We start from the raw sequence: 442429 nt of genomic DNA, 5'->3' as shown, positions 1-442429 counted from the left end.
CAGTTTCATTCTTTCTATAGCAACAATTTTCACATGGTTCGTTTCTATTCCTCGGCTTGATACCAGGAAACCGAACAACTTTCCTGTCGGCACACCGAATGTGCACTTGGCCGGGTTCAGTTTCATTCGGAACCTCCGCAGATTTGCGAATGTTTTCCGGATATCATCCAGGAGCGTGGCGCTCTGTTTGGTTTTTATGACGACATCGTCGACATATACCTGTACATTTTTGCCGAGTTGATCATGTAAGCACTTCTGCATGCACCTTTGATAGGTAGCTCCTGCGTTTCTCAAACCAAACGGCATAGTGCGATAGCAATAAGCCCCAAACAGGATGATAAATGATGTCTTTATTTGATCATTAGGGTTTAGTGGTATCTGATGAAAACCAGAATACGCATCCACAAAAGACAACAACTCACACTCGGCAGTGGAATCAATCACTTGATCGATCCGAGGTAATGGAAATGGGTCTTTGGGACATGCCTTGTTTAGGCTGGTGTACTTGATACACATGTGCCATACCTTGGCAGCAGTTGGGTCGTATTTCTTCTTCTCGACCATGAGCGGGTTTGCTAGCCTGGCAGCTAGAAGCCGGGATACCTCTTCCGATATGACTTTCCTTCTGTCATCTGCGAAGCGTCGAAGGGCTGCTTCACCGGTTTTGCGTCTGGTCTGACATGTAATGAGTGCTTAGCTAACTCCCTCGGCACACCTGGCAGGTCTTGATTTGACCATGCGAAGATATCCGATTCTCACGGAGGAAGCTGCCGAGCTCGCCTTCCTATTTCTCCCCTAGGCCTGCACCGATGATGACAGTTCGGTCCGGGAACTCGCTATCGACCTGGATCTTCTTTGTCTCTTTGGCTGCCTGAAAAGCCACACTTCCATGAGAATTGGTCATTGCGGGCAGACCGACTTGTGCCGCCTGCGCCATCGCAACAGCTTCTTGTAATTTCTTCTTCTCGCCAGCGATGACCAGCGACTCGACCTAAGCAGATCCGGCCGCCGCGCATTCCATTGAGCGTTTGTAGTTGCCCGTGATAGTTATGGTACCATTTGGTCCCGGCATCTTCATCTTCAGATAACCAATGTGAGCAGTAGCCATGAACTTGGCGAGTGCCGGCCTACCCAACAGTGCATGGTACGGACTGCTAAGGTCCACCACCTCGAACACTAGATTTTCGGTCTGACAGTTTTTCCTGGTGCCGAATAAGACATCCACTCGGATCTTGCCTACCGGGGCACAAGACACTCCCGGCACAATACCATGAAAGGTAGTACGGCTGGGCTCAAGCATGTTATCTGTAATGCCGAGCTTAAGCATCGTGTCCTGATATAGGATATTGATGCTGCTTTCATTGTCAATGAGAATCCGAGTGAACTTGACGTTAATGTCGGGCCCAATGAGCATCGGGTCGACCACCAAGCCATATCCACCAGGGTTGGGCATAACTTTGGGATGGTCTGCCCGGTTCCAGTTGACCTCCTGCTCCGACCAATACATGAACTTTGGAACTGCTGGCATAACAGCATTGACTTCCATTTTTTGCATGCGCTGACTTTGCTTGTCAGTGGGCTCAGTGATGAAAATCATGTAGCTCTGGTGAGGCTTCTTGTACTCGTTTCTCCCGGCATACCCTGGGATTTCTTGTCCCTCCGCCTGGTTGACTGCATTGTTTGCCTGAGAGGGTCCTTGGATCTGTGCGTTTGCGCCTGTGAGTGGTGGAGGTGGAGGTAACTGGCTTGCCTCGCCGTTCTCGGCCCGTTGCATCCAGCTGCATTGCCGCGTTGTGTGGTTCACCGGCTTGTTGGGGTTAGTCGTGTGAAAACGACAAGGCTAATCCAACATCACCTCGAAAGTATACTTCGGCTTATCCTGTCAGGGCTTCTTTTGCTCCCCCTTCTTAACCCATTGTTGATTTCCTGTTTTTTGACGCTGGTTGGAACCGGCATCAGGTTGGTCCTGAACTGCAGCGACATGGGCTGGCCAGTATCGATAATCCTGCATGTCATCTCTTCTTTTGTTGCGGTGATCTTGATGATCATTCCTCCGGAAAGCCTCTGCATGATTGTATATCGGCTGCTCCCTTTGTGGTTTCGCTGGCATTAGAGATTGCTGAGTCGGATCGCCAAGTGCATACATGTCGGCGATCCTGATCATTTCAGATAGAGTGGTCGGCATCTCTCTTTGCAGCCTCTGCCATAGCATGCTGCCGTGCCGACATTCTTGGGCGAACCACGCTTTGGCTTGCGACTCCACTATCCCCTCACAGGAATTGCGGAGATTGTTCCATCTTGTCAGGTAATCCCGGTCAGTTTCGTTGTCTCTTTGCTTACACATGGACAACTGTTGAGGGCGGTTCGGCCTCTTGTAGGTGCTAGTGAAATTGCTGACAAACGCTTCCTCGAAGTCTATCCAGCAATTGATGCTGCTTTCCGGCAAATTGTTCAACCATATCCTTGCCGGCCCCACGAGCATCTGGCATACATAACGTACTGCCCATCTACGATTGCCAGCTGCCACGCTTACTGCCGCGACATAGTCTTCCAGCCAATCTTCCGGCTTAGTACTGCTGTCATACGTTCTTGTACCCCTGGGCAGCTGAAAACCCGGGGCTGCTCTCTCCCTCATGATCCGATGCGCGAAACAACACGGTCCCGGAGGGCCTTGCTCCTTCAGAAGCTCGGATAGATAAATTCTATCAAGCCGGTGTCGAGCATCCAGGGGCGAAACCTGCCTGTTCCCAATTCGGCCTCCGAGTTGATCGAGATTGTCACGCTCTCGCCTGATATAACCCTCGTCAGCCATGGCCAAGTATCCGTCATCATAACGGTCATAACGGCGATCTTCACCTCGATACATGGGGTTGCGCCCGACACCCTGTTGTCCCGCAGCAGTATTGGGTGCTGGATCCTGAGGTCGGTGCCCACGATCATATGAGTAACGCTCCTGCTGATCTCGGCGGTTGCCGCCGGGACGCAGACCACTTTGGCTGTCATCAACCCTTCTGACTATTTGTTTCTCGGCCAGGGCCGGGCCATAGCATTCCAACTGCTTATCTCGGCCAGAGTTAACGCTTTTGTCCCGTTTGCCACCAGATGTGGACGCTTGTTTGTCAACCCGGCCACCACCGTCTGCGGCCGAATGAATGACCTGCGACGCACCGGGTTTACCATGCACTCTCATGTATGCCTCATTTTGCTCATTTGCTGTTTGTAGCAGCTCTTTTACGCGCAGCTGCTGCTGCCGAAGTGCCTCTCTCGTAAGATTCGACAACTCTTCTGCCACAGCCTCGGCAACCCTGAGATTTTTGGTTGGGGTATTGTACTTCGGCTTAAGTGCCGAGGCAAAACTTGCCGACACAGCTGGCACACCCCTGCCATCTCGGCATTCAAGTTCTTGCCACGGTTACGCACCTCCCCGACTCTGCTAGGGTTAGTAAACGCAATAGAACTAAGACCATGAGCTCTGTTATACTCACGAAGCGAGATCTCGAGTTGTTGTCGAGCGCTGGCGACGTCGACTGCCTCCTTTAGCAGCTTCTGTCGCTCCAACTCTGACTCCGCCTGCAGCTGGGCCGGGTTAGCATTTGATGCTACCGGCGCAGTTAACCGCTCGATGGAGGCCCGGAGCTGGGTCGGCTTCGGCGGCAGGGCTGACGTGCCGGCTTGAGCAGCGATGTTCTCCGGCTTCTCCAGGGGGAGCTTCGCCGTTCTGCCGGATTTGGTTGGGACCGCGCCGCTTCCCGCAGCGTCCCTTCCAGCGTGAGCGCCATGATCCGTCACCATGACCTCTACACGGTCAGCGGGGCAGTCAACATGCTGGCCGCGAGCCGTGCGGAGAGCGGGAGGGTCTTCAGCCATCACCAGCTGCTCTCGGTACCTGCAAGGGCTGTCAGTAGCAACATAGACCTTGTGCATGCCGAAGTTGATGAAGCGGCCTGCACAGGGAAGCGGAGTGTTGTTGAAGCAGCCCGCGTTATTGTCGATGAAGCCCAGAGAGCTGAATCTCTGGACCAAACCGGAGACCACGCGTTCTACGGTGACGAGGAAGCTTCCCGTCCGGATGAAAACTCCAGCCAGCGTCGCTGCTGGCCCCACGGTGGGCGCCAACTGTCGTGGTGGCGTCACGGCAGATGCCATAGGATGGCTTAACTTGGGGCCGATGGACGAAAGAGGATCCAGAGGAGGGAGGACGTGAAGAAGAACACGCACGATTCACACAAGAACACACAGATTTACCCAGGTTCGGAGCCCTCTTGCCGAGGTAAGACTCATACTCCTGCTTTATTGTATTAGCCGAGGTAGGCAAGCTCTACAATGGTGCTCCTTGAGCTGTATTCTTGAGGAGGAGGAGGAGGAAGAAGAAGAAGAAGAAGAAGAAGAAGAAGAAGAAGAAGAAGAAGAAGAAGAAGAAGAAGAAGAAGAAGAAGAAGAAGAAGAAGGGGAAACCCTAAAATGTCTAAGTGCTCGATCTCCTCTCCAGGGAGGTGTAGTGTTCTATTTATGGGCCAGGAATGTCACATTGACATGAGGGCCAAGTCCAACGTCACCTTCCTTGAGCCCCGCCGGGCACGCGGCTCGGTTCCCTCCAGGCAGTACCGCAGGGGACAAGACAACTTTACTTTTCCCTGCCAACCTGCAACGGGTACAGCTATCCTCTGCCGGCTTCCGTCATATATTCCCTTTCGGTGCCTCTTTAGCGTGGTCACCTGACACCGGTACGCAGGCGCTGACTGCTTTTCTGAGACGATGATGTCGCTGCTTTACTTTGCACCGCGTGGTCAGGATAAAACCGTTGAAGGATCTCGGCACCGCCGAGGTCGAGGGGGTCGTCCTTATCCTGCAAACTTACAAGATAAGAAAACTATCCCGGCATACGCCCGGGATGCCGGCTTATCGTTAGTTTAACTTTATGTCGCCATGACTCTACCCGAAGTCATCCCCCCGACATTATTTCTCAGTCGACAATCGTAGCCATCCAATGAATATTTTCTTATTTATCGGAACTACATTAATCATACACGAATCTCAATGATTGAATCAAAATGTTGTTATCTCGTCACATATATATACGCCGAGGAGGATGTTTAATTTTTCATATACTCCCTCCGTCTCATATTAAGTGACTCAAATTTGCCAAAATATGGATGTATCTATACGTAAAAAACATCTAGATACATGTAATAGAAAGTCACTTGATATGGGATGGAGGGAGTATATTGCAACTATTAATAATAGGATTCAGATTTGGCACTTAAAGGAACAAACGCCAGCTCCATATCTATCCACCGAGCCGATCGAGATTGACATATCGAATCTATCGATCACGCGCCCAACACACGGCACGGCAAGCACCGCCTCTATTTATAGCCTCTCCCTCACCCTCCTTTCCCACACACCCCAGCCGCAAACCCCCAAATCCGCCCAAAGAACAATATACAAAAACACCAGCCAAACACACAAACCCAAGGCAAAGAAGCGCTAGCCACAAACATAAAGAGAGACTAATTAGCCACAAACATAAAGCTAGAGAGGTTATACAGTTAGCGTGAGACGGATGTCGGGCGTGTGGGTGTTCCGGAACGGGGTGGTGAAGCTGGTGGAGAACCCGTCGTCGGCGTCGGCGGCGCCCGGCGGCGGCGTGGTGCGGCGGAAGGCGCTGCTGCACACGCCGACGGGGGAGGTGGTGTCGTCGTACGCGTCGCTGGAGCGCCGGCTGCTGGGGCTGGGCTGGGAGCGGTACTACGGCGGAGGGTCGTCCGGACATGGAGCTGACGGCGGGGGCATGCTGCGGTTCCACAAGCGGTCGTCGGTGGACCTGATCTCGGTGCCCAAGGATTTCGCCCACTTCAGCTCCGTCCACATGTACGACGTCGTCATCAAGAACCGCGAGAGCTTCCGCGTCATCGACGTCTAGCTAAGCTCTCCGCCTCCCTCCGGATCAGCTGAGCCGGCCGGCCAGTACTGGTTGGTGTATACTGCTAATTGTGTGTATGCATGTTTGTACATACTCTATCTGCACGTATATGTACATCTACGCGTGTATAAACGTACTCGCTAGCTGTACGTGTGTAGGAGTATTACAGTATTAATTACTGCAGTATGTGCGTACGCGATGTACGTGTGTGTTGACATTTGTGGATTAGGTAGATTGTTGATGTGCGCATGGTCGTTGGTACCTGGATCGTGTGCATGCATTGGTGTGTGGATGTATGTATCATCAGGTGCTTAATTAATTTCGGCTGGAATGAATAAATATTGTAATTCACTCTCCTTCCTGAAATTTCGTAAGCTCTGAATTTAGCTTTTCTGCAAATTTTGAAGGAACCTGGCCAGGTAATGAATAATCTCCCTCCACGAAATAGGCAATACATAATCTCAAAATTCTTGCATTACATTTTTCTTCTGTTCACAACAAACACCTCACATGAGCTATTCACATACTCACTTCGTCCCAATATATGAGGCACGCACGCATCTCAAGATTACAAATTTAACTAAATATAAATTATATTTCATAAAAAATATATCATTAGATTCGTAATCAAATGAACTTTCTAATGATATGTTTTTTACGTCATATAATTTATATTTTGATAGTTAAATTGACAATCTTGAGATGCGTGCGTGCCTCTTATATTGGGACGGAGGGAGTAGTATGTATGATCTTGTTTCATGTAGAATTCAACAAGCCATATTGATCAGTTCCAATGTTTTCTCATATTCATACATTACAGTCGCACTATTCCCACCGCTCGTCTCGTCCCAATCGAAACAAATGCACCCCGATGTACTTCCTCCGTCCAAAAAAGGATGTCTCAATTTTGATTAAATTTGAATGCATCTATACGCTAAGTCATGTCTAGATACATCCAAATTTTAACAAACTTGAGACATCTTTTGTTGCACGGAGGAAGTATTATATATTGACCATTGTAGCCACCAACTGATGCATCGCGCGCCACGCGCCATGAATCCATCGCCCTATGTGACGGAAGAATCGTAGCCCTGATGCAACCGCAATCCTGTGAATTTCTTTTGAGCGATACAATGGACGAAAGAAGCGGGTGAAGTGGGACGCACTGGATATGGTGGGCACAAGGCGAAGCGGAAAAGGGAGGATCGATGCTTTTGACTCGATGTCATTATCTGTCTCCTCTGTGTGCCCGGGCCTGATTCTCATTTTTGGAAATTACCCTCCACCCATTTGAGCATATGGAATCTTTGGATCCTGAAGCTAGCGGCTAATTGAGTAGCATTTGATAGGGTATCACTTTGGGCCATGGAGATTCGAATTGTGCCGCTGTCATGTGTCTACTGTCATGCATAGAAACGCGGGCAGGAGTAGGCTGTATTTTCAGAGCCTTACCACTGTAGCAGCATTTCGAAATTTTAAGTGGGAACTAATACAACTCCGTACATCGTTCTTCGCAAAAAAATGAAGAAAAAAAGTATTCGGGTGCATATCTCAGCCCAGCAGCCCAATAGAAGAGGAGATAAACGTTGAGAGCCGTTGCTTCTTGGGCCGCAATGCCTATTGTGCCAACCTTTGGGAAAAGGCTAGGCCCGGCCGGCGCCCTTGAGCCAGTGATAGCAAAAGAACAATGTGTACTCAGTCCAGCAAGTGCAGTTTTTTTTAATTCCACTGATCCTATTCGATCTTATACGAACTTTTACATTTTAATTAGCAACAAAGTTTAGCTTTTATTTTTCCATGTAAGGTGGTCGCACCCACTATCGATCTCATGGTTTTAATAATCCAATGGATTCGCTTAATGTGCGTGTGCCAAAAAAAAACAAAAAAAACGGGCACCACATCGCCTCTATTTATAGCCTCGAGCGGCACCATCCATTTCCCCACAATCCAACTTCCAAATTAACCCCAAACTAAGAACAGAAGAAACCAGACAGTAGTACGCAATGTCGGGCGTGTGGGTGTTCCGGAACGGGGTGGTACGGCTGGTGGAGAACCCGGCATCGGCGGTGACCGGCGGCACCGGCGGCGGGGGTGGAGGCAGGCGCAAGGCGCTGCTGCACACCCCGACGGGGGAGGTGGTGGCGTCCTACGCGTCGCTGGAGCGCAAGCTGCTGGGCCTGGGCTGGGAGCGCTACTACGGCGGCGGAGACGACGGCAAGATGCTGCAGTTCCACAAGCGCTCGTCCGTGGACCTCATCTCGCTCCCCAAGGATTTCGGGAAGTTCAACTCCATGCAGATGTACGACGTCGTCGTCAAGAACCGCGACGCCTTCCGCGTCATCGACGTCTAGAACTAAAGTCATATATGGAGCTCGCGGGCGCTCCGCGCAGCCCCGCCACGTTACCACGTACCATGGCATCGCATCAATGTCGTCGATCGTGTGTGTTTGTTGACTAGCTAGTCTCTGCACACGTACGTGCGTGCGCGTACGTACCTGCATTCTCGTACCGTGTATATATATGTCACTGGTGTATCATATATCCCCCGCACGTATACATATAAATTGTATGCATAAAATAATTCGGCGCCACGGTACGTGCCACCCACGGAATGGTAAAGACGCTTGCATGACGTCCGTGTGTCGCGACAGCTTAATTCGACCATTAATTATTCATGACGGTCAGATGGTGTGCGCAACGTGTGCTTGTATTTCTTTTACTCCGTAGTAATTTTCTCAAGGAAAAAAGAGAAGGCAAGGATAAAACTAAAAGGATGATACTTTTGACTTGAAGCTGTTCATCGTGCACCTCAGTCTTTTTTTCTTGTGTGTGAAGTACCGAAACTACCCTCAAACTATTCGAGTCATGGAAATGGAAATGGCACGACTTTTTTCTGCGTGCATATTTATTCTCTCTCTGCAGTGACTAATTTATTCCATTTCGGAAAAGGAGGGAATACGTAATTGCTGCTAGCCGTGGAGATTCGGATTGTGTGTGGCTCTAGTGTCTTCACTTTACTTTAGAGAGAGAAAGCATAGGGACGGGTTGTATTTTAACAGCCCAGCAGCATTTAGAATACTTATTAAAAAATCATACTGTACTACTATCTGAATTTTTGAAGGAAAATAAAGATCGGGAATTGTACATGGCTAGTCTTTTTGCGAGAGAGAAAAATCAGATAAACGTAGCTTAGTGGGCGCGGTCTGGGCTTTTTAAATTTTCAGCCCAGTAGCCCAAACAGAAGAGGAGATAGAGGGAGAGAAGTTTTTTTTTTTTTTTGCTACTGAGAGAAGGTTATTTCTTGGGCTGCAGTGCAATCCCGACCGTGCCAACAGATTAGAATGAGCCCGACGTACGTCAATTAGTCACGGGCCCAATAACGTAAACAATCATCGTTCAAAAGGGTCGATGTCTGTATGTAAAGTGTGTCTGAGTGTGTACACGGTACACACGGTGGTAGATAGAGTACGTGTCTGCGTCGGGGTTCCTCGTCGTAGAAGAAAAACCCTCTGTGTTCCACGTTTCAAATACGCAGTTCATCCCAAAATTTTCTTTCTCAAAAACAAAATTCCGAAATTCAAAACCTGGATGGAAATTCCGGTTGGTTCAAAGTCCTCCGTGTGTGTTCCCAGCTGATGCGGCGACGAGGAACCTGATCTTGACCGGAATCCGTTTGAGTCTTCCCCTGTTTTTCTCTTCCCCCCTCGACATTCCCGGAGCACACGCTATATGTTTTGCTTTGCCACCTGTGTGCTAGGCACGCACCGGTGCCTGCCTCCTCTGTCTTTCTGTCTCGGTCGCTGTCTCGTATATCTCCGCTTCCTTCTCTCTTTTTTCTGGCTGCCCACCGCAGACGTGCACATCCGGAGCCCTCAACGTCGACGACCAACGGCGACGGCGCCGCCCTAAGAACACCGCACACGCGGCGCCACGAACGAACGCCGAGGCTCGCTCGCCATATTCCTCACTCCTCTGCCCCGAGACACAAAACCCAGGAGCGGACGACACGAACCCCAGGTAAAAAGCAGACAAGATCGAAAGCCACAGCGTAGTAAACCGAGCAGAGCGTCCTCTGATCCTCTCTGTCTTTCTCTCGTTCTGCATCCACATTGCTGCTGCTGCTGCTTTGCTTTATTTCTCTCTCGCTTTCATCGCGGTGACGGCGTGACGCAACGGGACGGGAGCGGCAGAGCAGAGCAGAGCAGCCCGCGCCGTACGCACGTCTCCAAGCTTCTTCCATCTAAACGGAAAGCGGCGGCGGCGACCAAGAGAGCTAGCTGCTGCTCTTTTCAATCGTCTGTGGTCATGGGAGGAGGAAGAAAATTCCTGAAAGGGACTGTCACTCACAACAGATGTGTGTAGGCTCTTCTTGCTCGACTTCTTCAGAAACAAGAAGAAGATCGAGGTGTGTGTGTGTGCCTTTTGTTTGTGTGTAGGCTCTTCTTGCTCGACTTCTTCAGAAACAGAAACAATGATTCATGGCGTGCGGCTTTTGTTTGTGCTGGGCAAATCGAATGCTTCGCGTGCCTGAACGAAAATGACGGCGTTTGCGTTTCCTGGAATCGGCAGAAGAATTCATGGGTCAAAAGCTTTATTTTTTTCCTTTTCCTTTTCCTGGTGTGAGAAACTGCAGGAAGAAACAGAGTGGGTAGCTACGGCTTGGCTGACGGCTGATGCAATCTCTTGCCATCGAAACGTGCACCTTCCCTAGATCCCTCTTGCTGCATGCGCTTTTCGCCGCCGATGTCTGCATCTTTGTATTGTTCTGTTCAACTTGCAGGTATTTAGCTCTGCATCTTCTTCCGTGCAATGGGGACCTCTTTGATTCCCATGGTTAGAAAAACATTGTATGGACAGTAAACTATATATAGAAATTAGATACCACAGCATTGCATGTCGAGCTCTCTAAAGAAATAAATTCAGAGTAGCCGATTGGCAAGTTTCTACAGTTTTCAATCACCAAATCAAATAAGTGGCATAGGAAAATTTTGCAAGGAACACAATACTTCAAAACTGAATCAAAGGAGGCCCAGTTTTGATACCACTATAATTTTACACGGCAGTGCTCTTTTCTTTAAGAAATATATAAACCCAGATGATGAATCCACACTTTAGCTTTCGCAAATATGGACAAACACTAGCATCCCGCGTTTAATCATGGACTAAAGCGAGAGACATAAATAACTCCCATTTGGACACCTCAGCGCTGTCAAAAAGGCAAGAGTGGAACAGATGCTTTCTTCTTCTCCTCCTCCATGCAAAAATAAAAAATAAAAATGAATAAACAAAAGCATATCATATCTTCGCCTCTCAACAACTTTGTGACAGAAATAAAACCCTTCCTTTTTGCACGGGAACGAAAGCAGGCGGTGGCCTTTTTCTCCCTCTGGTGTTTGTTTGGCAGCCACTACGACTAATCAATCAATTTCCCGGCCAGCCGGCCGGTTGCCTGCTGCACCAGAGAAGGGGAAAGAATCTTAGCAAGAACTCCACGGGAGGAAACGCCCTGAGATTTTATGGAGCACGATTTGTTCTTCGATTCCGCGTCGTGATTAATTTTTGTGCCGTCGCCTTCTTGGAATCTCCCTATCTTCACTTTTGCTTGCTTGCTTGAGTAGCTAAACTTTGACGACAGAAAATTGAGAAAGATTATAAAGGGGAGAGAGAGAGAGGGATAGCGCGAGAGAGATACATTTCGTCAGAATTCTTGAAGAGCGCATGCATGCATGGAGAAGCGATAATGTAAATTATAGTTTTGGGTCATAGGATGTCAAACTAACACAATCACGATGCCATGAAAGCTTTGCATGTGTGAACTTGCATAAATACAAGTTCCATTTGAGAATGTGTTTAGTATGTGTCTGAGCCTCTGTTGCACAAGCAACTGTAGTTTTGTTATGTTTCAGTTGATCATTAGAACAACCCATAAGAGTCCTACAGCATATCCCTTCTCCGTAATCCCAAAGCTAACGTGAAGGCTGAGTCTCTGAGATGCTTGACTGAAACTTAAGAAAATTTCTGCCAAATTATGAATTACTAGTAATTCTGTTATGAATATATATCCCAGGAAGAGTCATTCTGCAACACAAGATCCTTTCACAACTTGAATTCCTAAGGATTCAGGAATACCACAGACTTCAAATGAATATTTTTATGAGCCCATCCATCCTATGAGTTGAAAAAAGATTCTAATACCAAAAGGACATATTCAAGTCATCAAGTGCAATTCATCCTCTAAAAGCAGTTTCTCAGCTTCCATCAAAATCCTACCCATACAGCTCATGATGAGCTTCTAAAGAAGAGAGGAAAAGAACCATCACCACCAGCTCCTCCTTTGGCTGAGTTCCAAGCAACTTTACCTCCTCCTCAAAGAGAAGCCCTCAAAGGGTGTGTTTTGTCCACATGTAAAGCCGCCTCCCCTTAGTCACAAAACCCAACTCAAAACATATGCCCAACTAATTAAAGTGCCCACTACTCCATGTAGTCGTTAAACTAGTGCAGGGTATAAAATCTCCCCCACAGTACAAGCTAGGCTTCCCCCCACTTTCCCCTCTCCTCCCCAAGCAACAAATCCTTCCACTGGGCAGAGGCTTCAATGGCCTCAGAACCTGTAGAGTGCCAGGTGCTAACTAACTCTAATATTCCTTTTCATCTTCGTTCCTGCAATTGTCTTCTTGTTGTCCGTAGTAGCTGTTGATCAAGGTCACCAGCATGCATGATTCATGCTGTTTTAGTCAGTAGAAGTTTTTTTTTGGTCGGATCAGTGATTAGTTAGTTATGTCTGTTCATTCATGAAAATACATTTCATGGTGTTTAGTTAGTTAATTCTTGCTCTTGTGCTGAAGTCTGGTCCATGCGTGTGTAAGTGTGCTGATGGTGAATTTTGGTCGTGGTCCTGATGCAGGTTCTGGTGCTGAGGGTGTCCATCCATTGCGAAGGATGCAAGAAGAAGGTGAGGAAAGTGCTCCTACATGTTGATGGTACGCCTCATCCTTCTGTATATTTGTACCTTGGATTAATTGAACCATGTGCCCTGATGATAGCTTCATCTGCATGTGCATCATAGTTACGCACTGACCGGAAATTTCTGTCCAATTTGATCTTGAAGGCGTGTATAGATGCGACATCGACGCCCGGATGAACAAGGTCACGGTCACCGCCTCCAGAAATATCGACGCCGGCATCCTCATCGCGAGGCTGCGCAAGTCCGGCAAGCAGGCGGGGCCATGGCCGGAGGAACCCAAACAGCCGCAGCCTGCAGAGAGCCAAAGCCAAGAGAACAAAGCCGAGGATCAGCCCAAGCCGAACGAACCCGCCGAGAAGCCAGCCGGTGCCGGTACTCCTCCCGAGAGCGCCGCCGCAGAGCCGAGCGACGCCCAGCCTACGCCGGAGCCGGAGAAGAAAAGCGCAGACGAGGCGGCACCAAAGCCGCCGGCTCAAGAAAGCAAAGAGGCCGACGAGACAGGACAACAGCAGCAACAGCAACCCAACGAGGCCGCTAGAGGGAAAGCCAAGCTACAGCAACCGCAGCAGCCGGCTGATCAGATTCAGGACCAGAAGCCGATCGATGCCAAGGTGACACTGGAGTTCGAGGGCCGAAGCAGGGGCGGAGTCAGCCATGGCGGCCACCACATGCCGATGATGCCGCAGCAGCAGCCGGTGCACGTCATGAGCTACAACGTGGCGCGGCCCATGGTGAGTGCGTCCTACTACGCCGCCGCGCCGGTGCCGGCCGCGCCATCGCCGATGCCGATGCCGATGGCGCGGCCCGGGCCGCCGTCGCAGGGCAGCGGTTACATAGACGAGTACGCGCCGGCGCCGAGTTACTACAGCCGGCCGGCGCCATCGGCGGCGTCGTACTCGTACGAGCCGGCGCCTTACTACTACCCTCCACAAGAGCCGTCGCCGTACTACCGGCAATATAATCAGCGTTCTGCGGCGGAGGACTACTACTACGGATCGGAGCCGGCGCCGGCGCCGCAGAGGAGCGCCTTCTCGCCGCCGCGGGACGCCTACGGCGACATGTTCAACGACGAGAATGCCAACTCTTGCAGCGTGATGTGATCGAAGGGGATGCAATGTTAGATAAGATTTTAGTAGTAGTAGCCGATGCATTAGTAGTTTTAGTATTACGTACTCAGGTTCCATGCATGTTACTGGAATAAAATGTGCTGAGCTTGATGCATGTAATGGGAGAACTAGAGAGAGGGGTTCATGGAACAGCTAGCTCTTGTCGATGTTTATGGGAGCAATTTTGTAATATGGTGACAAGGCTAAATATGAGAGATGAACCTCTTTGATGACAACTCTGCACAGTGGGTATCCCACTTCGAACCAAAATTTAAGAGACGCAAATTAGAGCCACATGTATGCCATTTTTCGAATTTTCTGGAAAAGGGGGTATGCTACCATACAAATCTTACCATTTAGTCCGTTTCATAATTCTTGTCTCAAATTTGCCTAAAAATGGATGTATCTATTTCTACAATGCGTCTAGATATATGTAAAATTTCGACAAGAATTATGAAACGGAGGAACTACTTATGATCGTCGAACTGATCACACATTGTCAGGACAAAGACAGGTTCAAATCGAGTATCCGATATTTAAATCTGGCTCAATACGTAAAAAAGAAAGGAGAACTAATTGATTTGTACAAACTCCCGATCCAAAAGCCAGCAGCCTGGCATTGTGTTATGCAATTTACATCTTAAATACAAATAATTCAGAAATGTGATTCCGTCTAAAAGCCAGCACGCAAAGCATTATAACAGTTCAAATGTAAAAGTTCTCCAAAGAACTAAACGAGGATAGAGCCGTAGTACACATTGCCTCTCTATCTCTTTTCACTTTTGTTACAGATCGGCTTTGGTCATACTATTGCATTGACTCTGACCAGACTTGAACGTAGTACAACTGAAGACATGAGCAGCAGCTCATGGTTTCAGAGCTTTTTTTTGACGAGTTCCAGTGGCTCCCTCCCTCCCCCCCCCCCCCCCCCCCTGACATCTTATCTGGATGCAGAAACAAACGGGAAGCTAAACCACTCTCGGATTAGGACGAGGAGACAGCAATTATGGGCTCCCATTAAGTGGGCAATTAGTTAACTGATACCGATGGTTTTGTTCTGTGGATGCGCTTCTTCACGATCCACATGAAAGAGAACTGCGCTCGCTAGCGTAGCTGTCTCTGTCTCTTCTTTAAACCAAAGCAAAGCAAAGGAAAGGAAAGGTGCTGGCGTGGGAGTTGCCGCCATAGCCTCCCGTTTAGGCAGCAGAGACTTGTAATTAACTGTATGAAGCATACCCATGGCTGCTAATTCTAGGAGTAGCACTCACTCTGCAGTCCCTAGGTGTTTCTCGTTTTGCGAGTTGTGCAGCTCCCCTGTCTTGTCTGAGAACTGGAGCACCGAAGTGGCAAAAAAATCTAGCAATGTACTACTGAATATTCTTGCAGAGATGCATGAGTCAACTCAGAGGATTACTTAACAAAATACTGGCAATAGCACCGGCGATTGTCTGGGCACTCTTATCTTTATCCAGTAGTACTCCAGTGCAGAGGTATACATGCCTGCTGTAATAAATCCGGACTATACACATTCTGGAGGCAGAGGCTCGGGATAATAAAAACTTCCATTTTCTTAAGGATGTCTCTGTATCTCCCTGAAGTCCTCTCTGACCTGGATCTGTACCACCAGGAAGCAACAACGATGTAAATTGCATCCTGTCCGTGCATACAGATTACAATAAGCAGCCGAGCTTTGCTGTTGTAATCAGCAACTACTACATGCATGCATACCATGTCGTGGCTCTTAGCTATCTTCTCGGTTACTGCTCACACAGAACAGTAAGCAAATCAGAAGGATTTCTCAAAAGAAAAGAATCAGGAAGAGTAGCATTTCTTTTTTTCTTTTTTTTGACACGGGAGGAGTAGCAGTTAACACTGAGCGCACACGGCAAGAAACGGGAGCAATGGCCCTTATCTGAATCCCGGAAATAGGCCTGTGCCTCTACGGGACTTCTGGGCCCTTTTCGATGACCGAGTCCACGGCGTTGGATTTTTTTTAGGGAAGTCCACGGCGTTGGATGTCCATCTGCATCTGCATACGATGGTCCAAGTGGCGCGGCCCAATACAAACCTGGGCTTTAGAAGCAGAATGGGCAGTACTTTTGGGCCTTGAGTAAACATTGGTCTCCTTTTTTTTTTGAGAAAAACATTGGTCTCCTTTAGTATTGCTACAGAGGGGAAGGGGTCAAGGGGATGTGAGAACAAAGTACTCCTGCTAAGACATCCGATGACCAGTTAGTACGATGATCCACAATTTTACAGCACGTGGAGTTAAACTCTCTGGTATGGTCAATTCAATTTAATTTATTGAGGGCAACAAGGAATGCATATGCCCCCATTTGAATCTACCCATCATGCAATTGTCAGAATTAAGCCTCTTTAGTCTCTTTAGACCAGATTGAAACTAGCTGTATTTCAGCTCGATGGAGCTGCACAAACAGCCAAGACATGTTCTTAACAAATGCTATCCTCCGGGCCCTTCACGTGCCAGCGACGACAAAAAAACCATCCCCATATCCTATTGCCGTGGAGCAGGCGCGCCATGTTGTTAATTACCATCACGGATCAAGATCGTTAGCGGCTCGATCGATTGCTAATTAAACAAACCTTCTCGGCACAGTCGCATGCAGTGCAGTAGAGAGCCACCAGCCTCGCCGGCGGAGGTTCAGTTGTCAGGATTCACGTGCAATATTACAAGAGTCTGGTAAAATTGGGCGCGGTAATAATCTTAATGACTCTGATAGCGTACAAGTTGGTCGCTGTTAATGAATCGTGGGCCCCACTCACAGTCCGAGCAAAGCCAGGAACTGTATATCGATAATGGAGGCACGTGTAAAATCATACATTCACAGTGAAATATACTCACTTCTGTACTATGGTTGTACTCCATGCTATATATATCGGTCTTAAATTGGGCATGTTACAACCGGCCGGCCGGTCTAATTTAACACCGAATGGATCGATCTCCCGAACCATTAATTGGCTGATTACCAAGACCCAGATCGAGGACATTAGTCTCCTTCGTGTCAGGGGAACGGGACATGCATATGCATGCATGTGGTGTGGTGACGATTTTGCTGCTATGTTTTTAAGCAGTTCATCCACAAAGCAGTACAGACACTACGTACAGAGCATCTCATCGGCATTTTTCCAAGTTACAGCTAGTGCTTTACCCCTCTATAAAAAGAAAGAGAGTTACAATTACGTGCAATAAAGGATTCCAAGTTGAAGAGTGCATACGCTGCTTGTTGTTCTCCATCCCCCTCTCCACATTTAGAACTCCGCTCGTTTCTTTAAGCAGCTGTCCTAGCTGAGATGCCGCCGCATTCAGGGCCTTCCGGGTGCGCCTCGCGCGAGATGCCGCCGCCGCCGAGCCGCGCCCTGCTCGCGGCCATCGTCCTCGCCCTTCTCCTCCTCCTCGTCGTCGCCGCGCACGGCCACGGCGATGCCGATCCTGGCATGGCCGCGTGCACGGTGGAGGACGACGAGGCGTGCGCCGGCCAGGGCGAGGAGGAGTTGATGGCGAGGAGTACTCGGAGGGAGCTGGGCGGCGGCGGGTACATTGGCTACGACGCGCTGCGGCGGAACGCGGTGCCGTGCTCGTACCGGGGCGCGTCCTACTACAACTGCCGCCCCGGCGGCCAGGCCAACCCCTACTCCCGCGGCTGCTCCTCCATCACCCGCTGCAGAGGCTAATTATTCAAGCCACACACACCAACCCTCCTCCTCGATCTTCAAGAGCTAGGCTAGCTGCTCGGTCCCTGCAGTGCGCGCAGCCTGCTAGCTGCAATCTTGTAGCAGCAGTAAACTTGTAATCCATTTTTTGTTTTCTTGTTTCATCTTCTTCTTCTTTTTCTTCTTCTTCTTACTACTCTATATGCCGGCGATTGATTCTTGGGATCAGTGGTTCATACCGGAGCAAATTCTTGGACTACTTTTTGTTGTAATTGGCGTTTTATTTAACTGCTGTATCGATCGATTCCCCGGTTCGTTAACTGAGATCAATCGCGCAGTTAATTAATTAAGATCAATTGGTCCTAGCTAGGTAGCCAGATCGTGTTGCTGCTAAGTGGAGTACCGATCGATCAGTACGTGTATAATTTATTCGCGGGATCCATTCGCCACATGAAGATGCTCTGGCTGGAGTGTGGGAACAGGGGAACTGGTGTAGTGGCACCGACAGTGTCTGCACGCACCGGCCAGCCTTTTTTTTTTTTGGTTTTGTTCGAGCCCAGATCGCAAGTGGGCGCAGCGCCGCAGGACGCAGGTGCAGTAGCGTGCACGACAATGCGAGTTCATCGTGGGGGAATTTATTAATCGACCATTTTGACAGTTTATTTTGTTCTCTCCTGGTGTACTACGTTTATTACTCGTAGCAAAAAACCCATGGCTTTTAACCATGTGGAATTTGACCACTGTGGCTACTTCAGTCTTTCAGTCGTGAATGAGAGTGGGATTGAGAGAGCGCAAGGAGAAGAGGTACCCGCTCCTCCGGCCCTTTAACAATTGGGCTCTATCCGAGTAACAGATGAGCCCAACATGCAACAAGGCATGCAAGAGCTGGATGGGCCGTTGCCCGATCATCAACCTGGCTAAGCGGCTTCGCTCAAAAAAAGAACAAAAAAATCTGGCTAAGCGGCGCTGGCCGAAACGTACTCGTGGTCGTGGCAACAACACTCGGGGTCTTCTCTTCTTCACTAGGGTCGGGGCTATTCGTGTTAACTATCTAAAGAAAACTTTGGGACAATTAATATTCTCAAGAAACTTTTTTGGGACCGTCGTGCTCATCGACTTTAACCTTTACGTATAGGTCGTGGCAGCAAATCGTGCGAGCAATCGAATTATAAATTATTCTTAGAGTGTGGCTATATCTCTGTAGACTGAGATTTGCTTAAAAATCAGTCGACGTACATACTTGTTGGATTAATATATGGGTACCATTTCACGTCTCCACTTCTTATCGTTCGTAACGAATCTTAAAGCGCAATACCACATTCAATGGATGAGAAATCGACTTATCTTTAACTAAAAATCAGTCTGCTTAGATATAACAAAACCGTTATTTTTTATATATTATTACTGAATTGTATAGGTTGTTGCATTTTATTTGCATTTATGAGGTCTCCCAGCATTTACCCCTCCTACTCGCCGCCTTGTGCTGGCGGCTCTTGTTCCGGCGGCGGAGGCGGATGGTGATGGTGCGGCGGCGACGGTTCTGGGCCTTCTGACGACGGAGGCGGATGGTGATGGTGGTGCGGAGGCGCCGGTTCTGGGTCTTCTGACAGCGGAGGCGGATGGTGATGATGGGTCTCCAGGTTATCTTCTCTGAACCGCAGAATATGGAACATATGCACGTCGGAAGGAGCGACCAGCGGGACCCGACGCCGACGCCGTCAAGCCGTTGGGAGCCGGAGTCGGAGCATTTCCCGTCGGTGAAGGGCTTCGACTTGTCGCCCTTGTAGTACTCGTGTTCGCACGCGGCCTTGCAATGGCTGTCGCTAAAGCATGGGCCACGAAAACTCCCGCTCGGAGAGTTGCAGAACCCATGCACATACGCCTCTGCACCACCTGCATCACAGCACGAAGCGCACACATATACTTATAAGCTACTCCCTCCGATCCATAATAATATCTTAGATTTACTCACCGGAGGCCACGAGGAGGACCAAGCCCAGAGTGATGGCATGTGCGCTGTTGAACGCCATGGCTGGCCAAGCTAGGCCAAGAGGTCAGGTTAGCCAAGCTTTATTTGGGAACGGTAGGAGTGTGACTGTGTACTAATTTATGGAAGTCCCTACGGCCGGTGCACCGTTTAATGTTCGGCAAGGAGATATATATATATATAGAGAGAGAGAGATATCCAAATGTTGGATATATATGCAGAACTTCTTCTCTATATATCTTGTGTGTTAATCTATTAATTGATGCAAGCGGTTCTTTGTTGTTTTTCTGATCATTTCTTATTAGTATAGAACTATAGCATAGACTTTGTACTCCCACCGTGACGGTACATGACTTCGTGGTGGAGCTTACAGGACCGACGTCCTAAACCCTAGTGGAGCCTCCCGCCGTGGGACTAGTATAGGACTGTCGGCGCCGGCCGTAGTACGATCGAGCTTCTCGGCGTGCGCAGTGCCGGCGGCGTGGCGTGCTCTCGACCGTCTCTGCTTGGTGAATGGGTGTGCAACCAGAGACAAATCGCCGTTGAGGAGCTGAGGAGCCCTGGAGACAAATCGCGGTAGGTAACGAAGCTAAAGCTGGAGAGTGCAGTATGCAGCACCGCAGCAACCAAATTGATAAGGGTCCGAGACTGCAGCGAAGAACAGGATTAGAATATGCGCTTTGGGTCAGACGCCTTTAGCTTGATCGGGCCATTTAGGATTTGCGGGCCGGACTTGCGGGCTTTTAGGCCTAAAGAAAAGAGTCGATTTTGGCTCGTTGGGCCTCACGGATTTTAGGACAACAGGAAAGTGGCATGTGAGATGCAAACAAGAAAGCACCGTATTGTGGATCATGTGTTCCAAAATGCACCGGCCCATTCGAGATGCCTGCCGGCCCTAGAGAAAAAGAGAAAAATAAACATGCCCACAGAAAATGCAACGGTGTACTGTACTAGCATTTTGTGATTGTACTCATGAGATCCGGAGAGCGAAATTGCTTCGACGATTCCCGTCCCATACCTGTACGACGTCAGCTAGGCTTACCATGCCGAGGCCCAGCCCACATCCAAAGCCCAAACGGCCTCTCTGCCCCCACCATAATCGGCATCAGAAAAACAATTGGGCTATCCCTGTCAAAATATAATTGGGTTATCCGAGGACCATATTAGCCCAACAAGCAACAAGAGAAGGATGGGCCGTCGGCCTGGTCTTCCATTGGGCTAACCAGCGTCTACCGAAAGCCCGAAACGTACAAAATCCAGACGTCGTCCATTCCCCAAAAAAGAATTATGCTCATCGCGTCCCTTGCATTTATGTACTACCACGTATGTATAGCACTATCCTCTAAAAAAAACCCCCGTATGTATAGCAGTATAGCAGCAAATCGAGAGCAGACAGTCCTAGCAATGGAACATGCAAATTTACATGTTTTCTATTATTAGGGAGTTCTCGATCAATTTAGAAATAATTATTTTCCAGTCGACAATCATAACCGTCCGATTAAGATTTTTTTTATCCTTGTTTTGCACAAATCTTACACGAATAATATAAATGAGTAGATCAGACAATTGATAAAGCGTCGATTTGAAAGTAGTTACTTCCTCCGTCCCATATTAAGTGCCGAAATATTACATGTATCTAGATGTATTTTAGTATGTAGATACGTTTATTTTTAGACAAATTTGAGTCACTTAATATGTGATGGAGGGTGTATTTCTAGCAAAACCATTATATTATTATAAATCCAGTTCATATTATTTCCACGCAAGTATACAAATCGAACGTTTGATCCGGTCTTTGATTGTTCTTCCACATTTACCCCTCCTACTCGCCGCCTTGTGCTGGCGGCTCTTGTTCCGGCGGCGGAGGCGGATGGTAATTAATGGTGATGGCGCGGAGGCGGCGCGTGATGGTGCGGCGGCGACAGTTCTGGACCTTCTGACGGCGGAGGCAGAGGCGGGTGGTGATGGCGATGGGTTTCCGGGTCGTCATGCTCCGCCATCGGCGGACCGCAGAATATGGAACATATGCACCTTGGAAGGATTGACCCGGAGAGGGAGCATTGCCCGCCGGTGAAGGGCTTCGACTTGTCGCCGTTGTAGTACTCGCTTTTGCACGCAGCCAAGCAGTGGTCGTTGCTCATACATGGGCCATGAAAACTCCCGCTTGGGATGTTGCAGAACCAATGCAGCGCCTCTACACCGCCTGCAACACAGCACAGAGCGCTGAGTGCATATATACATACCCGGACATTATGAAATGGCTTGCATGGGATGATTGCTAGTTAAGTGAACTTTACTCACCGGAGGCCATGAGGAGGAGAAAGCCCAGAGTGAAGAAGACATGTGCGCTGTTGAACGCCATGGCCTGCCAAGGCCAAGAGCTCGCGATCAAAGCTCTGGGATCGATAGGCCTGAGTGTGATCGACCGTGTGAGGAGAAGATCAGACTTGCGTGCTATTTTTATACGGAAGTTCCCAAAGGATATCGTTTAATAATGTGTTAATGGATTATTAATGGTGTATTTTGTGTATTTATGTATTATTAATGTTCGATCGAGAAGGACATGCACGGTATCTTGTGTATTTATGTATTATTAATGTTCGATCGAGAAGGACATGCACGGTATCTTGTGTATTTATGTATTATTAATGTTCGATCGAGAAGGACATGCACGGATCTTGTGTATTTTGATGCAAGTGGTGCTTTGTTGTTTTCCGATTATTTCTTCTTCTTTTTGAAACTTTTTCCGATTATTTCTATCTATTTCTTATCATATGTCACGTAGGACGGGCCGAACTGTTTCGTTGCCATGTCAGTTCCCGAACACCAACCTTCCACCCAAACTGTGGTTCTATGAGACTATTAGTGATAAATGTGACGCGATGAATTATAGCCTAAGAAGTGTGAGTTGTAAAATTTACTCAATTTTCAATGGCCAAACAGTACTATAACTAAAATTTAAATTCTAGAATAAATGCATATATATGTAGTCAAGATACAATTTTGATGCGATTTATGTATTAGTGGATTATTAATGTGATACAATTTTCAATGGCCGAACCAAGGCTAAAATTTAATAATGTATTAATGGATTATTAATGGAGTATCTTGTGTATTTATGTATTATTAATGTTGGATCGAGAAGGATACGGTGTATCGTGTGTATTAATGTATCATTGATGCGAATTCTCTTTCTACCTTGTGTATTTTGATGCAAGCGGTGCTCTATTGTTTTTCAATCTGAACTAAAACAACGACAAAAATTTATGATTGGAGGAAGTAGGCAGAACTAAAGTACCGATAGAAATATCCAGACCGCCCAAGTTACACGATAGTACGGATCATTAGAGAGTGATCGAGTCTCTTAATGTTCCCAACTCATCCAGTTCAGCTGATCATGTGGTTTTGATTTATAATTTTCTCCCCCAACTTAGCAGCAGCAGGACACGTACGCTAGAGAGGGGTCAAATCGACTTCTCTCCACATCGTGGACCGGGCGAACTACTAGAAACTTCTTCAGTTCAGAACATTATTTTGTGCACGCTTTGGGGACGGAAAAAAATAGGCAGCAAGGCAGGACCTTGATGGGCCGGTTGGGTTGGGCCGGTCTTCGCGTCTCTTGCATTTTTGTATGTGAAAAAAGAGAGCAAACGGTGCAAGGAGGAGAATGGAACGAGCAAATTGACACTTTTTTTTTATCAGTACTAGTAGTAGTAGTACTGATTTAGTTCAGATTATTACCACGCAAGTATACAGATCAAATGTTTGATCCGATCTTGTTTGTTTTCCCACCATTTACCATATATAGACCGGCCGGCCATCAGTTGGTCACGGCGATTGCAGGCGCCTCCGGCGCCGGCGGCTCTTCTGCTGGCGGAGGCGGCGGACTCTTATGATGATGGTGCCACCACATCTCCCCGTAGCGGCTCTCCGCCTCTTCCTTTGCTGCCGGCGGCTCTTGTGCTGGCGGCGGAGGCGGCGAGTGATGGTGATGATGCCACCACTTCTCCCCGTAGCGGCTCTCCACCTCGTCCTTTTCTGCCGGCGGCTCTTGTGCTGGCGGCGGAGGCGGCGAGTGATGGTGATGATGACGACCACTCTCCGGGTCGTATTGCTCCGCCGGCGGCGGCGGCGGGGCTTTACCGTCCTTCCCGCCGCAGTCTACGATACATATGCATCTCGGACCGACGTGGTACCCGCCGTCGCCGCCGCTAAGCCATCGGTAGTAGTCGTCGGAGCAGCGCCCGCCGATGACGGGCTTCGACGCGTCACCCTTGAAGTGCTCGCCGTGGCACGCGGCCGCGCAGAGGCCGTCCTGGCATCGGCCACGGAACGTCGTGCTCGGGAACTCGCATGTCCCCAACGCCGCCGCCGCGCTACCTGCGCACCATGCACAAAATTTAACGCATATATATACATATATGCGCACCCGGCCTTCTCTTGCATGGGATGATTACTGCTAGCTAGTCAAGTGAACTTTGCTCCCCGGAGGCCATGAGGAGGAGAAAGCCGAGGGTGAAGAAGGCATGTGCGCCGTTGAACGCCATGGCCGGCCAAGGCCCAGAGGTCACAGCCAAGCTTTGGGATCGATCGGTCTGAGTGTGAGAGAAGATCAGAGACCTGGGTGCTATTTATAGAAGCCCCCAGTGTGGGAGTACAATTAATTTAATGCTCGAGAAGGATATGGATATCCAAATGTTGGATATACATATGCTGCATTTCTTTCTATATATCCTGTGTAGTCATTGACGCAAGCGCTTTTTTGTTGTTTCCCGACTATTTTTTTGTTAATTATCCAGTGTGTGACCAGCACAGGAGAAGTTTCATTTCAAAGTTTCAATACATCGTTTCTCCATATCTCTGCAGGCGACTAATTCTTGGTATGGTTCATAACCGGACTTCTCAACTGATCGAGGAGCAAACCGCCACATCCATCTCCATTACTTTTGTAATTGGCGTTTTATTAATTGTTGTCATTTTTTACGATCTACTTTTTTATTTTCTTTTTTCGAAGAGGATTATCGATCTATTATTAATCATCAACAACAGTACAAAGAGCATAAAAATAATAAAAATTACAAATAGGTCCTTAAACTACCTAGCGACGGCAACAAGCACTGGAATGAGCCGAAAACGGGCCACCATTCTTGCTCCTCCATAACCAGAGCCAGGCAAAGCTTACCAAAAAGACCGCTTGCAGTAGTAGATAGTGGAGGGCAAATCTTACCAAAAGAAAGCTCCACACGCCTGCGCACCACTGGAGTGAGGACATGCCATGAAGGATCTTATTTTAACTGCAAGATGTCCCCGCCGCCTCGCCATCTCGAAGAAGACTCTGAAAAAACCAAACACTAGAAAATGGAGATCCTTCCGCCGGCATGCGGCGGGATCCGCCGCACCTCCGAGGCAAGTAAGGCGATCTGAGGCGGGATGGGCCAGCGGCAGCGCCGGCAGGGTGCTTGGAAGTCCTAGCCGTTGTTGGTTCGTCTGCATATCGCTTTTCTCTCCCTCTTACTGCTTGGTGACAGGAATTACTTGCCCGTAAAAAATAATTTACTTTGTTCTCTCCGGTGTATTTTTATTACCAAAAAACCATGGTTTTTAAATGTGTGGAATTTTAATTACTGCAGTGTGGTCGATGTCGATCTACTTCAGTCTTGAATGAATGGTGGCAGGATTAATTAGTTTGAACTTGACCGCAAGCTAGTATGGAGAGAGCACAGTATGACTCCTTCGACACTTTTTTTTTAGAGTAACTCCTTCGACACTTTTTTTAGGGGTACTCCTTCGACACTTAATTGGCCCATCGCGATCAAAAACTAATTGGGCTATCCGAGGAACATCTTAGCCCAACAAGCAGCAAGGCAGGAGCTTGATGGGTCGGTTGGCCCGGCCTTCCACCTGCCTTATCGGCACCGACCAAAGCTTGAAACGTACTCAGTCCAGACGCCCGGTTCCACCATCCCACCTCGTAGTAGGGCGACCCAGGCTACCAACAACACTCGTGGTCGCATCTTCAATTCCCTCGGGGCTATTAATTATGTAAAAAAATACCTTGGGGCTATATTAATTTCCGTAGAAAAGAATTCTGCTCATCGCCATTTATGTTCTACTACATTCAAGCAAATCAACAGCAAACGGTGCAAGCAATAGAACAAGCAAATTAACACTGCATTGTTATATTCCCTCAAAAAGCAACACTCCATTGTTATTACTATTCCCCTTGAATCCATTTCAGATTATTCCCACACGCAAATATACAAAATCAAATCAGCTCTTGTTCCGGCGGCGGAGGCGGATGGTGATGGTGATGGCGATGTCTTTCCGGATCGTTTTGCTCCGCGTCCGCCGGCGACGGAGGGCCGCAGAATATGGTACAGATGCACCTGGGAAAGAACCGGTCCTCGCCGCTGTCAATGGAGAAGGAGCAGTGCCCGTCGGTGAAGGGCTTCGACTTGTCGCCCTTGTAGTACTCGGCGTGGCACGCAGTCGCACACAGGTCGTTGCTTAGGCATGGGCCACGGTAAGACCCGCTCAGGGACTCGCACATCCCATTCTTCGCCTCTGCACCACCTGCACAATGCACAAAACGCATATGCCCGGAGACATTATAAGTTAGCTTCGTCGTGTCGATCTCTTGCATGGGATGATTGCTTGCTACTCAAGTGAAGGTTACTCACCGGAGGCCATGAGGAGGAGGAAGCCCAGGGTGAAGAAGGCAGGTGCGCCGTTGAACGCCATGGCCGGTCAAGGCCAAGATCAGGTCGGTCAGCCAAGCTTTGGGATCGATCTGGAGTGTGACTGTGTGAGGAGAAGATCACACACTTCTGTGCTATTTATGAAAGAACACGTGGCCCGTGCACCGTCTAATGTACTCTTGATGTATTATTAATGTTCGATATCGAAAAAGATATGGAGTATATACCTGGTGTGTTAATATATTTAATTGATGCAAGCGGTTCTTTGTTGTTTTCCGACCATTTATTTTCTTATAGCATGGACTTTGCACTCCCGCCGTTCAATAATACTGTACGTAGTACGAATTCTTAGAAGATGCCCATGGAAGAGCTGAAGCCAAGGTTCGTTAGGTGAACCATTATATTTGTCCGACAAATGGTTACAAATATTGTGTATTTTTAGTGATTTTTTTCATACATCTAATAAACAACTCTCGTGCACATTTTTTAACGGAGGAAGTGATTTACAACGAAATACTAACTCTTTATTTTCTCCGCCAACTTAGCAGGAGCAAGAGCAGGACACGCTAGTGGAAAGGGCGAACTGGCTGGCAACTTCTTCAGTTCAGAATATTTCGTGCACGCGCGGGGCAAACGGAAAAAAAGGGGTAATCACAGTTCGTTTATTATGTAGTTCAAAGAGCAAACGGTGGTGAAAGGTGAACAAACAAATAGCACTCGCTTATTTCTGTATTCAACTCCAGATTATTTTCTCATACAAATCACTTGCGCATGTGAGTAAATTAAAATCAAACGTTTCTCTCTTCACCGGGCGACATCTTACGTGCCCCGGCGGACGGCGGCGACTTCTTTCCTCCGGAAGGCGGCGGCACCGGCTCGTCCCCTCCAGACGGCGGCGGCTCCGGCACGTCCGACGGCGGTGGCGGCGTTCCTCCTCCTCCTGCGCTGCATTCCTTGGTACACTCGCAGCGCTTCTTCTTCTTCTTATGCCACTCTGGAAGGTCGTCGCCCCCGCCGCCTTCGTCCAGTACTGTCTCGCCGTTGAGACCAATTACCTGGCAGTAACCGCCGGTGAAGAGCGCCCCACTGTTGTAGTGTTCCTTGTGGCACTTAGTCGCGCATGTGTGGGGATCGCACTTGGTCGGCACCGGATGGTAAGTCTTGCTCGGGGACGAGCATATCTTAGCTTGTGCGCCTGCAACAACCACAGATTACACACCCGGCCGGAAAATTGATTAGTCTACATACGTTACTTCATCGATCTTAATTGCTTGCATGGGAAACAGAATTAATTGTAATTAGATGAACTTACAGGAGGCAGCAAGGAGCAAGGCCAGGGCGAAGGCAGCAAGTGCTAGTGGAGCGCGGTTGAACGCCATTGCAAGGCCAAGAGGTCAGCCAAGCTTTGGGATGCATCTGAGTGTGATTGTGTGAGGACAAAATCACAGGCCTGCGTGTTATTTATAGAAGTCCGGCCCCGGTGTTACTGTGTGGGTACAAATTTAATGTTAAGGGAAGGACATGGATATCCAAATGTTGGATATGCAGCATTTCTTTCTATATATCCTGTATTCAATGATGCAAGCGCCCGCTTCTTTGTTGTTTTCTAGCTGTCTATTTCTTATTAATTATAGCATAGAATTTGGAGAGTCCCACCGTTCAATAATACAGCAGTACATGGTTTAGGAAGTGTGCAGTCAATTTTTTTTTTGGCGAAGAGGACCGACTACCTATTAAAAATCATCAGCAGCAGTACAAAGAGACCTAAAAGTAATAAATTACAAATAGATTATTAGACCACCTAGCGACGGCAACAAGCATCAAAACATGCCGGGAGGACGGCGATGCGGGCTGGGACAAAGGTGGCGCCGCAGGGGGCAGACCACACGCATAGCGATGGCACTCTCAGGCACAGCCGATGGCACGCAACGGCACACTCAGTGGCTGAGCCAGAAAAATAGATCATTGGGTTCACCCTGTTATATCTATGGGGTTCAAGTATGATTTAGAGTCCAATTCAATTGAATTTAACTAAATTCATTGGGTTCATCTGAACCCAATGCCGATACTCTGGCTCCGCCCCTAGGTACATTGTACATGACAATGGCAGTGGCGGCCTCACGTAGCTCGCGCCACCAGCACGTCCGATGAGGCGTGCGCGGCAAGCCCACAACGGTGTGGATGGCGCGACCTGTGTACGCAAGGGAGGTTGCGGGAGTGTGCTGGGAGGACAGCGGTGGCGCGCTAGGAAAACTAGGAGAGAAAGATCGAATTCTATTACTTTTTAACTTTTTACTAATTTGAAAATGTGAAATCGAATTCTTTTACTTCGTATGGTTGTCACAATTTTGAACTAGTTCTAGTGCAAAGCCGTGCCAACTTGGGAGAGAGTAACTTTTTACTAATTTGAAAATGTGAAAAGTAAAAAATGTGATACTCCGTTTTACCCATGTGGTGTACAGAGAGGTTTCTATGTTGGATATCTTACCTTGGTTGTCCAAGGTCTCGGATACGACGTGTATTTCTATCTCGTGTATCGATCGGTACATTCTAACACACAGTGCGAATCCCTCCAAGATATATACAGTACAATTTGAATATTTTAAAGTTGCACCTGCTCCATCTTTTTTTTGTTCATGGAAGCGTATGCAGTAGTGCATTAATTAATATACAGTGTAAATATGTGAAATCCAAATGTTTACTGGTATTTAAATCTCATGTTCGAGGGTGGAGGTCTTGCCAAATCAGTAGAGTATAATGTCGGCCAACTTAAGGCACTGGTTCTAGAAACAAGGTTCAGAGGATACATTGGGTTCAGAAAAAAGAAAAGAAAATCATTCTCACGGTCCCCATTAACCATGTCAAAACCAAAACACCTGCTCATCATTCTTATCAAAATATTACATACACTTTTTAGAAATAGATACGTCCATTTCTCTAACAAATTTGAGACAAGAATTATGAAAATTTGAGACAAGAATTATGGGACTACGGGAGTACTAACTTCGTTTGAAAATATAAAATGTAGTTCCTCCAGCCGGAATTAATTGTCGTTGATCTAGTACAAGGAGTATTTCATCTCCTTGGTCAAAGCTTTGACCAAGAATTACTCCATTAATTAACATGCGACTTACTTTATACAAATTATTTTGAACACGAACACAATGACAGCAAATTTATTTCACAAATACTTCCTCCTTTTTACAAAGGTTGACGTATTTTTTCGTTAAGACAAGCATTTGATCAAAAATTACTCTATCAATATGTAAGTTATATGATACGAAACCATGATCATTAGAAAGAACTTTTAAAGACGAATCCATCCATATAAATTTCATGTATGAAAAAACACATTTCAATGGAATTTTCATCGGTCAAAGCCTCGTCCTAACGAAACAAAATACGCCAACCTCTGTGAAATGGAGGAAGCAGATCATTTGACGCAACGACTGTTACATCCATCTATATAGTTCATTTGAACCTACAAATATACTCCATTTGAACTAGCAGCTGCCATTAATTCTATATACTTTAATTCAATTGTCACGCTGGATAAAATTTCACGTGATAGCATCAGAAAAAGGGCAACTACTGCATTACATGATGCTACAAAACTCTTATTACAGCACAGTGGCCTTCCAAAATATATGCCGTGCACGAAACTACATACATTACAGTGACAACACCAACATTGGAGGCATTATTTACGTACTATCCCCTCCCTCTTTTTGCATAGATCCACACTACTATAGTACCATCGTTTTCTCGATGAACCAGAGGCAATTTTTGGCTTAGACAAGCTGCACAACCGCAGCGATCCTCAGAGCTCCACCTTGGAGAAGATCAGCAAGTTCATCAAACAGTATTGCGGTGCGCCAACCCCACCCTTTTGGAGCTTTGGGTAGGAGAGTTCCGGCCTGCTTCAGGCTTCCAAATATCATGACCTCTCTCTTTGATGGACAGATGAGCTAAGAACAGACAGATGGCGAATTATACCATATACATTATCAATGAAACAATGGGAAAAAAACTGACATAGATACCTGATAGCGAGCAGTGACCTTTTCCCGGGGGTCTACATACATGTGGGCCTGAGGAAGAAGTACATCAGCTGACCATAGTATCTTTGTGGTGCATGAATTAATCCGTTAAGTTACTCACCTTCCTCGTGGGTTCTAATAATAACTCAGCTTTGCGTCTGTGGAGAAAAAGCCCTGCATTGTTGATTTGTTAAATGCTCACATGATTTTGCACAAACAACAAAGGCGGCTTGTAAACATGACAGAATCAGATGAGATTTTTCTTTTACCAAGGGTGCGACGCCCATGAGGATCCTCATCATTGAACGCCTGAACACTTACCTGCAAATGTTCATGTTTATTACTCCGTACCTAACTTGATTTAGGGTGTAAGAAGCTTGGATAGAAGATATAAGACCAAAAAGTAAGAAACCTTCCATAGCGAGCCAGCGTAAAATACTTCAGCGGAATGTTTCACCTGACCATCTCCAAGCCTATGCACATCTTCAAATTCAACCCTGTATTTAGTAATAGTAATTAACAGGTCAGAACTTTGAAAAAATGATATTAGTATAGAGGTTGTCAAGTTTGAAGCTAATGAGGTGTGTAGGGAACAAAGAAATATGAGAACATGTCTTGGTAGGCTAGTCTAATAAGAAATTACAAGAAATTGTTTCTTCCCCCCCTGCGTTTGGCGAAGGCATTAACATCCAACTGGAAAGTCTGTACTTTGGTAATCAAGTAAACACCATACTGAACAAGTCAATTTTTTTCTTTCCCCAAACCAATGTCCAAAGAAGTGGTGTGTGTTGTAAACTTGTAAAAAATGCAAAGACAAAATAGATAAGACATCTTACCCGAAGCGGAAAGGAGGGAAATGACTAAGCGGTGTTCTCATGTCCAATGATATAGTTGTGTTGTCTGCACTTTCCCAATTGGAGCCAAGTTCATGCTCTTTTGACTCTTGCATCTGGAGAGAAGAACCACCTGGTGTAGAAACGGAAGCAGCACTGGAATATCCGGTTTGCATGCCTGTCTCAAATATACTTTCTGCCTGATGATGAGAAGCGCTGCTTTCTTGGCTAAGATTGACCAATGCAGTCAGACCATCTCCAGGAATATCTCCATTGTGGTCAACTCTAGGTTCGGATTCATCATTGGCAAATGATTGCTGGCCATTTCTTGAACCAAGCCCATAAGGAACACGAGAGAAGACGTAACGCGTAGGTGCCCAAGCTGCACCAGGCACATTTGAGTTTCCTCTCCCAATGCCAGCAAGTCCATCAACTGCACCTCTTACGTTAACACGCACAGGACCAAACATACCATTCCCATCGCCTTGGGCCTCCGCAAGGTAGATACTACCCGCAGTACCTGAAGCACTGCTCCGATCATGCTCCTGCCTGTAGTGGCTGTGTGTACTCACGTATGCTTGTTTACAAGCACAAGCATTACTTGTAAGGCAACAGTTTCTGCAAGTATCGGCAACTATTGCTTGCACTCTGTGACACAGGAGCATCTGTATTACCAAATCACCAAAGTCTTAGAGATGGTCTTAGAGGGAACGGAGTATTAAAAGGGAGAGAGCAGACTGAAAACCTGTAGCCAAAGACCATCGTTTATAGCTTTGCAAGGAAATTCAAACTCTTCCAGTTGCTTTCGAACACTTAACAGTGCATCAAATGACATATTGCAGTAGAGAAGAGAACCCCTTTCAAATATATTCATGAAAGCATTATAGTCATCAGCAGACAAAGAAGAATTCCCACTAATGCATCTAACCTGCCGTCGACCAACAACCCTACCACCCCAAATAGGTGCAGTGGGTTTTCCCCACTCAGCTGGAACTAATCCATTACTGGAAGAAGTTCTTGAGTAGTAATTCTTTGTTTGCTCAGAAGAAAGCCAGATATTTTCGTTAAATTGATAAGAAGTGCTCTCTGAGGATGGTCCTCCTGTAGAAATATCATTCTCCATCCTCTTGGAAGCTTCAGCATTCTAAATGTCAGAACAAATAGTACAATCTTAACATACTTATCCTGTGTCTGAGAAGTGATTTGTTTAACGATTACAATCAAAGTACATAGCACATTGCAAAGAAGCCCACGTGAAACTCTTACTTGTGGAACGGAGTGTGGGATGCTATCCTGCGGAATTATAATATTTGGGACATCAATAATGTTATGAGCAGTGTTACTCCGCATGTTATCATGCAACTTCAACTTCTGCAGTTCAGACTCCATTAGCTGCTCCTCACCAGTTTCATTCATCGGACTCTTTCCCTTCCCAATGGAACGATCAACAGTTGGTGAGCTTGACATAAGGTCCAAATTTTCGTTTCCACTAACTTCAACATCAGATACAGTGATCTTTGCAAGTAAAGCAAATAATGCTAGTTCAAACCTTCAAGTGACAAGACAAGTTGTTGTCATAGCTGGGCTTGCAAATTCTAGTACCATCAGTAGACAAGCTAACACATGCATACATACCGTTTCTCCTCATTAGGTACCCACAAGACGTCAGATGTAAGGAGAGCGTGCAAAGTTTGTGAAGAAAGTTTTGGAAGCACCTTCCAGCACAACCAAGAATTGAAAATCAATTGTCAATATTATGGATGTAAAAATCAATTATCAGTAGCATGTATGAAATACTCAAGATTGAAATTCACCCTAGTCCAACTATGTGTCATAATTCAGCGTTCCAATCGTACAGTTGCAGTAAAGAACTAAATATATTCAAACATTTCTTGTACACCCAAGTTGCATTTGTACTGCAACTTCTCACTGTTTGGTGAATGAAAACAGCAAAGGAAGTCCTAATAATATATAGGAATCTACAAGTACTTGAAGGGGCAGGGCTTGAACATCCACTCCCCCAACCAAGTGAGCTAGGTACACTTCGTATTGACTATAACATAGTCTTCATATTTTAAAAAAAAACTAAACCATGAATGCACACAAAAAAATGCTGAAAATTTTAGGCAAGATGATAAGTAGATGAGCTTTATGGAGAATATCGAACACAAATCCAATCTATTAACACGGTACCAGAATTAGACGGTAGAAGGGTAACCACCATAAACAACTTCCTCTCTTCAGAAATATAGGCTGTCCTAGGATTCGTGCAGTCAACTTTTAAAACCTTTGACCGCTAATTTGTCCTGAAGTATATAGATTGATTATATGCAAAATATTCATTAGGTTTGTCTTGGAGAAAAATAATATACTCGTGTTATTTTCATATTGATTACTGATAAAGACATACTGAAAGCTAGCAGTTTCCAAGATTCCTCTGGAACAAAACATTTGATAAGTATAGCATCTTAACCAACAAAATCCCCATGAAAGCTTCTTAGTCCTTACCTCTCGCAGTTCCAGTGTGGCACTTTGACAAAGATAACCCCAGCAAGCATTTCTGACGCGCTCTCCATGCCTACCATAGTCTTGGCTTTCGGCAAACAACTAAGACAGACAAGGGAAAATAAGAAAATAGATAAAGAGAAAAAAAACAAGACCATAGACAAAGAAGGTAAAAATAATAACACTGGTAAAGAAGATCATATATATACAAGTCCCAAAGATATGCTAATGGACTAACCTGGTATTGTAAAAAGTTTGAAGTCCAAAGCTCAGAAATAATAAAATCTGTGCATATTGTACACAAGCCCTGCAATAGACCATTGGTAAGTACAACACAATATCAAACAACTGAGGCACAAAAAGAACACTCTCAAATAAAAGAAACCTGAAGATCCAGAAATGATGCAGCTGCTAGTACACGAAACGCATTGTTATCATTAAGCTTGGGGGCTTGCCCATAAAGATATGCCAACGCAATTGAAATTGCCTCCGAATCAACATTAGCATCATCTATATGCAAGACCACTGTAGGTGCTCCAGCTTCTCTCCAGGGACCATGCAACATATTCCTGACAATTATTTTTACACAGAACCTGCTTATCAGTTTCAGATTTTGCTACAGTTGTGGACAAATTTGAATATGTCGCTCCTAGGAAAATTATAATCTAGCGGAATGAAGAGGTTTGGCTGTAGAAGAACGTTCCCTTTGATGTTTAAGGTGTATACAAGAGATATAGGCAGTGAAAAGTACTCCCTCCATTCCTAAATATAAGATGTTCTAGCTTTGTCCTAAGTCAAACTTCTTAAATTTTGACCAAATTTATAGAAAAATCTACCAACATCTACAACTCTAAATTAGAGTTACCTTCATGATATATGTCTTCATAGTATACTTATTTGATATGTAGATGTTAGTACATTTTTCTATAAACTTGGTCAAACTTGAAGGACAAAGCTAGGATTATATTTAGGAACCAAGGTAGTATTTTACATTAATCAGGCTTTGTTGATTACTCCATCCGGTGCAAAATGCAGGGCGCCGACACATCCCAAGATTTATGTTTGACCAACCATTAGACCAATAAAATGTGAGTACTGTGACGCAGAGGAGATACCATTAGAAAAATGATTTTGATTATGAATCCAATGATATGGTGCTTTTGTCACATGACCCACATTTGATTAGTCTAATTGTTGGTCAAACTAAATCTTAGGATGATGTGAGTGTCTTACATTTTGCAACAGATCATTAAGCCATCAAACCTCCATTTAGCTTCACTTGTTGGAAGGAGGGCAAACTTGTTTCATTAGAAAATTCAAAGATGGAATTAACATATCCCTACTCGAGAAAAATGCAGTGTTTCGCTTCACAATGCATACTAGCTTCCTTTTTTTGGGATACCAAAAATGTTGCACTAACGTGCTCCAATCAACAACGGAATTGGTCCCTACACACAAAAGCGGCTCGGATCATTCTATTAAACACTGGAATAGGGGTCATAGCACGAGAAATTGCCGAAATACCTCGGCTGGACAGTCCGACGGAAATGCAATTCATTCTAGTATACGAAACGATCTAGATACTCAGTTGGCAGCAGTAGAAACTCGGATCGGCACTGGACAGAGAGGCCCGAGGGATCCTCTCCGCACTCTCTAGGAAGCTCACATGAAATAGGTGCTGCGGGAGAGGATGAAGCGGTGGAGGCGGTAGGTGGCGCCCATGGCCTCGACGACGATGTCGGAGAAGGAGCCGGCGCCGAAGCCCTCGGCCTGGATGTGGTCGCACAGCGCCGCGAGGTTGCAGTCCACCGGGCGGAGCTCCGCGGCCGCGACCGCCAGCTCGTACGGCCGCGGCGCCGCCGCCGAGGGAGGCTGCGTGGACAGGGGCGCCGCGGGAGCCGACCCCTCCGCCGGAGGGTGCGGCTGCGCCGCCGCCGCCGCGGACATGTGGGTTGAGGGGCTAGGGTTTAGTGGAGCTGTGGAGGCGTGTCGGTGCGACGGGGACGAGGAACGGAATGGGGAGAGACGGATCGATCGGGAGGTAGAAGAAAGCGTCGCTTCAGAGGCCTTGCAATTTTATTTTATTTTGACAGTACGGAGGCCTTGCAGTTACTGTCGCCGTGTCACGATTGATTCCCCAAAAAGAGAAGTTATGTCACGATAGATGAATGTTTTCTTTCTCATTGTTAACGAAAGTATTTTCCTTTTTCTAACCAGAAATAGACTCTTCAGTTTCACATTCGCCCCTACTCACAGCTGAATTTTTCTTTTCGCATATGTAAATGTAATTTGAATATGAAATTTGCTACTGCATTTTTTGTACGGATGCTGAAATGTGTTTCTGATCTTTTTCACAAATTTTCATTGGTAAGTGAAAGGTCTAGTTGCACATGTGGACTCAAAGGGGGGCCCTACTCCCTCTTTCGAGTGCAAAGTTGCAAAACCGACCCTCAAATGACCATCGGTTGATTGTATGTTTTTCTAAATTGATTTGTCTTAACTCGTGTATGGAGCGGGGATTATAACACGTATATTGAACAAACACCTTTGATTTCTTTTAACAAAATAAACTGCTCACGCTTACTCTAGTGAACTTCAAAGCTGAGGGAGAAACCTCGATTGCGATATTTTAGGGTCATGAGGTGGAATCCGTTGCTTGATGAAGTTCAGCGTTGCGGACGGGGGTTTATACTGAAATCTAGAACTGAGCTGGCCCCGATAAAGAAATGGTTGACTCCAAACAGAAGTCAAAGTGAGGAGAAACAGCAACAAGAAGAAAGATTAATTGATACAATGGTTCACAATTTGCACCATTTGTTCATGTTTTCAAACTAGCCCATGATCACTTGTTGTATTTGGAAGATAAATCCGGCCATCATACGATCATTTGATCGTAGTTCTTATAGCGCAACATGTCTCGTGTACGAAGTACTACACCATCACTTTGAGCCTTCCTATCCAAACAACTACACCTTTCACCGTCCAACCTCCTCCCCTTTCCTATCTCCGCTTCTTTCTTACATCTCCCGTCCACCACGCCCCTCCTCCCCCCTCCGTTGCTTCAGCCGGTCATCGCTGATGCTCATTACCAATCCAACCGTTCGGCTTAGAGGATGACAGGCACTATGGGCATCAAGCTCTCCGTCGCCTCATCGGTCGCCAAAGTCGAGTCTGGCGCCCCTCCACCGTGCTCCATCTTCCTCCTCCTCTCCTTCGTTCGTCCTCCTCTTGCTTCTCATCCAGGCCTATTCGTTTCAAGGGGAAACTGGAGGAAGAATGTAGGAATAGGAAGAGGAAAATTTCCTTTGTGGCCTCTTTCAAGGAAAAAACACGGAAATTTTAACGTCCACTCAAAGCTTATTTTTGGATTCATCTGTTTTGCATTCCTTTGTTTTCCAATACTCTATTTTGCATATGGTTTTCTATCATATTCCTATTATTTTTCCTATCCATGTCTTTTGCATTCTTAAGAACCGACTAAGCCCCTGAAGAGTGGTAAATATTTGCCTTTTTTTTTGGCTAAGTTGCAGCTGTGGTTGTGTTGTGCATGTACAATTAAAACTGTTATTATTTGAACACCCCTACTGTCTACTGCTCATCACCGCCACGACGGTGGCTCAGAATTCGGTTCGATATGTACATACTTGATTATACCAATTACTGTAATTGCTAGTATTCCAAGCTGCCTGCTGGATTTATAAACGTCAAACAGCCGAACGGACTTCCTTTTATACAGATTACGCGTCCTAATTAACGTCTGCAGATCTGTACGCATTCAAACACGGCCAAAAACGAGTCCCGGAAGGAGCAAGACACGATCCGGATGCCTGGATCAAAAACCTCTTTCCTAGTAGGATAGCAAACACACACCGTCACAGATACCTAATTTAGAAGCAACAAAGAGATGCTCTAAAACGATATATATACATGGGATCTGGTTAAACGACTCCCTCTTTGAAGCCCCTGAACCCTTGGAGTACTAGCGCTACTATCGCAGAGCTCATCAGCCGGGCCGGCCGCCTCTCGCCATGGAGCGACGTGCCGACTCGAACGGCGACATCATCCTGGAGATCGCGTCCTCTGGGTCCTCCTGGAACCGGCCGCCCGGCGGCGAAACCGAAGAGCCCGGGGATGGCCATATAAGCGGCGCCGGCGGCGAATTCGCCGCGCCTCGCCGGGAACTGAGCTTCAGCCATGCCTACAGGACGGGGCACCGCAAACCTCAGGTACTACGAGTATATCCATGCATCTTATTTCCGATCAGATCCTGCACCGTTGTACCGCTATCGATTCTCGGGTAGATCGATCTTGATGCGTTTCTGCGTATATTGACTCTTGGTCTCCTCGGTACACGCAGGAGTTCACGGCGTGGCAGACGGCGGTGCTGGCGTTCCAGTCGCTGGGCATCGTGTACGGGGACCTGGGGACGTCGCCGCTGTACGTGTTCCAGTCCATCGTGCTGCCGGGCGCCGGGGAGACGGACTTCCTGGGCATCCTCAGCCTCATCCTCTGGACGCTCACGCTCATGAGCCTCGTCAAGTACGTGCTCATCGTGCTCCGCGCCGACGACCACGGCGAGGGCGGCACCTTCGCGCTCTACTCGCTGCTGCGCCAGCACGTCAGCTTCAAGGGCGGGGGCATGGCGGCGCCGTCCCAGCTCGCCGCCAGGCTGCCCTCCGACCTAAACCTCAGGTTCCACAGCAAGAAGAAGGAGAAGAGGCCGTCCTGGATGCACGGCTTCCTGGAACGCAGCGTCACGGCGCAGTCTTGCATCACCATCATCGTGCTCCTCGGCACCTGCATGGTCATGGGCGACGGCGCCCTCACTCCGGCCATCTCTGGTATGTACTCCTTCTGTTCCTAAATACTTGTCGTGGTTTTAGTATTGGAACAGAGGGAGTACATTCTTAATTTTATTTAATTTGTTTCCCCTTCCAACTCCAATAACAATGATGCAAATCTGATTTCTTTGTTTTCTCTGTTGATCGATGTGCAGTTCTTTCGGCCGTTCAGGGGATCCAGTCAAGATCACCGAAGATCGAACAGAGTAAGCAATCCAGTTGCCAGTCTGCAATCCTTTGCAGATGTGATTGCTTTCTCTTCTGAATTTCTGAATACATACATGCAAGGACTGACGGTGTGAATTGCATGATGCAGAGCACGTGGTGATGCTGACGGTGGTGATCCTGCTGCTGCTGTTCCTGTTCCAGCAGCTGGGCACCAGCAAGGTGAGCTTCTCCTTCTCGCCGATCATGATCGCCTGGTTCCTGTCCATCTCCATGATCGGGCTCTACAACATTGTCGTGCACTACCCGCCGGTCCTCAAAGCTGTCTCGCCGCACTACATCTACTACTACTTCGCCCGGAACGGCAGGGTCGGCTGGGAGCAACTCGGGGCCATCATCCTCTGCATTACCGGTCAGTGCTTCTTCTGAAATCTGTGTTCCAGCCTCCCAATTTTAAGGAAGGTACTGAATCTGAATTTTGTGACCATTGTATGTACAATATCAGGTGCTGAAGCTATGTTTGCTGACTTGGGTCACTTCAACAAGGCGTCAATTCAGGTACACACTGCATTGCAATCCCCTGCAAACTGTAGCTTAGTTATATAAGAAGCAACTCAAACCAACTGATGATGCAGCGCCTGACCCTCGACACTATCCGTGTTGCAGTTGGCGTTCTCGACATTGGTGTTCCCGTCATTGATCCTGGCATATTCCGGCCAAGCGGCGTACCTGATCAAGAACCCGGGGGACCTGAGCACGGCGTTCTACAGCAGCATCCCGGGGCCGCTGTTCTGGCCCATGTTCGTGGTGTCGACGCTGGCGGCCATCGTGGCGAGCCAGTCGCTCATCTCGGCCAGCTTCTCCATCATCCGGCAGTCCATCGCGCTCGGCTGCTTTCCGCGGGCCACCATTCGGCACACCTCGGACCGGTACGAGGGCCAGGTGTACTGCCCGGAGGTCAACTACCTGCTCATGGTGCTCTGCATCCTCATCACCGTCGGCTTCCAGGGGGGGCCGGAGATCGGCCACGCCTTCGGGGTCGCCGTCATCTGGGTCATGCTCATCACCACGGCGCTCATGACGGTGGTCATGGTGGTCATCTGGGACGTGCGGCCCGTGTGGGCGGGGGCCTTCTTCCTGAGCTACCTCGCCATCGAAGGCATGTACATGAGCTCGCTGATGACGAAAGTGGCGCAGGGCGGCTGGGTGCCCTTCGCCATCTCGGCCTTCTTCCTGGCGATCACGCTGTCGTGGACCTACGGCAGGAAGAAGAAGAGCGAGTACGAGGCGTCCCACATGATCGCCGGCCCCGAGCTCGCCTCCATCGTGGCCAGGTGCGCGCGCGTCCCCGGGGTGTGCTTCTTCTTCACGGACCTCATGAACGGCGTGCCCCCCATCGTGCGGCATTACGCCGAACACACTGGGTGCCTCCGCGAGCTGCTGCTGTTCGTCACCGTCAGGACGCTGCACGTGAGGTCGGTGCTCCCCGAGGAGCGGTTCCTCCTGGCGCCGCCCGCGGCAGCGGCGGACGACGAGCCGCTGCCCGCGGGGGTGTACAGATCCGTGGTGCAGTACGGGTACATGGACAAGCAGGACTTGGAAGGGGACGAGCTCTTGGAGTCCGTGGTGGCCGCGCTCAGGGAGGCCGCCGGCGTCGGCGGCGACGAGGAAGCCGAGATGATGGAGCTCGCGCGGAGGAGAGGGGTCGGCATCGTCATCGGGAGGACCATCCTGACGGCGGGCGAAGGGCTTGGCTGGTTCAAGAGGTTCGTCCTGGAGCTCTACCGGTTCCTGCAGAAGAACTTCAGGTCCAGCTGCTCAACACTGAAGATCGATTATGCCAAGACACTGCAGGTTGGCATGAAGTATAAGATCGATTAGATGGAATTTGGCTTGTATGTGTGAGTTATTCTTCGGGTTGCCAAACTGTTTTTGACACTGAGTGAATGAGTGCTAGATCATGCATGAACATTGATCAGGAATTTTGGAACAAAGTTATACTACTGTATTACGAAGTATATTTGAGTCAAGGCTAATCCGACCAAGCTATATTTAGAGCATTAAGTTATCTCACCGAAGATTGAAAATGACATCTTCAGTCACCTATGAACGTACAACTTTTTGTTTGGCTTGTATGTGTGAGTTCTATTCTTTTGTTTGCCAAACTGTTTTTGACAGTGAGCGAATGGGTGCTCGATCATGAACATTGATCAGGAATTTTGGATCTTATTATCCAAAAAATCAGGAATTTTGGAACAAAGTTATACTCCGTAGAGGACGGTTAATTAGTTTCCGACCAGGTCTCCTTCTCTGACAGAAGAAATGACATCTTCACCTACGAACGTACAACCTTCAAACTTTTTGTTTGAACTACTAGCTACTACAGTACATTTTACTGCTCCTGTACACGAGCTAAGAAAAAAAAACGAGTTTTCAGAAATTGTTTGACTTTAAGAAAAAAAATGAACTTTCTGATATTTTTGGAGAACTTCCATTTTTTGACAACTTTATGAACTATCTAATTTATTTGCAACTTCTCATAAATTATTAATGAACTTTTTTAAAAGCTGATGAACATTTAGATACTTTTTTTTGGAAAACCTTCAATATTTTGACAAAGTTTCAGAATTCTATGTGGGCCTTCAAATTAATCTGTCAAATTTTCGGAAATTGTTTGTGAACAAAAAAGGAACAGGTCAAGTTTTGGGGAAAAAATCGGAGAACTTTCAATCCTCTTTTGACAAAAGTTTTGAAATTCTCAGTGAACTTCCAAATTTATTTGGATAACTTTCAAATTTGTTGGTGAACTTTCGATTTTAACAAACTTCATTTATTTGGTGAACTTGCGAAAATTCTTTGTGATCATTCAAGTTTTTTTTTGACAAACTTTCATAAAGGTTTACCAATTTTCGGAAATTTTGGGTCGGGGCCCTTGCAAAAAATATCAGAGACACGGTGGCCTCAGCGACCTTCCAGTTGCCGTGATGATGTCCATCTTGCCGCGCGCCGGCGGTCGCCAGATCCAGCGGAGGAGACGCCCGTTGGCCGACGCGCGGATTAGGGACATATATAGCTAATTTAGATTTAGGTGTATCAGAGGTAAGTTCATTAAGGATTGGGTAGGCTCAATCTCCAAGCAATGTTCAAGTTCATTAAGGATTGGGTAGGCTCGATCTCCAATCAATGTTCACTATGGTTTCGAGCAAAATTTGCTAAGTACCTGTATTGCTAACTAATCAATCAGGAATCAGATACTGTGCTGTACTAGCTCGATCCCTCCCTGGCCTTCTTTTTGCCTTTCGGAAAGTGGGTGATGCTAAATGTACATTGTGTACACTCTTTACGAGCCACACGTGTACCTTTGCCGTGTATCTAACAGCCGACTAATACTAGGTATTTAGTCTTGTTAACTCCGATATGTGTGCTGCATGTTTTTGGTGCGAATATCTGTTCAAACGTGACAAGAGGACGGATCGACCGACTGTGCTGTCGAGACCTCGGGGCTGAGGAAGCATCCAATGAACCGTGTGGTTATTCAATTGCTCAACGCGAGTTCAAAAGAAGAAAAGAAAACAATTCAATACTACTCTAGTTTTCTTTTGTGATCTGTTTGATTATATATTTGCACGTACCAGTACTACACTTCTCTTTGAGAACGTAGCTTATATTGCCTAAAAAAAGAATGTAGCTTTTACACTCTAGTAGTACAGCAGAAACTGCAGCACTTTTTATTGTACGGAGTACTTTATGTAGGAGTAATTTATTTCCAGTTAGATTAAAAAATTAGTCTCATGTAACAGCTGAACATACTGAAAAAATTCCACCACAATCTTTTATGACTTGTTGGCTATGTGCATCTGCTTGGCCCAAAGGCCGTCGGTTTGAACTCCTTTGAGACCAATAGAAAAAACTATAAAAAAATATTAACTGAATTCAACAGCTCCGCGACTTCATATGACAGAATTTGAGGATGCATTTAACATGCTTCGTACTACTTACTAAACTATCATCAAAACCGCACGACGATATTCCTCGGCTCCAAACAAGCGTCGTTCATTTATCTCAATCTAATGGACATCATCGTTGGTACTCCATCACAACACGGAATGAGTGCCGCATCTAAAAACTGTGGAGTACCATCGGTTGAGGGTAAAACGGTAATCAAGAGGATAATTACCTACTCTGTGATTTAAAAATAAACATGTTTATTTAATCTAGGCAGTTTATGTTTCCTATGGAGAGACGGTGATTCCGGCGGCCTTCCAGCCATCACACGGCTCGCCCAGTCGCCCTAGTAGCCGAAGTAGCAGGCAAGGCCTTCTGATACGGTAATGAGTTCTATCCGGCTGGATCACAGGGATATACTAATAGCAGTAGTTCATCACTTTGACTGTGATGGAGATTTCAGATGGTGTATGCAATCACCCATATGCTAGTATTTTTCTTTTATAAAGAACCAGAGGAAATTGCATGCCAGATCCTCAAACTTGACAGGCATGTTCAGTTTCATCCATCAACTTGCAAACTTTGAAAACGAGACCTTAAACTTGGCAAATTGGTTCATTTTAGTCCAGATCAACGAATTCATGATTAATTCGGCTACGCTGGCAACTAACATAGACATGGCTGGCATAAGAGGTCCTTTTTGCAAATTTTCAGGCGATGGAGTATTCCGTTTAACCCCATGAAGAGTTAGGTCTCGTACCCGGTCCACAAAGCCAAATCCTTCAAAGTCTTGAATCGATGGTTCAGAAGCACCGCCAGCTGCTTCGTCGTATAGCAATCAACACCACCGCCCCCATCGCCTCCCCCATTCCCTTGGCCGCCACCGATCGCGAGAACGTCGCCGATGTAGGGCCGAAGTGGGTTCACCAGCGAGGGAGGCGACTCTATCATGTCTTGGCCCTAGAGGATGAGAGCATATCGTGGCCACAGGGAGGATTGTCAGAGGATGAGGAAGGGTATTTTGTGAAAATATCGCGGTTGTCACCTCCTCTAAGCGAGGGCTAGACCACAGGTTCGAGACCGAACTCTTCCAAAGGGTTAAAATGGAGGATTTCATCGCCCAAAAATTCGCGAAAAGAACTCGCCCAAACCAACCATGTCCACATTAGCCGCCAGCATGGCCGAATTTAGCCCGAATTCATCGATTTGGATTAAAATGAATCGGTGTGCCAAGTTTAAGGTCTCATTTTTCAAGTTTGCAAGTTAATGGATGAAACTGAATATACCTGCTAGTTAAGGACCCGCCATGCAATTTCCTCGAAGAACCATGAGATCTGCACATCGGATTAAGCCCTAATTTGAAACCTAAACATGCCATATGCCATGGTACCTCTCTAACGGGGAGGAGGCAGTGACGGCATGCAGATGTGGTTGATCTGGACGGAGGGTCACGTCAGCCTTAGCCTAGCATGGAGAAAGTCTAATATACCCTTTTAAATCAAGGGTTAGATTTGATTGGTACTTCAGTCCCTCGTTACGGAGTACCAGGGTACCGTAAAAAATCTCTTAATTTTCATGCCATCCTTGGTCATATACTCACTCCGTTCCATATTTCTTGTCGAAATATTACATGTATCTAAACGCTTTTTAGAATAGATACATTTATTTTTGACAAAATGGAGACAAAAATTATGTAACGGAGGCGGAAATATAATTCATGAATGTGCGCTCCATGCTCCATGGCACGCTACTGATATGCACTGTTCTCATATCCAGAGTCCACACGCTGAGGACCTGAGTATCATCATCTTCGTTTTTTGCACATCTTACATGAAAAGGCGTAACGATTCGGTCAACAAGTGCCTCTTTTGCGGTTTTGCGATGCTGATTTTTATCACTTTAATTGCCCCCTCAAAAAAGATTCCCTCTGCTGTCCCGTATAAACTCGAGATCTCTATAAACTAGTACTACAGTGACATGCATGCTCGTTATACGCGTGGTTCCGTGCGCTCTGTACAGAAACTAATTAATTAATTACTAATAATCGTGATTAAGAAACGAACTTAATCGAAAAGTCTCCTGTAGACTCGATGATAATTTAGTCGTGCTCCATTATTTAGCAGAGTTGCTGATCTGCACAAGGCTCCCGGTTTTCTGGCAGGCCCTCGCTTAATTTGTTTAACACCGCCTCCTGGGACGATCTCATACGTACATCTCGTGCGCCTTAATTTGGCCTTGTATGTTGACATACTCAGCAGTCAGCACCATGCAAAACAGGCATCCATATCCGTTTTAGTTAGGTCATCGCCACAAACAAGCTAAGGCAGACAAGCCGTTCTGCCCAGAAGCATGCGTGCAGGAGAACGGATTAATGCACTAATCTTGATCGTGACAAACAGTGGCCGGAGGTTATTTTTTCTGGTGCTCGATCTGTCTTATTGGCATATTTTGCCACGTGTGGATAACTGTCGTGTCGTAAAAGAATGGATGACGGTGGGTCCTCCCGTCGCCGGCCGGCTCCTGTGTAGAGTGACATCAGTGAAAACGAAAGGGAAAAAATAAAATAAGAAACAGGAATTAGTAGCTAGTTAAGTTAAGATCTATCAGTCCATGGAAAACGAGAGGGGGAGAGAGAGAGACCTAACCTTTTTTAGGTCATAACAGTCCATGAACTGAAGAACAGAAGCCTTTTTGTGGGCGTGAATAGAAACACAGTCATCCGGCCCCGGCCAGTACGTACTAGTACTACCGATGGTGAGATATGAGAGAGGGACGATCCATTGGCACATGTTACGCGTTGCGGCTTATTTGGATCGGACCCAAGTTTCAGCATCTGTACTCGCAGATAACAAGAAGAAGAAAAAGAGTTCTTTCACCATCTGCATTGGCATTGGAATGGAAAGAAAGGGATCAGAGTCCACGTGTTTCGCGTTCACTGTACCAAGATGCTGCTTTGTACGCACCACCACCAGCTAACTACTCCTAGTTCGAATACATAACGTACGTCCATATGATCTGCACAATCGCATGTTTGATACGGAGTAACTTAAATTGAGAAAAACAAATCATCATACACGTACTACATACAAGATGTGAACCGGTGCTTAATTAACCATGCTTGCACATCCCCGCAAAAAAAAAAAACAATGCTTGCACTGCAATTTGGGGAAGGAACATTTACGTATCCTAGAAATTCCTTTAACCACCATATGCCATTTTGCCATATCCCCATGCTAAAATTAGCTCGAACAAGCACCAGCTAAACGTGTTGCTAATTGCATGCTGACGATCGAGTATACCCGTACACTAGCTCGAGCATAAACAAATTTTTTCGAGTGCAGCACTATTCTATCCTATCTCGTGACGCGTACAGTGCCATAAACTAATCGCAGCGCCCCCAATAATGAATTAATTAATATTCTAACCACAAATATACAGCGCCACTATAAATAGGCCAACCAGCCCACCACCCCCCAATCATCTCATCTCATCGGAGGTCAGCAGCAGAGTGATCTCTCCTCCGCCGTCCGATCTCTCATCTCACCAGTCAATGGCCAAGATCCAGCCCCTCCCAGCCTCCGCCGGCGCCGCCTCGCCCTCCGACGAGGCGGCCTGCACGACGACGACGACGTACACGGTGTGGATGAAGTCGCTGGTGTTCAACGGGAACGGTTGCACGGTGTACGGCGCCGACGGGGCCGTGGCCTTCCGCGTGGACAACTACGGCTGCAGGGGCGGCCGGGAGGCCTGCTTCTTCATGGACCGGGCCGGGAAGGCCCTCATAGCCGTCCGCCGCAGGGGCTTCGGCGCCTTCCGGCGGTGGGAGGTCAGCCGCTGCTGCCACGGCGCCGCCGGCGCAGAGGATGAAGACGAGACCGAGACGGCGGCGCCATGGTTCGCGGTGCGGCGGGGCAAAGGCGGCGCCCCCATGGTGGCGATGCACGGCGGCGCGGGCCCCTGCTACAGGGTGGACGCTGAGGGGGGGAAGAAGGAGAAGAAGAATAAGGCGGGGTACAGGGTCGTCGGCGCCGTGGACGGCGCGGTGGCGGCCGAGGTGGCGAGGAAGACGACGGCGGCTGGGGTCCCGCTTGGAGACGACGTGCTCTCGCTGACAGTGGGCCCCGGAACGGATCGCTTGCTTGCCTTGGGATTGGTGGTCGTCTGTGGCCTCATGAACCGATCCATGTGAATATGTGATGTGATTCATTTCTCGTCCCGGAGCATGTTCACGGAAGTCTTCGTGCACCGCAAGATTGCAAATTTCTTTTGTTCATGTAATTCTTTTGCTATAGTTTGGTAGTGTCGGTGAGGAGTTTGTCTTCCAGACGAAAAATTTTATTTATAGGAGGAAAAAAGTCGAACACGCGCATTTGAGGGCATGTAGTCGTAGTACTCTTTTTTGGTGGATGTTTTTCAACCTTCCATGAGGGTTGTTTGAAAGTATACAGCCGTGAGTTTTGTAAAGATTAAATCACAATGAAACCAAAATCGTAGGAAAATCGTAAGGTGCTGTACAGATATTGATTATCCGTCTGGAAATTTTAACAGCTCATAATTTTTGTTAATCGGTATTGTACTCCCTCCGTCTCATATTAAGTGTCTCAAATTTATCAAATATGAATGTATCTATGCCTAGAAAGCGTTTAAATACATGTAATATTTCGACACTTAACGTGGGACGGAAGAAGTACGTAGTGGTAAGTCATAACTCAATTAGTCTACTTCAAAACTCCATATGGGTTATATAATTCCTGCCAGGCCCCTCGCACACTAAAAAGTGCAGACTCGCGTAAGCAACTAGTTTTATACTGAAAAGCACAGCGCTTTACAATCTTGATAAATCTCTCTAATGCTATAAGCAAGTTAGTTCGGTTGGCCCCTGTCACCTCCTTACAAAAAAGCGAACAGAAAGTCCAATACTCCTCCTCCTTCATAGAATAAGCATGCACCGAAACGGATCGAGACAGAGATGGCAAAGACGTTCCTACTACTCCAGCATACAGAGAGCAGTTTAGTCTCCGCGCGGATTACGATGCAGCGCAGGAAGGCAGCCACATGCCGTTTGCTACTCCAGTGAGCAAATTAATCATGGTGTGCAGCATGGAGAACAGAAGCTCGTTTCACATGCCCAGTTGCGCAGCCGGACCCGGTGAAAACGGCCCGCGGCAGAGGAATTGAAAGTCTCTCGGCACGCCAGGAGAAGAGGACGTTGGCATCATCCGACTAGTCGTCTCCCCACACCATCGTCATCGTCAGCGAGTTAAAAGCAAAAGGGCCGCCCGTGAAACGAGCTTTTCTATTACGTACGTACTACCTCAGAAAGGGGGTGGGCTTGAAAATATGCGGGCGGGGCCCAGGAGAGCACCAGCCCGTTGGGTTGGGCCCGTCGATCTCTCTCGCGCGGGCTACTCTATAGGTTCCTCCTGAGAATCCCAGCCAGAGCCTCTCAAAAAAGAGAGAAAAGAAAAAATAAGCCTGGGACGTCTGCATGTGCGGCGTGCGGCGCTGCCTCGTTCACTGTCGTACGATGCGATACGATCGATTCGTTGCTGTGTGCCCCAGCAGCGGCCACATGATCCGCGAAAGATCAACCACGAACGCACGCTCTTTTTTTTTATTTCCTTCTTCCATCGACTACACACCGGCTACAAAGTTTGGAAACTTGTATATTCTGTACTCGGGACGGAGAACAAACAAGTTTTAGGGCTCATGGCACGAATTAAGAAGCCGAGAGGGTGTGTCATGGAACACTATTGATGATTATGTTTAGAGAAACGCCTTTTTGCTGCTGTCCTAAGCTTACCCATGGCCCTTTCTCGTTGACATCATCGCTTCAACAACTACTCCTGCTGCTCCGGATCGATGCCATTGCCATGCCGCCAACAACTCCGGCCCGGCCCCAACCGTCAACGACTTCGGCAGCTCGGGAGCACAAAGAAAAGAAAAAAGGGCTACGCGCCTTCGACACGACCTCTCGTTAAAGGCTCCAACTTGTGTTTTTTGTTTGTCAAACACAAGTACACAAACTCTTTTCGCGTCCCCTGTTCCCTTCTGATCATATCATACTCTGGCTCAGCTCCCCACCGACCCCGCCGTCCCCGCCACGCCACCTCTCCCCCACCCGGCGGCGACCAGTCCGCCATCGCCCCCATGCCGCTCCCGACGATGACCCACTCCTCCTCCTTCCTCCTCCCGTCCCCGCCCGCCGAAGCCGCCGCCGCCGCCGACGCGGTCGCCTACGCCGTCATCGTCCTCAACCAGCGCCTCCCCCGCTTCGCCTCCCTGCTCTGGACCCGCGGTAACGAATCAGTCAATGCGCCCCTTTCTCTTCTCTTCCCCGCTCCAACCGGGGGCCATTATTGCTGGCTTTCGCTCTCCCGAGCGTGAAGATTGACGTACGTCTTGACGTCTGAGCAGCGCAGCTGAGGGTGTGCGCGGACGGGGGCGCGAACCGGCTGTTCGACGGCATGCCGGAGCTGCACCCCGGCGAGGACCCCGACGAGGTCCGCGCGAGGTGATCAAAGTCTCCGCCCTTAGCTTACTACTACGTCTGCCATCTGTGCTGTGTTTGGCTCCGAGGCTCCGTGCTCATCATGTGCTTGTTGGAATGCACTGCAGTTAATTTTACTTTGGTTTGTATCCTTTATGCTGTTGTGTGGAAATGTTTGGGTTTGAGACATGTCAGTAAGATTCGAGTAGCCTGTGGTTGAACCCGAGTTACACTAGTGTTGGTTGGTGGTTCTCAATCTCCATCCTTTTCTGTACCGTGCATCTGCTTGCTTATTTTTGTCATATTTTGTACTTCTAGCTGGTAAAATATGTGTTTAGTGAAAAGCTCCCAGTTGCTCCCATTCTTCTTTACTCACGAATTTGCACTGTTTAGATCTGATGCAATCTTCCTCGTTTTCTAATGGCTGGTGCGCACCTTCGCTTGTTAAATTTTTTGAAATACCTAACAATTTTCATCCAGAAGCTTGTGGGCGACTGAATGCTCTATTAGTCCAGCCATCTAACGCAACACGGTTGGAAATAAGAAAAAAATTCTCTTGTTTCCCAACTGTTTAGGAGTACATCTGATCATTTCATTTACGTATTTGTATATTATAATACACCATTATTTAATTATGAGCTGGAACATTAATTTATTATCATTTTAAATAATTTGTATCCAGCAAAGGAGCATATTTATTTAGTCGTTTGCCATGCCCGGTAGTTGTCAAGAGATTCATTTAAGAGAGTTTTATTTGTTGGTAGTTGGGAAGTAGGTTTAAGACAATTTTCTTTGTTGGGTGTTTATATGTGAAGATATCATTAATTTGTCCGTATCTTCTTGCAGGTACAAGCCCGATGCAATCAAAGGAGATATGGACTCTATAAGACCAGAAGTGAAGGAATTCTATTCCAATTTGGTAACTACTTCAAATTCCTTTTAGCATCCCTTGCTGAAAATGAGATGCTGAGGCTGGATAACTGAACCAACAGTCGAATAGCATGCGTCAACTGTCCTATGCACAAACCTGTCATTTTTTTGTGGTATCTAGGTGCACATGAATACGGAGTATATTTCTGATTGTCTTTTGGACAGTTGTGTGCTAGCGCAATATATAATTGGACAGCAGAACTTCATCTCTTCCTAGTTTGCATGATCTTCTTGTATGAGGAAGAAATCAATTTTCCTGTTTGAAACCAAAATTCTGAAATAATTACAATAATTATGCCTTTACATGTTTAGAATGTCCTAGAAAACCAGGAAGGGAGTGATGCCTTGTTTTTATGTAATTTTTAGTATACTTTTCCTGATAAGCAGTATCTATATACATAAAATTTGATGTGTAAGAAACATAAACTTAAGTATTGTTCTGGGCATATTTTGGAATGGCAAGGGTAACGATGCAAACTACTCCCTCCGTTCCATAATTCTTGTCGAAATATTACATGTATCTAGACACTTTTTAGGAATAGATACATCCATTTTGAGACAATTTTGAAGCGGAGGGAGTATTTCTATGTGCACTTGATTTGGCTCTCTCTTGTTTCTGCTTTACTACCTTTTGAGAGAGTGATCAAATGTCAATGCCACAGCCAGATTAATGAAGAAGTAGTTTATTCTGTACGAAGATGATTCATCTGATATAAGGTTTAGATGGGGAGGCCTTGACATCAGAAGTTCTTGTGCTGACTGGGACAGGAATGATTGCTCACTTACGACCAAATGATATACACTCTTCTTTGATCAATTGCAGGGCGCCAAAATAGTTGACGAATCACATGATCAGGACACCACTGACTTGCACAAATGCATATCGTTCATCACCAGAAATCCACCTGGCCCCGACAAGGCTAATGTACTCCAGATCAGTTAATCAAATCATAAGTTATAGGTTGTGGTTATGCAACACCAGCTTTACAGATGTTACTGTGTTTTGTTTAACTGCAGCTGTGCATTCTTGTCCTTGGTGCACTTGGTGGAAGGTTCGATCACGAGATGGGGAACATCAATGTATTATATCGCTTCTCAAACATCAAGATCATCCTCCTGTCAGACGAGTCCTTGATCTTTCTGCTCCCAAAGACACACAATCATGAGATCCTTGTCGATCAATCGATCGAGGGTCCTCATTGTGGATTGATCCCCATGGGCATGCCCTCAAGCAGCAGCACCACCACTGGGCTACGGTGGAATTTAGGTACAGGCATCTAACTTGCAACCTCTTTTCTTTATGGCAACATAGTCTGATGGTCTCTGCTGAATTTTGTCTACAGATAATACCAGCATGAGTTATGGTGGGCTGGTAAGCACATCAAACATCGTGGATGACAAGAAAGTAATGGTGACTTCAGATTCTGATCTTATCTGGACAATATCACTTCGAAACCACACTTAAATTGTAGTATATTTGTTCCATCATGGACCGTGCTCTAAATTTTGGCTCGTCAAATTTGCGTCGATGGATTTTACATTTTTAACCCCTCTGTGATGATATCATCTTCGACTCCACTTTCCAATTGATACCAGTAAACCCGATCCACGAATCCATTCCACATTGCCAAAATGAGGCATATATGTTGTATGGTTTGAGAAAGTTCATTAGTTCTTTGCACATTTATGTACTACACTTTCAGGGGGTTTATAAGTGTGATGACATGATGCTTACTTGCATTTTGTTGCCTTTGTGCGCCTCGTGGTGGTGTAATTGCAGTTTGTTCGGAAAAAAAAATACTGAATGTGTGATGCAAATTTACAATACTTGTGTAGAGCATTCTAAAGAATAATATTTGTACTAGAATGTGTAGGATTATGACACATGTCACACGTCTCATGGTCATGTACAATTAATGTAATACCTTATAAACTAGTATTAGCCCCTCACCTTTTCATATAAAAGCATGCAAGGCTTGCAACCTTGCATAAAACCAAAATTTGTTGTCACTGCAGTGCTGCTTAAAACCTTCCATCTTATTAGCTCTAACATATAACATAATGAGTTCTTTCTATCGAACTAATTGATAAAATGTGTTGTTTTCCTTGTGTCTGCAGCAATGATGATCAATGTCTCATAAGAAGTTACAAAAATACAAAACAAAACATGTAAATTACAATAATTAACTTTTTCAAAGCGCACATTCACTTCCAATTTCTTAGTAACCGTAGAAAAAACAAATTCATAACATGTAAAGTGACAATTAAGATAGTTGGATCCTCACTAATAGAAAAAAAAAGAATACTGAATGCGTAATGCAAATTTGCAATACTTGTGTAGAGCATTCTACAGAATAATATTTGTACTAAAATGTGTTGGATGATGACACATGTCATACGTCTCATGGTCATGTACAAGTAATGAAATACCTTATAAAAGAGTCTTAGCCCCTCAACCTTTCATAGAAAAACATGCAAGACGCCACCAAGAACTTCATCAAGAGTGGCTTCTCTAATATGATCATCGCTTGCATAAAACCAAGATTTGCTGTCACTGCAGTGCTGCTTAGGACCTTCCATTCTATTAGCTCTAACATATATCACATAATGAGCTCTTCCTGCCGGGTCTCCTATGTGCTCTACAACTCCAACTAATTGATAAAATATGTTGTTCTCCATGTGTCTGCATCAATGATGATCAATGTCTCATAAGAGGTTACAAAAAATAGAAAACAAAGCATGTAAATTACAATAATCCTGCCTCTCTCTTCCCGATTCTTCCGGCACTGCCCAAGGCGACCCAAAAACCGGCGACCGGCATTCTAGGCGGCACGAGGCTTTGGCCCAGCGCGCGCTCCTTCGTCGACTGTGGCCGCCGGTGCCTTCTCTTTGAAACATGGCTGAAGTCCAATATCTCAAAAGGATGGAATGGAGATGCTAGACTTCTAATCCAGATGTTGCACATGTCGCCCGATCGTCGGCTCACATGTGAACAAATATTGGTATGAGAATAGTAATAATAAAACATTCGTTATTGTTGTGCCTTCTATATGTGTTCTTTTATCTTATTTTTGTCTCTATTTTCGCAGCTTCACCTACCTTAGGTCAATGATGTTGGAGCAGCAATTGCTCCTCTTCTTCTGAGCTGCTGCACTCTATGATGGTCGTTGCTGCCGCTGCCCTCTTCTTCCTCATCTGCTGCTCTATCTAATGGTCGTAGCTGTTGCTGCACTCTATGATGGTCGCTGCTGCTGCTCTTTCACTCTTACGCTGCTCCTGCTCTCTCTCGATCTCTCTAACAAAGGCAATACACGAACAGAAGGCAAACAAGATTTTGGGATCGGCCTACCTCTCACAGGACCGGCGTTTTTCTTCTTACTTTCATATCTTCTGTTACCAGAAACGAAACAGGATTACATGCTGATATAACGGCCAATATCGATCAGGCCATTAGCTCCACACTCACGCCATACCTCCAACTAACCCTGAGATGTATTCCTCCTGGAATCTCTCCAAGACTCACAGGACTCGGCCAGCACCCCCTAATTAAGTCCCCTGAATTCTTCGGGAGTTACAAAAGCATGCAATTTACTTAGACTTGGTGATCAACTCTTGCTGGCAGCTCGCCCGATGCCGCTTCGCACGACCTGCTACATCTCACCTCGCAAACCATTCTCTCTGACGGCTTGGCATCTTTAATGCTAACAAACGAGTGACGCTAATAAGCGGCTTTGAAATGTGAATGATACAAGAAGTGGCGGGCCTGTCAAATGCGGATATAGAAATAATGACAACAATCCAATCAAAGATCAGATTGTTTCGTTTGCTAAGCATGGTTGGCGTGCGCCGTGCACGGATCCGTCTAGGATGCACGAAATTGTGAGCATATTCCTTGAGCTCATATGTACTACCTCCGTCCCATATTAACTGTCTCAAATTTGCCCAAATATGGATGTATCTATGCCCAAAAAGCGTCTAGATTCATGTAATATTTTGACACTTAATATGGGACGGAGGAAATACAAAATCATTCATAAGTAAACTGATATAAATTCGAGAGCAAAACAGTATATAATTTGGCAGATGGTGAAAGTTAAAGAGGGAAAACCGCGCAATTTTTTAAACCAAGCAAGTAGAAATTTTTATGAGCATAGGAAAAAAGTAGACCAAAAATCAGTGTCATTCTGAGAAGAAATCATTTCATATGAGCGAGCAATCAGCAATGGTGTTGATTCAAATCAAACCAGCACAATTATGCAAACTACAAGTCACCGACCGATGACCCATCTGAGGAGATCAGCAGATGATGATGGAAAGAGCAAAACAACACTTTAACCCACTCTTCGCCATGGAAATCTTCATCATTTGTGCTTGGCATAAATGGAAATAACGAAACAAACTTCTTCTTTTTGTGAAGCAAGGATTCACTGCTACTACTGCAAGCTCACAAATTTAAGGAAGAAAAGAGATCTCTGATCTTAGCTTAGCTAGAACTCCTAGAATTTCTCCTTTTTCTTGTAAGGTTTTTCAATACTCCTTCCGTCCCATAAAGATTGGCACGGTTTTGAACTAGTTCGACACCGTGCCAATCTTTGTGGGAGTGCCAATCTTTGTGGGACGGAGGGAGTTCATTTTTAATACTCCGGCACTTATTTCAGGATGGAGTAATATATAATAAGACTGCAGAGGTCTCCCGTACAGTATTCCCCCTGAGAAAAATAAAACATCGAGTCGCAACAAAGCAGTGAGAACAATTTCTTATTGGAATGCATTATTATTCTATTAAATTGTGTAGAGTCGAAACACGAGGCTAAGTTCCCAAACAAATACTCTCCCGATTCATAAAAAGTGTCGCCCATTTTGCACTAAGTTAGTACGAATTTTGTATCAAGTGGGCGACACTTTTTATGGATCGGAGGGAGTATTTATTTGATTATTATGTGGCCAATGATACGGACACTAGTCTTGAATCTACCATTATAGGATTTCTATGAGACCAAGTATGCCTCTAGGATTTCTATGAGACCAAGTATGGGCATTTGATCCTCAGTCAGCAATGTAGTATTCCTGCACATACAAAAAATGTGGCAGGGTTAAGTACATCAGTGTTTGTTTGCACATGAAAAGAAAAACTGTTAACTTCAAACTGACCAACAATACTGGCAAATTGGTGACTGGAATTAAGTTCAAACATAGGCACTTAACATGGTACGTGCAGAACCGGGGTTCAGTTCTACAAAAATTTGGAACTACATATCTAATTGTGTTCGAGCAAAGTGATCAAGGTTCAAATACCAATTTAGCATCATCAAACATCTACACATGTCAGTTCAGTAAACATCAACATAAGCTAGCATAACTGTTGTTGTTGCCATCAAATAAAGGGACTTGAACCAGAGGAAAAGCATGGTTATCTTCAAACATATAAGTCGCGAACTTGATGGCCAGAAACAGGAATTTATCCTAGGAACAGGAAAATTAACCCTATCTTAACATCCCAACTACAAGTATCAGTGTATTCCAACTATGTGCAATTGTGAAAACAAATAAATACATCAAAATAATTTACCTCAACAGCTTTCACTAGATCTTTTGCTTCAGCATTGCTTCCAAAGTGATCACGAACAGGCTTTAAACAAAAATAAAATGCTAAGACCAACTGAGAATAGAATATTATTGTAAGGTGAAAAAGAACTATATTCATGGCTGTTAACAGAAAGCAAACAAGGTATAAAAGCAGTACAATCTAACACGAAACAAGGTGTTAGCGATGCATAACACTAACAGCATAGCATCTGATACTCTTCATCTATGATGTTATCACACAGTATAGATGAACATATTCATAATATTTTTTTCATGTTAGAGCAACTCATCTATTAACATATCCCTTTTTTCATATTTGTTTTTCTAGGAGTTTCTACTTCTCAGAAGGGCGAAGCAGAACTACCATGTGGCCAGAAAGGATACTTCTGTTCCAAATACATATTTCAGTAGTCCGGCGTGAGTCGACTTGATTTACTGATTGTTGACAGCTAGTCGGGAGAGGTTACCCTTTGCCTGATTTTCTGTCAACATGAGTACTCCGCTTCACAAACATGTTCTTTTCGTCGACAATGTCCCTGAGATTTATTGGCTACTGGAGATGGATGTAACCCAGCCAACCAGAGTCCGATTCTCACCTTCTACTTATTGTAATGTTAAGGGGACATCTCTCCCCTTGAGTTTTTTTTATTCTTTTCGTCAATCAGCCTAGGTTCAACACAGCTACTCTAAGTTGTTTTACCTACATTAACCCCCCCCCCCTCCCCCCAAAAAAAAGTCAAACACACACAAATGCAATTATTGTCCCCCACTAAACCCTGTTTTTTGCTTAATTGTCCTAGTTAACGAAGGAGAGCGTGTAATTAACTTAAGGGTGTGTCATGGTCATCTTACTCCTTAATTCGTGAGCCCAAGTCTGAAATGGCTTATATTTTGGATCGGAGGGAGTATATGAGACTACCAACTGAAACTTTAAATAACAGACACTGAGTCTTTAATCTTCCCACAAGTTTGTTCCGCCACTGATCAATTGCAAAAAATTTACATGATTGACAAAAAGCAAAATATAAAATGCAAGCTATTGTTGATCTTGTAAGTTCTACCAGTGTTGCCTTGTGAGGTGAGACAAAGAGTCACTATTCCTGTAAGTTCTACTACCGACGTTGTCTTGTAAGTTCTACCACTAGTCATGAAATCAACTAAAATATTACTAGTCCTGTAGTTTTGTTTTGTTTGACTTGCCCCGGGACTTAACTTTGACCACTCTTTTTATAGCTTTATATTAATATGCACTAATAAATTGAATCTTCAATGAAAGCTATATTAATCTAGTAATTTCATATACCAATCTTGATTGTTTTGAACATTTTGATGACCGGCACAGATTCTGCAAAGCCAAATGAAGGACGCAGTGGGTATCAGCAGGTTCTCTAGAAAATGCATGCATTTTCTTGATCGTTTCTTTATGATTTTTTCTTTGCCACAATGTCAGTCCACTAAACTTGGTGTTTGGAGTCAAAGTAAACTTGTTCATCTTACGCCTCTAGTGGGAATGGAATATCTTACCCCATGCGAATCATATTTCTAGTGTTTCTAATTCTGCTCTACTCTGTCAACTGGAATATGTAACATCCCTGTACTGTGAATCTTCTATGTGAGATGATCTATCAATCTCAAAATAGAACTCGTAAGCAAATGTGCAGAGAAGAAAAATGGCAGAATTTAGGCAAAGGAAAGAGACTAGAAATCAGGAGATATATAAACACTGAAAAGAGAAGTATGCCTGCAGTGTCTTGTTTAATGACTTCACAAGGGCCAGCTTCAGGTCAGCAGGATGCAGAGCACCGCTTTCATAATCAGCTGTAAGCTCCTCCATACTAAGGAATGTCCTGTACAATGACAGAAGCTATCACAAGCAATTAAACGCAAGTATACAATATTATCTTATGGCACTAGATTTATAGCATAGTAGATATACTGGCAGATGATTCTCGTGAACAGAATTCATTTAGTTGTGAATACGTGGCTACTTGTTGGGTAATGATGGAACATACATGAGGAAATAATTGGGCATTGTACGGGCCAATTGCATAATTAACAAGTTAACAATTGCCAGGAAACCTGAAAAATTGACTTGGTGCCTATTCTTACTTTGTCCCACCATTCTCTCTCTTCCGAACCACCTCAAACTTTCCAAACCAAGGCAAGATGATACGTTTTATGTACTGGAAACAAGGATTGCCTTCTGCTAACTTTGGAGGGCAGAAAGCTTTTTCTATTTTAAAACATATATCTTCCTGCAATATACAAAAGGTAAGTATTGAACAATCACCATTGTAAAACTATCAAAGAACAACAACAAATGGTTTTCCCAAAACATGGATCAGGTGATGAACTACATAAGGCAACATATTTCCATATCTCTAGGTTACACTGATCGACAAAAACAAAAAATGCACATTAAAACTGCTCAGAATGTAAAACATAATAATTAAATATCGCATATAGCCTCAGGTAACGGAAAGGCCAAAAAAACTGATTAACATCAGTGCATTTCTTGTGAATGTAAAACATAATAATTAAATATCCCATATAGCCTCAGGTAACGGAAAGGCCAAAAAAACTGATTAACATTAGTGCATTGCTTACAGTGCACAGGAATAAAGTCAGCTTCTTAACAAAAGAATGAGTCCATCTTAGAATTCATTAAAAAAAAACATTTATCTCACTGGTCTATTTCTGTGCCCAACTGAGCCAAGCAAATTGTGGCGTTAACATACTCTTAGATAACCAATAGGCAATAGGCATTGAAAGTCATCTCTTGTTACCTATTATATGACCCTATTGTATGGACAAATCTGAAGGTATTTCTAAAATATAGTAAAAACTATGTTCCAACTTGTAAAATTTTCATGTAATTCGCTTTGAAGTATCTTAGAAATAGTATATGAATTTATCAAAAATGATAAAGTAGAATATATTATACCGTACGGTAGTATAAGTGGGTGCAGTTACTCCCATGTCTACCATCTGGTAGAGTATATATTCTACTTTATCATTTTTAATAAATTCATATACTATTTCTAAGATACTTCAAAGCGAACTACATGGCGTTAACATACTCTTAGATAACCAAAGCGAACTACATGCAAGTTGGTACATAGTTTTTACCATGTTTTAGAAATCGCACACGCACATATACATATTAAACGCTGAGTATACAGGTAGTTAAGGACTACAAACCTTGTCATCTTCCATGAAGATAGCCCATGCTGGATGCCGCCTATTCTCCATTGCAGGGTATTGTAATAAGTTAGGAAGTGTGTCTACAATGGTTAAGGATGCACATTTGAGTATGTTTTGGTGCATATATGTCTGCATTCCTCTTGACATTCAAGTGCGACCATCGAAGCACCCAATACCAAAAGTACAAGCACATGGATCCATAATAAAACAAATCAGACAAGCAACTGATATAATTAAGTGAAAAGATACTGTGCAACACAGCAACTGGCTTATTCCTCCTTTTTACATGCTTGCAGTATTGTCTAGCTAATAAGTTGGCCTCATGCTGCTCCATGCCCAACAGCCATATGTCCACCTGCAGGTCAGAATGTCTTCATACATGCACAGGAATATATACTTATAGGGAGTTCGTTACAAAACCCATGGATACCAAGTAAAATATAGAAGCACATTCCAATCATACTGCTATACTATATACGGTGATCACAGAATTGGTTGCACAAAACTGCACAACAATCAATCTAGTGAAACTGAACAGATACATAATCTAAACTTGAATCAAAAGAAAGCTACTTTACGTGATAGACTACATATGTTGAATTGGCCTTTTCTACAAGAATTACTAAGGTGCAAAATTAAGGGGATGCAAACAAGGTTGGACCATACCGTCCATAACTGTGCATACATAGAAGTACACAAATCAGTTGCTCCTTTTTTTCCACTTCAAGTTTAAAGCATGGGGTAAAAGCTGTCTGCGTCTCTGTGTGTGTGGTGGGGATGGGGGGCGGATGGCGCGTATGCATATAGCGGTACACAGATGTTTCAGAGGTTATCTTTTATCTCTGAAGTTTTTGCCTGTGTAGCCTGTGAAGGAGAAAGCATATTAAGAATATTCTCATTTGGTAAACATAAGGTCTGACAAGATTTTTTCTGTGTCAAGTTCAATATCTGTACCGCGGACAATCCAAGCAACATACTGTTGTCTATGCTTCCAAAGGACCATTCCAAGGATTGGGACTCAATCTCACACACCAACAATCCTCTCAGGGCTTCATACAGAGTAACAAATAGTAACATGTGTAGTCTATTATTATTCTGAGAAATTTATCTTACTTTGGTTGTGTTGGAGGCTGAAACATTCAGTTCCCTCTGGTTTGCCAAATAATTATGTTCCATCATTTCATTGTTAATGTCCCTTCATTTTACAAATTCCATTATTCAGGGTGTAGCTATGATGTTAGTTCCAGCAGGTAGCAGTTATTAATAAATTAGTGGCCGAAATATGACAAAGTTGACCGATACATACCACAGCAACACATTTGCAAACAGAGGTAGTACTAAAAACAAACATTCTATAATGGGGTATGTTCTTAAAGAAACAAACCTTCTGAAATAATATGACAGCACACTGCAAGCAAGGGAGAAATATCTCAGCAGCAGTTAGTTCTCCCATCACATACGGATCTCTATTCTGACAACACCTGCTAAGTAAACAGAAATGAAGGATTTGCATGTTCAAATTATCCTACATTTGATCGCATACAGATCTCTACTCCTACAACATCTGCTTGGTAAACCGAAATGGAAGGATTTGCATGTTCAAATTATCCTACATTTGATGCTCAAATGGTCAAACCTAAATGTTCTCAAGTGAAATAAACCTTGAACACTCAAATGATTCAAACAAGAAAATACCTTCTTACTCTACGGACACTGTTTTTCCTTGCAATATCCATCACAAGTGGCCAGTATTTGTCAGCATTTTGACTTATTTCATCTGACAGCCACACTAGCTCTACTTCATCAAGAGCCATGCCAGTTGCTTTCCACATCTCAATATTATACAAGCCAATAGTCCGCATTTTATTTAGATTGCCACCAATCTCACGGTTCACGCGAGCAAACCAATCTGCCATTACGATTTTAACTTTGCAACCAGATTTAACCATTTTATTAACACTTATTGTCTTCATGATCCCCTGCAGGACAAGAAAGGACCCACGCATTACAGACTTGAACAATGCACGTGTCAGCATTAATTCAAATGGCATAGTGGCATCATATCATAACACTATGTGTTAAATGAGTAGACTAAACAATAATAAATGGATGAACCTAGTAGTGCAGTGATGAAAGTTAATTTGTACACTAATACATAATTACCATTTGCCTCAACCCATAAACAAGCAATACCATCAGCACAAGGGACCCTTCCCCCTGAAGGCTATATATGAAAGAACAGCATATTCGCTGCTAACTAATTTTTTTCGAGAAAACACAAAGCGGGCAGCTTTTCGGCTTCTAGGACTGTCTCGTTGCATTGATAGAAAAGAAGAGTTATTCACAAGCCCCAAACGAGTCGGCTACCCTTGGATACTACACAACACACTAGGCCCCCAAGGCCGACGGGAGGATCTCCACGAGACCCCTAGCTCCGGCAGGGCCCAAAGCCGGGCCTCCTCCTTGATGGTGACGAGCAGACCTGCCAAGTCTGGGCGCGCACCGTCCAAGATGATCATGTTACGCTGCTTCCAGATCCACCAAGCAGTGAGGGAGATCAGAGTTGTGTTTCCCTTGCGGGTCGCAACCGGAGTGGAGAGGGAGGCCACCTGCCACCAATCCACAAACTCAGTCCCCACCGACGGAGGCAGCGCTGTAAACCGGATCCAAGAGAGCACCCCGTGCCAAAGACTGCGGGAGAAAGGGCATTCGATCAGAAGATGACACATGGTCTCCACAGCCTGTCCACACAGGGCACAACTGGCATCAACCTGCAAGCCATGGCGCACCCTCCGTTCGGTCGTCCAACACCGATTTGACAGGCAAGCCGTTCGGCCATCCAACACCGATTTGACATGCAAGCCAAAGGAAGAACTTTACCCGCGGAGGGGCTCAGGTCTTCCAAACCAGCTTCCAGGGCGCAAAGCCGACCGCCCCCTGGAATAGCACTTTGTAGCAGGACCTGGAGGTGTAAACCCCCTCCTTGGTCCACTTCCAGCAGAGACGGTCTGGAGCAGCAGAGAAGTGGACACCACGGACCACACCCTAGAGCCGGACGTACTGCCAAAGAGCAAGGGGACCAACCACACCCTGAATGTCTCGGATCCAGTGGCCCTGGTGCAACGCCTCCTTCACCATGGGGCGCTTGCGCCAAAAGCTGGGGATGAGGGCGGAGATGTCAGGGGCCAGTTCATGGTTCGCACGGCCTCCTAACCAACAGTCTTCCCAGAACAGGGCGGTGTTGCCATCGCCCACCTCCATGGAAGTAGAAGCAAAAAACACTCCGAGCTCATCCCGCAAGAATTGCATGTCAAGGTCACGCCAAGGACGGAGGGGGACCGTGCTTGACGAGATCCGATCTCGGCAATGCCCATGTTAATGGACTTGTGTTTTGTGAGCAACGAGTGTGTACCGGATCCCGTCGGCTGACAAGAAGGAGAGGCAAAGGTTTATCTAGGTTCGGGGCCCTCGTGGAGGTAATACCCCTACTCCTGCTCGTCGGTGATGATATTGATGAGAGATTACAAGGTTGCCGATGAGGCTATGGTGCGCAGATGGGATCTGACGCGTGCGTATGAGATTGCTTGCCCTCTCCGGTTCCCCCTCCTAGTCCTTTATACAAAAGGCTAGGTCTCGGGTGTGGAATCCGGATCAGTTACAACAGAAAGAAAACCCTAAATTATCTTCCTTACCTTGAGCCACAATTCCGGGTGCTTGCGCATCACGGATTGTAGTGGGCTTCTAAGTGGGCCTTCCTCCTGGGCCGTAGCAGGTATGCTCACGGTGAGGACCCAGTCAGGTATAACCATGACAGTGCTCATACGCCAAATCCATCGCACCTGCAAGCTGATTGCTGTCCGGCGAGCTCTGGGATTGCCGAGACCAATTCACCTGGCACTGGCCACCCCGGGCTTTACTGCTACCCGACCAAAAGAACCCCCAAGGCTCTGCTTGGTTCATCGTTTTGTGGCCCAATACCAGCGTAAGTTACAACCCCGACTCGATTTCCCGTCCCGACCAAAACTTGCGATTGGTTGGTCGTTTTGAGATCAAAACGACGGTTTTGCCTTTTCCACCCGAAAAAATATAAACGGCTTACCTGCTCCGAAATTATTTCCGACAACCCACGGTTTTTTCTAGTGCCCAGTAGATTACCACCGTAATCTGGTACAGGTGGAAAGTTCCACCGAGCTCCCAAGCAGGGCCCAAAGGATTTTGTCGACCCTCTTTTGGACCTTGCGATAGAGGCTCAGGACCACCATCCGGTGGAGGGGGATGGCCGCGAGGACCGACTTCACCAGCGTCTGTCAACCAGCCTTAGACAACATGGGGGCCTTCCATGCGGGCAGCTTGTCCACGATTCTGTCCACCAGAGGCTGGAAGGCCTGGGGGATCCCAAGGTACTTAACGGGGAAGAGAGCCAGGGGACAGCCCATCACCCTTGCCGCCTTGACGGCCACCTTCTCAGAACAATCAACCGGAGACACCGAACACTTGGTGGAGCTTGTATGCAACCCCAAGGCATGCCCAGGGAGAGAGAGAGAGAGAGAGAGAGAGAGAGAGAGAGAGAGGAGGGAGCGGACCACAGCCAGCTCCTCCCGGTCCGGGTGGTAGAAAATGACCACGTCATCGGCGTACAACAAGACGGATGCCGCCTGGAGCCCAAGGGCAAGCTCACGGAGCAAACCACACTCTGTGGCCTTGGACAGCTGATGGTTCAGCACATCGAGGACCAGCACAGAGCTGCTAACTAAATTTTGACTTCGATTTAACTGATATCTACTGCATAGCCCTGTTTACATGAGATTGATGATATAGTAGTGTATACCAACAGATCAGAGAACATCTGGTGATCAAAAAGAATTTTAATGATCACGAGACTTTTTTTATCATGGAACGAAAAAGGCTTTCCTAGAACCTGAATTTGTTATGTCAGTCAAGTCCTGAATACAGGTATCCTACACCCAAAAAATAGATTCAGTTTTGTTAATGTGAACCAGACATACTTCTCTGCAGGGCTATACCATTCAGAGAAGAGGCTCATGCTAAATTGTTTGCTTACAAAGAAGCTGGTGGATTTTTTGTGACTAACTGAAAGAGACGGAACGAGGAGAAAACTGATGAAATCTTCTGAAAACGATCAAAATATCCATTGGGCAAGCTGATGTTAGTATCAGAACTCAACTCTTAATCCTCACGGTAAAGATAGGTTCATTTTGGTAGAACATGCAAGGATGTTCTCAATAAGTTACAACTTTGCATAGCATTAATTAATTAAATTAATATGTACAATTATGGTCTGTTCTATGGCTTTCCTGTATGCCTAAACACAACTATCATCAAATGATTAGCTATTGGATACGATTATCTTTTCTAAAAATTTAGTAATAGAGAAGACATGCAAAAATCCTTATGATAAAAGCCACCACATATTTTTCCACAGAACACACTAGTTTAACTTTACTCTGAATCAAAGAGATGTACAAAAGTAAACTTGTAGGGTTCTTTTGGGTTCTTCCGCAACCCAAATGATTGTATGTTTTAGCTTTTTTTTAGTTTTTTTTCAAACTTCGAGTCATTAGTGCTGTATTGAACACAATTATACATCAAATAAATAATACATCAACATAAAGCTATCCCTGTTCTTCCTTAGCAGCCCTACAATATGGTAGGTGCGGAACATATATTGATAGATAATTATCAGTTTCAGTAAGTAGCATTTAAAAATGCTACAAATTACTGTGATCCTATACCTGAGATATGTGCATCCAGGGGGAGGGGTCACACCAAACATAGCAAATGGGGGCGGATTTCTTCTTTAGCAGTAACTTGAGCTCGTGCTCATTGACACGCTCCTCCCCAATACTCTTCAGTGTTGCAAACCTCTGGTCAAAAGTCCCCTCGGCAGTATCCCTGAAACGTACACTCCAAATTAACGTGCTAACGTTACAAAGCTTAGCCCAAGATTGAAGTTTTGAAGCAAGCTAGGTTTACCTGATAGAGTCCACAGGTACATCACCTGAAGTCTTCATGGCGGCAAAAGACTGCTGCATGGCACAGTTTTGTTCGGAGATACAGGCCAGACTTGACGGGGCTCCCCTGTAGAAAATTAATCAGGTTGCGGTTCCGAAGATGTCCCCTTTTTTCCAGTTTTCATCATGAGTAGACTTATTAGATTCAACATTCTTTCCCCACACAAGTTCATCTACTCCAACCACACGGAAATTCGACCCTATTTGGGCATCTGTTCAGATCTGGAAGGGTAGAATCGGAGATCATACCCGCTATTATTGTGTGGCTGGTGCTGTTCTTCGGGGAAATTTTCCGGTTGTGCTGGCATACGGTGGAGGTGACAAGACCGCTGTGGCATGCGGGTGCGGCGGCCCGGCAAGGTGGAGGCCTGGACAGACAGCTTCAGCGGGCGCTTGCAAGCCTTGCATCCTTTGTCCACCAGAGCAAACGCCCGCGCTAACATTGCCTCCACAAGGAGCGCCTCAACGCCTGCCTCCGCCGACGTCGATTGGCCGCCGTCTCTGGCGGCAGGCGGCAGGCGGAGGGCGGCGGCGCTCTGTGAGGAGGGAGGAGGGCGGCGCGAAAGAGGCGGCCGAGAAGAAGGCGGCCGGGAAGAAGCCGAAGGTGAAGGTGGAGCCGATCAACCTCTCCGACGATTCCGACTTCGATCTCGCCTTCCTCGCCGAGTTCAGCGACACCGACTAGCGCGGCGGTTAATCATGTTTGCCTTTTTTTGGGGCTTGGATCCACGTTCAAACCCTAATTTGAGTCTAATTCAGTAATTCTGACGGTTGGGCCCGAACTTTTCAAATACGTTCGGTCCAAAATCTGGCTGCACCTTTTGATTCAGTTTTGAGGTAGTAAATGACCTCGGATCGCGATCACTCCAAAAGCAAAGTTGGTCGTCTCGAAAAAACGAAAAACTTTCATGTTTACATCTTTTCCATCCGAGCTGAAATTGATCGTCTCTTGTACCTGTTTTTAACTTCAGTTCGGATCCAGCCTTGGAACGAAATTGGCCGAAGCCTTTGGATCCGCAGGACAAGTTGTTCTGAATTTAGAGGACATGTCCTCTATAATCAGAGCCATGTAGAAACCACACATAACCTCGGATTGAGACGATCCAAAAGGCAAAGTTTCTTATCTTGCGCACAACTTTCATGTTGCACATTTTTTCATTTGAGATCACCTTGATGAGGTCCCCTTGTAAGTCAAAAGTGGTTGCGAACACGGCAAAAGCTCAAATCCGGATGTATATATTTCCCTTCGGCTAGGTTATTCCGTACCGTATCCCACGGTCTCCGTCGCGCACCGAAACCCCCCGACGAAAAATCCTCCGCCCCATGCGCCAATGCCGACGAGAGATTCCTGCTCCCACCGTCGAAGATGTGGCCGGTGAACTGCTCCGCAGGATACGGTGGCCGCGACGGAGGCCGGACAGGTTCCTCGCGCGGATGGGGAAGCCTGGGCAATGCCGGGCGGACAGAGGACGAGGAGGTGCGCTGTGCCCGCCTCATCAAGAATGGGCAGGGCTCGAGGCCTGCCTTCCAAAGCATCATGCCCGTCTGCGCAGCAGAGGCATCATTCCGGCGGCACAAGGAAGCGGAAAGCTCCCGCGTTGTCCCCGCCGCGCTTCTCATCCCGTCCTATCCTCCTCCTCTGATGACGATCGGGTGATGCGGGTGGTGAAGGAGGAGTCCCTCCGCAGCCTGGCTGACAATGAGGCCTGACGCCACTCCATCGACGCCACACACACCAACGTTGCGCTAGAGCGGTCCCGATGCGACGCGAAGGTGGCGAAGGAGAGGCGCCAGGTGGAGCTGGTCGTCCTCCGGGACGACGTTGAGTAGCACAAGAAGTAGGACGGCGTGAGCAACTGATTTTGGTTTTTTAAGAAATGCTCCTCTTCTAACTTTGGCTCGAATTATGTGTGAAATGTGATCAACTTTAGCTCGAATTATGCGTATAGCTTTGTGATGTTCTACCGATGGCATGATATTTAACGTGAAGATGCATTTTTAAATTTTTATTTCCTTTTTGCGAGATCTGTTTTCCCAACACTCATTGGTACTGAACTTTCATTTTTCGGTTAACTGCAAAAAAGAAAGTTCGGTACTGCAAACTATGCTAGTTTGCAGGATCTACCACAGATGTTCTGAGAGCATTTCCAGCAGGTTCCCAAACGGATTACCTATATTTGTTCCTAGACCACACTGACACGCAGGTCCCATGTGTCGTTGTCTAAAAACCTGCTCTTCTTCTTCTCCCTTGCCGACGCATCGCCCCTGCTCCTGCTTGCTGCTCCAGACACGCGCCGCCACTCCTGCCGCTGTGCGCCCACCGGTCCTGCCGCACGCCGTCGCCGCACGTCGCCCCGACGCATGCCTCCACGGGCCAGCGCCGCACGCCGCTTTCCTCGCATACAACCACTGCCCGCCGTCCCTTCCTTCGTGCCCTACCGCTCCCTTTGCAGGCCCGCGCTGCTCCCGCCTCTGTGAGTCGCCGGTCCGTCCGTAGGCCGCCGCCGCCGCAAGGCTTTCGTTCGAGCGCTGCCATGGGCTGGCAAATCGAAGCTCCATGGCCGGCAAATCAAAGGCATGTGGCTAGCAAATAAAAGCTCCCGGTGGCAAATCGAAGGGCTGGTCGGCAGTGGGGCACCAGGAGGTCACGAAGAGGTGGGGTGGTAGCACCAGGAGAGAACTTTGGCGACGGGAGAGATCGACGGCGAAGGCCACTTGGTTTCGGGCCGAGCTCACGAGGGGAGGCCACGGGAACCGAGAAGACGGCCATGGGCTCGCAGGAGAGATTTGGAGGCCACACCGGAGCTCGTAGACGGCCGCGCCGGTCGAATCAACCACCGCTCCAGCCGAATTCGCCGGTGGAGGAGCCGACTAGGGGCCTCGCCAGCCTGATTCAGCGAGGGGGAGGGGGGGGGGGGGGTGGTGCTCGGGGTGGATGACGGAGGCGCGTGGAGGCGATACAAGCATGTGGACATGACCCGGTGGTGGGGATTGACGGCGGCGCGGCGAGGGCGGTGCAGCGGGTCGGTTCGGAAACGAGATGAAGTCGAGCAGTTTCTTTCCCGCGGTCGCTTTTCAGCGTTTAGGGAATGGGCTGTTGGTTCCCTACTTTTGTGGAAGATGATAGAGAATTCTGGAAAGTTTCTTAAAAATTTATGAATTGGGAACCATTTTAGGAACCTGTTGGAGGTGTTTTTTTGCAACTTATAGAGAATGGTGCTAGTTATTTTAGGAAATGGGGTTTGTAGGAAACGAGGGCTCTTAACGAAAGCCCCTATCAAATTTTTAAAGGATGGAGGCAAAAAATGTTTTCAGCAGAGCCCTATTTTGAGCCCCTAGAATAGGGAGGGACCAAAATCCACCCCTCAAGCCCTATTTAGGGAATCCCAAGGGAGTCCTTATCCCTTTTTTTTTCCCCTTTCCACGTCGCATTCTCCTCTTTGCCTGGCGGCCACGACTTTGGAATCGGCCGCCTCGCCGCCTCTGTGTCCCTCCTCCATGTCTCCGAGCCCGTGTCCTGCCTCCGTCCCTTCAGATAATACCAGACTGAATGGTATTACCGAACTTTTTTTTGCAGATTTCACAAATATTCGGTATCTGTTCGGATCTTTTGTTTTGACAGATTCACGCTTATTGGGATATACTAGATCTGCTGGAGACGCTCTTATCCAATGTGATCTCACTGCCACCTGGGCCCATACAGGACGACCCCACCACTGAATCCCGGTATTCTCCTCGTCAGCACTCTCCCACTGACCCTTGGCCCCACGAGGTCGACCCCTCCTTTGATCCTTTCTTCCTCCCCAAGAGCAGGATTAGCTTTGCTTGATTAATCGTAACCTGGAATCGAAAGTACCATTTTCTTCTCTGTCAAAGAAGAAAAGAAAATAATCGACGCCTCTGGAAGGCTGAACTGAGAGAGCTGAACCCAAGGTACGCTTCGACCCCAAACCCCAAGCTAACCCTAACGCCCAATGGCGGCAGGCGGCGGGATCCCGTGGGCGGAGCGGGCCCGGGCGGTGGGTGTCCAGATCCGCAACCGGTTCCGCGTGGCGCCCGTCGACCGCCGGTGGGTGTGGGGGCGCCCCGACGGCCGCGCCGCCTCCGAGGCGGTTCGGCAGTGGTCGGACCGAATCCGGGACCGGCTGCGGAGAGACAGGGCACCGGATCAGAGCTCCACGGAGGCGGCGTCGAGGCCCTCGTCTAGCGCCTTGAGATTCTACAGGAAGAAAGGTAGAAACGTTTCCGTTATTTCAGCGACGGGTTTTGATCTAATTCGGCTAAAATGCTCGTGTCGTGGTGTTGCCTCATGATTTTTATTTTTACTTCAAACCAGTGATGCGTGTTTCAGTTTTGCATTAAAATCGATTGCTAAATACAGTACTTGTTTTAATATGATTAGTATTAGTTTCTTCATGTATAGTATCTGTATCTTCTTGACTCGTGGTCCTTCATGATCAGCATGAGCACTCCTCTGGCATAACTGACTGCATAAGAAGTAATGATTTTAGCATGATGGAGTTATAAATGTGATCCTCGTTATTTATCCTTAATGTGTTCCAAGAAGACCATAACTAGGTTCTCTGTATACTGTTTCCTAACTCGCATCTTTCTGGATGTAGTGGGCAAAGTAGTCGATGGGGCTGAAGACTCTGTTATTATCCGTTCACTTCAAGCATTGGCTGTTCCTCTTATTGGCAATGCTTGCCATGTTTTTATGCATGGCCTCAATTCTGTCCAGGTATTGTAGCTGCAGAATGATCACCTCTATATTTTTCGGTGTACTGGCTTGAGTGGTCTAAATTTTGAAGCTGTGCAGATTTATGGCGCAGAGAAGCTTGAGCAGGCATTGCACGGGAGACCTAAAGGGAAGCCTCTTTTAACGGTATGAAGCAGTATAATTTCTATGGCATGGCATATTGTTGGAATAGCTATCAGTCAAATAAAAAAAAAACTCTTGTATGAATGAAAAACTTCTACTGAAGTCGAGGAACTGTGGTATTTTTCTTGGAGAATTATGGACTGCATAATTTCTCTATGACTCATCGCATCAATTGATTTAAATTATGTGGGACCATTATACATCGAACATTTCTTAGTGCATCTTTCTCTGCTATGCATTCTTCTGATTACCTTGTGCTTCTATCTACATAATTTCAGGTCAGCAATCATGTGGCTGCTATGGATGACCCTTTCGTAATTGCATCTCTTCTGCCACCATCCGTTATGATGGAAGCGCAGAAGTTGAGATGGACACTATGTGCGACTGATCGCTGCTTTACAAATCCAATTTTGTCTACATTCTTCAGGTCTGTTAAGGTGTTGCCTGTTTCTCGTGGCGAAGGTATCTACCAAAAGGTATAAAACTTGAGATATTTAATTCACTGGTAGATGTCTCAAGTTATTTCTCTCAAGTTTAAGAAAAAGAAAGCTATAGTTGGCGGCTTAATGGTTTGATTGAAGCGGTACCATACTGCTACTCACAGGCCTTTGTTAGCACAATTTTTGTTCCTATCAATGATTAGCAGTACAAGGGCCATGAGCTTACAAGGGGAATACTAGTGGCAGTACATCATTATATTCAGAGCAAACTTTTGACCTAGTACCTGTAATATCTAGTTCCTCAGATAGTTGTTAAAGATTCTTATAGTTTTCAGAAGGAAATGCCAAGGTACACCTCGATTGACACTCCGAGGCGCTTAGGGCCTTAGTGCAGCGAGCATGTCAATTTCTCGGTTTTTAGTTTTTACGTGTGGAAAGTTATTTTGAAACATAAGTAGCTTCATCCATTGAATACAGAGGATGCAGTAAGATTCTACACGGTTGAATATGTTGTTTCAGATGCAGTATTGAGTTTTCTCTGCATTCATCAGTCATGTTTTCTCTGTGTTCAGGGGATGGATATGGCACTCTCGAAACTTAACAATGGTGGATGGGTTCATATATTTCCTGAAGGGAGTCGTTCGAGGGATGGTGGGAAAACCGTTGCTCCTGCCAAGAGAGGTGTTGGAAGGTTAGAATATCACTTCCTTGTACTGTACTACTTTCAATAAACACAAGATCACCCTACAATTTCTTCTGTTTGCTAGAACTAACAGAATCTGCAATCTGCATATATTTATACGGAGGACCTCAGGTTTTGAGATTTGTAGCCTTCTTTTAGGTGCACAGCTCTAATTCCTCTTTTTGTCTTGCCAGATTGGTAATGGATGCGGACAGCCTACCAGTTGTGATCCCCTTCGTCCATACTGGTATGCAGGATATAATGCCTGTTGGAAAACGTATCCCGAGAACAGGCAAAAGGGTGTGTGCTTCTATGAACTGATGCAGGTGGTTGTTGTCATGGAACTTTAGCAGAATTCTAAATTTATTTATTTGATTTGGCAGGTGATCGTGGTTGTTGGTGACCCAATCCACTTTGACGACCTGATCGTTGACAACGGTGAGGACACTCAACATATTTCTAGAGGTATCTTGTATGATAAAGCAACAGAAAGGATTGGACAGCAGCTGCAGCAACTGAAGGTCGAAGTCGACAGATTGGCAGCAGAGCAGAAAGCTGAACTCCAAAGCCGTTGCATAGACGATACAGTCAATGATGGGTACCGGCTGTGGCAGCAGGTTGATTGGGAAGCATTTGGCATAGGGAACATGTTATCATCCGACCGAGAGCCACTGAAGCAAGTTCAGCATGAACTGCTTCTGGCAGAACAAAGCACTTCACTACCAAAACAAGCCGAGCCTGAACTGCACCTGGAGGAACAAAGTGTTTCCCCAGTCCCAGGTGCAGCAATCTCTCCTGATGTTGGCGTTCCACACTGGTTCCGACGTCACTCAGATCCTTCTGAGCTGATGGGCTTTGCTGCCCGTGGCCTGCTCAAGAATGGTAGGTTCATGGAAGAAGGCTACCGGCAGTTTCCAGATTCGACTGCACTCGATGATGTCTGGTGGGGAGCTCAGGCCAACAATGCAATGCCCAGATGGAGCACCGCTTGACGGAGGCCATGATCATGCTCCTGTGCGCCGCCTTTCCCTTTGTACAGTTAACCGACGCCGACATGAACTTTTAACACTTTCGTGCATTCTTTGTTGCTGTCAGTTTTGGAGATAGTTCAGAGTGCTAAATTTTGCATGTTATATGTAAGAACTAAGAAAAGCTTTACACGCCAAAGATCTTGCCCTTGCCAAGATATTTTTGTGTTTTCTCAAAATTGAATTCCGAAGTGAACATCCTGTGGAAGCCGGGGTGGCAACTCCTGCAGGGAGTACTAGTTATCTCGCGGTTGGCGTAGTAACAGTGAGAAATGTTCTGTTCAGCTTGGAGACGGAGGGAGTATTTTTTTAGAAATATCTTATGATCATTTATAGTCCCAGTGTTCAATTCTGAACGAGCATTTATGTTTGAATTTACACCAACAAATTTACTTCACTGTCCTTCCGAAGAAACTCCAGTTCCAGCGAAACCTTTTTCTCTACCAACGGCAGAAAAATCACAAGAGCCCAACGTTCACTTGCTAGTTTGAATCCTTTATAGCCGTTGCAAATCGTCCATCCCCTTCGTCTCCCCGCATTTTAAAATTCCAACGCCGCCGCCCTTCTCTGATCTGCTCGTCATCCTCCCCGTCTCCGCCCACCAGCAGCAGCTCGCTCACTTGCCCTCCCTCTCGATCGATCTAGAAAGCAATCAAATCCCACCAATGGCCCTCCGCGCGCTCGACAACACGCTGCCGGCCGCCGTGGCTGACCGGCCCAAGAAGGCTGCCAAGATCTCGAAGCCCACCGTCGCCGCCGCCGCCGCCGCCGCCGCCTCCCCCGAAAGTGGTGGCAAGAAGCGGAACGACGAGAACTTGACGCCCAAGGCCACGGCGGAGCAGGCCGTGGAGTACGTCCGCTCCGAGGACCTGCAGCCGGTGGCCGGCAGCGCCAAGGCCAGGGCCGCCGGCCTGGTCGCGGAGCTCGACTCCAGGGACTGGGTCAAGGTCTGCGAGGCGCTCAACGACGCCCGCCGCCTCGCCATCCACCACCCCGCCCTCCTCAGCCCGATCCTGTATGTTCATTTCTGTTAAGATTGCTTGATTTTGCTGTTTTCATCTGATCTGAATCCTAACTTGACTTCGTGGATTGTGGGTGGTCGAAACGGCCAGGGAGAAGGTGGTGCTGGCGATCGTGAAGACGATGAAGAACCCGCGCAGCGCGGTGCTCAAGACCTCCGTCATGGCCTGCGCCGACATCTTCAGGGCCTTCGGCAACCTCATCTCCTCCGCCTCCGGCGAGGCCTTCGACAAGCTGGTACGTATCAACACTAGTCACTGAAGAAAATGGCAGGTTTTGTTTGTTGGAGAAGAGTTCGTGGATCTAACAATTTGGTACGCGATTGATGCTGGCGTTCGTTCTCAGCTGCTCCAGCTCCTGCTGAAGGCGTCGCAGGACAAGCGGTTCGTGTGCGAGGAGGCCGAGAAGGCGATGCGCGCCATGGCCACGTCCATGCCTCCCCTGCCCCTGCTCAAGAAGCTCAAGTCCTACGTCCACCACGCCAACCCCCGGGTCAGGGCCAAGGCCGCCGTCGCCATGGCACACTGCGCCGCCAGGATGGTATGTACTACGCCAACAAGAACCATTTCTCAGATCTAGCAAGCAACGAGTGTAAAATGCGTTCAGTCAAGCATTTCAGGTGTGAAATTCAGGAGTTCTGTGTGGAATTTGCAGGACGTTGAGACGATGAAGGAGTTCGGGATGCCGGCGCTGCTGCAGGTGTCGGCGGAGCTGCTGAACGACCGGCTGCCGGAGGCGCGCGAGGCCGCTCGGAGCATCGTGACCTCGACGCACGCCGCATTCTTCAAGGATGCCGCCGCGGGGCAAGAGGAAGAAGAGAAGGAGAAGGAGGAAGAAGAGAAGGAGAAGGAGGAGGCCATGGGTGCGGCAGCTGCGGCATGGGAGAGCCTCTGCGCGCTCAGCCTGTCGCCCATCTCGGCGCAGGCCGTCGCCAAGATCGTCTCGCAGCCGCAGTGACTGCCACCCTGGTGACTGCGGGCGGCGCTGTGCTTATTTAATAAACTTTAGAAGCATGCTATCTCGCATGATGATTTGGTCCAATGTAGCTCAGGTTGTGTTTTCCTCCCAGAATCAAGCAGAACTTCAGAAGCAAATCCTGCCAGTTTTGACTTGTTTGTTCCTGCACGGGGATTGTTTGATCCTGATCTAAGAAGATCTATAAAAAGCGATTCCGTTTATTTGGAAATCGAATGAGAATATGTAATTGCAGCCACGCAAAACTAAAACAGACATTCCCTGGGGAAAAAAAAACACGGGAACTTTTCACGGAATCCTAGTACGAAAAAATATGTCATTTCAGCCACGCAAAACGAATTCAGCAACCCATTTTGTGAGTGTTTCTGTTCCGTGAACGTGAGTGTTTCTGTTCCGTCATTGGATATATTCAGAACAATGGTGGCTTTGGTTCAGGGCCGTTAGACTAACAAAGCACATGAAAGATTAGTGTGTTGGTGGGTACAGACGGTTTGTTTTTTCTTTGCTTTAAATTGCTTGTCTACTCTGAACAGAACAGTGTATGGCGTGAAGAGCGAGTGCTCTGCGGTCTGCTGAAAGCCTGGAATCCCAGTAACGTATCAGGAGTAACAACATTTTTTGTACTAAGCGGGCAGCCAGCCATTGTGCGCATCTCTGGCCGCAGAAAAGGGGTCTTGGTCAACACTGTGACAGTGGTAAGATTTGCCGGCGCGTATCTCGAATTTGATTGTGAGCCATGGTTTCTGCCTGCCAAACAGCCAAAGTTTATTATAGTATCAATGATAACAACCGTCCAAGCAAACTAGCTATAGCTCCAAACCCGTCACTGTCCCGTCTGTCCAGTGATCCAATCGCCTTGGCACGTGCGGCGGCTCGCTCACTGTCACTGTGCTGATTGAGCGGCCGATGAGCTAGAGCTTCAAGTGGGTTATTGCTTCAAGGAATCGGAATCCTTCTTCCTCTTCCTCTCCTCCTCCTTCTTATCCCCGTCCCCTGTCCTTGTCCGCATTCACGCACCAAAAGCAGCAGCGGCAGATTCTGTGTTTGTGAATTGCCATGGACGGCGACGGCCAGGGAGGCGTCGCCAAGCGGCGCGGCGCGGCCGCCGATGAGGAGGACCCTGATCGCCGCCCTGGTGCTGAAGCGGCGGCCGCGGACAAAGACGGCGACGACGACGAGAAGGCGGCTCGCCGGAGCAGGCGGGTCGCGTCGCTGGACGTCTTCCGTGGCCTCACCGTCGCTGTAAGTTGCCGCCGTGCGTTGCAAAGCTAGAGATGGAGCTTATCTGATATCTCCCTGTGTGTCTGAATTACTGTACTTTGGTTTGGTTGCTGCAAAAAAAAACAGCTGATGATACTGGTGGACGGCGCCGGCGGCGAGTGGCCGGTCATCGGGCACGCGCCGTGGGACGGCTGCAATCTCGCCGACTTCGTCATGCCCTTCTTCCTCTTCATCGTTGGCATGGCCATCCCCCTCTCCCTCAAGGTCCGCCGCTTAATTTCGCTCTTCTCTCCCATACAGTTTCAGCTCCAGTATTCTGTCCTCTCCCTTCTGTTCTTCTGTCTATGTTGTCACCCCACCAGCCGTCAAATTTGAATCTAACTGCTAGCGGTGAATGAAATTATGACCGTGTGCTCCTGTTACCCCCGTCTTCAACTACTCTGAAGTCTGAACCATACTTCTTTGTTGCTTCAGAGTTCAGACTGCAGTGGCAGAAGATAATTCATTGGACTTAACTTATGATTGAAACGAACGTGCAGAGAATTCCAGACCGCGGTCGGGCTGTCAGGAGAGTAGTCATCAGGACTCTGAAGCTGCTTTTCTGGGGGATCTTGTTGCAAGGTTACATTTAAAGCCCCAGTAGTTAGCTCATCAAATGTCCCTTTTACAAAAATGCCGCTGCTTCTTTGACACATCCCGTGCAGAACATTTTTTCCTGTTTGCAAGGAGGAAATTTAACACAGTTAGCAATGTGTGTTGGCAATGTTCAGGTGGTTACTCCCATGCTCCAGATGAATTGGCCTATGGAGTTGACATGAAGCATATAAGGTGGTGTGGTATTCTCCAGGCAAGAAGCCATAAAAACTTTCATTATATTTGAGACCAGCAATATGCATCTGTGGGAGGGTGATGTTTTCTCTTTGCTTCCCCAGAGGATAGCTTTTGCATACTTGGTAGTTGCAGTTATAGAAATTGCAACAAAAGATGCGAACATTCAGGATCAGTCAAGTTCAGGCTTCTCAATTTTCAGAATGTACTTTTCCCAATGGTATGTACCACATAGGAAAGCTTTGTTGCCATCTAAACTGGGAAAGGTTGCAGATTTTCACATAGTAATTTTGTCATTTGTGTATTTACAAGGATTGTCGCATGTTGCATACTTTTGATCTACTTGTCCCTTGTTTACGGGATTTACGTTCCGGACTGGGAGTTCAGAGTACGAAATGTTGACAGCCCAAACTACGGCAAAGTCTTGACAGTATGAGATCACTGAAACTTTGCCATTTTACAAATTATTCTATAATAATTTACTGATTTTACATTATTATCGTTTTGTGCACAGAATCGAGTTCTATACAAAAATCAGTCACTCAAAAACTCTCTCGAACTTATAGTCTCAATCACGAAACTCTCTCAATCGCTGAAAATTGCAGCTCATTTGAAATGTTCCCTAATGTTTACTGTCTAGGTGACATGTGGTACAAGAGGGAAACTGAGCCCTCCTTGCAATGCTGTAGGTTACATCGACCGCAAAGTTCTCGGTATCAATCACTTGTACCAGAAACCTGCATGGAGAAGGCATAGGGTGTGTGTCTCCTGACAAGAAAACCTTGCACTGTTGTTCTTTTCAATCTGTTCAAACCTCTTTACATGTTCATATGCAGGCCTGTACCGATGATTCTCCACACGAGGGACCTTTTAAAAGCGATGCCCCGGCATGGTGTGCTTCACCATTTGAACCTGAAGGGCTGCTAAGGTAGCATATGTCAGATTACAATGGGGGATTTCCGGTGTATTTATAGTTCACCGTTGACGCTCCTCTTTTGTGATAAATTTTGCAGCTCATTTTCAGCGGTGCTAAGTACGATCATCGGGGTACATTACGGTCATGTCCTTGTGCATATGAAGGTGATTTTTTGTCTCACATTTCAGCTCTTCGTATACTTGTGGAAAGCAGAGACCAGAACTGAAAACTCTTCTTTGACATGTTCCTTTGTGTTGCTGCAATTTCAGAGCCACATGGACAGACTAAAGCAGTGGGTTACCATGGGCATAGCTCTCCTCCTCCTCGGAATCATCCTGCACTTTTCACATGGTAAAGAAGCACAAAAATCAACAGCTCATGTGTTCAATTCTCCTGTGTAATATATATCCTGGCTATTTCAAATTTCAGCGATCCCGCTGAACAAGCAACTGTACACGTTCAGTTACATCTGCGTGACCGCGGGTGCTGCTGGCATCGTCTTCTCCATGCTCTACTTCCTGGTAAAGTAACTCCACAACATATCTATCTCAACAAGTATCGGTGTGCTGCAGAACCTTTGTTAATCAAGTCAACAAATAAGCTCAGTATAATTAATCAGCCCTTCTATTTACTAGCTGGACTACAGCACATAGTATTCGCGAAAAAAAAAATACAGCACATAGTACATGACAGTATTTGACAGTTTAACGATCGAATTGACTACTGAAAGTATGATTCTCGGTACAATGTTTAGTGATTTCAGATGTTAATTTTTCCCAGGTTGACATGGTGAGCCTGGGCTACGTGTTTGCGCCGCTGCGGTGGATCGGCATGAACGCGATGCTGGTGTACATCATGGCGGCCGCCGGCGTCTTCGAGGGCTTCCTCAACGGCTGGTACTACGACGGGACCAACAACACACTGGTAAAAGGATCATTCAGAATCGTCTTCTTCTTCCATGCAAGAACCTGAACCGTCAGCAGCACGCAGCAACTAGTACTACTACTGAAATCATGCCCTTTTCTATGGTGGCTGCAGGTTTACTGGGTGAGGAAGCACGTGTTCGTCCGAGTGTGGCACTCGGCCAGGGTGGGCATCCTCCTCTACGTCCTCGTCGCGCAGATCCTGCTCTGGGCCCTCGTCGCCGGGATCCTCCACCGCGCAGGCGTTTACTGGAAGCTCTAGTACAAACGGAATAGGTTTAATTTGGCTCCCAAGCAATTAATTACAGGAAAAAACATACTCCGTATCAGTCGCCGCCTCAATTCACAGGGTACATAGATCAAATTCAGTTCAGAATCGCATTATACCGTCCACAAAACCGCCAGATTAATCGCTGGATCGCAGATTCGGGAACACGAAACATCGTGATTGGCCTTACATTGTCTAAATTAACTAGTATGCTAATTGTGTTTAGTCTTTTATATAGTACGTATCCACGGCTACCGACGATATTTGTGAGGGAGATATTGGATCATGTCACGGCGGCAGCACGGGCAGTTGGGCGCCGTGTGGAACCACTCGAGGATGCACCTTTTATGGAACGCGTGCGAGCATCCAGGCAAGCTCGTGCCATCGCCCAGCTCCTCCATGCAGATCGGGCACCGCTCCCCCGCGCCGCGGCCGGCATCGTCGGCGCACGACAGCAGCAGGGCCTTGGCCTCGCAGTACACGTTGGTCACGTGCACGCGCATCACCACGTCGCACACCACGCGGCGCCTGCTGCTGCTGCTGCTGCCGCTCCGGAGCGCGTCCACGCCGGCATCGGCACCGGCAGCGAGGATTCCATGGACGAGTCCAGGCGGCACGAACGCGTCCCAGAGCTCGGCGGCGAATTTGCCGTAGCGCTCCTTGAGCCGCGGCACCTGCCTGACCAACCCCCAGCGGACCACGGCGCGGCAGGCGGACTCGCTCCGGAGGTCCTCGGCGGCGAACCCGACAATGACTTCTTCTTCTTCTCCGGCGGCCGCGGGGGCGCGCCGATGCTCGTGCCGCTCGACGCTTCCATCCGTGAAGCGGAACTCGCAGATGACGCGCACGGCGCACCCGATGCGCGCCACGAGGAGGAGCTCGCGCGGCCACGGCGGCGGGTCCATGGGATCCGCCGTGGCCGCGTCCCTGGTCTCGAACTGCGTCATCTTCGGGTCCGCGTGGACCGTGTAAGGCGAGTCCCGCTCCGGCTGCGCCATTGTTGTTGCCTTGTTGGGCGACGATCTAGAGCCCGTGATATGTGGTTTGCGTATATATCAAGAGCCGTGCCTTTGTTGGAACGAAGCACGGTCCCGATCGGGGCCGGACTCGGGGAGGACTGGCTGACGGAATATTCGTTCGTCTCTCTCCCTCCGTCCCAGGCGCTTTCCGAGATTAAAAAAAAGGCGAATTAATCCATCAAATCAGTCGGATTGGCATGTGCTTGTGCATATGAAGGTGATCTCTGTCTCACATTTCAGCTCTTTGTATTTGTATCCTGGTGGAGGACAGAGACCAGAACTGAGAACTCTTCTTTGACATGTTCCTTTTCTTTCTGCAGTTTCAGAGCCACATGGACAAAGTTTCTTCGATGACCGGAGTTGCTGCCCTGACAGGTGCAGCATGCACAACGGCGAGCCCGTGCTGCTCGAATCCGTCACCCCTGGCAAAGCCCAAGCCAGACTTACCGCAACAAGGATTATCCGCTGTCAGATAAGGGTTCCAAAGACAACGCCTTCAAGAAAGGAACGACATCCAAATACGCCACCGCTATCCGGTCCAGATACATTGAACCTAAGTTTTCACTCGGAGACACCTTACCTACTAGGGATGGGATGCATTGGTGCTGCACGACGACACCTTCAAGGAGTAAGCGACGTGCGAGGACGTCGGGCCGCTGTTAGGTTTTCACCGATATCTTCTCAACATTAACCCGTGGGCTTGTTTGGTTTTGAACTAAATAGTTCCAGAACAAAAATAAACTAGCCCAATCTGTTTTCACTGTGGACCAAATCCTAAATGAATTATCTTGACTCTCAACCCATTTTCACTTGAACCAAAAAAAATTCCAAAAGTGCAGCGATTCGAAACGGATGATGAAAAAATAAGGATAAAATGAGATCTACATACTAATCCAATGGTTCTGATACATCAACTTAGATTCAAGCATTTCGCTTAAAAATCAGTCAACTTACACACTCAAACACAAAAGATGGTTACGATGTACAACTAGTCATGCTGCCGAAAAAAGAAAAGGACACTCATTGTGTACAATGAAATGAATCGCAGTTCACGTGCAGATCTACGTGTATCAGTACACCTTCTACGCCTCATCGCACTGACAATATTGGTGAGGAAGATACTGCATCAGTTCACCGCGGCAGCACGGGCAGGTGGGCGCCGTGTGGAGCCACTCGAGGATGCACGCTCTGTGGAACGCGTGCGAGCATCCAGGCAAAGCCGTAACGCCGCCGCCGTCCTCCGTCAGCTCCTCCATGCAGATCGGGCACTGCTCCTCGCCGCCGCCGACGACATCATCATCGGTGCACGACAGCAGCAGGGCCTTGGCCTCGCTGTACACGGTCGCCGCCTCCACGTGCATCCACACGTCGCAGCAGTACCCGACACTGCTCCGTAGATCATCTTCTTCTTCGCCTCCGGCGGCAACAAGAGCAGAAGCGGCGGCAGAGAGGATTTCGCCAACGACGCCCGGGGGCACGAAGGCGTCCCAGAGCGCGACCTCGGCGCCGCGGAACCCCGCGAGCTGCGGCAGCCGCCTGAGCTTCCGGCGGAAGGCGGCGCGGCAGGCGGCGTCGCTCCGGAGGTCCTCGGCATGGAACACGACGATGACGACCTCCTCGTCGCTATCCGGGGCGTACTCGTATTGCTGCCGCTCGAGCTCGGCGCTTCGTCCTGGTCCCGTGGGCGTCAGGTGGTGGGACTCGGAGGAGATGCGCACGGAGCAGCCGATGCGCACCAGGAGGGAATCGCGCGGCCACGGCGCCGGCTTCTTGGTCTGCCTCGTCTTGAACTTCAGCAGCTTCGACTCCGCGTGGACCGTGTAAGGCGACTCCTGCTGACTCGCCATTGTTGTTGTTGTTGGCTGGCTTGGCGACGATCGGGAGATTATGGGAGGAGCCCGTGATGGGATTGCTTGCAGATATATAACGAAGAGCTAGCGGTGCCGCTCGGGTCCCGAATCCCGATCGGACTCGGAGACGAGCGGCTGATTTTCCGAGAGAAAAGGGAATCTTTTTTTTTTTAGAGTAAAAGGAGCCAGGCAGACAGAGAAAAAGGAATCGATCCAACAAATCATTCGGACTGGCCTCTGCTAAAATTTTGCATTGCAAATTCATGAACAGTTTATTCAAGAGGTGGATCGCCCAGGCACAGGCAGAGCTAAGCTCTAATTAAGCGGCAATGGTGCGGCCGCCGTCGACGCAGATGACCTGCCCAGTAATATAAGACGCGGCCGGCAAGCACAAGAACACAACCAGCGACGCGACCTCCTCGGGCTCGCCCATGCGGCCCAAAGCCACACGAGCGTTCTCCTTCTCCATGAACCCCGCCATAGCCTCCGGGTCCATCTTCATCCCGCTGCTGCTCAATATCTCACTCCTAATCCCGCCCGGCGCGACGCAGTTGACGCGGATCTTGGCCGCGGCCCACTCGACGGCGAGGCTGCGTGTCAGCTGGTTCATGCCGCCCTTGGTCGCCGAGTACACCGCCAGCAGCGGGTACGCGATGACGCCGCCGATGGAGGACACGTTGACGACGCTGCCGCCGTCGGGCGATTGGACGAGCAGCGGGTGCGCGAGCTGGCAGAGGTGGAAGGCGGACTCGAGGTTGGTGGCCATGAGCCTGGCGTAGTCCTCGGGGGAGGCGGCCGTGGCGGGGGAGAAGAAGGTCTGCCCGGCGTTGTTGACGAGGATGTCGAGCTTGCCGCCGAGGGACGCGCGCGCCGCGGACATGAGCTGCTCGCGGTCGCCGCGCACGGACACGTCGCAGGGCGTGCCCGTGACGCGCCCGCGGCCGGCATCGGCATCGGCGTCGGCGTCCCAGTCGCGTAGGCGGGCCTCTAGGTCCGCGGCGCCCCGCGCGCACGTGTGCACCCGGACGCCGAACCCCGCCAGCTCCTCCACGATCGCCCGCCTGATGATCAACAATTAGTTAATCTAGAATTACCAAGTTAAGAATGGATGGATGGAACATGGCATCCTGCATATATATACCCGATTCCCTTGGTGCCGCCGGTGACGAGCGCCGTCTTGCCGGCGAGGCTCCACCGCTCCTCCCTGCTCCGGCCGCTTCCTGCTGCTGCCGCCATCGACGAGCTCGATCTGATGGATCGATTCGATTTGATCTTGTTGGTTGGCTTGGCGCCCTGAACTGGACGGCTAACTTATATACTCGTGTATTTACTGTTGGATAATTGGATTCTTCTCCGCGGAAGGAACTGCGATGTGTAGAATTCTAGATGCTTTGCTCCCGCGATGAGAACGAAGCGTGCCCAATCAAATTAACTGGCGCCGGCGGTGGCCGGTTCAATGTGACGTTTGGTATGATGTGTCACCGCTCATGTCACGCTCGTTAGAGAAACAATTTCTGTTGGACTGCACCTTCATAATTCTTCAATTTTTGGGGGGTTATTTTGTCACACTAATATTTTTTTCATATTCAGAGAAGCCAAAAACTCTTCCAAAAGAGAGAAGCCAAAAAAAGGAGATGAGCAAGGAAGAAGACTTTGGATGAATTCTAGATGAGTATTGCGAAGTTGGAGTGGCATTTTCCCAAGAGCAAAATTGCAATGGTATTTCTCTATGTTGCCAAAGTTACAGTTTCATATATCTCATTTTCCCAAACTATATTGATCGTATCTATGTGTATATACACCGTTTTTGTTTTGCCAGGATACGCGTACATACGTTCAAGTGTTGAACCCCCATTGCATCTGATAGGATGACTCATTGTTCAGCATGCGGTCCTGCATTGCCGAGCACGCTCTGAACATGGGTGCCATTGTTCTTCCGGAGGAAGCCGGAGTACCAGCAAGCAGAGAGCCTCGCTTGCCGCGGCAAAGCCTCGTTGTCGAAATCGACACGGTACAGGCCGTAGCGTGACTTGTACCCTGACAGGACCTCGAAGACGTCCAGGAAAGACCAGACAAAGTAGCCTTTCACGTTGGCTCCATCCCTGCATCGTCATGATAGACATATCTGAACCCTGAAGAATTCGATTGCATGAAATTACATATTTACATTGCTGAAGGTTTTGCTGAATCACTCACTTTATTGCATCCAGTGTACTCTCTATGAAGGTCTTCAAATACTCGACCCTGTCGGTGTCATCGATAGTGTCATTACCAGATCCATGACCTGAGAGAAATATGAGAGCAGACTAAAAGATCATCAACCAAACAAATATGGAAAGATCAAGATCAAACAGTGACATGTCTTTTCTGTCAAAAGATCAAACCAAGAATCTGTTAGATAATTGTAATGGAAAGCTATGTGGACTTGCCGGACTCTTGGACATAAATGGGAATGTCCCCATAGGTTTCCTTCAGGTACAGCATCATGAGTTGCAATCCTTCTGGATCATTTGGAATAGCTGTCGGGGCATACTGTAGTACAAAGAAAAAAGTGCATCTGTCAGAACTAACAGGATGAACACATTCCAGTATCGTGCTTAAGTTTATTGACCTTCAACATTCCCTTTTCTGTTTCAATTTGTATCTTGCATCAGATCAGAGTCACCATGACTTATTTCATTGATAAAGAGTCCGTAATTTGATTGCTTCATGTCGAAAGAGCTGAAGCCAGTAGCATATCTAACAAAAAGCAATAAAAGGAAAACGTTACCTTACCAACTGGCGGGTCTGTTTTCGAGCCTGCATCAGAGAAACAGTAAATTGCAGATATGTTTCAGAATCGTCAACAAAATTATTTGATCAGTATATATACGGGTTTTTTTTCTAAAACTTGGTCCGTATACATGTAAAAATGTGAAAAAATGAAGTACTACCAGTAATGTGGAAATTTTCTTATCACTACATAGATGAAGCAAATAGACCACGCATACTGCTAAAAGTTAAGAACAGAGTAGTAATAATGCCTGTACAAACACAAATTTGCTTACCTCGGTAGGCACTTGACATATCTAATGCAAAGTCACGAACACCTTTCTGTAAAGGGCTATCATTCACATAGAGAGTATAGTAGTGATTTATTCCAATGAAATCAACAGAACCCTTGACAGCTTCAGATTGGACTTTTGTGAATGATGGAAGGCGAGAACCAACAATCTTCTTCATCACTTGCGGGTAATCTCCAAACACTAAGGGCTCTAGTATCCTAAAAGGCACCACAAGTTCGTTGATCAACCCCACATAAATTGTGCATTTCAAGGGCATAGATAAGAGGGAGAATAGCATATACCAATTGAACATGAAGTCCCGGCATCTTTTAGTCGCTTCTATATCCGCAGTAGAGTTCGTCAAAGGATAAGTCCAAAATGTGTAAATGTTTATGCCAACAACTCCCTTTTGCAAGGCCTAAATACAGAATTCTTTATGAGCACAAAAAATTGTTGCATATAAAAGGCTATTGTGACAAATTAAGATGGCTTTCTTTGTATATTTGAAAAAAATTAATGTCTTGAGTAACAATGGATCCGAGACTAAACAGATTTCTTTGTTGGGAAACAAATAAAAAAAAGTCAATTCTGGCAAAAACTGAAAAGGCACTGCTCCTATTTTGGCACAAGACTACTCACTTGGTATTTTCCTCTGTAAAGTCTAGTAGCTGAAGCATGTGCCAATATCATGTTATGAGCTGCTACGTATGGTTCCACAGTTGAGTCCCCCGCAGTACATTTTGTTGATCCAAAAGGATCAGAGCAGCGTCCGGGCGCGATTTGTGCAGTATCGTAAGACCCAACCGCAGCGACATTAGGTTCGTCTATCGTAGTCCAGTAGGAAACCCTATCTCCAAACTCCCCGAAGCACACATCTGCGAATGCTGTGAAATCCTCTCTGCATTTTACAGTGCAACTGATGAGGAAATAGCACTAGGAAAGTTGGAATCATCTGATCATTTTCATATTTTTGAGCAATTTCATCTCTACAAGGCATAAGTTAGAGGATCTGACACAATTCTGGTGCTTAACCATCCTCCATACTCATCATCCAAGATCTGGGGGTAATCGAGCTGGTGAAGCATAACATGGATTTGAATCCCTGAAGAAACGCGACAGCCACAGAGGTTCAGATATTGGGGGACATGAAAATATATCATGTTAGATTTCTTTTTAGCATTTATCATACAATAGATTTTGAAATATAACGATGTTTTTTTTTCCAGTACAACACAAAACATACCATGTTTCACTAGCTCATCTATAAGGTTGTTATAGTACTCTAAACCTTTTGGATTGACAGCTCCCCTCCCATCTGCAAATCTCAATTTGAGGACCAACAATAAGATATATTTTTTTGTGTGGTTTTCAAGCCTAATGCGATAAAAATATATGACAAAGAAAATTGTACTTGGAATAAGCCTTGACCAGGAGATGGAGAACCTATACGCCTCCAGGTTCGTCTCCGCCATGAGCTTGACATCATCCTGAACACACCAAATGATGTCTGGTTAAAACTCTGTTCAAGAATTGAACCTAGAAAACCATCATACCTCAATGCAGACAGGAATATGGAATGGGGGTGATGCTTTGCTTTCTAGGTACAGTTTTGGTAGTACATGCTTTGCTTAAACATGACCAGGTGGAGAGAATGAATGAAGCAGATGATGTGAACTTGAGAGCGGCTAGTCAGGTACGTGCGCACCTTGTACTTGTGGTACCCGTCGGCAGCGACATCGCCTACGCTCTTGTCCGGCGTTTTCCCTGCCGTCAGAATTCAGAAACCAGCACGGTCAATTCGGGACTACGTACTACTAATGCGCGTCCAGTTCTTGACTCGATTTGGCCCTGTATCTGCACGGAAGCTGATAGATCGATTGCTTATGTTGTAATACCTGCATGAGTGAAGGTGTCCCAGATGCTTGGGCTCCTGCCGTCTTCAGCAACGGCGCCCTCGTACTGCAAAACATGGGAATGCCTAGCAGATCAGTTAACAAGAGCAAGAATGGTCGACTAGGCGGAGGGAGGGAACCGATCGATCCGGATGGGCACCTGGTACGCGGAGGTGGCGGCTCCGAAGACGAACCCCCGCGGGAAGTCGCTCCTCGTGTAGCCGTCGGGAGCAGGAGCCGCCGCGCCATGGGCGGCGGACAGCAGCAGCAGCAGCAGCAGCAGGGAAGACAAGATGGCCATGGCTGCAATTGTTGCTGCAGGCGTGTGCTCACTGTGTCACTCGTCTGCGGATAAGGCGGGGCCCTAGCTTAGCTCTCGTCCTGTCCTGTCGTGTCCTAATCGCTCGTCTGCATCGAGCATTGCCACTGGCTCTGAATCTCAATCTTCTTTTGGGATTTTCGCCCGAATCACAAACTTATTTTGGGTTTTTCTCCAGTCGGGCGTGTGACGGTGTGAGTGTCACATTCTGGGAGACAGACGGACGGTGCCACGGTGGCCGGCGCTAGGAAATCCCCGTTTGCACGGTGGCGCCACGAGGTGAGCCGGCCTGCATTTCTTTTTTTCTTGCAACAACAAGAGCATCTCTGCAGCAACTCTTATGTTTCTTTTGGTAGGATTTCATGGCATTCAGTCATTTCGTTTCCGTTTGCACGTTTTCGAACTCCCACATTTCCATTGTCTCCGAGTGACAGAGGTGCCGAAGGTAGGACGGCCAGTCCATCTCGTAGAGCACGCGCCCGTTATACGCACACTGATCGCAGCTGTCGTGTCCTCGGCACCCGAGCGAACCGCAGAGCGGCCACCCACCGCCATGCTCTCCCACCGGCTCCATCTCCTTGCTCTCCAGGCCAAGAGCGCACAGCCCGCCGTTATACTCGCCGCCATTCTGGACGAGCAACGCGCCTCCGCTCTCCGCGAACCCGAGGATCGCCGCCGCCGCTCCCCTGGCCTCACGGCCGCCCTCCTCGCGAATCAGCCCGGAGCGAGTCTCCCAGCCTTGTGATTCGTCGACTCGCTTGGTCCAGAGCTCGAGCACGCGGCCGCTGGCTTTTAAGCGGGCAAAGGAGAGGTTCCCTTGTTTGGAGACGCACGGGAACGGCGGCGGCTGCAGCTGCCGCGGACGCCGCCGCCGCGCCCGCGGGTCACGCGGCTCGGCTGGAATCGGGAGCTTGGTTAGCGACGCCGATGGGACGCCGCTGGCTGTTTATATTGCTACGTCGAGGGTGTAGAAGCTTGTCTCGTCCCTGTACAGCCAGTGCACCGTGCCGTGCGCGTCCACGACGCCGGCGCGCGGCCCGGACATGGTGAGGCCGCCGCCGCTGGAAGAGGAAGTAGCAGTGCTAGCGTTCCACATGGTCATGGCTGGGCAGTCGATGGGCGCGCTCCTCCTCCAGGTGGATGTGGCGGAGGAGTAGCAGTAGGCGTAGTGGTGCGCGGGCTTGTCGTCCTCCCGGTCGCCGGCGTGGACGGCGGTGATGAGCACCCGGAACTCGGGCTCCCGTTGGTGGTCGCGGTGGTCGGTTGGAAGGAGCGCGTAGCCGGTGATGTCGGCGCCGAAGAGGTCGAGGTGCGGCGGCGGCGGGACGAGGCGCGTGCTGCGGCGGTGGCCGAGGAGCGGGTGGCACACGGCCAGGTGGAGCTTGCGGCGGTCGAGGGGCGTGGGCATGACGCGCGCCAGGAGCAGCCCGCGCCGCGAGGCCAGGGGCTTGGCGTAGCTGAAGACGCCGTCGTCGTCGTCGGGGAAGAAGCCCTCGGACAGCCTTGGCGAGCGGACGAGCCTCGCGAACTGCGGCGGATAGACGAGGCGGTTCTTCCCCTTCTTGTCCTGCGCCGCCGACGCGGAGACGAGGACCGCGTTCTGGTAGAAAGCCCCGAGGATGAAGTTAGAGGACGACGGCGCGGCGTTGTTCTTCTCCGGCGGCGGCGAGAGGCCGGCGGCGCGTCGGAGGAGGAGGAAGGACGGGTCGTCGGCGGCGGCGAGGCGGAGCCAGCGCCTGCACGCGCCGGCGCAGCGGAGGAGGTCCACGGGGTCCCGCACGCGCGCGAAGATCTCGAGGAGGACATCGTCTGAAACTGCGGCGGCAGCCGCCATCTTCGATCTAGCTAGGTCTCGATGGACGATCGATAACCGACGTGGACCGATATGCAGGGGCTTAGTTACTCCCTCCGTCCAACGATACGGGCCATATTAGGGTTCGGTTTGACCAACCTTTGACCACAAATTAGGGACGAGACAAGCTTCTACTCCCTCGGCATAACCATAACGGCCGGCGACGTCCCAGCAGCCTCCCCTTAACCAAGATCCCGATCCAAGTCGAGCCGCGGCTGCGGCCACCGTTCCCGTGCGTCTCCAAAGGAGGAAACCTCTGCTTCGCTAACGTAAGACCTCCAGCTCTGGACGAAGCGAGACGGATCACAAGGATCAGGCCAGAGGCAGAGGGGAAACGTTAACGACCGATGGCGATTCTCGGGTTCGCGGAGAGCAGAGGTGCGTTGCTCGTCCAGCATGGCCACCTGTTCGTCCTGGACCTGGAGAGCAAGGAGATGGAGCCGGTGGCAGGGCATGGTGGCTTTGGGGTGCCGAGGGTACCACGGCTGCGATCAGTGTGAGTATAACGCCCGTGTGCTCTACGAGATGGATTGGCCGTCCTACCTTCATCACCTCTGTCACCTGCATCCCAGGAATTGAGGCCACCAATCCAGAAGATAGCTGTAGCTGGACGAAGAAGAAGAAGAAGAAGATTGATGTAGTACGAGTATTGTGGTTTCAATTCATGTTTCTTTTCAATTGATTATATGCAGAAAAGATCGTCCCTCTATATTAGTGTACTGATCTGAAAAGAAAATGTAGTATATACGGTACTTCCGTCCTAAAATAAGATAAGGCGATATCAATTTGGCTCTATTTGTTTTATTTACTGATATACTCTCTCCCTCCCTTTCTAAATTCTTATTTGAACTAAAACCACGGCAAATTTAGGAACGGAGGCAGTACAATTAATTTACGTGACTCGGTGAATCTTCTATTCTCAAATATTTTCAGTGTATACGCTGAATTGCGCTATCATGCTTCCTAAATTTCATTTACTTGCAACACTTTCTCTCTTGATCCTGTATTCTCAAGCTCATTCTGAACATGGACGCTGCCACTGTCCTTCTTCTTCTTCAGGAAGTCGGAGTACCAGCGAGCAGAGAGCCTAGCTTGCCGTGGCAGCGCCTTGTCGCCAAACTCGACACGGTACAGGCCGTACCCTGAGTTGTACCCTCCCAGGAACTCGAAGAGGTCCAGGAAGGACCAGACGAAGTAGCCTTTCAAGTTAGCACCATTCCTGCAGAACAAATTAAACTGCACCATGGTAAGGTAGGCATGCCTGTCTGAACCCCTGAAGATTTTGCGGAAAAAAATGAGGCACCCCCATTGCCTGCAACTATATTTGTTGGGAAGTTTTGTTGAATGGCCGACCTTACTGCGGCCAGTGCACTCCCAATGTAGCTCTTCAGGTACTCGAGCCGGTCGGTGTCATCGAGAACGTCGTTGTCAGATGCATCGCCTGAATAAATACAGGGAAGACAGGGCAGAAGATATAGTCAAACAAGGATGAACTACATACTGTGATGTCTGCAAAAACATGAAATTTTTTATATGATCTTGTCTGTTGAACTAAACATTTGGAGATCGTTGTAAATAATCAGAAGTTGTATCGACTTGCCATTCTCGTGGACATAAATGGGAAGGCCACCATAGGCTTCTGTCAGGTACTGGAGCACAAATTGTAGTCCATCCGGATCGTTCGGAAAATCTTCTGGGTTAAACTGCACTCCATGGGAAATTAAAGTTGTATCTATCAGCTTCAAGTGTAATTTACGCCTTCTCAAAAAATAAGCGTACGTATTTTCAGTATCTCCTGTAGGATCAGAATTCCTAGCTGTAAGCAGTAGTATCTCTGACAAGCACCGTCGAAACTTTACCTGACCAGATGGTGGGTCTGTTCTAGATCCTGCATCAGAGAGATGAGTATTCTGTTAGATGTGGCATTCGAACCATAGATTTGACAAGACGGTACATACTATGTTTCAGAAGTGCCATGAAATTATTTGGTTAGTATATATGTAACAATTTTATGTATCTTTTTATTTGTTTGTTTGGTCCTTTGCATTAACATGTTGTACTAGATAAGCGATCTAAATTAAAGACTTGTGCTGCTATAGAATTATGAGCAAAACAGATATAATACCTATACAGACATAACATTTGCTTACCTCTCTGATAAACAGACATGTCTGCTTCATAGTCCCGAGGACCTTCGTCTAAAGGGCGATCGTTCACATAGATAGAAAAGTAGTGATTTATTCCAATGAAATCAATGGCGCCCTTGATAGCTTCAGACTGGAATTTTGTGAAGGATGGGAGTCGAGAACCAACATTCTTCTTCATCACTTGTGGGTAATCTCCAAACACCAAGGGACCTAGTACCCTGCAAAGCACCACGTGTTAATGAGCTCCATGTTTGGCTCACATTATGGATTTTGGAAGCAAAGAGTCAAAATAGTATACCAGCCGAACACAAAGTCCTGATATCTTTCTGTTGCTTGTAAGTCAGCGGTAGAGTTTGTCAAAGGATAAGTCCAAAAGGAGTAAACATTTATGCCAACCAGTCCTTTTTGCGTGGCCTACGTGCAAAACTCTGTTTATATGGACAGTTGGGCACAAATTTTCATATGAAAATACATCGTGTGGAACTAAAAGAATTGTGTTTTTGCAGTTAACAAGATCTTATGTCACCTGATATTTTTTCCTGTAAAGTCTTGTAGCTGATGCATGCGCCAATATCATGTTATGAGCTGCTACATACGGTTCCACAGTTGAGTCCCCCACGATACATTCTATCAGTCCGAAAGGATCGGAGCAATGTCCGGGTGCGAATATTCCGGTATCGTAAGACCCGATTACACCGACATTAGGTTCATCTATCGTAGTCCAGTATGAAACCCTGTCTCCGAACTCCCTGAAGCATACATCTGCAAATGTTGTGAAATCCTCCCTGCATTTTGCAGTGCCACTGGTGAGGCACTATCACTAGGAAAGTAGGGAAAACCTGATTATTTCCAAGATTTTGATTTACTTGGTCACTATAGAGTTGGCAGGGTCTTACACAATTCTAGGGCTTAACCAGCCTCCATACACATCCTCCAGAACTTGTGGGAAATCGAGATGGTGCAGCATAACATGGACTTGAATCCCTGAAGAAACTCAGAGGCCACGGAGGTTCAGATAGTGGATAAAGAACCCCCAAAAAAGTTAACCATGGCATGTTTCCACAGTTACTCATAGCCTCATATATTGCACTGTGGAGAGATTTTTTTTCTGTACACTATAATTTGCCTGGCTCATCTATTAAATATTTTGTAGATGAAATACTGCAAATAGGCGTACCGTGTTTTACTAGCTCATCTATAAGGTTGTTGTAGTACTCCAAACCTTTTGGGTTGACAGTCCCCCTCCCATCTGCAAATCACAATCTCAGAAGCAAATATCAATTTTTTTGGGGGAGAAATTTCCTACATTCACCAGGGGGAAATATAGTGGAAATCTTATACCTGGAATAAGCCTTGACCAGGAGATGGAGAATCTGTAAGCCTCTAGGTTAGTGTCAGCCATGAGTTTTACATCATCCTGAAACACTATGTTGATGTTATAAGTCCAAGACAAACAACAGTTAGAGTTTTCCTTCCAGGTAAATTTTAAGAAATTTCAACTGGAGAGAAGAAGGACAAAAAAAAACAGGCTGTGCAGAGATCAAGGAATAGGGACATAAGTTCAATGCCTTAGCAGGATTTTTTTTTAAGGGTGTGGTATATACAAGATGTCTGATTTTTTAAGCAGAAGGTTTAAATCTAAGTTGACGAATTAAGATCTCATTTTATCTTTTTTTTTTCATCATCCGTTTCGAATCTTAAAGTACGAATCATATCCAACCATTGAAGGATCAACTTATCTTTAACTAAAATTTAGGCAACTTAGATATAGCAAAACCGTTTTTTTTGAACCGCGATTACCTTGTATCTGTGGTACCCGTCGGAAGCGACATCACCGGTGCTTTTGTCCGACAGTCTCCCTGTCGTCGCGAACAAGAATATAAAATCAATAGAAACTCACCAGGACGGTCAAATTCAAAAGTAAACGCGTCCGGTTCTTAACTTCTTATCTTAATTGATGACCCCAAATCTGCAGGAAGCTGTCAGTGTTAATAATCACCTGCGTGAGTGAAGGTGTCCCAGATGCCTGGGCTCCTGCCGTCCTCATCCACAGCACCCTCATACTGCAAAGAGAATTAACCCAAGTCCAAAACGTTTAACCCCAAAAATTGAAGAAGCAGAGCGACAGATACAGGTTGAAAGAACAACAGTAAACTGACCAAATGCGTGAGAGTTTTATCAGCTGAAGCGAAACAAAGAGTTGGATTGCATGCAGTACCTGGTATGAGGAGGTGGCGGCGCCGAAGACGAAGTCCGGCGGGAAGTCGGTCCTCGTGAAACCCAGAGCAGCAGCAGAGAGGAGCAGGAGCAAGGAGAAGACGAAAACGAAGACGATGGCTGCCATTGCTGCTGCCACAAGTATCGTCTGCCGTACTGAAAGTACCCGCTTCGCAGCTGCAGATAAGGCGGCCTCTGAGCTTCACAGCCTTTTTTTCTCTGGGAAACAGACAACGAGAGTACGAGACTGGGACGTGTCGCGCTCTTCTTCGTGACAAGGAATGATCACAAAATCACACTGGTAAACTGTTTTGAGAGTTATACTGTAGTTGGTAAAAATATTTTGGTATTTCACCGTAGCGGTCAAGTTCTCTGCACGTACGCTTCGTCCTCTCGGATCGAAAGCTTCCAAAAGGAAAAAGAAAAAAAGAGAGAGAGAGCCATAGATCGATTCCTTGAGCCCTAGCCGCCCAACATGGCGAAGCCGCCACGATCGGTCAGGAAGAGGATGAGACGTGCAGGCGCCGCCGCCGCCATGCTGCCGGACGACGTCCTCCTCGACATCTTCGCGCGGGTGGCGCCGGACATCCTCGACCTCCTCCGCTGCGGTCCCGATCAAGGCCGACGCCTCAGATCGGCCGCCGTTCCCGTGTGTCGCGGGATCAGGACGGCAAGGAAAGACGCTCTCGTTCGTCAATGCACGAGGCGGCGGCCGTCTGGAGCTTTGGACCAGGCGAGCAGAGCAAGACGGCGGCGGCGGCGGCTGGCTGCGCTCCGAGCTGACGACGTCCAAGGAGGTCGAGATTGTTGCCTTTGCAGAGGGGAGAGGCGCCATGCTCGTCAAGGAGCCTGGCTGCAGCCAAGACTTGTTCACGCTTGACCTGGAGAGCAAGGAGATGGAGCCGGCAGGCAGTGGCAGCGGAGACGACGACGATGATTGCCTGTGGGGGTGGTGGTGCCCGGGGGGGTGTGCAAGGGAAAACAGAGTTGTCGGTGCGATATGTGCGCAACAAACGCAAGTGTTGTGGTCTACGAGATGGACTGGCAGTCGTTTCTTCTTCACCTCTGCTCTGCTGGGAGCCTATAGGTGCTTGCAAGGTGCGTGCTCGATTAAAACGCGGTACAAGTTTTTCATGTTTTCTCTTTAAAGAAAATCATGTGTCTTTTACATAAATAGTCTCGCGGTTAACACAGAAAGAAAGCAACATGATTACAAGTTTTTCATGTTTATTTTGAACGAAAGAAAAATCATTGCCCTCACAAGAGACTATCCACCTAGCACCGTGAAAGTATACATGCCGAACCATGCAATCAAACACAAGCTGCCACGTGGCACTCTTTTTTTTTTCATTCATAGAAGGAGAAGTTCATACAGGCGCTGGAGGGGAGCAAGGGAAAAGGCAAAGAAAGAAAAAGAAGAAAGAAGAAGAAAGAAGAAGACCGGGCCAGCTGGAGCAAGGTACGCCTACTCTCGCGACATCCGGGATCTTCCAAAGGCCAAATTCCAGAACCCCACCGTTTCCTGGATACGGGAGGCGAGCTGGCCGGGTGAAAGCTCGACATCTTGGAAGATCCGGCGGTTTCGCTCAAGCCAAATCTCCCACAAAGTGGTCAAGGCTATCGTCCTGGCCCTTGAGCGATCGGTGATCCGACATCTAGACAGCCCCTTGAACCACTGGAATGGGGTGCGGCGCGACGGCCAGTTTTCATGGCAGAGGCTTGGCAACCTGAAACACACCCCAACCAAGTCCCAGACCGTGCTGGACGTGGCACTCATATATCATATACCAATATATATACCAATGAAAAGGATAATTCACATACTGCCACCGATCCATAAAACGTGTCATACATTTTGTACTAAGTTAGTAGGATCAGAAGGAGTATCATATACCAATGTCATATACCATTAACGCTACAATATACCAACATCATATACCATTGATGTGGTTTGACTCGATGCCACGTGGCAGTCTATGCATGCACCGGTATGTGATGCAGCCAGTAGAAAATATTATATACCATTGATGATATCATATAGGAGTATCAACAAAATATACAAGGATGTGGGCCTGACTCAATGCCACGTAGCAATCTCTGCATTCACCGGTATACTCGTGTTTTTCCGGTAGAAAATCCATTCTCGCTTAGCACACATGCTTGGAGATCCGTGCTATTTTTTTCAGGATGCCTCTTCATGTTTTTCCGCTTTCTCATCGTGTTGTCATAGGATTAATTTTTTCCACACACACCCTCAAACTTTAACGAGTTTCATTCTTCGACATATGTCTCGGATCACCAACCAAACGGTCATAAGTTCTTTTTACGAGAGGTCGGTCAACAAGGTAAACCCAAGTTACCCAGTCATGAGTACTACACTGCATCAAGCCAAGTCGGTCCTTGTGGAAAAAAGGCGGGCTAGTGCTTGCCTAACATCACACTATTGAACCACGTCGACCCTGAATCGACAAAAGAGGTAAAAAGCAAGGCAGAAAAGAAAGGGCTAGCTCAGCTGAGTCACTGCCCTTTTCGTTTGCTTTGCATTACAGAAAGGGGAAGAGCTAGATCGAGCGACATAAACTAGTCGGAAAAAAAATGCAAGTGGATTGTTGCATCACGCATGATTAATGACAAAGTACCAGCAGAACTAATTAAGTCATATTTTTTTGGAAGAGATGCAGAAAAAACACAGTACAACAAGGTAGTATTAATCATGCATGCATGATTGGTAACAAGGCATCATCTGCAGGGGATTGGTAACGATGTCCTTGCTTTTCTTGAGAAGGCGTCTGTATGCCGCTTGATCTGTGCGTGCGCGCGTGCAGTAACAAACTAACGATCCCAACAGGGGTAGTAACAAAGTAAGAAAAAGTGTCGGTAAAACAAAAACAGGATAGCTAAAGACGAGTCCGAACCGAACTAACTGGAAAATAAATCGGGCAACATGCAAAGGGAGGGAACTATTCCAGCGGGCAGCGACGACGGGCACTCGGAGTCGGACCGATGACACGCGGCCCTAAAAAACCACTATATATACAGTGCGGCGCCCTCCCCAAATCAATGCCGATCGCATCGATCTATCTATCAGTGTCGATCGAAAACGAATCGAATCAAATCATGCAGCAGCTAGCTAGCCGCGCGCGCATCGCCGCCGCCATGCGCGGGGGTGGGGCGGCGGCGGAGGGAGAAGGAGATCTGCCGGAGGACGTGGTGCTGGAGATCCTGGCGCGCGTCCCGGGCGTGGCCGACCTCTTCCGCTGCGCCGCCGCGTGCCGGCGGTGGCGCGCGCTGGTGTCCGACCGCTCCTTCCTCCGCCGCCGCTGGCCCCCCGGCGCGCGCCACCGCTCCTCCCTCCTCGGCTTCTTCTTCAACCGGGAGGATCCCGCCCCTGCTACCATGGCGCCCGCGGAGGAGAACTTCGTCCGTGCGCCGCGATCTGTGCTCCGTCCCGGTTCTCCGTTGCTATCCACCTTCGTCCCCGGCGCCGGCAGCGCCGGCATCTTGGGCCGCGCCGCTGTCGTGCCGCTCGCGTCGCACGGCGGGCTTCTCCTCGTGCGTCTCGTCGACGGTACTGCCGTCGTCGACCAAGAAGAAGGAGAAGAACCGGCCGCCGCGGCCCTTGACCGCCTGGCCGTGTGCGACCTGAACTCGGGCGCGTGCCACGTGCTCCCGCCGCTGCACTGCGGCTGGTTCTTCGACTACTTCGCCACCAGCGCCTACGCCGTCCTCCCCGGCTCCTCCGCCGACGACTCTTCCGCGGCCTCGTCCAGCTTCAAGGTGCTCGTGATCGGCATCAACGAGGACAAGCGGCAGTACTACCTCCGCACGTGCTCTTCTTCTTCTTCTTCTTCCTCCGGTTGCTGGAGCGCGCCGAGCAAGCTGTTCGACCCGATAGAGCACGGCATCTTCGGGCCCATCAAGCAGCGCGACGCCGCCGTCATCGTGTCCGTCGACCAGCGCGGCGTCCGCCATTACACGGCGCACTGGCTGCTCTGGGACCTGGCCCACTTCCACGCCCTGGACGTGGACGCCGCGACCGGCGAGGCCTCCCTCCACAGGCTCCCCGTCCCGCCGCGGGACCTCCCGTTCCACCTCTACGACATGCCGCGCCTCGCCGCCGCGCCCGACGGGGCCGCGCTCTCGGCGCTCTGCCTCCTCAGGAACGAGGGCCGGCTCCGCGTAGAGGTCTGGACGCGGCGGCGGCGGCAGGGGGAAGACGGCGGCGGAGAGCTCTCGTGGCACCATGGTAGGGTGGTCGAGCTGCAGAGTCGGTCCAAGGAGATGGACGGGGCTCTGTGCGTGTGCTTCGGGGAGAGGAGCGGCACGCTGCTGGCCAGGGACCGGGAGCGTTGCCTGTACGTCGCGGATCTCGAGAGCCGTGGCGGCGCGATAATGGAGGAGGTGGCGACGGAGCTGCGGGTTTCCGGTGGGTGCAAGACGGCCATCGCCGTGGAGATCGATTGGCCGGCCTTATTCGCGTGCCGGCTCGGTAGGAAGTAACCTACAGTGTTATCAACCCACGGGGACGATCATGTTTGATTCTGGGAACACTGTTCCCCGAGAGGCATCGATCAACTCCAGATCGAGATCACAGCTTCTGTAATAACCGAGCACAGCAAAACATGTATGCTTGTGTTTGTAGTACACTTTGTACCACGAGGGTTCTTCAATGTACGATTTTTTATTAAATTTTTCGCCAATATGATTCGCCTTTTCATGACGTATGTGCTGATAAAACTACACAGAGTTAACGCAAAAATCAGGATGATAGCTGTGGCTATGCTCTCCCGTAGTCGTAGATCCGAAGACGAGTACAAAGGGAAGAAGAAAACAATTTGAAGCGATTTCATAACTACTATTCGCCGACACACGACACTGACGGAGACGCAATTTGGTGCGATGGCTGCATGTCTTCCCTTTGTGTTGGGTCGAGCGATAAAGTTCAGGGTTGGCGAACAAACTATGGAGGAATGGGAATCCGAATTTCTCCTGCCATGCTCCCCGCGGCCATCACGAATATCTCTGATCTGCACCCAGTACCCACTCGCAAAAAGAGCGTCAAAAGGCACGCAGGATAGCATAGCCACACCGCCCGATGGACTAGTTAAAAAATGTTTCCTTGAGACCTTGAGTGTGCGATGCTCTTTTGGCATGGAATTTCCTGGCCCGGCGGTTCGTCCCTCCCTCCCAGCGTACGTCCTTGTTTGATTTTTGCAGTACAGGAGCACCGAACAACAAGGAAGAGAGCGACATGAACTGACGTAATTCGGTCACCAGGAGAGGATTCTGCTCAGGATCGGTCGATCTTCCCTGGGAAGGCGAGGCGCACTACGTCCTCGTTCAGCCGTTCCCGCAGCTGAGCGCGCGCGCGCGTGTGTGTTACAGCTAGAGAGCGACATGTTTCCCCGCACTGAAGAATGTGCGCTAATTTATGTGTTACCATCCCAGGTGGGTCAGCAAGCAAGTGTATGGAGAATGGAAACTGACGTGCCACCCTCGGTCGATCGTGTACGTACCTCCCGTGACGACGGGCACCAGGGGCCAAAATCCTCCTCCTCTCCGTCATCTTAGAGCAACTTCAATGCAAGGTGCTTGTACAAAATAAACCGGCTTTTGTCTGAGCACTGGTGCTTGTGTTCTACAGGACAGGTGCTTAATTAGACACCTCTAATAAACAAATAAGCATTAGTGTTTGAGAATAAACCGGTTTAATTTTGTAGCATTAACTTAGTCACTTGCGTTGAACACTGTGCGAGCTGGCTGCTCGTCAGTTTTTTTTTTTTAGATTGCTCGTCAGTTGTAATCGGTGCGGAGGAAAGATATCCAAGATCTGCCCTTTTCTTTTCCTCGAAGTTGTGGCTGTGCAACGACAAATTAGATGCTGCTAGTGGTGCTCGATTCCGGTCGGGGAGATCGGTTGATGGCAGCCTAGGTTGTCTTCGCGGTCGTTCACCGACCGTGCGCCGGTTTTTGATTTTGTGGTGGTTCACGGTGTCACGGTGACACCTCTACTAATGACTACCGGGACTCGGTTGCTAATGGTTTTGGGCGGTTCGATGCGCGCAACGTGATGTTCTGAGGGTGCACGGTATAGCCTTATCAGACTTCTGTGTGCTGTTTGCCTGATGAGATGGCCTGCCAGTGCGATGGCTCGCTGGCGGCCTTGTCATGGAGGAGCGTTTTCTTGGGTTCAAAAGTGGCGTCGGTGGAGTGCTCATCTGTGTAGTTAGCTGGAACCCGGTATTAATTGGGCTCATGTCATCTAGCTCAGTCCACATGGTGGCCGACCTGGCCCGAGTTGGTACACTGACGTCAGAAGTGTTACATGCTCGCTTAGGATGAGTTCCGGTGGTGGCTCACTGGCTCGTCTTGGGGCTGCCAATCCCAAAGAACACCATGGTGATTGGATTTGACACCATTTGTATTCAGTAGTCGGATCCAACAACGACGTTGTATGTACACTATATGCTTGTTGAAGGGCTTTTGAGACCAATGATCTGCATGGCTTTTGTTGGTTGAACTTGGCCCTTTAGGAATAGAATTCCATGACATGGGCTTTGCTTGAGTCCAGCAACGTTGATGTGCACACATCTCTTTTTTCCCCCTCGAAAAAACAACATCTTTTTTCTTTTTTTCTCTTTGACAGCTTGATGTGCACACATCTTAATCCGTTGCTTTGGAACACGAAGATTTTTGAGGACACCTCGAAGGGGCAGGCAGAAAGTTCCTACGTTTCATTATAGAAAAAATAGAATTGTCCAATTAATTAGGAAAAACCGGACGAAAACCAGATACAAGAGGACAAGGCCCCAAACAGTCAACAAGAGGACCGAAACGACAAACAAACGCTCCACCTACACACCAACACACCAACGGATGCACTGAAAAAACTCCCCGCCACATCGAAGAACACATCACCCCTCCACTGAGCAAGCCAGATTCGGTATGACTCACCAGAGAGGGGCCGAAGGACCTTGACAGGTTCCAAGGAGCACGGAAGCAGCTTCACCAAAGCACCGCACCACCACACAGCACTCACCGCTGCCCTTCGAAGGGGAGAGAAGCCAAAACCGCGGAGAGGAGCAGGTTTGGGCTGCCCCGACACAGGTGGAAGTGAGGCGCGCCTCAAGAATCCAGCAGATTCCATCGCATCGGACAGCCCGAGGACCAACACACACCCCGGAGCCGCCGCCCCGGTGTCCAGAACCCAACTACGCCCTGCGCAGCAACCGCCTTCACCCCCTTCCGAGGCCGCCGCCTCGACCTCCTTCCTCTGCCTGCCCGAGACGAATCCGCACCCCAAAACGCCAGATCGATGGCCCTGACAAGCAAAGACACGTCCCGGGACCGCCATCCCGGCATCCCCTGCTGCAGCCACGCCAGCTAGAAGCCTGCGAGCCAAAACCACACGCGCAGGGACAGGAGACGAGCGGCTGCACCAGATCAGCAGCCGGAATCATCTCCAAGAAACCCCGTCGTCCGCCATCAGGCCGGCCAAGTCGGCCGCAGGCCAGATCCGGCGCCCAACACCCACCAGCGCCGGATCCACAGCCGGACTTGGCCACCAACGCACGCCGCCCCGGCCAACCCAACGCCGCGCCCGGCAACCCCCGCTCTTCGCCCGCTTCGCGCGCGCCCCGCGAGCCTGGAAGGGCGAGATGAAACCGCCCCGCCGCCACCTTCCTAGGGCGTGCGCGGGGGAGGGAGGGAGGAGGCCCCTAGGCCGCGGCGGCTAGAGTTTCCCCGTGTCGCTAGAGGAGGGCGACGCGGGGGTGCAAGGAAATGTTCTTGAGCCGGAACACGAAGATGACTCTCAAGAAAGTTGTGTCCGGCCTTTACTGGCTGGACTAACCATCACTTTGAATAGCTTCATGCATGTGTTTCTTTCCGGTACTGATCATTTGCCTTTTGTATTTCTTGTGCTTTGTTGGTAGGAGTAATAATTTTTGGCTCTACGTATCATCTGCCTCAACACATTAATTTTTTTTAAAAATTGCGTCAGTCGCAAAAAAAAAATTATTTGCGAGAAAAAAAAAAGCAGGACATAATCCGTGACAGTGACCAGACGGCCCATGAATCCCTCCTCCCGCTCGGATAAACAGATTAGATTATTCAACGGCCCACAGGCTACTAGTCCTACTAGGAGCAACCTGAACCGCAAGCTGCCCTGCCACAGTGCCACTGCATGCTAGTAACTTTTCTGCCGTCCACGTCAGGACTAATTGGGAGATCGATATAGTTTGGTCAGGGAATCAAAAGTCACGAGCCGAGCGTGGCTCGAATTGTGGGCTCTTCCGCCTCCACGCCGCTATCCGCTCTCGCTTTCCCCCCCCTACGAAAAGGACGTCGATGAGAAAGATCATGCGTTGAGTGCCGCCGGTGAGATTGTAGCTCGATCGTGTGGCGGCCGCTTTTGGTGCGTGGTACGTACTCCGGTGCTGCCAAACGGCCATCCGGGTTAAGGAAACGCGGCGCGGGCGACACGTACGCGGCCGGGAAATCATGCCGTGGATCAGGAACGTCGTTGATGTGACTGTGAACGGCCGGATGATCTCCAAGGCAGGCACGCTTTGCGTGTGTATTCACCGTACGGACCATAGTAGGACTCGTTGGCGGCAGCAGAGCGTCTATTATTGGGTGGAAAAACAGGGCAGGGATGACCTTATATTATTGCCCGTTACATCATGATCTGTTATTCTCGCAAAATAAAATGATGATTTGTTCTGGTGCAATCATGTAAAAGCGAGGAGATCGGCTCCGAGCATGTCTTACGTACATTGATGGTCGACGCTGATATGTTCTGTCTTGGCACGCATTTTGCATGCCACGCTGTAGTCTGTACACGCCCCGGTGGCCGGTGTGCCGCAGCAGCAGCCGTTCGACAGCTAAACTGCTAAAGGCCAGACCACCCACTTCTGAAATTAAGCAGCACAATGCACATGCACGAGGATTCAGTTCGAGCGTGCGTGCGTCAGACGCCCTTGCGCGAGCCGTGTTAGATCAGGGATCGGACGTTCATCAAGTTCTTCGTTACGCAGCGTGCGTGCGTGCGTGTGGCTTTGGTTCTTTCCTTCCCCTGCTTAATTTGCGCCCCCACCGCCCGGCAACGGCACAGGCAGAGCGAGAGAGAGAGAGAGGGCCGGAGGGGGGTTGGCGGAGCACGCAAACGCGAAAAGAAGAAAGAAAAGCGAGCGAGACGAAGATCGATATGGCCGCGCCACCTAACACAAAGATATATCCAAATGTCCAACTCCCGGTCGGTCCTCGTGCTGCCTTCCTGGCTAAGCGAAGCCTTCCGTGCTAGTAATTCCTTCTCCTCCCTTCCGTCTCGCCGTCGCAGGCAGGCACGGATATACTGTAATATCTGCCGCCTGCGGCCTGCGGGCTTATATATAAGACCACCCCCACCACCACCCAACAAGCCAGCAAGGCATCTCCGATCCATCGACGACCCTACCAAGCATATATAGTGCGCACATCATCATCATCATCCGATACGCACTGCAAATTAACAACAACTCGTCTTTCTACCCTCTGGCTCGATCTCGGGCGGGCTATATCACAGGTTTAGGCCGGCATGGACGTGCAGTCGGCGCCGGGCGCGGCGAAGAGGATGTGGAGCTACCTGCGGGCCGTGTTCCTGATGCTGCGGAAGGGCAAGCGCAGGCTGCTCCTGGGCCTGCACCTCCTCATGAAGCGCCGCAACAACAAGGGCGCCCTCGCCCGCTCCGTCGCCACACTCCTCTCCCACTCCCACCACGGCCATGGCTACGGCCACGCGCACGCGCTGAGCCACCGCCGACGCGGCGAGTACGAGTTCTCCTGCAGCGGCAGCCCCGTCGACCCGCGGCGCCGCTCCAACGCTTACTTCCCCTGCCTCCTCGGCTCCGAGGCCGAGACCGCGCCCACGGCGGCGCTGCAGTACCAGTACAGGATCGAGTACGACAACTACGCCGCCTCCACGGCCGCGGCAGAAGCGGCGCCGGAGGAGGAGCGAGATGGGGTTCTGATGGAGGAGCTAGCGGCGGGGGAGGACGAGTGCGGGAGTACGTCGGCGGAGTCGGTGCCGTCGCCGCTGGTGGCGAGCGCGGGCGGGTTCTCGGTGCGGGTGTCCAACTTCTCGTCCGAGGACGGCGGCGGAGGCGGGGAGGCCGTGGATGAGGAGGCGGAGGAGTTCATCAGCCGATTCTACGAGCAGCTCCGCCAGCAGAACCAGATCGCGCTATCCGCTGCTCCCGTACCCGCCAGATGAACTGATGTGCATGATGGTACGCGCATCGGCATCGGCATGCATGGAGCTGCCATGGCTATAATTAGTACATGCACGGTTTGCACATATGTTTGGCTTGCCTGTGCGTAGCCGCTCTCGCGCGTCCATGCATGTACTATTGTACTTAAGTATGTAAACGTGACAACGTAATACGTGGATCGAGTCCCTGATAGTTTTTGGTTGCTGGGACAGAGCCGTGATGTATTAATAAATCGTGACTTTTTCTCGAAAATAAAAGTTTTTATTGATTTCGACGGCATATCGATCGATACACATAGAGTATCACACCCCGGCCTCTGCACCGAAAACGCACACAGCTAACCAAGTACGAGACAAAAAAAAAATTATTACATTGAAAGAAAAGTAACATCTCTATGCAGATTCAATCCGCAGGCTAAACCACCACCCATTGTGGGTAAAAAAGTCTCTGACCACTTCCTCTGACTTGTTGCACGTCATCAAAACTAGCTGACGATCCTCCGGTTTGGGGAGGATAGACCAAGTACGGAGCCAAAGAGTGCAAGAATACAAGACTACAAAGGAGAAGTTAAGTACTTTCTATTAAACGCAATATCATTTCTGCATAGACAAATTGCCCAACATAAAACGGCAGCTCCAACCATAAGAAGCGTCTTCAACCTTTTATTAACCCCCCGTAACCATGACCCAAACATATGAGGGGCATCGCGAGATGAAAATAGATTAGAACCTATTTGGACTATTAGCCACACAAAACGGGAGACACGACACCGGAAAAAAATTGTGTTATATTCTCATCCTCCCATTCCAATTGCATTTTAACAAGTTGTCTTTAGTTAAAGTGACGCCCCGCCGCAAGAACCAATTTTTTTTTTAATCTTTAGAAGAATCTTTAGATTCCATAACCCTTTGTTGAAATTCGGGATGTAACCTGGTCCAACAAGGCTTCGCCTGAAAGACATGTTGGGAGGGAAAGAAGCGAGAACCTTTGCCAAATGACATAAATCGTGACTGTATCTTCATCTTCGTCTTTTAATCATCATACCAATATACATACTCCCGATCGATACACATGGTATCCGCTTAAAAGGTACACTTACGTATTTGCATTTTTTGAACCGGAACACGTAATTGTACTTCAGTGACAAAGAAGTCATGGAGGCATGCGCGCGATACGTACATGAGCACGCTCTCTAGCCACGTGATAGAAATTGAATCGATGCAAGACGAAATCCACGAGCTAGCTAGCACGACGGCTAAATTTGCCGCAAAAGATTGTACACTTTGTGTGATTACTGGATTGATCCAACCCCGGCGGGGAAAAACCATATGCATACACCGGCCCGGAGCCCCGGAGTTGCGACTCTTCTACGTACTACCAATCGGTGCATACAAAGCAAAGTTCAAAGCCTTGACTTGGGGGCGTATGCGTACGTGTCAGAAACTTACAAAGGCATGTGCATTTTTTTCCCCGAGGAAACACCCTGCGGACGCAAGCACTCACACACACGCACACCCTACCCCTATGAGCATCTCCAAGAGATTGGACCGCCGGCAGATTATCTTGAGATTGACGAAGTCACCACACGCGCCTTGTAGTTGTCGGGTACGTCACATCCACCGAAAACACAACGCCGATTAAATTCTGAAATAAATACAGGAAAATGCGAGCACCCAGAGTACTTGAACCTGGGTGGACTGATTCCACTGACCAACCATTCAGTTAGGCTCAAGGTGTGTGCGATTATTGATGAACCCCAAGCTGGCCAGCGGTATGACTTTGGCAGAGCTAGGTAGCAACCGCGACCTTAATCCGGACAAACAATGGAGTCAGGGCTCCTTCCATCCCCGAAAGGAAACAATGAAACACGACTTGGAATCTCTCTTGCGGCAACAGATGCTGTCGGTTCTCTAACTTTCTCCAAGAATCACCAGCCATGGACAATCATGTCTAAGTGTTTATACTCTAGAAAAATACAATCGCTGTCTCGGTGTTAGGATACAGTCACGTACTATTGTGTGCGGCTCAATTCTTAATTCTCGAGCAAAGTATAAGAAAGCAGTACCATACTCATCCTCAGAAACAAAGAGGCGTACTTTTTTTTTGACAGCACGAAGAGGCGTACGGTCATGTACAATGGTTGATAAAACTGTCTTATCTTAGATGTTACACGTCATTTAGAAAAGACAACAAAACATGTTGTGCAATAAATTATCTCTTAGTGTTATATCTTAGAATTAATGGTTAGATGAATAAAATTAACTAAATAAATGCTAAGAAAAGACAAAATCTAGTACGATGAGAAATTTGTCTTATCATTCTTGTGAAGAGATCATCTCTTAATTAAGAGAAGGTTTCTGTTTTTTTTTCATTTTTTCTTTCACGTCAGATTTTATCCTATGTGACATCGCTAAGAAAAAGCTGATGTCCCTAACACTATTACTGATGATTTTTCTTCTTCTTGAGAACTGACTGTAATGAATAAGAAGACACTATTCTACTCGGTTGTGGGCTGGAGTAGTAGCAATCTGCGAAGCAGGGCTGAGCAAATCGCCGAGTTCGCCGTAGTCGCAAGGCCGTGAGGCGCCAGGCTACTAGTCTAGTACCACTTTCTTGGGCCCGCCCATGCGCAGATCTAACCAGATTAAAGCCCAACTCGGATGCGTAGAGCCGTAGAGGCAGGCGTCAGCTCTTTCAAGTTTCGCCACACGCGCACGGCAGGCGACTAGGCGCCAAGCAGTTGCGTTTGGCAAAGCTGGAGTTCGGGATTTCCTCCCTGGCGGTACGGGACGGCGGCGATGGGCTGCTGGGGTGGCTCCTCGCGGCGGCACGGGCAATGGCGCATCCTTCGATTCGCTCCCGAACAGTGAGACCCCTTCTTCTCATCGCGGTCCTTGATTTCTCGTTCGAGCTTAATTCGAACGCGCGCTGACGCGAGCACCTCTGGGGATTGTTGCGTAGCAGGAATTTGAGTAGCAGGTTGGTGGTGGAAGGTGGAAGCAGAGATCGGTCGCTTGAAACACTGGGATCATTCGGCGCAGGTCGAATTCATAGGTATGACTTATAATTACTACGATACTCGTGTCACATGCCTCTTAGGTGTTTGATGGAATGCCTGCTGCGACCTTGTTTTAACCTCGCCGGCTACTCGTGTGCTCGATTCGTAGCACGGAATTGGCCCTCTACATGAATTTGATGGTTGCTTATGTTCATCTCTCGCCTACTGATTCAATGACCCTAAAGAGTTGGGTTAAATTATTTTTTGACAAGACAATGTCTTGTGATGTTTTTTTTTTGTGCAAATGTCTTGCGATGTTTGATGCACCTTCTTGAATCTGCACTTGCGGCCTTCCCTTTAGAATCACACAAGTGGTAGTGGTATTTTATTCGAAAAGGGGGTGGGAGTGGTATACTGGCACTAGAGCTTGAATGCATCATTAGTTCTTTCACGTTTTACCATGTCTGGCAAGTTTGATTCTGAAGAAAAAAATCGAATGCTAAATAGTAGTATTACATATGTATAAAAAACGGCCATGTATGATCTGTAGCATGTCTTATGAACAGTTTGAGAGGAATGACCAAAGTCATAATTTATTCTTTGTTTGCCTTTTCCTGGTAGGTTACAATCTTTGTGTACACAATACTAAGGTTTTGAGTTTCCCAAAAGAAAGCAAAAGTTTACCAAACTAGAAGTTTAACAGCTATGCATACTTACTGCTAACGAACTATTATGTGGTAAATACCCATTGGGTGTACTCCAGTGTTTCCTTGTACGTGTAAAATGTGTCCATCCTTTGATGTTCTGTCAGGGAGACTGGTTATGTGGTCACCACCTTCATCTGCATATTTTTGCTGCACTTGGTCGGAAAAACTGAATGTAGTGTCAGTTTGCAATCCACTGAGCATCTCTCTAGATTTCATATGTCATACCCACACGCAGCAGTCTGTTATGAGGGACACATGTGATCTTCCCTGGTTGCCTGAAGTTCTTCCTCATGAAATTGTAGACGTAGTCAACTATTATTTTCTTCACAAAACTGGCATTTCGCTCTGCCACCACGTTAATTTCTCCTAGCAGATGAACTACACCATCATCCATCTCTCTCTGAATTAATTCAATCTCATCCATGCACCCGTTTGGTGGACTAGCAGTAATTCCATCTGAAAAACTTCTTGGCAACCTTGCATCTTGAACTTCAACAGAAGACTCTGATTCTTTGATTGAATTATCTTCTTCTCCAATGGAATGACTACTTTCACTGTAGAGTGATACTTGATGGATGAATTGCTTCAAGTGACCAATGAGCAAGTTCTCGAACTCTCTTGGATCTTCTACTTTATTGTTGTATCCATAGCGCACCACACATCGGAATACCCTGTACTCTCTTGGTTCCACATATCGGAAGAGGAACCGTTCGTTTGTTTCTATGTTGCTGATTGGTAAGTACTTTATTGAGATAATCACAAGAACTGAATGGATGGAAGGTACTTTTTCGACCAAATGAGGAAGTATGGGTGGGATTCCTTGAACAAGCTCAGAGTACAAAAAGCCTATTCCGGGTAGCCTAGCGAGATTTCGCCTTGTTGCCAACTCTGCCACATAGTTGTTTGAAACTTTGTTCTTGAGCTCATATTTGTACCGGTGAACATGAACATAGTGCCATGTGCCCATTATTAACATCAAAACCGCTGCAAAACCTAGTGGAAGGTATCCACCCTGAGTAAATTTGTAGAACGCTGAAGATAAGTAGATGAGCTCTGCACCACCAAATATTATTGGAAATAGTGCGATCCACAGAAGACTTGTCTTCCATATCATGGCCATTACCAATGTGACTAGAAGTGTTGTTATGAACATCACAAAGACGACAGCAATACCTGTATAATATAACGATTATGTGAATATCATAGAACTGATACATTATGATTGAAAATACTAAAGTGAATTCATTATGGAGAATACTTGTTACTTCTTTGATTTAATAAAAATAAGCTGACAGGTCGTAATGCCATGGAAGAATGGACTGACACGTCTTAACTAGACACTAGATTCTTGCTTATCTGTACAATGTTCATAGCTCAGGAAGGTTTAACTGGTTCTCCTTTGGGCTTGTGCAGTTTAAGCAGTAACGGCCTACAGATATTAACATACAACTTGTCTATAATCTATTAGGGCAAACATCATGTTGAGAGCAACTTCAGTGCACTGTGTTTTGTATTGTTGTTGTGGGCCTGTGGCAACATCAAATTACTGAAAATAATTATGTGGCAGGAGTCATGAAAAACCAAGAGAAATTGCACCGATCAGCTGATTGCGAAGGAATAATATAAGCATGATATATCTCAATATTATAGCAGAAATTATCTTCAAATAATGAATTACTCATTCCTTTGTTTTTATCTTGGGGTATAAGGGTGGTGTACAGAGTTGAGGTTTTTCTTACCATATGCATTGCCAATCTTGTCTGTAGTTTTGAAAATGGCTGTCACAGCTACACATAAAATCATTAGTGCATAGTTGATCTCAGGGATGTAGACTTGTCCATGAAACTTTTTTGAAGTGTGGATGATACGAACTCGTGGAAAACAACCTAGAATTTGGGACTGAGCAATGATTGCAAAGGCGCCTGATATCATAGCTTGGCTTGCAATTATAGCAGCAGCCACGGCCACCACAAATGTTGGCCAATATAATGGACCTGACAACAACAAAATGAGTTTGTTGTCAAATGCATCTTTAAGTGCCTAACTTATGCTATTTCTTAGCCAGTCCTTTTATGTTCTCACCTGGGATTGACTTGTAGAAAGTATCTGCAACATGTTCAGGATAGATTCGAAGATATGCAGCTTGTCCAAGGTAAGCCAGCAGTACTGATGGGAGCAGAGCTACAGAAAAGCCAATCTGGATAGCAATAAAAATATTAATTACTTGTCTAAGTGAAGTAAAATGAAAAGCATAAAAAACAAGAGAAGTTCAAACAAATCCATTAACTGAGAAAAGTAATTTTGATATAAGAAGGGTTTATATCTTTTCGTAAGTGTAACTGCACAAAGTCTGTTCTTTCTGTGAGTTGTCCGTTTGTGTGCACACGCATTATAAGCTTAGGAAGAAGGTAAGAACTGGGATGGGTTTGCTTACCTGAACTGCTCTAACATTGAAGTGACCAAGGTCGGCAAACATTGCTTCAGTTCCTATTTCACAGGAAGACAAAGTATTCATTTTCAAACTTCTGAATAAACAATGCACATCTTTTCTTGTTCTCTAGACCAATATGCAGCATTCTGTGGGCCTATTCTATTTAGTTCCAAAGATTGTCTGTCAACATCTTAAGTGTATAAAATAGATACTCCCTCCGATCCATAATAAGTGTCGGGGATTTGCACTAACATTAGTACAAATTTGCATGAACTCCCCGACACTTATTATGGATTGGAGGGAGTATTTGATTGCATTCCAAAGTTCTGTTATGAACTCATGGGAGCGAAATACCTGTAATGCATAAAATAACACCTCCAAGCGAAATCCAGCCATCCTTCCCATTTCTTTGGAAATAGTCCACAATATATTTTGGGTTGAATGCTTTCAGAATGCCAATGTCATGTTTGACCAAATTATAAACTCCAATGCCAGCAATTAAGATAAACCAGGTCAAGATTACTGGACCAAATGTGTAACCAACTTTGTCTGTACCAAAGCGTTGAACAAGAAAGAGGACGATCAGAATGCCGATTGCGATGCCAGCAATCTGTCCTGTTGTTGAGGTTAAAAGAGTCAAATAAAAATGGCAACAAAAATAGTACTTTAGCTAGTGAGTAGTGACATTGATGTAACTCTCTCTGCTGAACAATGAGATGCATCTTAACAATTGGTATACCTTCAGTTAACGACTTTGCAGATTGCTTGATTCCCCCAACTGCACTAAGCACTGCAAAATAGTAGAATACCAAAAAAAAACTTACTTTAGATAGCTGAAAGCAATTATGCTCATAAATATATTCTTGTGGCCAATTGGATATTCTATTGTCTAGCAGCACAGTAAAATTTTCTGTTATTCTGCATGGTAAATTTCTCTCTTCAATACTACTCCCTCCGTCCCATATTAAGTGTCGCAACTTTGTCTAGATAACCACGTACATACACACTAAAACGCGTCTAGATACATGCGTATCTAGACAAATTTGCGACAAGAGGGAGTAGTATTTAACTAAAATGATAGTCATTTAACATGAGTGTGTGCTTGATTGTTTCATAATGTAGATATGGCACACTATGTCCAAGAGTTCACATGTATGTTAACTATCTTTTGCATGCACATCATGTTATGTTCAACAGAGATGAGCTCAAAAAAAGAAAGTTCACCTGAAATACATGGAGTTAGCACGCCATCACCGATGACCATCGATGTTGCCAGAATTGTCACTAGAAAAAGTGTGACCTTAAATTTTGGACTACTTTCCATCTTTTCTTTAATCCAATGAGCCCGCTTGACACGATTCGAGGGGGACTCTAACTTGTAATGAGAGACCATTGCATCTTCAGCCTGCTGATTTGGTATCAAGCTAATCCTAGCATACCGAGATATTAAGGAATAAAGTGCAAATGTTCCACCTGCAAAGATTGTGAGTTGATAAGGCATGTCAAGCTCTAACACGAACAAGATTTGTTTTCATTTATATGTCGTCTAAGTACTTAACACATATTTAATTTTTTTTGATGAAGCAAAGTTGCTTTATGCTCATGACTCTAGCACTTTTAAGGCTGATCATCAAGGGGATTCTAACCAGTTACTGTACTAATGTAGTGTGACTGTTTCAGTATCTATGCTTATTTTGATTTCTCTATGTTTTCTCCGATGGCCCTTCTTGATCATTCATTTCTACATTTTTTAAACATTTGTAACAAAAGCATAATCTTATCTAGTTCCTAAAAGCTTTTTCTGTAGTCATATAAGTTTTGTCTAGAGGATGAAAGGAAGGTATTTACTTACCATCACCGTTGTCGTTAGCTCTCAAGACAACGAAACAATATTTCATCAGTGGAAGGAGAGCCACGGTGTAGATAATCAGAGACATTACACCAAGGAGGTCATCTGTGTCCGTGATCCCATCAGTAAAGGTGCTCGAAAACACATAGAGGGGAGAAGTTCCCATGTCCCCATAAACCACACCTAGACTCTGGAATGCCAAGCTTAGTGTCGTCACCCAGCCAACCTGCTTTACAGTTAAAAATAACAAATTCAGCGTCAAATTTCAACATTACAGCCTCCTCAAGTAAAACAGCTTGTATGGCTAGTTGTAATTCTGCGTTGATGGGATGATATCATGATACATAAGTTACTTTTAGCAGCCTTCCGTCAGAAGAATGTTAAGTGCAAACTGTTATGTTTCTGTGAAAATTCATGGTTAAGGTTTATGAAGAAGTACATGTTGTAACAGGAATGGAAAAATGTTGATGCTATTCTTTTGCTTGTAATAAAATGAAGACTACTGTATGGTAGAGGAAGAGTAAGGGAATAACAGACCTTAGCTGCATAGCTTTGGCCACCGGGAATCTTTCCAGCCTCCATATGCAGTGAATCACATCTCTGCAGCCTCCTTGGTGGCAGGGGCACCTTCTCTGATGCAAATGTAGAGTTTGCACCCCCTTCAGCAGCTCCATTGCTGCTTGTTTTCTGAGGCTCAGCCATCCTCAAGGTTTGAGGTACACTACGGCCGACCTTTTGTGTTGTTGAACAATAACTTGCTTGGACAATAATTTGCTTTTATAGGCATACTGGGTGGGGCGAGCCATGACATAGGTTGTTACTTGCAACTGTGGAGTATGAATGTGGAATCCTCGTGCAACAAACGGATTTCTCATTTGAAGTCAAATACTGTTATCACTTGCTTTACTCACCAGAGTCCTCTTTCAATGCTGTACTGCTGAATCTTGTGATCTGAAACTAGGCCATGATAGGAAGGTGGCTACGGGGGGAGGCACAGTGACTTTTCCATGGTAGCATCTCTTGTCACATGTGACTTGTGAGTGCAAGTGACAAATGGCATTTCAGTTCCAATTTACTTCTGGTTAATCCGTGTCATTGAAAAGAACCGGTTCCCTTGTCATTTCATGGGTTGAATTTGGTTAGAAACTTATAATTATAGTCACTTGGTTTGATATAGAGCTGCAAGTTTGTGACCCTCAGGGTACCCTTTGACCCTGCTTAGTTCAACCAAATGAACTAAAGTTTGAAAATGACACAACTTTTTGAAAAACTAGTTCATTTGTTTGAACTAAGGAGGGTCAAAGGGTACCCTGAGGGTCATGATGTTGCACCCTTAGTTTGATATCATGTGGTAGCATTTACCATGCCTTAGCTAGGAAGGAAACTGTGCAACACAGATTTAGCCATCAGTTAGGCATTGAGACAAGATTTCAGTTGCCACTTAACTCTAGCACTAGCTACCTGGGGACCTCTGTTGGCGTGTCTGTATCAACATGCTTGCAGCCTCGCACTGTATATTATTTCTATATATATGTTTAATGTTCTGAGCCTCACTTGGATACTCGTTTTGGAAATCCTGTCTTTATCAGGATTCACACGACGAAGCAGAATGGCCAACTGGCCATTAATTCGATTCGTCAAGAGCTTTGAACAGTGTGTAACTGACGGCCCAAAGTGGGAGCCCGAAGAATTGACCTAGGAAACCACATGGCGAGCTTGAGCAGCTATATCAGGCAAAGATCAAAGATGGCTGGCAGGCGTGCTTTGCAGCTTTGGTGGTTCCAACTCCCTTTCGTGCATGCCGTGCGTCGCTCTTGCAAACGTGGAGTACTTGACCATATATGACTTTCTCGTGCAGGGATCCTCCAGAAGAAAGAAAGGTCTTGGTGATGGTGGCATCTGGAAAGGAGGAGCCGCTGAGCTGCACGCCTGCACGGGCCTGACTGAAGGGAGCCAAGCTCGTCTTGCCATGTGCGTAATCCCCAAGGTATATCTTGGACTCTTTCGCACATCGGTTCTTACTTGGCTTGGCTGCTTCCAGTCGTCTTGCCAAAACTTTCCAGGTTTGTTAGTCTCTTCCTCGCTACGTGGGAGATGAGCGACGGATTTAGGACAGGAACAAGTAAACGCCACAATATTTCTGCTGCGATATCCCTTTGTTGACAGCGTAGTTAGGATAGTACGCCACACAATATGGGGATGCTAAGTGCAAGCCGGTATCTTTCGCCTCATTTTTTCTGCTACACCTTTTGAAGAAAAACAAAGACCCGATGATGACGGTCCATGGATGCCCAATGCTTCTCTTTGACGGGTTTGTTGTTGCTGCGTGCTTCGTCATGTGTAGGATCATGGTCGCGTGTATATGATGCCATCGCCGTTATCGTCTGTTTCCGGTCCTATCCAGCTGCAGCCATCCTCCTTGAATCTTGACCCATTGCCCCCCTCGAGTCACCAGTTCAGCAAGTCCTTGCATAAAGAGAACTCTTGTTATGGTGCATCGTAGGATCGTAGCACACACGGTTGCAAACCCAAACTGGTCCTTTTTTTTTTGCACTGGTCCATGTTTAGGTGCTGCAGTAAGCTTGCGCTGGAGTAGTTCTTGCTCGTTTTTTTTTTGGCATAGTTGGATTAATTCTCCTATTGTTCTTCTGTGGTGCCATTGTAATAACCTCTGCATCATCAACCAAATGATGGAGGCCCGTGCGGCCCCACTAGGCAAGAGGTGTCATTTCGGAGGAGTTTACATTTATCATTGACGTCAAAGCCCACCGATTGACTAGTAGTTTATTGGGCCGTCAGTTGTTGCAGCCCAAATATAACTTTCTCTTTCTTCTCTTAACTCGAGTGCACATTAAGGTAACAGCTTGTATGCTGTTGGGCCCGGGCCCACTGATTGTAGCAATTCTATCAAACTTCTGTTTTTATTTTTGTTTTCTTCAGCTGACTAGTTCTTTTTTAGATGACCACATTTAGTTCTGATTATTAAAGCCCAGGCCGGTCGGTGTTTGCCTTAACCTAATACTCCGTATATGAAATATGAGTAGTGCTCAAGTACTACTGCTGCCAGCTTATGGTTACAACTTCTCATCCTCAACTCTATATCATTGGTCTCCACTACATAACCGAAGTTTGCATGCACTCAATGAGGACTACACGCATGCATATTAGATATTAGATAAACCTATAGTAGACCTTGCTTTTCCATTTACTACAAACAATAATCTTGACTTTCCACAACTGAACTTAGACGCTCTGACCATGTAAACAATGGCCGAACTCACTCAGGGCAAAAGAAATCAGGATATGCTTATTGTTCATGGAAGTCCCTTTCAACGTGTCGCCACACCAGGGAATTGTATATATGTGCCAGTAGCAGTTACATACATATATTTATTGGACCCACAGGAAATATGCTTCAATTGGTAGTGGAAATTCCGGAGGATATGTGTCTTGTCCTTTTATTACGAGTGGCCGGCTTTGTTCTTTCCTCCTTTACGAAGCAATTCCATTTCATTTCGCTTTCGGTATATAAATATTTGTTCGTCCTCTCCTTGCACGTGGCGATTCTGGGCATCTTGCTAGTACTATAGCTCGGAGGGAATCGGAAGAACGCCAGAGGCGATGGCAGACAGATCGTCTTAATCTGTGTTTGACCATATTTGACTATGCCAACATGAAATTCTCCATGTCATGCATAGAGTTTGTAGCTTTGTGGCTATTTATTTCTGTTTAGATCACATGAGCAGTACTTTTACTCCCTCCGTTCCATATTAAGTGACTCAAATTTGTCAAAATAAGGATGCATGTACGTCCAAAAAAAGTTTAGATACATGTAATATTTCGTCACTTAAAATATGAGACGGAGGGAGTATTTTGTATCTTAATGATGTCATGTGTACTAAATTTCCAAAGCCAGCCTAGTGAACAGAAACTATCTTGCCCTATATATAAAGCAGGGGTAGAAGTCAAGACTTGTGCAAGATTACAGGAGGTTCTAACATATAAACTTGATTTTTTTTAGTATTGCTAGCGTACGGCCTCCCTCCAATGAATTGATCGGATGATATGAGCAGTAGTAGTTCAGTGATTAGGCAACGATGACGAGAAAGTAGTTGTGTTATGTGGATGGCCAAAGAGGCCAGCAACCTGTCAAAGTCGAAGCATTGGGGGGTTAACCCTTAATCCTATCCTACGTGTGGTTTGAAATTTTCAGCTTCACATGCCTTCTTCTTACAGTTCCAAACCAAACACGAGACCGACCGCGTAGCTAATCAAGCTTACTACAGCCACAGGGAAGACGACTTGTCCTCTGTGCATCAGTCCTAGTTTAGCTGAGGGACAGCGTCAATCAAGTATAGTAACCATCTGTCAATGCCATACTTAATCGCGTGATGGATAACCTATCCGGCTGGAAAATCCGGCCTCGATCATCTCTGGTGTCTGCGTGACAGAAGAGAGAAAACGAGAAATTGGGAGAGAGGGAAAAAGCGAGGAAGACAATGGCGACAGCAACCCGGGGACTAAGGGAATTAGGGAGTTGATCAACGGGGACGGGTAGTGGGACAGCACCAACAGATGCGTGCACGCGAGCACAGACCGGCTCGATTTTTCTTTTCAATCGCCGGCGACGACAAAAACCAGTCAAGCCCATGGTGGCTTGGTCAAAGCGCAAGGACGATAGCAGCATCAGTATGATCTTTGTCTTAGAAACTAAGTCAAATTTTTTTACTAAATTTATAAGAAATTACCAACATCTGCAACTATGACATATATGAACGGAGTGTTGTATAATTTTTCTATAATCTTGGTCAATTCTCTCAAAAAGAATGTCTAAAGACAAAGCTATATTTCGGTTTGGATGGAGTGGTCAAGGTTCCTTTGTACTAGGATTGATCAAGCGAAGGTTCACCGTTGTTCCTTTTCGTCCACCTTCGTCTTAGCAGAGCTTCAAAAACCACACAGGCAAGTTTATCCCTTTTATTTGTTTCCTTCACCACAAAACCTAAAGCGCTCCAGAATCCACTCGCTCGGGGTGTGGCCGTGTGGGCAACACGAATGCGCGAGCTCACGATCGAAGCGAAGGGGAGAAACGTGCGCTCCGCTCCGAGATCGATAGCGAACTTACATACAGTACTCCGTAACTTAAATAGTACCAACACATAGAAGAAGAAAAAACGCGAGCCTCGGAAGAGCCCCCAACGCGGCAGAACGGAAGGCACCAAGCAGAGCAAACAAAAGAAAGAAGAGAAGAGAAGAAGAGGGGCTGCAGTAACGACACGCCGGAACCACAAGAACGAGGCGGGGGCTGTTTGTTGTCTTGTGTTAAACACACTTGTGCTGCTGCTAGACGGCCCCGGCTAGCAAAATCAGTCGCGGTCACTAGTGAGCGAGGCCGGGCCGTTGCTGTCGTCCCCCGTGCGTGCCAGCCTTTTCCTTTCTTTGCCTTGCCTTGCCGGCTTGGCTGAGGCTCGGCGCAGCGGAGGTTCCTGGGAACTTTCGCGGCCACCCGACCCCAAACCCGCCCTCGATCTGGAATCTCGATCCGCACGACAGGTTTAGATGCCGGGACCCACTCCCTGGCCCTGCTTTGCTCATATTGGGGCCTGGTCGCACTCCACTGCTACGCACGTTTGCGACCCGCGAGCAGCAGCTCGGCCGGGGCTCGATTTTGCATACGAGACGTGACAGCGCGCGGGTGAATTATCACGGGATGAGAGCGAGTGAAAAAGGCGGTGCGTGCTGTGTGCCGACGAGGACGGCACACACACACGCTCGGAACAACAATCTAGGGGCGGCTTACCGGCTACGTGGTTGCGTGCTGGTCGCTCCTCCCAACCCCGGAACGGGTCGCGCTCTTCGAGATGGATGGCTTTTCCTCGCCATGCCTCTTCTTCTCTGCGATCCAGAGCCTGGGCTACCCGGTCAAAGGGTCAACTGGCAGGCACGCTCGGCCTGTTACGCGCGTGCGGCGGTGCTGGGGTTCCCACTTTGCCGTCGCGGCAAGCAACGGCTCCTCCTGGGCCCGGAGAAAAGTCGACCCAAGGGCATGTGCGTGCGTCGTGCAAAAAAAGAAAATCGGGCGCTCCGGGGCTCCAGTTCAGTGCACAGCTCACAATTGCTTCGTTGTACGGGACGCAACGCAACGACTTTGGATGGAACAACGAACCAAAACATGTGACCGGATTGATTGGCCTCTCTTTTGCGCTGGGATCAACCAACCACCATCTAGTCGGACATGATCACTGCCCTATTTGCTCCAAACAACTGTGTTGGGGCAGGGCGGCAACAAGAAACATACAGTAAAAAGGAGTCCAAACTCTGTCTTGAACATAGATAGCAGAGGCAAAAAGAGGAACGGGCCAACAACTTTCTCATGCAACTGGTAGATCACACGCTAGTAGTATCAAAGTTTATGTACAAACTTCTTTGTTCATCCTTTTCTTTGTACAGTACAACCATGGTTACATGGACGACGGCTTAGCACAACAGCAGAGCCCTCTCTTTTTTTCTCCAACTCATCTGGGACCTTTGGAACAATAATAACTAGAACACGATATCTACAAAAAAACGACCCCAACACAACACAAAGGAAAGAAAATAAAAAGCTAGCTCGAGGAAGAAAAAGGATGAAGTAGCGAAGAATTTCTCTCTTTCCCTCTCCCCTTTTTTTCATCCTCTCTTCTGTCTGTGTAAAGACGATCTCAAATCTACTCAAAACACCCTTCTTCCTTTAACTTAATCTTGGACCCTCGCTACCGATCTCATGTTAATATAAAGGAAACCGTATATATCACAGGATGCGATGGGATGGCTGATTAATTTACCACACGTATATATAGCATGATAATATTACACTACACGTACTTACGGACGGGACGATGCTTGGCCGGCGAAAACTGTACAAGATGTGAGGACTGGATGGGGTTCGATTCGGTTCTCTCCTCCGCTGCCGGAGCCGCCGGTCAGGCGCGGGCGGAGAGCACGCGGCCGTTGCTGTTGCTGCTGTTGTGGGAGCCCCGGCAGGAGGCGACGTCGAAGCCCTGGATCCTCACCGCCGGCGCGTACGACGGGGCAAAACTGTGGTCTCTGCTGCTGCTGCTGCTGTTATAGGAAGTAGGGATGTGGTGGTGGCTGCTGCGGATGTGGTGGTCAAAAACGGCGAGATCCGAGGCCGGGGCCCGCTGGTTGAGGAGGAAGTGCGGGTCGTGGACGAGCGGGTTGTCCACCCGCGCCGGCGGCGACCCGCCGAACATCGCCCAGCCCTCGTCCTCGTCCCCACGCGTCTTGTGAAGATTCCCTTCTATCTGCTGCAAACAAACGACGGATTTCGGTAAGAAGACAGAGATCAAAACGTTGAAAAAAGAGAGAGCAACTGATTTATGCGAGAGAAGGAAAAGGAATTTTATGCCAACGAAGAAGGATCTGAGTTTTAGAAGGGGGATTTATTCCTTGAGATTTGAGCGAGAGAGAGAGAGAATCGATGAGCGGTAGTAGTTGAGTAGTAGTACCTTTCTGGTGTTGCCGGAGGAGTTGAGGAGGAAGGGCGGAGGGCCAAGGATGAGGTCGGCGCTGCAGGGCTGGGCCTGGACCCTCCGCGGGCGCGGCGCGCACAGCACCGCCGCCGCCGCCGCCGGCTCCCTCCCCCCGCCGCTTCCGGACGACGACGACGACTCAACGAACAGCCTCTTCATCGTTCCCGTCGGCATCCTCTTCTGTATCAAAAAAGCAGAGGCCTCTTGTTCTTCTTCGTCCTCCCTCCGAGACCGATCCAAACACGAGTGAATCAATCGAACTTTCCTCTCTCTCTCTCTCTGCGCTAAATATACACACACCTAACTCCGCCTCGCTCGGAATAGGACTGAAGCAACGGGGAGGTTGGTTCTTCTTGGTTGGTTTGCCGCTGCCTTGGTTGAGACGAGAAGAGTCTCGAGGCGGACGGAGGCCGCAGGGCAATGCGATGGGATGGGAGCGGGTGCTGCTGACCGCCTCGACCACCGCGAGAAATATAACCAACCTTCTGCGTTGGCGCCAGCCATGCGGTCAGGTGGACCACGTCTCTCCTCCCCCGGTTTTCCTTGCCAGTTGCCTATGTACAATTTGTTTCAAAATTCTTTTCCAATTTCCTTCCTTTTATAAAAGGCATCGCTCGTGCTTCTCCCTTCCTTTATTGCCCACCGCTGGTACTAAGTACACTTGCTCGCCCATGTTGGACTACGGAGCGTGTTTGGTTTTGTGCTTGTTCGTGCAGGCCACAAGCCGGAATAGGGCCTTCAATTCTTTACCGTTCTTCACGTGCAGAGCAGCAGGATCCAACTTGTGCTGTGTCTCTCCCGGCCGGCCTCTGGAACGAATCGAACCTGTTTCTTTTTTTCGCTCGGCTTCTTTATTTCCGCCCTTATTCGAGTATCCAGCAGCACCTCTTCTTTACCGAACATTTTCTTTCCGGGTCGATGGCAACCGCAGGAGAATACGAGACGGTTATTAGCGGTACATGTTTACAAAGGGCCGCGTAGAATTTTTGTTTGTCTGTTCAGTTTCCCGAGGCGGCAGCCTTGGATCTCACGCCTGGGGGCCAGATCTCGGCCGCCCACCCGCCTTCTGACACGCACGACGCGCCGACCATCCGCTGTCCCCCACCATACTTTTTCCTGGAGAGGAACAAATGATGATGGAGTGATATTTTCTGCTGCCAAATTACCAAACTGACCCTCATGTGATATGGGCCGTCTAGCACGTCTTCTGTGAATTGCGAACGCGCTGTAGGAGACGCAATGGGCCATGCTTTTATCAACTAGGCGAATGGGCCTGATTCTGGTCGTATACCTACGTACGAGACAGGTAATGTGTCCACTGGTGAATTGGTAATGGGTGATGGGCCACAGGTATGGGCCCTGAATAAAAGAGGCCGATAAAATACAGGGACCGCTGGATCAGTCCGCGGTTTGGACTTCGGAACGGAGGGGCGATCGAATGGCCGACGTATGCATCAAGTTTCAGTATACCCCCGCCATGATTCATCAGATAGTTTCACACAATTTTCCTGCCAAAGAAGATAAATAGTTTCACGCAATTTTCAATTTCCACTTATGTAGTTGCTCAGCAAATTGCAAACTGCAAAAGTTTGATCTTTGTGAAGAGCTGTGTAAGCGTTACCTTCCACAGATAGAAAAGCTGCGAAAGTTTGATCTTAGTAATGGAACAGGGGTAGAAAAGCCCGTTTTTGTGCTGTCACCTACCCCCGCGTCGCTCCCGAAGGACTCCCTTACTCTTTCGTAGTCGCTCAGCAAATAGCCAAACTGCGAAAATTTGATCTTTGCGAAGAGTTGTGTAAGCGTTAGTATCGTTTCATTCTAGTGTGGAAAAGCCCTTTTTTATATCTAAGAAAGAAAAAACATTTCGAAATGAATTTCAGAGGCAAATCCGACTGGAGTACATGGTAAACTCAAGAGGTCAAGATCATTACAGAGTCCCAGAGAGTGCAGGGTCAGCTAGATAAGTATAGCTTTCGTGGTGGTGAACGGAATGGCAGCGTGATGGCTGAACCGGTGGTAGAAGACGGCGGCGGCCACGGCGGAGTAGAGCTGCACGGTGACGGAAGGGAAGAGGTACCCGGGCAGCATTCCCAGCAGCTCCCACACGGAGTCCCCCGGCCCCCAGACGAGAGCGATAGCGTACACCGGGTACACGACGAGAGGCAGCAGGCTCGCCGCGCCCACCAGCACGGCGGCCTCCTGCTTCCTCGCGGACATCAGCCGCCACGCCCGCCGCAGATCGCTTGCGCCGCCGCCGCCGACTTCCGGCTCTGACGACGATGCGGCGGTGGCGGCGATGGCCACGGGGACGGCCGCGGCGAGGCAGAGGCGGGCGAGGGCCCCGAGGAGGAGGACGAACAGCAGGACGCCGGAGACGAACGACGCCACGGCGCCATTGCCGGAGCACGCCCACCACCAGGCCGCGACGCACGCGGCGAGGAGCGCCGTGGAGGCGAGCTCCGCGGCGGCGAGGAAGGCGGCGGTGGCGAGGAGGCGGGGCCCGCGGACGACGATGACCACGAGGGGCCTCCCGGGAAACCGCGCCGTGGCGGAGGCGGCGAGCGCGACGGCGGCCTGCGTGGCGAGCTTGCTGCCCACGTACGCGAGGTAGAAGAGGAGCAGCGTCTTGCCGTGGTACAGAACCTTGCCGCTGGTCGCCTCCGGGTAGTAGTCTCCTTCGTCGTCCTCGAGGAGCGCGTAGCGGCTCCAGGAGGGCGGCGGCGGCGCGCCCGTCGCGGTCAGGGAGAGGAGGGCGGCGGCGGCGGGGTGCGCGGAGCGGACGGCGAGGGAGAGGAAGACGAAGGTGTGGGCGAAGATGAGCGCCACGGCCCGCAGGAACAGCCCCGGGTTCCGGCCCGGCAGGATCAGGGATTCCTCCACGAAGCCGGCCCATAGAGACAGGCCCGCGGAGCTTGGAGCTGCAGCGGCCATGGCGGAAATGTGGAGTTAATCTAGTCTGGCAAGCGTTAATTGTTCGGGGCTTACGAATGGAGGCGGTAGTGGGGGATGTGAGGTTGGAGCTTAGAGTTTAACAAGGATCAGAGCGGCCATGGCGGGAATATTTTACTTGCAGTACCGTGTTTGGTGTAGCCGTGTATGGGATTCAAACGTTTTCCCCATGCTTAGTTGGTCGGAGACTATTGGAATAGTTTGAGGGGAGAGTATCCTTGGGGCACAAGGGAGCCTACTGCTCATCCACACACACCAAACATCTTGTGATATGTTCATAGTGGAAGAACTGTGATTCTTCGCAGGTTGAAAAACAATATGTTCACGGTAAAAAGAATTAGCGTGGTCACCCGCACAGACTGTAAGGCTAAGCATTTTGTTTGACCTTATTATCCTGCAAACAACATAAACGAAAATATTACTGGTGCTATTTCATTCCTCGGTTTGTATTTCATTAATGAAGTTTTAGTTTGTCGCATGCTCAGTTTCTCCTTTTTCCGCCTTGGCCTCGTTCTGTTAGGGAGTTAACGGTGGGAATTGGCATACATTGTTGAGGTTTTAGTTCAAATTCTTTCTTATCCTCTCTAAGCCCCTACCTCCAGGAGTGGGTGGAACCGTGATGCCTTAAGATAACCGATTGGTAAAATGAAGGTGTAGTAATCGAAAGATATAACATACATGTAACGTTCACATCTTTGTGGAAATCTTGAAAACATGGGTTTAGAACCAGGACCGTATCTAGGATCTTGAGGCCCTGGTGAGAAACGTAAAATGTGGCCTTAAGATTTGAAGACGATGCATAATCAAACTAGACTTTAATTATATTACTAGATACTCCTTAGAACAATATCAAATCTTCATGCTAAAATAGTAAAGGTTGTGACGAAGCAATAAGTTGCACATGCTCTACCGAAAAGCACCATTATTTTAGTATTTTCTTAAATGAAATTGAATAATCACGACAGGACGTGGTCTCATCTGATGAATGCGTACAAGGGAAGCGGTACATTTGTCCTTTGCCCCTCTTCTCATGGGCCTTTTTCTTCTTCTATTTAATGAGCCTTAAAATTTCATGTTAATAACTAATTACTAGTAGAACTAAATAGTCTCCTAATTTTTGGTGGCCTTGAACAAGTGCACACCTTGCACTTGCCACTGTACGGGCCGGTTTAGAACATTTGACGTCTCCTTTCACGATACCAATTTTAGGACAAATATGAATTTTGATGTTTCTCAATTTTGCTTGAGATGCCATCGCATACCATACAATGTGCATTATTTTAGTTATTGTGGTTCACAAAACAAAACAAAACTTCTAGGAACATTTTAATAAATAAAAAACTACTGGATAAGAGAAGTACATATGTTGGAGAATACAATGCAAACTTCTAGAGTGTTCTCAATATTACAAGAAAGAAGACATTACTATGGAATACTCTAGAATATAAAATAAATAAATAGGAAACCTTCTAGTACCTAGATATTTGTGTACAAGTGTGTGAAAGGCTTTAGATATTTTGTATCAATGGCTAAGATCTTGACACATGTCAAAGATCTAATGGCCATGTAGTCCTATAAATAGAGGCTCTTGTCTCACACCTTGAGTAGTAGAGAATAAGGAAGTGAAGAAGGTGGCGAACAAGGTGTGAGCAAGTGTAAGGTGTGTATGCTCTGTCTTGTACTAATATTTCTAAAGCAATATAGTACTACTTTGTTCATATAAGTCTCCCCGTTAGGCCTTATTATTTCTAAGTACTTAGTGCATATAAGTTGTGATTTAACGTGAGCGGATTCGCCCGGAATCACAACGGTCTTGTTTCAACGTGAGTGGCATAGCCGCCCGGATTCAAGACTTGCTTTAACATGAGTGGCTCTGCCGCCCGAAAGCTTGCACTAAGTAAGTAGAAATAAAAAAGAATTAATCAACTACACCAAAGTAGTTGGTATAAGTGAATAGTCCCTCTCGTAATTGTTAGGTCCACCTCGAAATCTCTACGACACAATTTTTGCACAAGAAATGTGTCGGCCGGTGTACGTATGTGTTGGCAGAATGCCATGGTCCACCGTCTCAGCAGAGAGCGCAGGGCCGCTAGCTAGCTATGGCTTTCGTGGCGGTGGTCAAGGGAATGGCAGCAGCAGGCTCGTGAGGGCCGCCGAACCGGTGGTAGAAGACGGCGGCGGCCACGGTGGAGTAGAGCTGCACGGCGACGGAAGGGAAGAGATACCCGGGCAGCATGGCCAGCAGCACAAACACGGAGTCCCGCGGCCCCGGCTCGCAGGCGAGCGCGAACGCGTACACCGGGTATGCCACGACAGGCAGCAGCCCCGCCGCGGCCACCAGCACGGCGGCTTCCTTTCTCCTCTCCCTCGCGGCCATCAGCCGCCACGCCCGCCGCAGAGCGCTCGGCCCGCCGAGGACGTCCGGCGCGGACGAAGCCACGGCGGCCATGGCCATCGGGACGGCCGCGGCGAGGGAGAGGCGGGCGGGGACGGCGACGCAGAGGAGCACGAACAGCAGGGCTCCCGAGACGAAGGAAGCCGCCATGGCGGTGCTGTCGTAGGTCGTGGCCCACCAGGACGCGAGGCACGCGGCCAGGAGCGCCGTGGATGCGAGCTCGAGGGCGGCGAGGAAGGCGGCGGTGGCGGCGAGGCTCCCGATCCTGCCGCGGAGGGCGGAAGGCCTGCCGCCGCGCGCCAGGGCGGAGGCGGCGAGCGCGACGGCGGCCTGCGCGGCGAGCTTGCTGGCGAGGTACGCGAGGTAGACGAGGAGCAGCGTCCTGCCATGCTCCATAACCTCGTCGCCGCCGCCGGTCGCCGACGGGTAGTAGTAGTCGGAGTAGCGGTCGCGGCCGAAGCCGTTGAATCTCCTCCGCGGCCGCGGGTCCGTTTGGAGCGAGAGGAGGGAGAGGATGGCGGGGTGCGCGGAGCGGACGGCGAGGGAGAGGAAGACGAAGGTGTGGGCGAAGAGGAGCGCGACGAGCCGCAGGAACAGCCCCGGGTTCCGCCCCGGCATGATCAGGGATTCCTCCACGAAGCTCGCCCACGGGGACAAACCCCCCGCCGCTGCTGCTGCTGCTGCGGTGGCGGCGGCCATGGCGGAATTGGAGTTGAATTAGTCGCTCTTGAGCTAGCTAGTCAGTGAGTGGATGGATTTGATGGGTCGCTGAGGGTTTATGGATCGGGAGCGAGAGCGAGGGTCATTGGGGACGACTTGGAAAACTTTGCAAGTCGTCCTTGTTGCTGGTCAGTCAGTCAACAGCGACGAGCTGATTCGTCGTGGCTCAGAGGGAATGGCGCAGTGCACGTCGTTGCGGTCTCCGTCGTCGTCTCGTCGCCATCCTGGTGTCCGGTGTCCTGTGTGTGTGAATGCGTAATGTGATCCGGTTCCCCTGTTTGGTTTCTTCGCTGGCGGAGGTTTCGAGTAGTGCTTAAACCTCTCTCTGGGTTTGTTCATTTCTTTCTTGTTCTGTGCGGAGACGGAGATGTACAGATCCAAGGATCGAACTAGCAAAGCGTCACGGTCGGGGCGAAGGAGACGAGCGACTGGCTTCGCGAAAACCTGGGTGTTGTCAGCGGCAGACCGCTGGGCCTTCCGGCTGCTGACGCGGGCCTTGACTAGCGGGCCATATCATCTGGCCTATAAAGGGCCACGGTTGCTGGTTAGTAACGATCGTCGTGGGCCTGCACCTCCTACGAAATGCGTAAGCTCGACAAACTGTTAGTGTTAGGGCATTAACCCCTCAAAAAAAAACTGTTAGGGCATTTTATACTGAAAAAAAAAACTTGTTAGCACATTTTCGCTCCAAAAGAACTTGATGGTGATGACGCTGTTAAATGGAATAAAGTTTGTCTGGTTCTATTTTCTTCCTCGCATGGCCATCAGGATGGGGTAGACTGCATGCTATGGCCCGCCCGGACGAGGTGTCGCATGCACGGAGTTTTGCCACGAAAGCGTAGACTCTAAAACTCTAAAATAGACTCTTGTAATGTAGCGTAGGCGCGTAGCTTATTCTAGTATAAAAAAAAATTACGACGTTGGTGCAATGTCAACGTGGTGTTCACTTTACTTTGTTCAATTTGTACTCCCATTATCACATCAATAAAATCAGATGATTATTCTCAAAAAATGTATCGAGAATTTCCACTTCGCTATATTTTTGTTGTTGATATACATCTCTCCTTTGAGTGATTTTTCTCAAAGTCCTTTATATCTCACCATACTTGAACTTAAAATCATGGCAGTGTTCATTAGGCTACAAGAATGACAATTTTATCCGCACAAGTAAGAACACGGAAGCTATTGTTTTACTTTCTTCTTTTCATAAAGAATGACGCGCACACATTTCGAGGTTTTGCTTTGACCCACAATTAGACTAATCGTGTGAAGATTACGTACTACCAAAATTATATCATTGGATTCGCATTTAGAAAATGTTTCCAACGCTATAAAATTTATAACACATAATGTACATATTGTGGTCTGATTGTTGATCAATCAAACTTCGACGTCAAAAAACGAATGCGCCATTCTTTGTGAAAACGAGAGTGTGGGGGTAGCCCTCCTTGGGGCCACGGAAGGCGACGACGGTGAGCTCGACGCAGGCCACCAGGACGCGTGGGCCACGGTTTTTCTTGGCGATGTCCTTGACGAGGTGAAAGATCGGTATGGTCGGCTAGAGGGGGGATGAATAGGCGACTAATTTTTTTTAATCTTTTTTTTCTAGAAAGATACAAGCACTTAACCTAGGGTTTACTAAATTCTCTAAAGATAATAGAACCCTAGGATGAAGTGCAATAGCCGAAGCAATAGCCGAAGCAACTAGATAACAAGAATGTAAAGGGTAAATGGATACCACACGAGAGACGAAGATTTCACCGGAGTTCCACCGATTGGGGTAGGTGTACGTCTCCGTTTGGAGAAGTGCTCTACCACAAAGGCAGAGATGCCACAAAGACTCACTCTGTTCTCCTCTCACGGGACCACAAAGGTGAGTGAGCTTCACTAATGGCTTCCTTGAAGGCGAAGACCGAACCTTTACAAACTTGACCGGGGTTAGCTCCACAACTCAATTGGAGGCTCCCAATCAAATCCTCAAGCTCCACAATCCCCAAGGAACGAGCTCAAAGCAACCACTTCCGTCTAGGGCTTCCAAATGCCCAAGAGAAATGAAATCCACAAGAGAAACAAGGGGAATCAACTTTGTGACTTGGTGAAACCCTAGATTTAGGTCTTCTCCTCCAATCCTAAAAACAACAACAAGGGGGGAGCTTTATGGAGGGAGATCTAGTAGAATGAAGCTTAGAGAGTTCTTGGGAGAGAGGGGGCTGTTCTTTGCTTCGTGCTCGGGCAGAAAACCCATTGGGGACGAAGGGGTATCTATTTGGACTCCCCAAAATCTAACCGTTATGCACTGCGAGTTCCAGGGGCGGAACTTCCACTGGTCACCGGAAGTTCTGGGCGGTCGGAAGTTCCGGCCCTATTCCGGTTCAACTTCCGGAAATCCACAATGGATTCCAGTAGCATTGCGGACCTGGTCCGGAGGTTGGGCGGAAGTTCCGTGGTGCCAGAACCCCACCGGAACTTCCGGACCTGGGCAGGCAAATGCACACCAGTTAGGCTCTAGAGTTGGTTCTCTCTCACTTCTTGGTAGGCTTTATGTGGGTGCAAGATGTTTGTTTGCGTACGTGAAAAGCGATTCACCCATTACCTTCCCATGTGGACTCCCTCTTAATAGTACGGAGTTCCTACGACTCAATAACCGAAAAAGCCGCTAAAACTCCACTACTCTTCGTTTTCCAACTTGAGGGCATCGAATCGTTTTGCGCCATTTGATATCAAATCTGAAATATTTAACACACGATTAGTCCACAACACGTGTTGTCATCACCACCAAAATTAACTGGGAGAGAAATGCCCTTTCACGAGGCGCAACGAAGCGGAAACGGAGGAGCTGCCATTGAGGTGCAGCATCTTGCGGCAGACGGATGAGCGAAGCCCAATAATAGAAACCAGGCGGAGGTCGGCGCCCGGGGCATGGGCTCTCAAGTTGGCGCTGACGATGAGGTGGGTGATGTCGATACGTTGAATATGTCGAACGAATTTCTAAATATTGGAATATTGATTCCCTTTAATTTGATGATTTGAAGTAATTTCTAAAGATAGAAAATTTATATCCAATCTTTAGAGATTACCTAAATTAATGCTAGAGCAGAAATTTATTGTGAAGACATAAATGACCGAGAAGGAAGATAGCCGAAATCTTCCCTATAAATACATGTGTCATGATAAATCGACAGCCAAGTCAAGAATTTGCCATGGCTCGCAAGATCATTTTCATCGTGGCATCGATCTTGATAATGTCCCTGCTCGTGTCTTCTGGTAAGAATAGGTTGATACCGAATCTCTTTCTCCATATAAGGATTATGTGAGGTTATATCAAATAAAAAAATCTTTCTTTCGTTTCTGTAGATGTGGTTAAAAAAAATGCGATGATCACAACACCGTGATCCCCTGTGGTAAGTCTAGCTGGACTTGTTTTGTGCAGTGCCGCCGCGCTGCGCCGGTTATCAATATGGCTATTGCAAGGATGCTACATGTGTGTGTGTGTGAACTGCAGGGGCCATGTGATGGGTTCTACTTGATTAGTTCCTTTGTATCGGATGATTTAGTTGGTGATCAATAGTTTTGTGCTCTTAAAACAAACATCCCATAATAAATCAAGCATTACTTGGATGATTAGTGAAGTATGATGTTGTATCCGTGCCAACTAGGATTAAATTCTAGATCCTGAAGTAGAAATAAAAATAAATTATAGATTTGACATTGTGGTGTCAGATTGATGCAACCATTCTTTCAGTGGGATGTGGCGGTTCCGTCGTGAGCTCTTTTACGGTATCACAAAATAAATATGAGCCATCAACCGCACATTGTTGTGCAAACTTTTCGTTACATGAGTGAAATTGAGTAGCAACGAAAGAGTATCCAAAATTAAAAGCATATAGTAAAATTGTAAATTCTTCTCTTGTGGAGATAGTTTGACGGAAAATACAATGCATGCATGTGTAAAAAATATGAAATGGATGTGAACAAATAAAATGATATGATGACATGATGTGGCATGGTTGTATGTTTGAGAGAAATCAATCAATGGTGTATAAGATATAGAACGAATACTTAGATATGGAAGATGAGGGAGTATCTATGAATACAGAAGAGAGGGGTTGCGAAGGAAAGAAAAGGTAAAAAAGACATTGTTGACAGTGGGATTTGAACCCACGCCCTTTCGGACCAGAACCTTAATCTGGCGCCTTAGACCAACTCGGCCATATCAACTTGTTGCTCAGACTGAACAAAGAGTTTTTATTCTTAGTTATTGATCAGTTGCGGTGCGGACAGACTGGAGTTTCTAGTACCAGTAGAATTGGACAGGCTAATTAACGAGCGAGAGGATGATGGATGGAATGTGTACGACGCAAACCGGTTTTCTGTTGCTCACACATACAGTGCCTGCCTAGCTGCCTCCTTTGCTTGCCCGATCGAGACAGAACTCATACATCCCTGATCCCTCCCTTGCCTGACGCTACAAATATCCGCACGTATATACAAACCCAACCCAACACAAGCTCCCCTCTCCACAACGGCACAAACACCACAACTATACACTCACACTCCCTAGCAAAGCACATCCATTCGCTCCCACGCACTGCAGTGGCAGGCGTTGTCAACGTTAAAGCTGCCGCGGCGGCGGTGCTCCTGCTGGCGCTGGTAACGATGGCTGCTGCCACCACCACTGTCGACGTCGTAGAAGCGAAGGCTGCAGGGAACCTGATGGCTGCGCCGGAGCTGGCCGGGGGCCGCCGGGCCCGGGGCGGGGCGCGGCGGGCTCGCCCGGCTGGGCTGACGCAGTGCGTGGCCGATTGCGGCAATGCTGCGACGTCGTGCCTCCTCGACTGCTACAAGAGTAGCACCATGCCGTCCGCCGTCCGCATCGACGATGAGCGGAAACTGCTGCCCGTCTGCCTCCTCGACTGCACCAACGCCGGCATGTTCCGCTCCTCCGACTGCTCCAGCCAGAATAATCTCAACTGATGAACCCGACCAATTGATCGATCGATTATTACTATTCGAACGGAACACATGAACTATATATAACAGCGACGGCATGGCATTCATGATATATATGCAAATCACCCAACGTACGAATTAGGGACGGACACACATAATCTAGTTCTCCGCCTACGTAGTATGGTCACTCGCATTTCATTCTAATTCGATGTTTGTACGCATGGTGATCAGTCATGAAATATATACGTACTCCATTTATACATCACGTCTCACGATCGATAATGATACTGCTTGCTGCTTTGCAAGAAACAGAGAGTGAGAGAGGTCTGTTTCGTGTAGAAGGGATTCAGCAGGAGGCTACTGAAATGAAGCCCATGGACTAGTACTTCAACCTTGTAACTGAGTTCCCCTTGCTCTTTTAGTTGGGCCTAACTCATGGCCTTTGGGCCGGGTCCAGGAGCATGTAACAGACAACCAGCGAGACTTCAATTTACACGGCTCGACCAAGTTGGGGGAAGCAGGGAACAGGGATGGGGAAGAAGGGCAAGGCGGCGGCGAGGGAGCGGCGGGAGCAGCGGCGGGCGGAGGTGACCCTCCTCCGCGCCGTGCCCTACGAGCCCCACCAGCGCTGGTGGGACCTCCTGGCTCCGGCGCCGGCGCGCGCCGTGGCGGTGGTGACGGGGGCCAGCCGCGGCATCGGCCGCGAGATCGCCCGCCAGCTCGCGCTCCACGGCCTCCACGTCGTCCTCGCCTCGCGCGACGCCGCGCGCGGACGGGACGCCGCGGTGAAGCTCATGGAGGAGGCGGCCTGCGCGAGCGTGGAGTGGCGGCCGCTCGACGTGGCGGACGCCGCGTCGCTGGAGGCCTTCGGGGCATGGACGGCGCGCACCCACGGCGGCATCCATGTCCTTGTGAGATCATTGCTCTTCCAACTCATCTTTAGTTGCAGCGTTGTCGCTCGTGTAAACTGATCAATCGACTGCTTTGCCTTTTTCTATTCCGCAGTATGAAAAACAAAAGTTACAGTTCAGTTTGCTGCCATGATTCTTCATGTTTTCGCCAAAAAAAAAAAGTTTCATACGGGATGGCAATTTATATTGAGCAGATAGAATTAATGGAGCGGCTGAAAATACTGTTGCCTAAGCCTACGCTGCATACAATTCTATATTTGTAGCGCAAATTCTTTTTTGACATGTACAGTAGTATAAAATTGAGTATTCAATTTCATATACACGTCAAATGTAGAATTATGCATTCGAGGTTGTTCGGCACACAGTTAACAGGGAGGAAACCAATACCTTATATTATACCTGAAGTATGCAGTTGGTGGTTTGGAACTTGTAGCAGCTGATGTTTGTCTGAATATCTCTTGTAACCCAGCTACAGGTTAACAATGCAGGTGTAAACTTCAACAGAGGAGCAGATAACTCCGTTGAATTTGCTGAGCAAGTTATCGAGACAAATTATTTTGGCACGAAGCGGATGATTGAAGCTATGCTACCATTGCTGAAGCCTTCTCCGTATGGTGGCCGGATAGTGAATGTGAGCTCAAGGCTTGGCAGGGTGAACGGCAGGCGCAATGTAAGTTTCCTTGACATTTTCCAATATCAATCCACCACGGCCTTCCAAATATGCATTAAAATCTGCATTGCATCAACGCTCCTTAAGTTTTTTTCCGTTATCTACCTACTACCTACCATTTCAGAGAATCGGTGACGCAAGCCTGAAAGAGCAATTATTAACTGATGATCGTTTATCTGAGGAGTTGATTGATGGGATGGTCATGAAATTCCTCGAACAAGTAAAGCAAGATAGTTGGTCCCCTGACGATTGGCCTCAGATGTACACGGACTATTCTGTCTCAAAGCTTGCTGTTAATGCCTATACAAGACTCATGGCAAGGAGACTTTTGGACAGGCCTGAAGGCCAAAAGATTTACATGAACTGTTTCTGTCCTGGCTGGGTAAAGACTGCCATGACTGGTTGGGAAGGGAATATTTCAGCGGAAGAAGGTGCTGATACTGGAGTGTGGCTCGCCCTATTACCCCAGGAACAAGCTACAATTGGGAAATTCTTTGCAGAGAGACGTGAGATAAGCTTCTGAGGTGACTACTCTTTCCATAGTTTTTCTCCCAGCTACAAGTAGGGAAGTCCTGAGTCGAGACTCATATGTTCAAACTGCTGTTCTGCCCAGTAGCACTTGTTGACATGAGAATTGAGATGTGTTGACATTTATCTATGTCTTGTTAATGGGCTTGTGGTTTGCCTTTTTTTTTTCTACTGTAAAGGACAGTAGTAGTATAGAAGGGATGGTGTGGACCATCTTACCATATCTTCTGTTGTTACATTCACTAGGTGGTTCCTCTTTTAGAATTACTGTTCTGATCTTCAGCATTTGACCATGCCTATGCAATCAATCTAGGTGATACATTATGGCTGTCATTGGAGCTGCCCAGTCGCATGTTAGGAGTAAACCCAGGAGAAGTCCAACTGAATCCAGGTAGTCAAAAGATTATTGAGCATCACATTGATGGAATGCCCATGGCCCATGCTCTCTAATTTCCCTCAATAAATGAGATCATACCAAATGTCCCTTGGTCGTGAATGACTGTTCTGAAAAAAGCGGAATGTTCAGCAGGACCACCAGGATATATGGCATGCAGCTGCAGGGAGGCGCACACACGACAAGCTGGCAGCAGCATCCTGTTCTTTCTTGCTCTGCAGCGATGATCTGGACTGAAGTGCACGTCGCATGGACGGAGGATTAGGCTGGAATGGATCGATCTCAGGCCAATTCACTGTCAACCCCTGCATCGTCTGTCGCTCGTGTTTGGGCCGTTTTGCCAGGTTTGTTGGCCTTAAGCCTGTAATGGAGGAAAGCAGGGCTGCCCCATCCAGACATACCAAGTGCCTTGGAAGATCGCAGGTACGTACGACGACAGCTACGCCGCAAAAGCACACGGATCATATTTGGAGAAGAACAGAACAGGTGCGTTGTAACCTGCAGTCAGTAAGCATGTGAGACGTGGATTTTTGGCTCCCGGGATCCAGTGCTCCCTATAGTTCAAACTTCATGAAAATCAGTTTCAAAAAATCTGAATCTTTTTTGTAGTGTTAGTATAGAGGTATACTACATATCTGTGCATTTTCATGTAAAGATACATTGATTTGTGGTCTGTGCAAAAATAACAAATCCGGGAATGTATAATAGCGCTATTGTACATCTCTAGATTTGTTATTTTTGTACAGACCACAAATCAATGTATCTTTACACGAAAATGTACAGATATGTAGTATACGTCTATAACACTATAAAAAAAATCAGATTTTTTTGAAACTGATTTTCACGAAGTTTGAACTATAAAGAGCACTGGATCTCGGGAGCCAAAGTGGGTTTCCGGTGAGGAACAAGGTACTATCAGGGTCAATGGTAAAGGCCAGACAATCTTTATCCTCAATAGTATAAAATGGCCAGCCATCTTGTTGTGTGCATTGAACCGGTCGGCCGTGAGAAAATTCCGGAGCTGGCAAGGCTAGGCTAGGCCAGGCCATGCCGGCCGGAGAACAAGAAGGGGGCAGGACCCCAGGATGATGAGTGCTGCTGGCTGCTGCTGCTGCCTAGCTGGGCCTTGAATGCGCCATGCCCCTGTGGGGTAAACGGTTTTGCTTTGCTTTGCGGCAGGAAGGGGAGAGAACTCGGGTCGAAGCGTTGCTGTCCGAGACCATCTGTCTATCTTGTTCTGGTCAGGCTGCGCTGCGCGGGTCACATGCGGTGCTTGGGTTTCTGGAGCGCCTACACTTGTCTTCCTGGACATTGCACTTGGACTTGCCTTGTTCGCGTGTGTATATCCACGATCGACCGCGTAGTGTAGCAGCAGCTTCGGTTTGGCTACCCCCTGATTTCGATGATGTATACATACTCTGTGTCTTTGTAGTAGTATAGTCGCGTCTTCCTTGAGTTCATCAGAGGAAGGACACCTTTCAACATCAATCTGCTAACTACGTGGCATATTTGACTGAGGTCGTTGCTGATGTGTGTGCAGATAGGCTAGGGGGTCGGTAGTCAACCTGGGCCAAGAATGCTAGTTGCAGAGCAGTGTATCATCACATGGATGCCAGACTAGGCCCGGTGCCCAGGTGCAAGGGTGGGCTGGCCGGCTCCATCTTATCATACATACCGTGTAGATGAGCTTATGTATTAGGAGTAGTTCTCCAACAAAAAGATTGATCTCCAACAATCTACTTAAAACATTGCTGATGTCAAGACACATCAGCATATGAATTAAAAGAACTAAGATCAAGAAATATTTAAAATCGATGTTGGGTATGCATCGCGTCTCTGTGAGACCAAACCGTGATAAAGTAGAAATCGTTTCAGAGGTGTCACTATCAAGCCAAAAAAACTACCAATCGGAGTTAGTTCGAGACAGAACGTGACACGTGCTGAGAGTGAGCAGGCTGTAGGCATAAGCAAAGTGTCCCCTGTTTCTTTGAGTTAGATCGGCCCGGTCACCCGAGCGAACGCGCTCGTGTTTCTTCTGTCCTCTCGCCTGGGATCTTGACACGCAAGAAGCGCCGTAGCTGCTGAATTCCACTGGTAGGGCTAGATATGTATATTATTCTCGTACTCTATATAAACAAGTTGATATGGCCGAGTTGGTCTAAGGCGCCAGATTAAGGTTCTGGTCCGAAAGGGCGTGGGTTCAAATCCCACTGTCAACAATATAATTTTTTATTTTTTTGTCACTCCTTTTTCTACAGGTTTTTGCATGAAGGACTAGCAGTTTCATGTTGCATATTACTTATTTTTTTTCTCCCAGCTTTGTCCTTGCAGGACTAGCTTTAACTCCATCATTACACGATCTGATTGCCAATCCGACTCTTTTTTTTTCTGCCAGCTGCTGGCAGATCATATATATACTCCATGCTCAACACATGGAGTTTACGCACGTGTTCTCTTTCAACACCAAGTGTACGTACGTAGCAGTAAAAGTGCTGCAATTGATCTTGTCAAAAAAAAAAAGAAGAAGCACCAAGCCCCGAACTGTCTGTGACATAAAAGGATACTCAACGATACCCATAACTATAAACAAATATTATCGATGGATCGATCATCAAGAATTAATCATCATAATACACGTACTGACGTAGTCTTTGCTAATGATTGAGCCAAATCTTTTGAGCTGTCGTTGTTATGATTGAACCATCATCATCTCTACTTGGATGCCAGGTGTGCCTGTCTTCATGAACTGATTACTAAAAAATATTCATATGTGTTTGGAATGTGGACCAGATCGAGTGCTTAGCATCAGTACTATGGGGATCAAGAGCGAGGTTGCCCACCGGTCCAAGAGCGAGAGTAGCAATGTAGAGTACTTTCTCCATTTCATAATTTTTATCTTAAATTTGTCTTAAAATGAATTCATCTATTTCTAAAAAAATATTTAGATACATGTAATATTTCGACAAGAAATATGACGGATGAAATAGCATGTCACTCATGTTTGTGCCGTATTTATTCGAAGTACACAAACTGAGGTGCGTGCGTGTTAAGCGGAAAATGCAGGATATATTCAACATTTCTCTTTCTTTCTTCGTAAAGAATGCCATTGACTATACTTAGTACTACTCCTTGTGGGACCCATGTCAATAAGATGTTTATCTTTTTTGTACTACCAGCGCATGCACGCGCATCCTAGCTAGGTGCTACTCTCTACAACGTCAAAAGATCGATAGCTCTATGGTACTAGTATAGCTAGCCCTGAAAAGCGCGCGTAGGCTTTGCATGCGTCAAGACGTACACATGCATGCATGCATGGCGTCGCGTGTCAGCCAGCCAGGCAGCCCCCTTCTTTCCGGCCGTGCCAAGTGCTCGTACGTGGTCAACCAGTCAAACCCAATTCCAGATGTGAGAATTACTGCTGGCACCAACAGCACGTACCACCATGGTCATGGACGGTACCTGTACTGATGTACAGTATCAGCAGCAGCCCGATCGTGCATGCGCACCAGATAGCTGCAAGCCCTTTCTTGAAACGAAGAAGGAGAGATATACTTGAATGTAAATTAATCTACGTTCTCAGTTCTCACATGCCATGCCATCGTGGAGACAAACTCGATGTCTCGAATTCTAGATCGGCCGGTCACAGCTAGCTGTGCTGCACTCGCCCAACCACCAAATTAACGAGTACGTATATATACACTGCTGTACTGCCCACTTGACACGTACTGTATATATATACTCATACTCACTAATAACAACAAAGCTAGCTAGCTACGGCCTGACCGACACCGGCCGTCTCGATCGAAAGCTGCAGCCAGCTGCAACGCAGGAAGCGCAAGTACATCCATGCATGCATGCGTGGAATAGAGTCCAGAAGAGAGAAAGAAAATAGCGTACACAACAACGTGTATATACGAAGGTACGTACCTATGTCTCCGAGTGACGTACGTGCACGGAAACAAAAATGATACAGACATCTTTCTCCGTTTCTAAAATATTTAAATATTTGTTCACGACAACTATTTAGGAACGGAGAGTAACTAGTATGGGCTAATATTGGGCTTGCGCGTGCGTGCGTGCATGCATGCATGATCGATCGGTGTGGCTGTCGGCGCACAAAATTTCGAACTGCCCAGCTTACTTACACGTTATCATGCTTCCAAAAGCACCAGTAGTAGTACCTTTTTGCTTTGTTATTATACTATCTTTTGTAAACTGATTTCAGGCGCCGACCTAACAGGATTTGGCTGTGTACCTCACGCGTTCATGCAACTACGCAAGGATATATATATATAGGGCAAAAGATTAGCTGCATGCATGCAGGTTAATTTTTTTTGAACCTACGTACATACGGCGTGAGTGAATCACAGAGGAAAGAGGAAGAAAAATGTGGCTTTCGGCGCACAAAGTTTCCAGCTTGCTTATACGTTATACGTTATGCTTCCAAAAAGTGTATTGCCTTTCTGTTAGTGTCTTGTTGTAAGGTGATTAATTAATTCCGGGGCGCCAAACAGAATTCGGCTGTGTGCAATCGATCACGCGATGCAGAAATCGTAAGACGGCGGTCCTTATCTTTTCCATCGCCTTTCGCAAAAAAGTTTTTCGTTTTGCGGGAAATAGAGGTGTTTTATTAGATTGGAATAATGTTCTTACAATCCTGAGCAAAAGTGTCTACGTCTTCTTCATCCAAAAGAAGAAGGATATATGGAAAAGCTAGCTAAAAGCTGTGGCATGGCATGGTCAGTAAGTAGTGCAAGGCTGTCTTCTCACAGTGCCATGCAAATCTGCCTTCACTCCATCTGTCTCAACAAATCTGAGGGCCTTTTTTCCGGCCCCCAGCCTTGGCATCTTCCATCCCCGCTCTAGCTGTCAGTCCGTCAGAACTCAGAACAAGAATGGGCATCAGATCAGACACATCTCAGCCATCCATCCATCCTTCCATAAATACACTTGTCACAGAAACCAGATATCTACTGTAATTAATTAAATCCCTAATAATCAAGCAATTCAGCGGACACTTATCTGATGATGGCACAAGAGGCTTATCTTCTCGTCTTTGCAAAGGGGTTAGTAATTGACACTATACTTGGTAGCGATATATGGCACGCAATTAGGCAGTTTATTACTAACACAGAACAAAACGGCAGCCTGCAATTGCATGCCACCAATTATAATCCGAGGATTTCCATCCGCAAGAATTCGTTCCATTTTATCTTTTTCGCCAATTAATGTGATTCCTTCAAATAGAAAAATCTGCCAATTAATGATTTCAGAGATCACATCTGGAGGACTTGCTTACATGTGAAGTAGCAGTAACTGACACTATCCATAGTATTCATTTTCGGCAGGGAGGAAATGCATTCACACACACTGGGATATCTGCCGCTATCTTTTGCTTGCATCCTCCGGTTTGGATGCTAGTGCATGCATGCGTTCATTCGAAAACCTGTTTTTCTTTTCCTCTTATTTTTTATTTTTTATTACATTCTGGTTTTGGGACTAACTGACAAGTGAGCCTCTCTGTGCTATATTTTTTTTTACTGTCTGGTATACATATTGTGATGAGCAGCTCGAGCCTGACTGTCCTCCAGCAGCAAGCTCTGTCACTGTGACATGAACGCCTCGTACTACTGACGATGTCATCTTCTTCTTCTTCTTCTTCTTCGTTCCCTTTCCCAACAATCATTGGCTCCTTCTTTCCCCATCTCTCACCGCCCATCGGTTCAGTTTCATCCGTCCCTTTCTTGTCGCTGAGCTCACTGGGAACAATAAATTAGACAATCTTACAAAGATTCACTCGAGGATATACAATAAATTTGACGATATATAAGAATTGCTGCAGATTTTGCTACACAATGCAAACAGTTGGAGGATTATACTACGTATTAAAAAAGTGAAAGAATTTGGCTCGGTGTCGCGATCCACACGAATTGTGGGGGCAATCATTGGGAGATACATCCATACATCCAAGTTCATGTACCAGTTCATACTATATATAAAAACCCAAATGCTTTTTGTTAAAAATAATACATACAACTGCCTGTTCAGTAAGAAACGGAACTGACATTTAAGTGGTTTTCGTTTTTGGAAAGCTTGCATTTTTGGGGGTTAAGATTTATTGGGCATTTTTTTTCTTTCTACCTACCTACCTGCAACGGCAATGCCAAAGCTCATATTCTTAAGCACATTTTGCTTGCCCCCTGGCCCTGGCCCTGGCCCTGGCCCTGATGCCTACAGCTCAATCCAACCCAGCCATTATATATACTCCCCCTGCTGGTTCTCTTCGTCTGGTGCTGGCTTTTCTTGTGGGCTCTCTCCTCTCCCCACCGTTCCCCCAAAACCTCTCTCCCCAATATCTTCTCAATCACAAGCAATTGGAGTCAGCACACAGAAAAGATAGAGTAGACCCACCTGAGGAAGAAGAAGAAGCAGAGGTTTCTTGCCTGCTCTGTTCTGCTTGCTGCCTCCCTTTCCATGGATCTTTCTTGCTAGATAGATAGCTCATGTTTTGTCTCCCATGATTTAATCTGAACGTTTCTTGCATTTCTTGGCTGATCTGGTTTTGTTTCCTGTGTGATGATACGAACAGGAGGGGCAAAACTCAGGAATCGGAAGGAACAGTCTGGTCTTGGCTGTACCATGGCTTCTGCATTTGATCCTGATGTTGTTTCTGGAAGGTGATGACGCCAGGAGACCTGGGAAAACTGCAGGTAACTGTATATGGGTTTGGATAATCTTAATGCTGTGGGATTTTCACAATCTTTTCACGCTGCTGGCTTTCTTGGATCGAAATCAGATGGAATTGGCTGGGTGTTTTGTAGATAGAACTGTGAATGCTCTGAAATCTGTTGATCGAAATCAGATGGAACTGGGATAAGGATCATCCAGCATGTTTGTTGTTTCTTATGTACCATGTATGGACGAACTGTTATGTTTCAGTTTTTTTTTTCTTTTCAGAATTGGGAATTCGTGTCCTGTTGCGTGGCTTCAGAGCCCAATCAATTCAGCATGCATATCTAGAATTTGTAAATTGGAAAATGCCCAAGCAAAGGCATTCATGATTTGCAATTAGAGAAAAATACTGTTTACTGATATCCATCTGTACAGTAGAAGAGCATCCCTATTATTAGACAATTGCTGCAGTCAACAATTTCTTATTAGCATGTAGTCATGTAGTGTCAACCAATAAAATACCTAGTACAGGCTATTGTATTTGGGAGGCTCTCCGTAAAGAAGGCGCGAAATTTTGGTAGTTTAGGTATGGTTTCTCTAACTTCAATTATGGCGCGAATTTTTTGAATAGTACAACGGCTATGCGCGTTATCTGGGAAAATAAAAGGAAAACAATAAAAAGGAAAAGGCGCAGACCGTTACGCCACGTAATATTTGGTTTCGAATGCCAACATATTTGCATTGTCCCATCTGGTAATGTCGTTGTCGTTTCTCTGATTTATGCATTAATAATTGTTTGGTCCGTACTGCTGACGTCATTGTCGGAATGCACTTTCCTATTTTACTACTGCTCCAAAAAACAAGAAGAGTTAAACATGTTTGATCAAGAAATAAATTCAGATGAATCAATCCATCCATAAGGGCACATCTGCCATGGGCATTCTGTAATTATTTAGTTCATTTTGTATTGTTTCTATGTTGCTTCAGCAATCTGTATGTTCTTGTTGTTATTAGTTCAAAGCTAAGTCCAGATAACTTAAACGTACTACTTTTCAGGTTATATCTCTATCAGTGAAAGGTCCATCACTGCTGCTGCAAAACTTACTACCATATTCTGAAGGAGATTTCATACTAGATGTCAACCATTTTTGCAATAGCTTTAGGATGTGCTGCAGGAGGTTTGGCATTACTAGGGTCTGTGATAGTTCTTGTAGTACTATGCCTACGGCACCGCAAAAGAACTTCAGATTCCTCAGAGAGTAATTCGTCGGGTCAAGCTTTTTCAGGTATCACTTAAATTACTTTTCAAGTGGCTGTTAATTTCAATACTTTCGAGCTGATGTAAAATTTCCACTTACAAACTGTTCGTCTATGTGTATCAGAGATGCGAGGAGCAAGACGGCTGACACTGGAGGAACTAAGATCAGCAACAAATAACTTCAGCAGTTCGAATCTCATTGGACATGGAATGTTCGGAGATGTATTCAATGGTTTACTCCAGAATGGCACAGTTATAGCTGTTAAAACGCGGCATTCTCCTCCTAGCCAGGAATTTATTCAAGAGGTGCCAAAAATTTCTCCAGTATCCACAAATTCTTTAGAGGAATGGCATGTTGTGAGCATGCAAGAACAGAGAAAGTTGTTTTACCTGCTTCTTTTTACTCTGAACTCATGTCTGGATGCTTTTTTTTCTCCTCAGGTTAACTACCTATCATCTATTGGTCATCGTAACCTCGTAAATTTTTTGGGATATTGCCAGGAGAATGGCATGCAGATGCTTGTTTATGAGTATGTCCCCAATGGCAGTGTTTCTACACATTTGCATGGTGAGTTTTCATTTTGTACCTCCTATTGTTACTCTCGTGCACAAGAAGAGCATCAAAAGTGCTAATTTCTTTTCTTGATGCCATCCTTCTAAAGGCAACAGCCATGGTCCAGGTGTAAGGCTAGAATTCAAGCAGAGACTTTCTATTGCCCATGGCACTGCAAAAGGTAAATTTCCACATTTACCAACTCTGTACTGTCTATTGCTCATGGCATTGCTAGAAATTCAAGCAGAGATTTTCTATTTTTCGTTTATCAGCAGCAATTATTTTCATAAATCCATTCCATCATGAAATATATTATTATCAATTGGCTCATTTCTTAGTAGCGAGACATGCAAGGAATCTTAACAAAATGACCTTTTCCTGTTACTCAGGCCTAAGTCACCTGCATTCACTGACCCCTCCTGCTGTTCATATGAACTTCAAAACGGCTAATGTCCTGGTGGATGAGGATTTCATACCAAAAGTTGCTGATGCTGGCATTCGAGGACTACTTGATCGAATAGGTGTCGCATGCCCATCTTCAAGGATATCCAACGATCCATTCCTTGGTCCTCGGTAACCACTGAGCTTTTTCTGGGCTAAAAGTTCTTACATTATTTGAATTCATCATTAGTAAATAGTACAAACCTATGTGCTTTCAGTGGGTGAATTCACTGCTTGAATTTAATGGAGGTTTTGTTGCATGAACAGTGGGAAGGAGTCCATGGTTTTCTCCATACAGAGCGATATATACAGTTTTGGTGTGTTCCTTGTGGAGTTGATCAGTGGAAGGAAAGCTGTAGTTGACCAAAGCATTATTGAATGGGTAAATTCTACAGATTTCTGATGACTGTTCATTTCCGCATTTTCTTTACAGGCAGTTTTGTTCTCGTTTCATAATATCTATCATCATAATCGGAATTTTCTCAGTTGCCTTTACTTTGTATCTGCTGGTATGCAGGTACAGAACTTTCAAGAATCAAGTGATATCTCTGCAATTGCAGATAGCAGGATGACCAGCGGCTTTACCTCAGAAGGCATGAAGGAATTGCTGCGCTTGGCTTCATGGTGCCTGAACCCGATGAGCGAGACTCGTCCGTCGATGAGCTTGGTGGAGGCGGAGATACACCGCATACGCGAGCAAGAGATCCGATTGACAACTGTCATGTCGGTGGAACGCACCCCAACTGTGACTCTAGGCAGTCAGCTCTTCAGAGCATCAAGATGAAGAAGAGTGGAATGTATAGCATTCAAAGACTAAAGGCTAAGCTAGTTTTCTCTTATGAGGGTTATAGATTAGCTTAGATTACATAGTGAGCCAGCTCACCAGCTATAACTCAACTGTACAAAACAGGAGCAGCTGAGAGCTTCCGTTTTCACCCTGGATTATTTTCTTCCTTATTTACCATAGATTTTAAACTTGTGTAAAGAAGAATGCCAATTCATTCTTTTTAGTTAGATATTATAATATTGGAAGGGTAAGCGCCGAACTGGCAGTTATATATTTCTACTGCATTAGTCCAGCATAATAGTATTTTCTGAAAATAATTGTAGAAGACAAAATAACCATGCAGTTGCAGGCAGGGAGATCAAGGGATAATGTGCTCTTCTCACTGGTCCATGCTCCGTCCAGAGAACATGCAAATATGTAATGGAAGAAGCCTTACATACATATATGAGGCCTTACATACATATATGAGGATGAAGCGTAGTTTTTACAGGCTGAGAACCTCAAACATGACGAAACCATAGAAAATGAGCCTTTCCTATTCCAGCTTTATTTAAAAGATCTTTTTCGTGGTGCTATGTCATCCATGGTTTCCTTAGGAAATGTTTATGTCCTACATATCATCTTCAACTGCATCTAGCCGACGTGACCCCCCCCCCCCCCCCCCCCCCCGCCCCCCCATTTGTGAATGGCACCTATAGTTTCACGATATCCTCTCCGCTAACAGTGAAGTCCCAGAGCTCGCCATATTTCTCGTTGAAGTCCCAGATATCCATGGAGTTATAGTCGGCAATGAGCTTGTCTCTCTTGGATCTCTCCATCATGTAGATCTCCGGCTCAAAGTTGTGTGGTTTGTCCGGCTTGTCCATCTCAATGATGCAGAACACAATAATGAAGAGAGCTGCCCCAATGTAAAGGTACTCCCCCTAGTGGCACAAATAGACCATGAGTCTCCTTCCATCCAGTGAACACAGGACAGATGGTGCAGGCAAGTAGTTAGAGAAGGCTAATAACTATTTAATCCTTACCGGCACACCGAAAGCCATGCCAAGGATGACTGCAGGAGGAAATGACCAGGAGATGAATGCTGCAAGAGATTGCCACTTATGCTAATGAGCAAGCTTGTTTGAAAAATAAAGTGTCTTATGGCATCTCATATCTGAGTGGGACAAAGATTCAAGGACATGTATACTGTTTCCAGACAGCAAAAGGCACCATGAGTGTACCTTGGAAGCCCTGAGGAGGCTCAGCTTCTTGGTACCACTCACCTACTTCCTCCCAGAAGCCCTTCTTTTCTTCAGTTGGATGATTGGTTTCACCGCATCACATCAGAGTCAGCACAACTTTAGCTAGAGAATGTATAGAGCTTACGCTATATACATGATAACACGTTTATTTGATTTATTGAGTATAAAGGAGTTAAGATAAAACCTTGGCCTTCATCATAGGTGTGGTGGCCATCATAAACTCCGTAGACAAAGTCCTCCTGAAGAACAACTTCATCCCAGTGTTTTCAGTTTCTTCAGACAACACAACAACAAGCACAACGAACCAACGAAAATGCTCCTGCAAAAGGGAAATCAAACAAATTCTAAAGCTGACAAGGAGGCGGCGGACAGACCGGGCTGACGCCGTTGGTACGCCACTTGTCGATGGGGTCCTCCTGCAGGTCCGGCTCAATCTCCGTCAGTGGCCCCGGCCCGGCCCTCGCCACCACTGCCCTGCCATTGCCACTGCTTTCCCAGCAGCCAGCATGCTTCTGCTGTGGCTTCACCTTTATGCTCAGCTGCTGCTTCACTGCACCATGACGAGGACGAGCAGTGGTGGCTGCTGCAGAAATGGCGGACACCAAGCTGATGCTCATTATCGCACCCCCAAACTCTGTGCCTCCCCTCATCTCCACACCCTTGCTTGCTTCTGCTGCACATGTACCTTCCTGCAAACAGACAAAAACAAGTGGATAATGGTTTGGACATGTACCGTCCAGAAATTTTGCTACTTTTCTTTCTCTTTTTCCTGATACATGTAAAGAAATGAGCCTAAAGCTTACCAGTAATCAACTCACAGAAATCGTTACACGATTACTGGTAGTAAAGTGATTATTTTGTGTTTACTAAACTACCTGTTAAATTACTGCATCCCGGATTGTAAGGAAGTACAGGGCTTTCTGCTTTACTTTTACACAGAAGGGAAAGACCACAGCAACATTTGGGAAAGAGACCAATCCAGCAAACCCAAGGAATGGATTGTTTTTCTTCATTAACTGTATCAACCAGCAAATAATACAGCAGTTCTTGAACATAACTTCACATTTGTTCTAGGAGATTTACATTCTTGCAGCACACCTTAAACATTACATAATACAGCAGAAACTTAAATCGGAGCCACATCTCTCCTCAACTTTCACAGTAGAACTATTCGGCTTCCGCTAGGATGTACTTTTACCCCCTAAAAATGCAAGAAATTAGTGTCAGCCCGTCAGAACAGCTTGACACTATAACGCCAACAGCCAACCAAGAGTTTACAAAATTATTACCTGGTTCACATTGACATTTACTTTTACTAGCTTTGTCTGGCTTTCATAACGAGCTCCTCAGTAGTAGCACCAATGATTTCATTGGATCGCTTTAGAGGAAGACAACAGATCCTTCCAATAGAATCCTGAATGCATAATTGACTTATTATTATAACAAAAAGAGAACAAGCAAAATACATAATATCACAATTGTACTGCCATTGAGAACTTTTGATTCTGTGCATTGTTTATTGCAAAATCTGTGAATAAAGTTTATGAGAAACCTTTCGTATGATCTGGCGATGCAAGGATGCAACAAAGCAAGAAAAAAAAGGCTGTAAGAACTAAGAACTCACTCTTGTAACAATACCAAGTCTCTCTAACTTTTGAAGAGCATCAATCACTTCAAAGTTGCATTGCAAACCAAACTCTTCCTGGATTAGCTCTTCACATTGCAAATCAAGATCCTAACATTGGACAACAAAGAATATTTTAACCCAACCTTTGTACTTGCATAAAAATAACTTCACATGAAAAACATAGTCTAAATGACAAAATATACCTCGATAGTAGCCTTTCCATTTTCCATTAATATATAATAGGAAATTATGACCTCCTTGACCTGAACATCAGAAATCACATATATGTAAACAAATTGTGAGTTGAAACTTCCTATGAACACAAGACTCACTTTTGCTGATTCTTAAGAAAGTACTACATGTTTATACTTACTTCCTGCTGAATCACATCATCACAGAGGTGCAGAAGTGTGCCTTTCCCACTATCTAGTTGTTTGTCATACATTGATTGGGTGATCAGGTTTTGATAGGTTGCCATGTTCTGTTGAAACCTGCAGCAAAAGGTAAATTATTCAGAAGACCACTCAACACAGCCTCTAAGGCAAATACAGGAACATCCTAGTTAATAAGGGCTGAAAAGAAGCAGAGAAGACAAAGTGCGTTTCGTGAATGTGTTCTGGAGTAATCCTAGCAGGTCAAAAGAACAAAAAAAAAACTCTATTCAATCATCCACATAGTACAAAGTACTGACGGAATGAATACATTGTCAAATAATAAATCGAGTGTGACTCACGAAAAATAGATCTTAGCGCAATATCCAGCCAGAGCAGAAAGGATGGCAATCACAACCCAGAAATCAGCTTTAGGCATTTCAAGTGAACCAATGAGTGTAACCTGAGCAATGTGGCAGAGGTAATCATCAAATGGAGAGCACCAAAATCAATGAATCAAGTCAGACCAGTTCCATTCGACTTACAAGTCCAATAACAACAGAAACAATGAATTGGACCCAGTCCATTGGTGTGAGGCTCGGGTTTTTCTTCTCGGGCTGCAAATATCATAATTCTGTTCAGCAGAAGTCTAGTTGAATATATAAATACAGATGTGATCACACATCTTTCTTTAGAAAATGTAGCTCCAGCACTAACCAGAACCAACTCCATATCTGCCATCGGAATATTTTTGAAGTGCTTTACATGAATTGCTCTATCATCCTGGCCCTTCGGACTTTTCTTCCTGAAGTAAAACACATGCTATCAGAAATCAGTTCTGGCATGGTCGTTTACAGGAATCATACAAGCAACCATTTGAGATCTCGCAACCATTTCACAACCAGGACAGCAGACATTTTTGTCAGCAACCTCAAACCGAAACCATTATGAGTTGTACCTGTACAAGACAATCACCTCTTCAAATGTAGGCTCTTGGATTGTGATCTTGCCAATTAAGTTCCGCAGGCTACATTAAATATTTAAATGAAAGAAAATATCAGAGCACAGGGGAAATATAGCAGCTTATTGTGATTGTGATGGCATAACAAATTAAGAACACCACAAACCTCAACTTCATTGTTTCCATCCGTATACGCTCAACATATAGCTCTTTGTCTTCTTCACCAACTAGATCATCATCCTTCTTGGACTCTATCACTGGTCTGTCCTTTTTCTTTCTCAAGAAAAGCTTTTGCAGTCTGAAATTCGAATATGAAATTTGCTAACCTGTTGGACGAGCAAGACAAATTGCACAGGGAAATACATATGTCGTGGATAGCATACCTCGTTTTCTCTAGGAGCCATCGCCATGTACGAGTGATGATCATATCCACTTTCTCCATGAAGAAAAAATCGCTAGTGCGGTCCAGTCCTATGCCCCTTCGAAATATGACATACTGGGACATAAAAGATTATGCTAGCTACTTAAAAGTTTGCACATAAAACAACAAGTTGTTTATGAATACTACAGCCACGGAAACTACAGGAGGAAAAGGTCTAAGGTGTTGCACTAATAATATGAAAACCTAAACAATAAATTGACTAATTTGAATTCTCTCACTTATAATCCTTCAGTGATCTCCTAAGACTTAAATTTTATGAAACAACAGTGAGCAGATGCAGCCAGAAAAAAAAATAGCCTACTGAATATGTTTACAAATAAGAGTACGACAGTATTGCATATAACAGCCAGAGCATTCTCACCTTGTCCGAGAACTCTGGTAGATTGTCATGATGGTGCTCCTTAAAATACTTTGTCAAAAGTTTGTTATCCAACTGCACCAGCAAACAACAAAACTGTAATGTCGCTGTGAAATCTAGTGATTATAGACAAGGAGACACGGTTTGGAGTGAGAGGACACTGACCTTTGCTTCATCAACTTTTATTGGCAGATTCAATAGATATTGTCCAGAATGAGCAAGTTCGACCTCATCATCAGATACTATGTTGAAATTGCTTTTTTGCATCACCTGCGCCAAATTAGAGTCACTTGAATCTAAAATGCTACATAATGTATATGGAACTGTTTTAATATTAAGAAAGAACCCCACCCCTCACTTAGTCACTTGGGACTGTAGCATATTACTGATGTGTTCTCCCACATAAGTTCTTTACCTGAAAGAAATAGGTCAGGAAGTTCTGCTCTAGTATATCAACTTCATCAGAAGAAAAGTTCTGCTGCTGCAGCTTTTTGGCACCATGCACAGGGTCGAAGAGAGCAAACAGTTCCTGTGAAACAATTAACAGCCCGAATAGATCAAATTCAAATCTCCTTCAATTTCAACCACCGACAGAAATAAATCTTTAATATGGTTGTACACATCGGTTTGAACCAGAAAATGCATGAAAATTGTGTGAAGATATTTTCAGAAAGGCATGCGAGTTCTCACCATCATATCATCAAACTGGAGATGGTACCAAGCTCTAATGGTGTACTCCACCCTCTTGCAGAGCTTCAAGAATTCTTCCCTGTCGGACTCGCGTTCTTCATGAAACAGGTAACAGGGTTTGATATCAGTTCCAAAGTCCCATACACTCAAAACGATACCCTTTGCTTCAACATGTAGAAACTAAGACAGGTTAATACTTAACATGCGATATTCGATGGCGGCACTACGAAAGACACGCGACAAAACCGTACAAGCACGCAATGAACTGCAATGCCTACGATTACTAGGATTTCTCTACCCACGATCTTTCTATAGTTTACATGTAAAATGTCAACCAGTCAAACCAGAAATCCTGCTCTCCTTCAAAAGAGGCAAGTTTTTCACCAAATAGCATCTACACCTAGAACTATGTCACACACTACGGAAATGCCATAAAATCAGATCCATTTGGTGCTCTGAAGGAGTCAAGGAACTCACGGGTCACGGCCCCATGGTGAATGCCAAAAAAACGGACTAATGGAACAAGCAGACGAGGAGGGGGTAGAGATACCAATGAGATAGGCGAGCTTCATGATGAGCTTGGGCTTCATGACGGGGATCACCGACTCGCGCTCCAGCCGCACCACTTCCTTGTCCCTCCCCATCTTCGCCTCCGCCGCCGCCGCCGCCGGCATTGCCTTCTTGTCTAGCTACCCCCACCAACGCCGCCACGTCGTCTCCGGCGTGGATTCTTCCTGCGGCGCAGCGCAGGAGGAACAGGGGATTCGCGGATTGGCGAGGAAGACGACGACACGAATTGGAACGGCTCGGCGCAACGCGTTGGATTAATTATGGCCGGCGTGGAAAGAAACGCATTTGCAGTTTACAGATCCAACAGTCTTCTTTCTCCGGCGGCCGGCGGGACTACTGCGAACGGCAGAACTCTGGAATACGTTTCCCGTCGATGGAATACGTAGTTACAAATTATACGCTTTGTAGCACAGACCGTGTCAACGCCATCTCTGAATTAAGGAGTTTGAAAAAACTACACAAATGCCACGACAAAACATAGAGTGGCATCGTTTATTGACACTGAGAGGAAAAAAAACTTTGGGGTGTGATTGGGACGTATACGGTGAAAAAACTCCGGTACGGTGAAAACCTGAAAATTCCTGTCGTGAGCCGTTAGATCAAAAACGTACGGTTCGGATTGGAGGTGGGAGTTCCTCGGGCCACTTAAACGTACTTTTGCGGAAAAAACCCTGACTATTCCTCTCGTGCACGTAACCATCCCGGCAACGAAAAGTCGTTCCGATCAGAATACCGATCGGTCGATCGACCATGGATCGTCGTCCTCCGTGCGTTGGTGCCGCCCCTCCGCCAGCCGTCTTCCATCCCTCTCTGACGGCCTCGACGGCGCTGCGCCCTCTTCCACATCCTCCATCTGTCATGTCCAGCAGCCTGCGTTCTCCATTCGTAGTTCCTCGCCGTCTGCAGGCCACCGGCGGGAGCCCTCGCCCGCTGCCGGCCATGATACCCCGTCCTCCATAGGCCGTCGTCGAGAGCAGTGGATCTTCGACGGCACCTGTCCCATGCCACATTACTTCGCCGGCCATGTGCATCAGCGCAGCTGGAGCTCCGCCGGCCACGTGCGGGAGCTTACCTTTGATCACAAATTTGCACCTGCCTCCTAGTAGCAGTACACAGGTAATTAGCCTTACCGGAATTGGTTGATGGTTGCTTTTCTTCTTCTATACAAATTGATCACTGCCATGGTTGTTTATATTAGGTTGGTTGTGATTTGGTTTTACAAACCGCTGATTTCAATGAGGAAGGAGGCCATGATGGAGAAATAAATCTCCCCTTGATCATTGGACAGCTTCAGTACGCCAAAAAAGGGAGCTTCCAATGGTCCAGTTTGTGTGAGTACCCTTGTCGCAAATATCTCTAATTATTGCAAACTTGTATGACTAATGGGTGTTGTAATTTTTAGGGTTCATCGTGTATACCAGGATGTGATGACAAATTAAAGCCGGTCGTATGTATGACATTTGACAATTTGGAAGCAGACGAGGAGTTTTACAAGGCGTATGCTCACAATGTTGGATTTTCGGTTCGAATTGGACAGAGAAAAACTGTTGGTGATGTGATAGTCTGGAGGCATTTTCTTTGTGGAAAATCAGGTTTCCGAACAAAGAGGAGGAAGCTAAGATGAGTTTGACCAGAGAGAAGAAAAGAGCACATGTTAGAAAAATCACTAGATGTGGTTGTGAGGCCATGATAACTGTCAAACGTGAGAAGGATGGCAAATACTCCATATCATATTTTCACAAAGAGCATAGTCATGAATTTTTCACACCAAGGAAGCAATATTTAATCAAGTCTAACAGAAAAGTCAGTGAGAAAGCCAAAAGCACACTTTTCACATGTCATGCAGCTAGCATTGGCACATCTGGGGCCTTTCGATTGCTTCGCATTAGTGAGGGTGGATTTGAGTTTGTGGGGTGCACAAAGAGAGACATGCAGAATTACCACCGTGACATGAGAAGTACTTTCAAGGATTCAGATGCTCAAATGTTCATTGACAACCTTATGAAGAGGAAGCAATTGAACCCAGGGTTCTTCTTGGAGTATGTTCTTGATGATACAAACCGGCTCACACATGTGTTTTGGGCTGATCCTCTTTGTAGAAAGAAATATGTTTTGTTTGGAGAGATCGTGTCTTTCGACTCTACTTATAGCACCAACCAGTATAACATGATTTTTTGCCCATTCACGGGAATAAACCACCACATGGGATCTGTTTTTTTTTGTGCCGCCTTGATTATTAATGAGAAGGTAGAGTCATATGAATGGGGGTTTGAAACATTCTTGAAAGCAATGGATGGGGTTGCAACAAGGCTCATTGTAACCGATGAAGACCAAAGCATGAAGATTACAATTGGAGAAGTTATGCCTAACACTGTACATAGGTTATGCATGTGGCACATAATGAGAAAGCTTCCAAAAAAGGTTGGCCCTCCGTTGAGAGATGACGAACATTTCTACAGTATTGTTAACTCATGTGTATGGGGCTTTGAAAATCCAGATGAATTTGAGGCAAGATGGTCTTCCATGATTGCTGAATTTGAGCTCCAAGACAACACATGGTTCGCTAAGAGATATGAGCTTCGTGAATCATGTATACCAACCTACTTCAGAGGTGTTTTCTTGGCTGAGATTCTAAGAACGACTTCAAGGTCAGAGAATGCTAACTCGTTTTTCAACCACTTTGTTGGTTTCAAACATGCTTTGGTGGAGTTTTGGATTAGGATTGGTACAACCCTGGAAGAACAACGTCAGAATGAACTCAAAGCTGACCATGAATGCCTCAATTCTACGCCTCCATTGATTACATCTTGGGAGATCGAGAAGCATGCTAGTTTGTTATTGACCCATGAGGTTTTCAAAAAAATTCAAAAGGAGGTGTGTGCAGCTAGAGATCATTGCTTGATTGAAAACATAACATCGGAAGGTGATATGAAAAGCACGGTTATAGGTGGTGACCGTTCCTCCAAGTCTCGTCTGGTTCAATTCGACACAACATCCATGAGTGGTCGATGCTCTTGCATGTTATTTGAAACACGTGGAATTCCATGCAGACATATCATTGTGGTTTTGAGAGGTGCAAAGGTGAATGAGCTCCCTATCCATTTTATTCTTGATAGGTGGAAGAAAACGGTTAACAGGAAGGTACTATATGATAGCTATGGCAACGTTCTTGAAGAGAATGAAAGTAGCTCTTCGGATTTGACAAAGCGGAAAATGGTTTTCGAGATACACCAATTATTGTATGACACAATCAGGTTGACAGAACAATCACCTGAGGAATTGGAAGCATTAAGAACTGGTTTGTTGGAAATGAAAAGAAATGTGTCTCAAAGGGTTGCTCCTAACCTTCCTAGTAGAACAGATGAATTCGAGGCATATATTGGTTGTAGCATGCCTAATCAAGTTGAAATTCATCCACCAACTGATGTCCATACAAAGGAAAGATGCAAGAGAATTAAGGGGCACTTAGATAAGGGTGGGCATCAAAATAAGGATGGAGAAGGGAAGCAAACTAAGAAAGGAGAGGGGGGGAAAATAGTGCTGGACAAAAAAACAAAGTACCTAGAATGTGCAGGAAATGTAAGCAAGTTGGCTTCCATGATAGACGTAATTGCCCCAACAACAACTAAGAATACTTCAGGTACTTTTCATATGTAAAAATAAATTTTTTTTCTCTGAAAAATGTATTCGCAGGCACAGACTATACTTATGTTCTCATGTGGAACTGCAGCTTTTTGTTGACGCTCCACCCTACTTGTGAGTTCAGAAATCTTATGATGCACTCCTCAAAGACACCCTCGTGCTCAAGCTCATGTTTTGCATGATTTTTAGATGAAATTTGTAGTTCCTATGAGAGCAATGTACTAGTTTATTTTCTAGAACTTTGTAAGAGATATCTAGTAGTTTGCTTTTCAAAGGGTTGTTATGTGTTCTGACTTTGTGGCTTGCATCGTGCTTCTACTTTCTTGTTTTCCTGCCATTTGTTCAGTTCAAAATGCTGTTATGGAATACTTGTTCAAAATACTGCTATGGAATTAACCTAAGAGCAATGTACTATTGGTATTATCCTGTACATTCACATTCAGACAAGATTTCCTTGTACATGTATGTGCAACAATGTCAAAACAGCAGGAGAAATATTTCCTTGCATGTCACATTCATTCAAGATTTCGGTACAATTACATTGATTCGGATACAAGTACAACAAGTATGAGTATTCCTTTACATCAAAGAAGCCTTGGAGATGCAAATGTTGCTGAAGTTGTTGCCCTCTGTGCAGCAGGTGTAAAACAGGTTCAGTGAAAATGCGCAGCAAGCAATAGGCATCAACACATAGCAGCATTCGCTGGAAGTTTGAAACCACATCAACAAGTCAGGCCTGGCCGTAGGATGAAGGGCAGCACCGGGTCCGGGTGGCCGTCGCGGGAGGCTGCCGCTTGTACCACGCCTCCGTAGCGTGGCCACCGTCGCGCCTTCTGTACAACGCCAGGGTGGCCGTCGCCGCCGCCTGTGCCGCGTGGGGCGCTGGCCAAGGAGAGAGATAAGGAGACCGAGGAGAGGGGTCAAGCGCTGGCCACCGTCGCTAGGAGGGAGAGGGAGGCTGAGGAGGGTGGGGCGCCAGCACGAGAACAGTGGTGGCCGTCGGCGACACCTCCAGACCGGGGGTTGAGATTGGGATCGGGAGGTTGGGGACGGGTGGACTTTTTTTTTAATTTTACCGAATCGTTTTTTCTCAATACCAAGGTGGGGAATAGTCAGGGTTTTTCCCGCAAAAGTACGTTTAAGTGGCCTGGGGGACTCCCACCTCTGATCCGAACCGTACGTTTTTGATCTAACGACTCATGACGGGAGTTTTCAGGTTTTCACTAGACCAGAGTTTTCACCGGATACGTCGCCGATTAAGAATTTGCCGAATAGAATTTTTCTGAATCAATGCTTCAACATGTAGAAATTAAGAATTTGTTCTAACTACGAGTGTGGTGTGTCCGGATCCATGTAGATCTTGCACGAACCCTTCCATGCATTATCTTCTTGACCCAATACTTTGTGGCATCCTACTGCCACCAGGCAAGGGGCTCTAAAGTCGAACATTGTTTGTAGAGAACTGATGGGAGGCGTTTTGGTATTTTAGTTGAAGGTATGGGTGCTTTTTAATTGGTTGAAATATGTAGTTCAAATTCCCAAAAGTCCAAAATTCAATGGTGAGAAGCTCAGATTTTAGAAAGTGGTTTTAGAAGTTGTTGAAATATATGATTTTGATTGTTTAAAAGCTAGACTGAAAAGATTTAGACTTGACACATTGGAAGCTTGTTTTGCTTTTCTCGGAAGTTGGTTTCTAAGTCGTCAAAAAGTTCAACCATGATTTTTTGTAAGTTCTCAACGTAATCTCTGAAAGCTATGTGGTTCGAATTATTCAAAGTCCACAACCCCCTTTTTGAAAGCCTCTCTTTAATTCTTGAAATCGAAAATTATAGAAAACCCGTCAGAAAAATAGTTGGAATGTGTTTCCTTTTCGGTTATGGTGACTGAACTTTGACACTCCTCGGTGACACAGAGATCGGCATAATCGGGTAAGGACGAGAACAAGGACATGGTGGTGGCTCAAACACTCATACAGTGCATTCGGTTGGACAAGTTTTTTTTTTATCGGAGGGTAGCACAAGGGGTTACTCGAACTGATCGTGCGAAGAATCCGACCTAGGTAACAACTACCACTAATCATTAGCAACCTTTTCACCGATCTAGAACTTAGGCCAGAATCACCTATTTGACTTTGGTTTTTTGTTTATATTATCATCTAACAATATCAAGTCAAATGCCAAAAGCCAAAGATAAAAGCACCTAAGTAGTTGTTTCTGTGGCTTATAAACCAAAAGTCAGAAATCAGTTTTAAACACAACCAAACAGTGTCTTAAAACCGTACCATCCTATACGACCAAAGTTATAACAATCTATCTCTCTGTGGAGACATCGACAGATCATGATTTCGACCTAGACGAAAACATTTCTCGAACAGCTCAGATTTAGCAAAACTGTTTTAAAAGCACGCGTATCAAAGAAATGTTGACTAGTGAGTTGGGTTCAGATCCTTTTTAAAAAGTTGTTGGTTTCAAATACGGGGTACCAATTGCGCAACGCAAACGAAGTTTTAAAAAGAGGAGTTGCTCGAGCGTGCAGCGATGGAGTGCTTCGCGGTGAGTTGGACGCAGACCGCCCCCAACGCGCGCTGGGCTCCGTCGTCGCCGCCCACGTTCAAACGCGTTGCCGCTGCCCACGTTAATCTCACCGCCCCCTGATCCCGAGAGAGACTCCAATCCAATCCAGCAGCCCAGTCAGTCGCCATCGGGAACTCCTGGCCAATCGCCACCGGCCCCTCGTCGCCGTTGACCCCACGTCGCCGTCGCGGCGACCTGGCCGCGGCCGCGAACACCGCCTCCCGCCGCCACCCGCGTCGCGTCGAAGTGGGGGAGCGAACAAGGGTAGGAGGAGGATGGTGAGGCTGCCTTACCTGACGGCGCTCACCACGCTCGTCAGCTACGGCCTACTCTTCGCCTTCGGCCACTTCCGCGATTTCTTCCGCAGGATCCTCGACGCCGGCAAATCCAGCGACAACCTCAAGGTCCGTCCCGTTGTTTCCAGGTTTCGGATTCGTTTCGCTGTTTTGTTGTTTTTCCTGGGAAGGGGGAACTCACGCTCTGTGAACTCCGGTAGGGTTACGCGCCCATCTGCCTGGGGTACGAGGATTTCTACACGCGCCGCCTCTATCTCCGAATCCAGGTGAGGGATCTCATCTCCTTCCGGTTGCGATGCCACGATTCATGAAATTGTTGAGGGGGAACTCGGATCATGTAACTCGAGTTGATTGTTTGAGTGATGGAAACTATCTCAAGTGAAAATTGTAGAGGTTCAACGATTACTACAATATCTGAAGCACTCCGACCTCATCTAGTACAACTTTGCTTCGAAAGTCTAATTAGTTGTTTAATGAAGTCAAGGAACTGCTTACTTTTGGTGATCTTGAATGTGCTGTTCAATCTTCAACGTTTTTGTAGTGCTACTCCAATTTTCATCCAGTGTGCAGAGCAGCTATCAGAAATAACTGATCTCTAGTCTGACCGGGTGTGCGTGAACTGCTAACCATATGTGGAGCACTTTTACAATGTACAATTGTACATCCAATGATTTTGATGGCCATTGATGCGAGAGATAATGCTTCACCATGCACCCTCTAGAATAATGTATTGGTCTTATTTTTTGTTTGACTTCCCTTACTGGTAACGGCAGGATTGTTTTGGCCGACCGATCGCTAGTGCACCAGATGCTTGGGTCGATGTAGTTGAGCGTGTCTCAAATGACTGTAACAAGACACTCCAGTATGTTTTCCTCACGTTTGGTTCTACATCTAATTAGTACATGTAAATTTTGCAAATGTTATCTCAGGACACATGACAGGCTCTAATTCAGTGCATCTCTAATGCAGACGTACCACAAAAACATCCAAGTGCCTTAACTTGGGTTCCTACAACTACCTTGGTTTCGCTGCCGCAGATGAGTACTGCACTCCTCGTGTTATCGAGTCACTCAAGAAATACTCTGCCAGCACTTGCAGTGCCCGAGTTGACGGAGGTAGGTGTTTATTTCCATGCCATAATTTGCCTCCATTTAGTACTTCCATAATATAGTGAGGTTAAGGTTAATTGAATTGTACTTAATCTTAGGAAATACTAAGCTGCACACAGAACTCGAGGAGCTGGTTGCACGATTTGTTGGCAAGCCTGCAGCTATTCTTTTTGGCATGGGTTATGTGACGAACTCTGCGATCATTCCTGTTTTGATTGGGAAGGTCTGTGGTGAAGTGATAGTTGTTTTTCTTCTTCTGTTCTTCTGATACATGCTGGACTAATGTGTTGTAGTGATTGCAGGGTGGGCTGATAGTCAGTGATTCATTGAACCATATTTCTATAGTGAATGGAGCTAGAGGATCAGGGGCTACTGTCCGGGTTTTTCAACATAACAGTAAGCTCACTAACTGCTGCATCTCATGTAATGAGTTAATTGGGAGGGATGAAGTCTAATGCTTCCTTTTATTTTCTTCCAGACCCTGCACATTTGGAAGACGTATTGAGAGAGCAGATTGCAGGGGGTCAGCCTCGTACACACAGGCCATGGAAGAAGATAATTGTGATTGTTGAGGGAATTTATAGCATGGAAGGGGAGCTATGCAACCTCCCTGAGATTATGGCAGTCTGCAAAAAGTACAAGGTTTGAGAATTGTGCATACTTCCTGTGTTGTTTATTAGGACCACATCACGTGCTGAAGAAAAACAATAGTACTGCTGGCATAAATAGCACAGAAGCGTTTCACCAGCTATTTAAAATTTGAAACTAGTGATGTATTACAGTATTGACTGGAGTTCTTAAACATCTTAATAGGCTTACACTTATCTAGATGAGGCACACAGTATTGGTGCTGTTGGAAAGACGGGCAGAGGTGTATGTGAACTACTAGGAGTGGATCCAGCTGATGTTGATATTATGATGGGAACATTTACTAAATCCTTTGGATCGTGTGGAGGTTACATTGCAGCATCAAAAGTATGTAGATATTCATTTACCAATTCTGCACTGAACATATATAGATTTGATAAATCTGACCCATGGGTCAACCGGTGTTTTTTTAGGAGATCATTCAGCATCTCAAACACCAATGCCCAGCCCATATTTATGCAACATCCATGTCACCTCCGGCAGTCCAGCAGGTCATCTCTGCAATCAAGGTTGTCCTTGGGGAAGATGGATCTAACAGAGGTATATCAGAAAGGATCCAAAGCTTTTATCCCTTCTGCGCGTTTCTTGTCTTGAGGAAATTCCTAACATAATCATTGCTCTAAATAGGGGCCAAGAAACTTGCTCAGATTCGGGAGAACAGCAATTTTTTCCGTTCAGAGCTTCAGAAAATGGGTTTTGAGGTTCTGGGAGATAATGACTCACCGGTTATGCCTATCATGCTTTACAATCCTGCTAAAATTCCTGCATTCTCAAGGGAGTGCCTGAGGCAAAATGTGAGTTCTCATATATGTACCACACCATCCATTATATGCGCAACAGAAGTACCACTGTCCTGTATTAAATTCGCAAGAGAATTTCTCAAGCAATTCCTCAGTTTTCATATGTAATGCACTATCCATTGGATGTTTTAATTTGGGGTGATTTTGAGTTTTGGTTTAGTAATGTGCCATTTTCTGTAATTCTAGGTTGCCGTTGTTACTGTTGCATTTCCTGCTACGCCACTACTACTTGCCAGAGCTAGGATATGCATCTCAGCTTCCCAATCGAGGGAGGATCTTATTAAAGGACTGGAGGTAAAGTCCACATCCTCTTCAATGTGCCTAGGTGCTTTGGTGTTACGCGTTCGCTTTAATTGCAAACACGTGGAGTATAACTGATCTGAATCCATGGAACAATGTGAATGCAAATTGTTCGATGTATATAGAATACTTCATTCCTGATCTTGTACTAAATTCCATGGAAATTGTTCAGGTTATCAGCAAAGTTGGTGATCTTGTGGGAATCAAGTACTTTCCAGTTGAGCAAGAGAAGACATCTGCTGATAAACTTAAGAAGCTTCAGTGAACAGTGTCAACGGGCAGGTGGAAGCAATCTGCTGCTGTTATGCTAGACTTACTGGGTCGTCTTGGTTGTGCGCCATGCTTCGGTTTGGCTCTTTGTTGCACCTCAGGACCCTTAATTTTCCTTCTGTTTCTGAGGCAATTTCGATCTTGTACAGCTTGTATTATCAGCGATCATAGTTCGAAACATGTAGATACTAATTCACTTATATACACACTGTTTTGTTGGATTCGGGGAAAAGAAAACTGTTACAATCCTGAAACCTTGTAAGTGACTGAAATCATAGATACTAATTCCCTTATTATTATTAATGTCCTTTCAAGACACAACATTAGCTGCGCTGACCATGTCTGAAACCAGATTGACAAGAAATATCCCAGTATCAAAATATTGTCAAATCTTGTTTATGTGACTTAGTATTTTGATGGTTAAGTTTCATAAACCGGGTGTTAGAACACGCAAAACAAAAGAATCTTGAATCTCCCAAGTACTCTCTGCATGCGTTAAGATCATTGATCACTGTATGATATAGTTCTGTTGATTGATCATATTGAATTATCTTAATAGCCCCCCACCCCATCAGGTGCAGCTCTATTTAGGTTTTGCAGTTCTACTACAAGGACAGGAAGATGTTGATGAACTTCCATGGCAGCTAAAAAAGGAAGTTAGCCTTTTGTCAATGAGAAGAAACTAGTTGGGCCTTGGGCCCTTGGTTAATCATGGATGTGAGCAATGTGCCTATCAAGAAAGTATAGAGTGGGCCATAATTGTCAGTATTCACTGAAGTGTTACTGTCATCAGAAGGCAGGAAAGAGAAATGATGTGCCATACTGCTGGACATGCACAAACATGAGATTCAATTCAACTGGAACAACACAGTCTTTCTGGTTCAATGTGCCTCTGCTTGTTTTCTTATGTTTTGTCTGTTAGTAAGATCAGAAAGAACAGAAGAAAAAGGAGATATGTTGAGGAGAGCCTGGTCATGCCTGTTATGATGCAAATGCCTTGTGCATGCAATGTACTGCTCCTGGGTCTGATTGCTTTGCATGGCACAAAAGGGCGCCCTACTCTATGTTTATCTCTGTCTGGTCAAACAGCAGCCTGCAGTAGTACGAAACAATATGCAGGTGGATATTTGCACTTTGCCTTGATAGGGATGAGAGAGGAGTATGTGATGTGGTTCTTTTTATAAAGCTCACTGGATTCTCTGTCTCTTTTTTTGAAGGGGAAAAACTTACTGGATTCTCTCTTTGGGTGATTCAGACTATATGATGTACTATTTTTTATGGCTGATTTGGTGTACTATAGGCAATGTGAAACTGAATTGAGGAGCAAGATTGAATGCAGCATGACAAAAGTAAGAGGTATGGCATCAGATAAAAGAAAGCTTCTATCTAGTTAGTGCGGGAAAGCATCAACAGACACTGCTGCAAACCCATCATCCATGTACATGGACTAACTGTCAAATGGTGGAATCCTGAACGGTCGCATTTTGGAAATTTGACAAGATGGGCTAGGTATTTGGGTATTTCTGTTGGAGCCAGCACAGGTGATTCCTGGTCATTCTACTCAAATTCTGTTTTTGCTGCTACTCCTATTCTAGATTTGCTACTCCTATTCTACTTCCTCCGTCCCATATTAAGTGTCTCAAATTTGTCTAAATATAGATGTATCTATAACTAAAAGGCGTTTAGATACATGTAATATTTTGACACTTAATATGGAACGGAGGGAGTAGAACTTTATGCAGTGCATGTTGGTGCTTGGCTCAAACTTTGCCCTTGACTAACTGCTTTTTCTGCTACCAAGTGGAGTAGATAATTGACACTGTCGCCTGTCCTGCAAACCAGGAATTGGAAAAGAAAAAACTAATTAGGAACATGGATTAGGGCTTTACATAGGACTTACATAGTTTTTCAGTGAGGTGCTGGGTACATACGTGTGCGTGCATAACTGCATATGCTTTTTACATGCATGCTAGTTTAATGCATGGCTCTTTTCAGAGACGTGCATGCATACATATGCACTGCCATTTGTACTGGCTAGCTTTTTATGAGTAGGGGTAACATCCTACCCTAGGCTATCAAAGATGGATACAAAAACAGTAAAAAGAGACAGCACATGAACAGGAAAGATACCCACCTATAATCCTGAAGCCTGTCCCTGCAATTATAAGCTGGCAAGTGAAGCAGCCAGCACTAACTACACCTACAAGGCTTTTTTCAGAGACAGCTAGAGACAAAAGAAAGCAGAGAACAAGCTAATGGGGACACTGAAACACAGAGGGCCCTTGTGTGGTTTTGAGCTGGTTCACAAAGATTCAGTGATGTGTCTTTCCATGGCATGATCAGTGCATGGCTGCAGGTTTGGTGCAGCAGTGCAAAGATTGCAGCCAACCTTGTGCTGAAACTGCATGCATGCATACATGTGTGATGTGCATGGTCCACAAGATCTTCCTTGACATATCACATGAACCATGATCATAACTCTGGCCTCCCCCAATCCAAACATCTTGTCATGCACAATCTTTTCTTCCTCCCCTACCACATTGGAGATATGAGAGAGAAAGAGAAAAGATACACAACTTTAAGTCTTTCTCTATGCTTGTGTGTGTGTGCACACTTTATAGGCATGCAGAGTGTAGCAGGCTGCATCACAAGGCAAAGTGAAATTCATACCTATAGTATATCTATGAAACATTTCAGAACTCCAATCTGTAGGCAGCCAAACAGTACTTGCCTATCAAGAAGGACATCAATGGCTCTCAATGCTCAAGTGCTCTTTGCTGCCATCATGAGGTTGGGGAGCTGGTTTACATTTGTTTCAAGAAGGCGAGCCAAATAAAGGACATGTATCATAAAAAAGGGTGCATGTGTCTTCTGGGATTGATGGATTGATTGATCACCACACACTGCACATTGAGCAATGCAGCATGCCAAATCCTGTCATTCTCAGCTTTTCAAACTGGAATCCAGATTTGTTTGTATGTATGTACATACCTGTGTACCACTGCACATGTTTCATTTTAAAATAAAGTTGGACATAAAAGTTTAAGAGGATAAGGATTGCTGATCACCAAACGGCTAATCTTTCAGGAAGAAAGGATCTGGGAAATTTTACACTGCTAAGAAAGCAACTCATTTAACTGCATTGGCTGTGCTCTCAAGTCTCAACATCTGACTGGTGACTTGTTGAGTGCCACCTTGTGGGCATTCTATGACAACTCAGAAATGTGTATCTGTTAATTTTCTGTAAAATCAGGCCGCCCATTCTCTGTTCAGCCTACTCTGTCTTCAGAATTGAGACCGCAAATTCATCTCACAGAGCAAACGTGTCACCTGGATAATTGTGCGTGATGTCACCTGATAAATGCTGATTGCTGAAGAACAAAAGGTGGCACCTGCAATTAATTCTGCATCATGTCATCTATGACGATTGCTGGAAAATATGTCTTGCAGATCAGAAACCCAAAGGAGCAGAAATATACGAAGTTACGAACATACAGACTTGCAGCCACTAATGATACTCAGCTACATGAAGGTACCCTTCTTGTCCACTACACAATTGGGGCATTGTTTATTTATCTATATTCCCTCCGATCCTAAATTCTTGTCGTTGTCGAATCCAACACACAGCTTTCTGTCATAGTTGCCTAGCTATCAGCATGCCTATAAACTATCATCTGTTATAGTCAATGTATACGTAAGACCTTGATTTGATATGGTGGTAGTGGCTGGCACGTACTCTCAGCATATACACATCTGTGTATGAATTAATTAGGTAAATCAACAAATTTTGTGATAAATTGTTTGTACGCTATCCATGTCAATTAAGATGATCAACTAGCAAGCAATATATCTATTGCAAAATTGCAGTTACAAACCGTGTGCAGGCGACGTGAAGGCACTGTTGATCGATTGCTTTTGAATGATTACAGAATGATTAATTTCAGAAGCCTTATTTTGAGCATAATCAATTAGTAAAATGCACTAACATACGCGGCTGTCATTGTGCTTGATTACACGATTTTCTTATTAACATGTGCAAAATAAATTAGTCTCTTTGCCCAGCTGTCTTCATATATTGAAGTAGATTAACTGATTATAAATTACGAAGTCAGAGAGTACTCATGCATGCAGTCCCTTAATCGCTATAACGTACGTGATGTCCTCACCTGCAAATAACTGACAACTAACTACTTAAATATCCAGCTGCTCTGGATAATTATCTCTAGGTTGGAGACATACACATTAATTATACTAAGCTCTTGTTTAAAAACTATACCACGCTCAAGTGGATACATGCATTCCAATATGTGAGGGCAAATATTATATATTCAACGATCAATTATTAATAGCATGCATTAGTCAATTTTCAAGATATACCATGCAACGATCCTTGAACATGTCTGCCGTTGACTTGACGATCGGTGCTCAGGAAACAGAATTCAGCGAGTTATCTTCCAGCTTATTATCAGGATATACTGTATGCTGGTGGTACAAGAATATGATTATTCTCAGTATAATAAAATTACCGATGATATAAATGCTCAGGTTTGGTAATTATTTGTTCGATAAATAGTAATTGCGATAGTAAGAAATCTGCTCCATGTATGTCTTTTTTATAGATCTGCTTGATCTTTAATTAGTGCTTAACACACATGTTGTTGCCCAGCTCCTTATGTGTGTACTATACTTAGATGATATTATGTATACTATACTTAAGTACTTATCAGGATCCCCACCCCTAACTACCCTTTATCATATCTCACCAGACAGAAGTATCACAACTTTTGCACTAACCAAATCTCCATATCCACATATACTCATATTAAGGATCTGATGGAACAAAGAGATACACAAATACATATTTGAAACATATGCCTATTTAGTTTACCAGCTTATGTATGTATGAACAGAAAGTGGCACTCCTTAACTAGAAGCTTTCCCAGCTTGTTTGTTTATGTAACCATTCATCAATTATCCAGATCCATGTGTCAAAATTAACAATTGCTTTGTGCTGATGCTAACAGTAGGAGATCGTCTATCATATCATCTCTGTTTGTGATCTGACTTAGCATCAGAGAAAATTAAGGTTCTGGTGACTAAGGAATCTTCCCGAAATGACCCTGCAACAGGAACAAAGACATGACAGCATCTTAACTTAATTTACTCAAAAAAGCAGCGTGTTACCTTAACAGGACCATAACGAGATATCCTACAAAGAAAGGTACCTAATGCCTCATCTGTTCATCGTGTGACATTTCTCTTGTTTTTAACGGGAAAACATTCTTATATATTGAGCTGATGATTGATAAGCATGCACATCTAATATGCATTTAGCATTAAGCCGCTTTTGCATATAGAATAAGGCAGAAAAGGAGTTAAAAAAGTGCCGTACGTAGCTAACAGAAAAGAGATGGAGTACCAATTAATTGGTAGGTGTAGCATATGTGTGTGTGTGTGTGTGTGTGTGTGTGTGTGTTTTTGCAGTAAGTTTTTTATGAGCTAGTTAAATTATAATCCGATTTGTCTAGGATGTGACACCCTTCTTCACGGCTACTTTTGGGATTGCTAAACTGTTCAAGTAGTACAGTTTACAATCCCAAAATAGCTTAAGCATAGACACCGAGAAAATAAAGGAAAAAGAGGACCAACTTTTGGGGTGGTGAAAAGCTACATCTACATACTTAGGCCAAATATACCAGCCTTGATCGACCACGTACTGATTAGGAACTATTGCTTGCCATATATATTGAGATTATTACTTGTATATAATAAGGTGAGTGAATCGCCATGCTGTCATTTCAACGTAGAACATACTACTTCACTTACCCCCATCTATTCTCTTCTCCCCCACCAGTTTATATTCAGAGAGACATCTCTGTCTACCCTATGGATTCTACACAGCAAGATGGCATCCACACCCTTTGTATATTAATAGCAGTAGTATTCATAAACTTACTTCCATCATAAATCACACGTATAAATTGTAGGTTTCTACTGACAGCTCTTCATATCCATCCATCCAGTTTATATATAGTTTTCTTCAGATTCTCTCTCTCTCTCTCTCTCTCCTCTGGCTGTTGATCCCCTTCTCTCTAAGTAGTATTTCATCTCCAAAGTCTCGGACCCCAAGTCCCCAAGGAGCTAGGAGGAATAAATAGATTTGGAGCCCCTCTCCCTCAGACCCTCACCATCTCCTTCTTCTTCTTCCCCCTTTGCTCTTCCACAGGAGAAAACAAAAAGGATATTCCAGAACCATCTCCTAGCTTCCTACTCCAAGAGGATATCGATCGATCAGTACGTTTGAGATATTTGAGATGAGCTGAGGCGGCCATGGATGGATCAGCTTGCCGCTGCCGTATGGTGATCAACCGCCGGTGAATCGATCGAGACATGAGACGCGCAGCACGGCCGAGGTCACCATCAGAAGCAGCGCCGTATCGCCACCAATACCATGGTCCCAACAACTAGGAGGAACCTGCCGCGCCATGACAGCGGCAACAAGAACAACAGCAAGCTTCAGCAGCACTGCTCCCCATACTACATCGCCGCCCAGCTGGAGGCTGCAGCCGCGCCCAGCGCCGGCTGCGACCTCAAGCCGTCCAGAAGGTTCCCTCGGCTGCAAGTCATGGCTGCCGCCGCCGACGACGCCGAGGCTGCGGCCGGCACGAGCTCCCGCAGCTGCGGAGGAGACGGGGGCGGCAAGGACTGGCTCCAGCTGGGCCTCGCCACGGCAAGCTCCTCGGCCTCCACGTCCTCCTCTGCGGCCTCTGCCGGCGGCGACAACGATGGCCCGGCTCTGGCTCCGGCGCCGGCGGGTGGTCCCATGGAGCTGGACCAGTTCGCCGGCAACCAGGTCGCGAGATTGACGACGACGAGGCCGCCGCTGAACGCGCTGCCCATCAGGAGCTACCACTACCAGTACGGCCATGGCCGGTACCATCCGCCGCCGCCACAGTCGGTGAGCGGGTCCATACCGACAACAGTGCCGTTCTTGCCGTTTGCGAGGCCGCTCAGGAGCTTCTCCGGCGATCTCGTGATGAGGGTCGTCGGCCCTCCGCCGCCGAGAGCGGAGGTCGCCGGCTTGTGGCTAACACTCCAGGCAGATCCCAACCAGTAAGCCTACTTTACATGTACACATATACAACAATTGCACAAACAAAAATATATTTCGATTTCCTTCTCAAAAGTTTTCTTTTTGAATTTGATCGAGCACACTCTCTCTCTCTTATTTGTCGAAATATTACATGTATCTAGACGCTTTTTAGACATAAATACATCCATATTTCGCAAAATATATAGGTCAGCTGTATATGTTACTGCGCACTAGCTAGCTAATGCATCTGATAGCAATTAATGCAAGCCCTATTGCATGCTGACTATACTAAACTACTGTTTTGGATAAAATACATGTTGCAAATGTGCTACTCCTCCATTTCACAAAGAATGGCACGCACGTATTTTAAGATTTTACTTCGACCAATAATTAGACTAATGATTTGAATCTTATGTGTTACAAAAATTATATCATTTGATTCATATTTCAAAAACATTTCCAACGATATAAAATTTGTAACATATACTCTACATATAATTGGTCTAATCGTTGGTCAAAGTTTGATCTTGAGAAGCGTGGGCGTCATTCTTTGTGAAATGGAGGGAGTATGTGTGTAGATGCACAAGCTAGTTACCTTATGCTGTACACAGTACATTGAGTGTTCAACATTCTGTATGGAGCTTTCGTACTTAACTGTACTATTCTTTTTCATGCTTGCAGAATTAGAGAGCCCATTTTGCCTCAGATACCGAAGAGCTACTTAAGAATCAGGTAATCTAATTGTCTTCCCAATGTATTTATTTTTCCGTTTCGATATACTGTATATAGTACGAATTTAGATTAGTGAAGAACAGTGAATAGATGTACGCATTTGCATATGTAGCTCTCCTCGTTTTGTTACTTTCTGCAAGGCCTATATCTAGCTATATAGCTAGTTTTAAAAGTTTCTAGGTAGGTCATGCATCAGCTAGCTAGGTAGCTACAGTTACATGTAGGATCAATTACTACCTGTCAAATAAACCTTTTGATTTTTGTAATGAGTTAATATGATTTTCTAGGAGTATATCTTGATCTTTAAGTGCATTTGTATTCACAGGGATGGCAACATGAAGGTGGAAGTTGTGATGAAGTACATGGCCGACAAGCTAGGACTCACACAATCTCATCAGGTACATTTTGAACTTGACCTTTAGATTTGCATCTCTGCAGTGGTATTATGGCCAAGAACCTACCTATTTTTACCCTTGTTATTTTTGGGAGTTTTGTACATAAATTATTTTTCAGTTAAACATTAGACCCCTTTTGTGAAAAAAACGCCATGTCAATATTATAGCCAACAACCTACAATCTTTCTTAATTGGTTTTTGTTTAATTTGTTTGGATTTATCTTCTTTTTTTAATACTTACTTACACTACATCAAATTTTGCTGAGGAGCACCAATCGAGTGATTAATAGGGAATAGTTGTTCAATTTGTCAGAATCGCAATGGAAATATAGACTTATAAAGCATTGTTTTTTTGTTGTGTGTGGCCGCATATATGGGTTATCAGCACTTGGAATAATAGTCACGAAAGAAACATTTTACCTAATTATTAAGCGTACCACGTAGCTAAGCTAGGGTCGACATCTCATCATTTTGTTTGATACTAGACAAAGCAAGAAGTTGATCTGAGGCCCACGCATCGTGTATATAATTTTATATGCGTCGTGTAACTTCTCAAATTAATCAAAAGTAGTAGATGGTGACATTACTACTTCACTACAATTTCTTACATCTATATATAAAATCCGAATCAGAGTTTTATTAGTAACTCGCAAAACAAGTGCTGCGTTATGTGTACGAATTCATGCATCCCAGCCTTGATGCATGGACCCGTGCACAAGAATACTTGCATCCTAGCTAGTTTCCTCAACTCCGTCGAGCAGTCGGTCATTAATTAATTCACAAACAAAAACTGTACTGTTTTCTATTTATACATACATAATTAGCACGCCATGGCTCATCGACTGTTGAAGTGTCGATGCATGTCATACTATTGCAATGTGGCTGTCACACACCGTACTCGTCGATCGGTTAAGTACACCAGCCAAACTTCATTCATTGGTTAGTTTATATGTTTCATTTTCAGCACTTAACCATCTTTAACTAAATCAAGGTCAACTTGATTGTCTGATCTCGACATGCTCCCTCTTTACTTTATGCACGTTTTTTCTAAGTATTACTTTTTTGAAAAGAAAAACAGTTTATGCTCAACATATGGGTCATGATTAGAATGTATCGAGTACTTAAGTTAACTCGAATGCCTTCTTCATATCATATACACCATCCATGTTAAAAACATGTACGGTGTTGAAGTCAGTCAAACATCTTGTACAGTTCTGCTACCAATGAAACAAAAACATTAACAAACATCAGATTGATACTACAACACTAGATCAGATCCATCCTGTAATTATTATATGTAAAGAGCAGCATTAACTGTTTTTCGGCTGGTTGAACTTTTACTCGTTCCCTTTAATTATCTTGGTAACTTGGGTTATGATTTTGCACAGCGTACATGATCACTGACAAATATATATTGACGTTTTTTTTTCCACCTCCATATATCCATGATCTATCGGTGTGTGAGCATGTGTGATGTATATATGCATCAGCTGATCGTCATGGTCTCGCGTGTACATCAAATATATATACGCACGCGTGCATTATATTGCTCGATCCATAGACCGATCGCTAGTGCGTGTATATATCCATATATGTGTAGTACACATCACATTGGCTAGGTATATAGAGCACCAATAAATTGCGTTACAATCAAGTGCTGAGGCTGGCTGACTACCGGCCGGCCGGCCTGCTAGCTAGGTACTATAATTACGCTGTGGACGGACGGACGTACAAATATAGCAGCCGTCCGTCATATATCTATAGACAGCTATATACACTTTGCTGGGAAAAATAGGTATACGCTAGCGACAGCAGTACTGGGGTACTACTAGACCTCTGGTGCTACTGCTACCGATTGGGCTTGGGCACATGCAAAAATTCATCAAAAAGAATCTGACAATTATCTGTCTTCTGTTACAAAATGACGAAAGATTGTCATTCTTGCACATAATTCTTCTATTTTCTTATGAACCTCCACAGTCTATAACTAGTCTTGTAGCTAGCAATCCTTTGATTTGTTAACTGCATGTTTGCATTTTTCTAAGAAACCTCAGATGCAAATACTCTCCAAAAGTGGGCAAATGTTTGAATGAATATATGGTCTACGACGAAGTTTAGGGCTTTAAATTTTTAACACTTACAAAGTTCAGATCAGAGCTTGATATGGATGGTTTCGTAGTTCAGGATTAAGTCAGATCAAAACACAACAGTTCAGGGTTCAAATGGGAACAGTACAACAGACAATAAAATTTGGTTTGACTCTGTCATCGTGTTAAAATACATCCGCATGCATGGCCACGCCGCGGCACCATATATAAGCTATTCTAAACTCTGTGCCAGGCAACATGCATGCATCTTTAAGTTGACTGTCCATATACTAATAGCATCAAAGTGGTACTATATCACTACCTAGCCATCGACCTTTGGATCGATCCCATGCATGCATGTGTTAATTAATTCTCGCTACTTCCTCCGATCCACGCAAAAAAGTGTCGTCAACTTAGTAAAACTTTGTACTCCCTCCGTTCAACAATGGGTGTCTCAAGTTTGTCAAAATTTGAATGTATCTAGACATGACTTAATGTATAGATGCATTCAAATTTAGTCAAAGTTAAGACATCTTTTGTTGGACGGAGGGAGTACTAACTTAGTACAAAATGGACGACATTTTTTATCGATCGGAGGGAGTACTTACTTTTCTAACTTGGTGGTAGTAAAAATGTAAAAATGTGCGACATTTTTTATCGGATTACTTACTTTTGTGACCTGGTGGCCGGTGGATCGATCCATCAGATTCTCACAATCTCACTCGTGCATGCACGAACGCACTACATCCGCACGCGAATACGACATGTTGACATATATATGTGAAACGTGCAAATGTACATGCATGCATGATCGACACGTTGTAAAAAATAGTGAATGGATGCGTATAGTACGTGGGTGCGCCAGGGCCGATGGATGGATCGGTCGCTTTTGATCGCACGGACGACGTCGACAGAGCTTAGCTCGATGCTAAATCGTCATGATGATGACTTGGCATGGCGGCACGCGTGTGAGTACGACTACTCGATGGAGATGAATAATATACACTTACGACCTGATTATAATGTATATTGTACACACAAAAAACAGCTAGCTAGTATATACAGCGGTGTAAAAAAGAACTGGCTAGTGCGTATGACTGACACGTCATCGACAGAACGTTTGTAGATACACACGTACATATGTAGCATGTGCCTACGTACTCTCTGTTTGTAGCACGCTGTATGTATGTACGTATGTACGTACACATGCGCAGCTAAATTCGGTATGGATTTTCTGATTGAAGTCACCTGTGTCTGTGAGGCTGAAATGTGGGTCCCACGGTTGGCTGGCCCACCTGTCAGGCTCACAAAGAGAGGCGACTTAAGTCAGAGAATCCATGCCGAACTAAATTATATATGCACGTGTTTCCGTATCATACACGAGTACACTGATAGCTAGTGCAGGCACGGTCCCACGCATGCTGGGCAACATGGACTTCTTTCTGGAATCGGTTGGCGAGTCTTCCCCGGCAGAAACGCATACAATTCAATAATTAATTATGACTTGCCCTACAGAAGTCTTGAGACCGGCTAAACAGTACAGTGCTCAACTTAATTTGAATTGCTAGCTAGCCAGCCACATAATATTTTTCGGGGTAATATTTTTCACCAGGAGTATAATTTACAGGATTTTTTTTTGTGCCGCACGCATGATACTAGTTCGGCCTCTGGATCGATAGGTTTCTTGGCATGAAGTAGTTTGCACGGTAAGGCCGGGCCGGTCGATCCGATCGAGTGCGGCGGGCGCACTGTTGACAAGGGAATATATGAGCTTAATTAGGAGGCCGGGATCTAGTACTGTGGCTCAGTGGCTGCACTGCAAAGCCACGTACCGTGTGAAGGTGACGCGCATGGCCGGATGCTTTGCTTGCTTCCATGCGCTATATTATTTGTTGCAACTAATAAGATGTACGGCTTCGACCGCTTTGCACGCGCGTGTACGCTTGTACGTATGCATGCCGTCATGCTTATGTGAGCTAGATCTTGGAACGTGCATTTGGGCTAATCTTGGACACTACATGCATATTAATCGTGTTATGCAATATAGAGGATTAATTAGTTGAAAAGGTTGCTGACCGATGATATTGCTACCCCTGCAGGTGGAGCTGGCATGCAGAGGGCATCTCCTCCCTCCGTTCTTGCTCATGAAATACGTGAGAGATTGCATCTGGTGCGGCGGCGGCTCACCGGCAGCTGTAGAGGAGGAAGATGAGGAGCTGCCACGTCGGCGCTCACAGTCACCGGCTCCCACTGACCATGTCATGACACTCTTTTACAGCACAAAGTGCAGGGACCATTAATTGGTTAATTAGCTGATCATTCAAATCCCTCCCTCTGTGATTACTCAATTAATCAACACAAAGTTCTTTGATTATTCCTGACTTCTCCCTTTCTTTCTGTGTCTCTTCTGACCTGCTGTTACTGATCTGGTTAGCTAACTGATGCTTAATTGGTCCGGATTAAACGGCCATCTATCTCTTTCTGGAAGAAAAATAATGGCCACATTTTTTTAGTTGTAAGCACTTCTCACTTCAGATGTATATGTGTGAGAATTACCGGACTAAAGTTTGGCATCTGACATGAAGCATCAAGTCACGCACACAAGACTTAGCCATGCATTCAAACCATGTTTCAGGGATTTGCCAATTAATGTCAGGTGTCCCATTCCATACAGGCAATTGCAAAGTCAGTTTGAGGTGCTCAACAGCTTAGACGAACTGATATCATAGAGCTGATCTTTCGTGGAGAAGTTTCCACCAATGTCATTGTTGGCAGCACTGTTAATCCTAAAAAGATACAGAAATCTTATCAATATCAGCCCTTAAAGCTAGTGCCATACGTTCAGCGCATCTATAGTTTTCCCCTTCCTCGCGCAGTGACAAAAACTCAATGGCTGCGGCAGAAAAAAAGACCGTCTTGATGTGGCATGGTGTCAATGCAGCTGTTGCCTTTGACTTGTAGATGAATCTGTATTCATTCTAGTGTCAAAGAGGCAAGACTCAACGCCCTCCCTTCTGCATCTTGAATCTGGATACAGGCCTTGAAGGAGCATCGCTAACAGCCTGCCAAATGTCCAGGCAAAGTATTACAAGATTGGATCATCAATATGAATCTGCAACGATGAAAAGATTGAAAAAAACGAACTTACTTTCCCACTATCATTACTTCTTGGTGGTTGAATTGCTGAAAGACTGTCATCATGTTCAACAATAGATCCTGTGAATGCCTGTTGATAGCCATAAACTAGCTCAATTGCAATTTCAAAGGGTATGTCAGTATACATCAGAGTATGAGCAAATGACCTTTTGTCGACTTGATATTATATTTCGATCACGAGATGGAGCTCTGTCTGAAGTAAGCTGCCATGCAAATAACCAGTAGTCAGAGCACTATCAATACATCATAATGAACCACAAGTGAAACGTGAGATAAACTGCATTCCCAAATCCCCAAGTCTCCAGAATGGTAATTGATTTTAGTTGACAGAAGTTTTACCTCCGTTCAAAAATTAGAATGTTTAGGAAAGCGTGCAGTCAAACCTCATTAATTTTGACTACCAATACATACAAGAAAAGATATTTAGATGATGAGGTGTAACAATTTCACTAGATATCCGTATGAGAATAATTCATGCTATAGCATAATTGTTTACTGCTCCCTCTTCCAAATTATACAAGAATTTGGATCGGAGGGAGCAACATGTTGGAGATCATGTCTATACCCAGAACATCATATATTTACGAAGACGGGATAATCATTATACACTTCTACTAGCCTAAGCTAAACATGAACATGTAGACTAAATGCCAAGCCAGGTTGGCACAAGGTTTATGAACAGAATACATGCCCCATTTTTTTTTTCAAAATGGACTAAGAAACCAACCATGAAGTGAAGTCCAGTACTTGCATTCACATTATTTCATTATATAGAAGAACAGTGATGAAAATACGAATATTGAAAGTAAATCCCTTGCAATTGGTACCTGAGATACTGCAGGATAATTTGGATCCTGTGGCAAGGAAGGAGATTTCAACGAACTAACTACATGCCTGTTGTCGTCTTTAAAAGAAACAGCTGCGAGTAGGAAGTTCATGTCACATGCAAGTAAGCAGGGTAGTTTTAGTTAAGAACTTGAAACAACATGTTGGCAAAAAAAGAGAGCTCTAACTCCAGTGACATTATACAATCATGAAGACGGCAAAAATCAGCAAAACGTATAGGCATGTCAAGTTCATTGTGAGTAAGTTGCCTCATGTAACGGTATCAGGACTAACCTTTTCTAAAAGGAACCTGAACTTCAGAGTTTATTTTCTGCACATAGGACAAAACACATTCTAAGTGTTACTATTCATTCTAAGATAAACAATTTGACTACGTGTCATTCATTCAGACACAAAGTAGAAGGTACTGAATAAGGATAAGGATTAAGGAGCTTACAGAGGTGCTGGCTGATGGTGCAAGAGAAGCACCTTTTAGCATATCCTTTCCTCCTAGCTTCTTCAGTGCACTCTTCAGCTATTATTAGTCAAAGCATCAAAATATAGTATTTCGGTTCAACACACTTGTCAAACAAAGATTACATGTCACATCAGCTAGAGAAACACAAAGGTACCTGGGTACTTCCATGACTCTGATTGTTACCAGCACTTCCAGAAACCGAGGCACTAAAACTGACATTGTCATGCTCACTGCCATCACCAGATGTGTCACCATTTTCCTCGCCATCCTCACTTGTTCCAGCACCTTCGTCGTCATCATCATCATCTCCATCTTCTTCAGAAGTATTTCCAGATTCATTTTCTTCAACTTCAAGTTCAGCTAACCTCGCCATGTTTCGAGCATGTTCCATGTCTTTATCTGACATGCCACCATAAGAACTTGAAGCATCTGGAAAAGACAATAGTTATAACAATTGAAAGACTCCTTAGATAGGATCAATTCGGATCAAAATACATAGGATAAGTTCAAAAGATACCCTGCATGCAAACATCCCCCAATGACTAGCAAGACGATATGCATATTAGTACAACATTAATATTACGGCTAACCATACTAAGATTATAGAAAGAGACAAATACATTCTGAAGATACAAAAAAAGCAGAATATCAGTAGCTAAATAAACAAAAGCTCCAAAAGGTTACCTGATTTTGATGAACTTATTTCTGCGTCTTCATCATATTCTTCCCTTATTTCAACAAGACCCTCCTGCAGGCATCAACATAGCTAAGCATCCAATTTAGAGTAAGTTTGCATAGAAGCAAAGCTCACGGTGAAACAATGAAGGTTGAAGACCAACATGTTAACAGTTCTCAACTTTGTTAAGAAAAAGAGTATAAACATGGTGACACACCAAACATATGGCTACTCAAGTTTAGCGCCACCCGTACAAAGTTGTATTGCTGCAGTTCAACGCATTATGTATAGTAAATCCCACCCATATTATAGAGAAGGATCTCAAAACAGTATGCTATTTTCCATGATGCAGTTTACCATGTCAGCAAATGAGCAAAGACTGGCAAAGAAGCACCCAGCTTTCATCCAATAAAAAGGCTAGGATAGCTTAGCCTATACTGTGTATTGGTACTTGCCGAGTTCATATATCAATGAAGGTCTGAATCTGATCTAATACACTCTCCTCTTTTCGTACCATTAAACACAAGCAAATGCATCTACATCTTACGCAACTTAAGATTAGTAGTCTGTAGGACGGTTCATGGTGTCGCCTATCACACCTTTTGATTCGGTCACTTGTTTTGTGTTTTTGGCGAATAATGTAAAGACTTTAGGCTATATGCATCTTGAGTACAGAGCCGGGGGTAATAAAGCTTCCATTGTCTAAACAAGAAAAATAATGCCAATAGACCATGGCTGGAGGTATCACAAGAAATAAGAGCCTTACAGAGGCCTCGGCGGCAGTGGACTCGAAGAACTTGGCCTCAGCCTCAAGGTCGGAGATAGTTGCCTTGATCGCTTCCATTTGAGCTTCCAACTCCATCCCCCTCCTGTGCAGTATCTCGGTCGTCTGCTTCGCTGACCTATCCGCGTAGTACCCGTCCCCTAGAAGCACCTAAGGGGGACAACGCAAAATCGCAAGCACAAATGTTGCAGTTGCAGCAATCCAGGTAGGTAGAACCAAAACCCAAATAAGTAAAATCTGTGGGATGCCATACCAGTAGCTGATTCGTGTGGATTAAACTCCCCGGGAAAAATGCGGCGCCGCCAAAGGGGACCTGCGGACCAGCCAGACCGACGGATCAACAAATTGGCTCGAGCGAAGCAAACATGCTGATGAATAAGGATATGGGAGGGGATAAGGGTGAGCAGGGGTACCATGATTTCGTGGGAGAGCTCGTCGGGGAGCCTCTGGACGAGGGAGACGAGGGCGGCGTTGTCGGCGAAGAAGCCCTGTACGCGGCCGAGCTCGGCGCGGCGGTCGGCGACGGCCTGGGCCACCCGCGCCACGGCCCTCCTCGTCTCCTCCTGCGAGAACACGGCGCCCAGCGGCGTCGCCGTCCCCTTTTTCGCCATGGCCGCTGCTGTCGCGCTTTGCTGCCAGTGCTCGCCCTCGCAAGTCCAAGTCCAAAGTCCAAACCAAAACCCCAAGAATTAACGGGCCGAGGGTCTCGTTCTTTTGGGACCCGTTCTTTTTTATTCAGTGGCCCCCGATATATGGGCCTTATTTGTAAGTTACTTGGGCTTAGTTATGGGCTTTCCAGTGGAAGATAAGGTAATATAAAAATTTCAATTCTAAAGAAGAAAGGTAATGTGAAAAATTTCTGCTAATCTCTCCTATGTTTAGGACGTTGCAAGCTGCTGCTGTATTTCACTTTCAGCAAGATCCACCGTTGCAAACATTGCATCACATTGCATTGATAATTAATTTCGATCCACCCAATAACTGGTTCATTAGCACAAGAGACGGTCGCTGAATTCCTCCCCCAGAAGAAAAAAACAAGTAACTGAGATAGAAGGCCACTAACAAAAGCTGAGGAGAAAACTTAATTAATCTGAAGAAACAAACTATATGCTCTGCAGAGGGATAAATCCCTTAATTAATGCATACAATCCCAACACACGAATACACGACACTCTGTGATTCACAAGTCTCAAATTCCAAAGACATGCATGCATGCAGTATATAGATAGTAGCTGGTCTGCAGGCCCAGAGATGGAACAACTGAAGAGAAAACTGCTGGCTCAACAAGCATGCATGCATGCAGAGTTAAATTTAATTGAAATGGAAGTAATGCAAGACCAGATCAGCCACTACACTGCCCCTTGCAGTTTGTGGCCTCCTTCTTTCTTGCCGCCGACGCCCACGCCGCTGCTGCTCTTCTTGGCCTTGACGAAGCAGAAGCATGAGCAGCAGGGGCACTGGAACAAGAGCTTCATGTCGACGATCTGTTAATTGTTGCCTCTGGATGATATATGATGACGGGCCGCAGGGGTACTGGAACAAGATCCAGTAATACGTGGAGTACACAACTCAACTGGCAGAAGGAGCTGGCGAGCTCCTTACTTCACCGGAGCAAATTCAGTAAACTTGATATGCTAGATCTCTCAGCCTCTTTCAGGTTTATTCTAGCTGCCTTGCATTGCATTTGACACATACTCTCTCTGGTCTCAGCTGGTTCCTTTTAAATGGACGCAAATGGATCATTTCCGAGTGCCACTTTTCCTTGTGCGAGAAGAAGATGGCCCAGCCATAGGCAGACAGCAGTACATCGATTAGGTTTGTGTGTAGCTGCGTAGCCCATGCATGGCTGTTTGTACTACATTCATGTTTTCCTTTACAGCTAGCATTCCTTTTTCCTCTCAAGTTTGCTGTTCTCTAATACTGTAACACGAGCTCTAGATCGGTCAGCTAGCTAGACAGATGCTTAGTTTTGCCAGGAGTGGCAAACATGATTTGCTACCGTGTCTCTTGCAGATGAATCGAATTACGGCAGGCATTATGGGGTTGAGCAGACATTAGTGTTGCTGTGGGTCAGATTAAATTAAGGGCTATTTATAAGCAAACATGGATCGATATATGACTATTGAGTCCGTGACAGACCAGGTGGTGTGTTGTACGCGGCCCCCTGTTCAATTAGGCACCTGTATATATTGACTGCAGCTACGCCCTAGCTTCTGTCGGCCGACCGTTCTGAGCATGCATTCAGACACTCTTCGATCTGCACTTCCGTACGCGCCGCTGCCTGCCTGCCTGCTCCAGTACGTACAGCAAGCCAAGACAGTGACAGTGCAGCGAGATCGAGCTCTAGCTGATGACCTAATTGATCCATCAGTCAATTCGAGTTAATAATCTGACATTTAACTCCATCTAATTAATTTAGCTCACACGAAAGAACTATATCCATCAATTTGAAGAAGAATGGATCGTCAGTCCTGTACGTACGTCTTTCGCCTGCTAGTTTATTAGCTGCAGCTAAACGGAGGGGAGACATTAATGGCGAATTTCGTGTAGGCGCGCGGCAGGGCAGACAATGCAATGCGATGGATGGTCCTGCCGTGCCGTGCATGCTAGCTAGCGGCCGATCGCGTGATTGGACGGCCGGGCTTGATTGATGGGGGCGTCTCAACCGCCGTGAAGATCTACTTGCGCGGTACATTAATTAGTTGAATTAATCGATTAAGCCGAGGGCTCGGAATGCATGCATTATTTTCACGTCAGAGAAGACCGCGAAATTAACGTCCATGTGTGCTAAAAGAACAACAAGTATTTAGAAACGTTAGAAAGTATATTTTTGCAGGCAGCTAGCTAGTTGAGCACAGAATGCATGCGCACATGGGCAGCTATAGCCTAGCTTTTGGCACCACATGCATGCACGCACCGTTCCGTTCCATTCCAACCTCCGGCGGTTGAACGTGTACGTGCAGCTGCGTGCATCGTTCCATGCCGATCTCGCAAGCAAACACGATGCATCGGGACCGGATCTGATCTCACCAGCTGATGATTTTGCAGTACTACTCCTACGTATGGCTGTCACGGTCATAAGTAAAGTTCCGATAAAATTGCACGGCACGAATTACGATCTTGTTACTGAGAGCTAGCAGCAGGGCAACATCCTCTTTCCTGGTACGCAATGGTGGCCGCTTTCTCCAGTCCGTTAAGTTATTCCGTATCCTCGCCACGCAGCCCTGCGATAGAGATGGATGCCGATATTCTGCAACCACCATTCACCTGCGGATCCGCTGCGCCGCCCCCGTGCCACAAATCTCGCGTGGGTGAAGTCATGTCCGTTGGATCGTGCCGGTCAGGAAGGCGGACGGTGGATGAGAAACAACAAGGGCCGTTCTGCGCGCCAACACGCACCGAGAACATCGCTCTCCCGCCCGGGGCCGGGACGTGAAAAAAAGCCACGCAAGCGGAAAGGAAGATGGGCTTCCACAACAGATCTGCTCCGTTTTCTATGATACACCCTGCACTTTCCTGGCATCGTTCGACATTCTCTTCTGCTCCAAGTCTGGTGGTTATTATTCGAAGCATAAAATAATGATACAGTACTGGATTAGGCTACATCTTCGCACTACTCCTTCCATCCCATATTAAGTGACTCAAATTTGCTCAAATATGTACATATCTATACCTAAAAATGTCTGGATACATGTAATAAAAAGTCATTTAATATAAGACGGAAGAAGTACGTCCTATCAACATCTGTGACATGCACGGAAAAAAAATTCAATATGTGACGTAACTCTGTTTTCTTCATGGGGAATGGATATGTTTTTTTAAAAGGAATTTTGTAGGTGGACAAGCACGGCATAATTTATGTCCACGTTTTTCCTTCATTTTCTCGAAAACTCAGAGCTGGATGCAATATGGGGAGTGGTCGCAAAGAATTGCTCGATATCCTCGTATGATGTTGAATCATTTTGTTTTCTTTCACGTAGGTGTTGCATTCTTTGCTGGATATCACACTAATTGTTTTCGAAATCATAACAGGTGTATGTGCTTGAAATTGTAAATATCCATTGTGCACATTTGCATGTTTGAAGTGCACAATTACGCAATCAATTTGGACAATGAACGCCCGTGACCCTAGGCGAACATTTTAAATATGGGTATCGCTCACGCTGCTCTCTCCATCTCACTATGATCGTTCCAAACGTCGAGAGATTTTGTTTATGTTTGACGTGTGTTGTTATTTCTATATTTGAATTGTACACTTGTGTCGTCAGAAACTCGTCGCGTGAAGCTGCAACAAATTACCAGCATAACAATGTACAGTAGAACAAATATGTTTCAGATTTGGTTGGTGACGCAATAAAATAAGGACGTGCAACTGTTGAAATTCAACAAAATAAGAAGGGGCAAATCGCGAGGCCGAGAAAAAAAAAAGTTCTACCGGAATCGCGAGCGTGCTCTCCTCCACTTCGTTCCCACTTGCCCCCACCTCGCCTCGCCTCGCCATCTCCGCTCGCTGTCGTGCCGCGCGCCCGGCGGCCCAGATCCCCGCGGGCGAGCCTCCGCCAGTCAGCCAGCGAAGCCACCATGGACCGTCTCCGGGCGGGGAGCCCCGTCTACGGGCGGCAGCGCAGCGGGAGCAGCACGGGCTCCACGTCCCCCGGCGGCGTCTCCCCGTCCCACCACCGCTCCTCCTCCACCTCCTCCGCCGCCTCCTTGCCCGGCGCCGCGGGAGGTGCCGCTGCGGGGGGCATCTCCAACGTCCGCCGCACGCAGAACGTCGCGGCGCGCGCCGCCGCCGCGAGGCTCGCGCAGGTCATGGCCTCCCAGAGCGCCGCCGCGGCCGCTGGTGACGAGGACGACGAGGACGACTACACCGCGGATCACCCGCCCCCGCCCCCCATCAGGTTCGGCAGCGGCGCCCGCGCCGCGCACGGCAGCAACGGCGTCTCCCTGCTCGGCCGCACCGCGAGATCTCCCTCCCCTGCGGTAATTCTGCTCCCCGGATCTCTCGCTCGATGCTGCCACTCTACTTCGCGATCGGCTGTTTTGAACTAGAGCAGTAGAGCTACGAGCAAATGTAGTCCTAATTGGTCAAATCGGGGTCAAATCTGTTTCAAACCATGCTTCAGTAGATGAATTCGCTAATGAAGCTAGTTCCCGTTTGCTAATGCTTGGTCGGTTCGCAGTCCTTTTGCTTATACGAGAAACTGATGCATGGACACGAATTTGAATTGGCGTTGCTCAATTTGCTTACTCTTTGTACTGTGCCCTTCTGCTAACTTGATCTCCTCATGTTTTCATTAGTTAGGTCGGAACATTGTAGAGCCACCTCCTACAGTACGCTCAACATCAGCCGGGAGGCCATCAGCCATTGCATCACGGCCAACCACGACGGTGGTGCCACCAATCAAAACCAACTCGACATTGCGAACCCCATCCCCTATTCCGCCTGTGTCTGTGGAGCCTCCAGTGGATCGCAGTTGGCAGAAAAGGTACACACAGTGAGATATCCCCGGATCTGTAGACTATGCTTTGTGCTATGTATACTAACAAGTAACAGCATGCCAGCGTGAACTTCTACAGTATGAATGCATGATACTTATGCCCATGCAAATGGAGCAATGATGAGTGATTTTTTACTGCTCGTGCCATTTTTTAGTTGCCAGAATAATTGACTACCCTAGCTTACTGCATTAATCAGCTCTTGCTATGGACTTAGTTTGACTGGACTTGTGATTAGGTCTTTTACAAGTCGCATCTAATGGAATTGTGATAGGGTTAATAGACTAGTATTTACTTATTTTGACTCAACATGTAGGCATCAATGAATAAACCTGTACAAATAAATAAACCACCCTGTTAACATATGATCAAGAGCAAATGAATAAACCTGTACAAAAAAATGAGACATACTGTAGCGCTTCTAGGCTGCCACTTATAAAGAATGACATGGCTGCTTCGGTATCATAATGTGGAAGGAACTAACACCTCACACAGCAGCAGAGAGCTTCTAATCATCTACCTTACAGAATTGAAGCTTGGATCCACTAGGTACAACGATGGTTACCATGTGACCGAAATCTTAACATCTCATCAAAATGGTGAATGAGATCTTAGTATGTCTCATGCCAATTTGGCATTACTGTGCTGAACTGTTATGCATCATCTATTTCATTGTGGAGAATTTTACCAGTTCTAGCAAATATTTTCTTCACATTTTAAAAGGGTGGTTATCGTCTATTTAATAACTTAATCTATTTTAAATTAGCAAATCATGAGTTCCTTAATTTCCCTGCCGTGTTAAACTCATTCTTTATGATTTCATGGGCACTGCATTTCTTGTCGTATTCATGCATTGGAAATTTGGAATAATCACATTATTGATTTTTTTTTGGAGCTTGAGTTACTTTTGCATCCCTTTGACCTTTTTCACTTCAGGTTTGATACAGGGTCCCTTAACTCTAGAGATTCAGCAACACCACAAAGACAGTCATCTACACTTCAAGACGAGGTTTTCCCTGTTCTCTGGAAACTACTCCGACTGTTTATAAATAAACACAATTCTAATCCCTGTGCCGGACAGACCAATGGCCACATCCAAATGTCCATATTTCTCTCATCCACAATATTTTGTAGGTTACCTATTGCTCTTAGGGCATGTGCTACTCTAGTCCATTGTAGTAAATGACATTGGAAATAACCATCTAGATTTTAGATAATGACGATGAAGGGTTATACCAGGGAAAAATGTAAAAAGGTCACCTCAAAATTGTTCAATGGCGCGGTTTTGCAAAGAAAATGGACAGTTGCAATCATATGTATTTGGGAACAGAGGAAGCAATTACTTGCATTGTTGTTCATGCCTTCATGGTTTCTGGTTTAGCTGTTAGAATATTTTATTAGGAAGCTGGGAAGTTGAATGGTGCATATCCACTATTTGAAGACTAATGCAATGTTGTCCTACAGCTTGATATGCTACAAGAGGAGAATGATGGTGTTCTAGAAAAGGTAAAATAGCAATACCAACATTATATAGTGCAATACACTAATCTTTATGGTGGGCCTATGTAAGTTTACTCGGAATCTTGAATCACAGTTACGACGTGCTGAAGAAAGATGTGAGGAAGCAGAAGCTAGAGCCAAGGAGCTTGAGAAACAGGTGAAATTATGATCCACTAGAAATTCTTCTGTTGTGCTTTGCATGTTGATTTGTTTGCTCATTTATAATATATGTGTTCTGTTTCTATCTCATTCTCATATCTCAATTATAACTGAACTTGAGGTTTTAAATATTAGAACAAATTGGTCTTTTATGTTCAGAATGATATTTCTCATAAATGAACTGTATGCACCTTAATGGCATAGTTTGCTAATATGCAGGTAGCTGCTCTCGGAGATGGGGTATCCTTAGAAGCTCGCCTATTGAGCAGGTTTGTTCCATGCCTGAATATGCCTGTATCAAATTCAGAATTGGTCATAGCATAACATTTACGTTGATGCTCGCAGGAAGGAAGCAGCACTTAAACAGAGGGAGGTTAGTTATTCTTGTGATTTATCCATCACTTGCTGGCAATTCAATATACTGTTTATATTTAGCCAAGATTCTGTTGTGTAATGGTGAAACTGTTTCATTCATAATGCTGTTTATTATTCAAACAAGAGGATGAATCGTCTGCAGAACTTCAGTTCCATCCTTTTATTTTTTGTGTTCTCTGAAAGCATTAGAGTAGATTCCACTTTACACAATTGTTTGTTACAATATTTCAGCTTGCACTTGATTTCCCACGAATAACCACATTGCACTGGAGCATGGACCCACCTGTCAGGCTGATGTGGCGCATCTACGAGTCTTACTTGGACACCACATCACCTGACAAGTGGCCCTCTTCTCTTCTCACCTCACCTTGCCCCCTATCAAAGCCGCTGCAAGCTCCATGGAAACCCATCCAACCTCTCCAGTCACGCTTGAGTATGCTGTCCCATCATTATGTCATGTATTGGGTGGGGTGTCAGCCTCGTACAGATGGCCATCCTCACCTGACCACCTTGTATGTCACTTGTGCCTCGCAGCATTAAAGACGATCGAAGAAGAGGAACGAGTTCTTAGTAAGTTAGCGTGAATCTGACGGAAACAATGTCATGGACAGGTTCGCAGAGAAGATGATTACAAGATTAGTTTTTAGGTCAGGAAGGGATTGAGATGAATTTTAAGAATCTGAAATGAATGTTAGGGAAGGGAAGTGAACCAAACGTAGGAGGAAAAAAAATGAGAAAAGGATTCTACTGCTGCTAGCTGATGTCCATGGCACTTGCAAGTTGCACAGTGTGAGGAGTGTGCCCCTCTTGACATGTGCTGATGCTGCTCTTCCCAGGTGGGCGGTGGCAACATGGGTCAGGCATCAGACGCATGTATTGAGTGTCATCCTTGTACTCCTGAGTGGCAAGACCTCCAGGCTCCAGCTGGGCCTCTTCAGCCATGATGATGATTGATGAGGGGTGGATGGAGGAGTTGCTGTGAGGTAGGGGCGATAGGAGGATATGGTGTTGGTGTGGAAGGATGGAGAAGAGCCATGTCGAGCACTTGCCCCGGCTGCCGCCGAATCTATCACCCATTTTGGCACTCTGGATGGCCATCCGTACTAGCCATGTAAACCCAACAAGTGGGACTGCTGCAAGAGCAGCTCCTGGTTTAAAATGGGGTTCAATTTGTCAATTTTTGCGCGAAATGTGGTGCAAGCTGGCATTTTCTAATAAATACCCAGTGCCATGTGGAATTTACTCAAAGCACTATGTTGATGGTGTATCCTTGCTCCAAAGTTTTGTCAATGCTATATCTTTATTCTAAAGTTTCACAGAATGGAAGTACACACCTACAGATTTTGCAAGCGTTATGTACTGAACAGTCGACAGGAAATTTTCCTATTGATTAGCCAGCAATTTAGTAATACTTCTGTAATTCTTTTTCTATTTACCTCTCCATAGGCTGCTCTAAAGGCTGCAAGGGAATCAAGTGATGGTAGAAATGGGGGAACAATAAAGCAAGAACTCGAGGCAATGATATTTTCTGCAAATCAGCATATGGCAGCTGCTGTTCTATTTTATGTAGTGCTATTTTTTACTCTAATTTGTGTTCACTCATGCATTGAATAGTCTGCCAAAGAGGAGGTTGCATCTGCTATGGACCAGCTAAAGGAAGCAGAATCTGAGACAAAGGCTCTCCGATCCATGACTCAAAGAATGATCTTAACCCAAGAAGAAATGGTTGGTCTGATTTATGTGTAATCCTACTCACTTCGTTTACTTTTGACATGGATTTTGATCTATTGAGACTTTATGCTAGGAAGAGGTTGTCCTAAAAAGGTGCTGGCTTGCACGTTATTGGGGTTTAGCAGTTCAATACGGTAAGTTTCCTAAGAAGCTATCTTTAAGTGGACAAATGTTGAACATGATATTATTATCCAGTATGAGCTGTTTCCTTTTGAAAGGGAGTTGGCTAGCTGCCTAGCTTGCTGCCTTGATTTAATTTATTTAGGTAGTTTTAAATAGATATCCCATCTCTCACTTAGGGACACATGGTATTTGTTAATATGTGTATGTTGATACGTTCTCTGCTTAAAGTTATTTTGCTGTGATGTACTTATGTTTAGAACTGTCGTGGAAAAGAAATTGTGAAAAGTCTATTGCTGTGCTTAATAAGTCAGATTAAAGTTTGATAATTCTGTTATGCAATGGTTATGCTCTCATCGCTCATTTCAATAGTTTCTTGTCCTAGTGCTTGGTTATCTCATGGTCTATTAACAAACTTGAAGGAGTTTACCCTGAGATTGCGATATCAAAGCATGAACATTGGTCATCTTTAGCTCCTCTTCCTCTCGAGGTTGTTCTCTCTGCTGGTCAAAAAGCTAAGGAGGAGCCTCGTAAGCAAGGCAAGTCTGCATCTTTATACCATACAAGTTGTATACCACAGTTGGATAATGTTTGGCTGAACCTAGGATCAGCAGCTCCCTATAACTAATTATTATTCGAATTTATTCAAGCAGGTGAGGATGATGCTCAGAGAAGAAATAAACTTGTGCGAGATATGAGTGACATAATGGGAGAAGGCAACATAGAGAGCATGCTTTCAGTTGAAATGGGACTTAGAGAGCTTTCATCTTTGAAGGTATTACATTACCCTCTTTCGCAGCAAGTTATGTTAGCTTTCCATTTTCTAGATTTCTTAGTGGAAGAATTGCGGATATATCAGTTGTTTAAATCTCAAGCATAGTGGCACGCTTGTGCCTACCAAGGCGTGGTCGTGTGGGGCATTAGCTCCTCTAATATTCTACAAAGTTAGACCGGGCCTCTTTGTTGATTCTGCTCAATGGAATGCTAAGTGCAAACATAATCTACTGTGCTGGCAGACCTCTTCCTTCTTCCAAAAGTCGGAATAGCTTGATTGGAGTTCTGATAAAAAATTTATGGGACTGTATTTCAACTATTGTACAAATAACAAACTCAAAGGCCATACTTGCACTTCTGCTCTTCTCTTACTGTACAGTCCCTCTCCCATCTGTAACTGCTAGATGGCTTCACTGTGTCATGTAGGTGGAAGATGCTGTTGTGGTTGCACTTGGTCAACACCGGCGACCTAGCATAGTTCGGCAGTTCACATCAGGTTTGCTCTATTTTCTTTCTATTGTACATGTTTACTTTCTCTTTATATGCAAATTGATTCTTTACTATACATAAAATCATTGGTAGTGCTACAGCTTTATGATTAGGCTTTGCGTTAATAAGCAAATATACTTTTCCTATGATCTTTCAAGTTTACATTGTAATGGTAACTTGGTAAGGTACATGACCAGTGATGCTTAATTTCGTAAGATAACAATTTTCAAGGCTCATAAGTGAAAATTAAGAATGTTGAAGGGAAATCCCCGTAACAACAATCTGACAAGGTGTCTTCAAAGTTGCAGTTGAGTCCTGTAATGTGTTGCATATCTGTTTGAGATGTCACAAATCCCTCATGTATGCATTGGTCTTCTTTCCAATAACTGTTTCACAGACACCCAGAACTGATAGTCGCCATTACCTGAATCAAAGAAGTCTATACTGTATCAGTGGCATCCGCTATATTTCTTTATGCAGGGATGATTTTCCATGATTCGTTTACATGCATTGCTGTGTTCTTGCTTGCATTCTTACTAAGCAACTTGTAAATTCTTTCTATTTATGCAGATTATAAAACACCCGGTGAACCTAAATACTTGGAAGCATTTGGTAAGTTCCTGGTCATTACTGTTTTGAGTATGCATTATGTGAACGTTTTAACCAGGTTTGTTTTATGCCAATTTGAACTGAAAGTATTTAACATATTGCAGACCTTAGCCCAGAAGAGGCCGAGGATGTTAGCTTTAAGCATGTAAGCATTCAGCAATGTTATATGCTGCTTCTTTCCTACTATTACCTCATTTACCTGTTATTTATTATGAACACCATAAAATGCAGGCATGGCTTATCTACTTCTGGAGAAGAGCCAAAAGTCATGGTATTGAGGAAGATATTGCTGATGAACGACTTCAATTTTGGATTGGTCGCAATGCGCATGCTCCAAATTCTCATGACGCTATAGATGGTATGACACTTGTTCATTATTACTTCTTCCTGTCATTATCAGAAAAACTGGCCATTAGCAGATACCCCTGTAAGTTACTAGTTTACCACAGTATTGGCTTAGCATGTTGTTCATGAGATAGAATTTCGTTTCTACAGCTCAGCTCTCATATTTTAACAGCATGCCTCTTACCCTGACTACCATGTTGCTCTTAAAAGCCAAGACAGTGGTCACTTGCAGGGACCAATAGATTGTTGTAAATGTATTTATTTTTAAAGCGGCAGTATTCCATCCTATGCTATATGTTCTCCTATCTGTTATATTTCTAATTTATTCTACCCAGTCATAAGCTATTCTCGACCAAGATGCCACGATTCCCATTTTCTGTTATACTGAACAATGTCATTTTTGCACTTGCAGTGGAGCGAGGTCTGACAGAGCTCAGAAAATTGGGCATAGAGCAACAATTGTGGGAGGGCACGCGTGCAGACATAGATGAAGCTGCTTCAGCGATGGAGAATGGAGAATGAATAAGCATTGCATCATGAATTCATGATTGTGTTTACGCTCTCATCCCAGTTTTGGAGAAAATGGGAACTCTGGTTCCCAGCAGGTCTCAGGCCCTTCGCTACCATCGGACCAATATCTCCGAGCGATGCTTCAGTCCTCCAGTGCTGAGCAATGGACTTTGTTCAAATTCAATTATGAGGAGTTTGTGTAGTGCAAGAGCAATCCATTTACCCCCTTTGTTAAAAGTAGCTTTGTGAAATGTGTAATTGTCTTCTTCTTTCCCAGGCAATACGACAGACAATGACCTCACTCCACCCAGTAATTGTGAATTTTGTGATTATCCCCCCATGCGTACCTACTCTCTGCTGTCTAGTCTTTGACAAGGATACTTCGTTGAGGAAATGAACAAAGAGCTATTTTGGTTCCACTTGTGCACCATCCGTATGATATGATCTTCATTAAGCAAAACATGCAACATTTGTTGTATCGTCGGTGTTTAAGTATAAGTGGATTGTCTAGCTTGTTTCATCCGATCGGTTTTTTGGTTGCGTTGGCTAGCGCATGAAGAACCAGCACCTGTTACAAGGTTGGCTCTGCTTTAGTTTGTGTATCAAAACATTTGGACTCCCCTAAAAGCAATCTTGTCCCATGCATTGTCTCCTGACCTGTGCAGCGTGCAGGGACTGATGCAGGGTCTTTTGAGATGGGAATGCGACTCTTGCAGAGCCTGGTACAAAGACAGGCAGGTGCGTCAAAGGGCTCGGAAGGAAAGCGATCCGGTCCTGTCGCACCGTCGGCTCGCGTCACTTTCGCTATTCACATGTCTCGCAATATCCAGAAGCCCAGAACCCAACTCAAACTTGTCCTACACGAACACCACATGCAAATTCCCCAGCATCCGGTGGATCAACCAGGGTCCATCTTTGCCTGAAACGAAACTTCCCCAGCGGCGTCGGGCGAGTGGGCCGGTTTCCTGGCGAGGAGGGCACCCTCGAGTCGATTGGCATCGCTGGCCGGCGGTGACGTCCTACAGGAATTGATCGCCATCGATCTTCCGGATCGACCGGTGGGTACGTCGTCTCCTTTTTTTCGTTCTTTTTCGTCGGGTGGAGAGTCAAGCGAGAATGGGTTTAGAGGTGTCACGGGAAGCCTGGGATCGGAGGCCGATCGCCGCCGCGGCTTTACCTTTGCTCCTTGTATTTATTCTCCACTCCCTTTCCATGTACACCTCCTCGCCCATGGCTGGGCATTCACTCGTCCGTCCATCCGTGCGTGCGTTCGTGGATCGGATCCATGGCTGATGGCCCTCGGCATTTGCTTGTTCATAATTCCCTCGGCTACACGTTAAAGGAGAGCGATCCATCGATTAGGCCTCGTTTGTGAGTGCCATATGCATCGCCATCGCACACCGTTGGCATTTGCTACTGCATGCGTGCGTAGAGTATATAGCTAGCTAGCTAGCTAGCTAGCCACCTAGCTAAGAAATTTGGTTGCGTGAATATAAACAGGGTACGCTGGCTAAGAAAAGAAGGAGTGAGATTGGTTGATCGTACGTAGTTACACGCTTGTAGTTTTTATAAGTTATAACCCACATTTTTTGGGTGTTTCGGTCAACTTTCTAATATCGTGATTATTGGTACACGATTTCAGTCAGTTTCGGCAGTTACACAAAAATCATTGTTTTGTCTATTTTCGTGAGCTATAATACGGGGTATGAATGAATATGATCGATCCAGATTTCATTCAATACTAATATAGAATGATATGAATTAGCACATTTTCTACGGAAGTACGGTCAAGTTCGGTGGTCGGTCAAGCTAATCCCCTTGTGGGGGTAGTATTTCTTGAACAAATCACTTCGACTCGGACAAAGATACAGTGGCCGGAAGGGAAGGAAGGGATCTTTAAAAAAAAAGGTTAATTTTTTTTTCAATTTTTTTTTTTGGAACGGATCTAATCGATCCGAACTATTTCCTACGGACAATCGGTCCCTAGCCTTCGGGGTTTTTAGCCGATTTTCCGACATCGTGACCCATCATATATGATTTTTGACAATTTTGGACTGGTGCAAACAATCACTATTTTTGCAGTTTGCGTGCCCATGGTTTTGGAGTTTCAGACGATTTTCCAATATCATGACTGCCGATACTGCTTTGCATGCAACTACCACCTGCAAGTGGCCACTCGGATCAATGGTTTCAATCTAATCTAATCTAGAGAGTTGCAACTGGCCTGCCAGCTGAAGCAACGCATGTACATGCATGAGGTAGAACAAAGAGTTTAAACAGCAGTGACGTCCCGACCGGACTTGTTTGTGTTCCTTCAATATCTTGAATGTACACAACTAAATATAACGTATCATTCCTAGTAAATTAAACCTAAGACGTACAACCAATCTAATCAACTTGCTACTCTTGTGTGACAAAATTGCTATCTCCAGAACGCCTGACTCGCGTGTATCTTTTTGCAGTTTTAAGATAATAATGGAAGTAGATTATTTTTGGCCGCCTCTACACCTGAAGAACTGAAGATACACTCAGTCATACTTGTACAGTTGTACTTTTCTTATCTGGTACAGTTACAAGTTTTCCCAGCGCATCAAGAAAAGTTCACGCGTTAAAGCAACTTGTTATTCAGTTATTGTGTCATTGTAAAAAATAATTAAAGTTGTGGGGGCTTGTAGCTAGCTCCAGTCGCATAACAATGTCGCTTTAGCTCATAAATTGACTCGGGCTGCCTATAATTTTCTCTTGTTGTATAGCACAACGAGTTGCTACGGCGCGTCAACTTTGGTGGCTCGTAAGTTTTTCAAGTATTCTGTCTTCACGTACACATAGTCCACGTCAAACTTGTCAAAACTTTCCAAGTGTTTCGCCCCCCTCGCGCCACGTTTTTCATAACCGGCGAAAACACAAGAAAAACTGAATTCTCATCCTCACCCACTTTATACAAAACTCATGTGAGTCGTCCTAGTAGGCAGGGCAAACCTTTTCAAGTTTTCCCCTCCAATAATTCCATTCCCTCCGATGAAGCTCCGGCAGGGTCACAGGATGCATGAGAGAGCTTGTACGTAATTGAAGCTCAATCATGTACCCTTCCCTCATTCTCCAACCGTGAATAGAATGATCTCTCCTAGAGCTTGCTTGTACCATCCTTTTGAACTTTCTTACAACACATTTTTGGGGTACATTCGTATCTCACGTGAATTTAAGGGTATTGTAGTGAATGAAGAAGGCAAACATGGCTTATCCAGCTGTACATGGTTGCATTTAGATGAAGACATGAGTTCGATTATATAGAGGGAGACAACAATGGAAAATGATGATGGTTGGATATATATTGGTCCAAATAATGACACAGTTTTATCGGGGAAAAGATTTGTAAAGTGATATTTAGGATTACAAAATAAATCAAGCAACTTAGAAATAGACAATTGCTTTCTGTTGAGCGCGGATTATCTGTTATCAACGTGTCAAGAACAGTAGACAAATTACGTAAGCAAAGTGGGTGGCAAAGCATTTCATCCTCACCTTTTTTTCCTCTAGCTTAATTGTTCAAAGTAATTAACCAATAATCTCAGCAGAGCACCCTCCAGAGAAAATCAATTACTTGCGGGCAAGCTCTAGCAAAAGAAGAAGCCAACAGATAATCTGGTGCCTTGCACAGCACCCTCCAAATTCCAAAACAGAAAGCGGGAGGGGCTTCTCCATGGAACCGTACACGTGTCAGCCTCCCAAACAAACTTTCCCTCTCGTAAACCGCAATCGTTTCATCTTCCCTTTAATTTTGTTTGTTTGCATGCTAGCTCATTTTGCGTTTCTTCTTCCGAATAGAGCCGTCAGCACACAATAAAATAAGCTATTCTAGGACCACAAAGCATTGCATACAAACAAAACTGGAACAAACAAAATTAGTAATCCTTTTCGCAAAAGAAAGATACACTACAAAGCAAACAAAAGCTCGACTGTTTCCCAATGAGGCGTGCATGCACAGAGATGTAATTCCATGGAAGCAAACAGACAATATGGCACACAGGATTCGCATGCTTTTCGTGTCCGTTCACTGAAATTTTCTCTTGGTCTTTTCCATTGTTCAAGTACGTGTGCCTACTCACTGACTGGCAAATACTAGATCAGTTCTCCAAACGAAATTGTAATCCATGGATCTATCTACTCTTGTGCATCAGTGGATGCAGAGGGCCGTGGGGTTATCTTTCTTTTTCGACGAAAAAAAGCTACTCCAGCCTCCGGCTAATATGGTCGAAAATTCCGTACTCACATTTACCCTCACAAACAAACTTTCTCTCTCGTAAACCGCAATCGTTTCATCTTCCCTTTAATTTGTTTGTTTGCATGCCAGCTCATTTTGAGTTTCTTCTTCTGAATAGGGCCGTGCAACACACAATAAAATAAGCTACTCTAGGACCACAAAGCATTGCATACAAACAAAGCCGGACCAGAAAATTTAATATTTTTTGCAAAAGAAAGATACTAGAAAGCAAACAGAAACTCTACTGTTCCTAATGGAGGCGTGCTTAGATCTACTTCCTCCGATTCTAAATTGTTGTCGAAATATTACATGTATCTAAACGCTTTTTAAGAATAAATGCATCCATATTTGAGCAAATTTGAGTCAAGAATTTAGAGTCAGAGAAAGTATATATGTAAATCCATGGAAGCAAACAGACAACATGGCACATAGGGTTCGCATGCTTTTCGTGTACGTTCACCTGAAATTTTCTCTTGGTCTTTTCCATGTTCACGTAAGTGTGCCTAGTCACTGGCAAATATAGATCAGTTTTATCCACACGAAATTGTAATCCATGGATCTACTCCAGCTAATATAGGGTCGAAACTCGGTGCTCACATTTACACGCAAATTAATGAGTGTATTAACTTGAAAAAAACTCGGTGCTCACGTTTACACGCAAATTAATGAGTGTATTAACTTGAGTTTGATGCAAGTTTAATAATGTCCATGGAATTATCCGTGATATGTCTTTCACTAGGTGGAGTGTGATTCTAAGCGTGTGGTGTTTCTATTTGCTTCCTCCGTTTCATAATTCTTATTAAAATCTTACATGTGTCTAGATGTTTTTTAAAAATAAATACATTCATTTTTTAAGTAAATTTGAGACAAAAATTATGAAACAGACAAAATACTCTGCAATGGCCAAAAGTAAAAGTAAAAAGGAAAATAAATACGAAGATGTTTGTATGTAGCACAGCTAGCAACCCAGCCAGCTAGGGACGGACGGTACCACTGACTGGCCTCTGGCGTCCTATAAGAAGCAAAGGGAAGCCAGCTTAGCCGTCCCGTCTCAAATCCCAACAAGGGTTGTTCGAGCTGCAGAGGAGAGAGGAAGGAGAGGATAAGTGTTAGCGAGCGAGAGCTCGAGGGCATGGAGAATTCGGTGGGGGAGAAGATGGACGAGTTGGTGGGATCAGGGGGCGGCGGGGGCGACTGGGGTTACCTGGCGTCGGAGGCCATGGCGGTGACGGCGGGCTTCCCTTTCCCGTGCGGCAGGGACGTCATGGACCACACCTCCTCGCTCTTCGACTTCCACGCCGGCGCGCCTTTCCCCTCGTCCTCCGCCGCTACCGGCGTCGCGCTCCCGCCCGGCTACTTCGTCCACGACTTCGCCGCCGGCGGCAACAACAACAGCAGCAACAACCCTTTCGACGTCGACGCGCCGCCGTTCCTTCAATTCGGCGGGCCCGCGGCGGTGGGGCAGAAAGGCGTCGGGTTCATGGCGGCCCAGGCGGGGGCGGCGTTTGGAGGAGGAGGGATGGAGTGGGAGGACGACGAGGACGAGATGGACCAGCAGAGCCTTGACGACGCCTCCATGGGCGCCGTCTCGGCCTCGCTGGAGAATGGCGTGACGGCGGCGGCGGGGGGGACGGGGGGCAACGGGAGGGGCAAGAAGAAGGGGATGCCGGCCAAGAACCTCATGGCGGAGCGGCGGCGCAGGAAGAAGCTCAACGACCGCCTCTACATGCTGCGCTCCGTGGTGCCCAAGATCAGCAAGGTGACGGGATATCCTCCTCCTCCTCCCATCATTTCTCTCTTAATTTATCACCTACAACGTACTTGCCTGTTTCCATCTATACTGTACTATTCGATTTTATACCAATTTTCGATTCATGAGGTGATACTATTACTGGTACGCAGGGGTGTGTTATATGTTATTGTTGTTACTGCAGGCGATGGTGAATTTTGTGTGATGAGTGGTTCAATTGGGGTCCATCTAGATCTCAAAATTAGCACACAATTTTAGTTAGATCCATGGCACTTATTGCTGTCATGTTGTTTTCCATATTTAGGTATTATCCAGGGAGCAATAGAACTCTTCCATTATCTGAAAAAAAGCGCGGGAATTTTTGTCGTTTCGTGCCGGAATTGAATTTATCATGTGAAATTCATGTATTCAATACCGTGCTTTTTTGTGTCGTTGCAAATTACTCCTGCGGTTAAAATCAAAACATTTTATCATGGAAATTTTAATACCATAAAGAATTACTTCTTTCGTTTACTGGATGACTGTTTAACTGTATGTTCATGGTAAATTTCAGTTCTGAACCTGCATACAAATGTTGTTTCTTGGTGATTTTCTTTTCGCTGTTTCTTGAGGTTACTTCTGAGGACCTTTAGTTGTGAGACATGCCCAGTCTACACGGTGCAAGTTTAACACAGTACCATGCACAAGATGTTAGCGAAAGCGACTTGTCTTGTCACTAGATCGTTCACAAGCCCTTTTTTCTCTTCTGTTCTTGATAGTTCTTCCTGTTGAAGGTTTTGTCTTTTACTTTTGTTGGTTTCCTTGAAAAGGTCCCATTCTTGGAAGTTTCCGCGTGTAAAGTGCATTTTTCTGCGGTGATTAATTTACATTTCTTCACAATGATCCAGATGGTTTTAAACAGTAAACAAAGACTTGAAGTTGTTAGTAAGACCTTTTCTGTTTGTTAATCAAATCTGGGCATGCTCCCTGTTACAGTTTTGCTATTAAAAAAAACAGAAGCCAATCTAATAACTCAGCGCCACATACTATGTTTTCTAGGGTATAAACACGACACGATTATGTCAAATATTCTCAATTCTAATGATGTTTGCATTCTTGAGTGTGAGTAATCTGTAGTATTGATTAGAAGCTCATCACCGGATTCTTTTTTCCTGTGGCAGATGGACAGAGCTTCTATCCTTGGTGATGCAATTGACTACCTGAAGGAACTCCTGCAGAGGATCAATGAACTTCACAATGAACTTGAGTCTGCTCCTATTACTGCAGTTGCTGGACCAACAGTAACACCAGCCAACTTCCATCCCTCAACGCCCACACTGCAGCCATTCCCGGGCCGTGTCAAGGAGGAACGGTGCCCGGCCTCATTTCCGAGTCCCAGTGGTCAACAGGCCACGGTTAGTCCATCTTTTTCTGTCATGAAATTTGGTGTCTATTGGTTGTTCTACAATCTATATCATCTGCATGCACAAGTACTTGATCCCTGTCGATTTGTGTTATCGGTAATGTTGCGCGTCGAACCCAATTGAATCGAGCTATCTTTGTTTGTTTCGCAGGTTGATGTCAGGATGAGGGAAGGGCACGCATTCAACATCCACATGTTCTGCGCTCGCAGGCCGGGCATTCTGCTCTCCACCTTGAGGGCACTCAACAGCCTCGGCCTCGACATCGAGCAGGCAGTCATCAGCTGCTTCAACGGGTTCGCCATGGATGTTTTCCGCGCCGAGGTTCGCAGTCCCCCCACACGTCTCTATCTTTTCCATACAACCCTTGCTAATGAATGAATGCATAATCCTCTCGGCGATGCGCATTTTCGATATGCATTTGATGATCAGATCCTACCGTTGCTTGCTAACATGTCTTTATTATCTCTTCTGTTCTTCTGGTCAATCCAGCAATGGAAGGATGGTCCTGTGCCTCTGCCTGAAGAAATTAAGGCCGTGCTCCTGCACACTGCCGGTCTTCAGAACCCAATGTAGGCAAGACCCGGAACTGTGGCCCTTAGTCTCTAAGGGGATCTCCTCTCCATTAGTGGTCATAGGCGATTAGGCGCTGGATGGTCCTGTCCTGGCTGATCAGGAAAAAAAATGCTAGATGTATAAAACCTTGTGCTAGCTATCTGTCTACCGGTTCCTGAGACAATTTCATGGGATGAGGCTCGGCTCGGTACATTTAGCTGTTTGTCGAATTTTATCTTTCTCTGGGATGTGAATCTGTGATGTAATAGAACGTTTTTGCTACCATTGAACAATCTCCAATTCTCCATGGTGATGATGAGATGAGAAAATATTTACTCGGTGCCATTGCGTGATGCCGATTGCCGAATCGTGCTGATGTTGCACAGCAGTCGCACGAAGGATTCAGACAGTCAGGGCAAGGATTGCAGCTTGTTGTCTGAGCTGGGACTGTATTGAATCCGGCGGAATTGAATTCAATTCTCTGGATTCTTATTTATGCAAACTGTTTTCTGCAACCTGCTGCCGCTGGCTGGATCATCATAAGTTCATAACCCATGTGCGATTCTGGAGTGAGAGATCTGAGATGCATGTGTGTGAGTGAAGGATTAGGTTGGATTGGATTGGCTGATTCCCTGCAGTGATACAGTAATCCCTGTTCCTGGATTTGGAAGGATGCAGGCAGGTAGGCAGGGGCAGTTCTTGAATTCTGCCGTCTCCCTCCCCAGGCAACAGCAAGATTTGCAGGTGCAGCAGACCAGCAGTCCTGGCTTAACAGTAAATATCATGCCCTAGTCTTCACAGGAGCAATATTATTGCTTGAACTCCTTTTTTCAAAAAAGAAAATACTTTTTCCCGTTTTTAGCTATACGTATCATAGAGCTGTTTGATAAACAAAAAAAACAACGCATAACATGGACTTGTCATCCGCTTGCTCTTCATCTTACCACGTAGGAAAATTATTGACGCGTAAAAAGAACCTGACTCTATAGGATATTGAAACTCTAGATGATATAATGAATTAAATATTAAGCAATCATGCCTAGGAATACACAAGGGCAAGAAATGTGAATTTAGGCGGGAACCCACGCATAGAGAGAGATTTAAAAGGAGGGAGGCAAGAAAGAAAGGAGGCCCAGTTGGCACGTTTTGAGTCGGAAAACCTAGCAACTGATGTCATCATGATGGCCTCATGGAACGAAAGATGACACCAAACTTATGGTTCTCACTTGAGGGATAGGAGGCTTTGATAGTTAACATTGAGGATAGTGACGGTGCAGCACGCTAGACCAACCAATAAGTCAATGTTGCAATCCAAGATGGCAACGGTCTAAAGAAACCAAAGATGAGGTGGATCAGCTAAAAAAAGAAGGATGGATGTTTCTGCTACATGTTTGCATAGCTCGAATGTGTCATCATCATAGAGAATCTTCTTCTTTTGGTTTTCTTCGGAGTGAGTTATGTTCCCTGTGACGAGCCACCAAACTCCAAACAATTTAGAATGAGCCAAAAGCCCCAAACAACAAGATGAGTCACTTATCTTCTCTGATATCTTGGATACGTACAGAACCAATCGTTGTTGGGTGTTAGCAGGGTGATTGTACATGAAGGTGGATTACACTTTTAGTTGTAGGCGGCGTATCGATGTCTAAAAAAATATTGGGTCGTGTGCATCTTCGGAGAAAATATCCGTTAAAAACCCCTGCCTGACCCATGTGACCACAAATTTTCATGAGGATCGAGTAATTTAAAAGGGACCCACACATTTTGATATTCAAATCTGACCATTAATTTGATCAATAAAAGTTGGATTTTGTATCACACAAAACTATACCGTTGAATTTGTATTACAAAAGTTGTAATTTTGCGGCGAATATCTCACGTATGAGTTGTTTTCATATCGAAGTCAATTCTAAGAGATACCAGGGCGTCTTATAAAATGAAAAGGAGCTAATAGGGGTTAGGGCTTTCATGCCATGAATGATGTTCATGTAATTCTCCGCCTTTAGAGCCCTATCGCGTATTTCGTGGAAGCCGCTTTCGCTCCCAGGACAGTGGTCAGTGAAGGGCATCATCCAGTCCTCCCTGCAACTGAAGCCGAAGAGAGGAAGAAAATGGCGATCGCGCTCCGATTCGCCGCCACCCCGCGCCGCCTAGCCGCTTCGATACCGGAATCCTATCCTGGCCACGGAGTAGGAGGAGTGGCGCGCGCCGGTGCCCTGTGGGGTACTCGCCGTGGCTGGAGACTGGCAATGGTGGTGGTCCCCGACTCCACTCGCTGTCGGGCCAAGAGAGGGGGCGACGGCGACGGCGTCCTGGGAGTCGCCGCCGACGGAGGAGATGCCGCAGTGGGAGGCGGAGATCAGCTGAGCGTGGTGATGAAGTTCGGGGGCTCGTCCATGTCGTCGGCGGCGAGGATGGAGGAGGTGGCAGGGCTCATCACCGCCTTCCCCGAGGAGCGCCCCGTCGTCGTTCTCTCCGCCATGGGGAAGACCACCAATCTTCTCCTCCTCGTACGACTGCTTTCTCTTTCTTAGCTCCGTGCGATATAACTTTGCTCTCCTCAAAGTTTGTCCCCATCCCTTCCTCTATTCAATATTTACTGTTTCAGTGCGTCAAGTCTCTTCAATCACGGGGAGTGTTAGCTAATTTTTGAAGTTGAGAATCGTTTAGAATCTATCGGAATCAGCCGATGCTAGGTGCAATTCCACCTTTTGTCTATGATTTGCTGTCGTGGACTTGCCGTGGACCGGGGATGTCTATAAACAATACAAAGGGGGAAGTTAACTGAAGAGTGGAACTTGCCTTAGCCTTTAGCACAAGGGAACTTAAAAGACATTTAAATCGTTTGTTGTTTCTGCTAAAATACATGGTAATTGTGGTCTTATTCTTAGGCTGGAGAGAAGGCAGTGGGATGTGGAGTAATCTACGTTTCTGAAATCGAAGAGTGGAACATGATCAAAGATCTTCATATTAAGTACGTGTACTCTTCAGTCTGTTTACTAGGGAATGATTTTGACAGTTTCACCTGATGGTGACCTGTTTGCTATCAATCCAGAACAGTGGATGAACTGGGACTGCCAAGATCTGTGATACACTGTAAGCCCACTTGATAACCTGTCGTGGATTTGTTTTCCTTGGTATGATAAGCTTACCGTTCCCTCTGAACAAAATTTCTAGCTATGCTGGATGAACTGGAACAGCTCTTGAAAGGTATTGCCATGATGAAAGAGCTCACGCTTCGCACCACGGACTACCTTGTGTCATTTGGAGAATGCATGTCCACACGGATCTTTGCTGCTTACTTAAACAAAATTGGCATCAAAGCACGGCAGGTACTTCTTGACGTGTGCTTCACCGTGTATAAGTTATATCAGCCTAAATGGATTTTCAATAACATAGTTTCTTCTAGGAATTATTATTTTTTGCACTAGTATGTAAGTATCATCCACTATGAATGATTTTCTCAAAGGTTTGATAACTGGTCCCTGAATTTCAGATCACAATTCCCTTCATGTGTCGTTACCAGCATCACACTACTTTGCCGCGTTTTGCAGTACCATATTAATTATTTAATATATGTATTATGTCTGTGCTTCCTTCCTCTAAGGTCTCAATTAGCACAAGGGCCCATAAAGTTATCTAGTATCTATATTCCCAGTGGTTTAACTTTCCAATGCTTTTGCAGTGCGACGCATTTGATATTGGTTTCATAACAACAGACGATTTTGGTAATGCGGAAATCTTGGAAGCAACTTATCCTGCTGTTGCGAAGAGACTACATGGAGACTGGGTTCGAGATCCAGCAATACCTATTGTTACCGGGTTCCTAGGGAAGGTATTCTCACCAATGAATGAGCTTCTTATTTGTGGAGCAACTTTTAATTCATTGCAATTGGCATCACTTGCAGGGTTGGAAATCAGGTGCGGTTACTACTTTAGGCCGAGGTGGCAGTGACTTGACTGCTACAACCATTGGTAAAGCCTTGGGATTGAGAGAAATTCAGGTCCATGTTGAGTCTGAAATAGATAACAAACAAACCGTACTTTTAATTTCTGGAAAGAAATACAGCCCACAATTCACTATCCCATTTTGTTTAACATAATAGTTTGTTTAGTATCTGTTGCTTACTCCCGTTATTATGTGCTTTTCATCTGAAACCTTAACACCGCTTTTGATAGGTATGGAAGGATGTTGATGGTGTACTGACTTGTGATCCAAATATCTACCCAAATGCAAAGACTGTCCCTTACCTAACATTTGAAGAGGCGTCAGAACTTGCTTATTTTGGTGCCCAGGTATGCCACCTTTAGACATAAGAAGTAAGAAGTTAACAACAAACTATTCAAGAAGAAGGTTATAAAACTGAAATCCGATGATAAATTATGTGGTATACGTCCTAATTTATATTTGATTATCTTTATTTACCTCGGAAAACATCGGGTGTGTTAGTCAAATATAAATAATGGATGGCCTCTATTGTTCTTCAGAACTAGATCTGTATAGGAAACATTCACTATTCAGAATTAGAGGTGTACAGGAAATGTTTTCCTTTCACTTTCTGTACTGATGCTATGTATGGAATTTGGTTGTTACTTGCTTTATTAGTCATCATGAACTGTCCATATGGAATTCAGATACTCTTTCTCAAAAGGTTGTTCAGGCTATGTGCCTTTCATGCAACCATGTGCAAAGCTTTTGATGGTTACCCGTATTGTTAAAGAGACTGTTTTTGGCTTTATGGTTAGTTATTGTTGTTCTCTACAACAGGTTTTGCATCCACAATCAATGAGACCTGCTAGAGAAGGTGATATACCTGTTAGGGTTAAGAATTCATACAACCCTAAAGCTCCAGGCACTCTTATCACAAAACGAAGAGAGATGGATAAGGTATGTAGCATATTAGTCAACTATGTCGTCACAGTTTGAACCATTTAGTTCTCAGGCCATTGATTTTATTTTTTCCTATATAGGTTGTGCTAACTAGTTTAGTGCTGAAGTCAAATGTCACTATGTTGGATATAGTGAGCACTCGGATGCTTGGTCAATTTGGTTTTCTGGCGAAGGTATGTTTAGCCGCCGAGGCGTTCAGTTTGGTTGTCATTTGTTGATACTGATTGTTATTTACGATCTTGTTATGCTGTTGAGCAGGTGTTTTCTATATTTGAAGATCTAGGCATATCCGTGGACTGTGTGGCTACTAGTGAAGTCAGCATTTCTGTATCGCTTGATCCATCAAAGATCTGGAGCAGGGAACTTATTCAGCAGGCAAGTGCATTCATTCTAGATGCTAAACGTCAAATAGCCGTACTTCTAACCAAACTGTACTCCTTCATATGGAAAATTAGCACCATGGCTCTGCGAAATGGGCTGATGGTTTGTTTCTCGACACATTGCTTCAGTATGCAGCAATGTAGCATGTTAGCTTTCTCATGGCTTGGTACACGAAACCACTTCCTTAAGAAACATCATCTCCTGTTCGTTGCCATTTTTGACCCTTGTGAACTTGCAATTCTTTAGGAACTCGACCATGTGGTCGAAGAGCTGGAGAAAATCGCAGTGGTCCATCTACTTCAGCAGAGGGCGATAATCTCGCTCATCGGAAACGTACGACGGTCATCTCTCATACTAGAAAAGGTACACACAATTACCCTGCAACATTTTACAGAAACATTTGCTCATGATAGTCGCAAACATGACGCTATAACCATTTTACCACTACATCACAAGGCCTTCCATGTGCTGAGGAAAAGCGGGGTCAACGTCCAGATGATCTCACAAGGTGCATCAAAGGTAAACCAACCGACCAAATCACCTGATACAGTATCCCATCAAACTAGGCCCCATCAAACTAGGCCGAGAGTGAATTCTGGACTGAACACGCCTTTCGTCGTTGCCAGGTCAACATGTCGCTGATCGTCCACGACAGTGAGGCGAAGCAGTGCATGAAAGCCCTCCATCAGGCCTTCTTCGAGGGCGACCATCCCCTGGTGGTGGAAATCGAAGAAGAGGACGTGGAGATTTTGCAACTGAGAGCTGATCATCCAGTTTAGGCTTAGTCTGCCTGTGTCTTCAGTCCGACCATGCTCTGTAAGGTGTACCATATCGTCGGCTTTTGCTTATGTTTGTTTGCAGAATTGGCGCCTGGCTTTCCTGGCATGTCCCTCCTTGTTTCCAAAACTTAATCCATGCGTTCTGATTAAGGTTTAAGTTTCGTCAAAAACTTACCTACGTGACAAAAAAAGAGAGGATATAACTCAATATTGCCTGTGAACACGAGTTCAGCAAGATGTTTTGTGTGTGTGCCATACTACAGTACAAACCTGTGTTTTATTAGTCTATCTGTTTGTTGGTCAAAACTTAAACTTGGTCGACTTGTGGGATGGAGAGGGAGGAGCATCCTATCATCCACCCAGGCCGTCGATCTTGTATCTACTGTACTGCAATAGCTAGACTAAACTGCGTTTGGCGTCACGGTAGATCCGCATAATCCCGTTTATTTCACCTGTTTTTTGTGCCCTTAGCACTTCCTGAACCTTTCTGTTATCGTTTCCTATAGGCCTCGCGTGTGTTCAGCCAGCGACGGCCGCAAGTACGTGTTGAACTTTGTGTTTCTTCCGTTATCTCTCACGGTCCTAGGACCGATCGTTTGGAAAACGAAAACACACCTGTTCTCGTCTATCATATCGTCTGGGTAACAAAGTTTCTGTTGTTCGTGTGATGTAAAAATTCAGCACAGTAGTGCAGTTGAGCAACCGCACGAATTCTCGTTACCAACAAGAGCCCGGACGGGGGCCTGAACAGAGGTCGTGCACGAGATACACGCGAGGTCCAGTTTTTACCTCCCTGGCCCGTGCGGTACTTCCATGTGCTTTTCCGGTCCGTTAATTGCTTGGTCGCCGAGGACAGTGTTCTTGCATTGTGCCTTGGATACGGCAATGGATGGAGGGTCGAGGGCGACGGCGACGTCGGTGGCCACTGAACATCCATCCCACCGACCCCGTCGTGGTAGTCTACCACACAATATAGCACGAGGAACACGCCGCAGTATATAAAGGAAAAAGAACGCTGGACGGCCAGGATTGATGGATGAACCGCGCGAGGCAGCACAAGTTAGAACTAGAGAAGGCCCCGCTCCTAGTCCTAGCCCTAGCTATTCTTGTTGGGTGCGAGCACCGAGCAGCAGCAGCGGCAGAGATGAGGCACGGGCCGGTAAAAGCGAGCCTTGTCGCGGCGCGCTTGGAGACTCACTCGCCTAGCATATAGATTCGTGTTCATTCATTCCCGTCTCCGGCGCGATGCGCTCGCTCGCTCACTCACCCGTCGCTTTCCATATTGCTTAAGGGCCCACGACCACGCGCTCCGCTCTAGGACTACCCTCCCTATACTGGGGGGCACTGGCCTGGCCCTGCTCCTGCTGCAGCTGCGGCCTCGGAATCGGGGTCGCCGTGTGTTGTCACGTGAATCCGCGGTCGACGATGGCCAGGGGCCCACCCGTCGGGGTCCCGGCCGTGCCACACAAGGCAGCTCTGCGCCGCACTCAGTCAGCCGTCTCGTCTGATCCTAACGATCGTGGTCGTCAGCAGTCAGTCAGAGCTGCTCTTGACCGCCGCGGTTGACAGAGAGATCTGCCCCGTGGGTCTCTCGGTCAGTCAGAGGAGGAGCTTTTGCTGCTCACCACAACGACGACTGACTAGGAGGACTCTTGGCCCCTTGTTTCACAGCACTCTACTTATTAGCTGGCTTGCACCGTGCTCCTGTGTCCCGCCTGCCCCCTGCTGCGTGCGGTTAGTACTAGCTTGTGACCACTGACCGCACCATTATTTCCTTTCATCCTCGATCGCCCCTCTCTGCGGACCAATGACTCTTCTACACCTATACACCACGAGAATCCCCACCTGCTTCGCGCACGTGCCACAAAAACCAGTTCGATCAGTTTCAAAATCATTCCATGAGGGTATATCTCCATGGCAGTTCCGTTGGTTTTGCTTTGCTTTGCTTCCAACGGCCTCGCACGCAGCAAAGGGCTCTAGAGATCTTTCCGTCGTTCCAATCGCCGCCCGGAACGGAACCCTCCCTTATCTGATCCCCCCATCCATCACGACCGGCGGCGCACGGAGGAGCCAAAGAGACTTGCACACACAACATAAATAAAACGGAAATGCGCCCTTGCTTTACCACCACGCGCGGTTTTGCTTCTAGCGTTCCACTTCGCCTCGCGGGATCAACACGGACGCCACACAAGTGGTGTGTGGACCGGGCCAGAGACGTTGACGCCCGGGACGAGGAGGACGAGGCGAAAACGAACTGAAGCACCACCGTCTCCCCGGCACTAGCACAAGCACCAAGTGGCCCGGGCTTCTTTTTTTCTCTTCCACGGAGAGCGACTGCCTGCCCAGTTCAACCCCTATTTTATTTTCCACTAGAAGGGAAACAGGGCTGAGACAAGGGGAGCACCGGCACCACCCACGCGCCTTCCTTCTTTTCCCTCCCCTTTCCTCGCACCAACCCAACACCACCACAATACCAAGCACACTTCCTTTTTCATTAACCAAAAAGGAAGACATCAGAGCACGGCAAGCAAAACGTCCACACCGCACAGGCGGCACCGTGGATATCAAGCCCGTCGATAGCCAGATGACAAGGCACCCTCAACACTGAGCCGGAATGCCAGAGCACGCTTGGCTTCCACTCCTGTGCATGATCAATCAAGCTGCAGACAACAGAGTAGTGCCACCAGACATGAGTTATACGGCGCAGGTGTAGTGTACCCCGTCATGCGCCCCGGCCTAGCTACAGAGAGCGACAGCGGTACCACCACAAGGCCTTAAGCTCACTCTATAACCAATTAATACATCGAAAACAGGATTAATTAGACGGTACATATACCATTGTTTGCTCGCCATTTTACCAATTGTGACTCTCACTCTGGCCTCTGCTGCTGGATAACTAATTAATACAGGTACTAACGCTACGACCATGGTTGATGGATAAATATTTACACAGGCAGTTGGGAGGGGGTGCTGTGAAATGAAGCAAGGGAGCATGCAAGCAAAGGGGGATAACAATAATCATCTCGGCCATCTAACTTTTAAGCCAAGAGCAAACCAGGGATAAGGAATTACGCAGAGTCTCTACATTTCCTAAGCAACTAGATCCGAATTAAAAGGGTTTGCATCAGGAGGGGTGCAGGGGGCGATCACCAATAGCAATCGACAACAGGAGTTACTTCTTGGCTGGGACCCGCAGGCAGGACAGGACAGCTCCCCGTGCGATACCTCACCTCATGCCTCAACCGGCTTAAACACAACCTGCAGAAACCCCAACAACTCAAGGTCAGTCGCTTTCGGTGATGCTTCTTATAGCAAACAATAATATCTTGAGACCATGCTTGCAGATCAAGAATAGCATGATTCTGAAAGGCACATACCTAGTTATCTAAATTGCCTGGTGCGGGAAGAGCTGCATTCTCGTTTGCACCATCACAGGGCGCTGCACCGTCCTCCTTTCTTGGGGCAGATAATTTCGAGTTCATCTTCTGGACCTCCTCCTTGGTGTAAATACAGATCTTGCGCACTATGCTGCAGAATTCTCTGCTCACAAAATAATGTAGGGTTAGTACTCACTGGGAAAGGAAATTCTACTGCATGCATATAAAGCAAGCACCAAGATAGAACCTTACCCCCATGGATCATCTCCGACAAGCATCATGTCATCCTCATTATCAGTGTAAACAATCTGCCAGTTCTTGTTTGAAGACATCAATTCACCGTCGAATTCAAACATCTTGTCTAGCTCAGCTTTCAGTTCATCATAGTCACTGAACTTTGAGAGATCAACTGATCTGCCAAGAGCAACACCTTGCTTATGAACCTGCAAAACCATGGACAGCATAATATAAATAACACAGTAATACGATACCCCTAAAAAAATTATATGACAACAATGTTTACAATATTTAAGAAAGTAACATGCATGGTGCCCTCATGCATGGACCAAATAGTCTTGCTCATAAACAATATAAATTGAACAAGGGAATTCATCCACAAAGGCAAAAGATTTAGTGCAACATGCTGAAAAGTTTTTTATCAACATGAGAACTAATTCATAATTTCCACATTGAGGAATAAACTCTCAACTGGTAGCACAGACTGACCCACACAGTAATGCACAAGTAAAAGATATGCCACAAAACATGACGTACGGACCAGCAGATGGTATGAATATAAGAGAACACGAGACAATACCTTTGTGCAACTCCTTGTCGAAGCACCATGGGACTTGCTTTGGACATCTTTTGAACTTTGTGGAGCTTGTTGGATGCTTTTCTCATTCTCATTTGTTCCACCAGTGCTTACAGATACCTCAGGAAAACAATCAGTTTGTGCATGTTGCAACTGATTTAGTGATGCCGATGGCTGAGTTTGTAGCGCAGGCTCGTGAGTTGCAGCCATTGGGGAGCTCAAATGGTTAGTAGGGGCACTCGCTGTATCAACCTTAAACCCAAAGATCTTGAAGCCGCTGCCTTCTCTTGTTTTCTCTAAATCAACTGGAGCTATTGATGCATGAGGCCTGATAACTCGTGGCTGTTCAACCCGGGAGAACTGCTGGCTTGACCAGTTTGAGGGGTGTTCTTCAAATCTGAAACCTTGTGATTGATCTCCAGAATGACCATACACAGTGTTCTGGCCGTTCCAGAAATGCAACTCATTGGTCTCTGGGTGCATCTTTGTGCTTGAATCAACAGTCAAGTTGGGTTGCTGATGCATAAAGAAGTAAGGTTCTGAGAAGTGACGAGCAGGACCTTGATCCTGAAACTGGTTCTTGAATGAAGCAAGATGGTTAGGAGCCTCGTCATAAGTCTGCACGAAGAAGCCTGGGGAATCGCCAAAAGATTGGGCACCAGAAGATGCATCCTTATAATCAGTTTCACGTCTTCCCAATTGCATCCAATTATCCATAGAGGGCCTTTGCTGAAACGTTAATGGACGGCTCTTTCCAATGTTGGGGGATGGTGACCACATCATAGGCTTCTGAACAGTGGCATCAGAATCATTGCTGTCAGTAAGGTTGTTGCTTCTCAAGGTCATAGGTTCTTGACCTTGCAAGACCATGCTAGTTTGATTTCGTTGTGCTTGAGCAGAATCCACATCAACCTTAGTTGCACCTGCAAATGTCAGCAAGAATTTCAAAAGCGTCAATTATGCAACATTGTCAATCATGAAGCCTTTAACATTGTTTATAGAACTAACAATCTTATATACCTTCTTTTGTAAGAGCAGATGATTCAGGAGAAGCTGGAGGAACATTTGGCCTTGGTCTTTTGACCCGAGAAAGAGGAAGCGGGTTAACAGGAGGTGATGAAGCGGGCTCTATTTTCCAAGGAGAGACTCTGTCCGGACGCGGAATAGTCGAAGGCTCATCCCAACGCACCTAAGTTGCAGAAGCGTTCCTCCATCAGAACACGCCAAACATCCAGTCATAAAAAAATAACAATAGTGATCAAACAGTTACCTTCAAGGATCTCCAGCTTGATTCAGGCCAGAGTGGGTCAAGATTTTCACTGCCGATGATAGTACCAGTAAACCTACATGACAACAAATGAGGTCTTAGTACTGTTAGGAGATAATCCACAGAAAACCACATTTGTAGGGAATACAAATACTGCAAAACACTTACCTCTGCTCTGGTGCCTCTTCTCCTTCAAATCTCATTCTGAATCTCACCCCAATAGAATAGTTGTTTTTCACAGACTCCATATACTGATCATATGGTATTATGAATTCTGAAGGACTCGTCCTAAAATTGAAGAAGAGATTAGATACAAGTTTAATTTAAGTACTCAAAAAGAGAAAGGGGGCAAATTCATGACTGCAGAGAAAACAGTATGATTGTGCTAGACATGTCGATATACCTAGGTTTGTAGTAGACAGTGAACATGCTTTTCGTGTTGATTGCATGCCATGCAGTAGCAAGCACTCCAAGGTGCATACTGTGGCTAGATATGACTGAAGATGGCACGTTGGACAGCTGCCTCATAGCCCTCCTAACACCAACACGAAGCTCGCCGCTCTCTCCTCTGCATTGAGCCAAACAGATTAGCAGTGGGTGGTAAATTGTTATGCTAGGGAGAAAGAAAGAACGACAACAAACCTGAGGAAAATGAAGGCATCCCCAGCAACAAGCCTTTTGGAACTGACAAACACGCTCCAACCGCTCTGAAGGAGATGCCTCCTAGGTTGTCCTGTTGATTTGCAATCAGGTTAGCACATTCATCATTGATGCTATCAACATCTAGTACAGGATAAAGCTTTCAAAATTATTGACAGATTTGATGCATTGCATTTTAAGTGATGGCTAAGCTACAACTAATGGTCTTCTAAATTGGTCAGCGTCAAACTATACAGGCATGCATGGTGATCTAAAACAGAAACGGATCACAGGAAGGCAAGGAACACAAAGTTACCTCGGAAGATGTGGCGGAAGCGCCAGTCCATGCCATGCAGATCCTTGGCCACGAGCTCCTGTGTGGGAGGCGACTGGGTCATATCCTGCCAAATGAATCAGGTCAGCAAATGCCACAAAGAGATGGCAAGGCACACACGGTAGTCCGCATGATCCAACAGCGTAGGTTTTGATCTACTAGCGGGAATTCCACACATACCAAAGGAGGGAGGCACTCATCAGCGTGGCGGCGCAGCACAGAGAAGCCGCCATGTGTGCTGGTGTCGGACGCCGTCAGCGTCTTGCAGAAGGACCGTACCGCCGGCTTTGCTAGCGTGGTGGCTGCTTTGGAGCTCGACTTCTCCACCGCCATCTCGTTTTGCTGCAAGTTACAAATCAAGCAGAGATGAACAATTCGGCCCGGGAAAAAAAAATCCCCCAAGTTCTCACCCTGTTTTTTTTTCGAAAGAGCTTACATCGTTCTCCGGGATGAGCATGACTTGCGCGTAGACCTCGTCGGTGTCGGCCTCCGCCTGCGAAAAATCCGCGGAACAAGTGAGACGACCGAGCAGAATTCCGGAGCAGGGAGACGGGAAGATATTTTCCGGACGCAAAGAGAGAGAAGAATTGAACACGAGAAGCGGGTAAAAAAAGGGGAGGGATCGGGGCACCTTGAGCTCGACGTTGATGACGCTGCAGAGCAGCTTGGAAGGCAGATCGTAGAGGCGCATCTGGTTGTCGGCGACCTGGTTCATGGAGGCCTCCACCTGCAAACAAAACCCAAAAAAAAAAACACGCAAGAGCAAAAGCAAATTCAGCGCGCGAAACCGAAGCGTAGCGACCTTCGCGTCCCGAATCGCGAGCGGGGAAGGGGAAAACGAAGAGAAGAAACAGGGCGTGGACGGAAACCTGCTCGATGTGGCCCTGCGGGAAGTAGAAGACGAGGTCGCCGACGCGCGGGACGGTGACGAGCGGGCCGGCGCAGGCGTGCCATAGCTCGTTGAACAGCGGGTCCCCTGCCATGAAAACCCACCAAAAAAACGTCAGGGCGAGAGAAGAAGAAGAGCCGAAGCCCCGTGACCGGTGTTGACCAGATCTGGTTGCGCGGGGCGTACCTGCGGAGGGGCCCTGCGGCGGCGGCGCCATGGCGACGGGCGGCATCACGTACGCTTCTGCCGCTGCTCCTTCTGCGGCGGCGGGAGGAAAACCCTAGCGGGAGGAGAGGATGGGGATGGGGAGGAAGGCGGAAAGGGGAAGCGAGTAGTAGTAGCAGGAGGAGGAGCAAGCAAGCAGGCAGTAGAAATGTTTTGTGGGGAAGGACGAGACGCGGGGGGAGAGAGAGAGAGAGAAAGGAGATGGGGCAGGGGATGGGAGGGATTTGGTGGTGGTCTCTTTGTAGGGGGTAGAGAGAGAAACCCACACGCGCCGAAAGACGGAACGAGAGAGACACGGGCGACGTCGAAAAACCGGTGGCGGGCGGACCGGGTTGGCAGCCGAGAGAGACGGTCTTTTGCTGGACCGGACGGCGGAAGGGCCGGTTCGGGAATTGGGTGGGACCGGGGGGTGTGTTGCGTGTGTGCGGCTGTCTGGTCTGACCGGGCTGCAGCGAGTGGGGTGGTGGGTGGGCGCAGGCAGGCAGGCTAGCTGTGTTGCTGTGTGTGCTGCCGCCACCCTACGACGGGGCAGCTTTTTACGAGCCGAGGCGCCATTCATTTTTTTTTTCCACTGGGACGCCGGTCAGTCCTACCGTCAGTGCCTAGGTACCGTGTTAGCAAAACATACGTACGGAGTAATTTTTTCTTAGTCCGTAGCACTTAGGTATTGTGTTACAGTAAATTTAGAACTTGTCAGGAAATTGCAATGTGGTTTGACGTATATAATGGGTAAAGAGGTTTAGCATGTGTCAAGGATGCTCTCCATGGTGTACTATGATCTTTTTTCCCCATCTTTTTTTTCTTTTGGTTTTCTCTCATGCTATTCATGAAACTCATGCGTCGGGCCGCATTACGCGGTTGGTGGTTCCTAACCAATAATAAATCGCAAACGGCTCGACCGCAAATTGCGGAATATTGGATTCCAGCTAGCTCTTTAACCGGCACTAAATGGCGAGCGATTGATTCGTAACTGGCTTTTGAACCGATATCGAAACGTGAGCGGTTGAAATCCAATTGGCTCTTTAACCGGCGGTAACGCAAACAATCGAATTCTAGCTGGGTTTTTTTGTCGATAGCAAATGTGAAAGATTGGATTCAAGCTAGCTCTTTAACTCGTAGCAAATTGCGAGCGATTGAAGTGTAGCTGGCTTTTGAACCGGTATCGAATCATGAGCGATTGAATTCCAGCTAGCTCTTGAACCGGCCGTAACGCAAACAATCGAATTCCAGGTGGCCTTTTGCTCGATAGCAAATTGCGAAGATTGGTTCCAGCTAGCTCTTTAAACCACAGTAAATTGCGAGCGATTGAATCGTAGCTGGCTTTTGAACCGATATCGGATCGTGAGTGAATGAATTCCAGCTTGATCTTTAACCAGCAGCAACGCAAACCAATCAAATTCCAGCTGGCTGTTTGGTCGATAGCAAATTACGGAAGATTTGATTTCAGCTAGCTTTTAACCGGCAATAAATTGCGAGCAATTGAATTGCAGCTGGCTTTTGAACTGATATCGGATCGTTAGCGATTGAATTCCAGTTGGCTTTTTAACCAACAATAACGCAAACCAGTGAAATTCCAGCTGGCTCTTTGGTCGATAGCAAATTGCGAAAGATTGAATTCCACCTAGCTCTTTAGTCAGCAATAAATTGCGACCGATTGAACTGCAGCTGGTTTTTGAACCTATATCAGATCGTGAGCGATTGAATTCCAGTTGGCTCTTTAAAGATTCAATCTTTCGCAATTTAGTATCAATTTAATAAATCCATCTTTCGCAATTTATTAAATTGTGAACGGTTGAAATCCAGTTGGCTCTTTAACCCAGGTTGATTTATGAAAGATTGAAATCCAGCCGACTCTTTAATCGATACTAAATTGCGAAAGATTGAATTCAGCTCGCTCTCTACCAGCAGTAAGTTGAGATTGAATCCCAATCGCCTCTTTAACGAGCAGTAAGTTGCAAACGATTGAATTCCTTTGGACTCTTTAACCAATATATAGAGCTCGGGAGGGCAAGTTCGGATACAACGCCAAACTCTGTGATCCTAATCCTTTGTTATCATATTACAAGTACAAGAGTACTTGAATCTTGTATTCTCTCCGTTGCACAAAACATCTCATATAATTTCATCTCATTTGTTTCGCAAAACACGTCGTTTTTTTCTTTAGTCCTGGATCGTCAATTACTGCTCACACTCATTTTTCTCTTAATGCAATATGAATGATCAATACAAACGAGAACTCTTTTGATCTATGTGCACAAATATACACGAGGTGTTTCGTGGAACAAAGAGAAGCAAATATGAAGCTTGTACCTTATTTTGTGGTTAGCAAAACTGAACATTCCAGCTGAATATATTCCTTGGTGGCTGGCGTGGACGTGCAAGGTGTTTGTTTCGCTTTGCCGCTTGTTCTCGTCGCCGCGTTTTCGCAAAAGCGTATTGGTGATAACCGTTCCTCCTCTGATGAGGCCGGGAATGTGATAACCACACGATGTCAGGCATGTTTTCTCCTGCTTTAGAAACGGTTCCACTAAATGACGTGCTTCATTAGGAAAGGGGTTGGTCTGTCGTGGTTCACAGACCATTTTGCCGTCCATTCCTAAACCAGGAAGTGTTTTTTTTTTCCTTAATCAATCCAGGTTGACTATATAGACAGGAAGCACTTTCTGGAATTTTGCTCGAGGGGAATATACCTGTTGAAGCAGATGATGCGTGAGGCATCGTCCGCTGTTCTGTCGCGAGTGAAAGGGATGCAAAAAAAAATGGCTTCACCTTTTGAACTCACCACTAGTCGGAATAAGAATATCTGAAATTCTACGATCTCGAAATGGCCATGAACAGTCGTTTTAATTGCTTTTTCTCCATAAAAATCCTTAAACATAATACATGATCCGAAGAGAGACGAGAGAGGCCGGACGAATTCCCGGCGAAGCAACGGAGGACTCTCGATTCGGAAAACGATCCAGCCGAGCGTCTTGTTAGTGCTTTCTTATTATCGCCACACGGCAAGCAAGCAAAAGGGAGCGGGAGACAAAGCAAGCCCTTAAATGGATAAGCACCCGTTCTAAGCTCGACATGCCACGCGCCGCACGGCTATACCTCTTTTTAGAGGGGTCGAAAACGACGTGTGTTAGTACTTACCGGGCACGTACAGAAAGCTAAACACTCCCAGATCTGTACGTACGATCGCACACCTGCAGTTCAACAGAGCTGGGTGGGGCCAGAGGGCCAGTGACCCAGCGGATTAACAAAGCTTGGAGGATCGGCCGCCGGGACAGCAACAAAAGGCGGTAATGACATGATCAGGCACAGTGCTTTGCTTCTGATTATTATTAGCACCCGTGGAAGCTAATCACGAGCGCAGGCGTGCGGAGACAGCGCCCAGAAGCAGCGACAGCTATAGCGAGGGGCCGAGGGGGAGAGGGCTCTAAACCCAAACGGAGAGCCGTCAGGCTAGAAGAGCAATAATTGCAGCCCGGAAAGGCGTCAGTTAACGGAGAGGAGAGGCTTCACGGCGCCGGCTCTGTCGCGGCATCGGACGGCACCGCGCGCCGTGTCCCCTCTCCCATCGCCGCGGGGGACCCCGATTAAACTAATCAAGCTATCAGTCCACTGATTAATTAATTAATCGTTGTTAAACTAATCCCCCACTGTTAGGCAGCCAGGCCACCGTAGTGGTCTCTGCGTCTCCACTGCAACTGGGCCTTTAAAATATCAGCCAGACACAGACAGCGATGGGTCCACCGGTGACGTGCTCCGCGCACCCGGACACGGCTCGCTGCGTGTCTCCTGCCTCGCGGCCTCGGACACATGTGGATACACACACTGCTAAGTATACATCATTATTGCAAGCATTACCGGGTCATCTGAGACCACCGAGGCGATGGCGATATTTTACTCTGTTCTTTTTTTTTTCTAGCTTATCTCCCGACGTGAAGACCTAACCTGCTGCTACCTCTGCATCCAAGGAATCTTTACCCTAGTTTAATTCATCTGCTTATTTACCGGCCGGTCCGACACGCCGAGGCTGAACCGAGCTACGGACGCGGGACGCGGCCTTTAACTTTCCTGGGTAGAGAGACTCTACTCGGAATCGTCGTCCTTCTGCCAGCTAAGCTAGCTGCCATGGAAGGTCACTACGCGCTGTGGTTCGAGCTTCGCCAGCTCATCTGATGGGGATCATGGATGAACGGACTTGTATACTGGGTCAGAGAACGAGAACCTGAGTTCCTGACTGTAACAGCAAACAGAGAAAAGAAAACATACTTGTAGTACTCGCCACAGCTGGAGTTAGTGTATGCAGTACTCCCTCCGTTTCTAAATAATTGTCGCTGTTTTAGTACAAACTTGCATTAAAACGGCGACAAATATTTAGAATGTTATTAAGTACGATGCCAAAGATAGTTTCTTTCTATCTTTCGTCTGATTCGAGGGACTACGTACGCATGTGTCTGCATCTTGTTTGGTTTTATCCATGTGTACAAATAAATGTACTACGTGTCGCCTCTCCATGCCACTGCAAATACCATACCATTTGTATACACAGTAAACAATACTCTTAAGCTTGTTTGTACGTCCAAATTGGAATATGCTACTCTCAACCCGTAATTCTGCACGCGTGATAACCTCCGCCCCAACGCTGTAAATGGACGACGACCCGGCGTCTACGCGCTGCCAGAATTTTCCCATCTTGGGTATCAGTGGCTAACCGACGATAATTCCACGGTTCCATGAAATTTTACATTGGTGAGTGGTGGCATACATTTTTATTGGAATTTTAATCTTGGTAAATGGAGCTATCGATCGATCTCCTAGCTAGGCTTGGAGCGGCACCGTCAATTTGCCAATCGGGGATGGCGATCGTCTCGACGTGCTACTAGGACTAGCCAGCAGTGTACTCTAGAAAAGGAGCCAGTAGTCGCAGCCACTAGGTCCCAGTGAAGCGAGGATTGCGATTGCTCTGGACGGGGTCGCACGAGGCCGTGTTTATACAGGAAAAAGTTACCCGACTTAGCAAGAACGCGAAAATACGCCTCGTCGTTTGCGAGATTTAGCATCAGTCTGGTTGAAAACAGAACGAAGAAGAAGCGTAAGTAGAACCTCAGTAAGCTTATATGGGTACAGAAAAGACCCGGCATTTGACTGATTCGGCATCCATAAGCGTAGTTGCAGACAAACAACGACTCGGGTTGACATGACCCCCGGAGTTTATTTCGACACGTATGCTGAGAACGCAAAGAGGACTCTGTTTAGTAAGTAAGGCAAGAAAAAAAAGAAGAAGAGCTGATGCGCATGTGACCAATTTTTTAACACGTTTCAGGCCCATGAACCTGATAGAAGTGAACTGACCCAATAAAATGATCTCTCGCTCCTTCTGTTCAAGCTAGTAAAAAAACCACACTGTCTTTCTCTCTCTCTTGGTTGATGATCGTTTACGATTCTCTATCTCAGCTGTCAAGGCTCCATCGAATCTTATCGTACGGTCCGGAAAAGGCACCGCGTAGCCTCGAGATGCGGGACGGGAGGAGGGAGAGGAGGAGCACCGTGTGTTGTTGGGTCGGGTTTGGGTCACTGTGGGCCGTACAGGCCGTATCCTAGTGTCCGAAGCGAGAGGGAGAGCAGCGATGCATGCATGCCTGCGCGCGCGCCCGTCGACTCGGCCCGAGTACCCGAGAGGAGTCACGGGTCTACTTTGGAGGTGGCCTGGCCCACCCTGCTTTCCCACCACGCCAAGCCTTGTCCTCTGTCTCTGCGCCGTCCCGCTGCCTGCCTGCCTGCCTGGCCCATTATTTGTTCTGGGTTCAGGTGGGTCCCAGCTGTCAGCTTCTCGATTGCACAGCACAGCAGCACAGGTGATGGCACTGGTAGTAGGCGCATGTTGCAGTTCTAAAAAAAAAGGTAGGCGCATGTTGCAAAAAATAGCTAAACTCTTTTATATTTTAAAATGAAAAAAACCTACTAAAAAACTCTACAGGAGCATATCAGGGTTTTCATTTTTTGCAAGTGCCTATTTTCCTTTGCAAGGGATAGGCAGGCTGCGAGGAACCCGAGGCGGTTAGTAGCGGGGAACCATTTTGCCAATAGCGCAGACCGATGAGAAACACCTCGAGGAGAGCATAGTTTTCGGCTCTAAAGTGAAGGAGCTCGGAACCCTCCATGTGTTCCATGAAGTTGTCTCGCCATTTGGGAGTCTCCAATGACATGGGAGGAGGAAAACATGGAGGAAGTTCGGAGATCCTTGGAAGGGAAGCTGAGACCCAAGAGACGACAAACCTCTGCGGGGATAGGGTAGCGAAAAAAGAGGCGATCCGTCGGACCGGGAGCATTTTTTTTGAAGAAAAGGGTCTCCTTCATACTAATCCTTCACAGTTGTTAAATCGCCTATGCTTGGTGCATGCGACCCGGAGTCCCTTACATACGAGACTGCATCACTAGATATGACTTAGACAATCGTCTAAATACAGAGGAGGAGCACCCATAATCAGAGCCTCAGAAATGTAGCCTCAAGATGAACCCGGTGAGCATATATGTGTCATGTTTTGTGCGTGCGTTCTTCATGGATCGAGATGCAATCTTGCCATGACCATCCTAACACGGAGCAAGAGGTTGAAATTGTTGCAAAATTTCTTGCGTGTCACGTATAAAACCTTCTTCCTATTAATCCAGTTATTGCAAAACTAGTGTAAACTGTTGTGAAGCATCCAAAAGGCTAGGATTCTTGTAGATTCTCGTGTCTTGGTTCATGCCAGTCACGACAGTTCTAATCTCAGCACGTTTTTAGGGTCACTGCATCGATTCTGCGAGTAACTGTTCCAAAGAGACTTCCAGCTTTCAGAACGGCAAGCACGCACAGCTGTAACAAGAGACCAGCCACTCCCCTGTTCAACCGCACGCCTGCGCACTCACTTGCACTCCCTGTCCGATGCGTTCTTCTTCCTCACACGTACGGCCTTGATATTTTCTGCTGCCTAGCTGAGAGCCGAGCAATGGAGATCGGACGGACAGGGAAAGAGAAGAGACCACAGAAAACACCTCCTCTTTTCATTTCTCATCGGTGCCCCACACAGAGTCACACAGATGCCTGCACTGCACAGCTGCAGCAATGTTTGCATGCATGCCTCCTCTGTTCTCGCGAAGCAGCTGCAGCTGCAGGCAAGGCAGTGCAGCAATTGAGGTTAGGTGACAATGAAAGCCCTCTTCACTTCAGACATGGAACCACAGGAGCAAGAGGGAAAAAGAGGACAGAGCAATGCTGTAGATGATGGGGGATGCAGAGTTTTGATCGGGAGCCGGACTTCACATTACATTGTATTCTTTGCTAATGTACTCCCAGCAGCCAAGTACTAGCCATTAGCAAAAAAAATCACATAGAATGAGAGCTGAGTTATACATGCAATTTCTCTGTTAAAAGAAAAGTTACATATGGAAACAGGCAGGAGCACAGATGTAAAATTGCAAAGATGTTTATAATATGTCCATGAACACTACGGGCAGTGAACAGTGCTCCTCCTCCTCCTTGGGCCCTGGCATATACTTGCTCCCTACTACAGTAGTAGTACCAATCAGACAGGCATTTCCTTTCACATTTTACATCATCTTGGACTGGTCAGGGAACATCCCCGCATGCAAAACACCAGCTATGTACTAGCAGCGGTACAAGCTAGCTGCAGGTCAGATGAGGGGCGAACATGTGACCTGAAGAGAAATGATGTCCAATTGTGCCGTGGAGCCCAACACTTGGTGAACGGACAACAGGCCGTGGGCCAGTGATGGAGCCAGTGCAAATGATGGTCAATGCACAAGCACAGCATACAGCCATACAGGGATGGAATGCAAGAGATCCAAGAAGATGCATCATTTTGCATACAGAAATAGATAGACATATGCACATTTCCCAGGCTCTATCCAGAAATCATGGGCAGAAGAACATTCATCACAGGAAGCTCAAAACCACCAGCACGTTTCATGTAGCTGGCCCTACATAGCAGGGTTTTACCATCGAACTACTGAACAGCTCTACCTGTTTGGCTTCCGGATTGTTGGTTCCTCTCCCCCCATACGTTTGAGCATGGCCTGAAGACGCCAAAAGCTACCGCTAGACATTCAGCGCTCGATGATCCAGCACGACTTGGCGCTGTCTCGCGATGATGCTGAAGATAGTGCCGATTATGATGATGACACTTATAAGCTGTGGAGCTGGGCGAGCATCGCGACAAGTTCATCGCTGGATGGCCGATCGGCTGGCAAGTCCGAGAGGCACACGATGGCGACCCTAATAGCCATTAGCATCTCCTCTTCGCATACCTCCTCCCCTAAGATGCTGCTGTCCAGTGCTTCTTTTGCCTCCCCGGAATGTTGCATATGGCGGAGCCATCGAGCCAGGCCACCTCGTCCAGCTTCTCCAGAGAAAAACGGATCTTTAGGGTCTCTCCCAGTGAGAAGAACACCAAGGATCATGCCAAAAGCATACACATCACACTTATCTGTGTATCTGTACCAAAAAAATAATTTAAATTTTAAATGCGCAGGTTATTAATCAAGTAGAGCTTATACAGAAAAAAAGACACCAGATCACTTGGTTCGTAAATCAAGCTCCACCTTGACAAAAACAGAGGATCGATCAGTTCAGTTACTTATTTGATTAAAATAGTCTGGTCAAAAATACTTATCTACAAAATTAATTCCTATATGTTTACTGATGCAACTAGGTTTTTCTGAAAGAGATAGGAATGAGAATACGAATACCAATCCTCGAAGGATCGATTCTCTGATGGAGATACGGGAGGTCACAATGAAAACTATTGATTTAAAGTTTAGCTAAACATGGAGTGGGCTAAGAATCATATGTGCTCATGCGGGAATATATGAAAAGCATGTGTATCAAAGGCAATTCAAAAAGGTCAGATGCAAGTCCTCTAACAAAGTAAAGATTCCCGGGTTACAAAAAGCAAAAGTTAGGTATCTTCACTAAGCCATGTGGTATCTTTATCTATATGCTTTATGTCTGCACCCTTATTCCATCAATTAACAACACAGAACAGAAGCATACTCATCATGAACACAGATAACTTGGAAAACAGAATGCAGCGAAGAAGCAAATAAAATTAAACAGACAGAAGTGCTTGCATGCTGTTTAATGGCGAAAGCAAACTAAAGCAGAAAGGAAAGAATCTAAGGATGCAAACAATAATCAATAGATGGTCAAGTGCTTGTTTGGCTGTACTATAGTGTTGTAATGGTCATTTGTTCTAAAAGATCTGATGTATCACTGGGCATGTTGTTATCAGATGTATAAGTGAAACTTAACAGAATCGCAGCAAGTAATATCGAAAATTTTACACCATTCAGTGCAATTAGCAAATATCACACATCAGAGATTCCTACCAATCTGAAATATCTTGGTTGTTTGCTTCATGTCTAAGATTGTGTATGCAACAGGTGAAGACTCAACATGTACATGCATTGATCTGTTTCTGAAAATACAAATTGTAACAACGGAACACCCAGATTGTTTCCTCTATTTGGGGTTACTTCCAGGCACTGATATCGATATCTAAAGATTTAGTAAAACTTTATGACATGTATGGTTAACTTGTATTCAAGGGCGGCACTTGCTACCTAGGTAAAGTTTGAATCATTTAAGTTTGATTTCCCTCACAAGTTTAAATCCGACTAGCATGCAAAAGGCATTATAAATTTTAGAAATAATAGTTATGTTGTCAACATTAAGCTGACTGAAATCTGAAAGACGTGTATTTTTACCTGCTATTTTGGTAGAACTCCGGAGCAGCATAGACGCTTCCAAACGATTCTGGATCAGCTGGACCTGAATCAATCAGGCTTGCAACCCCACAATCTGCCAGTATCGGTTCGAAACCTTCATCTAGCATCACATTCGATGGCTTAAGGTTGCAATGTAGTATGCTAGGACAACACTCGAAGTGCAAGTACCGCAATCCCTTGGCAACCCCAGCGGCAATCCTGCTCCTGGTGTCCCAGTCGAGGCTCAGCTGCTGCGACCTCACCCTCTTCATCACATCCTCGAGGCTGCCCCCCGGAACGAAATTGTACACCAGGGAGAGCCGATCGACCTCTCGGACATACGCCTTCAAGCTCATCACACTCTGGTGCCTCACCCGGGCAAGCACCTCCAGCTGCCTCTGCACCCTCCGCATGTCAGACTTGGAGCCGTTGGGCGGCGGCGCGGAGGGCGAGGCCTCGGGGCGGTTGGCGGCGACGGACTCGAGCCGCTTGACGGCGACGGTGAGGCCGCCATCGAGGGCCAGCTTGTGGTACGTCCCGTGCGCGAGCGGCTGCGCGGCGGGGAGCGCGCACAGGAGGTTCTTGGGCGAGATTTGCGGGGTGAAGGAGACGGGGCCCTTGGCGATGGCGGGCGCGTCCCTGGCGTGGAGCACGGTGAGGCGGATGGCGTAGAGGAGCGCGAGGGAGAGGAGGAAGCCGGTGAGGGAGCCGAAGAGGACGCCGAGGGCGATGCGGCGGAGGCGGGCGGCGCCGCCGCCCGGCTGCGCGTGGGGAATCTTGGATTGCTGCTGGGGCGGGGGCGGGGACTGCTGGGTGGACATGGGCTCCGAGTGGAGCGGCTGGGAGGCGGCGGGCCGCGGGAAGACGGCGAGCAGCAGGAGGAGGAGGAGAATGGCGGCGAGGGTTTTGGTAGGGTTCTTCTTGCCCACCACCACCCCGCCTCCTCGCGCCATGAATGCTCGACGGATAGGATGAATCAAAGGATCCCGAGAGCTTCCGTTCCCCCACACGGCTCAAGAAGATGCCATTATTCGCTCATCATCGTCGACTAGGAACTGTAACCGCAAGATGAGGATGGACGCTGTACTGAAACAGAAACGAGGAACTCACTCAGTGCATCAATCAACATAGATTTCGTAAGGAAGGAGAAGCGAGCCGATTGATTCACCAACTGGAGAGAGAACAGTTGTTTATAGTACCTGAAGCTGAAGATGCAGCAGGACAGAAGCAGCGGGCGGAACGGAACCCGCAGGCGAAGAACTCCTCCCTTTGTCCTCTGAAGCAGCTCCGCGGCCCAGATTTCACGCGCTCCTCACCTCCCACCAAGACCGACGAAGAACGGAAGAAGACGAGCTCTTCCTCAGCACGCTCCCGCCGCCCGCAACCTCAGCCTCTCTCCTCTCCTCGGCACGGCTTTAAGTTGAAACGGAACGGAGGGCTCACTCACAGGCATTCATCTGGCGTGGGAGGAATCAAAAGGCCGAGACTTTTTCCCTCGGCGGCCGCATCTGGCATCTCTCGTCTCAGCACGCACACACAATCCAGAGTCCGGACCAAACATTCTCTCCCCAACCCCACCGCGGCCTCTCGCCTGGATTGATTCTCTCTCTCTCTCTCCCCGTTTTACCCTCCGGTTACCGCGAACTCCCCAGTCCGGTTGGCACAGCACGGGGAACGGATTGAGGAGAAGAGCCCGAGGAAGCAGAGGACGCTGCGCTTGGATACCCGTGCACGGCGCCCAGAACCTGTCTCCACGCTAAACCTTTTTTTAACCTGTTCCTCCTCAAAGTGAGAATTCCTCTCGCCTTATTTTTTCCCCTCTTCTACCGTGGGGCAACGATTTCTTTTTTCCAATTACCCCATCCGAATTTTTTTCCACCGAATTCCCAATTTTAAAATGAATTTCGTATTATTACCGTACGGTTAAACTATTCAGGTGAGCGAAAGGCGAGACGAACTCTGAATTGTGACTTTTTCGTCGTTCGGCTGCGTCTGCCTTCTTCCGTTTCATTTCTAGCGCCTGCAAGAAGAAGAAAAATCCGTTTTTGGCATGTGTACAGAGAAGACTATACTACTTCCAAATATTATTATGAGTAAACGGGGTAAAAAAGTGAAAAGCGAGTACGGATGCTGCATGGTGGGGGAAGGTAATTATACCGGAGGCCCGTACTTTGAGGAGCCTTTTCCCGCCGCTTGTGCGCTCCTCTTTTCCGGCCTTCCCGTCGTCCCAGACCGCACGGCCCCCACGTGCCACAGGCGTGGGCCCCATATTCTAGGCCGTGGGCCAGAATCCGGTGCATCCTCCCACTGGGCTCCTAATTTCCGTCGGTTGGGCCGCTTTCTTTGCTGGAGGCCTATATCTGGGCCTGGGCCTGGAGATTTGCCTGGACTTCGCAAGACCTGTATGCCTTGTCCGGTTGAAGCCCAGGAAGCGGAGGAGGCGGGCTTTGGAGCGCCGGAGAGACACACCGGAGGCCACAGAGTGAAGAACTCGGACAGGAGCCACTGCAGCGCCGCTGCCTGCTGTAGAACGAGCCAACCACCGTTGAAGTCGCGCTGTTCATTTGCGGAAATCGCTCGCTCTTGTTCTGCCGCCGCCGCTAGGGTTTAGGGATCCTCCACTCCTTCGGAGCATCGACCGATCAATTTCGTAAGTTTCCCCAAATTCCGCTCCCCGTTTCTGTTTAATTTAGTTTCGTGGCAGCGGCAGTCCCGTTGGTCGAATGCGGCGACCGAATTCGGTTCTTCGAATCTGAAATCGGGAATAATGGGATCACTTATGATCCAAGGATGATTGATTTAGCTGCGGTTTTCTGAGGACGGATTTTCTGGGGTTGCAGGATGGAGGAGGACGGCGAGGCGGAGAGGGACGCGATCGTGGCGAGGATGCGGGCCGAGGACTACACAGGCGCGCGGACGCTGCTGCTGGAGACGCTCCAGACCAACCCCAGGCTCGACGGCGCCGTCGAGATGCTCTCCGTGCTCGAGGTCCTCTGCGTTGCCGCCGCAGGGAGGCCGGGCTGCGGGGCAACGGTGGACTGGTACAGGGTCCTGCAGGTCCATCCCGGGGACGACGCTTCCAAGGTCGAGGCCCGGTACAGCAGCATCGTGGTCCAGCTTGAGTCCGTCAGGGACGATGACTTGCCCGGCGCCGATTTGGCGCTCTGCCTCGTCAATGACGCTTACAAGCTGCTCTCTGATCCGGCGGAGAGGGCCAGGTTTGATTCGAGCAACGCGGTGGGCTCTGTCAAGCAGATGGCAATTGGCGCCTCCAGCAATGCAAGTGTTGACTCGCGGTGTGGCGACATTTTGTCAACCAAATGGGTGCATCTTGAAGGTGCTGCTGCTCTTTTTAGTGGCATTGATGGATCAACTCCTCATTACAATGCAAGCTCTGAAATGGATAAAGTAAACAGTGCCGACATGAAGCATATTCAACTCAGTGGCAGACCATGTTTGGATGTAGTAGGAAATTGTTCATATGCAGCTAGTTCTTCCAGAATCACCAGAATCAAGACCGACCCTTACATTCTAGGTGGTGATGTTGAGTTGCAGTTGGCTGAGGAAAACCATGTAGACAAGAAGCAAAAGAGTGTATGCCAAAATGATGTGTATTGCGTGTCGTCGTCCCAGGAAGATTCGGACGTCTGCTTTTCTGATCCCTCAGAGGCTAACGTCTGCTTTGCTGATCCTTCAGATGCTAACCAAGATGACCACTGCTTTAGTAAACAGTATGACTATCATAACTTTGAGGATGATAGATCGATAGAACATTTTACTAATGGCCAGATTTGGGCAGCGTATGACTGGGAGAAGTTTCCTCGCAGATATGCATGGATAAATAAAGTTTTGACAGACAAGATGCAGTTATATGTCTCATGGTTCAAACCATGCCCACAATCTCATGAAGAGGAGAAGTGGTTAAACGCAAGCTTGCCATTTGTTTGTGGAACCTTTATAGCAGAAGAGCGTCAAATGTCGCTAACTTGTCCAAGTATGTTTTCCCATGAAATATCTGGTGATAATCTGAATCAACATCTCGAAGTATATCCCAGGAAAGGAGAAGTATGGGCCATCTACAATGACTGGGACATTGGATGGTATAATAATCCTGAGATGCGGAAGAAGAGCACCTTTTCTGTTGTAGAAATTCTTACCAGTTATTCAGAACACTCAGGTTGCACAGTTGCGCTCTTGGTAAAGGTAGATGGATCTAGAAGTGTTTTCCAGAGGTACCCGAGGAGCGGAAGGGAGCAGTTATTACTAGTCTCTAGTGACAATCTGCTCAAGTTTTCTCACAGGATCCCTTCATTTAGATTTAGTCATGAGGACGGGACAGTCTTGGAGCTTGAACATTCTACTGTGCCAGTAAACCTGCATCATGAAAATACATTGGCAAGTCTGGCTCCTTTGTCCCCACTTTCAAGTTTTCATGGTGTCACAAATAGCTTTCAGGAAGCTGCTGTCGCACAATTCTCCAATCCTTCAACAAGCAATTTGGGTTCAGGTATTCCCCTGCAGGGAATGATGAACTGCAACAACAAGTTGTCACCTGAGGATTTTGTGGAGGGGCAGATATGGGCTGTATACGATGTGCGGGACCGGATGCCTAGGTCTTATGTCAGAATTATCCGTGTGGTTTCACATATAGCGGTTTTTGTGTTGAAGTTGGAACCACATCCTATGCTTGATGAAGAAATACGGTGGGTCGAAGATGGTCTACCAGTTGCTTGTGGGGTATTTCGAGCTGGTACTGAAACTACTTACAAGGACATGTCAGATTTCTCTCATCCTGTACACTGTGACTGGAGTTCAAAGAGGTCTTTCTATCGAATCTTCCCTAAGAAAGGGGAAATATGGGCAATGTACAAAAATTGGAACATAACCTTAAGTAGCACTGATATCGACAAATGTGAACCTCGCATGGTTCAGGTCCTCTCGGACTATACTGATGAAAATGGAGTCAATGCATGCAGCTTAACTCGGGTAAAAGGTTATTTATCATTTTTCCAGAGAGTATTACTGGAAGATTTCCATTTGACAAGGTGGATTTCAAGGTCGGAAATGCTCAGCTTTTCCCATCGTGTTCCTGCTTTTGTTGTCATTGAAATAAAAGAACATGATATACCACAAGGGTCGTGGCACCTGGAACCAAGTGCCCTACCTCTTAGGAACATACACTGAAATTGAGACATAGCAGCAGAAGTTTAGCCAATTGTAACCAAAATCTTTTTCTTTTCATTCATTTTTAGCCAATTGAGATAGCAGCAGAAGTTGTTTGTTCACCTTTTCCTACATTGTACCATCCTTTTGCAATGGATATTTCTCGTGCCCTCTATTCTACCAATGGCGTACCAGGACCGACACAATCAAATATGAAATAAGTGTTTTCTAGCATAAACAGAAAGTGCAACACCAAACATCTTTGATGAACTGTAGCTTTGTCTACCCTGAAAGCGACAATTTGAAGTGGTATCTTATTTTAGCTGTTACTGCCAAATTTCTTGAGCCAGGGTTTAACTTTTGTTATGTTTGTATGCTACATGCTGCCGACAAGTTTTCAGTTGGGGATACCTTCTTTTTGACCCCGTTGTTCTTTGGTTGCCTTTTGTTGATAATTCTTTGGATGGTCATCCCGTCAGTGATACTCCTAATTTTTTTTACTGCGGTGTAACATAAATCGTAAATGGATGGATGGAATATGATGCTGATGTGTGCGAGATCTGCTGATGCTGAGTTGGTGCCTAAGAAAGCAAAGTTACAATCACCAACCAGCAAAGAGGCCTGGTCATGTTCTATAAGCATGATGCAGAATATCTGTGTCATATGACTTATATGATAAGTCTTGCATCAAGAAGTGAGTTTTGCGGAACTATAAGAATTCCTTTGCCAAGTTTGTTTTCTTTTAAGTTCTCTTTGGCAGCAGGTGGAGACATTTATTTGGCCCCCTTCCAAAGCTAATGGTGTTTTGTGCTACTATACCACTACCAGTCTGCTACCGTTTACCTTGTGAGTTGTGAGAGCTTAAGCAGTTTGAAGATCAGCATATAAGATTTGAATTGTTTGATTATCGTAATAGTATTAATCAAGTGCAACTGACCTTTATTTCATTATCATTTCAGTTTTCCTATAGGCTAGTAGGCTAGTGTTTTTTTTTTCATTTGCTTTTCTTCCTTTCTCTATTTTGTTTTGCTGTTGGTTTGTTTGGTTTTGGTGCGAGGCCACCCCTGGTGGTTTATACTGCCATGCGTTCTGTGGTGTTTTCAAGTACTCCCTCCGTTTCACAAAGGTTGGCGTATTTTGGTTGATTAACACAAAGCTTTTACCGATGAAAACTCTATAGATATGTGTTTTTTCATACATGAAATTTATATCAGTGGATTCGTCTTTAAAAGTTCTTGCTAGTGATCATGGTTTCATATCATATAACTTACATATTAATAGAGTAATTCTTGGTCAAAAGCTTGTCTTAACGAAACAAAATGCACCAACCTTTGTGAAAAGGAGGGAGTAATACAGAACGATACACATTTTGATGCGTGTTTGAGAAAAAAAAAGTACAATGTTGCTTTCTTTGGGCTGCTAGTTGCATTACTTGAAAGGCTTGTTTAGTACTAGTACGATAGATGACTGTCTTCACTTTAAGCAATGTATGTACATGCTTGTATTATTACTGCAATAGTTGCTATTCTAGTACAACCATTGGATTCTAATTGAACTGCATTTTATCCAATTACTGGCTGCTGTTTTTTTTCTTCTGCTCAATTTTAGCTTTGTACTTTGATCCATTCAAAGGAATGATAGGCTCGAACATGCACCGTAGTCTGGTCATTTTGTGTGATGTAGGCAGCTTGAATTAGATAACATGCTAATATAATTGTCCTTTTGTCAAAAAGACTTTATGGCGTTCAATGTATAGTTGTGATTTGAAGCACGCAACTAGTTTCCAATACGTCCAAATACATCTTCTAATTTTTAACGTAATAGTTATCCAAATACTCCCTCCGTCCCAAATTAACTGTCGTGGATTTGCATAGAACGACAGTTAATTTGGGACGGAGGGAGTATATTTTTGTCAGCCAAGTCCTCACCAGCTAATTCTGCGAATCTAGTGGTATCGTCATGAGCTATGCATTTTTCCTGTGCTCGAATACAGTTAGTTTTAAGTATTTGTAAATGCAAGTCTTAAGTTTCCTGCCTTCCAACTTGCTCATGAATAAAGTTAAGAATGACAGGTAGATTAAGTCGTGATGTTCTAGTACTTTTCATATGCTTAAATACAATTGTTTTCAAAGTGTTTGTGTCGTACATGCAATTCTGGAAGTTTCCTAGCTTCTAACTGGCTTGAGAAGCACTTAAGAATGATAGAGATATGAATTCATGATGCAGCGAGAGGCTTAAGCGTTCTGTTGTACAAACAAGCAAGTTTAGTGGGTCAATTGCTTCATCTGTCATCCAGGTGTCCATATCACTGCCTAAAAAATATAGTGAAAGTCTGTCACTCCTGAAAGCTACACACTGGGGGTAATGCTCAGAATGGAAATTATTTTCCTAGCTGATGTTGAAACTTGAAAGTGTAATCTTTGCCACTAGCGTGCTCAGGAAGGGAAGTAGGTGAGCAGAGGAATGTTAGAATTGCCCCTTGTTTCCCCAGCTGATATGTTTTGATTTTCTTCATATGATTTTAACTATATGTCTGTCAGCTTTCAAAGCTAAATTAGCTAACGTTTCTAGCAGTCCTTCAATCTTCATGAATGATTCTTTTGTAACTGTTGACTCAGATGCATTAAGCTCTTAACAATAAGCTCTCTTTCTTTGAATTTCAGGCTGCATTGTTAAAATTTGTCTTTGTAGATGTTTCTTTTTTGTCACAACAACAACCTAATTAAGAGCTGTAGATCACAGACATCTTTGTTGATTCAAGCAATACTACACTTTCGGTGTGGGTGGGCATTGAATGCATGCCAGTGGTTCTATTGGTTTTTTGCTCTACATTGGTGTTTGTGAGGGTAGTTCCTCTTTGCCTACTCATTAAAAAATCGGTTGGTTTGCTCTTTCTTGTTCTGTTATTTAGAATATTCTCCTTGTGTAAGTTTAAGGATGTGATAGTATAATCATTTCATACTAGACGACACTAAAGATACCTAGAGGTACTATACCTAAAGAGCACTTTGATTCTCCATTTTATACTATACTACAGCCATTTGTTTCTTTTGACTGGCCCTCTTTGCAATACCCGCCCTGCTGATTTCATTTTTAATTTTCACGCTGTAAGGTGCCAAGAACTGAGTTCTTATGCCATATATGATTGCCGAATACACAAAGCAGCTTGTGTCTGCAAGATTCTTATGGAAATATAAAGAACAATATATAATCTTTGGGCGGTTCTTTATTGCATATTATATTGTTGTACTGTCACATTTCACATTCCATCATGACCATTTTACTGGCCTTGCTCTTAAGCACTTGAATTGGAGAGCACTGCAAGTAATCTATCTGCTATGGTGGTTTGTTTCTGTACAGTTGACAAGAGCGAAAATGGTTCAGGTCAGGAATCCAATACAAAGTGGGCCACTTATGCACAATTGGAAATTGCCACCAGCCTCCATGACAGTGATGTGTTTATATCCCAGTCACCCAATGAACTGCCTTGAAATAGCAAACTGTATTGTCTTCGCGAATGATTTCCCATCTGATAAGTAAGTATTCGATTGTGTCACTTTGTGTGATTGCCGGTGTTCACCTTCCATTCTATACCTAATTTTATCCAGGAGGGATTAAAATATTTGGATTCCATGGGGTGGTCTCCATAAGCTATTTGTTACTCTTCCTCTCTCTTTTTCCCAGGACTAGTATATAAAGAGGAGGGAGCTTTTGTGCTATCTTCAGACAAAAGCCTACAAGGAAAAGGAGAGATCAAGAGAGAGGTGAGGGAGCTCCACCGAAAGGGGAGCAGCCAGCATGCAGGAGCATGGTGGACAAGAAGATGACATAGGGAGTGGATGCAGTAGGAGGAGCACGGTTGGATCAGATGCAACCATGGGCGGCACAGAAATCAAGCTGCAAGCTTTAAGGTTCGCAGAGGACCTCTCCCTCCCTTCGGTATGTATGATCTCTCTTCCTCTCTCCCAAGCTTGATCATGAAATCTCTAATGGCTCTGCTTCTAATCTGCAAACCCAACTCTGATCACATCCACGGTCTGGTTGTATTTCCCTGAAGTTCCACAAACCACTAGTATGTTCCTGAATCGATTGCTTCTTTTCCTGGTTCCGTTGTACTCCCATTTCGCAATGCAAGTCGTGACTTCGTGAACGGCATGCACAACAAGAATCTCTTCCCATTTCTCAATGCACTAGTCCTTCAATGCCCCCACTATTCCATATAGTAATCCCATTTTTCTTGGTAACAATGTTATAGTACACTACGCGGCATTCAGTCTTGCCATGCTATTGTTCCGGATACTCAAGCCCCCCCCCCCCCCCCCCCCCACCACATTTTCAATCACTTTCGCCTCTAAACTTCTAGCGTAAAGGTAGGTAAAAAAGTCGCTGTTGCATCAATCTGCCGCAAAATTCCACTTCTGCACACGAACAAACACTTCTTTAGTATCTGCTCTAGAAGGAAGCAGAAACCAAAGTGCTGAGATCAGAATGATCTCACTCCATTCTCTTAGCACACAAGTAGACAATAATTAGCTTAGCTGTATACATCCTCATGGTCATGGAGCAGCGGTAAGAATCTCACGGTAGTCACAGACACGTAGCTAGCCATGGCAGCAGTAGACAGACGACTTGTAGTACTTCAATTGGGGGTGTCGGTTGCGTGCTTTGCTGGCAGAGAAGCTTGCTCTTGGAGAGTTGGAGGTGAAACCATAAAAAACCGGTGCCCATGTGTGCTTGCCATTAGGTTCCAGAGGGAGAGAGATTAAGACTGGTTTTTTGTTGTGTCTTGGCTCTTGACCGCCTACTGCACCTGACATCACGTGCGTCCATCGAGCCGTTAACTGGGAACATTATTGCACGGGTCAGACTCAGAACACTGTATCCAAATGGATTCCCATCAATACAAAGTACTACCAAGTCAGCAGGACAAACGACTAAATGCCCTGCTCTATAAATCTCAACATCCCCTGGGTCATTATCTTTGTGTATTCCGTAGATCTATTTTCCTACTCTGTATTCCCGTAGTCAAATGTATTCCCGTAGTCAAATACAGCACATGCTCTACTAAATGCCTTCTTTGACCTTCAAACTTACCAGACATCTATTCAGTATTTACTTATGAATTTCTTTTGGTGAATTAACTAATGCAAGTAGTGAACATCCTTTTCATTCGTTCTTTGAATACATTATATACTATATGCATGTGTTGCACTGCTGTGCACGTGGACAAGTTGAACCATGCAAATTAACCATCTGAAAAAAAGATTTGATCCAGTCCACCAAAAACATTTCACCGTCAGCTAGCTAGCCAGGGTGTACAGTTTTGACCCAACATCTCTGCGCATGTGGGTGCACCTGCACAGAAAGAAGAAGAAAACAGTAATTTATATAGCAAATTAATGCCTAACATGGACATCCTTAAGACTACAATTGAAAGAGATTAGTATGTATGTATAATCCCTATCTGTGATAGAATATTGTTAAGACGTCGATCTTAACTAGGGATGGTATATAAATACGCCACGTGAGGATGGGGACTGCCCATATTATTATACCCTGATAGTGATATACGCACGCATACATACATGCAGACATGCATATACATGTCTTGTACGTATCTGTATAGCTTGTTTCTAGTTTAAGATGTTCTCTGGTGAAAATACCAAGAGCCGTTAAGATGTTAGTGTCATCTTAACGATATTGGACAACAGGAATCAACGTTTTAATTACCCACCCGACAGTAAGGTACGAGAGGCACCACTTGGGCACAATATATGCATTATTTGCCCGCCCGGCCTGGCATGCTTGTGTTGTAATCTCTGTCCTCACTAGAGATCACAACGCTAGCTATATGAATGCATCCAGACATCCAGTCACAGGAGTACTACACGTGAAGAGTTTACAATACAAGCAGCAGCAGCAGTAGCTTAAATTAACTTATCACGTCATGCCATGCCGTAGATCAGGCAGCAGCCAGCAAATAAGCAAGCAAACAAATACTCCTATTCCTAGCCAGTAGAAGTACGTGCAGTCATGTGTATCCATAATGAGAGGAGAGGAATTTGCAGGTGCCAATCAGTGGCGAGATAGACTGGTTAGGTGAAACTAGATTAGGGTTGCTAATTGCTACAACCACTCAAGTTGTTAACCCTTCACCATTAACCATGGTCGGTAGCTAATTAATAATTACGTCAAGCCTAACACAGTACTAGCACATTGGTTAGTGGCTAACTTAATTAACTGGGAGTACTGATGGTAATGAGCATACATATAGCTACCTTGCCTAGCTGGTCGCTTGCTCCTTTGCTTAATTGCGTAAAAGCAATGCATATTTATATGGGTGCTGAATCGATGATGATGTTTATGATAGAGCTAGCTAGCTTAATTAGCCAGAGGGGATGCTGGGAATTGAAATTAAATGGAATTTGGGAATGCTCGCAGGTGCAGGTGGTGGTGATGAGCGCCAACATGGGCTGTTCGCACTGCCGACAGCGGGTCACCAAGGTGGTAACCAAGATGAACGGTAAGGATCTAAATTAACCGACGTTTCACGGCTCCCTTTTTAAATTCTTCCAAAATTCCTATGAAAATCCTAGATACACATCGTTGTCACACCGACAAATGATACTTGTCGTGTCGCAAACAAAGAAATCATTTTCAGTTTAACCACGAAATTGTCAACATGTGCTAGCTAGCTGCAACATTTGTGGTGTGTCCATTTGTACTTGGTGCTAATGCATCCCGGTTTGTTTGGTTAATTAATCTAGCAGGGCTGCTGGACTACATGGTGGATTTCGGGAAGAAGGAAGTGACGGTGAGGGGGACGGTGCTGCACACCAAAAAGAAGAGCAAGAAGAGGAAGAAGCACAAGGAGGATGATAATAATGGAGCTGTTGACAGCAGCTGGGAGAATAGATCGTCGTCCTCCTCCTCCTCATCTTCGCTTGCTTCCAACCAAAGCTCCAGGACATTGTCCTGGTTCTTGGGATGCTACGGTTCATAGCTAGCTGGTAGAATAAAGTTTAGTTATTACTGTTGTGATCTAGTTGTATTTCTTTTTACTTCTTATTCTTTCTTTACATATATTTTGTATTTTTTCTGGGAAATAATGTATGCTTGTATAGCAATGTGTATATCATTTCCTCGCATGGACGCTGTCCTATAGCTATAATCCCATGTTTTTGCAAGACAGTGCACATTACTAATTCGGTGCTTATGATTTGCAAGTACCAAACGGAACCATCTAGAATTACAAGTAATGTAGATGTCGCTTCCAACCAAAGCTAACAGTCTCATCCAACGTATCGAGTATAGCCGGGCCCAGTCCTTCTATCACACCCAGAGAATGAGATCCATTGTCCATCCATGTAGGGCACTGTGCCACCCATCCTAATGATGACCTCTCCCTTTTAATTTCATCGTCATCGTTACATACATATATGGCAAATACAACCGTGCAGATCCTGATTGTAGGAGGGGGCCAAGATTGGTGGTGCGGGGCAAAAGTGAGATCCGGAGCTGAAAGAAAGACAATGAGGAAGGATAAAATGCCAGCGAAATTTTAGATGTGAAGGTCTGATCTGGCTGTTATCTGCGCCAACTGATAACTGATCCGAAAAGCAGGAACAGATCGATCAGTCAGTCCAATTGTTATATGTATGACTGTATATTATCACCCTGTAGAGTCACCCTGGACGGTTTCATTCTAGGATGTGCAGTAATCGATCGATCAGCACAGATCCAGTTGTTCAGGTTATCTCTAATAAGACTGTATCTCAATAATCCCATTGATGGATCACCTGGATGGCTTCCAGACTTTAGTCGTCCTGCAGTTCCAGCCCAGGGGAATCTGCAGCCGGACTAGCCAGAAACATCACTTTAAACCAACATTATTCACTATTCGCAACTGTACTAGGAGTACCCCATATAATCAACCAAACCAAGCGACCATTATCCTGTAGAATCGTATATACGGAAAGGTCCTTCTTTTAATGTATCTACCTAGCAATATCATTCTGAATCTCCGAAGGACTTGAGAAGATCATGACCTCACTTTGATCTACGGTACGCTCAAGGCTTTAATGAATCGATCTGCGTCAGAGCTTGTCGGCGATCCTGGAGACGGCGTCGGCGAGGCGGTTGACGGCGGCGAGCAGCGCCGCCCGGTGCTCCCTGTCGGACTCCGCGCTCGCCCGTTGCGCCTCCAGCTGTTCCGCCAGCACCCGGTTGCCCCTCTCCAGCGCCTCCGTCACCTGTCTCCCGATCACGCTCGTCGTCGCTGTCGCGGCCGTTGCGGTGCCTTCTGCCCCGACTCCGGCGCCGAATGTGGCCTCGCTGTCCTGCTGCGACGTCGAGTTCTTGTCCGACCCCGGCTTCTTCGCGCTCTCCGTCGCTGCCCGCCCAAACAAAACAAAACAAATGCTTGATTTGATTTGATTTGATTTGGGAACATCTGAAGGAATTCTTCCAAGTTCATACCTGGATCGGAGCATTCGTGCTGGGAGGAGGCCGGCGGGACGTACATCCTGGCTGCAAGAGGAGAAACGGGGAATTCAAAATCAAATCAATGGAGTTTTCAGGAATCGGCCAAGACCGGAGGGGATTGCTATTAGAATGTGTAGAGTGACCTGAGATGGGCATGACCAAGACCGGCGGCGGCGGCGGCGTCTGGGCCGGCATCGGCATCGGCATCGGAATCTGCTGATGGCCGCCGTCCTCGTCTTCGTCGTCGTCGAGATCCATCTCCTCGCCGGACTCCGCCGGCGGGAGCTTGACGGAGGCGGCGGCGCCGACGAGCGCGTCGTAGACCTCCCGGTCGAAGGACGACGGCAGCTGCCTGGCGCGCCGCTGCTCCCCGCGCATCTCCCAGAACGACGGCCGCGAGGACGAAGACTCGTCCTGCCCTTCCCCCTTCTTCTCTTCTTCTTCCTCTTCTTCCCCTTCCTTCTCCATGGACGTCTTCGTTTTCGTGTTCTTCTTCTCCCAGACGAGGATCTTCTTGAGGTCCCATGAGAGGTTGCCCCAGCGCTTGCGGCACTGCATGGGTCCCCGCTCCACGCCGTGCCGCCGGCAGTACCCCGACACCACCGCCCACTTGAGCCGCACCGGCTGCCCCTGCGCCGCCGCCGCCGCCCTCTGCTCCGTCGCGCGCTTCGCCTGGATCAGCACCAGCGTCTCGTGCCGCGTCCAACGCGGCAGCCGCGACCGGGGCGTCGTCGCCCCCGCCATTGCCGCCGGCGACAAGGAATCGCCGTTGCCGGTGCCGTTGGTAGCAGACATTGATCACGATCGATGGAGGACGATCGATGGACGGCGCACATCAGGATCACAGGAACACCCGGCCGGGATTTATCCTCTGCATTGGCCTCGTTGGACATTGAATCCGGCATCAAAGCTTGGCTTCTTTGCGACGAGCCCGAATTGGGAACAAGTTAAACCCCTGCGCCTGCACAGCTAATGTCGTCTCATTGGCACTTAGCCAAGAGTCATTGGCATACTACTCTACTTTACTGGCAGCAAAGCCAAAATCAGCAAGGATGTAAACTTGTAACAAAGCAGCAAATGCCATCTCACACACACACATACATATTCATCCATCTAAAAGAAGCTATAAATCCGTGCCACGGATAGAATTGATTTATTTTTTCAAGAAAATAATAGTACACTCGTCCCGTCCCATACTCACCCCGTCCCATATTAAGTGTGAAATATTACATGTATCTAGATATATTTAAGTATGGGAGTGTCTATTTCTCGGTCGCCTAAAAAATAGTTATTCTTCGGTCAACAATCGTAGCCTTCCAACGAAGATTTTCTTATCCATCGGATCTACATTAATCTCACACGAATCTCAATGATTGAATCAAAATGTTATTATCATCTACTAAGAAATAGTTAAATAGCAAAACCGTTGTAGTATATAGAGTAGATAGTATGAATTTGGTAAGGCATAATTAGATTACGTATGACAGCAATACAACAGAGATCTTGACACAGGGGCATGTGTTCATGTCTGCAGCCTCTCAAAGCCCAGTCTCATCTCTCTGTTGTTGAAGACCACTCCAGAATTTTGTGCTCTACCTAGCATTGCAATAGGAGTATATCAATCGTGGCAGTAACACGTCACCAGCATAACACAATTATATCATACCCACAACGCTACGAAAGAAAAAAAACTTGATGGTTGGTAGTAGTACAGAGTATGATTTTGACATCGGATCACTGCTCTTACAGCAGGTGTTGTTGTGTGATAACCAGAGTACAGAACAATAAGTGGTCAAGTAAGCAAGCCAATCATATATTAAGGGGGGAAAACCAAGAGATTTTGAAAGCAGAATGCACACACTAAAACTTCCAATGATTGATCAAATGTTCCATTGCTTATATGGACTCATTGTTCACAAAATATCATGTCCGGCATGTCATCCAAAGAAAACAAGAGCACTTGAGCTAATATGATAGCATAACCAGCTTGCCATCTACACTACGCAGAACAAAATGCTCTTCTTTTGCTAACAATCATAACATGTCCAGCTTGTCATATACACAGCTACCATGGCTGCATCCATACTCCTATACTAGAGCACAGCTGCAAACTAGTAAAGACGTTTCCGGCAATCGGGAGCACCACAGCAGCAAGGTAATTGGATAGTGTTGCCATCCTCTCCAACCACACTATCCAATACATACCCATAATCATACGAAAGCTCCTGCAAGTCAAAAGACCATTAGTGGTCCGAGTGCGATATTTCCAATATAAGAGAACCGAAATAAGCTAACCTGAAGAGGGAGTATCGTGTCCGCGGCAAATAGCATCACTTTGGCCAACTTAACCTCATTGTGTGAGCTCAAGACGCACTGGACAAACAGGTTGGGGTTACAACTGTGGTTTATGAACCTTGCAAAATTTCCAATGGAGCCAGCATCTATGCAGTACTCCGGTGCAGGCGGTGCCTCGGAGTCATTCTCAGTGTGAAGAGATGGCAGATGCATCTCGGACCCAGCTCTTTTCTGTAGAAGAGTGCAAACAAAACATTTAAGAACATTAGATTTTAGCTAAATATTTGTGGCGAAGGTAAAAGAAAGCCCTTACAAAAAAGAAAAAAAAACAAAGTCAACAAACACAGCAACGAGACTAATGATGTAGCACAAGGCAAATGAAAACTGAAGAATGGAAACATTAGTACCTCTCGTCCATCCAGACCCTTCATAGTCTGAAGACAATCGATGTCAAATATGTAGTTGTTCTGCAGCAAGCCAGATACTTCTTCAGTCCTCCTCAACACACCAACGTACTCGCAGATAGGGGCTCCGGGAAGGATTGTGTCCCAAGTCCGAACACCCCATCCTTTTGAAGCCGTCTTAAACACCTGCATACAGATTTAGCTTGTTGAGCAACACTGCAACATATCAGAGATAGGAAATGACAACTGAAAGAAGAACACTTGAATTATCAGATATGATTGTTGCAATTGTCACGGTATATAAAAAAAAACTTGGAATAACTGAAAATGCATAGTGACTGCGTGGAGTTCAGATTGTGGAAGAATGGGAATAGGCAGCGCAGGGTGAACAGTGCAGTTTAGACCAGCACTTCAACATAAAAGATATAGAAAATGTAACAGAAAGGAGAACACTTGCATTACCTCAAGGCGATGCTGCAAACCTTGCTGAGATGTCCTGTTTACGCAATTGCGGTTACAGCTGCAGTTAGCCCCGCATTCAAATACAATTGCTTTGGGCTCCACCAACCTAAAGAATGATTGTTAAAAATTTCAGCTCACAAAATTTATGCAAGAAATGATCTTTCTTAAAGACAGCAGTTGCGCATTCCACTTTACCTGCCAACATTTTTGAATGATACATAAGGTAGATCAGAACCATTGCGTTGAGCACATGCACAATTTGAGTTGCTAGCGCAATCTCCTTCACAATTGCAGCCAGCACAACTTGAAGGAATCTTGATGCCCTTCGAAATTTTTAGAGATTTGATGTACACGAAATCTCCAGCGTTGCCAAAGAACACAAAAATTAGCCACTAAAAAGAACTCCATATTTTGAAGACAGAAATCAGGATGTGGACACTAAAGAAAAGAATTGCAAGAAATAAGTTACTAAGTTCAACTGTCCGACAAATCTAATACTCCCTCCGTCCGGAAATAAGTGACTTGGATTTGTATAGATTCTTAGACAATCCAAGTCACATATTTCCGGACGGAGGGAGTATAAAATTAACACTGGTGAATATGTTTTCAGCTGCTATGAAAGAATGCAAGAAATATTCAATGCGTAAATTCTGGTCCTGAATTCAGTAGGCCTTAAAACAGTCACAAACACTGAGTGGAATATGCAGTCTAATGAAAAGATAATAAAGAACCGTATTAACCAAAACATATAAATAGTAACATACCAGGTGGAGCAACAGGTGGATCGTCAACCAAATTAGTAGCAGGAATCGGAATGTTCTCCTGCCCGCCCGAGATGTCATCACAAACCAACCTATCAAATAACAGGCAGCACATTTTTACTGTGATTTGGAAAGTGTGCACACTAATATTCCTATCACGACCAACAAAGATCGCAGATACATGGCATAGAAGTGGAGCAAACACTAAAAAATGTAGTTTGAGGCTACTTGTTTTAGAACATAAAACTCCATAAAATATTAGATCTTAAATGTACAATAGGAACTTGGATAATATACCCAGGTAATTCAGAAATTGTTCTGGGGGCTTCTGCACGAGTAAACCGCACCTGTAGAAACAAATATGGTATGAAGCACAAGAAGCAAGGCAAAGAACAAAAACACCAACAAAATATTTTAAATATCCAGCATCAAGATCCAAAAATCAGAAAACATTACTCATCAGATCACCCGAGGGTGTACCCAAGTTCAACCCACATGGTGCACAGGACACAGGGTAAAAATGAGATTTCCCTTCTATTTTAAATATCAACAAGCACATATACCTCAGAGGTTGTCAATGACGGTTGTCCCTCAATTCTCTTCAATTTATATTTGAAAACGACATGTCCCTGCACTCCATTCTGCACCCAGTCATCTACAACCTAAATATTAAAAACAGTGGAGAATAAAATTAGCCCAGAGGACAAAGCAGAACACTAAGTAGGTATGGCAAAGGAGGTCATCATTTATGATACAGGGTAAGCAGATTCAAGTGAAAGATAAAACCTTACCTTGTACAGGCCATCATAGGTGTAGACTTTGCCTGTGTAGCTATTCTTTGCTGTATGACCTCGAATAACTCGTACGGGATTACCATTATCCTTGCTATTCTGCAAAACGAAAAACAGATAAAATTTTACTATAACTATAGATGCATAAGAGCAAGAATAATAGGATGATGTAGGCTGGCTGTAAGGATTTGAATACTATATTTTTGCTGAGTTGGAGGAAAGAGAAGAGGAGAAAGAAAAGAAGTGGGCTGTTAGCTAACAGCCGGCTGCAGCATGTGCTCCTAGGCTCACTGTGAGAATGATATGTGGGCCAAGCATTAACAAAGTACTATATATTTATAGCTTACTATTATACATGTTGGCTATTGTGCTGGGTAGGTGACATGGCATAAGCTAATGGCCAGCAGCAGGCTGCACTATTAATCTTGCTCTAAGATCAGGGGCGTTGTGAACTGGAAGAGAAAACGTCTTTAATTGGATGGAATACAGAAAGTTGACTATATTTACCCCAAAGCCAAAAGATACAAAACTGCACATAATTCAAGTGAAATAAACAGCTACCATAATTGTATAGCAAACAAAAACCAGCATTTTAGAAGGTTCAAACTAGACAAAATAAAATGAGGAACTAATCTGCCATCTACATCAATTCAAACAAGGACAAAATTTACTCAAAGGACAAGCAATAAATAAGAACAATTGAAACTTACCTTCAATGCCAAATTCCCACGTTGCAATAGTTGAGAACCAATTTGGCGATGGTTACCAAGTAAATCATTTCCTCCTTGGCCGGTATAAATAATTTCATCAGCCTTATCCAGATCATCTTCATATATCCCCGACATGACAATGCAAGTTGCCAATGGGAAAGTTAAGTTCTCATACTCCTTCTGCTTAAATGTCAAAAGTATTAATTAACAAAAATACCAAACAAGCATACATGTTTCTTTTCGAAGCAGTTCTTTGTTTGCATCTGAACTTGGAAATAAATAGCAGGTAACTTGTCCAACATTTAGGAACTGATTACAACTGAAAGCAGCAAATCATTTCAACAGTTGGGAGAGCAAAAGGGATTGCTATGGTTGAATAACCTACAGTCACACAAAGTGACAAGGGCATGTACAAAGCCAAAGTCAGCTGCTGACTATTGTAATCAAAAGTTCAAAACATCATATAGGGTCAACCGAAAGACATCTTATACAGTGGATTGCCTCTTAAGTTCCATGACTTGTGTCTACAGAGAGTCAACGCTAAGAGACAGCGGCTCACAAAGGCTTTGTGGTCGACCCTGCAGTTTTAACTCTTTGGTAAATGTAAGCTCTGTTCTCTCTGATCTTGTTATGAAAAAGATATGTAAAGTTGCATGCACCAACCAGTTCACCCAAAAGTTCATACTGATAGAGAAAGGTGAGAAATTCACATATACTCTAACTCGCCCCCTTGCATCTGGCTCTCTCAGGACTGAACGTGGACAGAAATGGGCTACAGGTTATTTATTTAAATTGTGCGCCAGCCAACTCGATATTAATAAGAATAGTTGTGGCTCTGGCCTACATCAATCCCGTGTCTAAGGTCATGACAGGACGGGATGGGACGAGATAGGAAGGAGGATGTTCAAATATATCGTCCACCTCTCTCCATCAGCTCAAGTTTTTGGATGAACTGGTCAGGTGCATCAATTCAGTAAGATGAAGCTAAGGGGGAGGAGACCCCTCAATGTTCGTCCTAAGATAGAAGGTGTGTAAACTAAAACCCTGGTTGGCTGAGTCTAACCTTGCCTCTCTAGCCATCTCCCCCTAGCAGAGCTGATATGGCTACATCTTTGCCTACCATCAATATTACTGCTATAACAAATGTCACCATTGAGGCATTGCATATGTTGAGCAAGAAGATCTTTCTGTGCAAGCAGAAAGATGTGTACACTCCAAAATATATCAGTTTTGCATACAAAGAAGAGCGAGAAGTATTGGTAAATATAATGTGCATTTGTGCAAGCATGCTACCGGCTTGCATGCAACAAAGGTGAAGCCATGTCAAAGCCAAGCCATCACAGAGTTCACAAGGAGAAAGGGGAAAATGTGCATGAAACTAAACAAGAGATGGAGGCGTCCAGCTGAGGCATATCAAGAGCTGCCCCTACATTTGCATATATGGCAGGACAGAAAGCCAAAGTACATGAAACGAGTATATTGGGACCAACCAAGGTGAAGTTCCACCACTGGATGAATAAAAGAGTAAAAACTCGGCCTATATGTGACTATTAGTTCTACGGAAATGTCCACAACAGTTACCTTTTCTCGGTATTTCATTCCCATGTAGTCAATTCCATTCAGCCAATGGCTATGAATGCCCAACACGACCATCTCCGCACGAGAATAAAATTGATCCCCAACGTCAATCCCTAAGAAGGAGAATAACATGGTAACAATACATCCCTAAGGTTCAATTGAATTTAATATGTTGCGAATATAAAATTGATATAATTGCTCCCAATAAAATTTAAAAAATTCTCGATGTGATAACAGGATAGACTAACCTGGTAGATGTCCTATCCTTTTCTCCGGATAAAGCACGGAATTGCTTTCTTGCATCTAATATTTCAACAGTTACAAAAAGGTCAACAAAAATAAACTGAAGCAGGTTTTCACTTCTCAATAAAGATTTAAAGGAAGAGAACAAGACGATACCTTTGTAATTGCTTTCAAGTCAGGCCGCTTCGAAGGGCGTTTCTCTTTCTTCTCGTCCTCACTGTCTTTCTTGCCACCCTTCTACATTAACAAGGACAAAAGAACTCACACATTTGCCCATTCACCACAGGAAGCAGGATTCATACCACAAGGAGAAGGGCGAAATGACACATAGAAATATAATTTGAATTGCGCAAACATTCACACCTTTTTGGCATTTTCCTTGGCCGCAATCTCCTGTATCACCGCCTGTGCTCTGTTCTGCTCTTCCTGCACCCAGACAATCACAATGTCAGACAAAACACCATACTGAACTAAAAGGAACCTGAACATTCAGACACACAAGGCAACCTGGACAAGGTGGAGATAGTGGCTGTTGAATGCCCGCAAGGTTTCTTTCACCCGCAGCTTGGCACTCTTTCCATTGCCTGTCGCATCGTCCTCCTCAGCAGCTCCGGCGAAATCAGGACAAGAAATCGGTTCCGTGACAGGCACCGGCTTCCTTTCCGTGGCCTCGACCTTGGCACTCTTCCTAGCCGGCTTCACAGGAACCTGCGCCACCGGGTCGTGGTTCTCCTCGTCCCTCTTCTTCTTAGGGCGGGCCCGGCGGGCGGTGGACTCCTTGGGCTCCTCTCGCTCCGCGTAGGTGGCGGGGCGTGGCCTGTTGAGGCACCGAGCGCTGCGCCGCAGCACAAGCTCCGCCGCCTCCGGGGGCGGCGTTGCGGGAGTGGCGCCGGTGAATAGCGGGTCCGGCACCGGCGCCACCTCCATCACAGCAACCGAATCCGTCGCCTCCATCGACGGGAGCTCGACAAGACCTGCCGAAACACAGGGGGAAAAAAATCAGCCACTCTGCTCTCATCCCGCTCTTCGATTCCACGCCACTAAGAAAATTCTCAGTCAAGAGAGAACCAGGGTAGATCAGCCTGAAGGAAATGGAGCAGGAACGCACGCCCGAAAATCCCCCCAACAAAAACCCCAAAAGCTACCACCAGATGACCCAAAAACCCCGTGTCTGAACCAAGCTAGCACCAGATGACCGAAAATCCTCACCATGTCTGAACGAAACATCTAACCTTCAACCCCCAATCCCACCAGCCAGAATAGATGAAGATGGATAATCCGCGGAAAATCGAGCAGATCAGGTGACTAACAAAACCCCGCTCTCCCGTACACAACGAAGCCGACAACACTGCACCCAAATCACACCCTCTACAAGCGCAGCACGACGAACGCGACACGGATTAACCAGATCAGATTGAGAACAACTCACCGTCGCTGGTGCCGAAGAGGAGGAGAAACCGAGCCGTCAGCAGGCAGAAGGAACAGGAAGGCGAAAGGGAGGAGAGCCGCAATAGAAGAAGGGCGTGGGGGAAACAGAGGAGAGAGCTAAATAGCACGAGGCCCCGGCCGCTTTGCCATTCCAAGGGCGAGTTTACACTGCTGCCCCTGGAACTCCGAGATATTTACTTCCTAGTACCACAGAGGCCGGGTTTGAATTTGAGGGTGGGCGCCCGGAGGTAAAGGCCATCGGACGGCCGAGGAATCAGGATTCAGGATTCGAACCGCGGGCCTTCGGCGCAGCCGCACGATGGGGTAGTCAAATCCGCGCGCCAGTGCATCTCAACGGGCCAATACCCAATCCGTGTCGTGAATTGCCTCTTTCCTACTTCGTGCCTGCCGGTGATAGCTTGACAGGCTATAGCTTTGCTCAGTAAAATTTGGGGTTTCCATTTGCATTCACAAGGTTACTTTTCCTTGTTTCCCGTGCGAGCCACCGATTGTATTTGTTGGGTGTTTTGAAATTTTGAATATGTTCCTTTCCCTCGTGATTTATCGTGCTGCTAGTTCTATTTTTTCTTTTCTTTTTATCGAGGCATTGTCATCTTCTATAGATGATGTATTTTCAATTTATCAGAAAAAAAAAGATGAAGGGGTAGAATGGTAAATCAATCAACCATGCCGCATCGCTGGCATTTACTAGCCATAATGGCTGCCAGTAAGACGGTACGAGCGGGGTGTGGGACAGTGCTATGGTTAAGTATACAAACCAGCCACATCAATGCATTTTGAAAAATAAATACATATCCCAGCTGTCGTCACTACAATAATATAGACAGCATACACAACTAGCGATGTGCCAAAACCAACCACGGTAATTGCATGTTAATTGTTGAGCTGGCGCAAAATAAAATTTAGTTGTAACAAGAGCCACGCATATGTATTTTAAATAGTAATTATTTTTCCTTTATTTATCCATGGCAACGTATCATGTGAATCTTACCTTTACCGTGCATCCATGCATTCGGACGAGCTCAGCCCAACGATAAAAATCCATCGGCTCAAATCTAAACAAGGGTTATCTGCCCGCTTCATCACCTAACAATCATCTCGTTTTGTAAAACATCCCCTAATCCCTCTGATTAATCCAATCATGCTTCCTGTCCGGCTACCCCTAATCCTGGAGTTGCTCCTCTGTCAGGCGACGGTGACCCAATCCCTCTAGTTCACCCTAATTCTGGCATTGCTTTCGAACCTAGATGCGATGGTGACCAGTACGCATCCCACTCAAGTCTCAAGGGTCTCTGCCAACCATGAGGTAACTAGGACCTAGAGGGTTGGAAGGCTACCTCGACGATGAATGCAGGGCCATGTTCCACGGCAACGATAGTCGAAGAAGAGCTAAACAACATCCCCTAACGGCCTCCTACGATTGTCACATCTGTCTCATAGAAAGTTGTAGAACAACTAGTGTTATGCTTAATGCTTAGTGAGTAATTGGTAGTTGTATTTGCAACATAATGAATGGTACAGTAGGACATGCTTTCATGAGTAAACTGTCTAAACTGTTTTCCAAGATGGTATGGGTTGTTCAGGTCAGAATCTTGGTTGGCCTTCTACCATGTTAGTTTTATTGGTATTTGGCAAGAAACTTGCCTCTTTGGACTTGCAAGAAGAATCATTGAATTCATGTTGGAAAACACTGGCTAGTTTAGACTTCAGTTGTGTGGTCAACGCATGCATTGTTCAGTAAACCTTTTAAATTAGAGAAGGCATGGTGATGGTTTTGTTCAGTGTTGAGATCACTACCATAATTTTATGTAAGATGTAAATTCATCCACAAAAGCATGCTCAAATTTTACAGTGCTACAACAACTATAATAACATTACATTGACAAACGGCACTTGTTGTTTTGTCAGATGCAAATTTGAGCAAAAACATAGGCCCTCCAATCTTGAATCTGTCACTAGAAAATCTTACCTAGAAATTTTCTACAAATGAAATTCTGATATTTTGGTGACTTAACAAAAATAATTTGGAATTGCAAGCATGGTCATTACTTAAAATTCTCAATTTCAAAAAACATGGAACAACAACCTTCCAATAGCAGTGAAAAGGCCACATGCATGCCTTATGTACCGCTCCAATTTAGTAATACTTTCTATGTTAATATTCTATAACAATTTCGCAAACATCAATATTTTCACAATCGAGTCAGATTTAATTGTACATAATGTTAACGCTCATAACCTACCTGACTTCAGTACATCAAAGTATAAATCATAAGATAAATAAAATCAATGTTTACTTGCCTGGAATTTTTGTTGGTAACAGAAATTACCATTTGGCTCAATGCCTTGCACGATCACTCTCTCATCCCCTTACTTCTTTTGTTTGGACAGTAGACTATCATGAAATACAATCTGATTGCACCAGCATAGCAATCACTACGTTTGTCTGTGACGCGACGCCAGGGTTCTCCACGGTCGTCAAGCCGCCAGGTTCTACTTTCTTTGCCATCGGCAGAGGACTTAGAGCGGGACGCTGGTTACCTTCGCCGGACGGAGGAGCAACGCCAAGATTAGGGTAGCTGGACGGGAGGCACGATTGGATGAATCAGAGGGATTAGGGGTGTTTTGCAAAACGAGATAATTGTTAAGTGAGGAAGCGGGCAGGTAAATGCAAAATTCTTTATTTAGATTTGAGCTGATGAATCTATCATTGGGCTAAGATCGTCCGGATGCACGGTAGAAATGAGATTCACATTATACGTTGCCTTTATCCATGTGTACATACAGTTGTACCTATGAGATGTTTTAGAATTTGAATATGTCGTTTCACCTCAAATTATGCAAGTTAACGTGGTTTCTTTTCATTAGTATTCCCATTCGAGGCCTTATTGTATTCGTTTTGAAATTCTGAATATGTTGTTTTGCTTCGTGTTCTTCTCGTTTTATTCTTTCTCCTCTCTTTTTTGAGACACTATTATTTTCAGCAAGTGAAAGTATTTTAAACTTATGAGAACGAAAAAAATTAGATGAATGGGTAGAATGATAAATCAATAACCATGCCGCATCATGTATTTTTTAGTAGCCATAGTGATTGATAGTAAGACGGTATGAGCTGGGTATGGAACAGGGTTGTGGTTAATTATACAGATTAGCCATCAATGCATTTTGAAAAACATATACATATTACAGTTGTCGTCACTACAATAAATGCAAACATCATACACAATCAGCGATGCGCCAAAAACATTTTGTAGCCACGATAATTGTCTATTAATTGTTGAGTTAGTGTAATATAAAATTTAGTCCCAAACAGGAGACACACAAATGTATTTTAAGTAAATAATAATTAATTTCTTTTATTTATTCATGTGTAGGCACAGTTGTACCTACGAGATGTGTTGGCCGAGGAAAAATTGATGCAATTCTTAGTCTACATGCTTGCGTCAACCTAGGTTTATTTAGATGTTGTGTCACCTTAGCCAGCATAATGATAAATTCTCGAAAGGGAACTTCATGATAGACAATAGAAATTATCTCCTCACTAAACCTTTCCACTAAAGGATAGAATCATGAGATATGTGAATACAAGAACTTCAATAGCTTGTTACTAATGAATATTGTGTCTTCTACTAAATGATAGAACATTGTGAGATATTTGAACACAACAACTTCAATGGATGTCGTGCATGCCGCGTACTAAAGGTGTGTTTGGGACAACTACACGGATGTGGCGTAGCGGGTCATTCATAGCTTTGTTGTGGCCAATTTAGAAATGCAACGAGACAAATCTAGAAAGCATCTCTCAAAATATCCACAGCTCCAACTCCACGGGAAAATGGAACTACGAATGACCAGCTCCACCAAAACTGTGAAGTTGAATATGTCCTAAACACGTCCTAAAACTGCAGTCACAACAACTAGATAATCTAGTTGGAATACATATTCATTTTTCAACGTGTGCAAGTTACAAAGCGTTAGAAATCACCACTTGTCACTTAGAAAAGTGAACGACAAGCCACACATGGTAGTTTAAAAAAAAAAAAGACAAGCCACACATAGCCTCTTCGACGCAATATAACTTTATTGATAAATAATGGCGAAGTGGTAATAGTTACACGACAAAAGTCATGTCACGTCAAGTGACGATAGCGGCGCGACAAACAAAACTAAGGTTAACAATCAAACAAAACGTGGCCCGCAATTTATTTCCGCAGCACCGGTCCAGAATGTACTAGCATCGGAGTGAATTATGAAGTGCAAAATGTATAAAGAGCAGGCTGAAAAATCGCCGTCCGTGGGGATCGAACCCACGACCACGTGGTTAAAAGCCACGCGCTCTACCACTGAGCTAGGACGGCTAGTGTGCCATTGAAAATAAAATATTATTTAGTTCTAATCCCTTCAGGCAAGAGATGACCACAGCAGAAGCAAAGACCGACAAATGTGATAAGCTGACGATGAAGATACACCAGCACCAGGTTGGCACTGCGGGCTTCCTTTTCATGGTTACTCCGAACCAAATGAAATTAGCACGGGGCTACAATTAAGTAGTATTGGCAGTCTTAACAGCGTGATGATCAGCTGCATGCACGCCGTTTGTTTCATGAGTGCTACTCCGTATATGTTCTGTATGTGACAACACCGAGATGGTAGCAATCAGATACGTTCTGCACTGCATCGATGGATCACATTAAGCTAGTGGGCTCGCTCCGTCGAGGGGAACAAGGGGCAGCTTCCCGCCGTACTTCTCGGGGAGCTGGCTCTCGTCCATCTCCCGCCGCAGCGTCTCCTCCAGATTCTTGTCGTCCACGAACACAAACTGAAGAAATGGATTGAGATGAAGGAGCGAAAATTCAGATACTTTTTTAATGTCGGAAAAATGAATCAGAAATAGCATGTCATCAGTGAGGTGCAGCGTTGCAGATTTACAAGTACTGTACCTTGTCCCTGGTGTTGGCGTCGATGAAGGGGTACACCATCTTCCATGCCTTCATGAAGATGTAGGGCACGTGGATCATCAGCGCCTTGCCCAGCCTCTCCGGGTAGTAACTCTGCCAAGTAGTGCCGTGCCAGCCAACAAAATTCGATCAGAACAGCTCAAGTAGCCAACCATCCTTTCATTTCGCATTGATTCAGATAGCTAGGAGCAAATGGAGAGACCTACCTGCATGATCTCTATGGCCGCAATGTAGGCCCGGACGTCGCAGTTGGAGTAGCCCCAGCCCTTGAGGTCCACGATCACCAGGAACTTGTCCTGCCCTCGTGGGATCCTGCCGCAGATGCTGTCCAGCAAGTAGACGATAAACCCTGCACACAACAGAAACAAAGAAGAATAAAAAAGACGGCTCGCTCCGATTCTAAATTCTTGTCGTTGTATATGCATATGGGATATGGCGTGCGTGCGTACGCTTGTGCTCGGCCATGTCGCGGTTGGCGGAGTAGTGGTTGGCGGGGAAGGCGAGCAGGACGGGGCGGCCGGCGCGGTCCACGCCGCCCATCCGCGCCTTGTCCTGCGACAGCTCCACGCGCACCTGCTCCGCCGGCATCGTGCCGCCGCCCGGCAGGGCCAGCTCCCGGCGCCACGACACGAACTTAAGCAGCATCGCCGACGCCTTCCCCACGTCCTGATCCCGCGCGCGCAGGAACCTCCGCAGACTCATGTTGTCCACTTCCTGTATGTATGTGCAACACAAATTAACCCAACTGACTGACTGACTGACTGTGAGAACCCTTTCTCCCTTCTTCTTTTTTTCTTTTACTGCCGGCCTACCCTGTGAATCAATTCTGATTCCTTTATATTGTCTCTCGAATTTACTCATTGATGATTCAGACATCCAGATAGATTGGAAACCGCTGAATTTTGTTCTACTGCCTGCCCTCTCCCGTGTTCGAATTTTACTCGCTCGATTGATTAATCAATCCGGTACTGTACGTGCTGAACTTTAGTCTGAATCTGATTGTGCTAACGTGCTGCCCATCCCGTGTATACCGTGTGCCTCTTTGATCGAGCATATTCCGTTGCTTGCGATACGATTGGGAAAAGCAAAGAAATACAAGGGCCATGCTTCACGTGGCTAGCTACGGGTGTAACTAGATGCGAAGTCTACGGATATAACTAGATGCGAGGTGATCAATAGTACACCCTGTCACTTCCTAATTACTTTGGTCAACGATCGAGCAACCTCTTCTTCTTTCTAATATGAACCCCATATCATCAGTTAGCTAGATTACTTTAATCAACTGCCAAAGATCGATGTTGATTACGTGACAATATATTATTAGTGACAAGCTAGTTACGGTCCATACCTTAAAGTATAATTAACAGAAGTACAGAACACGTTCTCCCATAGGCCGGGAGAAGACCGGAGCACCAGGCAATTCGGGCATGAAGAAACAGATCCACAGGGGGAAAAGAAGCTCACTAGAACGCGGAGATCGGTTAATCTAATCACACGTAATTAACGAGTAAGATGCCTAGCAGAATTCCTCCAAGCGTCCACAGATGAAGAAGTACGGAGTATAAGAATTAAGGGTGGATGACAAGAACGATCGACGACCGTAAAGAAGCAGAGGAATCAGAGTTATCGATGTAAGAGCAAATTGTACGGTACCTTGACATGCGGGTCCTGGGCTTCCGCCATGGCCCGCAGCTCGGCGACCTTGAGCCACTCCCCTTCCCCAGCGTCTCCCCCTCCGCTGCTCCCCATCGATATATGCTGCTGGCCCCTCCTCTTCTGCTCCTTCTTCTCCGGGAAGCAGACAGATAGATGGGCAGCTCGAACACTGATACGGCAAGCGGGAGATCGAGGAGTCTTCTGTCTTCTGTGTGTGTCTGGCTGAGGAGAAGCTAGGGTAGGAAAGGGTGTACTGATACGCAACACACAAAAACAAGCAGCTTTGACTAGCTACAATTAAATTAGCTAAGGAGAGATGGGAATATTGAGCGAGTTTCTGTGGAGGAGGATGCTCCGCTGCTTCTGTCTTGTCGCGTCCGTGCGTAGGAGACTAGTACCATTTTTGTTTTCTCGCGCTCTTTTTTCTCAGTTGAGTCACTGTCGCCACCAGTTGATCCGGGCATGTGTGTTTACTTTCAGTTCCATACTTAGCCCAAGCTGATTCCCTCCTTGGAATTTCTAGAGGCCGGCGGAATTCTCTGGCCAAGGCTTCCTTCCTTCCTTGATTTGCCCATGATAATTTAGTTAATACTCCGTATTTGGCAAGGGAAAAAAATACTGGCTAATATACGAAACAGAGAGGAAGGATAGGCAAGGAGATTGCTGACGACTCTGCACCTAAATGTAAGGAGCGGGGCTTTTAATTTTGTTGGTTTTATGCACGATCACCAGACATATTGGTTATAAGTCTATTTCGATCATAACTTTTGTTGGTCTTATGCATGATCAGGAGACATATTGGTTGTACGTCTATTTCGATCATACTCGTAGTGTATATTGCGTGGCACCGTGCATGCGCCTCCGCCGTCGCCTTCACTTCTCTTCCATTTCCTGCGTCACAGTCGCAAAGTCAAGCGCCACCGCTGCATTTGGGTTACAGAGAGAAAAGAGGACGAATTGTTTCTTTTTAGCGAAAAGAGGAAGAATTGCTGTCTGTGTCCGTGCAGGCCAGGCTTGAGTTCCCGGGGCCTGGCTCCGTCCAACGGTAAACGGGCCCCCAAAGTGGCCGAAACACCTGCAGTAGGCCCTTAGGTTTTTGCTTTCAGTTTGCACTGCACGCAGGCCGGCTGACCCGGCCTGGGCTTCTGTCAAAACGGCCCAGGAAATCCATCGACCCCCATCGAGTCAGTACGCCGGCCCTTTGTGGAAAAAAGCCCACACACAGGCGACCCGGCCTGGGCTTCTGTCCAAACGGCTCAGGAAATCCAAACTGCTCCAAGGCCATCGAGTCTCTGCTTGCTCGGCGCTTTTGCTTTGCTATCTTACGCCGGCCCAGAACCACAAGGCAGGCCGAAACAGCTTTATTTCCTGGAGAGGATTACCGAAGCGGCGCACGCGCACTTCTTTTTTTTGCGTGAGCTAAGCTCGTGTGTTTCTTCCTTCTTCCGCTCGGCGGCTGTTTGTGTCGTCATGGGCCAACTGCACACCCACTGCACAACGATAACAGGCCAGGCCAGGACACTCGTCACGCTGGCCCCTCGGAGAGTGCCTGCCGGCCTGGACGGCCCAGAACAGCCGTGCCACCACGTAAAGGTTAGGTTCCGTCCAAATGTCCAATGCTCCAATTCTTCTCGGTCGTTTCCAGTTTCCACACCAGATAAATGTTTTTTAAGTGCGCGGCTATTTCTCAGTCTCACGTTTTCTGAAGATAAACCTTAAATCGCAGTCGACGTATCAGAACCGTTGGATTAAGATATCACGATAATTTTTAATCTCTCATGTGCCATGTTGGATTAAGATCCGACGACCAAACATGTCGACTGATTTCTAGTTAAAAAATAGATGACTATCCTAGCAAAACCCTTTTTTTAATTGTTACATTATAAAAAAAAGGGTATAAAGATAGAAGAGTGAGAGGCCTGTTAGAGTGATCTCCACCCGTGTGGGCCCACCGGGCCATTAGATCCACGGCGCCCTGATCGGGGACGCCCAACCCATTATGTTTGGCGGGCCCCTGTTACACTGCGCAATATAAAGAGGTGGGGGCTGGCGGCACGCAATACAAGGTTCGTCGCTGTGCCGCACACCCCACCTAACAAACCCCTACCGATCTAGGGTTCCGCGCAAGAGTAACGGGAAGCTCTGCCTCCCGCCACCGTCGATCCCCGTCGCTGTCGCTCCCTCGCCGTCGACCATGTCGTCCGCGCCGGCGTCCTCGTCTAGCCAAGGAGAAGGTACCTCCCTCTTCCTCTCTCTCTCAATCCCGAATCCCAATATGAATCACAGAAAGAGTTTCCTACCGGACTAGATTTGCACATAGATGTTTCTAGGACCCTAACAATGGTATCAGAGCAAGTTGGGCGTGTAGATCCGGTCGGGTAGAAAAAGAAAGAAGAAAAAGAAAGAAATCAAAACGAGGCAAACCCTAACCTAAAAGAGAAAAGAACATCTTACCCGTGTGGTGCCTGCGGCTGCTGCCGGTTGCCGTCACCTCGGCGCCGTCGGTCGCCGTCAAGGAGGGTCCACGCCGGGAAAAGGGCGTTGCCGTTGACCACTTGACCAAGAGGCAAGAGGCCAAGGCCGCCGCCACGAGAAGAGCTTCCTTGGACTCCGGCGGCGAGAGTTGCCGGTGGAAAACAAGAGGCGCCAGCGAGCGGCCTCCGGCCGAAGTCGACGCCGGCGCAAGAAGAAAGAAAAGAGGAAGGGGCAGCGGGAGAGGAGGCACTGCGCGGGCGGTCGCCGGCGGGCAGCCAAAAGTTCCACCCGCCGCCGCCGCCAGAGGACAGGAGGAGCCGGCTAGGGTTTTCAACAGCCTAGGGTTTCCGCCAGCCCCGGTTTTATTCGGGCGAAACGCGCGCGGCCAGCCGTCCGATCGGATCGGACGGCTGTGATTGAGCCTGGCGGGCGGCTGTGCCCTAGTGGGCCGTGGGCCACGCGCGTCGGGTGGGCCGCGGTCGGCCACAGAGCAGCTACAACGCGAGGGCGAGCAGGCCTTGGGCCGCTTTGCGCGTCACTGTGGCTGCGGGCTGAAGCTGGCCTCGGGCCAGAGAAGAGCGCCCAGCAGGCCAGTGGGCTGAAAAGTGTTATTTTTGTGAACAAAAGCATTTATTTACAATTTTTTATTCAGTTTTTGCACATTTTGGTATTAATTTTTATCCTATTCAAACTGAACCAACGATATGTTTGTTTTAGGAAATAGAAAAGTGCAAAATAATGCTTCTGAAAATTATAAAGTTATATTTTTTGTTCATAGTTTCCGCTGCAAATAGTTTAAATGTATTGTTTAAATCAAAAGAACATGATTAAAAGCATTTTATGTTAATTGTGATACTGTTATTTTTTCTTGACCAACGGCATTAATAGCATGATCATGATTAATGGTTAAAGTATGCATTTAATTCTATTTTCTGCCAACGATGATATAGATTAAATTGCACAAACAGTTGTATGAATCAATTTTGACCAACGTTGGATTAATTTATGCAATTGTTGTTATCTTCTCACGTCATTGTGGTTTCAGGAGGATACTACTTGATGAGATGCCTCAAGGATGTACCAAACCTCAGGGGTGACAACTACACTGAGTGGAAAAAGAAAGTCGACATGGCCTTTGTTTTTGCCAAGGTGGACTGGGTGGTTGACACTCTACAGCCACCAAAGCCTACAAAGCCAGTCAGGGATGTGAAAGATGATGATGCTGCTTGGGAGAAAAAGAAGAGGGAGTATACTCCATTGGAAATGTCATACACCCTCGAGAACAAAAAGCGGCTCACCACCAACAAAAAGTGCATGGTTTTTATAAAGAACACAATTGATCACGCTATTGTGGGCTCAATTGCAGAGCGTGTGTAGGGGAGTATCTTGAAAAGATAAAGAGCCAGTTCACTGGTTCTTCAAAGATACATGCTACCCAACTGCTTCAGCAGCTGGTGACAGAAAAGTACACGGGAGGAGGACATAGCATAAGAGAGCATATCCTCAGGATGAGCAACATGGCTTCTAAGTTGAAGCCCATGGATGCTGATTTAGAGATTAAGCCTGCAATGCTTGTTCACCTGGTTATGGCTTCATTGCCAAAAGAGTTTGACACTTTTGTTGTTAACTACAATATGCAACCAGAGCGGTGGGATATTGAAAAAACTATAGCCATGTGTGTGCAAGAAAAGGACATAATTAAATCCTCATATGGTGGTTTCCTGAACTATGTGAGGGATAATAAGAAAAAGAACTTCCCACGAGGCAATCAAAGTTCTCCTTCAAAGCCACATGGTAAAGCTCTCATGCAACATCAGCAACATCAAAAGATTTTTCTAGTGGACAAAGACACATGCCTCCACTGCAAGAAGACCGGGCATTACAAGAAAATTTGCCCGGAATGGCTAAAGTCAATCATGACAAAGAATTGCATAAACTCCATTTCCTTTGTTATACACAGTTTTCGAAATCTACTTGGTGGATTGACTCTGGTGCAACTGTTCATGTTGCAAATTCTTTACAGGGATTCTGTTCGACACGTACTACGCAAAGAAATGAAAGATGCATTGAAGTTGCAAATGGAGTCCAAGCGGACGTAGAAGCTGTTGGCGACATCTCCTTGGAGCTCCCCAATGGATTCGCGATCCTGCTTAGAGATGTGTTTTATGTTCCTTCATTACACAGAAACTTGATTAGTGTATCACGTTTGGACGAAGTTGATTATGAATGTCATTTTGGACATGGCAAGTGTGCCATATGGTTTAATAATAATTGTGTGGGTGTTGCCTTCCTTCACAATGAGATTTATTTATTATCCATACATGAAAAAGTACATTCTATGTGTAAAGTGAATGAACATGTTGCCGCGTCGGAGAAAGTACAAAAGAAAAGAAAGAAGACTAATGAATCATCGAAATTATGTCACTGTCGTGTAAGAACTATTTCGAGGGGGAGAATAGAAAGACTTGTTAAAACATAAATTCTTCCTCCATTAGAGTTCTCAGAAATAGAGCAATGCGTGGATTGCATTCAAGGAAAGTATGTAAACAAATAAAAAAGGGTGCAATACGTAGCACCAGCACACTCGAAATTATTCACACTGACATTTGTGGACCATTTCCTATGAAAAGTGTGGATGATTATGATTCATTCGTAACATTCACAGACGATTACTCCCGTTATGGTTACATTTATCCAATAAAAGAAAGGTCAGAAGCGTTGGATAAATTTAAAATATTCAAGGTTAAAGTTGAAAATCAGCATGATAAAAAGATAAAGATAGTAAGATCCGACCGTGGGGGGGAGTACTACGGTCGGCACACCCCATACGGCCAAGTCCCTGAACCTTTTGCAAGGTTCCTACATGAGACTGGAATAGTTGCCCAGTATTCAATGCCGGGCGAGCCTCAACAAAATGGAGTAGCTGAAAAGCGTAACCATACCCTTATGGATATGGTGCGCAGTATGATGAGTTATTCCACATTACCATTAGGATTGTGGATGGAGGCATTAAAAACCGCCATTCACATTCTCAATAGGGTGCCAAGCAAGTCGGTGCCCAAAACACCGTACGAGCCGTGGACAGGAAGAGTGTCCTCTCTACAACACCTGCGGGTGTGGGGGAGCCCAACTGAGGCCAAAGTGTTTAACCCAAATATTGCAAAGTTGGATACCAAGACAGTAAGTTGCCATTTCATTGGCTACCCTGAAAGATCAAAAGGTTTTCGTTTGTACTATCCAGACAGATATACAAAGTTTGTGGAAACGAGACACGCCGTCTTCTTAGAGGACGAAATGATGAGGGGGAGCACGGCAGCTCGAAAAGTTGATCTTGAGGAGAAGAGGGTGCATGCACCTAATCCGATGACTCAAGAGCCATTCTTTTCACTACCTGTTGTTGCCGCACCGACAATCCCTGAGATTGTGGTGTCGACACCTGTTGCGACTCCACACATGGCAACAATGAGTGAAGGTCCGAAACCTGTCCTTCAGGAGCCGACTCAACCCATTGTTGCACATGAAAGGGAGTTGCAGCAGCCTGAACATGCGCCACATGTAGAGACACAGAACGTGCCAGAAAATGAGGCCCCTAGAAGGTCTCAAAGAGTTAAAAACTCACCATTCCAAAAGATTCTAAAGTTTATAATACAGAAAGAGTTCATATGGAGAATGATCCCACTTCATATGAAGAAGCCATGAGTAGTTCTCACTCATCGAAGTGGCTCGAGGCCATGTAAGATGAGATGAGATCGATGAGTTCCAACGAAGTTTGGGACATAGAAGAAATTCCTAAAGGAGCCAAAACGGTAGGTGTAAATGGGTCTACAAAACCAAATATGACTCTAGAGGGAATATAGAAAAGTACAAAGCACGACTCGTGGCAAAAGGATTTACACAAAGAGAAGGAATAGATTACAATGAGACATTTTCACCAGTCTCATGCAAATATTTCTTCAGAATAATAATGTACATCAGATGGATGTAAAGACGGCATTTCTAAATGGGGATTTAGAAGAAAAGGTCTACATGAAACAACCCAAGGGTTTTATCATGAAAGGCAATGAAAACATGGGATGCCGCCTAAAGAAATCCATTTATGGATTAAAGCAACCCTCTAGACAGTGGTATCTAAAGTTTAATGAGACTATTAAGAAATTTGGGTTTAAAGAGAATGTTGAGAACAATTGCGTTTATGCAAAGTTTAAAAGTGGGAAATATATTTTCCTAATTTTGTATGTGGATGATATCTTGCTTGCTAGCAGCGATGTCAGTCTACTACTAGAAACAAAGAAGTTTTTGTCCTCAAATTTTGATACGAAAGATCTTGGTGAAGCGTCATATGTCTTGGGCATAGAAATTCATCGAGATAGGAAAAATGGGGTTTTAGGACTATCGCAAAAGGCATATTTAGAAAAAATTCTAAAGAAATACAATATGCATGTGAGCAATGCCACACCAACCTGCTCCTATAGTCAAAGGCGACAATTTCGGGAAATTTCAATGTCCCAAAAGTCAATATAAGTTCGATCAAATGAAAACGGTTCCATATGCTTTGGCCGTTGGAAGCCTACAGTGTGCACTCGCCCTGACTTAGCTTTTGTCACCGGGCTCGGTAGATATCAAGAAAATCCAGGCATAGAGCACTGGAAAATGGTAAAGAAAGCATTGCGTTATGCGCAAGGCACAAAAGACCTCATGCTAACATATAGAAGATCTGATTCCCTAGAGATAAGAGGGTATTCGGATGCAGACTTCGCGGGAGATAAAGATGATAAAAAATCCACGTCAAGATATGTATTCACTCTCGCAGGCGGGGCTATTTCGTGGAGAAGCTCCAAACAGTCAATAGTTGCATCATCCACGATGTATGCAGAATTTATAGCATGTTATGAGGCCACGGGGCAGGCGATATGGTTAAAGAAATTTATACCCGACTTGAAAGTAGTGGATTGTATCGACAAACCACTAAAGATGTATTGCGACAATCAGCCCGCAGTGTTCTATGCTCACAACAACAAGTCGAGTAATGCTACCAAACCAATAGAGATAAATTATTATGTTGTGAAAGATAAAATTTAGGATCACATTATAAGTCTCGAGCATATAAGGACAAAAGATATGTTTGCGGATCCGCTTACGAAAGGCCTATCACCCAGTGTGTTCAAGGAATGAGTAAAGTAAAAAATATATAGTTAAAAAAAAGTTGAGATTAAGGAGGACAATGTTAGAGTGATCTCCACCCGTGTGGACTAGATTTGCACCTAGATGTTTCTAGGACCCTGACAAGGCCAGCTGTCGAGGCAGGGACCAGGTGCGGACTCCACGACCTTCACTCGGTTCTGCCTTGTGCGTCCCGCGTTTGACCAAGCGAGGGTCGGTACTCACCCGTCTGTAGCAGCTCAGCAGCAGCACGATAACAATTAACAAAACGAGAAGCGACTTTAATTTCCCGTTTACAAAAGCAAGAACGAAGTATGAAAACGTGTCGTTGTTTTTTCTCTTCCGGTGCTACTAGGACAAAGATGGTTGTTAGGCGTTAGGAAGAAGACGACTTGTTTATCTGCGTCTCAAACAATGCTGCCGCTGCGCCTGCGTGGCGTCGGTGCTCTTCTTTTGTCGGTCTGGGAACTGGGATGGACGCCGCCAGGGCCAGAGGACAAGTGTCCGCGTCCTCTTTCATATCATTCTGAGAAAACAAACAAGCAACATATAGTAGCAGCATTATATTAGTTCGAAAGAAATCCTAATGGAAGTCGCGTGTGCACTTCTGTCGTGTGGTGTGCGCCGCTCAATGTTGATACTTCCAGTTCACCGGTACCCGGCTCTTCTTTTCCGGAACAATCATCCGGCTCTGGCTTTATTGACACGGTACTCTTTTCAGTGGGCATGAATTAAAAAACAAGTAGCACTCCACTATAATTTTATTTTACCTTTTAGAACTGTATGCTACTGAAACAAATGTTTGTACAAGAAAGGGGCGATAGCAAATTCCGATAATAATAATTATGCTGAAGAGAGGGGGCTCACTTTGATCTGCTGAAGATTCGGAGGATAGCAATCTGTCTTCTCAGGGTCCCCCTCTATGCTGATCACTAAGACTGGCCCCTCTCCTCATGACCATGTGGTAGAACAGGAACTAGAACCACTAATGCTTTCTGTTCTTTCCCTTCAACGTTTCTATTATACATAAAGATTAATGAGTGGAAAGCACTAAGCACAAGAGAAGCTTTGGGCTGCAATTATCACCACCCCAAAATGGACCATGACTCACGACAATGAGTGCATTCCATCCCATCTCATATTTCCATTCATCACATGTGCACAGGGAACATTCCAAATCACCACATGATTAAGGATAGATAAACCAGTTTTGTCACACAGAGAGGAAAGCAAAGCAAAGGACATGAGAAAGATACAGGAGACCCATAATAAAGCAATTAATTACACATGGGATTAAAGAACCGGGAGAGACTTGACAGTTGACATGTTTAAGGTAAGACAAGTGAGAGGTCCAGTCCAAGTTTGGTGAAAGGGAAGGAAAAAGTTTAGAGAAGAGAAAGAAACCTGGCATCTGACATTAGTAGTAGTAGGAGGAGGGAAGCCCCTCACCAAACCTCCATGGAAATACACCACATTGGACTATTCTCTAGACTAATCTAGAGTTCCTACTACAGCTCATCATTGGTGTGCAGAAGAAAGTGGAAGGAAAGTAGCAGCAGAGGAAAGAATCAGCAGCAGCAGCAGACAGCCTTGAGCCTTCCCCCTCTCCTACTAACCTCCCTCCTCATCTTTGAGTAGCAAATAGTATTAATTCCCTCCCTTCCCTTGAAGTAAACATGGCCCTTGATTTGTTCTTGAAGCTCTAGCAGGAGTAGAGGAGGAAGAAGAAAGGAAAGCCACACCTCACCTTCTCCCACCACCAAACGCTTCTTGGTAGGGGAAAGAAATAAGGAATTGCCGGAAAAGTCTCTTCTTCCCAGACCCCAGTACCCCACCTTCAATTGGATCCTTCTTTAATTACCTCCTCTCAATCTCCTAGTAGTCCATAAGGCCAGAGCCGGACAGGGAGAGGAGACACAGGTGCTTGGGAGAGGGGCAGGCTTGTGGGGATCGAGAAGAAGATGGCGAGGTGGGGCTTGGCTGCCATTGCTGTTCTCGTTGCTGCTGCGGCGCTCTTCGTTGCGGCGGAGGCCCAGGCGGCGCAGCAGGGCCACCAGACAGAGAGGATCTCAGGTGGGGGGCCTTATCCTTCTGTTATTTTCGTCTAGGTTTTGTTGATCTTGATAGGCACGTTCTTGTCAGTTTGTGCAACTCGAACTGCTTGATTTATCTATCAGGGATGATGATAAAACAAGCATTTTTTTTGCTTGTATCTTGTAGTTTTGATTCGTGGATTGAATTCTGCATCCTGAATTCATATGACTTATCTCAGGTCAGATGCAAACGTATTAACATTGGCATGTGCAATGGAGTAGTTTATGTTGCTGTATGCCCCCAATTCCCTAAATGATGTGTTTAGTTGCTGGTTCCGTTCATACAATTTTGTGTTCAACAGTTCAACACCCTGCTGCTATTGATACTTCTGTTGATGCAGTCAAGGCATGTGCACACTTTAGTTTAGAGCTGCACCTTGCTTGCTTTCAATCAAACTGATATGTGTTCTCAAACTTGGCATATTCTTTCCTCTACTTTTGGGCAAAGCTGATAGGTGTTGTGTGGCTAATAAAATGCAGGAAGTGCTGGTGATGTGCTGGACGATAACCCTGTTGGGAGGCTCAAGGTGTATATCTATGATCTTCCGGGAAAATACAACAAGAAGCTTCTGAAGAAGGACCCTAGATGCCTGAACCACATGTTCGCCGCGGAGATATTCATGCACCGGTTCCTGTTGTCCAGCGCTGTCCGGACTTTTAATCCCGAGGAGGCGGATTGGTTCTACACGCCTGTGTATGCGACATGCGATCTGACTCCTTCAGGTCTTCCTTTGCCTTTCAAATCTCCACGAATGGTACGCAGCGCGATTCAACTGATCGCAGAGAAGTGGCCTTACTGGAATAGATCAGAGGGGGCAGATCATTTCTTTGTCGCACCACATGACTTTGGTGCTTGCTTCCATTACCAGGTACAAAACAAGAGCAAATCCTTGCTGTTGCACACATGACATTCTCTTATTTAATTAACTGAGTACTAGATGCTCAGCAATTGTTTAGTACCGAGTACATGTGTTTCAAACAACTGGGCATATCTAATAGCAGCACAGAACATGGGACAATCATGGTTCGTTTTTTAATGCTTATGAACGGGCAGCTCAGACTTAGTTACTTCAATTTTCACATGCTCTTTGTTTCAGATAATTATTTGCTCTCTGTTCTGAAAAAATAAACCCAGAATAATCCTCAGATTTATAATGAACTGTCTAGTTAAAACTAAAAAACCTGTCATTTCATACCACATTTCCTTCTGAATGACACACAATCTCCTTGGTTATTTGAACATATATTTAACAGATGCCTACATTATTGTTTCAGGAAGAGAAAGCAATTGGAAGGGGAATTCTCCCCTTGCTTCAGCGTGCCACACTGGTTCAGACGTTTGGACAAAAGAACCATGTCTGTTTGAAGGATGGCTCCATCACAATTCCGCCATATGCGCCACCCCAGAAAATGCAAAATCACCTTATTCCCGGTGACACCCCTCGATCCATCTTTGTGTACTTCCGTGGTCTGTTCTATGACACCAGCAATGATCCCGAGGGTGGATACTATGCGAGGTAAAATTGCTATCTGTCGACAAACAAAACAATCTGACCTTTTATACTTCCTGTTATTCTCAACTATTATTGTATCATGGGTCTGATGTTTCCATGTATCCTGCAGAGGTGCCCGTGCATCTGTTTGGGAGAACTTCAAGAACAACCCGTTGTTTGATATCTCAACCGATCACCCACCCACATACTATGAAGATATGCAGAGGTCTGTGTTCTGCCTGTGCCCATTGGGCTGGGCTCCGTGGAGTCCCAGACTGGTCGAGGCTGTGGTTTTCGGCTGCATCCCGGTGATCATCGCAGACGACATTGTCCTGCCCTTCGCAGATGCTATCCCATGGGAGGATATTGGTGTGTTTGTTTCCGAGGATGATGTTCCGAAGCTGGACAGTATCTTGACATCCATACCAACAGATGTTATACTAAGGAAGCAAAGGCTTCTCGCAAACCCTTCGATGAAGCAGGCTATGCTGTTCCCCCAGCCTGCTGAAGCAGGAGATGCATTCCATCAGATACTGAACGGGCTTGCTCGCAAGCTTCCACACGGTGAAAATGTCTTCTTGAAGCCTGGGCAAAAGGTCCTGAACTGGACAGCTGGCCCGGTGGGTGACCTTAAGCCTTGGTAGCATCTCTTGAGACCTCAGAGATGAAAAAACATTTTGAAAAGAAATATTTACAAACTCGATATACTTTGCACCCTTTATATCACCATGGTTGCATAGTGCTGACCATAAGTCAAGTGTACATTTTGTATCTTCTTTCCTGATAGCTATTATACCATATACTTCTCTTTTCTTCTTCTTCTTCATTAGATGATGAAACATCAGCCTTTGTGCGCTTTATGTGGATATTGTAATGAAAATTAGAAGATTTAAACCCTTTGGTTGTCTGATATGATCTGGATACAGGCTTGTGTCACTAACTGTCAAACTTGCACATATACTTTGTCAGTGCATGAATCTGGTTATCGATTTTATTCCCCCCTTTGTGCCTCTGTATCACTGAGAAACAGTTCAGAATACTGTAAGAAGCAATGTCATCTTATTTGGGCCTGTCTGGTTGAGTGATTGGAGACTTGGAGTAATAATTAGGCATGTAGCTGCAGTCTTTGTCTAAATGTTGCTGATCTCTTAAGGAATAATGTTCAGACATGTGACTGAATTAGCCAACAGATGTCTGTTTGGCTCTACTGAAAACAGCAGCCAACGTCAGGTCTAGATGAGCATAGGCTCACCTGATCCTTAAAAAAAAAATCTATTGCTTCCGGAAATCTAAAATGGGATCATACATGTAGATGATTGAATGTTTTGTCTGCTGTTAAGTTTGGTGTAAAATTTTGCACCTTTATTTATGGACTGTGCAAAATTAGAACACAGTCAAGCCATTGTTAATTCTAATATCTAAATGGGAGTACATTTTTTTTGTTCTAGTCTTTGAAGCCGGAACATGCCGTTTGAAAAATTTAAAATTCAGAGAGCATCTGTACGCATATGAGAACCCAGACGAACCTCCGATGTAAAAACCGATTACTGAATCCCCTGACTCTGAGAAGCGTGCAATTTTCACACCGACAGTGGTGTTGCTTTTTCAGAAAACCCAGCTGTGGAGTTGTTGGTGGTTTCATATATACAATGGGAACATCAGCCTCTGATTAAGACTATTTGCTACCTCAAGCCTCAAGGCACCTCATACGATGGGTCAGTTAACTAAAACAATAAAAAGTCATTTCCGTTCCTCTCACATTTTTTATTTGTGAAGCAACAGTGATCAGATCAGATGCCACGCAACCTGCCATCGTGGCAAAACTGCTCTGAAAAGCACCATCACTTGGATGCCATGTAGGCGGTCATCGTGGCGAACCTGCTCTAGAGAGCACCGGTATGTACTCCCTCGTATTCATAATAAGTGTCGGGAATTTAATAACAAAGTTGATACCGAACACTTGTTATGGATGGTTGGGAGGATGATTTTCCACAGAAATTTGAACAACCGACCCTCGATGAGATGGTCAAGTTTATACTTCTCCAAGCCACATTAGGACAAATCGTACTGTCTTCAAGGACAGAAATGTTAGGCCTGAGTTTGACCTATATACTAATTGGAACCGGCCAACCGGGACAGTAGATCTAAACTAATCCTGTAACCCATCTGTTCCAGTAGTATAAAAGAAACCGGCTCGTTTAATTAAGGTGCCGTGAAAGAGAGTGATTTGGACACTTGGAGTAACAATTAGGTATGATGTTAGCTGCAGTCTTTTGTGTAAGCGTTGCTGAATTGTTAAGCAAAAAATTTGCTCGGACATGTGACCGAATTTAGCCAACAGATGTTTGTTGGCTCCTGGTGAAAGTGAGAGTCAACGTCAGGACTTTTGTGCCATGGTCTCCCTTTCGTTATTAGGCCTTCCCTTAGAAAAGGAAAAAAAGAAGTTCAATTACAATACTGGTGAGAACAAAATACTTTCCTTAGCTATAGATGTCAAGAAAACCAGGGCAAATAAAAACATGACGGATTGACAGGAGGTGCTTGGAATTTTTTCTGAACTCGTGTGACTAGCCAGGGAAGATCGTGGCCGTGGCCAGGTGGCCTGCAGGAAGGGAAAAACACAACGGAGGTCCGAGACCAAGCAAATGCAGCTGGTGCATGAAGTGCGTCGCCGGCAAGCATCACATTGCAAAGTTTAACCAAGCCCTCCCTCCCGGAATACAACAATTTGCGGGCAACTAAGTACACACGCAATTACTAGTGGTCAACGCAGGAAGAAGAAGAAGATAGTAGTAGACGACGAACGAACATACGTAGTACGGAGTATCAAACTGTTGAGACTTGAGAGACCTTAGCACACTCCTGCCTAACTAGCTAGGGTGCGTACCGAACCAAGAAGCGGACGGCGACGAGCGAGCGAGTGATCCGAGCGACAGGTCAAAGCAAGGAGGACGGCGTGGCGTTGGACTAATTTCGCGGCAAGCATGCAAGTAATGCGTCTCTTTTCCCCACCGACAGGCGTCGACAGACCCTTTAAAAACGCGGTTTGTTGGGGAAAGCGAGCCATCCGGTCGAATGTATTTCCCTTTTTCTGTAGGTTCAGATGGCACGAATCGCACGATGGTACTACTCTAGTGTACTCCAGCTCCAGTAGACTACAATCTGGCGCGCGCGTCTCCCGGGCTGATTGATCACCCGCCGGAAGGTCGGAAACGCCCAACTTTCGTCTTCAGCCGCACCAAACCATGCGCCCAATTAGGCATCAGGATCCCCCGGGCTGATTGTTAAACATCTTTGTCTCAGGTCGGGGGAAAAAGGACTTTGCGGATTACTATTTCCACCTTTTTTCTGCAGTCTAATACACCAGAATTATAGCGTTGCAAACTTGCAATTGTACATACTGATGTTTCTTTTTCTTTAGTCTAACAAATTCAGTATTTTTCTGTCCAACAAAGGAGACGGAGGGGGAGTATGTTTTTTTAGATGGGACTGTACTGATGTTTCCATTAGCGACTCGGTAAAAAAAATCAAAAATAAATAAATCGTAGTGCATACACACACCCCCTCCCCCAAAACGTCCCCAGTCCTCACAAAGCATTTCGGACACTCAATAACTCTCTTTAAAAAAATTTATAATGTTTGTTTGTAAAATGTCAGAGTTTTTGTTATTCTCAAAATGAAGAACTCAACTAAGCGTAAGAACATATATTTAGTTGACTGGTTTCCCCCATTAGCAAGAAAAGGGACACCCTTACTGCTTATGTACATAATAGACATGTCCGGTTACAGACTAACATATACTCCATGTATTTTATCAATATGTTGTTTTAAGCTAAATATTTAAATCTCAGTCGACATACCAAAACCGTTAGATTAGTATCTGAATGCCATCCCCAATCCCTTCTCTCCATCGTTTCTCCAAATTTTACAGTACAAATGAAATCCGACCGTCAAGCAATCAACTTAAATTATAGCAAAAACCAGACCAATAATCATAGTAGCTATTCCTTCATCCAATTGGGGACCAACGATTCAAGCTCATGTATGATTTACTCATTCTTAAAATTTTACATGTTACTTTCCGGTTGCAAATTAAATTGTACTCATTCTACTCCTAAGTCCGTTTGCTTCACGGACTTCTACGAGAACCACGTTGTTTCTAGAAACCACGCTATAATAATATATTTGCCGGAAAAAAGTTTTCGCTATTTCTAGTATAAAATATTCGACATTATGGAACCAAATAATGTTTTTCCCTTTCTCAAAAATAATAATGTTTTTCCCGAATAATTTCTGCAAGGGGTAATACTTTACTTTACTGACGTGTAGTGCCTAGGTTAACAGCAGCTGCTGCTAGTAGGACTGTAGGAGTAGTGTTTGGGGTGAAACCTCACGCTCTCACACACGCACCAACCCTCTCTCCGCCGACAGCTCATCATCATTGACACGAAGAGACGGCAATCGAGGGAGGCCGGGCCGACCGTACGCGACGCGGCTCCCACCACCATCCCCCACCTCCACCTCTTCTTCTTCCTCCGCTCGCCCACCCCACCCCACCCCACCCCGCGTTATTATCACCCGGCGCCTCTTTCGCCTTCCCCCCCTGCCTGCTCGCCCGAGCAGCAGATTCGGTTTCTCCCCGTTTCCCTTCTTGGCGCCGGCCGACTGCTGAGCTGAGCTAGGAGAAGGAGGCGTCGGTGTCGGTGGTGGTGGTGGTGGGGATGGGGAACCAGCGGGCGGTGCTGGCCCTGCTAGCGGCGGCGGCGCTCCTCTCCTGCTCCGTCAGCGCGCAGGACACCGAGAGGATCGAAGGTATGCTCTTTGTTTTTTCGTGTGTGTGCGCGCCGCAGCTGCAGCCAACAGAAAAAAAGAAACCCCCTTTGATCTGTTTTCTGCTTCTCGTGTTGGGGTCTTTTTCTCCTCCTTGCTCGCTGATGTCTTTGCGCGCTGTAGACTGCTAGCTGGCTGCTGTGCCGCCGGGTTCGGTCGATCTGCCAAGTCCGTGCCGTGGTGTCCTGGATCTGATTCGGCCGCATCATGCCGATTGATTTGAGGCTCTAGAGGGAGATCTGGAGCAAAAGCGTTCCAAGATCTTGAAATGGAACCAGCCCCGATAGATGCGGTTTTTATTATGCGGTCGCATGTTCCAACCGTGGTCACCGACAGGCACCGCGTGTCTGGCTTCGTTAATAAGCAAGCAAAGGCCAAAGGGCGCGCCTCAACTAGCCAAAAGTTAGCAAATAATCTGTAGCAATTAAACCTCCATGTAATTCTGGACTAGGCTCTGCAAATTTGCGTGTTTCTTGTCATGCTTTTGGCAACAGCTTACTCAAGTGTTTTTAGCTGAGCCTGTGATTGACTGATTGTGCTGTGGCAGTGCTCCATCCTCACGTTTTGTTCATGTGGTTTTGATTTGATTTCACTATTTCAGGGAGTGCTGGTGATGTGCTGGAGGATGATCCGGTCGGGAGGCTCAAGGTGTACGTCTACGAGCTGCCCACCAAGTACAACAAGAAGATGGTGGCCAAGGACTCCAGATGCCTCAGCCACATGTTTGCCGCCGAGATATTCATGCACCGGTTCCTGCTGTCGAGCGCGATCCGGACCATGAACCCGGAGGAAGCCGACTGGTTCTACACTCCTGTGTACACAACCTGTGACCTTACTCCATGGGGCCACCCCTTGCCGTTCAAGTCTCCACGGATCATGAGAAGCGCGATTCAGTTCATCTCTTCCCACTGGCCCTATTGGAACCGGACGGCGGGGGCTGATCATTTCTTTGTTGTGCCACATGACTTTGGGGCATGCTTTCATTATCAGGTGAGTTATGGAGCGAAGCTGAAAACCTGAATCTTCTACTATTGATTACCACTGAGAAGTAGAGATAACCTAGTACTATACACACTTATATTACAAGGTGTTTCCAGAATTGTTCATTTCTGTATGTCACACATTATGCTGTTTTAGGCATTTGGAAAGGACCTGCATACTAAACTGGTGAGGGCATACTGATTGTAGTTAATAACCTTGTGACATGTTGCCATAAGGCAAAACTAGAACCTTGAAAACATTCTTTCTTGGCCTATATGAATAGTCAGTGCTGCTGCTGTTTGAGAGGGAACTGCATGGTTGCTTATAAAATCTTGCATCTGATGTGTATTTGGCATTCTCATGGTTCAGGAAGAGAAGGCAATCGAGCGGGGAATCCTTCCGTTACTTCGCCGTGCTACACTGGTCCAAACCTTTGGGCAGAAGGATCATGTCTGCCTGAAGGAAGGCTCCATCAACATTCCACCATATGCGCCTCCCCAGAAAATGAAAACTCACCTTGTCCCTCCAGAGACACCGCGATCAATCTTTGTGTATTTCCGTGGTCTATTCTACGATACGGCGAATGATCCTGAGGGTGGTTACTATGCAAGGTATGAACCTGCAACATGTACCTCATAAAGCATTGTTAATGATTCATTATGGCATAAAGTTTTGATGTACCTGTTATATGCAACAATGCAGAGGTGCCCGTGCGTCGGTTTGGGAGAACTTCAAGAACAACCCTCTGTTCGACATCTCGACGGACCACCCACCAACCTACTACGAGGACATGCAGCGCGCTATATTCTGCCTGTGCCCGCTTGGCTGGGCTCCGTGGAGCCCCCGTCTGGTGGAGGCAGTGGTGTTTGGGTGCATCCCGGTGATCATCGCAGATGACATCGTCCTGCCCTTTGCGGACGCCATTCCGTGGGACGAGATTGGCGTGTTCGTGGCAGAGGACGACGTCCCGAAGCTGGACACTATCCTTACATCCATCCCAATGGAGGTGATCCTGCGTAAGCAGAGACTGCTGGCGAACCCGTCGATGAAGCAGGCCATGCTGTTCCCGCAGCCCGCCCAGCCGGGTGACGCCTTCCACCAGATCCTGAACGGGCTGGCGCGGAAGCTGCCCCACAACAAGGGCGTGTACCTGACGCCAGGGCAGAAGGCGCTGAACTGGACCCAGGGCCCCAAGGGCGACCTGAAGCCATGGTAGGTAGCAGCCGCATTAGCATTACGCCATAAGCTATGCTGATGTTCAGTCGGAATCAGATGAGATGGACTGATGATGAGTAAAGCCCTGCCAAGCTAAGCCAAGCCAAGCCATTACTGTCAAATGTAAAGCTCTCCATTCTACTACCTTGCTTCTTTTTGTGGCGATGTGCCTGCCTGCCCTTCCATTCCATGTGTGACAATTTTTTCCTTCGTTTTTTGTCACCCTAGTGCTAGACTATTCCTGCTACTGTTGTAGGTGATCTTGGATCATACTAGTAATATATGTATATGACCTTTGTACTATATTATATACTTCTAAGGGGGGGAAATAAGCATGGTTAGCAACGACAAGACAAACTCCAGTGCAGGTCGAGAACCAGAGCCCAGAGGCACAAATGGTGTTCTTTCGTATCTGTAGCACCGTGGTGACGTGTGCCCGTCCTGTGTCGCCGCCGGCGAGCTTAGGCTCTTCGTCGTGCAGACCACTCAGAGGAGCTTGTGCGTGACCTTTGAGTCACCTTGCTCTTTCGCAAGTAGCAAGTCAAAAGGCCATGCCTTTTAGCTAAATCCGCCGTCAGTTTGGTCACCGGCGTTGTGCCTCGTCGTGGACAACGGACAACCAAAGGCTCGACCTTTCTCCCCTGTTTAAAACAATACGAGCTCGGATCTGTTCAAATCCGGATGCATAGCGTAGTGGTCGCCTTGTTCGTCTGATCCGAATCCTCACCGACGCGGAATAAAATCCTCATTTTTAGGATTCAACCGGTCATTGACATGTGGACCCCTGGACCCACCTGTCGGCGGATGGGCTCACCGCCTCGCCGATGCACTTCGTCCACGCACCAGATCAGATCTGGATCCGTGTCAGCGCCACGCCATCCGCCCAGGCCCGCTTGCCAGTCTCCATGGCTAAGAGCTTCCCTATGCGTTTTGGTCTTCTTTTTGTTTTGTGTTTTAGAAATTCCAGAAATGTTAGAATCTGTTTAGATCATAGTAATTGAATCCTAGCTCCAAACAGGGAAACTTTTTATGTTCTGGTATCAGAAAAATCCAACCTTTTCAAGGTAATGTAGTTTTGGGTTTTGGAGCTTCGAATTTCAAATCTAATATGATGTAGATTTAAAATTCAAACATACCATGTTGGCCAGCTGGTAGTTAAAACCGTAACTCTTTTCAAATTGTTTCTGACATAAAGCATAGTTATGTCACCGGATAGTATCTTCGTGCAACTAGAACTTGCCGTAAGGATATGAACATGTACCTAATAGCTTAATCTTGTTTGTTCTTCGTTTACTACTTGCTATTTGATGTTGCATGTCATACCATACATCTTGATTGCTCATTACACTCATTGTTACTCCTTGTTATTGTAGCTTGGTTGTTTGGATCTTGAATGGTAGCTACTCCGACTGACGACTCGTTTACCGTTTCCTACGAGGATCCATCTCGGTGACCAGCGACTGAAAATCAACGCAATTAACCCTCCTTGATCATTTTGACATTACCCAAGCTTCTCCCTCTTTGATGCACTAAGAGTCTTCATGCTTGTTATGTTCTTGATGCCCTTTAGTAAAATCTACTATATTGCCATGTTGCCCTACTTACTCCTATATCTATGTCACATGCTTGTTTGCTCCCAGCAACATGTTTCCTGCACGCCCGTTGGCGCGTTACTGTCGTTGTAGCAAATCAGAATCACACGCACTAGAAGTCTCTGCCGAGCTGCGAACCAACACAATGCGTGCACTAAATTTCCAGACCGAAGTCCGCGCATGCTTCGCTTGAATAATAATGTTTATCTTAAATCACAAATAACAACAAAAACTTAAATAAAACAACAAATTCATTTACTCTCTTTTGCGATTGTATCAACTTAATATAATGATGAAAATCAATTAATCTGGTGCGTCAGAATGTGCAATTGTTAATATTGTTCGTGCATGATGCACACATGTTGAATACGAGTTCTTTCTGTCCAACATAAACATTTTGCTGTTTTTAAATTATCCCCGTTTGGTTCATTGGTCTATTGTGTCATTCAAGATGCATGCCTAAGATGGATGACGCAAAAGAGTTGATTTCAGTTTTGCTCTTTGGGTGAATAACTCCAAAAATTAATCGTACTGCTTATTATTTAAGTAAGTAGGTAAGGTTGCAATGATGCGTAGAAAAATGAGACTAGTGGTGTGACTATTTTAAATAGTTAGAAAACAAGATGAAGAGATTGTTAAAGATTTAATTCTTTTTTTTCACATCATACGAATATTCATCACATGGAAACAAATAAATGCTATACCAACTGGCTTCAATAATGATTTTCTCTCTTATATATCTCTATCCTTACTATTCCATGTCCTTCCACTTTGTTTTAACACTAGAAGCTTCTGCGTGTTGCTGGGTTGTTACATGAAGGATCTTTTGTATCTATCCGCCCAGTTATCAGCATCTTTCATTGGATTGTGTTTCTTGTGATATTTCAGTGTTCCCGGTGTAGTTAGATGTATAGAACCGTGAAATTTTTCACAGTATCGTCTTTGTCTCTCCTCTGTGCTCTGAGCTTTCCTGTTATTTTTCTTTTTTGTTTCTAATGTCGCCAGAGACAATCACAAGCTCAATCTCCCTTTGTTCTTGATGGAAGACACTATAGGCCTAGTATTCCAAGATAGCAAACAGGTATATTCCCGGTCTCTACCATCACAATTAGTTTCCTTGTTCTCTACATGAACAGCCTCGTAATCAACTACGAGACGCATGTGGTGACTTCGTCAATTTCATGATGATCCGCCGGTGGCTCAGTCTCTCGGAGATGCTCATAAGGGTAGGGGTGCGTGACTGCGTTCATAGGGGTGAGTGTACACGTGCGTGTGTGTGAGTGCTTGTGTATGTATTGTGTTTCCTAAAAAAAACCAACAGAAGTCCCATTCTTCTCCCATTTGTAGTTCCCGCACAAAAAAAACCTAAAGTAAGGTAAACGGTTACATGTTAAACAAAAGACGCATTGGAGCTCCCAGATGAAGATATGATCTAAGTAATAAATAAAAAGAGTGTGCCTATTTTTCAGTCGTCTGTTTTTAAGGAAGAAGTGCTAAGTCTCAGTTGACGTATCTTGGATCAAGATCGATAGTCATCCTCACTCTCTCATCTCCCACTTGATATTGTTGGATTAAAATCCGACGATCAAACACGTCGACTGATTTCTAACTAAAAAAACAGGCGACGTCAAATACTAAAAATAGAAATACCAAAAGGAGAACAGCAGCTCTAAAACACAGTGGCCCACGGTGCAGAGGACATATGGGCCAAGATCTCAGATCCCCAAATAGGCTTTCTAGGTTAAGTTTCCACCGGCACTGATCCTGTTTGTTACTTTGAGTATATTTATCGTTGCTGTTAATTAAGAGAAAGAGGAAGGAGGTGGGAGTGCGGGACATCCGGCCTGAATCCCAAACTTTTCCTGAAATAAGGTTCTCTGAAAGAAGGTGAATGCCCTTCCCCTTCAAAAAAAAAGGGTGAATGCCCAATCGATCATACCCCAGCTATCCTCTACTTAACTAGTTAAGAGAAGAAAGCTCAGTATAGCAAAAGAGCCCAAACAACTCGATCAAGCTTAATTACTAACAATGGAGCAAACTAATTAATCAAGTGATTTCCCTGACGAACATCCCAACGATCCATCGGACGCATCGCATGTTTACAACGGTCAACAGTCGACCGTGCTACAGACGGTCCCTATTTTTTACTCTAGATAGATGCGCAATTCTCTATAACTACACGGTACCGGCTAGTGCCTTGAACTGTGTCCGTAAGTGCTGGCATTTGTCCGATGCATTCATTTAAATAGTCCCGCATACTACCATAAGCTAATCTGCCAATGTGTGCATGTAAAGCCAATGCATGCAGTGACCTTCTTATGGTGATTAATGTATGCATGTATAGTGTTTTAAGTGCTTATCCGTGCAGTGACCTTTCTGCTGGTGCTTTTCGAGTTCAGGTCCGCTGGGAATCATTGCAGTTACTCCAATGTCAAGTTGGACATTAGGAGGGGCATTAGCGTCGGTCTTTCATGAGTCAAGTCGGAGGTTTAGTTTACGGTTGGAAAACTTTTGACACACATTGGCCACGAAGATATTGGTTTGTGGGTCTTGTAAGAGGGGCATTAGTATGGATCTTTCACGAGTAATGTCTTTGGTTAAAGAGCTTTTCGGATGAGGCATCGGTTTAGTTTACGGTTGGAATTTTTTTGACACACATTGGAAACGAAGGCATCGGTTTGTGGGTCTTTCACGAGGGGCATTAGTGTGGGTCGTCTTTCACGAGTCATGCCTTTGGTTACAGAGCTTTTGAGGCTCATCGGAGCAGGCATCGGTTTAGTTTACTGTTGTAAAACTTTTGACGCTCATTGGCCACGAAGGCATCAATTTGTGGGTCTTTCACGAGTCATACATTTGATGACAGAGCTTTTGAGGCTAATCAGAGCAGGCATGGGTTTAGTTTACTGTTGCGGAACTTTTGACGCTGATTGGCCAGGAAAGCATTTTCTTAGTTTAGAAACCTGCGCCGTAGTTTATTTTAGCGCATCTATAGCAATCCACTAGGCTGTTCTTAAAAACATTACATACAAATATTATGATGATGTGGGAAATAAAAAAATGAGGTAAAAGAATAACGATTGTTACTGGAGGGACCAAGGGAGAAACAGCTTTCACACATGGCAAGACGGTGGTACCAACCATTTAGTTTATTGGAGCTATTCTTGTTACTTACTCTAATCCAAATTAATTATCGCAGCTTTGTCTAAATACTTGTGTATATAAACACGTTTCAGTGTGTAGTTACATGCGTATGTAGACAAAGTTACGACAATTAATTTGGACGAGAGAGTGTACGTGCCTATCTGGAAATACGGGTCATCGATCTAGCTAGTTTGTCTACATGTAAGACACGACTCTTTGGGATTATAAGTATCTCTATGCCTGGGAAGTTGCCCTGCCTGTCAATGGTGTTATATACTCCGTAATTCCTAACAAGTGCTGCCACTTGACCCCTTGGGTGGCAGGCGTCCTACTGGCCACCGCGCATGCATCCTAGGCATGCATAACTCAGGAATCTGGTGCATCTAGCTGCAGAATCCTCGGCGGTGCAGGCTATAAAAAACCGCAGCAAGAAAAACACATATCGAAGGGCACAGTTCTACTTATCCAGATAGTACTAAGCAACTAAGCAAAGGTCACAACAAGCTAGCTAGTAGAAAACTTGCCCGGATCCGAGAGTTAGGAGCTAGAAACCATGGCAGCCCCAGCCGTCGCAACGGAAAACCACTACTACAAGATTCCCTTCATAACCGGTCTCGTCATCCTGGCCGTGCTGGCCTTGTTCCTCCTCCATGTCCTGGGCTCCTTGCGCCGGATGTCGAGCCACAAGCTCCTCCACGGCCTCGTGTCGGGAGCCTACATGCTCTCCTACGCTTTGGCCAGCTACACCCTGGGCCTAATGCAGTTCTCCGAGTACTACGTCGACGAGTTCCCCGTCTGGGCTCTCTGCCTGCTCCTGCTCCTCGGCAGCACCGACAGCCTCACGGCGTGCAGCCTCAGCGACATGGAGAACTGGAAGGGCGCCTACGTGAATCACCTCCTCAAGGGAATCGCGGTGATGTACATCATCGTCTCCGTGGTGTACGTGAACACGGATTCTGGAGCGGGCTACCTTCAGGCCCCGCTCTGGGCCATCTTCTTCGCCATCGTCCTCCAGTCGTACACTCGGCTCACCTCTATGAGGATGGCCAGCAAGGCGCACCTGCTTTGCCAGAATGTCAAGCTCATCGCAGACTACATGAAGCACGAGCACAATCTGCCGGTGCCGGGGCAGAAGCACGACCCAGTGACCATGGAAGGCTACAGATACGTTGTCGGGGGGGAGCGCAGGCAAAAGGAAAAGGAAAATAGCAATGGTGCGCGACCCGGGGCCCGGACGAGGACCGGGTACAGGAAGGAGGACTATGAGAAGATCACTACAGTGGAAGAGATCTGGGAGTGCAAGGGGAGCCTATTGCGCCCCGACGACTCCAAGAGGGGGCAGCGGCTCAAGGACCTCTGCCTCTCCATGGCGCTGTCCAAGATGCTGAACCGGAGGTTCGCTGGCTTCGAGCTCGCCGAGGCTAAGCTTGCATTCAAGAAAACCCATGACTTTGTGTTCGGTGTCGGTGGCCTGCTCGCCGGGGAGAAGGCGCCACACGAGCGAGCATTCAGGATCATCGAGGAAGAGCTCGCTTTCGTCCATGACTTGTACTACACAAGGTACCCTTACCTCTACCGCAAGAGCCGCATCTTCGCGCTTGGCTTACCGGTCACCATGGTTACGCTTTGCTCGTGGCTCACCTACGAGCTCTACGTGCATTTCAAGCTTCTCCAGAAGACGAAAGCCACGCCCAACTCCAACACTTATCTGCACACCACACTGGTGTTAATGATCGGAGTGACATTCTTGGAGGGGTTCCAGCTGTACCTGCACATGGCGTCAAGTTGGTTCAAGGTGGCCCTGATCCGGAGCTACGTCACACGGAGGCAAGAAAATAATCCTCTAGGTCGACCGGGTCCTCATCTTCCGGTGGCTGGACCCTCTGGGACGAATGACACGTCGAAAACCAGATCTGAATCATGGGAAGAAGGCCCTTTCTATCAGAAAATTGTTGGGCTCGTCTTGAGCTTGAAGGGGCTCCGGCCATGGGAGCGCAAGATTGGCCAGTACTCTCTCCTTGACAACTTCGATGGCTCACGTCGCACAAGTACCTGTCTTCACCGTGTGACACTGTGCCTGCTGGACAAGGCCAATAAGGGGTACAAGGGACAAAAGCGTGTTAGCCTGCCCGACGAAGTGAAGCAAGCAGTCATTGCTTCTCTTGTCAAAAGCAAGGGTCACCTGAAGAACGGGGTAAAATCGCTTGAGGAAAATAACATCCTTGAGAAATTTCCATGGGCGTGCAAGCTGGATACCGATGGAACGACGGCGACTCGCACCATATTGGTCTGGCACATCGCTACAACCTTCTGCAAGCACCAACTTTCCCAAGACATAGACAAGCAGCAGTTGTCCAAGCTCTCCAAAGATGAGAGGACGGCAGTCGAGACGGCCTCCTTGGTGGCCAACAGATTGTCAGACTACTGCGCGTACCTCGTTGCTTTCGAGCCGAACCTCTTGCCCGACCACAGCGCTGACTCGGCGTCGATACTCCGGGAAACAATCGCCGAAGCGCGCAGTTCTTCGCTCCAAGGAGCCAAGAAGATGAAGGGCAAGTGTGATGAACTTATGAGCCTCGTCAAAGATGCCGATGCCGTTGCCAATGCCGATGCGTCCCTCGTCTTGCTGGGCGGTCGGCTAGGGAAGAAGCTGACGGAGGAAGAGCCGGCGCTGCGGTGGACGGTGCTGTCTGAATTCTGGGCGGAGATGATGCTGTACGTGGCGCCGTGCGAGGACGCCCAGGCCCGGGCGCACCTGGAGGCCCTGGCGAGAGGAGGGGAGTTCATCACGCACCTGTGGGCGCTGCTCACGCACGCCGGCGTGCTCAAGCGAGAGCAAGACCTAACGGGCGTGCTCAAGCGAGAGCGAGACCCAATGGATGCCGTCTGATGGATCCAATCCGACCAATTTCATCGATCAGCCATGCCTTTTTAGACTATTCTGCATGCTAAGCTTTGTGTTTCTTTGTGTTTCTATAGCTAGCTAGAGCTTATTTGTTGCTTTTGTTTGCACTCTGGTATGTCTGTTGCTCTCTGCCTTGGTCGATCAGTTTGTTGAAATTTCTGATATTATGCTCAGCCAGATACAACAGTGCAACCGAGTCTCAAATTCAATGTAATCATTCCCTTTTGCAACACAGCGCGGTGCCTTGCTCGCGGACACGGTCGCAGGGCGTGCCCGAGCAGCCTGCCGGCATCGGCATCGGCGTCCAAGTCCCGTAGGCGAGCCTCTAGGTCCGAGTACCAGTGAGCAGAGAGCCTGGCTTGCCGCGGCAGCGCCTTGTTATCCAAATCGACACGGTGCAGGCCATGCTGTCTGTGACTGGTACTATGACAGGAACTCGAAGACGTCCAGAAAAGACCACACAAAGTATCCTTTCACATTGGCTCCATCCCCTCATCATCATGATACACATGTCTGAACATTAGAAATTTGAGGCAAGGCCACGCAAGTTATTGCATGAAATTATTTATGTACATTGCTGAAGGTTTTGGTGAATCACTCACTCTATTGCCCCAGCGTGCTCTCTGTATATGTAGGTCTTCAAGTATTAGACCCTGTCGGTGACATCGATGGTGTCATTGCTAGATCCATGACCTGAAGAGAGATAAACGAGGGCAAATTAAAAGATATCATCAACTCATGAGTTGCAATCCTTCTGGGTCATTTGGAATAGCTGTCGGGGCATACTGTAATAAGAAAAAGATGCATCGGCCAGAGATAACAGGATGGACACAATTCCAATATCGAATATGAGGATCATACTATGTTGTTTTGGATGATTTTTGGCAGCAGTTTCGTACTAATTCCCGTGCTCTGGCCTCTGGCGAAGAAAAAGGAGAGAGGGGAAGACTTGGGCCGGGGCGACACTGCCTAATGGGCTTCTGCTAGCTAACAGGCTAAGCCCAAACCCCGAAGGCCATACCCCGCACGGCCACACACCCAGCACTCGGTCACCCCCTCAAAAAAAAAAACAGCACTCGGTCACCGTAGGCCTAGCGCGGCGCGGCTCCAAGCGCTGCGGCAGCCGGCAGCGGCGGGCGCCGTCACTTCTCCGGGCAGCGGCCGCCAGCGCTGGACTGCCAGCAAGCACTGCGCCGGAAAGTCAACAGCATTTCCGCAAGTTTCTCCTGGCCTGGCCCTCCTCCATTCTCCACATGAAAATGGATAGAAAGGGGAAGGGAAACGGCGCCCCGTGATTATGATCATACTATTAGGCTTGGCGCGTGCCTGTCTCAATATTGTGCTTTTATTTTTAATTTGTACTCCTTCGATAAAAAAATGTCATCCATTTTATACTAAGTTAATACAAATTTTGTACTAAATGAAAGATATTTTTTATGGATCGGAGGAAGTATCATCGTTGAATTAGATAGTAGCATAGACCATAGAGGTACTTTAATTTAAATTAAAAGTTTTGTTTGTTGTTTTTACGGGTTTTTCTCAATACATCACATATGCTTGAAACACATGTATTTGCATTTTATTTTGCTATTATGCAGTACCACATGCCGTCAAAAGAGTTTTGTCTTTTTGTTAGAGTAAAATACACAATCATCCATAATTAAACTCGAAGAAAATGAACAATTTAGCCCACGAACTAACAAAAACGCACGTAGAAGTCCATGAACTCGTATTAATGATACATACTGGTACAATTTATATTTCTCGAAAAAAAAAATTTGAAGCCTAACTGAAGATCTGAAGGTCGATCCACGCACACCGCATTTGATTTTTCTTTTGCCCCGCTGATTGATTTGCACACTTCAATCACCCCTCGCACAGTACACCGGCGATTCTCCTTTCCATTTTCCCTCCCTGTTTGACTTGTAGCACAACTTCGATCAGTGATGGGTGAAATTACCAGTGATGAAGACACACATGGACCATACACTTGAAGCTGAATAGCTTTCAATTTTGTATGAGAGGACAAACGGAAGAGTTTATTTTCGCCTGGCTGCGTGTCACGGTGGTGTAGTCGCACTCTGTTGGCCGGTCGCGATCTTCGGGGAGCCGACGAGGCCTCATATTAGAACGTCAGGATCCACTGCTAGATCATCTAAACTAAAAAGTAATAATGGTCGCTCGTCGATCCCGGTTAATTAATACGCGGCCCGGGGGAATATCTTAGCTCGCGCCCGGATTTTCTAGCAAGCTCTAGGCCCATCCGCCCATGACGTGATGTCTCATACGAGCATAATTCCTTAAATCGTGCCCGTATACCAGCTGTAGTTTCACAAATAAATAATGGTTGTAGGTAGCCACGGATGGCCCTGGGATATGCTTGAGAACTGGGCGTGCAGCGTGCAGCATTAATCCACGGAGAGGCCAGGCAAGATGTTGTACCGGCCCGTTGAGATGTTTAATTTGAAGTGAAGAAAGGGGAGGTGGGACATCCGTGCATGTGATCACGTGGCACACGAAGGAGGAGTTAGCTAAGCTGTTAAAATAATGGCGCCCAACAGAGCACGGGAGCAGGGGTACTCACTCCATCACCACCAGCAGGATCACGTACAGGGGGCTGGAGTTGTTTATTCACGACACAACATGGGCTAAAATGCCACTCAGCGCGGGCAACTGTGGCCTGTGGGAGACGAAGAAGAAGAAGAAGATTAAAATTCTTCCTCAAGCTCGGATCAGGCATCAGGATCGCCCGTCACATGGTTCGATTTCCTTTTAAGCTACTGCTAGGAGCAACAACCGCTCCCTCTCTAAACCCAACCAAACGGCACGGCGGACAGATACGCGCCCACTTTTTTATCTTGTCCCTTTTTAATTTTTTTTAAAAAATATAAACACGTTCCTTTTGGCCTAACCTTTTCCAGCTACATGGAGGCCAGCGTCACGCGCGCCTGTCTCCCGGTCAGTGCGTGATTTGAGGGAGAGGCGATTGCATAGAGTAGAGAAGGAAGCGTGGGGTGACCATTGGTTAATCTAAACCGGAATGAGAAGTTGGATGGTGGTAGAAGAATACACCTTCGTCGTCGGTAGCAATTGTATATTGTGGTTTCCACAATGTTTAAGCTCTATACGTCTCGGAGTATCCGGTAGCTGCACTATAACCGTAAATAACTGCACTATGGGAGCTCTTTTGATTGATTCAAAGGAATTTTATTGAAAATTTGAAAGATTTTACCCTTTAGAATTTTTTTCCCTATGTGGTTTGTTTGATTTACATGATTTGAAAAATATGAATTTCATGTGTGGGCTTTGTTGGACTCTGGATGCAATTCGAAAGAAAGATTTCCATAAAATTCAACCTTATCGAAAAATTCGGCCATCTCTATGACAACTATGGGTGGCACTAATTATTTATGCGAGTTTCTGTTTTTCATGCGGTGCAATTAAACAATCTTTTTACACAATCCCGATCCGGTAGGATTCAACATGGCATGACATTTGAGTCCCTAATTTTTTTCTCCTATGATGTGCCAAACACTCTTTAATGTTATTTATGCAGTTTTTCAATCCTGTAGACCGGATTAAAAAAAACATGACACTTCAATCTTGTATATTTCCTTCTGTTCCCGTGTTTTAAACATCGTGCAAATGAAAAGGCCGTAGCTGTAAATAAGTGTTCATGTGTTTCTTCTGCATAACAAACATATAATAAGTGAAGTATACATCAAGATTCGAAACGTCGTACTTGTCTTGCAAGAGGGGGGAAGTGGCCGTCAATCGTGAAAACGAGCGACGTACGTAGACGAGGAGAAAGCAAGTGAGAAACAACGAGAAAAGAAACGATGGAGTATGGGAGTGGCCTCGAGCCCTCGACGACGACGGCACAGTTAACATCGGTTGTCCCCGAGGAAATGAAATCGTATAACTAGCTACGTCCGTCGTCTTGATATCACCACCGTCGAGCAAGAAGGATCAACAAAGAAGCGAGCGACGACGAGACAGGGAAGGTTGAAGAAGAAGGAACGAAGACGGAGATGTGACTTGCATTTCCGGCGGAGAACAAGAAAGACAGACGGAGGAGCAACGGAGCGGTCGCAATCTATGTACCGTCGCGTCCTAGTCCCTTGAAAAATACCACTACTGCTGCTGCTGTACTAGTACTGTGCCGTAATAAAAGTACTACGGGTGGCAAAGCTGAGACGTAAAACAAGGAGGACCCGGTCCGGTCCGGTCGGCTCGTCCTGAACTCCATTCTTCGTCGCTCCTCCTTCTCGGCTTATTACCTTTGCTGATCCCTTTCGTCTCACGCCACCTTCTCCGCAGTCAGTCGTCCACCACCACCGCCCCGCGTAAAGCTTTGCTAGCTAGCTAGTTTAGCTCGTCTTTAACCTTGCGGTGCGATTCAAGTCGCCACACCGACTTGTATATTTCCACTGGCCGCCCTTTGCCTCAGCCTGTCTCCAGTTCACCACCGCCTTGACCCGCCGCCCGCGTCGCCATTCCTTCCCCTCCTCCTCCTCCTCCGCACAGCTTCCGTGCTTCTCTCCAGCTTGCCAGAGGGGCGGGCAGCTGCCGGCCGGGAAGAACAAGAAGCGGCCGGCGAGACAAGGCCGCCTCAATTCGTGCCGGCGAGCGAGGGGGAAGGCAACTATAAGCCGGAGCAGAGCACGGCGCGCAGCGTCCACGAGAGAGACCGATGGGGGTGACAGGTAGGCCGTCCGCGGCGGCAGTCCTGCTCGCCGGAGCGGTCGCCTGCTGCGCGGCCCTCGCCGTGGCCGCTCAGACGCAGCAGCAGCAGCAGCGGAAGCATGTCAGGATCTCAGGTACGCTCCTCCCTTGCTAGCTACTGTAGCTAGTAGCTTCTTCCCCCCATTCTCTCCCCTGACACCTCAATTCCCCACCGCCGGAGCCGAGGCGGACGAGCAGCAAACAAAATTGACCCCGTCGAGATTCAGATTCCGCAGCTACGCGCGCCGCGGGTTCCAATGCCACGGCCGGCTGTTCAACCGGCAACCAAAATTGGAAGCCCCTCCATAGCTGCAATGCATCCGCGCGATCCATCTGAAGTTCTGAACTCCCCTCGCTTCGGTCCAATTATTTTTTTGCTCTGCTGCATCTGCATTCCATTTCCTCCGGTTCGAGCTAGCGCCGCCCAGATGTTCCTCTGTCTCTGGGACCAATCCTGCATGCAGCCCCCAGCACTGCGGCTGCCTGCATTGCTCCGGCGAGCAAGCTGAGCTCCCTGCGCCTCCCAAGTCCCACCACGTGATTCTGGCTGGCTGGCTGCCCTGTTCCTGGCGGCGGGCGCCAACTGTAATTAACAGAGCTGTACCACCAAACCAGGCAGCAGTAACCACTGTGTTCAGTTGGTAGGTGAATCACTGAATTCTCTCTAGCTTCCCCGTGATCCTACCTACATTGCATCGCACCAACCAACGATTCATCATAAACAAAAGGATCATTGCTCGTCGCTAGGCCGCCCAAGGTTCATGGTCGGGGTCTTCTTTCCACCCCCCCCCCCCCCCCCTTCCCCCTTTCCTGCATCGTCTTCTTCGATTCCACGCATCCACAGTGCCGCTGCTTCACAGTTTCGGGGATGAAAGGCCATTATTAGCATTTCTTGCGAGGAGCACTACTGTGGCGCCGTACCTAATCCGCACAATCTGGTCCTCGGGGGTACTGCATTTTAGTGAACCGCAAGATCCGGAAATGGATTATAAAGTAAGCAGCGAAATTGAGCGGAGGTCTCGTCCACTCACTCCGCTGACGGATCACTGATTCCCTTGCCTGTTTTTTTCCCCGGGGTTGAACCTGACGTGCTAACAACCAGGCTGGTTATTAAAAGAAGGGATAAAATTAGTACTACTAACGGGTTATCATTAGTGGGAAAGGATTGATAGGGATTGCATGAGATGAAATCCCATGGGCATGGGTTGGTGAACTGCCCATTGCAACAACTCTGTCATTTGCACCAACCATTCTGTTTCATTAGTGCCCATCTATTATGCATACATATCCATCCTTTTGCCTGCCCTCCGGATTAACTGAACTGTGCCTGGTACTGAAGACTAGTTACTGTAAAAATCCACCGTCTGTGTTGCACGTTTCAATACATGAAAACTGGCCAATTGCGTGTATCGACTGAATTCCGAAAAAACATGGATAATATCTTCAGGAAATGCTGGCGACGTGCTCGAAGACAACCCAGTAGGGAAACTCAAGGTGTTCGTCTACGAGATGCCGAGGAAGTACAACCAGTACCTGCTGGAGAAGGACAACAGGTGCCTGTACCACATGTTTGCGGCCGAGATCTTCATGCACCAGTTCCTGCTGGCGAGCGCGGTGCGGACGATGGACCCCGAGGAGGCCGACTGGTTCTACACGCCGGTGTACACGACGTGCGACCTCACGCAGCAGGGCTTCCCTCTGCCGTTCAGGGCTCCCCGGATGATGAGGAGTGCCGTGCAGTACATCGCGGCGACGTGGCCTTACTGGAACAGGACTGAAGGGGCAGACCACTTCTTCCTTGCTCCCCATGACTTTGGGGCATGCTTCCACTACCAGGTGCACTACTCAACTCCATTTACTGAAAATGTCTGTTCTGAATTTTCACTGAGAATATAGTAGCAATGATGAGTGGATTGTCAAATGATGAAATTGAACATCAGCAGAGTAATAATTCCCCACCCCACCCACTGAACCCTGTTTCTGAAGATACTGAAAAGGAGTCTCTTTTGTTGTGTGTGTGTTTTCAGGAGGAGAGGGCAATTGAGAGGGGGATCCTGCCGGTGCTTCGGCGTGCGACGCTGGTTCAGACATTCGGGCAGAGGAACCATGTGTGCATGCAGGAAGGGTCCATAACCATCCCTCCCTACGCCAACCCGCAGAAGATGCAGGCTCACCTCATCTCCCCTGGCACGCCTCGCTCCATCTTTGCCTACTTCCGCGGCCTCTTCTACGACATGGGCAACGACCCCGAAGGCGGCTACTACGCCAGGTAAGAATCCCCAACGCAATGCCCCGTGATCGATGAACCATGGATCCACAGAAATGCTAACGGGCATGTTGATGAATGAATGCAGGGGCGCGCGGGCGTCGGTGTGGGAGAACTTCAAGGACAACCCTTTGTTCGACATGTCGACGGAGCACCCGTCGACGTACTACGAGGACATGCAGCGCGCCATCTTCTGCCTGTGCCCGCTGGGGTGGGCGCCCTGGAGCCCCCGGCTCGTGGAGGCCGTGGTGTTCGGGTGCATCCCGGTGATCATCGCCGACGACATCGTTCTCCCCTTCGCGGACGCCATCCCCTGGGACCAGATCAGCGTCTTCGTGCCCGAGGCCGACGTGCCGCGGCTCGACTCCATCCTGGCATCCGTGCCGCCCGAGGACGTGCTCCGGAAGCAGCGCCTGCTGGCCAGCCCGGCCATGAAGCAGGCCGTGCTGTTCCACCAGCCGGCGCAGCCACGGGACGCCTTTGATCAGGTGCTCAACGGGCTCGCCCGCAAGCTGCCGCACCGGGAAGGGGTGTTCCTGAGGCCGGGACAGAAGGTGATCGACTGGAACGCCGGCCAGTACGATGATCTCAAGCCTTGGTAGTAGGATTTGTGTGTACATTTTTTGTTTTTTTTTGGGCAGACCTCACGCACGCACGCACTGTTTTTCTTCTTCTTTTCTGTTCATGTCACTTGTGGCCTTGCCTGTATGCAGCAGCGACCGACCGATAGAGAGATGTGTGATTTGTTTGTACAAGCCTCGTCGTGCTGGATGGATCCCCCATTTTTTTTTAATTTCCGTCTGCTGCAGCAACGAACTTCTGACGGTTCTGAAAGAAAGCGAAATGAGTTCTGGCAGGTAACGGAGAACCGATTCTGGTTCGGCAAGGCACTGACAGATCCTGGTGACAGGGGAAGGGGAAGGGGGAATTCTGAACTGTGACCACTGAACAACCGAAGGTCGCACACACATCATTACTTTGCTCTTTCTGCTCGTATTGGTTAGCAGATAGAGTAGAGTAGACAGTAGATTATTATAGGAGGTGCTATCGTCGTCGAGCCGGCCCTATGATAATAGAGAAGCCGCCTTCGTGATTGAATTTGACCAAGTGAAGCAGGGATCAGTGGGGAGAGAGAGCTGCGAGGGTGGACTTTGCATTGCAGAGGGTGTTTTGCTGGCTCCATCGGCCATTCGGCCACCACGACGGCATGTGGTCACGGCCACGCCTAAAGGGGCAACTGGCCCTTGGTACGGGTCAAGTAAAAACGCCAATATATGGAGTAGTACTTCCATTCCATTGCCCTGGAACTCAACGGCTAGTGGGCGGTTCTGTTCTGCACTCCCAGCCCGCCTCGTTTGGATCGACCAGAACGGACCGTCCAGATCAAGTTGTTTTCTTTTCAAAATGTGATCGAGATGGTAGTAGTAGGTGCTCGGGAACCTGTGATGAGAATCCCTTGATATAAGAAACGGAAATTATGAGAGGGTTGGTCGTTTGGAGTTTGGACGGGTTTAGCAGCCGCCTCGCATGCCCGTCTAGGAGCGGCTCACCTGAGCAAAATCTTCCTGGACTTTTCCTGCGTCCAAAGGTCGGGCCCTGTCTTCTTCGTGCCTGGCTGCCTACAGCACACGCTTCACACCTCTACGACCATCTTGTTTGTCAATACGAGGAACACTAGGGCCCTATCAACGCTCCTGTCACGTTTCTCAGTTTGGAGAATTTCTTCTTTTTTTGCGGGTAACTCAGTTTGGAGAATTTCAGAGGCAGGGGCAATAATATACGGGGATAATATCCACAACAACCTCATTCGTCATGGGCATGGCCACCAACCCACCATCACAATTCAGTAATTCACAACCTCTTTTCTTCGAATCTAGGCACAGCTGCGTACCGGATTTATGTTCCTTTTCTTAGATAAAATCCAACTGTTTAATTGCTACCATTTTTTCGTGGTGGGTGAAGTGTTTATGAGCTAGTAGTAGTTGGTGTCGTCGCTGCTCTTCGTTCCTTCGCGTAACAGTCGTTACTTATTTGGCCTCCTCCTTCTCCGTCTCTTCTAAACGCAACGCAGCATGAAAAAGAGTGGCAAGAGGGTATCTACGACCGGATCATTCACATTTCTCCGTGTACACACACACATATCAGAGAATACGCCAAAATGCGGGGGTCTAGTCGTAAAACAAACACACGCATCTAAAATGAAGGAGGCGTCTATTTATTGATGACAGCGAACGGAACAAAGGGGTGATCCGATCCGTGTCAGCTCTGCTCTCTGCCTGCTAAACCTCGCAACAACCCCCCGTGAGGCCGTGACCAACTCCCCACCAAACCTGCTCTCCGAGACGCCAACCAACCCCCCTGGAGATGGCCGGCACGGTGTCCAAGCTCGCCGCGCCACGGCCGGCGGCGCTCCCTGCGCCGTCGTCCTCCCTCCGGTCTACGGCGCTCGCCTTCGCCCCCTCCGCCCGCCGGTTCCGCGTCTCCCTCTCCGGCCGCGCCAGGAGCCCCGTCATGTGAGACTCTACTCCTCCTCTTACTCACCATCATCCCTTGTTTAATTAGAATCACGGGTTCGTTGGAGCGAGCGAGCGTGCGGCGGCCGCTGTAGGAGGTGATCCCTCAGATTTAGAGCGGGCAGGGTGTGATCTGGGACGAGTTTTGTTTTTACTGCTGGAAAAATTGGGGAGGGTAGGATTGGATCGCGTGTGCTGCTGCTGCTGCTCTGCCGCCGCCGCGTAGAGTACGGCACGGCGCCTAGCGTGGCTGGAAGCTCTGGATCCGCGGCTTCGAGGTTCTTCGAGGGGGACCGCGCGTCCGATTGGGGAATGGACCGGCGCGCGGGATCGGCTACTTTCGCGAGCCGTCTCGGTCAACTCTCTCGGGATGGCTAGCCGCCAGGGATCCATCACTAGGTGATGGCGACGTGCTCCTATAGATAGATAGATTGGTTTGGTAGGTAGGCTGCACGCCGTCGCTTCCGGCTTCTTCCTACCTGACCTAGTACATGTTCGATGAGGAGAAAAGTAAAACCTCCCATCTCTTTCAGTTTGTTTCTGGTATTATCATATGAATTCCAATTGCCCTTAATGATGATGGAAAATCAGTTGTTGTTTTGATTCATTCTACGGGTTGCCATCTCCTTGTGCATATGGTTGTTTTTGTTGTTTGTTTGTGTGGATGTGATGCAGCAAGCATTCGGACTGGTTTCTAATTTTGCGCTTCACGAAATGTTATTTTTCAGTGCGATGGCTTCTGGCAAGGAAGGTAACGGCGCCGCGACGAAGAGGACCACGCTTCACGACCTCTACGAGCTCCAGGGCCAGTCCCCTTGGTATGACAACCTCTGCCGGCCCGTCACCGATTTGCTGCCCTATATCGCCAACGGTGTCCGTGGAGTCACCAGCAACCCAACAGTAATAATCCGTTGCCACTTTATTTTCCTTCCGTGTGGTATGATTTGCTATGTTCCCTGCTGAATGTGTTTCCCAACAAAATGCAGATTTTCCAGAAAGCCATCTCCTCATCCAATGCGTATGATGATCAGTTCAAGCAACTTATATCAGCTGGGAAGGATGCGGAGAGTGCTTACTGGGAACTTGTTATAAAAGATATTCAAGACGCGTGCAAACTTTTTGAGCCCATCTACGACCAGACTGATGGAGCTGATGGTTATGTTTCTGTGGAGGTGTCTCCTAGATTGGCAAATGACACTCAAGGAACTGTCGAAGCTGCGAAGTGGTTACACAAGGTGGTCAACCGCCCCAATGTGTACATAAAGATCCCAGCTACTGCAGAATGTGTTCCTTCTATCCGGGAAGTCATCGCTAATGGCATTAGCGTCAATGTTACTGTAAGTGCTGAGTATCGGCTTTGCTGTCATTATCTTGTTATTCCTCAGGGCCAAGTGGCCAACTTTTGTCATTTGTCCTACTTTCCATTTGATTGCATGTGATCTGATAATATTATGTTTAAACTTTCATTATGATATTGATTTTTTTCTCAGGGCAGCTTATAATAATATACCATGTTGAGAAACTTATTGATCACAAGTCCATTACTGTCACTGCAGCTTATCTTCTCGATTGCAAGATATGAGGCTGTGATTGATGCTTACCTTGACGGGCTTGAGGCTTCTGGTTTGAGTGACTTGTCCCGAGTGACTAGCGTAGCATCCTTCTTTGTCAGCCGAGTTGACAGCCTGATTGACAAAATGCTTGAGAAGACTGGAACACCTGAGGCTCTTGCCCTGAGGGGAAAGGTAGAGACAAGAATTACCTGGCTCTCCTAGTACTAGGGCTTTAGAAATCTAAGTTTTAAAATGTGACCACCCTCTATTCTCCCAGGCGGCTGTAGCACAGGCGAAGCTAGCGAATCAGCTTTACCTGAAGAAATTCTCTGGCCCGAGGTGGGAGGCTTTGGTGAAGAAAGGTGCCAAGAAGCAGAGGTTGCTGTGGGCATCCACCAGCGTGAAGAACCCTGCCTACGCTGACACTCTTTATGTGGACCCTCTCATTGGACCTGACACGGTGAGTTTCAACATTAAGTTTCCTTCGTCTCGTTTGCCTGGATCATGCATCACCATTCTTATCATGTGCACAGTTTGAGAAATTTTCAAGTGAATCCTAACTACTGGTTACTCTCTGCATATCCAGGTCTCTACGATGCCTGACCAAGCTTTGGAAGCGTTCATCGACCATGGCACAGTTTCTAGGACAATCGACGCCAATGTGTCAGAAGCCGAAGGCATATACAGTGCCCTGGGTAAGCTGGGCATCAACTGGGATGAGGTCGGGACGCAGCTGGAGCTTGAAGGCGTGGATTCCTTCAAGGGCAGCTTCGACAGCCTGCTCACGAGCTTGCAGGAGAAGGGCAATGCCCTCAAGCCCGCGACCCTGTAGGCGCAAAATTGATATGATGGGATGGTTTGGCACCGGCACCAGCAAGCAAACGATTACTAAATAAATGCCAGCTTGCTGGCTCTACTCTTTAGTTTGGACGTGAAATGATCCCAATTTTCTGGGTCACCTTTGTATTCTAGGCGTGCCTGGCTGTCATTGTGTAACTGAGGCTTGTTCCTTGCAACTGCTATGCGCTTTTCTGATCAATTGTTTTTGAGCAAATGAGTCAAAGCCTAGAATGCATTTCCTTCGATGTTATGGCAGTGTCATTAGTAAGGTGGTGAAACAAAGGGGCAACTGAGCCTAACATTCCAGAATCTAGCAAACTCATCTTCTGTGTTGGACTGGTGCATTGATCGAACCCATTTTGTCAGTATGGACATAACGAACACAGGGCGTTGCTGAGATTGCATAATTGGGATGACCACTGTCAGCATTGCTGCTTCGCCTTCAGGTCTTCACCTCATGACCGACGAACGGAACACTTGAAAAGGTATTATAAAATTCCACCTTCGAACTGGCAGTCTGGCATTCAAAATCTATTCAGATATTGGACAAGAAAAATCCAGCATGATTTCTTTTACTAGATAACGATTTCAGTCCACACATAAGTTGATCTCGAGAAAGAGATCTGTTACGAAGCAGAGAACTACTATTATTTACACTCTCCAGCATCCCATACTGCTTGATGCTTTGTTGCCTTTTCCTGGTGTAACCGGCACACAAGTTTCTGTCAGGGGCTCTCGCAGAACTCCATTTCCTGCAATTTCATCAGATTGAAGGAACTGTCAGGTATGCAGAGACAAGACAGTATCAAGTTAACGATTTTGATTTTTCTTTAGCTTGAATGTATTTTGTGACGTGAAAAATCATACCTTCCCACACATTGGGCAGGTATCGCTTCTCTCCATCCATTCATAAATACAACTTAGATGGAAATGATGGGAGCACTTGGTTATAATCTTTGGATTCTCCGGGGTATAATCTGTATAATTAGATAAATTTAAGCAATCAGTGAGAAGATATGCACCAAGACATGGCCTGCTATTGTGACAAAATTATATACAACCAAACCTTCCAGACAGGTAGGGCAGACATCTTCGTCTTCAGTAGTGGCAACTGCATAGCCACTGTTATATGCTTTTGCAGATAGACTCTTGGTTGACTCGGAGCGGCGTACTTTATGTTCACCCTCCAGTTCAGTGTTGCTCCATTTCTTTTGAGCAGCCAAATGCTCAACGCCAGAGCTGCTGCCATTTCGTCTAAGAACTGGAGACTCTTCCTGGGTGAGATTTATAGACTTTTCACGCCTTGATACTAATCCCTCCCTTTGAACTCGGGCATATCTAGGATCAGTATCATATGGGGGTGGTCTAGAAACAAGGTGATAAGTTTCAGACAATGAACTGTCTGTTATATTGGTAATTGGATTAGTGGATGCCAAGGGAGGAGCTCCTTGAGCTGGGTTGCTTGGCCTAGAGTCAAGCCTCTGAAATGTTGCAGTATGCTACATAGATCAAAGATAAGGAAGCACTAGAGTTAGAATAAAACATTTAATAATGAAAATAAATGTATAATATCCTGAAAATTCATTGAAAATATAGTACAGCACAGAAGTTTCACACTGGATTTATGATTTCTCTCTACTTCGAATATGTCCAGATAAAAATGTCCATCGACCATAAATCTATCTAGCATGTAAATCAGTAACTGTGATTGAATGCAATCAAAGGATCAATATTTATGCAAGATGGAGAACAAGCAAATGGTCTCTTTACCATCTTGTGTTTCTTCATAAAAGTTTTGTTTCCAGCTGGTCACTGTGCAATTCAACACTAGCTACTTGATACTAAATGCATTGTAATACTTGCCATAAGCATGTAATCGATATAGTGGTGGTACATGGGCAATTGTTGAACACTAGAAAATGTTCATTTTTAGAGTTTTCAGCAGCATAGTCATTACTATTAGTTAAGAAAAATAGATAATCAGATTAGGATTAACATGTTACACCAAATAAGCGGTTGCAATTTGGATACTCAAAAATGTCACATAGTAAAATTACCCCGCCAAAAATGTTGTGGAAAAAATGCCTTAGGGATATGCATTGCCTATAGACAGGATTATTTGGATGAACATATTCCTCAAAATCCTCCGTGCGGAGGCAGCAGCAAAATCCACCCATGATTCACTGGAAATGGCAGAGATCAGAAGTGTTAATTGAATATGGAAATTGTAGATATACTTAAGTGATACCGAACCATAATTTGCCATGAGTAGCAAGAGGTCTCAGAAATATAATACCGCTGTTTTTGTCCCTTTATGAAGAAATTGGTCACTACTCAACTATGGAGTGAAAGCCTAATTCTTTCCAGGCAATCAGGCACAGCTATGCATTTATCGACATGGATCATTCTTTGAAACTGCAATAAAACAAAATGGAAAGAATTATATGATGTGACTAGAATATTGTATTATGAAACTACGTAGTATGTTTAACCAAACAATAAAAGCAAATCATAATAGGAACCTAAGAAATGCTCACACGGCTCAGTTTTCTACTTGTCGTCTGTTGTTACCAGGAAAGGTACTCTGGATGCTTTATCTTAACTATTTCATGGGTTCATACATACATTACGCAACCATTATCCGTTTAGAGTGTGAAAGAAAAGAAAAGGGATTGGAGGGTAGACCACCCACCCATAGTAACCACGAACCCAGGTAGTTCAGGGCAAGGAGCGGGGTACGCCACCTCTTTTGGTTGAGGTGCAATCAGGTATTACCGCATCAGGGAGCTAATTTGGGACGAGGCGAGGGTCACGAACCAAACAATTTTGGCAGTTTGGCACCAACAGAGTTGTATGGGTGCTGAACACAAATCTAATCAGGTTTCTCCAGCACGTAAATTTTGCCTACAATATTTTCCTAATAAAGGTAGACGGCATGGGCAAATAACTGACAGAGAAGAAAAATACTAAACATAACACAATAAAAATCTAGCCACGCAAATATGTGGGCCAGCGAGCTAGTTTGTTTGTGAAAATACGTGGAGAGAAACCTCCCATCACCATCCAGCATTATTTTGTATTTCACTGGACAAGGAAAAAGAGAAGTCGAAAAGCAGCAAGTAGATCCCATTCTATTGTAAACACTCTCGCTCCCACTGAAGTATCCCAAATACAAATCTCACCAAACTCCAAAGCTCAATGTCTCGAACAGCACGGTTGCTGCTGATGGATGAACATGGCTCAGATACTCCTACAAATGAAGCTTCATCAAAGCTGGCCGCCGAGGGAAAACCCGAGCCAGTAGCTATCCCAAGTCTGTCCGAGTAGTTCCATAGGCCACTTCTATTTGGTCATCTTGAGGGCTGATGAGCTAATTTGAATTTTGGGTAGTAGGATTGTGTCCCGCCATCGATTTGCATCTGACCCAAGTCAGTTCCCGATCTCCAACTGGGTCGATTGGTCCCGGGTCAGGGGACAGGGACACCGCATCAACCCACTTCCCAGCTTCTATGGAACCACCATTGCAATCCAAAAGCTAGATATGAGTACTGCACAGTAAATGTACATTGTTGGGGAAAGTACAGAACTAAAGATGCCATGACCTGGAAAGATTAGCAAATAAGGCAATAAATGTAAACTGAATGTGTGAGTCCTAGATGCCAGCCAAGAGGTTTGACTCACCACCTACCTACACTACAGTGAAAATCAAAATCACTGGCAAGGCAGGACCTGAAATTGATAAATGCACAATCATCAAACAACACTGCTATATGTTCCAATTGATTGGGTCTGCACTTGGATTTAGTGAGCAACATACTACATTGAGGAGCTGTGTCTGAGAATCTCACATCAAAAGGACCACCAGCTACATCTCATTGCCAATGTGGTTCCATGGGAAACAGGATGGTATACGATGTTTGTCAAACTGAGAATAAGACTGCCGCTCGCAGTCAACCAACGATGTCAGACAAATCGATCCTAGTAGTAGTCTACTGGCTAGTAGCAAAGCAGAGAGAAGAGCGTGTCGCGCAAACGCATTGACGCCGTCATCCACCTTCCCCAGCCTCCCAAGGAACGAGCGGTGAGCTTCTGCCGATCCAATCTCAGCCAAGTAGCGAGATGAGACAAATCCGCGGCGCCAGCAACCACCCGCTGCTGCCTGCAATCACATTCGCCGCGGCAGGAGAAGACAGGGGGGCGAAGGCGAGCAGAGACGCGAGGACGAACGCGTGCCGAGCGATTCCTGGTTCATAGGAAGAGACAGAGAGAGAGTACCGGCGGGGTTTGGGGGGCAGGAGCGGAGACGGGACGGGGGGATGCGTCGATCGAGCTCACCTCTCATTCGCCGAAGACGGGGGCGACAACCAGACGGGGTGTCGAGGCTTCTGCGGGCAGGCGGCGGTTGATCCCTGGCCGGATGGGAGAGCGGCGAGGAGGGAGGAATCTAGAAGAGGCTGGAGTTCCGGAGAGGGGGCGGCGAGGGGCGCGTGGGAGAAGGAAGGAGGAGGGTTGGTGCGCGTGTGGACTTCACTCCTTCGCTTTCCTCCTTCCGTGGGGATGGGCTGTCGTTGCGATGTCAATCACCAGTCACTCGCTAATTTCACTGCTTATTATTCCCCTTGGAAAAAGAAAAACTTCCACGCATGCTCGGGCTCAATCCTGTTGTTAGGATTTTAAATTAAATATTTTGCCACGTTAGCTAACATGCAGATGGCAAACAGAACAGTTCGTTTGTTGTTCCACATGGTTGGCATTTTGAATATCTTTCGTGGCTATGATTGGGTTGAATATTTGTCATGACTATATTATGATCGTTTGAAACTTGTTTACAAAATGATTGTGGAATCCAAGAGTGAAACCATGAGATTTACATGGTTATTTTTTCATGTGTCCGCTTCCATCACTTTTGTAGCAGATGGCAAGGGTTACTGAAAAAAAAAGATATGACAAAATGAGGCATATAATAATTAGTGTGGCTACATCTAGGTTGCCTGACTTTAATTTTTTTTCTTAAATTTAAGTTGACGAATCAAAACCGTTGGATTAATACCCAAATCTCTTTTTACCTTTCTTCTTTTCATCATCCATTTCGAATCTTAAATCACAAATCATATCCAACAGCTTGGAAATCAACTTATTCTAACTAAAAATCAGCCAACTTAGTATAGCAAAATCGTATGTGAATGGCGGTTCTGGTTTTGTTTTACAAAGCTATTGGAGGTGAAATTAGGTGGTCAACTCGGTCATCCTTTATAAAAGTGAGGAGCTCACGCTAATTGTTAATGACAACAAACACAACCGAGGAAAAATTGTCATACGCAAAAGAGAGACCCAAGAAGAGCACTAGTTTGTCAGATGCTACGATGAAACATGGGCAGGGCAGAGCAACCAACACACGCAGGATGATATTAGTGTGGAATGTAAAGAGGAAGCCACACAAATATGCGTGTGGCACATGTTAGCTCAAAAGACATCTGTGATTTTGGTCTGAAGTTAGGAAAAGATGCTCATTGCTGATGACAGCAAACACAACGGAGACAGAGTGTCGTAGGCAAAAGAGACCAAAGATCAATAGTGCAAGGTAGTCGAATGCTACGAAGAGACCAACACCATGCTTGATGATGTTGATGAAGAATAAATATGGGAAACATGCACAAATTATTTTGTTTGGTTCTCTGTTGATAAAAGAAGAAATTCGTCTAAAAATCACATGTCAAACAAGAGAATTAAAGGCTCAGATAAAGCGTCCACGACATAGTTCTCCTTCTATAATGGAAATCGGAGAGTGAGAGCCTCTCTTTTTCAAAAAAAAAATATAAGTAAAGTTTTTGCTATTGAGAAATTGCTTGATTTTTTAGTTAAAGCTCTAATGTGTCAACGCGATTGACCTTGGATTAAGATCCAACGGCAACACATGGGAGAGAAAGAAATGAAGATGACACTCATATTTCAATTTGACAGCTCTACTGTGTCGACCGAGATTTAAGTTTTTTTTTAAATCAGGTGCCTGAGACGTAGCCGCATTCTAAAAATAAATGACATATATCTCCATGCAATACTTGAGGAATTAGCACCCTTTCATGTTCTCAGCCTAGATTTAAGTTTGGCTGTAAAACAAAAAACCAATCCTTCAAAATACTCTTAGCAACTGCAGAATCTGTACCATTAACAGCCATTAATAACAAATAAAAAACCTGACAGACCAGAGGAAAATTACAAGTTCAAAAGGAAAATTCACCCCCAAAAAACAGGGATCAAATTCTGTTAAGACCGACGAGAATGTTAGCAGTTAGCGTGGTAACCTAGGGCATCAACGGGAGGAAAGGAAGGAACAAACCTTTCTCGAACCACACGGCAATCAAGACAATTGTTTTCGAGAACAGATTAGGATGATGATTAGCGCAGTAATAAAAATTATTACTCCGTACTATTAACAGCAGGAATAGAACTAGTGTTGCTACATATCCCTCCGCCGCCCTTCTCCCTCCCCCACTTTGCCTTGCATCGCATCCCACCCACCCCCCCGGATTCGCCCCCAACCCTGCTTCCGGGGACAGCGAGGGTTCGAGGCCGGAGTTCGGCGAAGATGGTGGACGTGTCGCGCGTGCAGAAGGAGCTGACTGAGTGCAACCGGGACTCGGCGATCTCCGGCGTCTCCATCGCGCTCCACGACGGGGGCTCCAGCATCTCCCACCTCACCGGCACCATCGCCGGGCCACAGGATACCCCCTACGAGGGGGGCACCTTCCGCATCGACATCCGCCTCCCCGGTGAGCACCCGTCCGTTTCTCTCCCCCCCACCCTCCTCCTTCGTCTTGGAGATTCCGCTTCGGGATTTGGGGGGCGATCGGCCCAGGGTTTTGGCCGTGGCACCGGGTGGGCAGCGGGGCACCGGCAGATCGGTCGGTGCGTGGCTCGATTCCCATGTCTAAGAGGTTGATTAGGGTACGAGGTGAGGTTTTGAGTTGAGTACGCCCTCGGTCGTCCCAAATTAGGATTTGATTCTTCAGGTGCCAATGGCCGCAGTACCTATTTGCGGATTCGCCTTGGCTTAGGAAGCCTACCGAAGCAGCACTCGTTAGAGCCGATAAAACTTGTACTTCAGGCTCCAATTCTGCCGACTGCACCTGTAATTCAGTGTCTGTTTCGTGTCATCTACTGTGATGTGGAAACATTATGAAGTTGAGCAGCATGACAACATCCCTTGCCATGGGGCCCTGTTGTCATGACTAGAAGAATGATCTGCACCCTTTTCTCGGGTACATAAATCATGCAGCATTGGTACATGTTCTAGAATTGTTCATCTTTACTAGAGCATAGTGCTGTACTTTGCTACGAAATCACCAGAAACAGCAACAACTTAATAGTTAGATTACGGGCCAATGCACAATAAAGCCTGACGACGGGCTTTGCTAGATTGGAATTATGAACCCAAGCTCATGGAGATTGGAGAGCAGAGGCAACATGAAGAGATTGGGGGAAGGGAGGGTTATCGCTTGCTTCTCCAACTTGTGGGGATGCATGGTTCGACTTGTTAGGTCCAACTTGTTATATGTGAGAAGAGAATGGCTGAGGAGTGAATGGATGACCGCCAACTCCAAACTTTATAAGAAAGAAAGAAAAGCTAATAACTGGAAGTCAAAGTAGGAGCCGTGGTAAATGTTTTGTTACCAGTAATTGATTCCTTGTGGTCTTTTATTTTCAGGCGGTTATCCCTTTGAGCCTCCTAAGATGCAGTTCATCACCAAAGTATGGTATGCAAGCGTTCCTAGTCCGTGTGTTTATTGTTTGTATTCCTCTCTTTGCTTTTTGTAAGGAGGATCTCAATGTTACTTGATTGTTGGAATCAACTGCTCTGAGCTAAGAATTGACAGGAATTGATATGGAGTTTTACTTTTTAATACTTGTTGTTGTTTAATCAAATAAGTTAGAATCTCTGTTGTTTCAGTGATGGTATATTTATTAGGGTATTGTTAATAATCTCCAAATGGCCGTGAGCCATCCAAACTTCAAATGTATGCTGTGAGCTAATGCTGTTATGTTCTTGAGGCATTGCAATGAGTCAACTGCTGCTTCCTGACTGATAAGCACCAAGTCTTGCACTATCCACAACTCTGATTTCTGCTCCAACCTGTATTGAAGGCACCCTAATATTAGCAGCCAAAATGGAGCAATTTGCTTGGACATACTGAAAGACCAGTGGAGCCCAGCCCTTACCTTGAAGACGGCGCTGCTATCCCTTCAAGCTCTGCTTTCTACTCCTGCACCTGATGATCCTCAGGATGCTGTTGTTGCACAACAGGTGCGAATCATGTCTTTACTATTTAATTACATGTTTAACACGCCACTTACTTTTGTGGGGCTAACCATTGAATGCAAATATGTTTTTTGTTACCTGTGTTGTACGGTTGTACCATCCAGTACGAGAGTTCTGTGCTAGTACCTGTGAAACAACTGGTAAAGTTATAGTTCTCAGGTTGTTTTCAGGCTACTGAACTGTTTGTGATCGGTACATGTCAACCAATACACAACTCTCTTTTTTCTCCACAATTTGACTGTTTTTAGAATTTATTTGCATTTAAGACCGGGTATGCTGCTACGTTACGTATAGGTGCTAGATGACAAGCTAGGCTGCTAGGGTGTGCTAGACTACTAGTTTTGCTCAGATAAGCAAGATTTTCAGCAGTCAACACTTGATGTGCCTCTGTGTATGTCACCTAACTGATGATATCGAAAAGCTGAGAATACAATGTTTCTGATCAGCTCTTCAAGTAAGGTGCAACATATAACCAGATAGCTTATTGTTTAGCCTAACCGGGCCTGAAGTGGAGGATATCCAATGCTAATCAGAGAATTCCATATTGTATCCTCTTGTGAGTAAAAGTTGGGAGTACTCAAGCATATGAGGAATAAACTCAACTTTGTTTTGTACTGTATGATGGTTACTTGGTTAGTCAGGCTAGGCAGGTTCGCAATCTAGTCAAGCTAAGCAGATCCATCATAGCCCTGAGTGAGTCCCTCCTGTAGCTTTGTACTGTCATTCCAGGATGCAGGGCTCAAGCACAAGGCCTGAAGGATCACTTCGGTAGTCATTAATGAACATGACGTACCCAGAAATGCCTTCAGATTTCAGGACAATGGTCTTGGTTAACACAATCACTGTTGCAGACTGTTTTCCACTAATTTACATATCTTTTCATCTGTTTGCAGTACCTGCGTGACAAATCCACATTTCTTAATACGGCTCGGTATTGGACGGAGGCATTCGCAAAGAGTGATTCAACTGGCATGGAAGAAAAGGTATCGTCATCATGCCATTGTCTATAAGAAAGCCGTGGAGAGACATAGATGAACCCCTAGCAATCCTCCATGTTTGCAAATTGCAGGTGCAGAAGCTGGTTGAAATGGGCTTCCCGGAGGATATGGTGAGAAGTGCCCTGCTGAGTGTCAACGGCGACGAGAACATGGCTCTTGAAAAGCTCTGCTCCAGCTGAAGCTCTATGGTCTATCAGCACTGTAAATCGCGTCCCCATTCATTATAAGACAACGATTCTAGCTAATGCCCATGCTCCTGAGGCCTTTAGGACACTATAGGGGATTGGACCAGGGGACTGAAGTGAATGCCACCTATCGTAACTTGACAGATTTGTTTCATTTGGTTCCCTTTCTCATGGTTTAGATCCCTCCCGTCCGTGAGCCCAGATTAATAGGTTTCGCCCATGCAAAGCCCATTCATGTCCAGTGTCGCAACCTGAATGTGATGGGCCATATCTGGTTAAAGTACTAATCTGGATGGGTCATGGAACCCATTGCTCCAGATGGCGCATGTTTCATTCCGTTATGAGCACGCGCTTGCTTGCATGGTCAGTTCGAAAAGGTACCGGTGTTTCCTTGTTCTGGTTGCTTTGTTGAATGGGAACCTCAGAAATGAGATCGCAAGGTTTTGATGGTTCCTTTGGATTCGAATGCCGGAATATTAGTATCAGACTTGCATGTAGCTGGTGGCATGCTATAGGTTAGAGCTAATTCATCTGAAGGAAAGCCACGAGATATGATCTCAGAGACGCAAGGCATGATGAGATCTTCATTTTGCGGGTCAACAAAATAAGAATACTGTGATTTCTCATTATCTAGGATTACATGACAATGATTGAGGCATCACTTTCACCGTGAAGTAATCTCCACCTTTTTGTTTGCAATAATAAGCTGCATGCTTTTGACTTTAGACTTGCTATGTAGAGAAACAAACAAACAAATTTGCCTCTCCGCAAATCCTGTCCTGGCCAAGAAGACAAGCCTTTCTTTTTTCCCGGTCAAAATGGAAGACACACACAAGGATTGGATCAAAGAGGTCAATCTCGCCTGCTGCGCCTACCGCGAGTTGTACGCTTGGCACCAAGAATCCTTCAACAAACCCAATTCAGTCCACCTCTCTACAGCCCAGTTCTGTCTCAAAATGAGTAAAATAAAACATGAAAGAGTTTCTTCAACATCGATTGACAATTTGACACGCACGCACGCACACGACAAGGAGAAAATATCTGAACCACATCTGAATATCATTATCTCTTCGGTGAGTGGGAGATGCCAAACGGCAACTACACGCGAACGCACTAGCTTAGCTAGGCGCTAGCCACTTCCACACACACAGTCGCACCAAATTAAAAGCCGTGTTGAACGGCTGGGTACGATAGAAGAAGATTAGACCCCTCCAACCCAACTCCACACACGCACACACACGTCACATCGTCCTCTTCTGGATTTTAAAGACCGTTTCTTCCTTGGACACCCTAAAGCAAAGCCAAGGCCATGAATGCAACACGGAGCAAGCAAACAAACAAGCAAAGCAACGACAGCTCTGCCATTTGTTGAATCGCCACTCAAAACTTCCAAGTCAATTCTTCTGACCATCGCAGATTACTCCCTCCGGTAAATAAAAAATCATGTCATTGTTCAGTGATTGTGAGCAAATGTCCATTCTTATCTAGCCCTGTACCCCATAGCCTAGGCTTCTAGCAAGTAGCAACAATATAAGCTGCTCACCGGCTCTCACTTGCAATGACCTGAAACTGAATGCGACATCCACAGCCATCCATCAGAAGTTTCGACCATTCTGTTCTTGGTATCCCAAGCCGAGACTTTTTTGGTGGTGCTGTCACTTGCGTCGCCATTGCCGTGTCTACTCGTGTAGGCGTAGGGGTAGGGCAGCAGCTGGCGACGCGATGCGTGCTTTGTGGGCTGTGGCTAGCAACTCCCCATGGTGGTTGGTTTAGGCAGGCAACAAACACAGTCCTCTACACGCCACTGTAGTCAAAAAAACACCTTACGTTGTGACCAGTTCTTTTCAGGGAGTAGTTGGCCTTGCCATGACCAGCAAGCTTGATCAGCCAATGGCGATAAGATCTGCAATTTATAGCTTGTAAAATAAACTGTAAGGAATTCGGATGTTGTGTCGTCTTAGGCACACATATGTCTCAGACTCTCAGTGTCAATGAGATAGACAGAAAAGTTGTGTCAAATTGATCCTCTCAGTCTCTCAGGTAGTACTAGCTAGCTAGGTTAATTATTGGGCAGGTGCAGGTTGATATATACTGTAGTATGATTTGGTGACAGTAGCCTCTGCTGTCAGTAGTATATCACTGTCTGAATTAACTTCCTCGAGGTGACACGGACCGTACTGCATGGATGCATGATAGAGAAGATTAAGAGATGTGACTAGACCGTACTTTAGGCCGTAATGTCGGGAGTTAGTTAGCCCTGGCAGCAATTAGCTCGGCTTAAACGGTTACTGGTGGTTGTAGTGGCTGGAGTAGCATAGCACACTTGACAAGCTAAGGTAAGCTTGACGGTGGTTCATACGTCACAGATCGGAAAATTAATTACTGCCAAGCTAAAAAAAAATCACCAGTTGATAAGTTCACGCTTGCAAAGCTAAGCTAGCAAGCACCAGTTGATAATTAAGTTCACACGCGGTCAACGTTTGGTTGGTGAAAGGAATATATGGTGCTTCCACGCGAAGCCAGTCAACACAAAATGCCATGTAATGTAACACGTGGTGAGCTAAGCCAGGTGCTCCGCCATGCCAATCTTCAATTTTAGCACTATAATACTATGTTTCTTTTTATAGTTTTGTTCTAATTTAAAATTCTTAAAATTTAACTAAATTTATAATTACTAAAGTTGCAATATGTAATAAGTATACTATAAAGATATATATCATGATGGATTAACTAATTTATAGATGTTGATGTAGATATAGACGTAGTCACGTAAATGTTGATAAATTTTCTGTACATTTGGTAAGGGATAGATCCAGGACATCTTATAAAAAGTACTAATGAAATACTACTTAACATGCCAACAAAACACTAACCATGAAAACAATTAATGAGAAATGACCGTATAAATACAATGGTTTCATCCATACACGATTATTTTCAGCAAAACAGAGAAAACATAAAACCCGATGTCTCTGTTCCTTTTCAAACCAGGCTATCTCATTTGCTATTTCATCGAAACCGGAAAAAACAAATGTCTTGCACCGATGCCTTTGTTGTTTGGCACCGATCAAATAACGCCGAGGTAAATGAAGGCAGCATCGTACATTGCAGCTTGCAATGGACAATGGTCTGGCCGTACGTACCTACTGTGATTACTGCTGTCACGTATATGTATGTTGGGTTTCAAAACAAAGCCAGGCGATACCGATAAAGCCTATCTTGTTCCATTCGTTACCGTCGAGTTGCCTTCGAGGTCTGCTTAAGCATGCAGTGCCGTGCGTACCCCGTCCCGAGATATCAGAATGTATTGTACCCGACGACTAGGACGCATCAAAGGGGGGGACTCCTGAAGCAGATCACAATGATGCAGCCGCTGACAGGGGGGAAAAGACTAAAGAGCATGCAGGAACGGGGCCGGCAGGAAACGGCGCAGGAAAGAACATTTACTTTTTCTAAATTTCATCCCTGGCTAGATGCTAGTACATGCTTGCGGGTGCAGCGACCGAAATGTTTGTTCATTGTTGTGCTAATAATTCTTACCTGTCCAAGAACATTTGGAGGCCAGTTTTCTGTGCTGTAAATAGCACATTTTTTGGAGGCCAGCTGTATGTGCTGTGAGAGACATATTTAATTGCGCTGTGAAAAACAAATGAATAGGTACCTTAAACCTTTACTCTCCTTGTTATTGTCTTGCTGCCATCCCTTAAGATAACACTCCCTTCGATCCTAAATTGTTGTCGAAATATTACATGTATCTAGACATTTTTAAGAATAGATATGTCCATATTTGATCAAATTTAAGACAAGAATTTAGAATCGAGTAGTACAAATCAGCGATATATTAAGGCGATTTGAGTTTTTTTTTACGTGTTTACTGCCGTATTTTTTTTGTCTTCTTTGTTGGTCTGCCCCTCTCATATACAGTATTTTCTTATATCAGGATCCTTTTCCTCATCTGAAAGTGATCGGGTGAAATGATTAGCTAAAACTTTAAAAGAGCTTTCGAGTGATTAATTTTACATACTTTTTTTTTGTTCCTTTTGTGTAGAACTATTTTTTTTCCAATGTCATTTTTTCTTTTGATTTTCCGTGGCTCCTGCTACGTGTAAATGTCTCTCCCTTTTCTCTTTTGGTCGCCGGGGATGTGTGAAACTTCTTGATCCCTGTACTAGAACCTCTCATTTCAAACTGATGCAGGTGCCAATACCTATCAGCCCAAAATTCAAACACCATTTATTAGGCGAGGGGCAACCAGAAGAGTTAACACATGAAAGCGAACCATTTTAAGTCGTGTTAGTTTTAAAGGACCGCTTCCTGGAAGGTGTTAATTTCATAAGTGAGCCGCCTCCTACAAGATGTTAATTTGATCACTTTGCAGAGAAAGAATGCTCTCCAAAAGCTACCAACTGTGCATTCTTATTGCGCACATACCCTATCAATGCCTAATTGGGTTACCATTGGTAATATCCATGGGCGACAAAAATAGGGACTTGTACCTTACTCATTCGCGTCCGTTTCCGATGAATATCCTTACCCATGTGTAGGATTGCATATTTATCTAGAAAGATTGACATATACTTGCCTGGGGTTACGATTTCGTATAAATTGTTTTTGTGATGTTCCCGCAAAATAATAGATATGGAAACTAATGCTCCTATCTGTCCCTCATGGTTTTACCGGGCAAAAACCATGGGTGAAAACGGTGACCCCTGGGCACCCTTACACTTAACTAAATTGCCTTATTTATTTGAAATACTGAGGATTACGACTGTAATTAATTAATTATTTTGTCTTGATAAACAAAAACACGGAATATTATTTAATTTCGAGCGGAAGGAATAAATGTTAGTTCCCTCGAAAGATGTCCCTATTTTCTTTGCTTAAAACAAAAGACGAAATAAGTCTGAACAGGAAAAAAAAAAGGAGCCAAAAGTCCAACGTGCAAACTGCCAGCCGGTCGTCACAAAAGACCCGCTGCCGCAGTCCGGACTCCGGAGTCGCAGACCGGTCGCCCATTCCATTTCCCTCCTTCCTTCCTTCGTCCTCGGCTTATTCCCGCTTCCCTTCCCTTCGTCAAGACCTCGCAAACAACCGCGCCTGCCCGCGTGCCTCCGGGCGCCACATGACGCGCGGCCATGGGATGCCTCCTCGGTAAGCTCGCCGCCGCGCCCCTCTTCTTCCCCTCCGCCGCCGCCGCGACCGCCGCCGGGGCCGGAGGGGACGGCCAGACGCAGCTCGGCGCGCCGCGTCCCGAGCACATCGCGGCGGTGAAGAAGGACGAGAGCGGGTGGCCGCTCTGGCTCTCCTCCGTCGCCGGCGACGCGCTCCGCGGCTGGGCGCCCCGCTCCGCCGAAGCCTTCCAGAAGCTCGAGAAGGTGAGCAAGCAAGGAAGCTCTCTGGTGGCTTCTCTGATTCTCTGCTGTTGCTGCTGCTGTTGCCTGCCTCCCGCCGCCTAACGCGTCCGGCCTTCTTTGGTGGGTGCCGGAGAAAGTTTTGGCTTTCTATTGAAAACCTCGAAGCGGTTGGCGGGGTTGGGGAAAGCTTTCTCTGGTTTCGTTTTCGATTTCTATGCGTGGTTTGGTCCCTGATTTTATTCCTGATTTGCTAAAAAAGGAGGTACTCTGCGGAATCTGATAACTTTGCAATTTGAGTTCTTGCTGATATTTTGTTTTTCAAAGATAAAAAAAATCTCAATCTTAGTGTCTTTGCGAGTTGCCAAGGAGTAACGAACAAGGGTGAGAGGACAAAAAGTAATCATTGATGATGCGTCTTCCCACACTCCAGTTCAACACATAAACAAAGCTCCGAATTCCAAGGGTCGAGCCGCTTTAAAGAAAACATAGATGAACACATCCCAAGCTTTCATGGAGTTTTAAGAAACCAACAACTTCGCTTTCCTCCATCTTTTCTTGTTAGTACTGTCGGCATCACAAGAATAATCCGTAATTGGGAAGGGAAAGAAAACGGCAAAGTCAACTTGCACTATTCGTAGTATTTGCTAGAGTGCTTGTTTAATTGTTATGGTTATCCTCGCCCCTTCAAAGAAAAAAAAAGAGTCGAAGAAGAATTCCATTCTATACTATTTGCTCATCTTCTATTCTTGATTCGGAAATCCGGGTGAAATAGTCAGCAAGGATTCCTACAGTTATTTTTAAAAAGAAGCTGAGAAACTAAGCTAATCTATCCATGATATGATTGAAGCTGAGAATAAGGCTTAATTCTTTATGGCTCTACGGACAAGCATGTCATGGCATAGTCAGTGAGTTTTGAAGGGGGAAAACAGAACTATCAAAATTTCTGGGGAAACAATTTGCAAAGCTGTAATCAATTAAGCAATTTGTGGTGGTGTGGATGGATGCAGATTGGGTCGGGGACGTACAGCAACGTGTACAAGGCGATCGAGGTGGAGAGCGGCGGCGTGGTGGCGCTGAAGAAGGTGCGTGTGGACGGCGTGGGGGAGGCGGAGAGCGCACGGTTCATGGCACGAGAGATCATGCTGCTCCGGCACCTCGGCGAGCACGCCAACGTCGTCCGCCTCCATGGACTCGTCACCTCCCGCCTCGCCACCGCGCCCTCGCTCTACCTCGTCTTCGAGTACATGGACCATGATCTCACCGGCCTCCTCGCCGCTGCCACTGCCTCCGGCGCCCACTTCTCCCTGCCCCAGGTACATTGCACATACTGATATAATACTACTGTTCCTTTACTTCATTTTAGTTAAGTACATGGAGATGTAGTTTTCCTCCCAGTGACGATCTGGAATTGCATTGACACGAAAGCCTGCATTTTGCAAGTTTAGAGGACTAGTATATGTGAAACTTGAATTGGAGACAATCTGGTGTGAAGAATTACACATAGGATTATTAGTACACGTGACAGAACTGAACTCCTCGGTCGCATTCGATAAGATGAGAATTTTCATGGTCGTTCTATTTCTTTAGTTTTAGTTTCTAGAAGGGGTTAGGTTAGGGTATATGAAGAATGCAGCTGGTTTGGTTGCCTGCCTAGTTACCCGCATGCTTGAGTTCTAATTGATGATGTGGTGGCTGACCTATTCTTTTAGTCCCCTGATAGTCAGGTATTAGGAATTTGTCAAAAACTTTGAACATATCTTGAAGCACTACAAATTACGGTGTGTGTACAAATATGCATTTTCTGAAAGACAAGATTATGTCAGAGCATAGAGATTCCAGAGCAATAGCAGTGGCTGCATATATCTAGGCTGAAATTTACAAGAAATAATTTATTAAGTATATTCAGTCAAAGCTGAAAATTAAAACACTTTGTGCGACCAAAGTTGTCTTCTGTTCCAGAAAAAGAATCATTGACTGACCATCTGCAAGGAATTATGCCTTTAACTTTTTGTAAAGAAGATGCAAACAAATCCGTCGCTTAGAAATGTCGTGATGATGTGGACCTGGAAATCTATCAGACCGTGGACGTAGAGTATTTACTAGGTTTGAATTTTGAGCACAGGTTCAGTCCAATTGACAAAGACAGACACATGTCTTGTTCACACGTTGCTCACAAGAAATCCCTTCAACAACCTACAGATATTTCAACTGTCAACATTGGCTGCAATTGAAATCTTTTCATTTAGAATTTTCCTTTCTTCTCCAAGAGGGAAGGAACCAACCAGGACTATCTTTTCCAGCAAAACAGTAACGCACACATGTATGATCATGATTAAATTGTGTTTCCCCCCCTTTATGAAGTCTTACTGTTTGTCTGCAGGTGAAGTGCTACATGAAACAACTACTGTCCGGAATTGAACACTGTCATAACAAGGGTGTTCTTCACCGCGACATCAAGAGTTCAAACTTACTTGTCAGTGACGATGGGATTCTTAAGATAGCTGATTTTGGACTCGCCTCGCATTTTGATCCTGATAAGACGCGACCCATGACTAGCCAAGTGATAACGCTTTGGTATCGTCCACCTGAACTATTGTTAGGTGCTACTCACTACAGTGTTGGTGTTGATCTTTGGAGTGTGGGTTGTGTATTGGCAGAACTCCTTCTCGGCGAGCCTATATTTCCTGGAAGAACAGAGGTACTTGTTTGGTCCCTACGAAATACCGGCTTTGCATAATTATTTGCAGAAAATCGCATATTTTAGAGACTAACTGGTGCTTATCAGGTTGAACAATTGCACAAGATTTTCAAGCTATGTGGTACTCCATCAGAGGATTACTGGGAGAACATGAAATTTCCGCCACCTACGTTCAAGCCATATGAGCGGTGTATAGCTGACAAATTTAAGGATGTGGCACCATCTACCCTATCACTTCTAGAGACTCTTCTATCTATTGACCCAGAGAAGAGAGGCACCGCAACTGATGCTCTCAACAGTGAGGTTAATACTAGCTGTCACCTTCGAGCCTCTACTTTGAACCTGTAGAAGTCAATCTCAATCTGGAAACACTCTTAAAATGTAATCGAAAACTAAAGATAAACACTGAACAGTCAATATGCAAGAGAATACTTTATGATTGGTCATGATAGAATGGATGCAATATGATAGCTAGTTTCAGATAGGAAACTGACAAGAATTCGTCTCTATTCACCTGTACTTACCATTTACCATGAATTCAGTTCTTCACAAGAGAACCATATGCCTGTGAGCCATCAAGCCTTCCACGGTATCCGCCGTGTAAAGAAATAGATGTCAAATTGAAGTATGAGAAGCACAAAAGGTCCTGCTCAGCTCTTTCTAACTTATTTCTGCTATTCTCTTATGTCAACAGAGCTTCAACATCTGTTACTGTTATGATGAATTTCAGGAAATTGAGGGCAAATGGTTCCGTAGAACGCCAGACAACATCCAGAAAGCCCATGCCACAAAATCATGGGCGCAGAAGAGTATTTACTCCAGATGTCAATAATAAGCTACATGGAAACTCAAATGTATGTTTCACTCCATGTTCTTCTGAAAGAATTTTGTGTCAAATATATCATGCAGAAATGACTGTTACACCCGTCTGAGAGATCACAACAATTTTTCTGCACTTCTTGTGTCTGCTATTTGATGATTTTACTATAGACATATAATGACATCATGACTAAAAGGTGAATGTGCTTGTTGCTCTCCAGATACCAAGGTTGGTCACTAGCACAAGCACAACCAAACTCGAGAGATTTCCTCCTCCGCATCTGGATGCATCAATTGGTTACAGTTTAGATTCCTCGGTTGATGGAACAACTGATCAGTTCTTCACATCATCGGTTGTGGAGCTAAGAAAAGTGCCGAGCCTAATATTTGGTCACATGAAATCTTACCTGAACAGCCCGAAGAACGGAACACACAAGGTGAAGCCCAGCCTCAAGATGCCACCTTCCACTGTTCTCATAGGTGCATTCCGTCCGTACTCACTTGGCCATCCAATGGAGGTGAGAAGAAAGAATAGGGAGCAGCTCAGAGCTAAAGGAAAATATGCAGTAGGTGCAGTCAAATGACAGGCTAATCATGTCCCTCTTTTCTAATGTTTATTTTTCTTCTTCTTTCATTACATCCAACTATCCAGTAGCTGTTCATTTTAATACATAATTGATAGGTAATACTTGTATAGTTAGAGGGAGACAATAAAGGAGAGTTGTGAATAATGAATCATGTACAGAAGAGGTTTCAAAAGATTCATCAGCATAGTCAGGTGGTAAAAATTTGTCAGGCAATTTTGTAAGCTCTGCTTTATCCCAAGTTATGCATACCATGGAAAGAAAGCGAGATGGATTCTCAAAAGAATCGGAAATGATATTAATCTTGGGAAATTTTTGCTTCCATTCCAACCCTCTAGAGCATTCAGAGACACATAAAATTCCCGGAAGATTAGGCATTTACATGAACAGCTTCCAAACTATATGCTTATCCTTTTTCTTTAACACTACGCTTCCCTAGCAAAGAAAAGGAGCATTCACTCAGATAGGAATACTCCTTACATCACCAGCGAAACCAGTTGCTCAAATGCAGGGTTGGCTTACAAACAACAACCAAGCTTAAGTGCAGCAAACGGCAGATGCTGAGATGTAGAATGTGAAGCATCCCGCACAGCACCGGTCTGGTCAGGGATAGGATGTCGCGACAGAAGCTGCTGCAGGTGGTGAAGCAGCACAGGTATGATGAGATTTTGCAGCAGCAGCAGCAGCCAGAGGAGGAGCTGAAGCTGTTCTGCAGTTGCAGGTGAACAAGTTGTACACCGCGTCTAAGATCGCCTGGCCCCTGAACTTCAGCCACACGCTCGTTTCCTTCGATTTGGAGGACAACTGCATGTTGGTACGTAGAAGCCATTGGTGCATTTGCAAACTGCAATTGCTCGATTTACTGGGGTTATCATGGGGAGCTGATGCGTGAACCTACCTCGCTGGAGCCGTGCGCCGGATCATTCTTCTTGGTCGCCTGAGGCGTCTCTGCAAGGAAAGGAAATAGGATGATTAGAGTGTCAGGCACATTGGCACAATGTACCTGAAGAGAACTTAATGGTGATGCAGAAGAAGCAACACGAACACGAGAAGGGGAGAACTAATTACCGGTGACCCTGGCAAATCCTTCGCTGTCTCCGCCGTCAGGGTCAGCAGCGTCCACCAACGCGTCGACGGCGGCCTCCTTCTGGCAGTAGATCCGGAAACTCGGCGAGCCCGGAAGCGCCAACGCTGGTTCTTCCGCCTCCCTCGGCTCCGGCGCCACCTTATTAAACCCCCTTCCCCTCCCATCCGCCGCCGCCGCCGCCGGATCCTGCGGCCCGTTAGGTTGCCCCGCGGTGGACGCCTCGCTGTGGAGCCCCAGCGACAGGTCCCGCCTCCGACGCTCGGCCCTCTCCGTCGACGCCGCGCAACCCATCGCAGGCGAAGGGCGAGCGGGAGAGGGACGCGGGGAACTGGAGCATGGGGGGATGCTTCCTTGGGCTGCGCCTTTGCTTAGAATGGTGTCGCGGCGAGGTGGTTGCGCCGTTGCGCGGGCGCGAGCGGCGGCGCGGGATTCCCGCATGGGGACGGAGCCCAAATTTTGCGGGGGCGGCGTGAGGTCGACAGCTGGGTCCCACCTGGCAGAGGGCGGTTGCGAATGGGCCTTGCTGGGCCATTTCCCCTTTTCATTTATGGTCCGTCACAAAAAATTAGAGCCCATCATAGAGATGGTCGGCATTTACTGGCAAGAAAACTTTCTGCATTCTCTCCTAAAAAAACAATAGAAAATTATTCTCCACGCGTTGCGTCCGTTTCATTGGCTTTTTTTTTTATCTCGGTCCCTCCTCCTCATGCACAAGCCCCAATCTTTTCCCACCTATTCTTTCTCCCGTACGCGGCCCATGCTCTCTCCCCACCTAATTCTCGTTCTCCTCAGCCCTAGGGCATCCATCCCACTTTGTTCATCTCGTGCAACGCCCCTCATGTCCTTTGCGCACTCTCCCCTCTCTGTTCACGCGCTGTTGTCGCCTCCCTCTCCCCATGTTGCCGTCCAGGACCATCATCTCCTGTTGCTCAGGTCGTTGTCGACAGATCCGAGCAAGGCGTCAAAGATCCGCCGCTGTTGGGATCTCCTGAGGGAAGACCCAGGCCGAAAGGGAAGTCGTCGGGAGGCCGGATCTGACGGCCCCGCCACCGCCACGGCTCGTCCCGCGGGCCACCAGCGGGAGGGCGGCGCTGATCATGTCGTCGTCAGGACTCAGGAGCCCACCGCCGTAGCGCCACCACCGGTGAGATTTTCCTTTTTTATTTTCTGCAGATTAGAAATTAAATGGTACTTTAAATTTTTTGTCCCTCAGTTTCTTTGTTAATAGGCCTTGCTAGGCCATTTCCCCTCTGCATTTATGGCCCGCCACGAGAAATTGGAGCACATAATTGAGATGGGCCTTTACTGGCAATCAAACTTTCTGCATTCTCCTCTGAAAAAACTATGGAAAATTATCCTTTTTTTTTGTAGAAGAAACCTCGTCCGCGTGTGGTGGACTATTCTACATTTCTACACGTGTTGCGTCCGCTTCACTGTCTTTTTTATCTCGGTCCCTCCTCCTGGACAAGCCTCCCTATTTCCCCACATACTCCTCTCCACATGCGCCTCCCACTCTTTCCCTACCTAATCCACCTCCTCCTAGGCCCCAAGGCATCCATCTCTTTCCCTCCTCCTCCTCCTCCCGCTCTTTCCCTCTTTCTTCATATCGCGCCGCCCCTCACGCCTGCAGCCATCTCCCTCCTCACGCCCGTCGCGCACTCTCCCCTTCCCGTTGATGCGTCGTTGTCGCCACCCTCTCCCCATATTGCTGCTCGGGGCCATCTTATCCGGTTACTATCTGGAGATTTTTCGTCAACGCAGGAATCTGACAGATCTAAGCAACGCGTCAGAGATCCGCCGTTGCCAGGACCTCACCGCTAGGGAAGACGCGGGCTGATAGGGAAGTCGTTGGGAGGCCGGATCTGGCGGCCCCGCCGCCGCCACGGCCCGTACCGGTTGCCGACGGGAGGGCTTCGCAGATAGCGTTACCGTCGGGAGCCCGCTGCCGTCGCACCACCACCGGTGACTTTTTCCCCTTTTTTATTTTTGTGCAAACTAGAAATTAGTTTGTACTTTTAGTTTTTCGTTCCTCAGTTTTTTCGTGAATTGGCCTTGCTGGGCCATTTTCTCTTTGCATTTCGGTCCGCCACAAGAAATTGGAGCCCATAATTGAGATGGGCCTTTACTAGCAAGCAAACTTCTGCATTCTCCTCTGAAAAAACAATACAAAATTCTTCATTTCTTTTTGCAGAAGAAACCTCATCCGTGAGTGGTGGACTATTCTCCACACGTTGCGTCCGCTTTACTTCACTGCCTTTTTAGCTCGGTCCGTCCCCCTCATACACAAGCCGCCCTCTTTCCCCACCTACTCCTTCTCCCACACGCCGCCCTCGCTCTCTCCCAACCTAATCCCTTCCTACTCGTCAGCCCCAGGGCATCCATCCCTCTTTCTTCATATCGCGCGCCGCCCCTCACGCCTGCAGCCATCTCCCTCCTCATGCCCGTCGCACACTCTCCCCTTCCCGTTGATGCGTCGTTGTCGCCACCCTCTCCCCATGTTGCCGCCCGGGGCCATCGTATCCTGTTACTACCTGGAGTTTTTTTGTCGACGCAGGAATCTGGCAGATCCGAGCAACGCGTCCGATATCCGCCGCTGCCAGGATCTCACCGCTACGAAAGACGCAGGTTGAAAGGGAAATCGTCGGGAGGCCGGATCTGGCCGCCCCGCCGCCGCCACGGCTCGTCCCGGTCACCGGCGGGAGGGCTTCGCAAATCACCGTTGCCGTCGGGAGCCCGCCGCCGTCACGCCACCACCCGTGAGTTTTTCCTTTTAATTTTTTCTGCAAACTGGAAATTAAATGGTACTTTTAGTTTTTGGTCCCTCGGTTTTTTGTGAATGGGCGTTGCTGGGCCATTTCCCCTTTGCATTTACGGTCCGCCACAAGGAATTGGAGCCCATAATTGAGATGGGCCTTTACTAGCAAGCAAACGTTTTGCATTCTCCTTTGAAAAAACAATAGAAAATTCTCCATTTCTTTTTGCAGAAGAAACCTCGTCCGCGCGTGGCGGACTATTCCACAGGTTGCGTCCGCTACACTTCACTGTCTTTTTTAGCTCGGTCCTTCCTCCTCATGCACAAGCCATCCTCTTTCCCCGCCTACTCCTTCTCCCACACGCTGACCTCGCTCTCTCCCAACCTAATCTTCCTCCTCCTCCTCCTCCTCCTTAGCCCCAGGGCATCCATCTCTCTTTCTTCTTCTCGCGCGTCGCCCCTCACGCCTGTAGCCATCTCCCTCCTCACGCCCACCGCGCACTCTCCCCTTCCCATTCACACGTCGTTGTCGCAACCCTCTCCCCATGGTGCCGTCCGATGCCATCGTATCCAGTTACTACCTGGAGATCTTTTGTCATCGCAGGAATATGGCAGATCTGAGCAACGCATCCGAGATCCGCCGCTGTCGAGACATCACCGCTAGGGAAGACGCGGGCTGAAAGGAAAGTCGTCGGGAGGCCGGATCTGGCGGCCCCGCCGCCGCCATGGCCCATATCGGTTGCCGACGGGAGGGCTTCGCAGATCATGTTGCCGTCAGGAGCCCGCCGTCGTCGTGCCACCACCGGTGAGTTTTTTTTGTTTTTATTTTTCTGTAAACTAGAAATTAAATGTTACTTTTAGTTTTTCGTCCCTCGGTTTTTTTGTGAATGGCCTTGCTGGGCCATTTTCCCTTTGCATTTACGGTCCGCCACAAGACATTGGAGCCCATAATTGAGATGGGCCTTTACTACCAAGCAAACGTTTTGCATTCTCCTCTGAAAGCAAACATCATCCTAGTCCTCGCCTCTACTCAATCCATCTGACCTCCCAGGCTCGAACCAACCCCGCTAATGTCCATGATCCATGCCAGCCACTCTTTCGACGCCCACAGATTAATTATAGACCGATGGCATTATGTATCTGTGAGTGTGCGGGCACACCACGAGAGGCGCAACGAGAGATTCTCTTTCAGTTGGTCGGCGATGAGATGTGCGCGCGGGAATGGCGCGTGGATGGTGTCAGGAAGGAGGCGGAGCTAGTTGTCGGGTCGCCGCGTCACGTGTCCATGCCCCTCAAGGAAACGCCTGTCTTCTTAGCCACCCCGGCCAACATTGGCAAAGCTGTGGAGGACTAGGTGTATGCAGCGTGTTCAAGAAGGACACACCGTCTCAACGCCTCGGACATGCGCGTGTCGTCGTGTCGCCGGTGTGTGTCCTCGGTGATCGAGGAAGAGCCTTGAGAGGATTTCTAATCCGTGTTTTTTTTCTTAGATCGTTCGCTCGCGGGGTTGTAGTAGTTCTAGCGAGGAATACGACCCTGAGTGCATGGATGGGAACCCGGTAAGAGATCAATCGACCTTTATAGAACAAAACATGAAACAATCAATTTGACAATATCTCCTCTCATACCATTCGTACATATGCTTCCTGAATGTGTGATTTTGCGTTTGCTTCTTCCTTTTCTTACACAAAAAAAAAGAAGGCCAGCCGCCATGGCGTCGAAAAGGTAGTGAGCCAGTGACCCATATTACATGCTGCAGATGTAGTATAAAGTTGTACTACAAAGAGATGTAGTACAAAGTTGTACTACAAAGAGATGGACATGAAAGATTTGGGCATCTCATGATCATCTTTGGGACGTTAAGTAAGACCTTTCTCTTTCTCTCTCTCGGGATCAATCACACATTCACAGAGCAGTGCACACGAATGGTACGAGAAGTTGAGAACACACCGTCAAAATTATTCTTCGTGGTTTTGTTACAAATGTCAACCCATCTATTGCTGGGTTCCCATGCACTGGGGATCTTATTCATGTCTAGAATTAGAACCGCATTGGAAGCTGAGCGAAAGATCTAAGAAAAAAAAATCCTCGGCTAGTTCTAACTAGCGATCTCTTCGTCTCCGGCGTCGTCTCCTATCTCCCTAGTCTCGCAGGACGAGACCGGGGACGGTGGGTTTCCGTCGCCGCGGCGTTGAGCGCCGCGTGGCCTTCTGGAACACGCGCCCGACCTCCCAATCCTCCACAGCCCTGCCATTGTTGGCCGCGGCGAGCAGCACGTCAGGGTGGAGCCGATACTCGTGCATAGTCCACCGGGTGCGCGCAATGCCTCTGCCGTCGACGGAGAAGAAGACGAGCGTCTACTTCAGGGCCGTGGGCACGCGCCGTGGCGAGACGAGCACAAGCTCCTCCGCCCGAGATGCCCCCTGCGGCCGCACCTCGGAACCGGCCGGCTAAAGAAAAACTTGTCCCCGTGCACCTCGTTGCCTGCACACACACACATACATATACAGAATTACATAATGCGATTGATATATAACTAATTTGTGGACGTTGCGAGTTAGACTGAATAAGATGTCTTATCGTACCTGGAAGATCTGCAGGGTGGATGCGGGCGAGGTCGGCGACAGTGATGATGTTGTTGGGCAGTGGGAGGGAGAACGCCTTCTTGTACAGGTATTGTATTGTGAGCTCTTCGTCCGTAGGCACGAACCGGAACCCATTCGGGAGCCCCATCACTCCGCCCCCAGCCATGGGCATAGCCATTTCCACACACAGGAAAGCACAACCTAATACTAGCAGAAGATAGGCACTCCCACACATGCGAATTGCAGCCGGATGTTTGTTCGCTGACTCCCTCTCACTCACGGGTTAGATCGAGAAATCCTGGTGAGAGGCAACGAGCGAGAGAGAGAGAGAGGGAGAGTTGACTCGTGAGAGAAAGACAGGAGTTTGGGATGGAAAACAGGGGGGGTACGGTGCTGCTGGTTTTATACTGATCGTTGGTGTTCGGTGGCGTGTACGAGATTACAATCAAATCAATGATATGATTGCGTGGCATGAGATTTCTTTCTGGTATGAGGGGCTGCAGCATTTATTTTTAGCAAGATTCCGTTACTAGCAGTGTGGTAGCGTCCCTGGGCAGGAGATGCCATCTTGAGATCGAAAATCCAAAACGGACTGAGAAATGTCAGCTTAATTTCTAGACGTTTTACCACCTCCATCTCCTCCTTCACATTAGGCCTGGCTTTACAGTTTACGGGCGACTGTCAATTTTGAACTTGTTTCTGGTTCAACTCACGAACTCGTTGTCCGATCCGAGATCTCTTCTTTCTCTGTGTGTTTGCATATCCACATTGCCTAACATGCATCATCCATCGTACAAAGTCATGATTGGCGCAACGTGAAGCCTTGCATCCATGGTCACGCTCAGGCTTCACCTTTTAGCCCGAAGTCCGGCCCAAAAGCCCCAAAAATCTCAGAACGAATTAAAAAACGATATTTTTAAAAATATATATAAAGTGTCACTTTTTATATATTTTTAAAAGCATCTTTTTTTAATTCATACTAGACTTTTTTGGGCTATCGGGCCGGCCTTCGGGCTAAAACTTGAATCCTGATGCTGAACCGGGACGCAAGACTTCAAACTAGGCCACCCATGACTAGGTATGATGGGCGATGCATGCTAGGTTACGTGGATAGCCAAATACACCCCAAAAGAAGAGGTCTCGAGTGTTATTAACAATGAGTTATTGAACTAGAAACAGGTTCAAAGTTGACAGACATCTATAAACTATAGAGGCAAAGCCTAATGTGAAGGACCGGGAGATTGAGGGCGGTAAAACGTCTGCCCCAAAATTAAGCAGACGGTTATCAGAACGTTTTTTGTTTTCGATCTAAATATGCTATCTCCTACCGAGGGACGCTGCCACTACTACTAGTAATGTCACATTGCTAAAAATAAACGCTGCAGCCGTCCTGACTAGAAGGAATTCCCTACATGCAAGCACGCCATTGGACTCTCCTACACGCCACTGAACACGCTCCCGATTACTATAAAGCCAGCAACCACGAGTCAACTCTCTCTCTCTCTCCTCCTAGATCCCTCCTTGCCTCTCTCCATGGATTTATCGATCTGACATGTGAGTAATAGCGATCAAGTGAGACGAGAACAAATCATTTCCAGCCGGCTGTAATTCGTATGTGTGAGAGGGCCTGTGTTTTGTTAGTCTTAGGTTGGCTTGTGTTGTGAGTGGGAATGGTGTTGCTGATGGTTGCTGGCGGAGTGTTGGGGCTTCCCATTGGGTTTCGGTTCCTGCTGACCGACAAGGAGCTGACGATGAACTGCCTTCGTCGCAAGAAGGCACTGTCCTTCTCGCTCCCCTCCAACATCATCCTCGTCACCGACCTTGCCTGCATCCACCCAATAGACATCCCAACATGTATGATAAGATGATCCAATTCCGTCACACTCGCAATGGTGACGAATTATTAGTCATAGATTGATGGCATCTGTATGCATGCGTGTAGGAGACAAGGCACAAGGAGACAAGTTCTTCTTCAGCCGTCCGGTGCCCGTGCCGAGGTGCGGGCGCGGGGTGATAGCCTGATTTCGCCAAAAGACAACATGTGGCATGACACCCGCTGGTTGGTCGTCTTTCAATTTTTACATAGACATCGTAGCACCACCACTAGAGTAGCATTTATAGACGCGTCATAGATCTTGCCTTGGGAAAACTGCAAATATGTTGCCGCGCTCTTCCTATACGAAGTTGATTGGCGTTTGTGTTATGGTGTGCCCGGATGTGTACTTCAAATCATACGGAGTTTGTTTGCCTCTTTACCTTTCTATTACATCTCTAACATCCTTTTCTTTAAGAAATGCATAGTACATATGACTTCTATCATTAGGAAATTCTAGTGGATTGGAATTCAAGTGATTCAAATGATAAGACGTTTTCTCCGGTACCTAATAGTACTCAGTAGGGTCCAAGTGGAGTATTAGGGAAGGACATGATGGACTTTACACATTAAAAGAAAAAAAGAAAACCCCTTCGTCCGACGTTTTCCTCATTTTTCCTGACCGATCCGCCGCCCTCCGTGCCTACCGCCGTCCTCCGGGCCGGCGCCGCCCTCACCCTCCTCTTCTCGGCCGTCTGAAAGCATCCCGTTGCTCGTCTCTACCTCATGCCTTCATCGATCTCTGTCTTCATGGTGGCACAGAAGCTTCTGCGGTTCTGCCTGAAGCTAGCCGTGAACCAACAGCTGATTGATTGAAGCAGGTTGGATTGTAAAACAAGTGGGAATGGCCTGGACTGCAGTTCAATCAATCAGCAGGTTCGTGTATTTGTCCTTTTTCGAGTGCATGGACTGGACTCTCCGTGAAGCTCTAGCAGTCATGCCGCTGGGCATTGCCGGCCTCAACCTCCATTTCTTTTAGCTTGCTCGTAGTCTCGTAGACATCATTTTCACCCAGATCCGCCGTAGCAGACCGGCCGGCTCTAGTTTTTGAAGCCGGAACTAGCTAGTTTCCGACGTACGGACCGACCAGTGGAGGAGCGGCTCAAACGCCGGTTCTGCGACCTCTGCTCTGCGCCGTGCCCAATCCCGTCGTGTCCAGGATGGACAAGGCGTCTCTTCTCGCCGACGCCGTCTCGTACATCTCCCAGCTTGGAATCTGACTTCTTTGAGGAGGATGGACAAGGCGTCTCTTCTCGCCGACGTCGTCTCGTACATCTCCCAGCTTGGTATTCTCGAAATGTGGTTTTGTCATCTGTTACAATTCTCCACATTGCAGATAAGAGGAGACTATGGTTTCCTTCTTGCAGATCCCTTATGCCCAGACCTCTGGCTTTGCATATTTGAGGCCAAACTTTCACGTAGAGAGGTAGAAAGCCCAAGGTGATACTCCTAAATCTGCCTTTTGGACTTCTATCCTTAAAGTCAAAGTTAAACTTACTGAAAATTGCACTATCCAAATTGCTAATGGTAACAACAGCATTTGGAATAGTCCTTGGGTTCCTTTTTGGGATAACATTCATGGTCATCTTAATATCCGGCATCAAAATTTCATCTAGCCCAATACTATTTTGGAATGATCTTATGCTCCCCTTATTTCTACTCTTTCTGGTCAGCATAATTGTTGATCAAATTATGAATATTCCTATTACTCTAGCTGATCAAGCATATATAGTGATTTGGAAGCACTCTGCAAATGGGGAATGTACCTCAAAAAGCGCCTTCAAGACCTTAACTTCTCACCGTATATCCAAAGCAATCCTGTTGTTAATGTCTGTTTTGCAGGAACTGACAACAGTTTAACTATGGCAACGTGGAAAAGTAAGCTTCTGCCTCCTCAGGTTCAAACATTTACTTGGTGACATCTGCAAAATGCGCTGGCCACTGAATAAAGAGGTTCTAATATATCAAGGCACATCGAGAAATTTTGCAAAAGATGTGGTCAAGTGGAGAATGATCTCCATCTTTTTTTCACCTGTGGTTATGCAAAAGTTGTGTGATTTGGTACTTTTTTAGGTATACATATTGATGGACTCTTGGAGCAAAACATGGCCACGCACGATGCCGGATATAATTCAAGCTATCTTGCTGGAGTTCATTCTTGCAATCCTTTGGATGCTATGGAAATCTAGAAACAACCTTCTATTCAATTATAAAGAACAAAATCCTTTGCAGGTCATTCATGGGGCTAATGCGATTCTTCAAACCAAAGATAAAAACAACCAAGTGGAAACAACTCAAGACTTGGATCAAAGCGCACTACAAATCTATTACTCCGTAGTACTATTTGAGAGTGAACGGATCAAGCAAGGTCCAAAAAAAAACTTGTGCATGCTGGACTAAGAGTCTTCATCGTCTTCAAGTTTGAGCTTGCTAGCATTGTTGCTACGAGACTACAGTTTCCTCACTGCTCTAATTTTTAACAGATAATGTGACAGTTGCTTTGATTTAGTTTAATGTTGTTTGTGTGACCTGTTTGATTTAGTTTGAATAAAGCCTTGAGTTTTAAAAAATCATACGGAATTAGTACTACGGCCATGGCCCACGGGAATGATTGGGTCAGTTCCTCAGAGCGGCCGTCAAAAACCGCTTTCGATGTAAAGGAGGCGGAGGAGATGTGGTCCAACTGGCAACTTTCCGCCTTTACCTCTCAGCATGTTCTTGCATCTCACCTTTTGTTTTCCTAAATTTAGTTAAAAATAATCTCGTTAAGCAGGCACATATTTATTGGTCTATACAGGTCAGGCAAAATCTTTGGTTTTCTATTTTTTGCAAGGCTCACTGCTGACTTGGAATCTGACTTCTTTGTGGAGAATGAAGAGGGTGGAACAATGGTGGCACTGATCACATACTGCCTGAGATGGCATTTCTTTTGCTTCCTTTTTTTCTTTTCCAGCGTCAGTGTTTCGGTTATCTGACAAGGACAGTTCCATGTTTTTGCTACACCTCGACACCAAGGAAAATGTTTCTTTTTGCTAGCTAGACTTTGAGGAGAACCTGGAGATGTATTAATTTTTTGTATTCGGCAAATTGTCTGCACCATAAAACCACTAGAGTAGCATGCTTGCTTGCTTACACTAAGCAGTTGATGATCATTGGCCTCAGAGGCTCAGAGGGGATGTGAATGCAACAAACAGTAGCCACATTGTTCGTTCACCCACTGGCCCCCAAAAACCTCCAGCCAGCTCAAAGGATTTGGTGCACAATCCTTATTTTTTATCACAGGATTTGGTCTACAATCTGGCACAGTACCCTTCACAGTTGCACTAACCCCAATCAAGCAAACTTTTAGGAGCACAAATCACAACAAAGAAAATTAAACAAATGATGGATCTAGAAAGTAGAGAAGCTACTTATACAAATGGAGCGCTCTGCAAAAAAGAAACATACAGATGGACCTCTAATGCCTACGGGGAGCAAAACCTCTACAATCCGAGGGCTTTCATGCAAAATTAAAAAGGCAGAGAGCGGGTTATTACTACACATCCCCAGCTAGAAAGCCCCTCTCCATTTGGTCTCTCTCTCTCGTGTCTCGGCTCGCGACATCGGCGGCGGCGCGGCGGCGGGGGGCAGCATTGGGAGCTGACGGCGCCGACGGCGATCAGGGGAGGAGCAAGGGAGGAAGCTCTCCGGCGGCTATGCCGTGATCTGGGGGCGTGATCTCGCGGGCGAGTACTGGCTCGGAGGGCCTCGGCGATGAACGGAGCAAGCGCCGGCGCCGGAACCGGTGCTGGCGGCGAGGGGCCGTTGGTCTACCAGGCCTGGAAAGGAAACAATGTAAGCCCAGTGCCTCTGCTCTACCCTCTTCTTCTATATCTTCACTTCTCGTCTCGCCCCCCATTTTATTCGGTGGACGCGTGGATCTGTGTGTTCTGGAGGTGGTGACTCGAATTGAGTGTTCCTCTCTAGTATCCTCCACTCGATTGACTCGCGAAGGATTCTCTTGCTGAGCTCCCTGTAGATGCTTGCTCGTTATTCCCCTTGTATTTTACGATTTCGTGCGTTCTGTACTTGGGAATGTAGGTTCCGGGACATGTATGGTGTCCTTGTTCATGAGAAAAATATGAAACGTGGGCGGATAGTGTTGGTTTTAGTACTAGTTAATGTGGTAGGGAGTTTCAGCCGAGACTTAATACTGGACCTTCCACTTAATGCTCTTACAAGGTAAAATTAATTTACTCTGCTTCCCTTAGTTCTTTCTGGAATTGGTTAAAGTCCTTGTGACATCTTCAAACTGTTTTTGTGTAGGTAAGAAGTGGAAAAGTATGATTGGGACTGATGGGTTCTATTTTACTTGCAGGTATTTTTCTTCCAGGGGAGGTTTATATTTGGACCTGATGCGAGATCCTTGTTTGTCACCATGCTCCTCATTATTGCTCCAGTATCAATCTTCTGTGTGTTCGTTGCAAGAGAATTGATGAGTAATTTCTCCTACAGTCTGGGGTTACCTGTGATGGTTGCAGCGGTTGTATTCACAGCATACGTGAGTACCATTCCTACCCCTTTCAGATAACCTCTTCATTGAGTACCATATTTGTGTTGCACTCATTACATTCTATTTTTGGGACAGTAGGTGGAACCTTAATTAGCTGCAGCCTGCAATTTTTCAACTTCAAATTAATCTATTCTGGCCTTCTTCTTTTGTTATTATATTTCCATTCAATAGAATGTTAGAAACATTGAGTGGGAGTAGAGACTGTCATGTTAGCCTTGATTATGAATGGTTCAGTAATTAGCCAATGTGTTCCAGATAATAGAGATATGAACTAATATTTGCTATACTGAACTGTGATACCTTCCTTCATTATGCATGATATGTTTATTGGCCAAATGATCTTGATTCTATAACTGCAATCAAGTTTGATATCAAGGAAGAGGACGATCCAACTTGGTATGTTTATTGACCAAATGACCTTGATTTAACTGCAATCAAGTTTGATATCAAGGAAGAGGACCATCCAACTTGCTGCACGGTTGAACCTGCTAGCTACTAGAACTATTATATTTTGGTGCTTCTATCCCTGATATCTTGTGAACTGGATACATACACAATGTTGTTGTTTGTGATTGTGTGCTGATCAATCGAAAATGTATATATTTCAATCCATAGTATCTCCTCTCTTACTGCTTTAGGCATTTCTGTGATTCTGTCACTTGCAGGATTTGAGTCTTCTGCTTCTCACTTCTGGGAGGGATCCAGGTATCATACCTCGGAATGCACATCCTCCAGAACCTGAAGGTTTTGAAGGCAATGCTGAAGTTGGAGCTAACCAGACTCCACCATTGCGTTTGCCCCGAATTAAGGATGTTGTTGTCAATGGAATCACTGTAAAGACAAAATACTGTGATACCTGCATGCTGTACCGGCCTCCTCGTTGCTCCCATTGCTCTATCTGCAACAACTGTGTCGAACGGTTTGACCATCACTGCCCATGGGTTGGGCAATGTATAGGACTTGTAAGTTCATTAACTGAAGACACACGCAGCAGTAGCATGTCCTACTTTCCTGCATAGCTTGATTTTTATGCATGTCGATGAGACCTTGTGTAACCTTTCGCTATTATGTCTTGCCATATTTCATCTCTCACAGTACTCTATGTTTATGCTTGTTAGTTTGATTCACTTGCTTATGCTTAGAACATCTCTCCTGTTCAAACATGCCCAGTTCTATTTAACTGATAGATTTTGAAATACTTAAAAGTGCTTACAAGGTTGCATATGATTGTGCAGCGGAATTACAGGTTCTTTTATATGTTTGTCTTCTCAACAACTCTTCTCTGCCTCTATGTCTTCGGATTCTGCTGGGTGTACATTGTTAAGATCAGAAATGCTGAGCAGATAACAATATGGAAGGCAATGGCAAAGACCCCTGCGTCTATCGCTCTGGTTGTCTACACGTTCATTGCAGTTTGGTTCGTTGGTGGCCTCTCAGTATTTCACTTGTATCTCATGAGCACTAATCAGGTAAATAGTGTTCCCTGAAAGGATATAGTCCTAGTATCGCATGGGGATTGCATTCTGTCAATTGCTAACTGCTGGTGCATTTATATTTTTGTAGACAACATATGAGAACTTCAGGTATCGCTATGACCAACGAGCCAACCCGTACAATAGGGGAGTCGTGGAGAACATTAAGGAGATCTTCTTCACGCCTATCCCTCAATCCAGGAACAACTTTGGTGGCAGAGTTCCACAGGATCAGGGCCTGAGGCCTCGCCCGACGACTGGTTTCATGAGTCCAAACATGGGGAGAGCTGTCGGTGACATTGAGATGGGCAGAAAACCGGTGGCATGGGACGAGCCAAGGATGGCAGCTGAGATAGGTGATCTGGGAGGTCTGGGCAACTTGTTGGAGGACAAGGATGGCCGGTTCTGCAACGCATCCCCAGATCTAAGCCGTGATGCCCTCGCGGTTGGAGGCTTAGATGAGCAAGGCTCCTCAGCTATGAACCCACCACGGTCGAGTTGGGGAGTCGAAGCAGGTCGATGATGTTGATGGCCAGTCGGCCATGGAACCAACTATAGTGGAGGGAGGACTCAGGGATGTAGTGCCAGCTTGTTCCTAATTTGGTGTTTGGTTCAAATCTGAGGTAGCTAATGTTATTAGGCCTATGGGTTGGTTTTTCTTGTGTTGCTTTGCATTTCCTGTATCAGCGGTTTTAAGCAGTGTGTTGGATTTGTGAGGTCTCCAGTTTAGTACTGCAATTCTAATTGTGTTTGTATATAGTTTGAGCGGTGAACCCCAAAATGGATTGATTTGCTTGGGTTCTGATGCTGATGATTGCGAACGAGCTTAAATTTGAGCCATCATTCCGAAGCTTAAATATGTTGGTGTTCTAGTCGTAAGATGCCCATGCTGCTGCAGTAGTATGTATTTTTGCAATTTGGTATTCGCTTGAACGTCGATGGAGCTAGCTATTTCTTACAGTGTCGATGGAGCTATCTATTTTTTACAGTATACTCCCTCCGGTCAAATTGTTGTCAAAATATTACATGTATCTAGACGCTTTTTAAGAAAAGATGCATCCATATTTGGATAAATTTGAGTCAAGAATTTAGGACGAGAGGGAGCATGTATTAAAAAGTTTGTCATCTCGTGACTGCTCAATCCATAACTTCTGGATTAACCAGACAGTGTGTTGATCTTCTGTAGCATAGCTTCACAATTCAATGACTGGCAGGTAGGCATCACACCATAACTCACCAATAAGTGCATCAGTGATGAGAAATCTCAGAAAATCATCTATGATATACATACAACAAGTAACTATAGCAGAGAATTACTCCCTCCGTCCAACAAAATATGTCTCAAGTTTGTCAAAATTTGAATGTATCTAAACATGACTTAGTGTATAGATACATTCAAACTTAATCAAAGTTGAGACATCCTTTGTTGTTCGGAGGTAGTATTTGAAGTCATAATGGAAATATCTCCCAGTTCAACTCAGTTCCCAGCAAATGTAAGCACTATTGGCAAGAACTCTTGTTTTGCCAATTCATAGATTGTATTATCTACATTCTATCACCTCACTTTATTCTGATATTCTCAAGTGGCTAGGATTTCGGTTGTGAAGCATTGGTATATTTGATCATTACAGCTTGGAGAACACCGGCTTACGCTTCTCCAGGAAAGCTTTAATGGCCTCCATCAGGTCGCTAGATCTCATCATCCCGGCGTTCCAGGTCGCTACATGCTCCAGGCCCTGCTCTATTGTTATATCCCTGCTTCTCAGCAGTACAGCCTTTGTTCCCATCACTGCCCATGCCGACTTCTCAGATATATCTGAAACAATTGGACAAATTTGCCTCTTAGTTTATCATTAATCCGAGCTTGTTGAGTTGTACAATTGCTGTAGAAAAGAAAACAGCAAACAATGGTAGGCATCTTTTACATCAATCTGAACACACTCTATATACATGGAACTATACTTAATAATTGGATGTGGTGCAGTAGTGAATTTGGAACCCTTTAAACCGTCACACTATACTTCATTGAATCGAATCAAGAGCGTCAGACTTTAGACTAACAGAAGATCACTGTATGACCTGAACATTCCAGTATATAATTCCACTATGCTGGAAGTGCAGAGTAATACACATCTCCAGTCGATCAAGGGAGTGATGCACAGTTCAAGCCAATGCACAGTTTAAGCTAGTATAAGTTACTTTCAAACCAATGCACAGTTTAAGCTAGTATAAGTTACTTTCAAACCACCATTTAACATTGCATTCAGCACACGAAAGCACATAAGCAAAGGGGAATGAAAATACAGATGAATCTAGTATTACAAAGTAAGGAGCATTGGCATCCTAGAAAATTTGGCAAGCTTAAACCACACAGTATAACTGAATACTGCAAGTCACCAGCTGTATGGAACACATTTAACCGTGCTACCAATGTTCTGTCGATGATGGTTATATAGAGTTCTTTTTTCAGAACGAAGGATTCTAATAACCAGAAAGCCAACCCGAGGTTGCAGTGAAATGGATCTGCCAGTCCCCAGGTACGCCAGCTGTAGCTACTAGCTACAGTAGTAGCTACAGCACAATGAAGTTTTGGCAACAGAATTTGGTTGTGACTACAAATACTCAAGAGAGATTTCCCTTGTTCAGTATCCACGTGAGCTAGATAACTATCTAGTGGCATCTCAATTCCAAACAAGCTTTGCAATCCATGATAAATATTTCAATGGAGTGGCAAAGCAACATGACCTATGAAACCTAAGAACAGAGAGAGAATTTATGTACCTTTTGCGATCTTTGCAACAGCGGCATCCATCTCTTGTTTGGAATCAAACACCCTGCTGACGAGGCCCATCTCCTTGGCCTCCACGGCGGTGATCCTGCGGCCCGTGAGCGCGAGCTCCGCGGCGTTCCCGTAGCCGACGATCCGCGGCAGCCGCTGCAGCGCGCCGAGGTCGGCGACGATGGCCATGTCCACCTCCTTGAGCACGAACGTGGCGTCCTTGGAGCAGTAGCGCACGTCGCAGGCGGCTACGAGGTCGACGCCGCCGCCGACGCAGGCGCCGTGCACCGCGGCGATGACGGGCTTCCGGCACAGCTCGACGGCGGTCATCGCCGCCTGCATATCCAGGATCGCGCGGCGGAGCCCCTCGGCGGCGGCCACGGGGTCGGCGCCGCGGGAGAAGGAGGCGGTGAGCGGGTTCCCGGGCCCGCCGAGCTCGATGCCCGCGCAGAAGTGGGGGCCCGAGGCGGAGAGCACGACGGCGCGCGCCGCGGGGAGGCGGTCGAGGAGCGCCATGGCGCGCGGGATCTCCGCGAAGGAGTCCGGGCTGAGCGCGTTCCGCTGGGCCGGGCGGTTGAGGCGCACCTCGTAGACCGCCGCCGAGGGGTCCGGCCGCGTCACGGCAAGCGTCTTGAAGCCCTGCCGGAGCTCCGCCTCCGCGTCCGACGGCGATCCCCCGCCTGCCATCTGAATCCCCCTCGTGGCGTGCTGGGATCGCTCACCGGCTCAACGTGAGGTAGTTGCTTTGCTCTGCTGCCTTCTAGTATCAGTGCTAGACTGCTAGGAATATGAATCCACCAGATATATACTTGCCGTCTCCTCCGCATCGGTGGTTCCTCCCATGTTCTTCTTGTGCGGATACAACGAGATATGCGGCTCATTAGCACCAAGAAGACGAGATAAGCAACTCATTAGTACTCCATCTAACCCATGGACTTATCGTAAGCTCGTGGTAATTCTGCCTTGGGTCGGTCGCATCATAGTCCTAATCCATCCAGCTTGAATACTTGCACATTTTACCTCTCAAAAAAAATACACTTGCACATTTCGCAACGATTTTTGTCTCGTAATTATATCCGGAGCGATTTCCCCAAGATTTTTCACATCGATTCGACAGGTAAAAAAATGGAAACAAAATACCCCATCTCACTGCTTCGGCGGGACCCCACTGCTGACAAAACCGTATAGGACGGTACGGGCCTTGTGTCGATAGTAAAAGGAGGCCTACTTCGTTTCTAGGCCCACTTTGAGATCTCGCCTACCCGGCGGCCCATACGAGAGGATTCCGCTTCGGCAGAGGGCCGGCGGGACGCCTTCAAGTTTCAGGCAACTCGTTTTAGTACCACCTCGCCTGGCGAGAGAGGAGGCAGGCGCAGCGAGGCTATAAATACTGCCGGGTGGCCTCCGTTCCAATTCATACCTTTCTCGGCCTTTTGGCTAAGATCAAGTGTAGTATCTGTTCTTATCAGTTTAATATCTGATATGTGGGCCATGTGCCCACAACGATATTAAATTTATTTCTCGTGGGGGAGGGTCCGCCACAGTGGCTTGCCACTGGGGCCCTCACGTGTCGCCCGTGCGTTGCACTACTGCATGGGCAGGGCGCACCCCAACCAAAACAATTCAGCTGTTTTAAACCGACACGTGAAAGATGGATGGCTCTGTTTGCGACTCTGTTAAAAAAATGTACTCGTATACTGCAGGGCGTTTAGGAGGGTGCTTAGAATAGTCTGCAGAGAGTTTAGGTCCGGTAGTAGCCGAGGGCATGGAACATGTCGACGGTTGTAGCCGACGAGATACACGAGGTCATGTAAAATGTACTCATAGCAAAGCATCGGTGGTCAATTAACAACACTGGAAAGAAGAAAAGATTACTGATCCAACAATGGCGGCTACAGACTACAGTGCTGATTGCACAAATAATTTGTCACCGGAAGTAACTACCAGATGGTTTGGATGACAGGGACGTGCTTGATCTTGTGATGATCCTCGCCCCCTTCCTCCTTGATCCTCCCGACCATCTTGGGCATGCTGTAGAGCACCACCTCCTCCAGCTCCTTCATCCCGGCGAGCGCCTCCGGGAGCACCCGCAGCTCGGCGCAGCGGAGCAGCGTGAGCCTAGCCAGCGCCGCCATGGCCCCCGCGCTCACCGCCCACTCCTCCAGCTCCGGCAGGCCCAGCTTGAGCTTCTGCAGGCTCCGGAACCCGCTGAACGCCATCCGCTCGCCGTCGTAGGCGCCCCACATGAGCGTCAGCTCCGCCAGGCTCGGCAGCTCCCCCAGCATGCCCACGAAGCCCTGCCCCACCATGGTTCCCCACATCGACAGCCTCGTCAGGTTCGGCCGGATGTACCGGACCACGTCCACGTCCACATCCTCCTCTTCTTCTTCCTCGTCGCCGGCCGATCCCGATCCCTGCTCGATGGGACCCACCAGCCTGAGGCTCTGCAGCCGGCGGAGGCTGGGGATGCTGAACACGCCCCGCGGCAGCGACTCGCCCTGCAGCACCAGGTGCACCAGCAGGTCCAGGCTCTCGAGCGCCGCCGTAAGCGCCCCGGCGTGCAACGCCGTGAGCCCGCTCAGCTCGAGAGATCGGAGGTTCGTGGCTCTCCCCAGCGGGTTGCACACGCCGCCGCCGCGGCGCGTGTCCCAGCCGTGCGGCTGCACGCCGTGGAGCGTCTGGAGGCTGTAGAGGGCGTCGCCCAGGGAGCCCGGCAGCGCGAACGGCGCCACGACGTGCCGCAGCGTCGGGATCGTCCAGAAGGCCGCGGTCACGCCCAGCACGCCCACGCCGTTCCTGCCCTTGAGGATCAGCGACTGCAGGTTCACCAGCTTGCTGATCGTGCTCGGGAGCTTCTCCAGCTGCCCGCATTGGAGCCCAAGATACCTGATCATCCACCAAGGACATTAGCATTCAGCATTGGCATTTATCTATTCGAAAGAAGTTCTTCGAAAATATTGGATTAAGATTGAGAGAGCACCTAATGTGGATCATGGAGCCGATCTCGTTGGGCAGTTTCCTGAGGTCGAGGCCATGGATGTCGATGACGCGGAGGAACTTGGAGGCGTGGAGGAAGCCCAGGTCGCATGCGCTGGCAGTGGGCTTCGTCGCGGCGCCCCAGTCGCAGACGATGGTCCGGAGCTTGGGCAGCGCGTTGCAGCAGCCGCCAAGGTCATGCAGGCTCTGGACGGCGAGGCGGCGCACGGTGGCCGGGGCGAGAACGTCGGCGGTGCTGTCGTGGGTCTCGACGAAGCAGGCCTCCTGGGCCTCGTCCTGGGCGAAGGCGTGGAGGCGGTCGTGGACGGACACCTGGATCACGGCCCCGAACTCGTCCTTGCGCACCAGCTGCACCATGCACCGGGAGATGAGCTCCTTGAGGTAACCCTGCGCCACTTCCTCCATGGTGCTCCCTCGCCGTGGCCGCACGAACCCTTCCGCCACCCACAGCCGCACCAGCCGCTGCGCGTCCACGGCGCCGCTCTCCGGCATCGCCGCCAGGTAGAGGAAGCACGACTTGAGGTGGTGCGGCAGGTCGTCGAACGCCAGCGACATGATCCGCCGCGCGCCAGCGCCATTGCCGATGCCGTTCTTGGACGCCGGCAGCAGCTGGGCCATCACCTGATCCCACTCTGCCGGCAGCTCTTTGGACCGGAGGACCCCCGCGAGGACGACGACGGAGAGCGGCAGGCCCCGGGTGATGCGGAACACGTCCTGGTAGTACCTCGACTTGTGCCGGCCGGGGCAGTCGCCGCCGCCATGGCCGAACACCCGGCGCCGGAACACCTCGTACGTGTTCTCCGGGCTGAGCCGCGTCAGCTCGATGGGCTCGTACGACGCCGGCCCGTACCCGACCACCTCCAGGCCCGCGGAGTCCGTGACCAGGAGCACCCTGCTGCCGTTGCCCTCGTCCGGGAGCGACGCGCGCAGGCTGTTCCAGTCGGTCACCGAGATGCTCCCGTCCACGACCACCAGGTACCGGCGGCCCGTCAGGTTCCGGAACAGCGCGTTGCTGATGTCCTTCTCCTTCCCCGACGCCGGCCGGTCGCAGCAGCCGTTGCTGTCTTCGGCGGCGGCCTGGGTCTGGCCTTGGGAGGACGCGGAGCGGCGCAGCTGGGAGCTGGCCTGCGTGTGGATGTCGCGGAGGACGTTGGCGGGGCGGCTGTTGGGCGGGAGCACGGTCCAGGTGCGGATCTCGAAGTGGTTGCGGACCTCGGGGCTCTGGTACACCTTGCGCGCCAGCGTGGTCTTGCCGATGCTGCTCTCGCCCACGATGGAGACCAGGGCGCGGCCCGGGACGGCGGCGGCGGCGTCCAGGTCCAGGAGCTGCTCCCTCAGCATGTCGCTGTACTTGCCGAAACCCACCGTGCACTCCTCCAGATCATCCCTGCATCCACAAAATTCACTCAGATCAGATTAATGCCTATCGTGGCACTACACACACACACACTGACACTGCAGCTTCACATATTCACAACTTGATTAAGCAGAGTTCATGTCTTTTTCAGAGTGGGAAACCGTGGTACTACATCAGCATTGAAAATTCAGCAGGATCTTTACTCGCCGGACAAGACGAAAAGGAAAGCCAGCAGAATCAAATAATTTGACAGGGGATGCAAAGCGACATCGTTGAGACACTCATTTGGCAGAGCACAGTAACCGCAGAAAAGGTTCCTACAACATCCAATTTAAGAGGCCGCGTCGGAATTAGCTGATTTAGGGTGACTGATTGACTGATTGCTAAGATCCAAGTGGGGTTCTAAAGAAAAATTTAGTGAGAACTGGAAGAAATCCCCTGAGAACGAAGCAAGGAAGAACCATTTAGAGTGTCAAAAAATGGGACCAAGTCTCAGTTGTCTTTTGGGGTTTTGATCTGAACTGCCAAAAACCTGACCAAACTGATGACGCTAGAATTCCATCCAGTAAACTAACTTTGCAGTGTAATACACAGTTTTTGTGGTAACCCAATTCAAGAGTGCTTAGTAGTAATCGAGAGCGTACGTACCAGGCGGCAAGGGTGGTGGCGGAGGAGGCGGCCCAGGCGGGCGAGGGCGCGTGCTCGATGTGGTAGGCGGCGCGGTTGGCGGAGATCTCGTCGAGCCTCTTCCTGATCTGCCGGATCCTGGCCGAGAGGTCGTGCCGCAGCGCCACCTGCAGCCCCACGCAGCGCGGCAAGCGCCATCGCCAGACGGAGCAGCGCCACCACGCCATGGCGTTGGCGGATCGCGGGGCGAGCGGAGGGGAAGGGCGGCGCGGGCGGCGTCGCTGGCGGCCGGCGCGGTGGAGGAAGTCGTCGAGCGCGTCCTCGGCCTCGAAGGCGACGTCGCGGGTCTGGCGGACCCAGACGGCGACGAACTCGTCGTCGCGGAGGCGGCGCCTGCGGTCGGCGTCGCGGATGAAGGTGTGGAGCCACTCGAGCTTGTCGCGGAGGAGGCGCACGTCGTCGCCCACCTCCAGCAGCACCGCCGCCTCCCACGCCACCAGCTCCGCCACCTTCGCCAGCACCGTCGTGATCGCCGTCTCCGCCATCGTCGTCTCCCTGCGCTGCGCTCGGCTTCGCTCTTGATGGTCTCACGATCGGGGCTTGGGGAACCAAATACTAGCTAGCTAGCGGCGGCTTCCTTGGAGTTGGTGGAAGTCGATGTCAACGACGGCGCCGGCGAGTTGGCGCGCACACCTCGTGTTCTAGCTCTCGCCCTCGCTCTCTTTGCCACACCGCACCAGTGGCTTTTGACCGGGTCAATCTGTAGTACCCGTTGGTTGTTCGTGCAGTGCATGTGCGGCTCAGATGGGTGAGCGAGGAGTGAGGACGGAACGCCAAGAGAGAAGACAAGCCAATGGAGTCAAGACGTACCAGCTGTTTTCGTCCTTTTACGTGCGTGGAAGGAAAGAGACGTCAGACGGCCCAGGTAAAAGTGTGTACCAATTTTGGCTGGCCGGGTTGCGAAGCTTCGGGTCACCTTCGCCATTTCACCGTGCCGTCGCGACGGTCGATGGTGGCCGGAATCAAAATATTTTAGTCCAACAACTCAAAAATCCTTACATTAGTTTTGTAAAAAAAACTTACATTAGCAACCTTAAATTTGGTTCGCGGGAATAGTTTAGGTCCAAACCTGGTTTCAGATCTTAATTACGCCGCGTAAATACTACCAATGTGGCCATTCGGGAAGCTACGACGGGGATTTTAGCTTGCGATCCTAAATTCTTTTTGTTGATTTAGTTCAAATTCGCACTAAAACAATAACTTAAATTTAGGATCGGCGGAAGTAGACTTTAGCTGAAATATTAAACTCAAGCTCCCTCCTACTTCGCGGTCCATGTCATTGCTTTCATAGTTCATACCATAGTTTTAAATAGCATCACTATAGCGTTGGGAGAGGGCTCCCGCTAAAGCTACACAGTTTTAGCGCTAATCTAAGAAAAACGCTATTAGCTTCGCTTATCACGCTATAGCGCTATTTTTTGGGATCGTTAGCGCGCTAAACTGCCCCTTTGATAATTATTTTTTGGTCTTTTGGCACAGGTGCGGCCTAAAATTCCATCGCATCTCAAGCAGTGCCTCAGCTTGTTGTAGTTTTCTAGATTTGAGAAAAAACATAAGGTCAAATGCTGCTATTGTCCCAATATATGCACTGCTGGCATTGCTAGGGTTAGGTACCACCTTACTGGTATTACAAGTGATGTTTCTAAGTGTTCCGGAGTTCCTACTGATGTCAAGGAGAAGATTTTTTTATGACATGATGCCTCATTATTGATACTTTTGTGTGATTTTTAAAAAATGTCTTAATACCGCTATAGCATCGTTATAGCACGTATAGCTTCTGAAGCAGGCTACCGCTAAATGGTTTAGCTCGCTATTAAAAAACCATGCTCCATACCATCTCTATTCTCGGCCCGAGCCCAATGGCGGAGGCAGGGACCAAGCTCCCTAATAAATCATCCCCTGCCTGAGCCTTCCCATTCCCCATTGTCACCCAGATCCCTAACCCTAATTAGCCATCCCGTGAAATCCTTTAGAAAGCTTCTAATCGACATATTGTTCTCCAAGTAGGCGGCCCATGCCGAACGTCCTTTGGGCGAGCTTCACCAAAAAGGTTTCCCGAAAAGTACGTCAGATATTAAGATTGCAATTTTGTCTAGATACACATATACCTATCGCTATACCTATACATCAAAACACGACTAGATACATGCATGCATGCCTGGATAAAGTTGGAAAGAGACAAAGGGAATACACTTGCTAACTCGCGGGACGTCCCAAATACACGTGACGCTTGATTTCGGTAAAATTACTACTGTACTAGCAAGCAATTAACTCCCTCCATGTTTATCACCCCGATTGACACAGCAGCTCTCCCGCTGGCAGCAGGGGCCCCCACCTTCCCTTTCGGCGAAGACCGCCTTGACGAGGAGTCTCGGAGGGAGCCGCAGGCGCCCGCAGGAACACGAGGCCACGAGATCAGCACCCGCGTCCGCGTCATCACCCGCACGCATCCATCCACAGCTCATCGCCCGGCTGCCGCGGCTCGCGAGAGCAGCAACGTCTCCTCCCCCCAAAGCCAAACCAAACCCCCCGGGTTCCTTCCTTCCGTTCCGCCTCGCGCTCCCAAAGCCAAAACCGCGGCTCCCCCTTCCCCTGCCTCCCCTTCCCAGCAATCCCCAGAACCCTAGAATTCCCTCTCCCCCCGCCCCATCGAATGCGCGAATCGCAGGCGTAGCGAGGTCAGAGACTCCTCCCTCCCCCTCCTCCCGTCCGTGATGCTCTTTGGTGGTAAAGAAAGCTTGTGGATTCTGTCGGGTTTCGCTTAGTGTGTCATGCTGGCGGCGCCTGCTTTGCTGCCGGGCGCCCCTGGCTTGCTCGTGGTCTCGTCTCGTGCGGGGAATTTCCCGATTTGGAACCGCGGGATCGGGGCTGGGCTCGTAAAGGAATCCTCTTCTTTTTCTTAGCGCTTCTTGTTCTGTAGGCGTATGTGCTTGTTGGAGCGACTAAGATGGGATTTTTTTTTCCCTTCTTCTTCTGCCCGCCGTTCTGACGCAGCAGAGTTGCGAACGTTCCTGTGCGCTAGTCTAGTCTAGTGCAGTAGTAGTACTCTAGTGTAGTCTAGTATCCGTGGTGGCAAGTGGCAGCCTTTTGCTGCTGCTGCTGCTGATTTTCATGTCAACGATGAGATGCAGCTTTTCACTTACGATTCTACCTACCTAGTTCTGCGTGTGTTACATGTTGGGTGGGTGGCTGGGGGTATGATCTTGCGCAAAGATTGCATTTTTACTGCGCCTCCTTTTGGAGGTCAGAGTAGGACGACCTCTGTGTTAGTATCTCTGTGTGAAGCATTCAATGTTGGTTTGGTTGAGTTAGTAAAGGATTTTTTTAAGTGGATATCTCTGGAATTATGCTATCCTTGTCATTGTACTCTGGAGTAGATGCTTAGAGCCTGTGCAATAACATTGTTGGAGATAGTAACTCACATGTATCTTAGTTTCTGCTCCTATATTTGTTACTCTGTGGTATAGTTTTGGACTTGAACGTTAAAACTACTTCTGTTCCGTCTGCTGTATCATCCAGAAGTGGGTGTTCCCAAAACATTTTCTTGCTGCACATTTTCCATGCTAATTTGTCCCTTTTTTTACGAACTGTGGTAAAGCAAAATTATGTTCTCCTGAGGCAGGGAATGTGTGCTGCTTTTATTGTCAGCGTATGAGTTTAATGCCAAGTTGTTTTCTGTCTCATTATAGCTGCTTCGATAATTGCTTTGTAAGGCATGGATTTGCCTAATATGTTTTGTGCATTCTTCAGATTCCCATTTGCTGTGCCACTTGGGAGTTTCTCAAAGAACAGTCAGGTTACACAAGATGAACACAGGATTCAGCTCAGAGATCTTTGCGCAGAAGCTTGCGAGGCTTAATATCTCACAACAGAGCATAGAGAGTATCCTTTACTTCCATCCATCATTTACTTAGTATCCTTTTTTAATTCTTTAGTATAACTGCGTCATAGCTATTGTTTTTCACGGAAGAGGCTGAGTTGAATTTCTTTTCTAGTTGCCCTATGCACAACACGCAAACAGCACAGATGAATCATCGCCATCCTGCTTTGTCAAGTTGACAGAGTCTCAAAAAGTTCACTGGCTTATATGGCTTGGGAAGCAAAAGGTCAGACAGTCAGCTTATTTGAAAGACTAGTATTGACTGTGTTGTTACACTTAGCATTTCAGAATTCAGATCACTGGCAACAGACATTTTGCATTTATTTAATTATTAGCTCTCAGCAGAACCTGCCAATTTTGCGGATGATGTGTTAGTTTGTTTATTACCTTATGTGCTGCAATACTTTGCTCATTAACTTATTGTGATGCTTAACAAAAGAAAAGCTTTATCACATTGGTGTGTCTTTCACCATCGTCACTGCGAGCAAGTTGTTGAAACATGGGATAAAGATTTTCACTCAGCTCCTCAAGAGAGAAAGATATTTCTGCTGTACCTCGCAAATGATATTATACAGAACAGTAAGAAGGAGGGCATGAGGTATATAAGTGAATTCTGGAAGGTCATCGAGGCTGCTTTAGATGACTTGTTCACCAATGGTGATGATTTTGGAAGGAACGTTGTACAAAGACTGGTACGTGAAACTTATTTATGTATCTATATACAGAAGGACTTAAAAGCTCTCATCCTTCAGATCTACAATTTCACCTATTGTCTCATTTGGTAATTGTCGTGCCTACTTTAGGGGCAAGACTGCTAGATTTTTTTGTAGTTTAGCAATCTAGTCTATTTTTTTATGCATGGAATTTATATGCATGCAATAGGCAACCACTAATTACTTCTTTCTTTGAAATTGTAAATCTGAAGACTAAGCAAAAATGAGTGGCTTTTAGTCTTTAAAATATATAGCCAGAAAGGTCCTTGGGTTCAGCCTGATCAGTTACTATTTTCTGTTTAGTTAGTATTTTCTGTTTAGTTAGTTTCGTAATCTCTAAATTTCTCTATTGCCAGTATACATCCATATTACTTTTAGTTTCACTGTTTTTGTATTATATAGGAGATAGGGGCAAAAGCTTATTCGTGGATGATGGGTCAGATTTTTCACCAGTTAAACTACCTTGAAATATGTACCCATTGTCCATTAGTTCAACCCATAACGACTCGATACTAGATTCCATGGTCCAGATGTTATGGCTGCTCTTGCTGAAAAGATATAGGGTCTGCTTGGTTGCTACCCTGAGACATATAGCTGGAGAATTTTGCAATTTCTGCCTGACCAGGAAAGTTTGAGGACATGTTGTTTGGTTGGCGACCTGTGCCTGGAAAACTTAATTAGGATTAGATCTACATGTTAGTTTTGATACCAACTCTTCTTCTCCCTCTGTTCGTCTCGTTGTCTCACCCCTGGATCTCTTGCATGATTCTTCAAATTCTTGCACATGAGACCGATTCCTCCAGGAACAGAAGCTCAAGAGGATCGATCTTCTTAATTCCACATAATAGAAAAAAAAAGACAAGTGACCTGGATGCGCAAGGACACGAGAAATCGACCCGTTCTTTTCATGGGAAAAAAAAGAAAGAGCTTGTTATGGGAAAATCTTCTCCTCACGCATGAACCTCAATGGAGCTCCCAGCCGCAGCCGGTTGGCTAACATCCTCCTCACAGGAACATGACAAAGCTCACTGGAGTTTCCAGCCTTCCAAGTTCCTCATGTACCGATCTCGGTGGATCTTGCAACCTACCGAGCTCCTTGGCTTCTCGTGTCCTGACCTTGATAGAGTTCCATTTCCTCTAGTGGTGAGCGGCAAATAGGAGCATTATAGAGACGAGGTCGAGAGGTAGCAGATGCATTTGGAAGCATGAAGAAGCGATTATCGTGCATGCCTGAGCCAGGCGTTCAAAATTGGAGGCCCAAGACCGGCTAATTGCTCGCTGCATGTACTCAGGTTAGGCGAGAGGATAGGAGGCTCAGGGTGGCAACCAAACATGGTCTAGGTTAGTTCCTGGCATGTGTTCGACCAGGCAAATTGCTCTCGGGGTAGTAACCAGACATACCCTTCTCAAAGCTAATGACAAGATGAATACATATGTCAAGCCTCACAAGTAGATACCGGTATAGCGTGTTGAATCAAGCAAATGAAGAGCTTCATTGCAACATTGATCCTTGTTCCACCAATACTAATTATCTAATACGTTGACTTCCTTTCATCCGGCGGGCGCAGTGGATGACTTCATTGCAACATTGACCCTTTCACCAACAGTGGTTGCCAAAACATCGACTTTCATCTAGTGGGCCTACTGTCTCACAATTGAATTTGTTGGTTGTGCCATGCTACCACAAGATCTCTTTGTGCACCTTTGATTGTAAAGAAGATCATCGAGATGGTTCGATTGCTATGAGATATTTAGATGCAACACATATTGGAAAGGATAGGCCTGGCTTGCTTTAACATATATACAATTGTTGCTTAGTAGTGGTATGATGCATGTGTTGTGGGGTCTACCAACGCCTAGATGATATATGTTTTGAGACAAGTCCAGGCTTGAGTATATGGCCACCTTCAAATGATGCTATATGTTGGTCTAATGCAATCATTGATAAAATCAGAATCTATGCATTCTAGTATCACATAGAAGATGAGTAATTTTTGCATAAGCGCAACAAAGATCATGATGAAGTAGATGAATGCTTGTTGCTGCAACTTCGTCAATGGAACAACAATTTTGCGTTAGTCATGTTGCACTAATTCAACAAGTGACCTCTTGGGAGCCGATGATCGGAAGCTAGGGAGGCATATTGTACCGGTGCCATGAACTCATGAAGAGATGAGTCGTGGGATTACTGGCGTGAAGGTTGTGATGCTAGTTGTGGTGAAGTGTCGAAGATATGATGGCATTTGTAGTGAAGATCGAAGATCGCCATATGGAAACACCTAAGCATACCAAGGAGCACAAGACTTGGTATAGTATGTATGTAATGACGGTGCTAAGGGCCATTGAAGGCCTCATCTTCAAGCATGTGGTGGGTTGGGATATACTAGCCTAATCACCTCTTTGCCCAACTTTTGGACATTGCCGCATATATTGTTTATTATTAGTTAAAGGTTATTGTCTCTTATTGTTATATTTGTTGCCAATGTTTGGCATTTGTAAATTTAGTAGTTGACCTTGAGTTATGAACTTGCTCAAAATTTAGAAGTGGGAATACATAGTTCAAGACGTCGCCATTTTTGGCCGTGGTGAAAGTTGTCAACCAAATGGCTTTCTTCCTTCTCGATGGAGGGGGTGCTTGTTGCCTCCCCATGGGAGGGGCATTTCCACCCTACACCCAAGCATATTCCTAAGCATTCAAACGACATCTTGTACGAAGCGTCGTACGAGCACTATGTTGCGCTACATTCTCAAGCTCCCCACCAATGCACCTGCCCGGCTTGCTCGTTTATCGGCTCTTGACGTGATGCTTGTGTGCACCCCCATTCGGGCGGGTGTCGTCATCGTTACAACAAGTCATTCTTTTGGGGCACACGCTCAAAGTACTTGCACGGGAACATCTTCGTTGCATCATGTTGGGTATGTGCATACCTATGTGAGTGTCTTGAATGTTATCTCGATGCACCCGCTTGGGGTACCATCCCGAAGATACCTCCGTCGTGGCACATTGGGCATGTGCACGCCTGTGCAAGTGTCTTTGTTGTCCCCTCAGCTCACCTACCCAAAGTTGTTTATGAAATGTCGTGCAGCGAGGCACGCACCTTTGTCAGCATGCACGGTCTTCATCACGGGCCTCGGGAGATGCGGACCTAGTAGGTATACCATGTGTGCATACCTAAGCTAGTGTCTTCACCGTTATCTCGATGCGCTCGCTCGGGGGTACTGTCTCAGAGATACCTTTGCCGTGGCACACTGGTCATGGGCACACCCTTGCTTTTGTTGTTCCCTCAGTTCGCCTACCCAAAGTTGCCTACGAAATGTCATGTGGGGCATGTGATCACTGAGGCACACACCGTGGGCCTCGAGGGATGCGGACATAGTAGTTATACCCTGTTTTCCTATTACAAGATACATCAGAAATGATGGTCAGCGTATGTTGACGAAGGGTGAAGGCTTTGTACCGGTTATTGCGTCAATTTGCGCAGTGCAGCGATGTGTTTACAACATTCAACAAGGTGCTAGGTGCTGATCGAGTGGCGGATCAGCTCCTAATTGCCAACCACATGATCCTAGGTTTTTGATCTAGGTTAGGGAGAGAGAGTAAAGCTGTCTCTTACATGCAATAAAGATTTCCACACAAAACAAGGAGTTATGCACGGCAAAAAAAAAACACCGGAGAAAAAGTTTTCTCTTTAAATAAAGAAAAGATGGACAAAGCGGGGGAGGGGAAGAGGTTCGGTAAATATGGTATGAAATCAAATAAGCTTCGATTTTGGTAAGTACCAAACTATTTCGGTAGATACCAAACTAACCAAAGTTGATGAATTAAAAAAGGAGGCAACCGCATTTTACTAGTTTTTGGTAATACTCCCTCCATTTCACAAAGAATGGTGCCCACGCTTTTCGAGGTCGAACTTTGACCAATGATTAGACCAATTGTATGTAGATTATATGTTACAAATTTTATATCCTTGGAAAGGTTTTTGAAATACGAATCCAATGATATAATTTTTGTAACACATAAGCCTCAAATCATTAGTCTAATTGTCGGTCAAAGCAAAATCTTGAAATGCGTGCGTGCCATTCTTTGTGAAATGGAGGGAGTATATCTTAATATCTCAAATTTCCATGCGCAATCCATTTACTAACAAAATCATGTGTGCATGCATGAGTGTGTGACAAGTTATCACTTGGAATAGAGTACTCCCTCTGTTCCTAAATACTTGTTGCTGTTTTAGTGCAAACTTGTACTAATGTATTTAGGAACGGAGGGAGTACAATATTTGCATGCATAGGTTGTACATATATTATTACATGATAAAACTAAAACCTGGCCAGTGGCCACAGTGTATATCACTAGTATGAATGTATGACGCCATAAATCAGCACCTGACATAGCACAGGCAGACACCTGACCACTTGCCCAGCATCCGGACTAGTGAGCCTAGTATGGTTAGAAAATTTCACACCTCACCAAAACATAAAACCGCGCCAACCGGAAATTTCAGCTGGGTTCATTTTTTTCGGTTTGATATTGATATGCACAAATCTTTGTAAGATGGCTGGTGGGCCTGGTGAGGGAAAAATACCTTTGGGTTGTACATATTGTCAAGACACAGAGTTAAAAGTGTTGCATGCAACTTTGTATGTACTGGGTGTCATGGGATTTATGTTTCCCTATATAGACATGGTTGGTTGGAGAACATGATTTGTTTTTCGCAGGGAGGGTTGAGATGATCTAATGGGCAGAAATAATCTAAAATGAAATTCTATGAATAAATAACCGAAATGAAATGACTAAGTAAAGTAATCAATCTAACTTAGTACCATTATTGGGCCATTAGGTCTTGTGATCAATAAGCAAGTATACCATATGACTTGATAGTGCTGTGTAAATGAAACAAAAACTTAGAGAGCAAGCGATCGAAAAGGAGGAGAAAGAACCATGATAACCGGATGTCGAAACCAGCTTTCCTTGTTGAGATTCACATTTGGAATAAAAGGTCACTAGAGCTCAGGCTGTTGAAATTGGTCCCAGGTAGGGGAAGACGCATCAAGCACCTACCCAAGGGATCAATCTTGCTTGTTGAACCCTTGCTCTTGATTGCCATTTTGCCACCATCTCGTAGGCAACAGATGCACCTAGCAACTATGATGGTAAACCAGAAGTCACTCACAACAGGATGGATTGACCGACACGTGGACACATGTCACACATCTATGGGGAACAAAAGCTTCAGACGTTTGCAAAATGACATAATGTGACCCATGTTATGTATGTGCTTGCTTATTTGGTAGTGGAGGAGGGAGAAAGAGGCATGAATTGGGGTTTGATCTTAACGGCAGCATGGAGGCTCCCCCTCGTGCTTATGGTGGGGCTTGTCCCTTGTCGTGGCACAAGGCTCTGATCTTCCAAATGGCTAGGAGCAATTTTTTTCTTTGCACATTGATGTATAATGGTTTCATATCTAGTTTACCCCAAATTTTTTTCTCCATGTTGGGTTTCATATCTAGCCTACCCCAACTTGCTTGGGACAAAGGGCATAGTTGTTGTTGTTGTATTGATGTATAGTGGTTAGTGGAGGCATCCCTTCATAAGTTTCTTCTGTTTTTTCTTACTCTGTGCCTGAACTGCCTGTTACAACCACCGCAGCATGATTTTCTTTCCTCATCTATGCTTGGGCCAGTTATGTTCAGGCGTACTGAAAAGTTAGGTTTGCTAGATCTGCCCTGATGAACCGTTGCTGTGCAACCAATATATTAGAAATTATTGATGTCTTTGCCAATTAGCTAGTGTTTATGCACCTTATGGCATTCTTGTGTTGTGTCTGCCCTGGTGAAGTCTTGTGGGGTAAAACTCAGAAAGAAATAGCCTGTGCATTTGCATCCACTGTCCCTTGGAAATTCACTCACTTGGACATGATTTCCTTTGCCTTTATGCGTGACACCTCGTCATGGTACTTTACGTTACACTAGCTATTTTGGGCGAATCAAAAGTGCTATAACTTAGGCTAATCTCTACTGGCCTAAGTTATAGCACTTTTGATTTAACTATTTTGGGCGAATCAAGTAAGAAAGCCCAGTCAAAGTGTCACGCAAGAGTGGCCTCCTATGTGTGGGCTGGAATTGTGGGCCCGGGGTGTTACATTATGTCTCACTTTCCTGGCAAAATAATAACCTTTCAATTTCATGTTTTGTAAACTTTGCAGGTTAACATATGGGAGGATCGCAAATTGTTTGGCCCCCAAGGACAACTTCTGAAGGAAGAGTACACAAGAAAATTCAAGGAGCTCAAGTCGGTAAGTAATCTTAATGATTTCTTTCGATATCCATATCATATTACTCTATGCCTGTTGTATGTACTGTGCTGAACTTATTATGGTTCCACATATTTTCAGAACAAATCTGGTGGAGAGCTAGTGGAGAAGGTTATCTCGAGCTACAAGCACATGCTGAGCGCTCCTATAGATGAGGATAAGTTAATGCGGAAATGCAACAGTGCTCTTAGCTTTGTTGACAATCTCAACAAAGAATATGGAAACTCTCATCCAGGTAAGATATTATTCTACACCCATCGTACCTCATAGCCTGCAAATGCCAGTAATTAGCAGGACTTTCAGTATTGTTCTGGCGTTGTCCAAGTGTTAACTAATAGCCTGCATTGCATGCTGGTCGGGTTGTTGAATGAGATGTGTATCCCTTTATTTAGGAGGGCAGAAAAGAAATATTGCCAACCTGCTGAAAATATGCTGGCACGACCCACCGTTCTGACTAGTTCCTCCTTTATAATCCATCTAAAACCAGCCCAACCTGGGCGGATCCGGCTCTGTACAACCTTATAAGGCTTCAGTTAATCAACTTGCTTTGTATTGTACTTTACATAGACTGTTCTTGCTAATCCATCTAAAACCAGCCCAACCTGGGTGGGTTCGGCTCTGTACAACCTTATAAGGCCGCAGTTAATCAAATAGCTTTGTGTTGTCCTTTACATAGATTGCCTCTAATTATCATTATTTGACTATGGTTAGCTCAAATATCTCTTCATTTTTTATTTATTTTTTGCGGAAGAAAATATCTCTTCAATTGCATATTGGCAGGGAGTAGCAATGGATCTGGCTTTGTGGAGGAGCTGCAGCAACAACATAGTATCCTGAGAAGCACCATTGAACAATTCAAAACGGCTGAATCACTCAGAGCCACTCTGGTTTCTGATTTGAAGGACTCACTTCATGAGCAGGTGTGTAAAAAGTAAATGCATATGTAAAAGTTTCTATTTCTTCGACCTGTTTATTTGTCGCATGCTTTTCCAATGCTCCTCGTAATTTTTCATTTGTTTTCAGGAGTTCAAATTGGAACTAGTCAGGCACCAACTTCGGGTAATTTTCTACATCCAACAATACTTTCTTTTTCTTAAGTTATCTTCTATTGGTAAAGTCTTAAATCATCTAATTCTGGAAATTTCCAAGCATAGCACATTTTGTCGAAAAGAGTTCTTCTAGAAATAATATTTGTATTTTTTTAAAGTAGAAACATTTACAAACACATCAATGCATGTCTGCGGCCTCAGTTGTGTTCACTGCATTACTCCTGGTTCCTAAAACAGGGCAGTCCTTTCCTGTAAAAACTGGATATATTGGGCCTGTTTTGTAAGGCTGGAAGGAAGAGGGTAGGATGGCTATTACCTGCTTTCTGTGACTTGTACAACCTGGAATATTCGGTTTCCTTTATACTCCCTCCTTTACTTAAAGGATGGTGTATTTGCCTCTTAAGTCCAGATGTTGGGACATTGCAGCCGGTTTTGCACAGTTTGGTGGAACCAGGTTTTAACAGCTGTACTTTGTACTAATGTTTCCATTATTTACCAGGCAGCTCAGGCCCGATATAAGAAAGCTGATGAGGTCTGCCAGAAGCTTGGAATAGATACAGAAAGGCAGGAGCCAACTAATAAAGCGCTTGACAATGTTGGTTCTCTTGGGAAGGGACAATCGGCTGCAGTGATGTATTCACAGGAAGGAGATGGAGGTGAGCACGAGACCCTCAATGGTATTTTTTCTTCACAAGCCATCAGGAACAACGTTGAGCAGAAAATAGAAGAGCACTCTTCTGGTAATAAGAGGCTGAAACTAGAGAATGGTATATGTGTTCCTCAACCACAAGCACCCCCACCCCCACCCCCGTTCCCGCATCCTGATACATTTGAACAGCCACCGCCGCCGCCTCAGTATCCTCCATCACCAGAGTCTAGCCCACCACCACCACCTTCAATGCCGCCCCCAATCCCACCACCACCGCCGCCGCCTACAACAAATGAATATATGCCAGTCCCTGCTGCTCCAATGGCAGGAATGATGCCATACAACGCTTTCCCACCATTTCCTCCATCTCTGAACTATCCCATGATCAACATGCCTCCACCTTTCCCTGTTGCTCCAAACTCTCATCAAGGTCAAGGTTACTATGGATCAGGGGGTCAGTTCTACGGCCCTCCTTTCCCCTCGGCACCCCCGCAATAAACAGAAAATGAGAGTAGTTTCTTCACCAGCAGATTAGTAGTGCCAGCCAGCATATGAGATCTATATGAAACTTTGGGAAACTTGCGATAGGTTTCATCTTATTGAAGATGGGCATGTGATGATTCATCACCATATGTGTTGTGGAGTCTGGAAGGCTGTTGTACATTTTAGTCAGTTAGTTAGATATTTAACTGTCTGGCTGTTCCTGTAAGTCATGGAGTGGAAAATCCAAAACTGTAGATTCTGAAATGCTTGGATTCTGTTCTGTTAACCCAAGAAACCGGGATTCTGACAGTCGAGGACGGTCGCTTGTCTAGCATGACATATTTGTAGCTCATTGTAGCCTGTGTTCTCTGCAAAGATTAGCTGTCCTTGTGATGGTATCGGAATTATTATTTTGTTCTGTTGAATCTCCTTCCGTCCTCATTTCTAGCTAGCAAGGTTTTGTTTGGTACCTAGCTAAGTATCATCATCGTGTGTACATGTGCTTGTGTTGCCCTGCCTCTGATATTGACCCTGATTTGTTTCAGCTGAGCCAAAATTAAGTGGCAATAATACATGCTTTTCAGCCCTATGTGGAACCCCCACACTTCTTTGGGTGCCTCCATGGTTGACTTGTCGATCTATGGTTTTCGTGCCATGGCTTGATGATGATGATGCATTATATATGTCGGCAAACTGCATCCAGATTTCCACAACTGAGACGTCTGCAGATTACGCGTGCTTGTGCAACTCTCATAGAATAGTTGCTATCAGATCATCAGTAGAGCTAATTGCACTCCATTTTGGTTTTGCCAACACGGAGAGCCATTTCACACTAAATTAACATTCTTCCTGCGCAAGGACACATTCCATTTCACACTGTTGATAGCACTAGCAGCATGGGTCTGACTTACGTATAACCCTGATGTTCATGTGTATCTCCATCAGCACAAAGCCTCTTTGTTTGACACACACATAAAGACCACACACGCATAAGCTAGCTAGCTAGCTTTCACAGTCATGAGCACTTGCAAGTCATAGCAGCAATAATTGGGGGATAGGATGAAAGCAACATCTCTTGAACCCAGTTCCTTTTTCTGGCCACTCCCTTTCACACCTTTCCTCTGGTGGATCCATGATTGCCTTTAGATAAATGATATTGTGTAACCTTAGTCATACGTATTGCCATGGCCTGTTTGGATCCTGAGGAACAACTAAAGTTCAATGAAAATGATTTATGAGAATCCTACGGGACAACGACGCGTCTACATATATACCCAAAGATTGTGTGTTACGCCGTCAGTTTTGTTGTCCAACGTTCATGATTCTCCCTCTTTGCGACCTGCTTCCAACACTCAAAACCATCCAAAATTGAGTTCCGAGAGTTGAAGATTGTGTTTCAAACAGTATTTAGTCTACGGTTGAAACTCCAAACTCCAACCCTGTCAATAGTTGAAAATGGAAAAATTGAAATATTCTTCCATTTTATATGGAACTCCACTTTTTATATATAGTCAATAGAATAGCTTAACACAACACTACAGTAGAACATCCAAAAAATTGCATACAGGGTCCATCAATCAACATTCGACAAGTGTCAAGAGAGAGACCTATATACGAACCAAGTCAAACATATATATACTTAACATAACAAAGTGACCAATCGTATGGCCCATATCCATCCATGGCACATTTGTAGGCTGAGGTTCAACTGCAAGGTCTGGCCTCTCCTTGAAACAGCACACATGGCGTTCCCTGCACTGGACATCACATGCTTTGACAATCTAACTACAAGACCTTGAAGACATTGACATTCTTTCTGAAACCACTCGATTTCTGGATTGGTATTTAGTCAAAAATTATGCACCACTTTTGGTGGACAGTGCATGTACCAAATCTTAGAAATAGCTATGGGGATGCTGCCAACTCCTGCAGCTAGCTTTGGAACATTTGCTATAGGGAGACAAGTCTTGGTGCACCCATGCACAATAATTGAGAGCCAATGCCGTATCTTGTTCACAGTATAGTCACGGCTATATATATGGTAAAAACAAATCCTTCAGTATACCTCTAAAATATTTTTGCGGATCTCAAAGCAAAAACCAGTTATTAATGAAGCGTGCAAATTTGTACTCATTTGACTATTTTAGGGGGATCTAATCAACCTATATGTTTATATGTCTTGTCTCTGGTGTTGGTGTAGGCAGCACCTGGGGATGCATCTAGTGAGACATGCTTAACTAAGGAGAACAGATGAGACACATTAAATTAAGGCAAGCAAGTCAAGGATCATCTCATCTAAATAATTAAATAGAAGGTTGCCATGGTTCCAAAACTCTACTAATGCTTTTTAGATGGATAATTATATAACTTTGTCAATTTTTTATACATCGTATCAAGGTAGACATAATAATTCCTTTGATTCATCAGTTGTGCAATTTTTAGACACAATAATGTGGCTGATTTATTAGTTCTGAAAACAACAACAATTTTGCTTTTGCTCATTCTAGAAAACAAGTCAACACAAGGAATTTTTTTGCCTTTGTTGAAGCAAAAATGTCTCAATGATTCCGGAATCCAATTGACCATATATGATGAACATTGATGAGATCAGAAAAGGAGCTGAGTTGTTCAGGTCAACAAATAGAGTAGTATACTCCAATGTGTGTGTGTTAGTAACATGCACGTTAGCTTTGATCTATGTTTCGCCACTACTTTTTCCTTGATGTTGAGATGAAGGCTACTCCTACTAGCTAGTCGCAAGTACTATAAGAACATGTCAACTTGCTGGTTGCTGGACTTCGCCTTAAAATAATACACAAATTGGTTAATGATTCATTTCAACAGAAATGATATATATTCAATAAACAAAAATGATTACCGGTTTAATTGATCGGTTCAATAGGACTGGCATATATATATATATATTGTATGATCAATTCAACAGAAATGACAGATACTGAATATGTCAATTGATTGCTGGATTGATAACTCATTATTAATTCAACAGAAGTGACACTGATTTGATCATGAGACATCCCCTACACCAGTAAAGCATCTACATATCTCGATCATTCGGAAGAAAAAAAACAGAGCTGGTGAATTGAATCTAGCCAGTTGCTACATATAAAGTCCGGATATGGTCGTCTCTTTGTCTGTAAATTAAGCGGCATCCAAACGCCAGTTTTGGTTCTTTGTGTCGTCTTTTGGATTGTATCCAAAGAAAATGGCTGCCCCAGTTTTGACCTTCTGTTTTCTCTGTTTGTTGTGTCCCGGTTGTACTGGCTCTCCTTCTACCAATGAAATAAGTAGCCCTCTTAAAAGAACAGCTTCCAGGACCTAATAATCAATCTACTAGTATTGATTAGCATCAGTATCATTGTCTGATGTAATACAATATGTCTGAACTGCCAACCTCTTTCTTACTAGGAAGTACAGTACCTTTAATTTACAAGATTATCCTGAAAGGAGTATCCGCTAAACTGCCTCCACGTTGTATATCCGACCGAGCCTAAGATGAACGTGTAAAATCGTGTTATTTAAGGTTATTGTAAAAATTAAAGAGTGTTCTCTTAAAACTCTGCACACGGTAATTTTGGACCCTCAACTGTTAAAACCATCTATATTTAGTCATTTGATCCACTGAAATCAGTCTTGATGATGACGATGTAAAAATGTGCAAAGTATTAGTAGAAAAAATAGAAAAGAGATTCTATTTTTTTTTAAAGAACTAAGATAATTTGAAGAAAAATCATGGGAAACATGTTAAGAAACTAAGGAAAATATGAAAAGTCCGTAAAACCCCCAGGAAATTAAGAAAAAAGAGGAACATGCTGGAAAAGCTACTTCAAAATGTGGGGATTAATTCTAAAAATGAAAGAAGACTAAAATGTAGAATGGGGCTATTTCGATCTGATGTCGAACACAGTCTCTGACTGTCGCAGCGCTATCGTGAAAACAGTTTCCAGCGGGGCAAATTTAAGATTCAAACCAGACTAAAAGCTTTGATAATAATAATCAACGCGCGCATCGAAATTAAGCTGTCGATTTTATTTAATTTTTGCTGGAGGTATACATTTGTAGCTAGCCAGCCATGCATGCCCGCAGACGCATACACTGGGAAGGCGTTGACCAAGGAGAGCACGCACTAAGCAAATTATTGTCCAATTGATCTCCTCCGAAATCCTCAACCACAGCATGTATATGTACCTTTCCCAAGTAGCTAGCTTTTTCCATATATGCAAGTTGTGCAGAAGAATCTTCTCCCTCAATATATATGCACATGGAGGAGCTAGGCAAGGACCGTCTCATTTCTCTTCTTATATATACTCTGCCACACATTTTTGCAGTGTTGTGCTCAGTTACTCACTGAGTATAATTTAGCCCACGGCAACCAAGCAAACTCAAATAATTAAGCTTGTTTAAACCAAGTGCACAGTCCTCATTGTCTTCCTCCTTGCTTGGTCTGTATCATCTATTCATCTCCCCTGTCCTAAGCTGATCGATCAGTAGCTAGCTGCACCACATATGGCCGGCCTGTATCCTACATGCTCCGTCCGGCCAGCAAGAGAGTCAATATATGCCCCCGCATGCATGATCAGGTCTACTAATGTGGCTGGCTTCTTCCTCTAGCTAGCTCCAAGCTGTGTCACACTGCACGCCACGCCAGTACTCCCGCCGTTTTCAGCTACCCATATACATATATATGCACGCATCCATGCACTAGCTAGCGAGCTCCATCCACCGCAATCCGGGCCGGTGCGTGTCGAGATCGATCGAGCTCTTGGCCATGGCGGCGGCTGCGGCGGGCAACAACAACAACAACAAGGGGGCGGCGAGGAAGGAGAAGGAGAACAAGCAGAAGCAGAGCCTGGTGTCGCGGACGCTGGAGCGCTGCAGGACCGGGCTGGGCGGCGGCGGCAGGGCTTCAATGGCGGCGGTGGCCCCGGCGGGGTGCTTCTCGGTGTACGTGGGGCCGGAGCGGGAGCGGTTCGTGGTGCGCGCCGACCGGGCCAGCCACCCGCGGTTCCGCCGCCTCCTCGACGACGCCGAGAGCGAGTACGGATACTCGGCCCACGGCCCGCTCGCGCTGCCTTCCTGCGCCGTCGAGGACTTCCTCGACGTGCTCTGGCACATGGACCACGACGCCGAGATTGACGACGGCGAGATCGACGGCCTTTCGCTCAAGTCGCCGGTGTGCGGCGCCGGGGGGCTGCAGCGGGCGAGATCCGGGTACCGGGCGCTCAGCACAGCGAGATCGTCCCCTGCGTCCTTCTTCTTCTCGCCCAGCTGCAGGCGGGCTAATTCTCCGGCGGCTCGCGGGAGGAGGTCGTCGGGTAGTTGATTAATTTACAGTAATTACGTACGTAGTAGGCAGGAATGAGTTTGGCCAGTGGGATTTGCAGGCACGTGCGTGTGCTTATACAGATCGACAAGTAATTTTGTCAACAACTGCATATGTCCATACTCACTGCCTGCTTTAATTAGTCGACCGAGCGCAGCTGATTTAATTAGATTGATAGCAGTGAAGTGAAAGGTTAAGAAGATTATGTGTGCATACCGGCCGATGTTTCCTTGCAGAAAATTTTCTGCATACAACTGATGTAAGCGTGTGGCATATAGCAAATGAAACAGATCGAGAGAGAGATTAAACTGATTTTTGGGTCTTAACTTTTCGATCCATGCAAGTGTAATATATGCATGTGTGTTTCTTTAATCATAAACGTACTCTCAGACTAGTTCTTGTTGGTTGCTGAAATTTGTCACCTAAAATTACCGTACGTACTGAGAAACACTTTTTTTAGGGATACTGACAACCACTTAATTACGTATGAGGAGGGTGAGAATAGCTGATCGATTAGAAATTGAATATTACAAATAAGGTTATAATCCGTCTGACACATATTACTTGGGTTGATTTGGTACAACTTTGAAGTAAATCCGCGACAAATAATAATATGGATGAAAAGGAGTATCTTTTTCTTTTGCGATCATTTCTAAGGTTATACAGTATCAAACTGAAAGGTGCAAAGTTTATCTCGGCCCAGACATGCACGCGCGCGAAGTCGGCAGAGCAAGCGCGTGCACGAGAATTGCTGTTGTATCTTGTATGCAGTATGCTCTTAATTTGTCTGGAGGCTGGAGCTAGCAGACGACGGATGGATGGATGGATCGATCTCTGCTGCTAGCTCTAGCTCGATCGGCTCTTTAGCGGCAATAAGATGACAGGAAAGCTCAGCTAAGCTAAATATTGCTCGGCGCACGTGCGTCGTCCATCAAATCGTCTCCATGCATGCGACGGATCGATGGGAACAAAAATACAGTGTTCAAAGTCAATCCGTGCATGCGGTGAGTCCGTGTGCAGCGCGCGCGTGCATGCATGCATGCATGTCTTAGCGCCTTCTCCCGCCCGGCCGCTCACCCCACGCGTCGAGATTGATACATGCATGCTTCTACTTAATTTACAACCATATCAGTCGGAAAAACAAAAGAATTTCTTGCCGGGTTTGTGTAAACCGGCGTGAAGATCCCCTCCCTTTACGACGTAGTCCCTCCGTCTCGTAATAAGTGTCGAAATATTACATGTATCTAGACGCTTTTTAGACATATAGATACATCCGTACTTGGACAAATTTGAGACACTTAGAGCAACTCCACCCGTCCCCCGTATGGTGGGGCGCCGACGATTTTTTGAGTATAGGGGGGAGTATGGACCAAGTCACAGCCCCCAAACAAATAAAAATTAACGGTGACATTTTCACAAACACCTAGCGGGCGAGGACGAGGGCGGCAGCCGTCGCAGACGAGTTCGCGCTCGCCGCGGCTGTCCCGAACGAGCTAGAGGAAACAGAATAACGAGTCGACGTTGGTCTCCTGCCCGCCACGATGAAGATGGAAGGAAGCAGAAGGCTGAGGCCGACGAATCCTGAGCACGATTCCGCGGCTCTCCGGGAAGTTATTGACGCAGGTGACGAGCACGCCCGTGTTGGCGAAGGACTACGAGTTGGCCCCGACGAAGATGTAGAGGCAGACGAGCCACACGGGCGTCGGACGGGCGCGAGGTGCGGCCGTCGACGGCGAGGTAGACCATGAGGTAGCCCACGAGGTTCATGGCGGCACCGATGGCCAACACGACCCAGGGCGGCGTGACCTCATTGATGAGGCCAGAGAAGACACCGAGGTCTTTGAAGAAGGAGATGGTGTTGAGCGTCTGCTGGTCATAGCAGTCGAGAGAGGAGACAGGGGAGCGAGGCCTCGGGGCAGGAGCTGAGAAAAGGAGGAGGGAGAGAGACATGCTTTGGACGCGTGGCCCATGTTTGTTAGCTGTTTGTGTTAGCCGGCGCCCCCAATTGCCCCCTTTTGGATTGGGGTTGGCCTGGGTGCTCCGGATGAAAATACTTTTGCGCCGGCGCGAAAGTTGGTTTTAGGAGGTGCGGCTGGAAACGTTTTCTTTCTCCGGCGTCCCCATTTTGGGTTTTTTGGTCTTTTAGGAGGGGACGAGTGGAGATGCTCTTAATATGGGACGGAGGGAGTAGCACTAGTAGAGTAGGAAGCACTGGCCTGAGGCTGTCAAAAAAAAAGGAAGCTCTAGCATGATCGAAAAACCTGCACATAGATCTCCTCCTCGTTTTACGCGGTCCAGGAAACGAGAATTCGGCCCATCTTCGGCCCGTACCGGTTCTTCCGATGCGCCGCAGCAGCTTGTCAGCCCATCTTCGGCCCGTCGATGCAAAAACCCTCCGCTCGATTCTCTGTCTTCTCCGGCGATCGACCTGCCCTAATGCACCGCCTCTCTTCCGTGGCCTCTCCTCCGTGTCACCGGTGGGCACCGGCGCTTGCGCGACGAGTTCTCCGACTCACGCTGCTGCCTCTCAACAGTCCACCCGCCCGTCATGTTTCCCGGTATGTTTTTCTTGCTACGATCTCACTTCTACTTGTAGTTTGGATCCGGATTCCAACACTTTTGGGTTCTTATTGGCTAGTACCAACCATGTTGATTTTTGAAGGCGAACGGCGGGTGAAAATCTTTTTAGTTAGTTAGTTAGTTAATCCCAGAGAAGCAGGGCCGATTAAATAAAGGTTTCTGAGATTAGCCTTTTTTATGTTCTCGGTCATGGAGTAGGTTTCCTCATGGATCTGGGAACATGGCCAGCAGCACCAGTGGAGAAGAAGTCGTGTAGTCTGGTAAACCAGACGGGCGATTGCGCTTCCCTTTTATCGACAAACGCTCTGCCAGTGATCGAAGATACTTTCTATTCGAAAATGGAAAAGCTTTTAAAGCCGAATGTAAAGCTCAAAGGGCAGCCGGCATGAATGACAATTATGGGGATGGAGATGGTTGTTGTGCAACAACCGCTGAGGTCGTACTAGATGGCAAAAATGATGCACGTGGGAAGAACAATGTGGACATCTCTGTTCATCTAAACAATGTGGCCACCTCTGGATGCGAGGAAGACGCAAGGAGTGCAGCCATGGGTCACAGGGGGGAAATCGTGGTCAGCGATGATGAGAAAGAAGATGCGCCCACCGATAAGAACAGGGACGCAGGTCTTAATGCACAGATACATCCTCGTTACCATGGGCGGACCCAGAATATTAATTGAGAGGGGGCAAATCATGTGAGCATTTGAAAGTAGACACAAATATTAGAAGAATGGGGGCAAAAGTTTAGCATTAGTGGGGGCAATTCAGTTTAGCATGAACAAAATACATGAAGATTAAGAATTTGAGTGGGAGCAGCTGCCCCCACAACCTCTAACGTAGGTCCGCCCATGCTCGTTACCCCGTCGACGACGAATTATCTATGTATATAATTCCGGAAAGCAGGCACCGTGATGGTTCGATGTACAAGGCCACTAATAGTGGTTGGAAAGAATTCTATGACATTGTGAACCGTAATGAGAGTAAGTGATGAATATTTCTGTTTGTAAAGCGAAGCAAGAATTAGTAATTACCTGTTTTAGTAATTCTTGGGGTAAAGTGAAGCAAGAATTAGTTAGGGGTTATAAAATATTTTGGGAGAGTAAAGTGGACCTTTTCCTTTCTGAGGTGATTAAAATTACTCTCTTTTTTCTTCTTTTTTAGAAAGAATTTTTTAGGCAGTAAAAACAAACGTTGATAATTTTCCCTTAGATGAAAAGGAAAATTCGAATAGGGTCATGGGATCCCTCCAGCGCCTTTTCTGCTTTTTGTATGGCAATTACCGTATTAACTTCCAATTTACAGCATAACCTGTTTTTTTAGCTCGGCTGGACGCAATGATGTTATCAGATCCTACAGATTGCTACATCAGCGATGGAATTTGCATCACCCATCCATCTTGTGGCATGTTGCAGATTTTCTCAGTAAAGTTAGCCAAACTTTATTTGGATGGTGGCTCAGTAGAGTTGTATGGCTACATAGCAGCACGGGATGCTCTGGATGCATTGCTTAATTATGTTGTAAATGTCAGCAGGGATGATCCCATCGTCGTGGAGCAGGTTCATATTCATACTTATCTGCAATTATTTCAAAGATCGAGTCTATCTAACACCGAAAGTATTTGTCCCTTAAAGTGTTCCATACCATCTAAATAGCCCCCTGGAGCAACTATTAAGTTAGATGGAGGCTGCCGCGTGGGTAAAATCACCTCCTAAACTAAAACGCCCCAGGAATGATTTAGACGGTATGGGATGCTTCCGGTGTCAAATTCCCGATTTTATATATACTTGAGGGGGGTAAGTAGACTAGTTCCTGATTTCAAATTACTTTTTATTTCGTATTGTTAGGCCAAACTTAGAACATGCATAAAACATATGAGATAGAATCATTCATACTCTCGATGGCATAGTGCAACCACTTAGTCTCTTTTCATCATTAAAGATTCTTCATCTGATTAATCTGCCCAGAAGTTGCAGAATATTACTCCGGAGTTTGACTATGTAAGGCACTATTGTGCCAAGTCTTATGTTGTGAAATGATGACTTACTGTTGACTATTGTTGGTGGTGCCCATGTGTAAATTAGAGTTGTTGGAGGGGTCAAACTGTATATACCAGACGGGGAACGAAGGAAAGAGAATACTCCAGAAAAATTACTTAGCCTCTTCTCTTGCTGGGATTACTTTAGCTCCGGTGATCTTCCATTAATCGATGACAACTATGTTAACAGATTATGAAATGAAGTAAGTATCAAGTATTCCAAACAAAATCTAACAGAAGAGTTTTGAAATCTTCGTTGCTAATTAGCACACCACACTAAGTTGGTACTCTTTTGTTTATAGGCATAGGAACATTCATAGCATGATTGCATGAATGGTCCTGTCACTGGAAAGTCATTTTGTTTATCTTCTTATTTTGACAGCCCCGTATGTGATTAAATATTTTGGATTCAAAACAAGATAAATAAATAGCGGGGGGCAGTTTTCCCACTCTCTATGCACTTTGAAACCTTTCAGTTTGATACGTGCCAAAGATCTTGGTCATCAATTGTAAAAAAAAAATCCCCAAGCTAAATTCACAAGAGAAGCATTTAGCTTTAGATGTTTCTTACTAGTTTATTTGAAGAGGTGCTAAACAATTACTTATGTAGGGTTCTTCCATCGAATTTGACATGAGGATCAAGACCGGAGAAGAAGAAAAGGATGATCTGCAACTGATCGATGGTGCATCAGAAATATGCGGCGTGCCTTTACGGGAAGGTTGCACATGGACAGAACGCATCCATGGCGATTACGGCGCAATCGAATTGACCGCAGCATATCTTCAAGCTGCAGTGGAAGCGACCGTACAAGTCCTCGTATCAGAAGTGCACAGCAGTTTCAATCTGTGTCTCAGTTGTTTTATTCGTGGGCTGGATGAGGAACTCCGGCTCTTTGATGGCAGCATTGGCGAGTCATGTGGGTTAAAGAGGTTTGTGGTTGCTGTGACGCAGCTTTCTTGGATGGATTTGAAGTTCAAGGTAGGCGCAGAGTCGTCCGGTTCAACTGAACATTGGTGTTCCTTCAAATCGTACTATCATGGGCATGCTACTCGAGAGATGAAGACTGGTTTTGGGTTGATCTCGGTGAAGGTGACCTGGTCCACTTTGAATATTGAGGCTCCTTGATTGCTTGGCATTAGCTTTACTTCCATGCAGAGGGGGAGTCGTGTTGGTGAGCGCGAGCGCCATCTCGCCGGCGCATTACTGTGGATGGAAAGGAAATCTCGTCAAATGGTACTCAGGGGTATTTGTTAGTTTTTGCAAGAATATGAGAACAGCTAGGTTTCTCGTCAAATCATAGTAAAAATTTAATAAATGTTTCTCAATAAAAAGTTGTTACTAGCTAAATTTTGGTGGAATTTGAAACACAGAAATTCGAGACATTTTCTGAAATTTCCAAAATTTTGGTCATTTTGGTGTGGGTGCCAGAATTTTGTTAGAATGAAATGTGGGGCAGACACGCGCGTGAAATATGTCCGCAGAGCAAGCGCGTTTGCACGGATGGAACTGGAGCTGCTGTTGTACGCATGCTCTTAATTTGTCTGGAGCCGATGGATCATATCATGGATCATGGATCGATCTCTGCTATCTCTCGGCTCTTTAGCGGCATAAGGCCTTCTCCGATGTATCGGTGCATCCTCCACTTTTGAGAGTTTGCACCGGTGCATACCATTTGGAGCATGAAAAAGCAGGTGGTGCAAACTCAGCTTTTGCATGCACCGGTTCATATAGATGAACCAATCCAAATAAATAAAGTTGTTGAAAAGCCCCACATGTCATTGAAAAGAGGGACGGGGAGAAAGTATGTGATTGAATAAATCAATTGATACTTTTGCCAACATATAGGTCCCACTAGGTAACAAAGTGTAGGTGCATTTCATTGTAACCAAATGACAAAACAAAACACCGGTGCAAACTTTCTGAGTTTGTTTCACCTACGCTGTGAAAGGCCTAAGATGACAAGACCGCTGAGCTCGGCCTCGGCGTGCGCGCGCATCTTACATTCGTCTGCACGCATGCGATGGATGGATTCAAAAAAATTCAAAGTGGAGTGATCGATCTCTGCTTAGCTCTTCCAGCGGCTATAACACACCAAGATGACAACACAGCTTAGCTTAGCCATTGCTGGGCAGGACAGGCGGTCGCGTGCGCGTGCGTCGATCATATGAATGTACATCCGCCTGCGATGAATCCGAAAAGAAATTCAGAGGCAGTTCGCGCGGTGTCCGTGTAAATAAGCGCGCGCGTGCATTCGAGACCGACCGGCGACGCGTCAGGAGTCAGGAGGCGCTCGCCTCGTCTTTCGTTTCTTCTTTGAACTATACACGGTGTTAATTGCATGCAACTTGCTGTACATATATATGCCACTATGTTTTTTTTCCAAAAAGCGGACAAACCGCCGACTGTAACGACAGCTTGTACTAGCAAATTGAAAAGAGTAGAATTCTCGAAATAAGCCCCGAGAACATGCAGGGAGTTCGGCGGAACTTATTTTATAATTTGTTGTGAAAAAATACACATGAAAGTAAGAAAAAGTTAGTTAGTCAAACACGAAAGTAGTGAAAAGCAGGTAGAAAAAAAAGATTATGACAATCCACGCAATGCCAAACAAAGCCTTAATCTTGGAAATTATAAGATTAACCCTGAGAAGCAAACGGATGTTTGTTGTACTGAGAAAGGCTATCCAAGAATGTGATAATAAGCATTCTAGATCTACAAATGGCAGCCAAACCTGCCATCATCTTCAATCAGGCAAGTCTGCAAGTGCATAACCCACATCAAACGGTAGACAGAACAGAACACCCTACCATCGACTGGTAAATAAGCAGCAGTAAGTCCAGGACCACCGCAACACCGACACAAACCACGGCAGCAAACATCAGTGAAATGAATCACCTGAAGGGGCATGCTCAGCCGAGGAAATCTGTAGCAAGGTGACGCAAACATGAAATGCAGACAAGCATAGAAGAGAACTCAGAATAATACACTGGTTTACATGGATAAATGGAAGGAACAAACAGCAAAATTATTCTGCATATTACAGTCAGGGCTATATAGCTACCTAAAGCAACATAGTTATAACCAAACAGCTATTGTACATATGACCGGCAACTAGACTACAGGTCAATAAAACAAGTCAAGCACAACGACCAGGTATGTAGGGCTATCAAATGGCTAACGATCTTTGCACTACCAAGGCCAAAGCCACCAGTTGGTTGCTGCCATGCCACCATTGTACAGGCCCAACGCAGCCAGCAGTCCAAAACACTACTAGCAAATACACTAGACTGGTCCAACAGTATCTCACATCCAGTTGGCCCAGCTATTTCTCCTCGCCTCCATCCGTATCCTCCTTTGAATTTTCTGTCTTGCCATTGTTTTCTGCATCATCTTCATCGTTTTCTTCCTCGCCTTCATCATCTGACATGCTATTGATTACTTCCTCTATGATGTGCTTTACCTCTGACTTCCTATCCATGAGGTCCATCTTGAAGTGAGCTCCTGGGGTGAGAACAATTAGAACAGAAATGTCAGTGCATGCATAGACCAGAAACTCTCTACTGCAAAAGAACTTTCAGAAATGAATAACAAAAGGAGACCTAGTTTCCGGAGAATGTCGGCCAAAGTTGCCTACAAGGAGATAATATAACCAAGTCAGCGTGCAAAAAGACCAACAACCATGCAACACAGAGAACGCAATAATTTGCATTTGCATACCGTATTGAAGTCCACTTCTTTCAATATGTCACTGACGACGGCATGCAACTGTTCAGTGGTTGGGGCTGATCCAGCATCTGTCCTGCCCTTGCCTTTTCCTGGAGATTTTCAGCATTGTATCAGTTTTTTCAGTGGCATCTCATAAGATGGGACTTTTAGAGAATATAAAATAGTGCTGTCAAACTAGAGACTTCCAAAAGAACTCGAGGAATCTGAATGTGCTTCCTTACTAATCCTACGAGAACAACATGCAGTCAACAAAGCCCTAGTATTATCTAACATAAGCAATGCATCAAAGCAGCAAACTCAGATAGGTATTTGCATGAGCTGAAAGTTAACTGACTAATGATCTAAATGTAGTATGATAAAATAGTTGTGGAAGCCAGATAATTGTTATGGATCTTGTACCTTTAGTTTCACTGGATGCCTTGGCACCCGGTTTCTTGCGTGCCTTATTGTTCAAAGCACCAGAATTATTGCTTTGACTTTCTTTTGCAACATCCTTTTTTGATTTAGAAACCTTGTTGGCCTTATCTACAGACACACTGCTTTCCTTTGTTGTACTCTTTGAGGCCTTCTTGCCAGCCTTCTTGCTCTCCAACTCTGAATCTTGCTTTGATTTCGTAGGAGTCTTCTTTCTCGATACATCATTTTCTTTTGCCTTGGACCCAACTTCCTTCTTTCCTTGTTTATCGTCTTTTGACGTTTTCTTAGCTGGAGTCTCATCAGGTTCTTCATCACTCTCAGCATCTTCTTTTTCAGAGTCCTCATCATCTTCTCCAATTGGTGCATCCTCCGAATCAGCAGGACCAGCATCATCTTCATCATCATTCTCATTGTCAGCTTCATCTGCTTGTTTCTGGCTCTTCCTCTTCTGTTTTTAGAACCACATCAGTATTCATATGCTAGATTAGACACTAACAAAAAAAGATGTTGCAGAAAGTCCTAGTTCACTAAACATTAATTATAATTAATAACTGCTTTTGCAAGACTATTAGGTCTTATCATAATAAGCTGTTTTCACCTATGAGCTAAAAGCAGAATACCAAGAGGTTAAGAATTGCTTTTGTCCGGGAAAAAAATACTTGAATCATGGACTATGGAAAGAGAGGATAAACTATAAATTATAGATGACTGAGCACCAGACTGGAAAAACAAAGCAGCAACATTTGTGCTCAGTTACAGAAGAAAATAATGCTAATATCAGGATGCACAAAATGTGAAATACCAATGTTGATATTCTAGTAGATGCACAATGTTGCACATACATCAGCATGTTTTTCCAGGTGTTAATGAGCAGTTGCCTTTTTCCACTAGTTGAGTGGAAACCTCCCAGATATCCCCAAGTTCACGTGACAATCAATAAAATATCCACTAATTATTATTTTATCTTATTTGATGTATGCTTCACTCTGTATGTCTCTCCATCACTCACTTTCTCTCAGCAGTACACAACAGGGCACCTAATTTGGAAGGTTTGTCTGTTGGTGCAGCAGCATTGAGAAAACAGAGTCTGGCCCTTCAAGGACCTCACAAACATATCCTTATTTAAACTTAGAACCTCATGGTCATGGGATGTTTCTCCCAACAGATGTGAATTTCCTTCATTCAAAGGAGTCTCCTTCACACAACTTTAGGGACATTTGGGAGCCCTCAACTAGTTTGAATGTGCAATGGCAACTTACGAACCTATCATAAATTTCTCTTTTCAAAATCAATCCACAAGTGGTATTCACAAATAGCAATGTCAAATAAACAATTTAGATAGTCCATGATGGTAAGTAGAAATAAAAGACAACAAAGCAATAATAGGGAGATCTTTCTAAATGTTTTCTGAAAATCACCCTGGTACAGATCATTGAGCACCAGACACCAGGGGGCAGGTGAAGCCAGTATGTGATAGATAGGTTTTCTAGCAGAACATTAGCGATTAAAAAAGAACTTTAACCTTGCCCTCAGCACAGCAAGTTATTACCTTTTCTGCAGAAGCACCTTCAGTTGCCTTTCCACTTCCTTTAGAATTCCTCTGGCGTTTCTTCCCTTTCTGGAATAAAGGATAAGTATTTCAATTTGCAGTGCCCATGCTGCAAGAATAGAAGTCTAGAACAGCAAGCTCGGTAGAACTCATACCTTCACATCACTGAGAACAACATCTCTGGTAATGCAAGGGGACTCCAAAAACTCCAGCAGTTTGGCAGATACTTCCTCCTGAAGTACAGCAAAACACAATCGTTACTACATGATTCAATGCTAAGATCATTATAAGACAGATGTCTGCATGAACTAACCTTCCTTGAAGTTACTTTGACAGGGATATCAAGTATTTCACAAAAATCTAGTAACTTCTCCTTGTTAATCTTGTCAAGCTTTTCCTTTACCCTACTCCTTTGCTTATCCTAATCAAGATAACAAATAGACATCCATTACAAAAATAATAACATGTTTCGCACAACACAGTACCATCACAGAAAAACTCACTTCATTGTCAGTCCAAACAAAACCAGAAAATTGAGCTATGTTCCTCTTCAAGTAATGGACCTGCAGAAAACCAATCAACAGTTAAGAAAGCAGATTTAACAGGTTACTTTAGAGCTACACAATGTGCAAGCCTTACATTTGATTTTCTCCCAAACATTATAGTATGAAGACTCTGAAGATTCTCATCTATCTTTCTCTTGGACAGTTTGAAGGAAACTAATGAAGCAGTGGAGAACAAACAATTAATCCAATCTGTGGACTAGTATGCAGCTAGTACCAAAAGAACATACTGAACAATAAATATCAGTTAGAAAATGAAAACAGAGCATGTTATTTTTTTATTAATTCAACACTAAATAATAAACATGGCATTAACAAAACAAATCATATATAACTAGAACAATGAAACAACATGGAGAATAGAACTCCAAAGAGCACGGAGGCAGATTACAAACATTGAAAACAGCACGATTCATCCAACATGCACGAATATGTACTCAGAAAACAGAACCTAAGCACATATAACTGTGTAGACAGATCCTTGAGCTGCTTAAAAGATCATGGGCGCATCAACCCTAAACTGTCTAAAAGAAACTTCTTTTAGCCCATCTACTTATTTTTCTTTTGTTCTATCGGACATGGCCCCTGGACTAAAAAAAGCATACATACTCTTTTCAATGACAGCATGATCGGTTGATGGGCATAACATTCCAGTTTACTTGTTAGGCAGACCCCGTTATGATTCCATTTTACGGTATCCACACGACAAGTGTAACCACATCCTTACAGCCAGCCATTTGCCTTAGAAGGATATTCAAATGTATTTGATAATCTAGCTCATATATACAGGTTACAAAAGCAAATGATCTGGACAACAGTATCAAAGTTTCATTTCAGATCTTTGGCAAATCTGACTAGCGATCCAGAAAATTTTGAGACAACCACCAAGACATAGATAATCCGTACCCATAGCAACATAACGACAGCAACAGGCAAACACATACATCGTACTAGAACTCAAAACTTATGTGGATCATGACCAGGGCGCACGATGCCACAGATCAACAGGGACGTCTACCAGTAACAGCAAGAGATCGAAGATATTTTAGGGGAGATAAGTTACCGTTGGGGATTTCCTTCAGCTTGGTTCCAGAGCCCTAAACACAGGAAGCACCAAAACCAAATCAGCAAACGCACGAACGAGCATAGATTAAAAAAGAAAAGTGCAGACGAGAAAGTAAACTAGATCGTGCCTCCAGCACCCCAGGAAAAAAAGCTATTTTTAGCAAGATACCGTCACGGCGAAACTGGCGAAGACAATAATTCCAGCACCGCGTCGGGAGAACAACAGATCGGGGCGAGGGGAGGAGAGGAGGGAGGAGGGTTTGACCTGGAGGATGGCGGCGGACTTCTTGGAGGGCGTGCTGCGCGGGGTGAGCTCCGCGTACCTCTCGACCGTCTTCCTCTCCCTGGACGGCCTCTCGAGCGCGGGGGTCGCCGGCGCCGGCTTATCCCCCGGAAGCCTCTTCCGCCTGCCCCCGCGCTTCTTCGGTGGTTCCTCCTCTTCCTGCCCCTCCTCATCGTCCTGCTCCTCCTCGGCCTCGGCTTCCGCCTCCGCCTCCGGCTCTACCTCCGGCTCGGGCTTGTCCTCGGGCTCGGCGGAGTCCATGGGGTCGTCGGCGGGCGGATCCTCGGGGGCCGGGGAGGCGGGCTTGGCGTCGGAGGCCATGGGGGCGCGCGACGGCCGACGGGGCGAGGCGAGCTAGGGTTTTAGGCTGGCGAGGGAGGAAGTGGTGTGGAAAGGGGGGGAATTTTTGGGAGGCGGAGCGGGGCGGACGGGGACGTGCGTAGGCAGGCAGGTAGAGAGGGGAGTGTTTTGCTCGGCGCTCGCTATTAAATTGGGATCGGTAGCAATCGGATGAGATGGAGATGGGATCGAATTGGGAATTTGGGATACCGCGCGCGCGGGCGTTGCTCGCGCAGCCCGGGAATCGGCGGCGTCCCTGTGTGCCGAAAAGTTTTTGGCCTTGGTGCCTTTACCGTTTTGCCCCTTTCTATTTTTCTGATTGATTTGAGGAGCGTTTTGTCCTTTCTATTTTTTTTAGGAGCCGTTTTGCCATTTTCTAGTGTTGCCTCGTCGACCTTTTTTTGCCCTTCTTTTACGGTTGCGAAGGCGGTCATCCATAAACCACTCATATTGTGGGTAAAACTCTATGTAACACAAAAAATGTGTATTTGTATTTTCTCGTAGCCCTTCGACTCTTTCCCGGTCCCTAATTGCGATGGTGGTTTTTCAAATTGTTTTTCATTCAGCAAACACATTACTTTTAGTTTTTTACTCCTAATCCTAAACTATGTAAAGATTTGAACTTTCTGGCGTATAATTTTTATTTATTTTCCTTCAACTGAACCTCAATGGGCCTTCTTAAACTGAATCTCGGCAGGGAAATTAACGGGTTTCCAGAAACACCTCCAAAGTAACATGCACCACCAGTAAATTCAAACCCGTTGGCCGTTTCTCTCTATTATTTGCTTGTAATGAACTCGGTTATTTTTTTGACGTGTTGCCAAAATGGAAACTTAGTTATTATTTTTTATCCTATCGCCATGGAAATCTTTATGGTGATAACTCTTTTGATCTTGGTAATAGTATCCTTGGTGCTTGAAAGCAAACAATTTAATTTACTCAAATACTAACGCGGATGGAAATTTTAATGGGGGTAAATGTCGTATCACCTTGCAAATCTTAATAGAATTTTATCCTGGTAATAATATCCTCGGTGCTCAAAAGCAAACAACTTCACAGACAACAATGCAAATGGAAAATTTAATAGTGGTAAACTTAATTGTTACTTTTGTTGTAGCACCATGAAATTTTTAATACGGAGTAGTTTTGTAACTCAATTGGTCAGGGTACTAACAGTATCTTCCGTGCTCGAAAGCAAACAAATTCAATTTACTCAAACCAACAATGCAAAAAATGTCAAGCAACTCTTTTTTAGAATAAATGCCATGTAACTACTAAGCACGTCGGCCCCGGGAGAAAAAGAAACTACTCCTACGCACGTCAGGGCAGAACGGTAAATCGAGCCGAAAAGAAAAGGCCGCCCGCGGCCGGGCTTGGCTTCAAAAATTTCGGGGCGAAAATTTCGGAGCGGTTCGTTCGCGCTTTGGATCAGATCGGCCAGAAAATTTTCCGGCGCGCGCGCCTTCTCGCTTTCCCCCGCCCACCCCAGCCGAAAAGAGCTTCCCTCACAATTGGGCCGGTAACATGTGGGCTCAAATGGGCTAGACTCTGATGTACTCTTCCGTACTTGGTTACGAACATAATTGGACTCCCTCAAAACAAAAAACGAACATAATTGGAGCCCATTTTCGAAACAAAAAAGACATAATGAAGCCCATAAAAAATTGGGAACAGAAAGGAAATCCCCTCTGTATTATCCTGGCCGGGTCTGAAGCTAGCTAGGGTTTTTGCCTGTGCTCTGCTGTAAACCTCCGCCCGTCCCCTCGTCGGCGCCCGCCGCGGCCTTCCCCGCCGCTGCCCCGGCGCCTTGTGGTTCGTCTGTGCGGCGGCGCCTGCCTCCCCTCCGTCCTCCTCAAATCGGTGATTCCTAACCCCTATCCCTGCCTCGGGAAAGTAGCTGTTGGCGATGACAGCAGCCGCCGCCGCCGAAGCCGGCGGCGAGAGGAAGACCGAAGCCCTCGTGCGGTAAGCTCCCTCCAAAAGAATACAGTGTTAGACTCTGCCACTTCGCACTCTTCGTACCAGAGGAATCAGCAGGGTTGGTTTAGAAAGGATTTCACACGGATTTTGGTTGTGGTTTTCGCAGCGACGACGCGCCGAAGCTGCTCCTCGCCTTGAAGGAGATGAAGGACGGGCTCGACCTCGTCAGGAGCAAAGTCGAGTCCCTCACCCGGAAGGTATATTTAGCCTATCCCGCACTCTTTATACCGTATATAGGAATGATGTTGAGGATCCACTGGACGGAATATGGGACGAGGAGCGAGTGGAGTCTTCTGGCTGGTTCGCGTGGCGTACACTGAGAATTGTGTTCCTTTTTTCTCTGTGTGTTGGTGTGTTTGTTAGGTGAGGAAGAACCAGCTGCCAACAGGCGATGGGATCGGGTATCTGGAGGCCAAGCACCACCTGCTGCTTAGCTACTGCCAGGACCTCGTCTACTACCTGCTCCGCAAGGCGAAGGGGCTCTCGGTGGACGGTCATCCTGTCGTGCGCAGCCTTGTTGAGATTAGGCTATTTCTTGAGAAGGTGTGCTTGTGCTCTGTGGTGTTGATTATTAAGTGGTCAATCTTTAATTGCTTGGTTATTTGTCTCATAATGGATGGTGTTATGTTGAACTCTATCTGGTAGATTCGCCCAATAGACAAGAAGATGGAGTACCAGATCCAGAAGCTCACCAATGCTGCAGATAGTGCAGCTGCCCAGGAAAAGGTGCCAGATGCTGAGGTGAATGGGAAGGGTGAGCAACGGGATGAGGAAGACCTGTTGAAGTATCGGCCAAACCCGGATATGATGGATACCAAGTATGCTCCTAATGGACAGGTGATGTTTTTCTTTCACTTTCCTAACTGATATTTTCGGTTACATCTGCTAATGTCATAATGTGCACACATGCACAAAACTACATTTAAACATTGTGATCATCAATATCTGCATTGATGTAGCAGCTTCTTTAGCCTAAACATGAACCAATATATCATACAGAATTTGCAGAGATGTAATCTGCTTATCCTCACCAGGTTGTTTTGTGTATATATAGTTGTCATTTGGAGTGATAAATTTCTAACCCAAATTGTATAATCAAATTAAGTTGCTGCGTGACTACTTGAGATGATATTTTGGTTCTCTGAACTATCTTTACTGGGTTTATGTCTTGTTGTAAGTCAACAGTAATATATTATTGCTTCTGTGGATACCACTGATCGTTGGTTATATAATGCCTTATATTGCTAATGGTTGGAGTGTACTTTTAAGGCACTATTCCTATTAACACTGTAGATTAGGTTCGTATGTTTTACAGCAGTAATGAACAGTTCAGTTTTCATGACTAGTGTATACTGTTAAGGTTATGCAAACTCATATGTCTGATGTTGTAACTGCTTGACTTCAGGGCAATGATGGTATATACCGTCCTCCGAAACTTGTGCCCGCGGTTGATAAGCGTAGTAAAGACGCTTCAAGGAGAGATATAGCATTAGCACGTAGTGCAAAAGAAAATCCTTATCTCAAAGAGATTATTGATGCTGCTGCTGATAGACCAGAAGAGGTTCGTCTATTTTTCTTCTTCTTTTGAATACTTAGCTACTTGGTTAGATGTAGAGTAAGCTATTTGATGTGCTACTCTCAAGCTAAGTAACCTGTGCGTGCAATTTTGCAGTGGAAGGAAACAGTGGGTGATGAAAGCAAAGAATTTGTGAATTATATGCGGCAGAGAGAGAAGCAAGAAAAGGCAGAAGAGGAGTTGTTCACTCGAGCTCCGGTAACCAAACGTGAGAAGTATATAGAGAAGCAGATGAAGAACAAACTTCATGGGTATGTTTTATAATTTAGATTGTGTGCAGTTAGCCCCTTAAAAAGAAAACCCATTAGCCACATTAACGCATGATGATAGCTTTGGTTGCTTTAAGCTGAGCTTGTCCTTAGGGATCTTGCAACTTTACCCAACCAAAGTGCTTAGTTGAGCTGTTTCTGTATACAGGTTAGAAGGCCTGACTGATGGATTCGACCTCGGAATGAACATGCTGTTCGATGGAGACAAGGACGATGGTGGTGGTTCAAGTGAACCTCGTGGCAAGGGTGCAGGGCGAAGAAAACACCAGAAAGGTGGGAAGAAGAGGAAGCGTCATTAGTTGAAACCTGTCGTTACAACATCGTGTTCCAGTTCAAACCAGACATTTGATACACGCCAAGCGATTAATAGGTGCCAGAAGCAGCAGTTTTGCCCATCTGTGTAGAAACAACTACTCGGGGTCTCCAGATGATTGCCACATGCTTGTGCTGACTTGTTTGTCATCATGAGTACTCCCACCAATACCAATTGATGTCGTGCAAATAGGCTTTCTGCTCAGGAAACTACTGTTTTCTGTGGACCGTGGAGCTCAGGAACTCGAAAACACTAGAATTTTGATGTGTCATGTGCGATGGATTTAGGATACTTTGAAAAGTGCCGTTTGGATGACAGGAATGAAAAACATCAGGTCGTATGTTTGTTTTCTTTGAACTTGCGATGGAATAGCCAGGAAGATAAGGCAATCGTTTGTTCCAAACTTAATTATAGAAACTTTTCCTGGACGAATCATACTCTGCAAAATTCACATGTTATTCCTTCGTTCTATAGGACCTTAGGCGAGCCTTGACCTGCTAAACATATTCTTCAGATAGCCCAGTGGGCCGAATGACTTTCATGCCCTCCAAACTACTGTCGGGCTGGACTGGTGGCTGGTGCTACAGCCCCAAGCACCGGGCCTGGCCGTGGCACCAGGATTGGTTGCATTTTGTGCAACAGAATCTTCATAAACGGTCTTCATATGTCTCGATCATATGGCTCAATCGACTGACAAACACAAATGCTCAGCAACAGAATCTTTGTACGTTGAGCACTGCTTCTTTCCCTGACACATATTGTAAAGTTCTGCTGGCCGCGTCTTAATATTTGTCTTAAGCCATTATTATTGTTGTTGCTAGGCCACTGTTTGGAAAAGGAATCATTTGATGATCCTGTGATAACCAAGTCGAAGCAGCAGCCTGGTCCCCCGTTCATTTTTGGAACATATCGATTGGGGTTGGTTGGTGTGTCTTCCAAGGACAGTTTCCTGTTTCATCCGTGTCTAGAAATGAAAAGAAACGCCTACCATTTCCGTTCTTCCGAAATGGTTGCTGGCTTCTGGATAGCGAGAAAGCCGGCGTCCCGGCAGAAAAATACATGTTTCATCGGATTCCAGATGCAGGTCGTTTCAGAATTCGTGGTGATAGATTTGTACTGCCCCGTATTACGAAGTACTCCTCCCGATCCAAAATTGTTGTTGAAATATTACGTGTATCTAAATTTGGGCAAATTTGAGTAAGAATTTAGGATCAGAGAGAGTATTTCTTTGGTTCAAACATTATCGTGTAAAGAGTAACTAGAGATCAACTGTGAAATTGAGTCAAGAGGAACACCTGAGTGCCAAAGACTGGTGGTGTCTATCAATGTTCTCTAGATACTTAGTTTATAATTAGGACACTAAAACTGGGTGTCCATGAGCTCTCTCGTCTCATCGTGCTTGTGAGCCGTCGATTTCATGATTTTGAACTTCCTGACTGTTTGACGCAATGAGTCAAAACCGTTGTCTTTTAAGTTGATTGGCCACTTTTGGCTATCTGCCCTAACATGTTGTCGTAGGTTTGGAAAATAAGACTTCATCCCAAGAAGAAAAGAATGAAAGCGGCTACCACTAAGAGATGACTTGCACGAAATGAAGCGAGATGTGAAGGGTGAAACCGGTGTGTAACCAACTGCTCCGAAATGATGGTGAGAAAAAAGGCATCATGCATGGGCGACCCAAGCTCGTTCCTCGCCCTTCCGGCGAACAAAACAACATTTGTTCACTAGAGCTATTAATGACGGATGTGCAAGTTGATCTAACAAAAACTGACAGATTTGGGCCACTTGTCAGAGGCTAATGGGGAGCTACTCTCTCGTTTTCTTGAATAAATATTGTTTGATTGTTTGATTTAAAGGTCCCATTTCGGAGAAGCCCTAAAACCATCAGGTCCCAACGTTGGCGTAATGACAGTGATTCATGTCTTTCCTATCTACGTTGTCTGGTACCTAATCTCTTCAAGGGTCTACGACCTGAAGGCACACGGTAACACGTCAAGTCACAACAAAACACTGTACGTGGACATCTCTTTTTTTTAATGCGTTTTACATCTCCATCGATTTAAAAAACCCAGATCTATGTCATTCGAGCTATAGGACGAAAGGATGCACGAGACTTCTGCAACACATCCGCACCTTCAATTAGAGCTGGAAAGTGGAATAGAAATGAACAAAATTGAGTGTTATCGCACTTATTTTCGTATCTTTTAACGGAAGGGGATACTGCCAAAAAATAATCACGAGATGAATATGACAAACACATGCATTAAAAGTGAATGTTTGTCGAAACGCAAACACAGAAGGCGAAGGGGCATAAGACGTTCCAAGGGCAATAGACAAAGCACATCAGATTTGTTGTGTCGGCAAAGAGGCCACATAATCATTGGTTGCAAAGTTTGACAAACAAAAATGAAAGTGAGGAAAGATATTAAGCGAAGTCCGGTTTGTCTGATTTTCATATCGGCAAAAAATAAAAGCTGGAATCGTAATGAATCATTGATTCAATTGGCTAGTTTTTATTAAATAACCATTCAGACACAAACCAAAATTGTATCGTAATCAGAAAAATGTAAAACGAATTTGAAGCCTCGATGGAAAAAAGGACGGTGAATTCGTGAAAAGGAAGAAGTAATGCTCTCATGATACTACCGGTTTCCCCGTTGGAAGTAATAAGAAATTTAAAGAAATAAATAAAGGTGGAAGAGAAAAGGTTCAATAAATACAATTCCATGATTTTATCCCATGTCCCTCGCCCCTGGCTCTCATCATCCTCGCTCCGCCTCTCCAAACCCGTCTCCCCTCCTTCCCCACAAACACACAGTTCCCATCCCCGTTCCCAAGTCCCAACCCAACCCGCTCCCCCCGCGGCCCCTCTCGTCTCCGGCGACCTCCTCTCAAAACCCTAGCCTCCCCTTCCCCGCTCGCCTGGCCGCCTCTGCCTCTGCCGCTGCGCGCCCGCCGGCTCGCTCCCCCGCTCGGATCGTGCGGTGCCCCGCCGCCGCCAAGCCGAAACCCTAGCTCACTCCCTCCCTCCTTCCCCGCCCCCACCCTCGGATCCCGTGAGGCCGCGATGGCCGAGAGGAAGCTGGATCGATTCGCCGCTCTCGGGAAAGGTGAGCACCGCCCTGCCTCGTCCCGCCCGATCTGCACTCCCCAGGGCTGCGGGAGATCCGATCTGCAGCGCGCCCGCTCGTGGATTGGCCTCGGCCTCGGCCTAGATCTGTGTGATTGGCTGGTGCGTTGTTCCGATTTGATTGTGTGGTTGTTTCGCAGATGGTCTGTCGCTTGGGATCGAGGAGGACAGGAACACCGCCGCCGCCATGGGTTTCGTCGAGGAATCCAAAGGTCCGCTCCCGTTTATCCTCAAACCACACCCTATTGTTGCTTCAGTTCGGATTTTAGTTTGTTTGGGCTGTTGGGGAATTGTTATGGCACATAGGTTGTTTTTTACTTTACCATAGACATGATTTGGTTTTGGAAATGGAATGGTTGCTATGCGTGTGTGCACGTGTGGACCTGTGCGGGCGTGCAGGTGGGTGTGCTACTCCTAGGGTGCGTGTCTGTGTGTGTTGGTCCGTGTGAGATAGGTGTAGAATGGTTCCCTGAGTCGTTGACCAAGAAAATCTTTTGCGATGCAGATCAGCAGCATCTGGAGAACAGCATTCCTCTGTCCCCTCAGTGGCTTTATGCCAAACCAAATGATACGAAGGTTTGTCACCCGGTGTTATTTTTGCTTTTGCTGTTTATTGGTTGCTGTTATAAGTGTGTATTAATCGTGCTGGGTGCTGGTTTGCAGATTTCAGCACCTCATGGGTCTTTGCTCGAGCCTGCTGAGAAGGATGCCAGGATGCTGGAAGGGACTAAAGAACGGCGGCGGAATGCATTTGATACTGACAGCAGTCTTCGTTGGCTTGATGAGGAGAGGGAGACCAGCTTACTTGGAAGGCGGGAGCGCAAGAAGGAAGTTGACCGGGATGTGGAGAATCGTAAAAATGATCGCCGATCTGACAATGTTACTGCAAGGGACAACAATGATTCACGGGCACCTCCTACATCTGAAAGGTGGAATGATGGCTCCACCCGCAATTCAGGGAATGAAGGCAGACGTGATGGCAAATGGTCATTAAGATGGGGACCTGATGACAAGGAGAAGGAGTCCAGACCAGAAAAGAAGATTGATGCAGAAAAGGATGAAACTCATGGTGAGAAACAGACATTTCCTGGAAGGTTGCTCCCTGAGTCAGACTCCCGTGATAAATGGAGACCTCGTCACAGGCAGGAGACTCAACCTGTTGGTACAGCAACGTACCGTGCTGCTCCTGGATTCGGACTGGAGAAAGGACGTGTGAAGGACTCCAATGTTGGGTTTTCCCCTGGAAGAGGCAGGGGAAACCCCAACTCAGTTCCATCCTTCAGCCGCCCATCATCTGCTGGACCGATTGGTGCTCCACCTGTGCATGGGAGGCGTGTGACAACTGCCGGTGCTTTTCGCTACCCGAGGGGTAAACTTCTTGACATCTACAGGCAGCAAAAGATTGTCCCATCTTTCGATGGCGGCCACCGAACGCTGGAGGATATTCCCTCCATAACACTCCCTACTTCTGTTCAGCCACTCGCCTTTGTTACACCCGACACTGATGAAGAGGTAACATCATCTTTAATTACTTCCTATTTTGTTTTATAGTGGCTGCTCACCAGTGTGCATTTGCCACTGCATGTCTATTTATTTATTTTTATCTGTTTGTGTGCTATGCAGGCTGTTCTGGAAGATATCAGGAAAGGCAGGGTCATTGGCAGTGAAGTTACAAATACAACTGCGCTCCAAAAAGAGAGAAAACAAGATACTGAAGGTATGCATATGATGTGATCTTATTTCCTGATATTACTGCTGAGTCACGTGATTCTTTTTTCTTTTTAGTATCATCTAATGTAAAAATTATTTCGAAACCAGCTCGTGGTACTGATGACAAGGATAAAGGCACTGAGGCATTTAGCGGGTTGGGGCATGAAGGATCTGCTGCTTTAATAACAGAGAAGGATGCCTTCTACAATGAAGGGATGTTTGCAGGTGGTATCCCTGATCCACTCAAGAAACATATAGAGGATAATTTCCCCAGCAATCATATTGAGCTTTCCAGCACCAAATCAAGCGCTGACATTGATCTTGGTGCCAAGTTACCAGATGATCCAAATTCTCATTTAAATGTAAACATTGACACTACTGGCCAGGCTAGCTATACAGACGGGAAAGCTAGTGGTCTGGCTAGTTATCCAGAGGAGTTGACCTTGTATTACCTGGATCCTCAAGGAGGCGTGCAGGGTCCTTTTATGGGTACAGATATTATCTCCTGGTATGAAGATGGATATTTTGGTTTGGAGCTACCTGTGCGTTTATCTCAGGCTCCAGATGAAGCTCCTTTCCGCCCACTTTCTGAACTCATGCCGTACCTTGGACATAAGCCCCAACCTCTCCCACCTGTATCCCGTGGTGAAAGTGCTGAATCCATGGATTCTGTACATAATAATTTTGAAGATGCACTTCCTACCTCTGGTTCTTTTGGGAAGAATGATCAAACATCTAAAGGAGATTCTGAAAGTTATGGAGTCAATCCTAAAAGAGGTGACAATGAAGCATCATTACAGTCACGTAATAATAGCTGGTTCCTTTTACCTGAACCAGAAAAGGCCGAAGTGAAGCCTGATGTTCGTCAGCAGCACATTCCTGAAACAGTGAGTCAGGATGCTGAAGGTTAGTCTACTATATTTTCTGTTATTACCTTTTTCTTCGCAAACACTTGTCAGTAGGGTTATTTTCTTCAGTTAAATGCTTACATTTCTTTTCCACACTCGCTGCAGAAGTGTTGTACACTGGGAGGCCTAACAGCAGCATGGGTCAATCTCGACAGGATTTCGATAACGATCGTGCAGATATCCATTTGGCATCACTTGATTCCCGTTCTGGGGTTGGAGAAGCTAACCTGCCCCATCATGATGCACCTAGAGAGAATGAACTGAGTCCTCTGGGCTTACTTTGGTCTGAGCTGGAAGGGATGCATCCGAAGCAACCTCTCTCATCAAATGTACTTGGTGTAAATGAGCGTAGAAACCCCAAAGCTACAGCTCCAAAGGATATTCCACCTTTGAATAGCAGGCATGGGCAGCTTAGCAGGATGAATGAAGCCCCTGTTGTGCGTGATGACTGGCCTGCTAGCCTTGGGCGGATGGACAGCATGAACGATGCAAACATTTCAGGTCTAATTCCCCAGGTTGAACCTGAGCTAGGTCATCTGAATTTTGAGGAGCAGATGCTACTTACACAGATTAGAAGGGAGCAACTGCAGCAAGAACACTTGATGGCTCGTAACAGTTTGGAGTTTCCTGGACCATTCGCAGGTCAGGTCTTTGATTCATTGCACCAGCACAGACAGTCCATTAATCCACCAGTTCCTGAGGTGGAGCATCTGTTGAGAATCCAGTTTGAACTTGAACAACAGCAGCAGCGCCGCCAACAGCTTCAGCAAGAACAGCACCGCCAGCAACTTCAGCAGGAGCAACACCAAAGGCAGCTACAGCAAGAGCAGCACCAAAGGCAGCTGCAGCAGCGTCAAGCCCAGCTTCTGCAACAGCAACAGCAGCAACAACAACAGCTGATTATTGAGCAAATGTTGCAGCAACAGTTGCAAGGTTCAAACTTTGGACCAGGCAACATGGTTGATCAAGTGTTACTTCGGGAGCAGTTATTGAATGACTTGCATCACCAACCCCATCATTTTCAAAGGCAGCATGATGCAGCGATTGAACAACTCATTCAAGCAAAATTTGGGCATGGGCATCATAGGGAGCAACAGAATGATATGTTGGATGTTCTCTCACGGTCAAATCAGAGGCAGGGGCTTCCTCTGGAGCAGCAAATTCTGTTAGGCCTGCACCATGATCAGCTCCAATCACAACAGATGGCCAATGCTATACGACAACATGCGGGCAGGGAGGATGAAAGGCATTTAAGTGGGGTCTGGCCAATGGAGGACCCTAACCAATTTATCCGCCCAGGAACAAGTCCAAATCAAAGCCACATAAACAGACTTGGTCAATTTGAACTTCTGCAGTCCCTTCAGCGGTCTTCATCTGTGGAGCATCATGACCATCTGGACCGAAGCCTCTCTTTGCATGAGCGGTTGCATAGGGGAGGCCAAGGCATTCACTCTCTTGAGCGGTCTGGCTCTTTGCCTGGTGGCGCACCTTTACCAAATCCAGATGTTGTAAATGCTTTAGCACGTCACCATGGCCTCGGTCAGTTAGAAAACCAGGGTGATTTATATTCTTTAGGCCAAATGCCTATGCATGCTTCAGGGGTTCATCCACAGCAACACAGGCTTCAGGAGCAGGTGTCAGGTTCTCACATGGGAAGGCTGGAAAGGAACTGGTCAGATGCCAATGGGCAATTGCAAAATAGCCTGATAGAAGCATCACGCATCAGCCAATTGCAAATTGAAGCAGAGAAGCATAGAAGGAATGTGGAAATGAACCTTCCCATTGACAACCCACATGCATGGGCATCACTTATGAACAACGATAGGAACACAGAACCAGATTTAAGTGATATGTTCCATCAAAAACTGGCTCTTCAATCCCATCAATCTCGTGGTTTCACTGATGTTCCATTGACAGCGGCATTCGGACGTAAAGACCCTTCTTTACTCTTTGCACAGCCTCCTGCAGATAACTCTTTGAGATCACCTGTTGATAGGCTGTCTTTTGATGATCCACTTGCAGAAAGGTCACAGTTTGCAAAGATGGGGCATTTGGGACAGCAGGAGGGATCAACCACCCTAGATAGTTTACCTAACAATATTGAGATGAGTCGAAAATTGGGCCTTAGGTCGAGCTCTGGAACTATGCTTGATATTCAAAGGGGAGAATTTCCAGATGTGATGGGTGGCAGTGGATCTGCTAATCAATTGGTTGGGAATGTCAATGATGTAACCAGGAGGAAAAGGCAGGGTTCTAGTGCGAACTTGGCCGTTGATGACACCCATTTCTCTGAAGAAGCAGTCATCAACTGGTACTGCTCTCAACTTTGTAGATACACCCCTACTTTCATATATCCCTTTTAAACCTCATAATGAACTTTCTCAATCGATCATATACTGTCTTCGCAAATAGCTATTCTGATATTTATTTGCTCGGTCATCATGTTTTGAAATTTAATTACCTTCAGCAAAGGCTAATCCTAATCTGTATTACTTTGTTTGGTTCTCTATTACTTATGGGTATACCTTTCCACAAACTGATTGTGTACATACAATGTTAGTTTTATCTCATAGTCGAGAACATACTCACCAAGTCACTAGTACTCTGTCAGTATGTACAGTCAGTATTATTTGTCCAACGTGTATTGTGTGTGTACACGTTCTTCATCTAGTGCACATCTCAATCATATACATGTTTTTGCTTTTTATATGCAGGGCTGATGGCATCTCCAAAGGGAGCTCTCATTCCCTACTAAAGCGCATGGCAGACCCACACACTGCTACATCTCAGGCACTGTCAACAGATCTGTCTTCAGCCATTAGGTTGAAGAATTCGGGCCGACCATCTTCTGCATCATCTGATGGTACGCCTTGGATGTATTTATCTATCTATTATTTTTTTGTTCTTTATTTCCAGGGAATGACCGTTTGGTTTGGTAAGTGAAAATCGTATATCTACAGTCATGTTAATGTTAACTTGAGAGTATCTGGCAATAGTTATTTGGATCCACTGTCTGGTGAAGTGCACTCTAAATAGATGATTTTTCATTCATAGATTGCCTCGAGACTTTCTGCTCTGATTTGAGGATTCTGTTAAAAATAGGTTTTTGCCATTTTTGATATATATTTTGATTTCAGACCGTTGATGTAGTAATCATGTTGTGCAGAGCACAAGATCGAATCAGGAGTCACCTCAGCAGGCCATGCTGTGGAAGCCCCTGCATCAGCCAACAAAGAGACAGGGACGTTCGGCATGCCACCAAACACCAATCTGGATGCCTCTGGCCCTTCATTCAGTGAAATGCTCAAGAGCACAAAGAAGCCTCCATTGCAGTATGATGCCTCTGAATCTGCGGACGGTGGCCCTGGTGGCAAGGGTACGAAGAAGAAAGCAAAGAAGGGAAAGCAGATCGACCCTTCACTTCTTGGCTTCAAGGTCCACAGCAACCGCATCTTGATGGGTGAGATTCACCGCCCTGACGACTAACATGCTCGAGTCATGCCATTTTGTGTACATGCTCACCTCTGTAGACGTTGCTCAAGGTTTTTTTTTTGTAACATTCCTGTGGAGGCCATGGCTCCTCCCTTTTGTTGTTTCCTTTTAGCCTTAGGATACCAAATCAGACAGAAGGTCAAGTTCAAATTAGGGAGGGTTTTCATTTTTTGTGCATCTGGGCCCTCGAGTTTATACAAGATACATTTGTACAGGACACCGAATCATCGGCATTTAATGTCAGTGATCTCCTTGTACAGTACAAGGAAGTATCATATCATTACGCAGTCCCTCTCAGAGCTCTCCCTCTGAGAGGAGTCATACGCGTTGCTAATTTCTTCACAGATTACTGATAGTGTAGTCAGAAATGTGTCCTTGCTCTTATTTTCACTCCTGAAATGTGTAATTGTCCTACGTCACTTCATGGCCAATCATTTCATCTGCTTCTCTTATTTTTCATAACCTCTAGTACTTGTGCACACTCAAAATACTAGTGATTTCCAATCACAGCACGACATAGAGTCGCATGGATAATTTTCTGGAGGATAACTTGGACACAGGAGTCGCTGTTTGCTCGCGCCGGAGGCCATGTGCCCGGATCACGCACGCAGGAGCACATGCCGTACCACCACCAGAAGTAGTATCAGCACACTCTTATCCCACGTGGCTTATTCTAATTCGCCGACCCGGAAGAGCTATCTCATCCATCCTCAGGTGCTGGGATCTGGACGGCGGTGTCGCAGTCTGCAGCCAAAAACAAAACAAAAAAGAGCCAGATTGGATCTGCCATAGGGCCATGCCCATGCCATGTTCTAGCCGGAGATTGAAGGACGAGACCAACCTGAACACCTATTGCTGACGCACACGTTACGACACTTATTTTGTGGCCTCGATGCGAGTTTGTTCTGGGACTGACGGGACGGGACGGGACGGAACGAGAAGCGTGCCGTGCCCATACGGCCATACCTGACTCCATTCGAAGACGCGATGCGGCAGAACGGAAGAATGTCAGAGGCACAGCACAGCAGGACCCAGCAAGCGAGTCAACGGAAAACCACGTACGGTCATGATCTCGTACCCCGTGTGGTTGCAGCCGTCGATCGATCTGCTCGATTAATGTAACCTTAATGTAATGCAACCAAAGTTAGCTAGATTGATTAGTTATTTTTTGGGGATCAGGCTCCATTAGTTGATTAATTGGTTAGTGCAGGGCCCAAGTCAAGTCATCGTCGTCACCGTCAGTCCCTTTCTCTGTCTCCACACAGGGCGAAAAAGGAACAAAGAAAAAAAAAGCGAGAAAATGAAACAGGCGTACCACTTCTGAACGAACCCGTCTTAATCAACGGAGCAGGCGAGCAGCGGCCATGGATAAGATAAGCTAGAGAGATACCTGCCCGGCGGATCCCACCACACGGGACGTGGACGACATGCCTGGGAAGTGAGAAACGAACGAAGAGAAGAAGCTCGCTAACGCTAACGGTGGTGGTTAACTGCGGCCCAACATGGAGCATATTAGGCCAAACTTTGCTTAAATAGTGGCGCCTTAGTTAGGTACTTAGGTTACTGTTTGTTTGTTTGTTTGTTTGTCTGTCAGACAGACTACAACAATTTTGACGTACCACACTCTCTTAATAGCATATGTCTCATGTCATACAGCCAATACTTCTGCGTTACTCACTCCTTTCCGATTTACTTGTCATCTTAGCTTTTTATTTTTATTTTTCCCAGAAAAGAGTGTTAGTAACTAATGCAAGCTCACTCCCCGAGTACCTGTAATCAGCGATTTCTCCGCCGCACTTTTTCCTGGCTTGCCACGGTTTCATAAAAAAAAGTGCGACAAACAAGGCTACGGGTGTGTTTGGTTCGTGACCAAACTCAACCCGACAAATATTTTAGTCATGACCAAATAGTTGGTTCTTGTTTGAATTACTATTGTCAAATTTTTGATAAACCAATTATCAATGACCAACTCTAGTTCATTTTTGTTGCCAAATCTTGGACAAGCAAAAGTACAACCAAAATTGCTGGGATAACAGACCCTACAAACCAAACATGTCCTTAGTCTCTTTTTTTTTGTGATCGAGGATGTCCTTACTCGTATTGTCCCATGTTTACCTTTTTTTTACAAAAAATTTGGAAAGAAGAAAAGGCATGAACTCCAAAATAGGATAAGAGCTTTTTATAAAATGCTGATAGGCCGCCGGCCTAACATCGCAATTCTTTTTGTGTATTGGAGACCATCTTACACGTAATTGTACATGGCATTCCCGAACAAGCTTGCAAACTGAACTGGCTGAACATGTTCTCTTGTTTCTACTTTCTAGGGTCTATAAAACAAAAAAGAACATGCTTGCTGTATGGCCTGTAATAACCAACCATGCACCTTTATTATTTCCTCAGGGTAAGCAAGGATCTAAAAAAAAACTGGCTTAGGAGATAAAAGAAACACATCCATGCTATGTCACTCCAGGCCAGGCAAACTGTTGATGTAGCTGTGCATCGCATCGCATGCCATGATGAGCTGGAAGGGATGATCCTAAAAACAGAAAAAAGGCAAAAGCATTCGAAAATGAGTGCAGATAAAGCCTAAAGAAAGGACTGGAGGAGCACAAAGTGTCCATATCACGCATAATAAATACTCTTGCGCTCCACATAAATTTTCAAAATAATAACCCTGCCACCAGGGAAGAAACAGATGTTGGTATCTCTGAGTCCAAGCATACACCTGTATGGTTCTTATCGCTTTTGATGAGGGCAAAGAAAAAAGATCCCCCACTGGCGAGATGGTGCCCAAGACGAGGTTTTAAATAAAGAAACTTTTTTTTGCATGGCATTATCCACACACACAAATCATAATCTTTTACCTAATGATCTTGCAAGAAGGTGTGAGTGGTGCTGGTATTTTAAGAGCAGCATGACTCGCATGCTAATCATGGCACCTTCCGATTCAATTCAACTACTGGAGATGCTTCTTGCACTAACCAACAAACTTATATGAATTTGGGGTAATGGGGTGGGCACATAAAAGGAAAACACAAGGTGGTCTACTTGTATATCCACATATCTTGCTGGGGGTAGCAAAGAGACATAAAATTCTTTCTTTATCTAAAGAACGCTTGTTTAACCTTGCTCTGTAAAAGATGTTTTCATTTAGTGCTCTTGTTCAGCTACACTGGCACTGGTAAGTACTGTATGTCTGATTCTGTTGGTTAATAGCATATACAGAAGTACTTAGTATTCACAGAAGAAACAAATGTGGTGCACAGGAAAACTGACTACATAAGACTGGTTTCAATGAATTTGTACTAATCTTATGTTTCACAAATCATACTATCATCAACTCAAGCAGAGAATGACAACATGACGCCACATTGCATTGCACAGCTATAGCTCCAAGGTCCTGAAAATCAGGTGCACATACTGGCCGTAAAACACCAAACGTTGATGCAGATCTGAGATTTGTATAATTCTGTTGGACTGTTGGTGTTAGAACTTAAAACCTTAAATTACAGACGAAGGGAACATACTACACACATTAGTTACGTGCACAAGATACAGAATCAGATCAGGCCCTTCACATTTTTCACAACAAGGCCTAAACCGCAATTAACAGGGAGTAGAATGACAAAGACAAACGTCTATTCCTCCTGTCAACACACAAAAAACATGTGACTAGGGCAGATGGGGAGCATGAAGTCACTAGCAACCATCGCCTCTACCAGAAATAACTCCATCAGAGGAGCAACAGAAATCTGTTTTTAAGGGTGTGGAACATTTCAGGGTGGTAGGAGTAGGACAATGCTGATGTACTACCATTGGCAGCCCACCATGTGCCCTGATGATATCAAAGCACCTCATGCAGAATGGTTTTATGGCAACTGGTCAAGATCCAACCGTCACCAAACATGTATGTTCTGTCTCACATTTATGGAAGATTTCATGAATGAATGTAGCAAGACAAAACAAGCAAACATGAATGATTTCCATGCGCGCACAAAAAGAAGATGAATAGCAAAGTAAACATGTATGGATTGTGTGCAAGCACAAAAGCAATCAAAACAGCATGAAAGCTAGCGTCGCAACATCCAGAGCAAACTATAAACCTTTCCATTGTGGAGCAGACAGACAGCTGTCCAAGTGGTGATAGAGAAGCACTGTTCAGAAATAAGTACACATGGCATGGGTGAACTACAGTTGCCCCAGCATGATCATGCTGACCACTCTTCTTCTCTCTTCATGACTACAATGAACATGCTGCTCTCCAACTTGTAAAGTCATTTTGATTTGAATGCTCTCCTTACTCATTAGCATGTTGGCATGTTATTGTTCAAGTAAACGAGTATATTTTTACTTGCCGGCCAGGAAAATTAGCACATGCATTCTTAATGTTAGATGAACTGGCAAAGACACTACCTGAACTTCTAGAAGTGGTATGCAGCTTTCCATAATGCTACACACCAAAATCCATCATACCAATTCTGTTGATAATAGTGGTTAGTTATCTTCACCATGACAAGAAAATAGATGGAGAAGTTACAAGTTAAGTGGTCAAAACAACCTAAATATGGTTTTAGCCATTTCCATGCAGAACACACTCTGCAAGTTTATTTAAACAGAGTTACTGTTACTCAACGGCACCTACTATTTATCGACATTATCATTGTGGAAGTGGAACTGCCCAAAGGTCTGGCATGCCTGCCTGCCCATTGGTAAATCCATGATATTTTTAACACTTCCGAATATTCGCTGCTATCAATGCATCAGATTTTAAGATGGACCAAGTTTTTTTTTAATCATATTTTAATGTCAGCATGGCATTGCACTTCTATACAATAAGATGCTAGAATTTGAGTATCTGGACATTGAGTTTAAGAAATGACGAACATGGAAATGTTAAAGACATTTTGCCTTCTCAACTAAAAACTACTCCCTCCGTCACATATTAAGTGGCTCAAATTTGCCCAACTACGGATGTATCTATGTCTAAAATGCGTCTAGATACATGTAACAGAAAGTCACTTAATTTGGGACAGACGGAGTATACATCTACCTCATCCTATATATACTCTTATGTACAGTTCCTCCTAGTTAAGAAATATAATAATAAAACGAAGTACATAAATCAGCAAGAAAATGTAATGAAACTGTATACACAAACAAGAAACAAAATCAAGAGAATTCTTGAAATCAATATAATATATATCATTGCCCTGACATAGAAGAAGCAAATAAGCATATGCCATGTAAAATGATTGTCCATGAAAGTAAACATGTAGAATCAGGGATCAAGAAATGTATGTGTATCATATTTTGGTTGCAGAAATAGCCCATGAAGGGATGATTGAATTGCCGGCTATCATCGTGATCGCTCAAAAGAGGATCGCTAATCCCATAAAAGAACACCTCCCTAGCTCCAAAATTACCTGAATATCTATACACCTTGCAAATAACAAATAAGGCACTCACTCGGACGGATGATCGTAATCATCCAGCTCTCAGCTATTATACACCTGCAATATGGACATACAACAAGCATCAATGCGTAAGCTCATCAGTCAATCAAGCTCGACGCTCAAATAATCTGACATGTCAAATGCAAAAGAAGATCAAACTTTTACCTGAATTGGAGGCAATTCTCGGATCGTCGAAAGAGCAGTGCTACAGTGGGAGTAGGAACTGAGGACGATACTGATCCGTTCCACCAAGACCCCAGAGCAAGAAGCCTCTTTTGAGTTTTGACACCACAAGAGAAACAAAGAAAAATCGACACATGACAACCCAAGAACAACAAGCTAATGGTAAAAAGGCATCGCCATCAGAGGACTGATCGCCATAGCATACAGTTTTCTCTCCTTCCTTGGTTTCTCCTCCTCGAGAAACACGACCAAACGCAGGGATAGGTGAGATGCACAGCCCACTACTGCCCGCCGGACTCCTCGTCGGAGTCGCCCTCGTCGCGTTCGTCCTCCCCGTCCTCTTGCTGCTGCTGCTGCTGCGGCTGTTGGTGATGGTGATGCTGCTGAGGGTGCGGGTGCTGCAGCTGGCCGCTGCCCCCGGCGCCGCCGACCTGGTGGTAGAACTGGCTGAAGGACTGCGCGGCGAGCACGCCGATGTGGCCTTCCTGGGACAGCCCGAGCTCCAGCCCCGGCATGGCCGCCGCCGCCGCCGCGTGGCTGGCGAACATGGGCGCGAACCCGATGTGCCCCCCACCACCGCCGCCAGGGAGCTCCATCCCGGCGGGAAGCCCTATCCTCTGCATAAGCCCGCCGAGGCCGCCCCCAGAGTCAGCGCCGGCTGGGGCCGAGTTCATGAACCCGGCCGGGGAGAACCCCGCCGCCGAGGGCCCCCAGAGGTGGTGGTGGTGGTGCGGCCTGGCGAGCGCGGAGGTGGGCGAAGGCAGCGAGGGCGCGACGGAGGCGAGCGCGGACGCCGGTATGGTGCCGGACCCTGTGGCGGCGACGATGGCCGGCTCCGCCTGCTGCAGCAGCCACTGGACCGTCTCCCCGTCCGACTTGTGCCCCAGCTCCCGCGTCAGCTGGAAGATCCGCGCCGCGCACAGCGCCGGCATCCGGATCCGCCGCCCCCGCCCGTCCACCTTGGTGTGCCGGTCCTTGTTGGAGCTCCGCTTCGGCCCCAGCCCCTGCACCCTCCTCTCCCCCGCCCCCGCCGCCGCCACCACCTGCTGCTGCTGCTCCTTTCCCCCGCCGCCATCTTCCTCCTGCTGCTGCTGGTGCACTTGGATTTGCAGGTGCTGCTGCGGCTGGTGATACTGCTCGTGATCCAGCTGCTGCTGGGAGGTCGTGGTGGTGGTGGTCGTCACGCCGGTGGTGGGCTCCGTTTTGTTTAGCGGTGGGGGAGGAGGAAACTTGGGGTCCATCTCTCCACAACACAAAACAACCAACTTACCCAAACAAACAACAACAATTCCTCTCCTCCCTATCAAATCTCGCCTTCTCTTTCCCCTGAAACCCAAGAAGAACAAGGAGGAGGAAGAGGAGAGGGCAAAGGCCAATAATGGATCGGAGACAGTGATGGCCCGATGGTGGAGAAAGAAAGAAGAAGGTGAGGAGGAGGGAAGAGAATAGACAAGAGAAAGAATAAGAAAATCTATGGAAAGATACCACGCCCACTTTCTAGATTTACTCTGCTATTTGGACTTTCTTTCCCCCCAGCTGCAATGTCCTCTCCTACTCTCTGCCAGTATACTCTTGCACTGTCATTTCTGGGCTTCTCTTTGGGTGTTGGAGCTGGTAATCACTTTTTCCAAAGTGGTGATGCTTAGCAGGTGCTTTTTAACCGCTTTGCTAGGTTTTACTGTCCTCTTTTGGAGTTGAACTGATTTTTTTTTAACTGGGGTTGGTAGACGCAGCGGCAGAACTCACTGAGGTGACTGACTGACTGAGGCAGGTGAATGGAAAAGAGAGGGAAGCAGGAGGGAAAGCTGTCAGCCACCAACGTGGAGGCATTTTCTTACGTCCACTTGGTTCACTGTACCCAGGGCCACTTGTATAGTTGTATTTGAATTCCAGGTGTATTTTACTATTAACATTTTTATTATGTACTGTATTAACAGTCCAACATCTTATCAGCCAATTAAGGCGCACACAAAAGACTAGTAATTACAACAATATCTTATAAGGTAATACATCATTGAAAATAGGGAGGATCTGTATTGTCTTGAGTACAATATGAGGTTTAATAATTCAACAGTACATGGTTGTTTGTTCACATAATCGTGATAATTTCAAGCTCCCTGGAACAAGGACAACCTCGCTAATTTTCAAATTATGCACTGTTCAAATGAAAGTGTAAGATTATGCTTGATACCACACAAAGTGTGCACACAAAATGCATGGGAACTTGTCCTTCCTTTTCCAAGTTCCCTTGTATTCACCATTCTTGACTTTTCTCAAGTTAGGGGAAAACTGCTAGCTAAACACTGCTCGTACCCGCAATTGTTTGCGCTTCCTGGTCAGATCCATAACACACACACATAAAACAAAACCTAATAAAACTAAATTACCGCTACCTAGATGCTTCTCGATCCTAAGAAAACTACACGTATTTTTTCATACACACAACCTTATGATTTTATGCTTGCACAACAAAATGATCTAATCTCAAATCTTTTACCATTGTTATACGCAAAATACGTGAAATACCTACTTGCATCGCGCAAGGTGATGCATTAAGGAACCAATGCAGTGGAGATATTTAATTTTTCCTCTCTTTCTTCAGGAGAATGTGTTTTTGTGGGTAACTGATGATAGTACAGCTAGAGATTCCGGCTGTCTCTGTCTGTCCCTTTCTTCTCCGCCAATTGGGTTCGGCGGTGTGGCTTCAGATATTTATTTTTAGGATTTTCGTTTTTATTTATGGCCCGAGGCAGGACGGGAATGGATAAGCTTGGTGGCATGCAAGGTGGGCCAGGCTCCGGTCAAACTTGATGGCCCACGATTAACACGGACTCATACCGGTTCGGAAAAGCTTGAACCGGGCCTAACCTTGGCCCTGTCTACTCCTGGCCCGACACCCTAATTCGCATCTTTTCCAGTTAGTACTCAACTTTTTATTAACCTAACAAATGTGGCATCTTTTTCCTAACAAAAGGCTCAGTACAGTACTAGCAGTAATATACTGGTACTCACTGAGTCACTGTTAGTCTAAGGCAAAACCTTTTATTTTCCAGTAAAGAACGTACGGTTGATGACCTTTGCAGATTACGCATGGAAGTTAACGTATTGTAGCCTACCGGCCGGCCAGTACGTATAGGATCGAGCTAGCTAAGCTTAGGTGTCCCCTGGGGACAGTGAAGAGCTAGGGCGGCATCAGCGTCTAGCTACTCTAGTTTAGTTCCCTGATATTGCGGCCGGGGAACGGAAACGAGGAACAAGATCTCTGACGTATTAGTCAATACTGCAGATGGACGTAAGTTAAATTCGTTCGTTCATGGTCCATCGGACGGCAGCACATCAAATCCTTTTGAAACTCAACGCGAGTCGGCCCAAAGCCCAGCTCAACGAAGGGGAAACAGAAATCGGCGCACTGCAGCTGACAAAAGGAAGACCAGCGGCGGCGGCGCCCCCTCCTCCCGGCCGTCTCTGCTTCCACCGTGGCGGCGCGGCGCGACGCTGGTGGCCCAGGTGAAGTGCGGCTTGCCGCAGAGGTCTACAGTTCGGCTCATATTGTAGAGGAGGATGGTGGCGTTGATGGCGAAGGCGAGCTGGAGGCCGTCCTCGTCGCCGGCCGCTGCCCAGGCTCACGCTGGTCCTCCCGGCCGTGTCGTCCTCGTCGCCGCGCTCGACCGCTGCTCGGACACACACGCTGGTCGCGTTCTCGAAGAGAAGGAGCAGGAGCGCAGGAGCCCGTCCTGGTCGCATTTGACCTGTGCACTGCTGCTATCCTGTTGTTAATTGAATTTGGAGACGCAAAGGGCAGGAAGCATCCTCGCTGTTAAACTGAATTTGGAATTGCAAGAAAGATTGAGACGTAGTTGTGATTAGATGTTATGACTGAAAATAACTACGGCAGTACTCTTGCACAAAATGGCAATTGTTGATGCTACCTGAATTGAACATTGCCCACAACTGAACTGAAGTAAATCGGAGCACATGATTGTCGAAAACAGAAATATTTTACCACACCCCAATAAAAGCTTCATCTGTGATTGGTCCCTATAAATTTAATAAACAAGTAAGATTTTATAAACAACTATGATCTCTATATTTGTTTTATAACTATATGAACAAGATTAACGTCAATAATTGAGTGAAGCTAAGATTGGTCTCGTAGACTTCAGATTCTTTCCCTTTGCCACTATAAACACCATCATTTGCAACTTGTACTTGTGCATCTGCTTGTGATTGTGCTTGTGCACTGCCACTACCTGCCTCTTCCCCAACCTCTTCTATCTGTGGTGAAATAAAATAGAACGGTTATGAGAATTGAAGGACAGAATGATAACACTGAAATTGCACTTTTATTTAGCAACATACATTTTCCCTCTTTTTTCTGAACTTGTGCTTTTTATCGAGCCAAGTTCTTTTTCGTTTTGAAGTTTTTGTTTCAACCTTCTTTTTCTTTAGGCGCGCGTTAGTCAACAAGTCATCCGGTGGGCTAGCATCTGTGGAAATTGTAGATGGATACCGAGGAGTGCTTGTGCATGCATTGAGTTTTTCTTGAATTTGCTTACCAAGGATGTCTAGTGTGCTATCCACCAACGCAACACATTCTGGGAAGTTGGATGCTCGATCCGCCAAATTATGAAATTTGTGGGACATATATCTGTAGCTAAGCATGGCATCCATATATGGGTTTTCAATTATATTTCTTCCCTCCTTGTCTTGTACAGCTCCACTTCGTGCTTCTCGTGTCCATCGCTTTAACACATAATGTGATGGCAATTACTTGATGTTCATTAAATCAAGAACTTTAAGAGCATGGCCACACAATATCCCAATTCTCTCATATTGCTGGCAGCTGCACACAACTATTTGTCTCAAAGGATCACCGGTAACTTTATACTCCTCTTCGATGGTAAAATCTCCTACAATATATTCATTATAGCCATCCAATTGCTTGGTGCAAGTTGATAAGGATCTTTCATATTCACCTTGGAAAGCTTCGAATATACTAGGTCTATATACGTTGCTAGCTTGCACCAACATAGGTGGTGGTCTCCTCATAAATAATTTTGGCAACTTTTTCCTTGAGTCAAATTCTGAATTCAGTTCGTTATTCCTTTTTCCTTGCACCACCCTTTCAAAATGCTTAAAGAAACGGATGATATCGAAATCAGATTTGAAATGGATTTTCAAATCATTGTTCAGACTCTCACTCAATTGTGTACTTCTCATTCCTAGTGTGAAGACATCCTTCATATAACATTCAGCCCATTTTTCTTTGAACTTATATATGCTATCCAACCAAGTTTGCTTGCTCACCTTTTTCCTCATGAGGTCAAACTTTTGTTCAAATTCTGCCTTGTCTTCATACTCAAACATGCACTTACTAAAATCTGCCAGAATACTAGTTTCTTCATTCTCCTCTCTTTTCTTCTCTTCATTTTTTTCTTTCTTCTTCTCTTTCTTCTTTTCCTTTTTCTGATCTTCATCCTTCTCTTCATGTAGATGCTTGACGGCATTTTGCATAATGTGAAAGGTGCATAATCCATGCCATGCTTCTGCAAACACTTCTCCAACTGCCTTTCCCATTGCGGCATCTTGATCTGTATATAATGTTTCAGGCACCTTTCCTTTATGAGCATTTAGAAAGGCCTCAAACAACCACTTGAAAGATGCAAAGGTCTCATCATACATGAGAGCTGCACCAAAAACTACAGTTTCTCTAAAGTGATTGAATCCGACAAAAACACCGAAGGGCCTACTCTCTTTGTTTGTTCCAAAAGTAGTGTCAAAACTAACCACATCGCCAAAATGTGCATAGTCCATGATCATTTTAGCATCAGTCCAAAATATGTTTGCTATTTGTTCTTCACAATCCATTTGCAATGCATATTGGAATGATGGGTTTTCAGCAATCTTGTCTTGAAAATACTTAAGCATGCTACCTGCTTGGCCATATGCCATTTCTCGTTGGCGCTTGGTCCGCAAATAATTCTTGTGATCACGGAGGGTATAGCTAAGATTGAGTCCTCCACCAACTTGGCGACTTGCAAACTCATGTGAGGCTTTTGGCCCAATACCTGCATCATCTGCCATTTCAATTTCAAAAGCTTGTAACTCTGAAATTTTCCTCTGTGACACCATTAAATGTAAAGTTTCTGGCAGGTGCAGTGTGTGATTGTGTTCCAAAATCAGCTTAGTCACTTTGAGATTTTCCTTTTTCCGGTCCATGTTAACACTCATGTGCACTTGGCAATCGGTTCTAGTTTCAGCTCGAGGCAACTTTGTTAAATGGTCCATTTTGTCTTGTGATCGATGACCCTCATTTGCACAAACAAATTTACATGATGTAACTTTCCCATCAGATGCTCTTTTGTTTGTATACCTTTTTCTGACCTCAAAGCCTTGCTGCCCACTATAGCTCAGCCAAAATGCCCAAGCTTCATCTGAATTTGTAAATTCCATGCCAACATGAGGTACCAAACCTGGCAGTACAACTCTGTAGTGTAAAAATTGAGTAAGTGTTGGAGTTATGAGTTGTGCAAGTGTGGAGAAAATATTGGAACCAATAGTATTGAAAAAGAAGTTGTGGAAATAAGCAAACACTAGCAGTACGTAAAGATACAAAAATCATATAGCCTTTTCCTGTTTAAATTACCGATTTCATGCCAAAGTACTTGAGATAAGGAAAGTACCTATTTAAATTAGGATCATTGCTTGATCTGTTAATCTCCTCTGCCACCTCTGTTTCTTTCATAGTTTCTTCTTCCATGGACAAATAGAGAAATTGATCAAATTCAACCATTTACTTCCATGAGAAATAGGGGAGTTGATCAAACCAAAGTAGAGCAGCGCTTGAGCTCCAGGTCCTGGCACAAATTCGAATTCAGGTGATTGTCGTCATGTGGGAGACAGAACGAGAAAGGGAGAAAATCGGGCAACTGAGATCTACCTGGGAATGACGAAGCAGATCAGCATGTGAGCTCCTCCAGGTCCTGGCGGGAAATCTCTTTCTCTCCCGCTGTACTTGTCTAACACCCTATCCTCTGACGCTTTTTTCTGAGACAACGCTCTCCTTTTCCCTCTTGGTCCTTGGACTGGGCTTGGGCCAACCCATCAGTGCGTTTCCAGGGGATCCGATGTGCTGACGTCCGATGGACCACGAACGAACCGATTTAACTTACGTCTCTCTGTAGTATTGACCAGTACGTCGGAGGATCTCGTTCCACGGAAATCAAGGAAAGGATCGCCATTTGCAAATAGTAGAAAAATGAGTCGATTGCTGCATGCCTCGATCGACAGCTCAACTGACTGACAATACGTACCGTGATGTATCTATATTCAAAAACATCTAAATGCATACATGTAATATTTCGTCAATATGGGATGGAGTGAGTACTGCGGAGCATCTCGTCTTTTCATGAAATAGTTTTCTCTCTGTAGTTTTAGGTTGTACACGTGACCAGTACAGTAGTACTGTAGTACATACATGGAAGGGAAACCACGGGTACTGGATAGATGTAGAGTTGAGAAAACCTGTGGGCTATGGCTGGGGACAGAAAAGAAAAACAAACTGCTGATGGAGCCAAACAAAATTAAGAACGGGACGGCGACATGCGAAATCCGTTCGAGCTCATCCACAGTGTCTGAATAAGGCGACGACTGGTCTGACAGGGATGCCCCTCGCTTGCCAGGCCGCTTGTCGCGCGAAGAGAACCACGTACGATGGATAATCTGCCTGTCATGACAAGATCATCACCAGCATTAACTACGATGGATTTAGGAGCACGTTTTTCCACACCTCTTCAGCATCGAGCAATAACCGAAAGAAAAGAAGAGGAAGAAACTGGGATCGATCGAGAAACGAGTCGGAACTCTCAACCAGCAGCAAAAACTTGCCGTGCGCGGCCCGAAAATTCTGATATTAAAGGGCGCGGTTGGTGATCTAGGCGTTTGTATTTTTCCATACCGAGTTTTCTCTTCTTCTTCTGTCAAAAATAAAAAAATCTAGCGTTTAGGAAAATAAAATCAAGCCCATATATAGTGAGTTTTTTGTTCTTCCTTTTCTTTATTTTCCTAAAAAAAGTAGTATTCCGTATATAGAGCCGCGCGGCGTGTGCCCAATCAACGCCGCTAGCTCCTAGCGTGACGTCAAACTTGGCATCCAATCCTCAACCGTTCAACCGATCGATCTGTTGCCTTTTTCTTTTGGTTCTTCAGACATATGCCATCGGCAAGCCCAAGCCTGTCCAAGAGAAAGAGAAGAGAACTCCCTGAATATGATTTTTTTTTTTAAACCGTATCAAGGGAAACCCGTGAGGGCCGAGAAAACATGCTCGTGCCTCGGCCCATGCCAGCCTGCTAAAAGCCCAGCAGAGGGCGCGGGGCCGGCTCCTAAAACCCTCGTCCCCCATCCTCCTCCTCTTCCTCCTCCCCCTTTGCTCGCTCCACGACCCTCGCCGCCGGCCTCTCGCCCCCAACGCCGCACCACCGACCAACCGAGGCGATCCGCCCCTCCTCCGTCCACCTAGAGGAAAACCAGAATCCCTCTCCTTCCGAGTCCCCCGGCGCGCGCGGAGATGATCTCGTCGATAACCTGGGTGCCGAGGGGCGCCGCCAAGAGCGTCCCCATCGAGGCGGAGCCGCCCACGCAGGAGGAGATCGATGAGGCCATCAAGAGCATCACCTTGGGGTGAGACGACGACGCTCAGCGCTCGCCTGCGCGCGGTTTCCGCCTTTTCCGTCCTCGACGGCTTCCTGTCGCGGCTGCGAGTGAGGGTTAAAATTATGACCGTGTGGATTTGCTTGCTTTGCTTTGCTTGCAGCGAGGGGAGTGACGCCGACGACGCCGAAGGCGATGACGACGACGCCGAGATGGAGTTGGACGGTGCTGACGGCGAGGAGGTCGACGAGGTCGCCCAGGCCAAGGCCGCCGCCAAGGCGCTCGGGAAGAGCGGTTCGGGCGCCATTGGCGATGTTACTGATGGGCTCGCGGAGCTCAACATGGACGCCTACGATGACGAGGAGGAAGGTCCTTGCTCTCACCCCTTCGCTGCTAATTTGATCAGTATTGTTGGAGCTAGATTGTCGCCGTGGCTGTAACTCCTGTTTTCTGTTTTTTGTGTTAGGGCTTGAGATTTTCAGCAAAGGGTTGGGAGACCTGTACTATAAAAACAATGAGGACGACCCTTATATAATCAAGAACAAAGATGTGAGTATGCCTTCTCTTGCTGTGAATGGAATCGTTGTTTTTTCTTTCGGGCAGTTTCAGCTATCATGTTGGAGTTGAATTGGTTCTCGTCTCTGCCTTATTAGGATGATGGTGATGATAGCGATAGTGAGATTGAAGACATGACTATAAAGCCTACTGATTTGGTGATTGTGTGCGCGCATAATGAGGATGAATTCAATTCTCTTCAGGCAAGTATTCATTAGCTCTCTTTTTTTGGCATTTGTTCGAAATGATTTTTTAGTTTTGTTTGATTTGTAGTTTTTGATAGTGGATACCTGATGCACTAATTTCACATTAGTTTCCATTACCTGCCTCTCATTACTGGACATTACTAGCTCATATTATGTGACGTGAGAACATGTTATCTATGACAGGTAAGTATAGTGGAAGAATTGGAGGACGGGGAACCTAACATGTTTGTTCATCATGAGGTTCCGCTCTCAGATTTTCCACTATGCACGGCTTGGATGGATTTCAACCTTAAGGATGGCGACAAAGGTAAAATTGAGGTGTCATTTGAGTTTTGACAAGAGTGCCAATTTAAAGCAAGTTATATGCCAAGGCTTATTCTTATTCCTCATCCTGTTGCTTTCTCGGAATTTTTGTGTTGCAGGGAATTTTATAGCTGTTGGCACCATGGATCCTGCAATTGAAATATGGGATTTAGACATAGTAATGTTTTTAGAAACATTCAAGACTATTGTTTTGACCATGCATTGTTTTGGTACAGATAAATTGATGTATTATTTGTGGACTTTGATGTTATTCATCAGGTTGATGAGGTCGAACCACATGTTGTGCTAGGAGGGCATCCAAAAAAGCAGAAAAAAGTGAAGGGAAAAAAGGTATGCTACTAATATTGCAATGTTGAGCTAGCTTGGAGTTTCCCCAATTTTGTGTTGGAAGTTTTTTTCTTCATAAATTTATCGATGATTTTTTGTAGCTTTAAATGATGTCATATACATCTCCCCTTAATTTCCATGTTACCGATAACATCAGTCTAGGTTATTATGTGGTGCATCTTCAGTCTGGTGTAGTTGTTGCTAAACTTAGGCCAGACTGCGAGATTACGATTGACAGTGGCCTGACGCCACACCAGTCTGTTACAGCTGATTCTTGGCTTCATGGCCCCCTAAATGTGCGGAAAATGGCTGAATGAGATCCAGGCTCACTCCACCTTCACAGAAATGCACATGAAACGAGGTTGAATTGATCCATTTGATTGTTCATCACAACGTAATGCTAGGTTCCTCATAGGTTCAGTGATTTAAGGTGTAGGCTGGGTTGCTTTTTGGCTATCAAAATGACAGCTGTAGTGGAATTCCATATGAATGCTTGACGTTATGAGATTGGTATGACGCTGATTGGATAAGGGCACAATGTACGTGACTAGAACAAATAGCACTATCATATTCGTATGTCTTAATGATATTACGATTAATATATGCCTGTGCGCAGATGGACATTCATTTCTTCCTTAAAAGTCTTGTTAGCTACATTATAATCATGCCACACGACTTCTCATGGTCAGGTGAAAAAGTACAGGAAGGGAAGCCATAGAAGTTCTGTGCTTGGCCTTGCATGGAACAAGGAGGTGAGGTGCGTTTTGCTTAAAACTCCAGTGATGGTGCAACTCTTCACTTATTGCCCTCGCTCCTTGTTGATTTTTTCCTCCTGTGAACTTCAGGAATGTTCTGGCTAGTGCAAGTGCAGACAAAACTGTTAAAATTTGGGATGTATCTGCTGGTAAATGTGTAGTCACGCTGCAACATCATGATGACAAGGCAATGATTGATACTAATTTCTTCTCAACTTCTGTATTTTATCACTCCGAAAGATCAAGATGGTATGTCAATCTTGATTTTTCCTTACCCCCATATGTAGGTTCAATCAGTTGCCTGGAGCCGACAGTCACCTGAACTTCTTCTCAGCGGATCTTTCGACAAATCAGTTGCCATGGTAACGGACATATTGCCATTATGTAAAATTATTGCTGAATTATTCTTTCATGAAATTTCTGGTGCTGCTCATATTTTTTTTAATCATTGGAGGCTGTTAGTTTGTGTGCGTTCTGGTTTTTCGGCAGATTGCAAGCAGCATAACAACAATAATTCTCCAAGAAAAAAAAGGAATACCTATAACACATTGCTTTTTGGGGGGTTTCATTTGAAAGGCATAGTTTCTTTTTCCTGAAAAGCCCTAGTTTCTTTCCTTCCATGGTGAAGAGGATTAAATTCAGTGTTAATATGATAAACTGTTGAACCTTTAGATATTTTGAGTTGTAGTTCAGTGTTTATTTGTCGTTTTTGCTGAAGGGGCTGTTGCCTTATTGTAGATACTTTGTACTTATACCCACTCAACTTGTGTTGGATTACTAACATTTTGCAGAATGATTTGAAAGATGGTGGACAAAATTGTCATAAATGGTCTGTCGAAGCAGATGTAGAAAGCTTAGCTTGGGATCCACACAATGAACACTCGTTCATGGTAAGTGATTTTGTTGTTGTTGTTTTAGAAGACATGCTGAAACCTGCTTGTCCGTCTGATATACAAACATATTGGAAATTGCTGACAGCACAACAATCTTTCGATAAACTTTTAGTAAGTTTCCATTAGGAAAATCTAATGGTTGAAATCCAGATGAACAGAGATAGTGCTTTCTCTTTATGCAAGCAACATGTTTTCAGTAGAATAGTACTCCCTCTGATCCTAAATTGTTGTCGTTGAATTTGAACTAAAATAACGACAAGAATTTAGGATTAGAGGGAGTACTAGACTAGCCATTGCATAAGTGGGTAATAGTAACTTCCATCTCTCTATTAGTTTTCTGCTAAGGTCACTATTTTTAGATCCTTACAGTCACGACCCAATGCTATAGTAAGTTGTAAACAATGATTGAATCCGCGGTTCTGATTTCCTTTCTGGTTCATGTGTTCTTTACGGATGATATAAACTTATAATAATGTAGCAGCTGTTTCTTGCAGGTGAGTCTTGAAAATGGGATGGTTCAAGCATTTGATAAGCGGACAGCTTCATCAAATTCAAATTTTGGCCAGCCCATGTTTACTCTCCATGCACACGAAAAGGCTGCTTCTTCCATATCCTTCTCCCCATCTACCCGTAACGTATGCTACATTTCACATACCAGTGCTAAAAGAGACACAGCCACATAAACTGAATTACTGATGCTACCCTATTTTTCCTTGCAGTTTCTTGCTACAGGTTCAACTGATAAAATGGTGCGAATTTTACATTGAGGAGTCTGTTCGCACATTCAGTATTAGTTCAGCCAGTTACTAACATCTCTTTAAATGCAGGTGAAACTCTGGGATTTGTCAAACAACCAGCCTTCATGCATTGCTTCGCTGAACCCAAAACTTGTATGTGCCAAATTGAAATTAGTCTTGTTATTTTGAAGGAATCACTCCAATTTTGTTGGTTGTTGCTGACACTGTTTCTTGATGTTCCAGGGTGCTATTTTCTCGGTATCATTTTCAGATGACAACCCCTTCTTGTTAGCCTGCGGAGGAGCAAAAGGCAAATTGAAAGTAAGCACATCTCTAGCTTGTTCAAACTGGCGCCCATGTATGACTCCCTCTATTTGACACTCTTGCATGTTTGGCAGGTCTGGAATACAATAACGGAACCGGCAGTCACTAATATGTCAAATAGAAAGATGTTGCAACATGGGGTTGGCCCTTCGAAGACTCCTTGAGACTTGGATCTGCCAAAGTTGCCGGCTCATGTTTCCGGCTGTTTGTGAGGATAGATTTTACATGTTACGGCGACGGTTTTGTCCATGCGATTAGAGTCCCTCGTGTTGTTAGAACGACTGAAATGGAAGCATGGGTTATGTATTATCTATTTTTGGCGAAATGAAATTGCAGTGGAGCTCACGTCTTGTAGAACATTTACTACTTTCTTATGGTCATTACAAGTCATTTATTAATATGCACATCATTGCAAAAAGAAAAAAGAAAATATACGTATAAAAATTACACGCATTTTAAGCACTAAAATAAAACCCTACCGCTGAAACTACACGAGGAAAACGGTGATTTGCTGTCCAGTGAGAAAATTATTCTTTTTACGAATACAGAACCCTAACATATAGTAGTGGTATACCACAGCACTTTGCACGTTCTAAAAAGAATTCCACTTGTATTAATCTGTCGTACGTAGCACGTACATGAACGTGGATAGTTTAATCCAACCCGATCTTGCTTTTTCCTCTCTCGCATAAGCTGCCCCAGGCGAGAGTACGTGGAACTCTCCTTTTCCGTGTCACGTCTGTTTCAGAAAGGAATTATCCTGTGAGTTCCAAATTAATAAAATCGAGTCTTTGGAAAAGATAAGAATAATATCGTGTTATCTCATCGCAGATGCAGCTGACGCTTTGCTTTATCTGAATCAGCAACCGGGAAAAGGCAACCCACATCAACGAACAAGTGGTTCGGTTCCTCGTGATGAACCACTCGGAGTCTCGGAATAATGTTTTTCGGTACTCTAATTTAATTAATCCACCTGTGCATCTTTTCTTTTGTGCGTGCCAATACGTGCCATTGATAAATCTGCATAGGAATTGTACGAGCATAACTGCATATGGCCACATGCTGATATGACGCCTGAACATTCAGCACTGCGTGTGATCTTCTCTTTTTAAATAAAATAAAAGAAAATAAACTTTTGATCAACAGCTGCACCGTTTTCATGTCTATTCTTTTGATTTTTGTAGGTAGAATAATATACAGTAACAATTATTATTTGAGGCACTAGTTTATCCGGAAAGGAAATTTCGACGGGTTGATTCGTGGCCAAATTTGCAGCCAATTTTGAGAGTACATCGATGCATGAGTCAACTGCTAGTTTACACTTCAACCCTTCATAGATGTAACTGGACCTGTATAACAATGGCATCACGGTACCAGCTAGACACAAAGGAAGATAAGAGAAAGACACCAGATATTTTTATTTTGCTTTTCCAAAGATCACACACATTCCTTATCTCTCCCTCTTCCTAATTCTTGGGCATTTCTGCACCCCAGAATTAATGAGCTACACTGTAAGAAGAAACAGTGGAATGGGTTCAGCATAGTAGAATGAAAGATCCTTAATTTGATGCAATCTTCTCTTGCATCTTCAAGCTCCAAGGAAATTAAGCAAGCTATATACGGCCATGATCACCGGTCAGTGTCAAAGAAGCTCTTGGCCTCAAGCTTTCTTTGCTTCTTGACCCTTGCAATGAAGTCCTCCACTCTCTTCTCCAGCTCCTCTTCTCCTTGCAGCTCCTCCTTCTCTCCCTCCCAAACTCCTCCAACCAGAGTGCCATGATCAGCAAACACCGCCGTGGTCGTCACCATCGCCGACACGACACTCCTCTTCACGTGCTCTTCGTGGATGTCTTCATGGATGCCATTCACATCCAATACGGAAGCAGGCTGACTACTCGGCGGCACCAGTCTAGACTCACTGATGAGGAAGGCGACGATGAGGTTGCCGACAATGAAGAGGCACTTGGGGCTGAGCAAGAAGGCCGTGGCCAGGTCAGGGAGGGTGGTGAGGAAGAAGGAGCTGAGGAGTGAGCACAGACTGGGGAACCAGGCAGGGCTAGTGAGCAGCAGACAAAGAACACAAGTGGCCACCATGTAGAGTGTGAGATTAGGGAGCTGCTGCTGCCTCTGCCTCCTGCTCCTCCTGTACTTCTTCATGGCCCTGATCTTCTCTATGCTAATGGGATCCATTTTTGGACAGCAATTGAGCAAACAAGCTCTTGCACACAAGAAATAAAATGTGTAGAGAGAGACCTGAGGCTCCAGAATGAGGGGGGAAGAAGGGTGGTGAGAGGGTTTTATATGTGCTTTGAGAAGGAAGCTGGCCTTGGAAAGGCAGGAGAAGAGAGGGGGAAATTTAAAGCATGCAGGGTCTCAATGCAAGAGGGGCCAACCATGCAATGCAAGGACACAGATCTCCTATCCTATTGGTGGTAGAGATGTAAAGTAACACATGATGCTTTTGCACTTTGAGAATTGAGATATTAAAAAATATATGTTGTGTGGGTGGGGGGAATTCTTTGTCAGAAAAGATATGGTGGCTGTCTACCTTCTCTTTCTTTTCCTTTCCCTCTCCTGCTATGCTTTGGGTCCCTGTGCTCTCATGATCCTGATCCTTGGACTTGATAGCTTGCAATTTACAAATCGGATGCCACCAAAACACCATGAATTCTAGTTCACTGGAGATGATTTACAAGCACAAACTGTGAAAAAACATGTAGAATTAGTGGACATAAAAAAGCTTCACTGGACATAGCGATGTCATGTAGCAATTGTTGGCAAGGACACATATTTCCTAGCGGTTGTTGCACTATCATGTCAGTGTGTGACCTCGGCAGTTATGCACTCATGGTAGAGGATGATTCCCCTTCAGACCCAATTGCGGCAAGAGTTGCTGAGCATTTCTGCTCATGTGATATGCATTCCAGACCCTGGTGGTACAGCTGGTGCAGGTGCACCGGATCTTTGTGTCGGGAGCTGAAGTAGCCATGAGCAAGTGCTAAATTGTACTACATGTGTTCCAATCAGGAACTCAGACCCAGCAAGTTGGTAGTTATACTTTACAAAATTTGCTACAAAAGCAAGCAATAGTACCAATAGTAGTAAAAATAATACCAGTCACCTAAAAAACTCTGACTGAAAGGGTTCGTTCGATAAAAGGGTGACTGCTTTTTATTTAACTGGTGGCCTGAAGATCACCTAAACAAGAAGCCAAGATTCACACACAACAGTCTACCACACTAAAGCCTCTACCAGAATATGTTTGCACTGGGAACATTTTAGCCCGTTAGTTGCTGCATTCCTTTTGTTTCTCTAATAAACCCCTCCGCCCCACCCCATTAAAAATGCAACATATGATTTCAAGTTAGATCCTGACATCTTATATTCTCCAAATGATGTCAAAGGGACCGAGGAACCATATAATCTCCTTCAAAGAAAGAATTTCTTCTGTCTATGATCATTGCATCAGCAAAAAAATTCCAACTTTCAACACAACCTCGTCTTATAACAAAGCAGTGCACAACTATCACCACATCAAATAACCAGAGACTTGATGGCTAAGGAAAGATGAGGTTAGGCTCGGTCCAGTCCAGTCCAACAAACACTAGTGCAATGCAGCAGTGCCCATTATCCCCTACCCAAGGACCCAGTTTCTCTCTTTAGCAAGACTGCTGAGGTGCCTGCTAATCAAGTGCAATGTAGAATTGGTCAGTCTTGAGCAACGCAAGTAGGCAGCACAAAGTTGTTTGTTTGTTCCTGCAATTTGCCTGTCATGGCAATGTGACATGCATTGCAAGACAAGAATGGTTATGAAATTATGGCTCCACACCAGCAAAATATGCTTTTGGCTAATAATTGAGCAGATAAAAGGAGCACAATTCTTGATCAAAAGATCATTATTAGCAGTTGGTGGATGCATCTTAGCTTTACTATTATGTGGTGTGAAGTGTGGAGTGGAGTATGCGTGCAAAGGAGGAATTCGAGGTAAGCACGGTTGCATGGGTAATGTCTGGATGGTTCCATTGGTTCTCTCTTGTCCTGGAACACAAAATTTTATCTTACGGGGAAGTGCTTTATTGGTTATTATTAGCTTTCCACACTTAGTTTGGATGAATGGAGCACTTTTTTCTAATTCAAAGAAGTAATATTCCCATGTTAGTAGATCCTCAATATGTCACAGGCTTCTTTCACTGAATCTGCAGCTAGCAGATGATTTTCCAGGTGCTGTAACAATTCATACAAGGCTGCAGGACTGTATCTATCTTATGATGTGCATTAAAGAATTCTTCAACTCATTCCTTAATTATAGTTTGAAACTTCAAATCCACCGTTAAACAACTCTACATAGTAAACAGATGGAATTACACATGGGTTTCTCGCAAAAAATGTGTATGGGTTTCAGTTTTGACGCCCAGTTAACTATGTATTGCTGCCAGCCAGCAAGCAATAACAAAGAAATTTCATAGAAGCTGCATCTAACAGGTTTACAAGTAATAGCTTTTATACCATAAGAGAACGACCCATTTCATGACAGCTTACAGAATCACAGTTGAAAAAATAGATTAACCTAGATTACACGAAAGGACTGATGGCTATGCATTTCCTGTAAAAATCAAAATGCATCATTGAAACAACAATCAGAAGGTTCCTAGAAATTAGACAGGAGAGGAAAGAAACAAAACACAGTGCTTGGTGAATCTGTGGTACAGCTATTTCAGACACTGTGCACATGCTTAATAAGCTAAAGGTTAAAGTTATCTCTCCTAAGGCCACTGAGCAAATGTATGATGAGATATTATAATCTCAAGTTACTTTGAATGAACTTTGTTATTCTTCAAGTTGCATCATCATCATCGGTATATGTAACTGGGAAAATAAATTGTTACTAAAACAAGTGGCACCCAGTACTGTTAATTATAAGCTGTTGACAGCATGGTAATATTTTCGGTGTAAAAGATAGATAGCGACACATGATTTTACACTTCTGGTACTGTATAATGCCGACTTTCCAAGATTCCACATGCGAGATGCATACGGGAGCATTGAAAGAGAAAAAGATCCAGTAATTGGCACACTTTCTGCCCCTCTCCACGATTCAATTTGCACAAAGCTTGTGGAAAAACAAGGTGGGCTCTCAATAATGCTTGCCTTGGCACCATCACTCACCAGTGCTGCTAGTTCCTGTGTTATAGGATGAGAAATGGAGAAGAGAGAGCAAATAAGGATCATGCTACTTGATTCCATTGCTCTTTACTTCTCTTTCCTTTCTATTGTGTGGTGAAATACTATCAGAATGTAACATTGCTTTTTTGATTTGACCAAATTAGATCGTGCATATAATGGTATTGACAAATCAATTTACTTTGAGAAATTTGTATTATTTACAAATATATTATGCCCCTCAAGAATAGGGGCCATAAAAGAAGGAAATGCAAGGAGCCTGGTTCCAGTCTTGCATCCACTAACTAACCTAAAACCATCTGCAGCCCTACATGCCAAAAGAAACTTTTATGCAAAGTTGTTTCTAACACAGCCTGAACCACATAACACGCCCCCGGTGATTATGGCGTTGATGCATCGGCGCGTTCATGCGACGTGGCATCCCATGAATGCCACTGCTTTCAAGCATCTGGTCAGCCTGCCACAACATCCATCACAATATTACGTGGAGTTTGTGGTTATTTGGAAGTTGGCATAGACCCATCCTGGTCCCTAAAGTGTAATAGGCCAAAAATATACAACAGACAGGACAGATGACACGGCTAAAAACAAAATGAAATTGGACTTGCATTCATCTTGCAGTCGATGATTTACATTCGAGAAAGATCTGTAAAGCATGGATTGTAAAAAAGAGAAGTACATTACAGTAAACTTATCAGCAGTCTGCATTGGCTTCAACACTTCCATCTGCCGACGCCAATACCAATTGTGGCTCATAAGTTCTCTCTGCTCTTGCTTTCTTTTTTTCGCGCTGCAAGCGGAAGTTCTCTCTCTTCCTTGCCCTGTAACTGTTTGGGTTCTCAGGTTGTTTCTCGTATGGGTAAACGCTTACCTGTAAAAAAAAAGAAGGGATAGTCACATATCTGGTATCCCCCAGAAACCTAATTAGATACAGTTACCGGTGATTCTGACCTTTTTCCTGTCCGGTCCATATTTCTCAAACTTGACAAGTCCATCAATCAAAGAAAAGAGGGTGTGATCCTTGCCCATTCCAACATTATTTCCAGGATAGACCTGAAATGTTCAACACAAATGTAAATAAGAAATACAAAAACATAAAGAGACATAATTGGTGACCTATATAATAGGTGCACTTTTCATAAAACAATGTGAAACTATTTTATAAAAGGCACAAATGACAGAAATACGATATAACTCATAACATGCATAAATCTAGAATATTGCAGGGCATCAAAAGTTAAGAGTTCTGTTTACTTAATTAAGGAATATGGTCCTGGGAAGGAAATTGCATTCACACATTAAAAAATCTCTAGTACAAATAATGTAAGTGCGCATAATGTACTCTTTTCTGTGCCTGCAGAATTTAAACTAGACATATATCAATACCTAATGCCTCTGAAGAGTTGTGACTACAGACCACCATATCTGTAAGCTTCTACTACATGAAGCCGCCCACGTCTCAACTATACGGTTTAGAACATGACACTGACATTCAGATGTATGAAGGAAGCATGCAATCTACAGTAGTTAAACATGTATATAGCAGCTTCTGACCTGCTATATCCGAAGTGTTTAGCCTCTTATTGTCGAAACTACAGATGCTACAGTCAAGTACTGGACAACTAAGGAGTTCATGACTTCATGTCGATGGTTTCATTCTCAGTGCTGACAGGAACTGACAATGTTGGCAATGCCAGAGCTAGCAGGAGAGGTGACGTGGAATGTCCAAGGCCACTCCCTGACCTTTATTACAGGCTCATTACCACAATCCAAACTTCACAAAATTATCTCCTATTGAAAACTTAAAATTCGCGCTTCGAAGTACAACACAGCATTTACAGTTTTACGCGAGAATTCCAACTCGCCATTCACCACTGCGCACCGACCAGAGCGACCTCACTCAGTTCAAGACAGAACCGGTGGCGCGCTAACAGTAACAGGAGCAGAGCAGGGAGCAGGACTGGGGGAGGGAGGGGGGACCTTGGTGCCGCGCTGGCGGATGATGATGGCGCCGGGCTTGGCAAGCTGGTCGCCGTAAATCTTGACCCCGAGGCGCTGGCCCTTGGAGTCCCTCCCGTTCTTGGTGCTCCCGGCCCCCTTCTTGTGCGCCATCTGGATCGTCAGCCCGCGCGCCGGCAGGCCCATCCCGCCGCCTACTCTTCCGGGGAGCGCGGCGCGGTCGCCGCGGAGGAAGGAGGATGAGGAGGAGAGGGAGAGGCCCTTGAAGGCCCCCACCAGCGTGAAGGACGCCATTGCTGTCGCGTGGAGAAGGCAGGTACACTCGACCCCAGACTCTGCACGGAACGAGGAGGTAGAAAGAAGATGAGGCGATAACGTGGGAGAGGAAAAGGAAGGGGTGGAGTCGTGGGCTACTAGTAATAATGGGCCGAATGTTAATGGGCTAGCCGGTTAGTTTGGGCCTACTGATGATGGTTGGAAGGCTGGGGAATGAGCGATGGGAATTTGGGCCTCCTGGACAGAATTTGGCATCCGCAGAGTCCATTCCGCAGCCCTGCCAGCAATAAGATTTTTCTCCAATAAATAACCTAGTACTGTACTAAGATAAGAAAAAAGATATTTCCAAAATCCTAGAAAAAGAAATTGGTTTTCCTAAAAAAAAAATAGAAAGCTAAATTGGCGTGGCCTTTGGGTATGGGTCTTTTCCGGTGTTTTTTGTATGGTTGCTCTTGTTTTGAAGAATCAAAGTAGTAGTAAGTTGTTTCAGCCGCATGTCTAAATCACGAGCTATTTCGCCGTTATATTTTTGCGGTGAGATATTTGTGTATTTTTTTTACATACCGAGTGACAATTTCTTAGGCTATTTTTCGGTGGTCACGGGCCAGCTATTTCCCAGAAAGGCAGCCGGGATTCCACTAATCCGAGTGTCCAAATCAAGTAGGCACCGCAAATGAAAACCGGAAGGAATGATGAGTGTTAGCTGCAGGTGCAGGTAGGAAACCACTGCACATGGGATCCAGAAGGTGACACGCAAAAGAGAAGAAAGGGAAATCAGCCCCCTTGTGAGTCTTGACCTGAGTGCCGATGAAGGTGACCTCCTTGATGAGTCCTGAGTCCTGACCTGAGTGCTGCAGGAAGAAGGAAGGTGACAACAGTGCGGTGGGTGAAGTGAAGTGAAATGGAACAGAATGGAACGGAACGGGAACGGGCGAACTGAAGATGATTGCTGGATTTGACCGTAGGGTGCAAAATCAAAAGGCAAAGCCGTGGAGACTGAACGGGTTCATTGCACGGAGACGGAGGCACATGCATGAATAGCATGATGGGTATCCTTGACGAATCGCGCGCCATGGGAATCGGGACGGGATGTTATTGGGAATGGAATGATAACCAAAATCCCCACATTGCACTGTGACATTGTCCTCCTAGCTGCCGATCTGATCGACTTCTAGAACAGGATACAGCGACAAAGCTTGATTCATTTGCATCGAGCGCTCCAACTAATGGTCATCTCGATCAATCAAATCCGTCCATCAGTTTCGTCCAGAACCGTCCAACGGCTTTAAGTGCCAGTTCTTTTCCGCTTCCTACACCGGTTTCTCTGAAAAGCTGCCCTCCTCCAGCTTCTTGGAGAAGCCGCCACCTAAATTTGATTAGGTTACCAAACTAGTTTAGCCTAAATTATTTTGGAAGTCTAGCTAAATTTGTGACGCGGCTTCTCCAGAAAACTAGGTGAGGACAGTTTCTAGGAGAAGCCGGTCCAAGAAGCCGAAAAGACCGCACCTGGGACTTCTAGGTGAGCATCTTCAGCTGCCCCACCCCCCTATGGCATCCGGCGCTAGGCCATATGGGGCGTGCCGGCGCACTCAGATCATTTGAGGCCGAGCCGTGGTCCAGCCGTACCCTCCAAACAGCGGCCTCAAAATAAAATTCAAACATAAAGTTTTGACGCCACTTCGTAGGCCGGCCCAAATATCCTCAGCGAACAAAATATAAATAGGTTCACTCAGCCGGATCATCCTCCGCGGGGGGGGGGGGGGTGTGAAGGCACTTCGGAGCTCGCCGGTGGTGTAGAGGTGGCCGGAGACGCCGGCGGAGGCAGTGGCGCCGCCATACCGGCCATGGTCGCAGTCCTCTGCGCCTCCACCTGCCGACTAGGACAGCGTTCCTCTCCTTAGCCTTCTTCTCCCTATTTTGGCGGGCAGTGTTCTCGACTTGGTGGCGGTTACAATCCGCAGCTCAGTTGGCGGTGCTCATCCCAGGAGAACGCTCCAGCCTCGATCTCTTCAGTGCTCCCTCGCCGCCCGCTGCGCAGCAAGGCACTACATATTTCTTCGACGGCATGGCTTTGGGCGGCGGCGGCGTCTGTGGAGAAAGGAGGGGCCGGCAAAAATTTGTAGGGCAATTTGGTTTCTCCCGCCGACAGGGGTGACCTACCTTGCTTTTCGGTTTCAACTGGCGCCCCCGATAGCCTCCCGCGAGTTTGGATTTGGCTTGGTGGGTTTTTCGGCGCGGGTAACTCCGTTTGGGGTCTTTGAAGAGAACCGGCTGGAGATGCTATAAGGTACACCGCCGATTCGATCCCCAGATCTCTGTTTTCACGGCGGCACACGCATGCAGTGGGTCACGGCTAACACATCCAGGTCCCCATTGTCGTCGTTGCTTTGCCAAGAGGCTGGTGATTAACCAACAACTCTCATGCTCCCACACAAGTTGATCCTCTCCCTCCGTCTTTTTTTTTAATAAGAGAAACAGGAGCTCGGGGAACAAAGATCTCCCAACGAATATCAAAAGATGCAGCGAAGAAACTCTAAAAGAAAACCAAAAAGATGGCGCTGGGCTGGCCGGTGGTGTCTTCTTGGGCGACTATGATGCCTCGGCCGGGCGATTCGATTCCGGCCATAATCATGTGTCGGCACGACCCATCCATCCATCCATCCATCGGTCTCGATCACCTCTCACGTGGTCACTCACTCACTCTGCACCCTTTCGTTACGACTCACATCACGTGTGTGTGTGTAGGAAAAAAAAATCCAGGGTAGCCAGCCAGCTGAAGCCCTGAAAACAGTGGCGTTGTTGGCGAATGAATTGGTGCCGGTTTTGGACTATGTTCCTTGTTTCTTTGCTAGCGCTAGCAGATGCGATGCAACAACGCGAAGAAACCATCATTCCGGCCGCCCACCACCAGCACCGAATCTCAAGTACCACACGACCTGCATATATATTCTGCCGCCAACCGATGATGATCCATCGATCGAGACCACACCATATCTTAGTGTTAGTTAGCTTAGAATTTTAAGGAGAGGAGGAGTGTGTGTGTGTATTTCTGATTTGGAGTGTAAGTTATATAAGTTGGAGAGGATATGGAATGAGTGCTTCTGTTGGCCATCATGATCCATCATCCATGGCCTCACCTCACACAAACACACACTCGATCACTGGTCAGTAGCAGGGGAAGATCGAAATTCCCCAACCAACCACTGCTGCCGGCCGATCGCCAGTCTCCATCTATGTAGCCGTGAATTTAAATTCACCTCCGATCGATCTCCGTCAAATTCTCGGCGTAAAGGGAGCGAGAAATGAACAATGTGTCTTGGGATCACATGATCAAGTTTTGTGCGTAGTGGGTTTTGTCTTTCCGGTTTGTCATGAAGAGCTCTAGCGGTAAAAATTATAATTGGTGATTATTATTGCCTCGAGGGTTCAAAGGCGCAATGATCCCAGGCATCCGGAGATCGATGATGAGACGGTAGATCATTTCAGAGGAGGAGGAAAAGTAAAGGCAGAAAATTTCCCGAGGGAATTAATTAAACGAGAGATTTCAACGGCGCAATGATTCATCCCTACCATCCATCCAAAGCGCTGTAGTAGATCCATCGGAGATTGGCGAAAAGCAGCGATAACAAAAAAAAGGAGAAGGTTTAGGGAAAGAAAGTAAATCTCTGGATCGAGCCTAGCAGTTAGCACTGCTGATTTAACCCCGCGCAGGTTAAGCTAGATTAGTATGTGTGCGTGTGGGGGGTGTGGAAAGAACAGAGAAAAGGGTGGAGCGTGTGTGCCTACTGTTTGTTCACAGCTAGCTGAAGCTGATCGTCTGCTGCTCCCACACGTGTGAAACGCACTTTTGCTTTGTCCCGTGCAGCATCTGCTGTGCCTCTTTGCAAATCTGAAAGAACCTCTTTGATTTGCTGGCCTTTTTTTTTCCTTTTTTTTGGTTGAAATTGAACAAAATTCCGTGAACCTAAAGAACCTCTTTGAATGTAAGTAGCCCGTGTAGACTTTGCAATAAATAAAAAATTATCTCTTGAAAAAAATACACGGTATTCAATTCCATCTTTCCAAAGAGTCCCTAATTTAAAAAGAACTAGCGGGTTGGCCCGCGCAAACTGCGCGGCTAGTCTCTTATAACGAGACATCTGTATGTCTTTGTTTCACTTGGGCGGGATTATTTTAGTTAATTTAGAAGTTTTTTTTAGACATCAATTACACTCATTTATTTTACCCTTAATTATTATTTATGTACATGTGATGTAGTAAGCATTCATTTTTATCCGGCCCAATTTGTACCGTAGAGACATCATCCATTGGCATTTACGACAAAAAATAGCCTATACGTTTCATATGAAATCTTCCTTATTTCTTAGTGCTGTTATCTGGCACTTCATGCGTCTGGTTGCAGTGTCGATCCGGTTCCGGTTGGTGTTTTTGTGCGAGGATGGTGCTTTCGGTCGATAGCTGTTGCCACTGGAATAGATTCAGTGACGGTGAATCTTTTGATGTAACGTGGCCGATGGGTCTTGCTAGCCATGTTTTTTTTCATCCGATACACAGAGAATCCATCCTGTAAGCCACACCGTTTCCTATTGTATTTGTTAAACTCAACCCCCTTTGAGCTATTTATTTCCTATCTGCTTTATCTCTGCTAGCAACACGAAGTCATGTATCAAACACCTCATATCAGTTGGAATGTGACATGGCAGAATGTCACCCACGGTAAGTTGGAGTTGTTTGGGTGTGTTTGGATGGTGTTTGAAGTGTACCTTGCCAATTTTTTTTGCTTGGATGATGACCAATATTTTGGCAAGTCAATGCCTCCTTACCAATCTTAGCTTCAAAATAAAAATTGTTTGCTTGTGACTTTCAAAAAGAATAAAAATTTGTTTGCTTGTGGCTGCTCGTTGTTATGGAAGATTACGCAAGATGCAAAGGATGCATGTTGATTTTTTCTCTCTGATATAAATGATTTAGTTTCAGACTTTTGGGGTCATTCATAGATGTTTTTTCAGAGAAAAGTAACTTCATCAATGTGGACATGCCAGAGCCTTTGTTTATGACTTATTGCCATTTTGTTGGATTAAATCTTATCTGTTCTCTCCCTCTTGCTAGATTAAATCATAACCATTGTTTGTAACTTATTATTGTCAGTCTGAATCTTGAACAACAAAACTAAGGACACACACGTGATGTATGAAGACAATAGTGCATACCAGGCTACCATGATGAAAATCATGCAAAGCTAATCGCGGTGCTCTTCTTGTTACGCGAAATTCGTCCGGTGGTAGTCCTGATTCCTAAACCTGATCTGGGAGACTTGATCCACCCAAGAACTCTTTAATACAGAGTTCTTTAATAGATCATCTAAAAAAACTCTTTAATACAGAGTGTAGATCTTTTGTGTTTGTTTGTTTGAGTGAGGGAGAGAGTTGTATTCATATTAGAATTACCAACCGAAAATCAGTGAAATTCGCTATGTGGTAGTACTCCGAACCTTATCTGGGTGACATCATCCATCCAAGAGTTAATACGGATGTAGGTCTTTTGTTTGTTTGAGAGAGAAAGAGAGTTGTATTCGTATTAGAATTTCCAATCGGCAACACGTGACAAAATTTGATTAATATTGATATATTAGACAGATTAATCTAGCGAAATTCGTCCGGTTGTAGTCCTAACTCCTAAACATGATCTGGGAGACTTGATCCACCCAAGAACTCTTTAATACAGAGTTCTTTAATAGATCATCTAAAAAAACTCTTTAATACATAGTGTAGATCTTTTGTGTTTGTTTGTGAGAGAGAGAGAGTTGTATTCATATTAGAATTACCAACCGGAAATCAGTGAAATTCGCTATGTGGTAGTACTCCGAACCTGATCTGGGTGACATCATCCACCCAAGAGTTAATACGGATGTAGGTCTTTTGTTTGTTTGAGAGAGAAAGAGAGTTGTATTCGTATTAGAATTTCCAATCGGCAACACGTGACAAAATTTGATTAATATTGATATATTAGACAGATTAATCTAGACCGTACGATAACTTTTACAAAATCTGAACCGTAGAATTTCTGCTACTTTAATTAAATATTAGATGGCAGGAATACACAGGCCCCGCTTTTGTCCAGCAAATTCAAGCACATTTTATACGTTTGCAGTGATTCGCCTGCACTAGCTATGAATCATTGCGGCTGCACCTATTAATTGTGCTAGCTAGATTTCTAGTGAGGTATAATTGGCCGAATTAGTGTCTCGTGAAGTACGATGCAAATGGCATGATGATTTCCACTAGCCAGCCCGAAGACATTCGGTGTTGCGAGAGCATCGATGAGCCGTACTACTACGCCCCGTACCGTATATACGCATTTTTATTTTTCGAACTTACCGTGTACGGTTTTTTTCTGTGTAGATGCATGGATCGGGGCAGCTAGAGCGGGAAGTTACCGCCGGGGCTTCGACCAGTTGTGGCCATGATGGCGAATATATAAGCGAATAAAATCCTCATTATGGAAGGCTTCGTTGTAAGATAGGTACTGTAGAGTATCTCGCAGAGTCACCAGATCAACAATCCGACACACACGCACAGCTGTTTCAATGTTGCATCGTTTACACAACAGCCGTGTGTGTTGGATGTGTGTGTTCAGGATTTCAGCGAATCCGGGTACTCATTGAAAAGCATTCAAAGCTACGCAATGGAACGGAACAAGGCCATTTCTTTCATAATTGTGTCGACCGAGCCCTTGTAATCATACACCTGACTGACCGACTGATCATTCCCATTCGAACATAAACATACACCCCCTTTTTCGCTTCCCCGAGAAAAAATTGCCCAGCAGTTAGCTGTAGCAAAACACATATTACCACCCTAAACTACTACAGTAATTAAAGACAGAAGACCGCCGTTAAGTTGTTTCTTCGGCAGGAGTTGAACAAGACTAGAATTGCTGGTACCAAGACAGTGAGACGCGCGCCAACCTTTGTTTGCGCCTGATCGGGGCCTTGCTGCTGCTCAAGTGCTGACGATGTTTCACTCCCCCGACACGCCAAGCTGCCCGCAAAACAATTATGCTTACTTGACCCGCACCGCACCGCACCCCGTGGTGCTACGACCCACACGACAAGCAAAACCCGAGCCCGATTCACCCGTAAAATCCCCCACGGAGACCACCAAACACCCGTAAAATCTCCCGCAGACCACCGAAGCAAATCAAGCTGCCACACGCACACGCGACACCATATAGCCCCGCGCCCGGCGCACGCGCAAAAGCACCACAAACACACGGCACGGCCGGCAACGCCAGACGAGACAATCACACGACCGGGAGAAGAGCATTTAGGCAGGCAGCACAGCAGCGAGAAAAGCGAGCGAGGCTGAGCCTGAACCGAGCCGGGCCGAACCAACCCCCCCAGAAAAAGGAGAGGGGGGAGGCAGAGCAGCAGGGCAGAGCCGCGGGCGCCGCCGCGACCGAGGGGAAGGAGGCGGTGGCGGAGGAGGAGGAGGAGGATGGGGGAGGTGGCGGCGCTGCGGCAGCTGGTCGGCCAGGTGCAGGAGCTCTGGGACCTCTACGGCGCCGTCCACGCCCACGGCCCCCTCCCCAGGCAAGCTACCTACCTACTCTACTCTAAACCCCCACCCTCTTCCCCTTCCCTTGCCCCCATCGTCTCTATATCTCCACTCGCCTCCTCCTCCGGCCGATTCACTCGGATCTGCTCCATGCCGGACTCTACCCAACGCCTTCTCGCAATTCGGCTCTCCGGGTGTCTTGCTGATCCGCCGCGGTGCCCCCGCTTCCGAGGTGGGGGAAATTGGTTGCGCCGCGGGATCCTTCGCCGACGTGTATGCTTAATGTTAGGATGTTTTATTTACTTGCTGTTGGTGGTGCTATTGTTGCTCGATAATAACTTTTCTGCTTGGATGGTTCATACGTTTTCCCCCCACATGGCCACATCGTTTTGCTTGTTTCTGTTGTGCTTGGTGGTGGTGGATTTGGTCGCGAGGGGAGGAGGATTGGTTCGAGGCCGCGGTGGCGTGCGGCACCGGAACGGGAGAATTCTCTGCCGTCCCCCGTACTTCTCGCTTGTGGTTCTTTTCCTCCTTGTCATGCTAGTACTTATTTTACCCGTGTAGCGTAGCGTTTGACATTGTCCAGAGCGTAGGGCTAGAATTGTTCACGCATATCCATGGAACGGTGGAACGAAAGCCCGAGGATCAGAGATTATTTTTTAAAGGGCATGCGATGCTGCTCCTCTTTAAGATATCCTGATTAAGTTGACCCTGGAGGTGCCACCGTTTGTACTACTCTTCAAGCAAGGAACCAGACGGGACAGGGGAGACGGTGATTATTTTGACGGTGGCCTCATCAGGAATCAAGAATTTAAGATTGGTTCCGAGGCTTGACTAGAAAAGTAAAAGGAAACACGGTTACTCAATTAGCAACGAGTCAGAAAACAGCATACACTCATCGCTTTACTCCTGTGCTTCATCAAGCATTGCACCTGTGGTGCTTACAGTCTGAGGATCGTCTCTAGCATAGTTCTTGTTCTCAGTATGTCAGTACAACTGAAACGATAAATGTTTATATTCCATTTTGGTAATGTCACGTGTTTGAGTGGTGGTTCAGGATCCCCTTAGACTACAAAAGTATCCTGTCAGCTTCATCTGATGTACAATATTTAAAGTCTATTCCTCCTGTACAACTTCAGTTTGTGTTTGCAGGAACATGCTGCAAGTTTTCATCCTTTGGATAGGCAACTCTAGTACTCATGAGAAACAACTAGTTGGATTTGCTAGCCACATATATTTGATCAGGGTATCTCTATGTCGTTACTACAGGACATAACACCTAATATAAAATAACGCAGTGCACTATACAAAGTTTCAGTACTAATCATGGCTTCTGTGCTACACAAACAAAAGGTTTTTTTTAGGACGCAGTCAAAATTTCTTGTCACTGGCCTTTACAGATTTGCTCTGCCATCAAATAAGATGGACTAATTGTGCTTATGGATATCTTACAGGTGGTATTTACTTGACTTTGAGCATGGTTCGATCAAGGATGATTACTGTGGAGGAAGGACTGGATACAACTCGGAAGTGTTGAAGATCATGGAAGCTAACCAATCGCCCCCTCGTAAGCGGACACGCAGAGACAGAAACCGTGAGAAAGCATCCTGCTTAAACTCAGCTGATGCAATGAATCCAGACATTTGGAGAGAGTTCCCTGAGGACCTTTTCCAAACTGTCATTACAAGGCTTCCAGTTGCTGCAATTTTCCGATTCCGCACTGTTTGCAGGAAGTGGTCTTCTCTGTTGGGCTCAGACAATTTCTCTCAGCAGTACTCTGAAGTTCCACATGGAATGCCATGGTTCTTTACAATCACACATGAGAATGCCATCAACAACGTAGCGATGTATGACCCATCGTTGAAAAAATGGCACCACCCTTCCGTTCCCCTCGCTCCGGCAAATATAGTAATTCCAGTGGCATCTGCAGGTGGCCTTGTGTGCTTATTGGATCTTAGCCACAGAAACTTCTACATATGCAACCCTCTTACACAATCGCTAAAGGAAATTCCACCCAGGTCTGTCGAGGCATGGTCAAGAGTATCAGTAGGTATGGTGCTGACTGGAAGAACTTCTAATGAGGGTTACAAAGTAATGTGGTTACGAAATGATGGGAATCATGAGGTCTACGACTCTGTGCAGAATATGTGGTCACAGCCAGGCAATTTTCCTCCAAGCATCAACCTTCCACTTGCTCTTAATTTTAGGTCACAGCCTGTTGCGGTTGGCAGCACGCTGTACTTCATGTGTTCAGAACCAGAAGGTGTTTTGTCATATGATGTAAGCACTGGGATTTGGATTCAATTCATCATCCCACTGCCACTGCATCTGACTGACCACACACTTGCCGAGTTCCAGGGAAGAGTTATGCTTGTGGGTCTGCTGTGCAAAAATGCAGCAACCTGTGTCTGCATATGGGAATTGCAGAAGATGACTCTCCTCTGGAAGGAGGTGGACAGAATGCCAAATATCTGGTGCTTAGAATTTTATGGTAAGCACATGAGGATGACTTGCCTGGGCAACAGTGGTTTGCTCATGCTCTCCTTGAAGGCGAAGCGGATGAATCGTCTCGTGACATACAACCTGCTGAGCAAGGAATGGCAGAAGGTTCCTGATTGCATGCTCCCATGCAGCCGCAAAAAACAGTGGATAGCATGTGGCACAGCATTCAGTCCTTGCCCCTCTGCATTGGCCTGACAGTTCTTTACTTTGTTTCACAAGGGTTGATGTTATATGTTTCAGCCATTTCGTTATATGTTCCAGCCATTTCGTTATATGTTCCAGAGTGTTGAGACTTGCTGGGAGGTTATCTGTCATGTACAAATTCATGTCAAAGTGGTTGTTTTCTGAAACGTGCTGAAACAATCGAACAGTTTGGTCCTTATCTGTTTATCACCTGCGGGAATTTGTGTCAGTGCAATGACAACTGAATCCAGTAAGGTCATTGTCGTCAAAAAGCTGAAGAGCAGGCATCTATTATATCTAGAATTTTTGGTTGTACCGTTATTTTCTCATCTTCAGTGTGTAATATTTCTGAATATTTTGGTCATCTCTAGAATTGAGTCATAATAATAACCGGAGTCTGATCGATGCCCCTGTCTATGTCATGTTATTCAGTACCGTTTGTTTCAGGTACTCTTACTGTTATGTGTGGAAACGGGAGATTTTGATGTTACCAGTAAAACTTGGGTTACCATCTGAGTAAGGCTGCCTAATATGTATAGTCTGCCAGATGCCGGCATGATGTTGAATGGTTTGTGTGAGTTTATGTGAGGAGCCAGACACAAAACCTGGTACTGCAACAGCGTTGCAGACTTGCAGCCTCCTCCACCTCCATCGAGAAGCACCATACTTGCCGATATCTCATGCCCTTCAGGAAACTCTGCCAAGCGCTAGACATAACAGAATTTGGTGTTCCCACGTTGCCCAAAGAAAGAATATCGGCATATGGCCCGAGCAGTGAGCAATCTACATGGCTTTGTGAAAGTTCAGTGCTCCAGAAAACAATCATCTGGGTGCAAAGGAACATTCATCAAGCATTCAAGCGACTCCTATCCTATGGTATCAGAAAAGTCGATCGCTGCAAAAAAACAACTAGGTACCTATTGAGGTGACCTGGATTAATCACACAAGAACTGCCCCCAAAGCAATTTAACACTGCACATCTCTACCAGGTGCAACCAAAAACAAATAACCTGAAAGCTGAATGACTTCCGGTGGCGGTCAGACAATGTACCTGCAAGCTCACGAGGATTGCCCAGATCAGAACATCACAGCAACTACCTGCAAAACACAACATGGAGACTGCTGAGAGGATACAGTAAAGAAATGCGGATATTGCCATCCCATAAGGCCCCGTTTGGTACTAGAGTTTTTGGAGTGTTTTCTAGGATATAAACCACTCCATACTACAAATCTCAAATGGTTGTTTGGTAGGAAGAGTTTGGAGAGGATTATCCCTAGTTTCCTCAACAAAACGCTCCATTTTTTACTAAATTAAAACACTTCTCAAACTAGTGTTTTTTTAGAAAACACTAGTGTTTTGGGTTTAAGTGTTTTGAGTGAACACCCAAAACCCTCAAATAACAAAACACTAGTGACTAAAAAATACACTAACACCAAACAATGCCTAAAGAGGATATTGCTACGAAACACAACATGCGCGAGTATAAAACCACACTGGTATAGACGCGGACTGAACCTAACGAGACAAGAGGGGATTTTCCATTTCATGTATCAAATCCTGCACAACTTCTGAGAATTTATATAAAAGTCTGAACGGGATTTTCAGCATTAACTGGGTTTAAGAATCTTAACTTTGAGAATCGGTCTGAATCTGCACACAAATAGTAGAAACCTCGGAGGCTTTCAGGTTGACTTGAATTTGTATCACAATTTGCAAACATAATGTGTTTTGCTGTATGCTGATAACAATAGTACTCTGACCACGCGAAAGGGCACGGCCTCTCTGATCATGCTCACGGCATGGTCTATTTGGAAGCATCGCAACGCCTCCGTCTTCGACAATGCGATCCCCAACCTCGCCTCCCTCCTGGACCTGATCAAGTCTGATGCTAGGTGTTGGGCAAGTGCGGGCGCGGCAGGACTCGGAGCGGTTTTGCCGGCGGTTTCTAGTTAGGCGCGTCGTGTTGTGTTTCGGATGTGGCCTTCTGTGGTCTTGTACATAAACTTCTTTCTATCAATTCATCGAGACGCAAAACTTTTGTGTTTTCTCGAAAAAACAATAGTACTCCAAATGATACATAAACAAATCATAACAGTCAAAAGTGAACTATCATGTTATGCAAATACTTCAACACTGGAAACTTACGTTGGCTACAAATAAGGACTTTTGATTAAAAAAAAAAGAACAAAAACAACACCTTTTAAATACACCTTCAGTCATGCCATATGTATAACGAATATCTATATCCCTGTATGAAAATCCTGAACAGAATACAATGCCAAACAGAAGTTCTAGAGGCCCGAATCATGTGTGAACGGGTTCCAAATCAGTGATCCAGTTAGATTAATAAAGCTAAAAGATGCACATAATTTTCTCAGATACAAACAAAATTTTCGGAAGGAAACATGGCAAAGAGGCATTACAAAGCTAACTGACTTACAGCGGCAGTTACACAAAATGATTTACCTGAAAGCTGAGTCATGAGAAGTGCCCATATCAATTTGTTCATTTCAAGAGGAATCGCCAGCAACAACATGCACAATATTACTTTGAAGAAATCAGCAGATTCTGTGGCAACTATGACAATCATCCATGCACGGCAGCATGTTAACAACATTCTTAACATTTACTGCTATAGCTGCAACCACATAATCATATTCACAGAGCTGAGAACACTAACCAGGTATATTTCATTCTTCAAAAACACAGGCATGTTACCCTTAACATTGGTGATTCTACATAACACAACATTGGCGGTATACATGGGGAGTATACAGGTCAAAATCACAGCTGTGGTACAGTTCTAGAGAAACCATACCACCTAACTAATTCCAGGTTGAAAGAAGTGCAAAAACAATGTGAACCGGAAGTACAGAGCACGCTTATGTGGTATCATTACAGGCTGGAACTACTTGGAGACGTTCCTTTGGAGTTGAGCCTGGATCCAGTTCATAGCACCCCTTGGGAGAGTTCTGAGCTTCCTCACCAGTAAGGACATGAAACGGCACCTGGTGTGAGAATCGCATCATCTCCTCCTTTGGAATCCTCCTGCTCTTTGTTGGGTCAAGAAGTGGCTTGAACACTGAAACAAAACCTGGAACTTTCACAATAGGCATGACAGAAATGCCTTCACTTGGGCTGTAGCTGTCAAGAACCTGTACCAACTCATATTTGTACATTGTTTCATCCGGTGTAAATTCATCCCAATCAGCAGACCAGTTCTGGTACAGGGCCCAGATATCACCTTTCGTTGGAAGAATTCTGATGATTCTGCCTGGACCTTTCTCAGATGTCACAACATGAGAGAATATATTCAGTTGGTCAATATCTTTGGACGCACCAGGCCTGAAATCACCACAGGTCTTGGAGTATCCACATGAGATCCAATTTGAAGTTCCAAATTCATCGCAGTCATCAGCTTTGAGGAAAGCCAGTCTGATTTTAAATGGGCGTGTGGTGTGCACTTTCCTTATCAAAGCATAGTAGCGAGGCATGCCATCTTCTTCATCATATGTGGCCCACACTTGATCCTTCTGGAAAGAGCTTTCAGGATGGTCACCAAAATTGCAGAAATCTGCATCAGGGACAGGCATTTCGTCAGAGCTTTCATCAGAAGATGTTTTTTGATCCTTGAGGTTTCTCCTCGTATATACAAAGCGTATTTCAGGTTTCGTCCATTCCCATGACTCCATTTCTTCTAAATCAACCTGCCTACTGCTCTGCATCCTCTCCTTATCATCTGAAGAAGCTGTTTTGCTAGCCAGCTTCTTGGCGTTATCTTCTTCCAAACTGGCCTTCTTCCTTTTGAACTCCTCTAATTTATTCCCAAGTTGGAGTTTCATCTTGCCGATTAGTATGCTCCTGTTATCCAACTGCTGGATCACCTTACTGAAACTGGTCCCAGCAGATTCACCGTTAAGACAGGCACAAGACTCCTTGCGTCTCTTCTTTCCAGATGTTTGGTCAGAAGAACGAGGCTTCCTTTTTGCCATGTGCATCTTTGAACTCGAGTCACCATCAAGGCCAGAGCTTGTAGGTTGCAACACCACTTTCTTGTACCTCTTCTTTGCAACTTCCGTTTCTTTTGTTGCTGCGTGCACCTGTGAACTTGAGTCTCCATCAGGGCCAGAGCAAGTTGACGGCAACACCACTTTCTTGTACCGCTTCTTTGCAACTTCCTTTTCCTTTGTTGCTGTAAATTTTCTTGGACAGGCATTTGCTACTGGAATAGATGATCCAAGTGAAGAGCCTGGAACAGTCCCATCTGTCCGTTGAACTGGATGTGTAGAAGTGTGTGCACCGGCTGCAGATCTGGGAAAAGAGCACCGCGGCAGCATAGGATCATGATTCTGGATACCACTAGGCCCTCCTGTTCCTGGCATTGTGTCACGAGGAATTGCTGTGGCACCCATATTATTATTACTATCCATTGGCACTGGTTCATTACGGTGATCTGGAGCAGGTGGAGGAGGAACTTCTATAGCAATAAACACATGACGGCAGGATGGACACTTCAGATATTGGCTCATGTATGTCACAGGGTACTGAAAGTTCATGCGGCAAGAAAAGCAGCATGTCCAAAATGTGCGTGGCATTGGGACATTGTGTTGTGGAATGTTGGCAGGTGAGGCTGGACCTGCACTTTGGCTGCAGAAACCATTCGTACTTGGCATAGAGGACCGGGAAGTGCCACCAACATTTACATGGGAGTTATTCTGGCACACTCCTAGAGAACCCATATACCTCCTCTGATCATGAAGTTTTCTCTTACTTTTATCAGACAAGACATTCCAAGCATCTGAGACAAGCTTAAAAGCACTGTCAGCACCAATGAAGCTGTTCTTGTCTGGATGAGTTTGGAAGGCCAACTTCTTGTACTGCTTCCTGATTGTCTCCTCATCAGCTAAGGCTGATACTTCTAGAATGTCATACCAATCATTCTCCCCTCCAATCTTCTTCTGTGCCTTTAGGTACACATCCAAGGCTACGATCATCTGATCAATGCCCTCAAGCGGCTTGAAAAGAGCCTTTGCTTTCAAGGCAAACTTCTTTGCACCTGCAAAATCTTTCTCCCTGAACTTGCTTTCAGCAATCTCCTTTGATCTGATCGCATCATCTCTATTGCACTCCATATCTGTAGATAACTTTGTCAGCCTTGTTGCATAGATGCAATCACAACAATTAAGTAAATTAAAAATTATTGCACTTAGCCATCAGCCAACTCCATTTTCAAATACTTCATTGAAGGAGTGCCCAAAATGTGTGTACAATTGATGTGCTCTCTCTCAATGGCGCAAAACCCATATAAATATAGTAGATATTTAATTGGAACAAAAGCTAAGGGAGATGACACATAAAGCAGCATTCCAAAAGAAGAAAACAAGGGTATTACTAACACATCAAAATCCACACATGAAACATATGTTTAGTTTCCCATTACATCCTAACTAAAAGAATTATAGATGCTACAAGAAAAGTAGATTTGGTTACTACATTCCAAACAGTGCGGTCATTAACGAATGTGCGGTACACACCGTGTGCACTTGTTTCAGTGGCGCCAAATGTAATACACACACACATAAGACTTGAAGGGAAATATTATTAGCCTTGCACACATTCCAAAAGAAGCAGTAGAGTGCTACCAACACAACAAGCTCCACAGCGTTAGCATTTCTGTTTAGGTATTTAATTATTCTCAATAATTGGATTCATCATGAGCTACTGTATTTTTGTTAAACAATCAAATAGTATGGTCAATCGATCATTAAGTGGATTGCATGTGCTTGGTGGCATCACACATGCCGTCGATCCCGCCCAAATCTAGTATTCACATGAAACTCCACAATTTACAGTAGACTACCAAAGCTTCGACACGTACAACCAAGTGTAATTGAACAAAATTATAAACAGACACTCCGAAAGCAGCCACATTCCGCGCCATCGAGTGAGTTAATGAACGCTTACTGTTCCTAGGATTAATGCTTGATGCACCTTTGCACCCCTAGTCCAAATTAAACAACTATCAATCATAATAAATACCTAAACAGTAATCATATCAAAGCATGCTAAACAATAAAGAACAGGAGACTCTCAATTCACCTTAGAGATATATATTCTAGCTACACACAGAAACTAGTAAGTAGTAACCAAGACAAAGTTGATGAAACATGCCCTCAACCTCACAGCCCGAAAAGAAACACCATTTCGCACCATCAGGCAAGTTAATGACCGATCACTGTTCCTAGAGTCAATACTTAATCTGGAACTTTGCACCCCAAGTACTATTATCAATCATAGACTAAAGTGTCCAAGCCATGCAGTGGCACAGTCTCCAATAATCCTACATATGTCCACTACCTAGATAGAGGCATAGAGCAAAGTACAGACCAACACAGAGTTGATCAAGCATTCCTCCCCCAACAACTCACGGGCAGACGCACATTAGCAAATGTATATGCCACTTCTAAATTCTAATCACAGAGAGGAATCGAGGATTCCAATCCGTGTGTAGAACCCACTCGCGCAGCAAACCGAGGACTCCATCCAAGGAATCGCAACCAACCGAGAACCACACCCCAACTTACAGATTGAACTACACACGCCCAAAGCGGCGACGCCAGAACCTACGCAATCGCCATTGTTTGATCCACGAACCTACAAGCCGCCGCCGATTCGCGCGGATGCTCACGCCTCTATCCCCAAAAGACCTTCGTTTCCTTCCCAACTGTCCCGAACGAACCGAAACCCAACCAACCCAATGGAACCCCCACTCCTTCATCGGCGGCGGCGGCCACCGAACTAACCGGGACCCGCGGAGCCCGTTTTGAACGCGTCCCCCCAAATATTTCGCGGAAGCACAACAGCGGAGAGGAGAAGTATGGGCCATGGGGAGGGGGGAAGGAGGGGAAGAGGGCGCTCACCTCGTTTTCCTCGAGAAGTAGGGTCTCCGCGACAGAGACAGAGGGAGACGGACGGCTTCTTGGCTTTGGTTTGCTTTTGATTTGATTTGAGGTTTTCAGCGAATTGTGGCGGAATAAAAACGGTGTGTGCGAGAGAGAGAGGAAGAAAGGAGGCGACTTGGGGAGAAATCGAATTGGGAGTCCGGTTTAAATACGGCCCCTAGCAACGGTTAGGTTTGCATTTTTGGAAACCAAAACGTGAGCGGGTTCCCATCCTCTGGTCTGCGATTTGTGTTTTTTTGGAATTCGGTTTTCCTTCCAATTTTGGAGAGCATGGTGCGGTTGTACAGGTTCAAAGGTAAATTAGAAAAAGAATCAGATTGATACTTTATACATGTATTCTTGTAACTAACACCACGTCGCCGTCCGCCAATACTCCCGCCATAGAAACCCTTAACCCTAAACTCCAATACTCCCGAAATCGAAACCGCCAATTTTTTATACTGAAACCGACAATACTCCCGCCATCCGCCCACCACATCAGATAGAGTATGGTGTCGAAACCAACATCACTCACTCCTTTCTCCCTCGCAACATGGATGTATCATTATTCGTGCAAATTAAGTGCTGGCTTCTACTTGTTATAGATTCTTTTACGTATCCAAGAAGTTGCTACCATATTCATTACGATAACATTGACTCATTAAATAAGCAATCGTCCAGTTTTCCCTAAAAAAAAAACAAGCAGGCATCGCTTTTATTACACTGTACAAGAGATATTCTGCGTTGTCGCCTACTATTCAAGCTAAGAGCCTGAATGGCTAACCAACATAGAAGTATAGATCGAATTAACAAGAATCGAACCGAGATTAGCTTCTTAGAACCTAGCTAGCTAGATTGTTCAGATTGCAAACACAAAGTGTGAAGGTCTGATAGGGAGACATAAGGGGTCTAGTTTTAACAAGCGATAGTCTGTGTTGCCGCCTGCCAACAAAGATAAGAGCCTCCGTGATTAAACCACCATAGCTGTATAAAATAGACACCAATTCAGCCAAAATCAGCTTGGTACAATATGGTTAGATTATTCAAATTTCAAATACAAAATGGAAAGATATGATATGACGTCATATAGGGAGTCCAATTTTAACATGAAAATATGTTATATTCTCTTATAGGGCGAGCTTGAATATAAGCAAGCTCAAGGCACGCAAATCAAGTTTAACATGGAGGCATCACCGACTTTACTCCCCCAAAAAATTTAACTGTTTTTATTCATGTAGTTTTAACTTCTAAATGTATCCAGGCTTCCACATGTTACAAATTTATGGCGTGTACGCGATAAGCGACCAACATCAGTATAAATGTATCTTGACTTGTGTTCGATCATTTTGATTTGGGATCGTCTTGCTCCTCCTTCCACCATCTCTGCAACCATCCATTAGATTTTAAATAAACGATCCGATGAAACGTCGAACCTCTAATCACTTAAACACATTTTATAAAACCTCCCTAATCTCTGATCACTTAAACGCATTTTTATGAAAAAAAAACTAACCTCTAACCACACAGGCGGGTTTCAGAAAATGTGTTTAAGTGATTAGACGTTCTTCATTTCATCTGATCCATTTACTTGAGAGCTAGGAAAGTTTTTAAATTTTCACTGAATAAAAGATTTTTAGCTGATACTTCCTCCGTTCCATGATTTTTATCGAAATATTACATATATCTAAACGTTTTTTAAGAATAGATATATCCATTTTTGAGCAATTTTGAGACAAGAACTATCAACCGGAGAGAGAGTACATAATATTTGAGCCCACACATCGATACACCGCCGTGACTCGCGAAACTAGCGATCTTTAGCCTCGGAACTAGAAAGTTTTTTTTTTTGACAGCAACCCAAAAAACAATTTGCGTGGATCATGTTGACAAGGACCCCTTTCTTGTCCCGATTAGCCGTATTTGAGACATACCGGGCCCATGCTGATGCTAACCCAAAAAAGAAGAAGTAAAAAAAAGACCACACTTACCCTTCAAAGTATGCCCGTCCGCGCACCATTTTGCTACTTCCGGCTCCTCGGCTAATCACCGGGCCCGTCGAGATATTTCGCCGCCCGGAGCATCGCATCCTAGCTGGCGCCCCCCGCGTCCACAAGTTCCCGGCCGTGCGCCCAGGGGCCAGTTTTTTATTCTATCTTTACGGCGTGAAAGCCGGGTAGATAAGGATGGGGCAGCGCGTATGCCAAGTCTGGCATTTACCACGTTTACCCTCGGTCCTTGACCAAAGTGCCGTTGTTGTTGCTCTGTTTTTCTTTCCTGGGAGCAAACAGTGTTCTTCCACCAGGGTGGATTTCAATTTTCAAATCTTGTTATTACTGGAATATCTCTGAGGCCGATAAATCAGTTATTTGGCTGTGCGCGTAGCAGAAAAAACCTGATTGAGAAGAAAACGGGTGGGCCCCCACGGGTCAGCCCCGCCCGTCCCTCTCCACTGATCCTCTTCGCTCGCCCACTCTCCGCTGGAGTGCCCCCTTTCCTGCTGCTGCCCCCGTTGGCTTGCCACGCACGAGCGAGATAAGGAGAGAGAGACGATCGAGCAGCTAGCGGCCGGAGCCCGGAGGTGTGTGTGCCTGTCCGTGTTTGTGGGGAGGGATCGATGGCGCGGCGCGGGCGGGTGGAGCTGCGGCGGATCGAGGACCGGACGAGCCGGCAGGTGCGCTTCTCCAAGCGCCGGGCGGGGCTCTTCAAGAAGGCCTTCGAGCTCGCCGTCCTCTGCGACGCCGAGGTCGCGCTGCTCGTCTTCTCCCCCGCCGGCAGGCTCTACGAGTACGCCTCCTCAAGGTACATACATATATACATGCTCGCCGCGGCCGCTCATCAGTCCGCTCATACCCTGTTTTATTTGCTCCAATTGCATGCCCTTGCGCGGAATCGATGGAGCGCGCGCCTCGGGAATTTGCTCCGATCCCGTTCTGCAATTCTGTTTCCCCCTCTTTCTTTTAGTGGTAGCGAACTGCGGCCCGCTCTGCGCGTGCACGGCCTGTGCTCGAGACAATCTCCTAGAGGACTACCACCTCGCGCGACTCGGTTTAGGATCCTGGTTTCCAGTCTGTGCACTGCTAGTAGTACCGGTGGCATGAGCATCGTCTTGTTTAAGATGTTATTTTACCTCCTTCGGAGTTTCGTGCTGTTCTGGAGCTTCGTGCTTTCGCGGTGCGCTCTAATGGCGTGGCCGGCTTTCTTTTTTTTCTGGGTTTGTTCTGTTAGCCGTACGATGGAGACAGAGCGGAGAGTTGAGCGCGCGCCTCTGCGCCTGTGGGTTTTGGCATAGGTTGTGATCCCGACGCGTCAGCCGCATACCGACATACTATGCCAGTCGCTCGGTGAAATCGGGGATTGGGATTTGAAGGGAAAGCATGGAAGGTTGCATACCGTGCATCGGTACAGAAGAGTGTCTTGTCGTACCATGGAAAGTTCCAAGCGGTAAATGGTGCATCCTAACTTTGAAAACTGACTCCTAATGCGAGTACAAAAAAGACGCTTGCACACCACCCACTTGCTCACACAAGGACTTCAGAAGATCAGAGTCACGGAACCTTGAGATCGATGAAGTCACCGTTGACGATTCACTATCTAAAAGTACATGACGTTGTATCGATGGCTTCGACCAGAAATCGTAAAGTGGTGTTTTTTATTTAATAATTTAGTCTTTCTCAAAAATAGTTTGACGAAAAAGGCGCTCAAATTTAGTCATGGAACCTAAAACTATGCTTAGGAGAGTGAACACAAGTGAGATAAGAGGGCTAGCATAGCCCAACCCAGCGACGGAGTCTCTATTTCTTGTACATTAGGGTTCCTAATGAGAATAAATTCCCTTTGTCATCTCCATCTTCCGAGTTCGTTGTGTTAGGTTTTGGCCCATGCCCTGCACAGCCGCACCCACATTGGTAAAAATGTTTGAAGGATAACCAAAGTCTTATATTCCCTCCGTCCCATAGTAAGCGACTTTCTGTTACATGCATCTAGACGCTTTTTAGACATCGATACATCCATATTTGGGCAAATTTGAGTCACTTAATGTGGGACGGAAGGAGTATGTAAATTCGTCATTCCAAGCTGCCTTGAGGTCATCGGATGGGCGTCTCGGGGAAGTGCCCAGAGTAGTAGAAAGAACTAGCCACAAATTGGGCTAACAAGCAAAGACGCCTAAGGGCATCTCCAAGGGTGAGCCCTCATTTGTCCTCCCCATTTGGCCATTTGGGGGTCTTTGGACAAATGGATGTGAGCAAAATATTAATTTCTCCAATGGTAATCCCCCATTTATCTCTTCATGAGTCTTTGACACGTGGGCCAAGAAGACAATCGGACAAGGTTTGGATAAGTTTTGCACAAATGGGGGTTCCCATTGGATTACATAATTTGATCATGGACCCCCATAAGGTAGAATCGCTCAAGGCGGAGGCTCCAAAAGAGGCATCCCTAGGAATAGGATTGCTCAAGACATAGCCTTCTAGGTGGTCTATGCATGCTAGTCCCCTGTGATAATATGTCAGGGGAATCAAGCTCCATACGTTGTTTTGAAGACATGAACATGATATATGGCATCATCAAATTGGTATTTCAGGGACGTCGCCCGGATGGTATCCACAAGCAGCATCCCCATGATGGCATTCAACTCCCACCAAAGTATGTGTGGTGCCCTCCAAAGTGGGGATGCCTTGTTACTGCAAGTAATCGGAAACGCAACACAAGGTGCGGGGGGATCCAACATGGAAGGCGACCTTGCCTCCCAAGACGACATCCACGAGGCAATGCGCCATCCATCCAAGTTGAGGTCAGGATGCACTGGCAAGCCTCGCTAGTTGAGAAAATTAAAGGAATATGCCTTTGGTTCACTACTACAAAAACCACCTTCCTGGACCTCCTCCAGTGGCGGTTGAAACGGGCCCAAAAACTCACCACCACCGGAGCCGTTCGGGGCATCCCCACGCATCACCAGTGGTGGTGGCTAGCACCGCCACTGGTGGTCGAGCACTAGTGGCGTTCCTTACACACGACCACGGGTACTCTTCGGGGAATCCCTCTGTGGTGGTTATTCCCTCTGTGCTCGGTTTAAATACTAAACTTCGTCGATACGTCTCGGACGATCTCTCAAGCCCCTTCGATGACATCGACCAAACATGTCCCAGACGATCTCTCAATTTCGCTCCCATCACCTTGCTTATGCACTCAATGATCAGGGTCATATTTATGGGGAATTGATGATGTGTGCATGGTAGATCCCGAGCCAACCAAGTTAGACAAAGCCAAGGACATGTGAGAGTGTGATACCTAGGGCTCTCTCTAACTCATGAGACAGCCTTATGAACTTCTTGGATGCTCCTTAGTTCTTGGGAGGTGGCTACCATAGGGCACTTGCATGAGCATTTGTGAGGACTCCAGATAATGGGACACAATTCAATTTGTGACGATGTGTTGCAAAGTTTTTCCAGAGGTGTCTATTGAAGGCTCATTCAACACTTCCACGTCGGGCGAGGCCCTTGCACCTTGCAGCTAAGCGTCATATCCCTGTCTGAATTGTGTTTTGTGTTGGTTTGTTCACCATGTGAGCGAAATCTTTGCATGGTCCACTATATAAGTTAGGATGTCATGCCATGTGATAAGGCAACACTAAAAACCACAAGGTGTGCAACAAAAGTTCTTTGTAATCTCAACATTTAACACCTAACTGAAATACCAAAAGTTTAAAACACTACATTTCATCCCACAAGTTGTAATAATAGATGTAACTAAAATTAACACAAAAAATAACATTGCTCGTAATAGCATCGATTCAACTAAAGGGCATAAACTACAATATAGACATCACTTCTAGGTTGCCACCTAGGAAGCTCTTTGTGTAAAACCATTTAGGATTCGGTACTCCATGTATCCCTCATATCCCAAGAAATTTCAATCATAAATGCATTTATTCCCACCTAATCTAACCTTGTCAAACTAACAAGTTACTATGCATATAAGTATATGACATGAAGACAACAAATGGGGGCAAAACTAATGGCGCTGTTATTTTCTAGACCCACCATCAAATTTACAAGACATATGTGATGGTGTAGCTGATAGGGATGTCATCCTTTTTCTGACATTATTGAGTGATCATATTTCTTATACAAAACAACAGAGAGAAGTAAAATAGCATGAATAACATCCACAAACAATTATATTAAATTTGAAATCGTATGGCCACACCTCGAGGTAATCTTCATTCCTCCGGTCCATGTTCGACATCCCTCCAAGTGGTTGTTTCCTCCATGTACATATTGCACTATTACCTTTAGTAGCCACTATTAAATTACATCATGTTATGGAATCATCATGAGTGTACACCCATGTCGTTAATACAATAATTAACACCTCTTTCGCTCTAGCCTGGCTGTAAAACTCACGCCACTTAAGGCATGAAAGTATTGCACACATCCATCACATACACAATTGGCCATACTATTCACATCAATCTTACAAAATTAAGTTGTTAAGCAAAGAACCACATCATACCGATCAACATGAATTTTCGCAACTCTTTAGGGTTTCTAATGAACAAACTAGTGTTTGAAGGGATGGATGTCTCAAGTCAGTCGAGAACATAGATGCAATCGCTCCGTTGACGGTTCCTTCATCAGTTTTTACTGAATTCAAGGGGTCCAATTGTTGTTTTGATTTGGTCAATGAAGTTGCTCTTCGTGTGCTATGGGTTTGAGTTAACCATGACAACTCCGCTCTTTGAAATTGTCCAACCAACATTATGATCACGGTACACCAATCACTAAACTTTACGCTAGCATTGTACATGATCGATCTATCTCATAGACCAACCAACAAATCTGCAATAGATTGCATGTACTACATCTACATAGGGCATATGTACAAATCTTGAATGAAAAACTTAGCAACAACAATGACGACGCTAGAAAAGTATCTTCATTGTTGACAAGGACATCTAATCATAGTGTACTTTTTGTCGGAAGTATTTAGCCCAAGATTATGAAGCAAATGATGAGTTTTGCCTTCCTCGTAACTACACTTGTCACCTATCATTTTCGTGAGTATATTCCAAACATGGTGGAATTTTCCTTTTTTTTATCCCTTCAGACCCTACATGCCTACAAGAAAATAAATGATCTTTGACTGGTTAGACAAAAATTATTGGGGTAATGTTGAGATGATTAGGATTAAACTAAAAAATTGATGAACATAAATATACTCAACTTTGCACATGTTGCATATTCGACTAATATAAGTTAAATATTTTTTTATAAAAATACGTTAAACATGAAAGATATTTCCCTTAATATTTTTCAAAAAATAATTCAATTTTAATATAGTAACTATAATAATTATAATATTGCAATACCTACAAGCTAGAAAATTAATCTATATATTTCATAAAATCATGATCTCAATTAAAAAAAGAGGCACTGTAGGATTTTAAGATGTAGGATTAATATGTTGGAAAATTATAATCAAGATTATAGTAACTCGGTATATTTTCAAGATTTTATTGTTTCTAAATATAGTTTTGTTGTATAGTTTTGTCCGAAAACTGTAGGGGACGCCCGACAACACTTGTATTAATTAGCCACCAAAATTACAAAGTTAGGTATTTAGAAAAGCTATGAAACAAGAACTAATGCAAGTCATGTAGCCAAGAAGTAAAAGAATCAAGCCAAGGAGGCTTGAATATATGTTTCAATAGGGAAATGTCCTCTTTGAACTCCCTTCTCCAAGACCTGAAGCTCGGCCGAACTCCCTCAAAGATCCAATTATTCCTCTGCTTTTAGATGTGCCAACAACACATACCAGCAACCTCCAAAAAGAAAGGCTTTCCAAAGTCGTCCTTGGCAGCAAAAATGATCTGACCCAAGCTATCACCATTAGGCCAAGTACTCTACAGGTAATTCCAGCACCTGAACTGAGAACTGAAGAACAGATGCTGCCAATCCTCAATTTCACCAATGGGGAAAAGCGCACAAGTATAGTCATCTGTGACCTGCCAATTTCTGCGCCAAAGCATGTCCCGAGTGTTAAGACGATCACTCATTAGCAGCCAAATAAAAACCTTGATTCTAGGTCTTGCTCTTCCATAACCTGACGACTCTAGATGCTTCTGAATGTGAGCAAAGTTCAGACTATATCTCTTAGCCAACGAGAAAGCTGCACCCTAGGGATAGACCCAACCATCAGGCTGAACAGTCTGAACTCGAAGCAAATAACCCGAATCCAATAAAAGTTCATACTCCTGGAATGCCTCCTCGGATAAAGACAGTTGAGACATAGGCAAAAGAGAATCGGACTGTGAGGCATCGGCAACTGCCTAGCCATTGTCCACCATAAAGGAGAACATACGTGGATACTGCATGCAGAGAGGTAGACCACACCAAGGATCAAACCAGAATTGTGCTGACATACCATCTCCAATCTGACAGGTCGCAAAAGGCAGATAAGGATCCGCAAAGCACAGAAGCATGAGGAACATATTAGTTAGTGTAGTAAGAATTCCACACCAGCTCGACCCATGGCACACGAACCCTATTATAGAACTCGTGCAAGTGTTTCATCAAGAGTGCATCATTCTAGAATATAATATACTTAATAATGCGTCGATGATATCTTCTAAATTGCGTGCATATGTAAATCAGTTTTAGTAACATAATTGAAACATTAAAAAGCGGTTCTCTCATCACATAAAAATGTAGCCCTATAGAGACATTTACCGATGCATAAAAAACAATTATGCACTTTCATAATAAATATATCAATTAATTATTTACATGTGTTTCCCACTTGAATATTGCTTGCACCGAAAAGCAACTGTAGAAAAATTTAGTTATGCACTATTTAAAGATATTTTATTGTGTATCAAATGAAATAATGTCACTCACTCTAAAAATGTAAGCCAACATATTTCAACCCTTCTAGAACTTTATGTTAAATTGAAACATTGTCACAAAGAGACAACAAGCACATTTAAAGAGCAAAAAGCAATATATTTTCTTATTAGAGAATACTTCATGAAATAAATTATTTAAGCCACAAACAAATATCACCATGTATACAAATTAATTTAGTAAATAATTTAGGAGGTAATGAATACAATTAGATGAGTTATTAGTGGGACGGTATCATGTTTATCCACTATTATTGAAAGAATAATTATGGAAGTGGTTAAAGATTCTGAATGGCTGACATCGAAAGTATACCACTATTTATGTTGGTAGGGTTACTAATCAATCGTATTCAACTTTCCACGCCAAATTCTAGTCATTGATTCATGTCCCCCTTAATATATTAACACATGGAGATTCATGAAGGTGAGTGGTTGGTACTTCTAGTTTGGTCACCCACCTCCACTTTAGGATTTAGATGGTCATTGTTATTATTAAATTGATATTAAGTGATATTGGCATGCATATAAATGTTTTGACGTGAAATTTAAACAATTTTTTTTGTCATGGTAACATTAAATTCAGTAGAACTCAATGTCCCAGTATTAGTTCACAAATATATGCAAATCAATCCAAATTATTTTTTTAAGTACATATAAAGATAATTTAAATATCTCTTACATAGAATCTTAAATGAAAATGCTAAACTTCTTTTGTATGCTTATAGAAACTACTCCCACCGATCCTAAATTCTTGTCTTAAATTTGCCCAAATATGGATATACCTATTCTTAAAAAACGTCTAGATACATGTAATATTTCGACAATAATTTCGGATCGGACGGAGCAGCTTACATACGCATGAATGGCATGTTTTTATCCCATATATGAATTATGATTGCCCCAATATAGTTTCATTGAATCCAAAACCACCTTTCAAGAACTATTTTTTAAAATTCGTGGCCTTAGCACCACGGCAATAATTATTCCAAAACAATACGACAAAACAAAATATATTTTGTAATTATCTTAAGCTGCGACAAACTTCAATTTTTACAAAACATATAATTAATGAACACAAATGAATAATCCATTGGACAAAAAATATTTGATTAGAAGTCAATGTTTCAAAAACAAATTTTGGTATTTTCATATAATTGTCATGCATGGCTAAGACTTATTGGGTTTGCCAAGTTCCACTCTTATATTTAATTAGTATTGACATATTTGTGTTGAAATAGAAGTGTATTGTTTTATTGTAGACATGTTTCTTGCATTTTGTGAAATAGAAGTATATTATTTTGTTTAAGACATCTCCTTGCATTTTATGCCAATTTTGTTGCCAAATAAATGATCTTCAATTGTATAATTCATATGTCATTTGTGGGAAACTTAATTCTTGAGTCGTTAGATCAGAATGAATCATACCTTATACTTTATAAGTAGTTGAGATATAGATATACATAACCAATCAAAGAAACGCTTCAAACATTGTAGACAAAGAAGTACAAAATCTAAAAAATCGCAAAACTAATTTTGATTTTTGGAGGGCAATACTTGTGCTCATAATCGGAGCCTAGATAGGGTGAAGTTCTTGATTCGGCGCAACAGTTGATACTATAAATTTTTATTATTTTCGTGCTAGCTTTTATCCTTAATCATGAACCGTAGAAGGCACACATCCGATCACAAAGAGAGGAACTTATGGCCCGAAATTTTGCATCGCATGATTTGAATGTGGCCCGATATAGGCAGAAACCTGTGTCAATTCATTAGCCATCAAGGAGGGAGTTAGGCATTGTAAGACGTAGTTTCCTAGGGCCCAACTTAATTTGTGAAACCTATGTCGTTTGGATTTCCAAATCCGTTTTTTGAAAATGTGATTCTCGACTCTCTCTTGTACAATGTGATTTCCAACTTGTACAACTTGGAACTATAACCTAAGAATAAATTATAGTATGCCAAAGATTATAACCTTAGAAATATTTTTTTTGGTATAACAACTAAAATTATAAGTTTCACGAGGCAACTATGGATTTAATATGGGATTTATATAAGTGTGATATTTGCATCAAGGCATTGACCGAACTAATGAAGTGTTTGCGGATGGGACTTCCGAGCTCGACCCTTTTACCCTTCAAATTATCACTTCAAATTTAATGGATTATCTTTCCCAACTAGGCCTCTTCATGGTAAGAATTAAATATATTAAGACGTTATGGGCGACTAGATGAAATCTTTTCTGATGTTACACTCCATATAATATAAAATATTAGCTTCCTTTGCGTATTCGATTTACTTATGTTGATCTATAATCTTTGTACTCCCTCCGTCCCAAATTAAGTGACGTGAATTTGTATAAGAATCTATGCAAATTCACGTCAGTTAATTTGGGACGGAGGGAGTATTATATTGTATAATGTGGCTTTGATGTGGTTTTACAAAATGTGATACAAAAACTTTCAGATCTAATGTCATGTGCACAAGCATTTTTATCTAAAAAATATCATATATATAATCTAGGGTTTTAGCTCATGAATGGTATTTGTGTTTATTTAGTTTGATGGTTGGTCATAGTATCATTTACATTCTCTATCTAACTTGGTTCAAAAGATGTTCATAGGAAATTCAACTTCGATAATTATTCTCAAAGTGGGAATTGGTGCAACAAGATTTACATTAATTTTGCTTCATGTGGCGATGATGGTGTCTACGGTGACATAAAAAAATTCATCAATATTATATGTTAATTTGATTGTTTCCTTGGATTCAAGCAATCATATTCTCTTTTTGTACTTGAATATTACTTCAGTGTGCAACTCTTTCAAATTTGAAGCATTTATTTCTAGAGAGTTTGTTTTTTGCATGGTTGGTGGAAAATACCTTTAGCGATACAAGATGAAGATCTTATATACTCTTCCTCCTATAGAGTTAGACAATACATAACATTTTTGTCTACCAACAAATTTAATTTTGTATGATTATAGATAAATAGTTGGTGGATTCATTGTGCATGCATAACGCAATTAATCTATTGATTAGCAAAGTTCAACCTTCTTTGTTGTTCTTTCATGATTTCTGTTACACAAACAACTTCTAAACTATGTTTAATATTTATTTTATGAATTTTCACTTCTATGATTAATTCTTGTAATGGCATATTGTGCTTTATCTTGCCATTGCTAATAACATTATAAATAATGTGCATCTCCCAACTTCAAATTACAATGCAATGAAACATTGTGATGTTTGGAACGATTAACGCTTAGTCATTCAACTATGTCTTGATTTATTTAGTTTACATCCACGTGGTGTCACTTCACTCTTACATCCAGCCCCATTGTTTACACGTCGAACCCATCATCACACCTCTTTATACGTCTTTCCTTATTTTCCACCACTACTATCTTGTTTGTGACATCACAACCTCCTCCATCACCCATTCTTATGGCATCCAAAAGTTCTTCATTGACCAACCACATAATTTGCAGCCACCCACCTCGCGACGGTATTGCACATCTTCTCTTTTCTAATACAATTGTGCTCACTTTTATGACAACACGCCCTCTCCTTGAATGCTCACGGAAGCCTTGATGATACTTGGGAAGACTTATCTAGATTAGCTCAATGCAAAGAATGCCGCCATTACCGTTTATGCTCCTACTTGGTAGTGCATCACCTTTGAATTAATCTTGCTCTCCCCCCGATCGTATTCCTTATCGTGCTCCTTTGGAGGGATGATGCAATGAGGAGGAGGTATCCTTGACTAAGCCATAGGTAAAGGGGAAGAAAAACTGTAAGGGCGGCTGGATTTCCAGCTAATATCCACTGACAATACTAGGAAACAAGGGATAGACCATGGTCTATGTTGTCGTGGTATACCACCCACTCTTAGACCTGTGGCGACTTCTCCCACATGCAAGATCCTTTATTTCCGGTATAATTTCTACTTTGCTTATGCCTTCTTTGGGGCCCTACAATTGTATTCCCTCGTGGGCAAGATCCTTCTTCATGAGGGCCAAATCCTCCCTTGCCTAGGAAAAAAGTAACAATTACCTTCTTTCCCCCAAAACCAAGGAGATGTTTTGAGGTACATGTGACACTTCTTCGTCTTTGCTAGAAGTAAACGCAAATATCTAGGTTCCTAGTCAGCATTTAAGGCCATCTTATATGATGTTGACCTTTTTGTGATTCCGGTTAGCCTACTAGTGGTGGCTTTAGGTGTTGTATACAACTGCCACATTTTCTTTCCTTCTCACTTAGGTTCCCAAGGCTCATAGTGCCTCCATGGTGCCAATGTGTCCAAACTTAACTGGGCAAATTTTCCTCCACTCAATGGCGGAGGAACATTTTCTCAACATGAACCCTGTTTCACTCATTCTCTTTTGTGGAAGCGGAAACATTTGGTATGCATTTTCTCATGCCAATGTTTTCAATATAATGTTTCTTTTCCCAATATTTTACTGTTGCAATAATCAAACCGTAGAAAAGCACGGTAGGGACCCCTTACTTGGGAAATTAGTGAAGGGTAGCAAGGGTTGAGCTCTTTGTTTGCTAGCATGATACGAGGTGCGAACTCAAGGCATGCCTAACTATGGCAATGTGAATTTCAAGATTCACTAAGGGGTAACAACATCCTTTCTTGCAAGAGCAACAATAAATGTTGCGATCCAAAATGGACTAATTCATATGTTGATGGTAAGGACCCTTCTAGGTACCTAGTCGTTTCTAGTAACTACTTAGATCCCCTTGAAGATAAGGAAATCTATACTTGTGCACCAAGGCAGCATGAGCCATACAAGGAGACGAAAGCCCATACCCAAGACCACGGGAAATTGAGGCCAAGGAGTAGTACTTCCAAGAAGATTAACAAGGAGATCCCCATACATTTTTCCTAGTATATCCAATCTAGCCTATTTTACTCCATACCCTTGTAAACTCTTCTCGAGATCAATACAGACAAGCAAAACGCAAGGCTATTACTCAACTCAGGTAGCTGGACCTGGATAAATTGGTATCACACATGAGTACACTTGGCACATCCCTCATACCGTTCAAGTATCAACGTGATCGTAAGATCATCCGTTTAATAATCATAGTGGTTCTACATTAGGGTTACCGGATGGACATCCTATGGTCCAATGGAGTACATCACCTTTTCGAAGATTTACCTCAGCAGTTCTTAAGATTTCAGGAAGGTGGAACTTTTTTGCTAGAGTCAATTGCTAGCATTTGAAAGTCATTTTGGAGGTTTGGCCAACTTACGAGGCACAAGGGAAAATATAAGAGTACCTACATGGAGAAACCATTGTAGCACATTTTTACTTCAGGCCAAACCCAGCTTGGCGTTTTCCACTACTTCACATTTTCTTCTCCAAACCTTCAACGTCATCAGTTGATATAATGTGATCTTTCAAGCTGATTTGCTTTGTAGTTCTTTCAACTTGGTGATTGAAATAGCAAAATAGATCCTACTGCATACGTCCCACCAATTTCTAAAAGCGTATCTCGACTGAAATCTGTCTTTCGGTCGGCTTTGGCTATGTGGGTTTCATCTTAAACCTAGGATAGTGTACTAGTTCCCACAACTTCACCTTAAATCCCTGCATTAACAAGCTAGCCTTGGACCTATAGGACACATAGCATGTCGTTTTAGGATCCACTAAGATTGTCGTTGAGCATTTGCCATCATAGAATGTCATGCTGACCGTAAGGTGATGATGCTTCCATTGCATCTATTACCACTAGGTATTCTCGGGGAATAATAATCCCCTTATATGTGTTGTAAATCATATGTGGCAATACGAAGTTAACAACAAAGCTTTGACCAGTCAACATGCCAACACAGATTGGCCAAGCCACCTAAGAATGTCACCAAGTCAATCTAGTCAACAAGTCGGGACTTATATGGGAGAACAGGTCTTGGTCGAAAAGAAAGGACTAATAAAGCGCAAGAAGTAGAGGAAGGGCCCCAAAGTAATTTACGGAGTCTTCCACTTCTACCCTCTCAGAAGGGCATCAATACCCTTGTGGGTTGTGTCCTCACTTGAATGAGCTCAAGAGGATGAGCCTTGGTAGGACCCTAGGAATACCTTGGGGGGCCAAGTGTCAGTTTGGGAAGTTACCGACGGTCCGGATGGACGATGAAGTGACGAGTAGTGTCTAGGTTAACTCAGGAAGTTGCCGATGGCCCGAGCAACTAGTCAAACATGACTCTCGTCGCTCTTCCTAACATAGGATTAGGTTGCGCTCCATGAGAGGACTAAGCCTATTTAATGAACATCAAAATATCAATCCTATCGACTGTGCCTTCGCTCATAAGGGTAGGGTGCACACCCAACTAAATTTTGCACCTCAGTCCATTGACACCCTTAATTATGGTGTTGTCCCTCGACAACAACATGTCTAATTCCTCCTATTATTGAAGTTGTCGACGATCCATATAGGGGGTATTGTCTTTATATCAATCTCGCGAACAAGAGTTATGCAAAGGGTATAGGGAGTCGGGCGCGACAAGTGGATACACTAGACACTAGATTACCAAGTTGCGAGCCATAAGGCACTACATCCTCCAAATTCTTTATTATCACGATCGAGGGTGGTATCGCTAGACTACTAACTCGGTGAGGATTTTCCAAGTTATTCATTGTTGCTTCAATGTTCTCAAGTCTTGTCTCTAATGAGTCATGGATTTTTGCCTCTCCAATCTTTCTTTTCCGGTCCTGGGTCCTTTATATATACAACTTGTCTAAGGGCTTATGGTCAAGAACCCATATCCTAGAAGGAGTCCATACCGACTATGGTAATATTCCTTATCCATATTGATTCGTTCCCTTGTATGAGAGTGGTGTGTTGAAACCCTACAGAGTATTGTAGACGTATAAGGTCATTATCCACTACTTATCGACAAGCCGCCCCATTAATATCTGGGATAAGGATTTGATGGGACAAATCTAACCTTCCTGGGGGAAAACTCCCGGCTCAGGCGGGCTTCTTCTTGAGTTCTTTTGGCCAATGGCATAGTCATGACTTAGAACCTGTAAGGTATCTACTCATGAACTGCGAACTCTCAAGTAAATGCTTGAGATACTTGAGAAATACTAGCTCTTCGAGTAGGAGATTTCGAGTTCGGAATTGAAACCATATGTTTTGTAGGGGAAGCATCATGCAGAGTTATAGGCTAGTTGAATCATTGTATGATAGCCTGTCCAACCAGGATTCTAAAGGAAGCATCACTTTGCGCACCCTCCAATGAGTTTCATGAAGTAGATATTCTACACTGCATGAGGGAAGTACATCTCATGGGCATTCTGCTAACCAGGGAGATATCTCCTAGATTTGTAGGCAATTTTGGTCGTATAAGGCCTTGTCCCATGGAAAAACATGATCCTTGAGGCACATAAACTGGATTGGTGTAGCAATCGTTCTAGACAAGGCCCAACTCGTTTGAAGTGACTAATCTCAAACCGGGGAGGGGAAGTTGAGGAGCTTTCTCTCAGAATTTGAGTTTAAAATCTTCACACTTTGATGTTGCATTCCCATGTATACTGGAGGTGTTCAAGCATAAAGTCGATGGCATATTGTTTTACCATCCTCTTGGTCATGAAGTATGAACCTCCAGCTTTTTACCCAAGGTTTCCAGTAGCTCGGTCTGACCACACGATTTAGGCTGAGATATTACTCTATCAAGCCATGCCGTATTTCCCACAATTCTTACTACCGACATGGCCTAGCGGTACTTGCTAAGCCTATTATGGAGTTAACCTCCTGCACGCCCAGAAGATCAAAGAACGTGAGTGCTCCTCCTGCATGGAGTAAGACCACCCTATGGTAGTAGGCTTCTATAGCTTCCCGGCTTCCCCAACTTATCACTTGTGTGACACTTTTATGACACGAAGGCTATTATTTATGTTATCCATGTGAACTGTGGCAACTTATCACTTGTTTTACCCATATCCTTTGTTTATGCTCATGAGGCACCTCTTCAATCCTTCCATGATGTTGCTTTTGCACCGTTGGTGACCATATGGATTAAGTTGTGCCCTGAATGTGAAGCGCACCTTGAACCTAACATCTTCGCAAAAAAACTTTGAATATAACACAATTAGACTTCGGTCCCTTTTTTTCGGTGGTCAATTGCCGTAACACCAAGTTGTATGTTTTTGTTTCCAAAATGTTATTTGAAAGTGTGTTGGTGGTTATTTTTTTCTTGGCACCTTCGCTTCGTGTAAGTCAGAAATTAGTCTTTGGCCTCCATTCCACATTGTGAATCACACTTTGCCTTCGAGAAGGGTCCTAGGAAGTCTATCATGCGTCGAGAGGCCACATTGGGGCAATTAGTTAGATATGCATGGGTAAAGTAGCCCATCCATTGGCACCTTGACATAAACCTTCATGTGCCTTCTTATTCACCATACTTGTAGTTAAATACAACTGGTAGAGGAAATTCTTTGACATCAATGCTTAATGAGTCATATGGGCTTCACGAAGCCCTTATCTTTATTTCTTGAAGTAGACAATTAATGTCTTTTGGCTAGCGATATGCATATGTGATTCCCCTTTCCCGTATAGTAGGTCTTGATGGTGGTGAAGTGTATCTTTCCCTTCTCCACTTCCTCACTCTAGTTCTCTCATGTGAGAAACTTTGAAAAGGAATTTCTTCTCTCTCTACTTCTCAAAGAACAAGAAACTTTGTGCCTTGTTGACGATGGATTTACCGTCGATCTTATGACAGATTCATCGGTCGTGGAGATAGTAGAGAGGGATCTTACCTAGGTTCGGGCCCCATGATTAGTAATAGCCATACATCCTGCAAGATGTATATTGACCATGATGTGTTTACAAAGAGTACAAGTGCTAGATTGGGTTGGCTAAGCTCGGTCTTGAGTCTTGACTGGTTTGTGTGTTCTAGAATGGCTTGGTCTTCAGCAAAGTCCTTCAGGGGGTTTCTATAGGAGCACTTCTTGATCGGCAAGTCTTAGAACTCGAACAAACTGACATGGTATCTTTCAACCGGCTAGGGAAGGATCCTAGGTTGGTTAGGACCTGGAATTTCATGTTTAGAGATTGCTTATGTCCTTCAAGTACCTATCTAGCACGAGTAGATGTGGGCTTAGTGATGTCCCGAGGTACATGTACGTATTATGATATGGTCTTCTTACCTCTGTATGGTATACAAGTTACAGAGTCAAACACTACACCCTGACACCTCTGGAAGTTGTTTTGAGGACATCGAGTGACATCAAATGACTTAAATGATCATTTCATCTCTAGCTCTTTAGGTAGTGGTCCTTGTGATGATTTCTTTGGCAAGGTATGTGTCCTTTCTAACCTGTTCTCTAGTGAATCTTTCAAGAGTAGTCCCCATGATGATTTCATTCGCAAGAAGATATGCATCCTGTTACCCCCTTCTCCATTCCCCACGGGCAAACACATGCAATTATATATGTTTCACTATGATGCCTAGAAAATGCCTTTTAGGGTAGACCATAGTTGCTAGGTCAGGACCATAAAGGTGTTGTTAAATCTTGGTTAAATCATTGGCCACAATCCAAGATTCGTTTTCACTATCAAACTTCTATCTCCTAGAGAACGTGCTTTGTGAATCCACAAAAGCAATCTTTTTTATACCCGACAATGTTCCGTGCTGTTAGGAACTCATATAGTTGCAAATGTGTGATCTCCATCCTTCTAAAGTCGTGGATATGGCATGATCTAGACACGAGGCGCATCGTGCACCATTGGTGTGCACGTCCGAAGCAGGCTTATTGGATGGCACAGACTTCTCTTGCGATGAAAACCACCCATTGAGCCATGAAGTTACATTGTGTGATTTACTCGATGGTCACACACACAGACAATCTAGAGAGACCAGGCCAGCCTACTTGTTGTGAAGCGAACCTAAGTAGGGAGAAATGTGAGAATAACTCAATCTGTTATAACATGGATATGCCTCATGAAGTCATACCATCAATTCGGGAGGCCATCATCATCATGTATCGAGCTATGTAGAGGATTTTTGGAGGCCTCGATTAAGTAGGGATTTCAACTACCCTCTGACTATGAAGTCTCTGGTGTGAGGCCTTATTATTTTTATTTGTAGTTGGAAACCAAACATAACATTCAAAGATTGGACAAATATTAGTTGTTGAAATCTAATGTGGAGTAATCACTCACAAGGGATGAAGATGGTGTGCTATTTTTCCTTCCACATGTCCCTATCCACATGCCTAGTGTGGAATATTCAAACATACCTACAAAGGTAGACTCATTTACTCTCCTACCTTATAATGTCCCCAGCTACCAACTTCACTGGAATTTGAGGTGCCAAGGGAAAGTAGTTTCCATTGTGGTCCAGTATTGTACTCTAGGACCACCGCCTCTCCTCTAGCCCCGAGTCGGCATGACCTTTGTGATGAGATCTTGGAGAACAATAGCAAAGGGCTTCTTCTAGAAGGTCTCATGCCCCTAATAGGGGAACTTTGTCCATAGGAGCTAAAGAGACGTAAGACCCCAAGAGGGTAAGCCTTTTCTAGAGGAAGCAATGCTTCTTCCATGTTTTCTTGTGAATTTTCCATGGTGAACATACAACCTAAAATGAACAACTAAAAAATCTAATCAAAGACATTAAGATGTTATTTTTAGATTCTAGTGAGTAATACCACAATTTACAAAGGTTGCCTAGTAGATACTAAGAATCATTAACTATATAAAATAACATGAAAAAGGCTATATAAATGGATTTACATTTATACCAATAATTTGTTTTGTACATAATAAGAGAAAAATATAATAAAAGTGCATGTGAGATTCATATGACTCTAAAAAAATACAACCAAGAATGTTCTCTGTATAATCTCAACAAATAAGCTAAAAACAAATGTTGTTGGCAGTATCCCGTGATCATGTGAAAAAAATCACTAATAATTAGTATCTTCACAAATGGACAGGTCACAAGTAACTAAATTGATGAATTTAAAACCTATCGATTAATTGACTCCAACAAATTTAACATGCCCAACCTCCACATTCATGCCTAAATTCCTTAACTGAACTCAATGGTCCATATGACTTTATGTCCTATGTCATATATATTTCTCATGCCAAGTGATGGCATGCGACCACATATATGCACCTGAAAATGTCTGAAACATAACAAGTAATGTCTTTGTGCAATCCAAGAACTTGAAAACATAAAAAGAAACTCAATGACCTTATGTTTTTATTGCGAAAACAAATATATATAAATTTTTAGTTGGATTAGGGTATTCTATTTTCCAGTTTTATCTTTTGTAAAAAATGTGCTCTTCTTGCATAGGAGGCTTCTTTATAAAAGAGATAGATTAAGCTAGTCATAAGATATTATAGACCACGTTCATATGAAATAGCTCATACATCGAATCTTGAAAGGGAACCATGTATGACTTTGATAATATATGTTCACATTTTCTTTCTTATTCTCATAAATTAAGAAAAGTGGACGCAAAGTTTTGTCATATGGAAGTTAGTAAAAGGCTTCTTGTAAAAAAAAATTGCGACTTACAATAAATACTCGAAATATTTATGACGTCGTCTATTAGTATTACCAAATCATGACTAGACCCCATATAGCTATTCATAAAACTACCAGATAACATTTGTTTGGATAAAGATGACATAATGAACCTATATAAAGGTCTTCACCAAATTATAAAAGAGCGCATGAAGTCTATTTTACTTACTTAATACCTAGAATTTGTCTGAACCAGCCAAAGTCTTGTAACTTTAATATTGAGTGATTCTCCAAACATTAATGTCATACTTTTCTTTTCAGCATAGAAGGTACATATGACCGCTATCAGAGATTTGCGGGAGGCAGATGGAATCTGAATGATGGAGATTCAAGTAGCAACAATGTAAAATAGCTTTTCTCACTGGCATTGCATAGCTTACAGCGTTTTTAGGTGTGCAACCTTTATTTTTCTGAAGTTGGCAGTGAAATGAGTTATGCATGCTGAAGGGTTTGTAATCAAGTATTTGTTTAGCCTATCCACAGGACCAGCAAAATAAACACAATAATGGTAATTTGCTACTGTATCTATACTCATATATCCCTCTGAATAGATATTTTGGTTCTGAACCAGGATGAAGATCCTTCAAACATACAATCAAGACTTGGAGAGATTGCCTCCTGGTAGCTCCCCAGACTTTTCGTAATGTTTCCGAGTATGTTGCTTATTTTACTTACCCCTAAGCTGATTATATATAACCTGCAGGTCTCTTCAAAACAATGCTGACGACTCAGATGCTAATAAGCTAGAGAAATTGGAGACACTCCTCAAAGATGCTTTGAGGAATACAAAATCCAAGGTACACTTAAATGGCTCTATTGTCACTTGTAATTAATTTCTGTATCAATGAATCAAGTTTCTGTGTGCAGTTGGATTTTTGTGCCATTAGAAGAAAAAAATGGCCAATTTTTTTACTAATTCAGCAGCTCACGGCTTTATCATTATTTATCTTTAGTTCAGCAGTTTCAATCTGGACGCTCGAACTAGGCATAATTAATAGCTGTTGGTGTCTTGACAGAAGTATTTTTCTCGTACTGCGCAGATAATGTTGTTATCCAGTGGTGTAGGTTATGTAGATTCCATTTTGATTATCTATTCGTATGCAGACTAAGGGAAAGTTCAATAAATACCTGTGTTGTCGAAACAATGAGCCTGAATGTCCATTCTATCAGTTCCAGTGTCAGTGTTTATATAAATTGTGCTACTTCACTACGCATGTGCCTGCCTTGATAGTTTCAGGATAGCTCAGAAGGAACTTACTGCTAGTAGAAATATCAGCATGAAGGCTCTTGTGAACTATTGTGCTAGAACCCTTCATTTTGTAGAATTGTAATTGTGGATATGATCCAAGCCATGGACAAACATATGCATTGAGAAATCTGCGTCAGTGCTGAAAAAGGTAAAATCTTGTGAGGAAGGTTTGTTGGTTTAGGCACCAATTGTGTATGACCTTTCCTGTGATGTTAAGTTAGAGATGTCAACTGGTCTTCTAGCTTTAGCAGAATTAGGTATCCGTTCATGTTTCTTGTGCGGCCACGACAAGAGGGTTCGGTTGTCATTTCTCTAGGTTTGATTCCATAGCTTTAGTAAGCCTGTTGGTATCGCAGGCTGCCTAAAATGACAGCAAGTTACCTGAAAACAGGAAATGATGTGTTGAAACGAATTCTGGCAGGAGAGCTGCCGATTTCCTCCAAATTAGAGTGCGACAAATCAATCCAAAAACTATTTACAAGGCTAGAAGTACTCCCTCCATTCCATAAAGATTGGCATGGTTTTGAACTAAAACTAGTTCAAATCCGTGCCAACCTTCATGGCACGGAGGGAGTAGTATTTAAACGGAAACAGGATATAACTGCATCCTCTGAATCCATCCATCAATCTACATAATTACCGAATTAAGCTTTCAGCACCTTAGATGTCTAATTTTTCGGCTATACTTGATGTCTCTGGAATGCAGATATTGGCAAAACGAAACAGCGGCGCCAGCACGAGCGGGAGTGGTGAGAACTCCAGTGAGCCTAAGGGACAGGAGGGAGGAAGGGCTTGAGCAGTCCTGTGCTTTGCTGCATGCATTTGGTACAAGTAAAAACCCTTTCCCCTGCAACTGGGCAGGAAAGGCAAGGCATACTGCTTTCTACTACAAGATGTAAGGAGGAGAGGGGCAAACTCAATAAAAGGGTGGTGGGCAAACACTGATATTGTGTCCTTGGCTAGATCCTTGCTTATAAATGAAGGAGACTTGGTGCATGCCATGATGGTTTTACCATGTGCCTTCCCAGGATATATGCATGATGCTTTATGTGACCCTACCAAATCTGCAGTCCTCACTCCTGTTTGTCATATGCAACTGAATGGAAATCAGTTTATGTGGATGCACTATATATAACCTAATGCATATGTTACTCCTTCAGTTGTTTTCAGCAGTTTTCAAGTTTTTTTTACTAGTCTAAAGATTTTTTGGGGGGGGGGATTTTATTTAGTAGTCTTACATACTGTAAGTTGGTATGCGGGACGATGAGATCTGGACATATGGGCCCTCTCCTGCTTGTTTTGCGGCCGAATTTTGCCAGGCCCAGCTAGTTTGGCCCGCAGTTACTTGCACCAGAATTTGGTAGCAAACCAAGGCTTTCGGTTCTTTCCTTGTTAGGTCTGGGCTGGCCCGCTAGATTTTGTGTACAAAGAAGGCCTTTTTCAATTATCTAGCCAGTAAATTAAAGCTGGCAAAAAAAGTTCATTTTGCTGCGAGAAGAAAGCAGCTAAGAGTTGGCGAATTTAACATCCACGGGGTGGGAGTAAGAATTGGGCATACTAGTAGAAAACAGTAAGCCACAGCAACGATTGGAAAAGCAAAGGAGAAAAGTACAGAAACAAGCAGCGAGAGCACAGCTGACCGACCTGCACGCGCTGCATCCTGAGCACGAACTGCCTATCCTAGTGTCGGCCGCCGGGCAACAATGGCGGCACGCTCCATGGCTCCCACCTGCCGAAAGCTCGTGTGGTCCGAGCCAAAGTCGGGTTCCACGCGGGACCTGAAGAACACGAGACCAGGAAACCTTGGCACGCACACATCCTTCTATACAAAAGCTTCCAGGCAGGGGAAAATAAGCTAAATGGAGAAGAAGAAAGCAAGCGGAGCAAAGGGATGTGTGAGCAAGGAGATGCAATGGCGACACACGTACCTCAATTTGGTGAGGCCGGCCGTAGACGAAGGGACCGGATGCTCGCTCGCTCGCTGACACCTGTAAATCTGTAATGTAACCAACGATGCCAAGGCCGGCGAATGTCCATTTGGCCCCCGGTGGCAAGCCCCATTTGTGTGCCTCCGGACCCGCATTTTATTACCACGGGTCTCGCAGGCGGACACGTGGAGGACGCGACACGTGGCACGCTACCGTTGGCTGCTGGGCAGCTGGGGTCGCGCTCTCCAGCAGCTCGAGGGGGCCACAGGGCGGGCATGCCTGGCTAGGAGAACACTGTAGAACGTCGACCTCTCCGGTGTTTCTGCACGCAAGCAGCTTGGAGGCACGAGCCGGCCACGAGCAATGGGACGCGTGGCGGCTCCCCCGAGGTCGACGCAGTAGCATGCCATGTGCGTGCGCGCCGGCCTGGCGCGCGCTCTCTCTCCCCGTCCAATTTAGGCATATGGCACCCGGATCGGGAAAATCGTTTGCCCCCACGGTGATAGTGGAGTACTTTTGAAGACATCGATGGAGATGTCATCCCATCGCTTCGTGGTGACGTCGTGGGGCGATGGATGGATTCTGGAGTACGTCCCAGATCGGGCATTTGTAATTTATGCTATTGTTTCCGGTCGAAAAAAGAAGAAAATCACGGTAGGTGACAGAAACCGAGGAGCGAGCTAGGTGCTGCACTGCAGGCCGGCTGCCCCTTGGCCTGTGGTTGGGGCCAAGGACGAGTGCTCCTGCCATGAAGGAATCTTACCGCTGCGCAACGAGCCCTCTCTGGACATCATCGCCGGGCGCCGGCCGGCCGGCAAGGCGGCAACCATTGCTGCTTGCTTCGGAATCAGCCGCCGGCCAGCGCATGGCCACCCGCGCGAGGCAGCTTCTTCTTCCCTGCCTCTGCGCGCCGGCGTCGTCCCATATGCAGCCAGCCGTGTCCCGCGCGCCATATAGGCCGGCCAGATTGCTTTAGCTACTGCACGCGCGCCGGTATGATATCTGCATTTAGCTTAATTAGCTAGAAAGGCGGCATCTAGACCAGCGAGGGAGCGAGCTCATGAACCATGGCGGCAGCCGGCCGGGTAAACGAAGCAAGCACACACGTACGATTCCTCCACACGAAGAAATCAAGCAAGGAGCTCATTAATAGATCGAGGCGCGAGGCGAGACGAAACAAGGCAGATCGAGCAAACAGAAACCAGGAACGGAAGGAAGACGCTACAACAAAACCTCGATCGGCATGCAGGAACAGGAGTAGTACACTATTAACGACAGGGGCAAATGAAAAATGTTGCTCACCAACCACTGAGCCAGCGACGCCTGGAGGATCACGAATCTCGGCGTGCGCAGGGGACGAACGCAACGGAGGCGCGCCGCGCGTCCACTGCCTTTTGGTTTTGGCCGGCCCTCCCGGGGCAGCCCGCTAGCACTTGCAAGTTCCAACTGCGCCTGGTCTTTCGTGGTACTTCTGCTCTTGCTTTTTGTGCTACTCCTGCGGCTACTAGGAGTAGTGGAGTACTACACCACCGAAATGTGTCGCGTGTGTGCACTGGCTGGGACCATCGGTCCGAGAGGGAGACGATGACGTGTCGACGCACTATTGGTCCTTGGTGCACCTGAGCAATTCGAGAGACTATGGTTCCCCAGGCTTCCCCGCGGGACACAAGGCGAGAGAAAAAAAGCTGCCCATCAATCACGCGCCTCTCTTTTCTCTCTCTGCTCGTCCGTGAAACACGAGTTTTTTTTTTCTTTCAGGAAATAAAATATTTGGAAAATACATATACCGTATTTCTGTAGAGACTTACATGCGCGGTGAAAACATAGTATGCGTCTACTATTCATCTGGTGTAGATGTATTGCGTAGCCCGTAATAAAATCACGAGTCATGACTAAATTTTACGCGTGTGTGTGAAGCGTATGTGTATATGTATACCACTTGAATCGATGCACTTAACCAGTTCACTTAAAAAGGTCAAAACTTCTCATCACCTTTCGGCTCCGTCACATCTTAGACTGGGATCGACACCGGTTGCTGTGCCGATTAGTCGTGAAATTGGGACCCATTAGCTTTGACATCATGCTGGACTGATGCATCTAACCAATTCAACGAATAACTCAAGCTAATAGGGAAAAGTCGATGCGTGATATGTTTCAACGTGAATTTGCCCGTGAAAATTAATTGCAACAAGCTTGGTAGTGGTTTTGGCAGATAAAGATCGGACAGATGGGATAGGTAATGCCCTGCGATCGATCGAAGTTTGTCCTTAACTTCGCATCTACGGAGTAATACCCAATCATCTCTACCCATGTCTTGTGCAAGATGCAAAGGGACCAAAGTATTCAAATTCCAATGATAGGGCACGTCACGAAAACAAAGTGGGTTTTGTTTTTGCAGTGGATGTTTGCTACTCGTAGTATTTTTGTACACAACCAACCAAATTACTTCCAGAATTTGCAAAACGGTGTCTCCATTGTCCAATCCACATATAAAAATATAAAATAAACTTCTAGTGTAAAAGATTAGCCACATTAGTGTCCCCTTTCGCTTGGGAAAAAAGTCATGTGTCTTGTATGGCATACGCGTGTGTGCCCAATCCTAATTTGTCTTATCTAAATTTTGGTAACATATGTTACTTTGGTCTTTGTTTTTGGTCGGTGACTAATATTTTTGTTCACAACAGAATCATATCAATTACCTCACACTTTTGGTCGGTGACTAATATTTTTGTTCACAACAAACACTTCGGCTAGTTTTTGAGCCAAAGCAGTCGGCAGAGAGCACGCGTATTCCCGTAGAAAAAAAACATGTTCAACCAATTATGCTTCTTTGTCTCCGGTCTTTTCAGTGTGCGGTAACTTCAGCTAGTTTTTGAGCGAAAGCAGTGGGCAGTCTGCCGGTGAAAAGATGGCAATGCAGGTGGGGCAGCGTGCAGTACATATGCCTGTTTGGGACGTGTACAGTAGCCCTGACGTGCGTCTGGAGAGCCAGCTGATTGATTGGTGACTACTCACAGCTAAAGCTGCGGAAGAGCCAAGACCACTAGCTAGTACTAGTACTCCAGTACAATTAGTTGCCCTACCTGTTCGATAATTTTTATAAACAAGAGTCAAAACATTTTTTTTGATTTATTTCATATGTTTTTAGTGGGCAAAGAAGTGAAAACAACGAGTACTAGGATACTTGGATAACCTACTCATGGGAACCAGCGATGTTTTTGGATTGGCCAGCTTTTTTTCTTTTTCTTTTTTTGAGCGAAGGATTTGGCCAGCTCGACGGCCGGGCTTGTTTTCGGACTTGGTAGTGAGGTTGTTTTCTTCCACCATGCATGCTCCGGGCCCAATTAGCATGCGGGACCTTGCTAGGCCTTCTGAGCCTGCCTGCGTTAGCCCACGGCCTAGCCACCCCCATGGTAACCGCGGTTAGCCCAATAGGCTTGCTTGTTTTGTTGGTAACTCTTGCCGGCCTGGCCCGTCACTCACTTGAGCCCACGCAGAATGCTACTCCTATAAGCGGGCCGTAGCCGTCACCCGCGAGGTTTCCGAGTTCGAAAGCGAAACGACGTCGGCCCGGTCGGCTGTCCCGTTACCCGCCCTTTCCCGTTCCGTCCGCCTACGTTTTCCGTTCCGCGGGGGCCACCGACGACGTGCTCCTCCATTGCTTTTCTTCTCCGGCCCTGGGCCCCACCAAAAATAATCCCCGAAATTCCGCAGCCACAGAGAGAGAACACTCTCTCACTTCCTACGGGCAGGGCCCGGATGTCAGGAAAAGGATAGCACCAATCAAACCGATGCGATGCGGGCGTGACTCGGCCTCGGGCCTCGGCCCTCGGCGGCGGCAGCAGCAGGAAATGGATAGAGAGATTGACGCGTCGTGCCCATGACCCCTATCCGGAACACCGGTCGCCTCGTTCCCAATGCCCACCCCCAACGAACCGCCCCGCTGTTGCAATTACTGTAAGCTAGTCTCACTGGTACTGGGTCCACAGACTGCGTGGCCCCCACATGTCCGTGTGTTCGATCAGGCAACGCGGCTGTCGGGGTTAGCAAATTCGTTAGTGCCGTGCGTGGACTGTGACGAAGCAGGAGCCTTTAAGGTTCTATAAATATCTTTTTCCCCCTTCGAATCGCCTTCCTGCTCCCCTTCCTCTGCTTCCTCCTGCGTTTACTTTCTCCCCTTCTCCTAGCGTACTCCATCCGCCTCGAATCGTCGGCAAGCTAGGCTGCCATGGAGGAGACCGCCGGCGGCGGCGGCGGGGAGCGCCACGCAAGGCTGATCCGCGACCTGTGCGCGCTGCTGGCCGCCATAATCTCCCCCGCCTCGTCCGGGCCGCGGGTGGGTCGTCACGGCATGTCGCCCGCGGCGGCGGCAGCGATGCTCCTGGGCGCGTCCATGGCGCTGATGCTGTGCGGCTCCGTGACGTTCGCCATCGGCTTCCTCCTCATGCCCTGGGTCGCGGGGGTCGCCATCCTCTTCGGCTTCGCCGGCGCCGTCTCCAATCTCTCCTCCGGCCTCCTCCCTTCGTCCTCATCGTCCAAGGCGCCGCCGCGTAGCCGGATCCGTTCTCCTGCTCCGGATAAGCTCGTCGCGTGGCGTTAATGGATCGATCAGTTCTTGTTCCGGCCGGGATTATTATTTAATTAAATTAGCTGATCCCTTTGTAAAAAAAAAAACGCCTCCTGCTTTCGCTTTACGTTGTTGTACGCCTGCTGCTCTCAATCTCAAGTCCCTGGAGATGCTGCGGATTATCGCGCAGCAATTATTATTATGTCGTTTCGAATCGAGAATTTGAATTTGAGCACGGATGGGCATATCATGCTTTGCTTCTTGCACACGCCGGATCGGAAGGGATGGAGTCCGGCCGTCGACCGGCCGAAAACTGAGACGTGTCGCTCGCGTTTTCCGACCGGCCCGTCTGCGTCAGCCTCGTGGTGTTCTGCGCTAGCTGCCCGTAGTGTGCAACTTTGCCACGGTAACTTGGGTCTTCTCCTCTCCTGGTGCTGTCAGACGTGTACAACGGCCTTGGCGTGTATGATTGACTGGTCGCTGTACGTACACCCATGCCCGAAGGGGATGAGAGCGTGGTGTGCAATCATCACCTGCCCGTGTTGGGCGATTGCGTGTAAAAGTGCATCGAAGGAGTACTGATCGATTCTAGAGGACAGTGGTCCTTGTCATACGATCAATTAACTAAGAGATCTCGCTTTCTTGCACACTGAGCTCTCCCTCTCAAACTGTAGCGGTATGTAGCACGAGTCAATGTTCAAGACCGCGACGTTGGAGTCGACACACACTCTGTTTGAGCAACCACGCCGCGCTCGATACTGGAACTTTAATTTCGCACCAAGCAAGCAAAGGGAGGAAGACACCATCTGTAAAAAGTGAAACGGAAGCAAGTTTCAGCATCTGTAAAAATTATAGCAGTGAAACGGAAGCAAGTTTCAGCATCTGTAAAATTTGAATTTGAGTCCTTAGCAGTGAAACGGAGTATTAGTGCAGAGGGGGGCAAAGCATCAGCAGGCAGCCAAACGCGTTTGCCTTTCAAAGCTTTTCTACCCGGTTTTCTCGCCCAAAACTAGCCGAAAGAGCGTGCAGCTGGAGCCCGTCCAGACACTGTAAAGCCAAAAGGGAGGAGCATCGTCTGTACCTGTACGTGTGCTCTGCCCTCTGCCTATGTATTCCCGGCCCTTGCTTAGCCCGCAAGCAGGGCACGCATTCCTTCCTTCTTCCCGGCCGCCGACGCCCGCGCGCCATCTCCAAGCAACCTCGCTACATATCATCCCCACAACGTGTTCTTCTACCACATTGTTCTTTTTGTCCATTGGTCAGAGACTCCAGTTCATCCGTAAACACGCACTGATCGGCCGATCAGAGAGTACATCAGGGCAACAGCATTCAGGGAGAAGATCGATCGACCGATCGGGAGCCATGGACGAGGGGATGAGTAGGACGGCGGCGCCGCACCCGAGCACGGACTGGGGCCCGATCATCGTGTCGGTGGTGCTGTTCGTGCTGCTGTCGCCGGGGCTGCTGTTCCAGCTGCCGGCGAGGACGAGGGTGGTGGAGCTGGGCAACATGGCCACCAGCGCCATCGCCATCCTCGTCCACGCCATCATCTTCTTCTGCATCCTCACCCTCGTCGTCGTCGCCATCGGATTACATGTATACGCTGCCTAGCTAGCCACTCGATCATTTTTTTTTTGTTTACTCTTCTTCTCCAAGATGGCATTGGTTTGTGTTCTTTCTTCCGGTGCTACCTGCCCTGCCCTGCCCCTGTTTGCCTGTTTTTAATTTGGTCGGTTGTGAAAGTATAGTAAACTGAAGAGAAAACACTGGAACGGTGTATAGCAAGTACAGTATATGCTTCAATGAGGAACTGCTCACATGTATTAACTGAGTGCCTGCGTTCATTGCCTCCCTTTTTTGTTCATGGCTGATAAACGTAAATTAGGCTTCTGTTTTGATTGTTCAGTGTTTCTCGCGAAAATCACGGGTCTTGGTGCTGACATTTTTTTCGATGGAATATTTCGATTAGCTGTCTTGGTTAGGATTTGCCGGAACTCCTGTCTTAGCAATGATCAAAGTGGCCTAAAAGTATATC

The 442429-nt window shown here is 45.8% G+C and overlaps 68 protein-coding genes, 6 long non-coding RNA genes and 4 other non-coding genes across 94 annotated transcripts; 44 read left to right on the top strand and 34 right to left on the bottom strand.

Annotated features, from left to right (window-relative positions):
* Positions 1 to 5379: 5379 nt before the first annotated feature.
* LOC100842532 (flowering-promoting factor 1-like protein 2) lies at positions 5380 to 6284 on the top strand. The gene has a single exon (XM_003564967.4). It carries the CDS (start codon positions 5564 to 5566, stop codon positions 5921 to 5923), a length of 360 nt encoding a protein of 119 aa, XP_003565015.1. The 5' UTR covers positions 5380 to 5563; the 3' UTR covers positions 5924 to 6284.
* Positions 6285 to 7873: 1589 nt separating this feature from the next.
* LOC100842217 (flowering-promoting factor 1-like protein 2) lies at positions 7874 to 8607 on the top strand. The gene has a single exon (XM_003564966.4). The coding sequence runs from the start codon at positions 7927 to 7929 to the stop codon at positions 8272 to 8274; it is 348 nt and encodes a 115-aa protein (XP_003565014.1). The 5' UTR covers positions 7874 to 7926; the 3' UTR covers positions 8275 to 8607.
* Positions 8608 to 12281: 3674 nt separating this feature from the next.
* Positions 12282 to 14229, top strand: LOC100841416 (heavy metal-associated isoprenylated plant protein 35). The gene is made up of 3 exons (XM_003564963.4): positions 12282 to 12545; positions 12828 to 12903; positions 13032 to 14229. The coding sequence occupies exons 1-3, from the start codon at positions 12519 to 12521 to the stop codon at positions 13985 to 13987; spliced, it is 1059 nt and encodes a 352-aa protein (XP_003565011.1). The 5' UTR covers positions 12282 to 12518; the 3' UTR covers positions 13988 to 14229.
* Positions 14230 to 16956: 2727 nt separating this feature from the next.
* On the top strand, positions 16957 to 17995 carry LOC100830509 (protein RALF-like 33). Its single transcript, XM_003567387.4, has one exon. The coding sequence runs from the start codon at positions 17306 to 17308 to the stop codon at positions 17684 to 17686; it is 381 nt and encodes a 126-aa protein (XP_003567435.1). The 5' UTR covers positions 16957 to 17305; the 3' UTR covers positions 17687 to 17995.
* A 3374-nt stretch (positions 17996 to 21369) lies between these two features.
* Positions 21370 to 22074, bottom strand: LOC112271069. Its single transcript, XM_024459977.1, has 2 exons — positions 21954 to 22074; positions 21370 to 21855 (listed from the first exon to the last, which is right to left on the bottom strand). The coding sequence occupies exons 1-2, from the start codon at positions 22012 to 22014 to the stop codon at positions 21530 to 21532; spliced, it is 387 nt and encodes a 128-aa protein (XP_024315745.1). The 5' UTR covers positions 22015 to 22074; the 3' UTR covers positions 21370 to 21529.
* Positions 22075 to 27093: 5019 nt separating this feature from the next.
* Positions 27094 to 27772, bottom strand: LOC112271114 (major pollen allergen Art v 1-like). Its single transcript, XM_024460113.1, has 2 exons — positions 27663 to 27772; positions 27094 to 27545 (listed from the first exon to the last, which is right to left on the bottom strand). Exons 1-2 carry the CDS (start codon positions 27727 to 27729, stop codon positions 27139 to 27141), a joined length of 474 nt encoding a protein of 157 aa, XP_024315881.1. The 5' UTR covers positions 27730 to 27772; the 3' UTR covers positions 27094 to 27138.
* A 2014-nt stretch (positions 27773 to 29786) lies between these two features.
* LOC100840904 lies at positions 29787 to 35779 on the bottom strand. The gene is made up of 13 exons (XM_003564961.4): positions 35395 to 35779; positions 34114 to 34297; positions 33967 to 34035; positions 33732 to 33830; positions 32859 to 32938; positions 32490 to 32772; positions 31969 to 32367; positions 31227 to 31888; positions 30803 to 30887; positions 30660 to 30711; positions 30512 to 30564; positions 30394 to 30441; positions 29787 to 30318 (listed from the first exon to the last, which is right to left on the bottom strand). The coding sequence occupies exons 1-13, from the start codon at positions 35673 to 35675 to the stop codon at positions 30142 to 30144; spliced, it is 2472 nt and encodes an 823-aa protein (XP_003565009.1). The 5' UTR covers positions 35676 to 35779; the 3' UTR covers positions 29787 to 30141.
* Positions 35780 to 37493: 1714 nt separating this feature from the next.
* On the top strand, positions 37494 to 40764 carry LOC100830203 (potassium transporter 6). The gene is made up of 6 exons (XM_003567386.2): positions 37494 to 37954; positions 38086 to 38569; positions 38725 to 38775; positions 38886 to 39146; positions 39240 to 39292; positions 39401 to 40764. Exons 1-6 carry the CDS (start codon positions 37757 to 37759, stop codon positions 40613 to 40615), a joined length of 2262 nt encoding a protein of 753 aa, XP_003567434.1. The 5' UTR covers positions 37494 to 37756; the 3' UTR covers positions 40616 to 40764.
* Positions 40765 to 46138: 5374 nt separating this feature from the next.
* Positions 46139 to 47218, top strand: LOC104582939 (protein LURP-one-related 11). Its single transcript, XM_010234480.3, has one exon. The coding sequence runs from the start codon at positions 46230 to 46232 to the stop codon at positions 46866 to 46868; it is 639 nt and encodes a 212-aa protein (XP_010232782.1). The 5' UTR covers positions 46139 to 46229; the 3' UTR covers positions 46869 to 47218.
* A 1157-nt stretch (positions 47219 to 48375) lies between these two features.
* LOC100840605 (thiamine pyrophosphokinase 1) lies at positions 48376 to 51917 on the top strand. Its single transcript, XM_003564960.4, has 6 exons — positions 48376 to 48977; positions 49097 to 49193; positions 50016 to 50088; positions 50923 to 51024; positions 51117 to 51366; positions 51443 to 51917. Exons 1-6 carry the CDS (start codon positions 48542 to 48544, stop codon positions 51562 to 51564), a joined length of 1080 nt encoding a protein of 359 aa, XP_003565008.2. The 5' UTR covers positions 48376 to 48541; the 3' UTR covers positions 51565 to 51917.
* Positions 51918 to 54825: 2908 nt separating this feature from the next.
* Positions 54826 to 65696, bottom strand: LOC100829899 (tyrosine--tRNA ligase 1, cytoplasmic). 2 transcript variants are annotated; one of them, XM_024459356.1, is made up of 11 exons: positions 65171 to 65696; positions 64884 to 64988; positions 64643 to 64802; positions 60585 to 60868; positions 60274 to 60373; positions 59139 to 59244; positions 58887 to 58969; positions 57795 to 57940; positions 57427 to 57532; positions 55669 to 55728; positions 54826 to 55166 (listed from the first exon to the last, which is right to left on the bottom strand). In XM_024459356.1, the coding sequence occupies exons 1-11, from the start codon at positions 65362 to 65364 to the stop codon at positions 55146 to 55148; spliced, it is 1365 nt and encodes a 454-aa protein (XP_024315124.1). In that variant the 5' UTR covers positions 65365 to 65696; the 3' UTR covers positions 54826 to 55145. The 2 variants fall into 2 exon arrangements, with proteins under 2 accessions (XP_024315124.1, XP_014754153.2); XM_014898667.2 differs by having other exon boundaries at positions 60274 to 60370; positions 65171 to 65694.
* Positions 65697 to 68767: 3071 nt separating this feature from the next.
* LOC100840298 lies at positions 68768 to 72161 on the top strand. Its single transcript, XM_014899126.2, has 7 exons — positions 68768 to 69154; positions 69544 to 69662; positions 69741 to 69806; positions 70082 to 70279; positions 70816 to 70934; positions 71120 to 71225; positions 71309 to 72161. The coding sequence occupies exons 1-7, from the start codon at positions 68896 to 68898 to the stop codon at positions 71915 to 71917; spliced, it is 1476 nt and encodes a 491-aa protein (XP_014754612.1). The 5' UTR covers positions 68768 to 68895; the 3' UTR covers positions 71918 to 72161.
* Positions 72162 to 72421: 260 nt separating this feature from the next.
* On the top strand, positions 72422 to 78337 carry LOC100839989 (heparan-alpha-glucosaminide N-acetyltransferase). The gene is made up of 17 exons (XM_003564958.4): positions 72422 to 72968; positions 73066 to 73210; positions 73319 to 73513; positions 73628 to 73927; positions 74999 to 75190; positions 75296 to 75433; positions 75709 to 75790; positions 75940 to 76016; positions 76102 to 76217; positions 76310 to 76427; positions 76638 to 76754; positions 76834 to 76925; positions 77011 to 77077; positions 77183 to 77264; positions 77343 to 77434; positions 77694 to 77837; positions 77952 to 78337. The coding sequence occupies exons 1-17, from the start codon at positions 72619 to 72621 to the stop codon at positions 78096 to 78098; spliced, it is 2454 nt and encodes an 817-aa protein (XP_003565006.2). The 5' UTR covers positions 72422 to 72618; the 3' UTR covers positions 78099 to 78337.
* A 1868-nt stretch (positions 78338 to 80205) lies between these two features.
* Positions 80206 to 80970, bottom strand: LOC104583370. Its single transcript, XM_010235289.1, has one exon. The coding sequence runs from the start codon at positions 80968 to 80970 to the stop codon at positions 80206 to 80208; it is 765 nt and encodes a 254-aa protein (XP_010233591.1).
* A 211-nt stretch (positions 80971 to 81181) lies between these two features.
* LOC100839685 (tropinone reductase homolog At5g06060) lies at positions 81182 to 82518 on the bottom strand. The gene is made up of 2 exons (XM_003564957.3): positions 82115 to 82518; positions 81182 to 82034 (listed from the first exon to the last, which is right to left on the bottom strand). The coding sequence occupies exons 1-2, from the start codon at positions 82207 to 82209 to the stop codon at positions 81293 to 81295; spliced, it is 837 nt and encodes a 278-aa protein (XP_003565005.1). The 5' UTR covers positions 82210 to 82518; the 3' UTR covers positions 81182 to 81292.
* Positions 82519 to 82675: 157 nt separating this feature from the next.
* On the bottom strand, positions 82676 to 92636 carry LOC100838459. The gene is made up of 27 exons (XM_003564952.4): positions 92446 to 92636; positions 92227 to 92290; positions 92028 to 92086; positions 91569 to 91644; positions 91405 to 91476; positions 91124 to 91211; positions 90754 to 91012; positions 90526 to 90641; positions 90231 to 90445; positions 89940 to 89968; positions 89681 to 89783; positions 89434 to 89521; positions 89047 to 89299; positions 87187 to 87828; positions 86070 to 86224; positions 85913 to 85995; positions 85723 to 85781; positions 85429 to 85504; positions 85261 to 85332; positions 85032 to 85119; positions 84657 to 84915; positions 84320 to 84435; positions 84021 to 84235; positions 83744 to 83772; positions 83403 to 83505; positions 83170 to 83257; positions 82676 to 83075 (listed from the first exon to the last, which is right to left on the bottom strand). Exons 1-27 carry the CDS (start codon positions 92569 to 92571, stop codon positions 82847 to 82849), a joined length of 3762 nt encoding a protein of 1253 aa, XP_003565000.2. The 5' UTR covers positions 92572 to 92636; the 3' UTR covers positions 82676 to 82846.
* LOC112270875 lies at positions 88058 to 89044 on the top strand. The gene is made up of 2 exons (XR_002963419.1): positions 88058 to 88576; positions 88653 to 89044. It is a non-coding gene; the product is annotated as an uncharacterized LOC112270875 (long non-coding RNA).
* A 2802-nt stretch (positions 92637 to 95438) lies between the features above and the next one.
* LOC100829286 lies at positions 95439 to 97161 on the top strand. The gene has a single exon (XM_010234474.3). The coding sequence runs from the start codon at positions 95448 to 95450 to the stop codon at positions 96942 to 96944; it is 1497 nt and encodes a 498-aa protein (XP_010232776.2). The 5' UTR covers positions 95439 to 95447; the 3' UTR covers positions 96945 to 97161.
* Positions 97162 to 101754: 4593 nt separating this feature from the next.
* Positions 101755 to 102973, top strand: LOC100828986. The gene has a single exon (XM_003567382.4). The coding sequence runs from the start codon at positions 102022 to 102024 to the stop codon at positions 102694 to 102696; it is 675 nt and encodes a 224-aa protein (XP_003567430.1). The 5' UTR covers positions 101755 to 102021; the 3' UTR covers positions 102697 to 102973.
* A 2261-nt stretch (positions 102974 to 105234) lies between these two features.
* LOC104582937 lies at positions 105235 to 114664 on the top strand. The gene is made up of 4 exons (XR_731036.3): positions 105235 to 105560; positions 105659 to 105748; positions 112269 to 112666; positions 114262 to 114664. It is a non-coding gene; the product is annotated as an uncharacterized LOC104582937 (long non-coding RNA).
* Positions 106252 to 111583, bottom strand: LOC100837465 (potassium transporter 5). Of its 2 annotated transcripts, none has more exons than XM_024459763.1 (9): positions 111217 to 111583; positions 110683 to 110908; positions 110055 to 110303; positions 109570 to 109620; positions 109185 to 109445; positions 108834 to 108886; positions 108482 to 108596; positions 108139 to 108393; positions 106252 to 107572 (listed from the first exon to the last, which is right to left on the bottom strand). In XM_024459763.1, exons 1-9 carry the CDS (start codon positions 111379 to 111381, stop codon positions 106605 to 106607), a joined length of 2343 nt encoding a protein of 780 aa, XP_024315531.1. In that variant the 5' UTR covers positions 111382 to 111583; the 3' UTR covers positions 106252 to 106604. The 2 variants fall into 2 exon arrangements, with proteins under 2 accessions (XP_024315531.1, XP_003564996.1); XM_003564948.4 differs by having other exon boundaries at positions 110683 to 110905; positions 111217 to 111581.
* A 2382-nt stretch (positions 114665 to 117046) lies between the features above and the next one.
* On the bottom strand, positions 117047 to 118764 carry LOC100837160. 2 transcript variants are annotated; one of them, XM_010234473.3, is made up of 2 exons: positions 118188 to 118764; positions 117047 to 117983 (listed from the first exon to the last, which is right to left on the bottom strand). In XM_010234473.3, the coding sequence occupies exons 1-2, from the start codon at positions 118383 to 118385 to the stop codon at positions 117642 to 117644; spliced, it is 540 nt and encodes a 179-aa protein (XP_010232775.1). In that variant the 5' UTR covers positions 118386 to 118764; the 3' UTR covers positions 117047 to 117641. The 2 variants fall into 2 exon arrangements, with proteins under 2 accessions (XP_010232775.1, XP_003564995.1); XM_003564947.4 differs by having other exon boundaries at positions 117047 to 117986; positions 118188 to 118762.
* Positions 118765 to 120002: 1238 nt separating this feature from the next.
* LOC104583369 lies at positions 120003 to 121542 on the bottom strand. The gene has a single exon (XM_010235288.3). The coding sequence runs from the start codon at positions 121140 to 121142 to the stop codon at positions 120168 to 120170; it is 975 nt and encodes a 324-aa protein (XP_010233590.1). The 5' UTR covers positions 121143 to 121542; the 3' UTR covers positions 120003 to 120167.
* Positions 121543 to 122976: 1434 nt separating this feature from the next.
* Positions 122977 to 124395, bottom strand: LOC104583368. Its single transcript, XM_010235287.3, has one exon. The coding sequence runs from the start codon at positions 124252 to 124254 to the stop codon at positions 123250 to 123252; it is 1005 nt and encodes a 334-aa protein (XP_010233589.1). The 5' UTR covers positions 124255 to 124395; the 3' UTR covers positions 122977 to 123249.
* Positions 124396 to 128412: 4017 nt separating this feature from the next.
* TRNAL-AAG lies at positions 128413 to 128493 on the bottom strand. The gene has a single exon. It is a non-coding gene; the product is annotated as a tRNA-Leu (tRNA).
* Positions 128494 to 128730: 237 nt separating this feature from the next.
* On the top strand, positions 128731 to 129485 carry LOC112271163 (anther-specific protein RTS-like). The gene has a single exon (XM_024460228.1). The coding sequence runs from the start codon at positions 128932 to 128934 to the stop codon at positions 129247 to 129249; it is 318 nt and encodes a 105-aa protein (XP_024315996.1). The 5' UTR covers positions 128731 to 128931; the 3' UTR covers positions 129250 to 129485.
* A 255-nt stretch (positions 129486 to 129740) lies between these two features.
* Positions 129741 to 133216, top strand: LOC100836851 (carbonyl reductase [NADPH] 1). 3 transcript variants are annotated; one of them, XR_731035.3, is made up of 5 exons: positions 129741 to 130136; positions 130612 to 130806; positions 130931 to 131330; positions 131648 to 131725; positions 131864 to 133216. XR_731035.3 is itself a non-coding variant. In XM_010234471.3 (4 exons), exons 1-3 carry the CDS (start codon positions 129756 to 129758, stop codon positions 131327 to 131329), a joined length of 975 nt encoding a protein of 324 aa, XP_010232773.1. In that variant the 5' UTR covers positions 129741 to 129755; the 3' UTR covers position 131330; positions 131648 to 133216. The 3 variants fall into 3 exon arrangements, 1 of the variants encoding a protein (XP_010232773.1); XR_001405901.2 differs by having other exon boundaries at positions 131861 to 133216; XM_010234471.3 differs by having other exon boundaries at positions 131648 to 133216.
* Positions 133217 to 133866: 650 nt separating this feature from the next.
* TRNAL-AAG lies at positions 133867 to 133947 on the top strand. The gene has a single exon. It is a non-coding gene; the product is annotated as a tRNA-Leu (tRNA).
* Positions 133948 to 138004: 4057 nt separating this feature from the next.
* On the top strand, positions 138005 to 141986 carry LOC100836539 (putative leucine-rich repeat receptor-like serine/threonine-protein kinase At3g53590). Its single transcript, XM_003564945.4, has 9 exons — positions 138005 to 138162; positions 138318 to 138438; positions 139457 to 139686; positions 139783 to 139964; positions 140100 to 140226; positions 140321 to 140392; positions 140601 to 140784; positions 140920 to 141034; positions 141170 to 141986. The coding sequence occupies exons 3-9, from the start codon at positions 139536 to 139538 to the stop codon at positions 141434 to 141436; spliced, it is 1098 nt and encodes a 365-aa protein (XP_003564993.1). The 5' UTR covers positions 138005 to 138162; positions 138318 to 138438; positions 139457 to 139535; the 3' UTR covers positions 141437 to 141986.
* Positions 141858 to 143349, bottom strand: LOC100836235 (photosynthetic NDH subunit of subcomplex B 5, chloroplastic). Its single transcript, XM_003564944.4, has 5 exons — positions 143058 to 143349; positions 142868 to 142922; positions 142663 to 142731; positions 142465 to 142523; positions 141858 to 142362 (listed from the first exon to the last, which is right to left on the bottom strand). The coding sequence occupies exons 1-5, from the start codon at positions 143331 to 143333 to the stop codon at positions 142132 to 142134; spliced, it is 690 nt and encodes a 229-aa protein (XP_003564992.2). The 5' UTR covers positions 143334 to 143349; the 3' UTR covers positions 141858 to 142131.
* Positions 143350 to 143658: 309 nt separating this feature from the next.
* On the bottom strand, positions 143659 to 148045 carry LOC100835927. The gene is made up of 16 exons (XM_003564943.4): positions 147683 to 148045; positions 147133 to 147227; positions 146858 to 146971; positions 146608 to 146712; positions 146446 to 146517; positions 146026 to 146138; positions 145809 to 145940; positions 145640 to 145708; positions 145399 to 145486; positions 145227 to 145298; positions 145044 to 145144; positions 144684 to 144801; positions 144514 to 144573; positions 144308 to 144418; positions 143973 to 144097; positions 143659 to 143884 (listed from the first exon to the last, which is right to left on the bottom strand). Exons 1-15 carry the CDS (start codon positions 147804 to 147806, stop codon positions 143999 to 144001), a joined length of 1473 nt encoding a protein of 490 aa, XP_003564991.1. The 5' UTR covers positions 147807 to 148045; the 3' UTR covers positions 143659 to 143884; positions 143973 to 143998.
* Positions 148046 to 153904: 5859 nt separating this feature from the next.
* Positions 153905 to 157658, top strand: LOC100835314 (long chain base biosynthesis protein 2d). 2 transcript variants are annotated; one of them, XM_003564941.4, is made up of 12 exons: positions 153905 to 154321; positions 154414 to 154479; positions 154987 to 155075; positions 155183 to 155328; positions 155421 to 155545; positions 155625 to 155718; positions 155801 to 155964; positions 156136 to 156297; positions 156384 to 156510; positions 156598 to 156764; positions 156957 to 157064; positions 157243 to 157658. In XM_003564941.4, the coding sequence occupies exons 1-12, from the start codon at positions 154193 to 154195 to the stop codon at positions 157333 to 157335; spliced, it is 1470 nt and encodes a 489-aa protein (XP_003564989.1). In that variant the 5' UTR covers positions 153905 to 154192; the 3' UTR covers positions 157336 to 157658. The 2 variants fall into 2 exon arrangements, with proteins under 2 accessions (XP_003564989.1, XP_024314217.1); XM_024458449.1 differs by lacking the exon at positions 154987 to 155075 and having other exon boundaries at positions 153911 to 154321.
* Positions 157659 to 160671: 3013 nt separating this feature from the next.
* Positions 160672 to 170121, top strand: LOC100828382 (protein LAX PANICLE 2). 3 transcript variants are annotated; one of them, XM_024458451.1, is made up of 6 exons: positions 160672 to 160872; positions 162470 to 162561; positions 163567 to 164453; positions 165115 to 165165; positions 165491 to 165563; positions 169747 to 170121. In XM_024458451.1, exons 3-6 carry the CDS (start codon positions 163792 to 163794, stop codon positions 169945 to 169947), a joined length of 987 nt encoding a protein of 328 aa, XP_024314219.1. In that variant the 5' UTR covers positions 160672 to 160872; positions 162470 to 162561; positions 163567 to 163791; the 3' UTR covers positions 169948 to 170121. The 3 variants fall into 3 exon arrangements, with proteins under 3 accessions (XP_024314219.1, XP_003567429.1, XP_024314218.1); XM_003567381.4 differs by having other exon boundaries at positions 162365 to 162561; XM_024458450.1 differs by lacking the exon at positions 162470 to 162561.
* Positions 170122 to 170285: 164 nt separating this feature from the next.
* On the bottom strand, positions 170286 to 174236 carry LOC100828079 (RNA polymerase II subunit 5-mediating protein homolog). Its single transcript, XM_010234470.3, has 11 exons — positions 173980 to 174236; positions 173820 to 173879; positions 173549 to 173716; positions 172791 to 172854; positions 172261 to 172535; positions 172086 to 172163; positions 171923 to 171959; positions 171631 to 171722; positions 170950 to 171006; positions 170796 to 170873; positions 170286 to 170709 (listed from the first exon to the last, which is right to left on the bottom strand). Exons 1-11 carry the CDS (start codon positions 174175 to 174177, stop codon positions 170647 to 170649), a joined length of 1170 nt encoding a protein of 389 aa, XP_010232772.1. The 5' UTR covers positions 174178 to 174236; the 3' UTR covers positions 170286 to 170646.
* Positions 174237 to 178004: 3768 nt separating this feature from the next.
* Positions 178005 to 186096, top strand: LOC100834782 (coiled-coil domain-containing protein SCD2). The gene is made up of 17 exons (XM_003564940.4): positions 178005 to 178549; positions 178868 to 179055; positions 180002 to 180074; positions 180530 to 180571; positions 180660 to 180722; positions 180944 to 180993; positions 181070 to 181097; positions 182546 to 182614; positions 182714 to 182824; positions 182904 to 182964; positions 183373 to 183489; positions 183604 to 183725; positions 184151 to 184220; positions 184784 to 184825; positions 184927 to 184967; positions 185054 to 185180; positions 185580 to 186096. The coding sequence occupies exons 1-17, from the start codon at positions 178148 to 178150 to the stop codon at positions 185687 to 185689; spliced, it is 1716 nt and encodes a 571-aa protein (XP_003564988.1). The 5' UTR covers positions 178005 to 178147; the 3' UTR covers positions 185690 to 186096.
* A 4887-nt stretch (positions 186097 to 190983) lies between these two features.
* LOC100827768 (transcription factor ICE1) lies at positions 190984 to 193981 on the top strand. The gene is made up of 4 exons (XM_003567379.4): positions 190984 to 191697; positions 192849 to 193082; positions 193242 to 193412; positions 193581 to 193981. Exons 1-4 carry the CDS (start codon positions 191071 to 191073, stop codon positions 193662 to 193664), a joined length of 1116 nt encoding a protein of 371 aa, XP_003567427.1. The 5' UTR covers positions 190984 to 191070; the 3' UTR covers positions 193665 to 193981.
* Positions 193982 to 195682: 1701 nt separating this feature from the next.
* LOC100834482 (aspartokinase 2, chloroplastic) lies at positions 195683 to 199977 on the top strand. The gene is made up of 13 exons (XM_003564939.4): positions 195683 to 196153; positions 196535 to 196617; positions 196699 to 196739; positions 196821 to 196975; positions 197329 to 197478; positions 197552 to 197647; positions 197823 to 197939; positions 198412 to 198531; positions 198615 to 198707; positions 198793 to 198909; positions 199162 to 199278; positions 199372 to 199434; positions 199542 to 199977. The coding sequence occupies exons 1-13, from the start codon at positions 195755 to 195757 to the stop codon at positions 199692 to 199694; spliced, it is 1704 nt and encodes a 567-aa protein (XP_003564987.1). The 5' UTR covers positions 195683 to 195754; the 3' UTR covers positions 199695 to 199977.
* Positions 199978 to 202465: 2488 nt separating this feature from the next.
* LOC100834181 (auxin response factor 4) lies at positions 202466 to 207454 on the bottom strand. The gene is made up of 15 exons (XM_003564938.4): positions 207201 to 207454; positions 206995 to 207101; positions 206757 to 206852; positions 206562 to 206618; positions 206306 to 206467; positions 206108 to 206192; positions 205795 to 205885; positions 205556 to 205720; positions 205321 to 205440; positions 205156 to 205228; positions 204906 to 205074; positions 203889 to 204808; positions 203324 to 203514; positions 203072 to 203234; positions 202466 to 202952 (listed from the first exon to the last, which is right to left on the bottom strand). Exons 1-14 carry the CDS (start codon positions 207244 to 207246, stop codon positions 203072 to 203074), a joined length of 2445 nt encoding a protein of 814 aa, XP_003564986.1. The 5' UTR covers positions 207247 to 207454; the 3' UTR covers positions 202466 to 202952.
* Positions 207455 to 214586: 7132 nt separating this feature from the next.
* LOC100827151 (inactive leucine-rich repeat receptor-like protein kinase CORYNE) lies at positions 214587 to 218734 on the bottom strand. Of its 2 annotated transcripts, none has more exons than XM_003567377.4 (3): positions 218198 to 218734; positions 216999 to 218084; positions 214587 to 215727 (listed from the first exon to the last, which is right to left on the bottom strand). In XM_003567377.4, the coding sequence occupies exons 2-3, from the start codon at positions 217949 to 217951 to the stop codon at positions 215418 to 215420; spliced, it is 1263 nt and encodes a 420-aa protein (XP_003567425.1). In that variant the 5' UTR covers positions 217952 to 218084; positions 218198 to 218734; the 3' UTR covers positions 214587 to 215417. The 2 variants fall into 2 exon arrangements, with proteins under 2 accessions (XP_003567425.1, XP_014753502.1); XM_014898016.2 differs by having other exon boundaries at positions 216999 to 218079.
* A 747-nt stretch (positions 218735 to 219481) lies between these two features.
* LOC100833870 lies at positions 219482 to 222345 on the top strand. Its single transcript, XM_003564937.4, has 2 exons — positions 219482 to 219648; positions 219839 to 222345. Exon 2 carries the CDS (start codon positions 219840 to 219842, stop codon positions 222180 to 222182), a length of 2343 nt encoding a protein of 780 aa, XP_003564985.1. The 5' UTR covers positions 219482 to 219648; position 219839; the 3' UTR covers positions 222183 to 222345.
* Positions 222346 to 225512: 3167 nt separating this feature from the next.
* On the top strand, positions 225513 to 229352 carry LOC100833561. 3 transcript variants are annotated; one of them, XM_010234469.3, is made up of 4 exons: positions 225546 to 225697; positions 225846 to 226100; positions 228603 to 228684; positions 228929 to 229352. In XM_010234469.3, the coding sequence occupies exons 2-4, from the start codon at positions 225960 to 225962 to the stop codon at positions 229162 to 229164; spliced, it is 459 nt and encodes a 152-aa protein (XP_010232771.1). In that variant the 5' UTR covers positions 225546 to 225697; positions 225846 to 225959; the 3' UTR covers positions 229165 to 229352. The 3 variants fall into 3 exon arrangements, with proteins under 3 accessions (XP_010232770.1, XP_010232771.1, XP_003564984.1); XM_010234468.3 differs by having other exon boundaries at positions 225513 to 226100; XM_003564936.4 differs by having other exon boundaries at positions 225553 to 226100; positions 228932 to 229325.
* Positions 229353 to 229864: 512 nt separating this feature from the next.
* Positions 229865 to 232011, bottom strand: LOC100826847 (trihelix transcription factor ASR3). The gene is made up of 3 exons (XM_003567376.4): positions 230789 to 232011; positions 230640 to 230690; positions 229865 to 230553 (listed from the first exon to the last, which is right to left on the bottom strand). The coding sequence occupies exons 1-3, from the start codon at positions 231438 to 231440 to the stop codon at positions 230258 to 230260; spliced, it is 999 nt and encodes a 332-aa protein (XP_003567424.3). The 5' UTR covers positions 231441 to 232011; the 3' UTR covers positions 229865 to 230257.
* A 495-nt stretch (positions 232012 to 232506) lies between these two features.
* LOC100833051 (histone-lysine N-methyltransferase, H3 lysine-9 specific SUVH4) lies at positions 232507 to 239667 on the bottom strand. The gene is made up of 17 exons (XM_003564935.4): positions 239612 to 239667; positions 239319 to 239494; positions 238397 to 238863; positions 238253 to 238315; positions 238046 to 238126; positions 237895 to 237949; positions 237650 to 237759; positions 236069 to 236248; positions 235359 to 235457; positions 235131 to 235229; positions 234865 to 234914; positions 234571 to 234659; positions 234002 to 234164; positions 233807 to 233912; positions 233348 to 233530; positions 232941 to 233171; positions 232507 to 232870 (listed from the first exon to the last, which is right to left on the bottom strand). Exons 1-17 carry the CDS (start codon positions 239665 to 239667, stop codon positions 232757 to 232759), a joined length of 2322 nt encoding a protein of 773 aa, XP_003564983.2. The 3' UTR covers positions 232507 to 232756.
* Positions 239668 to 243624: 3957 nt separating this feature from the next.
* TRNAK-UUU lies at positions 243625 to 243696 on the bottom strand. Its single transcript has one exon. It is a non-coding gene; the product is annotated as a tRNA-Lys (tRNA).
* Positions 243697 to 246255, bottom strand: LOC100832745 (phosphatidylinositol transfer protein 3). Its single transcript, XM_003564933.4, has 5 exons — positions 245950 to 246255; positions 244746 to 245010; positions 244503 to 244645; positions 244279 to 244389; positions 243697 to 244157 (listed from the first exon to the last, which is right to left on the bottom strand). The coding sequence occupies exons 1-5, from the start codon at positions 246043 to 246045 to the stop codon at positions 244029 to 244031; spliced, it is 744 nt and encodes a 247-aa protein (XP_003564981.1). The 5' UTR covers positions 246046 to 246255; the 3' UTR covers positions 243697 to 244028.
* Positions 246256 to 253587: 7332 nt separating this feature from the next.
* Positions 253588 to 255206, bottom strand: LOC104582936. The gene is made up of 3 exons (XR_001406366.2): positions 254992 to 255206; positions 254455 to 254604; positions 253588 to 254113 (listed from the first exon to the last, which is right to left on the bottom strand). It is a non-coding gene; the product is annotated as an uncharacterized LOC104582936 (long non-coding RNA).
* Positions 254842 to 258113, top strand: LOC100832428 (probable glucuronosyltransferase Os01g0926700). Its single transcript, XM_003564932.4, has 4 exons — positions 254842 to 255660; positions 256161 to 256549; positions 256956 to 257197; positions 257304 to 258113. The coding sequence occupies exons 1-4, from the start codon at positions 255549 to 255551 to the stop codon at positions 257815 to 257817; spliced, it is 1257 nt and encodes a 418-aa protein (XP_003564980.1). The 5' UTR covers positions 254842 to 255548; the 3' UTR covers positions 257818 to 258113.
* Positions 258114 to 261719: 3606 nt separating this feature from the next.
* On the top strand, positions 261720 to 264531 carry LOC100830399 (probable glucuronosyltransferase Os01g0926600). Its single transcript, XM_003564925.3, has 4 exons — positions 261720 to 261985; positions 262605 to 262993; positions 263354 to 263595; positions 263687 to 264531. The coding sequence occupies exons 1-4, from the start codon at positions 261895 to 261897 to the stop codon at positions 264198 to 264200; spliced, it is 1236 nt and encodes a 411-aa protein (XP_003564973.1). The 5' UTR covers positions 261720 to 261894; the 3' UTR covers positions 264201 to 264531.
* A 4753-nt stretch (positions 264532 to 269284) lies between these two features.
* LOC112270610 lies at positions 269285 to 271999 on the top strand. The gene has a single exon (XM_024458425.1). The coding sequence runs from the start codon at positions 269486 to 269488 to the stop codon at positions 271820 to 271822; it is 2337 nt and encodes a 778-aa protein (XP_024314193.1). The 5' UTR covers positions 269285 to 269485; the 3' UTR covers positions 271823 to 271999.
* Positions 272000 to 276067: 4068 nt separating this feature from the next.
* Positions 276068 to 279621, top strand: LOC100830089 (probable glucuronosyltransferase Os01g0926400). The gene is made up of 4 exons (XM_003564924.4): positions 276068 to 276657; positions 278010 to 278398; positions 278590 to 278831; positions 278917 to 279621. The coding sequence occupies exons 1-4, from the start codon at positions 276531 to 276533 to the stop codon at positions 279428 to 279430; spliced, it is 1272 nt and encodes a 423-aa protein (XP_003564972.1). The 5' UTR covers positions 276068 to 276530; the 3' UTR covers positions 279431 to 279621.
* Positions 279622 to 281059: 1438 nt separating this feature from the next.
* LOC100830710 (transaldolase) lies at positions 281060 to 283984 on the top strand. Of its 2 annotated transcripts, none has more exons than XM_003564926.3 (6): positions 281060 to 281341; positions 282070 to 282241; positions 282328 to 282678; positions 282898 to 283086; positions 283172 to 283354; positions 283481 to 283984. In XM_003564926.3, the coding sequence occupies exons 1-6, from the start codon at positions 281193 to 281195 to the stop codon at positions 283724 to 283726; spliced, it is 1290 nt and encodes a 429-aa protein (XP_003564974.1). In that variant the 5' UTR covers positions 281060 to 281192; the 3' UTR covers positions 283727 to 283984. The 2 variants fall into 2 exon arrangements, with proteins under 2 accessions (XP_003564974.1, XP_024314302.1); XM_024458534.1 differs by lacking the exon at positions 281060 to 281341 and adding an exon at positions 281928 to 281979.
* A 221-nt stretch (positions 283985 to 284205) lies between these two features.
* Positions 284206 to 288297, bottom strand: LOC100832121 (E3 ubiquitin-protein ligase At3g02290). Its single transcript, XM_003564931.4, has 6 exons — positions 288070 to 288297; positions 286031 to 286149; positions 285792 to 285917; positions 284801 to 285233; positions 284602 to 284711; positions 284206 to 284486 (listed from the first exon to the last, which is right to left on the bottom strand). Exons 3-6 carry the CDS (start codon positions 285909 to 285911, stop codon positions 284460 to 284462), a joined length of 690 nt encoding a protein of 229 aa, XP_003564979.1. The 5' UTR covers positions 285912 to 285917; positions 286031 to 286149; positions 288070 to 288297; the 3' UTR covers positions 284206 to 284459.
* A 1928-nt stretch (positions 288298 to 290225) lies between these two features.
* LOC100831524 (ubiquitin-conjugating enzyme E2 27) lies at positions 290226 to 293610 on the top strand. The gene is made up of 5 exons (XM_003564929.4): positions 290226 to 290504; positions 291440 to 291488; positions 291877 to 292036; positions 292945 to 293034; positions 293121 to 293610. The coding sequence occupies exons 1-5, from the start codon at positions 290321 to 290323 to the stop codon at positions 293226 to 293228; spliced, it is 591 nt and encodes a 196-aa protein (XP_003564977.1). The 5' UTR covers positions 290226 to 290320; the 3' UTR covers positions 293229 to 293610.
* Positions 293611 to 298225: 4615 nt separating this feature from the next.
* LOC100831016 (probable serine/threonine-protein kinase At1g54610) lies at positions 298226 to 302976 on the top strand. Its single transcript, XM_003564927.4, has 7 exons — positions 298226 to 298609; positions 299596 to 299901; positions 300969 to 301286; positions 301374 to 301589; positions 301829 to 301929; positions 302017 to 302140; positions 302327 to 302976. The coding sequence occupies exons 1-7, from the start codon at positions 298370 to 298372 to the stop codon at positions 302687 to 302689; spliced, it is 1668 nt and encodes a 555-aa protein (XP_003564975.1). The 5' UTR covers positions 298226 to 298369; the 3' UTR covers positions 302690 to 302976.
* Positions 302977 to 302987: 11 nt separating this feature from the next.
* LOC104583367 (matrix-remodeling-associated protein 7) lies at positions 302988 to 304255 on the bottom strand. The gene is made up of 3 exons (XM_010235286.3): positions 303758 to 304255; positions 303588 to 303637; positions 302988 to 303493 (listed from the first exon to the last, which is right to left on the bottom strand). Exons 1-3 carry the CDS (start codon positions 304212 to 304214, stop codon positions 303293 to 303295), a joined length of 708 nt encoding a protein of 235 aa, XP_010233588.2. The 5' UTR covers positions 304215 to 304255; the 3' UTR covers positions 302988 to 303292.
* A 7365-nt stretch (positions 304256 to 311620) lies between these two features.
* Positions 311621 to 313500, top strand: LOC112270541. The gene is made up of 2 exons (XR_002962779.1): positions 311621 to 312272; positions 312354 to 313500. It is a non-coding gene; the product is annotated as an uncharacterized LOC112270541 (long non-coding RNA).
* A 1045-nt stretch (positions 313501 to 314545) lies between these two features.
* Positions 314546 to 317867, top strand: LOC100831822 (probable protein S-acyltransferase 7). Its single transcript, XM_003564930.3, has 5 exons — positions 314546 to 314820; positions 315344 to 315526; positions 316204 to 316500; positions 316774 to 317007; positions 317102 to 317867. The coding sequence occupies exons 1-5, from the start codon at positions 314740 to 314742 to the stop codon at positions 317531 to 317533; spliced, it is 1227 nt and encodes a 408-aa protein (XP_003564978.1). The 5' UTR covers positions 314546 to 314739; the 3' UTR covers positions 317534 to 317867.
* Positions 317868 to 318209: 342 nt separating this feature from the next.
* LOC100829779 (delta(3,5)-Delta(2,4)-dienoyl-CoA isomerase, peroxisomal) lies at positions 318210 to 320683 on the bottom strand. The gene is made up of 2 exons (XM_003564923.4): positions 319792 to 320683; positions 318210 to 318826 (listed from the first exon to the last, which is right to left on the bottom strand). Exons 1-2 carry the CDS (start codon positions 320474 to 320476, stop codon positions 318636 to 318638), a joined length of 876 nt encoding a protein of 291 aa, XP_003564971.1. The 5' UTR covers positions 320477 to 320683; the 3' UTR covers positions 318210 to 318635.
* A 522-nt stretch (positions 320684 to 321205) lies between these two features.
* On the top strand, positions 321206 to 321402 carry LOC112271207. Its single transcript, XR_002964201.1, has one exon. It is a non-coding gene; the product is annotated as a U2 spliceosomal RNA (small nuclear RNA).
* Positions 321403 to 321595: 193 nt separating this feature from the next.
* LOC100829471 (disease resistance protein RPP13) lies at positions 321596 to 326237 on the bottom strand. The gene is made up of 3 exons (XM_003564922.4): positions 324792 to 326237; positions 322770 to 324173; positions 321596 to 322675 (listed from the first exon to the last, which is right to left on the bottom strand). The coding sequence occupies exons 1-3, from the start codon at positions 325313 to 325315 to the stop codon at positions 321730 to 321732; spliced, it is 2874 nt and encodes a 957-aa protein (XP_003564970.1). The 5' UTR covers positions 325316 to 326237; the 3' UTR covers positions 321596 to 321729.
* Positions 326238 to 327277: 1040 nt separating this feature from the next.
* LOC100829173 (regulation of nuclear pre-mRNA domain-containing protein 1B) lies at positions 327278 to 338343 on the top strand. 2 transcript variants are annotated; one of them, XM_003564921.4, is made up of 8 exons: positions 327278 to 327508; positions 328581 to 328712; positions 329155 to 329402; positions 335630 to 335719; positions 335819 to 335972; positions 336518 to 336657; positions 336761 to 336796; positions 337286 to 338343. In XM_003564921.4, exons 2-8 carry the CDS (start codon positions 328637 to 328639, stop codon positions 337931 to 337933), a joined length of 1392 nt encoding a protein of 463 aa, XP_003564969.1. In that variant the 5' UTR covers positions 327278 to 327508; positions 328581 to 328636; the 3' UTR covers positions 337934 to 338343. The 2 variants fall into 2 exon arrangements, with proteins under 2 accessions (XP_003564969.1, XP_024313952.1); XM_024458184.1 differs by lacking the exon at positions 327278 to 327508 and having other exon boundaries at positions 328604 to 328743.
* Positions 338344 to 342154: 3811 nt separating this feature from the next.
* LOC100825908 lies at positions 342155 to 343571 on the top strand. The gene has a single exon (XM_010234463.3). It carries the CDS (start codon positions 342705 to 342707, stop codon positions 343257 to 343259), a length of 555 nt encoding a protein of 184 aa, XP_010232765.1. The 5' UTR covers positions 342155 to 342704; the 3' UTR covers positions 343260 to 343571.
* Positions 343572 to 345704: 2133 nt separating this feature from the next.
* Positions 345705 to 349158, top strand: LOC100825594. Its single transcript, XM_024459961.1, has 3 exons — positions 345705 to 345817; positions 347159 to 347394; positions 348484 to 349158. The coding sequence occupies exons 1-3, from the start codon at positions 345808 to 345810 to the stop codon at positions 348997 to 348999; spliced, it is 762 nt and encodes a 253-aa protein (XP_024315729.1). The 5' UTR covers positions 345705 to 345807; the 3' UTR covers positions 349000 to 349158.
* A 1663-nt stretch (positions 349159 to 350821) lies between these two features.
* Positions 350822 to 355940, bottom strand: LOC100828576 (protein DEK). Of its 2 annotated transcripts, none has more exons than XM_010234462.3 (11): positions 355460 to 355940; positions 355193 to 355226; positions 354206 to 354285; positions 354070 to 354129; positions 353880 to 353987; positions 353722 to 353799; positions 353567 to 353635; positions 352000 to 352462; positions 351592 to 351689; positions 351474 to 351504; positions 350822 to 351375 (listed from the first exon to the last, which is right to left on the bottom strand). In XM_010234462.3, the coding sequence occupies exons 1-11, from the start codon at positions 355796 to 355798 to the stop codon at positions 351197 to 351199; spliced, it is 1539 nt and encodes a 512-aa protein (XP_010232764.1). In that variant the 5' UTR covers positions 355799 to 355940; the 3' UTR covers positions 350822 to 351196. The 2 variants fall into 2 exon arrangements, with proteins under 2 accessions (XP_010232764.1, XP_010232763.1); XM_010234461.3 differs by having other exon boundaries at positions 352000 to 352465; positions 355460 to 355939.
* Positions 355941 to 357506: 1566 nt separating this feature from the next.
* On the top strand, positions 357507 to 360311 carry LOC100825288 (neuroguidin). Its single transcript, XM_003567373.4, has 7 exons — positions 357507 to 357781; positions 357903 to 357993; positions 358160 to 358339; positions 358442 to 358633; positions 359202 to 359357; positions 359469 to 359623; positions 359790 to 360311. The coding sequence occupies exons 1-7, from the start codon at positions 357723 to 357725 to the stop codon at positions 359938 to 359940; spliced, it is 984 nt and encodes a 327-aa protein (XP_003567421.1). The 5' UTR covers positions 357507 to 357722; the 3' UTR covers positions 359941 to 360311.
* A 2399-nt stretch (positions 360312 to 362710) lies between these two features.
* Positions 362711 to 369543, top strand: LOC100824679. 2 transcript variants are annotated; one of them, XM_010234460.3, is made up of 10 exons: positions 362711 to 363064; positions 363225 to 363296; positions 363590 to 363660; positions 363748 to 364596; positions 364708 to 364801; positions 364903 to 365700; positions 365808 to 367631; positions 367725 to 368013; positions 368417 to 368565; positions 368869 to 369543. In XM_010234460.3, the coding sequence occupies exons 1-10, from the start codon at positions 363022 to 363024 to the stop codon at positions 369186 to 369188; spliced, it is 4509 nt and encodes a 1502-aa protein (XP_010232762.1). In that variant the 5' UTR covers positions 362711 to 363021; the 3' UTR covers positions 369189 to 369543. The 2 variants fall into 2 exon arrangements, with proteins under 2 accessions (XP_010232762.1, XP_003567419.2); XM_003567371.4 differs by having other exon boundaries at positions 365808 to 368013.
* Positions 369544 to 374372: 4829 nt separating this feature from the next.
* On the bottom strand, positions 374373 to 376531 carry LOC100827968 (transcription factor TCP20). Its single transcript, XM_003564917.4, has 2 exons — positions 374813 to 376531; positions 374373 to 374704 (listed from the first exon to the last, which is right to left on the bottom strand). Exon 1 carries the CDS (start codon positions 376069 to 376071, stop codon positions 375112 to 375114), a length of 960 nt encoding a protein of 319 aa, XP_003564965.1. The 5' UTR covers positions 376072 to 376531; the 3' UTR covers positions 374373 to 374704; positions 374813 to 375111.
* Positions 376532 to 380027: 3496 nt separating this feature from the next.
* On the bottom strand, positions 380028 to 381804 carry LOC104582935 (protein FAR1-RELATED SEQUENCE 5-like). Its single transcript, XM_024458879.1, has 4 exons — positions 381771 to 381804; positions 381514 to 381687; positions 380385 to 381317; positions 380028 to 380052 (listed from the first exon to the last, which is right to left on the bottom strand). Exons 2-4 carry the CDS (start codon positions 381621 to 381623, stop codon positions 380028 to 380030), a joined length of 1068 nt encoding a protein of 355 aa, XP_024314647.1. The 5' UTR covers positions 381624 to 381687; positions 381771 to 381804.
* Positions 381805 to 383232: 1428 nt separating this feature from the next.
* Positions 383233 to 387946, top strand: LOC100827658 (uncharacterized WD repeat-containing protein C17D11.16). Its single transcript, XM_003564916.4, has 16 exons — positions 383233 to 383510; positions 383644 to 383849; positions 383947 to 384029; positions 384134 to 384238; positions 384425 to 384548; positions 384664 to 384722; positions 384824 to 384895; positions 385582 to 385649; positions 385738 to 385834; positions 385935 to 386009; positions 386439 to 386537; positions 387035 to 387175; positions 387260 to 387289; positions 387368 to 387430; positions 387521 to 387598; positions 387676 to 387946. Exons 1-16 carry the CDS (start codon positions 383398 to 383400, stop codon positions 387763 to 387765), a joined length of 1503 nt encoding a protein of 500 aa, XP_003564964.1. The 5' UTR covers positions 383233 to 383397; the 3' UTR covers positions 387766 to 387946.
* LOC112270797 lies at positions 387762 to 390347 on the bottom strand. Its single transcript, XR_002963154.1, has 2 exons — positions 390150 to 390347; positions 387762 to 388340 (listed from the first exon to the last, which is right to left on the bottom strand). It is a non-coding gene; the product is annotated as an uncharacterized LOC112270797 (long non-coding RNA).
* LOC100827360 lies at positions 388834 to 389934 on the bottom strand. The gene has a single exon (XM_003564915.4). It carries the CDS (start codon positions 389789 to 389791, stop codon positions 389231 to 389233), a length of 561 nt encoding a protein of 186 aa, XP_003564963.1. The 5' UTR covers positions 389792 to 389934; the 3' UTR covers positions 388834 to 389230.
* A 3017-nt stretch (positions 390348 to 393364) lies between the features above and the next one.
* On the bottom strand, positions 393365 to 396863 carry LOC100827049 (50S ribosomal protein L27, chloroplastic). The gene is made up of 4 exons (XM_003564914.4): positions 396857 to 396863; positions 394763 to 395154; positions 393734 to 393835; positions 393365 to 393653 (listed from the first exon to the last, which is right to left on the bottom strand). Exons 1-4 carry the CDS (start codon positions 396861 to 396863, stop codon positions 393477 to 393479), a joined length of 678 nt encoding a protein of 225 aa, XP_003564962.3. The 3' UTR covers positions 393365 to 393476.
* A 5389-nt stretch (positions 396864 to 402252) lies between these two features.
* LOC100826741 (F-box only protein 6) lies at positions 402253 to 405714 on the top strand. The gene is made up of 2 exons (XM_003564913.4): positions 402253 to 402608; positions 404028 to 405714. The coding sequence occupies exons 1-2, from the start codon at positions 402514 to 402516 to the stop codon at positions 405268 to 405270; spliced, it is 1338 nt and encodes a 445-aa protein (XP_003564961.1). The 5' UTR covers positions 402253 to 402513; the 3' UTR covers positions 405271 to 405714.
* Positions 405715 to 407934: 2220 nt separating this feature from the next.
* Positions 407935 to 412311, bottom strand: LOC100824377. Its single transcript, XM_024459508.1, has 2 exons — positions 412180 to 412311; positions 407935 to 410393 (listed from the first exon to the last, which is right to left on the bottom strand). The coding sequence occupies exon 2, from the start codon at positions 410389 to 410391 to the stop codon at positions 408142 to 408144; it is 2250 nt and encodes a 749-aa protein (XP_024315276.1). The 5' UTR covers positions 410392 to 410393; positions 412180 to 412311; the 3' UTR covers positions 407935 to 408141.
* Positions 412312 to 414531: 2220 nt separating this feature from the next.
* LOC100826117 (MADS-box transcription factor 51) lies at positions 414532 to 435071 on the top strand. 2 transcript variants are annotated; one of them, XM_024460022.1, is made up of 6 exons: positions 414532 to 414999; positions 416783 to 416992; positions 432912 to 432993; positions 433222 to 433271; positions 433354 to 433447; positions 434606 to 435071. In XM_024460022.1, the coding sequence occupies exons 1-6, from the start codon at positions 414815 to 414817 to the stop codon at positions 434693 to 434695; spliced, it is 711 nt and encodes a 236-aa protein (XP_024315790.1). In that variant the 5' UTR covers positions 414532 to 414814; the 3' UTR covers positions 434696 to 435071. The 2 variants fall into 2 exon arrangements, with proteins under 2 accessions (XP_024315790.1, XP_003564959.1); XM_003564911.4 differs by lacking the exon at positions 416783 to 416992 and having other exon boundaries at positions 414567 to 414999.
* LOC112271086 lies at positions 418915 to 435945 on the bottom strand. Its single transcript, XR_002963909.1, has 3 exons — positions 435828 to 435945; positions 435544 to 435721; positions 418915 to 419318 (listed from the first exon to the last, which is right to left on the bottom strand). It is a non-coding gene; the product is annotated as an uncharacterized LOC112271086 (long non-coding RNA).
* A 4000-nt stretch (positions 435946 to 439945) lies between these two features.
* LOC100825803 lies at positions 439946 to 440639 on the top strand. Its single transcript, XM_003564910.4, has one exon. It carries the CDS (start codon positions 440056 to 440058, stop codon positions 440425 to 440427), a length of 372 nt encoding a protein of 123 aa, XP_003564958.1. The 5' UTR covers positions 439946 to 440055; the 3' UTR covers positions 440428 to 440639.
* A 151-nt stretch (positions 440640 to 440790) lies between these two features.
* On the top strand, positions 440791 to 442225 carry LOC100824068. Its single transcript, XM_010234457.3, has one exon. It carries the CDS (start codon positions 441502 to 441504, stop codon positions 442003 to 442005), a length of 504 nt encoding a protein of 167 aa, XP_010232759.1. The 5' UTR covers positions 440791 to 441501; the 3' UTR covers positions 442006 to 442225.
* The last annotated feature ends 204 nt before the right edge of the window (positions 442226 to 442429 follow it).

Source organism: Brachypodium distachyon, chromosome 2 (assembly GCF_000005505.3).
Source record: "Brachypodium distachyon strain Bd21 chromosome 2, Brachypodium_distachyon_v3.0, whole genome shotgun sequence".
In the NCBI taxonomy this organism is placed as follows: Eukaryota; Viridiplantae; Streptophyta; class Magnoliopsida; order Poales; family Poaceae; genus Brachypodium; species Brachypodium distachyon.
Note: the sequence above shows the minus strand (reverse complement) of the source record. Positions and strands in the feature narration are given on the sequence as shown.

Bases quoted from the DNA above. Each gene is read 5' to 3' on its own strand.
- LOC100831016 (XM_003564927.4), top strand. From the start codon at position 298,370: ATGGGATGCCTCCTCGGTAAGCTCGCCGCCGCGCCCCTCTTCTTCCCC. The intron at 299,902-300,968 runs GTACATTGCACA...GTTTGTCTGCAG, and splicing joins CCCACTTCTCCCTGCCCCAG to GTGAAGTGCTACATGAAACA. The intron at 301,287-301,373 runs GTACTTGTTTGG...GGTGCTTATCAG, and splicing joins TATTTCCTGGAAGAACAGAG to GTTGAACAATTGCACAAGAT.
- LOC100834482 (XM_003564939.4), top strand. From the start codon at position 195,755: ATGGCGATCGCGCTCCGATTCGCCGCCACCCCGCGCCGCCTAGCCGCT. The intron at 196,618-196,698 runs GTACGTGTACTC...CTATCAATCCAG, and splicing joins ATCAAAGATCTTCATATTAA to AACAGTGGATGAACTGGGAC. The intron at 197,648-197,822 runs GTCCATGTTGAG...CGCTTTTGATAG, and splicing joins TGGGATTGAGAGAAATTCAG to GTATGGAAGGATGTTGATGG.
- LOC100829286 (XM_010234474.3), top strand. From the start codon at position 95,448: ATGACACGCGGCCCTAAAAAACCACTATATATACAGTGCGGCGCCCTC.
- LOC100842532 (XM_003564967.4), top strand. From the start codon at position 5,564: ATGTCGGGCGTGTGGGTGTTCCGGAACGGGGTGGTGAAGCTGGTGGAG.
- LOC100825288 (XM_003567373.4), top strand. From the start codon at position 357,723: ATGACAGCAGCCGCCGCCGCCGAAGCCGGCGGCGAGAGGAAGACCGAA. The intron at 357,994-358,159 runs GTATATTTAGCC...TGTGTTTGTTAG, and splicing joins TCGAGTCCCTCACCCGGAAG to GTGAGGAAGAACCAGCTGCC. The intron at 359,358-359,468 runs GTTCGTCTATTT...GCAATTTTGCAG, and splicing joins CTGCTGATAGACCAGAAGAG to TGGAAGGAAACAGTGGGTGA.
- LOC100834181 (XM_003564938.4), bottom strand. From the start codon at position 207,246: ATGCCGCCCGTCGCCATGGCGCCGCCGCCGCAGGGCCCCTCCGCAG. The intron at 206,193-206,305 runs GTATGTGTGGAA...TTCATTTGGCAG, and splicing joins ATGAGTGCCTCCCTCCTTTG to GATATGACCCAGTCGCCTCC. The intron at 205,229-205,320 runs GTAAGTGTTTTG...GTTGTCATGTAG, and splicing joins GAAGAGGCACCAGAGCAGAG to GTTTACTGGTACTATCATCG.
- LOC100825803 (XM_003564910.4), top strand. From the start codon at position 440,056: ATGGAGGAGACCGCCGGCGGCGGCGGCGGGGAGCGCCACGCAAGGCTG.
- LOC100842217 (XM_003564966.4), top strand. From the start codon at position 7,927: ATGTCGGGCGTGTGGGTGTTCCGGAACGGGGTGGTACGGCTGGTGGAG.
- LOC100840605 (XM_003564960.4), top strand. From the start codon at position 48,542: ATGCCATTGCCATGCCGCCAACAACTCCGGCCCGGCCCCAACCGTCAA. The intron at 49,194-50,015 runs GTGATCAAAGTC...ATCTTCTTGCAG, and splicing joins CCCGACGAGGTCCGCGCGAG to GTACAAGCCCGATGCAATCA. The intron at 51,367-51,442 runs GTACAGGCATCT...TTTTGTCTACAG, and splicing joins TGGGCTACGGTGGAATTTAG to ATAATACCAGCATGAGTTAT.
- LOC104582939 (XM_010234480.3), top strand. From the start codon at position 46,230: ATGGCCAAGATCCAGCCCCTCCCAGCCTCCGCCGGCGCCGCCTCGCCC.
- LOC100833870 (XM_003564937.4), top strand. From the start codon at position 219,840: ATGGAGGAGGACGGCGAGGCGGAGAGGGACGCGATCGTGGCGAGGATG.
- LOC104582935 (XM_024458879.1), bottom strand. From the start codon at position 381,623: ATGGTTGAATTTGATCAATTTCTCTATTTGTCCATGGAAGAAGAAACT. The intron at 381,318-381,513 runs GTACTTTCCTTA...TTTACACTACAG, and splicing joins AATGATCCTAATTTAAATAG to AGTTGTACTGCCAGGTTTGG. The intron at 380,053-380,384 runs GTTTGCAGAAGC...TCTTCACACTAG, and splicing joins GGAAAGGCAGTTGGAGAAGT to GAATGAGAAGTACACAATTG.
- LOC100830203 (XM_003567386.2), top strand. From the start codon at position 37,757: ATGGAGCGACGTGCCGACTCGAACGGCGACATCATCCTGGAGATCGCG. The intron at 37,955-38,085 runs GTACTACGAGTA...CGGTACACGCAG, and splicing joins CGGGGCACCGCAAACCTCAG to GAGTTCACGGCGTGGCAGAC. The intron at 38,776-38,885 runs GTAAGCAATCCA...TGCATGATGCAG, and splicing joins ATCACCGAAGATCGAACAGA to AGCACGTGGTGATGCTGACG.
- LOC100832428 (XM_003564932.4), top strand. From the start codon at position 255,549: ATGGCGAGGTGGGGCTTGGCTGCCATTGCTGTTCTCGTTGCTGCTGCG. The intron at 256,550-256,955 runs GTACAAAACAAG...TTATTGTTTCAG, and splicing joins GTGCTTGCTTCCATTACCAG to GAAGAGAAAGCAATTGGAAG. The intron at 257,198-257,303 runs GTAAAATTGCTA...TGTATCCTGCAG, and splicing joins GAGGGTGGATACTATGCGAG to AGGTGCCCGTGCATCTGTTT.
- LOC100840298 (XM_014899126.2), top strand. From the start codon at position 68,896: ATGGCGGCAGGCGGCGGGATCCCGTGGGCGGAGCGGGCCCGGGCGGTG. The intron at 70,280-70,815 runs GTATAAAACTTG...CTCTGTGTTCAG, and splicing joins GCGAAGGTATCTACCAAAAG to GGGATGGATATGGCACTCTC. The intron at 70,935-71,119 runs GTTAGAATATCA...TTGTCTTGCCAG, and splicing joins GCCAAGAGAGGTGTTGGAAG to ATTGGTAATGGATGCGGACA.
- LOC100824679 (XM_003567371.4), top strand. From the start codon at position 363,022: ATGGCCGAGAGGAAGCTGGATCGATTCGCCGCTCTCGGGAAAG. The intron at 365,701-365,807 runs GTTAGTCTACTA...CACTCGCTGCAG, and splicing joins AGTGAGTCAGGATGCTGAAG to AAGTGTTGTACACTGGGAGG. The intron at 368,014-368,416 runs GTACTGCTCTCA...TTTTATATGCAG, and splicing joins GAAGAAGCAGTCATCAACTG to GGCTGATGGCATCTCCAAAG.
- LOC104583370 (XM_010235289.1), bottom strand. From the start codon at position 80,970: ATGGCGAGTCAGCAGGAGTCGCCTTACACGGTCCACGCGGAGTCGAAG.
- LOC100827768 (XM_003567379.4), top strand. From the start codon at position 191,071: ATGGAGAATTCGGTGGGGGAGAAGATGGACGAGTTGGTGGGATCAGGG. The intron at 191,698-192,848 runs GTGACGGGATAT...TTCCTGTGGCAG, and splicing joins TGGTGCCCAAGATCAGCAAG to ATGGACAGAGCTTCTATCCT. The intron at 193,083-193,241 runs GTTAGTCCATCT...TTTGTTTCGCAG, and splicing joins CCAGTGGTCAACAGGCCACG to GTTGATGTCAGGATGAGGGA.
- LOC100824377 (XM_024459508.1), bottom strand. From the start codon at position 410,391: ATGGAGTGCAATAGAGATGATGCGATCAGATCAAAGGAGATTGCTGAA.
- LOC100827360 (XM_003564915.4), bottom strand. From the start codon at position 389,791: ATGGATCCCATTAGCATAGAGAAGATCAGGGCCATGAAGAAGTACAGG.
- LOC100832745 (XM_003564933.4), bottom strand. From the start codon at position 246,045: ATGGGGAGCAGCGGAGGGGGAGACGCTGGGGAAGGGGAGTGGCTCAAG. The intron at 244,390-244,502 runs GTAGGTCTCTCC...ACTACTTGGCAG, and splicing joins CGGCCATAGAGATCATGCAG to AGTTACTACCCGGAGAGGCT. The intron at 244,158-244,278 runs GTACAGTACTTG...CCATTTCTTCAG, and splicing joins ACGCCAACACCAGGGACAAG to TTTGTGTTCGTGGACGACAA.
- LOC100829173 (XM_003564921.4), top strand. From the start codon at position 328,637: ATGAACACAGGATTCAGCTCAGAGATCTTTGCGCAGAAGCTTGCGAGG. The intron at 329,403-335,629 runs GTACGTGAAACT...TAAACTTTGCAG, and splicing joins GGAACGTTGTACAAAGACTG to GTTAACATATGGGAGGATCG. The intron at 335,720-335,818 runs GTAAGTAATCTT...ACATATTTTCAG, and splicing joins AATTCAAGGAGCTCAAGTCG to AACAAATCTGGTGGAGAGCT.
- LOC100831822 (XM_003564930.3), top strand. From the start codon at position 314,740: ATGAACGGAGCAAGCGCCGGCGCCGGAACCGGTGCTGGCGGCGAGGGG. The intron at 314,821-315,343 runs GTAAGCCCAGTG...TTTTACTTGCAG, and splicing joins AGGCCTGGAAAGGAAACAAT to GTATTTTTCTTCCAGGGGAG. The intron at 315,527-316,203 runs GTGAGTACCATT...TGTCACTTGCAG, and splicing joins CGGTTGTATTCACAGCATAC to GATTTGAGTCTTCTGCTTCT.
- LOC100830089 (XM_003564924.4), top strand. From the start codon at position 276,531: ATGGGGGTGACAGGTAGGCCGTCCGCGGCGGCAGTCCTGCTCGCCGGA. The intron at 276,658-278,009 runs GTACGCTCCTCC...TAATATCTTCAG, and splicing joins GAAGCATGTCAGGATCTCAG to GAAATGCTGGCGACGTGCTC. The intron at 278,399-278,589 runs GTGCACTACTCA...GTGTGTTTTCAG, and splicing joins GGGCATGCTTCCACTACCAG to GAGGAGAGGGCAATTGAGAG.
- LOC100827968 (XM_003564917.4), bottom strand. From the start codon at position 376,071: ATGGACCCCAAGTTTCCTCCTCCCCCACCGCTAAACAAAACGGAGCCC.
- LOC104583367 (XM_010235286.3), bottom strand. From the start codon at position 304,214: ATGCGGGAATCCCGCGCCGCCGCTCGCGCCCGCGCAACGGCGCAACCA. The intron at 303,638-303,757 runs GTAATTAGTTCT...CTTTCCTTGCAG, and splicing joins AGGATTTGCCAGGGTCACCG to AGACGCCTCAGGCGACCAAG. The intron at 303,494-303,587 runs GTAGGTTCACGC...ACCAACATGCAG, and splicing joins CGGCGCACGGCTCCAGCGAG to TTGTCCTCCAAATCGAAGGA.
- LOC112271114 (XM_024460113.1), bottom strand. From the start codon at position 27,729: ATGGCGTTCAACCGCGCTCCACTAGCACTTGCTGCCTTCGCCCTGGCC. The intron at 27,546-27,662 runs GTAAGTTCATCT...TGGTTGTTGCAG, and splicing joins CTTGCTCCTTGCTGCCTCCT to GCGCACAAGCTAAGATATGC.
- LOC112271069 (XM_024459977.1), bottom strand. From the start codon at position 22,014: ATGGCGTTCAACAGCGCACATGTCTTCTTCACTCTGGGCTTTCTCCTC. The intron at 21,856-21,953 runs GTGAGTAAAGTT...GCTGTGTTGCAG, and splicing joins TCTCCTCCTCATGGCCTCCG to GCGGTGTAGAGGCGCTGCAT.
- LOC100838459 (XM_003564952.4), bottom strand. From the start codon at position 92,571: ATGGCAGCCATCGTCTTCGTTTTCGTCTTCTCCTTGCTCCTGCTCCTC. The intron at 83,506-83,743 runs GTAACGTTTTCC...TTTGTACTACAG, and splicing joins CAGACCCGCCAGTTGGTAAG to TATGCCCCGACAGCTATTCC. The intron at 83,258-83,402 runs GCAAGTCCACAT...TATTTCTCTCAG, and splicing joins CATTTATGTCCAAGAGTCCG to GTCATGGATCTGGTAATGAC.
- LOC100837160 (XM_003564947.4), bottom strand. From the start codon at position 118,385: ATGCCGACGGGAACGATGAAGAGGCTGTTCGTTGAGTCGTCGTCGTCG. The intron at 117,987-118,187 runs GTACTACTACTC...GTTTGTTTGCAG, and splicing joins CCTCCGGCAACACCAGAAAG to CAGATAGAAGGGAATCTTCA.
- LOC100833561 (XM_010234468.3), top strand. From the start codon at position 225,960: ATGCAGGAGCATGGTGGACAAGAAGATGACATAGGGAGTGGATGCAGT. The intron at 226,101-228,602 runs GTATGTATGATC...GAATGCTCGCAG, and splicing joins AGGACCTCTCCCTCCCTTCG to GTGCAGGTGGTGGTGATGAG. The intron at 228,685-228,928 runs GTAAGGATCTAA...TAATTAATCTAG, and splicing joins GGTGGTAACCAAGATGAACG to CAGGGCTGCTGGACTACATG.
- LOC112270610 (XM_024458425.1), top strand. From the start codon at position 269,486: ATGGCAGCCCCAGCCGTCGCAACGGAAAACCACTACTACAAGATTCCC.
- LOC100841416 (XM_003564963.4), top strand. From the start codon at position 12,519: ATGGCCTCAGAACCTGTAGAGTGCCAG. The intron at 12,546-12,827 runs GTGCTAACTAAC...GTCCTGATGCAG, and splicing joins CAGAACCTGTAGAGTGCCAG to GTTCTGGTGCTGAGGGTGTC. The intron at 12,904-13,031 runs GTACGCCTCATC...TTGATCTTGAAG, and splicing joins AGTGCTCCTACATGTTGATG to GCGTGTATAGATGCGACATC.
- LOC100837465 (XM_024459763.1), bottom strand. From the start codon at position 111,381: ATGGCTGAGCCTCAGAAAACAAGCAGCAATGGAGCTGCTGAAGGGGGT. The intron at 108,887-109,184 runs GTATTTCGCTCC...CCTGTGAAATAG, and splicing joins TGTTATTTTATGCATTACAG to GAACTGAAGCAATGTTTGCC. The intron at 107,573-108,138 runs GTAAGAAAAACC...TATATTATACAG, and splicing joins CAAGATTGGCAATGCATATG to GTATTGCTGTCGTCTTTGTG.
- LOC100840904 (XM_003564961.4), bottom strand. From the start codon at position 35,675: ATGTCCGCGGCGGCGGCGGCGCAGCCGCACCCTCCGGCGGAGGGGTCG. The intron at 34,036-34,113 runs GTTTCTTTTATT...GGTCTATTGCAG, and splicing joins CATCATTTCTGGATCTTCAG to GGCTTGTGTACAATATGCAC. The intron at 30,712-30,802 runs GTTTCTTACTTT...GAACATTTGCAG, and splicing joins ACGCTGGCTCGCTATGGAAG to GTAAGTGTTCAGGCGTTCAA.
- LOC100827151 (XM_003567377.4), bottom strand. From the start codon at position 217,951: ATGGCGCGAGGAGGCGGGGTGGTGGTGGGCAAGAAGAACCCTACCAAA. The intron at 215,728-216,998 runs GTAAAAATACAC...TTTTTGGTACAG, and splicing joins GAGTTCTACCAAAATAGCAG to ATACACAGATAAGTGTGATG.
- LOC100836539 (XM_003564945.4), top strand. From the start codon at position 139,536: ATGTCAACCATTTTTGCAATAGCTTTAGGATGTGCTGCAGGAGGTTTG. The intron at 139,687-139,782 runs GTATCACTTAAA...TATGTGTATCAG, and splicing joins GTCGGGTCAAGCTTTTTCAG to AGATGCGAGGAGCAAGACGG. The intron at 141,035-141,169 runs GTAAATTCTACA...GCTGGTATGCAG, and splicing joins ACCAAAGCATTATTGAATGG to GTACAGAACTTTCAAGAATC.
- LOC100828576 (XM_010234461.3), bottom strand. From the start codon at position 355,798: ATGGCCTCCGACGCCAAGCCCGCCTCCCCGGCCCCCGAGGATCCGCCC. The intron at 353,800-353,879 runs GTTAGTTCATGC...GCTGTACTTCAG, and splicing joins TCAAAGTAACTTCAAGGAAG to GAGGAAGTATCTGCCAAACT. The intron at 352,466-353,566 runs GTAATAACTTGC...TTCTAAAAACAG, and splicing joins AAGGTGCTTCTGCAGAAAAG to AAGAGGAAGAGCCAGAAACA.
- LOC100834782 (XM_003564940.4), top strand. From the start codon at position 178,148: ATGGACCGTCTCCGGGCGGGGAGCCCCGTCTACGGGCGGCAGCGCAGC. The intron at 180,572-180,659 runs GTAAAATAGCAA...CTTGAATCACAG, and splicing joins ATGATGGTGTTCTAGAAAAG to TTACGACGTGCTGAAGAAAG. The intron at 183,726-184,150 runs GTATTACATTAC...TGTGTCATGTAG, and splicing joins GAGAGCTTTCATCTTTGAAG to GTGGAAGATGCTGTTGTGGT.
- LOC100826117 (XM_024460022.1), top strand. From the start codon at position 414,815: ATGGCGCGGCGCGGGCGGGTGGAGCTGCGGCGGATCGAGGACCGGACG. The intron at 433,272-433,353 runs GTAGCTCCCCAG...TATAACCTGCAG, and splicing joins CTTGGAGAGATTGCCTCCTG to GTCTCTTCAAAACAATGCTG. The intron at 433,448-434,605 runs GTACACTTAAAT...TCTGGAATGCAG, and splicing joins TGAGGAATACAAAATCCAAG to ATATTGGCAAAACGAAACAG.
- LOC100828382 (XM_024458450.1), top strand. From the start codon at position 163,792: ATGGTCCCAACAACTAGGAGGAACCTGCCGCGCCATGACAGCGGCAAC. The intron at 164,454-165,114 runs GTAAGCCTACTT...TCATGCTTGCAG, and splicing joins CTCCAGGCAGATCCCAACCA to AATTAGAGAGCCCATTTTGC. The intron at 165,166-165,490 runs GTAATCTAATTG...TTGTATTCACAG, and splicing joins AAGAGCTACTTAAGAATCAG to GGATGGCAACATGAAGGTGG.
- LOC100836851 (XM_010234471.3), top strand. From the start codon at position 129,756: ATGGGGAAGAAGGGCAAGGCGGCGGCGAGGGAGCGGCGGGAGCAGCGG. The intron at 130,137-130,611 runs GTGAGATCATTG...ACCCAGCTACAG, and splicing joins ACGGCGGCATCCATGTCCTT to GTTAACAATGCAGGTGTAAA. The intron at 130,807-130,930 runs GTAAGTTTCCTT...CTACCATTTCAG, and splicing joins GGGTGAACGGCAGGCGCAAT to AGAATCGGTGACGCAAGCCT.
- LOC100829899 (XM_024459356.1), bottom strand. From the start codon at position 65,364: ATGTTAGCGCGGGCGTTTGCTCTGGTGGACAAAGGATGCAAGGCTTGC. The intron at 64,989-65,170 runs GTATGATCTCCG...AATTTTCTACAG, and splicing joins CAGCCACACAATAATAGCGG to GGGAGCCCCGTCAAGTCTGG. The intron at 59,245-60,273 runs GTTTGTTTCTTT...TCTGACCTGCAG, and splicing joins CTGTCATATTATTTCAGAAG to GTGGACATATGGCTGTTGGG.
- LOC104583369 (XM_010235288.3), bottom strand. From the start codon at position 121,142: ATGGCCGCTGCAGCTCCAAGCTCCGCGGGCCTGTCTCTATGGGCCGGC.
- LOC100835314 (XM_003564941.4), top strand. From the start codon at position 154,193: ATGGTGAGGCTGCCTTACCTGACGGCGCTCACCACGCTCGTCAGCTAC. The intron at 155,076-155,182 runs GTATGTTTTCCT...TCTCTAATGCAG, and splicing joins GACTGTAACAAGACACTCCA to ACGTACCACAAAAACATCCA. The intron at 156,298-156,383 runs GTATGTAGATAT...GTGTTTTTTTAG, and splicing joins GTTACATTGCAGCATCAAAA to GAGATCATTCAGCATCTCAA.
- LOC100835927 (XM_003564943.4), bottom strand. From the start codon at position 147,806: ATGCCGGCGGCGGCGGCGGCGGAGGCGAAGATGGGGAGGGACAAGGAA. The intron at 145,709-145,808 runs GTTTGTGGTGTT...TATTTAATGTAG, and splicing joins ATGGAAACAATGAAGTTGAG to CCTGCGGAACTTAATTGGCA. The intron at 144,802-145,043 runs GTGAGTCACACT...CTTTTGCTGCAG, and splicing joins TGCGCTAAGATCTATTTTTC to GTTTCAACAGAACATGGCAA.
- LOC100826847 (XM_003567376.4), bottom strand. From the start codon at position 231,440: ATGTCTGCTACCAACGGCACCGGCAACGGCGATTCCTTGTCGCCGGCG. The intron at 230,691-230,788 runs GTCACTCTACAC...CTCCTCTTGCAG, and splicing joins CTTGGTCATGCCCATCTCAG to CCAGGATGTACGTCCCGCCG. The intron at 230,554-230,639 runs GTATGAACTTGG...TTGGGCGGGCAG, and splicing joins GCACGAATGCTCCGATCCAG to CGACGGAGAGCGCGAAGAAG.
- LOC100830509 (XM_003567387.4), top strand. From the start codon at position 17,306: ATGCCGCCGCATTCAGGGCCTTCCGGGTGCGCCTCGCGCGAGATGCCG.
- LOC100836235 (XM_003564944.4), bottom strand. From the start codon at position 143,333: ATGAGGGGAGGCACAGAGTTTGGGGGTGCGATAATGAGCATCAGCTTG. The intron at 142,732-142,867 runs GTTTTATCTTAA...ATCCAACTGAAG, and splicing joins CACCTATGATGAAGGCCAAG to AAAAGAAGGGCTTCTGGGAG. The intron at 142,363-142,464 runs GTAAGGATTAAA...TTGTGCCACTAG, and splicing joins GCATGGCTTTCGGTGTGCCG to GGGGAGTACCTTTACATTGG.
- LOC104583368 (XM_010235287.3), bottom strand. From the start codon at position 124,254: ATGGCCGCCGCCACCGCAGCAGCAGCAGCAGCGGCGGGGGGTTTGTCC.
- LOC100829779 (XM_003564923.4), bottom strand. From the start codon at position 320,476: ATGGCAGGCGGGGGATCGCCGTCGGACGCGGAGGCGGAGCTCCGGCAG. The intron at 318,827-319,791 runs GTACATAAATTC...CAATTGTTTCAG, and splicing joins TGTTGCAAAGATCGCAAAAG to ATATATCTGAGAAGTCGGCA.
- LOC100831524 (XM_003564929.4), top strand. From the start codon at position 290,321: ATGGTGGACGTGTCGCGCGTGCAGAAGGAGCTGACTGAGTGCAACCGG. The intron at 290,505-291,439 runs GTGAGCACCCGT...TTTTATTTTCAG, and splicing joins CATCGACATCCGCCTCCCCG to GCGGTTATCCCTTTGAGCCT. The intron at 291,489-291,876 runs GTATGCAAGCGT...CCTGTATTGAAG, and splicing joins CAGTTCATCACCAAAGTATG to GCACCCTAATATTAGCAGCC.
- LOC112271163 (XM_024460228.1), top strand. From the start codon at position 128,932: ATGGCTGCTGCCACCACCACTGTCGACGTCGTAGAAGCGAAGGCTGCA.
- LOC100827049 (XM_003564914.4), bottom strand. The intron at 393,836-394,762 runs GTCCCCCCTCCC...TGAACATTTCAG, and splicing joins TCCGCCAGCGCGGCACCAAG to GTCTATCCTGGAAATAATGT. The intron at 393,654-393,733 runs GTCAGAATCACC...TTTTTTTTACAG, and splicing joins ATGGACCGGACAGGAAAAAG to GTAAGCGTTTACCCATACGA.
- LOC100827658 (XM_003564916.4), top strand. From the start codon at position 383,398: ATGATCTCGTCGATAACCTGGGTGCCGAGGGGCGCCGCCAAGAGCGTC. The intron at 384,723-384,823 runs GTAATGTTTTTA...GTTATTCATCAG, and splicing joins AAATATGGGATTTAGACATA to GTTGATGAGGTCGAACCACA. The intron at 387,599-387,675 runs GTAAGCACATCT...CATGTTTGGCAG, and splicing joins GAGCAAAAGGCAAATTGAAA to GTCTGGAATACAATAACGGA.
- LOC100825908 (XM_010234463.3), top strand. From the start codon at position 342,705: ATGGCGGCGGCTGCGGCGGGCAACAACAACAACAACAAGGGGGCGGCG.
- LOC100832121 (XM_003564931.4), bottom strand. From the start codon at position 285,911: ATGGGTGGATTTTGCTGCTGCCTCCGCACGGAGGATTTTGAGGAATAT. The intron at 284,712-284,800 runs GTTTGGTTGTAT...CTAATTATACAG, and splicing joins CTGCCCTACCTGTCTGGAAG to ATTATACCCCGGAGAATCCA. The intron at 284,487-284,601 runs GTATGATTTTTC...ATGAAATTGCAG, and splicing joins CCTGCCCAATGTGTGGGAAG to GAAATGGAGTTCTGCGAGAG.
- LOC100839989 (XM_003564958.4), top strand. From the start codon at position 72,619: ATGGCCCTCCGCGCGCTCGACAACACGCTGCCGGCCGCCGTGGCTGAC. The intron at 72,969-73,065 runs GTATGTTCATTT...CGAAACGGCCAG, and splicing joins GCCCTCCTCAGCCCGATCCT to GGAGAAGGTGGTGCTGGCGA. The intron at 76,428-76,637 runs GTATGAGATCAC...TTTACTGTCTAG, and splicing joins ACTACGGCAAAGTCTTGACA to GTGACATGTGGTACAAGAGG.
- LOC100829471 (XM_003564922.4), bottom strand. From the start codon at position 325,315: ATGGCGGAGACGGCGATCACGACGGTGCTGGCGAAGGTGGCGGAGCTG. The intron at 324,174-324,791 runs GTACGTACGCTC...TTGTGGATGCAG, and splicing joins GCCACCACCCTTGCCGCCTG to GGATGATCTGGAGGAGTGCA. The intron at 322,676-322,769 runs GTGCTCTCTCAA...GTGGATGATCAG, and splicing joins GGCTCCATGATCCACATTAG to GTATCTTGGGCTCCAATGCG.
- LOC100839685 (XM_003564957.3), bottom strand. From the start codon at position 82,209: ATGGCGGCAGCAGCAGGAAGCGGCCGGAGCAGGGAGGAGCGGTGGAGC. The intron at 82,035-82,114 runs GTATATATATGC...GTTGATCATCAG, and splicing joins GGCGGCACCAAGGGAATCGG to GCGGGCGATCGTGGAGGAGC.
- LOC100833051 (XM_003564935.4), bottom strand. From the start codon at position 239,667: ATGCACTGGCGCGCGGATTTGACTACCCCATCGTGCGGCTGCGCCGAA. The intron at 236,249-237,649 runs GTAACTGTTGTG...ACATTTAAGCAG, and splicing joins GAATGAAATACCGAGAAAAG to AAGGAGTATGAGAACTTAAC. The intron at 235,230-235,358 runs GTAAGGTTTTAT...TTTAATATTTAG, and splicing joins CCTATGATGGCCTGTACAAG to GTTGTAGATGACTGGGTGCA.
- LOC100824068 (XM_010234457.3), top strand. From the start codon at position 441,502: ATGTATTCCCGGCCCTTGCTTAGCCCGCAAGCAGGGCACGCATTCCTT.
- LOC100825594 (XM_024459961.1), top strand. The intron at 347,395-348,483 runs GTTCATATTCAT...TTACTTATGTAG, and splicing joins ATCCCATCGTCGTGGAGCAG to GGTTCTTCCATCGAATTTGA.
- LOC100828079 (XM_010234470.3), bottom strand. From the start codon at position 174,177: ATGGCGAAAAAGGGGACGGCGACGCCGCTGGGCGCCGTGTTCTCGCAG. The intron at 173,717-173,819 runs GTATGGCATCCC...TGTCCCCCTTAG, and splicing joins TCCACACGAATCAGCTACTG to GTGCTTCTAGGGGACGGGTA. The intron at 171,723-171,922 runs GTTAGTCCTGAT...TCCTACTCGCAG, and splicing joins TCAGGTTCCTTTTAGAAAAG to CTGTTTCTTTTAAAGACGAC.
- LOC100830710 (XM_003564926.3), top strand. From the start codon at position 281,193: ATGGCCGGCACGGTGTCCAAGCTCGCCGCGCCACGGCCGGCGGCGCTC. The intron at 282,679-282,897 runs GTAAGTGCTGAG...CTGTCACTGCAG, and splicing joins GCATTAGCGTCAATGTTACT to CTTATCTTCTCGATTGCAAG. The intron at 283,087-283,171 runs GTAGAGACAAGA...CTATTCTCCCAG, and splicing joins CTCTTGCCCTGAGGGGAAAG to GCGGCTGTAGCACAGGCGAA.
- LOC100830399 (XM_003564925.3), top strand. From the start codon at position 261,895: ATGGGGAACCAGCGGGCGGTGCTGGCCCTGCTAGCGGCGGCGGCGCTC. The intron at 262,994-263,353 runs GTGAGTTATGGA...CTCATGGTTCAG, and splicing joins GGGCATGCTTTCATTATCAG to GAAGAGAAGGCAATCGAGCG. The intron at 263,596-263,686 runs GTATGAACCTGC...GCAACAATGCAG, and splicing joins GAGGGTGGTTACTATGCAAG to AGGTGCCCGTGCGTCGGTTT.
- LOC100826741 (XM_003564913.4), top strand. From the start codon at position 402,514: ATGGGGGAGGTGGCGGCGCTGCGGCAGCTGGTCGGCCAGGTGCAGGAG. The intron at 402,609-404,027 runs GCAAGCTACCTA...GATATCTTACAG, and splicing joins GCCCACGGCCCCCTCCCCAG to GTGGTATTTACTTGACTTTG.
- LOC100828986 (XM_003567382.4), top strand. From the start codon at position 102,022: ATGGACGTGCAGTCGGCGCCGGGCGCGGCGAAGAGGATGTGGAGCTAC.